Source organism: Lepisosteus platostomus, chromosome 28 (genome assembly GCF_059453375.1).
Source record: "Lepisosteus platostomus isolate fLepPlt1 chromosome 28, fLepPlt1.hap1, whole genome shotgun sequence".
In the NCBI taxonomy this organism is placed as follows: domain Eukaryota; kingdom Metazoa; phylum Chordata; class Actinopteri; order Semionotiformes; family Lepisosteidae; genus Lepisosteus; species Lepisosteus platostomus.
The window spans coordinates 6,911,586-7,448,548 of NC_142638.1; the positions used below are offsets into that span (position 1 = coordinate 6,911,586).

The 536,963-nt window shown below is 46.0% G+C and overlaps 12 protein-coding genes, 4 long non-coding RNA genes and 2 other non-coding genes across 38 annotated transcripts; 8 read left to right on the forward strand and 10 right to left on the reverse strand.

The window, feature by feature from the left end:
* Window positions 1-1,480: 1,480 nt before the first annotated feature.
* Window positions 1,481-51,469, forward strand: LOC148638716 (vesicle-fusing ATPase). 2 transcript variants are annotated; one of them, XM_088622877.1, is made up of 22 exons: window positions 1,481-1,633; window positions 20,865-20,950; window positions 22,345-22,444; window positions 23,097-23,136; window positions 27,024-27,190; window positions 27,687-27,794; window positions 28,229-28,304; window positions 29,332-29,487; window positions 32,621-32,820; window positions 33,800-33,965; window positions 34,952-35,026; window positions 35,274-35,461; window positions 37,312-37,407; window positions 37,501-37,657; window positions 38,288-38,421; window positions 38,713-38,779; window positions 40,354-40,433; window positions 43,409-43,543; window positions 43,965-44,078; window positions 46,461-46,516; window positions 47,426-47,499; window positions 48,809-51,469. In XM_088622877.1, the coding sequence occupies exons 1-21, from the start codon at window positions 1,622-1,624 to the stop codon at window positions 47,454-47,456; spliced, it is 2,244 nt and encodes a 747-aa protein (XP_088479003.1). In that variant the 5' UTR covers window positions 1,481-1,621; the 3' UTR covers window positions 47,457-47,499; window positions 48,809-51,469. The 2 variants fall into 2 exon arrangements, with proteins under 2 accessions (XP_088479003.1, XP_088479004.1); XM_088622878.1 differs by lacking the exon at window positions 47,426-47,499.
* Window positions 51,470-52,602: 1,133 nt separating this feature from the next.
* wnt3 (wingless-type MMTV integration site family, member 3) lies at window positions 52,603-78,532 on the reverse strand. The gene is made up of 4 exons (XM_088623328.1): window positions 78,163-78,532; window positions 62,106-62,347; window positions 57,334-57,599; window positions 52,603-55,365 (listed from the first exon to the last, which is right to left on the reverse strand). Exons 1-4 carry the CDS (start codon window positions 78,264-78,266, stop codon window positions 54,886-54,888), a joined length of 1,092 nt encoding a protein of 363 aa, XP_088479454.1. The 5' UTR covers window positions 78,267-78,532; the 3' UTR covers window positions 52,603-54,885.
* Window positions 78,533-89,389: 10,857 nt separating this feature from the next.
* Window positions 89,390-93,252, reverse strand: LOC148638718 (uncharacterized). The gene is made up of 2 exons (XR_015931025.1): window positions 92,825-93,252; window positions 89,390-89,794 (listed from the first exon to the last, which is right to left on the reverse strand). It is a non-coding gene; the product is annotated as an uncharacterized LOC148638718 (long non-coding RNA).
* Window positions 92,387-106,529, forward strand: LOC148638719 (ORM1-like protein 3). Of its 2 annotated transcripts, none has more exons than XM_088623329.1 (4): window positions 92,387-92,762; window positions 95,348-95,551; window positions 97,043-97,194; window positions 98,058-106,529. In XM_088623329.1, the coding sequence occupies exons 2-4, from the start codon at window positions 95,378-95,380 to the stop codon at window positions 98,191-98,193; spliced, it is 462 nt and encodes a 153-aa protein (XP_088479455.1). In that variant the 5' UTR covers window positions 92,387-92,762; window positions 95,348-95,377; the 3' UTR covers window positions 98,194-106,529. The 2 variants fall into 2 exon arrangements, with proteins under 2 accessions (XP_088479455.1, XP_088479456.1); XM_088623330.1 differs by lacking the exon at window positions 92,387-92,762 and adding an exon at window positions 94,266-94,388.
* Window positions 106,530-107,221: 692 nt separating this feature from the next.
* On the forward strand, window positions 107,222-110,796 carry LOC148638720 (uncharacterized). 2 transcript variants are annotated; one of them, XR_015930937.1, is made up of 2 exons: window positions 107,222-107,618; window positions 110,465-110,796. It is a non-coding gene; the product is annotated as an uncharacterized LOC148638720 (long non-coding RNA). The 2 variants fall into 2 exon arrangements; XR_015930936.1 differs by lacking the exon at window positions 107,222-107,618 and adding an exon at window positions 107,644-108,608 and having other exon boundaries at window positions 110,465-110,795.
* trnac-gca (transfer RNA cysteine (anticodon GCA)) lies at window positions 110,344-110,415 on the reverse strand. Its single transcript has one exon. It is a non-coding gene; the product is annotated as a tRNA-Cys (tRNA).
* A 495-nt stretch (window positions 110,797-111,291) lies between the features above and the next one.
* LOC148638722 (uncharacterized) lies at window positions 111,292-116,921 on the forward strand. 3 transcript variants are annotated; one of them, XR_015931020.1, is made up of 9 exons: window positions 111,292-111,503; window positions 112,007-112,169; window positions 112,805-112,913; window positions 113,624-113,671; window positions 114,033-114,062; window positions 114,784-114,923; window positions 115,754-115,925; window positions 116,209-116,279; window positions 116,688-116,755. XR_015931020.1 is itself a non-coding variant. In XM_088623273.1 (8 exons), exons 1-7 carry the CDS (start codon window positions 111,343-111,345, stop codon window positions 116,233-116,235), a joined length of 678 nt encoding a protein of 225 aa, XP_088479399.1. In that variant the 5' UTR covers window positions 111,292-111,342; the 3' UTR covers window positions 116,236-116,279; window positions 116,688-116,827. The 3 variants fall into 3 exon arrangements, 2 of the variants coding, with proteins under 2 accessions (XP_088479399.1, XP_088479398.1); XM_088623273.1 differs by lacking the exon at window positions 115,754-115,925 and having other exon boundaries at window positions 116,688-116,827; XM_088623272.1 differs by lacking the exons at window positions 114,784-114,923; window positions 115,754-115,925 and having other exon boundaries at window positions 111,294-111,503; window positions 116,688-116,921.
* Window positions 116,922-117,271: 350 nt separating this feature from the next.
* On the forward strand, window positions 117,272-127,160 carry LOC148638723 (gasdermin-A3-like). 4 transcript variants are annotated; one of them, XM_088623261.1, is made up of 11 exons: window positions 117,272-117,411; window positions 120,250-120,476; window positions 120,727-120,919; window positions 121,346-121,508; window positions 121,992-122,100; window positions 122,767-122,814; window positions 123,434-123,463; window positions 123,568-123,707; window positions 124,541-124,703; window positions 125,099-125,169; window positions 125,566-127,160. In XM_088623261.1, the coding sequence occupies exons 2-11, from the start codon at window positions 120,260-120,262 to the stop codon at window positions 125,794-125,796; spliced, it is 1,365 nt and encodes a 454-aa protein (XP_088479387.1). In that variant the 5' UTR covers window positions 117,272-117,411; window positions 120,250-120,259; the 3' UTR covers window positions 125,797-127,160. The 4 variants fall into 4 exon arrangements, with proteins under 4 accessions (XP_088479387.1, XP_088479385.1, XP_088479388.1 ...); XM_088623259.1 differs by lacking the exon at window positions 117,272-117,411 and adding an exon at window positions 118,225-118,819; XM_088623262.1 differs by lacking the exon at window positions 117,272-117,411 and adding an exon at window positions 118,225-118,819 and having other exon boundaries at window positions 123,437-123,463.
* On the reverse strand, window positions 120,150-120,221 carry trnac-gca (transfer RNA cysteine (anticodon GCA)). The gene has a single exon. It is a non-coding gene; the product is annotated as a tRNA-Cys (tRNA).
* A 7,389-nt stretch (window positions 127,161-134,549) lies between the features above and the next one.
* On the forward strand, window positions 134,550-277,313 carry thrab (thyroid hormone receptor alpha b). Of its 6 annotated transcripts, XM_088623266.1 has the most exons (12): window positions 134,550-134,628; window positions 135,829-135,917; window positions 136,599-136,737; window positions 219,795-219,860; window positions 247,991-248,288; window positions 255,575-255,636; window positions 257,758-257,879; window positions 257,986-258,133; window positions 258,727-258,932; window positions 260,498-260,644; window positions 260,940-261,198; window positions 262,396-277,313. In XM_088623266.1, exons 5-12 carry the CDS (start codon window positions 248,233-248,235, stop codon window positions 262,644-262,646), a joined length of 1,251 nt encoding a protein of 416 aa, XP_088479392.1. In that variant the 5' UTR covers window positions 134,550-134,628; window positions 135,829-135,917; window positions 136,599-136,737; window positions 219,795-219,860; window positions 247,991-248,232; the 3' UTR covers window positions 262,647-277,313. The 6 variants fall into 6 exon arrangements, with proteins under 6 accessions (XP_088479392.1, XP_088479393.1, XP_088479391.1 ...); XM_088623267.1 differs by lacking the exons at window positions 134,550-134,628; window positions 135,829-135,917; window positions 136,599-136,737 and adding exons at window positions 177,002-177,360; window positions 201,844-201,985; XM_088623265.1 differs by lacking the exons at window positions 134,550-134,628; window positions 135,829-135,917; window positions 136,599-136,737 and adding an exon at window positions 177,002-177,360.
* Window positions 277,314-279,733: 2,420 nt separating this feature from the next.
* LOC148638726 (uncharacterized) lies at window positions 279,734-293,802 on the forward strand. The gene is made up of 7 exons (XR_015931021.1): window positions 279,734-281,891; window positions 286,469-286,534; window positions 289,243-289,307; window positions 289,707-289,927; window positions 291,366-291,475; window positions 292,174-292,241; window positions 292,724-293,802. It is a non-coding gene; the product is annotated as an uncharacterized LOC148638726 (long non-coding RNA).
* Window positions 284,570-320,184, reverse strand: samd14 (sterile alpha motif domain containing 14). 2 transcript variants are annotated; one of them, XM_088623264.1, is made up of 10 exons: window positions 319,449-320,184; window positions 308,077-308,129; window positions 297,651-297,808; window positions 296,574-296,901; window positions 295,282-295,369; window positions 295,027-295,095; window positions 294,326-294,485; window positions 289,744-289,857; window positions 288,637-288,792; window positions 284,570-286,069 (listed from the first exon to the last, which is right to left on the reverse strand). In XM_088623264.1, exons 2-10 carry the CDS (start codon window positions 308,114-308,116, stop codon window positions 285,914-285,916), a joined length of 1,269 nt encoding a protein of 422 aa, XP_088479390.1. In that variant the 5' UTR covers window positions 308,117-308,129; window positions 319,449-320,184; the 3' UTR covers window positions 284,570-285,913. The 2 variants fall into 2 exon arrangements, with proteins under 2 accessions (XP_088479390.1, XP_088479389.1); XM_088623263.1 differs by lacking the exon at window positions 319,449-320,184 and adding an exon at window positions 310,794-314,322.
* Window positions 320,185-321,854: 1,670 nt separating this feature from the next.
* Window positions 321,855-377,819, reverse strand: ppp1r9ba (protein phosphatase 1, regulatory subunit 9Ba). Of its 5 annotated transcripts, none has more exons than XM_088623258.1 (11): window positions 376,422-377,819; window positions 373,000-374,570; window positions 344,982-345,114; window positions 343,813-343,933; window positions 342,097-342,201; window positions 337,884-338,019; window positions 333,282-333,434; window positions 332,184-332,237; window positions 331,367-331,596; window positions 330,123-330,219; window positions 321,855-328,480 (listed from the first exon to the last, which is right to left on the reverse strand). In XM_088623258.1, exons 2-11 carry the CDS (start codon window positions 374,515-374,517, stop codon window positions 328,427-328,429), a joined length of 2,601 nt encoding a protein of 866 aa, XP_088479384.1. In that variant the 5' UTR covers window positions 374,518-374,570; window positions 376,422-377,819; the 3' UTR covers window positions 321,855-328,426. The 5 variants fall into 5 exon arrangements, with proteins under 5 accessions (XP_088479384.1, XP_088479379.1, XP_088479380.1 ...); XM_088623253.1 differs by having other exon boundaries at window positions 330,105-330,219; XM_088623254.1 differs by lacking the exon at window positions 376,422-377,819 and adding an exon at window positions 376,163-376,350 and having other exon boundaries at window positions 330,105-330,219.
* A 5,289-nt stretch (window positions 377,820-383,108) lies between these two features.
* Window positions 383,109-395,847, forward strand: sgca (sarcoglycan, alpha). 3 transcript variants are annotated; one of them, XM_088622893.1, is made up of 11 exons: window positions 383,109-383,215; window positions 384,886-385,014; window positions 385,682-385,830; window positions 386,951-387,020; window positions 387,384-387,582; window positions 390,565-390,724; window positions 393,459-393,667; window positions 394,231-394,257; window positions 394,363-394,542; window positions 395,008-395,034; window positions 395,408-395,847. In XM_088622893.1, the coding sequence occupies exons 1-11, from the start codon at window positions 383,179-383,181 to the stop codon at window positions 395,409-395,411; spliced, it is 1,191 nt and encodes a 396-aa protein (XP_088479019.1). In that variant the 5' UTR covers window positions 383,109-383,178; the 3' UTR covers window positions 395,412-395,847. The 3 variants fall into 3 exon arrangements, with proteins under 3 accessions (XP_088479019.1, XP_088479022.1, XP_088479020.1); XM_088622896.1 differs by lacking the exon at window positions 395,008-395,034; XM_088622894.1 differs by lacking the exon at window positions 395,408-395,847 and having other exon boundaries at window positions 395,008-395,038.
* Window positions 395,848-399,105: 3,258 nt separating this feature from the next.
* col1a1b (collagen, type I, alpha 1b) lies at window positions 399,106-428,825 on the reverse strand. Its single transcript, XM_088622872.1, has 51 exons — window positions 428,608-428,825; window positions 426,752-426,946; window positions 426,251-426,273; window positions 425,865-425,900; window positions 424,655-424,747; window positions 424,070-424,141; window positions 423,572-423,616; window positions 423,041-423,094; window positions 422,523-422,576; window positions 421,861-421,914; window positions 421,423-421,476; window positions 421,248-421,301; window positions 421,106-421,150; window positions 420,222-420,275; window positions 419,358-419,402; window positions 418,997-419,050; window positions 418,047-418,145; window positions 417,908-417,952; window positions 417,697-417,795; window positions 416,870-416,923; window positions 416,227-416,334; window positions 415,501-415,554; window positions 414,857-414,955; window positions 414,320-414,373; window positions 413,637-413,735; window positions 413,125-413,178; window positions 412,744-412,797; window positions 412,249-412,302; window positions 412,092-412,145; window positions 411,293-411,337; window positions 411,087-411,185; window positions 410,225-410,332; window positions 409,351-409,458; window positions 408,869-408,922; window positions 408,391-408,444; window positions 408,059-408,166; window positions 407,418-407,471; window positions 406,932-406,985; window positions 406,157-406,318; window positions 405,439-405,546; window positions 404,710-404,817; window positions 404,230-404,283; window positions 403,749-403,856; window positions 403,159-403,212; window positions 402,933-403,040; window positions 401,975-402,028; window positions 401,542-401,649; window positions 401,157-401,439; window positions 400,553-400,743; window positions 400,187-400,429; window positions 399,106-399,667 (listed from the first exon to the last, which is right to left on the reverse strand). Exons 1-51 carry the CDS (start codon window positions 428,687-428,689, stop codon window positions 399,521-399,523), a joined length of 4,353 nt encoding a protein of 1,450 aa, XP_088478998.1. The 5' UTR covers window positions 428,690-428,825; the 3' UTR covers window positions 399,106-399,520.
* A 65,094-nt stretch (window positions 428,826-493,919) lies between these two features.
* LOC148638731 (uncharacterized) lies at window positions 493,920-497,947 on the reverse strand. The gene is made up of 2 exons (XR_015930974.1): window positions 497,034-497,947; window positions 493,920-496,201 (listed from the first exon to the last, which is right to left on the reverse strand). It is a non-coding gene; the product is annotated as an uncharacterized LOC148638731 (long non-coding RNA).
* A 16,693-nt stretch (window positions 497,948-514,640) lies between these two features.
* LOC148638732 (inactive all-trans-retinol 13,14-reductase) lies at window positions 514,641-525,051 on the reverse strand. Its single transcript, XM_088622784.1, has 11 exons — window positions 524,784-525,051; window positions 522,377-522,559; window positions 521,312-521,553; window positions 520,517-520,712; window positions 520,131-520,328; window positions 519,583-519,702; window positions 519,206-519,344; window positions 518,527-518,636; window positions 517,639-517,805; window positions 516,524-516,683; window positions 514,641-515,616 (listed from the first exon to the last, which is right to left on the reverse strand). Exons 1-11 carry the CDS (start codon window positions 524,941-524,943, stop codon window positions 515,471-515,473), a joined length of 1,821 nt encoding a protein of 606 aa, XP_088478910.1. The 5' UTR covers window positions 524,944-525,051; the 3' UTR covers window positions 514,641-515,470.
* Window positions 525,052-532,180: 7,129 nt separating this feature from the next.
* gngt2b (guanine nucleotide binding protein (G protein), gamma transducing activity polypeptide 2b) lies at window positions 532,181-535,207 on the reverse strand. The gene is made up of 3 exons (XM_088622573.1): window positions 535,058-535,207; window positions 533,943-534,032; window positions 532,181-533,115 (listed from the first exon to the last, which is right to left on the reverse strand). Exons 2-3 carry the CDS (start codon window positions 534,024-534,026, stop codon window positions 532,990-532,992), a joined length of 210 nt encoding a protein of 69 aa, XP_088478699.1. The 5' UTR covers window positions 534,027-534,032; window positions 535,058-535,207; the 3' UTR covers window positions 532,181-532,989.
* Window positions 535,208-536,963: the final 1,756 nt, after the last annotated feature.

A 536,963-nucleotide genomic window follows, 5' to 3' on the forward strand; every position in this document is an offset into this window, starting at 1 on the left:
TTCAAAAAAAGGGGTGACTTTTTTGTCTTTCTTTTCAAGTTAGTCTGACGAAACCTTCCGAGAGAGATGAATGAGAAATGAGAGGACATGAGGACTTGGAACCACAAAGAAATGATCAATTTCTATTTTTATGCTGTATTTGTAAACGAAGTTCCACCATACAGCAGCCATTTCAAGTAAAACTAAAGCATACCTGGATCCAGTATATGCATGTTAACAGCAAGAGAATACGCCCCTTTCAAGACAACCAGGTAATTTCTTACATGATATTCAAACAAATTTGTACTTAAACAGGAACTTTTACCAACAAAACCTTTTGGGAGGAGATACTTCATCAATTCCATCAATTTCCCTACGGGATTAGTAAAGTATTATCTATTTGGAGAGCCCACTCCTGGGAGTGTGTTTGGTATTCAACAGCAGTTTCCAGTTTCTGAAGATGTCTCTTTCTTGTAGGTTAGTGAAGAAATCACAGGCGGTTGGAAACGTGCGGTCTCTACCTCCTTTTGCAACTAGCTACAGGTATATGCGCCATATTGCACAAGCGCTAGAGCCTTTCTGTAGTCGACAAATGCTTCCGAAGATCTTTTACGTCTCATTCTTAATGATAACCTGAACCATTTCGCCACGTAATGCATTAAATCCGTTTTTTACGTCTGTCATGCACGGGCGATATTTTAAAATGTGCCGGCTGGTTGAATATTGATGACTCCTGCCCGTGAGTCAAACTTTGAGGAGCCCGAGTACTTGACCTACGCTACGCCTTGCTAGTGCACAACACGTGTCCGAAACCTCATTACTGTATCGCTCATTTATTTTAATACAAACTATTTACATACTTCGTGTATGATATTTTGAAAATGACATAAGGACACGCTAGTGTCAGTAATTGCTTGGCATTGTGAGATTATCATCACTTGTAACCCAGCATGGAACACCTGACCGGCCCGGAGTGCGATCTTACCTGCACTTCCACAATCAAACCGCATGGGGGAACTCTTTCACCTCTGCACTACTAAAAAAAAGCTATTTTTTTCTATTTAAACCGAACATCTAATTACTGTACAACACCAATGTAATGTTCTGCTCGTCTGCCTCTGGAGTTACGTTATGGCAACCATTTCTTATGGAGAAGATTCAGAAGCGGCACAGCATGAGCGCAAACGGAGTCGGACACGCCACACGTACCACGTGTACAGTTTCATATGCATAGTGTTTATAATCGGGCGATGCATAAAACCATAAAACAGCGAGTGATTGAAATATGCAGAAAATTGATGGTAGTTGATTTCTTAGTATGTAATAATACTGTGCAATTCAGCCGATGTCATTTAGACATGTCTTCCCGAGGTACTGCAGATGACAATTAAAAATATAAATCACCATTAAAATAATTTCACAACCAGTCATATCCGCTCAGTAGGATTGACTTTTACACAACGCAGCACGCCACCTCGTTCGTAGGGAGTGATGACGTAGCGGGTCTCATGCTTGCGTGCGCGCCCCCGCCGGCCCCCTCACGAGCCGGCGTCCATGCGCGGCCCCGCGGCCCCGTCCTGCGCTGACAGAGCCGAGACAGTTTCACTCCGCTTCGCCTCTCCGAGCGACAACAAACACGAAGATGGCGGCCCGGGTGAGTGGAATTCTCTGGCATCTTTTTTTTTTGGGGTGGAGGGTTTAAAAAGGGAAAAGAAAAATTACGGACTGCCGCCGTAGGAATGTTTTCGCAACGTCCGCCATGCGAGAATATATATATATAAAAAAAACACCTGAGAGCAGGAAGAGAATGGGGGTTCCGGCGATTGTAACACGGGACGTCATTCAAAACATATCCAGTCCGGAAGATGTGTTTTCAAATCTCGCTTGCCGAGCTCGTTAGTTTAAAACGCAGGTCTAAGGGATACAGAACTGTAGAGTACGAGTCATTAGCCCCCTGTGTGCTCCTGTAACTTGGGCGAAGCGGAAGAGTTGCGCTGGCGGTGACACTGACAACACGGCTGTGTCCCTCCGTCAGGTCACAAACTACAGGCAGCCGAGACGGGATCGTTTCATAGTCGGGCGGGTTCACAAGACAGGGCTGTACCCCCCTGTAACTGCCTGTACCCTAACCCCGGGGAGCCGGGGCACGTCCGCCCCCCGGAGCGGGGAAGGGACAGGAATCAAAACGCAGACAAGAGCAATAAAAGTCAACGCCTGTTAGGCGCTGCAACACTCTCCCGGACCCTGCGGCAGCGCGACTGTGTTTCTTCCACTTTTATTGTGGCAGTCAGCGAAGCGCAGGACGCTGTGAGGGTGCTTTCTCCCGTTGTTGGTTTTTAAATGTGAGTTTATTGGCTTCCCGAAAGCAGGAAGACTATGAGCACCCGGTGCTCTGTGCGCTTTGTACGGGGTTGGACAGGACTGGGGTGACGGAGGGGCTCCGCTGCTCACCCTGGGCTCGCCTGTTCGAGCGGAGAGCGGCCTTTGCCGTAAAAATCCCTTCTTTCCGAGATCCTCATCATCGTTTGAGCTGACGCAAAAAAATACATACAGCGTCCTGCTCCATAGCCCGAGGGTGTTGGACAGGACCGACACACACACTCGCGTCCCTCTGGGGGACTGGAAGGCTCGGTGCCGGTGGTGAATTATTTAAAATCCTTGACATTACTTGCAATCCTGTTATCTCCCGCCCCCCCCCCCCGTTCGCCGCTGCGGGCTGCAGCTCCAGCTCCGGTTTGTGCCTGCCTCTTCCACCCACTGCGCCTTGCCTTGTGATCATCGTCCGGCCCCCTCTGACAGACGGTCCTGCTTCAGAGCGCTCCAGGCTGACCGTGCGACCTTTTGTCTGGTCGCCTTGATCTCTGTTAGGTGCCCTTCTAGGGGGGCTGGGAGTCTGCGCCGACGGAGCTCCGTTGCTCATGCATGGTGGTGACTTTCCTCTCCTGCAACTCTGAGCAGTGCAGGAGGTGCACCTGGGGCATGAGGGGGCAGCTGTCCACCCCTGCTGCAGATGTCCCCAGGTCATCGCCAGGCTGGCTAGTGTCTGCTCCGGGCGGGGTAGCGTCCGGAGGAATCCATGGGGAGAGGGGGGCCAGGGCAGGGCGGGGGCTGGGATGGGGGTCCGGACATCGTTTCGGGGTTCCGGCGCCCCTCGTCCATTCCCAGTGAACGGGATCGGGCCGAGCCGCAGTCCTCCCTCTCTCCGGCTTGGAGCAGGAGCACTGCCCAGTCCTGGGGGCTGGGACTCCTGGTGCGGGTGGTTTCTGCTCCAGCTCGGCCCTCCGGCGGTCGTTGTCATTACACGGGCCGCCAGCGTCATTAACCCCTGCGGTCGCCAAGGTCGCCGCTGGGTTTCTGCTCCCTAGCTCTAAAATGTCAGCAGCTGACCGCTGTGAAATCTCTATCACCGTTTAGGATCTGAAAAGGACTTTGCCGTTCAGATGAATCACAGTATTGCTTCGATAGAAGGGGGTTGATAAAATAATTTGGGGGGGGCTCAATGGGGTCGGAAAACCATCAGATGCGGGGGTCACCCGGGCCTGGTTGGAGAATCTCCGATTTAAGGTGTTTAAATAAAAATAACGGGTTCGCAAAAAAGATTGCTACGTTTCCTACTTATTTCCCCTCCCCCCACAAATGTTGTAACAAACACGAAGATGAAAATCCTCCTCCTTCCAGACGCCCGCCGTGTCCAGGCCGGTGGTGCCCATCCCCGTTCGTGGTGGGACACGGCGTCTGACGGGTTTCATTCCACCTGAGCTGCTTACCTGCAGTGCTTGTTAGTGACTGAAGTGCTCTGCTTGCTTGTTCTTTATGTGACCTGTCTTTGGTCAGTCCTGAGTGTCGGAAATTTCCACCTTGGAGGTTTCCAGCAACCTGGACGTTGCTTGGCCTCTCTTCGGCTTGCTGGTTTTCTCGGCGATGAAGGTACAGCACGGTGACCCTGTATCGGATGCACCCACAATGAGAAAATGAGCTTTTTTTTTTCCTCTCCTTCCGCCGATCCAGTGAGTTACTTAAATTTGAAGCGAGACACTTGTAAACGTGAATGAGGGCTGTTGTGAAACTCCGAAATTCCTGCGGGTTTGGTGCTGACTGCAAATCCCATTTGACCTTTTAAGAGCTGAAAGCAAATTTGCCCGCTATGGCAAGAATAGAAATCTGAAATCAATTAGCCTGCAATGAAGTACTCGGCTGGAGCAGAGACTGGAAGAGCCAGTGTTCCTCCAGGACCAGGCTTGGGAACCTCTGTCCTAGGTACTGTACGTCCTCGCTTCTCTTGTGAGGGACCTGTTACTGAGCGAGAGGCCCTGATTGATCTCCTCGTTAACGGGCGCTCTTGCGGTCTTTTCTGCTCCTGCTGTGAGAGGATCATAACTGAAAACTAGCTTGACATGCCAATGAAGGGGAAATATTGTCCACACAGGACAATGGAATACATAACTGGTAACAGGCACCAGGAGTTGTGGATGTTAATTAAAAAATGACACGAGAGATCTGTGTGCAGGGGGTTCCCAACCCTGGTAAATGACTGTCTGGATTATTACTGGATTTTCTAGTCTCTCTAAGTTACGAGCAGCCCAGCACCTGGGAGGGTGCTAAATCGATCCAATTAACGTTTAACTGCACTTGTTTCTCTCTCCGCCACGGACTCAAGCTGTTGGTGGTTTAAGCAGAGACACAAAATCGGCCTGATTCCTGGACTCCGAGGAGAGGAGAGTGTTTTGGGGGTCTCCACCTTGTGTGGGTGGGAGCTCCCTTTTCAGGAAATCACTCGAGATAAAACATTTGGATCCTCAAAATCATATCTCAAATTAATGCGAAATGACAGCTCTGTGACATAGGAGTGAGGAAAAATGCCTGCAATTGCAAGCCCAAACCTGTCTGGGTAGCTGGATGGGTCGCAGTTGCAGGGCTCAGACCCACTTACCCTTCAGCAACTTTCAGAGTTGCCTTGCTGCCTGGGGAGCCCTGATCTTTGGGAGCTGCTGAGGTAGCTGGGGTGCGATATTCGTGGCTGGGTAGGGTTTGCAGTCTGTGTGGTTTAGCCACTCAGTTACACAACCACGAAGGAATAGAAGCACAGTTTGGGAAGCCATCTGCCAATCAGGTGAGAGACTATTGGCTATTATGGGTCTTGTGTCTAAATCAGTTCAGATTAGAAAGTCGCCTGGGTGCAGATTTAATATGTTTGGACGAAAGCCATATCTTATATTAAGTGTAATAGGTGGGCATTTTACTTCTCTGCTTGTGCAATTGTGCAATTAAGCAGCAAAGCTGTGTAAAGATGTTTGGTAAGAAATTTTATTGCATGTCCCCCTTTAATGGTATAGCAAAGGTTGTAGCAAATGCTGTCTATGTTAATACAGGCTGTCACTCTGCATCGCAAGCTTAATGCCGGATAAGCTAGTGATTAGAATTGCTAATACTGTACAAGAGATGCAAAATGAATGCTAAAATTGTTGGCTTGACCAGCAGTTTTCCCTCCTGATATATGGAGCTTTTAAGATTAATATATAGAGATCATTGTAAGTGTTTTTTTTACCAGTGTAATGGTGTAGTTGTACATAATTGCATTCTATAAAATTAAAATATAGGGTGACCTTTAAAAAGCATAGCATACTCACTTGAATATTGGTCTTTAACAGTGCTTTTAGCAACAATAAAAATGTTACTATTGCAGATTTGTATTGCATAGAAACTATTGGTTGAAATTAATTGCACATCTACAGTACTTTAACACAGTGAACCTATAAAGAGAGCTGTAATACTTTTGCACTCCGAAGTAGCATCAAAATGTACAGGATCTCTGTGGGTGCTTCAGTCTGTTTCATTAGGACACTGTAGTGCATAGTGGTATTGCTGCAGGCAGAGTTATTCTAATTGGAGGATGAAATATGCATAACTGTTGAGTATTTGACAGTGTTGTAAACATGTTTTTTATTTCCTTTTTAGTTTCCAGCTGAGTTAATTTAAGGTGTTAATCAAATGAGAACAATGAAGATTAATTTTGCATTTATTTTGCTGTAGTTTAAAATAAGTTGATTTGTATTGTTTTTAATTGTGGAGTTTTGTAGTGGTTCTTTTGGGAGGGTCCCTGAAACTGACGGAACAAAATTATAAAAAGAAGAAGCTGCAACCTTGTCATTTCTAATTTTCTTTCTGTCTCTTCCCTTATTTCCCTCTTTTCTTTCTTCTTCCTCATTTACCTCTTTTTATCCTTCCTTCCTCTGCTCCTTCCTTCATTCCTGCAGACCCCTGTTCCTCCTTCGCCTTCTTCCTTCTCTTTCTTTCTGTCCTAAAAAAGACCGGCCCGTCTTCTGTTGCCACTCCAGTGGCACGTTGGTCATTCCTACTCCGGCGCTTGTGCTGTGTATGTTGCACGTGAGAGTCTGTCTGCTTTGTTCGGAGCTTCTGCTAGATAATGTCTTCCTGCCCGCAGTGTCTTCTCAGGGCTCCCAGGACTGAAACCGGTGATTAAGTTTCCTTAACCCAGGTTACCTTCTTAGAAATACGATCTTCTTGGATATAAGGGACTGACAGTCTTTCTGTGGGGATCACTGCTCTTGTCATTGCAGTGGTTGGGCTGCACTGCAAACTCTGTGATCTAAAGCCATTGATGGCCACCTTTGTCTGCAGTATCTTGCACAGAATGTTACAGCTGTACAGCAGTGATGTTGGGTGAAGTAGTTACACACTTCCTGCATCTTACAGTTTAGTAATTGAGCATTGTTGTGTGGGTTTTGCTTATTGTTTTTACAGGGAATGTACGTAAGAGTCACATACACATCCTTCACCCCAAGATAGCACGGGCATTACATGTGTCCTTTTCTCGGGGATTGTGGGGTGATTCTGTTTGGGAAAAACCATGCTGTACTTTAACTTACATGTTACTGGAATCCTTGTATGACATAATATAATGGATTATTTTTATTATTCATCTATTATTTAACTTATTTGTATTGCATACCCAACCTCTGTGGCATTGCCAGTGGTTTTAAGACTTAGCTCTTTTGCAACTGCCCCTGTGCCCCCGTGGGAGGGAGTGAAGCTTGCAGACATGCCGCTCCGACACGCCCACGCGGTGGAGCAGTGCGCGAGCACCGCGGCGGCTGACGGGAGCGGCAGTGCTGATTGGATGAGTGGCGCCTCTCTCTCCGAGATCACTGCAAGCCTGCGGAAGTGACCCAGGGAGTCACCGGAGCCCCTCTTTGCTGGAACGCCGAGAGAGCTCTGGCCAGCTAATCCCAGCTAAGTGAGAGCTGCCTGTTGGGGGGGCGACAGGATACAGCTGGCCGGTGGCATGACCCCGGCAACTGGCGATGTCTGAGATCACAACCTGCGCTGAAAGCCAGTGCCTTTAGTGCTGGGGTCACTTGGGGGCTCACCGTGAATTTCTTGACAACAAGTCAAGAAATTGAAGCCAATGAATTAGCCATGAGGACTGAAGCAATTGTCATTTTTAGTTTTCTCTTAATTGCCTGGTTCTGGCTGTGAGACGAGAGGGTCAGGTCTGCTGTTATTCCTGAGGTTAACCCAGTTGCTCAAGCTGTAGCAAGCCGTTTCTCGTCTAGCAATTGATGGTAGATCTTTGATGCAGTGGCAGAGCTTGTAGATCCAGCATGCAACCCTGGCCCTTAATAGGATGGTACTGCTGAGAATCTGTGTTGAGGCGTGGAGCTTGTCTTGTAACGGAGAACGGTCATCGCTCTGAACCTCTGGTATCGGATTATTAAAGGGGAGCTGCAGTCCCAGTTTCTCAGACTGCTTGTTAAATCCCGGTAACAAAATAAATTAATTGAGGTTGTAGAAAACAATGACACATTTCAAATTAAGCACAAAATCGTGAACCTTTTGAAAGCGCTGCAAGTCGCCATGCATTCGAGTTCCCACGAATTGCGACCTGATGCAGCCCTTCCTGCTCACTAGTCACTGTAATGACTAATGTAATGCGATGTGTGAGCAAATAAGTACAGGCTGTGCAGCAGACATTTCACTGCAGAAATGTTCCAACGTGATCTGCATGCGGAGTTAACAAGTAAGTAGTATTTGTCGGCAAAGCCATCTCAAACATGAAAGCAGTATTTCTATGGGATTTAAAAAGATGTATTCAATGTACATCTTTATTTACAATGTATAACGCCGCATCACCTCACCGCAAGTCTTCTGGCCACGTTCTGAATCGCAGAACGTCGCGCTGCGCATACTATACCTGGAAGTTTAGTCTATTTTGAGATGTAAATTGGAGGTTTTCCGTATTACTGTGGACATTTTGCTCTTATTGTGGTTTGAAATGACTCATCAAACCTGATTCTTTCTAAACCCGAAATATAAAATAGCATTGCAGCTCCCCTTTAAATTCTGAGAAAATTAGAAAAGAGGCAGTTAAACGTGATGCAGTGTGTTCAGAGTTTAAACTTATATTAAAATACTGAATATAAACCTTGTACTTCCTCATAACGCTGTATCTGTCAGTAGCTGACAATTTTTGGAGCTGCACTGGTATACAGATCTAGATATTTCTTGCAACTCTAGTGCAATATTTACTCCATATACTATACTCCAAAGACAAAAAAGAATGCATGGTACACAAAGAACATTTCTTGTTGGTCTTCTTTTAATAATCATCATTGAACATATACTGCATTTTCAGGTTACTTTTCACATTCATTATTGCTTTCTCCACCTTCTTTATTCAGGGGATGCTTTGGATGCACCAGAAATCCACTGCGGCTCTCTTTGACTCAGTCATGAGCATTACAGGACTGATTCTTTTCACTTTAGGCGAACTGCACATCTGCCTTTTTTATTAGGGAGTGGGCAGTGGGCCTGTTGCGGAGAATGAGAATCAGGGTATCTTGGAAGCTGAGATTGTGGGGGAGAAAGAAACATGGCAGTCAGAAGGGGATAACTATCCTGTATAGAGCGCGTATACTGGTCTTTAATTGTCTTGGAGAAAACAGTTCCCTCTCCTTGGCCAGCAATTTACAGAATCCCTTAATTAGCAGTTCCTTTTGTCTGTGTTCAAATTTTTCAAACGGATTTTCTCTTCCGCAAGTGCCGTTGCATCTGGAACAAACTGGTTATTTGGATACTATAGACTGTTTCCGATATGCTCATTTTAATCCGACCTGTTTGGAAGAGGTATCCCAGCCTCAGCCTGAGATGTGCACGTTCAGCGTCCGCCCGGGCAATGGTGTCATAGCTGAGAGGGGGGCTGGGAGATGAGGAGTCGGCGTGTGATACTCGACTCCTGACCTGGGCAGGAGGGGGTTAAAGGCGAAGTATGACTTGCCTGTGTGGAGAGGATGATGATGATGAAAATCTTGTTGATGGTGGTGATGGGGCCCTGGGAGGAGCCTGTCCAGCCAGTTCTGATCTCAGCACGAGCCGCAAGCTCCAGCTTTCTCTCTGATCTGCCTTCTGGGTTGACAGACCTTGCAGCACAGACCGTACAGCCTGTTTCTCCAGAAGGAAGAGGCGGATATTGTTCTTTCTCATCACTGTCATCTACTTTTGTTACGTAATGCAGATTTTTTTTTTGTGTGCGCGCACGCTGAGTCACTCTGCCTGGTTTCCACATCAGCCCACTAAAATCCAAACCAGCTATCCCAGTACATACCAGCAGCTGGTAAGATGTTGTGTTTTTCAGAGGTGACGGGGTTCCGTGTACAGCCTGTTTCTTCGTGCAGGAGTGAGGAACCTGCGCTGGCAAACGTGCCTGGGGAACCAGGGGATTTCCAGGGAATTTGTCCATCTTTCCTGCCTTTCTGCCTGCCTCAATTCTGACAGTAACCAGCAGGGTTTGGCACCTATTTGTAAATCATGGATGTCTTCAGATCTGGGAATAAGGGTTAAATTGGCCTTAGGTGAGTCAATACGTTGTTCAGGAACTTGGGTGCAATGATATTTCCCAGCAGATCAGAAGATGTCCTGCACCGCGTCGCAGGGGAATCCAGTAAGGTGTCCCTACCCAGTGGTTTCCCATCTATAGTTACTGCTTTGAGTCTTTTTAAGGGCTGTTCCTGGGAGACTAGAACTGCTGCAACTTGGGGGGTTAAGCAGGAGCACACACACAGGTGTAATGAACACCTATTGCAATTCTGACGGATTTGAATAACTGGAAAGATGATGTGATGATGAGCTGCTCCTTCAAAGCTGTTCGAGGCTGGTTAGGCAGGCATGTCAATAGTGTGCAGTTTGCAGTGATTGTGATGTGATCTAGTCTGATGTTTCTTGCCTAGCTGTCAGATGCTGAAATGCTGAACAGCTACATGTTTTAAGGTGGTCAGGAGCTGCAAGCTTGGTTTATTAAACATGTCGCCCATGTTGGGGACTTGATACAAAGCAGAGCTAAGGTGTAAGCCTATGCTATAGGTTGTAACCTTATTTAGTGTATTAAATACACATTATAGGCCTGTGTTAAAAACTGAAGGACAGGAGAATAATCAAGAGTGCAGTGCTGATGCTAGTTTCATGAATAAAAAACATAAAATTTGAATTTGCCTGAGCTGATTAATCCCTTTCACAGTTAATCACTATATTGTAATTTTGTTATTCTGTAGTTTGTGATTTTTCACAGCATTTTTAGAATGACCTATTAAGCTGTGCTAGTGCTTAATACCTCTGCTTACATAGTGCTGGGTTCTGTAGACAGACCCCTGCCTTAGACACAATCAGCAGTCATATGTATGGTATGAACTTCAACAACGAACTTGTAACTTCTTTCAGCGTTTAATACTGTTACCACTTTGATTTTATTAAAGTCAATAATCTACGATTGTTATTCAGCATCCTAATTCACATTGTTCTTAATCTTCATAAGCTTGATCACAACAGCTCCCAGTAGACTATGCAGAATAGGAAGTGTGGTAGTTAGGTATCCATCAACTATTTGATCTAATTGATTAATTGCCATCCATTCATCCACTCAGATTTAATTGGATAATATCGTGCTTACCTAATATTGGATTGCCATCTAATCATCCAATCAGAGCACAGGATGGGCCGTCATTCAGCCAGTTGGGGACATATCACAAAAAAGAGCTAAACTTTTCAATGCAGATAATTAAGGGTCAATGAACACAGCCTGACTATTTAAACACCATTGATTGACAGAATGTATTCTGTGCACTGTCATGTTTTGTAGGCAGAGCTACATTCACTCTGCATTTTTTCTCCAGTTGTGCGCTTATTTGGGAAACCGTGTTTCTTTACGTAGTGTTAGGACAGAGCTATGCGTTTGTTAGCACTGTTTCCCATCTTTTTCACTGGTTCTTTAGGGTCATTGCAAGTGTGCTGTTGCTGTATGAGACGTACCTCTCAGGGCAAGGAATCGGTCTAGATTCTGTTGGATGTCCTCTGTGGCTTTTGAATTTCAGAGCTCTTTTCAAGTCTTATGAATTGTTCTGTAGTCTCTGTAGAAATTCCAGCTAAACCCCTGTTGTCCATAACAAGCAGGCAAGAAGAAAAAATAACTCCAGAGGATTTCCACATTGGAAGACTGATTCTGTGACCTTTTCTAAAGGATTTGTTTCATGATGTTGTTGTTACAGCTCTGTTAAAATCAAAGTGGAACAGTATAAATGAACACATCACATCCCAGATGTCCTAGTTTTAGATTTTGCCTCTGATTTCATAGGACACCTCATGCATTTACAGTATACGTTTTGTATAATATTAATCAGCCTAGATCTCAGGTGTTAAAAATGTATTGCTCACTGCAAGGTTCTTGCATGTTTTGTTCCCGCGTGAACAGAAACATGGTTGCACGCTGGCAGAATGATTTTCACTTGTGCAAGCAAGGAAAAGAGAACTGACACCTGCCTGAGGCAGTCACATCTGGTAATGAAGATAACAGCATTTTCAACACAGGCGTTGCGTTAGAAAACCTCTCTTGCTCAGCTACTTTTGGCTGTGTTGATAAGATTTAACATTTTGCTTTGCTCCCATTTTGTTTTGGTTAGTGCCCAATTAAAGTGTGCTCATTTCTACTGGCCTAGGGCATCTGTGATGAGGCTGCACGGTTATATGATTCATCTAGAGGCTACTGGCTGTTAACCCCCCGCCCCCCAGAGAGGCTGCAGTGCTGATATGTGAACAGAGCAGAGATCATGTGGCTGTGCAGAGTGTGCACGTCACCTAACCTAGAAGCAGAGGAGCTGATTATGTCATAAACTAGAAAACTACTTAAAAAAAAAACAGTTCAGGAACGGCCAGTATGAAGTGTGGTAGAAGGAACTCCATCAACTGTTTACCGGACAGATCTACTTGACTCATTGCTAGGTGGTCTTCATCATTTTTTCTACCCAGCCGTAAAGCTAATAGGCTACTTCTTCCACAGCAGAAGACACATCTGTCCGGGTGATGTGTTAGCCTGCTGGCTCAGCTTTCAGTGGATGGTTGCCGTGGAATTGCGTCTCCCTCCGATAATGGAAAAACACCAAGAGAAAATAGTGAAGAAATGCGGAATGTCCAACAGTTTTGCACAGCAGCGTGTAGAGATGTGTGTAGTTTTGGCGTTGAACAGATACCTCGAGCTCAGACCGCCTCAAGCTAAGAGCGCAAAGAAGTAGGAGCCCCGTTCGGATGTGAGTTTCTGATACCTTTGCACTGGTGTTTCTATAGCAACCGGCTACTTGTGTCTGAGCTGCGGCTGCCTGGGCTGCTGTCTTTGTTCTTCACTCACTTACAGCTGCCATGTGGCCATCAGGACCCCTTCATGTAGGTGTAGTGGAGAGAGGGATTCGCGTGAGAAGTACCTTGGATAATTCGTTGGGGGGGGGGGGGGGGGATTCTCATTTTGCTTAAGCTTTAGTGCAAAGCTAAGGGGCCCTTGCTAAGATTGAGGGTCTTTTCTTCTCTTGGCAGTGCTAGTTCTCAGTAGAACCTCTCCAGCCTCCAGATCCCAGAGCAGGAGCTGGTCAGGATCAATGCAGGACTTGTGAGACTTGCAGAAATACAGATGGTTCCACCTTACGTTCTGTGCGTGTGTTTTGTGCCTCATTGTTTCTTTTGCAATGAAGTCGTCCCGCAGGGTGGAGCAGGTATACATGCCACTGGAGCTGCAGTTAACCTTTCAATCTGTAGTAGCAAAACAAAGAAGCCGTGGTGAGGTACTGAGCCGCAGGAAGGTCAGGTGTGCGACTCGAACCTCTGCCCACTGAAGCGACTAAGATCCACACACACTGCCTTATATCGCTAGGGCATCGTGTCATGTTTGGTGCTAACAGACAAAACCCCCCAAAACATTTTTTTTCTCTGGTCTCTGAGGGATCTATTCCTATGAAAAGCTCACGGCAGTGTTTCGGCCCGGCAGTGACATCTGTCTTTGCGGTGGCCTAGCGGAGACGCTATTATTCAGTGAAAATCTCCTGCAGCTTCAGCACTGAACAGCTCTCGTTGAAACGTGCTCCACAACCACATGGACTCTGGGAATGCATTCCGACTGGGATTCTGTGACAACTCGGACATATTAATACCTTTCTGTGGTTAATTGAATGTCTTACTGATCTGCCTTCTGGTTACCGACTCACAGATCGTTTGATATTCCATCCTTAAACATTCGTACTGTAATTACGGTGTTATTAATTAGCATATAGAGAGGGTAATTATAAAAAAAAAAGGAAGACTTGACTAAACTCCTGGAATAATGCACTTCAATTTTAACAGCATCATTTAAAATAGGGTGAATTGTATTTCAGATCGGTGCTCTGCTCTATTGGTGTTTAAAAGATTTGTGTCACGAAATGAAGGCATACAGTACATTTGAGCAAAATCAGAGGAAGTCTTTGTTGTGTGCTGTAGCCAAGTGTATTGATCACCGAGACTGATACTACACACGAGGAAAATCCCCAATGAGGATCAACTGCATTAATATTTACCCAGAAGACTGGCAGAAATTGCATTTTGTAGATGTACACAGGTCCAAGATCAAAGAAGTAGGACTATCTATGTAACCTTGTATTTCCATCATGTCTTGTCATTTTGTTTGTCTGAATAATGAGGCAAAGCTTAGTTGGGTTTTCAGTACATCCTGCTTTATCTGAGATTAGGATGATACTGTGCTGTATAAGCTTGTTTCCTGGGAAACTTTGAATTGGTTGAGTCTCTTGAAACGCTCAGTTACTAGAACTGAGCAAGACAGAACAAATGGCTTCCTCTCGTTATTGATATTTGCTTTTTAATTGTGCTATGTTGCATAAACATTGTGTAGTATGTTTTAGTTTGAAATATGGTATTTTTAGGTGGAGTAATAATTAGATAAAATACTTAAATGTTCCTGTGCCGTACTGACGCGATTTGCGTAATCCCGTATTGTTTTTACAAGGCTAAATTACGTTTTTGTGAGCAAAGATCTAAGAGATAAGGAGGATGAGCTCTTGGTTTTTAATGTGATTTTTTTTTTGTGCACAACATCTAACCTGATTAAACAAGATAATATGACTGAAGGCCAGAATAAAGCCAGATAAATTAAAATAAAGTTAGCAAAAGAAAAAATAATATATAGGAGTTATTTGATTTTTATTCTCAACTACCATTAATTGTATTGCATTTGAGGATTATGAATGCAATGATTTGATACAGTCTTAGCAATAATTGCATTTTATTGTGTCTATAGCTGTTTGCACTGCAACAATCCCAAAATGTTTCACGGATAGGAGATATCCATCTTTATTTATCATATTTCAGTCAAGTTCAGCCCCCACCTGGGTAAAATGTGGGCCATTCTGTGCCCTCTACACAGCAGGTCCGGAAGAGAAGTAAGAAATTGCTTCCCCAATGAAATGAGATGGAAAGACAGATTTACAAACCCAGCTGGGAAACCAGACAGGATAACTGGGTTAACACCCTTACTATAATGAACAGTGCCATAAGGTCTTTAATAACATCAGTTTAACATCTCAGCTGAAGGACAGTACCTCTTATATGCAGTGTCCTTGGGTCACCATACTGGCGCACTGGCTTGGAAATTCGGATCCAGGGCGAAGAGTGCCACCTAGTGGCCCACCAATACCACTTACAGCAGCAACCTGGTTTTCCTCGGATTTTGCCCATTCTAGCCATTTATGGCTTCTGAGACCTGACAAGATGCTAACACTGCCCTTAAGTGTCATAGGACAGCTCTTACACAGTTTTCTAAAGATGTGAGAAAAAGAAATATCCATCTGTCCATCTTCACTTTATCCAAATCAGGGTCACGGGGGAACCAGAGCCTATCCCAGGAAGACTGGGTCCATTGTGGGATCCACCCTGGAGGAGATGCCAGTCCATCTCGGGGCAAACAAAATATTTCTTACGTTTTTTTTTTTTCCTTGGCCCATCTGTTTTATTTCAGTACGGGGGTGTGAGTTTCACCTCATCCTCCTCTCTGATGCGGTGGTTGTTGATCATTCCAGTGGGGAGCAGTAATGGCAGGAAAATTGCTCACACAGGTGCACTTAATGCATTTGGACCAGACAGGGAACGTGGGTAGGGCATCACTGAGACCTAGTAGCAGACTGTGCATCGAGCTTTCTGCTAATGACAAGATCATTCCCATGAACGCAATGGTATGAGTCACAAAGCTGTTAAAATTAAAAGCTACCAAAGAAAACAAATTGCATCTTACTGTAGATAGATCTGCTGGGGGAACAGTAGGCATCAGATTGAACTGTACTGTGCTGCTGGGATTAGCTGGGGCCTGAGATGAAAGCTGTCTTTATTACCACAGTGCTGTTGCACGGGAAGGAAAGCACTGTTTTCGAATCGCTGCAGGTCTGCAGCAGAGCCTAGCTTTGGGGCCGGCAAAGGTTTCCTTCTGCTCATTCAATAACTCTACAAGTTCCGAGCTCTTTCAGGAGTTGGAAGCGAACTGCGGCCCAAGGTGCAGGAGCTGCGCTGTGCACAGCAGGGCCGTCGATTTAGCCCGCGGAGAGCGTTCAGGTTGCCGTGTGGGAAGTTGCGGCTGTGTTGCCCCGCTGCAGTGGCCTGTGGGGGTGATGGAGAACCTAGTTGTGCCATTGACTGAAGCCAGCGGGGTCCTGCGGAGGGTCACCCTTTAAGTTATCCCTGTGGCAGAGGATGCCTTCCTCAACTGGAGTCATTGGTGTTACCTTGCTGTTATGTGGCAAAGGCTGTTAGCCAATTGAATTTCATAATCTGGGGATGGTTAACTCCTATCCTGGAGGTTTGCAGTCCGGGCATATTTTATAGGCCTCTGTAAATCAGTTGCTGTCGAAGAACTAGAGAAAACCATTAAACTTCTCAGGTTAGGCTAATAAATAGTTCAATCGGGGTGTTAAGAGCTGAATAGGAGGTACACCCTGCATATACTGCAGCTTCCAGACCACTAATATCACTAATACTTTGCTTAAAAAGATGCGATTGTGTAAAGAGTGAATTGGCATGATGACTGCAGTGTATCACCTTAGTCACTGTAGCGCTCTGGTGAGTCACATTTATTGCCACCCTCCTGTATTATTAAGTTGAGTGGCACTTTAACACAATTCACATCTTTGTTTTGCAATACCGGTTTTTGCACCCAGGTTTATGGAGCACTGAAGCTGAAGTGCTGGGTTCGAGGGTATGCAACCGTGTCTCCATCTGGGATTTGAACCCACGACCCACTGGTCAGAAGGCCAGGACCCTGGCCACCACCCCAGAGGTTTCAGACATTGGAAGTATCTGTCCTGGGTTTATACTGTCATTAGTGTGCAGCTTGCAGATTCTGCAGGCGTGTGTGGGTGGCAAATTACTGAACCAGTTGAACAGAATTTAGACTATAAAGGAAGGTTACAGATGAGAAGAGACAATTCAGACCCTCTAGCTCGGTTGGTTGCTAGGAGCTAATTGATCCAAGGGTCTCATCCAGCCATTTATTGAAGGAAGGCAGGATATCGGCTTTGGCAACATAACAGCCTAGTGCCTTCCAGTCTCCCACATGGTGCGTTCATTTACAGTCAGAAGGTTATTCTTTCAACGTTGGCTGAGAGGACACAGACTGGATTCATAAACTAGAAAAGCACGGTGCCTGAACTGAGTGCAGGCAGTTCTGTTATGCACTGGTGCCGCAAACCCCCCAGGTGCTGCTGTTTGCTGAGCCGTCGCTCGCCTCAGTCTTCTGTATGCAAGCAACGCAGCTCTCTGGAGGTGGGGTTGTGTTTGGGAGTGGAAGTGGAGAGTTGTGTCAAGTGATCTGGAGAACTGGAAGAGGCGGGAGAAATGTTTTTCGGGCCGGTCCTCTCTCTCCTGTGGGGTTCAGAGAGTTGGCGCTGCGTCGTGCTGCTCTAAAACCACTTCGGCTCAAGACTTGTGGCATTTTGTACGGAAATGGCGACCAGGGATCTGCTCCAGCTTTTTTTCCTCCTCTTTCCCGCAGAAGCACTGAAGGTCACGCATGCTGCGAGGCTGCAGTGGTGCTCTTGTTTTAGCCGGTTTAAAGGAGGGCAAGAAGGAAGTTCCCCAGGTGCCTCTTGGCCCTGCTGAGACAGCAGTGCCAGTCAGCCCTGCCACTCCAGGCCCCATCGGTCCAGGATGAGGAAGCCTGTCTGAATGAAAAGAGTCAAAGAGAAGGAGCTCTTCATTTGGCAAAGGGGTTTGTAATTGCAAAGGCTACCCCAGGACAGAGGAAAGGTCGCAGTATGAGAGGAAGCAGTTTACAGCTGTGTACAGTAATGCTTCGCTATATGAACACCCTCTCTCTGAGCTGTCATGTAGTAATGAGCAGAGTTTCACTCTTACGAGCTGGGCTTTCGTCAAGTATTGAAGAGCCTTCTTTTCTCGCATCTTTTCTGCAGAATGTATTTTTCGAAAGGCTTGTGAGGGTTATACTAAAGGATAATACCTAATTTTAACATGTTTGCTAATGACTCTAATGATGTATTGTACATCATGATGTGCTGTAAATGAGTGGGAGTGATATGGGTTTTCTTCCTGTTTATGCATCAACTAATAACTTTAAGCATATTACTCTAATAATTAACTGGGCATGTTATTGTTTTCATACTTAGGTACAGTTCTGAAGGAGACCATTTCTTTTTCATACATACTTACTACTTTGGGACCTAATTGTGACGGAGCTATAGAAGCTTTGAAAAACAAAACATAATCAATTATACATTTATAACCATACGCGCATGTGAGTGCCATCAGTTACAATACAACCACCCAGTTCCCCTGCTACATTTCTGCACCCGTGGTTTACGTGGATAGATGTCAGGCCCTACACAATCACGCAGTGTCCAGCTAGAAGACCAAAAAAGCAACCACACTCAGGCTTCGAAAATATCTTGTCTGCACGATTATCATACCCGGTTTTGTTTGCTCTTAATAACATGCAGTATGTAGGACAAGCCTGCTGCTGCTTTCGGATCTGAAAGAAGGATTAGCAGTGCAACTGTGCCTGTTCCCGTTCAGCTCCGTCCTCTTGCTAGGAGATGTTGCAGCAGGGGTGAGGGCTGGCCTGCTGCAGTGAGATCGGTGCCAGCGCTTCAGAGAGCTCCTCCACTCTCACGCACTCTGCCGACTCACCGTCAGGCCTTACAGCAGTACACTTACATATTCCTTTTTTTACCCTGCCGAGCTCAATTGATCGTTTAATCGCCGAATAAATTAGAAGAGCAAAATCTGCTGAGGCTCGGGGGGGGAGGGAAAAAAAAGCAAAATAAAACCATCCGATCGGTTTTTTAAATGCCAGCCCTACATCTTCCAGTACAGAAGCTGTCCTTCATCAATGCATGATGAAAAGGGGCCAGGTTGCACAGTTTTAGATGTGCAAATCATTGAGGAATTTAAGCTTTGTCACAGCCAGAATGCAGTGCAGTCTCCTGTGATGCTTGCATTAAAACCACCTTTGAAGGACATTTTCCTTTTCACGGGCCGGGTGCGTGCTGGCTGCCGTTTATTTATTTTTGAAATGTTTGGCTCCCCGTGTGTAGCCCCGTTATTTTCCCGTACTTGTGGAGGAAGCCATTGCCATGGCAGCTTCGGAGTGACGTATTGGATACTTGTGCCTTAGTGAGAGCAGCCGTTATATAACAGGTTGTCAGCAGGAGGGGTTTCTCATTTCAATGTGTCTGTTCTCCTGCTCTCCTGGAGGCGTGTGCTCACACCACGGACTCGGAGGCAGTGTCTGCCGAGGCGTGGTGTGAATTAGTTGTCTAAATTCTTCCCCTGAAGGATGAGGGAAGTGGGGAAGCTTGGGTCAGCCTGGTCGGGCTTATGTGTAGTCTTCCTCTGCTTAGGTGCTGCTCCTGGCGCCGTAAGTGTACTAGACCCTGGTGTCATGCAGACTGACTTCATCCCCAGATGCCCCAGTCCTTTTTTTCTTATCAGTGCTTCAGTCTTCACTACTGCTGGCGATTTCAACAACCCAGCGCCACAAAGACTACAGGGTTGCAAACCACAGGAGGCTGGGGGGGCACCCATCTTCATCTGGATGGTCGTAACTCATCGGTTCCAAAATTGTGTCCAGCTGGCTGCTGAGGGATGCCAGTGTGGGCTTCAGTGACTTGGCTGTGAGGTGTATGCCAGATCTTCATGATTCTGAGCCCTAAATGCATCGGATCTTTCAGTTTCCTTTCTGAGGAGTCTCTGAGGTTTAGCTCCCTGTTGATTTTGTTATTGACCCTTTGGAAGGTGCCTCGGGCCTTCCAGATTTGCTTGCACGCCGGTGGATCTGTTTTTCTGCCGCTGAAAATGCAATGTTGGCTGCTTCCGCTGTTCGTGCTCTGTTATAGCATTGTTAAATGGTCATAGAAATACATAATATATTAATTAGCCATTGATGTCTGTCTGTGTCTGCGTGCCCAGCCATGATAAGCATCTTCTTGAGTTCAACCCCTGCCATTTGAAGAGGCAAATACTGTAGGGTCACACACTGCAGGAGGCTTGTGGCCCCGTCTTCATGAGTTGTTTGCATGCTCTGAGTGCTGTTCAGCAGAGCCCTGACGTGTGTTATCACATAACTGTCAGCTGTGAGCAAGAGGCCTTTCCTGTTCTTGGTATCGAGATCAGTCTTCAGCGGCAGTACTTTGACAGGGCTGCATCACTATCTGCTTGGCAACTTTGTGGAGACAATCCAGGTGTCATGTCTGGTGGTAATTTATGCTGCCATCACATCCTCTGGTAACAGGCAAATGCAGGTGTTTTAGCGCAAAGCTCTAAGCTGGAGCTGTTGGCTGTAGCGAACACACACAGGCACGACGCCCCATCTCTCTCGGGGGCTGTGAGTGTGAAGAGCAATTCTGCAGTGCTCAGACATCAAGGTCAAATCAAATTAGGGAAAGTGCGTACAGGAGAACTAGCAGCGCAGTTTGTTGTTTGTAGCTGACATAATTGAGTTCGGGTTTTTATTACGGCTTCTGAAAGCTGTGATTGAAAGAAGCAACCTTTTTAAAGACCGCATCCTGGAAGCTGGGGCTGGGAGATATGGGGTGTTTGCAGTGCTTTTGAAGGGGCCCACTCTCTTCTGAGAAAGTGTATTGATTCCCTATTGGGGGTTATTAATGGGGCTGTCTGTGGGGCAGTGGAGAGTCCTCTTATAGAAGCCTAGAAACTTTCCCCCAAGAAACAAAACAATAACAGTGTATTATTAGAGGTCTTGCTTACTGGAGTAGGGTCAGTTTGGTTTTCATTTTGATACATAAATTGAAAAAAACAACCAACAACAATTGAGTCATTTTATAGTGGCAGCGCAGCCCTGTGCTGTGTAATTGCCTCCATTTTACAGATTTCGTTTGTTGCAGCAAATTTAGCATTAGGCAGCGTTCTTAATTTTGGCCTGGGCACAGACCCTTTTATTTATGAAGTTATAATTTGTCAGCTGTCAACCTTGTCAGCTAGATCAAATCGGGCAGTGTGCCCAGCCCCTGTGCTCTAACCTCCTCTCTGCTCTGCCCTCACAGACTATGCAAGCGGCGCGATGCCCGACAGACGACCTGTCGCTGACCAACTGCGCCGTGGCGAACGAGAAGGACCTGGAGTCTGGGCAGTAAGTCTCCAGTGCTGCCAGCAGCACTCTGTAGGAACAGGATTGTGCGGCACAGTATAGTACAGCACAGTGGGCAAAATATTCGTAATAAAACACGTTCTCAATGATCTTTAGGCGATATGATTGCAAGTAAATGAATTCCACGGGGTGGTGAGTTTGATTCGTTTGAAAAGACTCTAGATTCTAAACGTGAACCCATAAGATTTCCTTTTTAAATGCAAAATGGCTTAGTGTGCAGACGATTAGGAAAACCAGCATTAGTATGTTGTTCTATTGGAGAACCCAGTGACATTTCATAAATGTGTGTAATCCCCTGTGCTCATCACAGTAGAGTTGCAGGTATAAAGGCATCTTTCTTTTAACTCTTGGGGACACATAGGCATCAGAAGAGTACAGTATAGAGGACTGATGTTGGCAGATGTTGCCTACAGAGCTTGACAGAGAGATTGTTCTAGCTCATTAACTGGCCTAGTGATGCTGTTGGCTGCTGCCTTTGACTCTTTGTGAATGACTCTGATGCATCTATCACGCTTTAGCCTGGGATGTGCGATCCCAACAGACTTCTACTCCCTGATTTTCTTGAATCTGAGACCCCTGCTGGCATGTGGAATTCCAGCTGCTGTGACAGATGAAAGAGACTTGAGCAAACCTGATTTGCTGATGACCTGCAGCTCCTCTATGGACTAACTTTTAAACGTTAAGCAACATGCAAACACTAAGTTTCTGTCAAGTGTTCTCCTATCCACTGCTCCCTTACCTTACAAGTACCAGTGTTCCCTAAGCCTTGCATGCATTTCAGGAAAAACACAGGATTCTCAATTTGCATCATCCTTTTCTCCTATAAAGTCTATCTGCACAAATGTTTTGCTCTTTTACCAGATAATGTGCATGACTTTTGCAAAAAAAGTCCAAAAACAATTTACATAAGTTTAAAAAGATAAAGTAAGAAAGCTTTTCATTCTTTTTCGGAATACTCTCAGCTGCAAATACCTAGATGTGTAATGTGGAGGTGTGTTTATTCCCAGTGGTTCAGCACCATTTAACCTCAGCCTTCTGAGGAGACATTAACAGTAATCTTGGATTAGTGGGGAATCCTCTTAGGATAGCAAAGTGACAGTAGTGCAGAAGGGCATATAGTGCCTGGTGCCTAACTGTAAATAGTACAGCTGGGAGACCTTTGTGCCCTTGTTGCTCTCAGTCCTTCCAATCAGCACTGTCTCAAGCCTTGGTTGAAACCAATTCCATCGCTGGAAAAGAAGGAAATACTGAAAATCTGCCCACGCTAGCCACCACCAAGAGCTTCTTCCTCTACCTGCTTGCCCATAATCTACTAGTGTTAGTTTTGTACACGGTGCACTGATATAAGATGACATCATATCCACTCCTGCCTGCAGGCATGTGACTGTGAAGACCACCCCGACGCACAAGTACGTCTTCACTGTGAAAACCCATCACTCCGTGGTCCCCGGCACCATTGCTTTCAGCCTGCCGCAGGTGAGGGGATGTCTGGAGGACTGAAACGAAATGCAGGCTCATTTGCTTATTTTTATATATCCCCTTTCATGCTAGTTTTGCTAAAGCATGTTGGGACATATCTCAGGGATGAAAAAGTGAAGCCCAGGAGCAGTGCTTGCTGTGGCTGCAGCCACTCTCACAGTGTTGCATTTCAAAAAGTTTTAAGCTGATTTGAATAAATCCAGGAGTTAGAACGGAGCACAGCAACTCCTCATTTTCTCGCCCTGGTTTGTCATGATAGATATGGCGTGTACTACATTTTACAGTAGACAAGTCAAGGCATTGCCAAAAATTATTCTAAACATGTATAACAAATATTTCCCATTTTTATTTGTATCTACATGCCCCTTTTCATGATACCATTATCCGTTATCTGAAAGGTACCTGTACTCATTAAGGGTCATGGCATCCTGGAGCCCATCATGTAAGCAGAGAGCATAAGCTGGGACAGCACCCAGGATACACACGCAGACACAAGCACTAGTCTAGAGACCCATCTTGTCAAACTAGGGCCAAGTATATCATCACCTTTAAGCCTCGCCAATAGAGAGCTCTTCTTCAGTCTGCTTGCCAGTTCATGCAGCGCTCATTCTGCTGGAGGTTCCTCACTGTCCACGTCTTTCTCTTTCAGAGGAAGTGGGCCGGCCTCTCCATCGGGCAGGAGGTGGAAGGTGAGGCTCTTGTCTATCCACCGGTCCACGTGAGTCAGCCGGGCGAGGCGACCCTGTGCTCAGGCAGTAGAGGCACGCAGGGGTGTGGAGAGGGGTGAGCCCCTCAGTGCTGGACTCCCATTGGCAAGATCCTTATCCTATTCTTGCACAAAAGCCTGCACAGGATTGATGTTTGCATCGTTGTAACGAGTAGGCGGATAAGGGAGTATGGATCCTGTGCAGGACTCAGGAGAGAGAGAACACTGAGAGTTCCAATCCAAATCACAAGGCTAAGACTTAAGCCAGGGAACAAGGAAGGAGGTCCGGTATCGACAAGACAGCAGGGGAGTAACAATCTGGATCACACGACTAAATCGTAAACGAGGGGGCAAGCAAGAAGGTCCGATAACGAGAGGACAGCAAGAGGATATTACGCGCACCAGGGAGCTCAGGGAGAATCCGCAGTAGCGAGCGGGGAAGTGAAAGAAAAGGGAAACTGAATGAGTGACGGGATCTAAGGGTGATGGGTGAGGGTTTGTTAAACACAGTGCGCGTGGGGATGCGAGACTGGTCTGAGACGCGTGCGGAATGCGTCGCAGTCGTTTACAAACAGTGTAGCTAGCGGTGATATTCTAATTCAGAGCACCATCCGTAACGTTTACTTGATGGCCTCGCCAAACTGGATTGCTCCGTGTTCGTTTGCAGAGCGTATCTGATCCTGCAGGATAACCTTTGGGTACACAAATGAAGCAAACAGAAGAAGTGCGTGGGTTTTGGTACTGTAATTTAGACTTCTGAATATTTGATGTCTCCTTGCAGGAATATAGTCAGCCGTCTTTGTCTCTGCTTCGCTTGGCAGAGAGCGTTTCTATTAGTGGCTTTCTCGTGTTATTTCACAGCAGTCTCTGTTAGTTAGGAGTCTGGTGCAATGAAATTGCTCCATTCAATCAACTTTAGTGATAGTGACTGTAGAGGCACTTCAAAGGACACAGTTTGGAGCTGCAAATCGCCTTAAGAGTTTCATTGCTCAGTTGTTATAAAATGACAGCGGTAACAGTTCACACATAATGTGCTCCATATTCCCTCTTTTTTCCCCTTGAACAGTATGCGCCATGTCTTTTTAGTTCTTCCTCTTTCATGATAATCACATACAGTAACAAAGTTCTGACACCTCTGTAATGTGCATGACTTTCAGAGTTGGGGGGGGAGCATTGTAATGTATCTGGACACTTCCCAGTATTTAAGATGGCATGCTTTCAAAAACAGAACAAAAACAAATCAAAAGATTGAGATTGATCAAATTATGGTTTCTACTGCTTTCTCTGCCGAAAGCAGAATATGAAACCAAGCCTTTGCGATTCACTGTTACATTGTAGTATTAATCATAAAACCAGTAATACAGTCTTAAGGCAAAACATTTAACTTGCATAGCTGGAGATCACAGTATCAGCAATCAAAAGTTCCCATTTAACTGTACAGTTAACAATGATTTGTAAAGCTCTGTGGCTTGCTATTTAGTTGTGTAATTGGCATCACAGATCAACACCAACTGAGTGATTACTAACTTTCTGCTGTGTGTTTCCACATTGATGCTTAAAGACAGCAGCACGCTCCATTAAATAGTAGCTAACTGAAATGTCTGTTTTTTTCCATCCCGTCTTGGCTCTTCAATCATTGCTTCTTCTAGCCCACTGATTCCCTATCCTGGCTCTGTGGGGCTGTTGTGTCTAATGGTTTTTGCCCCAGCCAAGTTCTTCATTGCAGGCAAATCGATTTCTATCTTCTATATTTGGTGGGTTTCCTTACAGCTCTTGAAACGTTTTATGGGGTTTGTAATGTGAATGCACCCTGTGCCAATTCCTGAGATCCAGAATTCCCCTAACCTACTATAGGTGTATTACATGAAACGTAACCTGCTATCAATGGGAGGGAATCTGATACAGTATATTGTCATTCCCACCCATATCTGCTTTTTATCCAGAAACATAAATGTATTGATTTGTGGTAAGAAATAAGGGTGTGTGTCCTTAATTTGCATTTTTGCCAGAGAATGCATAATGTTTTATATGCTTATGCTTTGAAAACAGTCTACTTTTAACTTGGGTGTTTTTGAAAGCAAGGATGGAGTGCAGAGAAAAGTCCAAACAAGCAAAAGCAGATTGCTTATGTCAGTTAGCACCGGCGATTAAGGGCCCCACTGGGATGAAAGCCAGCAGACGCAGCTGTCCCACAAGACCAGGATTGAGAACCATTGCTCGGACCCGTACCTCAGAGACCCCGGCCCAGTCCAGAACACTTGCCTGTTGATCCTACCTGCTTCCAAAGAATCCTTGTGAAACTGTCCTTGGAGGCACGGTTTTGACAAATCAAGGGGATAAACCTTGCCTCCCACACTTCTCAACTTGATACCAAGACATGCACAGTAGCAGCACATACTCTCTCTCAGTGCTCAGCTTCTGCTCAATACTTCCCTGCTGCCTCGCTCCTCCTTGCGTGGGATAAAGACAGATTGAATCCATTAATTGATGATTAATCAGTAGTTGGACACTGGGGCCACCACATGTCCTGACTAATTGCAGCCATAATAGCGGGAGGACCGATAACTGGGGAGCCCTGCTGTCCACTCAGACATAATTGCAATTGTGGGGGCCTCGAGTCGGGGTTCCTCGATTATGACAGCTGACAATCTGGGCGGTTCTACACTACTGATTCCCAAAGACTGCTGCATCATGAAGGACCTCCGATCTCCTGTGCTGTCAGGTCTCTGGCATTGTCACCTCAGAACTGCAGAGCAGTCTCACATTACTTACTGCCACCTTGCTGAAGGCAGTGCTCGTACTGCTGCGACAGAGGCACTCTTCACAGTACACTGACATTTTCACCGTAAAATCTCCAGGGAGATTTTCGGAGAAACTTGAAAACGTATTAACAAGATGTTTCTTTTGATTCGTGGAGCTTTGTTTGAATTATTTTTTCTAATTCTGCAGTTCACTTCAGTTGTGAAGTCAATGTGTCAGTTGTGATATTACCGGTTATGAGGTTTCAGCACCATCACTTACCCGGACAGCGATCGGGAGCTGTTTAGGCCGCACTGTCACTGCTCCTACAGCAGCAATAAAACACTGAAATGAAGAAGAGAAGCTGACAAGGTGACGAGAGCTGCCTCACCGCGAGACATGACAAGAGTCGCACAAGCAGTGAATTGTATTTTAGCGCCTCTGCCTCCTGTTTCTGCAAAGTTGTGGAGAGGAGGCAATGAGGTTGCAGTTCAGCTGTGAGTCTAGAGTGAAATTGTGGTCCATGTGCTCCGTCAGAGGGCTGCCCAGGGCCACTGAAAGGGGATGTGTGAAGCAGGAGTTAAATAACTTCTCATCTGTTTTCTCTGTGGTAGTGCAGGCAAATGGAAAAGCATGTGTCAGTATAGGGTTCGAAGTATATAGTATATTCTTCAATGCTGCATTCTTAAAACATGAAGCCTAGTCAAGGGGCCCATGTGTGTTGGACACTACGCTGAGCGTACATGTGACATATAAATTAGACTGGTATAAGCAGAAGTCATCAGTCAATGCAATCATTGAACGTTATGCAACATATAAAATGAAAGTTATTGTGATCTTAGCAATGAAGACTTCTGTCAGGGGATCTAAAAGCATGGTCCTTGGTAGCTGAAGCGAAGGCAGTGCAGTACAAGGCACCAGAATTCCAAACGTAAGATGCACAATCGGAACAGCTGGGTTCAGGTGTGACTCTGGGAGGGGGATGGAGATGGTGCAGCAGTCCAGGTATTTCTGGGCATCTGGTTCCACCTCATTTACATCATTAACCCTGACTGGAATAGCATGTTCTATGTCGTCTCTCTGCTGAGGTATAGTAATCCCCCTCGCCTGGCCGTGTTCGTTTTCCTACAGTGCTCTCCTACATCTTTGACAAGTCAAAGCAGTGCATTGGCACCATGACCATCGAGATAGACTTCTTGCAGAAGAAGAACGTTGACAACAGCCCCTATGATTCGGACAAGATGGCCGGGGAGTTCATCCAGCAGTTCAACAACCAGGCCTTCACCGTGGGACAGCAGGTATTGGCAAGACAGTCCTCAATAATGAGAAGATACCCATCAGAACTGGGGCAATCAGGTAGCGTGTGCTGGTGCACACTGTGGGCACTGAAAAAGGGTCCTTGTGGACCAGTAAGTAAAGACTAGATCTTGGTGCTGAGAAATGCAAACCATATGGGCAGCAGGTGTTGTCATTACAGTGTGTTGTGAGTCACTGGTTCTGTTGAATTAGGACCTATACTTAATATTCTTCAGTGCTTATTGTGTGTAGGATTTTTATAAACATGGGTGAAATTCATGTGCACCAGTGGTTCAGAACTTATTGTGAATAAGTCAGTTCTAATGATTCGGTTTTGTTGTAAAGCTGCATTTATTGCAAGCAGTCAGTGCTGTGCTGCTGGAAATGATCAGTCACGCTGAGCCACGGTGCTGAACAATACGCCTGCCCTGTGAGATGCTGCAAGAATGTCCTTTCTGGTCTCCGTCTCCTGATCCCTGTGGTCGTTTCCCCCTGCAGCTGGTGTTCAGCTTCTGCGACAAGCTGTTCGGCCTGCTGGTGAAGGACATCGAAGCCATGGACCCCAGCATCCTCAAGGGGGAGCCAGCGTCAGGGAAGAAGCACAAGGTACGCCAAGAATGAGTCCCAGGCAGGAGCAGCGTCAGTGGGCTCTGACTGTAATTTTATTCCAGTGGTGCTTTGCACATTTATACTGAGTAGCAGGTACAGTGGTTGGGGGTGCTTTGCACAAGCATCAAGTATGAATCTGTCTTGCCAGATATTTGTGATCTAAAGGTTAGTCCCCATGTTCTTAATATTTATTAGGAATTAATATTCCTGTATTTTAGTTGTACTCTTTTTTTGTATTTATGTTATAATCATCCAACGTTGTTCTCTCATTCATGTCTCTCTGTTAGACACCACTTTAAAATAAAAAATAAATGATCGAACTCCTATGAGACAAGGATCCAGGTCTAAAATCCCACATCCTTGGGGTCTCCCCCAGTCCTCTCTGTCCAAAAGGTGCAGTCTGTTTTAATCTTTGTTTTTGGTCTCCGCAGATTGAGATTGGTCTGGTGATTGGGAACAGTCAGGTGATTTTTGAGAAAGCGGAGAGCTCTTCCCTCACTCTTGTGGGTAAGTCCATCAGCTAGCTCTGGTCTGTCTCCTACACACACAAACCGCACATGACTTAACACAGGGGGCACCACATCAGAGTTAAGGAGCAAAGGCATAAATAACTACAGTAATGCTGTTTAAATTTATTTCAAATTATTGGAACCACCAGAGTTAATACATCTTTGTAGCTTGAAAATGTGCAGTTATGAATACAAAACTATCTAAATCTTACTTTTGACTTTTATTTTGGACTTTTATGAGTGCATTTGAGAATCATTTTTTGTAGTTGCAGTATGGACGGATCCACCAGGTGGCAGCAGACACCCATCTTATTTCCAGTTTGCTAGGTGTGAATGCTTTGCAGCATAAGATTACTGAGGTGTGGTTACAAAACCTTGGCATCAAACACACCCAGATGTTGTTTTTATTTAAAAAGGCAATCCAATAAATTAAAATAGAAAATAAAATAGAAATTACAAGTGGAAAATATGAATTTTACATATAAGTAACTTTCTGTTTCTAGAAATAAGAGGAATAATTCAACACATTTGGTTTAACTTCACACAGTATTGGGTGCTGTGTGCCATGTCTTTTTACTGCACCCTCACTGCAGCTCACTGGCTGAGTCCTGTTAGTCACTAGCCGACTGTGACCGGGATTTCCCAACAGGCACAGCTGAGCAATGCCTACTTTGCTGCTAGACTGCAACTCCTGCCTCTTCCCAGGCGACTGCAGGCTTCCAGTGAAGCCAGTGAGGGAACAACCGCCCCTCGGATTGGCGTCAGCTCCCCTGTCAGTCGCTGTGGAGCTCATAGATGTCACCGGGCTGATGGCTCTGTGGGCGCGATTTCTTCCGAGCGGTGTGGTGTATGAACTGCCACTCTAGAGCCGAGCCCCATGCATTTTGCAATTCCAAACTGGGTTAGCATCACGATAATAGGTGTTTACAGTTTTTAAACTTGGTTTTTAAGAGCTGGAAGATGAGCACGAGGCGGTGAAGGGGTGAAGTAACAATGCTCTGTGTGCTCTCTTCCCTTCCTCCAAGGCAAGGCCAAAACCAAGCAGGGCCGTCAGTCCATCATTAACCCTGACTGGAACTTCGAGCGCATGGGGATCGGTGGCCTGGACAAGGAGTTCTCCGACATCTTCAGGAGAGCCTTCGCCTCCAGGGTCTTCCCCACCGAGATCGTGGAGCAGATGGGTGAGTACTCCTCCGGGGAGCCTTTCCTTTTGTGACTTCAGTCTTACTCTGCGAGCCCTCGTGAAGCCTCGTGCGCAAAATCTCGATGCTGACCCCAGTGTCAGGCGTCACACGGCAGAAGCAAGACGTTTTCTTGAGCGTTTGCAAATGCATGGCAGTGCTCAGGGGAGTGCTGTCAAAGCAAGGTGGTAAAAGTGTAGGAAAAAAGCAGCTCTCTTGCTGGATATACTTCTGTAAGGGCTTATCCCACATGCAGCCCGCCTCACTGCCTTATGCCTTCAGGACCTGCTCAGGTCGTAGGAATGTATGCAGGAATGTTTTGTGGAATTTGCTTTTTCTGCCTTGAACAACTCATGGAAGATGTTCAGTTTCTCGGTGACTGAAAAAAGATTGATTTAGCTGCTTCCACCATATATCAGCAAAGAGGGAAATTATGCTTTCCCTCTTAATTTACAAGCAAACAACAGAATGGCCTGTGTGAAGCATTTTTGCTGACATGGATTCATGATTTGTCGGGGGGATAGTGGGAATTTAGTTAGAGGAAGATCGCAAAGACAAACATGAACAACGTGAATGTGCTGCTTCCTTGCTGTTCCAGAGTTTGCAAAACTGAAGGAGAGAGATCGCATGCTACAGTTAAAGTAAAATTAGGTTTACTGTATGTGTTGAATGAATCAAGTCTCTCAAAAGCACTGAACACCACTGAACAATAAGGGAAAAGTGTAAAAGAGAAAGGCAAAAATGAAAGCAATTTCTAAAAAGTAATCAAAGCAGTTATACAGCTCTGAAAACATAATATACAAAAATGCTGATGTCTCAGTAAATGCAGTAGCTTATTATAGCCAGTGCTAACTAATAGTGAGAATCCTTCATGCTATTCTGAAAACCAATAGTTTGAAAAAATGTGTTTTCATTTTCACTTTAAAAATGGCTGCAAAGGTGGCCTCCCTGGTGATAGGCTCATAGTTAAAGGTTTTACCCGGCCACCTGCTTTTTTTCCCCGTTTAAAATACAGATATTATATTGTTGAACAGAAAAAGACTGGTTTATTCCTCCTAGTTGGCAAGCAAGGTTTTAGTGCAACTGGATCTGGTTTCTTTAAATCGCTCTGTCCCTGTACAGCATCGGCATGAGCCTCTGTCTTGATAGCTCTGCAAAGGAGACGCTTTGGCCAGTTGCTTGGTCCAGCTTCAGCCGCCTGGCTCTGAAATAAACGGCCCCTTGCAGCGTTCGCGATCAGCGTGCCGCAGGACCCACGCGTGTTTAAGATGACCTTTTAGAAACGGGGCTTTAGCCAGCTTTCGCCTGGGAGACCCGGCAGCTGGCGGCTGTTGTGCGATCGGCTCTCCTGATAGATAAAGGTGAGAGCGTTCTTGCAAAGTGCACAGAGCGCAGGTGTGGAGAGGCAGGTGTCTGCGGACGTCACAGGAGCCAGCGGACAGTAATGTCTGTTCCGATGGAGGCCTTCGTAGCCCCACTGTACCTGAACTTTTTCTCATAAGATAATGAAACATCAGCGTCGGTCTGGGCCTGATCCGTATTTTTTTCCCAGAAATCAGAATGATTCTTGTTATTTCCTAGGTTTAGGAAATTAAATTAGCCCTTGAATGGAGTTGTTGTACAGTTCTAAGACAATATGTCTTCACATTATTATTATTATTATTATTATTATTATTATTATTATTATTATTATTATTATTATTATTATTATTCACTTGCATTAGCCCCTCTGATAATTATTTAGCTTTTGACAGCAAGTCTGAGGTCTCATTTATGAATCAGACTAATGCTGAAAAGGGACTTTTCGTGTAAGGGAGGGAGGCTTAAACTGTATTTTTTCTACAATTTTTTATGACTCTTGGGATTCTCACCTGTCCAGGAGATGCAGATCAAGAAGCACGAATGGTGTTTGAAGTTCATGCTTGTGTCAGTTCTGTATAGGAAAATGAAGCCTCCGGGGATGTTTTCGGGCATGGCAAAGCTGAACAAAGAGTGAGCTTCTGCCTGTCGTATCTGTCTCTTCTGCTAAATAAGGTGGACAGTGCATGCATTATGTATACAAGTGGAGTATTTTACAAAAGTGCATATTAGTCCTCTGCCAATGTCTCACAATAAATTCACATAGTTGGCTGACAGGTTAAATCGCAGCTGAAAAACAGTTGTTTTCATCCTTTCTCTCCTGTGGGTTATTTTCAGACGTTTCAGCCTAGAACAAACTTGTATTTAAAACTCGACTCCATATTGTTGTACTATTTAGTCAAATGATCAATAGTTGTGCATTGTGGCATATATATCAAGTAAAGCATCCCTAACAAAACAATTCAAATAAAATAGAAAGTATAAAAATGCACAAAAACATAAAAAGAACAGGTGACAGTTATGATTAAGAAAAAAAATAACAGCAGATTGTTAAAATTAAATAAACGTCTACACTCTCCAGCGATGGCAGTTTCCATGCATTAGGGTGTGCAAAGTTAACAACAGCTGTGCAAGCAAAAAAACCCAGCCCCAGTCTTTTAACCAACCATCAGCCCTGGACATTCACAGTGATATTGGTCTATAACATCCTGGTAACCTTGTTTATCTTGGGGGTTTAACCCCTCGTTCAAAGGACAGATCTTTATTGGTGTGTCTGTCTTCTTTTGACTGTCCAAATGTGTCAATACATTACATTAACAGAATAGTAAATTCCTGTGAAGAAGATGCCTGCCACTTTTGTATTATAAGATTAATTAAATATTGAGTGGGTCCATCACTTACAGTTTCATCACTCTGTAGTTTTTCTAGGCAGCCTCCAGCAAAACTATCTTTTTTTTAACCTTAAATGGCCCTAGAAGACTGGCAGTGCTCAGTGTTCTTTTCAGTGTGAGCTTTAGGATTGAAATACTGGCTGCTGGCAATGAACTCGTAACAGTCCAAGCAAGACCCCACTGTAGATGCCCTTCAAAGTGAGGTGAAATGGAAGGGAGCCCCGAGCTATGAGGTGCACCCCTTAATGCTGCTCCCTAGAGGCTGGGACACCCCTGGCACATGGCGGATAGGCAGTGTTCCAGCTGTGCAGGGTGGGAGGGAAGAAACGGAGACCTGGCAGTGGCAGTGAGCGCTGGGGTCCTCTCTCTCTCTCTCTCTCCAGGCTGTAAGCACGTGAAGGGCATCCTGCTGTACGGACCCCCAGGCTGCGGTAAGACCCTGATGGCCCGACAGATCGGGAAGATGCTGAACGCCCGGGAGCCGAAAGTGGTCAACGGCCCGGAGATCCTGAACAAATACGTGGGCGAGTCAGAGGCCAACATCCGCAAGCTCTTCGCCGACGCGGAGGAGGAGCAGAAGAGGGTGAGAGATCCGAGGGCTCCATCTTTGCTTGGCGGTGTGGTTGGCGATTGCAACAGGAAGGACATCATAATAACAAACATGGAAGTGGTTTATGGGTGTTGTTTTCCTTTCCCTTCCTAGAGCTGGAGAAATCTGTCTTAGCTTTGGTTGTGTTGGGAAGAAAGGGGTTAAATCTCTTGTCATTGTGCACTCCGGAGGAGTTCCTCCACAGCAGAGATTTCTGAGTGTTGCACTGTGGCCTGGTCTTCGCAGTCGTGTTGGGCTTCTTGCATGTCCAACCTGCAGACCGAGAGAGTGACAGCTTCTCTCCTCAGCTGTAATGAGGAAGGCCTTATCTCCTCACAAGCTCACAAGCACACAGAGACAGGGGCGAACTCGCCAGCCTGCTGGCTCATCACGTCCCCCCACACCTGCTTAAATGTTACAGCACCGGGTAGCAGGGGCTTGCTGACAGAACCCAGGAGATAGCGAGAAGGTCATGTTTCTGGCAGTCCCCTGAGTGTTGTTATTTGGGGACAGTTTATATAGCTAGCGTGATGGTATCCTAAGAGACAGTTTTGTTGACAGATGTAGGTATGTGGAGTTAGTTTCTCTGCTGAGGTCTGGTTCTGTGTCTGGATTTGCATCTGGTACCTCTTTAGAGCCGTGGATCTCCATGCTTTTTAATAGTCTCCCCCCCCAATAATTATGTTGCGTATTTAAGATGACAAAAGACAAGTCTTTTCGGGTTTTCAGTGTGTAAAAAAAAAATCTTTTCCATCAATGGCGCTTTCCTTATTTTCGTTTTTATTGTTAAAAAACATATTTTGCACCGACTCCTTGATACTCAACGATAGCTCATTTATACTCCAGCATCCAGCACCAGTTTGTCTGGTGACTGAAACTGCACCCAGCCCTCATCTGGCATACAGGCTGGCTCCTCTCTTTGTCATCTCACTTTTTCTCTTGCTCTCTGTCTCTTGTGTTCTTCCTTGCTCAGCTGGGTGCCAACAGCGGGCTGCACATCATCATCTTTGATGAGATCGATGCCATCTGCAAGCAGAGGGGCAGCATGGCGGGCAGTACGGGGGTCCACGACACGGTGGTTAACCAGCTGCTGTCCAAGATCGATGGCGTGGAGCAGCTCAACAACATCCTGGTCATAGGTACTGTCAGAGGGGAAGAGGACAGCACAGAGGTCAAAGGCGCTGGGGCAGTGGGGGACAAGAAGGGGTCAGAGGGGGGAGGGGTCACACAGGGGTCAGGGGGAGGCAAACGTAAGGCTTCACCAAACATAAGAAAGGGGGCCGAGGTTCAGGAGAGGTTGGTGACAGACGTGACTTTGAGGGCTGAGAGTAGTTTTGGAAGAAGATAGAAGAGAGTTGCAGGGTTTGCCTTAATTTCAAGGTAATCAGGAGATGGGGGAGTGAGCAATTAGTGTCCAGAGTTATGGATGAGTAATGAATGGCGTTTGAGAGTGGGTTACCAGGGAAGGCTGTACAGTTGTTGGCTGGCTCAGTGCAGGTGCCCTTCCAGTCCTGCCCTGCTTTGCTGCAGCCAGCTGTTAATTACAGATTCAAAAGAATAGTTGACAGTGTGGTTGTGTTAACATGGCATATTGCATGCTGAGCAGTCATGATCGAGTGTGTAGGCTTCATTTTGCGAAAGGCAACCTTTCCATTCCAGTGCCATTGCAATGGAACCATCCCAATGTCACAGGCTGGAATAATCTCAGCTTGGTTTCTAATTTGGAAGGACATTATAGCCTTGTGTTCAATCCTGGCATGTAGCAATGATCATTTTATTCTACGTATAGGATATTTAGGTGGTCAGTTATCAGCAGTAGGAGGTAAATGGAATTTTGCTGACACTGTTCTGACACTGTTCTGCATTCATGAGAGCATATACTTTTGTAATTTGTAATTTTGGTCAGATTTCCTTGTACTGATGAGCAAGACACCTGTTCCGCGCTATTGTTTGATTGGGCTAGTTAATGCAGTGATGTGCAAAGAGTACCGCGTACAGCAGGTCTACTGTATATACATATTTATTTCCAGAGGGAGCTTCTCGTGCGTAATACTGCAGTCTACGCTGCTGTGCAATGCATACTCTGTGTGTGTGTTTCAGAGCTCTTTCTGTCTCTGTCCTGCAGGAATGACCAACAGACCTGACCTGATCGACGATGCTCTGCTGCGACCTGGCAGGCTGGAGGTGAAAATGGAAATCGGTAAGAGTCTGGGGGAAACCTAAACCCACACTCATACAGGTGTTTCAGCATTTCTTCTTGTCTCCTGCACCTCCTTCCCTCTCTCTCCTTCTGCCCTTCACTGAAACCCTCGTCCTGCGTATCATCGCTCTCACTCCTTCTCTGCATCAGCTCCCTTCTTCCCCTCTTTTCTCTTTCCCATGCCCTCTTCTCCCCAGGCTTCACCCTCATTTCTTTCACCTCATCCCCTCTCTGTCCCTCCCACCAGGGCTGCCGGATGAGAAGGGCCGATTGCAGATCCTGAACATCCACACGTCCAAAATGAGGGAGTTCCACCTGCTGGCGCCGGACGTCGACGTCCAGGAGCTGGCTGTGGAGACGAAGAACTACAGCGGTGCTGAGCTGGAGGGGCTGGTGAGGGCTGCCCAGTCCACTGCCATGAACCGGCACATCAAGGTCAGCACCGTCTTCCCAGACCTGCAGTCTAATAGAATAAAACCCGAGGAGCACAGCCACTGTTGCATCACTGCACTACAGCCATGCAAAGGCACCATGTAATTATGTTAATAATATTAAGAAGCTACTTATCACATCTGATGTATTCTCTTGCCATTTCTAATCTCACCCAGCCATCATTTGAAGAATAACACATTGTCGTCCTCAACAACTTGAATGACCATTTGTGTCAAGAGGGGACTCTTATTTTTAGTCCTTGAAGCATCAAAATATGCATCTTTCAGTAGTCTTCCCTTAGGATGTATTTAGACATGACGTATCTCTGGAAATTTTGAATAATTGAATAAAATCCCTAATATCTCTTTCAAATCCTCCATCCTTGAGACATATCCTTGGAAGAGTGTTACTGCACCACAAGCACTGTGAAACTCGGTTCCAATGCAGTAGAGGTGCTGACTGTGAATGTGCTAAGCGCAAGTGAAGGAACACAGTTTCATGCTTAGCCACTGTGCTGTATCAGTGCCTTGTAGTGCTGAGAGTCAGGCATGGCACTGCAATAAAAGCTTAAGGCACAGAAGTTTAGGAGGGCTGACATGTGTCAGTTTTGTCCATTCAGAAGCATGGGAGCTGGTTAATATCCCTGTAATGCTGCGTATTAGCTGGAGCCACTGCTTTGCCCCTCTGCCAGTCAGTCTGCCTGTGTCCCCGTCAGTCTCCCACCCCTGCACCAGGCTCCCCTAGGGCAGACTGCCAGGATGAGATCTGCACGCACCCCGTCCCCTCCCCCTCTCCCCCACGGTCACTCGATCCAGTTGGCTGCTGCCTGTAATCCGATGCCTCCCCATCTCTTATCCCACGAGGAATTCCAGCCTTGACTCCAGAGTGTCCGCTCGGAATGAAGGAGAAATTGGTCGTAAAACTGGAGCAGAATGATTCCTGCACTGCTGTCACTGTCTGGCTCTGTCACGCCATTGCCGTGCGGGTCAAGCAGTTTTCTCTTGCATGGGTTTATTTCTGCATACACAACAACACTCTCACGTGTGTTAGCCCAGGAACTGTCTCCGTGTGGAGTGGCTGACCGCAGGCACATAAACAGAAAACACTTGCTTCTGTCTCAGTCCTTGCTGTCTTTGATATTTGATAGTGTTGAAATGCACGGGTCTGTGCTCATACAGGTGGAATGACTGCAGCCTCCGCACTGCCTGATTTTACTGGCTTGTGAGGGTGCCGATCCCGGCTCAGACTTTTAAACCTGTCATTCTTCACTTTTCCCACCATTGCTTCTACTCCCAGTGAATTCATAACATCAGTCGGGCTCAGGCAGCAGAAACACAACATCATGCTCTTTAAGTCTGTCATTTTTCAGCCAAGGTGGCTGTTTTCTCGTGTTGGCATTTCTGCAACGGACATTCTTGCTTTCTATAATGAAAGTTAGTCTTTTGGTCTTGTGTTAAATTAAGAATAAATCTTAACGAAATTGATCAGGAGAGTTCTAACACTTTTTCAGTACCGTATTGCTAACATTGTTGCAGTGTGACAACAAATAGTGTTCAGTGAGTGATACAGCTTGTACTGTACACGTACGTCTTCCATTGCAATTTAAAGGCCCAGCGGTGCATCTTGTATTTCTGATATGAAGCAGAACAAAGCTATGTGTTGACAGCGCAGAAAATACAAAAGTATTTAGTATCCAATTACCTTTCCACCTGGCTGGGAGCCAGCAGTTGTAGACCCTATAGAATGGAAGGAATCATAGGAGAACTGTAAAAGCAGCAAAGAACTAAGTAGGGATTCTCAGTCAGTTACGGTGCAGGGCTCAGCTGTTCTGACCTGTTCTCTCTTCCCAATAGGCTACCAACAAGGTGGAGGTGGACATGGAGAAGGCCGAGAAGCTGCAGGTGAAGCGCAGTGATTTCCTAGCCTCCCTGGACAATGACATCAAGCCTGTGAGTTAAACATGTGCCACAGTCCGCCACATTGCTGCTACCAGCCAACAGTTAAGAGGGTGGTCTGACCCCCCTTGCTCCGTGTTTCCGCAGGCCTTTGGCACGAACCAGGAGGACTACGCCAGCTACATCATGAACGGCATCATCAAGTGGGGCGACCCAGTGACCCGGATAATGGATGATGGAGAGCTGCTGGTCCAGCAGACCAAGAACAGTGACCGCACTCCCCTGGTCAGCGTGCTGCTGGAGGGTGAGTGACCACCTACGGCTTTTGACCTCCGACCCCCCCCCCCTCCACTGCTCTCACTCCCACACACGTCAACGACAAAGTGTCACCCCAATTCTCGGCCCCTTCGAATCTTCTGTCTCCAAAAGTCTGCTCACCACTGCCATTCAAGAGCCAGGTAAAAACTAAAGTTGAGAGCACTGGATCTAGAGTTAGTTCTCTCGGTTTCTCCTACGAGTGCTGTGGACACCCGGGGCCTTGAGCTAATGTCAAAGCAGCAGCTCTTTTCCAGTCAGCTCCACTGCTGACTGACCGCTTGCTGAGTGTCAAGTGACAAATGGCGGTGCAGGTGGGCGTGTCAGACGTGCAGGGCGAAGAGCCTTGTCCTCTCCAGAGCAGTACAGGAGTTGTATTCCCAAAGCCCACTTAATGAAAGCTGGCATTTTCCCAATAAGTGAGTATACACTTAAATGGCGATGGCAGTATTATTTTAATTTAAAAAAATCGATCCAGTCAGACTTACAAACAGGCTTCATCCTGTTGTGTGTTGTTTTTATTTTTCACCTTTTTTCATAAAGTTGTTCCAGGCTTTTCTTCATGTGCGTGTGGTTGACTGATCCCTTAACGTGCTGATTGTCTTCCTGCCTCACCCAGGACCCCCCCACAGCGGCAAGACGGCCCTAGCCGCCAAGATCGCCGAGGAGTCCCAGTTCCCCTTCATCAAGATCTGCTCCCCAGACAAGATGATTGGTTTCTCAGAGATCGCCAAGTGTCAGGCCATCAAGAAGGTTGGCAGAACCTTTCCACTTGCATTGTAGCCCTTGGTTTCTATGTTCATTTTTACATTACTGCAACCATATCCCACATTACAGGAAAACGCCAGCTCGGTTTTTTGTTCGGCCAGGGTTGCACGTGTTTGAAAGGCACTGAGCCGTGTCCTTTCATCAGTTCTTCAGGCACACTTACATCGGACAGGCTGTGGGATGTGCAGCACCAGCTCTGAACATTTGCAGCGCAAGCTGCTGTTTCTCCAGCTGTGCCTTTTTAAATAATGCAGCGCATTGCTCTCTTTAATTTAGGTGTTTGATGATGCCTATAAGTCCCAGCTCAGCTGTGTGGTGGTGGATGATATTGAGCGTCTGCTAGGTGAGTTCTTGCCTTTGAAATCCCCCTGTTCATTTCTTGCAGTTCTGTGAAATATTTTGATCTGTGTGTTCATTTTAAGTGTGATTTATCCAAAGAAATTAGGTGTGCAGCCTCTGGGGGCATGAAGTGTTGCTGCTAAATAGGAGTCTTGTCTGGTAGTTTTATTTATCGGGAAAAAATGACACTTAAATGGCAAGAAAAATCCGTAAGAACATTAGAATGGTTCCAAACAAGAGGAGGCCTTTCGGGCCACCTAGTCCATCGGTATTCAACACTCTCACGGGGTGGACTGGGTTTTTAACTAGGATTAATGTTAAGGGTATCAGTGTAGCTTCCTCTGAGCCTTAGTCCACATCCATAGGCTACCAGCACCTCTTGATGTCAGAGGGCTTCTAAAGAGAAGATCCAAAGCATTGATAAACCTTGGAAGAGAACCTTCTTTCCTTGCATTCTGGAAAAGGGCGTTCTCTTTAACCTTGCTAGTTGGAGTGAGGAACTTTGTAAAACAGTTTGCTTTGTAGTTCAGTTTGTGATCTTCTTGTTCTATGGATGGATAGAGAACATGTTTTCAGGAGGAACTGGTCCTGCATCTTTTTAAGGAGCAGTTAAGAAAATGCATCTGTAACCTTATGTTAATGGGCTCGTTTGGGCTTTGAGCTCTTGACGTCAATAGCCCAGAAAGGCACCAAGAAACAATTGAAGCTCCCTTGGCCTTTGTTAAGAAGTTCTTCAAGGACTTCCCAGCCCCAGATCGTACACCGTCTCCTCAGACAACGCTGAATTCTACTACTCTAAAAAGACCAGCCTCCCATCGTAGGAAAATCTCAAAATCGGTACAGTCCTGTGGCGTTGTGTCACCAAGAACAGTTTCAGACAATGTCCTGATAATGCGCTGTAAGAGCGAAGTCCGGGCTTGCCCCTGCAGGTTTTTCAGCTCTCTCCCTCTCACCAGGCCTCCACATACAGGCACATACAGTACAGAGGCACATGAGCCCTGACCTCAAGTTCTGCCTTCAGCCAGTTGGCATGTTGCCCTTCAGGGAGCGGAGGCGCCAGGATCGTGAGCTCACTAATTATCCACAGGCATGACACACACACACACACCCCCGAACCTCTGTTCACAGTATAACGGGACTGGAGACAGGGAGCACCAGAACAAAATCCCTTACCTCATCAGAACTATAGACGTTCCGGCTTTTACTGCTGCAGCAGCGCCCTAATGAATGGACTGTCAGGCTTTAGGCTTTAGATCTGAAGATGCCATGACTTGTTGGATAGCTACCAACTCTAATAAACGCGTAATAAACAGGCTGGGCTGTGATTTATGTCAACCACAGACATGCAGACTCCTCTTGTAATTCCAAACCCCCCTGACGAGGACGAGAAGAGGAACTCAGGTGTCTGACATTAAAAGTCTACCTGTTGTTGTTAATATCCATCAGTTCACAGAAAGTGAGAAGTTTCTCCATGCAGCCTCTGCAGGAAACTGATGTCTCTATATCAGTCCTGCAGTGCTTACTCTTCCCCAAGCTTGCATTAATCGTTTACGTGCTGTATCATGTTTCCGTTCACAGACTATGTTCCTATTGGGCCACGCTTTTCCAACCTGGTCCTGCAAGCACTGCTGGTGTTGCTGAAGAAGGCTCCTCCTCACGTGAGTCCAGGAATTCTTGCCGAATCATTCTCAGCGGGCTGTAGAAGGCTTTTCTCATGTATTGCCCAGTGCAGCTGGAACCAGTGCACATCTGTATGCGTGTGTGGGGATGATTCCTGTAGCCAGTGTGTGAGGTTTCAAGTGACAGATAGGTGGCAGCAGTTCTTGGCTGAGCCTAATGATTTCTTCCCGAATCACACTGGGCAAGACAAATTATTAGTACCCGCACTAGGGAAAAACTGCAGTATGGACTAAATGTAGCATTTCCTTCCTTTTACAGGTAAAGAGACAAAATGTCCTTCAGAGCAGTACCTGAAATGAGACAGAAATCTATACCTGCGAATCTAAGTGTTTTACAATTGTGCACACTATGTTGTTATTATGTGTTGAGTTTTACTTCTTGCAAAAAGAATTATTTTCCATTCTGTTAGAAAGCTAACTATGTTGTTACCAGTGGCACAAACAGGCGCACACATGCTGAGGCTGACCAGTCCTGTAACACAAAATGTCACATGTTTCGCATTTCCATTTTTATTACACTATTAAACATGTCATTTCATTTGAATTTAATTATCAGAAGACCTGAGTAATCTAAAGGTGTTCATTTGCAATTGCAAGCAGTTTCATAATTAGACTTGGTAATTCAGCTGACATTTAAACTCCATAATCCAGAGTATTTTGTTCAATTAACAGTACTAGCTTCTCGTCTCTTACAAAGGCATGATCTAATCTCTTTTTATATGAGGAATTAATCAAATGGGAATCAATTTGTCAAAGAAAACGGCGAGAAAGCCCCTAGTCCCCCAAGACTCTCCCACCCCCTTCGCCGAGACCTTTATAGGCCTCACGCTTCCAGGCCGTGAAGGGGTTAACTGTAAGCTCCCAGTGTTTTTCCGGGCCTGTGTACGGAGAGAGGGGTTTTGTGCCCTGAATTGAAGCGGAGGTATTTCTGCGGAGCGAAGGGGATTGAAAAGCAGGCCTCACAGCGGGGCGCCGGGGGAGAGGAGAAGAGTCCTGTGAGAGAGCCGGGCCCTGCCAGGCTGGCTGTCTGTGTGGCACCTCATCTGCATGCAAGCTCACACCCAGCGCCACGGGGGCTGAGCTGGTGGGGGGGGGATAGAAATAATGTCCCAGGTCCTGGAACGTAGGACCCCAGAGCTGAGAAACGGGAGTTTCCTGGTAGCTAATGCTTCAGGATCTCCTGGATGGCTTGGCAACACATCTGTTCTGCAATACAAGCGCAGCAGTTGCCGATATACTGTATCCCTAAACTAAAGTGTGAAACTGGAGAGCGCAAAGGTAGCGGATATTGCTAATGAACTCCCGAAGAACAGTCGGTATCACTGAAGGAGCCGAGCTCAGATGTGCTTGTTTATGTTTCGTTCCTTTGTTTTGGCTGCAGTGGACTTTTATTTCCTGACAGAGAGTGAGCACGCTCTTGCTGTGCTCTGAAATCCGTTCGTGTTACCATCCATGCTCTTGAGGGCTGGGGGAGTTTAGTTTGACGTTCTGGGGCGGTGCAATTTTCCTACAGGTTTTTGGCCGTTGTGAAAAATTAAACCCAGGGCAGGTGATGTTGATTGCTTCTCTTTTCGGGATGTTTTTTGGGCTTTTAAGCATTCACTCAATGAGGCACGATACTCACCAACCCAGTGCTCATGGCTATTTTTTTTGCAGTGCTGTCATTTACTTCACAGCTCCGAAAACCTGTCCCGTTGGGGGGGAGTGGAGGGAGTTAAAATCATTATGCTGTCATCACGAAGTAAAACAGCCAATGTGTCTAACCTGGTGTTAGGAGAGATTAAAATATAATTGGAGTTTCACAAAATCTCTCTTGCATGTACACAGGATGTTTAACAGGCTTGTGCATGCTAGGCTGCCACAGATCTAGAACACCATGTAGAAGCAGGGCGTATAGGCAGAGACGTAGCACTGGAGTTGTATACTTGGCAGGGCAGGTGTAGAGCAGCATACTGCGAAGTGCGCACTTCCAGAAGAGTCGCTGTGTATTCACATTCTGGGAAGTTGTACAAACCGCATAAGCGTGCTATGCAGTTAATCAGTTTAAATGTTGGGATATAAGTTGTTTGACACAAACTTGTCTCTTGACACAGTGTATTAGGCTGTGTCCTGGTTGGACTTGCACAGAGCTCCTCATGACACAACTTGCACTCACACCCCCACCTTCTTTGGTCCCCTGGTTGTGTCTGGTTAACAGTTGTACAAAAACAGATAATGTTTTTGTGTTGATCTCCTTTCTATTATTATACTCAGTGATGGCTGGGAGATAATTATTTTCCTGGCGTGTGTGCTCAGAGGGGAAGCACCACTCCCAGCCTCTCGGAAAATAAACAGCACCTGGTTAACCCTTTTCTCTCTGGGGAGCTGTCACTCATCTGTGTTGCTCCAGTGCTGTGCTCAAACTGAACAGGGTGACCCGTTCACGGGCAGACAAAAGCTCAGAGAGGCTAGGATGATGGATTAGTTAGCAACAGATGCAAAGAATTGATACAGCACATTATAGAATCATCTCTTGGCTTGATACTTTTCTTTAAATGTCTTACCAGGTTTCTGCCATATTTTAATGGCAGATCCCCAAACACTCCAACTCCTACTGTATGCAAGACACTGCATAATGAACAGGACCAAGCTACCAGATGGTGCTGTTTTTGTGTTTGTTCTGTTTTCTGCATGGTGTTGTATCACCAATATAAGACCTGTATGTCAAGGCAGCTATTGAAAATGTCACATTTTTCATGGTTTATAAAATGTTCGTGTCTTACATGAATGTGACAAGAAATTGGTTCACCTAGTTAACCCTTTTAAGGCATCTTAAATAATTAATAACAAAGACCCAAAGTGCAGTGATGAGGCTATGATTTCCTGCTGCTGCGCTACATTATGGATAGTTTGTTGCGGTCTGTTGGAGGTCTGCCCCCATGTGACCGGGTGTGCTGTCTCTCTCCCTGCATCAGGGCCGCAAGCTACTGATCATCGGCACAACTAGCCGCAAGGATGTCCTGCAGGAGATGGAAATGCTGTACGCCTTCAGCACCACCATCCACATCCCCAACATCTCGTCTGGGGAGTATCTCATCGAGGCTCTGGAGGTGAGAGGTCACGAGAGAGAGTGGGAGAGGGGCGGCCAGCAGGGTAAAGAGACCTGGGAAAGGGGGATGTGAAAGGATGAGGAACGAGAGAGACAGAATGAGAGAGTGAAGGAGAGGTGTTGGAGGTGAAAGCAGTTAGAAGAGGGGGGGAGGAGATTTGGGGTGTCATGAATGTGTCCCCCAGAATATAGGACAGGACAGGTGCTTTAAGAACGAAAAGGGCAAGAAGAGACAAGAAGGAAAAGAGACGGAAAAAGGAGAGAAGAGCAGGAGAGAAATTTGCAGTTTGAGGTGCTGCAGAGTGGGTAATCAGAGAAGCTACAAAGAGCAAACTTGTTTCACTAGTGAGGTTGTCAGCATACGTGCAGTGGATACTGGCCTCAACTGGCACTGTGTCTAAAGCGGATCTCTTGTCTCTCAGCTCCTGGGCAACTTCAAGGACAAGGAGCGGGTCACCATCGCCCAGCAGGTGAAGGGCAAGAGGGTATGGATTGGCATCAAGAAACTGCTGATGCTTATCGAGATGTCTCTGCAGGTAAGGGGCTCCCATTGAGAAATACAGGGCGTTTGGCACAGTGCATTTGTTTTAAAGTTCTCTCTCTTTCTTGGCGGGAGTGTTACAGAATCCCAGGTTCCCTGTGCACGTCAGAATGCGCCCTCCTCCACATGACGGGGGGCGCGGAAGGTTTTTTTTTTTGTGTGCAAAAGCAGAAGAGGTGCGATTTTGGAAACGGCCCGGCCGTGGGGTTCCGTGGCGCTGCCTGCGTGTCAGAGGCACGGGCGCGGCGGCGGCCCTGTCACCTTTGCCGTCAGCCCGTGCCCTGAGCGATCCGAGACCCCCGAGCGGCGCTGGCCCCTCTGTGTGGAGCCCAGCTCTGTAATGGCTGTGGTATGTGCTAAAGCCGCGCACCGTGTTTCCCCAGCGGTATGCCTGAGTCTGCTGGGACTTGCACCACACTGCTGCTCTGCACCGACATGACGGCGCGCGCACACACACACATCCTCCCCCCCGGCAACAGCGCTCACTTTGCACTCGTGTTCATCTTTTCCCCCTTTTTCTTTTCTCTTTTCTTTTTTTTTTCCCCTGACGTTTTAACTCCTGTAGCCACAGGCCAGTGAAAAGATCACGGCTTGCGTTGTGTTAACTTTTCATTTTTGGGATTTTTTGGGTTGTTGTTGCGAGGGCTGACTTTCTGCTGTGACGGCAAACGGCAGGCAAGTTTTATTCCTAACGTAGCAAATAAGAAGCCAGTGTGAGAAGGTTCCAGACATGCAGTGTGACATTGTGGCAGGGAGCTGAAAGTCTTTGGACTGTTTCGTTTGAGATTGAAATAGCAGGTCAATAAGAAGTGAATGCTTCAGTATCCATTATAAAGGTGGTGGTCCTAGAGAGATCCAAGAAAGCAATTTTTAACATTTTTATCTTTGTGCATTTGTTTACTTGGTTAGTCGACTGTTTCCCACACTTGGCAACAGGAACGCTATGAGCAGTTAGTAGGTCCGCAGTGCTGAGAGCAGGTTCAGCACGTGCAGTCATGTGCTCTTTGCTCGGGGTGCGTCCTGAAGGATTGCCCTTCAGAGGCAGGCTGGCCCACTCCCCGGCTTGGAGGATCTGTCTCCCAGCTGTCAGGCCAGCAGCTCCCCTGTGTGTCTGGCAGGAGCTGGAGAGCAGGTACGTCATGTGGATTTATGACCGGGCTCTGTCATGTCGTGAGCTGCTCTCCTCTCCAGCAACCCCCCCCTCAGGCTGTGCTTCAGTGCATTATCCATTGAAGTGCATAATTACCGCACAGCTCTGTCCTGTCTGCGCCCTGGAAAACCAGCATTGTGGTCCAGCGTCGGTCTTCTAAGTGCTGAATTGTTTGTTAAGCACCGGCCTGGGGCTCTAACTGACCCTGCAGTGGGCCTGAATGTGACCTTGAGCTTGGAGGAGGGGGACTCGCAGAAAGGAAAGGCCGCAAAGCCAAAAAGTGAAACGTTCTCTCCAGGTGGAGACAGTGAAGAACACCTCTAAACCTACAGCTCCCAAGAAAATACTAAAGGTGTTTCAGAAAAGAGGGCAGCACGGTGGCAGCCTTGCGGCACTGGGGTGCTATCTGTGTGGAGTTTGCATGTTCTCCCCATGTTCGCGTGGGTTTCCTCCCACAGTCCAAAGACATACTGGCAGATTAGTTGGCATCTGTCAAACTGGGTCTTGTGTGCGTGAGTGTGTCTGTGTGTGCCCTGTGATGGAATGGTGTCCCATCTAAGACTCCATTGCTCAGGTTAGACTCTGGTTCCCTCCCGCAACCCTGTACTGGATAAAGCAGTTTAGAAAATTGGTTGGTGGATGGGTATATTTCTGAAATTTAGGCTTTAAAAAAGAGGAAAACCAAATTAGGCCTAACCGAGAGACTGAGGAGAGTTCAGGCAAATCAATAAGACTCCCATTGCATATCAGTTTGATCCATTTCAGGGCTTAGATGATGCAGGATGTAAGCTTACACCAGATCCTAGATTCTACAAGGCTTTTATCTTGCATGGTGTATATTCTCTTAGATTGGGATGTTGAAATATTTCTCTTGTTCTTATTTTTATTCTTTCTAATTTATGAAAGATTGTGTCTCAATACAGTACCACAGATATGAAAACACAGTAAAATGAGAAGGAAATATGTGATCTTCCTCAGTGGGTAATGTGAATGAGCACTACAGAGTGTATTCTGTACAGCTGGGTTTTGTGGAGGTGGGAGAATTCGGTGATATACCGAAGCATCTCACTGTACCTAGGCATCTGGTTCCACCACAGAGGTACGAGAAATGTGAAATACATAATGCCTTTCTGGGGTCCTGAAACATGCATGCCCACAACAGGGGTCTGGTGTTTCCCCGCAGTGTGCTGCTCACGCCTCCCATGCGTCTCTTTGCTTGTCTTCCAGATGGATGCGGAGTACAGGGTCAGCAAGTTCCTGGCTCTGCTGAGAGAGGAAGGAGCGTGAGTATCCGAGTCGTGCTGCCTTACTGCCTTCCCACCCCACCTTCACACCGGTCACAGCAATAGCCCACGCACACACTCGCACACCGCCACACTCGCACACTCCTCATCCCAGTTACCTCACCGGGGAAATAAAGGAATCTGTAGCTGAGATGGGCAGGGCTGCAGTTCTGGTGAATCTCCCAGTGACTGGAATGAATTCCTGTATTCATCAGGGCGAGCGCTCACAAGCTGTGTGCCTTGGTCTCATGTTTGGCTGTCATGACCCTCCAAGGTATTAGGACCATGCTGGGCTGTACCACAGAGTACTGGGAACGTCAAGATATCATGCTTGAATCTCCGGAGTCTTGTTTCCTATGAGTATATAATCTCGCCAGCTGCCTGATGTTTCACTGTGCTTTACAAATCCTACGAGAGCACGTTGGATACCAAACACTGAGAAGAAGCATCTAAATATCTCCATGTGGCATTACAAATATTCTGGTGTTTTGATTCAAATCGACCTGATTGTTCCTGATGTGAATGTGTTCTATAAATATCCTGTAACAATCTGCACATGCTAATTATGAGGTTTAAAGCTTCTCGTTTCTCTTTTACTCTATGCCTTCTAGAGCTGTGATTTGATTTGGCCCTCCTAGCAGGTCAACACCGCTGACCATACAGTACCTGTAAGCCTGGTAACATGAGGCCCTATGCACCAGCGACCACCCTCTCACTACTCCATTCCTCTTATTCATCACTGCTTTCATTGCTGCATGGGCACTGCACAGCTGCAACAGCCCAGTCGCCAAACACCCTCCTCTTTTGCTCACTGCATTGAAAAACCAATTGGCGTGTTTTGTTGTTTGCTGTGAGTGCAGTGTTTTTTCCTTTCCTTTTTGGTTGTTTACCATTTTTTGTAACCGCCAGGTGTGACGACCCTAATCACGTCCGAATTTAACCCCCTTTCCTCGATCTCTCCCCAGCTGATGGGTTCACTTATGGTAAGGGGTCTGATACTCAGTCACTAAATATGACCCTCCCCACCCCCCCACTCCCCTTCTCTTGTAGTTTGTTCTGTGCCAGTAAGGACTACAAGCCCCTGTGAGCACCTGCTTTTTCCTGTAGATTCACAGGGAGGACGATCTGTTCACTTACCACAGAACATTGCTTCCCTCCCACACCCCTATGTTAAAACACTGTGGAGTTAATTAGCCCCAGAAACACCCGCAGTAGTTGAGTGCTCAGCACTGGTCATCTCTACTCTCCAGTCCCTTCCCCCCAAGGAGAAAGTGTCCATTGAATTCCTCTCCACTCCTGAAAAGGGGTCTCTGCTCTCCATAGCCAGCACCTCCAAGGTCCTCCACACAAAGCCATGTGATATGCCTCTCAGGACCAAATTCATTTTGTTAATTTGGTTCTGCTTTTGATTTTTATCAGCTGTATGTCTATCCTGTATATGCAAGTAATCACTCCCCCAGCAAGCTCTCCAAATATCTCGGCTGTGTAATGCCTCCTCCTCTTTGGGTACCTGAAGTCCTGCTCTTAAGCAATTAACTCTGTGAAGAAGAAAAGCAGCTTTGTGATGTTTCTTGGCAGGTGATTAGGGTCGTGTGGAAATATACTTTTATTTTATTTTTAATCCATTAGTATGTTCTGTGTAAGAACAGGAATCATCAGTTACTCATTGTTAATCTATTAGCATGTAATTACATGTTCATTTTTTTTCTGCCAGAGTCAGCACTTCTTGTTTTGTACATTACTGCTGTGTTTTGCTTTTTGGGGGGGAAAAAAGCAATCACCCGTATGTCTTGTATTGTTGCATTTTTGAGTTTTGGGCTACTGTCAGCGAAAGGGCAGCGGATTAACATTGACACATCACCCACACATTCAGATTAGATTCCAAACTGCCTTTTAGTAGAAGGACTTAGGGATCCACCGTGATCACAAGATGGAGACTCATCAGCATTAATCTACTGCGCTAACGTCAGCAGTCTCGTTGCGTGTTACCAAGGCTGGCATGACTAGCGAGCACAGAGGACGGATCCGAGATCGAGGGACCCACTCCACCTTGGTACAACTCTTTAAACCAGTGCTAATGGTTTGAAGAATCGGCAGCTTGTCCAGGGAGAGGTCGCCCTTAGACAGGACCTGACGGGAACCGTGTGAGATCGGGGAGACGCCTGCTGGTCCCCCAGCCTCTCCCTCTCCTCCGGGGTGCCCGGCTCCCGAGCGTGTTGCAGAGTAGGGGCTCCCCTCCAGGAGGGGCGGCGTGGTCTCCTGACGGCGCCCCTGCTCCCTCTTCCCTCACAGGGACCGCAGTTTCGAGTAGGGCGGCCCGGCAGCATCCCGCAGGCTGGGACTGAGAGGAGAAGGAGACAAGTCTGCCGCCCGGCCTCCTTCATATCACCCACCCCAGCGGGCGAGAGACAGAAGAAACACGCCGCCGCCGTCCCTCCCTCCCCAGCTGCCTCTGTATCTCCACTCTGCATGTGTGTAATGGCAACTGGGAGCCCTCCCTCCCAAGATCGCATCTTATCGGAGCTAACTGAAATAATGTTCCACTTGTCTTGTGAAGAAAGCTGTTTCGATAGCAGTTCTGTGCTTTGTGCTCTGTGCCCATGAGCTTTTCGTTTTTACTCTTATGCGTTTTATATATATACACTATAAAATATCTAAATATAAACAGATGATTATGCCTACATGTATGTGTATAGTATATGTATAAAGTTAGCGTGTATATGCATACATTTGCTGTTTTATTTATATATTTTTGTATCTTATATATATATAAAATGCATAGACTACAATCATTCCATTAAAAGTAGTTCTCCATGTGTTGACTTGTTTTATTTCTTTGCCTTGGAAATGTAGGCGTCTGACCTAATTTATTTGAAACTTATTAATAGTAATAATGTTCTTGTAATATACCTTTCTGTAGTCCATGTGATTGTCAGAGTGGGATTATTGTACAATTACCATCTTCTAAGCAAGCACAGACTATATGTATATATAATGAAACTAATTAAATCCGTTTTAGGTACCTGAATGGTACAGAAACCCCATGTGTGTGAAAGTGGGTGTGTGTGCGCATTAAAAAGCAGCATGGTTCAGTGGATTAAAGTAACTGCAGAGAAGTTATGTTATGTAAGGAAAGAGAGTTCTAGATTGGACCAGTAAGGGGCAGTATCGACACCTAGGGGCAGGAGTGTCAGTACATGACAAAACCTAGTTCTCAGTGTGTGGAATGCCTGTTCCTAACAGCATGCCGGATATCCTAGTCTGTATTTCTGTGCTCGGTTGTGTTCTGGGTAGTGTGTTCTTTGTTAATGGCTGTTTAGTAATCCATCCATCCTTAAGCTTTGTCATCAGTGTGCTTTTTCCGGCCCCCTCTGTTTTCTTGTTCATTGAGAGCTAACACACTGACCCGGTTCTGTAGTTTCATCTTCTCTCTCCCTTATAGCGAAGATGTCAGGGGCAGATACGTATTCTGCTTCTCGATAGCCGAGGATCTCAGTGCCCATCACCTCTTTGCAAACTGCATGTGTCTGTTAGTTCAGGAGCAGGGATCTCTGATGCATCGGGTCCCTGCTGCTTCCTTCTGTCCTTTTGTTTTCCGGCGGAGAATGACCGAGTAAACTGGAGAAGGATTGTGCTGGTTTCTGATTCCTCCAGGAGCAAAGCTTCCTTTAGAGCTGCTAAATGAATTGCTCCCACTCTGGTCCCTCTCTCCAGATATGCCCTTCCTCCTTGGACGTGTCTATGGTTTGGCGAAATTGATAGTGAGGTTCAAAACCTCCATGCCTGGGGTGTATTGAAAGAACCAGTCTTGATTTGGAAGGAATTATCTTTAAATTTACAGAAAAATAAATTATTTTCCATCAGCCTTGGAAACAGGTGTTGTAGAAACACTATCCCTTTAAATGTAGGTGGTGTTGGCCTGGGTCTGAGCCCAGAGTTAGGATAAGCGCAGTTTATGGGTGCCATGAATATTCTGATTTACCAAACCAAATGAATTTATTGTTGTTTTTTTTCCTAAGACACAAAGCTAGGGAGTAACAGAACACTACAGAAAAAGAAAATAGGAACTGGGGTTTATCTGTGTTTTTACTAATCTGCTCAACCAAAGAGAAAGTGGAAGGTAGGGTTGGAGAGCCTGCCTTGGTGTTTGACGAACTGTCTTGGCGTAGCTTCAAGGATGGGCGTATGGGGAGGCTGCAGTTTGTTCAGTATAAGTGAGTGTTTGAACGCTTGCTTTCTGCACTCTCCTTCAGTATGACTGCGTCCGTGTGGGTTGTGTTCCTGGGCTTGTGTGAATCTTAAACCTTCCGTCACGGGCAGATGCATCCGTGAGCCTTGTGCTGAAGTGCCGCACACTGAGACGTGGGAGTCCAGCTGGGATCAAGGGCATCCGCTAGTTTCAAAGTCCAGGCTCGGCCCTTGCCAGCAGATCTTCACCAGGTAGAAGCCCGAGGCCTCTGTTAAAGAAAGTGCCTCCACATCGCAGGTGGGCAGGAATGTGCACTAGCTGTTGTGGCACACCGCTGCCAGTCAGCCCGTTCTGGTCCATCCTCTAGCACGTGCTGCATAATGCATATGTCCCTGTGTGTGGGCGTACATGGTTACAGATTTACGGCATGTTATGTGATCGGAAACCCAGTACTCTCTTACGTGTGTGTGTGCATAATTGTCACTGTGTTTTAACCCAACCCTTTAATATAGGCAACAACGGTTCTTGCACACCTACTGTGCAATTTTTCTGTGTGTGAATACATATACATATACATGTACTGTATATATATGTGTGTGTGTGTGAGTTGTTGTTTTAGTTAAGACTGCGGAAGTTTTAAAAAAAGACTGTTGTACGAATTTCTACCGTGAACGTGCTTGGTGTCCAAAGCTGTTACAACTATGAAATGTGTGGCCAGATGCAACTGTATTATCGCAATAAAAGCACAGATACACAGAAATAAAGCTTCTGCTTAGTGTTCTTTCCATGCTCTTTCGGGGATTGAGAGTGACTGTTTACCTTGTGTACTGCCTTTATTACATGATTTATTGCGTTCCTGACTTTCAAAATACACTTTTTTTGCTTTGCAAAGATGATTAATGTGAAGGGGTTTGTTTTCACACAGAGAGGTCTGTTAATATTTTTTAACTTTTCTTTTTCTCTTTGGTACTGTTACAGTAGTAAAGGCATTTTGTACTTTGATTTAGCTTCTCTTTTTTTAGCCTTTTTCATTTGAGATATTTTATTTATATCAAACACAAAATAGGCGGTCAACCTGCTTGCTGTTCCAATCAGCTCCAGGAACAAGGCTGAGTCTGGTCAGTACGGCAGTGAGAGACCTCTCGGGAAAACCAGGCTGCTGTTGTAAGAAGTGCTGGTGGACCAGTAGGTGGTGCTCTTCCCTCTGGACCAGAATTTCTGAAGCAATGCCCTAGTACTGTATACTGACCAGGTAAACTGTGCTGCGGAAGGTATTGCCCTTCAGGTGAGACCTAAAATTGAGATTAACTCACTTTTTGTAGATCCTATGACACTGTGCCTAAGAGTTGAGATGTTCTTTCCAGTGCCTGGGCCATTGTGGGCTTTGTGCAATCTGGTTTCCCTAAACTGCAGTTTCTTACTCTCCCACCAGCATAGCTGTTTTACACTAATGGCTGCTCCTGGTCACCCAGGTGATTCCTGCTATGAGGTTTACTGTACCCAGGTGTCTCTCCGTAATTCTTCAACACTAGAGTTAGTCGTGCATCTTGATTTGCACGCATTTAAATGGGATTTTAAACTTAGCAATTCATGAAACTATATTTTCTTACTTGCATTCTTTGAAAAGGCTGATTGGATGTCATTGCGTTTATATTAATAGAAAGACTCGTTTCTTGTTCTCTGTGGTATGGTCTGAGAATGCAGGAGATTTTCAATGTTTTTGTATTCCCCTATGGAAATGGTTAATTGTTGTTAGTGGCTTATGTGATGTTTAGTCGGTGGGTTGATCTGACTAGTGTTTCTTCCACCATTTCAGTGTTTACATATACAAATGAATTGGAATGTGGTTAATTAAAAAACATTCTTTTTTCACCATCAGGAAAGAAGGAATAAAACAAACATGACACAAGAATTTATTCTTCAAATATATACTCTTAGTTCGGTCATACAGGTATATACATTGTATAATAAATAATATTTATAAAAACATAGCATTTTCAGATTATAAAATAAAAAGGGAATTATTAACTTTAAAAACTTTGTACAAAACTTTGGATATAGCAACAAACAATGAAACTCCCCCCCCATAAATCATAAAGATAATGGTCAAAGAGATGTTTTAAGTGGATGCTACAGGTTCCAGGCTATGTCAAAGAATAAATGCCTACACTACACTTGTAACTTGTTGTTAAATATAATTAATATTAAGCGTGCAGGTTGGTTTGAACATGTTCTGGTAAAAACCCTGTTAGGTTCCTCAGTCGGTTGACTAGTGAACCTGATCCTCTGTGCGGGCACACCTTACTCTCAGACATACTGTACGTAGCTCACCAAGATCTCTGTAGCCCATTGCATGTGTGCTGAGAGTGGTGGGTGCAGAGAACAGCTTGCTGTCTCATTATGTTGCACCTGCTTCTTTGGGAACCTTGGGAGACTGGGCTGAAGGACCTAACAGCTGTTAGTTTGTTACTGTAACCTCCAGCCAAGAAACAGGCTCCTCTTGGCAGGTTGTCAGGAGAGTTCGAAAAGGAGCAGCATGTGTTGGGTTGCCCATTCTTAAAGTAATCCCCCTTTATCACTTCCTGTTTCCTGCCCTGTGTGTCACTGTACAGCTCCTCACTTTTAATATTGTCTGCTTTTCCTGTGCCTCTCAGTGAACGCGCTTTTCAGTGCAAACCTACAAGTGGAAGAACAAAAGTAAACGTACTGGGAGGTCCAGGATGTGTTGTGCACATTCATACAATGTTCCACATTGTAGCTTTGAGATGCAACATTGTAGTCCATGCATACATTAAATTTGACATAAAACAAGCCATAGGGACACATAACTGGTGCAGAGGACACTGATCGCAAATGCAGAAGCCACGTGAGACATCAGTGGCCAAGGTCCTGTTAAGTTTTCAGGATGAAATTTCTTAACATTATATTATAGCGTATTATATGCTGCCTTAAATTATTTGAGAATGGTATGCAGTGTTAAAATCCATAGGCCCTTCGTGTGTTATGTCCTATGATTCTTAAGGACTGTAAAATTAGCAGCAGTCTAGGCCTTTACCTTTGTATACAGTGCTATGGGAAAGAATGTAACTGACTTTATAAAAGGCATGCTTAGGAATCCATATTCTGGTGTATGGTTGAAGGCAACAGCAGACCCGCCTAATGTGTCAATTCAGACAGACTCTGTGGATTGCAGGCTGCTGTTCCAACAGGAAGCTCATTTGAGGTTAAACTAAGTAACTGCTGAACCTCTGAGAGCTGTCAGTTGCTATTGGCAGAGTAAACCAATATCTCTTAAAGTCGAGTGGAATTTATGCCATTAATTATGTTTCAGCTGGAATTGCCTCTGTTGGTGAATTATCCATCTTTAAAGAGTGCTTCCTAATAATTTTTCTGGGACGGTATATAGCAATGCATACCCTGCAGACTGTGCAGTGCTTTAATCTCTAATCCCTCATTTGTTCTAGACTGGGAAAAATGAAAAGTGAGCAACTTCATGCCAGTCAGTAAATCAGACCAGATCTCAGTAATGCAAGAGACCTTTCTTTTCACAGCATAATTTGTAACACAGGCTGGGTTTTTTCTGTTTACAAAACAATGCCAATAATAATTATCAATATATGATATCAGGCAAGTTTTAAATTTTTGTACCTTTGTTATTGGCAGGGCCTTGATTGTTCAAGGAATTTCCCTACAGATCGTAACGAAAAATCTCGGGTTGTAAAACGTCCCTCAACACACGCTGGGCAATATTTCCATTGGATTAAAAGAGACATATTCCCAAGCCTGCTCGTTTACACTGTAAGAAGGCCTCCGCCTCGGCATAGGTTTTGTTGCCTCTTTCTGAATTGCAGATCACGGCGCTGCGCATACCTGGAAATTTTGGATCTTCTCATGTGATTTGGAGGTGACTGTGTCCATTTTACTTTCACGGCGGCCTGCAAGGCGCCCCATCGGTGCTGATTCTCTCTAACCCCGAAATATAAAACTATCGTTGCCGCTCCCCTTTGAACAGTGAATCTCCAATTGGGGAAGCCGTGTGTCTGACCAACACCGGGGCCTGGGCTTCTCGTGAGCATGCCCCGCGCGGAGGCCCGGAGCGGGTTTCCCGACGGAGTTTCTTCCAGAACAGAAGTGCTTTCGTTCCTTTTGTCCGACCCTCCTTCCCCTGCCGGCCCTCCCCTCACTTGCAGGTGTGCACGTCGTAGACGCGGACGCACTCCTGGCAGCTGACGTAGCAGCACCAGTGGAAGATGCAGTGGCACTTCTCCTTGCGCTTCTCGGTCCGCGTGTTGTGGCCCCGCCCGCAGCACAGCAGGTCGCAGCCCTCGATGCCGTGCGAGGACACGTTGCAGCTCCGGTCCCGGGTCCCGAAGGAGCCCGTCTCGGGGTTGGGCTCGCAGAAGTTGGGCGAGCTCTCGTAGTAGACCAGGTCGCGCTCGGTGGGGTGCTTGAAGAAGGCGTACTTGGCCCGCAGCGTCTCCACCCAGCCGCGCGACTCCCGGTGCTTCTCCACCACCATCTCGGAGGCGCTGTCGTACTTATCCTTCAGGAAGTCGCCCAGGGTGCGGAAGTCGGGCTGCGCCCACCAGCAGGTCTTCACCTCGCAGCTCCCCGACAGCCCGTGGCACTTACAGCGCAGGTGCATGTGGTCCAGGATGGTCTACAGAGGGGTGATGCAGCAGCCGTTGGAACATCGCACCATAAGGGACACCGAGAACATGCAGTCATGCACATGTCTCAGAGCTGGTATTTAATCTGAGTGACAAAATCTATTGGTTGATGTTATAGGAAAAACACTGTACAAATTTCAAATTGAGCACAATATCGTCAGCTTTGTGAAAGCACTGCACGTTGCCATGTATCTCGCAAACTCGCATTCGGGTCCCCACGGACTGCGACGTGGTGCGGCCCTTCCTGCTCGCTAGTCACTGTAGGGACTAATGTAACAAGACATTTCACCGCAGAAGTGTTCTGACGTGATCTGCACTCAGAGTTAACAAAGTTGTATCTGTCAGCAAAACCGTCTCGGGAGTCGAGAGCAGTATTTCTATTGGATTAAAAGAGATGTATTCACGAGCCTGCTGGTTTACAACGTTGTAATAAGCCTGCAACACACCACCAGAAGATTTATTGCCTCGTTCTGAATCGCAGAACATCGTGCTGTGCATGCTGTACCTGGAAATTTCATCTATTCTGTGATGTAAATTGGAGGTTTCACAAGTTGCTCTGTACATTTGACTTTTATTGCGGTTTGAAATGCACTCATCGATGCTGATTCTTTCTAACCCTGGAACACGAAAACAGAGTTGGGGTTCCCCTTGGGCACAGCAGATGTATGAACGTGCATCACATCACTATCAATAACCGCTCATCGAGTTCAGGGTGATTGGGGAGCCAGAGCCTGTCTCAGAAAGCAAAGGATACACCCTGGACTGGACACAAGTCCATCACAGGCACATTGGAGGACAGACAAGGGCACATACACACACTCACCCCAGGGCCAGTTTTCCCAGAAGCCGATTAACCTACCAGTATGTCTCTGGAAAATGGGAGGAATCCCAAACAAACCTGACAGCACCCTTGGCACTGAATTTAGGGCTGTGAGGCAGCAGGGCTAACCACTGTGCCACACTTGAACATGCATGCAAAGAGATACACAAACATGGTAAATACAGTACGTAACTGATAACAGCGCTCAACCAAGGCACCTGCGCAGGGCCTATAATCCTAGCAAAAGTCTGTACTGATTGTCACCAGGACACACCGAGCACTTGATGGTGCTGCCAGTTGTCTCATTATGTCCTCGGATGGGCTGGAATTAGACAGGATATTCCTCGATTTCAACAGCCCTTGGAGCTTAGTGCTTGTGAGCTAATAGTGTGATCGGTGAGGGCAGCATCACTATAACACTACTGCCCTAGTGCAAACAGAAGCCTTTCTTCTTATTCAGATTTAATTGATACCAGACAGGTATTCCAATGCATTTTTTTTTCCTTTTGCTTCCAACAAAGCACAAATGTGTGACCCTCAGTTCCCTGTCCGGGAGACCTGGGGTTGATTGCGCCCTGATTGATGAGTGTGTGCATGTGATTTTGTCCCGGCTGGCAGCCGCGATTAGAGAGCTGAACAGAGACAGGTCCTTACGACACGCAGCCCATCCGCAGTGCCCAGCTATCTGCCTAATAATGCAGGTTCATTTAGCTGAAGAATTCCCCATCTGTAGTTGAAAGCAGGTGTTTACTGTGTTTTTATTTTCCTGACACGGGCCACCCGAGCTGCAGGGCTGTGGATATCGGTAAAAGTAAATTTTTCGACGGGGCTAATCTGACTGCGCAACGTTTCGCCGCCCGTCGTCTTGCCGCCAAATCTGAGGAAAAGGCTGCAGGGGCCGCACTGCGGTCCAGCACTTACAGCAGGTGTCAACAAAAACTGTTTTTCTTTCTTTATTTTTCCCTCATCCATGTTAACAAAGTGAAGTCACCGTGTTTACTTTAGTTAAATTATTAGAACTGGAAGGCATCAAGTTCCGGGTGCTGCATCTTTTTGTGGCGTATATACAGTATGTTTTTTTTTTGCGGTTCAAGAACCTCGGCTGCACCGTCAGCAGAAGGAGGAGGAGGGGGTTTACCGTGCGACCGGCCTCGTTGTTGTGGCGGTTCATGGCGGAGCGGGCGTCCGGGCGGTTCTCCCGGGCGTCGGCGAACTCGCGGGACACCAGCACCCCGAACTCGGCGTCCTCGCTGCAGCCCCCCCACTTCCAGCCCTCGCCGGGGGGGCCCTTGTGGTGCGAGTCGCAGCCGCACATGGTGGAGGTGCCCTCGGCGCAGGAGCGCGTCACGGCGAAGGCCACGCCGGCCGAGGCGATGGCGTGGACGAAGGCGGACTCGCGGGTCGCTGTCGGAGCGGGGAAGCGATAGGGTCAGCCAGCAACCAGGTACCAAATATTACTCACATACTTGCACGGTCTGACATGGCGCTCTGCCCTAGCAGCACCCCAAGACCTGGGCTCCACAGGTCCCCCTTAAACCACCAGCAGGTTCAGACCTGTTGCAGGAAGATTAAATTGGACCAGTCAAGCCTGGATTTCCCCCCCCCCACGACTTGGGAGGTCCTACCCTAAACACAAGGGAAACCGATCTGGTTTTGTTCACACTACCCCTGCACCTGCTACCCTAAATGTCAGGCTAATGCGCGAGCATCTACGTCTGGCCCTTCCTGTCTCCGCAACTGTGGTGAGGCTGGGGCTTTCATTGTGTTGCACATCATTTCTAAGTCCACAAATTCTGATATCGCACACCCTTGTGAAAAACACAGCATACTGTACATAATCGTGTGTATGCAATAAAATAACTCAGCTGAAGAGAAAAGGAATTATTTGTGTAGTCTTATAGTTGGCTTTCTGTTGCTGGGACTCTGTTCTGTTCTGACAAGAAGGTTGTCACTAATGTGCAGGAAAAATCATGGCTCTGTTTCTGCCTTCATCATTTCTCCTACGGAATCCAATTGATGATTTCAACTCTGATCTGCAATCTGCCACTCAATCGATGAGTTTTATTCTTTTATAGTGCCTTTAAATCGTGAGCATTCTCAAGGCATGCGACATAAATCATACAGAGAACTGTACTGTACAGTAAGCGGAAAATGAAATAAAGTCGCAGTTATGAAATGGAAAAGAAAGAAGTCTTGAGGCCAGCTTTGAAGGCAGTAAAGGTTGTGTTTTTGATATGATCAGGAAGAGAATTCCAAAGACCCAAGGGCTGTCGCAGTGCGGTGTGGGATCCCTGAGACATCGAGGAGCCCAGAACTGCGACGTGTGGGGACAGGAACTCTTGAAGGTATGCGGGAGACGGACTGGGGAGCGTCTGGCAGCTCCACAAGAGGAGGTGCACGCTCACATACTGGGGTACACGCAGTATACGTGTGAACAGGTAAAGGCTCGTTTCCCGCCGAGAGGTTCAAGTAAAGGAACACGATGTCCGGGCTGTGGAACCTTCCTCAGGTGGCAGGGTCGACCCCCGAAGAAGGCGTCGCAGCCCGAACATAGTTTCTTCTCTTTTCAATGTGGAATCGGCCTTTACCTGTTCCTTTGCAGCCTGCGCGTGCTGACGCAGCTCCCTGCTGTTATAAGGTTCCTCCTGGTCTGCTGTGCAGTGGGGCTGCGGGGGCAGGATGAGTAGATGCACACGGTCGATACACATGCCTTGCCTTTCTCAGGCCACGCTCCCACGCTGCAGCGGGACACAGCATTCCGAAACTCCTCGGACATCCCGGCGAGCAAAATACTCCTGTGCTCGACTGTTTTTTTCCACCCCCTCCAGCACTAGCTGGTACTAGTGGAATGCCTGATGCATATTTCTCCTTTCATCGTAAGTGTCCCCTGGCACAGCGCGGCCCGACAGATCGTCTTACCCGCACAAGTTTTGAATCATCCCTGTTGAGCAGGGGCCCTGGTGTGTCTAACAAACTGCTGCACAGACATGGGAGACTGCTTGTGGGGGGAGGTGGGGGCAGGTATAGAGACCCCTTCATTGAGGAAGGTGGCGGGGAGGGGGGGCAGCTGGTCGGCCTGCACTCCGCAGGTGTTTGTTTTTCCCCATGCTCACCCCGAGCTTTGATTGGGCGACAGGTGAGCTGGAACAAGCGTGCGCGCTTGCGAACACAAAGGTGTTGGGTTTCATAATAAGCTGTTCCGCTCAGAGGTGGTGAAACCCCATCTCTGGGCTTGTCTTCGGAGTCGGCGCAGGCTCGGGGGCAGCAGGGTGGGGGTGATGGGGGGAAAGGGAGACATTCCACAAACGCCTTGTTACTACCCTCGAGAGGGGAGGTGGGGTCATTACTGAGAACAGGAGATGTTTGTAAAAAAAAAAGGAAACCTGCCTTTTCAAAGGGGCTCGTGGCTGGAGCTTTGGTGTCTCGGAAAAATGTCTTCAACTCATGGGGTCAGCAGAGAGGATGTCTGCTGTGCTTGGAAAAGGCAGTTTGCTGAAACAGCTCCAGCCCGTCCTCTGGCCTAGCAGGAGTCTAGACCTGGGGGGCCTGAAGGAAGCGTGTGTGTGTGTTGGGGGGGGGTCTTTAGAGTGCAAACTCGGGCAACATGTCATGTCATTTGCCAAACCGCTTTATACCATACAGTGTCGCGGGAAACCGAGCCTACCCAGCAAGCAACGAGCGCAAGGCAGGGTACAGCCTGGACAGGGCGCCAGTCCATCGCAGGGCCAGTGCAAGCCCATCATACAGGGGGAGAATCTGGAGGCCACAGTAAAGGCAGAGGGGGGGAATTTGGCCCGGACACGGGGATAACTCCCTACTCTTCTCGAGAAATGTCCGGGGGTCTTTAATGACCACCAAGAGTCAGGACCTCAGTTTAACGTCTCATCCGAAAGACGGACTCGAGCAGCATCAGATTCGAACATCTAATGAAAGGGTACGCACACGAAAGCAAGGTGCGTTCGTCCAAGACCTGGATTTTGTTTTATCACTCTGTTGAATGAGTCACAGACGGAACTCAAAAATTCCCAGGCTGGCATTATCTCACGTCTAACACCCGTCAGAAGAAATGAGGGAGGGCGGTCGTTCCTGATCCCCCCGCGCACTGGAGTCGGGGCTCTCCCTGCAACCTGGTCTTCTGCTCGGCTCGGTCGTCTCGAGTGATGAAGAGATCTTTTCGGAAGGGGCCAGAGGGAGAGAGAGGGGAAGAGGGGGCAGCCCTGGCCAGGCCTGGCAGGGCCTCGCCGCGCTTCCCCCCCAGTGCAGGCTGTGCGTTTCGCAGGCTGGGGAGATCTGGCTGTGGTCCCGGGGCACTGCTGCGCTGCTACCTGCTGGGCCCATGAATTCGCCTTTGTTCCCCTCGTGTCACACCGTATTACCCACACAAAGAGCCCCGCCGCGCACATCGCTATGGCCTAGCGCTGCCCAGAGCTGGCATTCCCTGACGCGCCCCCCCCCACCCCTTCCCCCTGTAGCAGCGAGCCTCCGACTCCGTACCCCCCCCCACCCCTTCCCCCTCCCCCCAGCCCCCCCACTGCCAGCCATCATCCCTCTTCCAGCGTGATGGGTAATGTCGGGAGATCCCTCTTTTCAGCCTGTTTTCATGTCAGTCTAAAGGGCGTGTGAATGGGGCGTCTGTGGGAGAGAAGCAGTGAGAGATGGCTCGCGCTGGCCTTGGCGCACAGTAGGGGTTGATCTGAGCCCCCCAGACCTTTTCTTATTCCCCCTAATCTCATTTGCCCCCCCCCCCCCAAACCCACCCACCCTCTTCCCCCCCAGACTTTTTTTTAATTTTGCTTTTTAACAACAGTGGGCTCACATTTGCCATTCCTAGCCCTGCTTCTTCCTGACACTCAATGGCTCCGTTAATTAATTTCCGATTAGGAGTTACACTCCAGGCGCGATCTGTAAGGTTTAAAGACCTGACTAAGCTAATTAATTAAGATTCGGGAGGGTTTTTTTTCTTCCTTCCCGTCTCTCGAAGCAAGCCAGTCGTTTTTCCCCAAACATGCTGTGTCTGAAGCAAAAAAAAAAAAGACCAGTCTGTAATCAGCGACCCTGCTGAAGATGCTTAATTTTCTGAACGGCCACCTTTAAGCCTAATAACTCCAGTGCTTATGGGGAAACACGGCCCTGACATTCACTTAGAATGGAAAACCTCCGGTTCTTACTGTGTTTGCTCTCACCAGTGCGTTTCATGGAGGAGATCAAAGAGAACACGGGAGAGAAAAGGAATCCTACCCTCGAGAGTTGCAATATCTGGGGAATATTTTGAAATTATGGCCTAGCCTGCATTTTATTCCATTTTAGCATTCCGATACACACACGGGAAAAGCCTTCAAAGGCAATTCAGAAAGAAACCCTCATGAAATTCAGCATTTACCTCTGGAGGAAGAGGAAGACAGAACATGAAATGTCGAGAGTGACACCCAGATCAAAGGAGGAAAGTGAGCTTTAAGCATGAGGCACTTAGAGTTACAGTAGCTAACTGTTCAAGAAGGATAAACTAATGAGTGCGGGGTGTTAGCTTTTATTTTGCAGTCCTTTTTTTTTTTGGAGCAGACAGTATAATTACAGTGAGTCACCAGGTGGTGAAGAAGTGTGAAGAAGCCGTATGTGCTGCTGTATTTGTGCAATGATGAGCCAGTAAAAACAGTTATACTTTTAAATCCTTCTCTTCGTGTCCGTCGCAAAATCTCCTCCAGCATTTCTCCAAAACTACCCTTAAAAGATATTCTCTTTTATTAACTTACCTGCAGGGATTCCTCTAGACATTTAGATCTCGCAATTCCCCAGGGGCAACAGGGAGGTATCGGATGAGGGAATCTGCACTTTGGTAGAAGCTTTTGGCCTACAAATGGAGCAAGAGATTTGGCGCAGGTAGCGGGGCAGCCAGGGAGCGGGATCTCTTACCTTTGTCCAGGACGGGCCCGAAGATGGCCAGGTTGTCCTCGATGGTGGTGCAGTTCCAGCGCCGGCCTCTGAACTGGTGCTGGCACTCCTGAATGCCCAGCTTTACCCCCTCTGCCACGCTGGGCATGATCTCGATGTAGTTCCTGCAGAAGCGCAGCTGTTTGGGCACCAGGCCGGGGATGGAGCCGCACAAGATGGGCTGCGAGCCCAGAGAGGAGTACTGCTGCCCCAGAGCCAAAGACCTGCGGGAGATGGCAGAGAGGGGAGACCAGCGGTGAAATGCTTTGCCGCTATAATGCGAATCCGCCCATCACTTTCATTCATTGATAAAAGAAAACGGTCACTTACAGGGTGGGTTTAAGGACACAGGCACCTGATCTGTTCAGTGAACTTTTGACCCCAAGGATGCTCATCGTGGTCAACCCAACCCTGTCATTTCTGGTCCGCGTCCTTACTGAATAATGGTTGGTATCGGGCCTGGTTTGTGTGTGTGTGTGTGTGATCTTAACTTTAAACTTAGCTGGCCTGTAAAAATGTGTATTTGGAGTATTCAGTTACATCTGCTTTCTTTTATTCTCTTTCCCTCCCAGTTTCATCGCGCTACTTGAATCAGAAAGGACTGAAGCCTGGAGGCTGTCCTTTGATGTTGCTGTCCAAATCCTCTTTACTCCCACAACCCGAAGGACTGCGGGTGTCAGAGCCTAGCCAGGTGTCTGTTCACTGGGATCACTGCGATGCAAGGAGACTCTGGAAACCAGGTATTCTTCCAATTGTTTTCCACAGTCATTTCCATTCGTGGTGTAACTAGGTTGCCCCTATAAGCAGTCTTGCAGGAACAGCAGGTCATGGCCACTGAGTATTCGAGTGTCCAAGTGACAGCCCATTGTCCCGGTATCTTGACCAGGGACACTGTCCTGTAGGAGGCAACATCCTTTGGAATAGATGTTAAATTGACCGCATGGTCATCACACATCCCGTGACATGGGTTGTAAGAGTAGGGCTGTTAACGCCAGTGTCGGGGCAGAATTCTGCTTTGGTGTCGCACCATCTGGCTTTTATAAGGTTCCTCCTTATTGCGGCTGGAGAAGCAGTTTCTCACAGTTTCTCACTGCTGTGCAGTGGGGCTGCAGGACACCTCACCCATGTGGGAGCCGCAGTTCAGTACAGGAGTGGGACAAGAAGGACCACTACTGTATGTAAATAACTCTGGGACTCTTTGGGATGAAGAGTCCAACATAAATGCAAGTCATTTTTTTAAATTCAGTTAACCGCAAGAAGTGCCCTTACAATGGCAGTAGCTAGTTTTGGTGAGATAATGGTCAAGCTGCAGTTGAGCGTGTGTTTGGTTTTGGACACCCTGGATAACCTGTTTTGATGAAAAAGTGAAGTGAGTCTCTTCTTTTATACAGTATGTTCAGATCAGCATTTTTAAGAATAAATACTGTAAATTGATTTCAGAGATCATGAAAAAATGTTAGAAAAATAACAGCGCATGTACAGTGAACCCAAATACTTTGAGAGGTTTTCTCCACAATCTAACACTGTACAATTCATATATGTGAATTAGTATTTTTGTCTGATATTGGCATCCTACATTGCCCAATTGTTGGTTGCTGCTGGTAAAAGTTCTCACTTTGCACCACAATTCTCTGCTTTATTCCTTCAAAGCACAGCTAATGCCCTTAACAGCAAACACCAAGGTGCAATGCACATCAACCCTGTTGTCACAGACTTCCTCATTAGCAACATGATAAGAACACATTGGATCAGTCAACAGCTAGGACTGAACACTGTAACACACTACCTTTGCAGATAGTTCTACGGTTGTGCAACACGTTTGTCTTTAGCTGTTTGTTCTGAGCATTGTTAATTTGCATAGCAGGTCCTTATATCCAAGGCAACTTCACAGAATCACAGTCTGACCAATGAAAAATCAAAGATTTTCAGGGGTCCTGCAACTATAACTGAGTGCAGTAAGTAGAGTGAAGCAGTAAATGAGCTATACTGTAGCCTTTTGAAATTAGAAATACAGTGTGGAGTACAGAGTGACTTTTATGTATAACGGATGAAAACAAAATATTATGATTCAATAAATGCATGAATTTCCCAAAGTTTGACAAGCAGCGCATTTCAGGTGTTTTTAAGAGAGAGAAGTTGCTGGGGATGTGAATATTAATAAACTCTGCCCATTTTTGCAGTGTTTGTCACTATGACCTCACTAACTTTGACCAGACAGACAGGCACACAGTATGAACAAATCTTACAAGGATCACTGTCCAGGGTTCTGGTGGTTTTTAAGAGTAAGCAGCCATTGAAGAAAGATGCAGCATGTGCAGTGCAGAAGAATTGCTGGTTGAGAAGGAGTAGTAATCACAGGTGCAGGTATCAGTAATATTACATGACGTCATGTAATATTATTGATTACATGAGCTAGCAATTTTGCTTTAGTGTTTTCAAGTTATACACCATTCACCACATATTGTGTGTATCCACTATGCTGGATTTTTCTGGTGTTGCTTTTTAAGTTCAATTTGTTTATTGGATTTTCAAGGAAAACAAAAGACTATTGCATAGTACCAAATGCAATAATAATCAACTGTGAACCGTCGTCGTAGTATGGCAGACTTGGTACCTAAACAAACTGGGTGACGGTGCTGTTTCTCATCTCTCTTGCTGCTGCTGGTGGTGTTTCCTGTCTGACCGGCACTGTCTTGGCACGGCACCTCTCTGTGTCGGCCCTGATGTTGACGTGATAATGGGATCACAGATCCCGTCAAGGAGAGGGCCGCTGCAACCAGACCCTCGCGAAGCTGGCAGCCGGATAGCTGCTAGAGGCCATTAGAAGCAGAACAATCAGCCCACATCAGGCTTTACCGCAGTTCAGGGTGACATCAACCCCTCCAGGGTGCAACATTATCAGAGGGCTTTCTCCTGTGCTACGTGCATCAGCATCCTCTGCTTGTCAAGAAATCTGCTCAGATCAGAAGAGCACGGAGTTGCACAAAAAAGAAAGAAAATGCCCCAAGAAAGTTAGGAGCGAGGTATTGTGAAGATACTTACGAGTCGGGGCTTTTTGATCTCTGCTCACAAGGTTCATCTTCACACCAGCCCAGAGCGGGCCTGGTTCTGCACCAGACTAGGGACCTGGGGAATCTGGGGCACCGCGCCGGGGCTGTATAGTTCCGGCACAGTTTCAAGAATCGCGGACGAAAAGTGATACAAATCGGCATTCTGAGAACGGCAGTGATGGTCACGACCAGACAGAGATGAGCAGTCGCCTGTTGCATCTGTTGACTTGTCTTTGACAGATAGTTGCTCTTGCCAGAGACTCTGCTTTTGAGCAGCGGCCGATGGCCTCTTTTCCCCCTGCCCTTCTCTTCCGGGGTGCGCTGTACCCTTCCTCTGGCTGAAGGACGGCCCCAGTAGCGTTGTAGCAGGATGGGCTCAGCCCAGTGCATCTGAATGAAACGCTTCAAGTTGGCAAACCTGTCTTGACTTACCCTGCAAATTATACCCCAGCAACAAAATATAAAGTCGCTAGAGTGCACACTTTCGGTGAAGCAGGTACAGCATGGACGTGTGGGGGAAAAGAGGAGAGAGAGGAGGCAGAAGCCCTCTCTCGTCTGCCTTTCCCACGGTGCCGTGCGTGCATTGAACACACCTGTAGAGTGCAGTCGTTCCTGGCAGCTGCTCTGGTTGAAACCCCTTTTGTGCCGATACGGTCACAGAATGTCCCCAAGTTCAAGTTGCAGTGCAGCATCTCCCCAGTATTAAGAAGCCTCAGTGAAAAGAACAGGGGACAGGAGGGCTGGAAAAATACCCAAAGCCCACAGGAGATGCACAGCATGCATCCTCAGAGTATTTGGGTTTGAGGGAGCGCTTGCCTTCCTGAAGACAGGGAAGAGAGTTATAGACCGCACCCCTATCCATTGACCCTGACATCTTGAGAACGTTACATCTTCGTCTCTTATCTACAATCATGTGGTTTTGTTTCCCCATGTCTTCCCATTCCCATCTCTTCCTTCTTTATCAGCACACAGGGCATGTGAGCCTGTGAACGTTGTTTACAATAAGTCATAGTAAACTTTGTTGACTTCATTCACACTCTCTGATCTCCTGTGAGGAAGGTTCCAAGTTTACAGTCTTATCATCGCTGACCCCACATTGGAAATACAGCATGTGCTCTTTGTATGCCAGGTTGCTGTTCAAACGCTCAGAGAGTGCAAAATCGGTATTCATCAGTTATGTTTTAACCCGTTTGAACACCAGTTTACCATTTTTTCAAATCTGTTGTGCATTGAAAAGCAAGGCTGCTCAAATAAGAAGACAATCCTATAGAATTCCCCCCAACTCCTAGGACAAGAGTTGTGGGTCAGAGAAAGACGAATCAATGTGCCACTTCATCCTAAGACACTGCTGTTGGGGAGGGTCTCCTGTTCAGTTTGCTCTGTTATAGTCTTGACAGCACCTTAGAAACAACCATGACGATCAAAATGCTGTGATTCAGTTCCTAGGAATTTGAAAGTTAAAGGGTTATGTTTTTTTTCATCCATATACTGTACGTAATTTCTCAGGCTCTGATTGTTTGACACCTGTGATCAGCTCGTCAGTGAAGAGCTGTGGGAAACTTAGGGAGTTTTCCAGGTTTGTGAGCAACGGAGAGAATCACAGAAGTGTGCACCTCTTGTGGTGTGCCAGTACAGTATATATAATAGTAAAAATACTGAGGCATTGATGGAGTATTGTAATGCAAGTGACCCTGGGGATTTAAATGTTTCTTTTAAGATGATTGCATTTATTTCAGTGGGAGAGATTTCTGCGGTTATTGCTTGGATTCATGCTCTTCTCTCCCAGCTGGGTGAGGGGATACTAGTTGCTTTCTTTTGTATTTTTACTTAATGGTCTGCTGCAACTCTCTGGAGTCAAATATGTACTTAGCTTGTTGCTATATTCCACCCCCATTGTCCTAAACTATAGCACAAGGTCATCATACGCCAGTCTTAGTATCTCTGGCTCACTGTGGAGTTCAGAGTCGTGCCTTGAATTCTGTCCCTAAGATTAAAGACTGCTGTGTACCCCAAAAAACGTAAAGACAGTTCTTTAAGGATCTTGCATTCTGCTGTGTTGCATCTAGATTGAAGAATGATCTTCCGAAGGACTTGAGGGCGAGGACACTTGGCGCTTCTAAAATTAAATTCAAAACCTAATTTCCTATCACACTCTTCCTGTTTGAACCCTTTACTATTGTTATGTGCATGTGTTCATGCCTTCATATGGCTTGTAACTTCTTTTATCTGTTTTTAAAAAGCTCGATGGGTTGAAAGGCTTCCTCCTGTGTATAGCCTTTTTCGTGTTCTTTTATGAAATGGATATCACCTTATCACAGCACACTTGCCCAAGGTCGCCCGCTCCCAGGCACATGCAGACCAGCAGAGAGCATGGCTGAGCTCCGGCACTCCACCTCTAATCCCAGCCTCTTGAAGTAGCCCAGGTGCGTGTGCGTGTGTGTGAGGTAAGGGGGTGGGGGGCCTGTTTTACAGTATCAAGAGTGGAGGGAGAGAGATGAGTGGGATTAGTGTGCACACCAGCCTGTCAAAAGTCATTCCTTCTGTGCTTTGCTCCTGGGGCGCTGTCTGAAGCCGAGTGGAAGGAAGGGGGAGGGAGATGGGGGGGGAACCTGGAGTGTGTGTGTTGTTACATGTAGAGTGATGTCCCCTTTGTTAGAGCCAGGTTTTCCAGTAAAGGTTATAGCCTTCATTACTTGTGCTTCTTCATTTCTATACTGATAACTACACGACAAAACTGGCCACGAGTTGGCGGTTCCGCTACCTCCTGCGTGTGTGCCGTGCCCGGGTGGGCCTGCAGTTTCATTTTCAACGTGGATGCAAATGTTTGCAAATCGCCTGCTCGCAACACATGCGGAAGGGGGCAAATGACCTGACTCCCGCAAGCGTGCAGTTCTGCTTCGTGCTCTGGGCACTGAAGCACAGGGAATTTTTTGTACACTTCCCAATACTGGTAGGACAGATACGTCTGCTCTTACTGCTTTGCGAACGCACTTTTTTACCAAAAGTTAACGTTGTTGCCGAGAGACATTTTCGCCAGTGGGAACGAAGATGGGACGAAACGATGACGAAGTACATGGCTCATACATTCTCCTTTTACTGCTTCCTTCCTGTTCCCTCTGAATCCTGTCTGTATTCCCAACAGCGTCCCCTAGTTGGTTCTAAAGCGAATCACATACGAAGTAAACGCCACACCCTCCCAGTGCATCCACAGCATTTATCCCTGCTCCTTCACAGACAGGGCAGTGAAAGGTTGTAGGTCCACAACTCTGGTGCAGCACCACTGTTGCAACCTTGAGCTGGGAACTTCACTCCTGTTGTCTCAGTAAAATACCCAGCTATATAAACAAGTACAAATGTTCGCCAAGCAAATTATGACTTACGAGCCAATATGACCACCAGCCACCACACAGGACAACTAACTATTAAAAATGAAGCCATACTGGTGACAAATGACATGCAACATTTTGCAGAACAAAAAAGATGTGGAGCAAGACATCTTTCCAATAAGGCTCGTCCCACTAATAGAATCTCTCATCACAGTGGCCCTATTGGAGCTCGAACTCTTCTGCTCTGAAAAGGATCAGAAGGATATGTAACTCTGGGGATCGTTAAATTGGCATCTTAAAAAGCTTTCCATGGTGCTTAAGAACTCCATTGCGTTGTTCTCTTATTGGGATTAAAAAAAAGTTAGCACCCTGTTTTGTGTCCTAGGGAAATCGTTACATTATCCTCTTTTGTGACAGCTGTGCTAACGGGAGTAAACTTCGCTTTGCTCTGGGGATTTTGATCAATTTAATGTCACTGGTGCTTTCCAGAATTATAAACTCTGATCATCATCAAACTGATTTGGCATAGAGGTAAAAAAGTGTTGTTTTAACAATTTGATTAAATTCCTTTCTGGTTGAGTCGTGGTGTTTTGATACTTAAATGTATTATTTTTTATTTTGCAGTATTTCATTTCCTGCGTTTGGGGAAATTGTGTGGTTGAAGATAAGGCTTGGGTGTTTTTGAATGTGCCCAGTATCTTTGGTTTGGCAGGTCAGTGCACAGTTACATGTGCTGGAGGCATGATATAAAGGCTTGAAAAATAACTTACAGTATCTTGAGATTCTTGTGCTAATATTGAATCCTGTAATTCTTTTGAACAATGTTAAAAACAAGGATCTTGTCACCTTGTCTTCCAGTGCAGAACCATCAAATATCAACTTTGCCACAATTCTAAAGTTAGTGCCACAATCAATGCATTTTCAATACTGATGTAAGTGACTGTAATATTCACTCTTTGCTTGATAAGACACATCATAGCACCCATAGGTTTTCATTCTTCCTGAGGTTCTGATGCAATAATAGGATAAATCATTGACCTATCTCCTGTTTCCATCTTTTGAGTCAGTGAGGAGTTTGAGATCCTTTAAAACTTAATCAAGATCCTAGAGAACCGGTGCTGTGCTCAAGGAGGACACTAGAGGGAGCACGTGAGGAAATCGTAGAGGCTCTGCTATTGCAGAAACAGCTCTGACACTAGCAGTAGCAGCACTCAACAAACAGTGCGTTAATCCTGTGTTTGCTTCCTTTAAAACCCCTGCTTTAATTGAGTCTTGTGTTTCTGCTTAATTAGGCTGTGTCATCAAAACCTTGCAGTTTTTCCCACCATTAAAAGAACTGTTGTGGGATTGTAGAGTAATGCATACATACAGTAACGTGACTAGGACATGCAAGTTAAAATATATAGGTTTTGAATACATATTCGAATATCTTGCTGTAGCACTTTCTTTGCTGCATACATAATTTGGTGAGTTGGTGACCTAAGATCTTCTACGTTGTACCGTGAGAGAATTAAATGCTTCCGCAGTCCTGCAGGCTTTATAGAGCAGATGAGCAGAGATCTGGAAGGTTTAACGCCTCCCAATTAAGCAACTGATTGATCCAGTTAAATCATTCCAAACTGAGCTCCGGAACCGGAGCTTCAAACCCTTGTGCTACCACTCTGTACCACATCAGTTATACAGTACCACTGCAGCAATTTTCATCTTCCTGTGAGACATGCTGCACTTGCTGAAAAGAACTGCAACAAAAGCCTCATTGAAAGCACTGGCATCCATGATTAAAGTTTTAAAAGATTAAATTATTATTTGGTCATCAGTGAAATGACCGTCAGCCCTTTAAAACTCCTGTACTTGCTGGCAATGAGCTCCATCAGGGAGACTCAGACCAGCAGTAGGTTTCAGTTTACGAGGTGGAGAGCTCACAGCGCAGCGTACTGGTAATTCAGCCCCGTGGACCAGGCCTTCTGTCCAGTGTCCTGGCCCAGCTGTGGTGATCCAGTCAGCTTGTAAGGCTTTCCTGAACCCTCCCTCCACCCCCTTTTTTCTGTAGCGTACACAGCGTTCCCCAATAGCTGGTCTGCAGTGTTTCAAGCCTGTCCCTTGCAAATGGGTCCAGAGCTTAATTTTTCTTAACGAAGTGACAGAATAGGTTGCTTTACATGAACGGCAAGAGATCAGCTATTTCGCAGGACGGGGAGGATGGCGAGTTGTGTGATAGGCAGTCTCCCTGCAGATCCACCTGGCTCTTGACCTGCACTTTCGACCCCAGACCTCCACCCACTTTACGGCCAGGGTGCAGCCTTGTAGCTCTAATTACAGGGGCTCTTCATTGGGAACATGGCTGGGGGGCAGACACTCACCCAGCTGAGGGGGGAGGAAAGAGGTCATCTATGTTCTTGCCATTCCTCTGACCGGCCATGATTACCGCCGCGAAGTCCTTCGGCGGTGGTGCTGTACACCGTCCTGCATGCCATGCCCTGAGATGTGCTTGAGCTGGCTGTTGTGGTGGCACAGCGCGGGTGCCCGTACAAGAGTTGCAGGCGCCCAGTTGTTCCCCGGATGGTGGTGCCAGACACCAGGTGTAAAAGTTTTCAACTTCCACAAACACCCCGTTCTCGTACGGGTGGGTTTTAGGACCTTACAGCTCCGGACAGCAATGATTCCAGCCAGAGCCAGAGAGAGAATGGACAGTCTTTCACTCTAAATGTGATATACAGTATATACGCTGTGCATAGCATCGGTCTGCTGTCCTAGATTCCCTCTCTCCTTCCCTTATAAATTAAATCCCTTCTTGTCAATCAGACATCTCTTACCATGTCGGAGGAACGTCTGCACTCTTTCTCTCATTCCAGTCTCCGCTACTGTAATGCTGTCTCTCATGCCGGCTAGCGCTTTCTGTGATGTAAGACCACTGTCCTCCAGCCTAGCCTCAACCTGATAAACTGTCTTAAAACCCCTCCAGTTTCAGGAATTGCAGTTGACGTAAAGAAACTTCAGGATACTTTCTTATATTCAGGTAGATGCATTTCTTCAAGGATGTTAAGTCAGATAGTAGATTGTGTGATGAAATGGAAAGAGCATTTCACCCTATAAAAGGGAATAAAGGTTGTAGCTAAGAAGCAGTTTTCTATTGCTTAATACCGACGCAACCACACACAATTTTTAGAACTGTTGTAGGACCAACTCTAACACATAACTGGAAATGCCTGGAAATGAGTAAGCTATATAGGAACTTAGGTTTTACAGATTCAGAAAAACACAACAGAACAATCTTTACACAGAGAGTGGTGAGGGTCTGGAGCAAGCGCTTTCGTCATACAGTTGAGGTTACACCACGTGAAATTCTTTAAGAGATTTCACAGTTCATCACTTTTACAGCTGTTGCAGTTGAGTTCACACTTACAGTACAGCTGCGTGGATCTCTGTTATTCCTAGACAAACAGCACTTGTCTTACTTTTTTCCTTTGCTGTGAGCAAATGGAGTGGGATTTTTCTGTGGTGCTTAGAATGCCGAAATCCTCTTTCTCTCTTTTTATTTTTTTTTGTTGTGTTCTGTGAAGTCTTAAGTTGCAGTCCAATGGCTTTGGGCAGATCAGATAAAAAGTGACAGGACTCCTGAAAAATGTTCAAACCTGTTTTTTTTTTCTCCTTTCCAATGAAGACATTGAGATGGGAGGGAGATCCCCTCCAGTCAGATCAGAGAGCGGAGGTGTGCACTGGTGAATCTTGCTGCCAGGAAGCCAATTGGCAAATAAAACTCGCTGTGAAATCTGCTGTTGATCATAGGAACGCTGGTGTTTGTCCCTCATGTGTAAAGCCTGCCTGCCTGCTGAGCACATCTCTTACGTTAAACCAGTGGAGGAATCGGTATTTTGTTTTTAGCCCCGTTTTAAAGTCAGATTTCCTTGGTGTTTTCTGATATTGTGGGATTTCGTGTTCAGCAAATGTCTGGTCAGTTCCACAGGAATGTCTAACGCTCCTTTTCCTGACCCTTAGTCTGCTTCTCACTTTGGGGTCAAAGGTTACAGGACCATATCCGACTTGCAGCGGAACCTGGACTTCCCCTCCCCGTTAGTGTACCAGGAAGAGAATCGAACAGGAAGGAAGTGGATTGGGAAGTGGGAATCTGTACGTATGCAGCAGCTTTAACATATTGATCCATGAATGATTCCAGCAGAGCCAAGTTCATATTCGAGCTGAGCGGAAAGCAGTAGTTTTCCCACACATGGGGTTTTCTTCTATAGAACCTGTGTGGCCTCTTACATAATGTGCTACATGTTTTACAACGTGTTTTCTTTTGAGCTTTCAGAATAAGATTGTCAGTCCAGCGTTTGCAACAACAAACAGCTCGAGAGCAAAACTGGCTCATGGGCAGCATGTGGACTGCAAAGAGAAGGCATTTCTCTACACAGTGAGTTGCAGGTGTTTGGACCAAACCATCCAGCTGTTATCAAACCCTGTTATTACCTTATATGTCAGATGCTGTTACCCAAAGCTACCTGCAGGGAATACAGTTGTTTCTTTCTAATACATACGAACTTTGTCAGAGTAAACAAGTACCTTGCCAAAGGTCACAATGGCACGGCCCTACGTGGGATTTGAACCCAGGACCCTCTGTTCAGGAGTGCACAGCCAGTGCTCATAAAACCTTGATGAGATTTTTGAATCTATTAGCTCCAAGCTGCCAATTGAACTGAGGCTCTTCTTCTCTGTAATCTTTCTGATGTTGTCATATCATCCAAACTAACCAGTGTGGTTTCAGCTGTATCTTATATAAACTGCCAGTACTTTAACCCAGGGCGCCAATATTACACTTGGCTAATGGCTTGGCTATTTTCTCCCCTTCAATAATGGGATTGTGTGATGAATCATAGTGATGTAATTGTAGTAATCGTTACATTCAAAAATCGGACAGATTAGGAAGTGTGGCTAGTCCCAAATTAGCATGTGCATAAAGAAGGTTTGGTCTGCTCCTTTAATTCACATGTCAGCAAATATTGCATCATTTCAGTGGACTGCAGTTCATACTAAAAGTAATTACAAGGCACAAGCAGACAGAAAGGACTGCTCAGAAACAATTGATGAAATGATGATTAATCTTGGAGTCACAATAGTGATCACATCCCTTAGGACAGCTCCTGTGGTGTTACAAAGCTCTTACCTCAAGAAAGTTTCTTTTTCTTAAATTTGCTAAAGTATATCCATATGTTTACCAAATTCTTACAATAGTATTTCTGTGTTTTTTTTCTCATATGCTTTACAACACTATAGGAATGCTGTTCTGCACTGTGCGTTACTGTATTTCACTGGTACAGGGGAAGTGCAGGGGAAGTCGCAGCAGGATTGCAGTAAAACCAAGGTGTAAATGCAGGAATAGTGGGGTTAATCACCCAAGGTAAACATGCATAAAGTATTAAGTGACTTTAATCTACAGTACATCTTTAATAATCTGTATGTAAGACTTTCCAACAGTGCTGTGTGTTCTTCCACAACCGTTATCAGTGTGGTATTTTTTACTTCACGGCTGGGAGCTGGCAAAAACTCTCAAAACAAAACATTCAAGCTCCTGTTTTTTTATTGGACTGTAAAAGTGCACTTTGTCTTTTTCCCTGCTAGCAATGCGCTGAAGGTATAAAATTCATTAAATTTGCTTCCTTTAACCCGCCTTTGTTTCTCTGTCACCTCCTCAGCCTGGAGATAAGCCTTCTTTTTTTCTCCTGAATTCTCTTAAGCCTCAACATCCTTGATCCGTTCACACACAATTCCGAAAGTGCGGATTTTCCCCCCCCGACGAGGATCATTAAAGCCATCCGATTTGGGAAGGTAGGGAGGTGGGGTGTCGCTGGCATTCCTGAGTCCTGGAGATCGTGGAGGTTATAGAATGCAATTCATTACCCCGAGCTGCTGGGATGGGAAGCCTGTGTCAAAATCCCTACACCGTTCTCCAGATGTGATCGGGGTCTCCCATTGGCTTTTACAATAGGGAAATAGCTACATCTTGAAGAATGGCCAACCCAGCCCCCCGCCAACTAATATCTGTTCTTCAATGACCCATTTTCACCCTCTCTGACTCTAATTAAATTCTCCCTGCTCTTTTCTGAACAGGGGCCATAGACTTTATACCATCACTGTCCGGTACAGAGGGGTCACAAATACTCTGCTTCACCGCAGAGTGCCCTTATCGCATTTTAGAACAGTAACTGTGTGCATTTACATCTATTGATCCCCATTGCTTCATCACAGTAATGTGGAATTGGTAACTGCTCAGGAACTGTATTTTGTTATTTGTCCTTATTATTAGTTGTCTTTCTTCTCAGCAGATACGGGACAAAATTGTGCTGATCTCTGCAGATTACAATGGAAAGCTTTAAGTTTACAGGCTTTTGTCTCTTAATTTTGCTCTTAATTTGCCTCACTTTCTCTTGCAATGACCCTCTCTGTTGATGTAATCACATCAGTACCAGGTAGCAGGCCCAGTAGCTTGGAAGTCATTTGAAAATATTTTTTGTGTTTTAGATGATTATCATCTGCCGTGCATAAGCTTTAGCAGCAGGATCTAGGCATTTCGGCTTACTGGAAGGCTGTACCAGATGCTCAGTAACTGGCATGTCAGAGCCAGGGTTCAAATCCACACATTTCCAAGTGAACCTTGCCTTTGCTTCTGTGCTGTGTTCAGTGGGAGTCTGGGTCTGTCTACACCTGGGAGATACAACAATCCTGCAGGTTGTTTTCTTGCAGAGAATGAGCGGTTATCATGTCAGGGGCTGGTTTTAGGCTTTTAGGCTTCTCCAGGGATGGAGAGAGATTATGAATTAGGTTTTGTTAATAGCAATGCAGTTTGCAGTGCCACTGTGTTAAATGCACAGTGTGTAAAACTCAACTTCAAGCCTTGTTTAGGTGTGTCCATGCCGCTAAAACGCACCTCTTTGTCAGTCTAAGCACTGTATTTCTGCAGTGCTCTTTTACTGCTCGTGGAGTGAGAGTCGGCAATCTGTAGTCGCTCCTGTGGTCAGAGCCCAGGGAACGACAGAATGATACTGGGAATCAAGCAATAATTAGTCATGTAGTTGTTTTGTCAGTTCATGAAGAGACGGGCACCCTCTTTCAGTGCCTGTTGTGTTAATCGTCTTGCCGATGTGCCCTTTTCCCAAATATGGGAGATTTAGAGGGAAGAAAATGGAGGCTAACAGTGAAGAAAACCCGAAACCCTGGTTTGAAGTGAACTGGAAACTTAAGGTTTAAATAAACTGCAAGCTCTTGAGACGTGTTGTAATTCTGTGGATTTGCCTTAACCGTGCAAGACCTGCTGAAAAGAAGGAGACGGCATCATTTTTATTATTATTATTATTTTATATAACCAAAATTAAGCAGTCATTAATTATTAAACCTTATTATGTTAATCTCTGAGTAGATTGTGTCTTCATCTGAGATACTTTATCTTCATCCCTCAGAATCATTAATTATTAAACATTATTATGTTAATCTCTGAGTAGATTGTATCTTTATCTGCATCACTCAGAATTCCTGGGTATTATATCATCTCTGAATCAATAGCAGACCTCTTTTCCGAATGCAGTGTGCGCTCTGTCTTCGCAGCTCTGTTTCTACCTTGGCTCACTGGATGCTGACATGGTTTATGCGTTCCCACTCCATCGCTGAGATTGGATTCCGCCAGAGGAAGACTGCGTTGTCAGTGGGCCAGTGTGAGAGGTGGCATGTGCTGCTGACTGGTTTCGTTCTGATTTCCTACAGATCTTGATTAATTCCCCCTCTTTTCTCTTTGACGGCTTCTTCTCTCTCTGGGGTGGGGATGGAGTGACAGGGCAGAGCCCCAGTCAACCAGCAACCCCAAGCTTCTCTCTGGCAGCTCTTAGTAATTTATTGCTGCGCTTTTGTAGTGATCTGAGCTTGGCAGAGCTCGGGGGCTCCGTTTCAAATATTCTGCCCTCTGCCCGCGGGTGAGAATTCACTCACATCACCCTGCTGTTCCTTCTCTCTAAATTGTTTCGGTTTCAGGTTATTTGGGGTATCAGCGGTTTTGTCTTAGTGCTCGAGAAAATGCTTTCCTTGTTTCTGGTTTAGCAGATGAAAACTGGCTCTGTATCCCGGTGTAAATTTGCAAATCCTGTTACTCTGAGTGTAATGCAAATAGTCAGAAATTTTTGCATGCGTGTTCTGTATACAGAATGCAGTGCAGCACTGGCGTCTGATCATTGTTTTGTCAAGGATGTAGGCAAAGCAAGCTGGATGCAGTTTTTATCCGACTTTTTCAGCTTTGCTACATTACATTGTACATACACACTACTGGACCTTTCTGTAACAACACACACTTATCCTATGTTTCAGTTTGCTTTAGTCACGTTTTGCTGTTGAAGCAGAAAACAATCAACTCTCGCTGTCCCACGATGTCACTTCAATAAAGCTTTTCTCCATTGTGTTTTGGTAATCTGGATAAAATTAGACCCAGCGGTACACTGAAATACTGCACATTTTGTTTGAAAGATAGGAACAGACAACAACAGCAGCTCATTAATGTAATATAAGGGCAATATGGCCCAAAGCCAGAATTGGAAATACAGTATGTGCAATAGAAAAACATTTAGAAAAAAAAACATTTCCCTATCAAAATAAGTGCATGGAAAACCTGCACCCATGACAGTCTGATGTTAAATATGAAATCAATGTTGATGATTATTAAGTTCATTTATAAAGTGGTTCTTAATGTCACCTGTATTTCACATCACAGGCTCATATTAGAGAATGAACTAGCTTTAAAAATAGTGATAGAGATTTTATTAGGGCTGATGGTGGCATGTTAACAAGCAATTGAAGTTTGACTGTGAGCTGGGACAAGCATTAGTCTTAAATCTTGACTGGAAGAAGAAAGCCCGTTTCTGTTTACCACATTACACCCTCCTCAACAAGACCCCCCAGCTAACATTAAGGGAAAATGAAGCATTTCAGGTGCAGGAGAGTTAAGTAGCCCAGGAAGGAGAAATCCGTGTTTATGCCTGGACACAAATTCAGCGGCCCTAGGGAAACAGGGTGCAGTTCACAACGAACTGGGGAAACGACACCAGCTCTAAAACGGCTGGAACACATTGCCCATATAGAGCTGCTACGATGCAGATTTCCTTCAGGTGATTTGCTCAGGTTTTAAATTCTTCATCAGCCTGAGGTTATTAAAAAAAACAAACTTGAACAAGTGTGGTTGCCGTTTTCAGATCTTAGTTCTGCTGTTGCGTAGTCATTTTTTTTTTTCAATCACAGACCGACTTTGAGCAGTGCTTCCATGAGCAAATGGGAAGTATTTAAAGCAAAAATGTATGAAAATACAGGGACATCTCCAACATTGTAATGATAAGCAAGAAACGAAAACCCTAACGTTTTAAAGACAGAAATCAAATACCCGGGTGCTACTTGCAGAAATTCTCTTGCAGCCCGGGAAGAAAAAACAATGGATGTGTACAGCATCATGATACCAATAGCTATTCACAGACGCAAATCAGAATATTTCTGTAAGGTGCGCTGAAGACAGGATTCTTTCAAACTGAGCTTTGCCATAGAGCTGACGTCCAACAGCACTCTCCCATTTCCCTGATTCTGCTTTCCCGGGTATTCAAACGAGCAAGTTAAAATAAAACTCTGATGACTTGCACTCACCACCAGATGGGATAGCCTCCAATCACCCTTGAACCGGACAGCCAGACGCAGAGGGTATATCCGAGCAGGTACCAATCCATGAGGTATACTTTGTGTGTATACATGTATACAAATAGATGTCCCAATGTACAGTCCCAGTGGAAAAATCCCCCCCAACAATAGAGGGGAGAAAAACTTTATTTGGGGAGAGAGGGGGAAAGTAAAAGTTTGAATTTTGCTTTTTTTCCCTGTTTTCTTTTTTTTTCTTTTTTACGGGCCAGAAAAATGGATGTGCCTGCCTTCTCCAGTTTTGGAGAGTGAGCTGGTCTCTCTCCCTCTCTATCCCTCTCTCTCGCTCTCTCTCTCTCTCACACGCGCGCTCTCACCCTGCCTCTCTCTCTCCCTCCCTCTCTGTCGTTCCTCTCCAAGGTAGCTCTCTTTTTCTCTCTCTCTCTCTCTCTCTCTCTCTCTGTTTTTTTTGCATAGCTCATCCAGGGGCTGATATTAAAAAAAAAAACCCAGAAAAGAGAGAACAAGGTTTGGAGACGTCAGCTGGCAAGCCAATCATAGACGATGGCCTTAGGTTACAAACACACACTCTCGCGCAAAAAAAAAAAAATTCTTAGTTTCCATCTGTCAATCACCCACCACCCCCCGGTAATGTGGAAAAAAAAGGGAGAAAGGTAGAGTCTTTTTTTTCCTTGATCTTTGCATCTATAATCTTTCCAAGAACGAGCTGACCCCGACTGGTAGGGTTGCTGGTGTGCTTTCCTGATGCATAGTGGGATAGGATGGGGAGCTACAAGTTCCTTTTTTGGGTTCAGCCCCATCGACTTGGCTGTTACCCCACAAACCCACCCTCCCATGTACCTCTGGAGTTTACCCCCCCCTTTTCTTACATATATACACACTCACACAGCAGATCAATGGTTGGGCGGGGGGGGTTAACCATCCCACTGCAACAGCAGGACACAAAGGCAACAATAAAGCAATAAAGCGTGAGGATGGGCCAGGCAGGCACCGGCACAGCCCGGCCAGCCACAGGCCGAGCGCTCGTCAGGGGACCGCCCTCCCGCCCCGACGGGCCCGGCGGAGGGGGAAGGAAGCAAGGCGGGCGGCGCCGCGGGTGACGGAGGTGATCTCCCAAGCGCTAGGTGCGCTTCTCCGCGGTGGGGGGGGTTCGGGACGAGCGGCTGTCTCGCCAGCGCCCCCCTGCCGAGCAGTCGACCGGGCCCTGTGTTCATCGCCATGGTGGTTAATCGGTCAGCGGAGGGGTGGGTTCTCACGACTTCTGCGCTGAGGTCGGGCAGGGTGGGTAGTCGTCCGGGAAGCCCTGGACAGGACGTGCGCTGACTGCCCCTGTCTTTGTCACCGAAACGCCACACAGAGCTCTCAGGCTGGGGGATCACTTTGATCTCCTGCACATTTCGTTGGGGGTTCACCAATCCGGCGGCAGGACGGCCTAAATAAACTTCGGATAATGTGCAACACAGGACTCAACAAGTCTATATGTATTAATACAATGAACACATTGATTGTCGAACAGGAGAGGAATTGCCCATGTCAGTCTGGAAGTAAATTATTTTTTAATTATTTTTTACATTTACAGGTTTTTTAGAGGTCATGTTACCTGCAGGAGTATTGCTCAAGCCTTAGGAATTTTAATTTAAAAAAAAAATTGCAGAAGTGGTGTACTGAGCTTTAGGGAGATTGATTTGCAGCATGCTAGCAGAGAACAACATCAGCCAAAATGCATATTATATCAAAATGCAGCTTTTCTGCCCAAGTGATGCTGCATGAGGTCACACACATAAAAGGCGTTTGTCGACATAATTCACATACTTGCATGCAAAGTGGAATTCCTAGATAACCTGCTAATTGTGGATGCAATAAAAATGTCACCATCCGTCTCCATTTGTAGGGAATAAATGCAATGCCCTGGTTTCTTATAGCAAGGCATCTGGATGAATGTTGATGATAGCAGAGTTGTTTCCTGAGGGGGGGGGTCTGTTTCTTGGTGTATGTAACTTTGTGGAATCAGTGTTAGCTCCAGTTCACAGGAGAGGGAGGTGGGAGTTCTGTCGTGGGCTGTTTTAATTTTGCTGTGCCTCACCTGGGGTTCATCTTTAGTCCCCCTTAGACCCCAGTGTTTGGCCCTGCTGTACCTACACAGGTGTGAATGGAGGCAGTGGCCAGTGAGACCTGCAGGATCTGTGGCCTGCCTGATGTTTCCACTCTTCGACAGACACGGGGCTGAAAGCGTTTGGCGGGTGTGTTTGAACTACACTGGGTTACTTCGACAATTTTTAGAAAGCCTGTTGCAACATGTGTCATTACTATTGTAAGTGTGTCGATTTCCAGTCCCAGGACTCTTGCCCAGCCATTTTGCCCCATTCCCCACCCAGCCCAGGGTAAAAGCAGCATCCTTAAAAGCTAAGGAGCTCCTATTCTCTCACTTGTTCTTTCCTTCTGAGCCTGGAAGATGTTTTTTTGCCATTTCTGTTGTTACTTCAGTGTTGCAAATTCTCATCACTCAAAGTGTAATATTAATGTAAAAAAATGTATTTATGGCTAGTTTTAGTTTGATTATTGTTTACGTTTTGGGTGTACAGATCACCTGGTTTGAACAGCGTTCTCCTTTCAGCAAAGAAGCTAACTCTTTGGCTAAAAATTTAATTCCTGTCGCAAGCTTGTCTTTTCATCCCTGCCCCTCTCGTTTCATGAGCTCTAGACCTCAAGCTGTGCTGATCAATCGGTCTGCTCACTTCGGGCTTCTCTGTGTGTGAGGGAAGGGAAACACTTTGTTAAAGATCCTCCACAGGCCCTGGAAAATACTGAAATTGAGAAGCGGCCAGTACAGATTTTAGGATGCTGACCCTGGGTTTCAAAAGGACTTGGCGGGAGTCACTGTGCAACTTTTGGTCAAAAGCTTTGCTGCTTCTGCTAGGATTGACGGTCCCTAATCACAGAAATGATTGCATTTGTATTGATACTGAGTGTATATTTTTAGGTGTTCTAGAAAGCAATAAGAAGGGCTGAAGACTGGCAGTCGCTGAAGATCACGTTAAACTGGCTTCCTGGTCAGCAGGACACCACACAAGGGGGCGGGGAAGGGCTGTTTATCGGAGGTCACAACAGGAGTCTTTTCCTTTCTTTTCTACCTTTGTCTTGTAGATCAAAGGGGATGCACAGCACAGACACTGATGCGATCGATCCGAGTCTCCTTGCTGGTGCAATCAGGAACTTCAGTGCTTCAGAGTTTTTCCAATTCCACAGATTTCCCCATGGTCAAAGGGGAATAATCCTACCAGTCGCTTCAGAAGTATACTGTTTCTGTAATAGCTGAAATTAGTTCGACTTGCAACGTATAGTTCAAAAGAAAAGGCATAAATTCCGTCTGCAACAGATAGTGTTCGCATTTTTGAAAATTAGATCTGACAAGTTCAGATAGATTGTATGCAGCAACCAAAAGTGTTGATTTTATGTGCGTCCAAACACAGAAATTGAATCAGTTTTTTCTTTACACTGTACATCTAAAATTATTTCAGGACTGTAGAGGCTTATCTGATGGCTGTATAGTGTCTGTTAGTGTTTTTTGCTTCTTTTGCTTCTTTTGGTATTTTAGTTATACCAATTAACCTGTGGTGAATTTGTCTATTTTGTGTAATTGGTGATTTTCAATACATAGTGTTTCTACAGTATGAGTGTTACTCACCTCAATGTGTTTGCAGGCTGTGTGGGAAGAATTACAAGTCTGGTTTATTACATTTGAATAAACTACCTCGTCATCAATATGACCTGTCAGGTTTGAGATCCAGGTAAATGTACTTTATTATTTTAGTTATGATAGCCTTTTCGAAATGTTAGGTCAGTGGGGAATCATTTATGCTGCAATTAACTTAATGACAGCGTGCAATCAGGCACTGGCTTTGAATCGGTGGGCCACAGGATGTTTCTGTATTGGAATGGGCATCACCGAATGAACTGGAAGAAAAAGGCTTATCACGTTGGGGTCAGTGGCCTTTGGGATGTATTTCGTTGAAGATGTACTGTAGCACAGTTATGCAGAAGTACAGTCTTAAGGCTCTGTATTTTTTGTGGGTGTTAAATAGGCATTATTTCCCATGAAGTCTGCAGAATTGTCTCTGATACTACTGTCCCAGGTCCAAGGGGGTCTGTTTGCACAGCACTGTAGGTGTTGTTCATGACGTTTTATTTTACAGCACACAAAGCACATGTCAGAAACTGGTCTGGAGGCGTTATATCTGTGATGAGAAAGGATGCTGCTTTTTTTCTTAAGAACACAACTAAACTAGTTATCTCAACGTGTCTTTGATGGCTGTGGGTGTCAATTGCTCCTTTTACATTTTAAATCAAAATGTTGGATTTTCTGCAGAAAGGTACTGTGGTGCTCAAATCCAGTCCCTCTACACCCTATGCACTTAGGTGATCTTCCAAGAAGGGAGAAAGTGAACAACTAGGAGATAACTGCGTAGATATTGGATTCCACAAATATGCAATATTACATACTTTCATGTCACTTTAATCAAACACGTAATGTAAGATGTTTGTGTGTAACTTAAATTGTAACTGAACACTCCTGGAATGCTTTACAACATTTCCACGTGTCGCTTAAAACGATACAGGATTGTGCAACTGGAGCTGTCGTACATCAGTGGGCAAGTCAAGGGACTGCACACTCCTGAAGTCTTGGCCAGCGGTAATCATTTCTAGTGTCGACAGGGGCGCGGTGATGCAGAAGACATTTGTGTATAACAAACCAATGCCTTAACACTGCACTTTTTTTAAACATAATTTTATTGTGTTTTTCCACCTCTCCATGTACAAGCCCACCCACGAAAAACGACAAGTTGCAGGGGTTTCTTAAGCATTTTCGGAAACATGTGCTCGTGCATCTCTCCCTGCAGAATCTTGTACTGTACAGTATGTGAAAGTTTATACCACAGGTACAAAAATATCCCCATTCAATCCAATCATATTACAATGAAAACATACGGCTACATATAACATACACAGGTGAGCTTAGAGACATTGCTGTGACTTAGAGGAGTCTAAGTTATTTTTTCTTTGAAGTGTACGGTCCAGACAACATCGGTATGACTTGTCCTCGACTACGCTGGAAAAGGCAGGTCTAATTTTGTGGCACGTGCATACAGTGCACCCCCGCGGCGATTCAGACATGCAGTGTTTGCACCTCGGAGGCTGGTGCGCTCCGTCCCGTGTGGATCCGGAGCAGGAGCTCCGTGGGTGCCGAGCGATGGGCTGGAAGTGGTACGCGGTGGGGCGGGGTGGGGTTGAGGGAAGATGGGAGAAAAAAAAAAGAGCAAGGGCGCTGGGCTGGAAGTGGGAAGAAAGGGGGCTGAGTGAGAGAGGGGCCGAGTGTGTGTGTGTGTGTGTGCGTGCGCGTGCGGAGGCGGTGGACCCCTGCGGTGCCGGTTTCTACGGCGACCCGAAGACAGCTCTAACCAGGCCGGGCCTTTTTCACAGGCTGTCCCCCCACCCCGACACACACACACACACACTGCCCCCCGCCCCCATAGCCCCAAAGGGAATGTCCCAGTGACAAAAGGGGACATGTGTTCAATCCCTCTCCTCCTCCCGCCCCCTCCCACTCAATACGCGGCCCGGCCTGAGACAGGCACCTAATAAAACCAGGATTAGGAGGGCGTCTACACAGCACTGTAGCAGAAAAGTTTCGAACTAACCCCCCCCCCCCCAACCACCACCGCCGCCGCCACCGCCTTTCAGTTTTTTTCTTTTCCTTTCTTTCTTCTTCTGCTTCTTCTTCTCCAAACTCTCATTCTTTAAACACTTGGTACAAAGGGATCTCAAGGAATTACACATTTTGTTGGGCAAATCAGCCAGCACTCAACTCAAACACCACCCCCCCCCCACCACCATTACTGCAGCACCATCTCTGATGAAGCGAGGTGCCCCTGGTGGAAATGAAGAGGAGTGCGGTTAAACAGCCTGAGTTCATGAGCATATAGACACAGCTCCTAGCCTTTTATTACACCCCTGTATTGTTTCTTTATTTTTTTCATCCGTGTGTTGGGGAGGGGGGGGGGGGGTATTTGTATGGGTTGTGAAACGGGAACAAGTCTGGTGTCATTGTCCAGGGGGCGTTTGGAGAGGAGAAAGCAGCACACATGACGACACAGACGTTTCTGGCTTGGCATCTGGCCTCTGGGAGTGTTGGTGATCAACAAGGAGAGGGACTGGGTGCTATTTCAGTAGGTCTCTTGCACAGGCCTCACATAGGTCATGCACAGGGTGCTGGAGGTGTCACATTAGTATTGTTGAAATGCTGCTCCAGTAGTCCATCCATCCATTTTCTAACCACTCAGTCCAATTCAGGGTGACGGGGGAGCTGGAGCCTGTCCCGGCCAGCAGCTGTATTACTACCTTGTAGACTGACCTCAGGAGCTAGACCAGATTGGGTCTGATCTTCACTTGGATGGAGATCACTAAGGAACTCCAAGTTGCCGCTAAAAAGTGGTGTTAGTAGACCAATAGGTGGTGACCAAATTTGCAAACCGATGTCCAAGCATGGTGAGTGGAGACATAGTGATATTGGAGCTGCTGTCCTTTGGATGAGACATTAAATTGAGGTAATTGCAGAGCCCATGGTATGGTTCATGGGGATATTAAACCTGGAGTCTGAGCTTAATTCCTCTGGTCTTGCACAGTTTGGTTTTCTTGCAGTTCCATCTCAATTGAATGGTGAAACTTCTCACTCTTCCAGCAGATCTGCTATCTTGTGGGGCTGCTGGTACATAATGGGTTCAATATGTCACCCAGCTGGCTGCTGATGTGGAAATCCTCCCACAGTATATGTAAAGGGCTTTGGTTGGAATGCACTATAGTAATGCAAGGAATTATTTCAGTTGTTTGAATGCCGATGGACCACTTATGGCTCTGCAAACGGTTTCCCCGCTGTCTTTGTGCTTGCATCATTCGGTGCTTGTCTAGGCATGACTGAACCAGCTGTCCCCGCAGCCAGTGAGACAGTCCTGACGGGTCCGTGCTGCAAACTCATTGTCACTCAGAAACGTCACTGCCTTGCGATGAGGCGTGCACAGCCCTTTCCCAGCTGGGATTCCACACTGCCGGCCCCTCGGGCATCCCCTGGCCCTTCGTCACACAGCACACCCTGACAGCAGTCAAGCCCTCTGTGCTGCAAGGGCCAGGCCCCTAGCATGGGAAGACAATGGTGCCACTGGGAAGGCTGGGGAGTGGTGTCATCACAAAGGTCTCACCTTCCACGGCATCTGACTTCTGACATTTCTGCACATGAGCGGTTGAACGGAAACACTTCAAAGCCCCAGAAGCCAGCCTCCTGTGCCGACAAACTCTTTCACTCTTTCTGCTTCTTTCTTTAACCAGGAGCACCGTCAATTTTCATCCTTCTAAAGACTAAAAAGTTTCAAACCATAAACCTGTTTTAACTACCTGCTTGGACAAGAACATCCATCCATTTTTAATGGATACCCAATGGCCTTGGCCTTTTGGGTCAAGAACGTTGTATATCAGTAGCAGTAGGGGTGGTAGTAGAGGTAGTAGTGGAACTGCTCAGTCAGTCTTGTGTTCCAATATAAAAAAAATAATATAAAAATATGGTTCTTTCAGATCAGGAGATTCAAATTACAAACACACTGATCTATGACAGCCAGTCCTGCCAGGGTCTTAAGATTCCCTACAGTATTTCATCTGGGTCCTGGATGGAAATCCAGCTGTTAAATGTGACTGCAGCTGCTGGGACTGTTGTCTTAATCCAGCCCCCAGAAAGCTTGTGGTCTAGTTAAAGGGCTCCTGTTGTACATTTCCTCTCACAATAAAGGTTTACAGTGATACAGGCTGGTAACGGGTATTAAGTCATGCAGGGCAGGGAATTGAGAGCCTTGTGAAAAAAGTATGGAGGTGAATTTAATTTAATATAATCAGTATTTCTCCCAGATTAAATGTTCGAATTTCAGATCTGGAAGAGCTTGGTAAACGTTACAAAAGGCACTCTTTGGTAACATGTATTTTTGGTAATTGGAGTGACCGTAGTCATTCCTTCTTGGGGCAGCTCATCTGTAGGAGCTGCCCAGTGAATCAGCAACTAAAGGATTTTATGATGATAGAGACCAGTAGTTCCCAATCCTGGTCCTGGTGACCCACACACAGGTAGGTTTTCATACCTTTCCACCTTAATTAGATAATTGAAGCCTTAATTGGTCTATGAAGTTGCTTCATTGGAATATGTGCATTTTGCGTCCAGTCACAAGTCTGGGATTTTACTTCACCTACAAAATACAACAGTTAAAGCTTCAAGAGGTTTAAGAGCTGGGAACAAACAGTTCACATGAATCTTATTATTAAGTCAAGTGAAGGGTTTGATTGTGCAACTGAGGGCTTGGCTGGAAAAAACCTGGTGTGTGGGTCACTAGGAGCAGGATTGGGAACAGCTGATATTGACACACCAGCAGAATTCTGCAGAGATGTTCCTATGTCCCCCTTTGTTGTATGCATGTCAGTATGGTTGAGAACTGCTGGTAAGTGGGCAGTGTTCACCACCTTGCCAGTCTAGACAGCTAGACCTTTTTTTTTGGCAGGCACATTCTGCGTCCAGCGAGCCTTATTAAACCGCACTTTAGTCTGTCAATAAAGAGCTGGGCTGAAGGGATATCCTTGAGCTGCTCGGCTGAGAAGATGAATTGACGGCACTCGTAAACAGGCCGGGCTGGAGAGGGGACGACGGACTTCATTCTCTGAAGCAGGAGAGTCAACAACCGCCCCCATCCTAGCCCCGGAGTCTCGCCCAATCCGGAGAGCTCGCAAACACAGAGACACAAAGCCAGGAGGGCCCCTTCTAACTCCCACTCAATCATGATGGGAACAATGGGGGAAGCTCCCCCCCTCCCCGCACACACACACAGACAGGGGAAGCTCCTCTTTTCTTGGCACTCTTTGGTGTTTTAATCCCCAGCTTCCTCCTCTGCTATAATGGACTCCCTGAGATGGCCTTTTGCAGTCAGGGCAGCTCCAGGCCAGTGCGGGTCACAAGTCCATGCCTCTCCTGCTCCGCCCTCAGTCCTCCTCCCTCCTCCCTCCTCCCTGCTCCACATGCTCACACCCTGCCCTTCTCGCCCTCTCCATCAGCAGCTCAGTTTCTGTCGACGCCACGCTTTGTACTCGTTTTTATTTTCTGTTTGAAATTACTGTCGTAACTGGGGCCACGCTGGACAGCATGTGATCATTTACCATTTTCTCGGGTCTCCTGAAAGCCTATAAAACCACTTGTCTAAAGGGACTGTAGTCCAGGACATTTCTGGCTCTAGCCTGGGCTGTGCCATCCATAAGTTGTGATCGGATTCTCCAAAGGATGACATACAAAGAGCTGGGGTATCCTCAGTAGTGCAACAGCAGCTACTCTGCCTCTCCAGCTAAGGGTCAGCTCTCAGAGATTTTAGTGAGAGCTAAATAACTCTGACCAAAGACCGTCTCTCCTGTGAGGGGCCTGGCAGATCTGAAAGTTTCTAAGAAACGTAAACGACTGACAGGTGCACGCTCTCGGACAGAAAGCACGCACTTCATTCACATGCCCCATGCCTCACCTACACCAGTGCCACAAGGCAGCTTGGAGCGGATTGACACTTGACGATCCCAGATGGGGGAGGCACATAACCTTCTTCATCCCAGTGATGAATCTCAAGCATGGCCTGGGAGCAGAGCCTTGGCAATAGCTCTTGCTGATCTGTCTCTAGCCAGTGCTGTCCTCCTCCTCTCTCTTCTCCTGTGCTGCTCAGTAACTCCATATCTCGAGACAGTGATCAGATCAGGAAGAACTGTATTTTTAAATGTAAGGAAATACACTTACGTTTTGCCAGCTGCGCTGGAGTGCATGTTCTTCCAGTCAATGTCTTCCTTTTATAAGCTTTCAAAGCACCCTGTCTTGATTTGGATGTGATCCACTGTTCCTATTAATTATTATTAATAATAATAATACCTTGCTTTTATGCTTTTAAAAGATCCCACAGCTCTGATCTAGGAGGGAGAGCACCTCATTCTGGTCCACCAACAGCAATTACAGCAGCAACCTGGTTTTCCTTGGAGTTCTCCATCCCAGTAGTGCCAAGTCCAGCCTTGCTTAGCTTCTGAGATCTGATCAGACCAGGTAATTAAGTGGAAACACTGCTGCTTAGGGACTGTGAAGGCGAAGCTGCAAAGGTGCCAGAAACTGTAGTGTGGGTTTCTACAATCCTGAGAGCCCTGGTCCTGTAAGCTTCATAGATCACTTTAAACAACTGCCCCAGCCTGGTGCCAAAAGGTTTAAATTAAATGTCTAATGTTTTTTTTTTTTCTGGACCTATAGTGGGAGTACAGTAGATTTGAATGAGTTGCTGAGGACGATAGAGAATAAGTTGCCTGAAATGAATTGAGGCTCTGTAATCATAGTTTTGTCAACATGAGTACTTCTGGGTCCTCATACAGTCACTTGTCGCCCTGACAAGTCAAGAGAGAAACAAAAAAAACTAACCATGTTTTAACTCAAACCTCCCTATTTGTCTACTGAAGAAAATGCAGAAACTTGGAATTATTATTTTTCATTTTATAACAGCCTTTACTGGAATATAAAAACTGCTCTGCTGAGCAGGACATTTTATTATTTTGAATTCTAAACTGATAGAAATTACTATGTTTAGAATTAATAATAATTGCATTCGTATAAACGTCTTCAAGACTCGTGCCGATTAAGCAGGGGCACCGCACGTTAGAAGTGAAAACTGTGACGCTCCTGACACCTGCTGGCTAAATGTGGTAATGCAGTAGACAAAAATCAAACTGACACCAGTCGTATTATTTTGTCAGGCTAATTCGTTGTTTTCAAGGCTTGGACAGAGTCAGCCCAGTGGACTAAAACCCAAACATACAGGATACAAGAGGAAACTATTTGAAAGTGCATTTAAAATCAAGAACAGGGAGGATGTCTTGTGGGGTCTGGAACAAGCTACCCAGCCAGGTTATAGAAGCCCAAAACCCTGCTTTTTCAAGAAGATCCTTGGATCAATTACTGACTACCAAATATACTACGTGGGCCCAATGGTCTCCTCTCATTTGTATTCTTTCTTGTGTGTTTTTTGTAACCTTTAAAAAAAAATTCTGAAGTCAATATTAAGAATCCTTCTCAATTATGTCGTCTAACACTGCAATACAAATAGCAATGAAAATGTTGCTGCATTCACTGTTAAAAGTTCAAACACCCTTTATTGCTTCTCCTATTAAAAATGAGGGAAACGATTCATTGTTACAATATGCTAGACAATGAACTACTGGTGGAAATCATCGTGACATGCTTAATCAAATGTGTTCTCTTTTTTGGGAAAAAAAAAGTCTTGGCCTTGCTTGTTTTGTTCATCCCTGACAGGTATGCCTGTATTTTCCTTTTTGAGGGGGATACGGGACGCATGAGGCTCCTGGGGATCTGTGAGACGCCTGGTCAGTTCTGCTCTGGACAGAAGGTGAGGAAATTGGGGGATTGAATCGGCTGGAGCTCACGCTGCTCAGAGACAGGTTGGAGTTGTCATACAGGTGGAGTTGCTCAGGAAGCTCACAGGGAGGGACAGCTTGGTTGGGTTTTTCTAAAGGACTAGAGAGAGAGGAATCAGATGGTTATAACTGTGAAACAGACATTCCTGTTGAGTCTGCATCATGGAAGGCCAGGTGTATAGTATTTATTACTAATACTAGCACAGCAGAACTGGTTTTCCTCGCAGCATTTCTGCTATTGTGCAGAAGGCTGATTTGTACAAGTCCCTGCAAGACAGCCAGTGCCAGCCACTGCTGTGTTTGTGTCTACTTCTTTTTGTGCAAGGTGCTGAACTGCATACGTATTACAGTATCTCCTCCCATCACTGACGAAAAGCCAATACAAGAACCCTATCTGTGGGTGGCCGTGTGCTTGCAGTTCAATCAAAACTAAAGGAATTAGGGGTGATAATAGATCCCAGCTTGACTTTTGACCCTCATATACAGAAGGTTGTAAAATCGTTTTTCTTCCATTATTATCGACATCATCATCATCATCCCTGACTCTGGCCTTGGATCTTATACAGTCTGACCTATAGGTACATAAAGTTCCTGCTTTATTTCATTGGTGAAGCAGTTTCTCACTCCTCCCCCTGCTATGCCACGTAGTGGGGCTGCAGGAGCAGAATGGCTGATGGGACCCTGGTGGGAGTTGCACCTTCGTGCTGGGGTGAAGAGGGCCCTCTCCTGTATTTAATAATAATAATCGCTTACACTTATATAGTGCTTTTCTGGACACTCCACTCAAAGCGCTTTACAGGTAATGGGGACTCCCCTCCACCACCACCAGTGTGCAGCCCCTTCTGGATGATGCACCAGTACGCTCACCCCACACCAGCTCTCAGTGGGGAGGAGAGCAGAGTGATGAAGCCAGTTCATAGATGGGGATTATTAGGAAGCCATGATTGGTAAGGGCCAATAGGGAATTTGGCCAGGATGTAAACTTCAGTGTTATCCTTTGGGATGAAAAACATGTACAGCGCAGTGAATGCAATTAATCAATAATATTTTTATGAATATGGCTGCCCCTTAAGTAAGGCGATTACATTATTATTCGTGTGCTTTGCATTTTTAAAATGCTTTAAGTTATACAGTGCCTTCAGAAAGTATTGAGCCTCCTCCACTTTTTCCACACTTTCTTGTGTTGTAGACTCATTTCAAAATGGACTGAATTGATTATTTTTTACCATCAATCGACACGTAATTCACCATAATGACAAAGTGAAAACCTGTTTTTATTTATTAATAATTTATTAAAAATTAAAAACAGAAATCTCCCATTTACATTTACATTTTGAAATAAGTGTACACCACCACAAAGTGTGAAAAGGTGGAGGGGTCTGTATACTTTCTGAAGGCATGGTATGGGAGGGACAATGACAGATGGAGACGTTCATGCAGAGAGCGATAATGTCACTGACTTCCAGGAGGGAAAGATCTACTGACAGATTCTGCAGCACAAATAAACCAGTGGAAGTGATTTACAGCTCGTGGGTTTTAATCAGTAGGGGGTCCCTGGCTTCTAGCACAGTGAGCCTCACAGGGCAGGAGACATGGGGAGACTCGAGAGACTGGACTTGTCGAGTTATTTGTTTTCAAGGGTGACAAGAGAGGAGAAGCAAGACTTCGGGCGGCAGGTTTGAGTAACGATTCAGACCGCTGTCACTCAAGAAGTGGACACCGATGTGTTCTCCCCCAAATCGGTTGGCATTTCTCTATAGCCGTTTGATGATGATTGTAAAATGTCATTTATTTTTGTTGTGTGGTACTTTCTGTCTCCATGGTCTTTAAATGTTGCCCCGAGACCGGTCTGTAGATGATAGAGAAATGATCCAGAGTGCGTCCGTTAAACTTTGTCTGCCACGGATTTGACATCTGTCTTCTTCAGTGGGGGCTACACATGGGAGGTGTTGAAATATTTGTGACCAGACTGTTTATCTTTGGGTATTCTCTAATAATATGAAAGTGTAACAGCTCTTCCAGTTAAGGGTGTCATTATTGTGCACTGTTGTGTGGATATATTGGTTTTCTGACAGTTCGATATGCTCTTAAAGAGTTTCTGCAGAGCTCAGGCGTTTATCAGCCTGATAACTCCGACCTAAATGATTTTATCACATGCCCCACATGGTGCTCTTGAATTGGTATCTCATTTTGAAACAGTGGCTTTGAATCTTAATTAAGGTTAAATTAAAACAAAAATAATATTTTACATCTTTCATACTGGCTCGCCATATTATATACAGCTGAGCATCTTAAGGAGGCCATATAATAACTTAGGTTCTAAGATTCTTTACCACCCTACATTTAACACACTAATAGTTACCACACCAGTCATTAAAAGTGATTTTCTTTGCTTCTCCGTACTGTTAATAAAAATGTCTAAATGTTTATGCATGCTTTCCTTAAATGTAATCCCTTTATTTGGAGCATTTAAGTCCCCATTTCTGATCCAGAACACTGCAACTCTTAGTTACATTATGTAACTGTTGTAGTATATATGTTTTTTACAGATCAGTAAATATTTCTAAAATGCAAGTCATTTGAGAAAAGCCGTCCTCTCGATGATCAAGCAACAGTTAGTAACTAATGACTACATTTCCCACAATCCCAAAGGGCAGCGGTCCTCCTCTTGTGACGTCACGAACGCTAGGTGCGCTGAAAATGGTGACGTTAAACGACGAGCTTCAGCTGAGCTGTCACCAGCTGTTCGCCGAGGAAATAAAAAAGTGACGGGGGGCAAAATTGTGCTACATTTTCCACGCAGATTTTTTTTTCAGCACAAAGTGATCGAAATAAATACCTAAAAACTGTGCACAAGGACCGGAGGGGCAGAAGTAGTCGGGACAGAAAGACGAACACACAACGGCACAAACACGACGGAGGAGAAGGAGAGATTTGGAATTATATAACAAGATTGGGATAATATCGAATTCAGACTAAAAACGGTGCTGCTTCCTCTAAAGTGCATCGGTTGCTGTCTGTGACGCTCAAGAAACCCGAAAGCTTCGCCGACTGCCTCTGCTCTCCCCGTGAGTTACCGTTAGACTGTGCCTTATGTATATTATTGTCAAGTCCTGTTCAAAAATAATACCGTGCACGGTGATGTAGCTCTTGTCTGTACGGTCATCTCCATTAGGTCACGGCTGGCGGCGACCGGCCGTTGTTGTCGTTTTCTCTCACGGGGAGCGTGTTGGTGACGCCAGAGGGGAGGTCAGGGGTCTCAGGCTGTACCCCAGCTGTGGTCACAATATGTACACAGTGTCTGTAACGTAGACGGCCGGCTAAGTTTGTGGGGGGAAGTTTCGGCACCGGCGCGCTGGGGCTGCAGACATTCAGAAAGCAGCAGCTCGAGTGGGCGAGTCCGCCCCACGGGTGATCCGTGTCGCTCCCCACGACCTGTGTCCTGGTCTCAGTGGCAGGAGTATGGTACACCTGTTATTGGGGTCTTCATCACCGTGACGCGTCTGCCTCGGGCTGTGCTGTGACAGCAGGCTCTGGAGAGGTGACGCTGTCCAGTGTGGTGTTTAAACCGAGCCCCTTTCCTGACCCCGGGGTACTGTGACTTGAACACGATGACGACTCTCCCGGAGAAGACGGAGATGTTTTCACATGGCTCACTCAACAAGTCACGTCTTTCAGGACCGATGTTTTGAAGGGCTCTGTCGACGCGAGTCGTTTCCTTTAATTGCTGAATGTAGCATCACACTGTGTGTGTGTGTTGGGGGTGGGGGGTTCATTTGAGCATTTAATAGCACAGATTACACAGAATAGTGCAGAATTTAATAGCACAGATAGCTCTTCGCAATCTTAGTTTAAGAACCGTTTATCGCAGAGGAGGGAGTCACATTCTGGAATCAGACAAAATGAAACTGACAGGAAGTCAGCAATAACGCCAGAACCAGGACAGTGACACAGTCTTGGTTCTTTCATTAAGAAAACACAGAATGAACAGAAAACAAAATCTTGCTGGATAAAATTGCAATCTTTAAAAAGGGGTCAGGTTTCTATGGATTAGTTGTAAACTCTTGTGACACCATTTTAAAACAGAGAGTAATCCTCCCAGGGTTTCAGCTGTGTGGCGATCTGAAATGATCGTTCATCTTTTATATTGCAAATGTCTTTATTCCTCAATTCAGCAAATGCGGCATATGTCTTTATTCCTTTATTCTACATAAAACGTGTATTGCAATTTCTTTTTAAAATTGAATGTGAAACATTTTGCTCCCCACTTAGATAGCAACACTAACTGTGAGAACAGTAATCGCTTCTGGGTGACAGATACAGTTATCAGTGTATCACAGCTGGGCAGAGTGTCAATAACATACAGTATCCAATCCAAGGCCGGTCGGGTCCAAACACTACACCAGAGTACACCATTCCTCCTGACTGCAATACATTGTGTCCAGGGCCATCAATAAAACAAGGATGAAGACCTCGTTCTGGTTAACACAGATGAAGGAAAATGCACATGCTGGGTCTTCTGTAGGCCTCTTTCTATTTTATGTTTATTGCTGAACTTTTGTGTTACACAGGGACGCGGCTCAGTTCCTGATCTGGGTGCATTTTGCTGATGTCTTTCTAGTGAGCAGACAAGACGATCAGAAAGGAACAGAAGCAAAACAATCATTGATTAAACCCATTGATCACGTTTAACTGTTAGTACCCCATGTAGCTTTGCAAACATTTAGAAAAAAAGCATGCTCTGTTGGTCTGTTTATGAGATTTGCTTATTCTTCTTATGCCTGAAATATGTTCTACCCATTTATAAAGAAAAGCTTTTAATTATCTGTGTAAGGCTTAGATTAGTAGCAGAGATATGTGTTCTCTGCAAGACACAACAATTTTCTGTTTATGATAACAGTAATATACTAAATATTATCCATCTATCTATCTTCTTACCACTTCTTCCAGTTCAGAGGCACAGGGGAGCTGGGGCCTATCCCAGCAAGCAACTGGTGCAAAGCAGGGTATCTCTTGGACAGAATGCCAGCCCACTGCATTTTCCCAGAAGCCAGTTAACCTACCAGCTTGTCTTTGAACTGTGGGAGCAAACTGGAGCTCCTGGAGGAAACCCACATGAACACAGGGAGAACACTCAAAAACTCCACACAGAGAGCACCCTAGTCTGGAATTGAATCCAGGGCTCCAGTGCTATGAGGCAGCAGAGTTAACCTCTGCACCTCTGTACAATGAACTAAATATTTTTAATTTAAAATTGTATTTAAAAAATATATTTATCCTCAAGTTTTTTTTTGTGTAACATGGCCTTGAAACATTCATCATGCAAGCCTCAGATTTAATCAAAATGACTGATGCATAACCATGTGCTTTTACAGGTACAAAACTTGTCTTACATGCATTTATTGCATTATGCTTTAGGCTTTTAATTTTTTAGGAGGCAACGTCCATTTTTACAGGTGGAGATCCTACTGTTTATGCTGGAGAAATGTTTCCAAGAAACAGCAGAGCTACCTGAGTAGGGGAACGATGTGGGGAGGTCACTGTAGCTTGTGTAAGAGCACAGGCCTGGGCTGTAGGATGTCTTATTCCATTGTGGGCACTGGAGGGGGCACTCTTGAGTCACTCCCCAGGTGTCTGTCGGTGTTGTTTGCAGGGGTCGTGGGGTTGTGGAGGCGGCAGGAGGATGAACGTGGGAACGGCGCACAGCGAGGTGAACCCCAACACGCGGGTGATGAACAGCCGGGGGATCTGGCTGTCCTACGTCTTGGGAATCGGGCTGCTGCACGTCATCCTGCTGAGCATCCCTTTCGTCAGCGTGCCTGTGGTCTGGACCCTCACCAACCTCATCCACAACATGGTGAGAGGATGAACGTGACAGCCACTGCCCCCCAGCCCCCAGGACTCTCCCCCAGCCCCCCCTCACACACACACACACACACGCCACTCCCCCCAGCCCACCCTCACACACACACACTCACACACACACACACACACACACACACACACCACTCCCCCCGGCCCTCCCTCACACACACACACCACTCCCCCCGGCCCTCCCTCACACACACACGCCACTCCCCCCAGCCCTCCCTCACACTCACACACACCACTCCCCCCCAGCCCCCAGGACTCTCCCCCAGCCCTCCCTCACACACACACACACACACACACACACACACACACACACCACTCCCCCCAGCCCACCCTCACACACACACACACGCACACACACCACTCCCCCCCAGCCCCCAGGACTCTCCCCCAGCCCTCCCTCACACACACACACACACACCACTCCCCCCAGCCCACCCTCACACACACACACACACACACGCACACACACCACTCCCCCCAGCCCACCCTCACACACACACACACACGCACACACACCACTCCCCCCAGCCCTACCTCACACACACACACACCACTCCCCCCGGCCCTCCCTCACACACACACACACGCCACTCCCCCCAGCCCTCCCTCACACACACACACTCACACACACACACACACACGCCACTCCCCCCAGCCCTCCCTCACACACACACACTCACACACACACACACACACACACACGCCACTCCCCCCAGCCCTCCCTCACACACACACACTCACACACACACACACACACACGCCACTCCCCCCAGCCCTCCCTCACACACACACACTCACACACACACACACACACGCCACTCCCCCCAGCCCTCCCTCACACACACGCCACTCCCCCCAGCCCTCCCTCACACACACACACACACACACACACACATGCCACTCCCCCCAGCCCTCCCTCACACACACACACACACACACACACACACACACACACACACACACACACACGCCACTCCCCCCAGCCACTGCACAGGCCCTGGGACACAGCGAGAGCGAGGGAGGTCGTGTGGTGTTCAAGCCTCCTTTGGCATTTCCGTTAAGAATTTTATAAAAGGAATTTTATAAAAGGAGATATTTTTTATCCATATAAAATGCAAAAGACATTTGCCTCATTTCTTTCTTATTCTGTTTCTAACCAGGAGGTTCAGTGGGCTCAATAATAAAACATGCAGGGAAATCTGTTGCCTTGTTTTACTCAGTTTGTTCCTTAAAGATGAGATTGAATTCATTTTAAGCTTATCAGATGATTTTAAGTTCAGGGTGAGAAGGAACTTTTTATTTTATTTATGCAGTGCTTATGTGACATTTTGTGTGTGTCGTTGTTTTTCTGTTTGTAGCCATCTGCAGCAGCAGGCAGGTTGTGTGGGCCGTTCCGTGCGCGAGCCAGTCAGTCCTGTTCTGTCTCTGTGGGTGCTGTGTGTGTGTGCTGATCTGTTTTATTCTCTCTGCTCAGTGTATGTACATTTTCCTGCACACGGTCAAAGGGACACCCTTCGAGACCCCAGATCAGGGCAAGGCCCGTCTCCTCACACACTGGGAGCAGATGGACTATGGAGTGCAGTTCACCGCCTCTCGAAAGTTCTTAACCATCACACCCATCATCCTGTGAGTGCACACACCTGCACGGAGTCACAAGGTCTTTTCAGGTTTTGATGTGCTCAGCACGTTTGTGCTCTCTTACTGTGGAAAAAGATGCAGCTTTTCAGAAGGACAGATTTGGAGCTTTCACTCTCACCCTCATGACAGCAAAAATGACAGCAAAAATGTGCTTTGGAACAGCTAATTATTCCTCTCAGCAGATGAAAGTAGCATTTCTTCCACTCCTGAAATAGCTCCTGGTGGCTCTGAGGTGCCTGTCTGTGGCTGTCTAAGCAGCCCGTGTTAGAAACCTCTAGGACAGTCAGACTGACAGTGGTTTAGTGTGAATTATTATTTGAAGAATGTGTCTTTACTTCCTTAGTACACTATGGTGGTGTTTTTGTATAGTGATTTAAGTAGTTTAAGTACTGCTGTTAGTCACACTATTCAGTTATTGCAGAGTAATGATGAGCAGTGATTAGTACTGTTGGGTCCTGGGTTAAATTCTGGTCTGGTGTGCTTTCGATGTGGAGTTTTGTATGTTATCCCTTAGATTTTTCTTCAAGTGCTTGTGTTTCCTCCCACAGTCTAGAAGCATGCTATCCAGGTTAATTAGTGTGTCTAAGTCTTCCCCATCTGTGCGAGAGTGAGTCAGTGTGTGTGCCCTGTGATGGACTGGTATCCTGTCCTGGGTTCAGTCCTGCCAGGCTGGGCTCTGGCTCATCGTGACCCCTCTAAGGAGAAAGCATTTCCTGAAAGTGAATGTGTGGAAGATGAGTGAACCAGTGATAGACTTTCACTAGAACATTTCTGAGCGGACTATAGCCCTGTTTGGAAGTTTACTTTTTTTGATAGTTTTAGCGTAACAAATGTATTTCTCTGCTCTCAAGGTACATCCTAACCAGCTTCTACACAAAGTATGACCGGATCCACTTCATCATAAATACGGTTTCCCTCGTGACTGTGGTCATTCCCAAACTGCCCCAGCTGCACGGCGTCCGGATCTTCGGCATCAACAAATACTGACGCCCTGGAGGACTCTGACCCTGACCCCCGTCCTTGCAACCCTCAGCTGAACCCCGCAAACTCGTGGTCCCCTTCTACCCTGGCAGAGGAGGGACACCTGCAGGACTGGTAATCCAGTGCAGCACAGCTTTTCACACCTCAGTGTTACAATGGGTTTTGGACTACAGCCATGAGAAACTAAGTTCAGAAGACCCAGAGAAAACAAGTGACTGGTTGCCTGCTGTGCAAAAGCCCTTAAACTTTGTCTGCTGAGCTTAGTTTCCTCTCAAACCTTCTCATTTTATTATGTTTCATTCTCTTAAGCAATATTGTGTTCATAGATATGGTTGACAGCATTTCACAGATCTAGTCTCATTAAGGGCTTGCAAACCAGTTAGGTGTTGAAACAGAACCCCTCTGTCTGCTCCTGTTTTGCCTTGCCCACTCAGAGATGACACATGGCAGAATGTGTGGGCAAATTTATGCCAGAAAACCCCATTGACAATCAAAGCAGAGGCCTGCACCCTACAAGAAGGCCAGAAGAGGGTAGTATCTGCCCTGCAGTGTTCTGGGCCTCCCTCTGTGCTCTCTGCATCCTCTCTGCTGGATTCAGTCTGCTCACTTTTCATTACCTGTGTTTGTGTGAATGTGTACGTGTTTGCTAGTAAGTATTGCCAGAGCATTGTCACCTGTTGACCATGGAAACTGCAGGCATACAATCTCTGATGCTGGGTAGATTTTCATTTTTTTTTATTCAGTTGCGACTGCTAATGTAATGTAACCATTTTATTAGGAACTGGCTCCTCGCTCTCTGTTGAGCAACTAGGACAAAATGTTTGGCTGCGAAGTCTGCAAAGCAGAGAGTTGTCAGTCTGATGTTAAAAGTCAAAGGGAATTAGCAAGGCTTGAAAAGACTGAGGAAAGGGAGAGATACTCGGGGAACCACAATTTGTCCTGCTGCTTCATGCTGTATGATAAAGGAATCCCTGGGTTTCGGGTCTTGAAATGAAAGCCTTTATCAGACCGCAGCCTAGGTTGTCTTAATGCGCATGTTTCCTGTTCAAAGTGATAGCTCTGTATTGGAAATGCATCCTCATGCTGTGCATAACTGGATCACCAGATTTCTGTTACAAGCCATTTTTGAAGAGGGAGGTGCATTTCAAGGAAAGGAATCATTAGGTCAGCACTCTGAAGCTATTTATAGTTGCTTTTGAAACAGTTTTCTCATATTATAGAAACATATGCCTTTTAACTGCAGCAGCGTGCAGACGTGCTTTGGGCTATGGCCTTAAGACTGGAAGGTTGGCACTTAAAATCTTGTCAGGGTCGCCTCTCTTGTACTCTTATACTGTACCAGGTACTTCAATTGCTCTGATAAAAGTGCCTAGCTATACATATTGGCACAAATGCTTTGGATAAAAACATCAGCTGAGTAAGTTAATAATACAGTATCCATTTTTCCTAAAGTAAGCATCCTGATATTGCATCGTACTATAACTCTCTCATTGCATTCTGTGATCTTTAAACGCACGGTAACTGGAGACAGTATTGCAGTCTTGTGCGTTCTGATTTTTCAACATCACTCTTTCAGTCGTCATCCTAGACAACAGAAGAGAGCCCCTCTCTCAGGAAACAAACTGATCTGGCTATCTCTTTCTGCCAGGGAATTTTATTTTTCGTGTTTTCAGTAAAGCTGCTTAGATGTGGCTTTTTCAGGCTGAACGAATTGCTGGGGATGAGAGGGTCACACTGGGGAACACCCAGACAGTGCGCTGTTGAATATGGGGGTTTGCTGGAAAAAGAGGGATTCTGAGGGTCTGGCAAAAAAATTGACTGAATGGGAAATGTGTGGAACTGACAAGAACCGTGACGTCTCAAACACATTAAAAACTCCCCAGGCAGGAAATAAAAACAGGACACAAGTCGTACTTACAGAAAGATCTTCTGGAGTCACATTTTTTGTCTACTCATAAAGTGTCCACACACTATCGTGGACGTGCAGAACGTTTCAAGATAAGTCTTTGACAGTCCGGCGAGGAGCTGAGAATCCTGGGTCGCAGAGTGACTGCCTCTTGCCAGCTGTGTTTGAAGTGGCTGGTGGGAGTCTCTAGCCAAGTTTACAGCACGCTCTGGACTCTGAAGGATAAAAAAAAAAGTTCTTAAGTGCTTTAGATGCCCCATATGAATAGTATGTGGCACTGCAGAGTGGGGAAAAATGCGAGAATGTAATTAAAGAATCTGGGATTTTAGAAACCCAAGGATGGGAGATGTTCTACAGGAAGGCTTGACTAATTGTTAGGAGACTTTGGCTGCCAGAAGGTTTCCTGTTCTATATCCAAGCTGGCAAAGGCCTTGCTGGCCAAGCACCGAGCTTGCATTAACTTTTTCGGGTACAACTTTTTGCAATTCCGGTGTTTGTTTCACCTTTAGTGCTGTCTGGGTAGTTATGACTTAGGCTGCCTCTGCATTAGTTCTAGTATTTAAAAAAAAAAAAAACTAAGTGGGATATAGAGCTTAGGGATAACTGGCTAGTTTTACTTTATTTGAGTATCAGAAAGCATGTTTTTAATTTAAAGTGTGTATTTTTATTTTTAATGTAATTTATGGAACACTATGTAGTGATTTGAAGCATGTTTTCTGTGAAAATCTGGTACTCGTCTGCGTGTGTGTGTCTAGTTTAATATTCCTAGTTTGCCACCCTTCTGTTACTTATGAAGCAATGCTCCTGTCTCGATAACACAAATTGACAGGCACAGATCTCCCTGCCCTATGAGCTAAAGCGTTGTAATCAGGTAGTCTGAACAGTTAGGTTTGCCTGCTCTGGTACAGGGTACATATTTCACCCATGGTTGATGGTTAGCCCTTATTTTCATTTGAATAAGTCTATTTGCTGGTTAGGACCAAAAATTCCCAAGTATCGGAATGTGGATATTCCCGGTTTCTTAAGTGACCCATCCAGGTCCTTGCAGGTTCACGTTCTGGGTGTGACAAAGTAGAGGTCAGGGCAGGCAACCCACAAAGACAAATGCATGGGCCCTTCTGTGTTGTGGGGCAGCAGGACGCTGGGCTCTGCCTCAGCGGAGATGTCTGGGTTCAGAGACTCGGTAGAAACAAGCGTTCGGGCCCAGACGTCAGGCGCGGTTTCCTACCCTGGGAATCTCAGAGGAGGAAAATGTGAGGCTGAAAGTGGATGAATGTACTCGCGTGGAAGAAGTTCAAGTTCTCTTTTCAAACCTGCGGGGACAAGCACGACGTTATTTTAAAGAAGGGAAGGGGAGAAAAGAGGGCTGTCCAGTCTGTGTGTGTGTTTTTATATTTGTAAATTAGATCTTAACTTTGCACAAATAGTTTCAGCTGTGTAGTAGGCTTGGGCATTCTGTAGTTAGCCATTTGCTTGGTTTAACATTCTCTGTTTTTATTTTGTTATTTTCTTTCCAGTAGATCTTTATCTATTTTTCTAGTAGTTGAAAATATGTTGTATTGTACTTCAGTGACTAGTCAAAGAGAAAGAGGTGCATGTTCTCGGCACCAGGGGGAGCATGAGGGGCAGTGTAGTGCTTGGATCATGAGAGCTGTCAGATTCTGAGAGGACGCTGTACCCCTGGGGTTCCCAACCCCAGACCCCACTGGCTTTCGTTCCAGTTTAGCTGTCATTTGCATAATTGAGCCCTAATTTGACCAAACAATAGGACGTATGAGATCTCTGTTTTCAGCTCCTAAATACACTGGGGGTGGTGTTTTACCCACTTAGCCATGTAAATTCAGTAACTTCAGATCTGCAGCCTTTTGAGCGGAAAAAAAATATTCCGATCACACTTGTTAGTTCAGTTAAGAAATCAAATAAGAGCTCAGCTGGAATGAAGACTAGAGGGTCCTGGATCCTGGGTTCCCAGGACCATTCCCAAAGCTAAGCCGCGCTACAGAGGAAGCCCGCGACAGCCGATACCAGCTGCAAGTGTTGGTTAATGGTGAAAGGAGACAAGACTGGAGGTGTAGAAGCATTTCAACAGCTGTTGGCCTTGTCTCCGAATGCTGTTTACTTCTCATATCCCATTGCGTAAATCAGTACCAGAGTAGTTTTCTTGAAATTTTAAAAGTCGGTTTGCCTATAAATAGAATCTGCCGAGTTAAGATTCCTGATAGTTTCTTTGTGTTTTTCAAGTTCTCCAGCAGGGATCTGTAGCATTGGCTCATGTCCTAGTTGTCACTTCTTAATATGCTTCTCCCTGCGTGTGGGATTCGGTACCCCAGTCTGTCTGGGATTTTGCAGCATGATGTGTTTCTGTGAGTTATAATGGGCACTGTTAGCCAAGGTCGTTTAATGCAATTGGCTGAAATGAAACACAGAGGGACACTGCAGACGTTCTCGTTTTTACTAATCCTTGTTCTATTCTAGGGTTTCATTTTAGGAATCACAGAAGACTAATTAAAACAGTGGAGGCTCACGTTGTCTGTATGGCCTGGCGCCTGTGCAGATTCGGGAATGAGCCTTGCTGGGGGGCATTATCTGGAAGTGTATGTAAGGTGTAACTGACGTTTAAGGAGGCTAAAAATCACCATCCCTGCTCCTTCGTAAACAATGTTACACAACACGATATAACAACATGAATTTTCCATTTCAATCATCCATGCAAATGACTATTCATGGTAGCAGTTATCTGTAGCGGTTCGTAACGAGACTTGAGTTCCGCTGACAGCTAAGAGCAGACAGACTCTAGAGAGGAGTCAGGTGAGGATTAAATCAGTAAGGACTTGAGAGCTGACACATAGCTCAGTAATAGTGATCCTGGTACGTTTGTGTTCAATTTTATGTTGCTCTTTTTTTTAGGCATTCTGTTTTATTGTTTTACATAGTGTCTACAAAGCACTTATGCCGGTGTTCTTTTTATCCTCACTGAAGTAAGATGTTACTGAATGTGCCCTGCAGTAATGGCTGTATCACCCTACAGGGAGCTGGGGTTCTGAGAGCACCCCAGCATTTCCCTCCTGAGCTTTTTCCTTTCCCAGCTACAGAGCTTGTTGTCCTCTATGTGGTTACTCTTAATTTCCTGTGAGTTGCCGTCCTCTGGAAAGGAGGACAGATTCCTGCTTTAAAACACCTGGCATGTCAGGTACAGTCGGGCCACTTGATTGGCAAGGCTTCTGGAAAAGACTGACTCCTGGGAGCTCTGTGTAGTTAAAGAAACTGGTCCCAGCCACCGTGGTACAGTGGGTTACAGGAGTCAGTTCCACTAATGCTGCATGATAAGGAGATGCTCTTCATTGCAGTGGGCTCAGAGAAAATGCCATCTTCTTGCCTGCAGTTGTTACATTACCTGCTGGTTTTCAGCATCCAATACCTTGTCTTGTGTGTTTCGTTTCTTCCAATGCAAATTGGAAGTATGTAGACTTTCTTGGGTTAGGAAAGCAACTCTTTAATTGCTAAAGAATGTTTTTTTGTTTGTTTTCTTCTTATGAAAATGGGCTAGTTTTGCAGGACAAACAAAAGCCGGAGGTACAGTGGTTTCCGCACACTTGTTAACCCATTAGTTCAGCTGTAGAAATGCACAAGCTAGGGAACAGGAATGTCCTCTGACACTTGGAGCTGCAGGCTGGGAGGAGGGGGGAGTCTCTTTCTTGTTGCAGTGGGCTGCTGTGTTATACGGTAGGCCTGCAGATGAGCTGCGACAGACCTGGGTGATGTTGTATCCTGAAACACCAGTGTGATAGGCGTTTTAGGAACTGGAAGAAAGGGGTTTAGGAATTGGAAGAATAGGCTCTTGGTATTTTGCACTGGTTTCCTGATGTCTGTTTTGCCTGAAAGTGCTGTTCTTTAGGGTGTATTATGCCTTACTTCCATTTTGTCCATCTCACCTGGGGAAAGTGAAGGAGACAGAGCTATCTAGAGCTTCAGACCTCTACTTACAGCTGTCTTTAGGAAGTTACGTGAATTGTGGCACTCTGATCCCTAGTGGAACATAACCTGTTTTTGTATTTTTCTTTCAAGGGTGTGTCTTAATCCTTCCTGGTGTTTTAGAACGAGAAAATTATGAATGAGGCATGTGTGACAGCATTAATGTCCTGTGTTGTGTTGTACGGAGAAGCATATTCTAGGCTGGGTCTCCATTGGCATGTTTGGAGGAAGATGAATTGAGAAATGAAGGCAAGGAGATGACCCTTCTGAGAGCTGTAAACTGCAAAGGTCTCTGCAGCACTTAGTTTGCAGTTAGTGCTATGCTAAAGCTTTCCCTTGTCAATACATTTCTTTCCAAAGAGACACCCTGTTACAGTTCACATGAAGGAAAATGCACACAATCACAATCGATCTTAATCGTGATGTTGGCAGTGAAAAGTCCAGTATATTTTTTAAAGCTGTAACACATGGGGACAGAATCACACACGAATAATCACAGACCTTCCATTGAAGGGTGCAAAACTGATCATTGCGTGAGAATTCAATATTAGAAAGAAATATACAGTAAGTCACAGCAAAAGTTTGAATAATATAAAATAACTTTCATTTTTTGTCTTTTTGGGGCCTAATTGTAGTGGAGAATTGGCTCGTTAGCAAAATGAATCTCTCATGCCTGCTCTATTGTCCTTTTTCAATCCACTCTCTTAAAACATCCTTTCTGTCCTAAAAGCAATAGGAAGCCATGAGAGTTTGTTATCTGAAAAATCCACCATATTGTTAAATTATGTATTATAAACCCAGTTTATGTGTGCTAATCATTTGGTTTATTTATGACTTCATCATTAAAGTTAATCATCGGCCGGCTCTCTTTACAATTGATTACATGACAGTAGAGTTATGTCAGCTTTTGCAGAAAATAATCATTTAAACCTACTTTTAAGAAACGGTATAGGAGACAATGTTACAGATTACGAAGTACCACTCTTGTTGCTTTTTACGTTTATACTTTTTACCTTTAATTAAGATATGGTTCATACTTTACATAGAGGCCATGACAAAGTAAAACTTACAGTAGGAAATATGCAAAACAAACATTTTTAAAAAGGTGAAAGATTTATTAGAAGAAATTAGAGAGGATAATGTTAAAGTGTAAAGCAGTTTTCTGACCTTAGTGAAATCTTTTTAAATGTTTTTTATTGCTTTCTCTCCTCCTAGCCTTTACTGACAGAAACAGTGCCCTGAGCACCCCGGCATTGCAGTGTTTATATCATGAGCCTTAACCTCGCTGATGAAAAGGCATTTCCTTCCACAATAACAAACATCTGTCTAGAAACGAACAGGAACTTCCAGTGCGACTGTGTTCCATGCTGTGTGTGTATATATGTATAGTGGTACTTAGAATAAAATGACTCATTTATCCAACACAAATTAAGCATGGATATCTTAGGGAGAGACTGAGTTTGTGTCACAGATACAAAAGTGGAGTCTAAAGCTCTCTCTTTCTATACTGTACGTGTTTAAAAGGTTTCAACAGCATTTGTCACCTCAGTTGCTGAAACCTTGGGCGTAGGATGGAGGGGGTCTCCTCAGTGAGCACCCCAGAAAGCAGCAGCTGAGTCCTACACTGGACTGCCGGGCAGACTGTGTGCGAGCTGAGGCAGCACAGAGCTGTCCTGAGATAATGTCGTGGAGCGCAAGGTCTCCCAGCCCTGGTCCTGGTGGGCTGGTGTATCTTCAGGTTGTCAGTCCAGCTAGGCTAGAGGGACCTGAGCCAGCTCGTTATTGACTTAATTGCACCAGTTTAACAGCATCTCCCAGATCTCCAGGTACTGCTGCTTTAATGAGCCCGGAAAAAGCCTGCAGACACACTGGATCACCAGGACCGGGACTGGGGAACCCGGCTCCAAAGGTACTGTTTTACCTGATGCAGTCTTTGCCGAATCGGGAAAGAAACCCAGCTTTGGAAGACTTTTGGGAAATGGGCTTTTTCTTTCCCCAGAGCCGCGACACATGTCAAGCATGTAGATGTAGATTCACCCCAGCCTGGTGTCAATCCAGAGCCAACCCGCGCGGTTTATTCTCCGCTAAACCTCGGGTTGGACCCCACGAGAAGCGCCGGGACGGTTCCCGGTTTTTTGGGGACGCAGAGCTCCTCCGAAGCGGCCGGCCACGGTGGCCTGCCCTGGCTGCTCCCATGAGTGTCCGGAGGCTTCCCCGGCTCCCAGCGCCGCCGGCGAGCGGGGCAGCGAGAGAGGGAAGCGGGAGGAAAGGAAGGAGGTCCTCTCTGGCGCTGGGAGGAGGCAGCCTCCTCCCAGCCCTGGGCTCTGGCGAGATCTCTGCCCTCAGCTGTCCTTTAGACAGAGAAACTTTGTAAACTATTCAAGTGTGCAGATATTATTTTTTACTACTCCTTTGTACAGTATTCTGAAAAATTATAATAAAGCTCAGTATTCATGTAAAAAAAGGCATTGCTGTGATTGTTTTCCTTTACAGTGTCCTGGACAAATGTCTCCCTGGCCTTTACCAATCATGGCTTCCTAATCACCACTCTGTTCTCCTCCAGTGGAAACTACAACTACTACAACTAATTATTGCTTTTTGTCCTAATAATAAATCCCCACTGGGTGTCAGTAGATTTGTCAAAGACAAGTTGAAAGTGAAAATGTTTTTGCAGGTTGGAATTCAAGTAAAGGTAAGTGGCACGTCTTGGCATTATCCTTGTTTTTGTGAAAAGCACCCTTGAAACCACAGATTCCTGATCTGGACCTGATTGTACTTTACCCTTTCCCTACCCTAAGACCACAGTAAACCAGTAAGGAGCACAGTAAAGTCATGACGGCGCAAAGTATGACAAAACCAATAAACAGAAAACGCCCGAGCTCATTCCCTGGAGAAACACCCGAGGGTAAAAACGAGCATGCTAGGGTTCTGGACGATTTTCTGTTTGCTCGAATAAAATAAGCAGCCTAGTACAGGGTAGTGAATTGTGGCGATGTTATTCTGTTCTTTAAACCTTTTTAATAAATCATTGAACTGATCCTTCACTAAACTGATCCTGAATTAAACCCTTCGCTTAAAAAAATTGCTTCGCTAAATTATTTGCTGAAGCCAATGTCGATCTCCCCTGGGCGAGTAGTACAGTACATACAGTACTGTGATATCAGTCACCCAGTAGTCGCTAAAAACTGTACTGTGATGCCGTTACTAGATGATAATGTTTAGGATGAAAGTGTACAGAAACTGTTTAAAGTTTGTCTAAAGTCTCGTTTGTTTTATTATTACTGGCCCAATAAGGTCCACCCCCCTCCTTTGCAAACTTCCATCTGGCTTGTCCGGTTTTACCGTTGGTATTTGGCAGAACTCAAAAACAATGATTGCTTATAAGCCCAAGTATTTTTGTTTTCACTTTTAATAGAAGCACATTAGACAGTCTGATCCGGAGTCGACGACCAGGATAAGAGCTGAAAAACAATTCAGTAGTGTAGTCAGTACCCAAGGACGCAAAGTTCGTCTGTTGAAGTTTATAACGGAATTCTCGAAAAAACTACCAAAGGTAAGTTTTTTTTTTAATTCGGAAAATCCCTAGTGTTGTATCATCATCACAAGGTAAATATTCACAACAAGCTATGGAGAAGCGGTCTCGTTAGAAAGTCCCGCGTTCGCCTGAAGCGTTTAAACCTGATTTTAATGATAAAAACAGAGTATACATGAAATTAACACCCCATTCCTTCTCTCTGCTCTTATCGTGTTTAATTCCTAATCGCATTTCTGAGGAACCGTTAAATTCCGATTGAATTTAAACAATTGTCCTACGGTATGGTCACAGCACGGAAGCACCTCCTGAAGGTACTATTAGCAGTAGTATGCTATATGCTGTAGTATTAATAACCTGCAATGTCTTGCGCTCATTTAATGATATTGTAGCGCCACGCAATATGATTTATTAGATACTCAAGAAGAGTATCGCATCTTTATACGAGATAAATGGCGCAGCCGACAAGCTCTGTCCTCTGTGACTCCAAAGCGGGACCTGTTTAGTTGGCAACTAGTTACACGAACATAACACGGGCCTGTGGGCCTGAGGCAGGGAGCCGAGACCCCCTACAACCCCCCCAAAAAAATGTTCGTGAAAACAGCGACACCTGCAACTCTTATACCGTAGGAGTCAATGTACAGTAACAGCACCACCGTTAATCACGATTAAGGCCGTCCTGTGGCACCTGGGTCGACCAGAACCTGACCAGAGCCGAGACCTCTGGGACCCCGAATCGCCATGTCGGCCCTTGTTAAAGCTCGGAAAGTTCTGGGCTTTTTTTCAGTGTCGTCGAAGTGGAGGTGAGAGATTCTGCGGTGCAATATTTTAATTTGGGGGGCCACAGTGAAGCTTTTCAAATCGTCTGGGTGTGAAGCCCCGCTCCGCGGGGCGCCCCCAAAAAAGGCAGATTTGTTGACTGTAATTCGATTAGTTTTTCTTAAGAGGTGGCGCCATTTCGACACAGAAAAGAAAACGAAATGAGGAAATCGGAATGGGCTCCAGTACCGAGTAAGTCACATTCGCTTATCAGGAACTGGTCTTCCTTCTACGCTTTTTCGCGCCCTTCAGGATGGGAGCCTTGATGTCAGTCGAAGGCATTTTTTTTTTGCCGCCGGAGCACAATGAATTTACCATTGCGTAATTAATGTAATAATGAATTTTAAGCGAGTTGAAAAACGAGTTTCAACAAGTGCGCTGTTTCCGAGTAATGTTCAGATTAAACTTCTAATTTAGACTTCTATTTTTTTCTTTTGTGTGGGAAAGAAATGAGATAGCCAGGCAACAGATAATGAAAAGCTGATGTTAAAAAAATAACACGCACAACTCGTCGACTGTGGAACAGCTACATTGCTCGCACAGTTTACAGTAAACGGTATGCGTTTCACTCTTCATGTTTCTTTGTCAATTTATTTGCCGGTAACAACGCTGAAATTACAGTTTGTGCTGCACGACAGGTGCTTCACACCCGTTTTCTTTTTTTACCGGTCCACGAAGTCCATTCGCCACATTTATTTTTCTAACCGTTGTAACCAGCGGAAGGTTCTCCGGAGAGCCTGAGCCTACCCTGGCAAGCAAGTCCGTTCACAGGGCACACACAAAACAGAAACGCAAACACACACGCCATTTCCGCCACGTTTTCCTAGAAGCCAGCTGGCCTGCTGGTATGTCTTTGGGCTGTGGGTGGAAACTGGAGCACCCGGGGGAAACCCATGCAGACTTGGGGAGAACATGCAAACATCCGTGCAGACAGTGCTCCAGGAACTGATCCCAGAACTGTAGTTGTGGAGTCCGGTATAGTGCTATATTTACTGGCTGACGTTTTTCTTTAACTATTGAGGAGTCTGCGTTCCCCACAGACGATACAGGACAACCTGTCTCCAGGACAACCTGCTCGTAACTGACAGGGACCCCTGACTTCGGTCCGCAAGAGATCTCTCTGTCCAATCTAATTGAGGAATCAGCTAAACATAATTTTATTTGGTCGCTTTTCTCATTTTCTGAGGCTTCTCTTTTAATGGGCAAAGAAATAACAGAAATGTCTTCTGTCAGAGCAGGGAAATAACAATTGCCTTTATTCTGATCGACTCTTCTTCATACAGTAGAGCACTGATCTTTGACTGCTGGCCTCAGTTCTGCCATTTTAATCTTACTTCAGTCAATGGCTAAGGCATGCTTTTTGTGCTAATCTATCCAATTATTGTGTTTCACTTAAATGAGAACGCAGTTTGAATGAAAACCAAAACACCCTTCGGTCCTCCCAAATGAGTGTTGGCGTTCCAGATGTAAAGAGCTAAGTGCTGTTCGAGAGTTTTCCTGTGTCTCAGGAGGGTTAAAAGGTTGCAAACAAGATTGAACTATTTTTGCCCATCAATCTTGTTTGTTTAAAGAAATATTCAATGTAACTATTGTTGACTTGCTAACTTATTGCTCAAGTATATACAGTGTACCTTCAACAATACCAGGAACCCCCCAGACTTGAACCAGGAACCTTTTGATCTGTAGCCAGATGCATTTCCACTGACCTATACCACTCATGTGCTCATTCTCTTTGCTCTCTTTTTGGTCAGAGGTGATCTCACCTACACTGCTTTCAATTCATTTTGAGTTTAACATTTAAAATTACAGTCATTTGAGTTCTTGGAAAAAAAGATTTCAAGAATGCACGAACACGATCAATCTGAAATTGTCAGCAAGTACAGTACTTTATACATAGTGAGACAAGAAAGTAAAGGAATAAGATGTAAGGGGGCACCCGGATTTGAACCGGGGACCTCTTGATCTGCAGTCAAATGCTCTACCACTGAGCTATACCCCCATACATGCTGCTTTGTCTGACCCAGGGCAGTGTTTGTGTTTCTCTGCAGGCTGAATAAGATGTTCAAAAAGCTGACCAAGGACATTGTGAAGGAGCTGGACCCTCACGGCCACCTGCACCCAGTCCAGAGTGTCTATGAAGCTCAGAAGCTGGAGGTCCTTTCTCTGGTGAAGAAGAAGGTGGAAACCAAGTGGCTCTTTCTGAATGTGAAGAGGTTTACTTTCACTGGAATAAAGCTGGAAAGTCTGCTCTCCCATGGAGACACTGTGGATTTTGATGAGAGAAAAAGATAGAGCGCCTTAGAAAAATACAATTGAGTTATGAATATTTGTTTATTTTAAACTATAATAGAATAGCCCCAGGGCTGAGGCTGTGTACTGTGCATGGCAAGGTAAGGTCTGTCATTGGTACCTGCTGAGACAGTAAGTAGAAAATTAGAAAATGTGAACTCCTTTCCCAAATCCACACTCTTCTGGTCCTGCATGCCCTGCACCTGGGCCCATTGGTGTGGATTTTTCTCATTTGGGCTCTGACATGCTTACCCAGCAGAGTCAGCCATTTTTTTCCCACACATGGAAAATCATAGTTATAGTTATACAGTGAGTGTGTGCCTTTACTGGTTCATCCACTCAAGAGTCCCTTTTCTTGCACTTAATTTTAGAAATATGGCCACATGAAGCCAGGACATACAATAGACAGCAATGCATTTAGCATTATCAAAGACATTGATCCTAATAATCTACCTTGGAAGGCCTGGTTTCTGCTAAGAAGGTTACAAGTTCTGGGGTGTGTGCAAGGGTATGTGTTGGGAATGTCCATCCAGGTTTGGAGTGAATAACCTTGTTTGTCCACCTGTGTGTCTGTGACCCTCTCTCACTCTGTCTTTTCCCTTCAGGAAAGACAACAAACAAACTTGGTTCAGTGAAGATGAAGCAAGAGGGTACTATTGACGTGAAAGCTCCTGTCAGAAGTTCTGTGGTGGATGGAGAGGCGGGGGTGACAGTGGTCAGCCGCAGCTCTGCAGGTTCCACTGCCATGGAGGTGGAAGCGGTCAACATTAATGACCTTCACATGAAGCTAGAGGAGAGGTGAGGAGGACTGGGGACTGGGGGGCGGGGCTTCAGAAACAGGAAGGAAGAGGGGAGAGAGAGGAAGTGTGGACACATTGATTGATGTGCTACTTGAAATTCAACACAGGACTGACTGCTTGACTGCCTGACTGACTAACACCACTGTACTAACCTGAAGAATACAGTGGTCTTGAAACAGGAATCCAAATATGGGTGCAGTTCAGTGAAAGGCAGGCAAAAGGTGAGCAAGCAGAGGTCACAGCCGAGAATTCACAGGGCAAGATCACAGAGGGTGATGCGTAAGGGTAGTCATAGAAACAAGCTGGGTTCAAAGCATGATAGACAGTTCAGGGCATAGTCAAATTAGGTTAAAGCACAAGAGAACACAGACAAAGCACAGGGAGTGATCCAGAGAACAAAGTCAAGCAAGCAAGAGCACTAGCGAGAGAGCGCAGAGACTGAACAAAGACTATGCAAAGGTTACCATGGAGTTTTTTATGTGCTTCTATACTCTTTTACAGGAAGTTCAACACTAATCACTGGCTGATTAAGAAGCCGAAAGACCACAAGTTGTCCAGGTTGTATGTGATCACTGAGATCCTTAAAACTAAGGAACCCATAGACCTGCAGAAGAAATTATGTGGAGATGCTACCCTCAGTTTGAGTTCCAAGAACATATTCACGGTATGAACCTTTATCTCCACACTGCGCTCTTGCCATCTGCTCCTTGTTCAAACACCAGACTATCTGCCACCCTCGATCCCTTACAGTTCCCAAGATTCTCACCATTAACTCTCCCTGCCGCCCTTTCTCCCTCACCTTCTCTCGGACTCCACCCACTAACCTTCATGGCTCCGTGCCCCCCCACAACGTCCCCCCAGCACCCTGGACTCTCTCACGGTGACTCCCCGTCTCCGGCCTCTCAACTCTGAGTCAGACCTAACCCTGGCTGCGTCTGAGCTCAACACCTCATCTTTTCTTAACATTACTTTTCCCTAATGGAGTAAAGTTCCTGCTTGTTCATTCATTTCCCATCCTTGTTCCCCTATAGAAGAGGTGTGCAGCATTTGTATAGGAGAGCCACAGTGTCTAGCCAAGATTCGTATTGTCTGTTAATAACTCCATCAAACCAGTTACTTGCTTATTTAATCACTCATTTTCCAGGGCCAAGGGTTATTTAAATCTGGTTCAAACTTCAACCACTATGGCACCATAGGACTGGGGCTGCAGGCGCCCACTCAACTGTTTGTTCTGGCATTGTGTCTGAAACTTGACCTGTTGACCCGATTCCCTCTGGCTTGTTCTACCTCTCTATCCAGATGAATGCAAAAGCAAAGGGAGATCGTGAAAAGGAGCTGAAAGTGGAGGCAGGAGCCACTCTTGCGTTCAAGATGCTAGAGATCAAGATGGATGACGATGGACTTCTGAGTGAGTGTCTTGTTTACTCCTGGGTGCTTTGGCCAGTAGCCATGCCACCTTCTGTAAAGTTCCCCGCACAGGCAGGGTCTGGCCATCTGAACTGCCCTCTGGGACTGCCTTATGTCACTCTCCTTCCTCCCTTGCTGCTCATCCTCCTCCCTTTGATTTGTTTTACACAAAAGGTTGCAGGAGTATTGAACAAGCTACCCAGCCGTTTTTGGCTCCTTTCATGAAACAGCTGGATGAGATCCTTGTGTCAATTCACTACTAACAGATGGGCCACGTGGGCTGAATGGCCTCTCATTTGTAAACGTTCTTATCTTCGTATCGCTGCAGAGCCGTCACTTCTGTACACTACATTGTACTGCTTTTGTTTCACTCACTGTGGACTAGGTCCTTAGGCTCCTTCTAAAATTGCAATGATTTCTGTGGTTTGTGTTGCCAGTGAGTCTATTATGTTGCATTGTTGCAGTTTGGTTCCTGCTGCTCTGCTGTATTTTTGCAGCACACTGATTTTTCTGTCAAGCCCTTCTGTATCAAGTCTTCCTTGATTAAAAAACGTTGCCTATATAAACAAAATCTCCAGGGACCAGGGGGTAGGCAGGCTTGCAAGGGCCCAGTTGGAGATCGTTCTCATTTACCATCTAATTCAAAGCAAGTTTCCGACAGCTCTTAGTGTGGTCAGGCCCATGGCATAACTCTCCTCCCTTTTATTCCAGGTGAATTTGCTGAGGAAGAAAATGACAGCAGCTTCTTTGATGTTGATGGTACGGTACTCCTCTTTTTCATTCATTCCGGGAGTCCTAAAGAGTCAGTGTCTGTACTGCTTCAGTATCTGTACCACTGGACAGAAATTGTATTGCAACATCTGTTTTGCTGTAGAACATAGAGAATAGTCTTGGTAGGGGTTCTGTTTGCAAACACTGGAATAGTGTTTTCATAAACTAAGTCTCATGGGACAAGCGCTTTCCGTTTGCCCAATTAAATTAATTCAGGTGTAAGTTAATGCCACAAAAACAGAATCCCACATCAGAGAGTTTTTTTTTATCTAACTTAGTGTTATCTCTTGATCTGGGATCATTGCCTGGAGTGTTGCTTAACCTTTTTGTTTCCACATTGATCTTGCAGGAGTGTCTGATATTGCAGCTAATGCTAGTGGTAAGTATTAAAGATATAACATAAAACATTCTTGATGAGACTTTAAAAAGCAAGGAATGCAAAACAGTTTTTTGTATTTTGCAAACAGGGGCTCTGTGTTTTACTATCTATATATACAGTATTAAAAGCATGTTTTGATGATCCATATCTGAATCAAGGTTTGTTAGTGTAACACATATGGTTTGCTAAATTGTAGTTCTTCATCATCAATGATACTGTACCTCTCCCAGTTATTGCACACTTATTTACCTTTGTAGTTGGTAGTTAAGATGTACTACTTAATTATTTCAATTACAGGAGATCAGTGCCTAGAACTGCAACAGCATATTGGGTACAGGGAAACGTAATCTCTTGCTTTGAAAGGATGTTATTCGTTTGAGTCATGAGCTGTGGTTAAGTGCCTGCACATTTGTTAAATTGTGTTCTACAGCAGAAACTTGTCACTGGTAATGGAGCTGAAGTGGCTGCATTTGTAACCTGTCCTCACAGCACTGGGGCTCAGTACTCAAATGCACAGTACTCAAATTTGCTGCCATACATTTTTATTAAATTAACCGTTACAAAAAAACCCTTTTATCAGCACAATCATGACACAATACTGGCTGTTTTTTAGGCTGCTGCTACCCATTCGTTTTTGCTGAAATGACATACAGTACATAGCATTAGCAGGTTGAAGTTCATGCAGAGTCTGAGACAGTGACTTGTGTTATTTGTCCTTCAGATTTCCTTGCAATGAAGCAGCAAGTTGAGAGGGAGTTCCAGGAATTCAGGAATGTGGATAGTAGCTCCAGGAAACATATCTGGAAGCTGCTGTCCCAGACAGTGACATCCGGCCAGGCTCTGTCCACTCTGGATAGCATAGTAGGGGTGATTTTTGGGAATGCGCTGTCTATCTAAGAGCAACAACACTCATGACCCTGACCCACTCGAACAAGGAGTGTGTGTTCCTTGTTTTTTTCCCTGTGTGTATCTGCCCTGTATCAGGCATCCCTTGGGCGTTTCAGCTTCGCAGACTGCCCTGCCTGTAGGATAGCGTTACTCGCTCAAATATTTGTCCACCCTGGAAAGGATAGTGAAGGGGGTTTTTGGGTACTGTACTCTCGGGTGGCAGCAACACTCAAACATATATGGATTCATAGCTGTATAAAGACTACTCAGCCAAGGAGTAGTGTGCCTGCTGTATGTCATGATTCTCTTCAGGCAGTGTCAGTCTGGCAGGCCACCTCACTGGGTAGATAGATACCCAGCTGAAAGAATCAGAGCCACCTGGCTGAAAAACCATTTCAGCTTGCATTTCCAGAATTGCTTTTGATGCTAGAAAGCAAAACACTTTCAATGTTGCTTTGAAAACGGCCTGGCAGGAAGCGTCAGGTTCTGCCCATGAACCGCACCGCACGGGCCAGCCCCCAGCAGGAGCCCAAAACGGACCTGAAGGAACTTGCACACAAACAATCCAGGCTCAAACGTGCAAATATCCTGCTAAAGAAAAACAGAAATAAAAGACCGTACTACAAAGCTTGAGAGGGTCGGGGAAAGCTGAATTATACTGATGCACCAGTGGTGTGTCCTGTCCCATCCAACTCAGATCTTTATTGCTGCTTACACGCCACATGCTCTTGAGTTGCACTGCAGGGAGCTGCAGTAGCCGTGTGCGGAGACACGTGCCTGAGTGTTCCTGTGTGTGTCTGCAGCTGGAGGAGGAGCAGGTGTGCCCAGACGACCCCTCTCCCCTGGACGCTTTATCTGAGGGCGTCAGGTCCCCAGTGAAGGAGCTGCTGTCCTAAGTGGGACTCGACCCTTCTGACCCTGTGAATCCCAGCGAGCTCTGCTCCCCCCTCCGCCTCCTGGTCAGCGCTCTCAGCGGTGAGCATGGCTTACATCATTGCACCACCCCCGGGGCGCAGTGCTGTGTAACTCTTTCTCACAGCACAGATCATGGTATTGTATCTTGTTAACAGAGCTGCCCTCGCAAAGTCTGGGTTTATTTGACATAACTATGTTCAGCTTTGGCAGCTGTGCTGGTCGCTTTTACTGTAAGGACTTACAGAACCTGGTCTGCGTTCAGCCATTCGGAGACGGGGGTGACAGCAGGACTCTGGCAGGGGTTCCAGAGCGCAGGGACTCACTGGGCGCTTGTGTGTTGCAGAGCTGGAAGGCTTCACTGCGGATCTGATCTGTGACCTGACCAGCGAGGCCCGCAAGGAGCAGCTGAAGCTGGTGAGCAAACACTGAGAGGGGCTGAAGGGAACTGGGAGGAACTGGGGGGACTGGGAGGGGCTGACAGGGACTGAAGGAGACATAGAAGAGTCTGCATTGCCCTTGGTAACCTGACCATAATAGTGACTGAGCTCTGTGAGCCTGCAAAAAACACTAATTAAATCCTGGAAATATAGCACATGTGTGTAAACGAAACTGCAGTATATATATATACAGCTAATTACATGTAAATTTTGTCTGTTTTCTCCTATCTGGTGGCTGAAATATCTTTTGAAATTCTTAGAAACGCTGATCACACTGTCATAACAATTCCTCATGTAGACAGAGCATTGAGCAAGTAAACCGGTTCTCTGCATGCAGTGCTCATCTCTAGCAAGGCAAGGTGACCAGGCCCTGGTGTCTCTGCAGGTGCAGTGGCTCGTGGAGCAGGTGTACAGTGGCTCCAGCCTGCCATCGGGCTGGTCTGAGCAGTTTTCCCAGGACAGCCTGCGCTTGGCCAAACAGGTGCTGGGGTCCTGCGGGCTGTGCTTGGACGAAGGGAGGCTGCACCCCAGTCTGGGGACCCCCTCGAACCCCGATGTCGCCCTCCTCTCCTTCTACATCGCCTTGCAAGGCCTGGAGAGCCTGCTGGAGCAGTAACCCCCCTCTCAGAGGCCCAGACACTCAGTGAGCACAAACACACTCTGGTAACACACTGAGGCTGTCCAGTTATAGCCTGTATCCAAGCCGCTTTTCATCAGTGTCCAGGAGCCTGTTGCCTGAAGCAGTGTGCAGGAGCTATATTGTACTGAACTTGAATATTTTTACTTTTCTACTTTTTTATGTGCTTCAATCTATTACACTATAGCAAAACATGCCATCTCCCTTACTTGTGTGCAGTTCTCTCTGTCACCAGAAGAGAGTGGCAGTTTGCCACTAACACAGCGGTTTCAACCTCTAATCTGACAGTGATTTCAGTGCATCATAATATTGCTCTTATCTCTCTAGACGAAGTTTGAAACTGCTAAACCTGTTGTTTCTCAGTCTATGCAGGAGGCAAAAGCCCTTTGTAGTAAATGTGTCTCTGACACATACAGTATGTTGGTTTCTGTTGAGACTTCAACACTTAGAAGAGAGGTTTCTTAGCCAGCAGGTACATTTTCGGTTTCTGTATAAATAGAAACTTAGGGTCGGCAGGGGGAGTTGGTTTCGCTTTGTCATATTTATTTTCCATTTTTTGTATCCTTTAAGTCATCTTCTGTAATGCCAAATGTTATAGTTATCAACAGTATAATCGTGTTTTAGGAGATGTACAACTGTTTGCTTAATTTATCCCTAAAACTTATTACAATGTATTGTCCTAATAATTTTGTCTGGGACTCTTATTCTTTCCTCGGGGGGATACATAAGTAGCCTATTATAGCAAAATATTAATCAAACCTTCAATCATGAGCCCTAGAGTTTCATTCATCAATGGAAACGCATTTTGTTACCCGTAGCAGTGATGTTCCTCCGCAATATACAGTAAATACGGACGATATTTGCACCCCACTCTCGCTGTGTAATTCTCGTTTAGACTCTGGCCACTCAGGAAACTTTCCTTAAGGGTAAAGATTTTAAAAGTAAACAATCGTGTTAACGGGCTTCAGACAGTCTAACAAAATCAGACAACATCGGTTTAACGGACAAAATGTGAAATCAGAAATACCAGACATGCCTCGCAGTGGAGCTGGGCGAATTGCTTATCAGCAATGAGTGTTGTTTGCGTTTCAGCGAATTTTATACAATATATTCACGACACGTTAAATAAAAAGCTTGTATATTTATGATAAAAAGCCCAGGAAAAAAACACTGACTAGCTTGGTTGGGTGACTTGCGTGACTAAACTCCGACTGTAGAAGAGAAGTTACGCAAACACAGCGACTCACTGCAGGAAAAAAAAAAAGTTTTGTTCCCTCTTTGTACAAAACGTATTAGTCCGCAGTAGAGAAAGGAGGGATAACGGCTTTGTGTAGTGTTTGTTGTTTTTTTTATTTCATCAAAGTTTGATGATAGTTCCTTGTCTGTTCAATAATAGCGTCTAGAGCTCGCCCCTGTAAGGACATTCAGAGTGAACTGTACGACTGGTGGACCGCCTCTTAAAAGATTCGGGAGAACTAAAGTCGGATTTGTTTTCTCGACGCGAAGTTAGGGAAAGTAAGGTAGTTTTTTATACAAGCTGTAATTTTCTATGCGGGACTCAACTGAGCTTCAGAACTCAGACGCGCTGGAGACCCCTGTGCTTTCTTTCGTTTTGCTCTGAAGTGTTGGGCTGTTCGTAAAAACCAGGGGCGTTGCTGTGTGACTTGTCTGTCTATAATAATAATAATAATAATAATAATAATAATAATAATAATAATAATAATAATTGCTTACACTTATATAGCGCTTTTCTGGACACTCCACTCAAACTATAAAGTTATCAAACTCTAAAGTTATCACTGTTGCATGAAAAGGTGCCGCTTTTGGAAATCTGTGGACTAACAAAGAGAAAATTTGGATTAAAAACAAGTTCTGTCGAGGTAAGTCTCTTTTAACTGCAGAGGTCCGCTTTGTAGGAGGAATTTTGTAAGCGAGAGAATGCCGTGAGCAGTCGTGGTTGAAGCCAAGCAGGAGCAGAGCTGCGTTTTATCTTTCTTGTTATTTTTTTTTCTTGAGCCACTGTTCCTGACGTTTCAGAGCTTCCTGGTAATGATGAGCCCAGAACTTTTTAAAAGTTATTTGTAGCTTGGTAAGGGTTAAATCTTATTCTTTGGAAAGGACAGGTTGAATAGGCCACAGACAGACAAATGCTGCATTTCAAAACCTTATTTGTTTTGTCGAATCTACAGCAGTTCTCTCACAGCTGTTAAAAGCACCTCCTACTACACTCCCGTTGTATCGGAGATGTATCTGGGCACCAGACTTTAGGTACAGGAAGGAAGTCTGTGGGCTCTTTCGCACTAGAGAGAAACCTCCTTTAGGCCACAACTCTCGGCTTTAATCTGTTATCTGCAGCACAGAAAACAATCCACTTATTCACCCTTTTTTACCGCAGTCCACAGCATTTGAAGTCTGTTCCTGCAGCATGGAGAGCCTCTTTGTGGTCACTGGTGCTTGTGCAGCGACAGTAGCTCCACACTTTGACTGCAGTTACCTTTCATCTTAAAGGATTATTGTTTAAGATTAATCATTAATAATACATTAGCGCATCCCCTGTGAGCATCACATCGTTTCGATATGATTGGCAACACTCCATAGGAAGAGTTCATGATGGGTTCTTGATGGCCTCATTGAATAAATTATTGGCTTTAATGGGCATTGATTTACCGCTGTCTCCAGTTGTTCTTTAGCTTTGGGGGAGTCTTTGTTCTCTACAGAACCTGCAGGAGTGTCTCTCTGAAGATCAGGAGAGACTATAACACTAGAGTACAGGGCACTGTTGAATGGGCTTACAGTACTGTTAATCATATCTAACAAGTGAGAGCATGCCACAGCCCACACTGCTTCCTGTTTCTTGTACTGTATGTCCTTCTCAGCTTTGGGCCATTGAAGGTTGCTCCACTAAATAGTAAATTGCAACAACTCTGTAATCTGTGTTGTGCGTTTTGTACAGGCTGAATAAATATCAGATACCTACACACTTCCTAATACCATGATTCTTCATTACCAGTTGTCATTTCCCCATTTCCCCATTCAGTGACAAAGACTCCAGCTAACTGCACAGTAAAACATCTACTGAATAGAAAAGGAACACAGATAACAGTTTTATATCAGTACACAGCTGAATAAATGTCTGCCCTGTCTCGGGCAGGGGGATTTCAACAAGTACTTTATACATAGGGAGACAAGAAAGTCAAACAATAAGATGTAAGGGGGCACCCGGATTTGAACCAGGGACCTCTTGATCTGCAGTCAAATGCTCTACCCCTGAGCTATACCCCCACACTCCTGGGCTTGTGTTTCTCTGCAGGCAGAGCAAGATGTTCAAAAAACTGACCAAGGACATTGTGAATGAACTGGACCCTCATGGCCACCTGCACCCAGTCCAGAGTCTGTACGACTCTCATAAGTTTGAGCTGCTGACTGTGGTGAAGAAGCACGTGGAAACCAGGTTACTGCTCTGGAGTGTCAACCGATTTGTTCCAACAGGGATAAAGCTGGATTGTTTGCTTGCTCATGGAGACACTGTGGATATAGGTGAGAATCGGCATATTGGTTCCATTTTAGAAATATGATGAATGAATAACCCAAGACATGCATTTATTTTTATCAAAGACATGATGCTAATAATCTACCTTGGAGGGCCTGGTTTCTGCTAAGAAGGTTACAAGTTCCGGGGTGTGTGCAAGGGTATGTGTTGGGAATGTCCATCCAGGTTTGGAGTGAATAACCTTGTTTGTCCACCTGTGTGCCTGCCACCCTCTCTCACTCTGTCTTTTCCCATCAGGAAAGACAACAAACAAACTTGGTTCAGTGAAGGCAAAGCAAGAGGACGCTGTTGAAGTGAGAGGTCCTGTAATAGGTTCTGTGGTGGATGGAGAGGCGGGGGTGACAGTGGTCAGCCGCAGCTCTGCAGGTTCCACTGCCATGGAGGTGGAAGCGGTCAACATTAATGACCTTCACATGAAGCTAGAGGAGAGGTGAGGAGGACTGGGGACTGGGGGGGCGGGGCTTCAGAAACAGGAAGGAAGAGGGGAGAGAGAGGAAGTGTGGCCACATTGCTTGATGTCTCACTGCGGTCAGCCTGGTGCTCCCTGCACATGTCCAAGCACTGCTGTGAGCTGTATCAGTGAAGAGTCTCCTTGTACAGCAGGAAGCAAGTGGAATCAAGGAAAAGTCACTTTTATTATCTGGTGTCTTCTACTGGCGCTCCACTGGAACACCTCCCAACTGCATTGCACATGTTAATGTTACTGTTACCCTGTTGTGTTATTTGCATTTTGTACACTGGTCTTTTCTCTTTCAGGGCTTTGTTTCCCTTTCAACTGTGGCACATGTGGTAAAAATAAGTGACTAAATAAAATGATTAACAAAGGGTACTCATGTGCTGCACTGCTCTTTGACAGAAAATTCAACCACAACCACTGGCTGATGAAAAAGCTGAAGAACCAGAAGGTGTCAGGACTGTATGTGGTATCGGAGATCCTCAGAGCCAAGACCGCAATAGACCTGCTGCAGAACCTATATGGAGATGCCACCTTAAGTTTCTGTATCAGCAACTTATTCACGGTACCACTAACTGGACCTCCACCGCAGTAACAGCAGTAACACATCTGTTTCTAGTCTGTAACATCTGTAATAACTAGCCACCTGTAAATTGATCTGACCTCTGAACTTCGTATGTTTGATAAATAATTCTACTTAAGTGTGATTTTGTAACTGGGCTGTTAATGAAAGATGTATTATCCCGGTATAATAGTTCCTTCCTTTCCTTCTCTGGTGAGTTATATCACAGATGTGCAGTGTTTTAAAGCACTATGCCTTTAAAGTCACAGTGTGCACTGGTCTTAATGACTTAACTGGAACAATTATTTGCTATGTCACTGTGTTATATTCCAGACACCTACTGTCTAGAGTTTTAATTTGAAGCTTACTGCAACACCTGTGTCACCCTCCAAAACCAGTGTAGCAGACACTTACCCCAGAGTGGATGGTGGACCCTGGGGAACTATTTTACAGAATTCCCTCCGCCTTGTGGGTCTCTCATTTCAGATTGGTGGAAAAGTGAAAGGGGAGCGTGAGAAGGAGCTGAAGGTGGAGGCAGGGAGTGCGCTGGCGTTCAGGCTTTTGGAGATCAAGGTGGACGACGATGGACTTCTCAGTGAGTGTCTTGTCAACTCCTTCTGGGTGCTTTGGCCAGCTTCTCAATCATGCTGGGCCAGGAGCCACGCCACCTTCTGTAAATTACCCACCACAGACAGGGCCTGGCCGTCTTGAAGCTTCCATTCCATGCAGTGTCTTTTACTGCTGACCCTTAGTTTTGTATGTGATTTTCACCAGCATGGGCGCTAGTAAATGTAGGGCTCTAGTCTATGGTGTCCAGTCCTGGCCCTGTAAGGTCAGTGTACCTGCAGGCTTTATACCTAGACCAGGTTTTCAAGGTTTCTTTAGAGCAGCTGCATCTATACAATTGAAAGAAGCTGCTAAATTGAACCCATTCGTTCCTCGAGCATCAGCTAGTATTGCTCGTAAAGAGCTTAGTTGGAATGAAAACAGCAAACACGTTGACCCTCCAGGACCAGGATTGGACAAGTTGGGTGTAGTTCAGGGGAACGGTTTGGACTTGCAATGGAAAAGAAAGGACTGAAAAAGACAGATTTGCCTCCTTATGCTCTGGCGCAGAGAGCAGAGCATGGTTCCTTGTGCAGAGATGAGCAGCTAACTGTGTTTGCTGATGTTGCTGGAGAGCTGTGGACAGACAGATGTCCAGCAGCTCTAGGATGGTCAGTTCTGTGGCTGAGCTCTTTTCCCATGTCATATCTTGCAGGTGATCTTGAGGAAGAAAAGAAAAGCAGAAGTTTCTTCTTCTCTGATGGTACAGTACATCCTTCCTTACTTACAGTCAGAATCAATGGTTTGCATTGGAATAAGGCTGTGTGACGCTTAGGACTGTCTCAGGAAAAGTTGGAAGGCTTGGGATTAGACAACTGCCCCGGTCTTGGCTCTCAGTACAATGGCAACTCCTTCAAGCTCCCAGGTACCTTCTGATGACCTGCAGCGATTCGAACCCGGGCTCTAAGTACACACGGCTCCACTCCCTAGACAGCACATCACTCTGCCACACCGGAAGTCTGGGTCCCTCTGTCACAGCAGCCCAGTTTTACACCGTGTAGATTTCAGAGAGGGGATGACGTCACCCCAATAACTGTGTGCCTTATTGCACCTGCGTGCTTGCAGTCCTCCTGCAACTGGCATAAATCCCTCCTATGAGGAGCTGTGCCATGTGTAACATGTAAAAAGACAAATAGCTCATCTGTGTCTGCATCAAGGTGGAGGAAACTGTACCCTATATGGCACAGGAGTCATTGCTGTGATCAGGAATGCAGAAAGATTTCAAATTGGGTGGGTATAAAATAAATCAAAATGTGTTTCTCTCTTGATTAGGAATTGGTTAGGAAAACACTTAAAGTGTTTTTTTCCTGTTCATCTTGTAGGAGTGTCATGTATTGCAGATGATGCCAAGGGTAAGTGCTAAAAAGCATAATATGTCCAATCCTATTTCTCCATTATTAACATATTTAGCAGGTTAAACCTTCTGTAGTGTCTGACTTCTGTATTTGTCTTTCAGATTTCCCGGCAATGAAACGCAAAGTTGAGAAGGAGTTCCAGGAATTCAAGAACCTGGATAGTAGCTCCAGAGAACACATCTGGAAACACCTGTCCCAGACGTTGACATCTGGCCAGGCCCTGTCCACCCTGGATAGCATAGTAAGGGGGATTTGGGGAATGCACTGTCTATCTGAGAGCAACAACACACAAGACCCAGACCCAGGCCCACTCGAGCAAGGAGTGACTGTGTGTCACATGCTGTTGCTCCAGTGTATCTGCTATGTCTCATTTCAGCCTGGCAGACTGCCCTGCTTGTTAGATGGCACCACCAGCTGAAATCTTCCTGTCCACCTTGCAAGACCAAAAAAGAGTTTAATGCTGCCAAGCTACTCACTACAGACCACGTGCTTGCCTTTTTGATGTGCTCAGTCCACTTCATTCATTACAATGTTATTGATGCCCTAAAATGTTAATGGCAAATTTCAGCGACAGCTAGAAGCATACAGTAGCTGACCCATTTACCTGGCCAGGAAAGATGATGTCAGTGAAATACAGCGAATGCTTAAGTTCCAACCTTAACCACTGATCACCACCAAGCTTGAAAGGTACAGGGCTGAAAAAGCGACCTGTGATTTAACCAGCCAAGGAAAACCAGTCAGTATCTACAAACTACCAATAAAAGGATCTGGTCTGTTGGTGCTGTACCCCCAGCGAGGCAAGGGGATTGTTTGTAGGGCGTGAAAGAGACCTGGTCATCTCTGTGAACAAGAACGTGGAGAGGTGACAAAAGTGGAACACAGAGGGCTACTGAAGCAGACAGTAAAATTGCTTTAAAGCCACATTAGGAAGAAACTGCAGTCTTATTCTGACACGCAAAACCAACTGTGGGATGTGAAAACGTAATGGGAAAAAGAGATGCACTTCTGAGAGTCGGCTGTGCACAATGGCAGCAGTGAAGCAGTATGTATATCTGTGCATTTGTGGGATTGCAGATGGAGGAGAGGGAGGTGTGTGCAGGCGATCTGTCTGCTCTGGAGGCTGTACCTGGGGAGGTCAGGTCCTCGGTAAACGAGCTGCTGAGCATGGTGGGACTTGACGCCTGTGATCCCAACGAGCTGTGCTCTCCCCTCGGGCTCCTGGTCAGTGCTTTCAACGGTGAGCATGGTTTCCACTGCACTTTGTTCACGGTGCTGTGACAGTGAGGATTGCTGCCTCGCGTTTCCAGAGCCTTCAGCTTGATTCTGGCCTCGGGCATCTGTCTGTGTGGAGTTTGCATGTTTCCCCCATATTTTACAGGCTCAAGTAAAAGTTAGGTCCAGTATAATATGCAAAATAAAATGATAATTTTTCTAGCACATGTATATACAGTGTAGGATTTGATTGAAGAGTCAGGAGCTATTATGTTCAGCTTTGGCAGCTGTGCTGGTCGCTTTTACTGTAAGGACTTACAGAACCTGGTCTGCGTTCAGCCATTCGGAGACGGGGGTGACAGCAGGACTCTGGCAGGGGTTCCAGAGCGCAGGGACTCACTGGGCGCTTGTGTGTTGCAGAGCTGGAAGGCTTCACTGCGGATCTGATCTGTGACCTGACCAGCGAGGCCCGCAAGGAGCAGCTGAAGCTGGTGAGCAAACACTGAGAGGGGCTGAAGGGAACTGGGAGGAACTGGGGGGACTGGGAGGGGCTGACAGGGACTGAAGGAGACATAGGAGACTCTGCAATTGTCAGGCATTGCCCTTGGTAATGTCTCTGTGAGTCTGCAAAAAACACTAATTAAATCCTGCAAATACAGCACGTGTGTAAAAGAAATTGCAATATTTATATACAGCTAATTACATGTAAATTTTGTCTGTTTTCTCCTGTCTGGTGGCTGAAATATCTTTTGAAATTCTTAGAAACGCCGATCACACTGTCATAACAATTCCTCATGTAGACAGAGCATTGAGCAAGTAAACCGGTTCTCTGCATGCAGTGCTCATCTCTAGCAAGGCAAGGTGACCAGGCCCTGGTGTCTCTGCAGGTGCAGTGGCTCGTGGAGCAGGTGTACAGTGGCTCCAGCCTGCCATCGGGCTGGTCTGAGCAGTTTTCCCAGGACAGCCTGCGCTTGGCCAAACAGGTGCTGGGGTCCTGCGGGCTGTGCTTGGACGAAGGGAGACTGCACCCCAGTCTGGGGTCCCCCTCGAACCCCGATGTCGCCCTCCTCTCCTTCTACATCGCCTTGCAAGGCCTGGAGAGCCTGCTGGAGCAGTAACCCCCCTCTCAGAGGCCCAGACACTCAGTGAGCACAAACACACTCTGGTAACACACTGAGGCTGTCCAGTTATAGCCTGTATCCAAGCCGCTTTTCATCAGTGTCCAGGAGCCTGTTGCCTGAAGCAGTGTGCAGGAGCTATATTGTACTGAACTTGAATATTTTTACTTTTCTACTTTTTTATGTGCTTCAATCTATTACACTATAGCAAAACATGCCATCTCCCTTACTTGTGTGCAGTTCTCTCTGTCACCAGAAGAGAGTGGCAGTTTGCCACTTACACAGCGGTTTCAACCTCTAATCTGATAGTGGTTTCAGTGCATCATAATATTGCTCTTATCTCTCTAGACGAAGTTTGAAACTGCTAAATGTGGTTTCTTGCAAAGCTTGTTGTTCTGTGGTTTCTGCAGGAGTCAAAGACCTTTTTATTAAACAATAAGTGGGGTACACCTGCATATTCCTACAGGTTGTGATTCGAGAGGCAGCCCGAAGGTAACTCTGCACGCATACTCGGACTCACTGCTGAAGTACATTCTCTGTCCAGAGGCAATGACATATGAGATCATTCGTGCTGGCTTCTCATGTCTGGACTTCATTTTATGATTTTACACAACATGCAAAAATCTCAGCTCCCTCTCATCTTTGCATGGGTTGGCTTTGGCACAACATTTAAAAGGCCTTTAGTGTAGCTCTCACTGCACAATCCTTTGACAAAACAGGTGCAGTCGTATGTAACAGTCTTACTTTACTCACAACCTACGTCAGATTTTTTTCTTTTCATTTGGCATGGATAGATATCCAAAGTCCAGTGTTAAGTCAACTAGAAGTTCAAGGAAAAAACAAAACATTCCATCTGTAAGTGTTCTCTCTCTCACTCAGCGCTCTGTGCTCCATTTAGCCAGTTTTAGAAAAGCACCAGTAAATTTTTAATAATTCTGCAGCAGGATCAGAGGTTTCTGCGGCAAATGGTTTCTGAAGTACCAAACTCCTTAACAGCAGAGATTGCAATGCTTGAGACCTTTAAGTTTTGCAATGGTAGCAGAGTGTTCCTGGCCCTCTGTAGTGTGAACTTCGGTAATTGTGCTCCTGAGAATTTGAACTTCCGCTGCAAAACAGCACCTCTGCTCTGCTGCAGAAGGTGTTACTCGACTTCCTTATAAGCAGGGTCAGGTCACGCCCTGGATGAGACACCAGTCTGTATATCAAGAGCAGGCCCGCCTCTGTGCTTCAGCAGCATGGCTGTCTTCTCAGGCTCACCAGCTTGCAGAGGGAGGGCCCAAACTATATCAAAGTCTTAAGTTTTCTGTTGTCTAAGCTCAGGTTTGGGCATTAAATCTGAGAGAGGAAGTTAGTCTTTTTTGAAGGGTGTGAGCCGTCGTGCTGGAGTATCTGAGCCTGGTGCCCCCAGCCTTCAGATCTCTACCTCCAGGAGACAAAGCTTCCCACTTAACTTCCTCATTAGTGGATCTTTTGAACATGACTGTTTTGAACATGTGTTTTTGGAATGTCTCAGACATTCTGTGTATTTCGATCATTAAAAAGTTTACTTGCAAACAAAAAGCCTTTTTTAAATTCCATCTCTGCTTGCTGGACTATCCAGGCGACGCTGCTGGTTTCAGCCAGCAGGTGGCAGCGAAGCCCCTGTGTGGACATTGATGTGAACTGACAGTACGCGACTATAAATAGGAGCTGGGGGTCGGCAGGGAATATCGGTCCGCTTCTCTGTCTGAACCTTGTGCTAGTTTTCCTGTGTTTGAATTTGTCATTTATGCATCTCGTGCAAGATTTTATGATCCGATTTTCCAGCTGATGGTAATCTGTAAGGTTTTTTTTTAAATTGATGCTGAACATGAGAACTTTTCTTGGAAAGACTTTTCTCTTGTCCTTTTCTTCCTTCTTCTCCACCCTCCATCTCTTCTCTCTCTCCAGGGCTATCCCATCGTCTTCTCTCCCTCCCTCATCTCTCTTTTCTTCCCTTTTCCCTCCTGCTTTGTGTGCGGCGTGCTCTGTCTGGCTTTGAGGAGGAGCGGGAGAAGGTTTGTCCTCTGTGTTTAAAAATGGATCTTGTCCAGGAGTCTCAGCTCCACTGCATTCCACTTCCTTGACTAATGCCATTTAAATTCCCTCTTCTCCCGAGTGCCTGGGTGCCGTTATAGATGAGATCCCTGGTCTTAAAGCTCTCCCAGGGCCCTCATTCAGGGAATTTACTGTGTGAAATATTCATGGGCTCATACGAGGAGAGCCGTAATGACATGATGCTGTGCCTGTAAATGCTCGTTAAGGTGCAGATGTGATGGAGAAAATCGAGATCTAAGGGCTTTCTTCCTAGGATTTATGTCTCATAAGTGTCGCGATGTTGATGAGTTTCGCTGAGAATGGAGTTATTTACTGCTAATCGCTAAGGTGACAGTGAGCAGGGAGCTGCTGGGGTGGGGTGGGGGAAATGTGACGAGTTACAGAACAAACAGCCAAAAATAGTGCAGGATCAGCTGCTGGGTTCAGGGAAAAAATCAGAGGACCCAGAAGGAGACATCACGGGCAATGAGAAACACAGCCCTGTTCCAGCCATGGGGCTCTGAAATTGGCAGTAAATGGACAGTTTGTTGGAGTGCAGTAAAATACAGGGCTGTTTACAGAAGTTGGCAGCACGAGAGGCTTTTCTCCAGTTTTGCCTCGGAGTGGACTGGGCAAGATTGCCCTCAGACCTTCCCTGAAGCCTGAAGCTGCCTGGACAAGGGGGACTCAGTTTCACCACTGTGAGAAAGGGGCTGTTCAGACTGCCTGCCTTCCCTCTGTCCCTGATTAAGGGGCAGACACCCTTGATCTTCTGGAGGACTATTTTTATGCTTGTGTCACACACATAGTACTGTAGCCTAACCTTCAGCTGAAAGAGAAGAGACTTCTGCTTAAAATTTTCAGAGCTTCCCTATTGAACAGACCCTCAGTGAGAGATCTCGCCTCTGAGCTGATTCCTGCTAACCTAAGTTCTGTAGCACAGCAGCCTCGTATTAACATATCAGTTCACCGGGTCCAAAACATGTCCTTCTGGTCACATGTGTGTTGCTGTAGCTCCCTATGAGCATGAATGGAGGGCGAGTAATAGAGTCTGAATCCAAGGACAGAAATGAAGCAATGCACCAGCTGTAGCCTTGAAAATGCCAAGGCCTTTTTCAGGTTACATTTTATACAGTCCATATTTATACTCGGAAGGAAAAATACAAAGGCTTGCTTTCCAGAATGTTATTTCTTGAAAAGTTAGATCCTGCAAATGAAAAATGAGATTTCTTCACATATACAGTAAAGGAATCGGAAGCAAAATCAAAATCTGAATCAATGCTATAATTGGGAAAAGTTGCAAAATAAGACTGAAATTCTTCCTGCCAGTGGAGATGAGCTCTGGAGAAAAAAACAACGCTTTTTTCATCTTTTGAAATGAATTTTTATAAGGGTCGTTTAAAATGCTGTTTTTACTGAGAGCTGATACCAGACAGATCTTTTTTACATGTGCCAAAATGTTTCCACCTCCTGTCCTGGATCCCACCAGAGACAGCTGCATATTGACAGGCAGCCTGATGCCTCGGTGTCCTTAATTGAATGTGAAGCATTGGGGCTTTTTTTTCCTGGAGTGATGAGGCATGATGAGCTGGTGAGCCAGCTGTAACGGACATGGTGTGACTTTCAGAAAAGCGCTGGAAAGGGCTGCCTGTGTCCCTCAAAGCCCACTGAGGATCTTGTCCCGGAGCTGACAGCACTGCGCGAGTCCCCTGAGAGAAACACGCAGCCCGGCCCATCACCAAATCGGTTGCACTTAACGTCAAACATGATGCAGCTGTGTTTATGTAATAGCAGTGTGCTGGTCAGTGCTGCTGCCTGACAACTCTGGGGTCCTGGGTCCGATTCTGCACTGGGGCACATTCTGTGTGGAGATTGCATGTGAAGCCCCCCCCGATTTGGGTTTTCTTTCATCTTCCAAAGGCACCATTAATTGGTGCATCTAAAATTGTCCACGTGTGCTCGTGTCGCTATGTGCCCTGTGATGGTCAGGCTTGCCATGCAGAGTGGAGTGTAGGCCCACATTGTCCCCCTGCGATGAGGGCACACAGTGGGAGGCAGGATGCCCTCCTCTTGAAGTCTAGAACAGGGGTGGGCAGTCCTGGTCCTGCAGGCCCAGGTCTCTTCAAGCAGCAGCCCCTAAAGACCTGGAAGAAGGTATCGTATTGGTCCCAGGAATTCAGTACTGAGCTGATTGAGCTTGTTAAGAGCTGCGAATGAAGACCTGCAGGCACACTGACCCAGCAGGACCCGGATTGCTCACCCCTAGTGTTCAAGAACACAGGCCATGCCTGGTGTATGTGCTGCTCAGCAGCGGGTTACCCTTGCAGTCCATGCAGTGCGTGTGATCAGGGGGTCACCTTGAGGACTAGGGACATCATCAACAAGGGGGATCCAAATCTTAAAATAATAATTTACAAAAATAGTAATTTTGATGACAAGGCATCAGGTGTACACGCACCTGTACGCTGAGAATTGTTTGGGTGGAAGGTGGTTTATAGGTCCTGTTATCTATCTTATAGAAGGGTTGGTGATCAGGAGTGGAAATAGGAGCTGTAGCATTCGGAGGGTGTCTGTATTTCAGAGCCCCGGACTGAGGGTGTTGCCCGATGCCCTGGCCCGTCAGTGGTGTGTGGGTGAGTGTTTCAGCGGGGGTGCCGCTGGTAATGTCAGTTCTGCTGCCAGGACTCTTGCTGCGTATCGAACGGTTCAGATCTTGCAGTTTCCCCAAAAAAATAAAAAAAAAAGACTGCAGTGGGAATAAAGGAGAACTGTGGGTATTCGGTGATGCTTGTTTGGCCAGAGATTACTTACAGTACATTAATCAAGTTAATAAAACAAAGAAATAATGTACTGTGCAATGCACAAAACTAAATGTGTTATATTTATTATATTAATTTCTTATGGTGAGCTGGACGCGGGATCTGTTTGAAATTTTGATTGATGTTGATGTTTAATTGAGGTCAGTGAATTCTGTGGGCCTACACAAAGAAAAGCAAGCACCTCGAAAGCAAGTGCGATGGGGTTTACGGGTTTAGGATTTATGTTGGCGTATCGAGTTCTCGTTCTCTTGCTCGTTCTCTCCCCTTCCTCACCCTTCCTGTATCTCGTTTTCCGGGCATTCCCCTCGCAGTTTCCTGGCTTGAGTCGGAGGTGGAAGCCAATGTTGTTTTTCCACTTGACAAGTCACATCATTTTATTGTGGGGGGGGTCACATTTTTCATGGGTCAAACCACTGCGGAGGGAAAGTGTGGGGGAGGGCGGGGTGAGCAGAGAAAAAAGGTCAGGTTAAGGACTCAACCAACTAGAAAAAATAAAAAGAATCTTTAAGGCCATTTAGTTCCTACAAAACGTGGTTCTCTGTGGTTCTGCCTGTGTCTGTGATTTTCTTTCTTTTAATGGGGCAGCAGAAAATGTTGGAATTAGAATTAACTGTTTGAAATTCCCTTATTCACGGTTCTAGAATGGTCCAGGTCTGGAAAAAGCCATATCTTGTGCTCTGGAGTTGCCCAGGGATGGCAGAAAAGGCATGATGACTTATTCTTATTAATTAAGCAACTGATGGATACAATGAAGCCATTCAGCGCTCAGCTGGACTGAAAAAGGAACTCTCCAAGCTGTCCAGTATCAGGGCTGGATCCCCTTGGTCCTGACTAAGCCCTAGGGACTCCTGGGGTTCGAGCTGGGTCCTCCATCACCAGCCTGACCTGCTCTCAGTGACTGGTCTGCTTGCTTGCTCAGGCATTTTTTCCACTCTCAGCTCTTGAGGGCAGTTTGGAATAAAATCGGGAGGTTTCTGGACTCTGGACTTCTGCTCCAGACTGTGCTCAGACTAGGACCCTACTCCAGTCCTAAGGGACCAGGACATTTCCGTTTTTGCTCCCGAGCCCTTGATTGCATAATTGATCTGATTGCGTGCTGCACTAGATGGGCTGCTGAAGCAGTTCTCAAGCATCTGGGGGTGTACAGGGACCGCGAGGACTTGAGCACTGGGGTGGGGCGCCCCCAGATTAGCGTCTGTCCCTGGAAGATTGGACGACGTTTGTTCTCGGGCAAGCACGGAGCCACACAGCGACATTCCCCAGGCTGTGGAAAATCCCCCCAACCACCATAAGGCTGGCTCTCCTGCATTAGGTGGGTGACATCACTGGAACAGACCCTGTGCCAAATGACCCTGTTACATTAGCGCAGTGAGGGGGGGGGGGGAATCTTGTGTGACAGCGAGGCACCTGCGGCTATTATCAATCAATAACAGCCCTGCTGCGACATGCTTTCTTCGTTAACAGGACGGTCATCAAATGGAGCAAAATATTGACTTTGGCCGTACAGCAGCTCTTGTTTATATCATTTTGTTGCTGTGTTGATGCAACAAAGGCTATGTTCATGGGTTTCATTCCTCCAGAGGGCTGGTTTTGCACTGGATGGGCAGGTTCTCCGGCAGTCCTGATACTTACTTCCTGGAGGGCCACATGTCATCTTCTGGAATTGTTCCAGCCTGACTTGTCAATTAAACAATTAGCCTCATTGTTTTCTAAATCAGACACGAAAAGGGATTTTCCTAGTATTATCTTACAGTTCATTACACAAGATAATCATGTCATTAAAGTACAATTACCAATATCTCACCCGGTCAGAGGCTATACAATCATGCTGTTAATTAATTAGACCAACCTATACCTGAGAATGTGTGTGAAACAAAAACCAAGAAGACAGTAAGCCCTCCAGGAATTATGTATGAGCGCCAATCTAATGTAAACTTTTCTCTTTTCAGCATGGAATAAACCTATTACTTGTTCTAATGTAAACTGTGAAATGCTAATCTTGACAGTGCAGTTCATTATTTGACAAGGTTATCGTAAAGTAATTTACTCGCTCGGATATACAGGCTCATGTAACTTGATTATTCTAATGCATCAGCGGTATGAATAAGCAGCCTTGGTATAGGGCATGTATTTGTGCCATTTTTCTGTGGGAAGAGCTGCTTGTATACGCTTGAGGAAAACAAAATCACCCAGCGCCCACCCGATTAAAGATAGTCCGCGAATCTGTGCATGTTTCATTGTTAAGACGTCGGTGCTTGTCAGGTTCAGAAATGTCATTGTGAAATAGGCCCTTATCCACAATGTTCAGTACGTGTTTAATGAATAGAATGTGAGACCAAGTGACAGGCAGCTGCTTCATTGGCAGCTCCATGTACTGAAGATGAACACGCGTCATTAAAGTCCCTTAATTAATAGGCTGTAATCTGCACTGCTCAATTAGAACTAATCTGACGCTGTATTTTACCCACTCCAGCAGATCAGAAGTATCCAGTGTCTCTGTGTCAGGTGATCAGCGTTCCTCGAGCTGGTATTTGCTGTCTACTGAAGCCTTTAACCCAGCCTGTTCTCCCCCTTGAGACCAGGAGCAGCTGGGTTTGAAGCATCTCACTTCAATGGACCCTGTATTGGTTGGCGGCCATAACTGAAACGCATCTTCTTCTACCCCCCATTCATGTAAAAATGCTTCTTATCTATCTGTCTGCAGGGTGTCCCTGAGAACAAGTCCCTTACGCTCAATGTAAGGTTTCCCTCTGAATCCGAAATATTTAGGGAGGGGGGATTGTACGTGCACTAAATAGCTCTTTCTTCAGACACTCTCTCCTTCAGCCCCACTGCACTGACAGTAAATTTTGTGATGCAAATTGGAGGTTTTTCACATTACTGTTTACGTTCGACTTTCGTTGTGGTTTGAAATACACTTGTCATGTTGATTCTTTCGGACTCCAAAATATAAATGTAGCATTGCTGTTCCCCTTTGAACCCCAGGGGAGAATCATGGAAGTCTCTCACCCAGCAGGCCCCCCTGTGTCTATATTGCTAATAACAGCAGCGACACACAAGCACGTGACCCTGTTGGTCTTTTGGTTTCATCACACAGCAGGACATTTTTGTCAGTTTGCCTTCCTTGTATTTATTTAAAAAATGTGATGCTGATTCTGTGTTTTATCACCCTGGGGGCACAGGGCTCGGCTTGGATGATCTCTCTCCCAGTCTAGTCACGTGTGCCGGAGATGTGGGGTGAATCCAAACTAGATGATCACAAGAGACAGCCGTAGAAAGACTCTCTCTCCCCGTCCCCATCTTAATCTGTATGATTGCACATTCTCTATGATTGCACATACATTCTAATTTATTTTCTTAGTCATACCTACTTAAAATGAAAAAAGAAGATGAAAAGGTGACTGTAACATTCAGCTTAGGTGGGCAGGGGGAGTGAGGGCATGGGTGACTTTTTTGGGACAGACTTAAAACAATATGGCGACAGAGGGGAGGGGCTTCTCTTGGGCGGGAGTGTGTCGACGTTTCCCGCCAGAAGTAAGGCCGTTCATTGGTCGCCACCCACTCCAATAAATATGGAGTCTGAGCAGGTGATTGGTGAACAGCTGGGCTGTCCTGTGCATTCTAGGTGAGAGCACCCACACAGCGTGTTGCTTTGCGGAAAACATGCTGAAATACTTTTTAAAAAATATATTTTAACAACAAAAGGAGATACAATACAAACAAGAGTACATATAACACCGTGGGGGACATGGTGAAATACACCAACGAAAGAAGACGTCCTTCGCAGCAACCTGTACCACGCGCGCCAGGCGGGCTCTGGCGCGGCATGTCGTCATGGTAACGGAGACTAGACTAGGCTCTGATTGGACGGTCTTTTCTGCTTTAGCCAATCGTTGAGCACTGACTGAAACGGGGATTCCCTCCGGTCGAGTGGAAGACGAACGTTTTTCTGGTTAAGGTATAAAGTTAATGAAGTTAATTAATACTGTTCTTGTGTTTGTTTTCGTGTAGTTATTTCAGTATTTTACGTACTATCAGCTAGCTAGTAAACCGATTTAGTTGGTTTAACGCTGTTTTCAAGTAGCAAATCTCCACGTTTCCTTCAGGTTCCACCGTGAAGTTTTACTAGAAGCGAGTGAAATTCATGTTTAATATGTCTTTAGGACAGTTCAGCATTCTGTAAAGTAATATCAAGCTATTTTACATTTTTCCAGAAGGCAAAATTCAGTTTTAAAGTAATTGAACTTGCGCACAGGTTACTGTATTGCGGTTGCGTCGTTGGGGACTCTTCGCTGGTGTTGGAAAATCATTAAAAAAATATTCATTAAAATATATCAAAAAGACAAATAGATATCAGTGTCTTGAGAAATGGTTCATTCTCGCTGAAGCATTACTCGTCAAGTACGTTTTTGATAAAACGTCTCTTATGTTAGAATCCAACGTTTTAAAATCCTGTATGTTCTTTCTGTTGCCTTTCATCCATAATACACATCCATCCGGATACTGTTTAAATAAGTAATCCCCTCTAAAATAACTTCCACTGGAGTGAGCACGATTCTGCGAGGCAGTTACTGTCCAGGATTATGTGGGGGCCGTTCACCACGTTTTGTTAGCAGTTTACAGTCCTCGATGGGTAAAGACTCTTTAAACTGTTGTCTTACACGGACGAATCAAGCGACCAGTCGATTCAGATCAAGTCTTTCAATCAGTCTGGGGTGGAATGAAACCAGACGCCCTCCTGGGTCAGGAGGATCTGAAGATCTGTAGTCTAGAGCAGTTCTTCCCAACCTGTGCCACGGACTGCAGCAGGATCAGGTGTAAAACACACCGATCGGGACTGTGTGTCGACCCCCTGAGCCTGCTATTGAAGTGAGAGCCTGTTTCAGTGCATGAAAAGTGAAATCAAACATTTCTTGTGGAACTGGTAGTCAGTTCCTGTTACAGATACTGGAAGTGTCGATGTGTTTGCAGTACTGGTGCTGGGGATTTGAAGTTGTCGGGTGTGCCGCAGGAGGTTAAGAGCCGAGGGGGTTTGGAAAGCGCTGGGGGAGAGCACGGCTCCGTGTGCTCTGGGGCGGCTTCGCGCAGCGGGATGCTGTGGGACGTGGCGCAAACACCTTGCCACGTCCTCCCGTTAGGTGCTCCTGTCGTCCTGCAGGGCTGGCACTGCTGGCAGGCGATCTCCCCGCTCCGGGCGTGAGGGATGAGGGGTTCGGAGCTGCTGGCAGTGGCACATGACTCTTGCAGGTAGGTCCCGAGGAAGCCTGGCACAGGGGTGGTGTGAATGCACAGCCCTGGCACTGGCTGGGGCTGATGTTTAGAAGGCGCTTGTATTGCACCAGCTAGAGAGTAGCCATTACTCCCTATGGGAGATAACTACAGCTACAATAGAGCCCTTTATCCGAATGGACTTCCATCTACTTTGAATGTCATTTTTTTTCAAATTGCATCCTATTCTGGGGCAGGCCAATGGTGCAGGGTGGGGTACCAGTCCATTGCAGGGCACAGACAGACACACACATGCACGCCAGGGGCAGGTATGTCTAGGGACAGTGGGATGAAACTGGGGCACACAGAGGACAACCACACAAATGCGGAGAGAACATACAAACTCCACACAGACAGTTCCCCAGTAATTGATCCCAGGGTCCCCGCGCTGCGAGGCGGCAATGCAAACCACTGCCAATCTGGCATTTTGTCCCATTTTCCAAACACATTAGGTTTTGTTTTGGGTTAGTTGTGCTGCAGAGGAGGTGGAGCTGGTTTATGTTAAGACCAGAAGGTGTGTCTTTGGTCCCACTCCTCTAGTACACCGTGTAGCTTGTTCTATTCTGTTTGCAAAACTTTGTGCAAGTTGCACTTTCATGGGATGTCCTTGATGCAATGAATCAGGCCCCTGGTGATGGTAGCTCCCTGTGCTCTTTGCAGCGGCCAGCGTGTGGACCTGAGTGCAGTTCATGTGCGACCCCTGGAGAGGCTGGGGGCACCTGGGGCGCTGGACGAACAGAGATCAGTGCGCTTCAGTGGGGATGGCGGATGGCATCTGGGTCCCCAAGGCCACCACAAGGTACAGACCTCAGGCACAGCAGAAAAGAGATGCACGCACCCACGGCTTCCTTTAAAGAATGTTAGAGGTCAGTCGGCGGAGAACAGCATTCCTCGTTATTTCTCCCGAGAAGGTATTTCATAATGTTCATTTCGAAAGGGGAAAAACAAGTTTTAGAATGCAGGTCAAAGAGCGAAAACACGTTTCGGCCATGGAGCCTTCTTCAGGTGTGAGCCTCCCTCACACCTGAAGAAGGCTTCACAGCCGAAACATTTAGTTTTCTCTCTTCACGTTTTCAGCATAGAATATACCTATTACTTGTTCCTTTGCAGCCTACGCATGCTGACGCAGCTCCCCACTTGAATATATACAGAATATATGTAATGTTTTTAAGGTTTGATCTGTAGCTGTTTGTTTTGTTTTTAACTCCTGATTGCAGTCAACGTATACATGTGGAACTTTTGGCTTTATGCTGGTTTTAAAGTATGAGTCCAAGACCTCGTTACACTCTTGTAAAAAAAAAATCACAGGGCTGGTACAAGGAACACCGTGGTGTTGGGGGGGGCGGGGTGAAAATACTGTGCTGAGGTCGTCTGAGAGGAGCAGAGTGTCGCATTGACTCCTGTGTATCACTCGCAGCTCGTAGACTCATTCAATTACTGGTGTCACAGGAGCAACAACGCTGGGTGCAGAGGATATTAAATTGGCTTAACTTGTTGTTACACTAATGGGTTTTAACACGCTGAGCACAGTGTGCACTTCTGTGCCCTGGAGAAAGTGCTGAGTGGCAGGGAAGCTCTGCAGCTCTACTCAGGTACGCCTGTTCCCTGTGCTGCTCTCCTGGTCCCATTCCCCGCCACCCCTCCATCCTTCTCCGTATCTCAGATTTTCCCCACTCTGCCCTCTTCCCTCTTCCCCTCCCCACACCTCTTCCAGCTTCCCCGTATCTCTCCTTTCTTCTCTGTCTTCCTTCGGATCCTTCTTTTCCTCCTCGGCCCTGTGCCTCTTTCCTGCTGTATTCCTCTCATTCTACCGATCTCTGCCTCGCTCTCCCTGCCCCTGTGGATCCCTCATGTCCACCTCATTTTTTCTTTTTCCTGACTCTCAGCTAGCTTTTCCTTCTTTCATCGTAATTCACTTCAGTCCTTCCCTCTCTGTTAATCCCCCCCACCCCCCCACCCCCGGGTGACTTAATCTTGGTCGCTTCCCTCCCTCCCAGAGGATGCTGCTGTTTTCTGCTCCTGTCCTTGAGACGCAGCGTTGCAGCTGGGCTCGGGCTAAAAGCACTGCTGCTGCCAAAGGCCCTCGTGTGGCTCCCCCCTCCCCTGTGTCGCTAATGTCTGCTGTAATTCATATTTAATACTTTCAGCAATCTGCGGAGCCACGCCTGGGAGGGGGTGGGGGGCAAGGCAAGGCAGCTGCAAAGTCACCCCTCTCTCGGCAGAGATGATATACATCACGGATCCCGGCAGTTTAGCCGAGGGCGGCCCGTGATTGGGGGGGGGAGCTGCGGAAAGTGTGGCGGTCAAGGCTCCGTCAGCCTCCATCTTCTGCATTGCGTTCTTCGCCCCGAGGCCCTCTAACGCCAGGGGAGATGCGTTCAAGCACCGGGCGCTCTGGAAACCTGGGGGCTGCGTCCGAGCTCTCGGTCCTGTGACGCCGAAGCCTCCTGGGAGCTTGCAGGCATGCGGGGCTGCCTGTGAGGGGCGCTCACTCCCGGTCGGTGCGTGATCTCCCGTGTGGGGCTGTGTAGTCTGTGGCTTGTCCTAAAATGAATGGCTTGATGGTGGGCAGGGATTTAGGGAAAAGAGCTGTCCTCGAGACCCAGGACTGCCCTGCAGCTGCATTTCTGGCCCAGATGAATTTGTCTCTCTGTGATCCACATTGAGGACATTATAACTCATTGTCCTTTTTTAACCTATGTTAGTCTGTAGTTGTCATGTACAACTTGTAGTTGTGATTAAAAATGCCTTTGTAGTTCCATTGTAACGTGTTTATTCAACTAAATTAATCAGCGCTCAGAATGAGCTGCTGCTGTAAACACTTTCTTGTCTGCATTTTCATTGCCTGTTATGTTAAACAAAGAAGGCTTTTGATTTCTTTAGATGAGCATGAACCAGCAGTAACTGGGACAGGGATGTGTTTGGGGGAGAGGTATGACGTCAGAGGGGTTCCAGGTTCCCGTTCCTGTCCTGCGCCTGAGTCGGCGGAGCTGGTGCCTGCTTGCTCGGCTAGGCGCATCAGTATTTAATTGTCTCTCTCTGCCCTGCTCATTGGTGTGGAAGGGAGCGCAGTCTGTACAGCGCTGGTGTTAAGTATGCTCCTCCGGGAGGTTGCAGCTCCTTAGTTAATTTATTAACAGAAGAAACTAAATTAATAATCCTTCCTGCTGCTTCGCTGTAGCCCATGTCTGCATGCGCTGGTGCAGGGGAATGAGCGTCCTCATCTCGCACACAGGCTCCCTGTGACCCTCCTCCCCGTGGGGCACACTGTGACTTTGCACAGGTCTGCGTTGTCAGTGGTTATGCCCGTGTCCAGTGTGTTGGTACCAACAGAAATTAACCTTGGTCCCACATCCCTCTGGCTCAGGAACCCCTTTCAAAGAAATGAAAACCAGCTCTACTGAAAGTCACAGCAATGTGAAACTGTGTATCTCTGCGCGCTCATCTTAGGGGGCTGCATGAAGCAGAGGTCAGTGCTCTGGACAGTTGAGCAAAGGATTGCTCATTCAGTTGCTGGTGTAGACATTGTTCTTCTTGAGAAGAGGTATCCTTGAGAAGAGGTACTTGAACATGATTTCTCTGGCCCCGAGGGCAAAACTGAAGATAATCCAGTGTCCCATTTGGAGCAGGGAGCAAGTCTGGAATCCATCTGCTTTGGAATCTGTCTATTGTCCTGCTGCAGAGATAAGTATAAGCTCTAGCCATGTGCATCTCTCTGGTTACAAGGAAGAACTTTCATTTTACATGCAGATACTGCATTTGTATACAGAGAGGAATTAAAAATGCAGCCGGTAAGACTTGAAACTAGTAGCACCTGTTGCTTTCTTGGGTGAATCGTGCAGTTAGTCCGACCACCACTAGAGGCCGCTCAGGAGGCGGTCACAGCCATGCAATTGTTAATCACCTGTTTTGTTAATTATGTTATTGTCAGTGGCATATTTCACAAGGGATTAGTTAATGGAGTAGAAAAGACCACAGGCCCCCAGTAAGTATTGCAATATGCCCAATCTAGATATTTGTTTCCAAGGCAATTTCTGTTCAAATGTTTAACACCGATTTCTTCTGAGTTGCTTGCAGCAGTGTGTAACATGGTATAAAAACATTTAAGTGTTGGGATACCATGCTGTTACTTTGCAAACTTCCACCCTTGTTGCAACTTCTTCTGCACAGCCCCAACAGAGAGAGAGAGGTCCTTGAATGTCGCAGAGCCCAGCGGACTCACACATGCATACATACATTTTTCTTCTGGTTCCATTAACTTCAGTGAATTATCATCCCCGGTCTTTTGTCCTTGTCCTGATGTTTCCCCTCTTCCCGGCATCGCTTTGATGTCGGCTTTGTGAAGCCGGTGTTAATGGAGGCTGGTGCTCCCCTGTGCTGTAATCTCCTGCTGCCCGTGGCTTCATTGCATCTCCCCTCCTGATTCGCAGCCTGCCTCCGGTTCCTGCCTGCTGCGGCTGCCCTGCTCGCGTACCAGCTTGGGGCTGCTTTAATTCACCTGTTATTTCCATCAATGAGACCTTAATCCCTCTCTTTTTTCGGGGGGAATAAATGGAATGCTGTGACAAGACATCCTGTGTCTGATCTGCTCCTGTGCTTTGCGCTCATTCCCCTTTGTTTCTGCTTTAATTCAGTTTCCTCTTTGTGTTCTTGTCTGGTTCTTTTCAGGCCGGGCGGGCCGGGCCAGTCGCCCTCGTTCTCCACGTGCGTCAGAGTAGCTGCAGTGCTATGTCTCCACTCATTCCCGACCTGAACTCTTTAAAGAAAAGTTGTTATTCTGATCTTTTTCGTGTGGCAGAATCATGTTTTTTTTTTGTGCAAGTGAGTGTGTGCTGGGGCAAAGATATAGCTCCCAGTTTGTGGGTGCTGGGGCAGGGCATGAGGGCTGGGTGTGTAACGTGGTTGTGTGAGGCTTTCAGAAAGCCTGTTACCGTTCTGCACAGAACGTGTTAAGCTGCCTTTAGAAAAGTTAAATATTTTACTTGCCCTTTAAGCAGAGTAAAGTGGCAAACAATGATATCTTTACATGGAATCTTGCTTCAGTGAACCTTCATAAGGGGGAATGCCACAGTCTTTGCATTTACTACATGTGGTGTAAATAGGCCATCCAAACAGAATCTGACCTCAAACACCTTGATAATCTAGAAGTCTCGGTCTGATAAAATATTAGTCAGTAACTGGCAAATTCCCTTTGAGAGGGAGCTTGATATCTCGCCTACTTTCTGCTATTTTCAGTTGAACCTCTGGCAGCCTCTGGAAGATATCTGAAGTGTGTGTAATGAACAACAGCACAGTGATCAAGCACTTACACTAGATAAGACGGATTTGGATGTTTGTGAAGGAATTTTAAAATTGATGTGAAAGGAAGCTTGAAATAAGATGCTGATGTTTTAGAGCAGGCACCGATGTACTGTACACGCGCAGAATTCTGATGTAGCTGTAGAGATTAAAGCCTGGGGTTGACCAACAAGTACAAAGTTGCAGTGTTCAGCATATTGCACATACTGTAGCAAATGGGTAATAAATATGTTGCAATGTAACGTGGGCGAAGCTAGGGGTACTGTAAGAGTTTCCATTTCTGGTTAAGAGGAAAGCCAACACATGTCAGGTGAGATACCGTAGCAGCAGTACAGTCTTACACATAAGGCTCTTTTGTTTTCAGTGTTAAACCTTGTGTTTATGATTCATACAGTGCGCTCCTGTCGGAAGGAATAATTGTCTGGATGTCTCCTTTAGCTGCTGGTGTAAATCTGCAGTTGTACAGAAACCCACAGCAGATTGGGGAACTGCAGGACTGAGACGAGACGAGGGCTCTGGGATGTGTGATCAGTGTCACCTGTGAACTGCGCTTGAGGGACAGATGAGGCAGAACACTCGGCGCCTGTGATGCTACACCTTGCTTCCCAACCTGGAGAGTTTCTGTGTTGTGTGCGTTTTTACCTGAAAATGGGCTTTTGCTTGTGTCGATTTTAAAGGGGCGTCGCATGACGTCGTCCCCCGGGGGGAGAGTGCCTGCTTCGTTAGGAGCTGGAGGCCTCTGTCAGGCAGCAGTGCAGGCTCAAAGCAGTGACAAGATGCACTTGGCATCCTTCAGCACTGCTATTCCTAAGTCCTGAATAATTGATCAGATGCTGGAAATGCATAACCGCCCACTGCTGCTGGGAAGGCGGTCAGTGTGTGGGATGTTCCGCAGTGTGTAGAGGTTTTGTCCTGGTTCTGTGCTGGAGTGCTCCACAGCCTGGGTTTACCTGTCACTAGTGGGGAGGGCTGGGGGTGGGGGAGTGGAGTGTCTTGGACATTGAGAAATAACTACGACCCGTTACGCGGACTGAGCAGAACTGAACACAATTCTCATACCTTAATTAAAAAAAACTGTTTCTATGAAGAAAAGCCACTTGTTTGCATGTACTTGTACAATCTCTGGAAGGAGAGTTTTTATTGAAAGTATTTTATTGAAATATACAGTCCTTGTGTTGGATTGCATCCTCCCACTGTCGTTTCTCCACTGATGTGTTCTTTCCCCTTCAGTCAAGTACAGCACAGCGGACGAGCACAGTAGTAAGACACATAGCCTTCAACTGACTTTGACGAGAGATTGTTACGTTGTTACTGGTTTTCTTTCTTGTTTTGGACTTTTGGACTTTATCTTCATTGTTGCAACTGAACGTCCACTGCAGTAGCTCTGGTCCTCTTAGTGTCCACAGGTTTTTTGTAGTCTGAGCTCTTCCCTATTAATCTCATTTTTCATTTAACTGGCCGATTTATCATCTGTTCTTCATGTTCTGGAAGTACAAAGAGACCTATGATATGAATGCAACCTTCCACGACTGGCGTTGTGGAGCCCTGGTTAAAAACAGTCTACAAATGAGAGGAGGACATGATTGATTGCTACAGTATAGTAGTAAATGAATCCAAGGGTCTCCTCCAGCTATTTTCTTGAAGGAAGATGGAGCATTCCTTTCAGTAGCCGAAACCAAAGATCCAGACCTGCTTTCCTCAGGCTCCTGTTCTTGCCTGTTAATTAAATCGTTGTGTTCTTGTTTGATCTGAATGGGAGTAAGACAGTGTCTAGGATGTTAACCAATCAGTAATGGGCCTGTAATTGAAGTCAAAGGGTTAAATCTGCAGGTGCAAAGAAAAGTGCCTTATAGCTCTTTAGCAGCCTTCAGTAATGCAGGATTGATTGCTGGCTGCTGGGAGCTGCGCAGTGAATGATCGGGGTCCTTGGGGATGGGTTGTGTTAATTGAAAGTGCATGTTCAAATTTGCGTGCCTAAGTGCTGCTAACTGGAACTCTAAAGCCCTCCATCATGACCATGCATCTGTCTCCAGTCCCCGAACCTGGATAAAGAGTGTGGAGGGCAGGGGCAGCATAGAGATCGAGAGGAGCTGTAGATCGGAATGAAGGTGAAAAGGCATAGTGAGGGAATGGGGAAGGCTGCACGAGGATGGATGGAGAGAAGAAAAAGATACGAAGGTGCTGGAAAAATGCCAGGAGCTGCTGGGAAGAGAGAAGCCGGAGAATGAAGGAATGAAGGAAGAGACAGGGTACCTGCACAACTAGGGAGCCACAAAGTGGGGTGGAGTGGCTGTCAGACGTGGGATTCCTGTTTTGGTCCGGAACAGATTTTTGCTTCTGTTGGAAGCCTGTTGAGACCGCGACATCTGTCTGCCTCCCTGAAGGCACATTGGCATGTGGATGAGCTCCTCGTGTCTCCAGGCGGGGGAAGATGAAATGTCCTAACACAGGAACGCAAGAATATTATAGGGAAGGCTATCCTGCTTGTGTGCTTGCTAGTAGATGCTTACGGTCTCCCACAAGAGGACTTGAAGCTTTCAGTGTTCATTTTCACACAGTGCTCCTCCTTTTAACCTGTAATTGTTCATTTTCAAACTGTCCTAATTAGGAAATAAGTATGCAACGCTGGCTGTCTTTTTTTGCAAGCCATTACATTTTTTTAAGCGCTGCTGTTTTGTGTTTCAGACAGCATAAAAGCGCACGGGTTTATTAGGCTTAAACAATATTTGTCAGCAGATCTGTTGTACAACATAAAACTAAAAGCCACAAAGATGCCCTAGAGGCTAAACCAGGTTATTGGAAATGCAAGACAAACAGATTCCAATAAAGGAGAAGGCGATGCTCTGTGCCTCTGTCTCTCTGCAGAGCATCACACCTACAGTGTGCGCAGTCAGTGAAGCAGTGGTTTGCATTCCAATTTTAAATTGTACGCACAAAACAAGAAATGGGCTTTGAGGTGCCTTTGCCTTAACCCTTGTCTTGTTTTTTGCTTTCGTCCCTTAGTGGTTCTCTGTCCCTTTCCTTCTCTCTTCTCTTTTGTCACCTTTTCTCTGTTACACACATTTACATTGAAAGGAACCTCTATGAATGCAACAGAATTTATTGAAATGTAGCTCAGAGCCATTGCAGTAAACATTTATATTATGAAGATGAGAGGTCAAACTGGCGTGATGTAATTAGTCGAGTACCACAGGTTTCTTTATTAGGACCACTGCTTTTCCTAATGTATATTATTGATCTAGATCCTGGTATAGGTTGAAAACTAGTTAAGGTCAAAGGTGAGCCCCATATTATTATGTTGGCAGATTTGCACTGTAGAAGCTGCAAAGAAAGTTTTTAAAAGACCCAGATAAATATTAGAAAAACCTGGCTGATCGTTACTTGCTGGTGGCAAGAACATAAACTATAAATATAAGACGAAACACCTTGAGCATGATTTTCTATCCAGTAAATTTGTGTAAGATTAAAAAGGTTAAAAAATACCATGTGCAATGCGCTAGTCAGACTAAGACCTCATTTGAATATTGTGGACAATTTTGGTTTCCGTGCTGCAAACAAGGTATTGCTGCTCTGGAATCAGTCTGTATATTCCAGGGCTTAAATGAATGTCCTACACTGACAGACCAAACGACTTTTAGTCCTCTTTTTCAACCTGAGGAAAAATGTGGAATACATGTTTTCAAAATCATTGAAAGTCAACCTAATGGACTTCTTCAGTGAAACACAAACCTGACAGGATATCTTTTTTTTACACAAAGGGTAGTGGGTGTCTGGAACAAGCTACCCAGTGAAACTGTTGAAGGCAGTCACTGAAACAGACGGGTGAGCCGCTCAAAATGACCCTAGCTCTCAAAACAGAATCAGCTAGATGGGCCAGATGGATAATTTCCACAGTCATTTCAGAAGATTGATTTTGTGCAAAAACAATGTTCTTGCATGCTTTCTGCTAACCCTTAAACAGTGTTTTAAAAAAACTTAATGTTGGGGAGGAGATGTCGGTGTCCCCCACTGTTCCCTGCTGTTGCAGGTGGCTGTGTGCTCTCTCATGTTTGTAAGTGTGACAGGTTCCATTGAATCACAGTGTTCGTGATGGTTATTTGATATTGGCCAGCTGACTTTAGAAGCACCTTGTAAATATACTGTACTTCTCTATGCACAGAATGCCCTCACTCTGTTGGACCTTTACCAAGTAATAACAACCTCCCCTCTCTCTACCTTTACTAAGCAACTTTAGGTGCTTTTACAACCCTTACCTTCCCAAATTACGAGGCTGTTCACTGCATGAAGAATGTCCTTCTATGCTGCCAGCAACATCCGTTTTCACAGTGAGTCATTCTTTACTGTTCCACATCCTCAAGATTAAGCAAAAAATTAGATTCATGAAATGCAAGTTCCCTTTGATTTGCATGGTCATATGATTTCATTTAAACAGACTGATCACTGAAACGCCTGTTGCAGAGAATGAAGGTGGTTCTTCTCCAGGTGGGATATTTTCAGTATTGTAGGATCTATAGCAAATGGTGATTATTTGCAAAGAATTTGGCTCATGTGGCATGTAAATTTGCACAAACTGCATGCAGCACTGTGCCCTCGGTGACTTAATTAGGTTACTCTGGTGTCCCTTGGGGAACATTTTAGCAAGCAGCAAAGGCAGACTGTTTATAGTGTGGGTACATGTTGTTCTGTCAAAATGATAACTGTAGTGCAGCCAAACAAGATAATTCCTACCACGTGAATTGATGTCAGATCCATATTTGAAGCACGTACAGTATATTGTTTTTGAACACTGTGGAGGAAAAGACTTATTCTGTAGATTTGTATTCAGAGCTACTGTACCCCTGTAGATGTTTTCTTAGCCTTAGGGACACTGATTAACTTGGTTATTATTGTAATGGCAGAGGAGTTTGGCCTTTATTTGGTTGTTAACACACTGTAATATTCCAAGAATCTCACACACCCCTTTTCCTAAATGTTTTCAAGAAATTGGCATAAAAGACTGATCTCCCCAACCTTTGTGTGAGGAAGTGCTTTCATTTCCTAGTCTAGGATGCACTCCCTTGTAGTTACCACTTTTGTCACTAGGACCATGTTTCGTTTTTTTATCCTGAAATTGTCTGTCAATTTGATGATTTTGGATAGACTTGATAATGATTTTGAAATAATTTGCCTGTCCAGTACTAAAGAGATTAATCTTAATGAACTTAGTTTTTCAGCAGTACAGTTCTAACATGGTGCTATGTTGCTCCAGTTTTTTCCAGTTTCCTCTTTTCTCAGTCCTTTTTTTTCTCTTCACCCTGTTTTCGGTCTGCAGGTCTCTTCACTGCACTGTGGCAGACTCTGGTGTGACTCTGGTTGATGCTGGGTTTTACATACTGCAGTTTTCATTAGTCATTGCTGTAAGCTGCTGTCTTGCACTTTCACAGATTGTGACGGTAGACTTTCGATTAAAGCTCCAAGTAAGAGATTCATTCATGAACTGAAGGCGGTAGACAGCTCAGGTCACACATGTATTTGGTTTGTGAACTGATTAATGCAAAACTGTACTGAGGAGGTGAATGCAGTAAGTGGAGTGGAGTCATAAGTGGAGTACTGCAGGTGTCTGCATTAAGACCACTGCTCTATCCGGTTTAAATCCGTGAAATAGGTTGTAGTATAGTTAGGCATCATGTGTGAATTTGACTAGCTTTCTAAATTGAGGGATTAGCAGTACTGCTATCACTGCTATCAACCAAAGGGCACAGGAGGGCCTGAATACCTCCTCTAATTTAGAGCCTTTCTTGTAGTACGTACAGTAATATCAATTTAAAAGCTTGAGATTAAATAGAAAATGGAGTCCAAACCAAGGAAATAAACCACTCAAAAAGCTGTAATGCTAGGCTAGGACTCGGATTAAAAAACTGAAGTGATGGGATATTGGAGATGAAAGCAGGTTTTGAATCACCATGTCCTGATACCTGCAGTGCATCAAAGGCTGGTGATGTAGTGTTATTTTGTGTAAAGTACCAACAGTTGATTTTATTAGGCGGGGGCAGTAAAAAGCAGGGTTGTTAAGGAAAGATCCAGAATACAGAATATGTTTTTTGGGGGGGTGGTGGTATATGAATGAGAAATTGTGCAGTTCAGATATAGCTGTTTGATTTAAAAATCATTTTGCGCTGGTGATCCATGCTCTAGTGAAATTTATAATGCCCTATCTGCACTTCATTACAGGCAATGCATCTTCAAGTCCACGCAAGGTGTGCAGAGAGATAACTCCACACAGCTCTGTGGGCGTGACTGCAGCTCAGGGAGTGTGTGGCTGGGTTCTTCCCTGTCAGTCGTGGTGGCTTGTTTTTATCTACTGTGGCGTCTCTGGAACAGAGCACCGCGCCACCAAATTTCTATCCAAACAAAGAGGCGCCGCTGCTAATCAATTTTAAAGGAGCGAAAGCTGTTTAATTATAATCATAGGGGTTGACATCATTATTAAGGTTGCCAATCAGTCTTTCCTCGAGGAACGTGGGTGGTAGCAAGGGGTGCTGAATTAACGGCAGCCAATTCAGCAGCAGACAGAGCAGGAATACAGGTCTTCAGATGCGCCGAAATCCTCCTTCAACTCTCCTGCTCTGTACCAGCTTCGCATGATGTGTTCTAGCTCACAGTGCAAGCAGGTGAAAGAGAGATTACAATATTCCAGAGTACAATTCCCAGGCAGAAACAGGCAGTAGCTTTTCAGGGAGGACTGGAGGCTCTGTCTGAGCATCTGTATGGGGTTTAGGACTTGGTGTGCGGGTCCTTGCCAGTACAGAAGTCTTGTCAACCCTGATTGGAAGGGGGGAGGAGGCTGCTGGGTAAAATGAGCAAAGACTTTGTTGATAAGAGATTGTGTGGCCCCCGACTCTTGGCTCGGTGGAGGCAGTTTTGAGTGTTGTGGACAGGAGAGAAATATTAACTGTATAGAAACAACACAAAGACCATTTACTCCCCCCATCCCACCCCGCGATGCTTCTGCTGGTGTTGTTTCTCTTCGGCGTTGAGCTGGCGGGTAACAGACTTGCTTTGGATATGGCTGCAGGATGGCAAGTCCCAGGGTGCGTGTCAACGAGGCCCTGAGATTATAAGCAGAAGCAGCTGTCTTGAAAGCGGTGAGAGATTTTGAGAAAGTGTTGAGGTGAGTTTGCTCAGGGGCTGCCCTTTGTCCTTTGTATGTTTTCTCATGTGAACATTTCATTTCGTTTCAAAACTCTGTTCTGAGGGGATACTGATGTCACACGGTGGCTGAGAAATATTTGTGGTCTACAGGTAAGGGGTTTGCAGGGCTCCTCTTGTGGTGAATTTGCTTGGCCAATGGGACACCTTTCTTGCCAAGAGGAGGCAAATAAAATGGGGGCCTCACTTTATGTGTCCTACAGTCTCCTACAATGCTTTTTTTTATGTGAAGAAGTGTCTCTGGTCCTCATTTTAAGTGCTCTTCCAGTAGTTTCCTCTTTCTGGAGTCGAAGTTGTCTGGTGATCTGGTATAGAGACTGCTCCACAGTGTCTTCTTTTTGTATCGACAGCCATTCAGAAAATGAGGGCTGTTCATTACGGAAAATGGGATTTGCACAGCTCCTTGTTATTTGCCTATGCCTGCCGTAGGACCGCGTGGTGTTCTGTCGTAAAGCAACCAAATTCTGGATGAGTGCCTCATGCCGTGGCAGTGAAAGGGCAGCGGTGTTGAGCTTTAGCTGGCACGGGCCTGGCACCCTGGAGTGGCGCTTTCCCACGCTGTCAGCATGCTGGCATTGCGTGGCGCCTCCCTGCTGTGCCGCTTAAAGTTGGCTTACCCATCTGAAACTTTATAATATACACCCCTCATCCGCTCACAGGACTGCCTGACAGCCCCCCTTTCCTCTGTGCATGGTGTAGCAGTATACGATTTCATTGATCTCTGCTCCAAACCTGCAGTAATGTACTGTCAAGAAGAGAGCATTGACCTCCTACCCTGTTTCTGTTGGAGCAGTGAAGCCCAGCTCTCCTCTAACCTCCCACAAGACATTTTCCTTGTATAAATTATCTGCTGTAATTTTTTTTAAATAGAATTGCCTTTTTTTTTATCTTCCCAAATGCTAGACATACCACTTGCGCTAACCATACAAGAGAGAAGAATGCATGTTTTGCAGGCCTCCCACCTCTTGATCGTCTTGGAGCCCCTGTGTGTTGGCGCTGGAGCTGGGGCAATAGAGGGGGCACTCGTGCAGGTCTCTGTGATGATGCTCAGACCTCACTGCAGCCTCATTGAGCACAGCGGTCATGGTCGTGCACCCAGTTGAGTATCTGGCTCAGGCCTGCCCTCCTCTCCTACATCATGACATGCAGGTGTTCCTTGAAAGATCCCGGTCACTCTTGTCTGCTAACATATAGTACTTTCACAGACAGACCTTACCAGCAGTGGTAAGCAGTACCAGCAATGCTTGGACTTCACTGGTGCCTTCGATCGTTGAGCCTCTCAGGAGCATCCTGCTCCTCATTCTGCTGTTTCGACCAGACCTATAACTTCTTCTTGTACCACCTTTTCCATTTTATTTTTATTGAAATAAAGCAACTCTGACCTTTGTGCAAGCTCTTATCCTGCAGAATTGAAAGCTACTTCTGTCAGAATGGGTTCTCTGCTGTTTTTTTCCTCCTTGTGGGGGGGAGGGGAGGTGGCTGAGTGATGGAATTGTTTTTATTGCGCAAGACTTGCTGCAGATAAGTGTTTATCATGACTGGAGCGATATCTGAGAGCTGCAGTCGGGTGGTTTATTTGTGCAGCGGGTGAGAGCTGTGACCCTGTGACCCTGTGACGCAGGCAATGATATTGAGACTCCCCCATTGAAGAACAGCAGACACTTGAAGAGCCAGTGGCAGGGAGAGGATGAGGGCTCTCAAAATGTCAGTGTTGTGATATTGGTTAGGGATCAATGGATTTATTGAGCTAAGAGAATTAATAAGAGAAAAACCTACAGCTCCCTAACATCACCAAGGGAGTAAGAATCTGCAGTTTATGACCAGCTCCACCAGCCAGAAACCTGAGTGGTCTTTTTCAGCCCTTCAGCAAGTGGAGATAAGGATTTGACTGATTATCCTCCTCTCCTTTCGTCTCCCTTTCATTTTTCTTTTGCTTTGCACCTTTCCCTAACTTTTCTCATGTCACTACGCTTGCATGGTATGGCCCCTTTCTGCTGTGCCGACGACTGACCCATCTGAAACTTACTAAACACCCCTTCTCAGATCAATGGACTGATCTCCCAGTCTCTCTTCCCAGAGCAGACCACTGGAAAGTTTGGCCGGTGTGGCATGGTGGTCAGCACTATGGCTGGCTGAAAGGTCCCACCCAAGAAGAAACCATTCTTGTGTTTTTTTTTTTAAAGACTCTTCGAATGTCCCCCAAGCCTCCCATTCTACACACGCTTACAAAACAATATCTGGTTTCTTGCTTGGGAAAAACAACACCACACAGATCTGTTGCTCACTTTTGTGTGTGTCCCTTTCAGGTTATTTTGCATTTCAAATCCATTTAGCGTTTATATAACCCCTCAAAAACTGGAGGGATAAGAGTTCTGATCCACGTGTATACCCTTCCTTTCCCTGGTAATCTGCGTGTTTTCAGACTGGGGACATGACAGAAGGCGATGGACAGGGTTAATGTTTTGTGAGTGGACTGACTTTCTCAATAGACTGGAGGTCATGAGATGCCACGCAGTGATTTTTGGTTGGTTTTGTGTCCCCTGTAAATCCTTCATGACTAATGTCACCAGGCGCAAGTCTTTATCATCATGGCACACTGCAGAGAAGAAGTGCATGTGCCGAGATACAAATTTACTGCCATATTGTAAAAACAGATTCGTGATCACCGTCCATTAGTGTTGAATTCGGTGACGTGCAGTAAAACAAGTTATTGATCAGTCTTTTGCGGTACTGCAAACTTAAAAGGGGATTGGGTGGAGAAGGGAGTAGGGTGAGTCACAAGAGAGCTGGGTACCTCTGCAGGGAGGCAGTCTTAGTTTAGTGGGAACTGGAATAGGAAAAGACCCATTAATTAATCTGTGAATTCTAATTCACTCTGTGCAAGTTGCAAGGTTTTGGTTGACCACACCTGAAAAGAAGCAGATTTGAACGCCAAGCTATTACAGGGTGAGGATCAGTGAGCTAACGTTTAATCTTGAAGATGCGTGAACTAACACACACGTGAAATGAAAATTATAGGGTAGCAGCCTTTTATTATTTACAAGGAGAGCCTGTAATTAACTTGGGTTTCCCTCCTGAGACAAATGCTCTCTGAGCCGTGAATTTATTTTTTTTCTGCTCCTGGGACTCGCTGCTTCTTGTGCTTGAGCTGCGAAGAAACCTTATCTGCGGTCACACTTCCGGTTCCTGCTGCAGCTGCTAAGTGAGAAAAATGCTTTCTTGTACTCAGTTGCTAATTTAATTTTTTTAAATCCTTGTAAGCTTTTCTTCTGGATTTATAAAGTCACAACAACAAATAAGCTCCACTCAAGTGACCAGTGCTCAAGTATGCTTTCGTCATATTCAAAACATTGAGGGGGGCTTAGTACGCAAACAAGCATTTCAGATTCTAGTGTTGAAATAAGTTAATTCTGAATTGCTTTCTCCTCCCCTGATACAATTTACATGCTCACATCATTTTCCATTTGAACTGGTGCAGAGGGGTTCAAGTGTTCCTCCATACTGTGTTAGTCTCGCCTTGTGAGTTCACAGCTGTGTCTTTGTTGGGGACGTTCTGTGGCTATTTAGGTTGCCTTGAAAAATCCCAGAAAGATTTAACAAGGGGAGAGACTGTGTGGACTCCTGGTTGGGACTCTGGACCAGTGTAGTCGGAGGTGTAAAGTCTACCGTGGGTGCAGTACCAGCATCTCCTGGCAGGGGGAGCCTTGAGGCGCTTATCCCAGGTCACTCCAGCAAGATCAAGCTGTAGAAGTGATTCCCGAAATCAGTATGCAAAAAAAACAAAACAGGGGGGTATTTCTCCTGTCTTTGGATGAGTGACAGCTGTATAAATTAATCAATGAGTTTAACTTGCCCAGGATAAGAGCGTCAGATAAGATAAGAATTAGTCTTATTTCTGCATGGCGACACCCTGCATTTTCTGCAACTCCTTGCTACATGCATTATTTTTAAGTCTTCTTATTAAGAGATAGCCCAGTTTCCCCACATTTACTTCGCAATAACTTTGTTACAGCAGCTTATGGGCAAAGGTTATACAGCTCCCAGAAAACAGTGTTGTTAGCTCTGAGATCAGATCTCAGCAGTCTCTTTTCTTCTTCAAGTTCAACTTCAAGTTTATTGTCATTGTACTCATATACAGGTATATGGTATAACGAAATGCTGTTTAGCTAGCTCTCAGACGATATGTAGTACAAAAAAAACAACAATACAATTGTATAATAAAAAAAAGACAGAGACAACAAGCAGTGTGCAAAAAACTACAACAGGCAATGTGCTAAACAACAAAAAGGTAACAGGTAATGTTTAAAAACAACATCAGAAGTGCAAAAACATGCATCAACAGAATGAAATAAAAGGATAGAAATTATGGGGAGTGAGCTTGTGACATGTAAGGTAGAGGTAGGTTTCAATGTGTGAGTTTTTGGTAAGAAAGAAAGTGTGAAAATTATGTGTGATGACTTTGAAAGCTAGCCAAGACAAAGGGGAAGGATTTTAACGTGCATCTCTCACCTGCGACCACAGGGTGCTGTGTGATATTGGCAGCAGGTTTGCGACCACGGTGGTCTGCTCTTTCTAAGAAAAGGGTGTGTCCTTGTCATGTCTCTCGTAAGACAAAATAAGGAAATACTGAGCGTTGCTGTAAACCAAGTCTTGACATGAGAACATGGCAGTTTTGTGGCCTTGGTTCTACTAAAACATGTCTTATGGTGTCAGAACTGCGGGAGTGGGAAGATAGAGTTGGGTAGTGTTGGTTCAGGAAACGTCTGAAAACAGAGCAGTGATTCCTAGAATGATTTTTGCACAAATTCCAGGAATAAGTACCACGTCCTACTGCTAAACTCCAGATTTCTTTGTTAGAAATATCAGACGTGACTGAAATCTGGCTCTCTGTCCACATCAAATCATTCCCACCTGCTGTGAGCATTGGAAAAGGAATACAGTGCCGATGCTTTGATCTCCTGCCAGGCACAAACAGAGCTGCTATTGTAGTGTGCGTGCGTGCGTGCGTGCGTGTATTCGGATGATGTGTCTGTGCAGACGCTTGCGGGTGGCTGCATGCATGTTGGATATTGATGTGTGTGTATGGGATGACCTGAGCCCTCTCGTTCAGAGCGGGAACTGGGGGCTGCATGACTAGATAGTGCCAGCCTTGAGATTGAGTGGAGTACAGAGAGGGTGGTGGTTCCTAGTCCCTGTGTAAACATTCAGAACCACTGTGCATCTCTTCAGTAATGGGGGACATGACTTTGTGTGTAAGGTGTGGTGCTTGGTTACTTGTGTGCTTTTGAAAGTGAGGGTGGAGGTTGGAGGGGGGGGTGTGGGGGTATGTTTTTTTTTCCCTGGTGGAAGAAAGATAAAAAAAAAGACACACATGAGGTTGCCCTTGGCCACCCCAGTTATTTTTCCCACCGGTGAGAGATGACGGGTTACTCAGCCCTTCCAAGAAATGAAAAACCTGGCAGAGCACAGAAGCCGCTGAAGCCTGTGTGGGACGGGTGGCTGGCAGATCCTTCAGTGTTCCTCCTTCTGTGTCAACAGGCTCATTAGGGGAGAGAGGATCTTTATTTTGCAGGTTTGTAATGTCCCTTTCAGGTTGTTTCGAGCCTAAAAACGGGGGCATTGTCAATACATGGGCTTCAGAAAGAGCATCTGTAGAAAGAAGCATGACATCCTGCAGAAATAATTTCATGAATAATTTAACTACCCGAAAGGAAGGGCTGGAGGGACGCCAGTGATTTGGATCTTTGGGCCTGTGTGGGTAAACGCACAGGGCTCTGCTGTCAGTGCACTGTCTGTGAGGTTTACACACGCATGAGCAACTGCAACTACTTTGGCTCAGAAAGAACAGTGGTGAAAATGAGAAGGGGGGGTGGGCTCAGTGAAAAATTCTCCTTGCCGTAGGGTGTTGTAGAGAGGCTGGGAATTTGAGGCCGGGGAGGAAACAGAACACCCTTCCTGCCAAAACAAGAACATGATTTGAAAATACAAGAAAGCCAGCTGGCGAATGATGACTTGTTAGTAGCCTCTTGGTGCATGCACCTTGCCCAGCCCTGGAATCTTCCTTCATCAGCATGGATGAGTAGTTTGTTCTACACCCCTGCAACTCTTTGTGTAAAGACATTTTTCTTGTATGACGGCCTGAATGCTCTTCCTCTGCATTCCCACTTGTGTCCTGAGGTACTTGCTTCTCTGTTGGCCCTCAAGTAGTCCTTGGTTTCCCTTTTATTAGTAACGTTTAAGGTATTGATGCGTTAAGATCCTGTAAACTGCTTTATAAGACAGTCCAGAAGAATGTAACAAGGTTAATTTGTGAAAAGAATAATTTGAGAGCAGCAATATGCTTTTTGTAGCTTTTGGTACATTTTTCTAAAGGGAAGCTGACTCTGATGCCTGTGAGGCTGCCACACCACCACCACGCTGCCTAGCTCTCTGGGCCTGGAGATGATGCAGCTGATAAATATTACATATGACACAGGCATGCATTGTGCTCAGCAGAGCAGCACGAGACAGGAAGCAGCTTAAGCGTTCACTGTTACAGCTTCCTGGCCCCTCCCACCACATGAAGTCCTGAAACACATGGATGCACACTAGGGCACACTCATGACTTCTGTTCAGTATACATGCACCACCAAAGACTGTACATAAGGAAATCTAAAGGGGATGTGTTAGCAGTGCAGTTACTAATGTACAGTAATCAAGTGCACAGGCCGTATTAAGCCTTTTTGCAAGCTTTTCCCACAGGTTTCAAGGCCCTGATGTTTTCAACATACTTAGATTTCGAGTTCCGAAGGCCGGGAGTTGGACAGTGTCTTGAGCAGTTCTGCCTGCAGTGCAGTTTGCCATATTCACTGCCACTGTATACTGAATGTGATGGAGGGTTTTGGATAGATGCATCACTCTTATACCACCTTCTCCTAGCCAAAGAGCAGCCAGGTGGTCAGAAGGAAGACTAGGGGGCTTGTGTTTGTGGGAGGGATGTATGATTAGCCTTGGTGATCTCTTGGTTAAAGGCATCAGTGTAGGGCAAGGCAAGAGCTGGAGCCACACAGGCAGACTGCAGCCTTAACCTGACAGGCAGGTTTGCTCTGTATTTTCAGGAACATGTTTCACATGAGCTGCTGTTCTCAAGAATCTGCATCCAGTACCAAGAATTTCAGTTATGTTTTGTTTTTTTCCCCTTGTATGGACTTCTCGAAAGTCTTTGGCAGTGAAGTGTGTTTTTAAGTTTTTAAGCCTGCTGTCTTCATTGTCCAGTATTACAAGTCCACCCCACTCAAAATCAGACCTGGTTTTGCTAGATCCGCAGGTTCGAGTTCAGATTTAAAGCCATGCATTTTCCCCTCTAAACTGGATTGATAAAGGGGGTGTCTTCCACTTGAGAGAAATCTATCTGATCATCTGCTGGGCCTGAGAAAAACATTTCTGAACTTTTAAATGGTTTTAATATGATCCCAGAGAAAACTGTGCTTTGTTCTTGGGAGGGGGGATGCTTTTCACCAGGTTGTGTTTTCAGAGCAGTTTTTAGATCAAGTTACTTGCATCTTCCTAAGACATTTCTAATAGTTTTAATATTGATTTGTTAGTTAAAGATAAATCTGTAACCTTTTAATCAGAATTAAAGTGTTAACACTTGTAGTGCGTGGAGATCTTGGCTGGACACGTTTGATTTATCTCCCAGGATTTGAAAAGAGTCCCCCCAGGGGTGCATTATCTAACTCTTCTGCAATGGAAGTGCAGTTAAAATATGGCGACAGTAGTGATTCTATCGGGATTCCTCGCTGGAAGACTGCAGGCTTTCGTAAAGCGTTTAAGTTTTAATGGCCTGTGGTATGTGGAGGCCTTACTGCATTACATCCAATGCAGGTTTCTTTTTTATTTGCAGCACTTTCTCTTAACACATTCTTCCACCTAAATGGCAACATTTGGGATGAAAAAGAGAAAAGGAAGTCCCAGGTGAGAGGATATTAAAGAAGTAGGTTTTGACACAAAAGTAAAATGTACATAGTGTGCGTTTTGCAGTAGTTTAACTAATCTCCTGACTAATGTTAATTAGGGTAAGCAAGTCTAAGCAATCATCCATGCTGTTGAAGCCGATATCCCGCCTGCTTTCAAGAAACAGCTGGATGAGATCCAGGGATCTCAATGGGGGACTTCACAGACTGCAGCTTCACACGGACCAGCAGACACAGGCAGAAATTGTTTTGGATTACTTGAGACGGGAAAAGAGGAGACACATCTTTGCTTAGGGGATTGTGGGAGGTTTGGACCACTTCCCCAGTTTCAGGGGTCGCTAGCACCTCTGACCACCTGCCTATTGATGCAGCAGTCGTGAGTTCCCCTAATGCTGAAAGCGTGACCAGATCACAGCTAGCCTGGCAAGCTCTGGATATCAGCAAGGTATTTGGCGAGGGATGGTATTTCAGGAGCCATGAGATTGAAAACGGCGCATTGGCATTTAATTAAAGAGCTGTGCTGCTTTATGGGATGTACACGTAGTGGTGTAGCTTTGAAAGCATGTGCAAATTGTCACCTTGATCTCTCACTTGGTCGCTCCCTTCACTGGCATGTGAAGCCTTGGAGAGCTGGGGGGGGTGAAGGAGGTTGTCAATAGAGAATTAATCACTGCTCAAAGTTTAATATAAATGAGTGGGATGAATAGATGAATTAACCATACGAATTTAGTGCAGTCTGAAGCTTGCTCTGCAATTAGCTGCTGGGTTTCTGAACAGCGGAGGAGCTGACTGGAGATGGTTTGTGTGCAGAGGGCTCATCTGTGAGATGAAGACGGGGGGGGGGGGGCTGAAACACAAGCGAAGGTTTTCTAGAACTTCATTCTGTATATAGCCCTGGGCACATTTTGTTCTTTTTTTTAAGGGAGTGTTCTGTTTTCAAAGCAGAGATAATGGCATGACGATTTAAGGGCAGTCTTGCTTGGTCGAAAACCTTATTGTTTAGTAAGAAACAGGCATGCATTTACTGAATGTATTTGTCCTCTAGGAGGGCACCTCGCCCTATAGTGAGACAAGATTTGAATATGTTTAAACATACAGATTGGAAGAGAATTACCACAGTGTTTTCCTAATAAGAGTCAGGAGGCTATCGCTGCATAAAGCTGTTTCTGTGTAATGTAATTTAGGAGAGGAAGAAAAGGAGGAACATAAGGAAAAGAATTGAAATGAAAATTGTAACCTAAAGTTAAGAACACCTGAATTAACCAGGGGCAAAAGGATTACAGCTTATCTGAGGCACCAGGTTGGAGAGAGATGGGTAAACTCTTTCCCTGAATAGGTATCTGGCCGAAATAATTTAGAAAGAGAATCTGTGCTGAACAGAAGTACTGTACAGCCATTAGGCACCCTCGCAGAAACTCACTTGGTTGGGTTAGTCTTGGTGACAGCAGGAGGCTCTTTCCTTGAGCTCCCTCAGAGCACATTAGTCAACTGCAGGAATTTCTCCTGTATCCATTAAAGGCTTTCTTAGCACTCTCCTGGGAGGCAGGCTGATATGGTCTAACAGGAGAACTGCCTTCTGGTGATGCCGGATTGTGCGGGATGTGAGGTCAATGAAAGCAGGTCTGACCAATCAAGCATGTGTTCCGTGTTCAGGCTGGACATGGCGCGTTCCGTGTTCAGCAGTGAATAACAATTGCCAAGTCCACTGTAGTTTGTCTTTTATTGTATAGATGAGAAAAGCAATCATTTTCGTGCTGTGACACCCACTGTAGAACCTCCTTATGGGTTAAATATCATTTACAATATGTGGACAGGTTGCTTACAGGTTCACATTTCGATGGAGAAAAAAAGCATAAAACTAGGCTCAGAGAGAAACAGTGAGAACTGTTTTGAAAAGACTAAAGGATTGTCATCTGTAGGTACTAAACTAGCCTTGTTAACTTTATGCTGTCTGTATCTAACAAGTCAGACTGAGGGATTGCTCAGTAAACCCACTGAGAGAAGGTTTCTGAACTGTTAGCCAGCTCAGTGGGAGAGGGCAAGGATCCCCTGGTGCTGCTTGATTCCTCTCTGTGCTGCGGAGGTCAGGGCTTCACGCAGGTGACCTGTACCAATTCAAGTGCAACGTGCTCTGCATTTAGGAGCCTGCTCTTCGAAACTGGCAGGATGTAGCTTAGAAAAAGCAAAAAGGTCGGGTCAGGGTACCTTCCCAGTTCTTTCCTGAAGTGCCTTGATCCCCTCCGCCACCTCAGCCTTCAGTTATAAGCCGCTGTAAAAGAAGCAGATGTAGGTCTGCCTCAAACCGAACTTGAGCAAGGACTGGAAGGGATATACTGTAGTCCTAGAGCAGGACCACGGTGCGGTAGTTAGCATTGCTAATCATAGTCCTGTGGCCCTGGCTTCAATTCCTGACCTGGGTTGCTATCTGTGTGGAGCTTGTATCTGCTCCCCATGTTCATGTGGGTTTCCTCTGGGTGCTCTGGTTTCCTCCCACAGACCAAAGCCATGCTGGTAGGTTAGTTAGGCTTCTGGGAAACCTGGCCCTGGTGTGAGTGTCTGTGTGATTGACGTGCTGTCCAGGGTGTGTCCAACTCCCCTATATTGGATAAAGCGGTAAGAAAGTGGAAGGATGGATGTAGTTCTTCTAATGATTGCAGAGCATTGCAAAAGTCTCTTAAAAGGCCAAAGAAGAGTGAAATGGAAATTTCTTCAAACCAAAGTGTCCCGGATTCCATAATAGTGCTTTAGACCTGTTTTGAGTCTTTACAGACTGTGTTCTAAGTGTTTCTTTGAAGTGTATAAATGTAATTACCCAAACAGTTGTGCACCCTGTCTCCCTCTCCCAAGGAGCTCAGAAGATTTAGAATGAACCTGAGATGTGGGACTGCCGCCCCATGGCAATATGGATCTTGTTCTACTCATTAATGACTAATTACCACCTGTCTAATTAGAATTCTGTCTCGCAGAACAAGGCCCAGTATTTTAATTAAGGGCAATGAGCTGTAAAAAACAGATTGTCTTGTACAAGAAGCATTACAAAAGTGGCAGCTGTGCTTGTGTGCTCCGTGGTTTTTTTCTGTACTGTGTCGTGGCCTGGCAAGGCACAGTCCAGTCAGGGCTCGGGACTCCTAACTGGGAGGTTGTGAGTTCGAGTACCCCACTGCTGTTGTAACCTTGAACAGGAAGCTTTAGCCCAGTTGTTTCAATCCTGCCAGCTGTATAAAAGGTTACCAGCACTACACAGAAAGGTGCTAATCCTGCGATGATCTAGAGTCACATCTAGGGGGCAGTCACGCACTCTCAGTCATGCTATAGAAAACTGGGATGAACTCTGTCCTGTTGAGCCTCTAGGTCTGAGCACGGACTGGAAGTCCTTGGTCTTCTAAGAACCAGAGGTAAGCCTGTTTTTATTCTTACAAGGCTCATTTAAGTTCAGCGGTGCATCTACTGACTTAAAGTAGGTTTCTCTTGCTTGATGTATGAGTGTCAATTCCATTGCTTTGATTATTAATTTGTCATTGGCATCTTCTAGAGTATCTTTAACGCCTCTAACGCAGGGCTCTCTGTTTGAATGCTATTGTGTTTGGATCCGGGAGAGCTATTTACTTTAAATAGCATATCTCCTGTAGAGGAGAATAATAACTGAATAATACCTTGCTCTAATGCTGTTGCAGGGACAGTGCAGATTGCACTGTGTGATTTAAAGGCCTTCTTAAGCAGGCTTGGCCCACTCTGATCATGCACCCCAGGGATTTCGTATTTCTCATTTCTTTTTGTGTTTAGCGAACCAGTGGAAATTTGCCTCTGTCGACAAGAGATTCTGACTTTAATGAGATTTCAGGAACATCAAAGTGTCTCTTTCTCCTTATAAAGAAAAAAGGCAGGTTTTAAATGCAAATCTACTGCCCAAAAGATGAGGATCTAGTTGCCTAGAAATATACAAAGTTAAGACTGACTAACTCTAATTTAGTTGGACATGTACAAAGGAATTTTATATACAGAGCAGCTACAGCTATCCTCTGAGATTTTAAACTTGGTGAAAACACACTGAGGGGGGTGAAATCTATAGTCACCTTAAAGAGGCAAAAAGACATTAACTAGGGCCATGCAGAAGGTCATAAGACACTGGATGGCTGAAGGAATGTCTTCCTGAAGTCTCTCATTCTCCCAGAGGTCAATGTAGCCTAACCTGCCAGAAGTAGTGCTGCTGGGGTGGCTTTAGAATGACTGACTTAATTACTGTTTTATGTGGTTGCGTCTCCTCACTTGTAACTAATCCTCTGAGCTTCAACATCAGGAGGAGGCCAAGCAGTGCTTTGACTGCTTTAGTCAGCTGTCCTGGTCCTGGAGGGCTGGAGAGGCTGCAGGTCTCTTTAAAACACCTGTAAACCTGGGAGAAAGACCAGTTTTGCTGCTCCTGTTATGCCGGTAACCAGTTAGTTTAAATTCAGCTGGAGTGGAAGCCTGCAGACACTGGCTCTCCTCCGGTTAGAAATTAACAGCTAGAAGGGGTACATTAACATGTAAGTTGAGAGAGGTAATTTTCCCAATTTTTCCAGTTCTGCACATTTTGGCGATGCTTTAGTCAAATAGCTAGTACTGGTCACGCGAGAAGCAATCTCCCTCTCCCTGCCACTCAGTCAGTTTAGAGTAAACCTTTAATCCTTACTCTATGACTCTGGTAGGCGGGAGGAAGATGCAGCACCAGGCAAAACCATCACGCAAGGGGAGAATGTGGGGAGAACATGCAAGCTCCGATAGACAGGCACCACAGAGCCACTTTCCTGAACCTCCTCTCCGACGATTAGAGCTGACATGCACTTTGTTAAAGATTCACTCTTTAAAACCTGAGAAGCAGAGCCAGAGTCTACCTGGGCTGGGAACTGGAGGACTGGGAGCGAAGGGGCAAGAGGCTGTACTGATTTAAGTGGCAGTCCAGAGGTACCAGTCAAGTGTTGTGCCAGCTGCCCATCACAATTAGATGTAAGGGACTGGAAAGGTGAATTACACCCCACAATCTTTCTTTGCTGGTCTGCACTGGAATGCAAATTGCCTTCATTTATTTCCTCCTCTGACAACCACTCAATTTTTCTAAATAAGAGTGAACGAGCGCAGTGGAACAGTGCTTTAAATATTAACGCATTGGAGAGGTTTGCTGTTGTATCCAATGTATCGGTCTTGGAAGACTGAACAGCCTGACTTTTTAAATTACAGTGAACGCATGTGTTCATTGATTAATAAATTAACAGTGACTCATGTTTAATTGATCACGGCAAACACCTGAGACTCCCCAGTGCCCCTCACCCACTGCAAATCCTTGTCAAGTCTAATTGCAGGAAGAACAGTGTGCTTCCCCTGCCAACATGCAGCACTCTCTTTCCCTTTCCTGTAGGCACTCTCTGTCTCATCCCTTGTTTATTTCCTTTCCTTGTGGTCACACTCTCAGCTTGGCACCCAGGTGTATTTGTGTAATTGTGACAGATGGGTTAGGAAATGGCAGGTAAACACTGTTTATTACAGCCGAAGAACACAAGCTTGGGGAGAACGTGCAAACTCCACACTCCAGCTCTGGACCAAGACTAAGACCCAGTAGCTGAGAGGCAGCCATGCAATCCACCATGCCACTGTACAGCACTGATTAAAAATAAAATCAAGTGATCAAGTTCTGAGCATTGCGTGTAATTCTATTAGCTGGTTCAGATTTTTTTTTTTACATTTGCCCAGAACAAGCAGTATTTTCTATCAGTCTTCAACAGAAGTTCCTCTTGTCACAAGAGAACAGGAAGAACATTACAGCTACTATCACACACTCTTGACAGCTGGGTTTATCCCCATTCAGACCGTTTTCTCCCTCGATCTCCGATCAAGTCCAGGTTTTGAACGGAGCAACGTGACTGGCCCAGCCCTGGTTTTGCCTGGGGGACGGGGTGCGGGGCTTTCTCTTGGTCACGCTCTTGCTTTTGCGTGAGTTATGTCTCTGCGCCTGAAAGCGAGGCTGCACCCCCCTCCCCTCCCACGTACAGCCTGTCCTGAAGACGCAGCCAGCTGCCTCGCTCTCACCTTGAACCCTTGAATTGCCTGCCTAACAAGATGAGATGAGAGAGATGAGAATGCATCTAATTTGTGAGCGAAGTGGTGAGGGCAGACCTTGAGATCCATCACTGGAAATGGGTTGAGTGCTGGCAGCTGCAGTTCAGAAAGCTTTTCCCTTGCTGTTCAACACCCTTCTCCCTCCACCAGCTTTTCATTTCAGACTGTCTGGTTGTGTTAATCAGCACCGCTTGTTGTTTTTTTGTGTATGTGTGTGTATGTGGATTTTAAAAATGGTCTTGGCACTTTATAATTTGATCATTCCAGTGCTGTCCACATTTTTGTCTTTTTCCCCCCCCTTTTCTGCCCTTCTTCATTCCTACCCTGCAAATGAAGGCACGATACATGATTAGCTAGTACATTTGGTGCGAGTTTTGGGGTTTTCAATCAAAATTTAGTGTGTTCAGGATAAGCCATTTCTGTCTTGCTATAAGGCGGAGTAGAGTGCCTTTTCAATAGGGACAGCCACAGATCCAAATTTAAAAAATCCATCGGAATTCAGAAGAGCTAGAGATTGTAGGTTTGAATTTGAGCTGTGTCGTAAGTGACCGTTTCCAGGTTTTCTCTTGCAATTTGGAATTGCTAATTCCAAATGTGCCAGGTGAGACTCGGGAACATGCCCAGGTGTTGGGATTGTTGACTGTGTGTCTGCACGCGCCGCAGAGCTTGACATGGTGCCCATGATGTGGCTATCCCTTACGTGACTGTAAGCCTGCAGGTGTCTCAGCCAGTTACAGGAGGTGCTGTTTGCCAGAAAGCTGGGAGAGCCTTGAGCCGTTAATTTCAGACTGTAAAGAAAGGAATGGTCTTGTACTGGAGCAAGCATTAAAGGTGCATTTGTCCTTCCTGTATCGATGAGAGATTGTCTGAGTTGATATGTGTCCAGAATTATAGGACTGTAAAATCATCATTAATGGTTATATTTAGAAAAAAATAAGGAAATATCCATAGCCTTACCGGAAATGAGCTATAAATCATTATACTGGAGTGAGGGAATGTACTTTTCTGTTCTTGAAAGATGTTCAATTAATATGATATCTGATTAATCCAATGATGCAGTGCACTATAACTGAGTGAAGAAAACTTATGAACACTGTAATTGAGCTTTAAATGCCCAAGGCCTGAAAAGACTGCTGTTTTGCTAAAATGTTTAATTTGTCACAATTTAGTTCCATACCAGGAGCAAGCAGCTTTCTAAAAATGGATGGATTATTTAGTTGAACCTGTGGACGGGAGGTAAATTTGTTTAATGTTCTAAAATATTTTAATCGATTGACTGGCACTGTGATGAAATCTGCATCAATTCGAAGCCTATAGACATGAGGAATATTGAATAGAAAGAATAAAGACTAATATAATATATGAGGGGATGAAAGGAGCTTTATTCAAGGGAAATGGCAGCATTAGGATGTACTTAGTGTATTGATGAGCTTTATAAATGGGACGAATGTTTTTTTTACTCCTCTGTTTTTTCAGTAATGTCTTCACTTGTTTAGTCTTCCATCACTCCTTATTTCCCGATAGAGAGAAGGAAACTCCAGATGGGTCAGTGGACAGCTTTCTTACTCCACACGTGTCCCAGAAGTTTTGAAAGGCTTTAGAAACAGTTTGACTTTTACAATAAAGGCGGGTCTGCTACGAGCCAGTCCGTCCTGTATAAATAATGGATTTGAGGTTGGTACTGGGTCATTAAATCTGTTTGCAATCTTTCTTGCCATAAATACAACGGGAAACTTATAGACAAAGTTACACTAAGCATTACCACCTGTACAGGTGGATCTTTGCTCACTTGCTGCAACCAACCCTCGCTCAATGAAGCAGTTTTCGGGGTTTGTTGGTGGTATCTGTCCCTTATCAGAAAGCCACCTGTTCCTGTTAAGTGTTATGGCAACCTGGCGCCTGTTGTTCTTGGATGGGATGCGAAGCACATAAGGTTAGTCCGACAGCTCCTTCTCACGTGTTGAGACCAGGGATGGGATCTGAAATAGCTTTTCATGGTGCACACCTCCTATGTCCACCCCTTAGTCTGGCCCTGAACAGGCAGCTCTCCAGGAGTCCTGGCAGCTCTCCAGCATTTGTATTTTCAAATTAGCTTTGAGGGATGCATCTGTGCTGGCATGCATTCCCTGCCAGAAGCGGGGGAGTTTGGTTTTGAAGGTCAGAGAATAAACCATCCTGTCCTCCCTCTGCTGCCCTGTGGTGCACGCGCCTCCCAGACCCGCTGTTCCGCCACCGCGGGGCCGCGCTCCCGCTCTCCGCGGCGAGGTGCCCGAGGTGCACGGTCGGACACGCGGCGGGAGCCCGATCGCTCGGAGACTTGCTTTGCGCCCGGTAGGGTACGGGGAGGGTAATGGATTTGTACACTGGCACCGATCCAGCACGGTCATCGGAAGATGTCCGTGTTGGATGTGTTTCCTCGGAAGCCTCCCACGGCTGAGTCCTTCCCCTCTGGAGCCCGGCTCGCCGAGCCAGGTTGTCAGAGTCGATACCTGATGCATTTTAAGAAACGGCCGAGACTCTTGAATCGATTGCCTATCACTTTTATTTCAGTAATAATAACCTGTATTTTACATTCCCCCTTTTATCGTACATCATCCCGTGCCAGTGTGCAGTAAAACCCAGAACGAAGGGACGGGTGAACTCAACAGAATTAAAAGGCAGAGTGTGAAAGAGCTGAATTTCAAGTTCCCGTGGGCGGTGTGTGTCTTTGTGGCTTCTGCTGGTGCCACGGTCGTCTCGGAGGCTCTCTGGGCCTGAAGCACAGCGCCCCGTGGAGCGCGGGTTTATTTCGGGGGAGCACTGGACTGGGCACGGGGCGCGTGTTCGCCGCCTTGGCAGGCTGCCGGGGCTAGAACGCACAGGAGCGCGAGTGCGAGTGCAGACGGCACCTGATCTGCATGCAGGAAAGCCGCCAGCTATCAGGGACATCACGGGAGGGGGTGGGCAGCTCTCCCCCGTCCCTGACGAATTTGATTGACGGCTTCTTTTAACGGCGCCGAAGCCTGGTTTCGTTAAGCACGCACAGCCTCAGGAGTTGGATGTGGTAATCCAGAGTTAGAATTCAGAGCTGGCGGACTGTAATCACTGCAAAGCAGTTTCTCTAGCTTGGAGCTCACCAGCTATGGTACTTTTCCTAACCCGTCAGGAAAGGAGCTGCAGCTCCCTTCTGTAGCCTGTAACCTATTAAAAGGGCACGAGTAGAATGTTGATAACATGGTAGTAAGTAACCTCTCAACTATGTTTAATTTCAGTTTTATTACCCATACTCAGATGGGTAAGTGGAAACACATTGTGCAGACGTGTTTCATCTGCATCATACTAATTGCAGTTCTTAACCTGGCTCGAACCTGGAACAGATGTGGTGTTTGAATTCACCAGGAAAGGGGACATAATCTGCATATTCTGGATAATAACTCGTAGCAAACTTACGCTCCTAGTTGACAGAGTAAGAAAATTGCACAACCGCAAAATACACGAAAATGTCTTTATTGAATAAATACATATTTTTTTATACACATCAGATATCAAATATACACTTGTTACTAATAACCAGTGAAGAATAACAAAAGAAATAGCTGACAGACCTCACTATAGGAAAAGAACTGAAGCTAAGCTGCAGCAGTTACTCAAAGATATCGGTCTGTCTTGCTTATTACCTCCGGTTCCGTACTTTTTAAAGGCTACTTCAAACATGTCCATCTGTGTTTGGAACTGTAGTTAAACAAACTGAACGTTAATTGCTTGTTATACATTTAACAAGTCACTTCTAAAATGTTGCCCTGTAGTGATATGCCATTAAACGTGTTGCCCTTGCTTCTCGCAGTGTGCTAACAAACAGATGGACAGTTTGTTCTCCGCTCTAAGCTCTGATCTGAACTGATCATTTTGCAGTTATCTTGTGTTTTCTGACCCCGTTAGGCTGTTTCCTACCTAAAAGGTGTTATTTGAGGCTGATGTAAATGTATTAACTTAAAATAATTTGCTGCAGTGCAGCAGACCAGATAATAAACTTTAGTCTGGATATTTATAGCACTGATCTCAGAGCGTGAAGTTTGATTTTATTGGTTTCTAATTTATCAGTACTACTGTAGGCTTTGAGTTCAGGCAGTGTCTTGGCCACAATGCAACAACTGTTCCTTTGGTTACTTTGTCCAGTAGGTGTTATAATTTTATATACTAAATATACAGTTTATTTATGTGGTTAACAGGTTGTCAGCTCATTAACTTTTTACTGAACATTTTAACGTATGAAAAAGATTATGTTTTGTCTACAACAAACCTGCATCTAAATGTAATTGTCTTAAGCTAGCTGTCTTAAATAACTGATATTCCCCATTACTCAGATTGAACTCGTTAAAGATGCAACCCTAAAATCATGTGTCTAGAAATGCAAAGCATTCTTATTGTTATGTCTCCCTAGTCTGATTGGACAATAACAGGAGAAAAAGCTGACTCCTACAGGCACCTGTACAGTATTTTTGTCTGCTAGGAGATGTTATGGGCATCCATGTCAGTGTTTGTGTTTAAGGCTGGGATTGTTAAAGCAGCATATTTTAGAAAGTTTTAGGATATGGGAGGTTAACTTGGATACACCAGTATAATTTGTCTTAAGTTGTTTAGCAGTTAGCACCGGCAGAGTTAGCAGTTTAAAGAGATCAGTTTCGGAGATGGACAGTGTGAGATCCCAACAAAGATGAGGCTGGCCTTCAGAGCTGCAAGAGAGTTGTTAGTATTGGGAACAGTCTGAACAGAGGCCTGTGCTGTTTGTGTGATAAAGACCTGTGGAAAGGTTTCACTATCTTTCTTCTTTGTGTGCAGAACATTTAATGGGGAAATAACAGCATATACAGCATACTAAAGTGCTCTAAAATGTTATTTTAATCTATTTTGCCATGTTTTGTTTTTGAGTGGAAAGACAATAATTTGCTTAGAGAGCATAATAAAATATGACACATAGACATAACAGGGTTGGAGATCTTATGAATATATATGAAGTTGACAGTGTTCCCTGTCCCTTAAGTGTATGTGCCTATGTACTCATTGAGGAGTAAGGATTTACATACCAGTACAACACCGTCTAGACTCCTGTTAGTGTAGTAAGGATTCATTTTTTCTTTAAATCATTTATACAGGAAAAAGGTCAGCAAAGTTAATAATGTTTTAAACTTTACAGATCAGATTAGGCCACTGGGACCAACTCAGCAGGAAGAGGGTCTTACTGTGGTTTCCTGTCCTGCAGGATAGAGATGGAGGGAGAAACGGAGAGGAAAAAATACAAAGAATGGAGGAAGGGAGTGATTTCTCCTAGACATTAAGGTGAGAGGGAGGCAGAGAGAGAAGATGTCAACTTAAGCTTTTTATTTCGAACCGAAATAATTTTGCTTTTTAATACCCCATCCAGGGGTATTAAAACCCTGGACTTGTTGTCGCCCTTGTTCCCGTGCTGGTGGAACTGGGGTCGTTTGCACAGTGTCAAGGGGTTACCCCCGTCACTGCCAGTCCAACGGGACTTTCGGCACATCTGGTGTCTGTTGGAGGAGTGAAGCAGCTCTTGCTGATTTTATGGGAAACTTGCAGGCCCCAGGGGGCGCTGTTGCATGGCAGCACAGCTACTGTGGGGAGCAGTTGTACAATAGTGAGAGAGGAAGCTCCTGGTCACAGCCAGCTAACAGCTGCCCAGTGTAGGGCTGTGACTACACTTGGTATAGCTCCTTGACTGTGTGAGCTTTCCTCCCTAGTAGATTACTTAACCTTGTTAAATAACGTCTTGATTATCCCGGATTTTACTCTGTGGTGACAAAGCAGTTCCCTTTGAACACCCACAATGTTTCTGTTCCCTCCCTGCACTCTGACATAAGTGAGTGGTGTTTACATTCAGTTTAACATAATTGCATGCATTTGAACACCTTGAAAACAGAGCAGAGTAGTTTGGCAAGAATGTATGGCCACATAGTACTGCAGAGTGGAAACCAGTAACTGACTGTGGAGACATTGGGTGGTGTATGACCATGTTCTTGTGGCTTTTTTGGATGAGTATGCAGCGAGACACTGCTCTTTAATATTGTTGAGAAACTTGACCTCCCTCCACACAAAAAAGGAGCTTTATTATTTTAACAAAAAAGAAAGTAAGAACAACTATCTCTTGTATACAGTAGTAACGTATGACCGTAAGTGGGTTGATTCCTTTGCTCAACACACAGTGTTTTCTTTCTGGAAGCAGATGCAGGCTGTATTGGTTTTTTCTCAGTGAGGCAGCACAGCTGATGTGCTGTCAGGTGAGGGATGCAAATGATAGAAGAATGAGGGCCTGAAGCAGGTGTCCAAGGTGTGGAACTGGTGAACAGTCAGGTGGGCAGCTTATAGTTGTGACTCTTCCAAGAGGCCCAGGAAGGTTTTAACTTTGTTTGGGGGTGAAGGATGGGCACAGCTCTCTGAATTGGTCAGCTGCTCAGAGAGGGGTTACAGAGGGCAGTTTCTGTGACACAGTGAGTGATGACTGGTGTCCTTTCAAGGTGTACCCCACCTGGCACCCGGTACTTAACGGGACAGGCTCTGGCCCCTGCCTAACTCTGAATTGAAAGCAGCGATGAGAAGATGTATGGATGGTGTGGTGTCTCTGGGGGAAAGGTTTATGTAACTGAGACAAAAGTACTCACACCACACTTCTCTTCTTTAATTTCCGTGGAGTTTTTCTCCGTTTCTCTAGTCCATTGGTCTTCCAAGCCAGTCCGCAATCTGTTCTCTCAATCCTAATTCAATCCGAGTTCCAAAGACCGTAAAGTACCACAAATCTGGGTCGTATCCAAATCACAAACCGTAAATGATAATCCTTTATTTCTTCCGTTAATCCGTTATTCTTCAATCCGCACAAACACTAACCTGATTCCTCTATCTCCTCCAAAATGCATTCACCTACCAGCCTCCACGCTGGTTCACTGTTTCCGGGGCATATATATTTTGCTTCCTGGCGAGTCACACCTGTGTCTCATTGTTTTTCGGACTAAGCCCTTTCCATCTGCGGGTCAGCTGGTTTCTCTTGGCAGCCATCTTGTTCAGGTCTAAGTCGAGTATATTGAGCAGGTCGTTCCTGAAATACCTGTCCTGGATGACCCTTCCCCTGGTCATCTTACAATGGATAGATGAACAATTACTGATCGTTTAACTGATTACCCTTTGTTTAAAAATGAATGCACAAAATGGGCATTCTGTTTGATGGTGAAGATGGTGGCATTTTTATCTGATATATACTCCTGGTATATATCTGGTATATAAGTCCTAAAGCAGAATTGGTTTTACAGCAGTATCGTGTGTTCAGAGAAAAGCACCACATTCTTTCTTGTCAAAGTATTTTACACATTTTTTTAAAAACATGTACAGTTCTTTAATGTTTTTTTTTAAATAGAAAATACTGCTGTTTGATGTAAGGGAGTAAAAAGGAAATTAGCAGTTGTGGAGTTTTGCATCTTCGCTTGTTTTGAACTGCAGCTCCTTGCTCTCTGATGGAGGGGTGCTGAAGTGTACTTGATTCCTGCTTGAGATAGTCTATTAAAGTTGAGAATTTTGTCAGATATCCCCAAGATAATTATCGCCGAGACTCTGTGGCAGAGTGCTTACAGAAGCTTTTTTCTTGCGCTGAAAGGAAGCTGTACTGATGTTCGTCTCTGTGTTTTTACATAAATTAGGAGATGAAGAGGAGTGAAGTCCTGCCCAGGTAATTCATGCATGGAACGGTGCTCAGAGATATTGACTTTGTACAGGCAAGACAGCCTGATGAGAAGTCAGATGCACAAATTCTCAGCATTTCCTGAGATTGCAAACGTGTCTTTGAGAACAGGATTTAGGGAGCTTTACTGCATAAGAACTATTGAGGCACACATGGCGTTGGGGGATAAAAGGAAAACTTCACACCACAACTGGCAGTTAGGAACGTGATTGTGAGTCAGTATGAAGCGTCAACATTAATGAAAACTTCAGACTGCTTTTTCTCCTCCTTAAGGGGTAAACTTTTTACTGTGCTGCGGTCTAATACGGGGATGGACCCTGGCCCTCAAGGTCTGCCAGGTGCTCTGGTATTCTTTTCAACTCGAATATTGCTTAATTGACCTCATTATTTGGAAAAGGAGTCTTAATGCGTGTCTGATTGAAAAGTATGTGTAAACCCTGCAAAAATCCCTCATTTCAGGCACATAATGTTTTGTTTTCAAAAAGGAGTTACAGAGGAAAGCCTGGATTACACAGAACATGCTAAATGGTGGGCTTCTAAAGACAAGTGAGTTTGTACCTTCTGGGTGGTTTTGATGTAATCTAGACCTCAGTGTTCAAAAGCGAATATCCCACTTGTACACTAGGTATTTTTAAAAATGGTTTCTTTCTTTAAGGGGCAGGACGGTGGCACCGTTTTTAAAATTGCTGCCTTGCAGTGCTTAGGCCCTGGATTCATTTCCTGAGGTGCTCCCTGCATGGAGATTGCATGTTCTCCCTGCGTTTATGTGGGTTCCCTCCCACATTACAGAGACAGACTGGTGGGTTAATTGGCACTGGTCTGAGGGAATGCATGTCTGTGTCTGTGTGTGAACGGCGTTGGACTGGTCAATGCGACCCTGAACTGGAAAGTTATGTGATGTTTCTATAAGTGAGGGGGGGGAATGAGTATAATGTAACATATAGTTTTGGAAAGATGTTACAGTGGATCCCCTGAGCTTGAAAAGTTGCACTTGAGGCGGTAATGTTTCATACTTTCTCCGAATTGTCCATTTGCTGTAGATGTTTGTTTTAATCTCGTTCTGCCACATGCTAATGTAGGTTTTGCTTTACTTTCCATAACTCGCTGACAAACCTAAGTTCTGTAATTCTCTGCATGTAGATTTTTTTTTTCCAGTTTTCTTTATTTTTTGGGGGTTGATCAGGGCCTAGCACGGCATCAGCATGCCCCCCCCTTCACGAATTCACAGCCATCGAGGGCTCTTTCCCTGCGTCGGAAGTGTGTTTAATGATGACGAGCTGCCGAGGATCTGGAGAGAGTCTGCATTGGGAGCGCTGGAGCCTCTGCTGTTTGTTCTGCGCAAAGCCCTATGCTGAAGAGCTAAGAAGCCCTTCCTGTACGACAGGTCTCCTCGGAGGCCTTGAGCAGCAGGTTCCACTGGGGATGGGGAGGGGGGGGAGGAGGACAGAGGAAATGCAGAACATAACTCAAAGCAGAGGAACTCTTTTTAGAGCTGGAGGAGTGTGGCTTTGTTTCAGCCGGCTGGAAATTAACGATTGTAAATTAGATTGCATAGCTGTTGACTTCAGGGCCTGTTGCTTCAGGGGCTGTTTTCGCATTTGCCGGTGGAAGGAGCTTGGTCCTTCAGTGGCAGCGATGACATGCCTGTGACTTTATCAATAACAGGACGGGACTCAAGCTCACGGACTGGGCGCTGAAATTCTCCAGCAGCAGAAAATACTCGCCTGTGTATGACATCGCCCTCACGCTTCTGGCCTTGCTGTTTCCTTAGGGTTAGGCTTTGCTGCTTTCTGTGTGATTGGCAAGAAGCTGCTGATCGGTGATCCAGAGTGTGAAGGGGATGTGTCCAGAGAATGACGCCTGGGCACCTCGGTCCAATCTGCTTGTCTGGCCCGTGCAGGACATGAAAGTGATCTGGATCGGTTTCGGCCTGTGCGAAGCGGGGCTCCTCACTGGAGCGTCTTCACGGGCTGAGCCAGCCCTGGATCGAGGGGAGATGCTTTTGAGGAACAAGATTAACTGCTGGCGCCGCTGGAGGCTGCCAGCTCCCATCCAGCCATGCAATTATTCAAAGGAAGAGCAAGAAACTCTTCTTTGCACGTCAGCAGTTCGTATCTCATCCATGTTTATTATGCTTCTCGGTTCCATTTGTTAGATTGAAGATGTTCCTGTTTTTCCCTGGGGGAGGGTGGGTCAAAATAAAGGGAGAAATGTAGTTGCAGCTCGGCTGTAGTGTGGGGAAGGGCAAAGCCTGTGTAAAAGCACAGTAGTTTTAAGATGCGTGCTCACACAAATAGAAATGGATGTTTTTACTACTGATTCCAACCTGTTTCTTTTTCAACAAATGTTGTAGTCCTGCATTTGTATTCTCGTCTTGGAAATGTCTGAGAGAGAGCTAGAAATGACCTCTGATGTCCATATTGGTCTGCCAGGAGTTCTGCAGTGGCCCAGTGAGCCAACAGTGCATGCGAGGAAGGAATGGCTGTTCTACAGCTGTCCGCACACCCTTATGAAAACAATGGGGATATGTTAATAATTGCAGCAAAAGAAAACAATCCATGTAGAATTCAATACCAACAATGTAACTTTAGAAATCTGCATATAAAAATATTTTATTGGGGGGAGGACTTGTACTTGTTTAGTGCTGCTCCGTCTTATTATTTAATGATGAAGTACACTGTACAGAACGCTCACTTACAGTAAGCTCTTAATTCACTGAGGCTTGTGCAACAATGCAGGGATGGATTTTCTGAGCAGTAGCTGCACTTTCACTTCTCCACACTTGCATTAAAGAAAAAACATTCATTTTGCCCCTTATTCCATAGCCTTTTATGTTAAAAATGTCCTCATTAATTCATAATTAGAAAATCACGTAGCTTAAAATTGCAGATTGGCTCTACGTGTTTACCATAGACATTATAATGCTAATAAGCTAATGGACTGTTATCCCTGGTTCCATTAAATGAATAAACTCAGAAATCCCTGGCCATTTGCTGATTATTGTTTAGTGTAGGATACAGATTCATTGCAAAATTAATAAGCTGTTGGAGCTCTTTATGTGAATGATTCACTTTGGCTTGAGTGAACTCTTAAACGGCGAGAAATTAAAAAGCAGGGATTTGAAAAGTGGTGATCTTTTTTTTAAAAAACAAATCCAGTCTGTATGGCAGTGTTTGAGAGACCTATGTCTAGTAATGTTTGAAATGGAGCCTGGGGGCTCTTTTAATTGCAAGGGGTTCAAGTCCCCAGTTATCTTGTGTGCAATTCAAAATTCATAGATTGGAGTCTAGATCTGGGAGCAGTCACAACTGTCTACATTTGGAATTAGTCTTCATTAATATCAGCCTACTGGATTTAGTGCTGAGTGGGTTCGTGGCTGAAAGGTGATGCAGCCTCAGGTGTGCTTTTCTCCTTTAAGGTTTTGCTTTGAGCCACACTGCTATACAGTCACTTCAGCACTGAAAGTTTGTTTACAGAGATGCAGTAATTTCTGGATTGCACTAGTGGACCTCTTTTAATGATTAATCAAGTGTATCATGGGGATCTCTGTCTAAATGCTAAAAGGGGGATTTCTTGGAATTCTCGTGTGGCGCTGAACACAAAGTAAATAACCTAGTTTAATTTTTTTCTTCTCGTTCAAATTAAATTTGCTCAGTTTTTTTCTATCGTCTCAGTCTCTGCAGTTTCAAAAGCAGGGATGTGAATTTCATTATGGTTCTATCAGCTTGCATGCTTGACGTCTTTGCCTCTAAGAATATCTGCAAAAATGCACCTTCACGTGCCTTGGCAACACATGGTGTAAACGTTCATCAGGAAAACAACAGCTTTTTGTACCATTTTACCATTTTCTTTTGTAACATTCGCCTCTCCTGATGATAGCCTGGCTTCCTGGCCTTTCGTTACGAGGTGACCTGCACGGTGTCTCTCACGGCGCTAGATTTGCGATTTACAAAGCACATTCTGTGAGATGAACGACAGACCATTTCCCAAATGGTCTAAGTTCACAGGAGGACTGTAAGAGCCTGCGTGTTTTTTTCTGGTTTTAGCATTTTCATGTTTTGTTTTGGAACGCAAGAGTGCAAGTATCAATACCTTCGTGGAGGGAGGGGGGCAGACCGGTTCTTCGGTCAGAAACCCACCTGTAATTTCACCTCAGTCTTTACCTTCAGTAAAGCCACATAAGGCTGCTTGATTCTCACTCCAGGATTTATTCTTTTGATCAGTTCTGTGATAAAAAGCAAGAGGTGTCTACTTTGGCAACACTGATTGTACTCATCGGTCATGCCAATAAAGCATCTTGAATTTAATACTATTTCAGGTCTGTGTTATCCTTTTTTCATCAAGTTAACTAAGCGTTTATTTTTTTCCCCCCACGCACTTGTGCTGATTGAGACGGTAGCAGCTCTTGTTCAGGGTATTTCCTTTCTGTCCCAGGGTAGAGCGGACCAGCAGTCTCTTCATCAGCCATGTTGGGTTTAGAAAAATGCACACTAATCCTCTTCCATTTCTGGATTGGCGGGGACAAGCACCCTGTTCTTATAATCACATCTTTGTTTGCTTCGGTTCAAACACTTGAGGGGGCAATGAGAGCATAATTTTTAGATCCACCCAAAAACAACTAATTCGAACAGCTGAACTGGTGCAAATTTAAATGGATGTGATAATGTGTACAGTAGAAAATGTGCTAAAAAACTGGACGGTTTTCCTTGCCTACCTGAGAGGGCTGCAGAGGAAACGAAGTGCCCCATTGCGTGTGTGTGTGGGGGGGGGGGGCGAGACGAAGCTGGGCCCGAGGACCGCCGGAGGAGCCCGCCGCTTGGAGACGGGTCCGCTCTGCCCCCAGCCCTCTCTCTCCGACCGCCGCCGCGACGATGAGCGTGACACAGGCCAGCCGAGGCGGGAAAGAGAGCCACCGTCGCCCTGCCAGCCAGAGTCTGCACCATACCGGCCTCCTGCGCCAGAGGGGTAGCTCTGGAGGACGCCCCGCGCGCCGCAGGACTGTTTTCCTCCCTGCCTGCCTCGGAAGCTTTTTTCCCCCCCTGTATTCAGTGTTCCAGGAAGTCGAAATTCCGGCCGTGCTGCAGCCCAAAAGGCGTGCAGCACCTCTAGTCCGCGCGTAGCTATACAACTCGAGCAACCTTTCGGAGGTACAGCCGAGATCAGAGAGAAGTGGAGCATACTGTAGGTGAAATCCTTCCAACACTGTTAGTGGCAGAGTGCCACTTGCAAATTGTCCTACAAACGATAATGCAAATGATCCTTTAGTCGATCATGAACATGCAAACTTTGCTGCCAAAGTGCCGCCCTACAGAGAAGGGTGCCTGCTTGCTTATCTCGCAGGGGAGGATGCATGACTGGTGCTGTGGACAGCCGAGAGAGAATCTTTGATTAGAGCTGTGTGTATTTAGCGTCTGCTCTGTTCCCGTTTACAGGGGCAGCCTTAGCCATGATAGGAGGTTTCCCCCCCCTCCCTTCTGCTTTGGTCGTTCGCTCATGAAGCCAAATGATCATTTGCAGCAACAACAAAAAAAAGTCACTTAGAATGCTGGGTGCTGTTGTAGGTTGCCAGGCTGACATCACTGCTTTGGAATCGCTCCACAAAAGAGCAACCGGACACTTCCCCATCTGAAAGGAGTGGCCAGCACCAACTGGATAGAAGAGACTAAACTTTTTAGTCCCAGATTGAGGAGACTACAAGGGGACTTCAACCTGAAGTATTCAAAATCCTCGTAGGCCCTGACACTCAACCCAGTGGACTGTCCTGGCATCAACAGTGGAACACAAGCTGGGGGAGCTCATGTGGAAATATGTGGAAGAGCATTTAACACATGGGAGAGGCACTTTACACAGAGAGTTGTGGGAGTATGGAGCAGGCTACACCCTCATGTTACTGAAGCTGAATCCCTGGCTTGTTACAAGCAGCCATTCGACAAGGTCCTTAGGTGAGATCGCTAAGAAAATTAGTTGGGTCAGGTGGCCTCCTCTTTGATTTCAAATTTGTGCAAGAGACGACTTGGAAAAGCAATACCAGAGCTGAGTGATTCACTGTTTATGAGTGGTGTGCCACCTTGGGTTAGCACCAGACCCTCGTGTGCCTGCGATATCCAGAGTGCCCTCACTAATTTTTGTTTACAACTGTGTGTTCTACAACATACCAGCAATTGGAGTCTGCAGCCGTTTTTCCTCTGAAATTAAATTAAATTTTGTAACAGTAGAAGGATTAAGCGCATGTTGCCTCTTCATGGAACAAATTGATTCTGTGTTTCATGTGAAGTCTGAACAGCGGTTTTTCTGGGATTTTGTGTTCTGCCGGCTGTCAGTAATGTCTGCCACCCTTCGCTTGAATGCTTCGGATAACTTCGCAGGGCAAAAAAAATGGGTCGTTTTGTAAGAGGCAAAATGAGAAGACCGCTTAATGCTGGCCTCAAACATGATTTGAGTTTCTTGAAAATATTAAAGCCTTTTTAAGGACTTTATATGAGCTTCCGCCTGATCTCTGTTGGCACAATCACGGGCAGATGAAAACACACCCAGCGTCCATTGCGCCTCACGGGTGCCAACATGTCGTCTCCCCGCAAAGGGAGACCCGCAGAGACGCGACAAGACTTCACGGAGTGTTTTAGTTTTACTTGCGGTATTATCTATGAGTCCGGTATGAAACCAGAGAAGCTGCAACAAGACGGAAGCCGTCTCAGGCCCGAGTGGGGATTTTTTAAAGCGCTAGACCTGTAGAGAGCGGTAGACGGTCTGGATTACGACGATTTATACTCCTGCCCGCGGAGGGAGGTAGAGAGAGACGTACAGAAGGAGAGGGAGGGCGATCGAGAAGGGAGGGAGGAGCGATCGCGGCGTTTCTGTTGATTTCATTTCCCTGTCGTGGCAGCCCGAAGTACAGGACTGGACTGCGGTTTTTTTTTTTTTGGAGCCACCCAGAAAATCTCGATAACAAGCTCGTGTAGTTTTTCGCTGGACGCAGAAAACGTGGGGCTGCGTGAACCGATCCGTTTGACAGCGCGCCTGGTCTCGGCAGGAGAAGGATTGTAGCCCCGCTCGGGTCCCGCCGCTGCCTGCTCGGTGTACAACTTGAGCCCTCTCCGCACGGAGCTCGGCAGGACTTTTCTCCCCGCGAACAAGGTGGATTTTCAGCAGTACTGGCGAGCAGAACTACACGGTGAGTGCTGATGCGTTACGTGCGCGACAGTTCACGCCTGTAAAAGCTTGCAGGTTTGCACTCGGACGCTTTAATCTCTCCTGTAGCGTCAGTGTGCATTAGCGGGGCGGTTTTGACAGGTCGCTAGTACAGTACAGTGGGCACCACCAGCGGTGTGGCCTCGGAGTCGGGTCGCGGAGCTGCATGCTGTATTTAACGTTTCTGCTTCTTAACATATCCTTTAACGCTCCTCCGTTTCGGAGGTTTAGCATTTCGGATCGACTGTTCACCGTGAAGGGGGCTTGTGGGGTGGGTCGGTTCGGAAGCGAGAGACGTTCTCTCCGGACGGGGGGTGTTTGTATGGTCGGTGATGACACCGGCTGGAGAACTCACCCCGGAGCCTGGAGCAATTTTAAACGAAGTCTCCTTCGTGCGGTTTTTGGACTTTGCCAGTGCACACACCCCCCCCCGGCTGCGCTCTCCGGGCCGACGTGTAGCGATCGCTGGAGCAACTTTGTCGCGCTCCGGCCGCGCGTGATCGTGTCACAAACTTCGGGAGGTGTGCGCCAGTCCCGCTGCGAGCAGCGCTGACCTTCCTGCGGGCAACTCGAGCAACGGATCGCTGCAGCCGCGATGTGACTTGTCAGTTATGGTCTTTTCAGCCCCGAAAGTGATATTGGCGAGCACGGCATTGGCGTTTGTTACTAGCCTGGGCTGTCCAGACCGGACGCGTACTTTCTCCAGTTGCATTTGATTTCAGTGATGCAGACCGGTTGTTTGTTTGTTTGTTTGTTTGTTGTTTTTATTTTTGTGGGTACATGTGCTTTTCCTTTCTCTGGCCTGCCCCCCCCCCCCCCCCCCCGGGCTGGGACGGAGCCCCGGCCGGCCGGCCATGCCGCAGCTGGGTGCCGAGGGCCCGCGGGGGGCAGGCAGGTGCAGCCGGTGGAAGTACTTTGACCCGACCGCCCCGTGCCGACAGAGCCGGCATCGCCGATTTGCTGCGGCTGCAGAGTCTCGAAGATTCCTCGGTGACGTTACCACTGAACACGGCACCCCACCTTGCGATACTGTAGCCGCTGAGCTCGGGCGACTCTTGCAGCCGGGCTGGTGACATGTAAGCTCCTTATTGACCTGTCGATACAGTTCTCCCGTCACCTGCTGGCGGCCGCGCGGTTCTTTTTACACCGGCTGTTGAGGAGTGTTGTGAATTCTGCTTCACAACCTCTGTGTTTAAGATTAAAAAAAATACTTTTGTGTATAACTAATGGACACCACGCTTTCTTCGTCTCTCAGTGATGGGCATGCATTGTATTTGAAATCAGTCAAAGAATATATATACATACTGAAGTCCGGCTGTTGACTCGTCTTTATTTGGATGCTGCTTCTCTAAAAGCAGCTTTTTTAACGAGAGCCTACAGGAGGAAAAGACATTTGTTCCTTCACCTTAGTACTGCAAGAAACGGACAAATAACGAATCAACAAAGACAGTAAATATTCAACACCTGGGATGAGGCAGCGCATCCAAAAATTGACGCCTTCAGCAGTGTCATGCAGTTATAGCCAGTTCAGTTTTGAGTTGCTGTGTTTTTAGTTTTATAGATGGGAGACGGACGGTAATCCTGCGGTGGTGGCTTTGTACTGTATTGCGATGTTTCCGGCGGCGGGCCGGCGAAACCGCCACGGTTTAACGGGACTGAAAGTCTCGGGTCGGGTGGGAGATGACCACCGGCGTGCTGGGAGCGCAGCTGGGCCGGGAGCCTGCCGGCTGCAGCGCGACAGTACCGCCGGAGCCGCGCGGGCTCGCCGGGCGGAAGTGACCTCCCCCGGTCTGTTTTCAGTGGCTTGGCCGTTGGATTATTTTTCCTGCGATGGCTGGGCAGCCCTGCTGGATGCTGTAAAATGTGAAAAAGAGTTCAGTTATATAACCGGGCTGTGCGGCTGATGTCCTGAGCTGAATTCGCTGTATTATGATGTCAGAAGCTGGAGAGCTCGGGCAGCGCAGTTAACCCTGTGTGGATATTGCTCCACACAACCTGGGGGCAATAAAGGTTAGTCAGAGCCAGTGAAACGAAGCAAGAATTATTTTTTTTTAGCTGTATACTGGTTTCTGTCCTTCTAAAAAAATCCGTCTGGATCTGCGGTGTTACGATTCCTGACCCATATCTACAGTAGCTTGTCTCTGGAGTGCACTAGGGGAAACTGAATTCAGGGTCGATAACTGATGAACAACCTTCCACAGTTTTTTTTAAAGTAATCATCACATAAACGCAGTTCACAGTGTATCTCTGCTTTTATCTGTGACGTGTGGAATCGCTCATAAGCAGTGCAAGCTGTCTTATCGGAGCTGTCTGAAAAATAAAGACTGCTTCGTTTCCAGCGCAAAGCAACACAGGCACTGTGCTTTTAGGGTAATATTGTCTTGGGAAACTTGCCTCTGAAGATGAGGATCATGGACAGCTGCAGGTTCTCGCACAAACAAGCACATCAACCACAGCAGTCAGTGCTTTTTTTAAGGGACCTAAGAGTCTTTCTGTAAATTCAGTGACGCACCAGTGGAACCAGCTTTCGTTTTTGCGATTCAATTTCCATGAACATTTTTTTAAATATTAAACTGTAATTGGGTTTGCTGTAATTGCATTTGAGCTCAGGACTGCCATGCATCTATTGCTGATGATGGTTCTGTGAATTTCATGAGTGTTGCTTTAATCGGGACTCATCTGACAGAGTTGTGATGCTCAAACTTAAAAGCCTTGTCGCTTAATGAAGGTCTTCATTTTTACTGATTTTTTTTTTCCCTTTACTTTCACAAGATGTTCGGTTCACCCAGAGGGGGGAAAAGTAATCTCGGCATTGGAGACCCATGCACGAGGACAAATGTTTTAGAACAAAATTTGGGTACTGAAGCAGGTCAGATCCTCCACCTCGCTCACTTTTATTGAGTCAATGTTGTGCTGACCTCAGTAGAGATGGGAACTGGGGGTTCAGCTCAGGTGGTCTCTGCCTGGCATTCCATTATGCCTGTCTAGTAGAGTAAAACTGTAGCTGATCCCCCCCTATGCACACAAATGTTTCATTGTTTATGGAGTTTGAAGATGTATAACAAGTCTCTGTTTGTGTTTTTATTCCTTAGAAGAGAAATCTTGTTTCAGATATGTTGCACCAGGTCATCTGATCTGAATTAATCCAAACATTAAAGTACATCAAACAATCAGGGGATTTTTTGGTACAGATTGTTCTTTGTTTTTTTTTTTTGACTGGTTGCTGAAAATAGCAGCTTTCCTGTTGCTTTTTTTGTTGTTTAAATCTTGTCCAGCAGCGTGCTTTCTTTGGTCAATTGATCTTAAGTTGTCACAGTGCTTCAGGGAACCAGTGTCAGGAGCACGCTGATGGAATTTTATTCCGAGGAATATTTCTGCAGTTCTTCATTGATTAATGCTTTAAATCGGAAATGATATCAGTTGGTTTATTTTAAACTGCCACTTTCAGACATTTCCATCTGTTTATATAGAACAGCACACACTGGTATATTATCCAAAGTCTAAACTGTTTATTACAGTTTTAGGATAAAGGAGTTTGGCACAGTGGTTAGCCTTGCTGCCTTGCAGTGCTTTGGGTCCCATTATTCAATTCCTGTTGTGTGAGGAGTTTGCATGTTCTCCCCTGTGTTTGCATGGGTTTCCTCTAGCGGATCTGGTTACCTCACACAGTCAAAACACATGCTGGTAGGTCATATGGCATCTGTGGACTTGGCCCTCGTGTGGGGATTTGAGTGTGCGTCTGAGACTGCTCTACCACTGGACCGGCATCCCTTCCAGGCCCCTTGCCTTGTGCCCACAGGCTCCGGCACTCCTGTGACACTGTTCAGGATAAAGCGTGGATGTTTTTTTTCCTTAAGGTATTTTAAACAGTTTGTTACACGGCATAGTCACTTTGTTAAAGGTACACTTACAAGTCACTTCAGTCTCTGATTATGTCTAAGTATGACATTTGGTAGATCAGTGATGGAACAAAGACCAGAAGACCCCTTGCCCTGCAGGAACTGAGTTTGAGCCCCTGCTCAAAGTTGATCCTTCAGTGGAGCGGTCCCTCTCGAGCTCTGCAGGGTCTTCATTCCAGCTCAGATCAGCTCGTTATTGAGTTAATCGCTCTTCCTGTGCTGCTGCTTCAAAACAACCTACAGGCACACCAGCCTTCCAGGGCCTGTCGTTGGACCACCCTGCTGTGGCCTTTAAGTCGTGTCCCATGCTTTGCATGTTTATTTCTCGCCACGTGACAGCTTTTTAAACTTGACTTTGGCCGGTTCTGTTTCCCAGTTAGGAACACAAAAGCGACCGATTCCTCAACAAGGCCCGAGCTGTGTAGCACTCAGTGTTACGGGGGCGGAGTGTTCTGCCTCATCAGTTTACAGGTCCATTTAACTCGCATTTCAGCCCCGCAGTTCACTAACTGTTAAATGCGAACATGTTTGCCTACTTACTCCTGGCAGTTTGTTAAATGAGGCATCTGACAGTAGTCTTTTCAACAGAAGAGAGCGGTGTTGTGTACAATCACACAGTTGCAAAAAAACTATACTTGCATTGGAGCAAGTATAGCATTGGAGCAGTGGGTAGCTCTGCTGTCGCGCCACGGTGGGGTGCTGTAGGGTTTAACTCCTGGGGTGCTGTCTACTTGGATTTCCTCTCGTTGCCCTGGTTTCATCCCATAGTCCAAAAACGTACTGGTAGGTTAATTGGCTTCTGGGAAGAATGTCCGGGGTGCAGTGTGTGTTTGTGCCCTGCGATGGCCTGCCGTCCCGCACAGGCGGTGCTCTTCCTTGTGCCCATTGCTTGCTGGGATAGGCTCCCGCTCCACTTCAACCCTGAATTGGCTGAAGTGGTTGGAGAATGGATGGTTGGATTATATTTGGATATTATATTAATACATTAAAATAAGAACAGCTTTATTAGTTTAAAATATAGTAATATATTGTGATATTACATTAATATAATTATAATAATTATTAAAATAAAGTTTTAATCCTGCTTAAGTATGACAAGTCCTATATATGAATATGCTTGGCTCCATTGGGATCTATTAGAAACACAGTAACTGTCAATTGCATTTTGAAGGAAGCTACAGTATGTTGCTGTAAAAGACATGGCAACAGCGTGTGTACGGCGCCGCTTCAGCTGACTCTACAGGTGTTGACAAACGAGGCTCAGCTCTGTGCACTCGCGGTCCGACTCTGGTGCAGCTGTGTGCAGCGTGTGTGTAGGACGTGTGAGCTTTGGCCACGCTGTGACAGACTGGCCGCTGTGTGGGCCGAGAATACCTTGAGGGCTCCATGCCCAGCCCAAGGGGTGTTGTTGTTGTTGTTATTATTAATAGAAGCTCAGAGGGACGTACAAGTTGTAAATGGGGAACAGCTCTGTATGTGTAAGAGAATTGCTTAAAAACACATGACTAAACCTGAAAAGGGGATAGTGCAACGCCCTTTTTAACAACTAGTGCACTGACCAATTGCCCAATCTCCATCGTGGTGCTGGTTAATCAGCTAATCGAGCTGGCCACATGAGCTGAAACCCTAGGTCTCTTTCCGTCTGTGAACCTGTGGCTTTTCCTAGGAAGAGCTCCTGCCGTGCTGTTTTTGTTTCTCAGCTTGCACTGCCAGTGCCGCCTCGTGCTTCTCAGGGGTCTGCGAACGGCAGTTGTTCCACGTGTGCTGTGGTTTTCAGCAGAGGTTCACCCTACCTGCCTTCAACTGTCGTTAATTCCTGCAAGTAGAATCCACAGCTCATGAAGCTGTAAAATAAAATCCATTTCAATTGAATTGGAGAACCGAGAATGTGCATCGATTTGTCTAGATGTTTGTCTTTTTTTAATAACCTTACTGTGTAGATTACACTTTTGTCCTGCATTTTCTGAGCGAAGGATACACTGTGGACATAGCAGATATGACCAGATAATGTGAATTCTCCATTTCTTCTCGCAAGATATATTAGCGTATGGACACAGATGAGTACTGGCACGTTCTGTCACGTACTCGTAGTTTTTCTGATTTAGATTGAAGCTGACTGAAAAACTTTGTTTTTATTGCAGGTTCTAGCTAGGATTATATAGTGAATCAATTATAGCAAGCTCGTATTTTGCAGAGTTATTGTAGGCTATCTGCTGTGTGAGTGTGTGTCTCTGTGCACCTGTTGACCAAATTATGGGAAGAGGATTTCACTTGTTTTATTTAGTGACAAGAATATAGTCCGGGTTGCTTTTGTTTGTAACAGTATTTTGTTCCTGAATGAAATGCCTCATGGCCAGGAGAGCTGACATTGTGTGGCGACATGAAGACATACTACTGAACATTCTAAACTACAGAATTATTTTATGTGCTACAATTTTAATGCATGGTTTTTGCTTTTTGCTCTGAATCTAAAGTTGCCAAGTTACCAAGAGTCTCAGAGAATCTTTGGTGGAGTTAATCAATTTTTAACGCAGCTTTTCATAATCATGTACAAAATGTCATAGAAATGGGGCCTTGTTGGTTGCTCAGCCAGGAGAGGTGTTCACTCAGAGTGCTAGCTGAGCCCCGATCCCCAGATGTTACTGATGTGAGTCAGAGCCATGTGACTGAAAGATTTACCAAACAGCAACATATGATAGGCTGACCGTTGACAGGAGTGGGAGGGTGTTAGTTATCCAGGACCCTATCGGCTTTCAGCAGAACAGTAACTTCTGTCCGAGCTCCCGCAGGCTTGAAGTGATGTCAGTAATGTCACTCTGCTCCTCAGTCACAGCTAACTCACCTCTCAGGTGCTCACAGGGCGTCACATACCTGTAGGTGAATGGCTCTGACGGGTGGGCATGTCTTTGCGCTGATACAGGAATCACAACAGGAGCTGTGATGGAGTTCTCAAGCAATTGATAATTGCCATTTAGGTGTGCATGCACATGAAAGATAATTACTTGTTGCAGAGGTTGTAAAGTCTTTGCTAACTCAACAGAAGAACAGAGTGTAGGGCACATAATTGCACCTTTGGGTTAAGAAGGATGTCTTAGAATTTTTTTACGTATTCAGAGCTTTAATTCAGATCAGCTCTAGCTGCATTGTAGCTTCAAATCGAGCACTGCAACCCTAAGACTCCTACTGTGTGTGGCACTCCAGTGTCGTTTTCAGCAATAAAAAAATCCTTGTAAAGAGGTTTTAATCTTTAATATTCAGAGAAAAAAAACTTTGTTTTTCTTTTTATGGAGACATTCCAGAACTTATAGGGTTGGCAGTGTTGTACATTTTTCACCACAAGTCTTTTTTTTTTTGGTTGCTCTTCATTTTGAGACTGACTATTATGCTCTGAAGTCCTATTTTTAATGCACAGTACCTAAATTTAAAAAAGCCAAGTGTGCATAGCTTGTTGTTCTTAAAATAGAGGCCTGTGGTATCGTATTGGAGTAATTGGACGGCACCCGAGTTAGAGTCAAAATAATTTGGAAAATGAAAGGGCACAGAGAGAAGGAGTCTGTGAGCTTGCAGTTATACTAATACCTAGTGAGAAAATAGGTTTTGTAACTAAAATAACTTATTAAGCTCTGAAGGTATGCAGTAATTGGAGAGATTCTATTCTAACAAAGCTTGTTTGGACTTTAGCCCCGAAGAACATACTAGCAGAGTGGGCAGCATGGGGCAGCACGGTGGCACAGTGGTTAGCTTTTGCTGCCTCACAGCACTTGACTCTGGGTTCAGTTTCTGGGGTGTGTGGAGTTTGTATGTTCTCATTCGGTTTGCACGGGTTTCCTTCCACAGTCCACAGACATACTGACAAATGAATTGGCTTCCGGGAGAACTGGCACTGGTGTGAGGTTTGCGTCTCTGCCTGCCCTGCAGTGGAGTGGTGAGCCGTCCTGGGTGCACCCCGCCTTGTGCCTGTTGCTTCCTGGGGTGGGCTCCTGCTCCCCTGTGATGCTGAATTGGATGACGTGGTTAGAAAATGGATGGGCTTGCTAGCAGAGTGACAATCTGCATTCTCCTTAATCATCCTGGTTGTATCAGCAGCAGTATGACATCACTCCAGCACCAGAAATTAAGATATCTGCTGGAAAGAGGGACCGGCTTCTGTTTTTGATATCTGTCCTCCGTGAATGTTTTTCACAATTCTGATTTAAAGTGTGTAAAACAGAACTCTAAGGACAGACGAGGGAGTAATTGCATTCTCCCTCAAGACTTGGCATGCCTGCTCTTGTATTGTATGCTGTGTATTTTTGAAATACTAGGTAGTGCGATGCTACTGCTCATGCCTTTAAGGTGCTGTGCCTAAAAATTCTTCAAGCTTGCTTTCAGCTTCAGAAGGTGAGTCTTCCTTTTGTTCAGTACTCCATGTCTCTTACTGAGTGCATCTATGTGCTGGGTGTCTGGGGCTGCGCACAATGGCTATGAAGCTGGAAACCAGAGGGTATAATTATTCAGTCCTCAGACCTGAGCTCACTGACTCATGCAGAGTTCTAGAAAGCAGGAAACCGGTTTGTGCAGCATGCCTTCCTCCGACTCCTGTTCTTACCTTGGCTTTTGGTGTGAATGCAGATACAGTACAACAGTTGAGCAAGATTTAACTCCCCCATCAGATAACAAATGTGCTAATTCTATTACAGCTCGGGGCCTCTCTTTGGCAAAACAGGAAGCCGACAGCATGATTTTTGGTTTTTAAATCTTCCCTTAACATACCCATGTGTTAGATTTTAAAACCTGTTGCAGAAGTTGTGGCTCTTCTCAGATCTGCACTGCGTACTTGTATGTTTTACAGAATTTCATTGTAAAACTAATCTCAAATCCTAAAATTTCAAGTTTTAAGTTTGGTTAATATTTTAATGAGTTACATTGTATTCTGTCAAATTCTTAGTTTTAGTGAATTGGACGTAGTTGGTTTTGTTTTTCAGCCGATTAATTCTTGCAGAGTTTGCTGCTGTTTTGCAGTTAGAGTATACTGTATTGGCTGACATCTCCTGTGTCCTTAAAAAAGGGTTTTGAAATTGTGCAACTTGAACCTTCAGTAGTAGTACGATTACATAATTCTGCTCTGACAATATGGCAATATGGTTCTGCTGTGCTTCAGATCACCAAGATAGGAAAATGTCTGGGACCTACATTCTGTAAATGACCTACAGCCTGAAAGGGTTAAGAACAGGAAGAGATCTTGTGCATGAACTCTAAAACACTAGTGTTGTAATCTTCCTTTGCGTGAATGACTTGGTTAAGGCTGCCTAATTGCGTAATTTAGCCTCAGTAGTCCAATTGTGTGACCTTGGGTCATTAGCTGCTTGTGACCAAGTTCTCCCAAGCTAAGGCACAAAAGTGACTGGACACTGCTGGGCTAGGGTGGACTGTAGTGATTTACAGGGTACCTGCACGCTTTTGTTACTGGTGGTAAGAGTCACGTGACACTTCCGGTTAATGACCGTGGGTAAAATGCCGACTGATTGCGAAACAACACGTTTCAGTTGAGGAAGACATGCTGTCTCAACCCAAACCCCAGTACTCTGTGAGGAATGTGTGACGGGTTGATAAATGTGGAGTGTCTAAGAACATTTTGTAAGCATAGCTTTTTTAGTTTAAACATATTAATACTGAATTCCACTTTTTGTACGTTTTATCCTAATACAAGTATTCAGAATCTTTAAAGTTGACAAAAGTCGAGTTCTTCAGAATCAGCAGTGAAACTTGATCCAGGGGACACAAGGGGAAACTATGTGGAAATGTATTTAAAACTGAGAACAGGGGGGCCCTTCTTTACCCAAAGGGTTGTGAGAGAATGGAACAAGTCAGTTCCTTTACGCTTGTTCTGGCAACCAGCATGGAAAGCTGGTGATTTGTATGGGTCAGCAGGGGTCAACTTTTCACGCTCATTCAGTTACTACAAGCTCACTACGCAAGCTAAAGTACTATTGTAGAAAGAATTCTACAGTGGTGCACAATAAAAAAGGTTGTGTGCGTGGCAGTGAAATGTTTGCTCTCCAGGTGGTCTCCAGAAGGACCCTATGGATGAGGAGTCTCTCTGGACATGGTTGTTCGTGACTGTCATGTCAGTGTGGACGGGCTCCTTCACGAGTGAAGGAACTGCAGAAACTGGCATGTACAGCGTGTCCCCTGTCTTCATCTTCAAAGGCGATTGTCTGGAATCCAGCCTGACGAGATTCTTGAAGGAATGAACGTGCTGCTTTTGCGTCTCCGGCTTGGTGGCCACGCTGCTTTTCCATCACTTCCGGTCTTCCGGGTCCCGTCCTGGGAGAGAACGTTTGGAGTTCGGGCGACGCAGCGCAGCTTGTTGTCAGGGTGACGGTGCAGTGGATTTCACAGGGCTGGGAGGCGGCGCAGAAGTTGTCAGCCGAGAGCTTCGCCGCTCTGGGGCCTCTCCAGCTTTGTGTGCCCACCCACGGCTTCTCCTCTGCCAGGGCGCTAACTGGACCGTGAGGAGAGATCACAAGCCCGGGGACAGCGGCTTCGCCACGTGCGTCGTCCCTGCAGAGGCAGGAGAGGGGCAGGACTTGGTCGGCACGCGTGAGCTCCGACCATAACAAAAGTGTCAGCTGCCTTTATGATGTGAATGAGGAAACACACATGTGCCTTTAATTTCACAACAGATTAGCTGAGGAAATGCACCCGTCTGTAAAGTACGAATTAAAAATTAAACCAGACTGTCAGTGTAATTTTAGTATTTTAGGAACCGTTGATGATACAATCTCGATAGGTGGCTTGCAGCAAGTCCATTTTCTATTCTAGAAATAATTGCAATCACTCGGACTTCAATGCAAAGGCCTTCACACTTCAGTTGTGCGGGATAGAAAAAGGCTTTTTTTGAACAGTGCCCAGGCAATGCATTGCTTAAGGAGGGTATATGTGGGAAGTAGCAGGTTGCCGCTGTTCTGTGAGGGCTCATGAATCTGCTTCTGCTAGTGTGATAAGGGCCGAACGTATGACAGTGATAATGCCTTAATGAGGAGTGTTTTCCACCTCCCTGCATATTCTGTATGTAAGGAAAAGGTGGAGCTTGGGCACAAACTCTACCATGGGAAAAAACATCTGGACACGCGCCATGAGTTTTTATTGATTTGCTTGGCTTAAACCAGTTTTGGTCTGAGAGCTGACCTGACCAGGTGGTGGTGGTGGTGATGATGATTATTACAGCCATGATGGTGTTGCAGTAATCAATTCTAGAAAAGACAAATGTACACCAGTGCCGAGCCCACTGTGTGTATTGAGAATTCCCCACGCCAAAATCCTTGGTTTGGGAAAAACTGACATCTGTCCGTGTTCCTGAAATACGCCCTGGTCAGCCCGGCAAAGAAGTGCTCAGGAGGGCTGATGGGGAAGCCGGTTAAGGCGAGCCCTGTGCTTTGCTGCGCTCCAGCAGCGATCACAGCCCCTGTGAAAGTGAGAGCGAAGGTGAGGCGCGTGGCGCGGCAGGTCCCCTGAGACGGGGGGGAGCAGCATGCCGCGACCCCGGAGCGCACAGCGGAGCGAGCGGCTCCCTGTTCGGTACATCGCCACCCGGGCTCCCTCTGACACGGTGATAAAATGGGTGATAAGCCAGCCGGCGGAAGCGCAGTAGATGTCCTCCAGAATTGAATTTATGTCAACAATACGAGTTCGGTGCGCTTCCCTGGCTGGCTGCCCGGCGTGGTGTGCAGGGCGCTCCAGGTTGCTCTGAAGCCCGTTGCCAGTAGCACGGCCCAGGCTTTCTGCTGTAGTGGGGTGCCTTTCAAGTAGATGAGCCTGAATCGCAGCCAAGCAGCAGCAGAACGCAGAAGGAACCAGACAGGGGGGTTGGTCATGCATTAGACTGGGAGTTGACTCAAGCAGAGGAAACACCAGGGAAAAGAAAATTAATGTAGCAGACAACGGGTCATTAAAGCATCTCATGGTTACCTGCCTGGATCTTTTCTGGGAGAAGGCGTGGGACAGTGCGGGTGTTTGTCTTCATTGTGAAGAGATCGCAGGCCTGCCTGCCCTGCTGACATCACAGGAAGGCTGGCTGGCATCCCAGGACTGTCAGGGTTTTGGGATAACTCCCCACCACCACTCCTGCTGGCTTTGTGTGGAAAGACACTAGTTGATGCAGTTGCACTCAAGCCTTGCTTTATTCCAGCTAGCATTCCTGCCTAATTATTTTAGCAAAGCTTTAATTGCAATTGCTTTAAGATGCATGGGCAGTCACCAATAAAATGTTGATTGATTTTCTTTTCAGGTCGCTGTAATATCTTTCTCTTGGGGGTTGTCATGCTTTCCAAATACCTCTCAGTAGTTCTGTGTGTAAGAAGACGGTCTGCATCTGTCCAGTCCTTGCTTATATCCTGTGCAAAATGTGCAGTAGTGTTGGTTTTAATTAGTGCACATCCAGGTGTTCTCACATCTGCAGCTGGTATTGAATTGTATTGGGGGCACAGGCCTTCCTTTCCAGCCATGTTATATGGATTCCTTCGTGCCCTGTGGATTCAGCACACATGCTGTACCTCCTTGCTGTGTGAACATGCACATCATTCAGGGGACCAGTTGGCTGGGGTGGCTCCTGCTGTCCTGGTGAGGGAAGCTCAAGGATAGTTGAGGTTCCCAGTGCCAGCACAGCAGAAAAACAGCAGGCACCGAGCCCAGAAACCGGCCGTCGAGCAACAAAATCTGGAGCCCAGCTTTTTTTTCTTTTATTTCGGAGGAGAAGTCTTGAAAAACACGCCAGATGAGGTTTAAGAAAGTCACTCCCAGCAAGTGAAGGATCTGTGGAGGTCTGCACTGTGAGGTTGTGGATTTCCATCAGTAATGATGTGCGAAGCACTCAATGTGTTGGTCAGAGAGCCAGATAAGACAGGGCTCCTCAGGAATCCCTCACCTCTTGTTTGTCCTTCTGTGCCGTTGCGAGCACACCCATGCGACTGTGCCAGTAGAGATGTCCTGTTAGTATGTTTCTCACTCCCATTGTGTTAGAGTGCATCTGTCACATCTGTGTTCTTAATCTCTCTGCTGCAGGTTCCCCTCTAATTTCAACTCTCCAAGTCTGACTAGAATTGTGATCTTTGAAATGTATACCCTCCTGCAATTCTTTGTCTAAAAAAACGGCAACACTTTAAAATAGTAGTTTCTCAGTCGTGTTGTACGAGTTGCCTGGTGCTGCCTGGGGAGTCTGCAGTCTCTGTGCCGTCGGCGCAGTGTGTAAACAGTGCAGTCCCCAGCCTCGCGGGCCGAAGGACCCCGCTGTCACTGGCTGAAGGGCACTTTCTGCTGCAGCCGTCGGACCCGATGAACACTGACAGAGCGGAGGAGTCTTCTTTTTCTGTCCTGTGACTCCAGACTGCAGTTACTGTCCGGTTGTGTTACGTAATGGGCCTAGCATGCATAGGCTGAGTTGCTTAATGATTGTGCCAAATTCCCATGGAAAAAAAAGTTCAAGAGCAATTCACCCTTGAGAGAGATTTGTTTTACTAAACTGAACCATTCACCCGACTGTGGGTGTTAATTCATTACAGCTATTGTTAATTCATAAATATGGGGCAGTGGAGGCAGTGGTGGAATTAACCCTGTGGCCTGTTTCTCTGCCTGGTCTGTAGTATTACATTATTTATCCCAAGAACTGTAGGATTAAACCTGAGTATATAGATTGGATTTTGCGCTATGGGATGATATCATCATACATGCATGTCACTTGTTTGGAATGGAGAAACAAGAAACTAGAAACAAGGGTTGTCAAGTGCTGACGTTCTGTTCTATGTGGTTTAGACAAGGCAACAGGTACCATTGTAGATAGGCTAAAGCGCATTGTAGTTTACAGACATTTGTAGAAAAAACGGCTGTTCTTTGATGTAAATATTAGGACATTTCAGTGCATCGTATAAATTTACCGTGAGGTTACCAGTTTCTCATTATTTTTCAGAGAAAATAATGTATACTGTAGTTGGTTTGAAACATCTCATTTCTCTAAGGGCTCAGGTTGGAGCCTTGGAGCTCGGTGATTCTTGACAGCGATCTCCTGCTGCTCTCGGTTTGCACAGGATGTCTCCCGTGGGGGTGTCTGCCTTTGTCCCTGAAAAAGTGCTGACAGGGTTAAACCCGCCTAGGGCATCAGAGCTGGGTCCCCTTCGTCTCATCCGGGCTGGGTCTTGCTGGATTTGTCGAAGCTTTCATCGAGAAAAACCGGAGGATTATCAGTGGAGGAGGAATGAGGAGGGCAGCGCCCCCCAGTGTCGGGACCCGTCCAGAGTCCCGTCGAGATGGGCCCTGCTGTGCTCGGCGGGGATGCCTGGTGGAAATAGCCGCGTGAAACTGCTTCCCAGGTGGTCCGTGCGGGTTCCTCTCCTGGAATGGCATCGCGACGCCGACCCGTGAGCCTGGATTCCAGAGGTTTTCCCTCCAGTAGTGAACAGATGTTCACACGCTATTCTTTAAGTAATGGGAACCAAACTGCAAGTGTTGCAGTATTTTCGAACAAGTGCATTTATTGGTTTGGCCTTTATTTGACATTTTTTAACTGTTTTTTTTTCATCTTTTGCCAGGCATATGGAAAATTTTCTCCCATGATTATAGTTTAGTTTTTCCTTTTTTTTTAGAACCGATCTCCACTTTGTTGTAAATCCTAACTGACATTTCGTCCGTGTGGAATTCGGAAAGGTTCTCTGCTCTCCGCAGAGAGTGAAAATTCGGGAAACTTCCACCCACAGGCTAGAGTTGGAAAGTGCTAATGGACAAGTGTATAAAGCAGAAAAAAGCACATTTTAGTACGAAAAGAGCTGACGACTTTGCTCTAAACGGCTGTATCCTGTGTCAGTGTGGGAGGACATCAGACTGACCTATTTTGTCCTGATATGCGGCAATCTTTATCAGGCTGTAGCAGACCAAACCACTGCACGGAACATTTAAAAAGACACCTTGACTTCACTGTGCATCTCATTTCATAGCATTTTTTGGGTCACGGCTCTAATATTGTACAGTATGTGCTGCCATCTTTAAACTCTAACTACCCTTTCACCTCTGCCTGGGAGCCAGAGCATTAGTGCCCCAGGACTCTGCTGTAGAAAATGGGTCATGCTTTGTTTAGCATGTGCTAAATAATGCCCGATATATTAAGCTGAAAAAGTTAATTTGGTTGTTGTCTTGGAATTGAGTCCAAATCATGCCTGTTGTTTGTCTGTATGCCCCAAAGTGTGTTTAAAAAAGAACCAGGGAAGAAGAGAAAATTGAACCCTCCTCTTTTAGAATCCAGGTCGCATTTGTTGCCCTGTCTGTCTCTTCCTGTGCAGGTGAATCAAGAAGGTCTCTGGCCTTGCATTCACATGTGGTTCAGTGTCTGAAGCATCCGAACAAACTGTTGCAGCTACACAGGCCGAACTTCCTTGGCGCAATGACTCCTCAAGATCTCAAAGAAACACCTTTTAAGTCGGCACCCAGTGGGTTTTTTTTTGTCTCCTTAGGTTAGAAACACTTCGTATTATCGAACACAGTTCTGTGTAGAGGTGTTGCCTAGTGAACTCTTCCCATGTGCAGGTGTTTAAGGTACTGCACTATACCAGTTGAGGAGTAACGTTCTCAAGTACAGTTTTACTTTGGCAACCAAATCTAAAACATTCTGGTTATGAAACGTATACAGCACAGCAGTGCCACATTCTTTATGATAACGCTGCTGTTATTATTAATGCCATCATTCATTTGCTTAGCAAGCACCTTCATCCTTATCATTAAGTGACAGTCCCAAGAGCAGATGTACCAGTTAGTTCCTAGCACAACACAAGCATATCACAAGCCTCTGTTGCGCAAACCAAATGAAATTGAAGTAGAACGGTATATAGTAAGTGTGGACACAGAGCAGTAATGAAAATGCCCTTTAAGTATCATGATGGAACCACCAGTTTGTCAGGAGACTGAGTGTGGCAGATCATTTCACAGAGAAGTCTGAGGGATATAGCTCAGACAACAGCTGATGGACTGAACCTGTTGTGAATCTGATCCTGACGTGGTACTGTATGTTGGTGTGGTGTATTGTGGAGCAGTGGTTAGGACTCTCGATTCGTGGTCTGACCATGTGAGTGAATTCCCCTCTTGATCACTGTCACGCCGTGTAATCCCAGCCCATTCCCCTCTACAGGAAGTTCCCCAGGTGCTCAGTGGGTGAGGGTGCGACACTGCAGCACACTGGTATTGACTGTTGGTTCACCTGTGCGGCTCAGCAGTTCTGTGCAGTGGGATGCTGAGAAGTTGGTGTAAAGACGCTGTGTTTTGTTATATTTTGTAGAGATACTAAATCAGAAGTTTGTCTTAATGTATAGCAATGGATTTTTTTTAGTTGTATTGTAAAACTAGATAGATCACCACAGCACTCACTAGGACAAGTGGATTGAAAATGGATGGGAGGATGGATGATAGATTTAATGATAGATTAGATTTTAATTTAAAATAGACAGTTGGCATCTCTTGAGTTGAATAGCTTTTAGCTGAGTAGATGCTGTGAAAAACATTAGTGTTACTTTTTACTTTCAAAATTTCCTGTTCTTAATTTTGAGGAGGGATGAGTGTGATTTTTTTCAGTGCTTTTTTTACAGCAGAGGTGTTGTGGTTTTTATCTTTATTGACTGCATTTTGTGAGGATTCCAGCTTGATTCAGTGTGGTTTGAGTTGATGGGGACAGAGCTCTTGTGAAGGAGAGTTTCGAGCTCACGGTGCGTTGCTTTTTGATGCCGTCCTTCACAACGACATGGATTTGGGATTCTTCTTCCACCCTCGGGACTATTCTGTTAGTCTGTGACAGCAACACTTGTGGGTTCCTTGATGAAACAAGGAGCAGGGCAGCACCGTTCTGCTGAAACGGAGCACGTTGAGATTCCAGGTTTTCTGGTTGAAAATCCTGGAATGAATCAACCCTTTGAGGAAATAGAGGATTGTTAGTTTATTCTTCTATTTGTGCCCCATTTGGTGCATGACTTACGCTCATGTGGGTATCAGATATGGATATGCTGTTCCTTCACCAAGGAACGTTAATAATACCTCACAGCAGCCAGTGTGACTGTGGTGTGCACATTGCTCTCTCACGGCTGTGTCGTAGATCGTAGGCAGCGCTAAGCCCTTTTTGGCAGGTCAGTGCAGTAAAACACTTCCTGTGGTCTCTGCCTCTTTTTAAGGGGCACAGTGCTGTCAGATCACATTAAAGCACAGTATTCTGACATAACTGTTACAGTTCAACTGCAGCTGGAAAAGTGACTTATCATATTTTGGATTAACTGTCCTAATAATATCCTTCGTCTGCACCCACATAGGTCCTAATTTATTTATTTTGTACTTTGCCTTGGAATAGACGAATCTTTTTTGGTTTGTTCTGGAGGCCATCTGAAGGGAGGCCATCAAGGCTGAAAGACACCGCTGTGTCTGTGGAGCTTCCTCAGGTGCGTGAAGGTGAGAGGGAGAGAGCAGGAGTGTGAGGGAAGGGGCTGGGGTGGGGCAGTCTGTCCTGGCAGCTGTTGTGCTTTTGGGATGGGGGGTGATTCAGCCAGCTTTCTATTAAGGGGGTACCCCATCCTGCTTTGTGAAAGTGTGGTTTCTCTTCCTCAACCTGCAAAGACGAAGCCCTTTTTATCCCTTTCACTCTGTCTTGATTTCCACCCACCTCCTGTGCGGCTCAGAGCCCCTGGAGTTGGTGCGTGCCCTGTGCTGGGGCTGTTCCGCTCGCGCGTGCTGCAGAAGTCCCCGCAGAGCTGCCGAGGCGCCCCTCGGATACATTCACCGGCCTGTCTCGGTTCGACACAAAGGGCTTTGTTTTGATTCCCGTTCTTGTCCTCGGTCACACTGCCTTCCCCATGAGCGTCCCGGGAACTCGAGGCAGCTGGCTTTAACCTGAGGCCTACCATGTGAAAGCACGCGAGCGTCAGCGGCGGAATAATGAAGCCCCTCTTCTGGTGGTGCCAGCCCAGGTGCAGCGTCGCTGTGGACTAATGTTTGTAGCCTGGAGTGACTGCCATGTGGCGACACAAGGAACAGCACTTGTATTAACACGCCCATCTGTGGGAGACCCTGCTATCACACCCTTGAATGCTCTGACAGATGGTGCCTCCTTGGCTGACTGTGAATCCCCATCCCCATCCCTGATGACTTTTGTTGTCATTGCGCTTTAAATCTTTTCCCCCAATGCATAAAGACCTGAGATACGTTTTTGTTGAATCTTTTAAGTTGGGCAGTGCGTGAGTGGCCTGTTCTTTTGTTGATCGTGGGTCAGATCCTGGGTCTTAGTCGGTTGAACATTTTTTTTTGCTTAGTTTTTGGAAAATGATTGGAGCACAGCCCCTCCTGTACTGTTCAGAGTTCTGTCTGGTCAGGTTGGCTGGAATTGATTTACTCGCTGTGCGTTTTTTGCAAATGACGGATTTCGTAGTGGTGTTTTCATGTGTTTGTGTTTTAACATTTGCTTTACTTTCTCTCACGGGTCTATTTCAGACATTTCCAAAGGTCTTAATAGGCTTATCCTTCAGTACAGGATTATAAGCATCAGGTACCATACGTGTAGAGTAACCTATCAGACCTATCATGTGTGGTGTTGATGGGGAGATAATTGGAAGAAGGTGAATTGTAATGGGGCCAAGCTGATGTTGACTTTAAAGGCCACATGGTTAGTACAGTGAAGTTACAATGTAGAGTGACCCGCCCTCCACAAATACACACCTACACAAAATGAACTGGTTAACTCAGCACTCATTTACTGAATTATTATTTTATAGGTTAAATGGGACAGAATTTAGTCCTCACCATAAAGCTGGTGCCCGCATTACCCAGTAACAAAGAGAAAAATACAGCTGCCTGCTTACACTACTTCAGTGGCGTAAATGCAGTCCATAATTCTGTGTTATACTGTATTTGAGAATCTGTTTAATATTTTTTACAAAGTGTGTTGGTACTCACAGCAAGCTCTCTTAATATTTAAAGTTAAGGCCAGTAAACTGAGTGAGAATGTGTTGTGTTTTCAATATCTGAATGATATTTAATTTATTTTTATGTGAATGAAGTACAGAATTTGTATATCTGGTTATAGAACTTTTTCCGCAGTTTACTTTTCAAACCTGTTGCACATTGGTCTTTTTTTGCTGTGACATATATAGTTAAGCCACACTTTTATACATAGTAAAACCAGAGCATGTCTGACTCAGTTGGTATTGTTTGATATCTCTAAATTGCGAGATCAGATGACCATGCAAATAATACAATATTATTAAAAGTCCAATTCAGTAATAACCTAGTGTTGTAATATCTGAAACTACAATAGCTTAAGTTGGCTTTGCCCTTTGTACTTTGTACTGCACTTTTCCAAGACTAAATGCTTTTTTAACAGCTACACGTAGTTTATATTGGTGTTACAATTAACATGAAAGATTCCAGGTGAATTATTCTTATTCAGATGGCAGGTACGATAATTGTCTATTATGTGTTATTAGTCCCGCTGAATACTGTATATTTTTATATTGCAAACGTAAGTCTTGGCACTCCCCGCCTGAAATGAGTTAATACACCTTGAATCTTTAGTACTCACTGGAGCGAATCACTATACAGTAAACTTTGAAATTATGCCATTTTTAAACGAGTTTGATCAACAACCCGTAGTGAAGCGCACTCACAGGATGAAATATAAGAATCCCCTCTCCTGTTTGATGTATGGATACAGAAGTCTGTCTTGGGCTCCTCGGGGAAGCAGTGGGCCTGCCCACTGTCTTCCTTCCTGTCCGGAATGACCTCCAGATCTTGTTGAACACCTGGTGTCCTGTGCAAGATTAAACACCAGTATTTTCCTCAAAACATGACCTGGAGGCCATCCTGCGAGAATCATAACCTGGGCTTGTTCAGCAGCTACTTCAGAACCTGGTACGATCAGCATGCTACATCCTCTCCAGTGTCTGCACAGCTTGCAAAATCTTATCTGACTTATCTTGCAGTGAGGGATCTTAATAATGAGCATTTTGGATTCCTGAACGGAAGGTTGTGGGTGCAGATTGCAGGTGAGATGCTGCTGTTGAACCCTAGACGAAGATATTTAACCTGAACTGTTGCAGTAGAATACCTGAAGACCTCCTTGTTAAAAAGGATGCAGATGTAAGTCGCTTTAGATAAAAGCGTCAGCCAAATATACACAAATAATTTGACTCCATAACCCAATGTGTTGCTCTCTGCGATGGTGTATCGTCTTGTCTGGCTGATTTGTGTCCATCAGATGACTGCGTGTCGTGGCTAGAAGGGGTCGGAAGGCCCTCCGTGGGAAACACGCATGTTAATTGTGAACCTGGACACGCCGGAGGACGACTGGTAAAAAGATTGTTTGTAGACTCTTGCAGTTAATTGAGTCCCTCTTATCAGATCTGGAGTCGGCTGCAGTCTGTCTGGTTTAACGGAACACAGCCGGAGTCTTAGATTATTGAGCGGCCTTCTGCCCAGGCCTCTCTGGGGCTGAAATCCTCCTCTATTGATTTTCAGTAAAACGCGAGTGAATAATAAGTGTATGCACTTTATAAACGGATATGTACAGTATGCACGCATACAGTACGTACAGTTATGCATACTGTACCTGCATTACATTCTTAAACCATTCAAAATTTAATGTTTGATTTAGTTGGTCACTTTATTGTCCCTTATGTCTCTTATTACAACTCATAGTAATGTGGAGATAATACAGAGATATCATAACCGTGAATGTAGTAGCATGGCTCCTTTGTAAATGTTATCGTTAGTAAGATGAAGCATTTTTCTCCAGGTTTATGTGATCTAACAATAAGTGCTCCTGCAGTTGTAAAGCTGGTGGTGGAGACCTGAGCCGTTACAGCCTCTCAGAGGAGTTTTCTGGGTCAGTAGGACAGCTACATGTGTGAGAATTATCACAATCAAATGCTTAAGAGTGCAGTAGTGATTTCTCAACAAGGCAAAGTAGCTTTAATTTTGTTAGCTCAGCTTTTGGAAGTAATGTTCATGATAAGGCAGTCAGTCTTGAGAAATATAACAAGCCTTTTGGAAAACCTGCATACATAGCTGCTGTAGGAGAGACTTTGCAAAAGCAACAGATTTGCAGTATTGCACATTTTTTTCTTGCTAACTGCAGTGTGTAAAACATGATGGGTTATTACTTGTGCTCAGTAGCTCACTGCTAACGTCCAGCTGCATTGTGTTCAGTAGCTCAACATTAGTGCTGGGCTGCTCTGTGTTCAGCTCGGTGTGCTGCAGTGTCTACATTGTGACACTGTACCACTCAGTGTATCAGTGCTGGACTGCAGTGTTAAGAGTGAGGGATTGCAGTGTGTTCAGTAGTACAGTGGTTATAATGCAGTGCAGTGGAAGCCACTGGGCTGCAGTGTGGAAGGCAGTGGTTAGTGTTGTAGTGCTCCTGTAAGGTTTTGAGGTTACAGTCCTGGGTTTGTTGTGCTGTGGAAGGAAGTGGTTTGCCTTATCTCAGCAGTTATTAGAACACTTTGTGCTTTTACATCATGGTTGTTTTTTTATTGTTCTCCAAGTCCACAACTAACATTTCTTTAACTGAGTACCTGTTTCAGAGCTGCTGTATTGCACTGGTTTTTCATTTTTGATGCCACACGGTTGTTTGCACTATGCTGTAAATGTATTCTGTGAGTCAAGCTGGTGCAGACCATTAGCAAAGGTTATTTGAGGTCAGGTGTTGAGGTAACTGGAGTTTACATTTCACTGGAGCTGTGCCTAGTTGAGATGTTTTAACTGGGGTGACCTCTTGGCATGACAGAGGTTTTGGGGTATCTGTAGTGCAGTACAGTATCACTGAACAAGCTGTGCAAAGTGTGTACACTGGAGACCAGTGGAGTACAACTACCTGACAGGCAGAAAGGGACTAGGAGTACAGAAGAGCTCCATGGAGGTCATGGAGTTCCACCTGAGCACTTTATTATTATTTGTATTTATTATATAACAATCATTACATGTATTTTATCATTTGGTATTGTTGTTGTTGTTGTTGTTGTTAACAACCACTGTTGGTAAAATAGAAAACAGTTCAAAACAAAAAGTGTGTTATTCGTTTGTCCTGCTGGGGCTTTGCTTACCAGGATGAGGAGCGTGGCTCCTATTGTGGAAGTGATCAGAGAGGCGTTGCTTTGTGTTTTCTGTGAGTGTGAGGCGAAGGGTTTCGGTAGGTTAAAACATAGCAGTCTGGAGTGCGAGGCTGTTTTCTTGTAGGCGTCCTGTGGATACTTTTTTTATACCTTTAAATACTCATTGAAGGTTTTTGCAACCAGACCTGAGGTGTGAACTGTCATCTTTTTAAATCTTGCCAAGTTAGAACATGGTTATCACAGCGAAGGGTAGCAAAAGGCCTCTATTCAGCAGAACAATACCCATATTCTCCAAACCCACTGTGCAGTTTCTTCTCCAGCCTTGGTGCCATCATTACAGACTCCACTTACTGATGTGCAGTTGGTTTGGTGAAGACTGTTTCTGACAGATGTGATAATTCTGTTTTCCAGCTCCCTGAGTCATAATGGGATTGTCGAGCTTTGGCTTGGACTGCCAATTACTATTCACAGCGAGTCCCCATGGTAGCGCTGTGGAACTCAATGACGTTGTTTACATTTGGTTTTTTTTTTCATCTTTTTTTTAGCCTTCTGTTTTTGAACACAAGATCAGATTTTATACCCCATGTTGCAGTTTGTCTTTTGCACCATTTGGTCATTTTAATACTTATCTATCCATTCATTTTCAAACTACTTCTTCCAGTTCAGGGTCTCAGGGGAGCCAGCAAACAGCGGGCGCAAGGCTGGGACGACAGACACACAGACACACACACCAGGGCCAGTATTCCCACAAGCCAATTGACCTACCAGGATGTCTTTAAACTATGGGAGGAAACCCACACAAACATGGGGAGAACATACAAACTCATACTAACCTGTTGGTTCTGGAAGAAGTTTAATTTAACATAACAATAATTTTAGGTTATTAGCATAGGATCACACAAACGCCTCATAAAAGATGCAAGTATCAAGTGTTATGTAACATTCAGCTCTACATCCTGGTCCAACTTTATGGCGTTCTGCCCGTTGTGGAACTGGGGAATCCCCTGACCCAGGTTCAGACTAGCAGCGCAATTCCAATCATTCCAGTGTCGGAAAGCTGCTTTTCCTCATTTCGGTTGCGGTGAGCCGGAGCTTATTTTGTAAACAAAGGGTGTGATAAGAACACAGCCTGGATAGGAAACTGGTCTGTCTCAGGACACGCGTGCACTCGCACACCCACATTAAGACATTCCGACATTAACGTCGGAATGTGGGAATCATACCATATGGAAAAAATACACATGAGCACAGACAGAAGGTACAGACTCCACACAGAATGCTGCCCAGTCCGGAATCAAGTCCAGAACCCAAGAGCTGCGGAATTGTAGTCAATGTAGGAAGCTTTTATGAAGAGAGACATAGGGGGTTTACTGGGGTATAGTTACCTACTTTTGTTTTATACTGATACCTGTTGCTAGAGTTCGGTTTGGCTGCTCACTGTGGATAAGTCACCCTGCATAAGGATACAGCAGCAGTATTTGGCATTTGAATCCGTAATCAACCTGTTGGGAGTCCAGAGCTCCTGCCACTACGCTACAGTGCAACAAGTCGTCATCTCGCAAGACCCACAAATCCCACAAGACATTTGTGTCCCAGGTGTAAAAGACCAAGAGCGTCTGCATCAGGCCCTGCCAGTGAGTCATCTTGTTAGTGATCTATGAGTGGTGCTGTATTGAATGGATATTCACTTTTGTCAGGGTTTTCACCTTTTACAAATCCAGGATCATATTTGTTTAGTGAATTAAAATCACAGTGGTAACATGTGTGATAGAAATTTCCCCTTCAGTACCTGGTTGCTAAGTGCCTTTGCTTGCTTGGACCCCCGCCTTATCCTGAAATGATCTTTCCCATGAAAATCTGTGTGTTCAGAGCCAGCAAGTCTGGACTCTTAATTCCAGTTCCTGTGATTAATATTTGCTTTTTGTAATTGAGAAGTTAGTGTAAAACTTTTTGACCTTTTTAGATGAACTCCTGATACAATATGTAATAAAATACATTTCAAAAGAGAGAACTACAGTACATGTACTGTATCTAAGGATCCAGGATTGTTTCATTCTGTCAGAAATGAAGCTACTGTCTTGATATCTGCTTTTTGCTGTTATAGCTGAATCTTGTGTTGTTACCTGTGTAAAATATTGCAGAACATTGCATTGTAATTGTCAGATTATAAGAAATAATAGATCATTCCTGGGTTTAAGTCAGCTTGGAGAAAGGCATCAGCTCATTGTATGCTGGAAGAAATAGACTGGTCAGGGCTGCACCCAGCTTTTTTTCCAAGGCATTGTTAGGAAGCTGTATGTACAGTACTCTAATAATTTCCAGACTTGCTTATAAACAGGCAGGGGAGAGAAGCAGAAGAGGCAGTGGGGAGGGGGTGTGGGATGGAGGAGGGAGAGGGGGAAGGGGTGCTTGGGGGGTGGCATTCCTTCTCTTTTGTTGTTGACCACAAAAATTTGACTCCCTCAGCTTCTCCTCCACAACTGCCACGCAAATGTGCGCCGAGGCTGCCTGGCAGAGTCAGCGTCACGCACACGCGGCCAGGGGAAAGCTTTCGTGAGGTGTGCTCGGAGGGAGAAGCGGTTGGCAAACAAGAAGAAAACCTTCACAGGTACAGCAGCGTGCGAAACCAGCTCGTTAAAGCTCGTGCGAAACCAGCTCGTTAGAGCTCGTGCTGGTGTCTCCATAACGACGAGTCCGATGGCCTTGATTTCCTTGAACTCTGTGCTCAGCATCAGTAGCAACACGACATGATGACCGCAGGGAATGTGCGGCAGTGCCCATTCCACACCTTGCAGTCTACAGTTCTTCAGCACGGTGCTCCAGAGCTCTTCTTGGCTGCTCAGAGTTTAATAGAGGATCAAACGAATGCACTGGCTCCTGCGACTGAGGCTCTGTGTTGGAGCACGCCCACGCACACACACACACGCGCTGCCTGCCGTATCTCCAGGAGCTGCAGGGCTCTCAGGAGCGCGGCACAGCGCATTCCAGCAGCGCTCATTAAAGCCCTGGTGGGTTTGGCGTTAAGGCCGATCAAAAGCTCCACTGCTTTATTTAATGACGACATCTCCCTTTTTTTAACCGGGACACAAGGGGCGACAGAATCTCACAGGGCCGTGTGTATGGCTGTTGTCTTTTCAGTGAAGAATGGTTTCCACACAGCTACAATCCTCAGAGCCAGGTAGGCTGGGGACAAGTGAGGAGCTTCCCATCCCATGTTGGCACTCTGTAGTCATCAGGGACAAAGCAAAAGGGTTCATGTCATCATTAGCCAAAATATTTGGAGTGTACAGTAGATTCCCATTCATGCTGTTCATTCTGCTTTTGCTCACCCATCCGTTGTCTTACTGCTTATATCCAAAACAGGGTCGCGAGAGAGCCAGAGCCTATCCTAGCAAGCAGTATGCTCAAGGCAGGGTACACCCGTCCCTCACAAGGTGCACACAGACACACCAGGGCCAGTTCTCCTAGAACCCATTTAACCTACAAATACTGTATGTCTTTGGACTGGGAGAGGAAACTGGAGCACCCAGAGGAATGCAAACCACTGCGCCACTGTGCTGCACCCTTTTACTTGCTTTATTGTTCATGTCATTCTTCATTCTCTGCATTCCATGATCTTCCCGATCAGGAGAAGCCGAAAGCTTTCTGCTGTATCTGCCAGTTGTGTGGAAACTGAGAGTCTCCAGGATTAATCTGGACCTAATTGTACCGGGTGGCCCTGCCGCAGCGTGTCCTCTTGCCGTTTTGCAATGCAGGTTAGGTGCTTTGAGTTTTGTTCCAGACACAAACATGAATGACGGGGGAGCGCTTTGCATGTCTTTCTTTAAGTTTGGCATTGTGTACTGCGCATTTCCCTTCAGCAGCAAGAGCACTGGCTGTTTTCAGCAGCGGTTTTCGGAATGACGGTGCGCGCTAGCACCTCTGTTTCCTGAAACGTTTCGATCGCGCGGCAATGTGCAGTTCGGGATGACAAAGAGTAGCAACAGAACTGGGACTTGCTTTGCAGTGCCAGATTATAAGATCAAATGCGAAGGGAGTCATTGTGCACAGCGTGCTGTACATCCTGTGCCACTTACCGTACCTTGGACAGTATAAATATTACTTATTGTTTTGTTCTGTAAAACTGATGGAAGATTAGTGCTGTACAGCTGTTGATATTGCTGTTAATTAATGTTAGGTGTTGCACTTTGTTTATAATGATGCATTTATATGAAAGTAGACCCAGCCCTTGTTCCAGGGGACTGCGGTTAAGTACTCTTGTGAAGATGAAACCGGGAATTCCCCTCCTAAACAATCTCTGTCCGCTGCGTTCAGCACACCGTCTAGTGTGGCTGTTTTTCAGGAACGGAAGGGATCTGCTTTAACGTAGGTGAGCATGCCGGGAAAGAATCATCCTTAGAGAGCTGACAGTGTCAACCTCCTCTGTCCCCATCACCCCACCCTGTTTCATTGTGCAATCAGAATCCCACCATCTTGTTAAGAGCTGCTTAAAAGTAAAAATACCAGGAGTAGTAATATCAGGGCAATAAAGCAGCCTGTGGTGTCTGGTGGTGTTGCAAAGCGAGATTAACTGAGCAATTTCCTTTTCTCCTTAGTCGTTTCCACAGCCTGAGCGCCCAGCAGTCAAAAAGGGCTGGCCCTGGAACTTCTCCAAACCTTTTAACTGCGCTGTAATCCCGTCTTGTGATCTTGTTTTCCTCGTTTCCCTGCGCAGTTGTGCTTCAGATGGCTCTTGAGAAGGAGGTCCGTGTTTCTGAATGGTATTTGCTTGTCATCCAAACATTCATTCTCCGTTTCCCAACACACCAACACCCCCCCTCCCCCCTGAAGGCTTCATTTCTTTTTTTGGGCTGCCCAGAGGTTTTCACTCAGTGTTCCCCTCAGGAATTTGGCCAGGACTTGACAACTCCGAATCCACTGTAGGCTGACCCAGCACCCCTGTGGAGTGGAGAGAGATCCGCTGGGAAAACCCTATTCTGGCTGAGAGTTTTTAACACATTTTACAGATTTCTGTTGTGGTCCCCCCCACCCCCGACACCTTTCGTCTTCATACGTATTTCATACATTCTGGCGCACTATGGCTGCCGTCGCGTCATCCAGGTGGGGCTGCACATTGGTGGTGGTGGAGGGGATCCCCATTACCTGTAAAGCGCTTTGAGTGGAGTTTCCAGAAAAGTGCTATATAAGTGTAAGGAATAATTATTATTACTCTTTTGTCTGATAAAGCCTTTGGGTGTACAGTTAATAAATGCAGTTTTTTTTGTGTTTATCTATGGTTCTGTGTATTAACAAGTATTATTTTTGCTTTGGTCCATGTAACTTGTAAACGTAGGAATGTGGGCAGGCGTATTCGAGAATGTATCCCTGTCATTAAGGCAAGGAGCACAGAACCAATTGTACAGATAGAGATGAGAATGCTGATGAAGTGACAGGCGCGTATCCACACACACATACACAAGGACAGATGTAAAGCTAAACTAGTGTGCATCGAGCAGATGGAAATGATATGCAAAGATCCCTACAGCGGGCTGTGCATTTGCAACAGAGAGTATCCTGTACAGGAACAGATGCACAGAGGAGACTATAACAAGCAGGCAGGCAGGCACCCGCACAGCCAAAGCCTGGCCCCACATCTGCCACACAGCTCTCCACTTAGGTCCTTCAGTTTTAGTGACCCAGAACTAATTGGGACAGGATAGGATCAGCACCGATTTCTCAGATCAGATGACGTACATTTAGGAACCAAAAATGTATTAATAGAAAGGAAAGGAAAGGCAAGCTTTAGAGTTGGACATTGTCCCCTTTCTCTTGATTATAGTGTTCTTAGTGTCTCAGGCAGTTAGCATAACCCCAGCCAACAGGGAACTCACACATCCAGCCTAGAAGGTAAGTGGTATAGTACAGGTACTAGTACTTTAGATCACGACAGAGCTATGATATGCAAGTGTACACCTGTGCAGCCTGCTCAGCTGGTCTGCGTGTACACACACACTAGCTTAAGATTTCTCCTCATAACCAGAAGCTGCCAACTGCCGATTTCCCAATGAGCCGTCCTTATACAGTCATTGTTATTAGCATGTTAGCAGTAATTATAGTGGTAGTAGTGGGGGAAGAAGACATTCTACTGTAGGCTGTTTGCAAAAGAAGTTGTGTGATTGTGGGGTTTCATGTTTCATGTAGTGTTGGCAGCAGTTACACAGAAGTCTTCTGCTCTGTGGTGTGAAGAAACACTGTAGCCCATGGGCCTGAGGAGAACTACTCAAATCCAGGGATTTGGGGTCATGCGTGTAACACCCTAGGACCTGAATTCAAACTGCTTTAAAAATGCACATGGTGCACGTAACTTAAGCCAGTTAGAGAATGGCCAGTGACTTCATCTCTCAGTTTATTTAATGCATCTCTTTATTCTGTATAACATTTCACAACCACGTTGAATTCCTGCCAAGCTCTTGAGTTTAACAAGTGTTGTGACAGGATTGTTTGTAGCCTAATAGCAAGCTTGTGTACCTTTGTCCTGCAGTCTCAGTGCACTTTGAAGTGATTGAGAAGAAATAACTTATAAAGACTTTTATAAAGACTTTTTTTTTAAATATATTTTTTAGGTTTCGCGAGAAAAGATGCAATTTGCTGTTGCAGTCACAAATCTGAACGGTTCAGGCTTGTTTTCTATCTTACTGGTTAGCAATGTGGGCATACAGCTGTAATGTGACGGGAGGAGGCCTGATTCAATGTGTCAGCCCCTGCAGTACGTTACTCCAGTTTGTCCTGCAGTCATGATGAGACTGACGTGAACTCGCAGACAGGGAACTAGCCCAATTATCCATACAACTCTAAGCACTCTTGGTCTGAAAACCTGGATATTTCCTAACCGCGGAGACATCCCAGACGTCTGATTCACCAACAATCATGGCCTTCAGATTTTCCCTCGAACTGCACTCTTAGGTTACCTCTTTAAAAAAAAAAACCTCATTTATTTAAAGCTGTGTCTGCTTTTCAGGGTTTTGGTGGAAGGAGGAACCTGTTACGCCCGTAGGGCCCCTGTTGGGCCCCTTGCAAAGCACAGCAGGGGTTTGAGGGAAGAAAATCTGAACACGCAACATGCTGAAGAGCACAGAAATTGGCATGTTGTGTGGGTACTTTGTCCTCTGGACTAGGTTGTTCAACCTTACACTTACAGAAGGGTAGAATTTAGGCTATTTGAAGTGCTATTTAATTAGGTGCTATCAAATGAGCACCAGCCCGGATGAGTGTCCGCTGGGAGTGATGGTGAAACGATGCTGAGAACAGTTGCTAAAGAGCAGAAATTGGAGCATCCTGGAACGGCTTCATCCTGGAACTCCAAGGTTTGTGTGCAGTGAGGTCTGAGTGACCGCTGGTGTAATGCAATGAGAGCAATTTCCTGGAAACACTTTGTTGTGACTAGTCAACAATCTGTAATTTTCATCCGCTGCAGAGGGGTTGAGATGTTTTCTTTCCCCAAAAAAATTCAGTGCTGCAGTGGAAACATAATACTTGGAAACCTCAAGGTTTTTATGTGAAAAATGTCAGTCGATTCATTTTTCTAACCGCAGTACTCAGTTTAGTTCATTTGAATGTTAAAAACTCTTCACTAAATGACGCACCAAGAGGTGATAGTAACAGCTCCTAACTGTTGCCTGAAAATTGTGAAGTTAGTGTTAATAGTGAAGTCAGTGACTCTTCCCTACCAGCTGAAATCTGCACCTTCCACACGGAGTTTAGACTTTGATTAATTACCTCTGAAGAAGAAGGCTTTTTGTTTTGCTATAAGGTCAGCCAAGCAAGTGCTTTTGCAGGGAGCTGTGAAGATTTTGGTGGTTTTAAAAAACAGATCATGTGAGGCAGTTAAGTAATCAGGTGATCTCTGACCTTTGTAATTTAGACATAAGGATAACTTAGCACCCATACAGAAAATGTATTTAAGAAACAGTTAAATGAGGGGCATGGTACTGTACGTACTGGGTTTTAATGAGCTTAGTTGCAGGTTTGTTACACAAGAGCTTCCCAAATGCAGTAATGCAAACACAAAAAGAGAGATTAGATTGTGTCATTTGTGGAATCTGTTAAAATTCAGATACTGCTGTGTTGTAGTTTTGTTTTCTACAGCCTGCTAAATTTAAACAAATTAAACTATTGCATTTCTTCCCTTTATGATCATATATTATACTGAAATGGAAAGTGTTTAGGATATGTGTTTTAACGCTATGCAGGTATGCTTCTAGAGCACCAATACACACACGTGGCTTAATATTTCACAGTAATGCATGGATTGCATGACATTGAAAGTAAAACGTGCTTCAGCAGGCAAAGTGCCTTTCTGAAGCTATGCATTGTCTCCCTGTGTCACATCTCTTGTTTAGTCTTGTATAAGGCAGCACAGTTTATTTTTTCTTGGTTCCTACTACTGAAGCTCAAATAGAGTTGCATCTGTGTGAAAGTACTTGGAGGTGTGTTGGGGTCACAGCTCTCATGACGTCTGTGGGGGAAGTGTTTTAGAACTGGCAGAAAGGAATGAATGGTATGTTATATTGTGACCAGCCTCAGTAAAGCTGTGTGAAATTAGTGTGGGCCTGCATGTGCTGATTGACCAGTTTTAAAGATCTTTCAGCACTTGTAAATAAAAATCACTCCAGCTTGCATGTTTTCTTGTAAATTGTTTTAGTAGGTAATTTCTCAGATTCCTGACACACTCTGTTCCTTCCTCCTTCCAGAAATAATCCCCCCCAAGCACAGAAGGGGAGGCTGAAAGTTGCAGTCTCTGAAGAAGGGACAGTAGTGTATTTTTTCCTAAGAGAAGTGTGGTTTCTGGAGGGGAGTCTTGCAGTGAGCTGATAATGTGGTTCCTGTGTGTCTGTGCAAGCCATGTGACTACACTGTCACATGGAACAACCGCAAGAAACATACACATGCATGCACGCGTCCACACACACACAAGCAAAGAGGCTTTTAGTGAAGCACAAGGGGATAGACAGGGTTTCTCTGGGGGCTGTTAAAAGAGGCTGCTTGCTCTCTGCGTTAGGTTGACACTTGGAATCAAGCCTGTCTGTATATTGAGTGCATTTCAAAGCTGCTTTCAGCTCTATTTCCTGATGCGCTGCTGAAATTTTAAGGAAAATGTAAAGGGATTTTAACCATTTACATTTTACCTACTTTTAGATGTTCTTAGATTGCTAATATGCTAGATTTGTAGCTTTCCCTAACATTTTCCTCAAGAGAAAATAATGTAATATTTCCTATTTTAATCATTCCTAATGCACACTTTTTACTAAGGAATCTTTAGTCAACTTATGTGACTGCTGTTGCCCTATCAGGAGATGCACACACTTTGAAATTAATCAGAGGTGCTAGCCCTACAGATGGCCAGCCGGGTTTGCTAGGATGGAATAAAAATAAGGCTCATTCACAGGCAGCATGCAGTCCCAGATCCACTCAGCAAGCTACGTGACACAGCTGCCAAGTCCCTGCCACCTTCTCTGATTTGCACATCCTTGTTTCACATCAGCTGAAGGTGATCTGCCCTTCAGGCATTCAGTTAATTGATTAAGCATGTCTGATCAATGAACATATGCCTTGATTGGAACCAGCACCATTTTAATTGTGAACGCAGACTGTACTAACGTACTGCCTTTTCTCAGCAGGCACTACTGCTGGGCTGGAGTGAAACGCCAAAGGACAACACAGTGACAGGAGATGTTAAGACTGAGACTCGGATTGTTTGCACATAGAATAGAATGAACTCTGAGGGAAAGTATCTGAGCCAAATGCTCCAAAGGTCTTTCTTTCTTTTTTGGAAAAGCACTGGCTAATTTAGCTGCTGTTTCTTCCATTGTGAATTAAAGCAAATCAATTGAGAAAATTCAGCTTTAATTGGCAGATTTAAGCGACGTATTGGCTTGGCCAGCTGTCAGATCACCGGGCTTGTCAGCTGATTAACAGGGACAAGACAATCAGAGGCCACTTCAATCAGATTGAACGCCAGGAGAATTAGAGAATGTGACATGATTAGGACGGTTATGCATCAGAAGAAGCCATTCATCCCATCCAGCTTCTTTGGTAACTAGTAGTTAAGTGATCCGAGGATCACATGCAATCGTTTCTTGAATCAAGCCATTGTGTTGGCTTTAACAACATGACTGTTAACTTCCAGATCCCCACAACCCTTCGTATAACGAAGTGACTCTGATTTAGATGCTTCTTTCAGGAAATGTCTGGAGGAGATTCTTGGATCAGTTAGTTCCTAACTGCTAAGTAAGTTAGATGAATGCCCAACTGTAGCTTTTCAGTGAGCATGAATTAGTGTAAGGAAGATCCCTGCCCAGATCATTGGGACTTTAATGAAGTGCAATGACTTTGCTGTAATGAGAGACTCACTGTTTTAATGGTCTTAGTGCACGAAAGCAGCAGGCCTGTTTCTGCTGCCTAATGACGTGCTGCCCCTGTTCAAAAGGTGAATCTTCATTTATCCATCTTCAAATCTCTTCATCCAAGTCAGGGTTGTGTGGGAGCCGGAGTATGTCCCAGCACACAACAGCTACAAGCCAGGGTAAACCCTGGATGGACACAGGTCCATTGCAGGGCACACACAGGCATGGACACTTTGCACTGAGCCTGGGCCAGTTTTCACATAAGCCAACTAAGTTACCAATATGTCTCTGTACTCTGGAAGGAGACCCATACGAACTGCCTTTATCACTCTGTTGTCCTTCTCACTGATATCTGGTGTGTGGTGTGTGTGTGTGTATTATTATTATTATTATTATTATTATTATTATTATTATTATTATTATTATTATTAATAATAACAATAATATTAATATTATTAATAATAATAATGTGAAAACTCTACACAGGTGGCATCACAGGATTTGCCCCCAGGGCCAACAGCCTGCTGAGGCTAGAGCAAATAGATTTTTTCTAATTTTTCTGCAGTCTTAAAGTTGAGAAAAAAAAAAGACAGGATGTGAAAAGGAGCAGCGCCCAGTCAGGACTCAGAGCTGCCCCTGCGCTCTCGGAGTGAGGCGAGCCCCTCCAGGGGACAGGACGGGGGTCATGTGGAGGCGCTGAGGCAGGGCAGTGCAGCTCGTGCCGTCTTCTGTGCGTGTGCTCAGTTCTCTGCCCTAACCCCTTTTCATCTCCACGGAAACTAAACATATACAGGCCATGACGCAGCACGGTCTGCTTTTGACGCACCTGGGGTGCTGTAACTGGCCGCGACGGCCTTTTCTAGCTGTATCACGGTGGCTGTGCTGCTCTGTCACAGTCCAGCAGCGCGGACTGTGTGGTGAGCAGGCAAGAGGGGGCAGTGGCCGCCGCTGTCCGACACACTGGCATTGATCAATAGGGGCTGACTCTCTCCACGGCACTGGACCACACCATAGGGTTAATGGAGCCACATAGGTCGGACGCACAAGAACGTCCTCCTGGGGAGGTTGTGCTATGCCCTCGTCGGTAGCTTGCCTCTCTTTTGAAGTGGCGGTGCTGGAGAGGAGAGCTCAGCTCACACTGCCTGCTGAAGCACGCTCGCACACAGCACTTCACGATGCAGATTAATTTGTGGCCTGTGGATCCAACTTTGAGTGCACTCATTGACCCGTTCATCAGCCCGCAGGTCCTTCAGCGGTTTTCGCTGTCGGTTTTTTGCTCACCCACGCACCTTGATTCCGAGGTGTCCAGGCAGAGTGCTTGAATGCTTTCTCGACTGTTGCAAATCACACAGCTGCTTACAAACTGTATAAATCTGTGCCGCAATTAACTCGGTACGTTCGAGTGCCGAGGTAATTGGATTTCATAATGCAACCGTTTGACTGTGAAAGTGAGTCGTAGGTCGCAGTGCAAAAAAATGGCATCTTACATTGCAATGTTTTGCCCATACTTTTGCTTGTTATAGTTTGTTTTTGAGCTCCTAGTGTTCAATATTAGGTTAGATCTCATTGTGTGTTCAGGGTTGTTGATTTAACCTATAATTAACTTTGCTGAGCTGTGCCTGTTTCTTAGTTAAATTCATGGTTGTCTCATAAAAGAACTAAACAGCCTCATATATATTCCAGTCTTACAGATTTCTCAAATATGACGGACCTCTTTACTTGCCCTTAAAAGATTATGAGTATATCTTGTTTTAACAGTAAGATTCTATACAGCATCACACCTGCTGATGCAACTCTGCATCTTAAACCAGCATAGCCCACAGCCCAGAGTTCAGGGAGAGTGGAACAAGATACCCATCAGATGCAGCTGGGAAACAATTGGAAAGTGTTGTTATGTAATCAGAAAGAGAAAAGGAAGCGGTCTTATCAAAAACTACGGTAAAGTAATCCAGGGGAATTAGCTTGTCTGTCAGGATTTTGGTTTTGTTGTATAAAGGTTTATTGAAGCCCCGACTTGCAGGTAATGGATTTTTCTTGGCGCAGGAGGCATTTGAAAGGCATGTGGTTTTGGTGTGTAGAGGTAATGAAAACTCGCAGTCCTCTGTGTGTGTGTGTGTGTGTGTGTGTGTGTGTGTGCGCACCAACGCTGGCTATTTGCCAGTTCGTACAGACAAGCTGCCCAGGGCCTGGGCCCCTTGGGGCAGTTATCAGGGGTATTTCATTGCTCTCCTGCCACGGTTGGCAGTCCATGTGGCTGCGGTGTACTGGGCTCCAACCGCTGTCCGGGATCTCTGTCCCACAGATATGGAGGGGCAAATGGAGCAGGTTATTGGCAATATTAAGAAATGCCACAACACTCACGTGTTCACTCATCATGTGTGATTGATATCACCCGGATCGCTTATAATTGGCAAATTAGCCATACTGTATATCGTACGTCAGGGCCTGCTGAAACTCGAGTCGTTTCATGGTGAGTTCTTCCTTGTAGCGTGACGAGGCAGAGAGAAGGTGCAGCGAGCTTAATTGGGTGTCTTGCGAGTGACCCTGGTGTGGGGTCACTCTAGAGCCAGCCTGGGGGTCTTTAGTATGGCTGGGAAATTGAACTTTCTTTCACAGAGCAAGATTGAACTTTCTTTTCAAGTTCAACAAATTGAACTTTCTCTCTTACAAAAACTGTTTGTAAGAGCTTTGTCCAGGCTCCTCTGCAAAGCCCGACATTGTTAATGCTTTCAGAAATAAGGCCTCTGCCTGTAAAAGCTGAGGAAACCAGACAACGCAAGTTTCTCTTATCCGTTTATCACAAATGGAACGACAGGCTGACCTACTTTTCCTCTAGCTCTGTTGAGCTTTGCTATTGATTATTTTTGTGGCGGGGAGATGTTATTTAGGAGGCGTTTATTGTGCTGCTGTCAGGATCCTCTTCTCTCTGCCCTTCTGTGTCCACGCCCCGAGGAGGAGAGAGCATTTGATCCGGGCACACTGGTGCAGGCAGCGACACCCCCGCCCACCCGCGCTCCCTCTTCTCACGTCCGTCTGGACAAACACGCCGAATGTTTTCCTCACTCCGTCTGGCGCTGCGTTCAGCGCTGCCCCGGCGAAGCTGGGGGGGGATATTTATAGGCCCTCTGTGTCGCAGAGAAAGTGCAGCACGCCGAATACTGTGCAGTCAGAAGAAAGGTCTTGGCTGGAGAGCTGGCGCGGTTGTAAATACGTCTCTGTTTTGGCTCCTGCCTGAGACTCTTGATTATGATTCTGAATAGCTGTGAGTGGTGTGAAGAACTGTCCTGCACGGCCTTGGTTTACAGCTGTGTTGATCTTCACACGCATACTTTAAGAAACAGACCTCTCAGATGTTGAAGCCCTTTCCATTTTTAGTCGAAAATGCCTTGAGTAGATTTCTGAAGCCTTGAAACTCTTTTTTTTTAAATTCAATTCATTTAATTCTTTTTTTAAAATTCAGTTCAATTCATGTCGTGCCTGGCATAAAAGATTTCCATGCTGCATGCAGCGGAAAGAATGAAATGAACCAACAAATAAAATGCAAGTTTAAAGGCAGAAATTCGGCGCAAATGGTAAGAAAAAGCAAATCTGTGGATTCACAGTCCACAAATACTGAGTTGAGGAGTTATTATGGAATGAGCCTTTAAGGCTGCATGGAGTTCATGGCCTGGTTAGAAAAAAGGAAACTGTTAGAAATCAATACTAAATTTGACAGGTGCTCAGGGGAATCGAGATTCAAGAATAGGGGTTTGGTTCTTCTGGGGTTTGGACCAAAGTGTTAGAAAACCTGCTAAAGCCTATGAATGATATGAGTCGAAGCCGCTTTTACCATACAAAACCTTTGGCACTGGGTGAGAGAAAAGTACATGCCCGCACTTCTGCATGGGAAAGAGAAATCCGAATTTTAAAACTGTCAACATGACTCAGCCCTGGTCCCGGTTCTCTGTCTATTGCAGACATTCAACTGGAAAAAGCTGCTCCACAACCACAGTTTACCTTTTGGTTAGACACTAAGAAAGAACAGAGATTAGGTTTTGCACTCCTGTTTAATCAGCCCATGGATCTTGATGATTTTAGGCGCTCACACGCTGTCTTGAAAAGAGTTGTGGTTGCTAACCCAGTTCCCAGGCTGGGTTAATGCAGTGGGAGCCACCTGTGCTTTATGAATTGCGTGCTTTCTTGGATTGGATCTCTTTTTGGGTCTCCGTTATGTCGGAAGAAAGGGCAAAGTTGATTCTGACATTGATTTCCAAACTGACACCACCATGCCTGCGTCGGTACAGTGAAGCGCACCTCGAGGACACCAGCTGCATCTCTCCTGTCCAACATGAAGATCCCCAACGCCTTCCCTCCTTCCCTCTGCAGCTGTAACCCCGTGCTGACAGGAGTCTTGATGAGAACGCAGTGAACACAGTGAATGCAGCTCAGGAGCCTGGTTTCTAGTAGTCAGTCCTTCCGTCGGCTGGGCATCTTGCACTCTGTGAGGGCTCTCGTGACTTTGAATAAATCCAGACACTACCCAAAGCCCCTACACATTCCCCTGCCCCTGCCCATTCTCTCCGCTCACAGCGGCTCAATTGTTAGTTCCCTTCAAGGCTGCAGCCAGCTTGCCGATGCTTCCTTTAATTTTTCTCTCTTCACCGCTTTGAAAATTGTTTTGGAGTCGGGTGGCCTTGTTATGTGAAAAGAGACAAGACCTCAGAGAGAAGATGAGGAATAGACATGCATGCTTCCTTAAGCTGGCTCATTTATCCAAGGTGACATAAAGTAATCAGAATCTGTCAGTTACGTAGAGTCAGTATTATTTTTGGTAGGGTGGCTGCTGCAATAGGCCCTGACGATACACAGTTCCATCGTCACTTGTAACAATGTAGAGTCAAATGTGAAATCAAATAGCAGGTACAGTCAAATAAATAAGATAGTGTTCAAATATCCGTTCATTCTGTATCAGAAAGCTGCAAGCTAGAGCCTGCCCTGGGCACAGGGTGGCACTGCGCCTGCAACTGCTGTCTAGAGGAGCCAATCAAAAACACACAGAGTGTTTTCTCACATGTGATAACATGCATCCTCTGTGCAGACAAACGCTCAAGGCCGGAACGTGGTTTGCTGGAACGGGAAATACAGCACAGTCCAAGGCCCAGAATCAGTAGTGTAACATGAATATGAAGAACAAGATAACTTAGTCAAGAGAACAAACAGAAAAACATTCTTCCTCTTATTGTGAATTCCTAAGCTGAGCTGTAACCTTGGGAAAAACCGAGAAGGATGCTTCTGCAGTTGGTATCGCAAAGTGCACCGCTGGTGGTGGTGTGTGGTCTCTGAACAGAATCCAGCAGCTGCGAAGGAGAGGGGCTGGCTGATAGTGGCCACTCTCCGCGGTCAGGACCGTGGGGTAGTGGCGTGACTCGCTTAGCGGCCCAGTCAACCTCAGCTCCCTCTTGTTTCATTGGGCCATAAAACCTGAAGCATCCCCAAACAAGGACACTTGAGGCCAGCAATCAAGTCTGTTCTTACCCTGCAGAAAATTCCATGTTGTGCAGAGATGGTGGACTTTCGGCTTTCCCAGTAAAAATGTGGGTTGTTTTTTTATTTGTTTTGCTTGTTTTGTATTGTTTTTGTAACAATATATTTTAGTTCTTTAAAGTAAATATACTTACCGAGGAGTTTGTGGCTCTTCTGCCAAATCGTTTTTTTTTGTTTGTTTATTTTGGAGGCCATAGGCGGGCGTGTTGGTTGGTTTGTTAGTGGGTTGGCTTTAGGTGCGCAACATCTGTGCGAGTTGCTGCTCCAGCAAACATGTCACAGCACTGCCACGCTTGCCCCAGCGCTGCTGCTGGAGCTGGACGTCTCTGCACCCTGAACATGCAGTGAAACACAGCAACTTTTTGGTGGGCAGTGACGTTCACTCTGTGGCCAGTGCCTTTTGCAATCGTCCCGAGGCCCCCGTGATGAGCCACAGCCCAAGAGTGTGGCTCCTCCTGTCGGTCTCGAACCCTGCCCAGCTGGAGGAGGGAAGGCAGGCAGTGATCAATCTCCAAATGAATGTATAGGGGCGGAGCGGTGGCACTGTGGTTAAGGATCTGCGCCTGTGGCTGGAAGGTTGCTGGTTCAAATCCCGCGGCCGGCAGAGGAATCCTACTCCGTTGGGCCCCTGAGCAAGGCCCTTAACCCCAGCTGCTCCAGGGGCGCCGTACAATGGCTGACCCTGCGCTCTGACCCCAAGCTTCTCTCTCTGTCTGTGTGTCTCATGGAGAGCAAGCTGGGGTATGCGAAAAGACAAATGTGGCCAATAAAGTGATGTTAATGTCATCGGTGAAGAGCCAAATGTATTCTGTAACTATAATTTTAAAAATAATCTCCTTTTTTAGAGACTTGGATTTTTAGCTGTGTTCTGTGGTTAAAATATCTCTACTGTCCCAGTGAAGCCCTCATACATGGCTCGTATGTAGTATATAGTCAATAGTGATACTAAGGAAACGCACCACTTGATCCCAGGCTGTAGTTATCTCTAAGTGCTGATTCCTTCGGTGTTCCTTTCTCTGGAGCACATCCTTAGTGTTCAGGAAGATGTTGCTGTGTTCAGTGAAGTGTTCAAGTCGCCTTTCGGAGTGCAAGGCGTGCAATTGTGCAGCGAAAAGTCTGACAGTTATCCAGGATTTTAAAGAGGACTAAAAGCCCAGTTACGGCAGCAGACATGAGGGTGGGTCTTTAATACAGTCATGGTTCTGTCCAAGGTTGATAAACAGCAAGAGAGGCCTGCCTTTTTAAAATGAGCACCTTACACCACATGGGACCTCTCTTCTTATTCCTGAATCACTCTTGGTGCTCTTGCCGAATGATAACGGTCTTGGTCTTAAACTGAGGTAGAAGTAACGCATTGGGCGTCTCTGCATTCCTCCTCTTGGACTCCCTGGATCCTGGCCTGTCCTGGCATTGTTCACTGGAAGTGCTCTGCCGCTCAGATCGGTGGTGCAGATGGGGTGACAGCGGAGGCTCGGGGTGCTGCCCAGTACTTCACCCCTAGTTGTCAGACCTCATTGTAGGGGCCAGGGGTAACACCATGGCTGGGCTGGGGCTGCGGTGGGGGGTGGGGGGAAATGGTGGATATTAAGGATCTCGTCTGTTTTACTTCACTTCCCCTTTAAGAACTGTCGTACAGGAAGACGGCTTCCTCTGCTAAGCCGCTCTTCAGGAAGCAAGCGCCCCGGGACGGGCCGTCCCTGGCAGTGCCCACGTTCAGGCTGGTGTTGTATCCGGCCCGTTCACGGCGCGGACGCCGCCTCTGAAGCGACTCCCCATTGATGTCCAGAAGATCTTAACTTGCGATTCCTGAAGCCCCGTTCACACAAAACCCCACACAGTGTGAAAACACCCGAGAAACAAAATGTTGACTTTCTTATTTTGGGAATAAAAATCGTAAGTCCCAGTTTTTGTAAAGAAAAAAATGGGGCCTTCTCCACGTTCTAATTCTTTCAGCGCTTTCAGTCTGTGCCTGGATGTTTTCTCAGGTTGTGTCTCTATGGATAGCGTGGTACCTGACTGAGCACATGTAGGAGCATGCGCCTGCATCACACGCATACTTGCTGTGGAGTTTAGGGCACAGCTCAGGCCAGTGAAGGCCTTTGCATCTCTACAGGTCTCCGTGTCATACCAGCCTGACAGCACTGGCCGCAGCATGGAGCAGAATGAGCCGAGAAGTGCAGATTGATTTTTAATTGAGTTGCACACAGTCACGCCCAGGAGAAGCTAATGGGGTTGAGCTCTTAAGTATTGCGTAGTTTCATACAACGCTGTTGGGGAAGACAGGCATCAGAGCCAGTGGTTAGGCACGAGATGTTGGTGCCCATCAGGCTGAGACAGAATGCAAACTCTGGACCCTGGAGTCAGCGCCAGGCTCGGTGCACATGAGCCACCCGGTCCTCTGGCTCTTGGTTCCGTTTTAAAACGAGAAAACAAATAAAATCCAGCCCCTCGTCTCCAGGTTCCTGGCCCAGATACACAGAAGTTCCCCCTCTGCCACACTGAGCAGCTCTGGGCTGGAACGCAGCCTTGATTGACAGCTGCTGGAGTCTTCTGCTCCCGAGTATTGAGAGTTGTGGATTGTTCAGTGTGTTTAAAAAAAAAAACTTTGGAGCTCATAACGTGTTGGATTGAAAGGATTTGTGAACTTGGCCCCGAGTCGTTTTTTAATATTCAACAGATTTGAGAATGTGAGTGCTGCACATCACGAGGGTTACTCTCTGTTGTTCTTTTCGTTGGATTATCCACATTAATATTTGAGGAAAATGCCTCCCAGGGAAGAAGACTTAATCTAATTGTAGCCTAAAGAGAAACTTGCTTGACAGTGTTCCTGTGACACAAAGAGCTTCATTCATAAAGATTTGTCCCACTTTTTTTAGGCTGGCACCATCCCCGATCCGAAAATCGAACGGTTATTGTTACCGAGATACTGAGGACGGTCGGTCAGCAGCTCTTCTGTGCGTCATTTTCTTTTTTTAAAAAGGCTTGTTTCTCTGAAGCCAAAAGGGTGTAAATTACACAGAGAGGTGAACGTTTTATGGATGCTGTCCAAAAATAGACTTTTGATCTATGATCGGTATGTACTCTGCTGTAGCTCACTGAAGATTCCTCAGAAATTGCTGGCGGGACTGGGGAATTTCTGCGTTAGAAAAAGCTAAACCCTTAAGAGAGTGTACCGCAGTAAAACTGCATCACATGTTGCAGGCTGTACAATGCTTTTACTGTGTTTTTGCCTTGGTTTACTGCGGTGTGTGAGTTTAATGAAAATAACCGGTGCCTCTCGCGGCCCAGTGATGGAATTTTGCACAGTTTCTCAGAATGGAAATTTCGAGCCGCAGTTAAAAAAAATACGCTTCACAGCATAAAAGAAAATGAATTCCGGGAAGAAGGAGATGATTGTTGTAAAATACTGCAGTCCTGTGATGGTAAGTCAGTCAAGGATCATGCTGGAGATGTTGCTAGTGAAGACGTTGCCCTGGGCTTCAGTTATCTCTGTGTTCTGCCCCAGACAGTCTTGGTACAGTAGGTCTTCACTGTGGGCAGCAGAGCCTGGACTTGGGGGTGAGGAGTTTAAGTGGTGTGGATTTGATGCTAATCAATACCAACAGTAATTCTTTGCATTTCTTAAAAGCCCGTTTCACCACAAGGAGCAGAAAGCGCTTCACACAGATTGGAGGAGCCCCAGTTCACCCCTGGGGTGCAGCCCTACATGGCTGACAGGCCTACAGCCCTGCTGCTCGGCATATAGGGTGGAAAATCGATCAAGTGTTTTACCGACTGGAATTCGTTCATTTAAATTGATCAAACATTATTAAAAAATACTAGATGTGCTGTGGATGCATGAAGTAACTTCTAGTTTTTTAGCTTTAACAGTAGGAGGGAAAATGGAAGCCAGAAATGTTAGTCCATGAAATAAACACATGCAGGGTCATGTGACTGACATTGTACAGCTTGGCTAAATTGAACATCCTGTAGTCCCTTCTGACAGGTTTACCTGGGCTTGTACGAGGTCTTGTTTCCTTGCATGATCATTTCTCCAAGAATAGTCTCTTTTATCTTTAGTTATAATTAGCTGTTGCTTGTTACAGCTGAAACAAGCTTTGGATTCTGTTCCTGCAGTGTGGTAATGGGTGAGTTCTGTAATTAAAGCAAATGTAAATAAAAAAGGTGAAATAAAAAAGAGATAGCCTTGAGTTTCCTCTGGCCACAACACTGGGTGGAGACAAATCAAGGAAACAGTAATTTCTCCTGTTACCTTGCATGCAGTCTGTGTGGGTTTTCAATGAGGAATATATGTCTGTGTTAGCAGGACTCCAGGGGAGAGGGTCACGCTACAAGGGCTGGGAGTGGGTTGTCACTGAGGCTGGGGGGGACACAGGTCGAAGCCCTGCCCCACGATCCTGCCCAGCAGGAAACAGAAAAATAAAGGAATGAATTCCTGCTGCAAAAGACTTCTCCTCTTCCATAATATCCGTTTTCAATAATAACTCTGCTCTGGTCTGTGTCCCCTGCCAGGGAGGGCTGCCAATGTTGTTCCAGTGAGCGAGAGAATCGGAGGAGATCCCCTGCCCCCCGAGAGTGGTGAGTCACCCAGACACACAGGTCTCGTGAGTTTCAGGGTCGGGCTCCTCCTCCAGCCCAGCATCTCTTCGAGCGTGTTCCCTGTCCCACGTGTGACAAACAGAACACTTTTCTGTAGCATTCTCTCTGCGAGGTTGGCGTGAGTTTTCACATTTCAGTCTGCCTCAGAAGGAGAAACCGTAGAAGGGGGTAAATACCTACGCTGCTGATAAGAAAAACTGTGCAGCAGTACAACATCTGGGGTTTAATAGCGGAACATCTGGAAGTCAGCAGTATAGTGAATTCTCATTGGAGGATTGCATGACTCAGTTTGTCTGAGATGCAGTTTTTTATACTTGTTGCACATGCGACATGTTACACCCACTTGTGCGTTTCCCCACCGTGACCGGGCCCAAACCCTGCCTCCTGTCCCATGGACAGTGGTGGATGCTCTCCCAGCATGCACGAGCAGGAAACAGCGGGCTCTCACCCCCAGCATTCCACCTCACCTTATCGCGCAGCACCAGTGCGTGTGTTAACAAATAAAGACCCCCTGACAAATTGTTCTCAGGGAGTTACTGAGCACAACGTGACAGGAAATCCTGTGTTTATTAAGACTTCAATCAACTTGATTTTTATTTGGGGGCCTTTAGCTGTATGAAAGAGTGCAGCTGTATGACGTCCCTATTGTATTACTTTCAGGAACATGCAAGCTCAGGGCAGGTTAGCGTTTGTTTTAATCTGCCTGTCTCTCTACCTGTCTACATCTGTCTACAATATGTTTATCAATCTGTTACTGTTATTTTGAAAATTGGAACCTGCAGGAGACTGTGACTGTGTGTCTCAGATTGCTCTTATGATCCAAGGCCCTCCTTGGTGAGTGTGTGCCTTGTTGTAGGGCGTGTCCCAGTGCCATGCTCCAAAGAAAAATGAAATTATATTGTGTTGATGTTACATTGAAAAACTAGCTCTGTTCCAGCATAGTGGAAGGGAAGTTGAAAGGTGCATTGGAACAGGGGACATGGTACAGCCTATCCTGAGAAATGGCCTCCGGGATTTTATTTCTGCTCGTTCCTTGATCCTCTCAGAGCTGCTTGTTGACCCATTAATACACACTTTTAGAGCTGCTAATCTGAAGGTGGAGGATAGCTTGTCTTTCCTTGTTGTATCTTAGAACGGCCACTTTCAGCTCCTCTTCTCTTTCTGCTGCCTCTCTCATCAAAGCAGCTGCAAGAAGAGAGAGATGCCATAATTAAAAAGTAATCCATAGCTAAATCCCCAAGACTCATGCCCAACCAGGAAATGGCTTGTACAGGCCAAATAGTCCAGTCTACGCAGTCTTGGGACAGATGTTTGGGGAAAAATCCCTTGAAATGGCCTCACACCCAATCTGAAGGAGCAGGAAGTTTGTCCTGTCAGAAGAAGAAACAAGGTGCATCGACACCCTGGACGGGAAGCTAATCTATAACAAGGCGTGTAGGCACAAAAAAGAGCACAGTAGGACAGTTTGATAACACAGATCTAGAGTCAGCATGATAACCTACTCAGCCACAACAGACATGCAAACTCCACACACAGGAGGCTGCCAAAGCCAGAATCAAACCCACATGAGCTAACTATCCTGCCTCTACAACTACCACACATACAGCATGTGAGCACATATATTGAGCAGCATTTATTTTTCAGATAGGTCTGATTGAAGAGAAAGGCATTGTGTGCCTTATTGGAGGACAGTGGCACAGTAGGTTTTGGAAATGGAGCACGTCAGTTCAGGCGTCCTAACTGGGAGGTACTTTGGGATGTGTAGGATCATGTGTCTGAGGACCACATTACCTGGACAGTGTGAGGTTCCTGGCTGACTGAGAGGCTTGGTGAGGTTCTTGTGGGTTAATAAATGCTAACAGAAGCAGCCCATGTGTGTCTTCTACTCATTTCTTAGAAAGTCTTTCATTGGCCTATTATGGCACAAAACCAGCCTTTAAAGAGAAAAAAAAAAGAAGGATTAAGAGCACTTTAGGACTGAGGGCATTCTTAGTATTTTCCAGTCTGCCGCAGTCATGATTGTGTAAGAGTTTCTGAAATTAATTTTTTCCATGGACACTGGAGGCCTGGCAGGCTGGGCTATGGAAGGAGGAGCCTGGGAGAGAGGGTGGGTGTGGGGGTGGGGGGGGGATCGTGCCTGCTGCATGCTGTGGGCAGAGAGGGGGTAGGAGGTGCCGGCGCTGCAGTGCGCCAGTCTCGTTCTAGATGGGCCATTCATAACACTTCATAAATTCCACCTGGAACAACACCGGAGAGGAACATTCAGTGGGACGTGCCTCATTCCCCAAAGAGCTGTGTTTAAATAATAAGAGGAACAAGGTCAGCCATAGACCAGAAATAAATTGACCTAGATTAGCAGTCAACTGTTTCTGTTTCAGACTGGAAATTAATAATTGCCTTCAGAATACACACTGAACAAAAGTCACTTTAGTTGTACCGAGTCCTTGAGTAGAGCTTGTGGGGCACTATCTTCGCAGTGATGTAATGTGCATTGACGGTATTCGCCAACAGAGAACAGACAAGTTGCACTATTGAAAGAGCATTTGTGGACAGGCATCCTGCATCTTTTCTTCAGATCCTTTTCTTCACCTCTGAAGTTCCAGTCCTTAGCACAGTACCCTCGTTGAGCATGTAGTTCTTGCACAATTCCTGTGTCACACCTTGATGTGTCACATACTTTTATTACCCAAAGAATACCCGGCCCTGTGTTTCCCAAGACCCTCTCCAGCTTGGTACAGGATCCAGTTTGTGTGGCCAATCCCTCCTTGACTCTGGATGCAGTTAATTCCGAGATTTGAAGGCTCATCTTCATTTGCAGCGAAAGGGGTTACGGTTTGAGTCATCTTGTTAATCATGTGGAAACCAGATACCCCCTCGAGGTGAAAGTGAGAGCTGTCTTGTCATGTCAGGTCTGTTTTTCTCTTTGTGCATCTCCCAGTATCAAAATAACAAAAAGCATGCTAACTATACAAAATGTTTCCATCTCCCTAGCCTATTGTGCCATTTCATACTTTAAAACTCAGAAATGTTTCAAAACCAGTGCCTTTCCCCTGACTAGACAAGGTTTTCTTTCCTAGTGATGTCTGCGTAAGTTGGATTTCTGAGTTATTTTGGTCTAATGCCTCGATTTTTCTTTGAAGTTAAACCAGGCAACAAGACCAAGGGCTCAGTTTTCACTGCACAGGTAGGATCCCTTTTCTAAGCTCTTGGTCGTTGTGTCACTGTGCCTCAGATGCCAATGAACAGGCAGACAATGGGTTAATTGGCATCTGGCAGGCCAGATTGCTCGAATGCTGCGGACACACTGGGGAGAAGAAAGGCATCGGGGTCGGATCAGTTCACATGTTGCAGGATTCTTTGTACTTGAGCGATGCCTGATAAAACAGGAGATCCGTTTCCTCCGACCAGTCCACAGAGACAGATTCTGACAGGTCACTGGTGAGACTTACTTGACTACCTTTCCAAACGGGAATGCTTGTGAACCTCTGCCGCTACCCAGTGACGTTTTTGTGTACAAAGCAAAGTGCAAACTGGTCCTTATCCAGGATCATCTTGTCGCTCCTCATCGCCTAGTTTTCCTGATTATTTCCCTATTTTAGCATAATGCACCTGTGTCCTCTGGGATTTTCTCTGAAGCGTGGGATCTTTTCGGGTGGCGGGAGGGCAGGGGATGTGTGCATATGAATATTGGATCAGTGAACAACAAGATGAGCAAGAGCTGCAGAGCTTCACTGGAAGGGGATTCTGCAAGAATGGCATACACGAGATCCAGTGAGTTCTGCAAAACGTGAGCAAAGAATTTAAAGAAGCTGCTGACACTCCCACCTTCTGTGCTGAGAGTTCTCCTTCTCCCTGTCCTCTTCATCTTTCCAGCTCATTTAGCCCCCGATCTGAACCTGTACTGTAGCAACATGTGCTGGAAGATGGGCTGTAAAGTACCAGGGGGTTGAATGTTTAGGGAGCGCTGAGTAATCAGCAGTGTAAGATGTAGGATTGTCTGGGCTGTTCATTGGCTCGTAAGGAGAAAGTTTAGGTTGAGCTCTCTAGCCTGGAGGTCACTGGCTGGAGTCCAGGGTGTCCATTTCCTGCATGTGGAAGCTGTTAATGAAATCATACAACTGAGCGCTGTTGGGGTTGGAAGAATTTGGGGTTACCTTGGGTAACTAATATCCCACCCCTTTCTGACTGACTGCCCCTCTTTTCTGTGGGCAGTAAACCCCAGTAAAGCTTTTGTCCTGTGGAGAGTGTGGTGGGTGTGCTGCCCAGGGAGATGAAGCTGAGGAGTGTTTTATTCTTTAGACCAGGGCTGCATTGTAGGAGGATAACAACTTCAAAGTGTGAATTTCCAAAAAAAAGATGACTGAAGAGCTATGCCAGGACCCAGAGAGATGAGGTAATTAAAGTAAAGGCTGTTTCTGGGTTGTAAGCTTGTAGCTGAACTTAGTCCTACATGGTAGAACAATTTCTAAGCATTATTTTCGTTCTCCATTGTGGTCAAAAGACAGCATGTTTCAAATCTGATTTCATTTTCTCCCTTTGCTTCAAAGAGTCTTAATGTTAACATCAAACTTGTAAAAAATACAGCTCTGACATTGATTTAAGTCTTGAGCAATTTGAATATTGAAGAATCAAGAAACCATGTTGTTCCAGCTTGTGCCTGCATGGTCGATGTTTTCTAATCTCCGTGATGTACTTGTTATTGTGCTCAATTCTTTTGTACTAGAAGTTTTAACTTTTTTTTTGGCTGCAGTTTTGATCTTATCAGTATGCAGTTCAGGAATCTGCGTTAAAAGTGGTTTGGATTTCAGTTTCATTGGTAACAGCTGCAGGTTTTTAGATTTCTCTTTGTTGCTGTGCATCAGATCGTTGTGCCCACCCCTTCTCTGAATTACTAAAGTGGACTCAAGAAATCATTTCTTTCAAGCCAAGAGCACCACTGTGTTATACTTAGACTCTAATATAGTCTCAGAACCAGACAGCCTCAAACCCTGGCAGCTCACAAGGCCCAAGTGCCAGGCCAGTTTGTATGAACGGACTAACCAAAGAGGCTACTCTTCTGTTTCTTTTGTGTCCAGACAGCTTGCTTTCCCAGCTGAGACACAGTCCTACAGTCTTGCCTTTTGTGTTCCTTGGAATGTCTTATTCCTGCACTTTTTTAAGACGGGAGGGGATTTGTATTCCAGCCCAGCCCACGCCCCCCGTTTCTCATCCTCTCGATCGGATTGAATAACGGCTTTAAGATCTGTCAGCGGTGCTGCATGCAGCTCCAGCCGGCTAATCTGCGTGGCCTTAAGGCTTGGACAATATCTGCGAGCCCTGCAATCTCGTCAAATCTCGGGGATCTCGATTAACGGGATCAAGCCGAGAGACCGCGGCACTGCTTCCTGGGTGGAGATCAGAGCAGGGCTAAGGCGGTCACCCACGGTCACCGTGCTTACCGCTGAAAACCCACACTTCACACTCGGAGCTCCAGTTAGACTCCGGAGTTTAGGCTCTCTTTTGTCATGTGCTGATATTTTGAAACCCGTAACCAAAGCTGCTCTGCAGGTGCAGCACTTCAGGTAACTTAGAACAGGTGTGTTCCTTGTAGAAGGAACTCATGCGAATGACACCTTTCAGCTCCGGTGTGCTTTCAGGACTGCTTCAGTGCGTTTTGCTACAGTGCATGCTATCCTTCAGTTTTCTTCTGTCTTCAGATACAGCTCCACTTAAATCCCATAAGCCTGTTTTCGAGAAACACATTAATTTTATTTCAGTTCTCTCTAGCGCGATGGGTACAGAACCATCACATTTTTATATTCAGACAAAATAGGAGCTCATTCTCCTCAGGTGCAAACTGATTTGAAAATCCCTTTCTCATTCAAAAATCCATTTATTTTCTGCTCAGTTCATTCTATTCTCTTTTGTAGAATTTGGTGTTGTGACAGATTGTTTCTCTTTTGGGGTGGGGGGAGGAGGGAGCAGTATGAAAACATACACTGAATTTTAGCCCCAGGGGCCCTCTAAAAACTTAATTCTTTCTCAAGGCGAGGTCTCAAGTTCAAATTCACAATGAACCAGCGTAGCCTCTGTTGCTATTTCCCTATTGTAATGACATCTAGACTGCCTTGTTTACTTCCTGGGATGTGTGTCTCTCAGAGTCGGGAGCCTCTTGGGCTGTCTGCGAAGTTGAGGCTGAGTTTTTTTTTTTGTGTGAGATAGCTCTGAACTGTAATTACAGCTCTAATAATCTCTATAAACAACCCCCCCCTGACATTGCCTCCTTCTGTTGGCATGGTCTCAATTGCATTAACGAACATCACAGCTGCGTCTGCTGGCGTATGCTCGCATACCCTCACACACGGCAGCAAACAGGAGTGTGCATTCACAGGCAGCGGGCCTGCAGTCACACACAGGCAAGGAGCAACGATTTCAATAAATCGTGCGCTCTCACACATGGTTCCAGACACATGAACAGCAGCCCCCTGCACAAGAACACAGACTTTTGTGTCAGAGTCTGAGTTTTCCAGTTGCTTTCTTTCGGACGGCCTTGGAGTCAGACAGCCCTGTGCCCGCTGTCTGAACCTTTATTTTTTGGGCTGTTTCTACAGCTGATTGATTTGTGACACTCCCCCCCGCCAGCCCCACTCCCCCCAGATGTTTCGGGATCTTCATGCACCAGGAAGTGTTTGCTGGAAAGAGCTGGTCCGCGGCGCAGGACAGCCGCCTCTACACTGGGCGGCCAGCCTTGAGACGTTGCTCAGGAATTTCCACAAGCCGCTGCCTAGAAAAGCAGTTCTCTTCCTTCCCCCCCCCCCCACTGCCCCTGGAACTGCAGATAGTAATTGTCAAAAGAAACGCTATGATCTTTGATGTCAGGACTGGTGTCAGAAAATAAAGCAAATTGAAGGTTTGATTGTGATTGTTTGAGCCCACGGGTGGCGGTTCCTGCAGCAGAGAAAGGCACGCCATGGGATCGTCGCGTCAAGAATGCAGAATGCAGAAGGCATTCTGGGGGTGCTCTGTGTAACTGTTGGGGAACAGGGGTGCTCACCTGCCACTTACAGATGGGTGGGCTTGAGCTTCACTGTAACAGTGGGGACAAGTAATCCTGAGGATTACAGTACTGAGGCTCTGCTAGGGCTCTGTTAATCAAGCACATTAAAAGACTATCTCCCTAATCAGGTAATCACCGTAATCACAGTAATTACGGCTCTTTCCACATGACACAGCACGGTCCAAGGGATTCTGTTAACCCTCTCCTTCTCTGCTCCTCTCTGTCCATTTCCTCCTCATTACTCTCTGAGTGTGTTGCATCTCTTTTCTCTTTGAATTGGTTCCAATTGAGCTACTGACCTGTACCCTTAACTTTCTGATGTTAACAGTGTTGCAGGGCTGCTTTTAACTTTAACTCGGACAGCAGTGCATTATGAGCAACGAAATATGAAGACATGACAGAAAACAAACCAACAAAGAATATTTTCTCTTCCTCACTTAATGCTTTATTGTACGTTTACTGAAGTATCTTATATTCGATTGTTTTTTAAATGCATCTTGTGATGAGAGCTCATCCTGCCTAATGGCTGGACTGTGCAGTGTCCCTGTAACGTGCAGCTGCCAGCACAGCATGCTTGTATCCTGAAGCATGTCAAGTGTATTTCATTGTCATTGACTTGGAAAAATTAAGGTTCAGATTCAGCCACAGGAAGAAAGAATTCATTCCATTGTACACACCACAATTGAAAAATCAAACTATCATATTGACAGTTTTTGCTGACCATATTTCCCTAAGCTGAAAAGGACATTCCTGGGAAGGGAGACACGGAGCCTTTTCACTTGTTAGAAAATGGGACAGTCAGTTCTTTGAACAAAGGCGAGACACCCGGGACTGGCCTTTAATCTGGGACTGTCGCGGCCAAAATGGGATGTATAGTTTGGCCTGAAAGTCCCCGGGTTGCTGGAGGAGGCACTGGGGTTCCTTTGTAGCGGTCAGGTGTGGGGGCCCAGAAGGCGGTGTGTAAGATACACAGCACATGTTGACTCATACAGTCCTGCTGTAGACAGCAGGGCTGGTCGGTTGTGGTGTCCGGCTTGCAGCTCTCCCTAGTGTTTTCTGGATTTCTCTTTTGAAGTATGTGACCCCCACTTGTGTAGGTATGGCTTGGAATGGGCACAGATCTATTACAATGTCTTAATCGACAGATACTGTAAGGTTTGAATACTTTTTTAAATTAAATTCTGGGGTCAGAACTGATACCAGCATCAAACCAAATTACGATTATCTAAATTAAATCGGACATAACTAAATCTGCCAGCCAGAAATTAAGCACAAGTATCAAAGGATTTGTGTACGCATTACCTCAAATAGGATTCTACAGAACACATTTCATACAGCTGCACTGATTTCTAAAATAGTGTGTGACTGGATCACCAGGCACATTTGATACACAGTGCTGTGTTCATTTTAACGTTCATTTTTGACATTTTAGAATTTTAAAAATGAACCTGAAAGTGCGAATCAACAGCAGGTTTTAAGTTGCGTTTCACCCATTTTAGGAAGACGGATTCTGTCTGAAATGATGCCCAACATTTTGGGGTACAGCTTTTGAAGCCATGATATGGAGTGATTGGGTTAAAGAGAGGTGTGGGGTTTCATCGCCCTGATGCACAGTGGCAAAGGAAGGGGCCTGTGCCCGCAGTCCTCGATTTCCTCTTCCCAATCTGCCTTGGGTGCCGCAGAGGGAAGACGTGTATGCACCCAGAAAAGGTCCCGCTCTCCCTGCTGGGGGCCCCGACGTGCCAGTACAGAAGCTCGTTCACGTAGCGGACCTGCTGCCTCCAATGACCGCGGGAGGCCTTCGTTTCACGCTCCGCGGGCCAGGATGAGATCCCATCTGGTGTGCGTCCCTGACACGTTGATTCCGACAGCGCCGACGTACGTCATGCGACACTGCTGTCGTTTCTCGGCCCCGGCCGTCAGCAGGTATTTAGCCTTGTCAGATTCTCCCTTCTGTGCTTAATGCCACCATGTGCCCGGGTGGAAGGGGATGCCGCTGTCTCTTGTCCCGGCTGTACATGTGGGGCAGGTGGTGAGGAGGTCAGAAATGGGGGAGCCAGCGGGGCTCTGCTGACAGGGGGTGCATGGCGCCTGCTGGCAGACATGGGGAGAGATGGGAAAGCTGACTTGCCCCCGAGCGGACAGAGGAAGAACTCGCGCTCAACATCAAGAGGCTTGCTGGGACAGTAGAATGGCATTCGTAGCCACAGCAGCAGCCCGAGTCCAACCCTTGCTGCCACACATTTCAGAACTGAGCTGTAATTACCCACCAGTTTGTTAGCTTGCATTTTAAGCTTAAAAGGGCTCCAGTTTTGTGGGTAGTGACTGCGTTGAGCGCCAGGGTTTCCCTCCCGTAGTTTATCCCTGGTTTTCACTGCACACATGTTGCCTGCTGACTGAGACAGCAGCTGTGTGGTCCTTTTTGGAGGTTTTCTTTCCCAGTACCATATTCCTATTGTGCATTAATGCATGATTATCACAGCACATTGGGGTATTGTCATGATATTATTTAATAATAAGCACTGAAAGGATGGTAAAACTGCAGTCATGGTGACCTTAAGCCACACTAGTGTAAAAGATACAGGAGGTCAAATTTCCCATGGCTGTCAGGATTTTGCAGGGGACAAGAGCAGACACTCCACCAACTCATTTACATGAGTGAAGACGCCCTCTTCACATGCTCATACTCAGTTTTCTTACATCAGGGTGTAATGGGGTGTTTCTGATTCCCCCTGCATTGAGTAATTGCTCTTCAGATCCATGGGTTTGTATTCCCATTGTATTCTTCTGCGCTCTGGACTGCTGTGGGTACCCCGCTCTCCTGCGCTCTTGTGCTCTGGACTGCTGTGGGTACCACGCTCTCCTGCGCTCCTGAGCTCTGGACTGCTGTGGGTACCCCACTCTCCTGCTCCCCTGCGCTCCTGCGCTCTGGACTCGTGGTTCAGGGTGAAACAGGGAACACAGCCTGCTGTGCTTTTGCCTCAGGATTGCTCTCAGGATCTCCACCAGATCTGCACCTTTCAGGTAGAAAATGTACTCTGAGGATTTTGTCATGAGGTTGGGAGAGCTGGGGTTTTCTTCTCAAGCTCCTGTAACATCACCAGATTGCCAAACCCCCTGCTCGGAGTCTTCTCTACAGCCCTGGCAAAACAGTGTTCGGCTGCAATGCTGACAGCAGTAACCTTCAGTGGTGAAAGCTGTCGGATGAGTTTGACCTCCAAGAGACATAGTGTTCACCACAAATTACAGTGGTGTTACGGTTTATACTTCTTTAGACTTTGAGGCAGTGTGTATAACACCATTAGGTAACAGTGTTATGGTGTTATTAGGTACAAACAATTCTTAATTTACAACGCAGTTTGCAGTGCTTACTTTTTACATACAGTACATGTGTTTTTGTACGTTTGTACAGATGCAAAGACTTTGACGCACAGGGAGTGATGTGGTGGGGGGGTGTCAGCTCTCCGAAGAGAACACTTTGTTCCAGTAGAGTTTTCTCACTTTGGCTTTTGTCTGACCACAGCACAGACCTGCCAATCTTTTGTAGTCAATCTTGTGCTCTTCAAGAGATAAGAAACTCTTCATGCGCTTTGTGAGAAAACATCTGACAGGGATAAAATCTGGTGGCTTGCTGTTGTTTTCAGCTGCGTATTACTTCTTGTTTCTCCTCTAATTTAGGTTGGTGTCTTAATTCTTATGTTTGGTTTAAAAGTCAGCGTTGCAGCTGTCGGATGACCCTGGTACCTGTGGCTTTCCTCAAGCTTGCGGGCTGCAGTTTTACACGGCAGCAATTCGAATTTCATCTCACTTCAGTCTCTGGAGTGAGCCAGGAGGGGGTGAGCGTCCGTAAGAGTACTCTTAATTCCCCTGTCCTGCTAGGCGCTGCTCTGTCTTACTGTGGCGTGAATAGAGACAAATCTGAACTCGGCAGGGCAGTGCATTAGTACGTTTTGCATTTAAAGGAGCTTTAATAGTAGGATATTTCAAATGAATTTTTTGTCAAGAGGTTTGAGTGTGCTGTTCTCACTACTGTACTGCGATTTTGCTATAATTTGTATTGTAATTATAGGATTAGAATGTTTAACTGAATGGGTTAAGATAATTGAGTTTAATTATCCATGATCTTCTCTTCGTTTCACTGTTTTTTTGGTCCCGTGTGTATCGGATGAGTAAGAGTTCAGCTGTGGAGTGCAGACTAAAGAAGGACTGAGAGGGATGGTGCCTGTGGTGGGAGTCTTGAGGTCTTCTCTGTAGTTGCTGGGCACACCTCGGTGGGGTCTGGTGACACTGTGACCCACTACATAGACTGACCTGATTCTGGAAAACTAAAGTTGTTCTAAAGACAAAGTACCTACAATAGAAGAACACAAAGAGCCAAAGCCACCTCTCTTTACATAGAGAGTTGTGGGGGTCTGGAACAGCCCCCCCAGACATGTTGTTGTAGCTGATACTCCCTAGCTTCTTTTAAGAAAGCGGATGCCTTTTGTTCGGACGTTTTTTTCCCCTGATGATCGCAATTAAACTGTTTTGCTCAGAGCCTTTCACAGTGTGTTTTGTGATGAAGCGACAAATCATGCGCGTGCGACATGGGTTTCGGATCATGGTTATTGTGAAGGCCGGAGTTTTGGCTCAGCTTATCTCCAGTATCCGAGCGTCGTGGGCACGTGAGCGAGAGAGCGCAGCACACCGCTGCCTTCTTCCCGTCACTCTTACCTTGATGATGTCTGTGTGGCCACCAGCTTTCCTGCGCGCTGCCAAGTGCAGTTGACATAGTTAACTTCGTCGCAGGGGACCTGGACTGCACCTCTCCTCTAGTGGAAGTCTAGAGCGCTTTAATTACCGTGCACAGAGAAAATGAGCCCGAACTGGCTGGCTGGCTGGCTGGCTTTAAGCCCCCGGAGGCCGCAGGCTTGCTGTGTTAACAGCACAGGGCTTCTAGAGCTGGGAGCACTGAAAAGCTGGGCGAGGACAACTTTGTACTCTGTCATGTACCGTGTGTGGTCCTAATCTCACGTGTACCTCCTTTTAGGGAAGGAGCGCATTGATTTTGACTAACAGCTTCTCTCATTTAAATGCACCCCTTTGTGTGGCTGTCTGTGCCTGTTAAGATTATTTTCCAATGCATATCCAAATGGGCATTTCATGCAGATGTAAAATGTTTTTACAGACAGAGTAGGACAGTTGCTTTGGTTATGTTGGTTATTTGGTTATGTCTGAGTTGTACTTTTTAAGTGCACTGCATTTGAGAATATGAGCTTGAGCATTTGCTCTTAAATACTGTGCGGCAAAAAGTGAACTGTCTACCATGAAGCCAGTGGAGAGATAAGGCCCAGTACACCAGATCTGACATTATCTGATCATCTTTTCATCTGCGCTGTGCGGGCAAAACAAGAGTGCAGCTTGGTATTTCCTGCTTTCTTCATGCTTTGCTGTGATTAGAGGAAATTGATTCAGTGGGTTTGATACAGTAGCCCTAGAGACACCTGGCGATAAAAGAACGACACAGAGAAACTGGAATTCAGTTTTTGAGTGCCATGCAAGAACAAGAATGGTCAAAGTAAATTAAAAACTAAATGCTTTCTACTTGGAAGAAATCCATGTGCATTTTCATTTGGGAGACAGTTACGTGGTAGGTGTAAGAAGGAGGAAGATTCAGTAAATACGGCAATCCTTGTCTGAACCACGTTCCCCAGAGAGCAGCGGGGAATGACCTGCCATCCTCTGTCACCTGACCAATTGGTGGAAGATGATTGGTTGGCTGACATTTAAAACCAGGAAGCTAGGGCAGAAGTGATCGATCAACAAACCCCAGAATACTTAACGTTGTGAGTTTGTGAAAAAGATTTGGGGACAGACTTGTGTTTTGCAGCTGGTGAGCAGCTTGACTGCCTGACAGTGAGGCTCTTTAGAAGCTCGAAGAGGAGCTGAGGTTTTTGTTTTGTGTATTGTGGTTTTGGTTTGTTTCTCTGCTCTGTGAAATAAAGAGGACTGTTTTTACTCTACAGCTGCATTTGTGTGTCTATTTTCCCTCAAACCCTCTTATTTAAAGGTCCTGTTCCTTCCAGCTTCCCACCCCCGGTTTGCCACATTAATAAAGGCTTTCAGGCAATATTATCTTCTTGCCTTCTTGTTTCAGTGTCTCTCTCGGCATCCTTGCTACGAGCCCCCACCTTCCCACATCCAGCGTCTTTCCAAAATGTCTCCTCCAGTTGAGGTTTTTTTGCTGAGGAGGGAGCATAACGAGTGGAGTGACGCAGCGCAGGGATATGGGTTGAACAGCTGCAGACCAGAGATGTTGGTTGTGACACAGGGGCGCTGTAACTTTGTAGTTCTAAATTGGGCTGAGGTGTGATGCAGGCTGGCTGGGGATGGTATACTGCCCAAACCTGCAGGCTCAGTTCAAGCTTCTGGAGCTTGTTCCTTCTGCATTCGATTCATGGGTGAATTAAAGGTGGGAGTCTGTTCGGTATTAACAAGAGAGACAGTAGCCGTTCTGTACCTTAGTATTCTCTATATCCATTTTGTTTAGTGCGCCAGGACTATGAGAAATAACTGAACTGATCTGAGATTGTTCCTTACAGGGTGTTCCCAAAACAGCAACAAACTTAAAACTTTGTCACTTTCACTCTCTTACTCTCACTTGCCCAGGTCTAAGCTGTGAAATAGGCCTCATGCTCCCCGATTGGAGGCATGGGGAATCTTAATGAGGGGCACTTTGACCGAGCTCTGCAGGGACAGGGCTGTCCATCCCTTCCTCTGAGCCAGAGGAGCTCAGGTTCGAGGATGGGAGCATGAACTGGCTCATTTACCTTTTAAAGGAAAAAGACTTTTCCTTCCAGTCGTGTCCTTTCTTATATTGGATAGCACAAAAACAGCAGGATCAGCCCAGTACGATGCTATGCCAGGCAGTACTGCAGCAATGTACAGGAAGAGTACTTCTGTGTCCCAGCTCTCGTCATTGCCTGTCTTTCTCCTTCAGCGTCTATTTATAGCTCCAGGCCTTCAGCCTTTTTGTTAAAGAGTTCTGAAGAAGCCTCCCAATACTGCCCAATCAGCTCAGTAGGGTGGTGTCCATTCCCACGTATTAGTTGTGACTGGGACATTTACAGTACTCACAGCGAGACTGACAAGCAACTTAACAAGTGATCAGAGGAGCTTGCTTTTCTTCAGAGCTCATTCATCTTCATAAAACTTTTAACAGAATGCCAATTTTCCTTGTGTTTCCCCTATGAGAAACCAGGAAAACAATGCTGCAAACTGCCACATTAATTTTTCACAGTGCTAATTTAAGATTCCTTCAAGTAGGCTAAACATTCCTCTTTGATTGCTATAACATCAGGAGTTTGTTTTACCCTCTTCATAAAAGAACAGAACATGTTGCATGAAAGAATGGTGTTTATAAATAATCCTGGTTTGAAAGACAGCATGGGAATTATTCAATGTTTTACGCTTGAATGTTTGAAATAGTTGCTTACTGACAAAAATTGGCAGGTATGAAGAAGGATAGGCTGGTTTTTTACGATATTCCCAGAGTGAGACGATAGCTCGTGTGATAAACTGCAGAAGACGAAGAGTTTCACCCGTGAGATAAGCCTCCGTTTTCTCAATCATCGCTAATGCAGTTGGCTGATTAGCTCGTTTACTTGGTAACCAAAGTGAATGCAAGACCACTGATGTCATTCATGCACGTCCCAGCCTTTGGAATTCTGCAAACTAGTGCATTACACTACTCTTCTGCCTGCCTTCTACTTCAGCTACTTCAAACTGTAGTTGCAAACTGGGGCTAAGAAAGCGAGAGAAGGAAAAATATTGTCAATATCAAAGATCAACGTAAGATTCGGAGACCCTGCCAGGTCTGCTCCTACTCCCAGCGGCCCGTGTCTTTGTCGCATGTGACAGTGTGGCTGTGGTTGGTTCAGTCACCTGGGTGGCCACATTGGAAGTTCATTTGGGGGCTAAAGCAGCAGGTCCCCTCCCAGAGCGGGGCTGTGATTACGCCCTTCCAGGAGATTAGACCCAGAGATGGCTGAGCGGTATGGCAGGGGAGAGGAGAGATGTGAGCCTACCCTGCGCTGCGCCATATCTGATCAACGCGCTGACGGGCGCTCCCCACTGAGAGAGGGGGAGGGAGAGGCAGGAGGTATGACGCCAGACCCTTGAACTGGACTTTGCCCCCCCTTTCTTCTGCTATTGTCTCCGGCGGGGTCTGACCCACCCCTCCCACACAACACGCCCGAATGTCGTGTTCTGGCTGCTTTCTGTGCGCCGGCTTGTCCTCGCCGACGGCTCATTAAAGGCACTGAGCCCCAGCTCGTGTCAATTTCCCACTGTGTCGGCTGTAATTAAACAGTGATTTCCCCTGGTTAGTAGTAATTGTGCAATGGTTAAAGAACTGATGGCTTGCTCTGTAGTACAAGTTAATCATGTGTTTGTTGTTTTTTTCCTTCCATTTTTTTTATATGGCAATGTGTTGTACTTTGAAGATTATCAAACACAAAACTCCTTTAATCGCTAGATTAAGCTGCGTAAAATTTCTCCTGATTTTAAGGAGATTGGTCTGAACAGCAGGAAACGGATTATTGCTTACAATGCTGCTGTTTGGTAAAGGGACGATCATGTGGGCCTCGTATATTGAGGGGGGCAAGAGGTTTCTGTTCCTGAAGAGCAGTGCATGACAGGGGATTATTCCATCACCACCACAATCAGACTTGCTCTCGGCTTGTGCTTTTTATAACTTGTTCATATTCTCATTTTTAATCTGATGTTGGGCAAGCCCTGTATTTGCTGATGATTGTCAAGTTTGCTTGGGAGCTGGGCGTGTTTTGAGTCACACTTGTGTAGGCAGACACAGTCCATTGCCTTATATAACACGGGGGATTGCTAAAACCCCAAAAAGCCGGAGGACAGGAGAGCCTGAAAGATGGCAGTGTGCTTCTGTCTGTATCGCAGTGACCCAGCTGGGCAATTGAGGAAAAACTGGCTGGCCTGGTTGGGGGTTTTCCATTGCCCAAGAATGAATCTTGCTGTCAGGCAGGGAGTTGTAGATTCTGTGCTCAGCCTGCACAAGTCTGCCTTCACAAGCTGACACAGTGTGAAAGGGTGTGCCCTCTGCATGTGCTGAGCTTGCCATCTGCCTAAATCTGACTGTCGACTTCCTAGGTTTGCACACTGTCCTGCACAGTAAGAAGTAAGAAGTGTTAAGTGATCGTATCTATTCATTTAGCAAAGTTTTTTTCTTTGACCGCACGTTGCTTTCAGTGAGTCTTATTCAAACCAAAAACCAGCATGTGAGAGCGAAAGTCCTCTTTTTATCACGTTAGAAGATCGGTGGTGTTCTGAACCCCGGTACTTGCACCAGTGTGTTCTGCTTCACCTTGTGAGCCCGTCAGCAAGGGAAACCTCCATATCGGCAGCTGTCAGGGCAGGCAGCTTGAAAGGAGGCCGTGCATTGAGTGACCATAGTTTGAAACAGAGCGCCAGCGAGTCCTGCCCAGTGTGTCTCTCAGGAAGTGCTGCATTCAAGTACTCCCTGTTGGCCAGAGCGAAACATGTCTGGTATAGAAGAAGAGCAGAGTGGGCTGAAACCGAGCTGAAGGTTAACTGCAACTTTCAGATTAGCGGTGCAACAGTCTCGTATCTTGAAACGAATCTAGCTAGTGAGTGAGACTCTTACTGCCGCCTGCCCATGTACCCAGTCCACATCTCAGAGTTGTCTTGTTTCTGTGTCGTCAGGAACGCTCCAGGTTCTGTCAGCAGTGTGTGGAAGGACAGGCTGGAGATGACTTTACAGGCTCTCTGACCGTCTTATTGTCCATTTCATTACAGTGGGGTGTGTTCATCACAGAGGCAGAGGGAGACAGAGCAGGCTGCTCGATGCAGCGGAGAATTCGCGTTTATTTTAGCTGATTATGATATGTTTGTGATTACTGTTGTTGCTTTTAGCTGCTCAATGTTAATTTAAATTAACTTCAATAGTACTTTAACTATAATGTAAGGCAGGGTTATTTACGTCTTTTGACCATACATGCTATATACTGTAGTACATTATGCAACAGTATAGGGGCGGATTGGTTATATGCAAATTTAGCTATTTGCAACAGTTTTCTGCACCAAACCATCGCAAACTCGAGACTCTGTGTATACAGCATACCTGTGTTCTCTACCTTATATCTTCACTGACTGTATAACGTGTTTTACCTGTTCTATTCTGTGGCCAAGAAACACTAGGAGCAAGGAGGTGTCTTGAAGGCTGGTGTTCCTTTTGAACAAGGCTGAATAATGTCAGCAGGAGTGGAGAGGCCCTAAGTCCGTCTGCCTGTCTTTGGTGTCTGCTTTTCAGATCTGTCCATTTGTTATAGATGTTTTTGACATGGACTGTTAACTCAGTTCCTCTGTCATTCAGTCCTCCAGGTCTAAGAAGTGAGAAACTAACACCTAAAGACATGCTTATCCTATATCATGCAACTTTAGCCAGGTTTTCCAAACTTGGGAAAATCAGGCAGAAATTGTAGAAAGTGCCAGTGATCCGTAAGGGCTGCTCGTGGATTTCTTCCTTTTTTTCTAAATGTGCATAGCTGGGGTTTTAAAACATTAAAAAATCTTGGTAGAGAAGCTTTAAGAGTGAGTACTGTTTGGACATGTCCAGAACACTAAATAAATTTCTTCACAGCCTTTGTATTCAAATCCTAGGAGAAGTCGCAGTGTATGTGCCTTTAACCACCGGATAAAGGTGTTTGTGTCTGTTCCGTTTCGTGCTTGGTGTTTTATCTTGGTGGCAAGGCTGTGCTTTCCCGTCAGCTATACTCTCTCTCCATGCGAACCATGTAAGCCTTTCATTCCTTTACATACAATATATGGGCTTTGTTGCCAGTTTCCACCCCCTCCCACAGATTTTTTAAAAAAAACTAAACCCAGTATATTCAGCTAAGCAGTGTAATTGATAAGGAGACAGATCCTGACCAAACTCTGTTTGTACATGGCAACATGCCCAAGCCACACGGCCATTCACAAACAGGCCCGTTAACAGAAGAGCGCACACCCACTCCCAGTCTCTCACACTCACTGCAGAGATCCACATGTGCCAGACAGGCACACGGGGAGACGTGCACACTCGCGCAGGTGGCCTGACATGGATGCCTGCTACCCTTGCTGGGATTCCTTCCCGCTGAAGTCAGGGCTGGGGATGAGGGAATAGGGTCCAGTACAGTAAACAAAAGGACATGAAAAGGGGAAATAAAAAATATAGGGTTTCTTTTTGCCCCTTGGGGCGGGACGCCGCAGGAATACCGGAGCAAGTCTGATCTTTTTCTCTCTGTCCGTCTTGTGTTCTTCTGCCTCCGACCCCACAAGTGTGCACTTAGAAGGCGGGGGTCCTGTGCCGATAATCGGGAACAGGACTGCACAGGTGCCCGCCGGATCAGCCTCACAAAAGCGCTGCCGCTGCCAAAAATATCACCTCCTTTTTCCCGGAGCCCTGCCAGACCTGCCACCTTCTCCCGTTTCACCTCCTCCTCATCCGGAGGGCCTGTGCACGGCAGGATTTCAGGGCTCGTTATGAAGGTGGCGGTGCTTGACGGCAGTGGAACCCAGTTGTTTTTTCCCCTCTTTTCTTTTCTTTTATGGCTTATTATCGAGGTGACGGAGATGGAGTGTGTTTCAGTGCTGTTTTCGTTAACCTGACAGCTCGGCGGAGTGGAGAAGGGGCTGCTCTAGTGCTTGTTCTGACGGAGCTCGAAAGCGTTGAGGCTGGACTCATGTATGGCAGGGCTCCCCATAACCGATACAAGCGACTCCCCATAAAACCATGGTGACATATCGCCCACAAATACATCCATTGTAGTCTCCCTAAATAGCTTTTTAAATGTTTTTAAATGTTTAAATGCAGTCCAGGAATTCCAATTATTTTATCAAGTATTTTTGCCTGGGTTTATTTGTTGGCGTTGTAATAGTGACCCCCTAGTTAGTGGAATTTGGGGGGCTATAGGGGGGTTGGGTTTGAGATCTTATCTTTCAGTTCACAGAAAAAACCCTGAGAATAGAGCAGCACATTGCTGGACTATGAAGGGAATGTTCACCCCTGGAAGGCTGCCTAGATAAACCACATGGACAAATATTAAGTTGTTGTTTTTTATCGGGTTTTATTTGCTTTAATTTTTATGGCCTTTTTTCATTTTGTTTGCAGTTTGTTTTGCCTTATCTGAGAGCTTGGTCTCCTTCGCCGTTGCCGACATGGGGACAGGGAGGGGGTGTACGACGTCCCAGGTTCACATCGGCACCAGCTCCTTGGCTCTCCGTGGTGTTTGAACACAACCATGGAAACACAGGACAGTGCTGGGAAGTTTCAGCAGCTCCCTCTGTCTTATTGTTTCCAGCCTCTTGCAGTGGTTGAATCGAGCTCAAGTCTCATGAATTCTGCCTGCGTTTGTATCGTGGTTCAGAGGAGAAAGATGTTCCTCTTCCACTGCTGATTTGTGGGGGGAAAAAAGTAATTGAAATTTTGTCTTTTGTAAAACAGGAGGCTGTTCTTTATGAAAATCTACACTGTAATTGTTAATGTGTGGAATGTACTGAATTACTCGTTTTAAGACTCAAGATACTTTTTCCTTTGCCTTGAGAGACCCCTGAGTCTCTCTAACCACTGGTCTGCTTACTGTTACTGTTCACACTATGACACAGGACTTGAGGAGTCTCTGTATAAACCTTCTGTTTTACTCAGAGGGATATACCTCTGTAGCACTGCAAAACACCTACTGTACACCCCGACTTTCAGGTCACTGGTTTCAAGGTTCAAATCCAGCTCAGTTTGCCAAAATAGGGTGAACATTTTCGTGTTTAAAGGGGGCTCTGGATTGGCTGGCTGAAGGTATTGAAATTGGTGCAGAGGGAACACTGGCACGGGTTTGAACATTATAATCCATCACCTACTGTATGCTTAGCACTACGTACTTGCGTTTAGTACACTTGGCTGTTGCCTCTTTGAAAATGAAGTTTTGTTAGTAAGTCAGGGCGTGTGCGCTAGCGAGTGCCTGGAGTGGCAGCCATGGATTTTGCGGAGACATGCTGTAGAGCTGGCAGTGGTTCCTGTGGTCCCGTGCGCAAGCAGATCGGGCACTCTGCCCAGACAGCCTGGCTGACTCTTTCTCCTAACCTGGCGAGAGGATGTGAAAACACCAGCGCAAGGACTGCCCCTGCCATTGTGCCACTGTGATGTCATCGTTCAGGCTCCGCCTCTCGTAGGGATTCCCTTTCTTTGTTTCCGAGGCAACGGCTGCTTTGGCAGCCCATTCATAAAACGGTACAACCTGACTAGTGAGCGAGAGCCAGATTTTACCTAGGCGGTGCCCTATGGCAAGGCAGGGAAGAGCAAAAAAAAAAGATTCGCTCATAGCATTGCTATTTATAGTTTAATGAAGTAGTACTGCGCATTAGTTGATTTCTGTTTCATCTGTATTTGTTTTTATGTATCTGTACTTTACACATGATTTTAATTTAACTGATGTTAAACTTAAAGAAACTAATAACTGAATTTGCAGTACAGTGTACTTACAGATGAAAATTTGCCTCAGGTCAGCTCTTTGGCTGAAATCGTCTACCATCTGTTTTCTTAAGATATCTTGTTCGATTAGGAAGGAAACGGGGAATCAACAGTGTCACAATGCTTGGATGGGATGGAGGAATGCAGAACCAATACAAATACACACACGCATAAAAAACCTTGCTGCAGTGAAATTGTACTGCTAAATGGGTTGGACACGGTGCTGACGCAAGCTGGCGTGCCTGCGAGCTGCCCTGGAAAGTGGCTGATGTGAGTCCGGTGCGAGTGAAGGAGGCAGGCCTGTCTGAGGGAGACCGCCCCAGATCCCACTACGCGCCGGTTGTGTGCTGGGAGAATCGCCTGATCCGTGCCAGGCCTTTTGACACATGGCCTGAATTATCCACTGGCGCTGCACCACGCAGCCTGATCCAGAAAGCCCAGCCCCCGGCGGCCTCCCAGTCCTGCTCTCTCATCTGGGCTTTCCTCCGTCGCTCCTCCGCTGCCCTTCTGCGCTCTGCCTCGGTGCGGGGCTCGAGAGAGAGAGCCTCAAAGTGGCGCCCGTGGCGGGAAGGCCCTCCGTGAGATACAGCGGGTCTTGATTTAATTGCGCGGACGGGGTTTTGACGGGACAGCTGCAGTGTGTCGCACAGAGACGGCTCCAGTCCCCGACACAGAGCGGTCATTTGCATTGGGGATGTGCTCCAGAGTCCTTTCGGCTTTTCCTCAACAGGCCCTCTCGCCGTTTCCAGCGTGCAGAGCAGCAGTTTTAAAACGATATGTCTAAAAATATGTTTTCTGGCTGTTACAGAAAATAAATCGTAGCAGACATTTAGAGTGACCAAGGGTAGTTGCTGTACATGCCTCTTGAGAGCGCCAAGAAGCTTTTGCTGAAGGGGGACTGGATTCATACCAACTGACACCGTTTGAAGAAGTACAGAAGTCTGGCCCAGCATGGCTCTTCCAGTCAAAGAATAAGCACCTTAAACTGGGAAGATTGTATTATCAATTAAAATGACATGTTTTCAATGGCGTAATAATGCAATAAGGAGGAGGCAAATAATCGTCTAAAAAATGATAGCATTGGGATCAGTTTCATTTTAAGATGGAAATGAGGCTGAAGTGGAGAGCGCAGACTTGGGTTCTGCAATTGTGTTTTGAGTTTCATTTGTCTCATATTTCCTTCTTAAAGAGGCTCCCAGAGTGTTTCTCTGAGCAGGGAGCACATGTTGTTTCCTGTCTAGGAATCGGCACATGCAACTTTAATTCCACCTTTAAAAAAAAAAAAAGAAGGCCTAATTTGTTTTTCAAGCGCGGTTACATTCTTGGCAGCGTCTCGTAGTGCCTTGGCAGAGTCGAGCAGGATAGGAGCGAGGCGGTGAAGTTCGCTGAGGCTAACGAGCTGCCCCTGACGAAGAGGCTCCGGGCTCATTGTTCAGGCTGGCCCACAGGGGGCCTCTGCTAGCCCCTCGTGTCCACAGAGCCGGGCACCGGGACACACCTCAGACACGCGCAAGTCCTCTGTCCTCTTGTCCATGAGTGTCTGCGTACTTGTTTTTATCAGGGAATAAGAGAAAAGCCTTCAGGAGTACCAGCCTCTACAGCCAGCCTGCCACTCTGGGGCAGTTCAAGAGCATGCACAGCATAATTTCAACAGTATTTTGGGTATGGTGGTAATTTAAAAAGTAGTTGTTTTCTTTATTTTCTTGAAATTGTTGTAGCATAACGAGAGGTAGCTATGTGAGAGAGCAACTATCTTGGCCCAAGGTGGTGTGGCCTAGGGCCAAGATGGCCGTCTGTTAATTGGAAGAACCTGCAGAATGAGGCACAGCTGGTCGGAAGGAGTAATTAGCATTCGGAGGGACCGAGATTCCACGTGAGGGGAAAGAGCTCTTAGGATAGGCTCTGCTTGCACATAGCCACTCCTCTCGGCTAATTAAGAGGATTATAAAATCAGCTGGAACAGCCAGGGTTGCAGTCTGTCCAGGAGGAAGAGTGAGAGCTATTTCTAGAGTCGGATTGGCTGGTTTACAGGCCCATGGGACTCGGCGACATAGGGAGGCCCTGTGCCTCACCGTCAGCAGCCAGACAGGTGATCTCAGAGAATGAGAGAGGGAGAGAGAATAGGAATGGCAAACCTGCCTGCTGCTGTGTGAGGGATGCAGGTGTTTGTCACTGAGTTGATTATTAGTGAAGATCCAGTGCTTGATTAAATTTGAGAATTGGGAGAGGTAAGATAGTGAATAATTCCTCAGCCCTTTGGACCTTCAGGAATCTTTACCAAGAGTGGTATCTAAGAGATCAGCGTGTGGTAAAATAATTGCACAATGTAAATAAAGGCCAGCTTGCTCTGCTGAGCTTCCAGATGGGCAGTACCTGTGGAAGGGTGACCAGAGCGCCCCCTGCTGCACGACTGTGACCAGTGCAATGCTGCCTGTGTGAATGAGGAGCTGAAAGCATGCCAGAGCCTTGTCTCTCCCTCAGTTTGCCATGGGGCTGAGTTATAACATACACACCTCATTAAACTCCTCTCTAAGGTGTCTTTTTGCAGTTTTTTTCTTAGTTTCGTGAAAAACAAGCTTTTTCCTGTATTCTACTACAGTGACCAGCACCAAACCTTTCTTTAGTCAACCCAGCACTTACACTTTTCCTGTTCCTCTTCTTTACGTTTTTTTATTTAACAAAGTTGTAGGTAAAAAAGATGAGCTTTTCAGTTTTCTTTTCATTTGTTATCCACTCTGTGACTCAGAACAGATTGTAATATTGTAGTCATTCTTTTTCTTAACAAAGGCAACTCAATCCCTTTCCCTTCCATACAGCTCTGGGGCACAGCCGTTCCTCAGAGCCTCTAGCAGGTTTACAGAAATGGGGGCAGCAGTGTTTGTGCTGCCCGTCTGCTGTTTCCAATTCAAGTTCACTGCAGGCCCCCATAGTTTGTTTTTTGTGAGCGATGTAGTGTTTCATGTAGGCATCAAAGACGGGCAGTGTGTCACCGGGCTGAGACGAGCCAGGAGTAACCCAGGGTGGGCTCTGGACAGAGTGTCTGCGTGTCTGGGAGTGTGTGTGTGAGGCTCTCTGTGCCGTTAGCATGAGGGCAGCCTGGATTGTGCATTGTGCCAGTGTACATGCTGGACTACAGTCTCTGGACTAACCCCAGAAGCTCCTGGGATAGCAGTCTGAGATCCTTCCAGAGGGTCCAGTCACTCATTAAGGTGAGCCGTAGTAGTTCGGGTTCTAGACTCATAACAGGAAGGTTGTAGGTTCGAAAACTAGGTGAGACACTGCTTTTTTTTTGCTTTTTTGACACTCCTTTTTTTTGCTTTTTTTGCTGCTCCAGTAAAAGTACCCAGCAAATGTAAATCTCTTTGGATAACAACATGAGATTAATAAGTACTTGAGCTTGTCTGGGTTTCTTTTGGCTTCCTAGCTATGCTCACATTCTGGTTTGCTCTTAACTTCATTTGCCAGTCCATCTTGAAAGCTGGGTGGGAGTATCCTGTTTTGATCTGGGTTGGATTCTTGCAGTGGTGGTAGTCTTTGAACCTTGCTGGTCTCTTCCTCAATCCATACTCTGTGTTTAGCAGCCCAGTCTAGATAGCGTGCTTGTGTGACAGCCTGTACATGTGGCTGTGCTGACCTGGAGAAGTGATTAAAATGACCTAGGCTTCCCAGGGTCTCATGATCATGAGCAGTATCCGAGAGAGATATGGATAGGAAAAGAACAGGAACGTTTTCCGTTTCAGCACAGGAAGGGTCAAGAGTCAGAGCAGTCTTACTGTACACACCTGAACACTTTCAGGATGCCCTGGGACACTGCTTTCCCTACCCACCCCTCCCACCCATTATTTGACTTTATTTTCCCAACAGTCACTGCAAGGGGTCTGATCTTGTCTCCCTTTGGAGGGGACGGAGAGCTTGACGAGCTAGGTGGTAGTGCCAGTTTGGGATACCGTCTTCCTCTGCTCCATGTGAAACGTGCTAGTCAGATCCCTGCCGCACCCATCTGCCGGTTTCTCTCTGGTACAGTTACACTCGGGTTGTAGCTGCTGCCCACTTGCACATGTTTTAAGGGTGTCCTGTGAGGGAGGTCTTCTGCATGTAGGCGACTAGGCCCTTGTGCTCCGTCCCCGTGATGTCTCCTGCAGTTACTGTCCGCCTCGCTCCTGGGTCTCGCTGCAGCAGACACATCTATTCTGCAAGACCGAAACACCCTCAAATCGTTCTCGGTTACACGCATTTGCAATAGTTGTTCTTATGGAAGGAAGGGAGACTGGATGACATTTTGCTAGTGCAGAAACTTTTCCATGTTTTTTGGGAGTTTTTTTTATCTGGTGTGTTGGCAGGCTCCTCCGCTCCTGTGGAATTCTCCGTAAAAACACACCTCCGACATCAGCGGTGCTTTTCCGTGCTTTTCCCTCGCTGCGGGATAAGGTTGCAAACTGCAGCACGTGGACAAGCTTTTGGAACGCGCCTGGGGGGCAGCGACGGAGGGCAGGCCCAGCTTTTTGTTTTTCTCTGATCGTTTAAGCAGGTGGCACTGCAGTTTCCTCGTTATGTTATGTAGGTGACAGACCAGCCCTCTGCTCCCTATATTATTGCAAACCTTCTGAAACAGCAACAGAGTGGATTTTGTTTGCACGCTTAATTCAGTATGTGCACAACCCGTGCTTCGTCTCTGTGATGTGGGTTTGCTCAGACGCTACTGTACTCATGTTAAAGGAAATGAAACTTTGCTCAAGGGATATAAATTAACCATAAATAAGCACAAATAAGCATGAGCTGTCTGGTGTTACAGCCTCTGTACGCTGGCGAAGTGGGCTGCCTGTGCATTACAGTGTGCAGGCACAGCCCGGGAACGTGAGCCCAGCCATGTTTTGAAAGATCTCTGGAAATCCGCTTCAGCAGCTACAACAGTTTGTTCCAGACCCCCGCCACCCTTTATGCAAAGAGGCACCTCCTGTTTGGAGTCCTGAAGGCACCATTGATCCAGTTATAGACCTTTGGGTGAGCAGTTGTTCAGAGTTTTGAATACATTTTGCTCAACAGACCTCAAGTGCAAGCGCTCATAATAATTTGCACAGTACCTCGCAGTTCTGTTTTGTTTTCATAACCTTTCTGCTGGGGCTGCCCCTACGTGAGAAGTACTCCAATTCACTAGGCTGCTGAAGGGTTAAGGGCTTGAGCAGTGACTGGGAGCAAACATCTTCACCTCGCTGAGCTTCTCCTGTTCTTCCCACCTTGAGCCCCCAGTGGATACAGCAATGCTGTCTGTCACTTACGTCAACTCATTAAAAAAAAGTTAAGATTGTTTTTGACTGCTTTGGCTCGCTACCCTCACCTACTCTCTCTCTTGTACTTTTTTTTCCCCTCTTTGCCACTCTCCCTTCAGTCCCAAGGGGCATAAGTGGAAAATTACACCTTGGCTTTAAGAACTGGTTTGCCTGGATTGAGTCGAACTCTTTTTTTTAGAAATGTGTTGCAACACGGCCATGCAAATGTACAAGATCAAAGGCAACACACACACACCCCCTACTCACATACACAGACTCCCACACCTGCTCTGAGCAGCAGCAAAGACAGACTCGTCTAGCTGCTGCTTATTAAGATGAAATGAATGAAAATCTACCCCTAAGGACTGGGACAGTTAGGGCAGCATGTGCTGTACAGTAGTTGGAGCTGAAAGAAAGGCGAGAGGGTGGCAGTTTTAGGCGCTGTGTAGAGCCAAAGTTCGGAGAGGGACAGAGGCGGTTTGGGATGAGGGTACAGTTGGGGTTTGATCAAAGACGTCGTTGTCGCTGTCTGCTCAGCACTCACAGACATGGCTGCGAAGAAGGAAGCAGTGTGTTTGTCACCTCTTGGTTTGCATTGAAGCAAGTGGGTCTTGTGAGACCAAGTCCTGAAGGAGGCAGTGGGGCCGTGCAGTGACATTGAGGGCTGAGTCGTAGCTGGGAGGAGGGGGGGGAAGTCAGAGTATTAACAGGAAAGGCAATATGGCTTTGATCTTTAGCTTTGTAGTCGTTAACTGTATTATCTCAACGCAGCTATTCTGAGCGCACAAAAACGAGCTTAACCTTCCTGTACAGTTTTAATAGTTTAAATGGATGCAAGGGCTTTACTTCTGTAAACCCTGCACGTGTAAGACCTGCTTCCTTTTCTTCACTTGTTTTTGATTTTATATGGGGCTTCATTTGCTCCCTGGGCTTTCTGGACATCCAGGCCTGAGCCCAGCTGGCTGGGAGAGAGAGGAAGGAAAGAGAGGGCTGAATGGGTTGGAGGCAGATTGAAGCCACTGTTTCTTAGAAAGCAGGGGGATATTTCTGGCCGGTAATCCTCTCCAAGCCTTGACCTGTTGTCTCCTGAAATAAATGTCAAGTGGGGGGGTGTCTCCTGCAGAGACAAGACCCTTTCTGGGCCTGCTCTGCAGGCATGCTTGACCTCCGCCTGGCTCCATGCTCCGCGAGTGTTGCCCCAGTATGTCCTGCTTGTGCACAGCTGAGCTTGTATTGATACGGACCAGGGTTCGCTGAGCACCCCGCCTTCTGAACCAATCTCATCCAGGTCTTTGGCTGCTCTTCCAGCCCTTTATTTATCCGGTGCAGTTCAGTTAATTCTTGTCAAGTCATCAGCCCAGCTCCACCAAATAAATCCTACCGGTGCCGTGGGCTGGAACCTGTTGTTTTCCTGCTGCCCAACCCCACTTCGTTCTCAGAGCGGCACACCCTGTCGGGTCATGGGTTCGGCGTGCTGTCTCGGGCATACCTCCGAGCCCCCAGTCCACGCAGCCCCAGTGGGTACCAGGCCCTCCCGGCTCCGGCCTGCAGGGTCATCCCAGTAACAGCTGTGTTTTCCATCAAGTGTGTAAATCCATAAGATGACGCTGGAAGTACAAATCTGAAAGATTAGAAATGGTTCCCCGTTAATGTTTGTCCTTTTCTAAAAACACAAAACAAATGTATAGTGACGGAGTGGCCCGGGCAGCACTGTGCAAGAGGTCAGGGGCGTGTGCGCGTGTTGCGGGCCAGCGCCGGGCTGCGGCGCCGCAGCTCGTGTGAGTCGGCCCCAGGTCAGACACACGCTCACCTCAGATGCTTCAGTTAAGCTCAGCAGAGCTCACCGTATAAAGCAGGGCTTTTTGAGGAAACCAAAAACCGTTTTTGGCTCAAGCTTGGGGCTTCACTGTCCAGGTCTACAAGGCATTTGAGGCCGTATTGGCAACATAGGGCTGTAGCACCGGATCTTATTACAGCGCACTCTTAATCCCTACTAACATTGTAACCAAAATCATTATTCAACAAAAACAAGATGTGGATTGATAGCATGTGTTGTTCCAGTGGTCAGGCTGTTGCAGATATTGCCGAGGTGGGTTTTTTTACACTTAAACTTCACGTCTCAAGTTTGGTGTTGCACTAAATTGCTTATTATAAAAGGGCCACATGATAATGTTGACTGTTTCACACAGGAAGTTGACATATTTGTAGTGGCAATTAGACTTGATGGTCACAGACTCTGTCCACAACTAACTTTAATTCCGTGTTTCCACAGGTTTTTTCTTTGTCCCCTCCCACCTCCCACCGTCTCGTGAGAATTGCTGAGCTCCGTTGGGTCAGGGGTGGAGCATCTGCAAATCTGATGTCACCGGGCAGCGTCACCATGGAGACCGTGCCCATAGTGACCTTGTGACGGCTGCAGATTGGCTCACCAAGACCTGCGAATGCAAAGTGCGCATCAGAGGGTGGGGCCTGCCTCAGTCTCGCGTGATTGGCTGCTGGATGGAATTGAGGTGAATGGAACACATGCCCAAAGAGAAAGACCCTAACCTATCAGAGGGAGAAGAGAAACGGTGAGTGGCCAGTCCGCTTTCGTTCTCTTCAGTGCTCCATCCATGTGTTTGATGTTCGATTTTCTGTTTTTTTTTAATGTGTTAAAGGCTGTGCTTTTGTGGTGAGGGCATCTGGACAAGGAGAGGGGTCACTTACATCCTATATTTGTGTGTCTTGAAAAGTTGGGATGTAAATTGAACATTTTACATACTGTACCTTGACTTAGTGGAATGAAAGTCATCAGTTCTCTGATGCAACGCACGTCTTTTGCCTGGCTCAACTCGTTACTCAAGTGGTCGCTTACACACATGTCTTCTTGTTTTGCTCAGTTCTGTTTTTCCTTGCTGACGTACATACAAAGAACTTTCGGGCACGCTGAAGGTTGGAAACCAGACTGCCTCAGGCATATCAAAGATTATGGTGTGTGCTGTCTCCAGTAGCAACCACTGAAAGAAAAAAGGAAACAACAGTATTGTAGTTTCCCAAATAGCTGAATGATACAAACAGGTCACTGAGAGTTTGTGGTGTGCTTTCCTTGCACGGATGAGAAGGGGATGTTAATGCTGCCATCTAAAAATTTCAGAAGTGGGTCCTTACCTTAAAAAAACCCAGCCACACTCTTGGGGGAGGGGGTGGTACATTGCAGAAGATTGTACTCCTTGGTATTGCTAGTGTATCCTTACCCTGCCAATCCACAGCTCACTCCCTCAGTTAGCTAAGAAACGAATTACGTTTTATGGGAAGTATTTGAAATGGCCCCAATAAAGCGAGCCTCCTGGGATCTTTTTAAAACCTGCGAATCTCTGAGCTTTACACGCACAGCAGAGGAAGGACTGAGAAAGAAACCACCCCCCAATTAAAAGAAAAATTGCAATTCCATGCTCTGCTTTGCTACCATGACCCACACATAAGTCAGGAGGGGAAGAAAAAAACATCATGGCCGAACTGTTCCAGCAGCATTTCTATTGCTGTGCACTGGTCAGATCCCTGGCACGGCTTTCCCTAACTCGTGTAGGGAACAAAGCTGCCAAGGGTTAACTCCTCATGGGTCCTCCTGAATCTTCAAGCCATGCTTTACCTTGTAGAGCCCGTGTGCCTCATTCCTCACCAGCATTCGCCTGGCGTCTCTCCATACAACCCCACATGGAGAAATCGAGTACACCAGAGGGCCGGCCTCCTCCCACTGAGAGGCCTCATCACTGCTGGGAGAGATGCCCTGGGAAACCTCCTAGCAGGGCCTCTAGACAAGAAGCTCTCACCCCTGGGAGCATCAGGGATGGGTGGGCTCTCTCCTGGGGGTGGATTTATCTTCACCAACATATCTGAGCTGGTGACACTTAAAGCACAACGTGCAGTTGTGCTTGTGATATTGCATCTTCTCACAAAAAAAAATGTATTTGTAATAATTTCATATTTCAGTTTCCTTCTGTGTCTAAATTGGGGGAAACCTAGACCACTAAGTGTGGTGTTATGCAGCCTCCGATAGCATCTATCACTTTCAGAAATCCCTGAGCCGCAATCAATCAAGACGAAACTGTAAAGAATGTGTAGTTACACAGCCGTTGAGTGATTAAGACAGAAGTTGAAGCATGTGTAGTTTTCCTTACTGCGGTTAATTGTCTTTTCTCCATGGTGTGGATAAGGAGCACAGCTGTGCTTGGAAAGAGGGGTTTCCCTCGGGGACGTACCCTGAGAAATGCTGCAGTTTGCTGTTCCTTCCGATCTCCCTAACAGATTAATCCGTGACAATGGAAGTCAAGCTAGGGAAAGGCAGGCTTGATTAAATCGCGGCAACAGACACCTGTCGGTAGATTAGCGCAGCCTGTGGGCGGTGATTGGAACAGGATCTATAAATAGTCCCTGCCGCTATTTCTAATTAAAGAAGAAGAGCAGGCATTAACAAAATCAGATCAGACTTGCAAATTTATCTAGCCAGCATGAACTTGTTATCCCCAATTGTCTTTAGTTACTTTTCAATTGCCAGTTGAAGTGTGGCTTCCTTATCTCATTCCATTTTTGCACATGGCATTTGCATGGCTTTGCCTGGCATCAAAGCCAGGAAGAAGTTAAATTGCTGCTCTGATTGGATGCTTCAATATTTGCACGCAAAAATCTCTTCATAAATCAGGGCCATAGCCTCTCAGGGATTCTCGGAGTCTGTCGTGTGCAAGTGGTCATAGCGAGGGAATGAGCTCCGTGGGAGGTGATCACATAATATGCTTTGCTTTGATGTCCCGGCCAGATGATAGTGTGTTAGGTCCTGGGTTTTTAGTTTAAAAAAAAAGGGAAACGCGCAGCAGCTCTGTTGTTGATGTTGTTGGTATTGTTTTATTCAGCCGGGCAGGATTATTGATTCTCGCTGCAGCTGCAACAGAAGAGCAGTGTGAAAACAGCTTGATGACAGCTGTTTGTATCGCACCTTTGATCGCCGCTCTGCAGGCTGCAGCGCTTCCCAGTCCTGGTGAATGGGGGGGGTGTCTGGCCTCATGGAGAAATGTGATGGAGATCCAGGTCCTGATGAGGAGGCTGACAGACAGCTGGGTCAGAGGGGAGGAAGTGTGGGTCGGCAGGGAGCTGGACGGGCTAGTGAGAGAAAGAGCTGACCAGCAAACTGACAGGCTGCAGAGAGAGAGAGAGAGAGAGTGAGATAGGCGAGCAGAAGAGCGCACTGGCTGCAGGGGGGATTAAAGAGCTGAGAGTGTAGGATTAGGCGGTGGAGGGGGGAAGCCTGGGTGACAGCAGGACACCAGAGGACAGCCCAGGACACGCCGCCATCTCGGTGTCGGCAGGGCGCGCCATCCCTCCTCTGCGCGCCCCTCGCCTGCGCCGGTGGCGCCAGCGCGGCTGCTGCTCCTGCTGCCGCCCGCTCTGCGTCACCGCATGTCTGCGTGCGCCCGCTCGCTCACGGGCAGGCTGCGATGCCCCTCGCCCTGCCCGTCTCCCTGGCCCGTGCTGCCCCTTCCCAGGTTTCTTGAGTCCTGGCACAGCAGGGGCTGTGAATCGCCAGCTCTTCCCTAGTGGGGAGTAGATCTCAGTCAGAAAGAGAAAAAACAATTTCCATTATTTCTTATTGGGGAAAAATTGAAATAAGTCTTGACTCCAGAAATGTCGCCCCTACTTTTACTTCTTTCACCAAAACCACACCGCTTACCTAGTTAGACATTAATCATACCTAAGGACAGTACTGTCCTGTATAGCAACCACTTCATTTGCTTTTTGTACAATTACACACACACTCAGATTTCATTATCTTAACACCTTAAGGTCCGCGATAAAGCTTAAACCACTATTTTGAACAGTGAACTGCATCTCTCATGTCTCTCTAGGCTCTGTGCTAGCTCTCACCCATGTTAGTGGAATCTGATGGGTACACTCAGTGTGTTTTGATAGGTACACTCAGTGTGACGCGAGTTTCATTATTCCTTCCACTTCACATTTGGCAGAGATTTTGACATTTTTCTTCGCGTTGCTTTTTTGTAGTTTTAAAGATGGCTTTCTTTATTTGAAATATGGGTTACAATTTTTTCTGCATAGTATCGATTTTTCATAAAGAGAACATTCATGAAAAGAGGAACAGGTGCGTTCTTCTTTTTCATTCCACTTTTCTCCTTCTGAGGGTCCTGAGTTTAAAAGCTGGGATACGGGATGCTAAATGTGAGACACGGCATCACTGGATGAGGGTTAATGCAAACACAAAGGGTTTCAGTATAGATTTCTGCAGGGGGTACTTGATAATATTCTAGGGGAGCTGTCACATCCCCACTGCAACAAGCCTGTCAACAATTCACTGTGATCAGTCATGGGCCACTCTGAATGACACCTCTTCAAACAGAAGAAGACAATCCATTTAGATGCAGTAGGCTGGTCCGGTGTAAATGTAGTCTCTTTTTGTGAATGAACTAGTTTTGCTACAGTCTCCAAAGAGGTTCCAGCTTTCCTGTTCATCCCTGTGCTCAGTAATATGATTCTTTGCTTCAGCAGATCCCTGCAGGGCTGAGGAACAGGCTGCAGAATCGGTAAAGCATGTGACCCATGATGTCATATTTACGCTGGGTGCCAAAACAAATTTGGACAGAGCTTACACTGGCTAAAATGAGGTTAGAAGTGTCTGAAACATTAAAAAGCACCGGACAAACGCTGCAGTTAATCACTGTTAAAATAGCAATTGTTAAAACAGGGGCCTTTTGGGGCAGGACGTTAGTGCACAGAAGAAAGAAAAACAAACAGTCGTTTCAAAGATCAAACCCTTGGAAAAATGTTTGTTAAATTGTACAGCTTTTTTTTTTCTCTTTTAAAATCCTACTGGAACTGTATATTCATAGACTGTGAAGTCTTTGTCAGTGCAAGGAGAAACAGAAGGCAGGAGGGGGGGAGTCAGACGCTGTACTGTAGGAGAACTTTATGCTGTATGGTTGCACACTGAATATTAAACCATTGGATGCTTTCACTAACAATTCAAAATCTATTTAGATACAGCGTGTGTGTACTTATGTAAATATTCTAAGCCAGATAAACCAGATATAATCCTGCCAAGTGCGCTGCACTGGGCGAATTAGAATGGCCGAATGCCATTCCTGGGCTCCAGACAATGCCTGCATTAATAGACCGACGAATGAGGGGAGATGTGACATCACCATGACACACTTCAAGGCAGAGTACGGCCGCGGGGGCCGCAGGGGGAAGCTTTCTGCTTCACTGTAGCGAGCGAAAGGGAGAGGGAGGGGCGGAGACAGGGGAGTCCCTCTCCTCCGAGCCTGGCGCCTCGTTTCAGGCCAGGATGGGAAACGACGCAGCTGCGCCATCTTGGCGGGTCGTGGGCAGTGCCCCTCGTTGAGCGGCAGCACGCGTTTAGGTCAGGACCCGGCTCAGGATTTCTCTGCCTGAGTGTGTGCGCGCCAGGCAAGTGACCCACTCGGGAATCTGTTGCTTTCCACTTAGAAAATCGCTGGATCCTTTTTCGTTGTATACTCCGGTTGAAATGGCCAAGTTGGTGTCTTTAAATTTCAGCTGACCCCCACAGTTCACCTGCTGACATGCTGCAAGGTCCACAGCCATGTGATTGTTTAGCGCCAAGTGGAAGATGGGTGTGTCCCGCACTGATGTTGTCACCAGTCTGCCAGTGCCCGGGGGTCCCATGTGGGCTGGAGCCGAGCTCTGATCTGGTGATCCCAGCCCCACCCTGGGTAACTGTGAGGCAGCCGCGCACCGCAGCCTGGGCAGTCCGGGTGACCACAGGTGACCTGAGGTTTTTCCAGTGTCTGTACACCGCCGAGCTTTAGATGCGTCTTGACCCCGATATAAGGCAAACTAGCAAATGCATGCTTTAATAGGTACAGTAAGGGTCTCGACATCCCTGACTTTAACATTCGCCAATTTGCTTATTCGCGATCAGTCTGGCCGACGGGGCCCTGAAAGGCAGAAGAGCAGAGCGAGATGAAACCGAGCTGAGGTTGTTAACCTTAACTTTGAAATTAGCTGTGCAGCATTCTAGGATTGTGAGACGAATCTAGCAAGTGAGTGAGCCTCTACCTGCCGCCTGCCCAAGCACCCACTACCCAGGATCCCCATCTCTGCGTGGGCTTGTTTTAATACGGTACAGAAATCTCCAGGTTCTGTGTCAGCAGTGTGGGGAAAGACAGGCTGGAGATGACTTTACAGGCTGTCTTGACAGTTTTATTGCCCGTTTCATTTCAGTAGGGTGTGATAATCCCGGAGGCAGAGAGAGACAGTGCAGGCTAGACGCAGAGGAGGGATTTGTGTTTATTTTAGCTGATCACTATAAGTTTGTTATTACTGTTTCCTGTAGTTGATCCATGTTATTTAAACTAACTACAAGCCAATAAAACTTTAATTTTCATATAAGGGATGGTGACATGTCTATTAACTATGCATACTATATACTGTAGTATATTGTATGATGGTATAGGGGGGGCTTGGTTATATATGAATTTGTCTATTTACAATGGTTCTCTGCACTGAAACCTTAAAGATATAGAGACCCTACTGTATTTACTCTGATGGGAATAGTATATTCTGATTATACTGACAAGCACGTTTAGAGGCATTCCACTAAAATGCTAAATACACACATACAGTATGCAGATGCACACTCACTCCAGAGCTCTTGCTGTGTATGCGCACACACACTATCGTTCAGATGTTTCTGGTTCTGCCACTCATGTCAGAATGGAAAAGACTTGTGAGGATCCATCTTCTTGGTGAAATATTAATTTCATATCTAAATCATTCTCAGGTTTGGCCAAGGGGGGGAAGAGCAGAAGAAACTCTTTAGTTCTTGTCATATTCGACTGAGCATTCTGGTCATGTCTCTACTTGACTGTGACCGAATTTCCCCAAGCAGTGAGGCACAACTGGCAGTGTGCCACAGGGGTGGGGTATATATCAATAATGCAAAAAATGTATTCAAAAAAGGAAAGTTTTGACATGTAGATAATAAGTGCCAGGCACAAAACCATGCAAGAAATGTAGCAGACACAAACCCATCCTCTTGCTGATGATGGTCCTTGAGTTCATGCAGTGGGTCGTACAGCAGGGAGGTCGTGGGCGTACTGTATCCTGTCACCCTGGGCATGCTCCAGGTACTTTCCCTTGCCGAAGTTTTTTTTTCTTGGCTCCTAACTGGATGCATCCTCAAGGCCGGGGCCTGCTAGGAGAATTAACCCCACGGCAGGCTAAATCGAAATCCGCAGGCCCTGAACTGGGGAATATCTGATGGCACCAGTGGAACCAGTCTGCACGGTGGTGGTGACTGCCCGTCTGGCCCCTGGGTGCCACAGGGAGGGAGGTGGCAGTGCAGGGGTGGGTTCACGCTGCCTGCATGAGGCAGTAGGGCTGGGCAAACAATACAGTGGTTAGTTTACCTTGGTATTTCCTGCTGCTTGTCTGAAAGACTGTATTAGTGACCTTTTGGCCCTGCTTATCTGACTGAGTTCACCAATAAAATGTTTATTGGTGTTCAGTGGCAGATCAAGCACTTTGTAAATGAATCAGTATAGATCACACTACAGACAGTAATTGGCAGTCCTGTCCTCATGAGGAATCCTGCTGTGTTGTCTCTTGTCTTCATGGGTGAAGCTGTGCAGGCAGTACCGCAGTTTTATCAGCATGATGGTGTCCCAGGGCAGTCGGGAAGTGCAGGGAATTGGTGTAGAAACAGCAGAGATCCTCCTCCCTCTCCCTCCCTCCCTCCCCGGGCCCGTTGCTCTCTCTCCCTCTCCACCCAGCTGCACTGTGTGTATCGGTTACAGGATTACGGACTACCTCTTTCTCCCTCCTTCCCCGCCAGGTGGCTCGATGGTTCGAAGAGGAAGAGAAAGAACAGCCAATGTTCGGTGAAGAGCATGTCTGGTAAGGCTCCACATGTGGGTTGCATGTGCCATTCTTATCAGACAGAACACGCCTCCCAAGACCAAAACAAAAAGGCATTGTGATATTCTGGGATTAGAATCGGGCGGTCTTGGATGACAATAAAAGCAAGTCAAGTTTTCTAAGAAAGAGTACTTCTAAGAAGTATTAAAACATCTGCGTTTGTCATCTTTGTAAAACCTGAATCAGACAGATGTTGCACTGTTTGTGTTGCCAAGCCTGGTTGGAGCCGTGTTGCTGTCTGAAACTGTTTTCTTTTATTTACTAAAGGAAATGTCATTGATACTAGAGACAGGTGCATGGTATTCTGTTAATGCCAGGTTCTCTGTAGCCTGTCCCTGGAAATTGGTGACTCCCTGTACCCCTCATTCTGCAGGAATCTAATATCGGTTTCCCACTGCTCTGGGCTTTAAATCAAGTTTACACATGCTATACATAAGACAATCTGTAGTTAAAATGAAATGAGAATTGCAGACACTTAATGTTTTTCCTCAAAGTTTAGATGCCTGACTAGGAAGTCCTTATTAGAGGTAATACTTTTTTTCTAAAGCTGATTTTTTGCACTGCTGACTGTTTTCAGAGGTCGTCATTTCAGAATAGGCACATGTAGGTGACTGCAGCACCTTGTTCCTTGTGTCCAGGGCTCAGTGCAGTTTAGTGGAGACTGGTACTTAACTTCCCTGCTAATGGATGAGCTGCTCCAACATTGGGCTACAGCCCTAGGACAGATCAGTGCATGTTCAATAGCATCAACAGAGGGGCAAATACACTGACCTTGGCTGTCCCCAGCACCGTGAGAGATGCAGGTGTACTAATTAAAGCAGCCTTTTAGCAAACAACTGTTTGTCATGCAGTAGATTTGAGCTTGTTTGTGTCTCAGACGAGTGTTGTCTGCATTTATCTGGTCTTACATTTATATGTCCCTGGGTGCTTGCGTGGGTGTGTGTATGTGGCTGTAGTTTGTCCTTGTGCACTGGTCTCTCTCTGCACATCTCTGTGTGCTTCCTGTGTGTCCGTAGTTGCCTCCAGGTAACTCACACTTAGCAAAAAAGGCTATGGGAGTCTGACACTGATGCACTGCAATCACAGTTCTCACTGGGTGCGAGCTGTTAGAATATTTACGCACACGCTCCACTGGAACCCCTTGTACTTGAACCTGCCTTACAGGGGTAGAAGTGAAGCCAAAGACCCTTGTGCCAGGCCAGGACAGCCCAGCCCAATGATTCCATGCCCTGTCATCTCCTCAAGCACATTAACCACACCAGGCACTGTTCAGAAGGCCTCCACCCTCCCAGCTCTCCCAGCTCTGACAGCAGAGAAAGCTTTACTAGACTATCACTAGACTAGACCTGTTCCACAGTGGCTGTGCCTGGGCAGCTCCGTGAACTAAAGGATCGTCGAATTGCGTTCCCCCTTTCACACAAATTAGATGGAATTGCATTCCTTAAATGATTATAACATTCCCAGTAATATTACGTTTCACACAAAAAGTATAGACGCGTTAAGTTGCGGTCACACTCCAAACCTACCAGAGTTTAATTGCATCCCTATTTTAAATAAAAATAACTTTTTTAAAAGAGTTATTTTGGAGTTGAAGCACAACAGTTTAATTTTGAAAGCCTTATTTAAGTAACACGTGGTGTATATTTGCATTCTTACAATTACCTTTTTCATGTAAAAGTGGGAGTGGACTTCATTCCCATGGCTAACCACACCAGTTTGAGTTTTGAAGACCTAACATAAGGGTTCTTTATATTTGCGTTTCGAGATCAAGTTCAACGGTTAAATTCTTGCCCTTGGGGTATTAATTAGGCTGGTTTATTGAACCATCCAATGCAGTTACATGCTATGCTTTGTGACGTGCTGAGCATGTGAGATGTTTTTGTCTTTCGTCCCCACAGTTTGTGTGCAGGGTGGCATCTGTGTGTTGCACAGCGTGGGTGCAACGTGGCGCCTGTCACAGTGTTCAGTCGTGCACGGTGTAGCGTCCGTCACAGTGTCATTATGTGGGCAGTGCTGGTCCTGCAGCAGCTCTTCTGCAGGCAGAGTGTCCACTGCCCTGATGACACTGGCCCCCCTGGCTGGCTGGTGCTGCCTCCCTAGCGCTGAGCCTCTCTGTTCCAGGGTACATCCCCAGCTACCTGGAGAAGGATGAGCCCTGTGTGGTGTGTGGAGACAAGGCAACTGGATACCACTATCGCTGCATCACCTGCGAGGGCTGCAAGGTAAGGTATCAGCACAAGCGGAGCCCATACAGCCCCGAATGCATGTCCTGTATTCTCTACATTAGCCGAAAGGGGCGCGTGTGCTGACCAACTCTCGTTTCTTCAGGGTTTCTTCCGCCGCACGATCCAGAAGAACCTGCATCCCTCCTACTCCTGCAAGTACGATGGCTGCTGCATCATCGACAAGATCACCCGCAACCAGTGCCAGCTCTGCCGCTTCAAGAAGTGCATCTCCGTGGGCATGGCCATGGATTGTGAGTGCGCCCCGCGGGCACAGCCTCAGGCCCCATGCGCTCGCGCTGCAGGGCAGGCGTTTCACTCCACACTGAGCTGCGGGCCTCTCCCAGCCGCTGAGCCTGGGCTGCCGTCCCCTGACTTGATCCTTGAACTCCTACAGGAAAGGAAGGGAAATGAGTGACAACAAGGATGCTTATCTGAACTTGAAGTCGTTGCCCCAAGTTCATTAACCCCCCCCCCCGTCAAGTTGATCAGTTTTGCAACAGCAAAAATATTTTTTTGTCATCCTGTTGATTGCAATAGGGGTTCGCTCAGCAGTGAGGTTAGGGGTTATGATATTTAAATCCTGCTAACATCTTGTCACTTCCAAAATAATGAAATAGAACAGCATGTTGAAGCGATGGAAGACATGACACAGACATGCACACAAATGTAACCTTACTGTAGACAAGCGTGCGTGTTTTGTTGACTGTAAACCCTTGCACAGTGGTGGTAGATTGAGCAGAACCTCTTGTCCCTTTGCACTCAGCATTCACTCAGACCTCCCTGACCTGCTCGTCAGCTTTCTCTCCGTCTTCCTTTTTTGGCCTTTCCCTGTCCCTGCGTCCAGTGGTGCTGGACGAGTCCAAGCGTGTGGCGAAGCGGCGGCTCATCGAGGAGAACCGCGAGCGCAGGAAGAAGGAGGAGATGGTCCGCACCCTGCAGAACCGGCCCGAGCCCACCAGCTCCGAGTGGGAGCTGATCCGCATGGTGACGGAGGCTCACCGCCATACCAATGCACAGGGCTCCCACTGGAAACAGAAGCGGAAGTTCCTGGTGAGACAACATAGAGCTCATCCTCATTACCCAGGCCTCCCAGTGCAGGTGGAGACACCTGGTCCTCATCTCTCTCTATTTAAATTATGCATGTGTGCTTTCCTAGACTTAAGAGGCATGTGTGAGATCCTGGACAGCCTGTCCATCTGCCTCTACTTAAGACCTGTCTTTGGTCAAGGCTGACTGCACTCCCCAAAAGGCATTCACGGGGGGGACAGGAATAGCAGCATCTTCCTGAGTCACACATCACCATGGCAACTTGCTGTAAATGGGAGAGGTCAAGACAGGTGTTGCCAGGCAACAGCAGAATTGTCAGAGCAGTTTTCATTCATGAACTAAAATCCAGTCAAGATGCCTATAGCATCATTAGAAGCGATCATGGTATTCAGACAACATACACATTCTGTATTCATGCAGTTGGGCACAACATTCTCCTGGGAATAGATACAGGGTACAGCTGTCAACAGCCAACTGTAAAAGAGTGCCCTACCGCTAGTGCCTTGGTGTATCTGTTGGACTGATTGTTTTGAAGACTGTGTGGGCTTCGTGAAAGGGGATAGGCAAATGACTTTGCTTTTTTAAGTCCCTGTGTTAAAATAAAAGTTCAATTCATTATCTCTCCCATAATGAGTCAACTTCCAGTGTCCTGCAGTATGTGCTGTGCAGTCCCAGGTTTCTAAGTTTTGTTTCTACATTTGGATTGTAGCAGGTGGCGTTATGTTCTGGCACATCGTATAGTATGAGTGTGTCCAAAACCAGCGATTATGTAAGGGGCCTTTCCCATTATACTTGTGTACGGTGTTGCCAGGTCAGCCTCCCATCAGAAGCTCTTGATCTTGTCTGATTGTCCCAGTGCGTTTTGTAGGTCCAAGTTGGACGTCTTCCTTCCTTCCAAAGTAGTAGAACATCAGGCCAGAGCTGCACAGGTGTCTGTCTGCACAGCGTCTTGTGCCAGAGTTCACAGCTTAACCCCCCCCCCAGAGCTATTAAGAACTGCTAGAGAAAGCTAATGTGTAGCATGAAGTGCATTCAGTCTTAAACAGGAGCATTTCTGGTGTGCTGTTTGACTCCATTCTCATTGTGTTATCTGGGTACTGGACTATACTCTAACGCTGAACCACTGTGGCAGTATGTAGGACACCATTGAACAGGAAGCCAGAGAGAACAGATGTTTCTTAATTTGAATTGCAAGAGGGGAGGGCAGGGGGAACTCTCTACCGATGTCTGGATCTGAGTGGCACTCGTGTTACTTTTATGATACTAGCATTACTGTCCTTGCCTTCATTATAATGTTGTTGCACTTGTTCTTACTTGCAGTCAGAAGTGTTGTCTCCTTTTAGAATCTTTACTTAATGTAAAATTTCATTTGGCAAAGGAAGTTAATAATAACTAAAGGATTGTGTCTTTTTAGCAGGTGGATCCTCATGAGAGTTTCAGACTGCAGTCTGTTGCAGCACTCCCTGCTGGCCACTGCCAGATCAGCATGGTCCTATATTCTCTAATCCTAGTCCGTTTTCCCTCCTTCCTCCTCCTCTCCCTCCCTTCTTTCCTGCCTCCCTTTCCAGCCAGAGGATATTGGGCAGTCCCCAGTGGCGCCCACATCTGACGGGGACAAAGTGGATCTGGAGGCTTTCAGCGAGTTCACCAAGATCATCACCCCGGCCATCACCCGCGTCGTCGACTTTGCCAAAAAACTGCCCATGTTCTCTGAGGTGTGGCCTTTGTCCCCGTCTCTGTGCCCCTGTCTTTATTGCATGCCTGTCTCTGTTGCAGCATGCCCCAGCATACCTGGGGAGTGTGTGTGCGTATAGCGTACCTGTTCAATTAGTGTTGCTGTGACTGTGTGAAGTGTTATCTGCTGTATTCTGTAGTGTGCCAGTAAGCATTTGGTTGAATGCCTCTCTGCTTGGGTATGTGTTGTACGTTATTGCGTGCCAGTAGCCATGTGCCCGTCTGACTCACTGGATTAAAACAACCGTCCTCCTCGTTCTCCGTCTGTCTGTCCAGCTGCCTTGTGAAGACCAGATTATCCTGCTGAAGGGCTGCTGCATGGAGATCATGTCCCTGCGGGCAGCGGTGCGCTACGACCCCGAGAGCGAGACGCTGACCCTCAGCGGGGAGATGGCGGTCAAGCGGGAGCAACTCAAGAACGGAGGCCTGGGCGTGGTGTCCGACGCCATCTTCGATCTGGGCAAGAGCCTGGCACAGTTCAACCTGGACGACACCGAGGTGGCGCTGCTGCAGGCCGTGCTGCTTATGAGCTCGGGTGAGAGCCGGCTGTCGGTAGAAACCGAGTCCCCGTCTTATTTCCGAGGGCACCTTGTCCCTCTGGAAGACTGGGCACCTCTTGCCTTCAGAGACAGAACTGCTAATGAAGTGGTCATTTCTGATTGAAGGGGGAACTGCGGTCCCAATTTGTCAGACAGGTTATTAAATCTCGGTCACAAAATAAATGAATTGACATTCTAGAAAAAAAATTGAAATTCTATATTAAGCACAGAAGTGTGAATTTTGTGAAAGTACCATAAGTCGCCATGTTGATGCAAACTCCCATTCGCCATGTGATGCGGCCCTTCCCGCTCACTAGTCTCCGTAATGACTGATGTAATGCGATGTATGAGTGATTAAGTACAGGTTGTGAGGCAGATATTTCAAAAAACATTACCATGTTCCAAGATGATCTGCGTGTAAGTCCATAGTATTTGTCGGCAAAACCATCTTGAAATTGAAAGGAATATTTCTATTAAATTAAAAGAGAAGTATTCACAAGCCTGCTTGTTTACAAAGTTGTAGGGCAGCACGTGTGACTGGAGGTTTTGTTGGCTTGTTCTGAATCACAAAACATTGCTCGGTGCATAACTGGAAATACTGCCTTTTTGAAGTTTTACAAGTTACTGTGTACATTTTACTGTTATTGTGGTTTGAAATGACTCATCAATGCTGATTCTTTCTCATCCCAAAATATGAAAATAGCATTGCTGTCCCCCTTTAAGCACCAAAGACAGTTAAACATATAACGTCACAGTGTTTGCAGAGCCAGTGTAACTGCGACCATTGAGAACTCCAAGGACTGCTGTATTTCCACTGTGGTTGTGTTCTTTTCAATGGATCTTGTTTCCTTCTCACACGTTTAGAACATAAGAAAAGGTTACAAACACAAAGTGGCCACTCAATCCATCCAGTCGGCAGTTAGTAGGAAATTGATTTGAGGATCTCATCCAGCCATTTCTTATAAGATAGCCAGGGTATCGCGTTCTACAACATGGCTGGGCTGTTGTTGCACACTCCCACCACCCTCTGGGTAAAGAAATGCACTTCTGCCTGGTCCGTGTTTCAGTGTTCTGTCTGGAGAGGTCTGCTCAGTCACGTTGGGAGAGTTGCGTCCTGCCTGGGTCGTTTTTATTTACATCAACCTTTCACCCCCTCCTCCTCTCCCCCCCCCGTTTCTCTCTCTCTGCCGCAGACCGCTCAGGCCTCACCTGCGTGGACAAAATCGAGAAGTGCCAGGAGACGTACCTGCTGGCGTTCGAACACTACATCAACTACCGGAAGCACAACATTCCACACTTCTGGCCCAAGCTGCTGATGAAAGTGACGGACCTGCGGATGATCGGGGCCTGTCACGCCAGCCGCTTCCTGCACATGAAGGTGGAGTGTCCCACCGAACTCTTCCCCCCACTCTTCCTCGAGGTCTTCGAGGACCAGGAGGTGTGAAGCGGGGTTGGCCATCCGGAGAGGCCGGGGTGGAAGCTGGGGGGAGGGGGGGAGGGGGAGGGGCGATTACTGCCTCATCAAACAATCAAACACACCACCAGCAGCAGACGAGAAAGCCATCAGAAGGGGTTCGTTTTTTCTTAAAAATCAAATGGGTGGCCCTCTTGTTTTTGTCGTTTTTATAAGCTGTGCTCGTGTTTTTTCACTTTTTCCCCGCCCCCAACGTCCACCCGCTCCTCCGCCCCCCCCACCCCTTCATTGATTTCACAAGTGGCGCCCTCTCCTGGAGTGCACTGGCACTTCACGGCGAATGAAGTTCGCACGCAATGCGTCGAGTCACCACCAGGTGGTGGTCTTTGCTGCTGTGCACCACTGTGGCACTGGGGCCCACACCCCTCTCACTGACGTGTTCCCCGATCCACTAGTGATTCAGTTTATCTCAGCGTTAGTAGACGAAATCGATTCTGGGAAACAGATGTTCCCACAGAAAAAAAGACCAAAATTTTAGACTCTTTGTAGAAACATTTGTTAAACAGATTTTATTCACTCTTAATGACTGCAGTGTCTAACATTAGGAACACACAGAACCCCATTGGCATTTTTAAAGGAACTGTTTGCGTCAGCCTTCTCTTTATTTAAAAGAAGCTTTGTTTGTTAAAGATGATTTAAAAAAAAAAATTTCAGTCTTTGAAGTAGAAAACAACTCTTTCATTCTTTTAGAATCACTGTTCATTATGTAAGCTTCTTACCATGTGTGCAGTTATCTCTGTGCTACCAGACTGTTTCGTTTATCACTCATTTTAATCTAACAATGCCATATCCCGGAAAGTTCTGTCTCTCATCTTGTTCTGCTCATGAGCAATAACAGAGTCCTTAAATTCCCAGAGTTTGCAGTGCAATTCTCTGGCAGAAGAGAGCGCTTCTTCTCCGTGTTAGTCACTGATCAGACTCCCCTGCTGTTTCCTGTGTGAAAAGGAAAGGTGCTGTGCTCAGCTGGAGAGCTTTGGACAAGCACCGTTTTACCTCGGCAGGCAGGAGCACTGCAGTGTTGTGTCTTCTGAATGCATCTGCAGCAGAGCTGCCTCAGTCTGTGAGTCACCTGCTACCTCCATCTCCCTCCGCCTTTTATAAAGGCCGTGAGCCCATCATGTCAGGTCAGTGTTAGGGGGTCTCTGCACAGCACAGCTGGACAGCCAGAGACAGGGAGGGGCCCTCTGGTCTGCAGAGTTTACTACCTTAAACCTCCTCTATTTTTTTGGGTTTGTTCTCTTTGGGACTGTTTGTCCACAGACGACAGGCTGTCCCCTGTTCCTTCTACCCCCAGCCACAACCAACACCCAACACATGTTTGCAATACTGAATCCACTGCTCAGGCAATATTGCAAATGCATATTGGGCACAGAGCTCAGCTCAGGCAGTCTCCGCAGGGCTGAACTTGAGAGTATTACCCAGAGAGTTTTTTTTTTCTCCCTTGGCAGTATGAAAGACCAGATCAGCCTCGACATTTGATACGTCACGGCAAATATCTCTGAACATGCAGCGCCCACTTTGCTTGCATAGTATAGTACTACATGGGAGACTTAGCTGTCTGTGCTGTAATCTGAGCAGTGGTTCTGTAGTGACCAGCTCTACCTCACCTACTTAACACAGGGCAGCTGCACACAGGCCTCGCACATAGCAGGCTGACTCAGTGCTGTTGGAGCAGACCCATACTCTGACCTCTGACCTCTGACTTCTGACCTCTACATCCTGACTCCACCTCACTCCCACTTCACCTCAGTCAATAGAATTTCACTGAAACAGGAGGGCCTAGCCATTTCATTTTGTATTATTTTATTTATTTTAACTTGTTTTCATTTATTTGGGGGGTTTTTTTTGGAGGGGGGACAACGACGACATGGGGGGGTTGTTAAAAATCAGTTTGCGTTGTTTAGAAAATGTGGGACCAAGTGCAACTCTGGATTCCCCTCTTTGAAGACAATATAAAGAAAAAATATAAAGAGAAAGAAGATAAAGCAAATTGCTAAAGAAGAGGTTAAAATTTTAAGTGAAAATGCAGAGGGGACAGTTTCGGTAAATGGCGTGTCACTGTTTTTGAGGATAAAACAAAAAAGACAACCTCTTTTGATTGCTAAGCAGTCATTCATGGAGGAAGGGGGTGTATCGAGCAATGATTGGACAAGACCAAAACGAGGCTGAGGAATTGCGTGGTCTTTATTTTAAACAATTACAACAGATGTCCACATCGGTGTTTATGGTCCTATCACAATCTGAACATGCGGAGAGACTGCCTGCTTCCAGCGCAAGTGAAAGACAGATCAATCAACCTGAAACCACGCCGCCTTCGTGAAAACCTTGAAGTGGACATGTAATGTCCGGCCTCCCCCACTCCAGCCACTCTTCCTCACAGGAAAGACGTGGTGCTTTGTCTCTGGCTGTGGAAGCCCCAGGGTTGATAAAATCAATCTCAGTTAGGGTGAGCACCCCTGTCTCCTCTACAGATGGAGCCAAGAAGAGCTCTGAGCCCATACCCTGCGCCCCATGCTCTCCAATCATAATGTCACGTATTTTTGCACTAAAGTGGCCATCCTACTCCCCCTCCTGACCCCCCTCATTCCCTCTCACCCAAGCACTTTCCTGCAATTTTTTATCCATTTTGCTTAACATAGCCAAGCCAACCCACCAGTGGTAAACGCCCCACATTTGTGCCATCCGTATTTAAAAAAATACACTGGGAAAATTTCCACTATTGGGGTGAATTCCGCTGGTTTCCTGGTCTCTTGTCATCTGAGCACCGCAATGCAACTTCTGAATCGCAATCCCCTTTTGAAAACCACCATTAAATGAATGTGAAAAAAAAAATGCAAAGATTCAATCAGGGTCTTGAGTAAAAGTACTACGAAGTAGGCCTGTGAGAGTGGTGAAATTAAATTTTCAATGTAAAATGGATTAGGAGAGGGGAAGAGGGGATTGGTCCAATTCAAAGAGCACTTAAAGGGGAGATGGGATTAGTCCTATTAAAAGAGCACCTGGAGAGAGGGGAGATGGGATTGGTCCAATTGAAAGAGCACTTAAAGGGGAGATGGGATTGGCCCAATTGAAAGAGCACTTGGAGAGAGGGGAGATTGGATTGGTCCAATTGAAGGAGCACTTGGAGAGAGGGGAGATGCAATTGGCCCAATTGAAAGAGCACTTGGAGAGAGGGGTTTGGTCTGCTAAAATCAGGACATGGTTCAGGCTTTTGTAAACATGTGGGAGTTTGACCTGTGAAACAGCAGGGAGAAATTACAGTGTGAGATTGTGGGAAGGTCTCTAGGTAAACCCAGTCAGCCCACCTGGCCAGCATGTGCGGTGACAGCCTTCAAATACACACCAGCTACCTGGACAAGACCTGCGACCAAGACAGCTCCTCTCTCACACCTGGACTCTGGGGTTTACAAGGTTGAACTGAACAAAATCTGAAAACCACCCCCACCTACCCTTACCCTCCCTCCCTCCCCTGGAAAGTTGTGTAGAAGAATCTGTTCCTCCTTTTATCATCAGAAAGACAGGAGAAGAAAATAATGGCATTCCATGTACACGGTACAGGATTAACTCTTGTAATGGGAAGAAAAAAGACAACAAAAGAAACGCCAGAACCCACAACAGTGTTTCTGCATTCTTGCGAGCTGACTGATTGGATGTGTGTCACTCTAGGGGGTTTAAAATGCTGCTTTACCTTCTCATTTAAATTTTATTTGAAAACAAAAAAAAAATTAAAAAAATGAAAAGAAAGATGACTTTTTTTAAGACTCCGGAACAAAGCTAAGAGCTTTGGAGAATGAGCTGGGGTTTTTTTTTTATTACTATTCTTTTTTTGTTCTTGTCGACGCTAAACTGCTCTGTGTGAAATCAGCCGTAGTCACTTTTGACCATGTGTGCAGTGTAACCTAGACAAAACCCTCACTTCCTCTACAGATCACCTCTAGATTGTATCAGTAAGCTAACTTGCTCTGTCGTCTGTACGTGTGTCTGAATCGTCCGTCCCCTTTTTTTATGAGGAGGAGCTATGACAAACATCAACAGGACTTTTTTTTTCTTTTTTTAAAAAAAAAGAGACTACAAAAAAAAACAAAACAGGCAAAAACCGAACAGGAAAAATAATGCAACAGAAACTGAAAATAGATGCTGACTGAGACACAATCTTCTCATACCTCACACAACACAAAACTCAAAAGAATTTGAAAGAGATTGAAGATATGTATTTACATGTGTGCGTGTGTCTGTATATGTATAAACGTATGTATATATGGGGATTAGAAAGCTAAATGGTAGAAGGTAAAGCGTCATCTAATTCAGGTTTTGGACAAATATTCTTTATAAGAGTGAGCAGGGAGTGGAGTGTGGGACATTTTAAATTTACTAAACAAAGGCTCTAAAGTTGAGAAGGGCTGCAGGCAAAAAAGTAGCTTATTGGAACAATAAGGCTCTGCCTCCACTCTGAAAGGAGTGCATTCAGTCTTGGGCTGACTGCATCTCTAGCAAATGATAGCAAAGCTTGCTTATTTCAGTGTTAATAGTGTGGAGCTTCAGAATGTCCAACACGAATTGTCCACACCCTCTGTAAACTGGGCTGGGCTGAACCACCACAAAGCTGTGCACGAGTGTTTTACAGAATCTGTGCTTGTACATGTATACATACATCTATACACACACACGCATGTATAAATAAGGTATTGAATGTAGCTGATGGGAGACTGGGCTGGAACTGAGCCTGGGAATTCACGACCTCATTGTCGGGTCACCAGCAGAATGAACTGGACAGTGGAGTCAAGCTGACGTTACACACAGTAAACTGAGAATATTGCCCAGCTGTAAGGTGCAATATGTTCTAAGTGTATTCTTACTTTTTTGTTGTAATTTTTTTGTTTTATGTTTTGGCCATAACCAAGGATGTAAAATAATATATATTTATATATACCGCTCAAAAAGCCAAAAAAATCAGGGATGAGGCAAATAGTAGATTATCCTATTCGTTTATCCCTTTTTTTGGGAGCAAAATATATACATATATGAATGCTGCATACATTCGTGTGTATGTATGTGTATTTGTATTTGAAAATGCCCCATCAGGTAACAGTCCTGAACTCCTGGCTTAATTTTTGCATGCAAAGAGAAAGTCCTTCCCTGAATTTACTGCATTGGGAACTGTCTGATGTGTTCCAGGATTGAATCACTGCAGCGGGCACGCACGAGCTTACAAACATCCCTTCTGTCTGATTTGTGTCCCTTGGTGTTTCAGTGGAGCTAAGAGGCAGTGTAGGCTCACAAGTGAACAAAGGGACAGTGGGGTGATGAGTGGGGTGTTGTGAGGAAGTGACCCTCTAGTGGTCAGTGCTGAGACACAGCGGTCAAGCAGTTAGGAATGGAGGGGAGGATGGGAAATGAGTTGCTTTAGTGAGATTCTAAAGTGTGTGTGAGGGGGGGTATTAATAGTTTCCAGAGTTTGCCAATACCTGCACGGTCCAGTCCTCCCCACCAGCAGGGTCTTACTATACTGGCAAGAGCCACTTTCAGCTAGCAGGGCTCTCTGTGCAGGGCACTGTACCATTCTTACCATTTTCCCAGGTAACAGTGGTCTTTAAGACCTGCTTATTAGGGAGGAGATGCAATGAAAACCCTGATCTTATTGAAGGAGCAATGTCATAAGCAGTGACCCTTGCACACCTCAACACTCCTTGCAAAATTTGACCATCTGCTACCATTGTTTTTTTGTAGCCTCAAACCTACATACCCAGAAACCATGGCCAGGCTGTGTCTCCCCTACTGTCCTGCACACTTTGTGCACCCATCTCTCCAGCTTGTGCCTGAGGACACCAAGCAGTTCTGTCTCGCCTTGCTAAAGACATGCTGCTGGCCTCTGTCAAGGCATTGACCAGCCCCCTGTAACCGTGGTGCACTGCAGTGATTTGGTTCTGGGATTCATCAGGCAGATATGGGGAGATTGTTGCAATTACTTTTTGATGCCAAATGTAGAGTTTGTAATAATGCAAGTAGCAAGATGTCTATGCAGACCCCCCCCCCTACCAAATCCCAGCCAGCCTTAGCTGTACGACACCTGCTCTTGTGACACCAGGGCTGGGGCTACGGCGGTAGGCATGTTCAAAAGCACTGCTCTCTGTAGTATCTTCACAGCTCACAGTGTCGGCTTCACTTCTGTCTTCTGTTGAGCAATCACTGTGCTTGCTAGTGTCTGCTGTTCCGTTGAGCTGAGGGGGGCAGACAGGGGATCCAGACCTGGGACAGGGGTGTGTCTCGGTTATGGGTTATTGTTTTACCTCTGTGCAACTGTTCAACTCATGTGAGCTCCACCATGGGTTGAGCGACCAGTGTTTTAAACCTGCTCCTGTGACTTCGCCTTGCACACAGGCCCACACGCTGTTATGTTGGGATCACAGCCAGCTGAGAAAACGTCTAGTAATTGCAGCCACCTGAATTCCAAAGAGCTGCTGGCAAGAAGGGGGGGTGGTGACCAAGTCTGTTCAAAATTAATCCTTTACCAGTCCAGAAATCAGATGAAAGAAGGGTTGGGGTTGGGTTGGTTTGGATTGGGGAGGGGGGTAACAAGAACCCACATTTGTGCACTGCCCCCTGTCCCCCACCGTCTCTGAAAGCCCATGATGCACCCTGCCTTCCCTCCCTCCCCTGCTGAGACGGGTTCCTTATTGGCCATTAAGGACTGCTGTGAGGGACTGTGTGCGCGTCATCTTGCATTCATGTACACGTTTGCCTTTATGAGACACTCTCCTGGTTTGGTCCAGTGGTGCTACCCAGAGGATCTGTGAGGAAGCCGACTGCTTCTCTCACAGCCATTTCCTTCCTTTCCTTTAGGATTCCTCGTACACAAGTGCTAGATACATACCAAAACTCAGAGATGCAATCATTCTTAGTCTTTTTTTTTAAAGAAAAAAATGGTTAAATGTGAATTTTAAAAATTTCTATAACAAAGGATAGTAGGAAGCCATGTATGTCCAAATACTAATATAGAATAGGTAGGATTAGGTAGGAAATGACAAACCAAATGGGCTGGGTTGCTGAAATACTATTTGTAACATTTTTACATTCATATGGTTGTAATGTTGGCCAGCTAGAGAAGATTTAAAGGTTAAAGTTTGTCAGGGGAGAATGGAGGACAAAATACATTTTGCGTTGTGAAGAAAATTAATTTTTCTAGTATGTGAAGAATCCTGGTGATTATTCTTTGCAATTTTATTAGATTGATCTGTTGTTCATGAATTAGAGGATGAATTAATTGCACAAACAGCATGCAAGAACAAGGCTGTTGGTCCGCAGAGTGTGCCTACAGACATTAAACCCATGGTACACAGAGCAGCAGGTCTGGAAAGCTAGTAACTCTCTGGCTGCAGTAGCTAAGTCATTGGAACACAGACATTCAGGAAAAAAATGCATCAGCTTGCAGAGTGGAAAGCAGTGAAGAAAGTCATAAATCTAAACCTATTACAACGGTCAGGTTTTGCAATTGAAAGTCTTGAATTGCAGTAAATTTGTTTTGTTTTTTGCAAGACAGTTACAACTGATTAGGAATTTGGCAAAAGCTAGGAGTGCAATGTGCACATTTGGGGAAAAAAATGGTTTAGAATCCTGCACATCCATTTCATAAAGTGGACCAGCCATGGGCGTGTTGGGTAATAAATGCAAGCGTGCAAATGCACACGCACACAAATACACACTCACACGCCTATGCACCTAGACTGGAAAAAAAACTTATTGAAGGAATATCTCAGGTAAAAAAAAAATGACAGTTGTTTCTCTCATTAAATAAACAATTTGGAGAAATCATGCTGTTTTTTCACTTCATAACAAAAGCTGAACTCGGTCTGCTTACTATGTCTGCTTCTCATTCTCTCCTGATTGGTTCAAAAGGTGGGCGTGGCAGAATGCTGCACAGAGCCTGTATGTTCATTGGCTTTTGCTGACCTGAAAAGAATCGGCAGGATATAGTTATTTGTAAGCACTTCCCTAGAGATCATGAAAAGAGGCTGCCGTTCTGTGCTATGTGCAGCTAGAGAAATATTCTCTTCTGCCTTCTGCAGTTCGTGTCGCATGTCTATAGAAACACAGTGTCCTTTATCTCAGAGCTCGCTGAAGATAAAATCCCTTTATTATGCGGAGCAGACCCCTGAGTTGAGCATTTTTTTAGTTTGTTTTTGCATTGAAAGGAAACATGACGTGGGTGTGTGTACTCTTTGCTGAATGTTAGTGATTTCAGCAGCATGTGTCCTGTTTAGCCTTGACTAGGCAGATGGTGACTCATGAGTGTCAAGGCAGTCGGTAATACGACAGCCTTGCTTGTCTGTCTGTGATCGTGCATTTATGCTACGTTTCCCCTGCTATTTGAGCGAGTGTATGTGCCTGTTAGACCATGTGTGATTATGCATCTGCATCTCTGGGCAGATCGTCTGAACTGCTCTGTTGAGCAAGCAGAGTCTTCCTGTTGCCTGAACAGAGCTTACCTCTTCCATTAAAGACATAGTAGCCTGCTTTAACAAGTGCTTTCAGTACAGCAGAGTACAGAGACATGAAAGCGATTGATTCTGTCTGCTTTATGTGCACAGTTGTGGCACATTCAAAGACCTGTTTCTGCTGTTGCAAGGAAGTTGGAAACCCTAGTTTAGAGGAGCTAATGTATTATAGTGAAGAATCCGGTACTGGCTTGCTTTATCGAGCCATCTCAAGACTCGGGTCTGTCTTGCAGAACTGTCCATTTTTACCAAGTCTGAGCCTTGGAGGAAGCCCGGTAGATGTAATGGAAGAAAGGTTGAGAGCACAGCCCAGAGTAAACAGGCCTGGTCTGTTTTTTTTCTCCCCCCTTGGCACATCTTGAATTGCAGTTGAGACGGAGTGTGTCTCTCGTGCTGTGTGAAGTGGACAGCTGAGGCTTTGTAGAAATTAGTTCCATCAGATTCATAGCTGTCAAGGGGGAGACGAGACACACTAACAGCAAGGACTCTTATTTCTTAACTGATCCCCCCCCATAAAATCTCTGTTCTCCAGTTTGGGGGTATAAAGGACAGTCCCTGTGTCTTCAGCGCTGCCACGTATTCCCACCATACCTGTGAGTTTGCGGACACGTATATACTGATGCACAACAAAAGGCACAACAGGTTTTACACGAGAGCTCATTGGGCATATGTTACTAAATATTCGAAGTTTCTTACAGGTTTGTTCATTGTTGGGGTTGGTTCGTTCCTTGGAATAACAAAATATGGAGCCCAAAAATGTCATAAAATGTCCTCAGTTTGAGTTAAAATTGCTAAAAGTTCATAAGTTCATTGCAAATGTGAATAGCCATTCAAAAAGACTTGGTTTAAATTAATACAAGCACAGCATAGGAAATGACTGGCCCACCTGTGTATAGAAGATCCTCAGGCTCCTGTTGAAGGTGTCTTGTCTGTGGGTAGTTGCCTGGAGAATAAGATGTTTTTCTTCAAAGTTCATCGGACTAGTCAAGAGGAACCTTCATGTGTCTGATATACCTCCATAATCACTGTAGGCTCCACTGGAAACAGCACAAGACGGTCCAGGGAGACAACCAATGCATCGGCAGAATAATTAGCTCTGCCGTCTGCATGAGAGAAGTCATTCAGAGTTAACATTGTCAGCTGGGAGACAGTGTTGTGAACTTCTGTGAACCAGAGGACACCTACAGTGGTTGCAGGGAGAGTGATAGCATGTGTTTTTTTACTGATCGGTGCCATTTTTCAAGCCAACTGGTGGGACACCGAAAGGCTGATGAAGTGGGGAGGAAATTATTTTAACAGCAGATCGCCTCAGTCTTTCTTCTCTAGGCCAGCAGAACATCTGTGGGATGCAGTGCCCTCAATAGAGAGGCACAGCAAGACTGGTAAAACCTCTATTGGCATTCTTCCAAGAGGCTGGTGAGGTCTGTGTGGATAGGAAGGGGGGTCATGAGTGATATCTTCTTGGCAATGTGTTCATTTTGATGGAGAGTCACGTCTCATACAAAAAAAACACATAATTCTTGGATCAGCGTTTTTATTCACATTTCCAGGTATTTCTTAGTTTAAACCTCTCTAAAATATGAATAAATCCTTTAGGTCCAAATGTCGCCCATTATTTGTGCATCAGTGTATATATATAAAGTGATAAAAATGATAAAGTGGATTTCCTGTTCCATTTCCTTTAATCCCTGTACTTTCACTGTACAGTATGTTTTTTTCTCTTTTGCAAGTTGCAGAGCAGCTCTTCCCCACTCCTCCCCAGCCCTGCAAGCAGTCAGGGTGTTGATTAAGTGGTATTAAAGACTTTCTTCTGGGTTTCTGAGAGTCTGGATAGTCTGACAAAAAAGATGCATTAAGGAGACTTAAGAAAAGCCTGTTAATGCACCTTTCCAACCTCAAGAGCTTAGCGAGCTATGCAGCATTTCAGACACCTCAGTGTGTGCAGCATGCAGCTGGTAGCTTTGCTTCTAGTGCCGTTCTTCCTGTACAGGCAGCGCAGGCACTCCTAGGCCGGCTGGTGGGTGTCTGTGAGGAGAGGTCCACTGGGTAGGCATGCCGTTCTGACCGCTGAAGCACCTTGTGAGGCCACCCTGAGATAGATTACCGCAACAGCAGGGACACCCCAGAGAGCCGACCATCTGGAGTGACAGTTCATGGGGACGGGGGGTGGATGTGGGTGGTGGGGTGGGTGCTGTGCGTGGGTCTGTCACTGATGCAGTCTTCAGGAGAAGGAGGTCTTCAGCCTTTCAGCTTAGTCTCAACACGTGGAAACCAGACGGACAGGACTGGTAGTTCCGAGCAGATGATATGAAGCTTTGTGCTTTTCCTCATCGTCGCTTTATTTGTGATCTGAGGAGAAGAATCCATATACCTAAAGGAGTGGACATTTGTGTTGCAATGCATAGGGTGCTATTTTTTGTGTTCTTACTGCAGTATTTATTATAAGCTTCAGTTCAGGGTCTGTAGTCCTGGGAACAGCCAGCAGCAGAGTTCAAAGCTACCAGACTTTGGACTTCTTTGGACATGAATGTATCCGTTTCAGTCTCTTGCTCACTGCACAGAAAGGCCATTGAGCATTCAGAATAAAAAAAAATACTTTTCTAGCTGAACAGATGCTACTAGGAATATTTCGAGTGTATGGGTGTAGTGTTCAGAACACGGCGGAGACAGGGATTTGAAATACTCTTCATTAGGAAGGCTGGGGATCAGTGCTGAAATTCAGTGGCTACAAATCAGTATGCATTGTACATGGAGTGCTCTGTCCCTGAAAAAGGTCGAAGCCCCTGGCACTGGAAGACTCCCAGTGAAGAATAACTGATGTGGTTTGAGTATGGTACAGTAAAGCCGTCTCAGAGCTTGGTTGTGGTTAAGTCACTGTCAAAAAAAAAAAGTGCAGCTTTTTGTTTTGCCTTTGTGTTTACATTTGCAAATCCCTCTAAGACTGCAGTTCCTTTGTCAGTTCGTCAAGCAGGCTGCTGTAGAAGCTGGTCTCTCAAGTAACCAGCGTGATGTAGGAGGGGGTGCCACCATGGCCCTGGCTGCAGTGCGCTGGTGTGTGTTAGCCGATTGCTTTCCGATCCCTTTGCTCCGTTTGTAACGGCTTTCCGTAGTGAAGGTGTTTAATTTCCTGCTCGCCGCTGCTGGGAAGCACTTCAAAACCCCTGAGTGAGAGGGAGCGGGGAGATGTGATGATAAATGACTTACCTTTCTTCCGCCACACGGTGTTTTAATGGCCGACGTGCAGGGGCTGAAATATGAAACAAGCTGGTTGGCATTGTGGCAGGTGACGTGATGGGGTGTCTGAGGCCCGGGGCGTGCTCCGGCTTCCCTCGCCTGCCCTCAGAGCTGACTGGGACAAAGCAGCCAAGAACACCTGCGTCCCAGGATGCACTATTCCAGTTAACTGCCTCCCCTTCCATTATAACATCCTGGCTTGTGATCAATTTATTCTAAAAAAAAAAGGCTAGTTCGTGGACTACTTGCATGAGGGTATGTAGTCCTGCTGTCCTTCATTGCCCAGAGACGTTAATTTAGATAAAGTGAAAGAAAAAGAAGAGGTGAATTAACTGCACATTGAATGCCAACAGCCTTGTGCGGTTTGCCAACACAGTTTTGATTCTGACAAATTCCACTCGCAGTTGAACTGTACAGCAGTTTGGAGTGAATGGATTAGATCATGGTAAGACCAGGGCCTAAACCTTAATGCTTGTGCACAGTAATCATCGTCCTGAATTAGGGCTGCACTTAGGGAAGACATTGTACTATTAATAATTAATAATATGGTAATACTAATAATAATATCCCATACAAAGCTGTTTTGCAGGAGAGTAGACCAGAATGGAGCGTGTGGTTAGCAGGCAGTGCATGGGGAGCACTTGGGGTGTTTCTGCTGCTATACTACCAACTGCAAATGTAAAAGGGGATTATTTTTCTACAGAAAGGGGAAGAGATATATGTACAGACAGCGAGGAATGTAAGAGCAGAGCGGATACAGGAGAACTCGGTGGCTTTATTTTGTTTAAAATAAATCCATATTATATATAAATATATATGCAATGTTTATGGGTTCGTAAACGGGTTCTTTGAACAGGGAGGACTTTCTCAGGATCAGACCTGAGGCCTTGCAAGGTGCTTACTCACCTCCCCCACAACCCCCCCCCCCCCCCCCCCCACCCCCACCCAGACTTCTGGGTGCTCACCCACGTAGTGCGCAGCCACGTGGGAAACGAGAGCTGTAACGGAGAGTTCGGACGTGCATCTTCATCGCACTGTGGCATTTAGCACACCGCCCTGCTTTCTAACCCCTGAGACAATTGTTCCTGGAGGTCCGAGGGCAGAAAAACCCCCGTAGCGCGGTTCTTCTGCTTAGGAACGATGAAATTGTGTCAAGAGTCTCAGACTTCAGCCCTCCAAGGCCACAGCCCTGCAGGTTTTTTAGTCCTTAAATCATAAAGAGCTTAAGATCTGGGTAAAAGGGTAAATTAAGACTTAATAGGACCAACTGAGCCCTTCTGAAGAGGTCTTAAGGCGCTGTGATTTAAAGAGACCTAGTAAACCTGCTGGGTGTGTCCCCCGAGGATGAGGACTGAAGGCTCATGAATTATGCCTACTTACAGTATATATACAGAATATGCATGAATACAGTTACACAGAATGGCTTCTGTGAGTATTTGTGCACTGTGTTTGCAAATACTCGCTGGACCCGGTTGTACTGTAAAACGTTTTATCTCGTTAACGATGGGGATAAATGTCTAAGCATGAGTTACTGGATAGTTTTCACTGCCTCTGTTAAATGGCTGCTCTATTGCTGTTTGATTGTAAAGAATTTTTTTCAAAGTCGTTGCCCTCATGAAAGTATTTGAGACCATGACCCTTTTGCTCTACTGTCTTAGCAATTCTTGTTTTATTTATTGCATTTTTTGTAGATGGGGATTTTTCACTAAAATTATTTTTCTTCAAAACAGCATTGGTAAAGAAGCAAATTGGTCTATTGTTTTGTGGTGAGTAAAAGAAGATAAGGTATAAAGGATCAAAAAGAAAATTTAACCAGCAGCATATATTACAAAAAAAGAAACAAGCTATAACTACTATTACTTCTACTACTATTCAGATGAGAAATTATTTTTGTATCTCTTCAGTCTGAGTTCCTTGCTTCACTGTGATCGCAGAGGCTGCTGGGAAGGCTGTGTGCTGCACTGATGCTCAGGGGTCGTGACCTTACATTGCTAGGGTCAGGGGTCAGCTTTGTCCAATCAAAATGCAGAATTTTTTTATATGTCCTGTGCTAATGGATAACTTGTACCATTCAGGCAAACACCTCACTGTGTAACTTCTTGTATGCAGAGCACTTTCAATGTAGTATGCAATGGACTGTTCCTTCATCCCCCATTAAATGGAACTTTCTAAGCTATTTTAAATTCTGTGGAGTTTCAGTATCTTGTGTTCCTTAAAAGGATTTCACAAAGTAATCCCGCAATTATCTTCTGTAGAGTGTGCTGAAGCACCCACCTGTCACTGTACAGCAGTGGGATTGAATCCCATCCAGCAACGTCCACATATAAAATACCTGATCACACATAATGCTTATTGATTTGACTTTGCTTTTGTCCACAGCGACATATAATTGTCCCCGTTATTGCAGTTAACTGGAGCAATACTCGGTATACTCCATTCGAGCAGTGCCCCACCTGGCACTTGCCTGACCTCTCCTCCTCACTGCTGCTGCAAGACATTCAGCAGAACAGGCAGCCCTCCTCCTCCTCCTCGCTTGTGTTTTCGGGGGGCTGGCTGTCTTGTGGTACGCAGTCAGCAGCTAGGACTGTGGGAACGGTGAACAGGTTACAGTGTCCCCAGTTTATACACCCGGCACCCCACACCCACCCCCCATCCCTGCAGCACACAGCGTGCCCCCCCCCCCTCCCCATTTCCGGCAGCAGGACCCTGCAATAAGTCTATTGGGTTGTGTAACGTCAGGTTTCTGTGGTGGGCTGCTGAAGTTCCAGACAATCAGCGTGTTTGTAAATGTCAATGTGTGATTTTCAAAATCTTTGTTTATGGTCAGGATTTTAAAGGAAGATATTTTTATGGTAATTGTCGCTGGTCTATTTTACTATATATTTATGTAATAAATATGTGACTAAAATTACCCCCGCCTCTACCTGTCTTTTGCTGTTGCCTCTGCCTCACACTGTGTCCATCTGTCTCGCCCTCCGGGGAGCCATCGAAATGACAGCGGATCTTGACGAACTGTCACAAACACTGAGCTGTTTACAAATCTTCGGCTTTGGCATAGCAATTAGGAGAACCTCATCCTACATGTTTACTTCAGATTCCTGCCCGTGTTATTTTGTTAAGTATGGGCCGCTGCCTGTGAGTGTTTTTACTGCGGCTGCTGTAATAAAAACCCAGCTGGATGTGCAGCCAGCCAACCGCTCTCCATCCAAGACTGCAGGACCCAACTGTCTATTCCTCGTTCAGAACAACTCCAGGACACGGGGGGGCTTTTTTGTGGAGAAATCTTAAGTGCTTTCAGGATATCGCATGCACTGCATTTTTGTCTTGCAGTTTACAAGATCACTGAAACCAAGATGTCCACAGCAGATGTCGGAGGCAGCTCGCCGTGGCGCAGTGGTGCTCAGCTCCAGTCCTGGAGGGCTGTTGATTTTTCTATTCCACCTCCAGCTCTTAACGACCTAATGCAGCTGATCGATAGTTAATTGGACCACTTTTCAAAGGGCTCCATCTGCTGCTGGTTTGAAGAGCTCTAGAATGCCTGCAGGCATCTGGCTCTTGAGGAGTGGAGTTGTGCACCTACAGCATGCGGCAGTGTATCTGAGAGTGTGCTGTTCAGGGCCGGAGGCCCAGGAGTTGGAAACAGATGTGCAGAAGTTTGTGAGGATTACATGTGTTTTGCTGTCACACCTCCACAGAGATGAGTCAGCCTAAGAGATGAATTTGTGCTGATGAATGAAACCGGGACCTCAGTGTAGAAGTGGAGCTGACAAGAAACACTGCTTTGCACAGCCAGGTGGTGCCCTTGTACAAATTAAGCGGGCGTGACGTTAAAGTCGCTTTGATTGGGATCCTTTGAGGAACAGTTGGGTGTATGGGTGAGGGTGCACGGCAGAGTCTTCAGACACTCGAACCCTTGCCTCTGGGCATGCGATGAAGACAGTGACTGTGTCGTATTCTGTCCTGCGCCCTGTGTTATGTGTTGTACAAGTGTTACTGCTTGTCCGCCACCTCCTGAGGTTCCAGTTTCAGACTCCACAAGGTTTAAATGGACACTTGGACACCTGCCCACAAGGGGGAGCCAGAGGCAGGTTTATCTGTTTGCTGTTGTGCTCATTGCGTCATAGTGGGGCCCGTCTGTGCTAAGAATCGAGCTGGCTTGTTTCCAAACATGCAGACGTTCTCTTAGCTGAATGTCTGTGTATAGTGTCCTCAGTGATTGAGCTTTTTTTTAGCAGAGTTGGCTTGGAAAAGCACCCTTGGGCTCCCTGCAGCTACGGCTGGCCGGCTTCATTGCAGTGCACTTGGGCACTGCCCACAGGGTTCGTGGGCTGTCGTAGCAGGATCAGTCCAGGTGTCAACTGGACGTTATTAGGACAACAGTGCTTTTCATTTTCTGTTCCATCGATCAGGAGAGAGCTGTTCTTTTGGGGGGCTTGTTTTAGTCCTTTGTACAAATGGAGGATTAGCCTAGAGGAGCCTTTTCATTCCTACTAGAAAATGGAGCCTTGGCGAGATCTCCTTGTAAGTGTTGACTGTAGAGTTACCGATAACAACGCCGCGATGAGCTAAAAGGATCTGCAACAGTGTTTTGGCAGGGGAATACAGGGGCACATGCAGATTTGAGATGGAGAACTGTCAGTGCAGGAGTGCTTAAGAAGACACCTTACCTTAAGGTGTGAAAACTGTCCGGAGTACAGAGGCAGACTGACCACCTACTGGGGCTGAGGCCTTCAGCTGTGCGTAACTAGCTAGCTGACGGTATTTTGTATTGGAGTCGTTTTACACTCAAACACGTTTTCGTTTCCCTTCCGTTTTCCGCTCTAGGAGAGGGTGCCCTCTAGCGACAGTATTCAGGCCCTGCCACTCGGGCACACCTTCGAACAGAGACGAGTTTGCGGGAGGCAATGCAAGTTTCATTCGTGTAGAACTGTCGATAAAGTGGGATTTCAACAATTGCAACATCGGGTACTCTTCACGTGTACCTTAGCATACTAAATCATAAATCTTACGACGGATCACTGTAAGGGGTTAATATCAATATGCAAAAGTGAACAGACGGAAACACGGACAGGGCAATGACTTAAAATTGTTACAGAATTGAAGCCCTTCCGCTCTGAAGAAAAAAGAGCTTCAGAAAAATGTGTATACGTGTTGTTTATGTGAAGCTACACTATGGATCCTCTCCCACTGCAAATCACTGGCACCGCCTTTTCCGTCCCCTGGCCCGTGCCACCACAAATGTTCATCTTCAACGTCTCCATAAAAAGGTTAAAGTAAAGATACTACCCAGTCAGCATGGGAGAAGCTACCGGCGGTACAGAGCTGAATGAATGTTGCCCCAGCTGCTCCAGAGCGCAGCGCGCACACGGGGCGGCCAGGGAGAGACGGGGCTCGTGGCTTGTTGTGGAGGCTGTGATGTCATAAAGGCAGCTTTTTCGGCAGCCAACCCCCGCCCCGCTTTTCGGTCCGAAGCCCCGCCCTTCCGCTGGGCTCAGACACGAGGAATTTTCCACTCGGGCGCAGCCGGGCTGTCCGGAGCGGCCGGGTCCTGCGCGCCGCACCGCAGACACGCGTGGATTGGCGCGACTCCCCCCCGCCCGAGCGCCTCATTGGCAAGTACTGGCGCACACAGAGCCACACGCACAAAATCGCATTATTCATCCCCCTCCCTCTTTCGTATGGATCTGGTGAAGTAGAACTGTAACGTTGTGCGGTCAATACCACCTTGAAGCGCGCACACGACAGGCACACTCCCACAAACACGGAGCTGTTGATTCACACGCCTGCGCTCGCACAGAAAATGAAATACACGTGCTTCTGTTGCATAAGAGCTTTCTTTTTTTTAAAAAAAAAGGCGCTCTTGTCCTTATCTTACTCTTCAGGGTCGTGTAAGGACGGCGCCTCCCCGCTCCAGGGAAAGTACGCCGCCGTAAATACTCCGGGCACTAATAACAGCGGAGCTAATTTTAAAACGCGCTTGGCAAAAGAACGGGGGAGAACTGGCCGCTGGAGATCGCTGAGGGGACCGGGAAGGGAGAGCGGCTTGGTCAGGCCGGGGAGTGGAGAAGAGAGCCAGCGTGTCTCTCCCACAGCCTGGCACGGGGCTCGGCGTGGCCGCGGAAAGCGCCCAAGTGGCTAATAAGATAATTACGGGTTTTAACGGAGAGGTTTCAGCACGTCAGTTCGCGGAAGAGTAGGGGAGGGTAGGCAATAATAATCAGAGTTTGGTGCTGCGAAAATCCCTGTGACGCCGGAGGCACAACAGTGCAGCATTTGTGAATGAACGTCTCCTTGCAGGTTGTGAATGAACGAGACGAACGGCCCCCAGCCTGCTCTGCGCGCACAGTGACAGGGCGGTGTGTGTGTGTGTGTGTTGGGGGCTCCTGTCCTGAGCTCGCGTCAGGGTCGGTCGCATAGCTGGTGTCCCTCCTCCATAACACCTTGAACAATAAAGCACCCCCCCCCCCAGATACAGAGACCGCCCCGACCTCCCGGAGGAACGGGGGGGACAGTACAGCGAGCAAGATGGGTGTCACAAGTATATCATTCCTGCACGATTATTCACACGACACGATTATTATTTCACACAGAGCGGCAGAGGGCACCAGCGTGTGGGCTGCCTTCTGAAACACGCACAGCCCTGCGTGCGTGTCCGGCGGCTCCGGCGCCTCTGTGGCACTAGAAGAGGAGAGACCCGCCCAGCTCCGAGGCCTAGCCCAGAGCTCTCCCGCTGAGCTCTCGGTTCGAGGTTTTGAACTCTTTGTATTCAGCTCAGGTGTAGGAGGCTGTCATTTAACTATTGTGTTTCGCACATAACTGAAAGTCTCCCCATTTTGAAATAGAAAACAAAATCCAGCCTCTTCGAACTGTGCAACGTGTTGGTTCATTGAAGGGCTGGCTGAAAGTGAAAAGTCCGATTACGAAGCAGAGGGGGTTCCGGGATGAACCCCAACTTGACTCGGTGTGCCCCAGTCCTGGATGGGTCCGCGGGTTATCGACGTGTGAGCTCCGGTGACTCGTCCCGTGGTGCAGTTGGATCACCGAGGACCAGCGCCAACGGCAGCGGCGTTTACATCCTGTCATCCATTTTGCTTTAACCTTTCGCCACAGTTGTTTAGGGGTCAGCCGCTCACGGGGGCCCTTTCTAACACCGCAAAACCAAGTTCCCTTCGGGCTGCGGTGTGGCCTCCCCACGGGTGCAGTTACACCGGGGCCCCGCTGGGGGCGCTGTGCCTGTTTCACCTGCTTCTCAGGTGACTCCTTCCGGAAGCGCCCGTTCCCGCGAGCCCGCCCCTCAAAATGGCGGATCCGACCTTTAGAACGGAAAGACCGTTTTATGGTCTAAAGTGGGAATGTACCGGTTTTTTTTTCGTTTGAGCTGGGTCGGAATAGAAATTCTTCAAATTCTGTTTTCGACGAAAAACTTCACCTGGATTTCATTTATGGCAGAGACGTTAGGAGAGGTCTGTGAGAGCCACTGCTGAAACAGGTACGTACCTTCCGTTCAAACGGCGTCTGTGGTTTACACAGCCCACCGACTCTCGTTTTGAAAACCTGTTCATTGTAAACGCTATAAATAAAATTAAACATCCAACGTGCTTTAAAGTAGTTTAGCTGGAGTTTTGTTCTAATGTTAAATATATTTAATATAAGTTAAAACAAGATTGTCGCTTGCCGTTCACACCGGATATTAATTAGCATCTAATTTAAACTGCGTGATGCTTCTGGCGTATTTTATGGCAGTCTTCCAAGATTACTCATATTACACCAATCATCAATCGAATGACACCGTCAAGTTCTGTCAAATGTTTCTTCTTTTTCACCTAACTGAATGATTGAAAGCTGTACTGTGACATTGCTGATATCGTTCATTGATACTGTCAGAAGCAATTATCACCCTGCAGCTCCCAGCTGGCAGCCCCACTGGAGCTCAGCAGGTGTGAGCCTGGTCAGTACCTGGATGGGAGACCTGGGGAAAACTAAGGATGCTGCTGGAAGAGGTGTTAGTGGGGCCAGCAGGGGGCGCTCACCCTGCGGTCTGTGTGGGTCCTAATGCCCCGTGATAGTGGTGCTCTCTTTTGGGTGAGACTTAAAACCAAGGTCCTGACTGTGGTTCTTAAAAATTCACATTTTTCCCCTGGCTTTTACCCATCATGGCCTCCTAATAATCCCCATCTCTGAACTGGCCTCATCACTCTGTTCTCCTCCCCGCTGAGAGCTGGTGTGTGTGGTTAGTGTACTGGTGCATCATCCAGGTGGGGCTGCACACTGCTGTTGGTGGAGGGAGTCCTGTAAAGTGCTTTGAGTGGAGTGTCCATAGGGCTTTCTGGACACTGATTGCTAATGCCCCTGTTTACAGGAAATGTCGTGGGCTCAATCATTGATAGATTGAAAAATGTATAGAACTGATCATTTTAGGTCTCTATTCTGTAGCTTTAATAATAAAACGAATAAAGTTAATATTACATGTGACATATAACGATATGTCATACGTCATTGATCAGGTTTCACAATAATCGTTTGACAAGGTAGTAACATCAGACTCCTTTAACATAAGAGCACATGACCTGTCCCTCTGCCTATAAAAATCTGTTGTATGGCAGTGAAAACTTTTAATTTCCTGTGAGAAGAAGCCTTTCACAGAGTACTCACATTCCAACAATATACGAGTTCTTAACATTTTAAGCAAAATACAAACTTTTTGACCATGGAATGGTTAAACACAATCGGAACATCTGAATTGTAATAGCTTTCTATTTTCACCCCAGCAAACTGTGAGAACTGGCAAGAGAGTAGTACTGAGCCCTTTAACATTTGTATCTGACAGTTATACCAGCTTCATTTTTACCAGCCCATGCAGGCCTAGAACATCCCATTTACGCAAGACCAACTCATGTACAGTAACAATGACGAAGTGGCAGTCTGAGTTTCATCCAATATAATATAACGATTTCAGATTTTTGGTGAACATTTGTATGAAGTTGATAGAATCTGAGCACAAAGAGTTTGGGTTTGTGTTTTATTAATGCAAGACATGTTTTAAATTAAGTTTTCCCAATCTGCTATTATATATACTGAGCATAAGAAGATACTTATCGCCTATAGTTTAAACAAGTTCACAGAGTTGTCAGTAAAATGATATATTTTCTTGTATTTGGTGCATTGATATTTTATTGATCAGGCGGGACAGGTAAATGACTTAGGACTGTGTGTGGCCAAAGGTTGGGACCAATACAGGCTGTCTGTCGGGGACACATGCTTCACGTCGGGTTGTAGATTGTCTTGTGAGATTCCGTCCCATTCCTTTCGCACAGCCTGGACAAGCGCTTCCCTGTTCACTGGTCCCTGAGCCCTAGTCCCACATGCTGTCCCAGCTCGTCATACAGAAGTTCACTGCGGCACCACAGCATAACTGTTAGCATTCTCGCCTCGCCAGAAAGCTGTTGATACACGAGTGGCATGAGGCCGTGTTCTGTCCCAGATTAACTCAGGGCTGCTCCATCACTATGAATGGTGTTCTGTCCAAACTTTCGCACCTGGACCGTGCATGTGATTGGCCTGTTGTGCACCGCAGGTACCATCTGTGCACCACACTTGTATTGCTTATATTGGTGAGAGGTGGACAACATCTGAAGTGATCTAGTCTACACTCACACTCCAGAATACCAGTGATGCAAAGATTTCTGTTGAGAAGCGGGGCATGCTTGTTTTTTTCCAATATTCCGTCTCCATTTTTCTTCCCGTTCTTCTTTGACTTTCAAAAGTTTAAATCACCTCACCACCTTTTGCCCAATCAGCCCTTTCACAAATGGGGAAATTTGAGTTATCATGGTCAAGTTATGAATGATCAAAATGACACCAAAAACATTTAATCAGTACCCCTTTATTGACTGCTTTATTTTTTCTAAAAATGTGCATGCATAAAGTGGTAAGTTCCTTCTGATGCTCAGGTGAGTTCTGTAACTAGTGTTTCTGGCATACATGTACATTTTCCTGTATGGTGCATTTGCTTATGCAATATACAACATAGATTTAAAATGTGGCAGGTGTTATTTAGTAATGCTGAAAAGGCCAGCTTTGCATAGTTTTAGAACCTGTCCTCAAAATTAGGAACCCAGGTGCGAATATAGTTCCAGATTTGCCACACGATGACACAGAGCACTGCAATTCTTGATAAATGTCTTTTAATTGGCATTGATATTTTGAGGAGATAAACATGTCTTATACATCTGATTTGCATACAATGAAAGCAAAAACACACAAACGCCTGAAAAGAGTTTGTTCCACTCGTAATTCATAGCCTGGGGAGGTATGAATGAGAGGCCAGATCGGGCCATGTAATAAATACTGCAAGGTAAAATGATCTTCAGCCTAGTTCAACTGGCTCTGTTGCCTTTAGACTTCATGACTGCTGTAAGCTGTCAACATCCTTCCTGAGGGTGTAGGTTTTGACCAGTGGCTATACAGACCCATTTCTTGTAATGTTGTCTTTTATTCAAGTTAAATCAGGATTGTAAGACATTACATTACACAGGTGTGGTCCAGATTTAAAAATAAAATGGACACAAAACAGCTGAAATACATAGATGAATATATTCCTGAAGGGCGCAGCTCAATTCATAAGAAAAAAAACAGCTAAGTTAATTAAACATACAGTAAACTATGCATTGTAGAACATTTCAAATATAAGGTTTGCCTCCTTTCATTTCTGGAGCAAACTATCTGTATTGCACAGCAAATGATTACCCACAGTGTCATTACAATGGAAGTCTCATCTGCAGCAAAAGCAGACTGTTCTATTGGTCGTTGGCAACTGGATGTCCAAGATGAGGAAACGGAAACATTATTGTCAAAGCTTTTTTTTTTTTTAAGTGTTACTGTGCATTCTGCTTCGTCTTGTGTTTGGATAATGGATACTTTTGGGGAATTTTAGAGGATCCTGTAAACTTTTGGGTGGGCGAGGGATACTGTATCACGTGGAGAGGAGAAAATACCAGCTCTCCTTTGGCAGGAGTTCACAGGAAATCACCAAGGTTAATAAGCCAGATCCTTGTCAGTTTCAGCAAACCCCCCCCCTGCAGCTCAAACAGGAGCTGTCTGATGAGCTGGCAATCCCAGGAGCATGTGCATGTGCTTCTGAAAGTGTGGCAGCTCCCCTCCTGATGGCTCCACACTGTCCTCCAGGCAATCGCACTGGACTCTGGTGCAAGGGGGAGGCCTGGAACACACAGCTGTCTCACCCCATACGTAGAGGTTTTATTCCACTCTTGCTGAACAAGATCAAAATTATACCAACAACACAAAGGTTTAAAAGTTCTTTTTATGCAGAGTGTAAAAACAAGAAAAATTTAAACTTTTTCCCCTAATCATAACCAATGAACTGCAGGTATCTGGCCTTCATTGTACTTTTAGGATGTTTTAAATGTGCAGAAGGAACGCTTTTGCTCATTCTGTTGTCCCGTCTCCTGCTCTCTCCATCAAGTCCGGGGGAAAGGGCGCCCCCCTGTGGTCCTAGCTCTTGCGCTGCTCCTGGTCCTTCTTGCGCTGTTTCTCCTTCTGCCTCTCCAGTTTGTCCAGGGCCTTGCGCTCTTTCTCGGCGGCCGCGTGCATGTCCTTCAGGCGGCGCTTCAGCGCGCTGCGGTCCGAGGAGCTGGTGACCCCCAGGCCCTGGGTGCAGACGGGACAGAGCACACACCAGACCCAGCTGCATTAGTCCCCCACGCGTCCTGCTGGACAGCTGCACAGCCCCACGCAGAAATGACTGATTCACGATCGGCAGAAGGCCTATAGCCCCCCTTGCAAATACTGCCAACACTCAAACCCGTTTGTCTGGTTTGCTGGTTAATTAGCAAGAGTGCTGCAGACCTTAAGACTGCACCCCTAGCTTTAAAACAGTCTGCAGAAGTGAAAAACAGTGGCAACACTACATGGTAGCAGTTTTCTAGTATTTCAGCTACCTACAGCTTTTGTATTTTTCCTTTAAATCAACAAAGGAATATCAAGTATTTCTTAGTGCTACACAAGAAAGTTCTGAGCTGAATTGGCTGTCCTGTGTTTAAATTGCAGAATTACATTCAGCTGCTCAGCATGATGGAGAAGTTGTACTACAGGAGCAGTTCACCAGAAAGTGAGGTAGGTCACCAGAAACATTGGACTAATTAGGCGGGGTATTTTCAAGTCAAGACATATTTCTTACTCTGATTTTGAGTTTGGCCACTATTATCCCTCATTCACTTGCAAGTAAAAGGATATTTGATGTCTTGGAAGATGAAAAAGAAGGATACTGTCTCTATCCTTTTCTAGCTTATTAGTTGAACCATGTGCTGGGACTAATCATATATCATGTCAGTGATCATAAAGTATCTACCAAGTATAGAATTGCTTTCACAGCACTAAGACTAATGCTCTATGGATAATATCCCATGGATAGGTCTGGGTAGAGAGCTGCATCAGCATGTATAGGCTGCAAAGGGAACAGGTCATTCCATGCCGAAAGGTAAAAACCTCTGAAAAAGGCCTCACAGCTGAAACAGTTTTTTCTCTACTTCTCCGAATCGAATGAGCCTTTGCATATCCCATGGGTGTCAGAAATGCGTGAGCTCAAGGCTCCCCGATCCATATCCTTGTCACCCCAGTGGCTTGCAAAGGCTTACATATCCACTGTGAATTGTTTGCAAGTAACCTTCAAAATTGCAACCCGTTATGATGCTTAAAACAAAAACATCTTCAGTCCCAATTAATTAAGGGTGCAATTAAGCAACTAGATGGAATGAAAGTCAGCGGGCATTTAGAAACGTTTCAGCCTGAGAATGTCTGAAAAAGCTCTATCGTGTCTATTTTCCCTCTCTAACTTTGTGTAAGGCAGTTCAGATATAGCCTGCCAGCATGAAACCTCTAAGACACAAATGACAGGTCCTTCAGAATGTAATTATTGAGCATGGGCACCTTGCAGTGTGGAGCTCTCACAGCTCCACATTTAATGAGATTCAGAATAACACTAAGCTCTAACAGTAAGAAATTTGGCTTGTTGCTGCACATTCCCAAGTTGCTCTTTTTCTTCCAGTAGGTGGCACTATGGAACTACATCAAGATTGTATTGCAGTGCATGAAATTGTAAATAAGAGTAACTGCAGGGGTTTTGTGGAGGTCACTAATACAATCCTGACATTGTACTTGAAAACGGATCCTGAAATGCCTAAGAAAGCACATCAGCAGTCCCTCTATCTTGCAGCTGTGTGTTTCTCCGACCTGCTCCATTATCAAACTGTACAATGTCCAGTCTGGCATCGAGCCACACGTTTTGCTTCTCAGGCCAATTCTCAAGCTGTAATACAAAACAATCCCCACAGAGGTCTGTGCTTTTTCTCTGCTCATAACAAAGAATGTGTTGTGCAGCTGTGGCCTGAACTGGAGCAAAGCTGAGCCATTTCTGAGCTGTACTCTTAACTGTACTATGAATTGGCATGTTAATGCTAAAAGGAAGACAACAATACTGTAATAGGAGAATATTTTTTTGTGGGTTAATCAGGACTGGAGATTTAATCTCCATAGATCTTGCAAATGGTCACTTTTACACCCAAATCTAAGTAGGCTTTACTAAATCTGATTTCAGACACTAAAAGTGATCAGCCTCCATCTATCCCTTAGCCTAAGACAAATCCCCAACATCAATCACAAAACTATAACTCTACACTACCCTCCTCAGCACTATACTGTGCTTAAACCTGACCTTCACCCCTGCCCATGTGTGCAGATAATGCTAACAAGTGCGTTTTTAGGGAGTTTCATAAAAGGTAGACTCTGGTAGCTTTGGAACAGTGAAACTGCTCATGTTTTACTGCGATCGATACAATAAAATACAATATAACAAATTTTAAACATTTCTTTGTCATCACAAAATGGGGTTGCCTTAATCGCAACAGAAAGAGCCCCACCTTACTGAAATAAGACAGCATGGATACAACATACAAGTGGGGAAAAAAATCCCAAACACGAAATGGAGCAGGCACCAACACACTGGATGGAGGTACTGTGCCAATGTGCCATCACGTGGGGGCTTGATGCAAAAACACAACCACAGGTGAGGAGCTGCTGTGCAAATTGTGGACCCCTGTGGAAGGGAGGGGTGATGGACTGCAGTACCCCTGGCCAATAGCTCCAGTGCAGAGTGTGTGCTCATTTCAGTATGACGGGGCTCTGGCCTCAGCCTCGACCCCGATCCCATGCCCGCTCACCTTTAGCTTGCTCCCATCCAGCTGGAGCAGCTGCTCCCCATCGATGTCCCTGGCAGTGAACTCGGGGATGTACTGCTCCATGTTCAGGCCCGTCAGCCACTGGCACACCTGCTGGGTGCTCCAGGTCGACACCAGGCACAGAGGCTCGTCCAGGAGCTGGGGGGCACAGGGCAAAAATGGGGTTCATCTTCAGTGGTTCCTGCACCGTGCTCTATACTGAGCCGCCTCACAGTGTCCCATTCTAAGGGAAATGTCAGAGTCTGGCCACCACTCACTTAATGCACTGCCCTTGAAAGCAAAAACATGTGTGTGCAATGTAACACGTAAGTGAAAAATTATAACTTAGGTACCATTCTTTACATTTTTCTGTAACTAGAAAAAGAATGACTCGCATGTACAAATGCAAGATGCATGAGGAATGTAGAGAATGGTCCTGACGAGGCTGGAGGGGAACTAAAATGTCACCCCCCCCACATACTGGTATTTTCTTGAATGCACTCAGTGCTGGCAGAGCAAAGCAGTGATTTGCAAAGCCTTTTCCCAGTTAAGGGGGGTGATGAGCAAGGCAGCCTACTGACTAATTAATCTGCGATGTGTTCCTTGCAGACAAGAGATGGGTTCTACACTTTCTGGAAGACGCAGCCCATGGGCCTGGTGTTCAGTCAGTGAAGGTGAGGGCAGAGCCACTGGCACTCAGCTGTATAAGTCCTAAAACCACTAATCCTCCAGCACACTGCATGGCTGATTAACACGGGGAGTTAGTTTACTGGAAGTAATTGATTTCTCAATCATTGTGCAACCATGTCTGACACACTTGGCTTTTCAGAGGGCATGATTATTCACTAGGCAGAAGGAGTTTAACTCATTTCAAACCTGCTGTTAAGATATTTTGTAAAAAAGGCTGCCCATATTCTTGTACATTTAAAAAAAACCTTAGTTTAGTTCACAAAGTTGCAATGCTCATAATCAAACGTGAAAAAGGCGTTATGCTGTTCTCGTGTTCTCGGTGCACTTATGATGTTCTCATCAAATTGAGTATTAATCTTTTTTTTTTGTCTGCTAAAACACAGGTCTTTAAGCCCCTGCTGAAATTCAGCTTTGACTCACCTCGTCAGATGACTGGGAGAGTGTCTGGTATGGGTGCGAGGATTTGGAATCAGCCATTGACCCACTGGACACGCGAGGACTCCGGGGACAGAAGTCATCACTTAAGGTGGACTCCTGTCGGTGGGGAGGCAAAAGCAATTAACCGATATCATGAGACCTAATGTAATCACTGGACAGCCATGCGGTAAACAGAGCTCCATATTATATTTAATAGCTTCTCCATGTAGCTAGTGTGCACTCAACACAACCCCAAGCATGCGAAAGGCATTAATACAGCAGCTTGGCCTTGTGCATCACACACAACCTGGTGCTGCTGTCAAGTACATTTTCCTGTAGCACACCTACAAGAACATCACAGTACAATATGTTACAATCCAGTTCAGTGCATTTCAGTGGTGTTTAGTTTTATGATATTGCCGTTCCAGTTGTGCCAAGGAATCTTTTTTTATGCTTCAGATAAAAGATCCTTCTTAACAACTTTCAAACAACTTGTGGTTATGATTCAGCTGAGCCAGGGACCAATTATTTCAAACATCTAAAATAAAAAATGAAGACGGCTTCAGCTGCTCTCCGGGCTTTGCTGACAGCTTACTAAGCAGATCAAAGACTGGGGGAGGACCGCGTGGTAGCTGACAGTCACTGCTGCGGCTGATCCGAAGTGTCCCACTGGACCACCGGGCTTATCCGCATTCCCAAATCCTAGGAAGGGTATGGGAGCACAGGGAATCTGCAGTCTCTTTGGGACCAGCTATCCCACACAAGCCATGCTGACCTTGGTCGTCACATATCGTCTTTAATCTCTCCCATTATGGAGTAGCAAAGCCAGCTTGACTAAACAGAACAGTCCACAGGCCACGGGACTGACCATTTGAGGCAGGATGAGGTGGAAGTTCAACTTCGATCTGCTGTTTTTGCTCTGGTATCCTTCGTACATCTATGCACATTCTTAACATCTGAATATCAGGCGCTAATTAATGCTGGGCTGAATGAGAGCTATCATGGGATTCTTCATAGGCGATGGGTCTAAAATAAATAAAACCAGCCAAGACCAAAACACTGGCCTTATAAAGAACTTAACCTGGAACCACACTAGTGGTTTCAAATTAAAGCACCTGGTATGCACTCTGCACAAACAACTAGGGACACATGTCCACATCCGCCCCGTCCTCTGTGCTCGTATTTCTTAAGGGCACCTGTGTGTATAATAAAAACCTGTGTTTCAACTGTGCACAACCAGCAACGGTGTTTTTCCTAATGCAGCCTTATTAGAAAGCTATTTTGCTACACTGCTGGGGAACATTTAATGGACCCGTTTTCATGGGAGGTTTTAATTGCTTTGTAGATCAAGGCTAAGAGGACACCTCTAATCCGTAAACACAACAAATGGTTTTACATTAGGAGCAGAGCCGCTCACCTTACAGCACAGCACATTAGCACAGGACTGATCGCCTTCCATCTAGCAGCCAAGGGCTGATCAGAGCATCCTGGGATGTTATTATGCCTTTTATCCTTACAATACATACAAATGTGTATTTTTTTTATTTAATAACCAATTATCTTACTAGTGCGGCGGTGTGTTTTTTTGTGTGATAAATGCTCATATCAGTTTGGAATTGTTTAAGGCTGGTCTCAAGGCATGATGAGAACCTAAAGACCTGCAGATGTGCACATGTGAAGACCAACACCTGGAAGAGCCATGAGGTCCACAGAACTGCAGAGTAGCCTGTACTGGGTGAGTTTATATACTTGCAGTCGCCTCGGAGAAAAAATATCTCTGTAATAGTCTGTCTCTGAGCATCTGTGTGCCCTGTGGAATTCAAGTCAGCTGCACAGACGTTTCCAGACAGGTTCATCTCGGAGATGCCTGGAAGGATTTAAACTTGTCCTGAACAAGTAGTGGCCCAGACCTACTGCCTGTTAGTAGCCTGATCTGTGACTCTGCCTGCTTTGAGGCAGTTTAGGCTCACTGCACTTGAATCTGGCACAGGGGACAAGGAACTAAAGCACTCTTCTGGTCACTCTGCTAGCCATGGCCTGCCCTTCTGTTTAAAGCAGTGGTTATCCACTACTGATTAAACAGCACTGGCGCAGGTCAGTTCTTTAAAGCCTAGACTATGGAATGAAAGGAGAGTAGAGACCCGATTATCCGACCTAAACGGGACCGATAGTATGTTGGATAATTGAAAATGTCAGATAATGTTGAAACCGAGTAGATAAATCATAGATTAAAGGAAGCGTCTGGGTAACACGACATCAGTAGCAGTTGTCTCCTCTTGTTGTTGAAGAAGGCCATTGCCGCTTCGAGAGCCAGACCCCTAGGACTTGCATGCCTGTGCGTCACTGTTCTCAGTGATTTACCTTCCTGTGTGTGCACCCCGAGTTAAGGACCACTTAACCAAAAGTGTGCTTTGCTCTTCGTTTTCTCTCCAGGGCCTGCTGCCCTCACCCCAGAACCCCGAGCCCCCGCGCTCACAAACACCAGCACTGGAGTTACCAAGGTAACAGTGGGACCGAAAGTGGGTCAGCCGCAGCCCTCACACGGCCCCGCTCGTTTATTACACCATGTTAACGAGCAGCAGCTTCACAAAACTACCCAGCCTGAACCTGGTGGCCTGAGAGCTTCCCAGACACCAGGGGCTACTGTTCACCCCAGGTCTAGTCCAGGCAACTCTTGTTCTGATAATCTTATGGGTCTGTCATTAATCTCTTACAATATAGAACAGAATTATACATGCTGATTATGTATGGGGGGGGTTTATTGAAAAGGATTTCTTTAAAATCCAATGCTGTTGTTTAGAAAACTACTTTATTCCTGCTGCTAGAACAACAGCTACTTCCAGTAATTTAAAAGTAAAATAAATCTTGGTCTGTTCCTTAAAGTGTTAGTTTAAAATATTTTATTGCTGTGCCAGATAATTAATGCTTTTGCCAGCTTAGTGTTTGTTGGTTAAAAGTGTCTTTACCTATTTTTTTTATTCAGTTGTTTAAACTGAATGGGCAGGTTACAAACATGGTCCAGATGCCATTTCAAGCAAATGTTCCGAACTGAAAAAGTAAAGTACAGGTTCATATTTCTGGCTGTTGTGTTGTGTTAAGTAAGGACAGACTTGGTTTAACATTTGCAGTTTGAAAGAGCTGACCAATGTCTGGAACACGGACATCAATCTACCTCAACATGTGGAGTTAACTGTATTGGACTCGTGACTGACTTTCATTAAATTACCCTTAAAATCCCCATAATTAAATCTGCCTCCCTCAGCTTTGTATCTGTGAGTCTCAGGACTGAAGCGGAGTCTATTGCACTGGCTTCAGAAATCCCACTTACAGAGCACTTAGTTTCAGCACTATTACATGACAGCTCTCAGGACATTTCTGTTGATGCTGGAGTATTGAAGTAAAAGTATACTTTTTCAGTATGCCGGTGATTTTTAACTCGGGTGGATTTGGTAATTAAGGCAAAGAGCATCTAAAATGTATTAGTTTTCCTCCAAATGTATGCTTGTTTTTAGTGACAGGAAATGTAAATTTCACATGGCACAAATTACTTTGTGATTGGTGGGGGGGGGGAATCACAAACAAAACTGTCTTAATTGTGATGTAGATCTGCTCAGCTTTAAGCTATTAAATTCCAGAATAAAAACAAACAAATCCCTCAGTTCATTAAATGTTATTGTTCAACCCCCAAATACAATTAAGAGAAGCTGAGACCTAATCATGTAATTGTCTTCACGATACCTCAAGCCAGTGTCTGTTTAATCAGACTGCAGCAATTACAATGGACAAAAAGTGCTGTAGCACCTTAAAGGGAATATCTGACATTTCACTCCTGCATTCCTGTGTCTGGTCCTGAGTTTTTTTTGCTCCTATGGAAACAGCAATGCCTCAGCTCTTCCCGTTAGTCAAGAGACAAGCAGGCTGACAGATTAGGTTTGTGTGCCGTCTGGGAACAGAGATGTGCTTTTGAAACATCTGAAAAAGAAGGGGGAGGCTTATAGCTCTGACATTTTCTTCCTCCTCTTGTTTTAATTTAAAATAAATAAAATAAAATGATTCTTATTATATAGAGAGTCCAGTATTTTTTTCCTTTCCATTTTTGTGCACATTTTAGAAGCAGTGTTAAAAGGTGTGGTGTGGAGGTGAGCATCGCGGTCCCACAGCTCTGGAGTCCAGGGTTCAATTCTGAAAAGGGATTCCTTGTGTCTCTTAGAGACATGCTGGTTTGGTAAATTAATCCCTCTGAATTACCCATACATCCCTACCACGTGCCCTGTTCTTCTGGGTTTATTCTCACAGATTTTACCTGAAGGCATAACTGAAACATACGCTCTGCCATAAAGGGACTGTGCTGGATTTCTGTTTCAGAACACACACCTTTTTTCCCCATTTAAGACCGCAAGCTTGTTGGCCTTTTACAGTACGTTGGTGCAGATTCTAGCCCATTCTTGCTAGAATTTGTCGCCGCAGAATAAAATTTCCAGCCCCTAAATCTGGGGCTAGTACAAGCTTTATAGGAGCAGGGCAAGCAAGTTAGAAGAGCCTCCAAGATCAAGGTGCCTCCAGCTGGGCGTGCGCCGTGGCCTACCTGAGAGTTGGACTTGCGGGGGCTGCAGCTCTGGGACGCGGTCTTGGGGGAGCAGGAGGGGGTACTGCTGGAGGAGGCCGACCCCTTGGTGCTGTCGGTAAACCAGGAGAAAGGCACGAACGGGGACCCTGAGGACCGGGAGGGGCTCTCCGACGGCTCCCTGCAGGGGACGCACAGGGGGAAGTCATGGCGGGGCAGCAGAGCAGGGGCACGTGAATGAGTGGAAACATGAGCAGGGATACTGCAAGACGGCCTTGACTAGGCTACACTGGGAAAGGGGGTGACCCCCTCTAAATCATGGGTTATTTAAAACATTAGGAAATGATAAAAACCAAGCAAATAAGCAAAGTAGGACTTAAATTGATGAGCACACTTAGGAAGGAAATCTAAATGTTAGCAAGGATAGAAATTGAGGCCTAAAACCAAACCTATATAATAAATTATAATAGAATTGACAATAACTGCAAGACTGAAAAATAAGCTGCATGTGTCACAGGCTGCCATCAGTTCCCAGTAGGTACATGATGTGATGAAGCACACCCATCCTAAGTCCTTTTCTATGTAGTAGCTGCTGTCAATCACCTGTAAAGTACCTAACTATGAGTGTGCAGGCCCATTAAACAGCGACTATGTGCACATGGATTGACTGTACCGCTCCTGCAGTGCCACTGAGACGTGAGCTGGGGTGCCAAGAATCTTACCTGCTTCCCACTGATAACCTATTGGACTTCTCCTTCCTGACCTTCCCATAGGAGCGGCGCAGTGTGACCCTGTAGGAAGAAGGGAGAAGGTGACCAATCCTGCAGAAATTAATCTTTAATCACCTCTACCTTGCTGTTACTTCAGTTCTTTTTTTGTGCAGGGAATTCACCATTTATAAGTGTACCAGTCAGTGTTTGTCCATGCAGTGCAGAGACCCAGGAGTCTCTGCCCTTAACCCTGATCGACTGGCTCACCCCAGATCCAGGAATCTTCTCTTGGTCTTCTTGTCCAGGATGACCGTGGGGCTCCTGGGTTCTGCAGGGCTGGTGTCCCGGCTGTCATCTGAAACACCAGCACAGCCATGACACCTCGAGGGTAATCCAGTATCCCTTTGATGGGATACAGGAAACTTAACTGTGTCACAGCATTAACTGCAGCCCACAGCAATACACTCTCCACTGCTCAATATGTGTTCTCTAGCACTCACATAATGCACAAGCCAATACATATTGACATTTTACAAAGAGTTGCCACTTCTGTGTGTTTCATCCAGACAGGATGATACAATACAAATAGAGTCTTATATAGCACCCTTCGTGTCTACACTTCCTAGAGGGTATAACAAAAATAAAAGCTAAAAAGATGCCGTGAAATTGAAATCAAACCCATCTACTATACTGGAGTTTCCAAATGTGAGCTGGAGGGGAGCAGTGAAAGAAAAGAGCAAGATAGCTGAAAGATGGCTGTCCAGCTGTTTTCAAAGGGTGGCTGTGTGCGTCAGGATAAGGGTTCCTCATCACTTGTGACACAATCATCATAACCTGACAGAAAAGGTTGCGTGACCTCTACTGAGATATGTCACTAATGTGACACCTGCTGTGATGTGCACTAAGGGTCACACGGCCTCTACTGCAACACCTAACACAGTTTACATTGCCTCTACTACGATGATAAAGAGCCTGTGTCATGTCTGCTACAATGTCCGCTGGAGACACTATCTGTTAACTGTGGAAAAAGGGAAAGTTAATGTAACAATTCTCTTGTACACCAACACTGACTTACAGCAGTATTTGATATACATTTATGCACACGCTAACCACAGTGCTGAAATAATTATGATGTACACACGATAAGGTCACTTCTCTGCACAAAGGGTAGTGGGAGCTTAAAAAGTTAACGTCCCCTCTTCTTAAAGTCTTTTTCAAGAAACAGATTACATTTTTTAGGTTTTTGCAAAAAGCTAGATATGGCTCCATGGTCTCTTCTCTTTTGTGATCTTATATTCCTATCGGGGTGGTATCTTTGTCATGCATGTTCTCTGTGTGTTCATGTGGGTTTTTACCGATTGCTCTGGGTTCCTCCCCCAGTCCAAGACCCAGTTAACTGGCTTCTGGAAAGACTGGCCCTGGTGTGAGTGCGTGGTTTCTGTCTGTGTGTGCCCTGTGATGGTCCAAGGTGGATCCCCCTAGTGACCCTGTAGCGGATGAAGCTGGTTCAGACCAGTGCAGAACGGGGATTTGAGGTGTGCCCACAGCACGCCTCGTACCTTCGCTCTCCGTGCGGCGCTCCCTGCGCATGTACACGGGCGAGCCGTCGGAGCTGGGGCAGGACTTGGAGGGCGAGCTGGTGGGCGTGGAGCCCAGGGCCTCCTGGGACGAAGCGTTGGTCAGCTGCTGGTAGCGGGCGCGGGAGGCAGGGGGCGCCGTCTCGCCCTCCTCTAGGCTGCGGCGCACCACGGAGGTGTCGAAGGAGAAGGCCGGGCCCCGGTGGACGGGCGAGGAGGCCAGCAGGGAGTCCGGAGAGGGCGAGGAGCGCAGCGCGGAGTGCAGGGGCGAGCGCATGCTGTGGAGCGGGCTGCCGTGGCTGTCCGACGACTGCAGCGCACGCACAGACGAGAGAGAGAGCAGAGGTCACGTCTCTACCAGTCCCCCCTCCATTCCTGTACTTCATCATCCATTATTTTACTGCACGGTGATTAGATCTCAGACTTAATTCATGAAGTATATGTTGCTAGGTGCTAGTTTCTTGCAAACTCTTGTTTTTAATGGGAATACTTTTAAATTCCCGGTCAACTTGAACTAAGAACCTTCAGATGATAACTAAAATGGTTAAAAGAAAACCGGGAAGTACTAAAACAAAATGCTTGCATTTTATGACAAAGTAACAATTGCAGCTTCAAAACATATTTGTTTTTCTCTCTCCAAAGTGAAGCTGAAATAAGGCAGTTGTGAGCCTGGACTATTTGACATAAGTGGACTACTAGACCACGGTGAATAACACCCACACTGTAATAATACTTCCCTGGGCCAAGAGGTTTATGAGTGGCACTAGGGTGAGTGTGGCTTAGTTGTAAAATAACAAACAGCAGACAGAAGTGGGAAGTATAGGGAAGTGAATTTAAGACCAAGAACAGAGATCACTTTGCGCAAAGGGTTGTGGAAGTGTGGAGCAAGCTACCCAGCTGCTTTGCTAAAGCAGAAACCTTGGCTTCAATCAACAAACGCCTACTATGATGAAAGAAGCCACTACAAGGAAACAAGCCGGGTGGGCTAAATGGCCCGTGTTCTTAAGGGCTGGGAGATGGCCAGGACAGTCCCCCTGAGGGGCGCGCGGCTCTGCGAACCTTCCTCTCCAGACTCTCGTCGCCCTCGGTGGAGCTGACGCTGTCCCGCAGGCGCGAGCGGGAGGGCCGGTGCCTCCTGGACTTGACGGACAGCTGGGCGCGGGCCTTCTGCAGACTGCTGTCCAGGAGCTCCGTCTCTGGAATGGCCTCGTTAAAATCTGGGAGGGCGACGAAATGCAGGAGAAAAGGTTACAGCGCGTCCTGCGAACACTGCAGCAGGGGTTCCCCGTCCTGGGCCTGGTGACCTCCACACCTGCTGCCTTTCATTCCTCCCCTCCTCCGTGAGATGACTGAGGGCCCACTCGAGCCAAAAAGTTGCTTCATTGGGATATTTGCACAAACTCACAAGTTTGGGATTTTATTTCATGAAAAAAATACTTCAACACGGTGAAGATCTCCAAAATGTTTAAGAGCTGGAAACAGTTCAGATTAATCTAAGTATGATTAAGTCAAAGAAGGGTTTGCTTGTGTGAACTGGAGCTCGGCTGGAACACAAACCAGCAGGTGTGTGTGGGTCACCAGGACCACGATTGGGAACTAGTGTCTTTCAGTAACATGGCCAACCAGCAGAGGGCAAAAATGCTGAAAAATTAATTAAAACTAAGCCAGTATTGACAAAGTAATCACTAAAAATAAAATTAATTAGGTACAGTGATTAAATTTAGCTAAATATAGCCAAGTAGGGTAATAAAGTGATCTTCTTGACAGCAGTGATGTAAAATAAGACACCTCTGCTCAAAAAGTTCTTTTTGTGGGATACTGGTAAGAGTGGGCATCAAGCAGGCCCAGCGCCTTTCCTGGGCTGATCGGTGAAAAGCCTTTCTCCTGTTGTTCTCTCCTTAAGTCATACAGCTGTTGTGGTAGTGAATTCCTAGCAAAATAAATGAAGAAACTGATTTAAAAGAAGCTGAGGATGAACACCGTGTACTGGCTTTCAGCGTATTCAGCATGACCTGGATTTGATCTGTTGATCTTATTGTGAAAACAGGCCACATCTTGTTACTGCCCGGTGCCCAGTCCACCCCTCTCAGTCTGCCCCACTGGAAATCGAGTCAGTAGATTGTGTCCTTACGCTTCCCTGGTGTCAAAGGCACTTTGATTGAGGGGCAGCACACTCGCTTACTGTGCCTGAGGATGGGAAGGCAGGGAGTAGGTTTTTTTAAGGTTCATTTTTACTGATGGATTTATTGAGTCAGTATCCAGAATAAACCACCCACAGAAAAAGAGGGGTGAAACATTTCTCCCTCTTTCAGAAAATGGGCTGTCCCTTTTCACTGAGCTGAAAACAATATAGAAACAACTGAGATGAGCAGCATGTTTTGCATTAACTGATCAGACGTTTTTCTCCCCCTTTTTGAGAAAATTGGATAGTCATATCCCTACCTAACGGGTATAAGCTAACATTTTTAACATGACAAAGGCATGGATCCTTAGCACAGTACCAGCAAAAAGGAAAGGAGGAAAAATACGAGAGAGAAAAAGATAAAGAAGTGATTTAAAAAGCATATTTGTATGGAAGCAGTAGCGGTATGGTTTACATCATGCTGTACAACTCCCCTCTGTGCCATCATCAAATTATAGTACTGATCTGGGTGACATGCAGATCAAGTGATTCAATTCTTTCTTCATTATAATTAAAGGAGAACTTCAGGTGCCACATGGACAAGATAGGAGAGGACAAGACCAGCAGCATCAGACATTACAGTTCATTGTGGAACATACACCACTAATTCTTCCCTATAGCCTGATCTCGGTAGATCCCAGAGGATCAGCAAGGCCGGGCCTGGGCAGTATTGGGATCTGCTTAGTGCAGCTGAATGTGCACTGGTAAACCAGTAGGTGGGCCTGTTAGATATGGACCAGAATTTCTAAACTATTGCCCCAGAATAGTGACCAGACACGCTGTATCGGGACAAAGTGCTGTACTTCAGATGACGTTAAAGATCCCGTGGCTGACTGTAAGCATGGGGCGGCTCCCAGCGTCCTGGATAAATTCCTCCTTGTTAAACAGAAGTCATTTCTCCTTTCTCCACCTGATCTGCTGTGGGGATGCAGGTAAAGAAAAGCTAGCTCGCATCGCCTTCCTATCTGTGAAGCAACCTGGGATAGAAAGTGCTCTGTAATTCCAAGGAATTATTCTGAGTTACATGGCCTACATCCTACAGCACCTAGGCTACAGCAGCTCTTCCAAAGCCCAACCCCTGAGTGCAAACTAACCCCACTGAAAGCAGCAGATACCATTTGGCGAAAGAAAAAAAAAGAGTTTGTTTTTGATCCTGTCCGACTTCTTCATAAAAGATGATTGATGATTTGTTAATTAAGGGGGGGTTGGATTAACTGCCTCGGGGTCTCTATCTTTGCTTCCTGCTTTCAACACTGAAGTCTCTCAGCTGACGAGCCATTCAGTTAGTATCGAGCAGCAGGCGAGAGCGGGGAAAGCTAGCACTAGCAGCGGATACATTTTTCACTGCCAAGACAAAATCCCAGAGGAAATGTCTCTCTTTGTATCGGAACCTCGGCTGTTCCCTGCGCCTTTCCTCAGATTTATAATAAATGAAGGTTGCTCAGCACAGAGAGGACGACTGTGCTTGCTGAACAGCGGGTGGAAGTCTGATCATATAGTTACTTACATTATATAGAGGTATCACAGCTCTGTACACAAGAAGAAACATCTAATCAGATATTCCTGTCAGATGATAGCAATACCAATATTTTCTCAGCTGGCAAAGACCTAGGGATACAGAGACAGGAGATCAAGTTTTGCACGACTCAATAGCTAAACCCGTTAAAGCCGAGATAAAGCAAGGCAGAAGGCATTTTTCAACAGGAGTAGAATTTGTCGCCGCAAATCGTTGTTGCTTTCTAAAGACTTAGAGAAAGAAAATGCGCAAGTTATTAAGTTAAGTGCAGGAGGGATAAGTCAAGTCAATCTCACACAGCCTCATCATTACGAAATGAGCTCTATAAATCGAACACATTCGTCTCTAGCATCACTCCTCCAGCCCATCTCCACCTTGCAGTGGCCCCCTGGTCACTCCCTCTGAACGGGACTCAAGCCTCCCATTCACTGAGCAGGTTAACCCTGACTTACAGCATCTCGCCAAGTATCGCAAACATCCACAAAGCATTCCACTTTTCCATGTCGTTGTCCCTAGAGAACTGAAGAGTACAAACAGTGCAGTAACAAAACGAATAAACAAGTTACCATCTCTGCCCTGGGAAATCATAAAAAAAGCATTTGTCCCACTTCTTCCCTGTAGAATTTAGAACTAGCCACACCAAACCTATGCCAAATTCCTAGTGTCCCAATCACCCACGACCGTCTCGTACAGATAATCCTCAAAGTCTGCACTAATCCTGCTGTCCGCACTCCCAGTGTCTGTCCGCCACCCACAAAGTTCTCCAGCACTTGAAAGTGTGGCAGGCAACGCTGTTTCTTCAGGCGCTGAACCAAAATCTTCGAAAGCAAATGACAGTCTACCCTGTGTATTTAAAGACTGCAGACCCAGCTGCTCTCCCATTGCCCACACTGGGTGACTAACCTGATGAATCCTTTACTGGACTGCAAGACATGTTCATTCTCACACCACCGTTTATACGTTTTAGCTGCAGGAAGGGGGAGAAGTTGTGCTTTCTAAAAAAATGCACAATAAAAAAGTCAGAAAGATTTAAGTTCTAAATTTTTATTTTCTAGAATTCAATTTCAGTTACCTGAACGTTTTTAAAATATATATATATACACATATTAGTAATTAAAACTCCATACACAAGTACACTTACACACAGTTATTAATAACTGCATGACCTTACTGGCAGACAGTAAAATGCTAGTCAGGCATGGAGGGGCAGAATAAACCAACACACAAGCCACAGGACTATGGCCGAGCAAACCATATATGCACCACAGCAAACGATCACACAGGAAATGTTAATTGTTGTGTTGATCTCTTGTATCAATCCATCAGTCTGCACTCGGCCTTACTGATCAGCGTTTTACCTCCTGCCAGGTTCGGTCTCCAGAGCTCAGGTTAAGCAGAGCCCACCGAAGGACACCCCCACACCTTCAGTTTCCTGGCTTGCTCTAGTCGTGGAAGGCATTAAGGACCACAAACAAGGCACTAACACAAGACATGCTAACTTTGTGTAGAAAAGCTCTTGTGCTTTACTTTTTTACTGCTCTCACACTCATTTACAGCAACCCAGGCAATGGTCAGGGAACTCCACACGAACAGCAGCGCTCAGTCCCCATGCAAAACAGCACTCCCATCAGCTGAGATTCATCAGGCAGAACTAATTGGGGCTGTGGATTGGCGTTGCAGTCTGCCTCTCATAGTAAGCACTGCGTTATGCTCAACAAATGAGACAGATTTCGTCAAATTAAATTACAAATTACAGTAGCTCCAGCTTTTGGTCTAGTTCCTCTTTTATCACTGGACCGACAATATTATGAATGAAATGAAGACCCAAGCAGTAATTGCAACAGCTGCACCTGCACCTGCAACCAATGTGACGCTTTGACAAAAGAAGCTATCTGTTCCAATGGTCTAAAAGGCAATTTCCTATCCAATTCCCCAAATGAAATTATATCCGTGATGGCTGTCTTTGTGGCTTTTATAGGCACTTGTCACAATTTACTCCCCTAATGGATTTGCAGAACCGTGTAACACAAGAGCCTTCATTGGCTTCCAAACATCCAAAATAAAGTAAAGCAACTCTGGCACGCACACGGGGAGAAAGTGATGTTTTAGGGGACAAACCGACCAACAAACGAATCCTCACAGAGAGTCGTGCACGCACATCTAAGACAAGCACCACAAATCCACTCCTATCGATTATACCCACTGATACCAGAGAGGGTATAGTGAGATGCTATTAAGATGTCAGTATTAGGAGATCACAGGCCTGACTAATGGGTAGCTATTCATCAGCAAGTAAGAACACTCATTTCCGGTGCAGTAATTGCGCTACAGGCACAGCGTACACTCTTGCTTGTGCCTTCTAATTGCTCACACAGGAGACAGCTGAAGGCTTCCTTCTGATTCTTTTTACAGACAGGGAAGGGCTTGAAAGTCCTTATTATTGCAGCACCTGATGCCACTATCCTTAAAAAACACATCCCAGGAGATCGCTTTGTTTTCCTTGAAGCAGCAGAAATTTATTGGAACGTGGATTTAAAAAAAACCTAAATGCTTACGAAAACCTCAATATTTGCAAATTTTCCATCAATGTTTCAGTCTTGGGGCTCTGAGCTTTGCAACCTCGCAGGAAGAGAGCAGGGGCTCGCTGCAGACGATCTCAGCCTGGCAAGAAAAGTACCTATTCTAGTAGCAGACGTTGAGGCCGGCTCAGACATATCAGCTCCTGCTGAGGATTTCCTCCATAAGGTGGAAACAGAAGGGAGAATTTTGCGCTCCATAAGAGCTGCCAAGCAGAGAAAAAAAGCAACTTGAATTGCTTCATCTTTCCAATTCATGTTTTTTACTGAATTACAGTGCTATTCAGAATTGCATACACAAAATACAACAAGCCTGCCAGTCTTATGTTTCATTTTTCTCATCAAGGGGTATTATGATTTTGACATTCTAAAATTACTTATAGTTAATTAAGGTCACAGAGCAGCAAAGACACAAACTGAAGAAGAATACCTGTGACAAGGTTACATGCCTGGAAACAGATATTTAAAGCATATTATAGCACTTTGTTCTTCTACAGTTTTGTTTTGAATGTTGAGAACACAAATAATTATAACCCCAAACAACATCTGCACTCAATACGGCATCTTCTGTCAGTTTTAAATAACACATGCTACTTTAACATGTTTGGTGATTATTTCTCCCTCAATATTCACGAGGTCATACATTACGTGCTGTGCTAATCGGCGCATTTCCAGATTGCACTCGGTGGAAAGAAAAATGCATGTGTGCATGTCTTACTGAGCCCAGGCTGTGTTGACAGATCCTCTCTTTGATCTCCTCCTGAATTGTAAGAGTAAATCACAGCATAAAACTCCAGTGTTCCTTACTACCGCTTTTTCAATACAGATCAAGTCCTCTAAAGACACTATAATATCTTTTCATGAAGACATAAGAAGGCCCTTTGTCTACAAAAGGCAGATTATACAGAGCAGGTATGTAGATGTTGTATCACAGTTATGAATGAATCAAGACACATTAGTCCCTCATGGAACCAGGGAGATCCAGGGGGATTCTGTACAAATGCAATAAATCAGGGTTGCTAAGAAGCAACCAGCAAAATGGAGAGCTGATAAAAAATACTCCTGATCATTTAGATATATCGGTGTGTGCATTTTTTTACTGCATCTTTAGGATTCATTCCCCACTGCTCCACCACCTTCTCTATAATTCTGTATTTGTAAAAAAATAAATAAAAGTATTTTAGGACAAAAGAGGCAACTAACATGCGTTGACGTTCGCTTGCGCGAGATGAAGACAAAGAAGCAATCAAATCAGACCTTGAGAAGCAGAGTGCCTGTGAAGCACGATGATGAATTACAGAGATTTCAAGCCATAAAGCAGGAGAACCGTCTGGAGGCACTGACATGCGATCATCAAGGCAAGACAGAGCAACGTGGCAAACTGCAAAGGCGGCTCTGCTCTGCCATGACAGCAGAGTGCCAGCGGGACGCCCCCCTTCTGCCCACTCCCACAGGCGCCCTGGTCCAACCGGCCCACCATCCACAGGGCACAGGGCCCCATCAGATCCAGCCTCCGCAGGTCAGGGTAAGGCCTGGCCAGGGGCCATCGGCACATTTTAACTTTCAACAGAACACCAACTGCAACACATCCTAAAGAATCAGTCATCCCAGGCCACACTGGCATATTGGCATTCTTTATCTGTAATAAAATCATGAAAATCTTTATTCCCAGAATGAATAAACATTTGGAAAGCCTTGAAATGCTCACTGACAGATATTTCTAGATCAAGAATATAACTCTCAAAATTTGTTGATATTTAAAATTTAACAAATAATATCCCTTACACTTAACAGTTTTCTGCATAATCAGATTTAAATTTTAACAAATAATATCCCTTACACTTAACAGTTTTCTGGATAATCATATTATTGCTACAGGATTGACTTTTATACAGGTAATCAAACTTTAATTAAGGTAAAAAAAAATCCTATATAAGCAGCTCTATAAAATATGTATAGCTGCTTCATTTAACTTTGACTAGTCATGTCTAAAAATGGTCTCATTGAAATTGGGGAGCATAATGCTTTTATTTTGTGATCAGTGGCTCTTGAGCAGCTACTGCTGATAGAGAGGACTGGACCTGAGCTGCAGGCTCCTGGGAGAGGGTTAAAACAAATAACAGATTTATGGAGAAAACACACACTTCTTCATCCTGCACAGAAGCCTCAGCAGATATATCTGCCCCCACCAGTAGTACCAGAACGGCATGGCTAACCTGTGACACAAGGGTAAACTAAGGAAAAACCCACCCGCATCCACCACCGAAAGAGCCAAGAAACTAAATACACTAATGCAGAGCCATCGACGATAAATATTGAACAGACCAGAGAATAACAGAAAGTGGACCCTTCTGTGTTGTTGTTTTTTTATCAGTTTGAAACTACCACTTAGACTGGGGATTGATTTTGAATTTCTGTTGTCAGCAGATGAGGTGCTAGGAATGGCGATAAGACCTGCTCCTTAACTACAAGCCCACAGTTTCAAGACCGTAGGCTCCTGCCTGTTTACAAATCTGGGTTTCCTCTGCTGAGGTCAGAAATTCTGCAGTGCACTGCATCAAGGAAATGTTTTTGGGTATTAACGCATTGCACTCAGATACACTTGTTCACACTTTTAGAGTCTTTAAATTGCATTTTATGCATTTAATGCACTTTTGTATTATTGTCACTGACTATTAATTGCAAAGAGCTGTGAGCCATTTTGTAGGATTATTTCGACATAAATGTTTGCTGTGTGTGAACTTGTTGCACAGATAAATTCCTGCTATACATACACAACTGATTACAATCTGAATGTAACAGAGTGGGTTTTTATCTGCTACACTGCCATGTTCATGAAGAAGAAACTATTGTCCTGTACATAAGAGCAGTGCTAAACTACCACCATTCCTCAAGTGATGACAAATAGTCTTAAAGCTTCAATGTACAGGCCACTGGACAAATATCCAACCCCAAGCAGTCTATCTATCCACAGCCCACTCTGCCTCCAGCTGACAACACAGCGTGGTCTGGAAGTGAGAGAAAGGTTCAGCAATACAGGGAATCGGGCAGAACCGGCCAAGAGGATTACCTCAGCCTCTCTTCTCGTTTCCCAGAATTCATGCAGCTGACGGCACGGAAAATTGCTTCACGCCAGGATGAGGCCTCTCCTGCCCCAGCTAACGCCGGCTCGCTGCAAAATCGAAACTGCTGCCGGGCTTCACAAAAAGGCAGCGACCAACCAACAGCTTCTCAAAAAAGGCAACCCACAGGGATTCGAAGACGCTAACAAAACCCTTCGTCACGGGTGTCAGCAGGCAGCTGCGTCACCAGGCTGCTGGGGCCGTACAGAGCTGCGACTGCAGCACGCTTCGTTACAGCCAGCCTCAAAACCAGGCGCACACTTTCACCACGCCAGGTGGGCCGCCTGCAAGGCCTTCACAGACGTGTGGAGGAACAGACAGTCCCCACCAGAAACCCAAACAACACTGGATTAAGCAGCACAAGTCTCCGAGTGCAATACCTACAAAAGCTTAGCTGATTGGCATTCCAGTGACGTGTCCTTATTGATCTGTACATGAATCATGAGAGCACCATTAGGCAGCAAATATTACGTTTTCTTGGGATCAGCCGGGTGGGGGGGGGTTTGGCAGCAAACACCATTCCATGACGTTGCTTAACTATAACAAGTGAACCCAAATGGGATAAAAACAAAAAGGCCTGCCAGCAGAAAAAACTTCCACACCGGGGACGACAACATTGACGGATCTGACCCTCGTCAGCAGCAAAGCACTTTGCAGACGGGGTGAATGGGGACTCGCAGAGCTTTTATGAGCCGTTAGCCTTGCTTCTGCACGTCAGGATCCAGACTCCAGCCCAGCTTCCATTAAACACTGACTGCCCCCTGGCTGCCTCCCCCCCTCCGCTCCCGTTATTGGATTTTATACAGCTCATAAATGAATCAGGAGGAGTTAGCAACCAAGACAATTACCCGTGCTCTTCCGCCCCCTCCTATCCCACCTACCCAGCCTCTCCCTTAGCTGCTTTTCGTGAGCGACTTCCCTGAGGACTAAGGTAGTAAAATGGAGACGGGCAGCATGATGCTCTCTGCACAACGGGGGAACATCCCTGCCAAGTGGCAGATCGCGCCATGGAAGGTGTTTTCTCTTCCTTCAGGCAAACCCCAGCCCCTGCAACAGCAGCACCGCAGCTGGTGAATGGTTTCTAAGTTCCTGGGAGTTTGCGGCAGAGCCGAAGCTGCTGTGTTTGCAGGGCGAGCTGTGTGAGATACATTTTTATTTTGCATCCGCAATTGTTTTTTTGGGGGGGGGGGGTTCCCCCCGGACAAGCGTCCGGCTTTCCTTCTGCCGCCGCTGACCAGCAAAGGAAAGCCAGCATCAGCGACGAACCCGGCCGATGCTACACTCGTCCCATTGTAGCTGGATGTAGGGTGGAGCTCGGCTCGGGCGATCGCTGCTCTCTCATGACATGCCGGTTCAGTAGACGATAGCCTCAGTCCGGGCCAGGAGAAAATTAAAAAAAAAGCTAAGGGGGTCTCCTCTACAACGGCATGCTAACGGGGTCTTAAGAAACTGACCCCATCCCCTATTGGATTAAAACAGATGTATTCACAAGCCTGCTTCTTTACAGGGCTGTATCACGTCACAGGAAGTTTTGTTGCCTCATTCTGAACCATAGAACATGCTGCTGCACATACGTGGAAATTCTGTCTATGTTGTGATGTAAATTGGAGGTTTTACAAGTTAACGTGTACATTTTACTTTCAATGTGGTTTGAAATGACTCATCAATGCGGATTCTTTCTAACCCCGAAATATAGAAATTGTGTTGCAGTTCCCCTCAAGTCAAACCTTTAACGAAGAAGAAGGAAAGTTACAAATGAGAAGAAACCATTCAGTCCATCTTGCTTAGCAGCTGACTAGTAACTACAGTAACTAGCAGTAATTTGATCAAAGGATCCCTTCCAGCTATTTCATGATAGAAATCAAAGCCTGTTCCAAACCCCAACAACCCTTTGTGTAAAGCAATTCCCTCCTGTTCTCGGATTTCAGTGCACTTCTACTACTGAACACAAGTTACTGTTATTTATAAATGTCAGCTGAAGGATACAATCATTCTGTAACACTTTTTTCCCCCCCGAAGATCTGTGAAAAGGATGCAGCCACTGGTGCCCCAGAGCAGAGGGCAGGTGAACGGGGAACAGGGCACTCACCAAAGACATTCTCCGACTCCCCTCCCTGTGCAGAAGACATGGTGCAGCTGGCACTGGAAAAAAGAAAGGTGAGGGCAGTCAGACAGGAAGGAGGCCAGTGAACATGCCCAGGCCTGAAATCAAAGAACAAAGATGAAACACTCCCAATAAAAAATTAGATATGAAGAACATCCACAAAACCATAATGGACAGCAACTGATTGAACACACTTTTGAACTATCTGCTGTGCATGTGTATATAAACTTACCTCAAGAGATGAACAACAAGCCCAAAATAATACACATCCTAGTAGCATTAACTGATTTCTGATTTTTCACTTAAACCTTTACCAACCATACCAATGAAACGCAAGAAGACCAAGATTCTTGATGAAAAAAACGGTTTTGATCTTTTTTAATGATCAGTGCAAAACTATGGGAACTTCAAATAAGACTTCTTATATCGATATAATCCCATACTGGTGACTTTGCCTTGTTTTAGATGAGGTTGTAAAAAAGGCCAGAGAGCATGTTTTAATCCTGGAGGCAGCAGAAATAAGCTTTTTGGGCATGAGCGCTCCTGGCACGTCTGCTCGCAATATATTCTTATTATTTTTTAATGCCGTCTAATATTTTTGTGCTCACGCAGATTATTTTTTTGGGGGGTGTAATGTTTCTAGACTCGTGTACAGTGAGTATTGCATCAAACTGCATCAAGCCAAAAGCAATTTATAGTAGGGTTGCTTTCAAAAAGATACTCCTGCATAATGAACCTATATTTAACCAGATGAGTCAATTAAAAACAAAATCTTATTTCTCATGATGACCTGGAGAGCATACAATCAAATAGACGATGCAGAGCCAGCACTCGATGCTCTTTCTCTTTAGTGCTCATAACATTCTTATTCTGGGAATTCAGGTAACTGTCCAATGGCTGGGAAGTAAATGGTTTGACTAAGGTCATTATTATTATAAGGACAAGGTAGACAAATGTAAAGCAAAAAGGGGAAAAAAGCCCTCTCGTGCTGAGCTTGTGATCTTGCAGTGAAGAAATATTTTAAAACTATGAGAGCTAAGCCATTACAGGCAAGATACCTAGGAGAACTACATATTATACTGAGAATTGTTTTGCAAACAAATCTCAATATCATCTTCTTACTAATAAGCACCCAAACCCAGAGCACTCAGTTCTAGGCATGGAGCACTGTCTTCCTGTGGTGGGGAAAGCTCATTCACAGACTTGTACACAGTATACATACTGGACGAACTGATAAAGCAGGCACACGGGACCCAGTGCCAAGAGTGGATGGGCAGACCAGGGGAGAATGCCATCTGCCACACCTGCCTGCAGGCAGTATGCTGTGTATGAACCTGCTGAAGACAGACAAGACCGAATGACAGATGGAGCTCAAGTTTGACTCATGGGGGGGGTGGTCTATAAGCAAAGCCCCCCCCGCCACCCTGTATCTCAGTGAGTGTACTGCCCAGCTATGCAGAATATGCCCAGCTCCATTTCAGTCACTGCACTGTAGATCTGCCCAGGGACTGGCTGAAGTTAAACATTTATGAAATATGGGAGGCAGCCTTGCCCTCTGCATCCACAGGGATGACCTATGTGTATATTAAACCTGAGAAGAGGACCCAGAGCACACAGGCAGTACGCCGTGTTAGGGGAACTGGCTCAATGCGTGTGACAAATACCTCATCCAGCGCCTGACCTTTGGCAATAAACATGTATGCTGCGTGAAACAACAGGACTCAATGAAGCTGTTTATTTCTCTGTTCTCCATCTGTCTGGAAACTGAATAAGGAGTTAGGCAGAATCACAGAGCACAGCCTAGCCAATTAGACAGATATTCAAACACGGAAAAAACAGAATGGGCAGATCAGCTTGCTTGTCTCAGAAGACCTCATCTGACAATTATCCATGGGTAGAGTCTACACACAAACCACAGGTGTAGTCGGGGAGTGATCATATCATATTATCATCTGTTTACCAGTGACTACATGAAAATGAGCCCAACTCTGAGTTCGCTTTAGGAAAGTTGGTAATTGACATTTCTGTGTCAGCCAGCTCAGCTGCAAACAGGGATGACACACATCTATCATTGCAGGACAGTGCAATGATAGCCTCCAAACCCAGACACTGTCCCATTGTGGGATTGCGGACTAAACCTCTCTGTGCAAGTAGACAATAAGAATGGGGTTCCTTAGCCGGTTACACATCATACCAAATATTACACAGTGTTTGCTGCTTCACATCAAGCAACCAGACGAGATCTGACATCATTTGAGGCATCAGACAAGTTTAGCGAGATCACATTCATCAGGGTTCTTAGTTTAGAGGGACGAGGGACTCTTTCATCACAGAGAACGACACGGCAAACACAGTCATGATCACACATGCCGGCATTTTCTCTCTGCACAAGAAGATATTTCTGGTAAAGATCGCAGCACTTATTAACATTCACCTAACAGGCGTTCTGGGTGGAGGGAGAGGGCAAACACAAAATAAAATCCTAGAAGAGTCTCCCCCCCCCCCCCCCCCCAGCCCCCCAATACACCGAAAATAAAGCTAGACTTTGTAACGGAGGAAGAAAAAAACCCTTCGTCAGGAGAAAAAAAAACTAACAAGCTAAAAAAAAACAAGAGGGAGAAAGAGGAGTGCAGGAGTGGGGGGGGTGCTGGTGGCAGATAAAACCGACCCAAAAAAATACAGAAAACAACACAGGAACTCACCTAAAACACAGTCGTGCCACGACAGCGACCAAACAGCATCCTGGGGTGCCGTAGTGCGCCCTTCTTTCTCCGTATCCTAGAGACGGTACATCTGTTTATCCACAGGGCAAGCCAGTCGCACTGCTCCGCTGAAATCAGATGCGCTCTTGCCAGGGAGCTCACCCAAGGACAGGAGAGAGAGAGGAAGAGCGAGAGAGTGGAAGGCACAGCCTGGAGTCTCTTTAATTTGAGCCCTGTGCTGCTCTCCCAGCACTGAAACAGCCTGCTCCCGGTATTTTCGGAGTGGGGGGAGGGACTGAGGAAGAGAGCTGAGGGGAGGCTGAGGCGGATGCGGGCTTGGGCACCGTAGACACGGAAGCAGCTGATTTTCAGGCTGACGAGTCATTGACTGAGGCTGCTATCCGTGTTCCCTCTCTCCCCCCTCCTGATTTCTCTCTGTCTCTTGCACACAAACATGCCACATACTCGAGATTCAAGGGGTCGGCTACCACTGATGGTCCTGTATTTATTTCCAAGCCCTCTTCTGATGTAAACCAGGGGGGCCTTGATGGAAAAGTGCAAATTACTGTGATGGATGAGAATCATGACCTCTGTGCACACACCCCGAGAAATGAATGGCACCTTAACCTCCCTCTCCCAATCCATTTTATAAGCAAACAATCACTCTGGCTTCGCTTTGTTGCTTAAGCCGAAAGTCTTTTGCAAATAATCACCTACTAATACACAGTACACATGCCATTCACGGTGATTCAAGCATCAATAACAGACTTATTAAACGGCATCAGTCCATAGGATGTGCATGTCTAGAAACAAGTAAATAGCCATCCAAAGATGGTGTTTGAAATAGCGTAGCGCCCTTATTTTATGGGCACTTATCCTACTGAAAAAAACAACTCAACCCCTCCATTGCACTCCCCACCCCCACTCTCTCTGTTTCACACAACCTCCAGTCTCTATGAAACAATATGAACATGCTGTTCCCAGGGGTGCCATTAATACTGATGGAGTCGGGAGATTCATTGCCAGGGCTGAGAAACCAGTGTGATGATACCTCCACCCCCTACTTCACAACCTGGACAACTGACCTCGTGCAGAAAAATTAGACCCTAAAATCCGAGCTGCAGGTTTTTCTAATTCAGTTCTGAACAATTAAGGAGGGACTGCAGCTGAAGACTTTAGGAGGGTACACGTCACTGTGGAAAGAGTGAATTCTGGCTGGTACAGGATACTAGTGCTCTTTCGCTGTTTATTATTCAGTTCCTCCATTATTTTGGTTCTTTCTGTCTCTTTTGTGGATGCCTTTCTTGTAAAGCACCTTGAGATTATGCACCAAGAAAAGTGCTATATGGAAACATCTTTTCCTGTTCTGGTGCTTTACACCATCATTATAGACATGAGAAAATAACTGTACTGTAGTGCTTACTTAGCATAAAAAAAGATTTTTGTTAATCTATTGGTAGTTACTTAATTCTCTTTATGTCTTGGGACATAGGAAGCACCATGTGCTTGTTTGCCTTAAAGGTAAAAAGAAATCAGTGAAACGAAGCAAAAATCTGATGATACCAGGAAAAAGCCAAACCATACTTGGTATTCAAATATACAGCATTATTTACAGTCACTACTGTAAAGCAAATTGTTTCTCGTTCACATGCAAAAGCATTACAAAGTGAGGGGACTGTATGGTAAGGGCAACTATGTTACAAGTCTTATAAGCAGCTACACTCAGCAACGGGCTTGTCTGAAATAACGATTCCCTCCTCTGACATCTGACACAGTGCATTTCTTCTGGGTCAGTGCACAGCTCGGGCTAACTAGCACCTCTTTTAGGACTCAACACCGATTTGACAAGAGTACGTTCGGGGTTAAGAGAACTCAGTCTGACAGAAGTCGGCCAACTTCAGAGCAGACTGTGGCAATTGTGTTTAACAAGAAGAGAGTCCAAATACAGGCGGTTACGAAGAAACAGTCAAAAGCAAATTCCTGTTGAGTGGTCTCCTGTGGCACACCTTCCCAGCCCAGCATGTTTATTGATCTCAGAGGAAAGCCACTGTAATGAACTCCATACAGGGTACTCAGATTCCTTAATGTCACATCAGACGCAGTAAAAAGGAATGCAATAACTGTGGTCTGAACCCCAAGGTGACACACTGGCTGTGCAGCTAAAACACCTGGATCTCTGTTGTCACAGTGCCAGAACTTCCACTGCAGGTCATTAAGCCATGTACCTCTTCTGAGAAGACCAGAAAGAGACCCCTCAAGTAGAGGCCCACTCACCTGGACTCAAAGGGGAATGGCAACGCTATATTTACATCTCAGGGTTATATTTCAGAATCAGCATTCTTTCAGTTCATGAGTGCATTTCAAACCACAATAAAAGCAAAATGTCTGGTCACACACTGACATGCAAAACCTCAGATTTACATCACAAAACAGACAAAATTTCCAGGTCTGTGCAGAGGCAGGTTCTGCAATTCAGAATAAGGCAACAAAACCTCTGGTGACTTGAAGGGGCCCTGTGACACTGTAAACAAGCAGGCTTATGAATACAATTTTAATCCAATAGAAATACTGCTCTAAATTTTGATACACTTTTGCAGACAAAGACTACTTGTTAACTCAGCAAGCAGATGGAGTCGGAACTGCAGCGAAAAGTGTGCTGTACAACCTGTTCATCACATTACATCAGTCATCACAGTGGCTGGTGAGCAGAAAGGGCGGCTTCACGAACTCTCACTCTCGCCCGTGGCAAGACCAGCGGTTTGCGACAACGCAACGACTTACAGTGCTTTCACAAAGTCCACCATTTTGCTTAATTCAAGCTTTGCTAAATTTATCTATACCGTCAATGAACTTATTTTGTTACAGAAATTTAATGACGGTCTGAGTAATTGGGTTTCACTTTGACACCACAGGATCGCCGGGAGATCAGAGTTATATTAACCTATATGATGATTTTGACTGGGAAACTGCAAACTAAAAACAGAACATCAGGCAACCGTGCGTTTTTGTAATGACGGAGCCTTCAAGCCAAAACCTTGAATATTAGATCAAAGGGGTAAAAGGAGAGAAACGAAAGGATCTCATTTTAAATTAAAATCAGGTGCAGGATGGACCCCAATAGCAGCTCAGGCTTTGAAAATACCACAAAAAAAACCCATGATAACCTTCCTCAGGAGGTGTTTGCTCTTTTTCCTCGAACCATTCACAGGGGAAATCATGTTCCCAACCTTGGTGCGACTCCCCCAGAAGTCTCCTATTAGCCCGGACACCTTTTCAGCGGTTCTGCAAAAACGTACAAGCTGTCTCTCACTACAATAACACACCAGTGACCTGACCCTTGGCTTAATCTCTGCATGCATAAAGAACAGGCTATTATAAACCCATTTTGCCATCTCTCCTCGCCATCTTCTTGACATATACTGATGAATACTTATGACTTTGTGTGCTCCTTGGGGATTCAGATGTCTCACTTTGACATGTGGCATCCACACCCATAAAGCAGCACGCCCCTCCCCCACCACAAACACACACATCACGATCCCCCCGCCCCCCTCCCCAACACCTGCCCATCTGGAAGGATGCTCTGGGGCCGCATTTTAATTCGTCGTGTTTTAAGTATAGTGAATATTGCCTTCTCCATCCACATGGCACTACAGAGCAAACTGCATTCACGTGTTCTAAGAGGGTGATACTACTGGTGAGAAGGGAGGCGCATTTTCCTTTTGCAGTGTTTACGGTGGACAGTTCAGTGGACATTGCAATGTGTACGTATTGGGTGGCAGATGGGCAAAAACCTGAAATGACTAAGCCTGGTTTTGGTGAAGCTGATCACAGGTCATGCACAGAAAACACAGTCTCAATTTAAAGTACAGGGATCACAGCAACTGGAATAATTAATATGACCAGAAAAGCTTATAGTCGCAGATGGTAACTAGAAAGCAGTAAAGAGTGCTCCCTTGTCTTGTTTGCTAAAAAGCAAACCTTGAATCTGTCCTTTAAGTTTATTCCTGCTGGATGTGCAACGTCTGGCCATCCGTACCACTGGGTGTATGCAGATGCGCATGACAGCGATCGCCTAAGAGGTTATTCATGAACTGTATACCTATATGAAGCTTTTAATAATACAAATAATAAAAGGAACACTGTAATATTACTTTACATTCTGTAATTGGTCAATAAGAACAGCAAGGTCATTGGCAAAACGTACAATAATGTACTTTGAAATGCTTTGATTCCCCCCCCCCAAACAGCAATATGTGATCTTATCTGGTCTGGAAGCAGAAAGACATCACAGGAGAAGCTGCATTTGCAAGCTCGCAGCCGAGCACCCATGTGCCCTAAATCCGTGGAATTCCAGCACAAGTCCAAAACTGTGCTTTAAAGAGGGACCGCGTTGTATGCGCCATGGAAGTGAATGTTCAGGACAATAGGTCATTATTAAAGGAAAGAAAATGGCGTTGGGTTAATAACGCGGGACATTTACATTGTGGGGGGGGACCTTTGTTCACCAAGAGTTACTGTTACGGTAGCTGCCGAGGTGGGGGCTCAGATTTTCTCCCCACGTTCATAGTAAAAAAATCCAGAACACACATGTTCTCTGCACTCATTACCCTCCATTGAATCTGCCAAGTCACAACCCACCATGGGACTACAGGATATTGCTCTGCCCTCTAATTGAAGGCGAAGCATGTTAGAAGCGGGGTGGCACTGTCTCTGGAGACCCCCCCCTCCCCCGCCCCGTTTCCTCGAGCAGACCGCAGCGCTGCTGCTCAATTACCACAACTGAATTACTTTCGCTGCCCCAGTGACGGGCTGCAGGAAATACACCGGCATAGCGCCTCGGTTTCTGTGCTGTGGGGATGAATAAATGAAGACAGGAGTCAGGACAATCCTGCACGGAGCAAGGCAAAAAAGAAAAACTGTGCCTTACGGGGGGAGAAATGTTTACAGTGTCCAAACGCTGAAGCAAAAATAGATTTGCAGGATAAATGTTCGAGAAAAGGCCACAGCAGTCTTAAGAGGGAGAAATTATTACTCTGGTTTTCCAGGCAGTTACTAAACGCCTTGTTGGATAGTCTTTCATATGTACTATTTTAACCAGACACAATACCCTAATGCTATTTCAGCTCCGCGCAGACAGGAACTGTTCTTTCAGGACCACAGGGGAACTGCTGAGTGCACACAGGGGAAGGTGCTGTGGAAATGGAATAATACGACACAATCTTGACAGCCTCCCAGGTGGCACAGAAATAAATACATAAATCGCATTTCTTCACCCTTGATGATTTTAAGGGTTAGAAATGTATCAATTTTAGTCACCACTACAGCTTCCACCATAACCTTGAGTCGTATAACCAAAGCTATGAGGTGATTAGGGGTGTTACCCCAGTGTCCTGGCCCAATTACCAATCATGGCCTCCTAATAATCTCCATCTCTGGACTGGCTTCATCACTCTGCTCTCCTCCCCACTGAGAGCTGGTGTGTGGGGAGCGTTCTGGCGCATCATCCAGGTGGGGCTGCACACTGGTGGTGATAGAGGGGATCCCCATTCCACTCAAACCTCAAAGGGTGAGGAGGGGTATATACAGTACCCTGTTCTATTCCTAAGGCCTCATCGTTAACATGTGCCCCAAGACAGAGTCAGGCCAGCAGGGCTCCTTCTCACCCCTCACACATACTGTGCTGAGAATGGCCATGCTGATGAGGAGCCTGTGTCACATGGCCAGCCTGCTGGAGCCCTTTCGATAAGCCCAGTAAATAAGGCCAATCTGTGCTGGTTCCCGGATGGGAGTCTGAAGCAGGCTCTGCTGTGCATATCGATAGCCTGGAGCACTCGTCTGAGCCGCCCGCCCTTGATGTCTAAAACGAGCTGGCAGATCTGGGCTGTAACAGTCTGCAGCCTAAGCAGGACTGAGAGCCAGGCCCCTCTGTGCAGACTTGAGAATGGGTTTCGAATACGGTTAAGAAAGAAGCTATTTTTCCAAACCATTTCTTTTTTCACCAAGTCATCTACAACAGTTCTTCTTCTAAGCCCTGAAGACGCCTCACTTGTGTCTGGCTATGTTCATTGCAGCTACAATCTACATGAGCTTCCGCAAAACCGCGTCGATTCCAGCACTCCAGTGAGCCCGCCTTGGACAGCGTGGCAGCTCAATTTCAAAAGCTTTCACCTCCAGCAGTTCTTGTTCTCTTTGACAAAGAGTATTAAGTGCTTTTTCCCCCCCCCCGTCTGGAGTGGGGTTTGCTGTCGTCATCTGTTGCTACGACAACCTTTTAAAAATGAGGTTAAGGCGAGAGTCACCCCACCACCTACACACCTCTCTCGTCTCTTCTCCTCCCAGTTTTCTGGAATAATCAAGTTCCAGAGGTGCATGCAACCTACATAGGAAAACCTTGTCAGCTTCCTTCTGTAGGTCGATACTTGAACCTCAAAGCTCAGTAGGACAGAGTTACCAGCAGCCGCTGGGTGGTTCTGCTCTCAGAAATGCTGGGTGAACTGATGAAATTGGGTACCACACTTTGCTGTGCTCTGTTATATAGCTCTGTGGACTGAAGAAATTGGGGTAACATGCGTTGCTCAGGAGTACCCATGTCTGCAGTGGGGACTCACCACTCCACACCGCCCATGTATTGAGATGAGAATGCACATTTTTCTGATTAATGAAAAAAGGGAACATATGGGAAGTGCATTTCGGAATAAATCACAGAACAGGAGATACTTCTTTACATCAAGGGTGGTGGGAGTCTGGAACAAGCTGCCTAAATACTTCAAGAAACAACTAGATGGGATCCTCATATCAATAAGGCACTAACTACACGATGGGCTAAATGGACAAAATAGTCCCCTCTTGTATATAATCTGTCTTTTATTATGGGCTCCTATGAACCTCTTTGAAGAATGAAACTCCCCTGGTAAATTTGGTGTGAGTCAGGACTGCAAACACTTATTTTTTAACCAGCAAAAACCGAAGACAGCCCACTGGTGAAAGGACTGAATCCCCAGGCTGGGATCTGTCACTGGCCTAACTGATCAGTGAGTGACAATAATGTCGTGGAGCATTACTAACGATTCCTGACTGTCTGCTCTTCAAGAGCCACAGCCACTGGCGTCAGTCTAACGTCTAATGACCTGATCAATAAGGCTGTGGGTGATTTTCTACACTTCTTTGACACTTAAGGAGTTAAGGATAACTAGGAAACCTGCAAGCCTATGGATTGTATGAAACTGGCCTTGGTTATCATTGGACCAGATTATATAGCTGTTTGTGTACATACTGCAAGACAGCTCTTGTTGATGCAGTTGTAGATCAGCAGCACAATGTTTGTATTTTACTTGGTTTATTTGTATGTATTTTCATTGGCTTGTTTCGGCGTAGAAATGACAACTCAATGTTTCTCATTTCCCCTTCAACTTAGTTCTTGAATGCTTAATTAATCTCACACTTATTTTCCCGTTCCCTTATTCAGCAGAACTTAACACCAGCTCAGGAGCACGTATGACGCCTCCTCTCGGAGACCGGAGTTATCTATCTCTGATCTCAGGCGATATCTCTTTATATTCTGCACGTTATGTGCCTTGTCTCGAATTAATATATACCCGCTGTCATATGGCCTAATTACGTTCCCAATGGACAACTCCTCTACTACTCTGTGCGGGGAAGAGACACAAATCACTTTCTAACGTCTGTGTACGCATGATGCAAGTATTTTCATCCTCAAACAATACTGACATAAGGCCACTGTATATAATTACAAGCGATCTTAGTAGGGCCCAAATGTGGTCACTTTACAAGCTCATGGAATACAAAGGCCTATTAACAGATACAGTACGTGATCAGCACAGCGATGGTTTCTGTCCTTATTATGAATACGTGGGCACTGTAGAGAGTCTCTTAACCCGCAAGCACTAAAGGTAATTATCTACAGGCCGAGGCCGTTGCACATCGACATAGAAAGGTGGGGGTTAATATATAATAAACTCCGTTCCCTGTACACTGTATCTAGCCTAGCTGGAGAAGCGACGTCCATTAGACACAAGTCCCTTGTATGGGGAATGGCTTTAAGCAGGAGACGATACATGAAAGGGAACTGCAATGCTATTTTATTTGATTTTTTTTGCATTTTGGGTTATAATGAATCGGCAATGATGAGTGCCTTTCAAACCCAACTACCAAGTGCATGTGTAGTGCACAGCCTCCAATTTACACCACAAAAGAGAGAGAAGGCTTCAATGTGTGCGTAGCAGCTTTTCCCGCCATCTTCTGGGATGCAGAAAGAGGGAATAAGACTTTCGGTGACGCCATTGTACACGGCAAACATGCTTTCGACTTAACCAAATTTGCTACTATAATAATAGTAAATACTTTCATGAAACCGACGTATACAATCGGCATGATTTTTATAAGTATTGTAAGAAAAAAGAGCAACTTGGCAACAGACATAAACCTATTGAACACCCATACACCTTGAACTGGTGTTTTTTTATGGTAAATCACACCCAAAAGACAAATTCTAGCAGGACATGTATATACTTTAGATGTCTTGCTTTACCAAACCGGTGTTCTCGCCTGTGCAGTTGATTTGAATGAGCAAAAACTGAACTGAATTCAACACATCGACTCCCGGACGGTTTGGCCGAAAAAGATACTACTTACCTGTTTATCCATGTCTTCGCTGGTTGAATATCCCTTTGAAAATGGAAACGGTTTGACTTTCTGATTATCCTCGGTTTCGTGTGCAACGTATAAACTTAAATTATAACATACATTCAAAAAGACCAAAAAAAAGGATTAACGTTATTAAGGAGCCATGTTGCTTTTTTTGCGTACAGCGACCGGGCAGTTAGGAAGGGCCATTTCGCGCGGTTTCTGGTCTGCTGCGACAATATGGCGGCCGGACACTTTCAGAAAGTTCTCGACTTTTTCACTTAATCCGTAATGTGTTTCGAAATTTTGTGGTGCTGTCAGTTAGTTTAATTTATCACCGAAGTTTAATAACCCTGTCTGAAAAAATAGAACTGAAGATCCCCTTGTTAAAAACTGAAGGGTTTTTTTCACAGTGATTTTTAACAATTTCAGACGCTTAAAATCCACTTGAAGGGGGGATGTTTTGACCATTATTACGAAAGTTCCCACATCACACACCTATCTTTCAACCAGGAAAATAACTAATCGTGTCGCCTGCTATAAGAGATTAGGGAAAACATAGCTGTAGCTTCCTGTAAGAAAGTTAACTGATTTATCACCCCGGCGCTGTAATAGGAACCGATCCGGACACCCGATAGGATGTGTACTATGAGATATTAAACATGCTAGCAATGACTCCTTTTAAACTTGACGTACAGTAAGCTTCTTATCACTGGATATTCACTGTTAGGTGTGGAAAAACATGAGAAAACCCTCAAAGAAGAACTGCGTGTTTAACTGCTAATGTGGTAAAACGTTAATTATAGTTAAAACTTTCCATATTAACATTACCATTCTTAATAATCAGACGGCCTGTACCCGTGTTGAAATTATTTGCTTGCTTTGGGGGAGATTTATAGCCGTGTTCCTGTTAATCTTATCTCAAACGGTGTGTTTTGGTCCTTTATTCTCGCAGATTCAGTTGTAAACAATCTAGACAGGTCCCAGGAGCTGCAGATACTAGTTTAAGCGATATTATCGAGTGAGTTGCTTTTAGCGCCCCTTGCGCCCGAATAGTAAATGAAGGCAAAGAGGAAATCGATTCCTTACAGCCGTGCAGAAGAATCTGAAAGGCAATACGTGAATTGTTATTGTATTAACAACGGACATCAAAGCACCTCAGCTTTTATCCCGGATCCAATTAAAGAGGATGAAAACCACAGTTCTGAAGGTGAAAAATTTGAACATATATGTATTACGCTTTGACAGCTGTACAGTTACACAGTACCACTGAACTCGTTGCTTTACTAATAAGTATTTTGTTAAAATGGTATTTACGGCATTGCAATGGAACTACGTTCTTGGTCAAACTCCAGCTAGAAGGACTCCAGCAAGTTAAAATCTAAACGACAAACGGAATTTCAACACATTTTATATTGCAAATCGATTACCATTTGCGTATGCGGTCAGGGTCCCCGCTTATATTTAATATTGAGTTTTCTTCCTTGGTTTAATAGTAAAACTGCATCTTCAAGGAGAAACTCTTCAATGGGAGACTCGTATTGGATCACATAGAAAACTAACTTACAGATTCTAATAAGTGGCATAAATAATCATGCTCATTAACTTATTAAAGATTGCAAGATGGTTATTTCCATCGTTTAGCTCGCTTGTAATCCCCAGCATCCCGTTGGCCAGATCTGTTTGGAAGAAAAGCGGAGACGGATTTCACCCTAGCAAATACAGCATTTGGTGTCGTCTTACGGCATTATGAAGATATTGTATGCGGCAGTATATTCAACTCCTCCTTAACCGAATAGTTTGTAACGATTCACACATCCAATTTCTTCATCTTTGATAAGGGGAAGCGAAATTCCACAGCACTTTCAAGTTTTTGTAACGACTAACATAGTTCAAAGAAATCTTATACAAACCGTAACTGGGCTTTACATTTAGATCATTCACAGAATCGAGGCAGTGCCTTTTGGGTTCATGTGGGACTCTTTGATGGAGATACGCCTACGTGTTGGCGAAACAGACAACTGGCTTGTTCAGGAAACTGCTGGATAAGACCCTAGAGTCAATCGGATACTATAAACCAAATTAGTTACAATTAGTTCAGGTGGGTACCTTAACTAATTGTAACTAATTACCATTAGTTACCGCTTACACCTGAAGAAGGCTCCACGGCCGAAACGTTGTGTTCTCTTTCTTCTTTTTTTTCAGCATGGAATAAACCTATTGTTCCTTAGTTACAATTAGTCCTGTCTGGTGTTTCTTAAAATTTTCGAGCTGAAGATGCAGGTCCTCAGAGTGCCATAAGAAGGCGCTGTTGCACCTATTAAAAATGAAATACTGTATTGTAAATGAAACCCAGATTCCGGTGTGACCACAACCCCACCACACCTGCAGAAATAAAAGTAACGAAAAAAAATGTTTTTTTTCCATTTTAACACATCCCTATTTATTAATAATGACTGTAAATTATGCATGATGACATGTAATGGCTTAATAATTCATGATGAAACATGATCGTTTAGAATCGAACACAGGAATATTTTGTTTTTGCGGTCGCAAAAAAACAGAGGAGGGGAAGCTAAAAAAAAAACCCAAACACGTATTCTTCAAATCAAAAGATGAGAATTCAGTGGTCACATCCCATTACTTGATCAGATTACTTTAGCAGAGACCCGAAAAGAGTTCTCACCTTTGCAACAGAAACACATATTTAAAAACCAAGACTGCAGATGGGTGTAGCACCTCACCAAGAAAAAAAACAACGGATTTTTTTTTAAATACAATATCAGATGCCCATGAAAAAAAAAACAGCTGTATAGTATGCGAACAAGAAATGTAGCCTTTTTTCTAATCTATTACACCATGGTAGCCCTACTCTGAAACGTCCTCGTTTTTGTCTTTGAAAGTGCTGTAAAACCAAGTGGGCTTTGGCACCCACAAACTTCACCCCAGCTGGCACTCAAGGAAATCAGCTCCTCATCCACAGAGGTGTGTACCCCCACCCTCCTGTTTCCTGCACGTACAAAACACATTTACAGTAAGAGGGCTTATTTTTATAGACGTTATCTGCTGAAGGCTTCAGTTTCCCCGTGACATAATTACTGCTTTAGTAACTGTTCTAAAACACCAGTATAATCATCAGCATGAACGTGCCACCTCTGTGAGACGGTGGAGGGAGATTAATACTACAGAGCGGCTAACCAGGAACAGAGAGATCTGTAAACGACTCTGGGGCAAAGTCTGTATTTCCCCCCACGTGTGAAGAAATGAGGCCATGTCTTTTCCTGCAGAATTCCAGCATGGGCCCCAGTTCAGTTTCAGGTTGCCATGCTGTCTCCAGTGGGCACAGTGGAACGCTGGCGCCAGCCCTCCAGAAAATGATCCAGTTCGTCCACAGCCGAGATCCAACAACCAGTCCTTCCAGTCCCCGGACGTCAGCCTAGCTCGTGGTGGAGAATGACGAGAGCTACGTTTGCGACGGCTTGGCGGGAGTTTAATTTCCACCCGAGTTTTTTGTTTTGTCTTGCTCGTCGCCCCCTTTAGGCTTCGCGCACATTAAGAGGCCGGAGAAGGACCGCTGGGGTGTGAGAGAAGAAAAGGCGTAGCATCACATTGGCTTCAACTAGTTTAATACAAAACGGCAGGTGGGAATTAAAAAGTCATACAAGAAAAATGCACTCCAGCCACGCCCACAGCTCTGGAGTAACTGCGAAACCTGGACAGCGACAAGCAGGGGGCAGAACAGGTGCCTGTCCCAGTGCCCAGACACCGATTCTGGGAGGCAATCAATCGATGGAGATGATAACAAAAGTGCAGGAGTCATGACAACAGCCAAGTTCACTCAAGCTGTCAGTAATTGGCAATCACTCCTGATGTCACTTCCTGTCCTAAAACACTATACTGTACGTGATCCCCTTCTCTCGCTCACATATGTCTTTTTGCGTCCCTCCTCCACCCCCCCCTCCAGCTGCCCCCAGGTCACTCCTCACTCTGCAGGGGGGGTCCCAGCCTCCTCGTCCTCTGGCTAGGAGATCGGCCCTCAGCCAAGAGGTTGAACTCACATTTTCACTGAACAGCCCATAATCCCTTCAGCACGCTGAATCCTCGGGTGTTGTTATCCCTAGTGAATGAAGTTTTAACTGTGGTCCCTAATAACTATTACTGTAGCAAGTGTGTGGTCAAATGCAGACGTACCAGCCAGCAGAGGTGTAGTACACTACAGCTTAGTCAGTGGTCCCCAAGATTTGCGGCCCTTATAGGAGCCTTCGGTTAGGGCTAATGGTGGCTGCTGCACACTGGTGGTGGTGGAGGGGAGTCCCCATTACCTGTAAAGCTCTTTGAGTGGAGTGTCCAGAAAAAGCGCTGTATAAGTAATGCTTAATTAATTATTATTAAATTATTAATGAATTAGCTAGTTCATCCAAGCTAATCCAACCCCTAAAAGGGTCAATTGAGTAAGTGAGAGCCTGGCTGGTGTGAAAAACTGGAGATCGGGGCTGTGGACCCCCCAACGCAGGCCCAACACTGGTGTGGCGACAGTGATCAGCTGGTCAGCTGTGGGGACAGAGGCATGATGTCATTATGTGTGGAGTCAGACACACAGAGGAGCTCAACGTCTCACTCAGTGCTTCAGCAATACATTTACTAAACAGAAAGGAAATGCATGATGAAAGCTGAAGGGACTCCTCTGTCTCCCCCCTCTTGCTTGATGTAGAGCAACATGTAGAGAAAGTGGCAGTGTGGGTCTGATGGAGACTGACTGCCACACACACACACACAGCAGACAGCTGCGTCAGACTGCAGCCATTCAGTGAATCCAGTGGTTAACGGAGCATCTCAAGAGGAGGCTTCACAGCCAATTGGGCAGCAGTCACTTTAATTTAAAAGCAGTAAACCACACAGGTCAAGTGTCAAGTCAGAGTCCAGGCCCCTGGTAGCCTAGGAGAAAATATATTTAAAAAAAACTAAATCAAATGAAACAGTGGTTTGTTACAGCGTACACATGTCCATTAAAGATGACTGTTTGTCCCTTTGTGGAACGATCTGCGTGTTTTCCCACACTGTAACAGCAAGGGTCACCGCGGATCAGACTGACGAGGAAGTTCTCACACAGCCAGAGGAACTCTTCCAATGGCATGGCGGAGACGGGCCGAGGCCAGGGCAATTTCCGGTGGTTTTAAATTAAAACGTTGCGAACCACAGGGAAAATCCCATGCAAAACTGACTAAAACCACCCATTCTAGGACAATCACTAAGGGCAGCAATTGCTCCTCAACTCTTCCATCTGCAGAACATGGCTGTCTACTACGGGACCTGTTGTGGACCTTGTGCACCACTGATAGGAGAAGAAAACCAATTCAAAATCAAATTCACAATAAACCCCTAAATGAATTTCACTGGGACAGAACGCTGTGAATCTATATTGCATCATTAGCTGTGAGTTACGCAACATGAGCAAAATTTGAGCAATACTTTACATATCTGGAACATGATGTTCCATACGTCTATGACGTGGGCTGTTCAAAATAATAATAATTATAATGGTGATCTCTGATTGCCAGCATCAAAACTTGTCAATTGTGATCTGCAAAGCGAAATAAAATGGAATGTGAATGGTTCTTATTTAACATCATTGACAGCTGCTACAGACATCTGCCTTAAAAATAGCTGGGTGCTAATTTGACACTTGTAAGGGAAATGCCTGCTTTTGATCTCACCCTGCAGTGACTGCACACTTGTCACTGTATGTCTAATTCTTACACAGTCCTGATATTCCATACATAGGGTGGCCATATGACTCAGTGTGGTCACTGGATACTGACACAGCGTGGGATTTTAAATCTGCCCTTAAATTAAAAGTCATTCATTTGTGAATTCCGGCAGGACACCTTTGCCGAGATGAAAATCCGTGCTCAGTGAACATGCAGCCCCGAACAGCTGTTCCCTATTCCTGCCAACAAGCGGACCATGTGAACAACTCAACAATGTTGCCGATTTGTTCAAAAGCCTCTTTTCGGGTTTGGTTTGCACCGAACAGCTCATCGGTAATACATGTCCATTGCACGCAGGCATTAAGCCCCGATTTTCATCTTGGCAAAACTGCACAAATTTGCCATGCTGAATAGGCAAAATCAAACATAAAGGGAGTGTTAAAACCGTGTCCTGTCTCAAAGCTCGCCGGTGAACAGCAAGCCACCTGACTTAGTAAAATAGGAAATAAAAGAGATCTTCACAAATGCTAAAAATGTCTTGGCAAGAGATGCATACACCTGTGCATATACAGAATCTAGCGATGGAGGGCCTGTTTCATGCATGCTGTCATATATTGCCACCTCGAAAATGTTGCAAAGACTGCCTCCGACCTTTTTCTAGCTGCTTTGTCCAATGCAGCGTTGCGGGGAAGTCGGAGTCCATCCTGGCAAAGAAAGGGTGCAGGGCAGGGCATACCGCGGGTGGGACACCAGTCATGCACAAACAAGCACACGTTCACACCGGGGCCGATAATCCCAGAATGCAATCAACCTACCAGTGTGTCTTTGGACTGTGGGAGGAAACCAGAGCACCTGGAAGAAACCCACGTAAATACAACCTCCACACAGCTAGCACCCCAGGTCTGGATTTGAACTCGGGACCCCAGTGCTGTGAGGCAGCAACCCTAACCCCTGCACTGCCCCCAAGAGTGCCCATTATTGGTTATTTTCCGTAGATACAAAATAATGACATGTGCCCAGTAGCACAGGAGAACCCAAGACTAAGACAAAATCCAAGGAACTATGTGTTACCTATATACCTACATCAATAAGCTTTGAAAACCAATAATATTGCATTGAATGTCAACATTAGGTGCCCACTTCCATGACAGGAATAATAATTTAAAGCAGTCCCAGGCTACAGTGTTACACGGCAGCCCATGCTGGTGAAGCCGACACTGTGTGCGAACACGCCCGGGATCAATTAGGTTGCCAGCACCCAAACAAACAACGTAGGCTGAACAGCCTCCTCTTGTAACCATTCTCATATTCCAGACTGCGAAGACGGATGTACCACATGGCCATCGGACATTTCAGGCCTTACAGAACCAAAACCAGTCGCTGTGGGAGACTCTGCACCACCTAAGTAGGTTTCCAGGCGGGTGAAATCACTTCTCATCCAGGCCTACTGCCCCCGCGCCCTGTCACCTCCAATCTTTCGCAGTCGAGAAACAACCGAAAGGGCTTTGATCAATGGGATTATTAGTTAGGTCATGTAAAGCTCAGCTGAGCAGAGCAGCAAACCAGCAGACACAGGGGCTTAAGGGGACCAGACTCGTTTTCAGCAGTCTGGAGCGACTGACAAAACAGGCTCTCCCAGCGGCCTGGAAGGACAGGAGTGGCTAGCCGGCCCTGGGTACGAGGAACGTGACCCTAATTCCAGAGCGGCAGGGCAAGGGGTCTGACAGGAATCCCCCCACCCTTCCTGCCTCCATGTGACAGAATCCACCATGATGTTCTGTCTGCCCACTAAAAAACAGGACTCACAACATTAAATAAAAACCACCAGATGATTTCAAAGGCGCTGGAAAGTTAACTATAATACAGACAAAACAACACTGAAAAGAAAGGCAGCTGCTTGCTTATGTTTTAAGGAGACTGGGGACCTGAATCAAGGTGCCTTTCAGAGGAGGTCTCCTATGGCCTTTGTCCAAGCAAGAGAAAGATACAACGCCACCCATCGGAAACCCTGACGTCCTTCGTCTTCCACTTTCGTTTAAAAAGCAGAAAAACACAAATTTCCCTCTGGTTTAGCTTCAGCGCTCTGGTTGGTCCGCTTACCGACGAGGTCAGCATGCGAGGAGAAACTCCAGAGCCAAGCACGTCTGCGATGAGAATCAAATCTGAACGCCTCCTCTCTGCCGACACGCCCCACACCCACTCAGGACAGGTGAAGGGGGTGAACGAGGGTGGCCATCGGAATTACAACCGTTCACAAACAAAACAAAACACCGACCACCTCCACAAGGAAACAATGGCTCTAACTTTTTTTACACCCTGTTTTCCATTTCCCCAGAGGCGCCTTACAACAGCCCATGAGCTTGCTCGTACGGGGAGGGCTGTCAAAAAACAAGTTCTTCATTCACTCACATCATGCACCCCCCCAGATCAGACAGGGTCTCACCCGATACGAAGGCCTTTTCACTCTCCTCCAAACTGACCCTTCTGTCCCCAGTCGAACGTTCAAGCTTGTAGAATATTAAATACGTAAGGAATATATACAAACCAACCCCCTGCATACGAGATTTCGCGTCTGTACAACCTCAGAATAGACCTTGAGATGATGAATCTTACAACGGATTGGGCTGAACGGCCCCGTTTCTGTTCAACGAAACAACAGTCCCAAGAGTTTGTTGTGGTTGGCGTTGTTGGGTTTTTTTCTGTGTGTTAAAACTCCCCCAGATTTGCACGTCACATAAATAAACCCACGTTTTCTGTTCCCATCGACAGCCAGGGCTGCTTCAGCATTTTCAGTACAACAAGCAGGCAGTCCAGCAGCCTGTGTGTGATGTGGCAGTATTCCTAGCTAGTACATCGGGTCAAAGAGACACGGGCCGAGGAAGAGGGAGGAGCTTCTCCTGCCTTCGCAGGAAACAGTTTGGGAAGGAGACAGCCGGCAGATATCCAGGAGGAGAGACCAGCGCAGCAGGGCTGGGCTGAGACCCTTCACACTCGGGACAAACCTGGATCCTGTGACACTTTAAAAGGACGAAGGACTTCCGGTACTTTCTTTTCACTCCCTGTTTCCTAGCCCCTCTCTGTATTGCTTTCCAAATGACTGGTCTTCTCTTTCCTTCTCTTCCTTCCTTTTTTTCCCCAGGAACTGCGGTTAAAATATTGGTCCGGGACTGAGAGGGGACAGGGAGGCAGGGAGGGGCAGGGGGTAGGGCAGGGAGGAGGGGCAGGTGTTCAGAAAGGGGGGTTAGGGGTTAAAGCTCTCTCCCTCTTCCCATTTTGGCTCTACGAAGGCTCGGAGCTCTTCAGCGCCTGCACCCTGCTCTCCAGGTCGGTGATCTGTGGAGAGAAGGCGTTGCTGTGAGCAGACAGGGCACAACTGAGGACCGAGTCACAGTTCTGAGACACTGGTTTCTCCAACATCCCCATGCAACGCCAGCTGAGGCCACCTGCTTGACCTGAGGAAGGTATTACAATGAGATTAGGTCAGTCAGCACCTTATTTCTGGATCCAGGAGGCCAGCTGGTTTTCAAAAGATTTCTGGATTTCTGCCTCCACATTTATTCTGCAGTACAGCTGTATTGTCTATTGTTGCTTTCTGCTAACTCCTTGCTCAGGATCTGTGTCCAATCTGGGCTGTACAAAACCTATTTCTCTGAGTCCCACACTAACTCTCAGGACTACAGGACACTAGAGGACAGAAGCATGGATGTGCTGGATTCGGCGCTTTGCTAACATTTCAAAACATCCAAAAAATGTAAATAACTTGGCAGACGACAGATCTGCTGCTGGCTGGTGGGGGCAGAAGAGGTAACCTGTGCTTCTACAGCAGGGTTTGTGTCGAGGATGAAATGGTTAAGCCCCTTATCCGCTCTGTTTAGGGTCTGGTTTCATTATCCGCTTTCAAGGCAAGAGAAAAATCAAATGAATCTGCCTACAGTTCCTCTAACATGGGCAGCCCGCAAAGAATTTCAAGAGGGATTTTCTGAGCTACTAGTTTTGTAAAATAGCAACACAGGACTGACTCATGCCCGCCAAGGGCAGACTGTGGGAGTCAAGCTATTAAACATCAGGAGCTGAGGGTGCCGATTGCTCCTCCTGCAACACTTCAGGAAACATAGATAAATAAAACCCCTCCGTCATTAGCACTTGTGTCTTCAGTACCGCCCTTCACTCCAAATGGTACCAGGCTGAGAAATGAGCCTGCCGTATCCTAATGGACACATTGCAGGAATGAGCTTTGAACTGGCGAGATAAGAACGGATTTATACCAGAGCACCGAGGCCATTAAGTCTCCAGATGAACTAATATAGGACTGTCAATTCAATAACAAGTTAATAATTTGGAAAAAGTGCTTGGCTCAAGAACTCGATCAGTCTGCAAAGAGCCTGGGACGTTACTGGACCAGCCCGAAAGGTACTGCACTGAATCAGCCCTAGCAAACTGGTTTGTCAAAAAGTGTGTCCACTACACACAACTCCTAGAGCACAGGGTCAGGGTGATCCAAACTGGTGCTGTACCCAGGTGAAGGAGACGCTACTGAACGTCTGGTTTTCGTGCACAGAGCATTAAGAACGTGAGCAGTGGACATGGAGACTCAAGTCACCCAGCTCACGTGGACATCATTTAATTATGCAAGGAGCAGTCAGGGGCTCTGCAGAGACTTGCAATACTAAAATATGAATATGCGAATGTTTGTCAAGCTCAGCAATAAAGACCTACACTGTAGGATATAGTACTCTGTCATAAGATCCAAGTGCTGCTTCAATTAGATTCAATAAGTATCTCAATGAAGACATTATCCTAATAAGTATCCCAATGAAGGCAGTATCCCAATGAAGACAGTATCCCAATGATACAAATGGGAGTTTTCTGTATTGAAAATACAGCTACAGAAATTCAGCCCTAAGATCCTACCCCCTCCCCCCCCCACCCAATCCAGGCACCCCCCCCGTGTGTTCACCTGCGGCTCCTGCACTACCTTGTCCTGCAGCCTGTCCGCCTCCTCCTTGTGAGAGGCCTCAGACTCCTCCAGGGCCCGGCGCTGAGCCGTCTCCTTCTTCAGGAACTCGATCTCCCTGGGAGGGGCGGGAGGGACAGGTCAGGGGGGGGGGCACCACCGAGAGCTCCCCCCACACAGCGCTGAGCCCCCGGCTCTGGGGGAGCAATCCCAGCTGAGAAGCGCCGGGGACACGCGGCCGGGCTACCCTGTCCGATCTTTTGGAGGGAGGGGCTCCCTGACGTATAGTCCCCAACCTGGAGGAAAAAGCGGCACGCTGCCTCTCGTGCGCGAGCTTCTCTTCCCTGTGTGCTGTGTGGAATAATTCCCGCCGTGTGGAACAGGGCCCTGCCATCACTCTGCAAGAGCCCAGCTTCATTCTGAAGGTGCGGTACAGCACACTGCAATGATATTCCTTGCAATGAGTGCTATGCAATGAATAATTCCTCACACTCACAGGGCGCTATTCTGGACACGCCACTCAGAGCGCTGTACAGCTCATGGGGATCCCCCCCCACCACCACCTGGATGAGTGCACCAGTACACTCCCCAGTACAGCTCTCAGTGGGGAGGAGAGCAGAGTGATGAGGCCAGCTCAGGGATGGGGATTATTAGGAGGCCATGATGGGTAAAGGCCAGGGTGGTAAACCTGGCCAGGACACCAGGATAACACCCCTACTCTTTTCGAGAAACGCCCTGGGATTTTTAACGACCCCAGAGAGTCAGGACCTCAGCTATACGTCTCATTGAAGGACAGTGCTTTTTTACAGTCTAGTGTCCCCGTCACTATACCGGGGCATTAGGACCCACAAGGTCCGCAGGGTGAGCGCCCCCTGCTGGCCCCACTAACACCTCTTCCAGCAGCAACCTTAGTTTTCCCCAGGAGGTCTCCCATCCAGGTACTGACCAGGCTCACACCTGCTGAGCTCCAGTGGGGCTGCCAGCTGGGAGCTGCAGGGCGATGTGGCTGCTGGTGATTATCACAGTACTGGCAATAATACTAACAGCTGCAAATGCAAGCCTCCCACATTAGAGTGAGTTAATACAATGATCATCGTAGTAATAATATAGTAATTCACATACAAAAACGTTCTGGAGCCTTTTTTGAGAAAATGGTGACTGGCGTTTCCAGCTGATGTAGGGGGTGCAGAACGTAACCTTTCCATAATGGGGGTGCAGCTGTACCCCCCTCTTGCCGCCCCTTCCCCCGCGGGAACGGTGCTCACTTCTGCTGGTACTCCTTGATGAGGCGCTTGGCCTTGCTGTACTTGCGCTCCAGGGTTTGATACTGGGCCTGGGTCTCCTTGAGGTGCTCGTCCACGGCCTGGCACAGGCTCTGCGCCTCCATCCAGTAGCCCTCCAGCTTCTCCATGCGCTCCTTGTTCTCCTGCACGCTCTGCTCCAGCTGGGCCTTCTCCATCCGCCAGCGCAGCTTCTCCTGCTCCGCCTGCGCCAGCTGTGGAGACACCGTCCTGCCCGTTACTTTCCGTCAAAGACACCGGACTGCGGGCGCACACTTGCGCCCTCTTGTGGCCGTCAGCATAACTGCAGCGGCCACCTCACAGCATTGATCCAATGCTGCATCCCTGTCGAGTCCACAGCGGACCCTAATGCTTCGCAAATGCTGCTTATTTTGACTTAGAATGGTTTAATTCTAAACATGACGTTCCCAGGGGGATATATTAAAACATCTACCTTTACATTTCATTTGTTTCATACCAGTACTGAACAATAGAAGTTATTATTATTGGCCACATTTTTGGCTTTGACAGACCTGTGTTCAAACTTTGAGCTGTTTGTGCAAAGCCAGCCGTTTTTATTTCCTTTGTCGAAGGCTCCTGTCTCTGCCTTCTTTAGTTTTCTTGCCACTGGCTCCTGTGATATTACCCAGGCCTGAACACAGCTAGACGAAATAATGACAGACACCACTAAGACGTTGCAAAAGCTGGGGCAGCTCCTGGCATGACACCAGCTGGGAAAATACATCCTGTGTTATTACCTCACATCCTGTTATTACCTCACATCCTGTGAAGATCATCTTACCTTTCTCTTCAGCTGCTGAATTTCAGCCTCTGTGACAGCGTGCTTTATCTGGAGCTGTGAAACAAAACCACTTGAGGTTAAATCATTGCAATGGCTCACTTATTTATCTTCACAGAGATGGTCATTAAGAACAGTTCCTTGTTATATAGCACTTTGACAGCCTATGTTCACATGTGGTTGCAACCCTACTTCATCCAGCACTGTAGAGCCATCCCAACTAGGGGACAAGCAACAGTCTGCGCCAGTAGCTGAATTACGGGAGAACTTTAGGAAGACTAGCTTGTGGACGTAGAGAGTGGAATTCAGCAAAGACACTGGGGTTATGCCCCTAAAACACCATTTTAATAGCAATAATAATTAACTGATTAAGAGGCTGAGGCACAGAGCTGTTACCTGGAGACTCCACAGACCCACTGTGTTGCTGATCAATGTCCCTGCGCTCTGTCCATCAGATGAGAATGTAACACTGTCCTCCTGTCGTAGGCGACAGTGCTGCAGATGCTGTTAATGCGCATTCTGCTTTCTAGTCCCTGTGAGTCACTGTGGATAAGTGCACCTGCTACATGACTAATTTAAGACAAATGTGGCAGTAGTAAAAAAAAAAATCTGTTGCTGCATAAATTCGTGGACTTATGGACCAAAGCCAAACAGCCTCTGGTGTGACTTGTTCGGGCTAAGCTGACTGTTGGTTTTTAAATACGGACACTGGGAGAGGAGCGATTTCAGGGCAGTACTGTAAATGGAGCTGTGCTGCCTGCCCCCATTAACCCAGCACTGGGTCCACAGGAGGAGACAATAATAGAAAACCATTCTCAAAGAACTGAACTGATCTTGATTAAACCACTGGTGTTTTTTCATTAAAAATCAAAAATGCATCACCTCTTGTCTGTTTTCTCTCTGCTTTGACGATGCACCACTGAAAAGCTGTCCTTAAACTCATGCACGTTTGCATGATGACGGCTGAGGCCACCCTCCGCTTGGTGTCAACCAATGTTTGTGGCTCGGAATGTTAGGAAAATAAAAGTGTCCTCCTGCAGGTGCTGCAGCATGCTTCAGTGTTTCCCCCGGGACTTTGCTCCTCCCTGACCCTCTACTCACCTCCTTGAACTTGTGGGCCAGCTTCTCTGGGTCCATCTCGATGGGCGACAGCATGTCCTCGTTCTCAGCCAGGTCGAAGACCTCGATGGCCATCTCTGCACTGGGGAACATGGGGCTCATCTCCTCCTCCTCGTCAGTGGCGTACTCCCCGGTCTGCCAGCGACAAACGCAGGGCACACAAGAGGCTCTCAGCAGGCTGTGGGCACACTACCACACTACCAACGCAAGACAGGTCTCTGTTGTTTGGCGTTTGTTGAAAAGTGCTCAGATAAGAATGCACCATTATTAATATCAGAGACGCTGGCACTGCAAACATCAGCAATCTCCCATGTAAAGAATGGTGCTTTGCACAGAAGAGCATCTCTGAATCTATTATGTGGCAGTGACTCCTCATCTGTATACTCTTTATTCCATTTTATCATGAGATGCTATCTATGTGTAATGCAGAAGCCCAAAAACGTCTTAGTACACAGAACACACTGGTTGATTGTATTCAAAGGACAAAGGACACAGCTTCCTCATTCTTAACACTGGGCAGTGTATTCCCTGCACATCACTTGTGCAGCAAAAGAGCATCACACTGCTATCAACCTATACTGCCTGTAGGTGGAGGTGTGCAATTGCACCGGCTGAATACTCATTAGGCGATCAAAGATGGTGTTTAAGAGAGAACACTATGGAATGTCAGCACGTGAGCTTTCATGCGTGCTGATGCGTTGCACTGTGCGTCACCTCACTCAGCTTGAGGCAATGTCAATGGACAGCCAGCAGATGGAGACAGACAGCTTGAAAATAAAGAACTAACTGTATGACCAGTATCTGCAGTTCAGACATTTGACAGGGCACAGAGCTCTGGCCTGAAAGCAGCATGCTCTTATTTAGGACCAACACTAGTAGCAAATTGTTGACCGTTATAACGTAAGCTAAGCCTTCACTAACTCATTGTTGGATCAAAAGGCCTTAACAGCAACTCAATGGAAAGCATCTTACTATCTTTGCTGAAGAGAGACAACATTTCAGCGGTGGAGCCTTCTTCGGGGGTCACCACAGCTAAAATGCTGTTTGTTTTCTTCTCTTTTCAGCATGGAATCAACCGTTACTAGTTCCTTTACAGCCTACGCATGCTGACGCAGCTCCCTACTTGAACTATCTTTTGCTCTTTGAGGGCGTCCATTATCCCGCTTAATGATTCAGACGGAAATACCCCGCGGGGAGGTCATTACCCAAACAAACAGATCGCCTGGCTGTGCCATCCCACCACGGCACCTACCAAACGCAGAACGTGCAAAAGCAACAGCTACGAGCCGAGATGAAAGAATGATTTGCGAAAGACAGCAAACGTGCATATGGAGGAAAAGCCCAAGGCGTCCTCAGTGGCTTGAGCTCAGGTCTCGCAGAGCCGCCCCATCAGTGGAGCCAGGGCTGAGATGAGCCGCAGGCCGGATCCCCACTCACTGGGGAGCAGGAGCCATTCCAGCAGATACCTGCCTTTCCAACCTTTCAGCCGAACCCGCCTCCGTCAAGAACACTCAGATCCAATCAGTCACAAAGACAAAGTCACCATTGTAGTACAAATAAAGGCAGATAACCTCCCACTCCTAGCAGAGCCTGGGGACTTGTCCACCTAAGATTATTTTCTTAACGTTAGTATTAAAGAATATTGAAAGGTGCTTTCAGTTACTCGAGATCTGACTGTGTTCACTGCCCAGCAGGTGTACTTTTGTTATTACTAACCAAGGCCGTGTCTGTCTGGGGCTCTTTTAGGTAGGTAGGTCCCTTTTCAGGCCATGAAGACCCATGGGGGAATGGGGGGGAAGGGCCACCGTTTTTCTTGACCATCCGACACTGGAGGTGGAGGTGATGTGGTCAGCACCACAGTCCGGCCGGCCTATTAACCCCAGATGGATTAAACCCCCGGTACTGACTTGGAAAGCAGGCTGAGTGGACCTGGGAGCCATCCGGAAGGAGTCAGAGCAAACTACATCGCTGGCCCCTACCTGGGATTGAACCCGGGACCTTCCAGTCAGGAGCTAGACGCCCCTGCCGTCTGAGCTGCCACGGCTCCGTGGGGCTCTTTCAACAAAGCAGAAAACTGCCAGGCCAGGCTGCTTCGCCGCCGGGCGGCCACTAGGTGGAGCACTTCAACCACGCAAGCAAACAAAACCTGCTGCGCAAGGCAGACACAAATCAAACCTCTCAAAACACTGCCGGGCTCCCACCACACTACCACCATTTTGTATTGAAACAAAGCAAAAACCAAACATTTAGGGGGAAATCTGAAGTCAGCGTACAGTTTGCAGGTAGGTGCTCTTCTGACAGAACCCACAGCAGGACTGCTTACAGCAGGCCCATCAGAGTCAATAGAGACTGCTCCTCCCCACGCTTTACATAATAATCATAATAATAATAATAATAATAATAATCATGGCCTCAACAGGGTTTTTAACTACTTCCAGGGAGACGATCATGTCCATTAAATCAGTTGAGGTGCAGCACTCCTGTCTGGGTCCCCCGGCCGTAAGCAAGGCCCTCCTGCGTCCCGATCCGGAACGAGCCGCGCGAACACGCTGGCCCCAGACATGCCCCGGCTCGCCCCGCAGAGCAGGTCTGGCGCCTGGCTCTGGCCGAGCCACTCCTGGCTTCCCCTCGTCCTCTCGGCAGAAACCGCAATCCCAGCAGCACGTGGGGTTTTATCTCGTCATCCTCATGCCCTCACGGAGGCCGCAGTACACCTTACGCCCCCCGAGTGCGATGCTCACTATTCATCATATGCATTTTTCCAAAAGATGTAAGAATTCATTATAGCCTTGTCCTAGATCTAACTCTAACTATTACCACATTTAACCTAACACTTTCTGCCCTCTGCTGTGACAATACTGATTTACCTGGGTACAATTTCAGACATGGGGTGCTACAGTACATGTTCTCCCCATGTTCATGTGGGTTTCCTCTGGGTGCTCTGGTTTTCTCCCACAGTACAAAAACATACTGGTTAATTGGCTGTTGGGAAAATTGGCTCTGGTGTGTCTGTGTGTTCTTGCAATAGACTGGTGTCCCATCCAGGGTGTACCCTGCCGTGCCCCCACTGCTTGCTGGGATAGGCTTTGGCTCTGAATTGGATGAAGTGGTTGGAAAATGGACATGGATTTTGGAAAAAAAAACAGATTTATACTGGAGTCTCTTGAAATGAGTCAGAAGCAGTTCTGAGTATTGTTGTAGCCTAGCCTACTTCACAGAACCACCGCCTTCAAATAAATAAGGAGCCACTCATACAAAGCTGCTGCTCATTTTTTCAGGAGAGGAGGCAGAAGTCAGACATTTGCAAGACTCTATCGTCAAAAATTTTAAGATCTTTTTAAATGTTAAGGGGTGAATCCCCCCCCCAAAACAGATTGTCTTTAGTCTGCAAGCACCAGAGAGGCCACAGGGGTTTGTGAATCACAAGCTGTACTTCAAGTGGAGCCAAAACAGCCTTAAAAGCCTTAATGTTTCATCCTGCAGTTTTAAGGTAAATGATAGGATGGATCAAGATCTTTGAGGAAAACCAGGAATGGCTCTGTCCTGAACAGGCATCACTGCAACAGCCAGGTGAGAAAAACAAAAGCCCCAACAGACGCAGTGTTAGGTGCTGCAAAGCCCCACTCCAGAAGCACACACTGGAGAGTTTCTGGAAATGCATTCTGTAAAAGGCAACCCAGTGAACTCAGGCAAAAGACTGAACCATTAAATTCCTAGATTTCTACATGCTCTTAGACAAAAACTGCACAAGGTCAATTTAGATGGCACACAGAAATGACCTAAGGGTGTTGAGAATGCAAGAAAGCTTCTATTAAGGTAACCTCTAATTCTGTGGACCTTTCATTTCCTCAGTAATGGATGGCAAATGTCGGTCTAGGTGTGACCACTGATGGGGGCTTGATACGGCGGCTGCCGCTGGGGTTGCAGTTTACAGAAGCCAGCGAGAAAGCTCTCCTCTGACCTCTGACCTCTGACCTGCCAAATCAAGGGTCCACTGTTGTTGTTGTTGTGGTTGTGGTTGAGGCTGGGTGAGGTGCATGAAGGGAGTTCCAGATCAGATGGATACGAGAAGAGCTCTAGGTCCTGATTGTCAAGGCCAGGATTGGCCATCCCAACAGGGCAAAAGCAGAAGAGTTCAGACAATTAACTATTCACCTGGAGCTCAAAGGGCACTGCGGCAGGTATAAATCGCCATAAAGCCCAGGAAACCGAGCCAGTAACAATCCTGAGAGCTGGGGTCTCAACACTGCAGTGCAGGCAGAGGTAATGACGGTGGTGACTGAGGTGCCACACAGTTGCTCGAGGACAGATAGTGAAGTACAGCACAAGGCTGTACTGAAAATGAGCAAGCATTCAGCCCACTGAGGGGGAGGGTGGAGACATACGAACAGAAGAGCTGGGAATGAGAAGGACCAACGAGAGTGAGGAGTACCCAGGCACAGGACAGGCCGTTGTCAAAGGAGGGTCGTCTTTGACACGCTTGACTCTGGCCCGGCAGAGGGCAGCAAGAAATTCCGAACCGGCGATCCGCAGCACAGCCAGAATCCGGATCTCCGAGCTTCGAGGGACCCCCGGCGATCTTACCTCGTCCTCGTCCTCCACGTACTGGGCGTAGCGCTGCTCCATCATCTCCCTCTGCCAGCGCTCCTGCTCCAGTGTCTGCTGGATCAGCTGGGCCACCTCGCTCTGCTCCCCGGGCTTCTCCCGTCCAATCAGGAACCTGCAAGCACCCCGCACAGGCCAATCAGGGCACAGGGGTGCTGGTCGGCTCCAGCCAATAGCCTCGCGCCTCTAGCAGAAGCTCTTAGAGAACTCCTGTCCTGATTCCCCATCTGCCTGGTTTATAATGTCACTGGGATTATGACGAGCCTTTCTGGGGTCTAGAGGAAACCACCCTGCCCAGATACTAAACAAAACTGTAATATATGCAAAAATTGAAAGAAAGAAATGCACCGAAGTAAAGGTAACACTATTCGGAATGACATAACAACCTGTAATTGATATTATACACCTACAGTAGTCTCAATGCAGTAAGGTACAGCAGCCTTAATACAGCGACCACCAGAAGCTTCAATACCATAATACACAACAACTTCAATACAGTAACATACACCAGCCTCTCCCCAAGCTGTGATCTACAGCAGTCTCAATACATTGAGACACTACATCTCTACAACTGGTTCAATACCATAACACACATCAGCCTCAGTACTGTAACACACAACAACCTCAGTACTGTAACACACTGCAGCCTCAATACTGCAACACACTGCAGCCTCAATACTGCAACACACAACACCCTCGATACTGCAACACACAACACCCTCGATACTGCAACACACAGCAGCCTCAGTACTGCAACACACAGCAGCCTCAGTACTGCAACACACAGCAGCCTCAGTACTGCAACACACAGCAGCCTCAATACTGCAACACACAGCAGGTAACTCTGGCAGTACTGTGTTTCAAAACATATTCAACACAGTTCAAGAGAAAAAAAAACAACGATTTAAATGTCGGTTGCATTATTTACCAGTGCATTTGAAGTCAATGATTATGAAAAATGACATAAAAGAGCTTATGGGAATGTAGGTCAACCGAGCGGACGGGAAATCGCTCACGGGAGTCTTTTACCTTGAAAACAAAAGGACCTCTACCGTCCTCTACCAGGCCAGCCAGAGAACTGTGCAGGCTGCTCGTGCAGCTCCAAACATGGAAGAAGCAGTGAAAATGATGTATGGCATTGTCAGGGTCCTCAACCTGGGACAACTCCTCCCCCCAATCTCCCTGGCTATTTCAGCACCGTTCTCTCTTTTTAGATCTTCCTCCAGCTTTAAAGTTACAGCTGAGTTCCAAGTTCTGCTCAGTCCTCCAGAAGATCCTCCCAGGTTGCTGGGTTTAGAGGAGAGAAGCTGAGCCCGTCTACACATGTCCGTGACTCGCTAACCTGCCACAGGAGAATCCTAGTTGAGTAGGAACTAAAAAACAGAGGGAGCTCTCTAACACTGGTTATAAGAGAGATTGCTTTACTCTTCAGGTGGAAGTATATATTTCTTACCTTTTTTCTTCTTAAAAGAAGCAGTGGAACTACTGAGTCTGGCCATGAATCCCCCAGGCCTGGCCCTGAATCAAGCAGGCTCACCCACAGTAAGTGTAAAAGGCATCATTGATCCCTGTGTGCTCCAGGGCACCTGTGGACTAGCTGTTCCATCACCTGTCTGGTATGGGTTTGGCACAAAGACAAACTCCTGTGTCGGAATGGAGATCGCAGAAGTGATGGTTTAATTAAAACTTTCATTGCCAATTAGAAAGAAAATTAAGGATATAGCAAATCTGCTATCCAGTTATCTTACTAGGAACTTATTAGTATGCCACTGTCTTCAAATATGAGCTCACAATTGTACATGGAGTTCTCCATGATGGATATGAAAATCAGTAAAACAAACCACTTTCTGTATTTCTCGTGTGTGATTAATGAATGTAAATAGAATCTTTTTAGCTTTGATTTGCACACTGTACATTTTTTTTTCAGATATTGTATTGCGAATTAAAATATGGCCTTATCTTACAGTAATACACTACCATGCAAAATGTTACTGCTGCTTAAGCCTGGTGCTACTTGAACTGGCAATTCAAAACATTTTTCAAAGTTCAGACTGATTGCACACTTTTGGGGTTTTTTTTATAGGACGTTTTTTAGTGCACGGATTATCTCCTTAATGTACAGAGCTCTTCTTTGAGAAGAATAGTCTTCAGCATCGCAGTTCCAAGACTCCACAAGAATGTCTGAACATCACAGCCAGGCAAAGACATAGCACATTAAATTACAACTACAGTACATCTCAGAGAGCAGTTTCCTCATGTTACATTTCTATAGCTCGTTAATCCCACTCAGTATGTTTAAAAAAAGCATCATGAAGCTGCTGGAGCCATCAGCAGATCTGAAAAAGGCATGAACACTTTCTCTTTCGTAACCCTGATTCTGCCTGGCAGCTGCAGGAACTGTTAAATGCTTGAAATAAGTGAATCTTGATCACACAGAACAAGGCTTGAGGAGAGGTGGAGAGATTGAACATCACTCTTGGGCTGTTCTCGAAACCCTTCCACTCTGAGATACGGATAAGGGCTGGGTGACTCAACCCCAAGTGTGAAAGAACCAAGCAGGACACTCCAGAAATAGCAGAAGGCTTGCGCGACAAGGCTGTGCAGAGGCACAACCAATAATTACGCACAAAGATGGAACAGCATACTTCCTGTACAGCTTGAGAACATAAAACCAACAGTCACTGCTAAATCTGGCTCCTGCATCGCCATGCTTGATTACCACAGATCAAAATCAATTACTGCGACCTCATCACAGACTAACAGAAATGATCACCATTAGATTGAAATTTGAAGCCAAATTTAGTGGCGCGAATAGTAGTCATGACCATTTCGTTGGCGTGACTGGACTGAGGAGTAATTTGTTCTTTGTGGAATCGTCTAGGCTTGTTAATCGGGTGCAGAGCAACAAATAAATATTTCAGGCACAGGTGACCCACGCCACTGTGATACTTGTCAGAGCTGGGCTTTTATTTATAGACACTGTCCTTTCGGCAGCCACCAGCAAACATTCATCTATTATTAAAGGGCTACCTTTCTCTGGAGGTGTCAAGGAGCTGAGCTCCATCACGAACCCTGGAGACAAGGTCGAACAAAAGAAACGATTAAAAACACAGAGCTGATCCAACGCTTCTGAATAATGAATGAAACCTAGCCAACAGGTCAGAGAGCCCAAAGAGCTGACTGTCAGTTCTGGAAACCCCTCTCTTGTCCTTTAGGAAAGCACTGGAGGAAATATTTGCAAAAAAGGGTCAGAAACTCCTCAGGCAGGGCCTATTTCAATTGTGTTTAAGTTCATGCAGCTTTACAGCAGTAAACATCCAAGGTAACTCTGCAGTTTTGCTTTTGTCCTATCTTGCTTGCATGCATTTAAAGCTTTCTTAACCAGAGTTTCACTCTGCTTTTACCACATTATAACCTAGCAAACGTTTATAAGGCTGAGCCTCCTGTATGTTGAACGTTAGGGAATTCTGATGACAGTCCATTAATGACAACTTGTTCTCTGAACAAGCACAGTTACTGGCTGAGCCACTGAGGAGCCTTAGTTGTCTTGCATAACAACAGCTGCACCTAGGTAATAATAATTTATATTAATAATGAATAAGTCCTTACTTTTCTGGATACTCTACTCAAAGCACTTTACAGGTAATGGGGATCCCCTCCACCACCACCAGTGTGCAGCCCCACCTGGATGATGCCCCAGTACACTCACCACACACCAGCTCTCAGTGGGGAGGAGAACAGTGATGAAGCCAGTTCAGAGAAGGGGATTATTAGGAGGCCATGATTGGTAAAGGCCAGGGGGAATGTTTGGCAGGACACCAGGGTTAACATCCGTAGTTTTATGTCTCATCCAAAGGACAGCACCTTTTTTACAGCGCACTGTCCCCATTGCTACACAGGGGCGTTAGGACCCACACAGACCGCAGGGTGAGCGCTCCCAATTGGTCCCACTAACACCTCCTCCAGCAGCAGCCTAAGCATTTTCAGGAGGTCTCCCATCCAGGTACTGGCCAGGCTGACACCCGCTGAGCTCCAGGGAGCTGCCAGCTGTGAGCCGCAGGGTGAGGGAGCTGCCGGCTAGGTGACACAAGAGCACACCCGAGGAAGGAGGGAACAAGCTAACAAGAGAAGCATCAGCTGCACTAAAAGTGCATCCGACGCTCTGCAGGGCAGAGAAGAAAAGCATGCATACCTGACTTTCCCTTTGGTGTTCCTCAGCACGGACGCAGCGAAGCTCTGCGTGACCCCAACAAGACTGGTCCCGTCCACTTCCACTATGAGGTCATTCACCTGGATCCTGGGGAGGAGACACGGTTCGAGTCAGCAGAAATCCAAAGTGTCTTATACACCTGCTACAGAAACGGTGGGGGAAAATGTCCACTCTTCTACTGAATCCAATAGTGAACATCTGCAAGCACCTAATAACATTTGCGAGTATTTGGCAACACTGGGAGTATTTTAATATATCTGAGCATATTTGGGGGCGTTCTGGAACATTTTGGAGGAGCTGAGGTCATTCTGAATCCCTGGGATCATCAGAGAACTTTTCAGGACATTGAGGACAACCCACCCAGCAGATGTGTGAAGGAAAAGCAAAGGGAAACCCACACTGAGTTCAGCATTCAGATATTGTCATTTTCTCCTGAACCGTGTTGTTTTATGATTTATAATGATAGGACATAGGTTATGGTGTAACTTAGGAGTGAAATGAAGCCACTGGACCTAGAGATAAGGCACAACAGCATATGCTAGAGTAAATAAGCTGAGAACAAAGCAAGATCTGTTCCAACAACAGCGACAGAATGAAGTCTGACAACAGGAAATGAGATGCACATCCGACACTGCTCCGCAAGGGATCAGACACCATTTTATTCTAAAATTTTCACACTTGTTTCTTTTTTCTCTGGAGTGCCACTTCTTCATGGGAGAGGCTTACAGTTCCTTATTTGCATATATCTCCCCCCCCACCCCCCGTCTCTCCCTGACACAGCTAGAGCTGTGTGGATGTGTTTGGATCACAGCCCTCGGACTGGGGAGAAGAGAAATGGAGGGAGAAAGCAGGAGAAGGAGCAGAGAAGCCTCACATCAAACCGTGAAAGGGGTTTATTGTTGAAGGCAGGGTTTCTGAGGAGGAAATGTATCACAGCCAGGGATACTCGAGCTCACAGAAACTGCGCTCTTCTGTCCTCGCTGGACCGATACTGAACTGAAGGGTGTGTGTGTGTGTGGGGGGGTGTGTTTTCAGCACTGGTACGGGGTGTGAGAGAGACAGGGAAGACTGGGGGGCTTCCACAGAAAAGAAAACAAGGAGCTGAGAGTTCTCGGGCGTTCAGGGGGTCGACTGGGGTGTAGGAGGGCAGTGCAGGTCAGGACCGGGACGTGACTTCAGATGCAGAGCCCCTTGTGGCATCAGTAGGCATCACAAACAAGACATGGGTGGATGATGAGGACACTGCCTTACCTTATCTTTAATAAGCAGTAAAAAAAACACAATGTAGTGGAAGAAGAAGCAAGGCAATCTCAGTCTTTAAAATGGACTTTACCTTCCCTGCCCACACCTGTGTTTTCGACAAAGACAACAAAAGGATGCTCGCTACACAAGCGGGGGACTTGAGCAACACTCTCACCCAGCGGAAACAAAGCGCCAGAGCTCATGTCTCCTGTTCCTCCATCCTCCTCCACACCTCCAGCATGTAACTCTGTGTCTGTGCTGTATTATTCATAGAGCTCACGCATCCTGTTACTGAAACAGGGATAAGAATAGCTTGTACCCAGCTCATACCGATCACTGCCTGGACCCTGGCTGGCACAGACTGAGACGTTCTTGACGTAAGACGTGAGTGACCTTTGACCCCTGAACCCCTTGCAATGTGTACCTCAGAGCAGCAGGAAAAAGAAGAGGTGCTACCTGCCGTCCCTGTGGGCCGCCCCCCCCTCGGTGACCGTCTTCACGAAGATGCCCAGTTTCTCCAGGCCCATGTCCGCTCCAGCCCCCATCCCAATAATACTGATGCCCAGGCCGTCTCCGTCTGCAAGGGGATTGGGAAGGAGGGAGGAGAGAGAGTGACCAAACACAACTGAAATGGGACACAATTCTCTTCGGTTACCCTCCACCCACTGCTCAGCTCTCTATTTCCTTGACAACACTTGACACTGGCTCCCCACTGCTGCACTGAGACGGGCTTTCACTGCCTCTTTCTGCTCACACCCTCCGTCCCCGGGCTAAAAACAGCACAACCCTGGAGTGGAAGCTGCACGTCTGTCCTCCTCTCTGACATCTGGGAAGGGTGCAAGACCAAGCAAGCAGAAGTGATGCATGACACCCCAGGAACTCTCTATTCACTACTACACAATACTAACAGGGACGCTGAGATGTGTTTAATGATGTTTAAATGACATGACTAGGGCTGATGCATAGAATTTATAGCCCAGATATGCTGTGGAGGCTGCTGTACTGAGACAAAAACACTGAACAGCCTGTCGACTTCAGGATAACAGAAGAAGATAAGAGAAGGGTAGACCATCTTTACTCGTTTGGCTGCCTGTAGCTAATTGAGCCAAAAATCTGATCCAGCCCTTTATTCAAGGATCATAAGGAATCTGCATCAACAATATGGATAAGTCATTTTGTTCCAGACACCCAAACTCTTTGTGCAAAGAAGCGTCTCCCGCTTTCAGTCTTAAACGAACATCTATTTGCTTTCCACTCGTGGCCACAGCTCATTGTTTCGCTTTCGTTTTCATAAGATCCTTCTGTCATCAGAAGGCAGCTCACACTGGGGAGGGTTGTGGCAAACTAACATCTACCCCTGGAGGGCAGGGAGGAGCAAGGCCGCACACATGACTGCTCTCACCCTGGATGGGACACCAGGACAAACCCTGCCCACGGATGAGTTTTTGGGAGGTGGGAAGAAAACGGAATGTCAGGGGGCAGCAAACCCAGCGGGCAAATGGAGAGGGAACATGCAAACTCCATGCCTACAGATCCCAGAGTCCAGCATTGTCCAGACTGCGGCCGCCCTCACTGCCACGCCCCCCCCACGCGGGAGTCAGACTCCAGCCTGGGCCAGCGCTTACCTTTCTCCAGTTCCACAGGGAACAGGTCCAGCCTCTCCACCCTCTTCTCCAGCTCGTACTCGGCCGAGGCAGCCATGGGGTCCACGTCATCGTTGCGCCGGTCGTAGTCTTCGTTGCAGTAGGTGGTGAAGACCTGGGGGAGAGGCAGAGAGACAGAGCTCCGTCACGTGGGGCCCACAACCTCAGCTAAAGCAGCACCATCTAGCTCTCCTTACATCACCGAACAGATACAACCTACACAAGACCTCCATGTACTCCCCTCCATCTTGTTTTAAAGCAAAAGCAAATGACACAAGAGGAAACAGATTAGCTGCCAGCGAAGGAAACAGCATTTGTCAGGGCTGACTGCTCCTGCTTTCATTTGTCTATTTAGCAAAAACCCCAAAACTAAGATGATTACAATTCAAAGTAAAGAGCAATTAGTGGAATTGAGGTAAGGTGAAGACCTACGTTTGTTTCAAATGACTTAAAAAAACTGGAGAAAAGGAGGTAACAAAGCACCAACCAGCAGGGAGGGGCCGAAATGGGGATACTGGTGACGGGGTGAGTTTGCAGAGCCAGGCAGAAAGGCCACACCCATTCCCTGCCCCTCCAAGCGAGCCTATTGAAATGAGAGCGTTCCTGCTAACTAACAATGCCCTCCACCAGCTGAACTGTGCTCCCTGTGTCCTCTCACTCCATGTGCCGTCAGCTGGAGCTGAAACACCACTGCAGCTGCAATCAAATCAATAGTGCCCTGGAGCCAGAGGGGGAGGAAGTGAGCACGTGGGCACATGTGAGTCTGTGTGCACAGGGACTTGTAGTGCTAGAACTGTGGGGACAAGATCTGGACACTGTAAAGACAGTGACGAAGAGACGATGTGTTCCCACTTCTTTTCAAAAACCAAACGGGCATCTTATTTTATGGGCAAAAGGCCCAGAGACATACTACTTCTTGGGGTGAAATTTCATCCATTGTTGGGTTTTTTGGATACCAGAAGTACAGGGATAGAGCACACGGAGACGTGGTGTGTCCACGTGTGTGTGTGCGCACAAGCATGCGCCAGTCACAGAGTCACCTTGCAGAACGGTCCCTTTCAGTCTCCCACCATCCTGCAGCTCAGCTCTACAGGAAGGAGCAGGGGCGGCTCACACTGACACTGCGTCAGGCAGCCTACACCTTCACGGTCTGCCTCACGAGGGGACAACAGCTTCCTTCTCCACAAGCCCAGTCGACCTGCCTTTACCCGGCCCCCAGACACGACTGGCCTGCCCCACACGGCATCCGCGCAGCAAAACAACGGACCGCGGGGATCCTCGACCTCCACCCTGCCAGGACAGCTCCTCCTGTTGTTCGCCCGTTCAAAAGTCAAAACTCAGAGCTAAAAACAAAAAAAGATCTTATCTGTCGTTTCCACAAAGACTTTTAGAATAACTCCCATACTACCTCACTGGTGTTTCACTGGTTTTACAGCCTGGAAACATACATTTTAAAAAAAAAACAGGTAAACAAACATATGTTTTATCCTCCCGCTGCAATTCGTAAACTTGAGAATGTCTCTGGCTCCCATTCAACACAAGTCACTGACTTCATTATGATCCAAATGCATTCTTTTACTGCAGCAGGACAGTGTGATGGGCTGGCAGTACCAATACAGCCTTCAGCATGACCATCTAGGTCAGGCCCTGCATAACGCACAAGATCCATTGTCCCATCACATCTGAGGCTCAGGGCCAGACTCCAGGCTTATCACATGCACTGTGTGTGGCTGCACCACCTTGTGTTTAGTGTTCTGTTCCGTCCAGGTTATAGTTATTCTCCCGTGAAGGTTTCGTGGTTTAACATGACATGACTACGCGTGTGTACTAAATGCTGGAGTCCCCGATTATTTCTGATCCAACAGCTAGGCATAATGCCCAGCCTCGCAGAGCAGCAGGAGAGGAAGGGATTCATCTGCCCCAGGTCTGCCTGGTCAGACAAGGGCACGGGTCACAGCAACTGCCATAGATAGGGAATGCCTCATGACTGTGTCCTTTCCCTGCAGGCTCTGTCTCAGCTGCTGACTGGAAGAGTGAAACTGCAGTAGATGTCCCTGTAGCTATATCCCTGGATTTTTTATCATGTCAGCCTAATTCAGCCTGATTTCTATGGATACTGCATTTAAAAAGCTTTCTTACACTGCTGAATGGAAAGCTAAGGAGCTCATGTATTACCTAGAGCTTTGACATGTCTTTTTCCTTGGTCAGAGAGGCAAGGAAGACTCAACTCATTCAACTGGTCCTTCCTTACTGTTCCTGATATTGCAACACAAACCTCACATACAGGAGCCCCACAGTATGAGGCTTTCAGAGAAACAAATCATACCGCTTCAAAAACCTCAGAGCAATTTACACAAATCACAGGTAGAAAAGTAAGATCATGTGAAAGCGCTGGTGTTTAATTATCAAGATGAAGGTGCACTGTAGGTTTCATTCCTTATGAAACGAGTTATCAGTTTCATGCCAACACAGCAGCTACCTGAACTGACTGGGATTTTTCAACCTGTGTTTTTTTATTTCACTTTTTGAACACAGCCTTCCGGGGAATATGTTAGCGGTCTAAACCTCAAAGTGCATTTCAGTTTTCACCGCTAATTTTACATTTCTCCCTTGCATGGCTTTACACAGCGCTAAGCTTCCCATCCGAAAAACACAGACATCAAGGTTTAGGAAGTGTGCTGTTCGAGAGCAAACTAGGCTGTTTCGGAGACTTGTGTGGCAGATTTAATCCAGCACTGGTGTTTCGGTCCCCTTTAACTTTCTAGCTGAAAGAGGAGGTGCTGGCTTAATTAACAATTCGTGTCAGGGATGCTCAGAACGTCTCTGCTCAAGTTGTACCAAGCTGTTGATGAGGATCCCCATGCCAATAAAGCTCTGTGATGATTTGCTGTTTTTTTACAAACCCCAACTCCCCTTCCCCCCCGTAACCAGTCCCTCAAATTCCGGGAACTCCACCCCCAGCCACGACGACGGCATGTCTGTCCGTAGCTTCCAGCGTGTGGCATGGAGGGAGAAAAACAGACCCAAGGACAAAATCTTTCCAAAGTAAAACTAAGAGTGCAAATCCCACATTCGCCCGCTTTGAAGACCACATGATTTTATTATCCTCTTCTTCTTTGTGGCAGGGAAAGACAATGTCTAGCATATCTGTGCCCTGTGCCACAAACAGGCATTTTAGCAACTAAAACCACAACACAAGAGCAATGCGTAATACACGAAGCAAACATCGAAAACACACATGCACATGGAAGAGGTCAAGGTTTAATTTCCTAACGCAGAACTGCGTCTTTTCTGTAGTCTCTCAAGCCCGGCGCGCTCTAGGGAAATGGAGGTTCTGTTAAAGCAATTCCTGCAGCAATTCCAGCGCCGACGTGTGAATCATAGAAGAACTGGAGCTTCTCAAGAGAATCGCCAAAAAGAAAAAATCATGAAAAATGCCGGGCTTCCCTTCAAAGGGTGTCTAAGTCAGCTTGTAAAGAATTTCATTCTTGACTCTGAATCTCCCTAAACATCTACTCACTCTCCTCCTTCACTCGTGTTCGGTGCTCTGACGCAATCAGCTACGCTAGCACTGCGGGTGGCAGAACACCAGGCGTGCTTTCGAAAGAAAAATGGACAAAGCAGAACAAGGGGATTTGTTTCTGTTTTGTGGACAGGACTCTCCTCTGTGGATTGTCAACAGCATCACTGCTTGCTGAGGCTCACAAAGTCCTGTTCGATTTGACAGTAAATAGTTGCACTCTCCCCCCACCACATTCACTCTTTCCATCCTGCACAAACAGCACCGGCGCAACCTGTTACTCCGTGCACAACCGATAAGCGCCGTGGGGAGGGGGGACCACTGTCACAGATGCACACGCTGCCCAATGCGGCACGATGCACGCAGCGAGCTCTGTGACCAGGACACAGGATCACCACTCATTGAGAGGAACCTCCCCCTCTCCCGTTTCAGATCGCCTGAGTCGGGCCCCGTCTTCCAGGGGGCTGGAGCGCTAATAAGGCCCTGCAGTTGCAGGGTGCAGGAAACGGAGAAAGAAAAGCCTAACATGGAAAATTTTTTTTTAATGTTCCTCACCCACGGTTACCCACCACTGGAGAGGTGACGCTGACAACCGGGCGTTTCGAATGGCCGAGAAAGAACTAAAGGTATTTCTCGCCTTGCCCTCATCCTCTCTGCTCCTCCCTCCTCTCACCTCCCTACAAACAGCTAATTCCTCCTTCCCTCCTCAAGAAATCCTGCATTAAACAAACATGCGCTGCCCAGCCCTGCATTTCCAAAGAGGGCCCCGGTCTGAGTTGCTAATAATTAGCCACCTCACATTCCCCCTCTCCTTGGCGTTTCTATGTGTGAAAGCCGACAGCAGGCACTGGCATCTCTCGCTGAATAGCACCGTCCTCATCACGGGTTCCATCGCCATGGCAACCTCACCGCCTCACAATTATCCGCACTCCGCCAGCAGCCTCCTCGTGCTCCAATAGGAAAGCGGAGGTCCTCTCTGCTCTCCCTCCTTCCCAGGGGATTTACCGACGGAGCAGGCCGGAGTGTGACCACGCCGGCTTTTCCCTCCTGCCGCAAGAAGCCACAAACCTCTCTTTGAACGAAAACAAGCCCCCCCCCCAAACCCGCTCCGACAAATGAGACTAGCAGCCGAAGCCTCCGACTGCAGAGGCTTGGCTTTCCCTCTAATACTGTAACAGCCGATCGGCTCCTGAAGAAAAAGGGCAATGCCGAGAAATGACAGGGCGTTTTCACAGGAAGGGCGTAGCCACAGTCGAGCACAAAGATGCCAGTCGGCGAGGTGTTTTACTGAACAAAACCCGAGATTTAGCTCCCACAGCGGCGCTTATCTTCCTCAGTTTTAAGAGCAGAGAGGGGAAGTACTGTTTCACATTCCGGCACAGGGGAAACTCTGCCAAGCCACAGCAACGACGGCCAACACAGACGGCCAGCTGTAATGCACATAGTTGAACTCCATTTTGTGTCCTGCACAAGACAGCAGTGGTACTTTCTGAAATGGAATTCCCCCCCTCCTCCCCTGGTTTGAAATCATTAGTCATGATTTACAGTAGCTCAGTTTGGGAACAGGGGGAGGGGCTGTTCTCTGAGCTGTCACTGCCTCAGAGCTGTCACATTTTTCACACCACGCGAGAGACAGAGAGCTCGTCCGGGAGAGTAACACGCACAACGCTGCCAACGAGACGAGGCCATTTGGCCCCTCCAGCTGGTTCGGTTGCTAGGTGCTAATTGACTGGAGGATCTCGAGCAGCCGTTACTTGAAAGAGGCCTGGGCTAGGACTGGGATCAGACTGGGATCGCTAATGTCAAGCCCTTGTGCAAGCGCTCATGAATAGAAATGGGATTATTACGGTATCAGTAAAAATGGCCCGCTGGATAAATGGGTACAACTGTAAGTCCCTTTGGATGACAGCATTAGCTACTCTGTTTGGCTACAGAAATCCAGGAGTGGCAGCTCACACAGACCACACTGCGAGCTCTCAGGCACCTGGCGAATTTGCGGGTCTCCCTGGTCGACTCAAGGCCACCCAGACACTGCCCAGCCACAGCCCGCCCCCCTAAAGACAGGGCCCCCCCTCAACTACAGTGTTTCACTAGCCCTCTGAACGAGCACCTCGAGCGACCCAGCCAGTACACAAGAGGGCAACGGCGGAAAAGATAACACCAGCTGAGGCAATCGCAGTGAGACCAGTGCCAATCAGCAAACCCTGACCAGCCCGGGGCTGCCGCCAGACGCCACAGGAGCTCCTGAAGTCTGGCGTTAAGAAACTTCCGGAAAGCTGCCGAGTCAGCGGTCCCGCAGAGGGCAGGACCCACCGTGCGCCCAGCCGGCGATCGCGCGTCGGTGACTGGACCCTGAGGCCCCGGGCCCCCCGTCACAGCTGGGAGACGCCGCAGCCCTGCGCTGGCGGACACGGGAGAAAACAGGGAGACCCGCATCTCACCAGGTGTCTTACTCCAGCGAGCACGCCGGCCCCTCCTGCCACAAACCTCTCTCTGAAGAAGACCAAACCTCCCCCAACTCGCTCCGACAAATGAGACGAGCATCCAAAGCCTCCGACTGCAAAGGCTTGGTTTTCATTCTAATACTGTAACAGCTGATCGGCTCCGAAGAAAAAGGGCAATGCGGAGAAAGGACAGGGCGTTTTCACAGGAAGGGCGTAGCCACAGCCGGGCAGAAAGATGCCAGTCAGGGAGCGACTTGAACAGAGTCTTTCCTGCACACCTGCTGCAGAACCTACCGGTCCTCTGCCTGCAATGCATGTTAGCTGTCACAAGATAACAGTCTTAACACCATGGAGCCAGGGGAACATCACAGCCCTGGCACGAAGCACACTTGTTAAGCCTCAAGCTGCACATATTGTGCCAGCGCTGTGGCTTTTTAAGACAAGTTAAACGAGGAAGATTCACAGCCCTTTTCTACACTGGTGTGAGCTGAACCCAGATTGGAAGGGTAGAAATCTAATTCTCCACAGTCTGGCACGCCAGCTTAGGCTGTTTGTTTTTCCATCAGCTCGGCTCGGGCTTTAAACTGACTTTGATTAGCAAGACTTAAGACCCGTTTCTTAATTGAGGCAACAAAAAGGAAGCCACTGGTAAGGAGCTTGTGCAATGAGGGGGATCTGAAACCGATTGCTCTGCAGTCCATTGATAAACTAAAAAAAACGACCATTAAAAAACCTACCCCTGAATAAAAGGCACGACAGAGCCTTAGACAGAAGGGAACATTTTTTCACACTCAGGTGACTCGTTCAGGTAGGTGTTTCAAACCCAGCGGTCTTAGAAGCATTTATATCATTAAGGTCAGTTTCAAAACCAGCTGTCATGTTGGCACTGGGTCCAAAAATCACAAATGGCTTGGAAAACGAGACACCGGAATTCCTCTACTCCTGGGCTGGTATTGCGTTGGGCTATCAGTTCTCTTCTTCAAGAGGAGGGGGCAGTGAGTGAACTCACTGCACTAAGTGGAACAGAGTGATACCCTGGCAGCATCAGAGCCACACTCACACTAACTGAGCCTAACAACTGTTTGTAATGTTGCTATTGCTATTCATTCCTAATGCCTATCTCTATTTCCCTAATTACACAAAGCACTCCCCCAGTGACAGGAGCCTGCTATATCCTTCTGCATCCTGATACAGAAAGGGGTGTGTGTCCATATTCTGGTCCTTATCCAGAGGAATAAAACTGTTCAGTACCAGCTGAGTGTTTCACTGTTCAGAGCACAGGGCTGGGGGAGAGCCCACAGAGATCTTCCACTACAATATGCCAACCAGCCGTTTCATGTAAACCCTCATGAGTGGAAAGAAGGAAGTGGGAACAGGGGGTACTCTGGATATTGCAGAGAAGGTCCAGCTCTGATAAGGGGGGCCAGATTGAAGTGTGGGCTCATATGCAAACGCCCTGTTATCAGTGGTCCGAAACAGAAAACCAAAACATTCTGCTGCCAATTTGTAACAAATGCCACCACTTGCAATCACTCATTCCACCAGAAGAGCAGGCGGTGAGCTGTACAGGATTTCAGTCCCGGGAGACTGTAATGTACGATTACATTACTCTTCCTCCGGGGGCGTTTCGTGTGTGAAGGCCCTCTTGTCGGAGCACAGGGTGAAGTTCCTAACCACGATCATGAGGTTTCCCTTGTGTTGCATGTGCTCACATCTGCTACTGAATCAGAACGGAAGCAGAAACCGATGTACTGTGAAGCACTGTGAGCTCTGTTGCGCTCCGATACAAACACTCGTTTTTCACAATGAACCTGCCTGCTTCCAAGTTACAAAAACCAGGATGCCACGCACTGCCAACTTGTCAACCTCCTGGGAGAAGGGTACAACTGCTACTCCTACTATTACAACTACTAGTGTTTCCCGCTCCTCCTCCGACAGCTACTACTAATCAGAACTATTCCAATGGAAATCCTAAGGACATAAACACATAAGCACGTTAGATAAAGCAGAAAGTTTGTTTTTCCCATCTTGTTCACTTGACAGCAGAGGACTACAGTGCTACTAATCTGGTCAGATCTGAAAACCTGAGCCAGGCTGTGCCTGGTCACTGGAGCGAGGGGTCTCTGAGGAAAGCCATGTTGCTGCTGTACACTGTGGCGCAGGGGACACCTACAGGGGCGCAGTAGTGAAACAGCATGCACTACTAAAAGGTGCACTAGTGCTCTTCTCGGCACCAGTCACACTGGTTTACACCGCTGCCGAGACTGGACTGCAGCGCAACCCACAGCCCAGATCTCGCACAGATTTCACTGACTTGCACGGGAACGATCTAGTGCAACCTGCTCCATTTTCACCCTCCCCAAACACAGGCCACACGGGCACTCTCAGAACAACATTTAAGACGGGCCGTGACAGTTCCCCGATATCAACGCTTTCTTTTGTGGGTAAATCGAAGACAAGATGGGATTTTAGGTAACACCTAAAACGGGGTGACAGCTGGGGTGGCAAAGCCCTATTTAGGGGTGACAACTGCCACCCCTCTGGCTGTAAAGGGTAGGTACACAGGTGGGCAGCATACCTCAGTGATGAATGAAGTGGGTCTGCTATTCTAAGTGAGGTCCTTTGGGATCCTTTGAGATGAAAGCCCCTGTATGAAGCCATTTAATTGTGATTTAATAATTAGTGTGTGCAAATAATCAAGGTGACTGAACTAAAGGTATATCGCCAGAACAGCCTCGTTTCTCAGGCCTGCTGTTTTATTTTTTACCCGATTCACTTTTTTTTTTTTAAGGACAGCCCACCGAGACACTTTGGGACACCTACAAGGTGCAGAAGTGTCTGCGTGCAGGATGAGCTCCTACCACAGGCGATGCACATGAAATGTCTTTCCCTTGTGCTGAGGCAGCTTTCCTTGCATGAGTCCAAGTCTGCTTCTCTTTCACTGCGCAAGGTAATCGTTCCAGAGCTTGCTGAAGGCCTTAATTGCTACGTTGCACAGATGCTACAGTACACATTTCCAGGGGGGGGGGTGAGGCGCCTAACAATTGCTTTTCCTGCCTCAGCGTCTCAGTCAAGGGTTGGGAGGAGAGCTCCTACAAGCAGCGTGAAGGTATCGGCTGCTCCCTAGCCACCAGCCACTGACAGAACGAGATGAAATTAGAAGCAGATTCCAGATCAGTAATCACCTCTGGCAGCACTTTCATCCAGCCTCAGCCTCAGAAGCAGCAGGGGCTGGTAATCGCCGTTTTTATAGGACTCTAAAGCATCTGACTTGAACAGCAGGAAAAAATAAGGCAGACGGTGCACTGTTTCAACCATTCCAGCCGGGTTACTATGGAGACTGAGATAAAAAAAAACAAAAGCTTGCAGGTACAGGCATAGATCTGCCACTGTATCTGAGCACATTGGTAAATTAGATCTACCGAATTGATCACACACAACGACTGAACTTGGGACACAGTACTCACCTTGGTGCTGCTTTACAAAGGCCATAAAGTGGACAGGAGACACCAGGACAACAGTGGTTTCAGTGTACAAACCCATTTCACTCAGCTGGAGGCAAAATGACACTCAGCACCTGCACTGTGGTGAGGGATGATCTTCAAAAACTTTCACCTCATACAGTAGTTAACCCCTGATTTTAAAAATCAGCACGAACGAAATGGGGGTATGCCATCTACTTGCATTAAACAAAAAACCAAAAGATAGTATCATGTAAATGTAGCACGTTAATAACTTTACAAAAGGTCTTGTACATATAACCTAACAAATCAACAGAAAAAGATATACTATTAACCCCAATAAAGCACATCTGTATCACAAAATCAACAGTGTAGCAGACTCAGAGACTCATAAAAACACTAAAACTAGGAGAAACTATAAGTTCAGACAACTGAAGTTCATGCTTGAGCTCAGCACATTAGTGGCATAGTTATTTTATACAGGAAGCGTTTAGTGAATGCTTGAAAATCCTTTTTGGTGAATAGCAAATGTGCCGTAGATAATCCTCTTCCAAATGCCAAAGATTTATGCCAAAGATTCATTCGATTTCTTTTTCAATTCTATTTTCATTGCATACTGACGCGAGACCCCTCACATTTGTTATTGAATCTCTATAACAACATCCCACAAGATCATCAAGAACCCAGAAGCAATCATGCAATCAGCAGTAAGTGAGGTATATTATATTACTGTTAAATGAGAGTGTTCAAGACCTTCCCTGCCTTCGAGGGGAAAATTAAAAGCGTTCAACACGTGATGCAACTCACTGCCCTCAGCCACAACCAACAACTACCAGTATGGTTAAACACTGCTAATTGCTCAGTAATTTCCCAGTGTAGCCCAAATCCTTTCCTGCTGCACTACTGATCTGCACGTCTGCACATTCTGCCCAGATAGCATCCCAGGAGGGCAGAGCTGGCCAGTCCGGTGTGGTCCGAGTCTTCCCCCATGACCTCCAGGAGCACCACCACAAGACAGCGCGATGCCTTTGACGCGCTGCGCTGCTCACTGCATGAGAAAATCGCGATACCATCTAGCACTGGCGAGCAGCTGCTAAAAAGAAAATGGTTTCACTAGGTTTTGCAATTTTTCACTGTGCAGCTTTTGAGGCCTGAAACTAGGGTGACCACCAACTTTAGGAAAAGGGGGGTGTCACTGCGTTGCTAAGACCGAAGCTGCTGAGTAAACAACTTGTTGACCCGACAAAGATTCCCCAGACCAGAACGGGCTGAGGGCCTTTAAATAGAAGCTCTCAGAAGCGGAAGAGGAAAGCAGATCACGACAACAGGAAGCTGCTGATAAACATCAGCATCTCAGGCTATCAAAGCCACAAGGCCCCCTTCTTCTCTCTCTCTCAAACTCTTTGATTCACTGCAGGAGACTTTGCGACTTTTAAAATGTTAAAAGGACGAGGCTCCAGGCCTCCTTTGCACAGTTCCCGACTTTCACCGTCTAGCTCCACTGTGGTCTCTCACTAGGGGACATCAGTGCCCTCCTCTGCGTGAGCTTACAGACATCGGTTATGCTCATGCAACAAGGCTAGAGAAGAACTCCAGCTACCTGCCTGCGAGAACACATTATATCAGAATATTAGGCTTTATAATCCCTGTTTGAACTTGGAAATGGCACACCGAACCCCTGAAGGCAGACATGTCCCTGTCTTGAAAGGGACTGCTGCTCTCTTCCAGATGGAGGGAGATCATTGATGAATGAATGCTCTGGGACTTTGACCTACTGAGGACCAGATAGGCTTCCATTCCGACTGACCAAAGCATTAATCTCCAGTCTGGACACATGCTGATGTAGAGAGCTGCTGGTGAAGTAGGACACAGTCACTTCAACCAGAGCTGCTGCTCCAGATATGCACACAGGATCTCCTCTGGAATGAGTATGGGCAAGACAGCCCAGCCCTGCAAAATAACTCTGACAGGCGTTTTAAAAAAATGGAGCACATTCTCATGTGTTACACTGTTTTGGTCACACTAGTTACACTGTTTGGGTTCATGGGCAGCATTTTAATCTCCTCTGATCTCATTTCTTTTGGAGTCAGCTTTCACCATCAGAGCCTCCCCATCTAATACATTCACCCCAGTCCACCAAAACACCACGACACAAGGGCAGAACCTTCTCCTGGAAACGCTATCACTTGTCTGCCCACAGAGATAAAAGCAGAAGACTCGCAACGAAATGCACAAGTGCCAAGGCGCTTGCACTGCAGGGAGAGGAAGAGAGACAGGAATGAGGCACTTTCACGATTGTGAAAGCCCCAGGTGCTCTTGCAGCCATGTTGCAATGCCTCCATCACAAAACCAAAAGGTTTGTTTTTTTTTTGCCCCAGGGTCCTGGAGCTACCAGTTAGTTGCCCTCACGCCAACACTCAGCCGTAAGGCAACCGACTTTATTGAGCTTTCATGGCGGAGCTGTAACAACCTAAGGAAGTCGAGAAACAAAAGCAATTTCTTTGGCCCATCTAGACCATTTGGCGAGTTGCTCCGATGGTCTCATCCCGCCGGAAACAACAGCATCGGCCACATCATCATGGCTGGGTAGCTTGTTCCATGCTACTACAACCCTTTGGGTAAAGAACTAACTCCTGGTTTCAGCCTCTGTGCATGTTGTGGATTTATCACTTTCAGTACTATATAACCTCCATGCAGCTCCGCACTAAATACAGAGACCTACTGTACCGGTTTTACAGAATGACCAGAAAAGGCTAGCGAGAATTCCCAACGCGTTTCTGACGGGTTTATTTTGTATGGAGTGCTATCTCTTTTATCGTTTTGTTTTTGATGGTGATGCCAAAGAAACTTCCACGCCTCTGGACGGACAATAAAGTCTTATGAAGATGAAGATGCTGATCAGACAGTGCACTCTGAAAGGGAGGCGGGCGCTTTACCTTGTTTCTACAGCTCCTGTACTGCTAGACGGCTAAACGCAGACAATTCACAATTCTAAAACGGGGGTGTTGAAGAGAAAAATAATTGTTGATTTTGAACACACAAAAAAAAAACGAATTTATCCTTGCATGAAAGCGGCCGAGAATGGCCGCCGTCTCCGCCCGAGCGAGCGCTTTGTGTTTCTGCGCTCAGCTGTGGCGGCTCACGCGCACGGTAAGCGGGGAATCATGAGCGTCGTTTGAGCAGCACGCGCCGCCGAGGGCGCCGGAGCACACGCGCTCTTTTTTCACAGGCGCGCCGCTCGCGAGCCGCCGCGAGGAGGGGGGGGGACAAAACACCCATCCCGCTTCGCGTCACCCCATGTACACCCACTACCACCTTGTCTCGACCGGCCTCGACCGGTTTCTACACTATATACTGCCTGTAACGTGTGTAAAATACCTCGGCTTCCGGAGCTCGATTCAGAGGGCGGCGTTGGGTTCCAAAAAAACCGATTCTCTCGGACGATCTCAGGGCACTAAAATTAAACCGAGCAGCACAACGGCGGCTTTGTAGCCTCGAAAAACATCAGCAATGCGAAGGCTGGGGGTGTGGGGGTGGTCTAATAAGGTGATGGCACGCGTGAACAGGGGCATTCAACTCCAATTCCTTAGATGCTGGCGTCTGTCTCTCGGGGTTTAACTGGAACGGTTTAAGCACGGACTGTGCCCCGATTTTCAGGTGCTTTCTGGGGGTCCTGGAAGGCCTGTCTGCAATCTTTACCCAGAGTGCCCTGGTAAACCAGAGGGGGCTCCCACTCACATCCACTACCCCACTGTGGGAACCACAGCCTGGAGCTCGATGTCCACAGGAGGCAGCAGCTGGCACTGCACTGTAATAGACTGGTCAGGATCCCTAATAATAATAATAATTATTATTATTACTACATCTCTGAACTGGGTTCATCACTCTGTTCTCCTCCCTTGTGTCCTGGTGCACTCTGGCTGCCGTTGCATCATCCAGGTGGGGCTGCACCCTGGTGGTGGAGGGGAGTCCCCATGACCTGTACAGCGCTCTGAGTGGGGTGTCCAGAAAGGCGCTATATGCGTGTGAGGAAGGTACCATCATTGTAGGTTAGCCCTGAAGGACAGCAAGGAGCGGCGTCGGCTGAACACTGCCGGGACACGGCTGAGCAGGCCAGGGCACTTCAAAAGAGAGGCCGGAAGGAGGGACTGATCCGCCCCGGAAAGCCAGGCCCGGCCCGCCCCGGGGAGAGAGGCGAAGAGGCCCCAGAGCCGGGGGGGGAGCAGGGACAAGCTGGGCGCCAGCCGGGGTCGTGTGGCCCGGCTGAAAACCCCGAGAGCATGACAACCAGCGCAGCCAGGAGTCCGGAGCGCGGACGAGCGCCTCTCCCCCTCCCCGGCGCTGCCGCGACCGTCCCCCGTGGATCCCGGGGCTCCGAGCGCTCGCCAGCGCCCTCTCCCTGGTCCTGTGGATAACTCCGGCCCACCCAAGACCAGGGCCCCTGCCCCAGCAGAGCCCGGCACGGTCTAGATTCCGGCGGAGGGGTGACGTCACTTCGGCACCTCGCTCGGCGCGCTGAGCCCGGAGACCCTGCCGCGGAGGTCCTGACCACAGGTGGCGCCGCCAGCCCACTCCAGTGCCGGAGACCCGGACAGACTCCAGGTTTCTGGTCCAGCCAGCGCCCCTGTTTCTCCTTTGCAGGCGCCCACGGGCTTTACATAGCAATGCACACAGCCACTCTGGGCCCCATACCATAATAATGGGGATGGCTGAGTATCCTCGCGTGGGGATAGTCGGAAAACCGGCTGGCCGGGAGTTCCCTGGCCCGAGGGTCCAGGAGCCGATGCCCTAGGAAATCCAGGTAGAGAAAACGCCCAGTTTGTACTCGCAACGTTGAGGGCAGAGGGCTCGAACTGCGCGTCGCAACAGGGGAAGCAGGCAGACAGGATCGGCAGGGCGAACCCTTTCCTGAGGCCCCGTTAGAATAAAAGAAAAACCCTAACGCCCCATTAGACTCCCACACAGACTACGGGTGCGTCTACACAAGCTTGCTTTTGGGAGGATACTTTCAAAAACATTACCACAGGATGAAATACAACTTCCAACCCATTTAAACGGAGTAAAGACTGGAGGGGCGGTGGGGAATAAAAAAAGAAGGAAGCAGCATATTTCTGTAGAGCGAGCTTACAGCTTCCAAGCCAGAGGGTGCAGTAGGACAGTCACAATGAGGCTATTTTTAAAACCGAGAGGCGAGGGGGAGGAGGGTGCGGGGCAGGGCGCGAACGAAGCCGGCGGTGAAGAACAGCGAACTCCGGACAGCCTCCGGCACAGAGCGCCCCTCTGGCCCCCAGCAAACAAGCGCCGCGTGTTTCGGATGCAGCCGTCGTATAACCCGCCTGGAGATCTCTCCCTCTGTGTATCTCTCCCTTTCTCTGCGCTGCCCCCCAGTCGCGTCAGACAGACAAGGCGAGCTCTGGGCCGGGGAAACTGTCGCCGCCGCCGCCGCCGTCACGGCGGCAAATAAACTCTTCCTGGAAAACGATTTCCTCCAGGCGGGCGAAGGCGATCAAACTGAGAGCAGAGACCCCCGCTCAGACGCCGGGAATGGGCATCAAGCCCCCAGTTCTTTCACTCCCAAACTCCCTCTAAGGGCATTTTGAGAAGGTTTCTCTGTAGCCCTGTAAAAATTAACTCCTGTTGGGATGCACAGAAGACCACCATCCTGAAGGAGACGCGCGCTGTTCTGGCTTCCTAGCTGCTGTATCCGATGACAACAAACCCGATTTGTACCTCCAAGGTGTCTGTAAAACAATCAGTGACGTTATTTCCCCGAAGATTAAGTTGCACCCCCTTCCCAAAAGCCTCTGAATGATTTGTGAATTAAATTGATTTCCTTTTCAAGCAGCTATCCAACGCAGCCTGAGATACAATGAAGTCTAAGTGTTGGCGTGTAAGTGAAGAAAGAGGTCTCTCCAGCCAGGCCAGCTGCTGGACAGTGGTGCACAGAGCTCTTTTCTACACTTGTCCTGTGAAGACGTGCTCAGTTTGGGTCTCCACACCCTTTTCTTTGTGTCCAAAACCAGGATAATGGTGGTGTACCTTGAGCAAGGTACTTTGACCTGATAATAATTCCTTTAAGCTTTTCTGGACACTCCACTCAAAGCTTTTTACAGGTCACGGGGATCCCCTCCACCCCCACCAGTGTGCAGCCCCCCCTGGATGATGCGCCAGTACACTCCCCACATACCAGCTCTCAGTGGGGAGGAGAGCAGAGTGATGAGGCCAGTTCAGAGATGTTAAATTAGGAGGCCATGATGGGTAAAGGCCAGGGGGAAATTTGGCCAGGACGTCGGGCTAACACCCCTACTCTTTTCGAGAAACGCCCTGGGATTTTTAATGACCACAGAGAGTCAGGGCCTCAGAGTCTCGCGGCCCTGTCCATTTCAGATGCCCAGGTGAGAGCCAGCACCGCTGGATACTCACGCAGCCCAACAAGAGGAAGACCTGTGTCTGAATGCTGTGGGAATGGACACGACTGAGTCAGGCAGCCCCCAGCAGCTCCAGACCCCGTGTGGCGCAGTGGCCAGGGAGCTGGACTTTGGAATCAGAAGGTTGAGGGTTCAAATGTTTCTACTGTGCCCTTGAGCACGATACCTCCCCTTGGATGGCACCCCAGTAACAGACCCATGTAAATGTCAGCTGCCCTGGATAAAGACATCAACCAAATAAACTGGTAATAACACAGATCAAGCACACAGGTCTGGTGTATAAGTCACAAACGATCAAGGCAGACACACTTTCAGTTCTGCGTGTGGTGGTGGTGGTTGGGGGGGATAAAACCAGAATGAAAGTTCAGATCGCAAGGAAGACAAAAAAGAACTGGAACCGGGTTGAAGCGTATGACAGGCTCCCAGGCCTAGGGAGCCCTTGTTGAAAGACGGCGCTGAGGGTTCTGACTCCAGGGCCTGCACACAGCTGAGAAGGGCGCAGTGAGACAGTGAAAGGCTGAAGGGTGAGAATCAGGATACACGCTCAGCAGAAGGTGACAGCAGGACCGTGCTCTTCTGATCTCCTCTTAGCACAACGCGCTAAGCTCTACAATTCTGTGCCGTTGTGCAACGCCGCACTGGCCCTGCACTCAAGCTCCTTTTTTTTTTAAACTTTAAACAAAACCCCGCATCCACAATACAGCCTTCGCAAGCCCCGATGTTAACATCTCGAATGGTTCGTGCAGTCCGAAGAGTGCGATGGTGGCAGGGGTGTGTACGTGCGAAAAAACAGCAACCAGGGCCCCACGATCGCGGTGTCCTGTTAAATCTGCTGGAGAGAAAAAAAAACGAACCTGGCTTTAAGTCTGAAAGAAAAACTACAAGTGACCGTGCTGGCAAAGACTGGGATAGGAGGCAAAGATGCAGAAGAGACTCATTTTTCAAAGCTTTCTTTTTCAACTTTTTTCCTCAGTAAGTGTTGGAGAAGCGGATTGTGCCTTTAGCTGAGTTCACACTTACAGGATGTACTGCTGTTGGTGTAGGAAGTATCCGTCTGTGTGTGTAGGTATTTCTTACTTCCGGCTTATTTTCACAGTCTATTTATTACGTGACCTCCTACTATCTCCTCCTCTGTGCCTCAAGGGAACCTTAAAATACGCTGACAGAAATCACTTTTAAAGGTTCCAAGGACTCTCGGTGTGCTGGAAATCTTTTTTTTTTTTAAATATGAAGGACAACAGCTCGAAAGGAGAAGCGAAGCTGACCCGAAAGCAGAACCTGTAGCTTGACCACAGAAGGCCTCTGGGACGTCCGCCGCTGTAAGCGTCCGTTTGACCCTTCCGCCCAGCGGGAAGACGCTGAACACGACTTCAAAAGGCGAGACAACCGAAGACAAATCCCTGCGCGGGGCAAACAGCTGTCGGACAGCGAGGAATACCGGAATCTGACTGACAAATGTAACCAAATCAGCACCGAAAGGTTTTACCCAGGGCAAGACTTGTCCTGTTTTTTCAGAGGAAGGGAAACGTGTCTTTCAAAACACTAGATCGGGAAATTTAAACAAGAAACAACACAGCACAGATTCTGTGATGGGTTACCCCTCTCCTCTGTTGGCACACAGACACGAGGAACATGATGTTCCAACCTTTACTGAAGTTACAGCCATTCCTATCTGATCTGCTCTTATAGGTCCTTGGGTGTTAGGAGCCATCTCCTCCACTTCCTGTCTCCAAGCCACTGGACAGGAAAGAGAAAGGGCCGGGCTTCTCATGTTGCACACGAACTGGGGTCCCTTGCATTCGGGCTCCTGAAAACACACACACTGCCAGGCCCCGTGAGGGAGTGAGGCCTCTGCTCTCGACAGCTCACACACTCACACACACACACACACACACTGCCAGGCCCCGTGAGGGAGTGAGGCCTCTGCTCTCGACAGCTCACACACACACAGACACACACACACACACTGCCAGGCCCCGTGAGGCAGTGAGGGCTCTGCTCTCGACAGCTCGTACTCACACTCACACTCGCACATGCACTCAGTCACACTCAACTCACTCAGTCACACACACACTCAGTCACACACACTCAGTCACACTCAGTCACACTCACACTCAGTCACACACACACTCAGTCACACACTCAGTCACACACTCAGTCACACACACACTCAGTCACACACACATTCAGTCACACACACACTCAGTCACACTCAGTCACACACACACTCAGTCACACTCAGTCACACACTCAGTCACACACACACTCAGTCACACTCAGTCACACACACACTCAAGTCACACACACACTCAAGTCACACACACACTCAAGTCACACTCAGTCACACACACACTCAAGTCACACACACACTCAAGTCACACTCAGTCACACACACTCACACTCAGTCACACTCAGTCACACTCAGTCACACTCAGTCACACTCACACTCAGCCGCCCCCTCCTGCTTCAGACCACACGGGACCACCTGCGAGGCCGAGACGGGGGCGAAGACGCTGGTGTTTCTGTCCCCTCTCGCGCACAGGAAGCTGAGCCTCGCTGTGGGCGACAGGGGTGCAGCCGCTGCAAAGGGGCCTGCTGGGAAGACGTGCCCGGCTGCGCTCAGGGCCGGGCTACGGCTCGTCTCGCCCCCGGCCCCATCGCTCTACAAAGCGGGCGTCCCCCTCGGCCCCTGCGCACAAACCCGGCGGCCGGAGGGCTGACTTTTGTGAAGAACGCCCGAAGGCGGCCGTCCGCGAGCTCCAACACCGCGCTCCCGAGCCCACAGCGCCGTCAGAGGGTTTTCGCGCCGGCATCGTCGTGACCATGTGCACGAGAGGGTTTTTTTTTTTCTTCCTGAGGGATGACGCTCATGGCCAGTGTAAAAATTCCCTCTCTCTGAAGGGTGTGTGTGGGGGAGGGAGGGGGTTGTGTCCCTGGTCACGTGAAAGGAGCTCCTTAAAAGGGTTAAATTCGGAAAAAGAAAACGGGAAGAAATATTTGTTTCCCAAAAAGGAAATGGGAGTAACCCCCCCCAGCCCCAACACAAAGCACCCTCCCACTGCTAGCTGTCCAAGAACACTCCCAGAAGAGCCGCAGGTCTGGGTGGGGGGGCAGCCAGGGTCATGGCCCTTGTGCGGAGAAGATCACAAGTCTGCCAGCGGCGCTCAGCTCACCTCAGGAAACCCGTTCAGTTAATTACAGTCCACTGCAGTCTCTGACTCTCCCGGTCGCTGAGAGATTGCGCGCTATTCTCTTTCAGGACAGGCTGTCGTGATGTAGTGGCCTTGGCGCGGTCACAATCGCGGCAGGCTCGCCCGTCAGAGAGCAGTAAAGAGGAGTGCCGAACGGCTTCAGGCTTCCTCGTGGGGAGGCCCGAGCTACGAGGAGGTGGCTAAAGACACCGGGAAGATCGGGGGGAGATGAGAATGAGCCACCGGCTGCGGCACCTCATCACGCCAAAGCAACGCAACGGTATTTGGAAAAAAGCATTTCGAAATCGAGGGGGTGTGGGGCAGGTAAGTTGCGCGATCTGAGGAAACCCATCTACCCTCAGACCTGCAGTCTCAACCAAATGGCGCTGGGAGCTGAACAAAGTTCATATGGGCATTCCAAATAAGGGAGACAAAAAAAAAAAGAAAATGCCAATTCCTTTTCAGGCACACAATTAAAAACCCAGATCAAACGTTTCGGATGTGTTTTTTTTTAGGCAACCCACCTGTGAGCTCTGCAGCCCTTAATACATCACTGTCATGTCAGAGGCGGGTTAAAAATAGGCCCAGGATCCAGGCCAGATTCGAGGAGAAATCTGGATGCCAAGAAAGTCCCAAAGGACAATGCAGCCACTAACACACTCCATCACATCCTGCAGCGTCTCAACGGTCCAGGCAGATGACAGCACGAGTCAATAAAGGGAACACCAGCTTCTTACACGTACTGCACAGAGGCACACTTGGCATGAGACGCTTTCCGAGTTCTGAAAGGAACTGGTCTACTCTCTTTCAATACAGGCTTTAAATCAATAAAATTTCAAATTCAGCCAAATTTCCTGCTCTTTAATTCTGTGATGCGTTTTTAGGCACAAAAGCTTTGGTATTAAATATGCAGTACGGTAAATATTTTCCTCTCCAGGCAGGCTATTCGCATCATTACAGATGTATAACACTTCAGCTCTGCACCTGTGCTTGCCCTGGAAATACACAGCAATAAAATGAACTCTGAGAACGAGAGAAGGGGAGGAAGTGTCAGAACAACACTAGGAAACGACAGGAGGGAACTCTGAGACCGATTCACCACCTGCCGGGTAGGACGCAACTACATAAGGGTGTGAAGAAAGATTTTCTTGGGGTGAATTTGTTAAGGAGTGTGGGGGGGGGACAGATTTAGTGCATAAGGTTAATAAAACCCCTAAAAGCAAACATCTTATAGAAGCTATTATTGGCAAAATGCTTCAAGACAGAGAGAGCCCGTATGAAAACGCCGAAAACACAGTTTAGGACCACCTATCACCAGCAGGCAAGGCCTTGTCAGCTAAACCAGCCTTTGCTTCAAGTTGCTTCATAGCACAGTCCTGCTACAACAAGGTTGTGAAGTCAAGGAATGCTCACTTCCTGATTAATCTGGGGCAGCCATGGGGCTTTTATTCATTTGAACTCACTTGGCAACCCGGGGTCACTCACAAGCCAAAAGAGGCCGGGCACAAGCCCAGGTCAGCGCGTCTTTGCCATGGAGATCAAAAAGAAAAGAGAAACGGTTTGGGGCTGCGAGCCGGGCTCTTGAGGGAAGAAGACTCCGCCCCCTCGATGAGCAGTCCTGCCCCGTCAGGAGCCTCTCCTGTCCCCATCGGAGATACCGTGAACTGACTCCAGATCGGGCTCGGAGACAGTGCTGAGGGTTAACAAGTAGGCCGTTTGTCTAGGCGTAAGAGGGCTCAACGTCACCCCCACTCTGAACTCTACACATGCGGTCCGCCGCTGCAGGGGGGTCCCGGTCTGTCGGCCCAGGGGAGTTACATTGTGCGGGGGGCAGCTGTAAGCACTAGGAGCCCGCAGGATCGAAGCCAGGCAGGGAGAGCTGCGTCCATCACACAGGGACGCCAGTACATGATGCAGAACTGCACCAGGAAACAAAACTCTTTCAAACTGCCTAATGAACCAACACGAGGGCAGTCAGCCCATCTACAGCTCTTCAGGTCCACAGCATCTGCCTGATCTCAGCCACCTAAGCTCCTAATTGCATAATTGAACTAATTAACTGCTTAACTGAATCAGTTTAACCTCTTCCCTTGGTCTTAAGCCGTTGAGAATTTAAAAAGAGCTATTGAAACCGCCCTGAGAGCATAACGGGGATTTTGTGCCCGAGAGGAGTACACCGGATTTCTGCCCCCTTAACATTATATTCCTCATTAAATCATGCATTTTTAAAAAAGAAAAAAAGGGAGAGTCCCAATGGCTTGGGGAAGAAAGGAAATGTACTCCTGTCCACTGTATCGTATGGCATGTGCAGCTACACAAAGCTGAACTGAAAGATGGTCGAACAGTGTGGCTGAAAATGAGTCCATACATTTAATATTTCCAGGAAAAGCATTCAAAATCACTTTGGAGACTTTTTTTTTTCGGAGACTGCGGTTTGAAACTTCGAATTGTAAACATTTCCTCTTCACCTGCACTCCACTTGAGGACCTGCGACATAAATTTATGCTTATTCCATACCACAGACAATCCATTAGCATACCGTCAATTTGGAAATGCTTTGCGGAGAGGACAGTGAAGTGTCATAATCTCGAAGGGCACTTATGCAATTTCGCATTCAGAAAGCGCCTGGATCTCTGTGGAGCTCTTAATTCTTACCTTAGCTTAATTTAAGACTTCTAACGAGGCACGTCTTTAATACTGATTGTGAGGTCACAACTTTTAAATCCCCACAGTTGGCGAATTCCTCTCCACACAATGTTAATGTGAAGGTGTGTCTCCCTACCCTCCGTCTATCACTGCATCATGTAATCTGTTTTTATAAAAGCAGAGGCAACGTTTTTATTGTTTGTGCAACAATATTCAAGTTACTGATTAGAAATGGCTGCGCCATTTGAGAACGTTTCGTATGCATGAACGTGATCAGCTCCGATATACACAGGACTATGTTTTGCAGCTGACAAACCCCGAATTCTCGGTTTGTCTGTGATCATTGCTGTCTGGAAATTACCCCTGATATATCTGCAAAATCACTAGTGGCATTCACCGTTCACCGTCATACTTTGACAAACCCCTGATTATGCAGAGATGAAGTATTGAAGTTCCAAAGCATTGGAGTGTGGCTAGCAGCATGCAAGCTGTTCAGCAGAGAAAGTCAAAGTGCATTTAAAACTGAGAACAGGAGGTGCTGCTTTGTACAAAAGGCACATCGTCTACTTATGAACAGGCTACACAGACTCCCACAATCACAATTACCCCGGACTCTTTCGAGATATGGCCGGCTAAGATCCTCAGCTCGGTTAGCTAGATGTGCATGACACAGCAATCCCACAGATCTCTGCTCTCTACAGGAGGTGCTGTGTGCAGACACAGCGAGCAAGCAGCTGCACTAGGTGTAGCTCCACTGGAGCAGCAGCCCACACCCAGACCACACCTGGAACACGCCGCGCTGCTGTTAAAGCCTTGCATTGTGCACGCCGCCCAGTGAATTGAGCTGACAGATTAATTAACCGTCATTCTCAGTGACGACGCCTCCATTCCTCCGCTACCCGCACGGCCAAGAAGGTTAATCGCGCCCCATAAATTCCGCTTCACGATGGGGAACAGCAGATCTCCTCCCTGCACTGATTCCCAGCTCCAGAGTCAAACGCCGCTGAAATACCCGGCAGATATCGATGTCAAGCATCGTTCTACACCTGCCAGTTCGTTTGGGAAGACTCTCATCCTCAAAAGCAGGACCTGACAAATGAGTGCCTTCACGGAGAGCCATTAAACCTTTTTTTTTTAGCTATAAGAGGGCTCAGCACTCTAAGCGAGTGACAGAAGTGACGTTATTCCGTTCTGAAGTCCAGGCACTCCGCTGCCACGAACGGGACCCACTTTCCGACTGAGGGAGTTATCCACAGTGTTTTCAGCGCAAGGGGGTTTGTCTGCAAATCTGCAATGAAAACTTCACACATTCCTGCGGACGGTATAGGCAAGACAGATACAGAACATCTGGCCATGTTTTCCCACAATACAGGTGTTCCTGTAAATGCTTTCCTGCAAATTAGGACAATATCATGGTCAATATCACGATATTCCCAAGAGGAGAAAACCCGAGCAAAGCAGAATACTCTGCAAATTGACTGTGGTAAAAACGTTCGGATCCCAAAAGTGATCCAACACATAAGAAAAGCTGTAAAGCAAAGCAAGGCAGGGGAGCCAAGCTGGAGAGCTGCTGTACGCTGGACCCAAACCAACTATAAAACATTGCTGCAAACCGGGAGGTGGAGTTGCAGGTCCCGGCCAGCCGGGGGCGTGCCGGCTGCAGCCAGGCCCCCCGGAGTCCAGAGCCGTGCAGATCCCGAAGCACAGCAGCTCCTGCCTGCGCAGAAACCCGGAGGTGACAGGAGTGTCTGCAGACTCCCGCCTGTTGTGTAACAAACAGATGTCTCGGTATGTCTACAGCCACATGCTCCCACATGCTCTCCAAAAGGGAACTCGGGTACATCCTGCTGGGGCTGAGTCCGCACCCTCTTTCTGCACCATTTCCTCCCTGATATCGCGAGGCAACCTGCCAGGGGCTGTCTGGCACAGGAAAGTGCTTAATAACAGGGTCACACACTAAGTGCTCCTTGTTTCTGCAGCATCAGCACAGCACAGCAGAGCAGCGCGCTCCAATGCCTTCGGTCTCAGCTACAAGACTGTATCCGCGTCTGGGGACACTGGAGGGTCCAGAAAAGCGCTATATAAGTGTAAGCAATTAAAAACAGCCAGCAGCCATATCAGTCTGCAACTCACAACTGGCAGCCACACTGAAGCTCAGCAGGTGTGAGCCTGGTCAGTACCTGGATGGGAGACCTGGTACTGACTAAGGTTGCTGCTGGAAGAGGTGGTAGTGGGGTCCTGCAGTCTTCAGCTGAAGCAGGGAGAGCGTCAGTGCCTGTAATCGCGAAAGGTGCAGAGCAGAGCGAAGGGCGCAGACAGTCCGGGCCAGCTCATATCCCTCTGGCCAGCAGGTCACTCGGGTTCCAACGCTGGTCACATCCGAAAACTACCCCCTCGGTTTCAGTTTCAGGAAAGGGCAAGACCAAATTGCAAAACCCCCACATAAATTACAATCTGCGACCTTTCTGTAGGTCCCCGCCACGAGGTCGCGGGGGAAGAGTGTGCCTCATTTTCTCCTCTTCTGCTCCACGTTTAGATTAGGACTGGGACTGAGCTCAGAACTGGGATGGATTCAACTCTGTCAAGGGCACCGATCATATCAATGCAACATTAAGCTTCATCTCAAGTATCTGATTAAAGTAATGAGGCTGTGACAAAATCTGAAAATCTGTTCTTTTCTCAATGAATTCTCTGGATGTCTAAAGCCAGGCCATGTATGGCTTCATTAGTCTTGAAGGTACTGTAACACAAAGCCTGGCAGCAGCAGACCTTGTGACAAATCCAGACAGTATATCAAAAGAGCTACTACTGTTTTCCTAGAAAGCCAATGATTTGCTTTGTGCAGCCTGTTTTTTTTTTTAAAGCGATGCAATTTTTAACCTGCTTGTCAACATCTTTGTGTTGGGCTCCTTTTTCTCAAAGCTGAGACTGAGCGCATGCAGCACACCCAAGTCATTCTGAAAGGGGAATCTCGGTACTGTTCTAGAGAATCCGAGCAGCATGAATGACAGACCTAAAGGCTGAGCAAGGCCGAGGTTAATTCTAATAGAAAAAATGAAGCAGAGCACAACACAACAACAGACAGGGAGTAAAAAATATTCCATCTAGCATATTGAATGACAGAAAACTTAGCCTGCTCCTATAATTGTTTTGCATTGATCTAGACCAATTTACAGGATAACTGGAGGGTCTGTAGCACTTTAGGTTCCATTTCAAAATACAAAACGTCCATCATAGTATCATCAGGAAAGGGACAGCTCGCAGTTCATGCAATTAGGCAGCTGCGCTCTTAGTTTGGAATAGGACAAAGGAAAACCAAACTGCTGTGGTGAACTGCTAGGTGGCGCTGTTCCCTCTGGACCTGAACCAATGTGCTGTAGAAGGTGCAGGTCCTTCACATGAGACATTAAACCGAAGTCTTGACAACTGGGTCATTACAGACATCACGGGCCACAACGGTGGCACTGGTCATTTGAGAAGCATAGGTGTTGTCCTGGCTACCTTTCTCCCTGGCCTCCCTAAAGCTCTGTCCTCATTCAGTCAGTGAAGCAGTGAAGCAGTTTCTCACTTCAGTGGGGCTTTGGGTGCAGAAAGGCTGGCTTGTGTCACCAAGGTGGGGACTGCACGTCAGTACAGCAGAAAGTGGTTCCCCTCCCACTGTGTGCGTAACGACTTTTGGGATCCCTGTGGGATAAAAAGTTCTATATAAATGCAATTACTCTGTAGTGAGCAGGGATCTGTGGCACGCTCTGTGTGGTGGAGCTGATACTTGTCGCTGAAGAACCCCAAGCATGCCTGATCAGTGACAGGCTAGAGAAACAGAGCAGAGACGCTTTCAACGATGGGCCTAAAGGATCAGCCCCTCACAGAGCAGGCCAGAGCAGCAACAAGCAAGGCCAGCTCACTGCACTCTGCATCTCATGGTACGGTGTTACAACATGCACGCAACAGTGAATAAATTTATATTTCTACCCATTAGAGCCAAACGGGAAGACTTCTTAGTTTTATGGCAGCACCCAATGAAATCTTTCCTTGCTTTAATGTAAAACGTTGCAAATTAGTCGTTTAGTGCGCAAGTAGGAAAAAACCTTTCTCCACTGCATTGGGTAAAGGTGCTTTCTGTGCATTAATATATGTAAATTCATAAATAAATCAAGAGTATTAAGTTGCAGCAAGGCCATTTTCCAAGCTAGGCTCATTGCAGGGGAACAAAAGAGTCACGCAACTCAATCAGGCACATAAATGCAACGATTAAAACCAATTAGATGAGCTGTCACTGATCCCCGGCATGTACTGCTTAAGTCTTTAACCCTTGAAGGCATAATCTTGACTTGGCCAGCGTGGCTGAGTAGCAAAAGAGGAATTCTCGTTTGAGACGCCAGTAAGTCAGTTAGCTGGTCATTATTATAACAATTCCTTGCTTTTCAACAGTATTTTTCATCTCAAAGTGCTTCACACAGAGAAGGGGACCGATTTCATTTTTCAAGCTCCTGCCTGGGTGACGTGCAGAAGTCATTCTAGTCTAGACTGTTAAGGACAAGCAGGGTGCTGCTGTAAGTGGTGAACTACCTTGGTGGACCAGTAGGTGGTGCTCTTCTCTATGGATTAGGATTTCCAAACCAATGGTCCAGTACTGAAATATAGGTAAGACTATCCTTTGAATGAGACTTGACCACTACATACGCCATGGCACTTATTGTTAGAGCAGTGGTGTTACCCATGGTGTCCTGGCTAAATTCCCCGCTGGGCCTCAACAAGCTCCCCCTTAATTCAAGTGGTAAAGTAACGCCCAACTCCTGCACCTGATCTGCTGGCCAGTGGGGCTCCGCTTGAGTGGTGTGTGAAGCAGATCCCGACTGGTAAAGAGTTTCGCTATCTTCTGGCATGGAGAAGGCAATATAAAGCAAAGGCAATAGGAATCTGAACATTTGAAATGCGAAACACCCTAGAGAGACAAAAAATATGCTCAATACTTTCCTAAATTGTTTCCTAAATATTGTTTTCTTCAATTAATTCAGATCTCCACTTCTTCATTTGTTTTTTAATTTTCAGAAATCCATCCATCATTTCTCATGGCTTTTTCAACAATAAAGTCAGCACAAGGTCTCCATCTAGAGCTCTGCACGCAAGACAGATCTCTGGGTCACTGGTACACTGCGACACGCATTATAGACTGTAGACTTGTAGTCCTAGGATCCAAAGGCAGGTTTTCTAACAAAGCTTTGACAAGCCCATAATGGCCCAGCTCTACTAATTATCGATAACATGAACCACATTCGCACATCAAATCTGGCGTCTCGGCCAGCAGACCCACACCCACTCCACCCCCCGGCTCAGGGCTCACAGCTGCCCTCCAGGTGGCTGATGGGAATTGTAGTCCTGCGATCTGAATCCCAACACAGCAGGGTGACTGACACAGGGGGTGGCAGACCACACTGCTCAAGGTCAAACCCCCGGCCTTCTCCGCGAGCAATCAGCCGATTCCAACACCCCATTTCTAATCCCTCAGTCCTCCCTTTTGGTGACCCCAAAAATGGCACAAAACCTATCAAACACCAATAAACGTCCAGACTTAAGGAGGTCACTGTTGTCTGGAACGCTATACAACAGAAAATAAGAATTTGAAAGGGTTCAAGCCTTAGACAAACGCTGTCACCGTCACATACTCTCTAGGCAGAAGACAAAAAGTACCTTGCTGCGTATTTTAAAGTGATCATTCCCGTAACAATTTCCCTCTGCTTATCTGTTTTCACAGCACGCATCCTTTTCCCTCGCAGCTGCCAAAGGTGGGGAGGTCTGAACCTGAACCGGCCAACAGGCACCACAGCTTTTGCAGGTGCTTCAGCTCGTCGACACACAACGAGAAAGTCAGGGCCCCTGGGCGAGATGGTCTCCGCTTTCACAAACGGCTACCGGGGACCAAAAACAAGCTCTGGCACGGATCAGCCCAAAACCCCCGGCCTGCGGAGGGACGGTCAATGGCGTTGTTTTGGCTGCGACTCTTGGCATCGGTTACCGCAGCCGTGAAAAACCAGCGGAAGCTCATCAAAACCCAAGCCCCGTTCAAGGTCAGAGCCCAGCCGCCCCCCCCCCGGGGAGATAAAAGAAGATCGCGTTCACCGACGCTCCTCCCCGACGGGCATCGGTATGTTAACCCCTCACCCTACAACGCAAGGCACCAGCTCTGCAGCTCTGCGCAAACCGGGTACAGGAAACCCCCGGCCTCGCAATCCCAGCAGCCCCCACCCGAGGTCCGGCTGGCTCGTTAAAGCCCGCTCCCGCCCCCTCGGGTCGGCCCGGCCCGGCTCACCTTGATCGGCCCGGTGCTGAAGCGGATCGTGCGACTGGGCGGCGGCTCCTCCTCGGGGGGCAGGCCGGGGATCTCGCAGCAGCTGGACTCGGGCTCGTAGGGCTCCTCCTCTTCCTCCTCCGCCTCCTCGTCCTCGTCCAGCTGGCTGCCGCCCGAGTCCTCGCCGATCCCGCTGTAGGCGCTGATGTCCACCAGGTCGGCCTCCGAGTAATCCTCCTTGCGGGACTCCTCGCCTCCCTCCTCCTCCCCTTGTGGGGACTCGCCCTCTCCGGCCTTGCCCCTCTCCGCCTCCGCCGCCCTCTCGAGGCCAGCCGGGGCGTCGGGGGGACCAGCGCCCGTCTTGGGGGGCTCTCCCTCCAGATCTGCCTCTCCGTTTTCCAGGGACGCGTGCACCTCCGCCTGGACTAGCCTGCTCCTGCTTTCTGGGGTGTTGGGGGCACCGGGCTCCTCGTGACCTCCGGGCGTGACCCCCGCTTCGCCCGCCGGTCCCTCAAACTCCTCCTGGCTCTCCCCCTTCCCCTGCTGCTGCTCCGCCGGCGGGCTCTTCTGCTGCTCCTCCGGACCCGAGCCCGCCCGGTCACCGGCCCCAGCGCTCTCGGAAGTGGGCGTGTCCTCCTTCCTGGCCGCCGGCTTGGCCCCGCCCCCCGCGGACCCGTCCTGGTCCTTCAGCCGCCCGGCCGCCGCCGCCCCCCCGCCCTCCTCCTCCTGGGGTGGGAAGACGCGCGCCCGCTTGGCGATGACCTTGGAGTTGAGCGCCGCCACCCTGCCGGGCGCGGAGGCGGCGGCGGCGGCGGCGCCGCGGGTGGGCAGCGGCGAGGTGGGCGGCCGGTGCATGTTGTTGCGGAGGTCGGCCTTCTCGAAGACGGCGCTCAGCTGGCTGACAGTGGGGGACACGGCCTCCCCGGCGCCCCCGGCGTCCAGGCTGTCCAGCGACTCGGTGCTGCCGTTGAAGCGGACCACCACGTCCAGCCGGCCGTCCTGAAAGCCCGCCGCCCGCTCCTTCTTCAGCAGGATGCGGTTGGTGGCCGCCTGCTTCTCCTGCAGGTGGCGCTGCTCGAAGATCTTGCGCGTCTCCTGCAGCTTGGAGAAGCCGGGCGGCGGCCGCGGCTGCCCGTCCGGCTTGGAGTCGAAGCGGCTGACCCGCTCCGAGACGGTGGCGCCCAGCTTGAGCAGCGCGCTGTGGTCCACGTTTTCGTTCAGGCTGCTGGCCCGCGGCAGCGACAGGCGCACCGACCGCTCCTTGGCCGGGTCCTCGCCCTCCCCCGGCGCGGAGGAGCCCATCTGCAGGAACATGTTCTTGATGCGATGGACGTTGGAGCCGTACCTCCGGCCGCGGGAGGAGGGCTTGGACTTGCAGTCCGCCGCCTCATCCCCGTTCGCAGCGCCGCTCAGGGCGTCCCTGGCCTGCTTCAGCGCCTGGATCCCCGCCTCGTACGCGTTTCGGTGCGGGGAAGCGCTCCGCAGAGTGGAGCTGGTGTTGCTGGCGCTCGCTGCGGACGGGGATTCAGTCTTCATCATGGTGAATCACGAGTCTCCGAGCCCGGGCAGTAACGGCATAGCTCCGCTTCTCCCTGCCGGCAGCGCACGGCAGGCGCATCCACCATCGGCGGCAGGCGGGTTGAGCGACAGGGGCGCAGGCGACGCGCAATCGGGCGACAAGCGGGGGGGGGTAGAAGGAGGAGGAGGAGAAAGAAAAACAGATCAGGCTGATGAAGCTACGATCTTCGGCAGAAATCTAACGTTATGTGCAAAGGCGGGGGGGCGAGGTCTGATGGCACACTGTGTCTGTTCCAAAATCAGATCAATTGGGGAGGGAGGGGGGGCCCCAAAAGTAACCTACACGCGCGCAAGTACATATTTCAACATCTGTGTCACGATCGCCAGATCCCCGAGCTGAAGCGCAAGCCGAATAATCAGTTTAGAGCACCGGCGATCCCTGGATTTCTCTGCCGGCGCTGGATTGCTGCTGTATAATCCCTTTACATGACATCATTTTGATCTCTTGAATTTTCTCAACTGCTCTGGTGCAGATTGTGGTCCTCCCGCTACAGCAGAAGCTCCTGCTGCAAAGAGGAAGGCCCTCGCTGGGTCTTAACGCCGGTCACGTGTGGTGGTGGGGGGGTATTTTTCCATCGTATTTTTATTGGGGGGGGGGGGGGTCCGATCGATGACAGGGTTATTAACCAACACAATAGGGAGATTGGAGCTTTACGGCACAGGAAGCGGTTTCCAAAAAAAAAACAACACAACGTCACTTATACGGAGGATTTTCAACAATCTTTTGTGAAAGCCTCCCCCACTCAAAAAACATCTTTTACGGCATGCTTTTTTGGAAAGAAAACGGGCTGATGTACCACGCAACGCAATCTATTAATCCCTATGCAGTTCCGTCCTGTTCAACACAAATGTCCCTGTTTTTACTAGTATCTTTCATCAATAAAGATCCGTAAAGACGTACAGAGCTGACAGAAATCAAATGTGCATATGTAAGCAATAATGTAATTATTGCCATTTGCCCTAACGGGTGCTTCAAAGCGCCTCCTTTTTAAGGCAATAACACAATCCTTTAGAATAAATTAATCTATAATGTAGTTCCCGGAAGTGCTTCGGTTTCGTGAATAGGCGCTTTCTGCTAAGATTTCTGGAAATGTTATTACCGTTATTTTGTTCATGGGGCTCCACGTCCCGCACACGATACACGAAAAAGCGGACAATGTGAGCCGCGAGCCCTCAAAAATCACGACTTAAATGTCCTTGGGGGGGGAGAAAAATAGCAGAATACTTTGGTTCGTCCATATTATTTTTTTTTTCACGCGGTTACACTCGCACGTCTCCCTGTTTGTACATCGGATCTTAACCTAGCGATGCCCGCTTGTGTACTCCTGCAAAAGAATCACGCTCAACGGAGCTCACCCCTTCGGGTTCCAACTATGCGAAGAGCGAACCCACTGATATTCACGTCGTTTAGTCCGCCGCGGTAACAGCACTCCTCTGCAGCTTTGTTAGGTTTAAAAACATCCTCCCCGACACATACCATGAACTGCCAAATCCAAAGACATCAGAAAAAGCACCCGGTCTCCTAAACATGCCAGGGCCAATCTTATGCGTCGCAAACGTAGGACGTGAGCACAGTAATCAGGCGGTATATTAATTTCCAACATACAAGCACTGGGGGTCTCTTGTCGTGTCCCTCCTCAACGGCCTACTTAGAGTCGCTGCGCTTTAAGACCCAGCGGAAGTCGTAGGCCTCTGCTGCGTTCTGCTTGCTGATGCCTAGGTTTTGCTACGTTGCTTCCTGCATCTTATAATTTCCATTATAACAGTCCCCCCTTTAAAAAAAAACACAAAGAGAAAACAACCCCCCCCCCCCAAGCGATTTCGGCCGGGCTGCGCCCACTGCGCGCCTCGGCCTGAGTCGTTACCTCGTTTTCAGTGAGTACCGGGGTCCCCGCGCGTCATTAGGGTCCGGCTGCGGGTCGCTCCATTGTGTCCACGCTGTGTTTTTGCTGTTTGATTCCCCAGCGAGATCTCGGCGCTACCGCCTGCCTGCCTGCCTGCTCTCTCTCTCTCTCCTCTCTCACTGCATCACCGCGAACATATGGCATCACGACGATCATTAACCCCTTCCGCGCTGAAAGTCGCCGATGCCTGTTTTTTTTTTCTCGGCACAATGCGAGCGAGCGAAGGTGACATTGTGGGGCTCCCCCGTAATTGAAACACCCACAAAAGAGGCTCTTTCGCACTTCTGAAGAAATAATCGCAATATATTGTCCATAATTAATACAATTCATGTAGTCCGGGCATGAAAGGGCTGCTGTTCAGTTTGTACGTTCTTACGCATCTCATCTCTGTGTGCGTTATACAGAGAAAACGATTAATAAGGGACTACGTGCACTAAACTAAAAAATATAAACTGCTCTGTATATAATGTGTAATATATTTCATTTGCAATACATTTCACTTAAAAGGTAGGTGATATATATATATAATAGGAATCCGCTGAATACATTTTGCAATAATACAAATAGAAATTCACGATATTACTAGTTTTGGGCGCTTTATTTTAATGCTCTTAACATCTCCCTGTCTGTCCTGCAGGTGGAGCGCAAATCGCTTCGGTTGCCCTTATTAATCCTGATTTTCCGCCTCCTGCGAGGCCAGGCCCCCGCGGGTCATGGAACAGCGGACTGTGAGAGAGAGCATCGCCTTTAGCAGCTTGGCAGAAAATGAGATGGCCTTGCGGGCGAAATGGGTGTGTCCTGCTTCGGACCTTTAACACGTTAAGTAGTAACCCACCTCTTCATTTAAATGCTTTCAGAAATTCTAACCCCGTAAGCGCGGTTGTGAGTACAAGACCATTTCCAAATACACATATTTACATGTGCTGCGGTTTCAGAACGCACCGAATATAACATTGGTTACGATCTAGAAATCGAAATATCACTGAGGTTTCGACGGGTTATGCCTGTTAAGCGCACGGTCTCACGAGGACACGTGACCTCCCCCAACTCTGGCACCTGTCTGTGTGGAGTTCGCTCGGTCTCTTTCCCGGAGTTGTTGCGGGGGTTCGGCGACTACTCCGGTACGGGCCGTTACGGTACGGCTGTTTGGAGTTCGCCTGTGCCCTCTGCGGTGTTCAATTCAATTCAATTCAACTTTATTGTCATTAAACTTACACAGGTGCATAGTATAATGAAAAGTGTTTCTCATGAGTCACTCAGGTGCAGTATATAAATAGGACAGAAGATAAGACAATAGACAGTTACACAATAGCAATAATAGTAACATGTAATAACATGACATAAAAAACATGTAATCAAGTAATCGAAAACTGTGCAAAATTCCGCAGAGAAAATTTAACAGGACAAAAACAGTGCAAGGTAATTCTTGGAACAGTGCAAAAAAATAGTGTGGTTAAAAGGAGGATGTTAGGAGAGATCATAATAAGGTGGAAGGGAGTGGGGGTGTCGTTGATTTTCTTCCCGGAGAAACGTATAGTTTCCGTGAAGCAGCGACCCTTAATGAGAGTAAGGGGCTTCCTGATAATGAGTGGGTACTCCACTCAGTCCACCCAAGAACTAACCCCAGCAGGTCTGCCTGGGGTTTGTCCTTAGGCCGCCCTCTCCCAGAGACGCCACGGTACGAAATCGCACAGCGATCCAGGTCGATTCCACTGTTAACAGCAAAACCTGGCGCACGCGTGTCCGCGTCAGTGGGCTACTGTGGGCTAGTCCGCGCTTTAAGTGGTCCACAGGAAGACGCTTGGCATCGGCCCCTCGGTTCACAAGCGCCTACAGAGGTCCTGGGCAGAGACCAAAATGCACATTGTGATGACTGACTCAGGGGGAAGGTCTCCAGACGTGCTGTGCAGACCAGTGTGGCGACAGAAGCGTCGGTATCGCCTGTATAATAATACAGCTACAGTATCTATAGAATAACGTCACTCTGACCGCAGCGATTGCAGGTCGCAGAACCGTTTAATTCGCAGGAGCACCGCAGCAAAGTGGGATCTTAGGAAGACTCTGCCTGAGTGACGTGAATAGCTTCACACTTGATTTGTGCTCCAAGAACCACACGGATTAGTGCTACTTCTATAGAACCACTCTGGTCATAGAACACAATGATGTAATTGTTAAATTACCGGATAGTCGTGGCCTAGAACACGGGTGAAACCTTAGCCGTCTTCAATACCCTGTATTACCCTATGATACTCCGGGGCCAGGGGTAAATTCAAACATTACACCGCTTGGCTTTAGGTACTTGTAGGTGGTAGGGTGCAGTCAAAATGAACTGGATATGCGACCTCTGGGCAGAACGTTTCGAACTCAACATACAGCAAACACGGTATTTCGGGTTTCCAGAGTTTAAAATGGTCTTATAAATAGCATCTAGGAGAGCACAAAACGCAATCACGATTGTTCAGCTACCCAGCTGCATCTCCCCAGTGCTCGGCTCCTTGTGTGCAGCACCAAGAGGTGTCAGAGGTGCTGGGGGTCTCGCTTTAATTTAATGCAGGCCCATCTGCAGTGTCGGAATCGTGTAGGCGACACCGAAATCTCACCAGGAGGGGAGAAGGAAGTGTATAAGCACACGTTTCTCGGAGCGTAGCCTTCTGCGCTTTTTTTTGTGTGGAAACTGCCGTTTTAACCCTTGCAGGAGCTGAGCACTGTGAGCTCCACTGCGATGACCCGGACTCTTGAAGGGAACACGCCACGGCCACATCCACCCGCTGCAACTCCGCTGCCGGCCTTCCGCTCAGTCCCCGACGCGCTGCGACACGGTGTAACTGCTTGCGTGCACACGGGTCGACCCCGTTTTGCCGAGAATGAATCCTTGCTTTATGCGCCATTATTACCCGTTTCCGAGTCCTGTTGCGACTTTTCTTTCAAATGCAATATCAGGATTTTGAATAGACAAGTTGCACCAGCCCGCAAGGCGATGTCTTAATGAACACAGTTTAAGCGTCTCTCTTCCGCCTAGCAGTTTTGCTGTATCTGGTAGGAGACTGCGCGGGTGCAGCAGACGGCTCCCGCAGTTGTCATCCGGCCTACTGTCGAAAACAGCGGTGCCTGACGGCCGAGAGACACACTGACCTATTTTGAGGGGGGCTTCGGAGAGTATTCGCATGCCGGGGGAAGCGAGTTCAACGTGCTGGCTGTACCGCAACGACTTTTATCAGAGGACATTCTCGGGCCGCTGGAGACATGAACCAGCACCGGGGCGATGTTCACGGGTGCTGGGGGTGCGCTTGAAGCTCCTGGCTCCCTCCCAGACAGGGAAACGGGCTCCGTCTGTGCACACTCAGAGGCGTACACACTGTACCTCGTCACCCACTAACATCTGGGTTTGAATTCGGCTCGGGCTGCCTTCTGTGTGTAGTGTGCACGTGTCCTCCCCGGGGCCAGAAAGATATTCTGCGTAGGTCAATAGCGGAGCTTGGGTGCATCGCAAACGCATTCTCGTTAAAGGCTGCGACTGATGGTTGAACACAACAAAGGGATCATCAGGCCACCCGTTAAGCCCCTGAGCTCTAGCAGTTTAAATACCGTCCAGCCCGAGCCACACACTGTTGCTGTACAGCTGGTTAAAGCTATACCCACCTCCCATTCTCTTCCTGCCCCTAGCAGATGTAACACAGAGTGCCTCTAATCTGTGTCTAATTCCACTGATGAGAAAGGCCTCATCACTGATGGCAGGGAAGGTTCTTATGCAACTGGACAAGACATTGATGAACACCACTCTCCTGGTTATCCGGTTACACAACAAGCTTTTTTTTATATAAAAAAGACATTACGTGATTTTAAATTAACGAGCATGTACAGTATGATAGTGCAGGCATCAGTTGGGCAAGCATGCTCCCCCTCCAGATAGCAAAGGGGGTCCCCAAATGGCATATGGCAACTAAGTCAAATTAAAGGCAGCCAACAGAAACGGTCAGCAGCCATATCACCCTGCGGCTCACAGCTGGCAGCCTGGTCAGTATCTGGATGGGAGACCTCCTGGGAAAAACTATGGTGCCGTCCTTCAGATGAGATGTAAAACAAGCTCCTGACTCTCTGTGGACATTAAAAATCCCAGGGCGTTTCTCGAAAAGAGTAGGGGTGTTACCCCAGCGTGCTGGCCAAAGGTCCTTTACCAATCATGGCCTCTTAATAATCCCCATCTCTGAACTGGCCTCATCACTCTGCTCTCCTCCCCACTGAGAGCTGGTGTGTGAGGAGTGTACTGGGGCATCATCCAGGTGGGGCTGCACACTGGTGGTGGTGGAAGGGATCCCCATTACCTGTACAGGGCTTTGAGTTTGAGTGTCCAGAAACATGCTATATAAGTGTAAGCAATTATTATTATAAAAAACATCTTTGCCTCCTCATGCACCCACCACAGGTTGTCACAGAGCGAGTCCTGAACAGATCAGTAGTCCTCAGTATAACAGTATAACAGATCAGTATAAGTCCAAGCTTATATTGGCAGCATGTACTGTAAAATAAGAAGCCCATAATGGAGACACCACTCATGAGTACACATCACTCATCAACACAGCAGACTCACAGCCAGCCTGCCTGGTATTATCTAACTCCAGATATTTACAGTACAGTAAGAGTCCTGCCCAGATAAGGGTCAGTACTGGCCCTACTAATGTTCAGTCACAACATTAACTGAAACGCAGGTTAACCATCACACTGTTTCTGATCCTGCACTACTGGAGTATCTAGAGAAGGCTGATGCTGAAACGTGCTTGGGGATTATTCGGTATTTCTCAGCCCAGCGGACCTTTTACCAAAGGGCGTGTGGAGTTTAGGGACAGGCCTTCATGGCTTTCAAGGGAAGTTGGCCTCATACTCAGACAAGATTACTAAAAACACTTAAAATGCTGAAATATGTTGGGAGGAAATAGATTTATTGTTGTGATCTAATTACTTAAGTTGTGGTGTTGAAAGTTTTCAAATTTTTTGCAGAACTAGTATTGGCACACATACCATTTCTCCAAGCTTTAAGCAGACCGTTTGAAGGAGGTGATCTCACAGCCTCCCTCCTCACAGCCTGTGGAGGGCTGATGCGATGGGCAGAGAGCCAGTCTTGAGGCAGAATGCCTGCCTGCCTGTCTGGCGATGGACACATGGTCTCTCACAGCTGAGCCTGTCACTCCAGATCACACAGTGTGGGAGAGGGGCTCTCTCCAGGAGACAGAGAAACAGGCTGAGACGGTCTGTGATGCAGCACTGTGGGTCTGCCTCTGGACATTACAGCTTCTCTTCTGTCCCTCACTGCTGATGAGAATGACATCGGGCTACAATCGAGCAAGTTAAAAACAAATGTCCTTCATGCACACTCATCCAGGCAATATTCTCCGCTGACCACTAGGTGTCATTCTGGGTCTGTGTGTACAGAGAAATGCCAGTCACAAACTCCAGGGGATCATAATAATAATAATTAATAATTAATTCCTTACACTCATACATCACTTTTCTGGACACTCCACTCAAAGCGCTTTACAGGTAATGGGGATCCCCTCCACCACCACCAGTGTGCAGCCCCACCTTGATGATGCACCAGTACACTCCCCACACACCAGCTCTCAGTGGGGAGGAGAGCAGAGTGATGAAGCCAGTTTGGTGATGGGGATTATTAGGAGACCATGACTGGTAAAGGACAGGGGGAAATTAGGCCAGGACACCAGGATAACACCCCTACTCTTCTCGAGAAACGTCCTGGGATTTTTAATGACCACAGAGAGTCAGGACCTGGGTTGTACGTCTCATCAGAAGAATAGCACCATTTTTACAGTATAGTGTCCCCATCACTATACTGGGGCAGGAGGACCCACAAAGACTGCAGGGTGAGCGCCCCCTGCTGGCCCCACTAACACCTCCTCCAGCAGCAACCTTAGGTTTTCCCCAGGAGGTCTCCCATCCAGGTACTGACCAGGCTCACACCTGCTGAGCTCCAGTGGGCTGCCAGCTGGGAGTTGCAGGATGATATGGCTGCTGGTGAATTTCAATCAGTCATAAACTCCACTTGCTTTAATATAAAGCACGCTGTGCACAAGGGAACGACAGTGGCTATTGGGGGAGATATGAAGGAGCCCACCCTGATTTACACCAGGCTTTACTGTGCAGGAGGCTATTCAAGCCTTGAGCATCCTCCAAGCATGACACCAGTTTGGAGGTCAACAGTAGAGTCATGTGAGGTGCCAAAAGGGATCAAATGTAACAGAGCCCTGTGTCTGTAACTGAAGTGAACATGTGCAAGTCTCTCCATTTCTATAGCCTAAGAGGAACAGAGCCAAGGTTCTAGGTGACCCTCAAAACAAAGACTTCAGAAAAAGATGAGGGGTCGTGTTTTACAACACAGCAGCTCAAGGAAACTAAGCATTGCCGAGAATGAGCAGCATTTGGTAAAGAGTGCAGAAGTGGATCAATAATTAAGAAAAAAGGTTCAAGCGATGTTTTTATAAGTGGAGAACAAAGATACCAGGTAAGGGTCAGAGATATAAAGGGAAAGGTACTATATTTATCCACTAGTCCTCTGGCCCTGGGGTGCGGGGGAGTTAAAATAGATTTTCTGACCCTCTGTCTCAGTGGGGCTATCCACCCCCCCCCCCCCACTCCCAATCCCATCTCCCCCCACTCCCTCGCCAGGACACCTCATGCTGCTGTCAATCCCGACCCTGGAAACAGCATGGAGAACAACAAGAGCTGGAGCTCCTTTCTCACAGGCAAGTCCAGGCGCTGGGCCGCTTCAGTTAAATACAACACAGATACCATGCATGTCTATACGGCCTGTATCCTTAACAGAATATGTGTCTCTAACAGTAGCTCAAGTAGGGGGCTGCGTCAGCAGGCGTAGGCTGGGAAGGTGCAAGTAAAGGTTTATTGCACGCTGAAAGGAGAAGAAAAGTCCATGGGTGTCACCCGAAGAAGGCTCCACAGCCGAAACGTTTTTTCTGTTCTTCTCTTTTCAGCTTGGAATAAACCTTTTACTTGTTCCCTATGCGTCTCTAAAACAATCTGGTTCAGAATGAATTGGGGTTCAGAGCCTAGAAGCTCATAAGAGAGTGCTCAGAAAACCTCTTATCAGACATAATAAGTGACTGAAATGTGTTTTGTTTTGGCTTACGTAGATCTACCGTATCTTTAAGGCAGCCTAGAATCTTTCATTTCAGACACTGTTTTGTTTATGGTTCAGTTAATTCCGTAGACTTCTAGGAAAGGTTTTCATAAGAAGGCACAGTAAATCTGCCTTTCTAATTATTAGGATCCTAAACCAGCCTGTCTTCTTTAAGGGCGGGGAAGTACATCACTCAGCCTGGCAGACTGACAGCAACTGTGTTCTGGGCTGAGGGTAGAATTAAACCATTTACCATGAAGCATGCAGGCTTATTTTTTGCTCTGTCAGTCTGAAAGGACCTTCACTAAGCCTTTAACTTAGAACATTGGGCTGCCTGTGTACAAAAACAAAGCCCATAGAGACTGCAAATATCTACAGCTGCTCAGGAAAAGAGACTGCAGGAAGACCTACAGGGCAGCTCCAGTGACATTTGAGTGCGGGATTGTTCCAAAGAGAACTGTAACACTCCCACACAGAGATAGCAGTGTCCACTTTAAAGGGCATCAGAAACCAGAAGAGTGGCGTGTGCACAGCTGTGGCGCGTTGAGTGTGCGAAAGTGTGTCTGCTCAAGAATTCCGCATGCTCTCCGCCTGCAATCTCTAAAAAAGCAAACTGGGCTGCTGCCAGTCGCCAGGGTAATTGTTTGCGCGATGCAATTTAGCTGCGATCACTTACAACAGCGCAAGATTCTCCACTTTCTTCACAAAAAAGGGATTCTTGTGTTTTTTTTTCAAATTGACACGACGCTAACAGGATGTGGTCCCCTTAGGAAATAATATTTTGGCCCCATAATAATACCGATAACATAACGATGCAGATAAGAAACAAAGAGGCAAGCAAAGCACAATGACAATGCAAGTGGAAGATACTCAAAGTGAGTGGCAGTATTAAAATCTGAGCCTCAGATTGTGAATGGTAGAAATGGGAGCTGTAAGAAATAACTCTGTACTGTGCTGAACCTATCTACAGACTTTCACTTAATTCCTCTAATCATAGAGCTGGGATTTAAGCCAATTAGCCTGGGTGGGTCAAATAGCTCGTTTTTCACTGCAACATCTAACAAAGGTTAGGGTGGCTGCTCACAGTTTGGACTGAGAAAGGCCATTCAGTTTAACACAATAATAAGGGGAAGGCGAGCAGCAGCTCAGTATGCACCAGTATTCTCTCTGGGGAATTATACTAGAAAGAAACTGAGCTGTGAGTCCAGAGGTCTGGACAGCACTGACACAGCGCCACCTGGTGGTTCTGGAGTATATCTGCCCCTCTGTCCCCTGCAGTGTGCCTGGCCTGTGTCCTGACAGCCCAGGCAGACATCAAGGCTGAAGCCCAGGTGGGCCAGCTGTTTGTCCACGAGCTGGAAAGGAGCGTCTATCAACACGACTTCCCCCCTTACCTGAGGCACTACGGTAAGTTGCTGGAGAGCCACCCCAAAAAACAATCTCAAGAAATAGTCACACACACGCAGCTGGAGCAATTATTCAATAACCCTTACTGGGGGCGAATCCTTACCTCTGTGCTTCTGTTTCCCCTTATGTCTTTCTAATGAAAGACACCCCTTTCAAAAAGGTCATTTACAGTGGTTATCCTTGCCGCCTCCCACCCCCAGGACCCTGGGTTGAAATCCGGACCCAGGGTAGCTGTGTGGAGTTTGCATGTTCTCCCGGATTCCCGCTGGGTGGTCTGTTGCCCCCCCCCACACACAACCGGCTCCTGGTGCACGTATGTGTGTATGTGTCAGTGTGTGCCCTGCGCTGGCCTGGCATCCTGTGCAGGGAGTACCCCACTTTGCGCCCGCTGCCTGCAGGGATGGGCTCTGGCTCCCCGAAATGGATGAAGAGGTTAGAAGATGAATGGTGTGATGAATGAATTTAGGAGTCCCTTCAGTTAGTGGTCAATATCACACACGTCAAGGGGTGCTGAAGCCAACAGTTTTCCATCTAGTGATCCTACAGTTCAAACTCGGGATATCGTTGCGAATGAACGGGCAGGAATCGGAACGTACGAGCCTGGCTGGATGACGAGGTCCAGGAGCTCTCTGACCTCGGCCCCTGTGCTCTCCCCCTGGCCGAGCAGGGATAGTGTACGACGACTCCATGGTGTTCAAGTGCAACCTGCAGCACCACCCCGATCTCCCGCGCTGGCTGCGCTACACCCAGAGGAGCCCCCGGCACAACGGCTTCCTGTACGGCGCCCCCGAGAGGACAGGCAGCGCGGTCATCGAGGTACCGCCCCGAGACCCAGCCTCGCGCCAGCACACCAGTGAAATGCTGCACTAGAAGCTGGTCCAGCTATCTCGCGCACACTTAGGATCATCTCACAGCTTTACTACGTAATTAATCTGCCTTCCGTGATTCCACAGCAAATGTCTATAACTGTGCATGCACCTCTGGAAGAACATGTGGAAGAAAAGTGTCTAAAACGCTGCCTTCAAACAAAGTAGCGTCAGTGCAGCAAGAGAACCATTTTTCCCCACAGGAGGCAGAACTGCATTACTGCACACGCTATGGCAAAAAATGTACAGTATGATGTCACTGGGCCCTTCTGAAATAAAACCCTGTTCTTACCAGGGGAAACACAGCACTGCAGAGAGCCTGAAGTCATGCCCAGAATCTAATCTCGCTCGGCCAGAGCTGGGTGATCCTGCTCCTGCAGGGAGGGGAGTGGCTGTGGGTTTTCATCCCAGCTCCACTCTTAACGAGCTGGTCACAGGCTGAACTGGAGAAACATCTGCAGGGTTATCAGTTGCTTTAATGAGACTCTGAAAACTTGCAGACACACCAGCCCTCTAGGAACTGGATAGAATACCCCTGCTCTAAACCCACTGAAGTTCACAATGTCCTTGTTAAAAGAGCCCACCGATTCTTAATCAATAACTGCCGTTTTTTGTATATTGTTTTATATGCTTTGTGTACAGAGCAGAGGCATGCAGCCCTTGCAGCTCTAGGGCGCTGATCTCCATTTGAGGCAGGGGTGCCTGTCTGTGTGGAGTTTGCATGGTCTCTTTTGTTCTTATACGTTTTTCTTTGCATACTCTAATATTGTCTTACTACCAAAGGCTTAATGGGTTAGCTCGCTACTTTAACACATCCATTATGTGAAAAAAAACTGAGCATCCCACCTCATTAATCTGAGCTGTCAGGAGTGGATTTTGAGACCTCTCCAAGTGTTGGTTTCTCTAAACTCACTGCACACATCACAATAAAGACTACACTCTATTTCACCCTCCTTTCCTGGGCTCACGCAAATAGTGAGATGTGTGATTCAGCTCAATAGCAAAGTGTTCTGAAATACGACTGTTCCATATTACTCAAGAACCAAGTTTATTTTTTGTCTGATTGACAGATCACAGTTATAAATCAAAGGACATACGACACTTTAAGAAACAGGATGGTGATCCGCGTCAATGAACCAGGTAAGGGGCAGTTCTCTGAGGATACTGTATAGGACAGCATTTAATGGTACAAATTTAAGAAGAAAAAATAATTAGTTTAAATGAATTAGCTGCTAAACCAACTGACATCTTCATGGATATACAGTATATGGGCTACAAGGGTGGGGAGATCAAAAGCATTTCTTTTATGTCTCCCATATTTTGGAGAATTAAATTGTACCATAATATTTGTCTAAAAAAGCCTATTTGGGCTACAAGACAGCGTCTTTTGCAGCGCACAAAGAGGAAAAGAAAGCAGGTAATGCTGTAACTTTATGATAAATAATTCTGAGTATCCTGTGATTGCACAAAACCAGTGATGACTCAAGCCTCTTGGACTTGCAGCAAAGATGATGCCCTACCAGGTGGACTTCTTCCTCCCCAACAGAGATGTGGAGGAGGTGCTGCCCCCTGGTGAGCAGGAGGTGCTGAAGCAGTATGCAGCTGCCCTGTGGAAGCCACACAAGCCAGATATGATCAACATAAGCTCCGCCCTGGACCGGGGAGGCAGAGTGCCCCTCCCTTTACCAGCACACAAGGAGGGGTGAGTGCACCGTCTGTGACAGGGACAGTCAACTGGACCTTCCAAGACACTAGATTGCAGGATTGGAGTTGGATCATTCAAGTCTTCATTGTTCAAGGCCCGACATGTAGCCCTTGCAGTCAACAATATCAGCTGCACACTTTGCAAACACAGTTGTTTGGGCAGGCCAACTAACTTTATAAGTGTCTTGTTGGACAGTGGTGAAAGGATTGTTAATGACATTTCAATTTTATTCACTGCTTTAAGATTCCAGTCCATACTATTCAGCTGGGGCCAGGATTGGAGACCACTGATTGAAAGAACTGTCCAATCAGTTCATGGAATTCATATACTGTGTCTGAGTCAAAGCACTATTAAGTTCAAGATGAGGCTTATTATTTTAAAGACGTTAAGATTTGAGTGGGGCACTAGTTGGAAAAGCAAGCTGTAAAGCAAGTGAAATACTTTTGCAGACACTGTGCAAGAAGTAACTAACAACTTTAGAACAAACTAACAAAGCCACTTCAAACCAAATTTGCCTTGAAGCATAAAAACGCCGACACAAATCAAAGCCCTTTAAGACATCGAGAACTGATGTGTTTTTCGTAATTGCACATTGTCAGCAGTGGCTGTTTGATGCACTGATGTGCTGGCATCCAACTGCTCTGGTTAGGAGGAAGTTGGAGGTAAGATTTCCAAGGCAACAGAAGCTCTAGGGAAGCACCTAATGGCCAGCTAACTGGGCCACATACTGACAGACATGGACAGGGCTGGCTGTGCTTTATAAAGGTTTAACATCATTTCCAATCACAAGCGTGACACTCCTGAGACATGCCCCTGTGCAAAGTGACTTTTTACAGAAAACTCACAAGTAACTAAGTAACTCTCTGAATGAAACTGTGCATGCAAATATATTGTAGCACAGCAGAGATTTGATACGTCACCAGAGCAAATCCTGTTCTGGGGACACACATACATGTACCTACTGGTCCATGTTCCACATGAGCACTCAGAGAATTGAATCCTTAATAGACATAATAACGGGCTTCGTTTTCACTTCCTAAACACGTAGGAGCTGCCTTTTAAGCACTGCATTTAAATAACTTGAAACTGTCAACCTTTGGGGGGAAAAAAAAGGTTCTAACAGAGCATTTTGTTGGTTTGTTCGAATAAAGAGCTCAGCTGCCATGCAAGTTCCTTTGTTTTTCTGGAAGTGGAGCAATGAAAGAATTAGGCATCAAACTTTTAACTTTTTAAGTGTCCCTGCGACGTGACACTGAACAGGTTCTGCTATGGGGGGAAAAAAAGGGTTTGACGTCTTTTTAACATTTCCAAACTGCTCTTACGAACAAGATGAAGGCTGTACTCTTCCTTATTAGACTGAGCAACCTTAACATCTGATACAACACCAAGCGCAAAAACAGATAAGCATGTGCCAGCAAGACTTTCTGGGTCAAAACGATAAGCATGTCGTACAGAAGTCCTCCGGGAAAATTGTGCAATCATGCAATTCCGGAGACAAACCCACTCCTGCTCTGACTGGGGGAACAGGGGGCCAGGAAGCATAGCTCTTAGAGCTCAGATGTGATCTGTCACTAGATGGCAGTGTGGAGCACTCCTGCTGGTGAAGGCTGCCGAGCCAGCAGCAGCAACAAGAACACACAAAGCCCTTGATCAAGGCGACATTGTACGCCTGCTCATCATGAATTCAAGAGAGAGTGTAACGGCCAGGCACCGTTGTCACGGTGACTCACAGTGCATACAGCTCTACAGCCTGCTGGCGCTGCACAGCCTGAAGAGAGCCAACAGCCTGCATGGGGCTGAACCCACCACTGCACAGCTGTTAGGAGGTCGCCATGGCAACCCCTGCCAATGCACGGTCATCTGGCTGCTCGGTAATGACCCAGATTTTTTTTTTTGTCCCCGTTGTTTGTCTCCTCTTCCATCTCCGGATTTGCTGCAAGAGCGAGGGCTGCGATGCCGATGCAGGTAGCCTCACGGCCACGTAGGGTGCCTTTTTTGTAAAATTAAAACACAAAGCAGGTGAAAAGGGCAGACTTCGGAAAAATAAAACAAAACAGAAGCGAAATCGTGCGCCAATGTCCCCAGCCAGTCCCATGAAACCACGCATGAGCACAGAAAACCACAGGATCTACAGTGTTTCTAGATCAGGGACCCAGCACTGCCTGGACAGACCCCCCGTGCTGCACTAACACCCAGCTCGGAAACACAGCCTACACAATGAATTAATATTCACCTTCCAGTGAGTCACGCGGACACGCTTCCTCTTACACCACACAACCCTGGGAGGCGTTCCCGATTAAATGCATTTCCACTCAGCTTAGAGATATCAGCTTGAACAGGGGTTGGCGAGGCGCGCTAACGCATACCTTTAAAATGAAAAGGGAAAGGGTTACCTTTCTGGGGCCAAAACCAGGACCGCATTATAATTTCCACATGGCTCCTGTGCCCTCCATCACTCTTCACTGCAGCTGCCCTGGCTGGTATGAGCCCTAGTGCCCACAGTATAATCAGCAAAGCAAACTGGTCCCGTTGCCTGACTCCGGTGAATCGCGCAGTGTAAGTAATGGTATAGGAAATGTTATAAACTCAGTGTTCGCTTTCACAATCTCATTACCTCCATTATGTACATCAGTGGTTTTCAATCCTTGTTCTGATAAGATTCTCATCTCTTCTGGTTTTTGTCCCAGTTGAGTTTTCACTTGTTTAGCTGATGACTTAATTGAATTGGCTTTAGCTGGCGGAACAAGGTGGAGAATTCTCAGGTATGCGTTCGATTGCGGAATTAAATGACTGCTAGGTGCCAAGTTTTCCCTTGGGTGGGCCCACTCTGTGACACACCAGCACAGTTTCCAACTTCCACCCTGTAAAGACCAACCCTGACACTGTACTACCCCTCGTCCTGCCCTCAAAGACAACCTCGGTCCCAGTGTGGCGCTAGCCGTGAGGCCTGGGATCAAGTGTGCATCTCTTGTGGTTCAGGGTGTACATCAAGCTGGGCTCCGACAGGGCCTTTCCAGAGTGTCTGAAGGAGATCCAGACCTCCAGGCACCAGGAGCTCTGCACACTGGGGGAAGACCCAGCTCCTTGTTCCGTCTGGCTCAGTTCGCACAACCGCATCGACTGGTGCCACACCTCGCTGGTGAGTCTCAAACGCGCGCCGCAGATCAGAAACTCCAGTTCACACCAGCAGACTTGGCACTGCTGAGTGGGGGGAAAACTGGACAAGCGCATCGCTTTGGGATATTCTCATCTAGATTGGACAATTAGATCATTTTTGCTTCTTTCCTTCATACTTGAAGGTATAACCAAATGAAAAAACAAGAAAAACACGCAGTAAGAGGATACAGTGCAGTGACACGGGGCTCAGGATTTACACACAAACGTTTTTCACAGAGATATGCTATGAGATTTTCATTCTAACTGGCTGCATCCATAAATAAGATAATTCTGTCCTTGATTCCCTTAAACCTGGGGTTCACTATCCCAGTCCTGCAGGGATAAGAAGTTCCAGTAGGGAGCTGCATCAGCAATGCATAGGCTGCAAAGGAGCAGGCAAAGGTGTCATGCCTTCACACCTGAAGAAGGATCCACAGCCAAAATGTTGTATCTTTTCTTTTCAGCATGGAATAAACCTTTGCCTGTTCCTGGTCTCTTTAAAGCAGAAGCTCCCGAAGATCTGGAAGAAGCTATTAAACTGGTCCAGTTATGTTAATAATGAAAACTTACAGGGGACCCCTGCCTTAATGCCACTGTGCTGTGTTTCACACCGAGAAAAGAGAATTAATAAATTCTTTAAAAGGCGACGCAACGTTAACGTGGAATGTCATCGCCACCTAGTGGCTATATTGCTGCACAATTACTGCCTAGCCCAGAATACACGAGAGAGAGGATTGGAAAACAGTCTACACAGTAATTCACACCTTCTAACGTTAAGTAGATCATAACACATCTGTCTGGAATTTTATTTCAAGACTATAAATATGAACAGTACTACAGAGGTAAAAAATGCAGATCAAGACTGCCTAGAAAGTTCCAAGTGGTAATTTTATCACTGGAAAGGGGAAGACCAGTAGAATTCTTAGGAGACAGCAAATGAGTGTTCAGTCCTAAACCATCCTTTTAAGTCTGGGAAGATGATGAAAGGGGTGCTACAGCAGGTCCTCCAGCCATGTTGTTGAAGATGATACCTGTTTCCTTCAGGAAATGGCTGGGCAAGATCCTAAGATCACCTCAGTCTCCTCTCGCTTGTAGCCTTTTTTACATTAACAATGTCATTCTGAAACCACGTTTACACAGCTCAAACTGACACTAGTCACTGAGCATCAATGAGCACACTACAGTCCTGACTGCACTGCTCAAGCTTGGTATTATTGAGCACACTACAGTCCTGACTGCACTGCTCAAGCTCAGTATTATTGAGCACACTACAGTCCTGACTGCACTGCTCAAGCTCAGTATTATTGAGCACACTACAGTCCCGGCTGCACTGCTCAAGCTCGGTATTATTGAGCACACTATAGACCTGACTGCACTGCTCAAGCTCGGTATTATTGAGCACACTATAGACCTGACTGCACTGCTCAAGCTCGGTATTATTGAGCACACTACAGTCCTGACTGCACTGCTCAAGCTCAGTATTATTGAGCACACTACAGTCCTGACTGCACTGCTCAAGCTCAGTATTATTGAGCACACTACAGTCCCGGCTGCACTGCTCAAGCTCAAGCTCAGTATTATTGAGCACACTACAGTCCCGGCTGCACTGCTCAAGCTCGGTATTATTGAGCACACTACAGTCCCGGCTGCACTGCTCAAGCTCAGTATTATTGAGCACACTACAGTCCCGGCTGCACTGCTCAAGCTCAGTATTATTGAGCACACTACAGTCCCGGCTGCACTGCTCAAGCTCAGTATTATTGAGCACACTACAGTCCCGGCTGCACTGCTCAAGCTCAGTATTATTGAGCACACTACAGTCCCGGCTGCACTGCTCAAGCTCAGTACTATTGAGCACACTACAGTCCCGGCTGCACTGCTCAAGCTCAGTACTATTGAGCACACTACAGTCCCGACTGCACTGCTCAAGCTCAGTATTATTGAGCACACTACAGTCCCGACTGCACTGCTCAAGCTCGGTATTATTGAGCACACTACAGTCCCGACTGCACTGCTCAAGCTCGGTATTATTGAGCACACTACAGTCCTGACTGCACTGCTCAAGCTCAGTATTATTGAGCACACTACAGTCCTGACTGCACTGCTCAAGCTCGGTATTATTGAGCACACTACAGTCCTGACTGCACTGCTCAAGCTCAGTATTATTGAGCACACTACAGGCCTGGCTGCACTGCTCAAGCTCGGTATTATTGAGCACACTACAGTCCTGACTGCACTGCTCAAGCTCAGTATTATTGAGCACACTACAGTCCTGACTGCACTGCTCAAGCTCAGTATTATTGAGCACACTACAGTCCTGGCTGCACTGCTCAAGCTCAGTATTATTGAGCACACTACAGTCCTGGCTGCACTGCTCAAGCTCAGTACTATTGAGCACACTACAGTCCTGGCTGCACTGCTCAAGCTCGGTATTATTGAGCACACTACAGTCCTGACTGCACTGCTCAAGCTCAGTACTATTGAGCACACTACAGTCCTGGCTGCACTGCTCAAGCTCAGTATTATTGAGCACACTACAGTCCTGACTGCACTGCTCAAGCTCAGTACTATTGAGCACACTATAGTCCTGGCTGCACTGCTCAAGATGATGAGGCTGTTCTTGCCAAGGTGATCCAGCATGTTGGGCTCTGTTTTTCTTCAAACAAGCCCAGTCAGTGCGCCTATCCCGGCTACACACTCTCCCTTTCCGTTTGCAGGCGGACCTGTCCACAGAGGCTCCTCCTAGCCCAGCTCCCACCTGGGGATCGGGAATCCTCGATGATGGGGGATTCTATGACCCCCCCGAATCGCCCGAGGGGCGGGACTATTTCCTGGATTACATTGGGACAGTCATCGTGCCCTTCGTGCTGGCCATCATTCTGTGCCTCGTCCTGGCCTACGTCATGTGCTGCCGGCGGGAGGGCGTGTACGTACCCTTTCGCCATGTCTCTTCTGCAGGGGTCAGAGGTCAGGGGTCATGTGGCCCTACATACCCACTGAATTCCAGTCACATCCACCAGTTCAGACACAGCATCAAACCCAATTTGATGGGCATGAACTAAAATTGTAAAAGCTAGATCAAGTAGTTGCCACATTACCAAAAAAACTGCTAATCTATGTCCTGCAAACTGTGCAAAAACTGACAAACACATAAAAAGGCTTGAAATGCAAAAGTTAGTGTTAATCACAGTGCAATAGGCATTTAATCGCAGCCATTTTTATTTTCTTTTTGGAGTACTTCCCTCTGCTTTGGCAAAGCAAAGTTGTAGGAAGAGTTGAGGTGCCTTCAAGGACAGCGTGCCGAGTGTGAGATTGAAACTCGCCTTAAACTCGACCACAACACACCATCTCATCTCTCTGCCTAAAGGTCTGACTGCATTAGACGCAGCAGGACTGATCCTCTGACCCCTTGGGAGTACATATTGGGATAATGCGGGATGTCTCGGAATACGAGGTCTAACCCTTATTTTTTTTTCTCCCCGTTTTCAGGGAGAGACGCAACGCCAAAACACCCGAGTAAGCTCCCCGTTTCCTTCGCGCAGTTCTTGTGAAGCCGGAATGGCCTGATAAGTTCAGGACAAGTTGCTGTACTCCTCCCTCCTCTCTCTCTCCCCCCCGCAGGATCCAGCTGCATCACCACCACACCATCCACGACAACACCGAGGAGCTCAGGAGCTTGGCGGGCAGCCGCGCCGCCGCCCGGCCCCTGTCCACCCTGCCCATGTTCAACGCCCGCAGCGGGGAGAGCATGCCGCCCTTCCGCTCGGACAGCGCCCACATCCCGCTCATCCTGGCCCAGCAGTGAGTCCCCATCCGTCGCCCACGCGTCCTGCCTGAAGCAAAACCCCTCCGCGACGATCCCTCGCACCCTTGCAGAATAATCTCCAGTTGCGCCAGTCGGGACGCAGATACCGGCTCCCCAACTCCGAAACCAACAGGTTTAAGTTCTCTTCCAGACCTGTAGACATATCGTTACTCGACACTTGACCGTCTATGCAGATACGCATGTATATCGTCGTTCCTGTCGCGTTTTTCTTTTTCTGTCCGTCTGTACACCAAAACCGCTGCTGTAAAACAACTTGCCCCCCCCGGGGATAATAAAGACTCTCTCTTCCACCGTTTTTCCCGACTGAACACACACGCCTGGCGCCTGACTCGCACAGCCTAGAGGAGGTGTTAAGTGCGTCACACACAACGCGAACCGGAGCACTCTTTTTTTTACAACCTTAGCGTCAGCTGTGCTTTTTATTTGATTTTTTTTTTCAGGGATCCAAACACCGACACACTGCCTAGGTAAGAAACAAGTCACAGACGTTCACGCCAACGGAGTGGGGAGAAAAAATAATCCTTTGCTCCGGAAGACGGGAAACGGGAAAAGCGCTCCCGCTCTGCAGTACCAACTCTAGCCAGCAGGTGGAGCCCTCTGCTGCAGCGACTCCCAGGAGTGACGGGAGATTCGCCTCGACACCAAGCTGAAGTGACTATCCACAGCAACAGACTTCCCTTGTCGACATTTATTCACTCTTAACACCTGGAGGTCTTTGCTTCCACGAAACAGCTTATATCTAAGATGTCTTAGCAACAGTACAGCAATACAGGGCAGTGTTCCACATGTTTCATTTCAAAATGTACTCTTACATAGGCCTGTATCTTTTTTTGTTTTTAGGTAAAAGCCCTTCCAGACCTCCAAGTACCCTGAGGACACAACTGTCTCCTTTTAGAAACCGTACATACCGCTCTGCTCTTCCAAGGGTGGGAAACGGCACCTCCGAACTGCCTGAAAAAAATGCCGTCCGCCGTCTATTCAAATAAAATCCAAACCTGCAGGCTCGGTGGTCCCAAAACTGCGTACCGGCCCCAGGAAGAGCAGCAGCTGTTCCTCCGACAACTCGCCGGACCTTCCAGCTCTCAGGAAGGAAATCAATGTTAATACCCCGGCAATTTCTCCCCTGCACAGAAATACTGCTGTTCTCCTGCTCTGCGCACTATTTACCAGTTGTGCATTATTGCTCTTAAGAGTTGGAAAAGGTATTTCACTGTAATCTGTACTCAGCGAGAAATTGTTTTAAACTGACGACTGATAAAGCGATCTCCATCTCAAAAGTGTGTTGGTACCAGTAGCTCTCCAAACTTTTACTGATAAAAGAAAAAGATTTTTCCCTGCCTCGATGAAGCATTCGCTTGGGAAAACCTTTTGATTAAAAGTCAACCAACTATCTCAATCTTACGTCATAAGTAGCGGCAGTAGTTTAACGGGAAATTGCAATGCTCTAACAAGATACAAACCTCTAAAAGAGGATCACTTTTTTCCCCTTAAATACTCGCTGTACCACACTTTCAGCGCACAGGTTTCAGCGCAGAAAGACGCAGCTTGATTCAAACAATTGAATTGATTTTACATAGTTTTGCTGTTCGCGTCTATATTTAACATGGAGTACCGACTTCAACAGGAATTAAAGTTTTAGCGTTGAGAACACGCTGCGTTAAACACAGTCCTCTTTGCTCTCCGAGTGAAAGGGTAGATTAATTGCCCCTCACCTTTCAGTCATCAAGTAACATCACAGAGTATCCTTCACAAACCTTGAACTTCAGAAGAATCAGACAGGTTTCTATCAAAGTAGTCATTGCATTGAAAGTTGCCATCCACGTTACATAAGGCTGCACATAATTAAGAAACCGTGCAAATTCGAGTCATCGCGAGCAACGCATGTCAAGTCGACGCACCATAAGTTATTTTAGTGACATAAATATTTCATTGACGACACACACACACAAAAGTTCCCAAAAGCTGACAACTGAAACTTGCAAACCCTCCAAATGAGAAGTCAAGTAACGAGAAAAAGACGAAACAAATAAGTCCGTTGGTTGAAGGTGGGGGGAAAAAGATGGCTTTCAATTGAATCTTCCAGCCACAATTGTTCGTGTTCATCCAAACTCCCTCCACGGCCAGCACAAGGAAAAACACAGGCGCTAACCCGGAATAATAAAACGCTTTAGCACAGAAACGCACTAAAGAACCGGAGCGTTTTACTTATCTCCACTCGGCGCGGAGCTCCGACCAGCGGCGGTGACGTCACCAGGTGCACAATGGTCGCCTTGTTACTCCGCGGCCGGAAGCAGTCAGATGCAGCGCTCGCGCCGCCCGAAAGGACCTCGTGTCTGCACCGCGGGGTGAAAGTGTAAGGATGGGGGTATGTCGGTATTGGGACAGACTGGTTTAAAAACTCGGACTGCTTCTTGCATTTGGTAGCATGATGCGAACAGTCAAGGACCAACATACAGTATAGTTTGATACAAGTGTTTTTCTCTCCCCTCAAACAGTCACACCGAAATCCCTTTGGTGGTTCCACACACACCAGGTGTAACTGCACACCTGGATGCACACCACCTTGCTTCAAGACTCAAGACTCAAGACTCGGGTTCTTGAAATAGGTGTACAAGCCACTACACCCACCCAGATGGGGCATCCCAAGGAGCAGGCTGTGGGTTGGGAGGATCCAGTCCCCAGACATCCGGCACATGCAGAGCTGCCCCCGTCTCTCTGTCCTTAGACTTCCGGATCCCAGCAGCTGACGCGGGGTTGTGTGTGCGGCCCGCTGAGATTGAGCTCTCCGAGAGGGGGGCCCACAGGACTCCTGGATCTCTCACGCCACGGCTCTGCTCTGGGCTGTGAGACCCTGCATCTCCAAGGCCTGTAGCAGCAGTGCGGAACCGTGAATCGCCTGTTTCCTTGATTGGAAAATGCAGAACAAGTACGATGGGAGGCAGGGGGGGAAATGCAACATCATAAGCAGGAGTGCTGCTCCTAAGAGCACCCCAGATCTGAAAACAGTAACTCCTCACAGCCATGGTTTCACACACCTGCCACAGGCACACATCAATGACCCTGTTTCTGCACAGAGGGTCAGTAGAGCACTTCTTTTACACTGACTCCAGACACACACTACCCAGAGGATGCCTGCCATTTTAGGATGGTGTGGACTTGAGAGGAGCTCAGAGAAAAGCCCTCTTGAGCTGCAGGCTGGGACCCACTGTGGCCGAGAGAGAACTGTGCTGCGTGTGAACTTCACCAGCCCCCTTTAGAAGGACGGACAGTGTCAGCTGAGGGGGGCAAGGATTTGGATGGTTAGTAGCAGGGCAGAAACTAGCCCAAAGGGGCAGCCTGTCTTGTCGTAGTGCTTTAGAAGGGCAGATCGGGAGGTTGGGTACTGTCACCCCTCCGTCAGCTCGTAGTGGAGACAGCGCAGATGGCAAGAAGCATGCAGGGGGCACAGAGCAGTCTGGAGACCACTGCCAAAGCCATGCACTTCCAGCCAGCACCAGCGTGCAAAGAAAAGGAAGGCAGCACAAGGAGCTGTGCTTCCTACAAGCACTACTGTGAAGATGCATGTGGCCCAGGCAATTCAGGACACAATGTTTCTGCTTAGCTTTCTTTGCACCAGCAATGGTGAACTAGATTCTCAGTAAGAGCCCCTCCAGGTCTCCCTCAATAAAGGACCAGCGAATAATCAGGAAAAAGTCAAAATACCATCTCACAAGAATTAGGTAGACCACTTAACATGCTTTATTTCAGCATTCAAAATAATTAAAAACATCTCAAATTATTATACATATACAAAATAGGTACAGATCCTTTTGTTTTACCCCCCCAAAGTGTGTCTGCTTCTCGGAATTTGATTTTTTTTTTCCTGTTTTCTCTTTTGAAACCTTTCGACTAGAGAGGAAAAACAAACAAAAAAAAACAAAACAAAAATGAAGGTAGAAAGGGGGGGTGGACCGCAGGAAGCCATGGGGCAATGGAGAAGTGGGGGGGCATTTTGGGGGGGGGGAATAAGAACAACTGGGGGAGGAACAGACAAGAGACAAAATCCACCTGCTTAATCTACAGAAGACAGGAATGCATTCACTGGGTCTACAGTAATGTCTCAGTTCTCCAACTCGGCTGTAGAGCTTTCAAGTTAACACCTTTAAAAAAACACACAATTATTCCTCTTTGACAGCGAGACACGGATTTGTTCATCTAGCACCAAAGGTCCTGTAAGCGTTCTGTGAAAATAATATATATCTTAAAAATATATTTTTATCATACACTGCTTGCGGGACCTCATGAAGAAATAGCACCTTTGCAGCTGTCACCTGCTTAATTATTTCTTTTTTTTTTTGGAGTGTAAAACCTGTCCTGGTGTTTGCACACGCCCTAGGTAACATGGATTGTTTCTGAGGTAGCCTTAAAGATTTCAAAATGAAGTTTAACCCCTGTCTCTCTCTCATTTTACTTTCCCGATGACACTTTCTCTCTCTGGTTTTTTTTAAGAACAATGATTCCTTTTTCTCCTGGTGGTCAGAACAACAAGACACTTCGGCTGTCGTTTTTCAAATTTATTTAACACCTGAAAACGGTACATAGCATTTGGTTTTTCATTGTCCTTCCGCAGTGGTAAAAAAAATGGCAATAACGTCACCTGTATTCATTACTTTTTTGCTTTTTAAACTCCAGGGGATTTTACACTTTACAAGTATATATTATTTTCTTGTTGCCAGTGAAACAAAAGTTGTTTTTTTTTTAAAAAGTGTCCTTGATGTAGGTGTCGGTAAAAGTAGTGGTCCCATGATTTTTTTGAAAAAAAATCGATAACACACAAACACCGTCTTCAGGAGTGTAGTTTTAAGCAAGTGGACCTTTTGCGGCCGAATGAAACTTAAGTTTTTTTTTTAATGCATAGAAAAGAGTTTAGAGAGATGACTGCTAGAAAAAAAAATTCAAGTCCAGATTTCTTTTTTACAAGAAGCAGACTGGGCCAACTTCAATGCCAAATTCCTGATCAGGTGCACCAACATCCATAGGAGCCAAGTCAATGATGGGGAGGCGGGATGTTTTCGTTGTCTTGTAGTCAATGACTGTCTTGCCCCATGAGCCAGTGTGTCTCTGCAAGTGGGGAGAGAAGGACAGGGTCAGTGGGGCTCTTCCACCTGGAGCATTATCAGTGCTGGCACCTTTCAACCCCCCAGCCTACAGCATACAGTAACGTCCTCCTTGGCATGGCAAAGCGGATCTAATGCAACTGATTGCACAGAAACAGATTATACATTCTCGCCTGCTCCCCACCCCTTCTTACCCACTCTGTCTTTTGTTCTCCTGTGCCTTATTTATTTGCTATTTTCCCTCTGCCCCTCACACCACAGCCGAAACGTTGCGTCTCTTTTCTTCACCTTTCAGCGTGGAACAAGTCTTTACCTGTTCCTTTGCCGCCTACCTATGCTTGAACACTTTATAAAGAGGCCCACTTTATCCCAGTGTTTTCCTGCTACGGGCACGTCACACCCGTGCTGTTCTTGCCCCGGCTACTGGGCGATCCGTCCCTATCCCTGTGTTAGCGGGCCCGGAATGAGCTCAGTTTTACCCCGGCATCCCAGTGCAAGGTAACAGGGAGGAGGAGGGACTCACCGTGCAGCCATCCTCGCTGACGCTGTATGTGAAGCGGCTGTTGCCCTCAGCTCTGATCTCGATCTCGTTGGAGCCTTGCAGGAGCAGGGCCTTCTTCAGGTTGCCAGCCTCCTGGTCCATGTAGGCGATGCTGTTCTTGCAGTGGTAGGTGATGTTCTGGGAGGCTTCAGTGGACATCAGGCGCAGGAAGGTGAGCTGGATGTTGACATCATCAGCGTTGGAGCCCTCGCCGCCATATTCGAACTGCACGGGGAGGAAAGAAGAACTCAGCTCAGCATATCTGGGCACCCCTCATCTCCAAGCCAGGCAGGAATACAAGATCTTTCTGCTGCCAGAGCAATAGTTCACGGCCTCATTTGTGCTCACCTGGAAGCCATCGCTCATTGCCTCGCCGAACCAGACGTGCTTCTTGTCCTTGGGGTTCTTGCTTGTGTACCAGCTCTTCTGGGGGGCGGTGGCCGTGGTTGGGTAGACGCAGGTCTCGCCAGTCTCCAGGTTGCAGTGGACCTTGATGGCATCAAGAGTGCAGCCCTGGTTGGGGTCAATCCAGTACTCTCCTGTGGGACAGATGGAAAAGACGGGGAGTGAGCGCTGTGTGCACTGAGAAGTTACAGCAGGGGGACTCCATTAAGAGCAGGGAGACCCAGATGCGCTTGTTCCCTATAGACTCTCTTGGGTTTAGCAGTCCTGCAAAGTCATAGAGAGCAAAAGATTTTTGTGATCTCTGTGATGTCTAAAGCCTTCAGCAATGTCTCCTTCATGAGAGGCCGATGTTGAGCTTTACTGTGCATTGCGAGTTCCCGGCACAGTTGCTTTTGTTCAAAGCCATACTTGAGTTTTTCCTTTGGAATTGCTGGAGCTTTGACACTGCAGGACACTGTCCTGCTCCTGCTTTTTTAGACTGCTGTGCTTGTCCCGTCCGGCGCCCACACACTAGGAAGGGGCGCCAGACACAGGAGGGCCAACTCACCGCTCTTCCATTCAGGGTGGCACATCTTCAGGTCCTTGCAGGTGCGGGCGGGGTTCTTCTTGGTGCCCTCGGGGCTGCGGATGTTCTCGATCTGCTGGCTCAGGGACTTCAGGGTGGAGTCCACCTCCAGATCGCGGTCGCGGACCACATTAGCGTCATCGGCTCTGTAGTGACGGAAGGGATCGGGGGCCTTCTCCTGAGCGGGCTGGGCAACGAAACCGAAGTCGAATCCACCTCCGGGGGGGCCGGGGGGTCCGGGGGGTCCAGGAGGTCCAGGGGGACCCTGGGTAGAGAGGGCGAGAGGAGAAGCAGGGGATCAGAACCTCAATGGGACACAGAGTGAGATCAGAGAATGCAGAGAATGGGATCAAGGTTGATGACTTACAGCAGGGCCAGATTCACCAGTGCGACCACGGGGGCCAGGGGGGCCAATGGGACCGGGCAGACCACTCACGCCATCCTTACCAGGGGAACCAGCACTGCCAGCGGGACCCTTGAGAGGGGAAGAGAGAGAACCATACAGGTTAGACCAGAACAAGGACCCTCGACAGCACCCTCCTGATTCTTGACTGAGGCAGGCTTAGCTCTTAGTTTTGGAGAATAGGAAGAGACCTGTTACTGAAAAGTAAAGCCAATTCTGCTCTCTAGTTATGAATAATCACATTGTTTTGTGCACATCATCCGCTGGTATGTGATGAACTTCACGCGTTTCCCTCCGTGACTAAGATCGAGCCACGGATAAAGACATGCACCCACCACACGCTATCAGTGTGCTGGTGCTGGACTGCTGTAACACAGGTGTGAAGGGATGTACTCACTCTTGGTCCAGCAGGGCCAGAAGCACCAGCAGGTCCAGCTTCTCCAGGAGGTCCCTATGAGACAAAATATTAGAGGAGCCCGGGTCACCTGTTTCTTGGCGTGACGCATGCACAAGAAGAAACCAGTTCGCTTCTGAGACTGGCACAGCTTGCAAATCAAAGAGAGCAGCAGAGTAAAAACAATTAGCTATTTTATTCTTTATATTCCTCTTTCTAGAGCCACTTAAGGTGAAAACAGAAAAGGAAGAAGCCAAGCTAATAATTTTGGAACCAGATGTACTGTATATCCTGACCGTTTCAGTCATCTGGGAGGCTGGAAAAACCCCCATTGCGAATGGGCTTCAGACAAAATAAGACAGCCAGTGTCTATGTGTCCCGTGTCTTTAACAAAGGACTTTATTTTTTTAAAGTGCATGTATTACCTATCAACAAGATTAAAACAGCAGAGTTGAGAGGTGGAGGTAATTATAATAAGGAAACAAAGGCATCAGTATTATTTAGCTTTTTCCACTTGTGAGATATTCCTGCATAACAAAATATAGGCCTTTTTTTTTAAAAGCCCAACAAGGATAAGTTCATCATCTAAACAATGAAGTTGAGACTTCCAACTGTGAGCGGTAGGAATTGTTGACGCTACTATTTCACCACCTGCTAGTTCAAGTAAAGTTTATTAAAAGAAAAGCCTTGTGAGAACAACAAGTCTGGAGAACAAGTGTGGAAAAAGGAGAGGATGATGACACCCTTAGAGGAGGTCATAAAATGTTATCTCTGAAGCTTTTTGTACAAAACCTGTGTTTTTTTTTTCAGGCCTTCATGAAAGCTGCTCATCTTAAATCTGGAAAATTCTGAGAACACAGAGGCTGAGGACAGTCAGGAGGATGAAAGAGGAGAGAGTTAGGAATAAAGCAGCGATAAGGTCAGCGTTTGTCTTTGGGAGTGTGTGTCTAAGGTTACTCACAGCGGGACCGGGCAGACCCTGCAGGCCAGTGAAACCTCTGTGTCCCTTCATGCCTCTCTCACCAGCTTCGCCAGTCTCGCCCTTGTCGCCACGGGCACCTTGAGCACCCTGGAGAAGGAGAAAAAGTGTGTCCAGTGAAGTGCCTGACGGTAATTAACACGTTCACGTGTCCTTTGGCACACGGAACATCTAGGTACTAAAACGCATATAGAAATGGATCACTTACAGCAGGACCACGAGCACCAGCAGGGCCAGCGGGACCAGCGGGACCAGCAGGGCCCTAGAATGGAAAGAGAGATGTAGAGGAGCAAAGTTAACAAAATAAAATGTGAATGAGAGCCATCTTCCTGTCGGCACTCAGGGAGAATCAATATGGCTGCAGTATGGACCTATTCTTACAGAATGGACAGGAGATGGTTTGAACATTCCTGCTATCTATACAATCATCCACACAATACTAGGCAGAGTGTTACTTCAGAGCCATAATCAGAATTATTAGTATCATAAAGGACAACCAAAATTATATTTCTTTTACTTCTTAATTTTTGTTTTCTTTTAGGTACAACACATGACTATTTTAGGTTGCTAGTCTTCTGATTATTCTTTTTCAAGGGCCATTAGAACAGATTTTTTACCTATTTTTGCCCAAACCTGAACTGAATATGAGAATATTAAACAACTCTGAGCTGGTCTTTTCTGCTCTTTTGTCTTCATGACACTTGACCGCGGTTCACCTGAAGACAGTGACAGCGCTGAGCTTTGTATTTTGGACAGTATGCCTGTTTCCTCTGCAGTTCGAGCGGAAGGGATACTCACGGCCTCGCCACGATCACCAGTCTTGCCAGCAGGGCCAACAGGGCCGGGAGCGCCAGGAGCACCGGGGGCACCAGGAGCACCAGCAGCACCAGACTCACCACGGTCACCCTGTAGTAGAGAAAGACAGTGAACCGAGTTAGTGGCAGGCAAACACGTTGAACTGCACTGCAATAACAAGTCACTGCCAGCAGGGGAAAGTAGTGCTGTGCATTAGTACTCCATAATGTCCGACACTGAGGGGTAGTACTGGGTGCAGCACTCGCACAGTGACGGTCTAAGCAATATACATTACCGCTTACTGCTCACGCCATGCAAAATCCCAGGAGCACTGACAATAAATGATGTCAATGACGCTGCAGCTCACTGTGGACAGGACCGCGGTGCGTCACCCCAGTGCACCACGCAGACTTCCAGAAAGTCTTGGTGGGGATGTCTTTCGTGCTGCACAAGAGGTTTATGTAAATGAAGACAGGAGGCTTACCTTAGGACCAGGAGCACCATCGCGACCAGGAGCACCCTCGTTACCAGCAGCACCCTGCAGGGAGACAGGAGGAAAATCAGTCAGCTGGGTCACTGAAGGACATCTGCATTTCACGGCACAACATACTGGACAGGGAAGGGGATGCCAGCATGCCCCATCTTTGTCTGACTGTAGCATCCGATGCAACTGATTTTTCGCCTTTGAATAAATAGGCAGGTTGCATGTGCAAATGAGGTTACATATTTCCTAATCAAACAGCACTTGAGAGAAGCATGTTTGCAGTGGGAAAACCCTAAGCATGATTTACTTTACAGCTTCCGTACACCTAGGAAGCCGAGGTTTTCTGTAACGTGTAAGCATGCTTTCTGTATGCCTATTGTATAAGCCTTTATGCCCATGCTCCAGCTTGGTCCACCCTGTTTCACAGTGGGTAGGTTCCCTAGACCTGGGAGCAAGTTTCATGGGAGAGAATTTCCTCACCTCACGTCCAGCTTCACCGGGAGCACCAGACAGGCCAGGGGGTCCCATGGGGCCAGGGGGACCGCGCTCACCAGATGGGCCACCAGGTCCCTGCTTTCCAGGCTCTCCCTATCAGAGACGGAGAAAGACAGTGCTGGGTCAGGTCTCCAGCAGCGACTGAAGAGTGAAGTCCTGAAGTCCTGAAGTACAAGGACATTCCTACTAAAGGTCCAGTTCAGCAAAAAGGGGCACAGTTATGTGAGAAAAGGTTAGACAAGTAACAGATCAAGACTGTGGCCTTGAACAAGTTTCGTATGGTGTCTGCCTTTGTACACAAAGCCCATGTCCATGCATGTGATCCCTATTTTATGTGCATTGGATCACATGCATGAACATTTGTGCATCTGTGTGAAAAACGAGATGTTTTAAAATTCTCACAAAAGTCCATCTACTGCCTGTAGAAACAGCAACATGCTTCTAATGACTTCACAGTGATACTACTTTAGCAAATCAACTGCATACAACGCAGACAAGCTCTTCCATTTGAGCCCATGACTACTTATTGCCTCCTGCACTCCGGGTATAGCACACAGGTCTGGAGTCCAGTGAAGTCTCAGACAATGTAGGCTGCAGGCTTAGAGGGACTCTTAACCCATTAATAGCTGCCATCTATGCGATTAGCTAATGAGAGAATATTCTAATACTCTGCTGCAGGTTTCGGGACCTGCCCTGGTGGTACTGAATACTCACAGAAGGTCCAGGGAGACCAGGGAAACCGCGCTCGCCTCTCTGTCCAGGGAGACCCACAATACCACGCTGTCCAGCAATACCCTGAGGACCAGGAATACCAGGAGTACCCTGTGGAGATACGAAGAGGAGAGGAGGATTTACCCAGCGCACTGGAGCAGGCAGAGTAGGTCCAAGAAAAAAAAAAGAATGTGCCAATGTTCAGATTCATGCTCTCCTGCTGTGACCTCTGATACGACACCCTGTGGCCAGAGGTGATGCCCACATCTCATCTGCTACCTTGTTTGCCAAGGGTCACAATGACAAATTGTGCACAACCTCTCCCAGCTAACCTTTTTTGGGAGTGTTGTCTCCAGTCTGCTTGAATACAACTGAAAACCTGGGTATACTGATTTCATGGGTCCTGCAGGCACATGCACTCTCTGAATGAACTGCAAGGGCAATTCAATGGTATGGACACCGTGGCCTACTACATCCCATCATGCAATTCACCTATTGATCCTTTTTTGCCTTTATGGAAATCTGATTAGAACGAACTAGGTGTCGCTGAACCCTGAGCTTTTATTACATGGAGGCAGCCATGTTTGATGTTCTCTCTGAGCCCTGCAGTGACACAAGCTCGTGCTATAACTCCAGCGCTTGAACCTCCAGGTCCCCCGGAAGGGGGGGGGGTCCCTACACTAACACAGAGGTGCTGAGAGGCAGAGAGGTTGGAACTCACAGAGGGACCATCAGAGCCAGGAGATCCCTTCTCTCCAGCGGGGCCAGGGGGACCAGCAGCGCCAGGCTCACCAGGGCGACCAGCAGGGCCAGTGTCACCACGGTTACCCTTCTGTCCTTCCTTTCCAGCAGGGCCAGGGGGGCCGGGAGGTCCGCTGTTACCCTAAGAGAGGAAGAGAGAGGGAGGGAGAGAGGTTAGGGTCAGGCACTTTTTCTAGTTGATCCAGATGTCCAGAAGAATTAGAGTAAAATGTAAATGAAAACAGGATTTAGCATGATACTCTTGCAGGTGTGGATGCACAGGTAATGAATGACCTTTCCCTGAATGTTGAGAAAACCAAATGACCATCGTTAACAAAATTAATGGGGGAAGTAAAGGTTTTAGGGAAGAAGCTACTGAACAGTGCAGCAATGCACTGCACTCCATTTACTGATGTGTAGTGTCAGACTCTAAGAGCTGAGAATTGAAAAGTTCCAACGCAACACAGGAATCTGGCCAATGCAGCTGTCTCAGTGCCTCCTTCTCACCTGCTGCTGACAGCCAGGGAGATATTCTCACAGGAACCATCATCTACATAAGAATTACAAATTCTTTTTGCACCCACAATTTATATGTAAGATTTTGCCAAGTGAGTTTTTGCATACAGATTTTATGCAAATTAATTCAACACCTGTGGTTGGGATTATGTAAAACTATTCACAATCGGAAGCATGAGGGGATGTGGTTGAATGTTTACAGTGCTCAGAGTGCCCTAAAAGAGAGAGAAGGTACTCACAGCAGGGCCAGGGGGTCCAACTCTTCCAGCAGCGCCAGGGAAACCAGTAGCACCCTAAACACAAGAGCATCCACAGGTGAGATTACCAATACCCCAGAAGCAGAACCCCACAAAACCTCAACTCCCTTACAAGATTAAAAGCCCCACAAGTAATATCTATTTATACACACATATCCGAATTGATCCAACAGTGTTTTTTAAAAGAAACTAATACAGTGACCTAGGACATTCATTCACACATGATCAGAAGGCCACTTATTTCTAACAAGGGTCATCTGAAAGAAAATTGATATTTTAGGGATATGAACCAGAGGAATCCCTACTAGAATGCTAGTCAGGATTGCTATGAAATAAAGGAGCTCTTGGCCATTGCTATTCAGCCTACTACAATTACTCCACTGCGCTCTTCCTCAGTCTGCATTAATGCAGAGGGCAGCTGTGCTACAGTGTTCGGGATCTTGTATCAGTTCACAGAAAGATACTCACAGGAGGACCAGCAGCTCCACGAGCACCTTTGGGACCAGTAGCACCAACGGGACCCTGGCAGAATAAAACAAATCCAATTGCAATGACAGATTAATACACACATGCACTGACATTTATGCGAACACGTTTACCTATCTGTTAACCAGACTTCCTAGAAATCTGTCTGCTGGAAATTGTGATATTCGCCTCCAGTTTGCTTCTTTCTACTTCAGTCTTATATCTTGAGCCTACATTGTACAAGCTCACACCTATATTGACAACTTTATTAAGCAGTTATGTTCACACAACTGCCAATAGTCAGACAGGATTATAATTGCTGGTGGAAAATAATTAATCATCACTTCATTATGAGTTAAACTGTAAAAATGAGCAAATATGAAAACAATCCAACTGATATCAGCACTTCCGTCTAAATAGAATATGCCAAAAATAATCTAGATTGCAAGCACAAAGAAACTTTCACCTTGACATCTTATGTTTGTTACTACTTTATAAGAGAATGCTTTCAGTCATGTAGCTGGCAGGTGAAAAGGGTGCACAAGTGTAATCCTGTGAGCTGAGGTCTCTCTCAATGTAGCTGAGCTTTGTGAATGGGGAGAGGGACAGCTCAGGGAATTGCCCCAGAGAGGGTGGACACTTACCTGAGGTCCAGGAGCACCAGTAGGGCCAGCAGGGCCAGGAGCACCAGCATCACCCTTAGCACCACTATCACCAGGCTCTCCCTTGGCACCAGGCTGGCCATCAGCACCCTGTAGGCAAGAGGGTGAGAAAGTGTCAGCAAACATGTGAGGCTGAGCTGGAGTAATGTGCCTTGGAAGATCACTACTAAATCAATAAAAACAGTAAAGTCAATAAAGCTATCAGAGCAATCAACCCTATTCACTTAAATTGGAATTAGGTTCATTTAGATTTCATTTCAGTAAAAACTGCATTGCAGGCTCAATCGGTGTTAACAAGTGGTCAGTATACTCACAGGAGGTCCAGCGAATCCAGCAGGTCCGGGGGCACCAGTCTCACCACGCTCGCCCTGGAGAGGGGGGAGGAGGAGAGGATGGGGTTACTCTAGTGTATTGGCGGACAGGGCAAGGCCCAGGGGTCAGGGTCACTGTCGGGCCACGGAGAACTGCACATGGGCGGGGTAATGATGAAGGGCACTGCTGTGATCTGCATGCATAAAGGATATGCTGCTTCATTTTGTATAATGCCATGGGAAAAGCAGCCAGTTCTACTGAGTCTGCTTACGATTCTACTGAATCTATGAAGTGAAGGGGCTGAAGTCCTCTTGCAAACCTTCAGCAATCTGCTGCATCTACCTTGTGGATGTAACATGGAAGCCTACGAGGACCAGCACTGGTGTCATTTTACTGTCCCCGCACAGAGCTTGCAGGGGAAAGTGCTGGCTGTTACAGTGTGTTCACCAATGGACACAGCCACGCTAGTGAGATACTTACAGGGGCACCACGGGCGCCAGAGGGTCCAGCAGGGCCAGGAGCACCACCCTCACCCTAGACATGGGACAAAAAGGGAGAGAGATCAGAGAGACAAGTCAAGAGAGCTCATGGCTCCCACTACCCTTCTAATCTCTAGTGGAAGTCATAGTGGAACTGCATTCATATTAGTTTCTTAAAAGCACAAGCAGCTCCAAAAATAGTTTCTGCTCTATGTAGCTCAATTTATAATTATAAGACCAGAAGTAAACCTATTTCAACATCATGGGATTTTTTTCATGTGCTAAGGTAAGGATCCTTAGACCATTAAATTATATCAGCACTATAACACTATAATAATGCTGACCTACAACTTCAGCCATATCTTGTACCTCTTTCTCCAGACACTAGACTACTATACCCTGCCTGGTTAAAACACAAATGCTGTCGCAGTACACTTTCTACTTCCTTTTCCCAGTTTGTTGTTCTTTTCCTTTGGACCTTACCTTGTCACCTTGAGCTCCAGGAGGACCAGGGGGTCCAATGGGACCAGCCATACCACGGATGCCATCCTTGCCAGGGGCACCATCAGCACCCTTGGGACCACCATCACCCTGTGAAAGAAGAGTGCATCATTCCTGCTGTTCAGACACACAAAGCCCTCAGCTCCTGTGTTATGGCCAGTAGAGGAGAAAAGCTGGGGTAGTGGTGGGGAGTGAGGATTCTGTTAGGAAAAGGGTCACAGGGTCAAAGACTATGCAGGCAGGTTTGTTTTCTGGTTTAATAGCATGTTGCTATTGCTTCTACTCATCTACGTGGAAGTATAAAATGGAAAAACTGACATTTGTAATGAAGAGAAATCAATCAATACTGGATTTTTTGATGGAGCAGTATGGATTTTTGAAAGGTGAGGGAGGGAGGTTTATAGAATCAGGGATCTCTCATCTATGATTGATCCTTGTCTCTCTGTACAATATGAAGAAATCCCTTCAATTGCAGATGCCAGAATTCTTTTTAAGATAAGAAGGCTACATTATCCACAGGTGTATCCCTAATTCCATTGTCTGTATACTTGCTTTACATGTCTATCATGGAAAAGGAGAACATAGACAGGGAATACTTGTTCGGACCACCAAACCCCTTTTAAACAGCCTGGGGAAGAGGTCAGGGCACTCCCCTCTCTCGCCTGAGGCCCCCTGCCTCACCTATTGAACCCAGCAGGTAACACACCCTGCCTGGGTCACTTCACAGCAATGTTATGCTGTCCCGTTTTCAGAATTTAGCTCTTGCATCTGTTCAAGACAGGAGAGCCAGGAATTCTGGTTGGGAGTCTTGTCAAGGACCCTCTAAATGATGGATACTATCACGGCAGATACTTACTCTGTCACCCTTCAGGCCTGGGAGACCAGCAGCACCACGCTCACCGGGCATTCCCTGCAGACCAGGGGGTCCCTGAGCACCAGGGGCACCTGGGGCACCAGCATCACCCTGTAGACGGAGAGGGAAGGGCAGGTAATTAACGCACAGTCCTGCAACAGCAATCACTGCATACAGCAGTATCACACAAGGCAGGGTGACCCATGATGTCACGTAATATTTTAACCCTAGAACAAGTGCACACCATGCTAAAGCATATAGGTTTATTCTTTTTCATTTAACTCGGCTATTTTATGGAAGTCTTGTGTTTACATGTTTCACAGATGATGATGCAGACGAACCATAATGTGTTTTTCTAGTGTGGTGTAAAGTTTTTCAGCATGGTCACAACTGGGCCATTCAGCCACTAATTACTGGCTTGGTTCTATTTCTGTATTCCTCTGCTTTCCACTGGGATCAAGCAGCAGGTGGATCTACAGCTTGTCTTTCGCCACCCATCACTACCTATACCATTGCAATGGCTGGTTGTGTGCGTTACTCCTTGTTGAAGCTGAGCTATTTTGTTGACCCCAAATGTGTGTCACAAGTTTTAATGGATCTGAATGGTTCTGCGGTGCGCACTGAGCTATAAACAAAGGCCACTGTAGGAACTCGGTGAAATAACATGAAAGGCGTGAGACGTGCTTGTACAGACTGCTTTGTTGGAGATGCCCTGTCCTCTGCACACAGGATGTGGCAGTAGTGCGAGATGCATGTATAGTGTGCACTACATTGCAACGTGCACAACACTGAAAATGTGGTCATGCTGAAGAGACGGGTGTGTGGCACTGGGGCACAGAAATGGCCCTTGAGTCCCAGTCCTCACCTTGGCACCATCGTTACCAGGAGAGCCAGGAGAGCCACGGGGGCCAGAAGGTCCAGCGGGTCCAACACCACCACGCTCACCGGGGAAACCTCTCTCGCCCTGGGGTGGGAAGCAGAAGGGAAAGACGGGGCATTAGTGATGGGACGCCCGGGACAGGGCCGAAAGAGCAACATGACCTACAGTAGTTTAAATGATGGGATACTCACTCTTGATCCAGAGGGACCGGGAGCACCAGCCTCACCAGGAGCACCCTGTTTGAAGGAAGAGATGAGCAAAATTAGGATCTGTATCCCTTTCTAAATAAACACCAAATGAGTTATGATATCTATAGTAATGATATACCAGTGCTGAGGCACCTATATTAATAACATTCTCTAATCAGGCTAATGTAAAAGTAGATCTACATATATACCTACTGTGCATGCTGCAGTTTAATTTCTACTAGTGTGGATTATTGTAGGATATGTCATGGTGCCAAAGACATCCATGTCATATTTCTGTCAAGAGGTATAGAAGTAACAAGGAGAGAAAGAATTGCACACTACCATATTAAGCCCGATAGTATTTTATTCTGTTTATACATCTAAACCTTTGTTGACTACATTGCTGACTACACCTTCAGCATCTTGAAACCTCCCAGTAAGGAGGCAATGCAAGATGACACTCTGTAAAGGTACAATTCTCTGACTGAAAGAAGATTTGAGATTTCTATTCTGGTCATATCTCTGCCACTGCATTTCACAAATCCAGGACATTGTGATCAAATTAATGTTTCCTCTTTTAGATGCACCCTGCTAGGGTGAGCTGGCACAGTACAATAACGTAGGAATTTGGATAATAAAACATGCTTTTTAGAGAGGAAATATTACTTTTAAAGAGGTTTGGATACAGTACTTTTAGTAGGAGCTTTTTCTAGCTAATATGGAGGAGAAAGTGAGAAATGCAAGGGCAATATAACAAAGATGCAGTATCAGTAGGAAGGTGCCTGGGCACTGCAGTGCTTACCTGTTCACCAGCCTTGCCAGGCTCACCAGTGGCACCTTGGGGTCCAGGCAGACCCTGTATGAGGAAAACAATACAACTGTTTAATACATCAGGTCCTAGACAAAACGCCGGGACTGAACAGTGACTTGGAAAATTCCCATCATTGAGGAGGACTTACCTGGAATCCAGGAGGACCAGAAGGACCTTGCTCACCTCTCTCACCAGCGGGACCCTGAAATGTGAAAAGTAATCTGACTTAATAAGGTCCATCGGTCCATCGATGGATACCATCGGTACGCGGTAACGGGGTGCGTGTTCCTTTCAGAGCGAGCTATCCCCTAGGGCTGTGCTCTTCATCTAACACAGCTGCAGAAAAGGAAACTGTATGTGTCTGCAGGACTGCTGCACAGTTAATGCCAACAGAGGCCAAAAATGGACTCTGCTGCATTTGAATGTTTGAAGTCAATCTGTGTTTCTCCGAAGGTGTATCCTTACAGGACTTCTTTATTAACGCAGTTAAGACTTACAGCATATAAGGGCCGCTTCTCTCCCAGCCCTGATCAATGGGGTGCAAAGTATGCTGTATTTGGATAAGTCAGGTCATGGGACACTTTGTTAAATGTTTGATAATGTTATATATTTTTTTCTGTATGGGAAAATAAGTTGTACTCACAGCAGGGCCAGGAGCACCGGGGGCACCAGCATCACCATCTTTGCCAGGAGCACCCTAGAGGAAAACAAATGGCACAATAATAGTCAGGTTCTATTGTAAATGTAAAATTAATCTAATTAATTGTGTTTCATTAGGAAGCTACAGTTGTGTTTTTAAGCAGTGCTAATACTGGCTTCAAAGTACTTGTTGTTACTTGAAAGAGTTCTGCTGTAGACATGACTAGGCCTTATTTTCTCAGCTGTTGCCATGGATACCCAAAGGGCTCTGCAGGCCTTTACCTGGGCCTACCTTCTGGCTGACACAGTAAAACCCTGAATCTCACTATCCAGGGATGAAGAACTGAAAACAATCTTAATACAGAACTGGAAAAGTGTTACTTACAACTGCGCCAGGAGCACCAGCAACACCTCTCTCACCGGGCTTGCCAGCTTCACCCTAGAAAAGGGAAGGAAATATTTCATTTTCCAGTGGCCAAAATATAAACCGGCGACACAAGCTCAAAAAAGCAACATTTAAGGTCTTCAAGCAGCCTTAAATTTATTGAGAAATTTTACAAAACCATGCAAATTAACTTTCAAAGGGTGTCACTTCTGACCAGTCTGTGATAAAGAGAAGCTTTTCTGAATCTTTCATTGATTTTGTAGATCTACTGTACGTTTTCTGTTTGCAAAATTAAAATGGCTTCTCCCTCTAGCAGGACTATTAGCTTGTTTAATGACTGAAGACTCCTGATTGTGTGTACCAGCATGAGGTCTATTCACTCTGCTCTGAGAATTCAGTTTCATCTTATGGTTTAACACATCACCGTTCCCCAATGATATTTTCCAAACAGCCTTATTTTTCTCAGCAGCACCCCAAACCCCACTGCAACCCTAGAAAGAGGTGGCACTCACAGCAGCACCCTTGGGTCCGGGGAATCCCATAACACCAGGCTGACCTCTTGCACCAGAAGGTCCAGGGGGGCCGGGGCGACCATCTTGACCAGCAGGACCCTGTGGGGGAGGAGGGGGGGGGGAATTAAAGGCTTAATAAGCTCTGCTATTGTATCAGCACTCATGTAACACTAATGATGATCACTATGAGAACTTTTAGTTTACTTTCCGCTGCCTATGCTATAGGATTATGGTTTATCTGAAAAGAACATACTGGACAATGCAATGCAATCCTTTGCATTTTCTAGATCTATTATAAAGATCCAACATGCAGTAAAATTCATTTTTTAATTTTAAAATAATTTAAATTATCTAATAGATCCTAATAATTCCTACATCTGTATGTGGACTAGTCCTCATGAAGTGTAATGAAATTTGAAAAGTCTTTTTAGGTCCATCTTGGTTTTTGCCCTGTTGAATCTTTTTTGCATTCAGCATGAAGCTATAACTAGCCTAGTCATCGGAGCTATGCAGATTGTTTCACTAAATCCCTCTCTATTGCACCTTGTTTCTGACTTCTTTTTCTTACCACAGCACAACTGCTTTAGCTTGCTGATTATCTAGCTTTTTTTTTAACATTGATTTTGCCTTTTTGGCCTTCAGAGGCAGCTGTGGTGGGGACCAAGCAGTCCTACAATACTTACAGCAGGACCAGTCTTGCCATCGGGACCAGGGCTGCCAGGGCTACCAGTCAGACCCTAGAACAAGAGAGAATTTCAGCCAGTGCAACCAACAGGCTTCCCACAGGGCTGGTCCATTTCCATGGAGGCCTCCGCAAATAAGCAAGGCAGTCTTGCGGTTCAGCATGTTCCACACAAACAAACACGGCCATGGTTTTCTAATGTGCAGGTGCTTCACTTTTGCAGCATGCTCTGAGAAGGGGTATATCTTGGTCAAATTCACAACCCGGGAGAATTCTCCTGTAGGTGAGACTCTATCCAGAGTGTGCACAATGAGAAAACAGATGCACTGCTCCTCCTAAAAATAATATTTTTGGTAAGCAGGCCACAGGCTCCATCTGTGACCTGTACTTAAGTGCATGCCCAGAGGAGGAGGTACTCATATACTATATTATGTGCACCACTTAAAAAGACTTAGAGGCTGTCATGTCCAGTTTTATTGCATGAGCATGCAAAATTACATGTATTTGCCAAGCATACTGACAGGCATACTGTACTCACCTTAGCACCAGGCATACCAGGCTCACCGGGACGGCCAGCTTCACCAGTTGATCCCTTGGCTCCAGCAGGGCCGGGGGCTCCACGCTCACCAGGGGCACCCTGTGTAGGGACAAAGAGTCCAGAGATGAGTCCTGCGCAGTTCCTAACCTCTCACTGCACTGTGGACTGAACGAGGCCTCCTGTCGTTCAGGACCATGGACAGCGCAGTAACGCACTACGCATATGCAATGCTGTTATTTCACTATAAGAATGCTAAAGAAAGCTGTATGTAGCAGAGCCAGTCTGCCTAGTATAATTACACTGCATTACTTTTAGTTTAAATTGCTTACCATTGCAGTATAGGAAATAAAATGTAACAAATTTATGAAAGTGGTAATGCTGTATTAAATATAGATCTAGCTAAAATGTATAATAATTGCGCATAAATTTTTGTTTAACCTTTTAAGCTACAAATTCACTGGTAAATTAATAAATTGACAAAGGTACTTATGTATTAGTTTTGGATTATACAGTGTTTGAAACACTTACTCATCTTCATCAGTTCTATTAGTACAGCAGCTATATCTGTTTGTCAGCAGGTTTCAAGATGCGATGATAACTAACATCAGTATCTCCTCATCAGTTGAGGATATCAGTCTGCTCACCTTGGGACCAGCAGCGCCATCAGCACCAGGGAAACCACGGCCTCCGGGGGCACCCTGCATAAGGGCAACAATGTCATTAGGCACCCGCCACCACAAACCGCCTTAACAAACAACAACCTACAACTAACCGCTGTGCACTGGCTGAAATCACTGTGAATCTTGTTTTGCCTTGTGTTTTGGTGACTTTGGCCTGTTATTTGAGCCTAATGTTGTACTCATAATGACAAGGGGGAGGCTGACTACTCAAAGGCCCCCTTGGTGGTCTGAAAAGCTATAATTCTCAATTTTGTGCTGCCTTGCAATTCTACAATATTTCATAGCAAGCCAGTTTCGTAGCACTGCTATAAGCTTTTATCCTTAATAGTCTTCCTCTACATAAACATGAACCAGTTCAATCTGATTTTATTCCTCGTTGATTGCTGTGCCAAATCCCCTAAATCAGTGCACTAATCTAGATGGAGAGATGCACTTACTAGGGGAAACAACTGGTTCAAATTTCATTTGCATGTTCTGCATCACAAATGAATACATTTCATTCCATGTAAATTGGGGTAATATATATATGCACTGCATTAAGCAGACAGTTAATTTTATGTAAAAGCAGTCTGTTGTATTAAAGTTGTCAAGTTCCAAGGCCAAGGGTCAGGGTCATGGCCTTCTGGAACGGTGACCTGGATCTCAGGGAGACAGCTTGTCAGACATGGAGAGACAGAGGGTCAGACGTACACGCTCGCCAGCAGGTCCAGGGGGTCCAGCACCACCGGGCTCACCACGGGCGCCTCTCTTTCCTTCCTCACCAGCAGGGCCAGGGGGACCCTGGACTCCGACGGGACCCTGGGCACAGAAACACAGAGGTCAGGCCCAATGTGGACACACTGACAAGGATTAGTAAAAACAGGTCAGCTGGAGAAGTTCAGTTGCTTACATTGATTAAATTAATCGCTGGGCATTGCAGCTATATCACGGCCTTCTGTAAACTAATTTGAGATGGATGTCTGTGGCTGTTCATGTGCATCTGCTTATTAGTGACTAAAAAACGAAGCTGATCATTGACCTATAAAAAGAAGTTAAGCATGCTTTAACCTTCACCAAGAAAGTTTTAGGCTAGCATCCAGGGCAGAAGCTGTGTGGAATCGGAGAAACTGCTGATGCTAATGTATGCACACCATTTCCATGTCTTTAAGAGCATTATCTACCTTTATATCTTTGACTTTCCAGAAAAATTGCAGCTTTTCCAAACTGGCTACAAGGTGCTGCAGTGATTCTGCTGTCCAGCATGCATGAGCAGTGTGTGGACGTGGTGACTGGCCTGTGCCATGCAGTTCAGATTGAACAGTGTAAGAGAAGAAACAAAAAAGCATTTACTTACAGGTTCACCTTTAGCTCCGGGCTCACCCTTGGATCCAGGAGCACCCATGTCACCCTAGAGAGAGAAAACAAGTGAAGAAGAAGAGGGTCAGTTTTTTTTTTTTGAGAGGGGTGAGATCCCTTTTTATGTACCTATCGCAAATCGCCACTGCCTATTTATAACATACTCCTGTGCTAATGCACAGTTTCCTTTTATTCTTCCATCATCAAAGCTTGCATCGTTATACGTCAGTCCCTTTGGTCTATCTTTAGGCCATTGGAAAGAAAACAAGTAAAATGTCTGCCATTCCTCTTTTGCAAAAAAGCTGAATTTTCAGCACAAGAAGCTATGCATTATTACATGTTAAAACATCGGGGCTCTGATCATTACTGCCTTATTTCTAAGAAAGGCTAATTTTAATTCTGAGTGTCACAGACTTGTTAGATGTCATCAGGCTTAGCTCAGTCATGTGACGTCCTGCTCCACAGACACAATGCTGGCCAATATGGTGGAGTCTGGTACGCAGGCTCGGACTGGGTCCTTGTGGTGACTACAGGGATGTGCCTCTCCCTTAGGGAAGTGAATCTAAATTGTAGGGGCCCCTAGAGGTGGCAGTAGACTAGTTATTGCTTGCAGCCTTTTGAACACCTCTTTTACCGTAGACGTGGGGGGCCTGACCAATGTTGCACAATCTCTGTGGACTCCTTTCTGTGAGGAGTGGAGACGGGGTGCAGTCTCACTCCCACGGTTTTTATCTTGGATTTGGGTGGAAGGGCACAGAGCAAACTACCTCTTAGCTGCCCATTTCCCATAATCCACAGGTCGTGCCTGTGATAATGGCGACTTACGTTGTTGCCCTTGGCACCAGGAGCACCGGCCTGGCCCTGAGGTCCGGGGGGTCCACGGGGTCCAGGGAAGCCAGGGGCACCAGCAATACCGGGAGCGCCCTGCAGGAGGATGCATAAGAGGAGTTAGATCTCCAGGGCACGCAAAAATAAACATGCTTAAAGGTATGTTGATGCATTTTCTTATATTTATCATCGTATCAGTCATACTTACAGGGCCGCCTTTAGCACCGGGAGCACCATCAGAACCAGGGTTTCCCTAGAGAAGAGAAGGAAAAGCGTTATAGGCTCCTGAAGAAGGCTGGCAGACTCGTGTGCATGGGTTGCAGGGCATCTGTGATGGGCATACTCACAGCAGGGCCGGCAGCGCCAGCAGGTCCAGGAGCGCCAGGCTCACCACGGGCTCCCTGAGGTCCTTCAGCGCCACGAGCTCCCTGAGCACCAGCCTCTCCCTGTGGTGGGAAAGAGAATTGCAATCAGCTCCAGTCCAGGCCCAGACGGCACTTTCTTAAACCCCCCCCGCAGGCGTCAGGGCCTGCCGAAACTGGCCTTGTGATTTCTTTTATCTAAAAAACAAGCCCCCATGAGATTAATCCAGTCGATTAAATTGAATTCCCCACAAGTTTTCTCATAAAATAAGAAGTTATGTTTTTATCTTCTTCTGCAAATACTTCCTGTTTTGCAGTTCAAATGTCTGTATAGTAGAAGAGTTATCAATTCTGCACACAATATAGGCAGTGTGGTAAAGATGCCAATCGCTCCTGCCTCACTTTCCTTGCTCATACAGATTATATTGTATGCAGTTACAGATCATGTATTTGGATACTCAGATGACAAATGATATTATCATCAGTGACAGGTGATTTATATCTGAAACCTAGAATCCAAAACTAAAAAATAGTAAGAAATCTAACTGAATTATTTGGCTATGACCATCCAACCCAATCTAACAGTCTCAGCAGAACAGGTGCCACAGGTTTGCTGCCACACATATCTGCTGTCATTCATTAACAGCAGGCCTAAATGTGCATTTTGAAAGTAAAGTAAAGTGGAATATAATAACAACCAGTTCCTTTCCCAAAGACCACTTGGAGAAACACACATATGGTGAGGTGATCCTCCTTATTCATTGTCCTATAATCTTGTCCTGAGGATGATTTTAACCTTACAGGTAAAATGGATCTCTTGGGCCGGTCTGCAGGGCCCCATGCTGTCCTTATCAAGCTGCTATGAATCTGACGGCTCCTCCCCCCACTGTGTGGATCATGTGCAGAGGGGAAGGTGAGAGGGTGCAGTTTCTTACCTTAGCTCCAGGGCCACCGGGGAATCCAGGGGGACCAGCAGGGCCAGTAGGTCCCTAAGACACAAAGAAGAGGAACATTAACCCAGTAAAACAACAGCCATTATCAATATGATAATACTTGGAGGTAATCAGGCAGAGCTCCTGCACAAGCTGCTGTACAGCAGTAGTACATGTGCCATGTTCTCCTGAGAGAAAAATTGTGTTTTGCTGTATGTCTGAAGCTATATGTGTATGTTCTTAGCACAAGCTTTAAATGGACACTGGGACTAAGATGCTTATTATTCCTAGGGCCACTGCCTTGCACAAGGTCTATAAAGGCTATAGAGTTTACTGTCATTTTATTCTCCGATTTGATACTTACAGGAGGTCCAGCAGCACCAGCAGCACCATCGTTGCCACGAGCACCCTGTAAGGCAACACAAAAGGACGGGCGATCAGTTTGGGAATTAGGAGATGGATAGAGGATTTGCAGCAGCTGAGTCTGGCTATTGCAACTACTGCAGCCTTCTTCAGCCTTCTACTGCAGGGTGGCTCTGAATGTGGCCATTAAGCCCTAAAACTAGGCTAAATAGTAATTCTGACTACAGTATTATTCATTCAAATTTGGAACCACCTTCTTTTTACAAGGTGTCAGATATGTCTTGAAATGCATAAAATGAATTACACAAATAGGGAAGATATTGCATGTAGGACTCTCGTCCTAATTTTTTTTTTTGTAGGAACCTGCAAGTTGAAGCACATGGAGGAGCTGACAGAGGAAGATGAGGGACTGATAGAGGAAGATGGGGGGCTGGGGGAGCTGGTTCAGACATGTGGCTGCATGTGGAAGGCTGCATAGCTCCACAGTTTGGTTAATCCTAGAACAGAGGTGGGTGCTGTAGAGTACATGATGGCAGTAGAGGGAGATGGGCAAGTGAGGCCACAGCAGTGACTCCTGGGAAGGCAGGGTGAGAGCCTCAGACAATGACAGTGGGGAGAAAGTAGAGAGAAACTGAAGTAAGGGAACGGGGATATCCATCAGTTCTGACCGAGCTCTGGCCACCCTGGCTGGCCCGAGATCGACCAAGCTGAGCCCAAGGATACTGGATTCAGCCAGTGCCCTGGATGTGGCCAGAGATGGGGTGGTGGGGAGCCCTGAATGAATGGGCAGTGAGGTCAGAAGTGAGCCCGAGGGGAGTAGGGAGAGTGGATGAGGAGGAAGGGAATAAATGAAGGGGTTACTTACAGCGGGGCCAGGAGGTCCAGGGCGGCCTCTCTCACCAGGCAGACCACGAGGGCCCTGTGACGGACAGAGAGAGAGAGAGAAAATCAGAAAGATTCCTGGAAAATCACATCCACTCCTGTAATACAGAATGGCTGTTGTGTTACCAAATAAGTCCCAAAGAAGGCCCTGTGAACAGGCCCTATTCCATGATTCTCAGATTCAAGCATCAAAAACTATGTGCTTGTCAGGATCTTATCAATGTCAAGCAATGAAATTAGCCTTCAGAAAAACATTCACTCATTCTTATAACAACAAAATCACTGCACAGAGCCCATATTTAACAGAAGATGTTGTATGCAAGGGAATGACTTTTTAAAAGTTAGTAATTGTAGAGTACCACAATGTCAGTGCTGCTCACCGACACCAGATGTTCCACTCTAAAAAGCCTGGCTGTCACGGGCAGCAGCTGCTCACTTGAAACATTATGGATTAAAAAACCTGGCTGCAGTACAGCTGCACCAGCTTTGGCATTTGAATTGCTCTACACTGAACTGGCCCAGGGCTGCACAGAGGTGCAGTGGTTAGCGTTGCTTCCTCGTAGTGCTGGGGCCCTGGGTTTGAGTCCCGGGCTGCTGTCTGCGTGAAGTCTGTGTTTGTGTGGGTTTCCTCTGAGTGCTCTGGTTTCCTCCCACAGTCCAAAGACATGGTCAATTGTGACTTCTTGGTGGTTTGGCCTGTCTGTGTTTGTGTCTGTGTGCGCCCTTCGTAATAATGGACTGGCTTCTCTTCTGTTTTTATCTACTGCCAAGCCAATGGACGATGTAAATGGCATTCAACATTAAAGTATAAGAAAACAGCTTCGGCCCGTTGGACCGCGCTCGGGCGATCGAGAGAGAGAGGCTCACCATTGCGCCAGGGGTTCCGTTCTCACCAGGTGCACCAGGCTCGCCCTAGGGAGGAAGACACAGCCAGGGTCAGCGTCGCCCCACAACATCATCGGCTGCAAAGCCGAGGCTTTATCAGAGAAGCTGGACGTCCGCTACCTACCTTGGGACCAGCGGGACCAGAGTCACCCTTGGCACCATCTAGACCGCTGAAACCCTAGATGGGAGGACAGAAAGAGAGAGAGGCGGGAATCAGAGAGGGTTGAAGATCTGTCCTGGTACAAATTTCAGATGGGGGGAAAAAAAAAGAGGCCAGCTGGAAAAATGGCTGATCTTACTCTGTGTCCCTTGATGCCAGGCAGTCCGGGGGTTCCTGGGAATCCACGTGCGCCCTAAATAAGAAAAGAGACAGGGGTACTGTCAAACCTGCCTGGTCACATTCGCAGTGCTCTGCATTGCCACTTCAGGTTCACCACAGGTAATCAGTTCACACAAGAAAAACAAGATTTGATCTTTATCCCCAAATGTCTGCTTGCTGTAAATCTGCTTCTCTTCTTCTTTATATCAGCCATCATTTGCTGCCTGTTGCTTCTGCAGCTATTACAGCACAAATATGAAATCTGGTGCTTTGTTTTCTTCTGTGAGGCAGGGCTTCATTATTCTACAACTCATGCAGTTGCCATTCCCATAAGGAGCGGATGGCGAGTGATTTTCACGGAGAGTTCGGCAGAGCCCAGCTCAGGTAGGACAGGTAGGTCATTAGAACGGGATCTCACCTGAGGGCCGGAAGGACCGCGCTCACCGGGACGGCCGGGCTTGCCAGATTCACCCTGTGCAGGAGAGGAAGGAGGAGGACAGGAAGGTGAGTCCGGGCAGAAAGAACTGGAGAACACAGGCAAGCTGCTGATGAGCTAAGCACGGCTGCTGTCTTTCAGAGTTTTGAAATCCTTAGGTTTCCTGAAGGATGTTCTGAGAACATAAAACGTGTTTCTTGCAACCTCACGCCCATCAATCTGTAAGCCAATATATGGGCAAACAGGTTGGTTGGGTGGGTTGGAATCTCTGACCCCCTGGAGTCTTACTGTGCTTCACTGATTTGAATTAATGGGATTAGCTTCTGCCTTTAAATGAGGTGAAAGAGAGAATACCAGCATGTGAACCCCCCCCCCCCACACACACAGGCCTCAGCAGCAGTGATACTGCTGAAACCCTGAACATCCCTGTGCCCTGTACAGCTGTGCAGCTGATGTGTGTCAAATAAGGTACTGATGACCTGAATGATTTACAGTCAGGCCCAGAGTCTGAAGATGACCTAGATGTAGCAGCACTGCCGTGCACTAGTGAAGAAGGCAAGCTGACCGTGTGCCTGTGAGTCTGCATGGCTGTCTGCAGGCTAAGAATCTGCAAGTCAAGTGTTGAAATGCTTTCAGACACTTACATCATCTCCGTTCTTTCCAGGGGGGCCAGGGGGACCTCGAGGACCCATAGGACCCTAGTGAAGAAAAATACAACACAACACACTGAATGCATGGAAACCCAACACAAATACCATAAATGTGTGCAAAGAGCATTCAAAGCAAAGTAAGGGGATTGCAATGTGGTGACGTGGGAAACTTTGGCTATCATTTCTCTTCCAAGTGCTACAAGTGACCTCAACTGAAGCAGCCTTGCCAGGGGTCTGCTGGGAACAGATCTAACACCAACAAGTCTGTTCATCATGCATATAGCTTCATCATACTGACACATGTGTGCAGAGAGAAATAAACCAAGTGGGTCTCATTTCTATTTAAAAAGAGACCCAGACTTCATATTGCTTCTCGGAGTAATGCAGAGAAGGTGCATTTGAGGAAAGAGAAATTGACTTAATTTATAGGGAGTATAGAAGCTGGCGATCTAGGAGAAGCAGTGTGGTTCACACAGGCTACCAGGGAAAAAACACCCTGATCTGATACTTACAGCTGCACCAGGCTCGCCAGGCTCACCAGGGGGTCCAGTGAATCCTTGAGGGCCCTAGAGGATCAAAGAAGAAAAGCAAGTGGATTAGTCCAGGCAAGCTACACGTCGGACATGTCATGGAGTAAGAATGGTGTCCTGCACCATAAAGAATATCTGCAGCGATAACATGAGGTCAGTGTACCAGCCAATTCAAGAAACACAGAAGTCTGATATGCATCCTTTAGCAGATGCAGCTGTGAAACCCTTCATTCTTACAACTCATTAGGTGAATTATGTATTGATTTGCATTCTGTAAAATGCCATTTTATTGTCCTAAATAGAGCCTTTTCATTTAGCGAACAACACGTGGTCTATATTCATCCATTACCAATGGCAGAATATGCCCAGCATAAGACAGGTAGCCAGTTTCATCAATCAAGTTTGAATGAATTGCTCTAAGGCCTTTTAGGCCATGACATGGCAAAGCAGATATCCTGGGTGACAGTGCTTGTGCTCATTTCAAAGTAACTGATGAACCAAAGCTGGACTTACAGAAGCTCCAGGGGGACCAGGTGGACCACGGGGACCCATGGGACCCTATTGGGCAGGAAGAAACAAGGAGAAGGTGAGCAAAGTTGGTTCAGCAACAAGTATCAACACTCTTCTTCTAAAACTAGACCGATCTAACCATTATGAGTAAACTACTGTTCCTTTATAATACAGAATGATAAAAAGAAGCATATTTTGGGCCTTGAGTTAGTTTGTTGTATTAACATAGAAGAAATATATATTTTTCATGTCCATGATTTCAGAATCCCAGTTCTGGTGATATCACCCATTTCGAATACAGTGTCAGGCTCCCAAAAGACAAGAAACTCTTCCACCTCAAAGCTCAGCTCCCCCTGTTCAGGCCTAATGGCCAGAACCTGGGAATTCAGGGATCAGAAGCTCCCTTTTCTGGGCTACTGGGATGGGCTGTTCCCAAGTCGGCAAGTGGCGACTCGGTCGGTCTGCCACGGAAGGAGAGGAAAGAGAGGGCAATGTCCGTACCATTGGGCCAGGAACAGCCATTCCGCCGCCAGATTTCTCATCGTAGCCACCAGCCATTTGAGGAGAAAAGTTCTGCAAAGGAAACCAAGAAGAAGGGGTCAGTCAGGGGTCACAGGTTGGCAAAGTTCTTCTTTAAAGGGCTCTCTCCATCTGTGAGAGGCAATAGGCCACAAATGGAACCAGATTACTGGTGGAACGTCCTTGATTGCACAAACAGCTAGACAGAGTTAATCCTTGACATGCATTATCCTACACTGACCTAAAGTCCTGGTTTTCAGGCCTTACGTACAACACAGAAGGTCCAGCAGAGCAGGTGTGCCCCAGCTAAGACCACTGCTTGTGCACAAGCTCGGTGGATAGCTTGTCCCTCACCAGCACTGCAAAGGCTCTTTCCTACACTAGGAAGTCACGGGCCCAGCCCAGAAAATCATCCAGGAGCCTCTTGGACTCTGCAGGATGATCCACAGGCAGGGCGGCCTGATGGGTCTCAGGAGGAAGGTGACCCTCTCCCAGAGCACTTCTGGCTCAGGGAAGGACGGGGACAACGGGGCGGGGTTTTCCAGAGTCCGGTTTCTCCATACTCACTCCGCCAAGGCCAGGAGGTCCAGGGGGGCCGGGGGGTCCGGGGAGACCAGGCTGGCCGGGAATGCCATCATTGCCAGGGGGGCCAGGGAGTCCCTGCAGGAAAGACAGGGGGACAGGTGTCATGAGCATCATGGGAGAAGAGCATTGGACAGTCCCCATGGCACGACTGGAGCACAGCGTCACTGCCTCGCCGTATCACTCTCCACTAGCTCCAGCTTCCCACCCGAAAGCAAGCCAATACAATACACAGCCAATAATAAGGATCTCACTACTGGAGCCATCCTGACATCCTGCTCTGAAGTGTCATTCATTTAAAAAAAACAGGGAATGTCAGGGCTATGTCTCTTAAGGAGCAAACTGTGGACAAGGTGTCCACCAAATCACCTGGGCTTTGTATCAGGGGAAAACAAGGACCACAGCCTCAAAGAACACTAAAACTAGACTGAAACATTTTCTGTGCCTTAGACTGGTTTATATTCTTTACATTTTTTAAACATTGTCTTTTCTCAAATTCATAAGTATTACTACTGGAGCTTCTTTTCAAAGGCACTGATGCTGTATAGGAGTACAGCATTAAAACACCATTACTTAATTGATTGTTAATGGCTGTTATTAATACTGTATAGTATTAGCATTTATAGCTGTGCTGAACTAAATGCCCTATTGGAGGCTTGCTTTGCTGTGGCCTGCCTGTAATAAGAGACCTGTGGCAGGGAAGGGGAGGGTTTGCAAAACATTACACACTGCCACATGCTTTGTTAAATGCAAAAAAAAGATATAAGAACAGTCACAGCAACTAGTAACAACCCTTACTAAGGGTTATGCTTAAAATTGCAAAAGGGCATTTGAAGCAAAAGCTCCAAAACTATTGAAAAGGTAAAGTGCCGGCACAGACAGATTTGAGAAATTCATGCCCCCCCCCCGCCAGTCCTGACAAAGCTGTGCTGCCGTCCTGCTGGACAAATGCATCAACTACATCTTCTTGGCCAAACCCCCACTCCCCCTCCCGTCCTGCAGCTCAGCGCCACCACTCTGAGCAAGCACTCCTCCAGCAGGGTGCGCTCTCCAGGGTGAAGAGAGGTACAGCTGAGAAAGCTCAGGCTCTCCCGAAACACATCAAGTCACCGAAAATCTGCCCACTGGAGAAGGTGCAGACACACTAGCTGGCCAGCAGAACCAGCAGGGGCTCAATGAGGGCCGGAGCACCTACCCTGTCTCCTTTGGGTCCACGATCTCCTTTGGGTCCCTGGAAGAGGAGACAGAAGAAGAAGGCAGGATCAGCGGACTGCCCAAGAACTCACACGCCCGCACAGCCTTCAAACGCACTCTCGAGCCCCACATCTCGCCCATCGCCCTTTCTCATTGTAAATCAAACATTCAGATAATCCACCAGCATGCAAAATCACAAGGTTTATGCCTTTGTTCTTCTCCGGCATTATTATTAAAACCACTTGTGTAAACCAAGAAAGAATGAGTCTGTCGTACGTGTCTATTATAGCAACAGACACTTAGCACATGATATACTGTGTAATTATGTATTTGTATAATTCCTGTCAATAAAAAACAAACATTAAGAATAGTAGTAATTGCACGTACCTCAGCCGCAGGTTCTTGAGACACTGCAAAGGAAATAAAACAGTATTTAAAGTACTGTAATGTAATGTATTTAATGTAAGCAAAAACTTCACTAACTAAACGTTATAAACAGCCTGACAGGGAATGCAAGCCTCTCGGAACCGGCCCGGCCAGTCGCTGACAGGACTGGACCCCGTCAGCGGCCGGCGGGGGGTTCCGGTTCCGTTCACACCAGACGCGGTGGGAAACGGGAAAGGGAAAGCGGGCGGGTGGAAAGAGTTCATGGGGCCGAAGCCCCGAGGCCGGTTGCGGCTCATCCCATCCCTCCCGCCACTTAGCGGCGAGTTTGTGTTCGACGTCACTTCCGGCCCTCGAGCGAGCCGAGCGCGGCTCCCCGCGCCCCTGCCCCTCGCGACTGCGGTATCTCACGACAGCTCGAGAGACACCGCGGCGAAAGGAAAGGAAAAGCAGCAGAAGAAGAAGAAAAGAAGGGGGTGGGGGGGAATAAAGATGTCAATGTACCCTCGCCATCCGGGCAGATGGGGCAGCACTCGCCGAAGGGAATTTCTGGATTGGGGCAGTCCGATGTGTCCTCGCAGATCACCTCGTCGCACATGACGGTGCCGCTGTCGCACACGCAGATCTGGCAGGGCTCAGGTTTCCACACATCTTTATCGTTATACAACTGACCGTCCAACGTACAGCTGCCGGCTGCGCCTGGGAGAGGAGCGACAAGCACACTAAGCGCGCGCCACTGCCGCGGCCGGGCGGCCGGGACCCGCCAGGGCTTACGTCATAAGAATGACGTAAGCGAATCCGTGCGTTTGGCACTGAGGTTGGCTGGGAGGTCTGTGGCCCCTGTGGCGCTTGTGAATAACACAACACGGTGCAGACGATGGTGCAGACGACACGCAGACACTTGAAAACCGATTGCAAATAAATTCAAAATCCTGAAAACTATTGACCTGTTAATGTGAAGTTTCAACTGATCATGTGTATGTAAGGTGCATACACGTTTTGTGTAGGCTAACGTTTTAAAGTCTTATCTTGTGAACTAAAAACAGCCATGCGTGCCGGTTTTGTCGAAATGATCCCGATAAACTAAAATGCGGTTTAAAAATCTAAACATGTACCATGAATTGCGCCAATAATGGTACGCGTTGATTAAAAAAAAACTTTTGAGGTGATAATCTATGAACTCTGTGTTTCTTTATATCCTAAAAAAGTCATTTAACCGCTGGAGTATAATAATCATTTAGTAAACCAAACGGATTTTGAAGTGGTAGATGACTGAATAAAAAAAAACCGCTGTAATAACTTTAAAACCAAGATTGCAGTTCCAAGAACGGTCCGCCAGGGGGCGCTACACGCCAGTTTAATCTCCACCTAAGAGCTATGGAGTTCAAGCGCAAGAAAGCTGATTCCACGTCCTACTGCGGTTTGGTTCAGAACTTAAAATAATTGAATACAGTTGTCTTGGCAGACACGTCTTTGTTTTCACGGGCTCTTAGTAATTTTCCTCTCACACTGTCTTAAAAAAATAAATATCGGGGCAGTACTCGGAGCCTCCGAGCTGGGGCAGTTTCCAGCTGCTCCCGCTAAGAGGCGCTATAGGACAGTGGACTAAAACCTGGAGCCAAACGCCCCAGTCCTCAAAAGTTTTGGATGAAGTGATGTCTAGACTATTCGGCTTCAAAGACGTTTACTTTACCAATTCCTTTATAAATATGAAGGACCTTTCTGGTTTGCTTAAAATTAATTTCCATTCTGCAATAGTCTTTTTCAGAAATACGGACTCGGCAGTGACGGAGATGGTGCTACCCCGAACGGTAACTGAATAACGGGACTTTGCAAGCGCTATGTCAAGGAGTTTGGGGGGAAAATATTTCTGTAAATATTTTCTTTTTTTATTTTTAGATTGATATACTGGCAATATATATATATATTGGCCCATTTTGGCTTCTGAGGGGGCCAGTTCTCGGTATAGCCTCTTGAAAGGGTTTGTTCACACCCTCGGGCGAGAACGGACCCCAGTTCTGAATAAATTGTTTCTCCCATAGGATTTTGTTTTTACATCTTTCGTCATGGGTGGCGGCCCGGCTATTTGACATGAAAGATATCTGAAAGCTCACGGCCGCTGCCAAAGAAGGCATTGGTCTCTTTACACAGAACTATGAAGATCAAAAAAATATCACACGATCAAAGCAACAGGTCAGGAGTCCCTCTCCTCTTGTACCTGCAACGTTTAAGACCAATATGCAGCCACACAACCCAGATTCAAACCATTCTGGAGCAAAGCTCTTCTTCAGACGTTCTTTCTTAAAACTTCCCCCTCCCCCGTTTCGGAACATGAAGTATTTAAATATTTTGGTACTTACGGTCGTCCTCGCCTTGACCCCGTGCCAGAAGTACTGTTGCTGCGAGCAACAGCGCTAACCGAATATCCACAAAGCTGAACATGTCTAAATATTAGACATGTAGACTCTTTGAGGCAAGGGGAATCCTGTTTTTAGACTCCAGTCATACAATGGAGGGTCCGGTCTTTGTATCTCCAATCCAGACCCCAGCAGAAACTCCCTACTGCCTAAACTAACGAATTAGCCCAGCTTTTATACTCAAGAAAGAAGGGAGGTGCTGAATTTTCCACATTAACTTCTGCATGTTCAAGTTGAGAAGTCCCTCCTTTCTCCCGGACAGGGGGGCCGTCCTATAAGTTTTTTTTTACCCCCAAATCCCAAGCAGTTTCATCTTTTTTTTTGCAAAAAAAAAGTAGGGGTAGCAAAAAAAGAAACCCCTCCCTTTTTTTCTGTACAGTTGGAGAATAGGCCATGTCATCTTCCAAATGTCTTTTGGCAATGCGTGGGGCTAGTCTCTCTCTGGGCAGGTTTGGATGGGTTATAATTAAATCCAAACTACTTCACTTCCAGAAAGACACGAGTGCACGACGGCTGAGCTCGACTTTTCTGTTCATTTCAGTTACATTTTGAAGACAATTCTTAGATGTTTTGAGTCTAATAGAAATTTCACTCCGTCATTCATGTATCGGTAGAGTCTTTCTAAAATACTGAGTGTCAGGTTTTATGTGGAATTGCAAAGTGTTACCCATTAATGTGTACAGTCAGTTTTGACCTATTATTAATAATTGTTGGGCCATTTGAAACAAAAGACTTCAGCAGATTCATTCAACAGCAATTGTTTAAAATGTCCAGGTTGTTGCTTAGTGTTCTGGAGAGAGGGAGTTGATTAAGGTGATGTGGCAGGTCTATTTCATAGTCGTTCACTTTGTCTATATAAATAAACGGAGCAGGGGAAAAGATTTGATTTTTAGTATCTGATTAGCTTTTTTACACATACTGTACACAGAAAAAAAAATAATACACCCTTGACTATTACATATCATAAATCATCTGACCATCTCCAAAAACTTTGAAACTGAAAAATTCATTAGAGATTTTATTTTTTGAAGTGACCTTTATTGCCAGCTCCACTTTTTGTTGCGATAACAGTTATTAAAATTTTGAATAAAATGCTAAAAGGGGATTGTTGCGTTACAGACCGCGTTGGACAGTTAAAATAAATAAAATAGATATATGAAAATGTTATTTAAATCTGCGGATTTATTCAATAGAAGAATGCTGCTCGTATCTTTTTAATCATATCCAGAAATTGTGACTTTGTTGTTACTTCAGGCTGTATCGCTTCAGTGCCACTGGTCTACTTATCCGATAAAACACAATAAAATGAAATAATAAAAGTAACAAATATATTCAAGGATGATACATGTAAGTGAATGAAATCATACACGTTAACAGATTAAACTCTGAGATGCACGACTTCTGAGATGCTTGAGCCAAACAAGAGTCAATGTATTTAGTTACAGCAAACATTCAATTTTATCATACAGACCGGGTTGTTATGTCCCGTATACAGCGAATTATATTAAATCTACATTAAATAGAAATAAAAAAGGTGATTTAAAAAATTAAAAATTTCTCCATACATTCCTTCTTTGGCATCGGTTCATTCCAGGTTGTGGAAGGAAAATGATTCCAAAGATACAAGAAACCGTGCAATTACCGCACGGTTATAATTATACTCAAAAGATGTATTTACCACGTAATAAGCTGCTCTTTCTTCCTGGGTAAAAATATACATTGAACTGTATGGTGTTCAGACGCTTTGGTGAAAACAGCGATAACAATATGCTATTTGCAAGGGCTGAGAGTGTGTTGTGGCGATTTAGAGATGAAAAAAAAAAACAGGATTTGATTCCGATTACAATTACAAATAACACAGGTCAGAAATAGTAGCGCACAGAAAATCAACGGCACCGTTAATTTAGGCCCGGCTATTCATTGAAGCAATTAATCCGGCGTCTATTTGCTTGCAAGCAGTCTTTAATGTGAGAACGGGTGGACAACCGGGGTTTTAAAGTCGGACTGTGTGTAAGATCCATAATTGAAAAAATATTAAAAAAGAGAAGACGTACAGCCCCCATATAAGTGATATTTTTTTTTAAATCGTGATATTAGGAAAGAAACATTGTTTCACGGGTCCCCCCAAAAAATGACACGTTGGAATACGGCTGCACCACATGTCGTCTCCCGCAATTTGTACAGACTATAATTAAACGCAAAAGACAGCTCCACCAAAGCTGATGTCTCTGCGTCCGTCCTCATGGAAAGGGAGAGAGAGGAGAGGAATGGCACGATTTCAAAGGATTTTTTTTTTGTGTGTATGTGTGCAATGCACCGCGGACACGTTGCAACTTCAAGTTTAACAATATGCAATCCGAGCTCCATTCGCCGTCTCCTTTTTTTTCTCCCTCTCTCCGCATTTCTTTAAAACTTCTGATACCTGGCAAGTGTCCAAGCAATGTGTCTTTAATTTTTTTTAAGTATGACAGAGAAAAGAATGTGTTCTGAAAAAAAAGGGTAAACGCCAACTCATCATTCGGAGTTGAGAGCTGAGCTAATACGGGGAGGTTCATTAAAGTCTTTGTGTCGTTGCACAGGTGATAAAAAAGTGAACTGGCTTGCATCACAATCTTAATAACCATGACTATTTTCAGGCTTAAACATACTCCAAATGATTACTTCTTCTCCTGCACATCTTGAAATTGCTATTTGTATATACAGCTTACTTTATTGGGGGGGGAGGGCGAGAGCGTAAAATTATACCATTTGAATTCGTTTTATCTTATCTTCGCTATCAGAAGAAGAAAAAAAAACATTTTGCAATTAAAAGACATTACGGGAGGAAAAAAAAATACCGAGAAGTGCACAAAAAAATGCTGCCGAAAGCCAGCTTCACTTTCAGAATTTATGACACGCCCAGTGAGGTGGATGAAACAATGTGAAATCCTTCTGACGTTTTTTTTTCTAACACGTCTAACTTGCCACCTGTATATAACCCCTGAGCGCCGCGCAGCTAGTTTCAGTCTTGTCGGGCTGCGAACTGCCCTCGGTTTGGGTCCCGACAGAGCGAGTGTTCAAATGCACCAGGCAGAGTGCACTTTGAAGAACCCGCTCAGAGGCAGCTCTCCAAGCAAAGCCCGAGACCAGAGCCGAGAGTCAGCAGGTCCGGTCCTGGATAGCTCGGTGCGCGTACCTGTCGGAGGGGTCTGGCGCTGTCCCACGCACAAACCCCTTTAATGGTGGTGCGCGGTTGTACGAGGGGTGGGGGAGTGGGCTCTTCATCCCAGTTCATTTTGAACTGCGCTGGACATGTTCGCGTCTAGAAAGACGAAAAGCCCGTAGCCCTCGCAAAACCATGAGCACTTGTGACCTCCCACCTCAGTATTAAGAATCACCGTTCGAGTTTGCTACGTTTTCTTGTTCGCTGTTAGTTGCTCAGTCTGGAGCAACAGCTCGCACTGGTGATTCTTCGGGGCTCACAACAGATGTTCCTGTTTAGGCTGTCTAATTTATTATACTCGAGCTGAATCCTGCCGTGCAATATCTCAGAAAAGAATTTAAATACTTGAATGTAAAGAGGTGTTTTAAAGATCAGTGGAGGCTGACGTGTGTACTGCGCCGGCTTCGTTATTTCGTATAACAGGTTCATAATTAGGGCTACTCGGGCGCTTATGATGTACTATGTCTTGTAGATCAGTGAGTTAATTAAAAAAAAAGTGCACACTGTGTTGACCTGTTCCCTTAAAAAAAGGAAGTGAGGCCTATTGAAGACGACCCGTTCTAGATAAAAACGCCGCTGTGTGATCAAGTCCTAACTTGTTACTAACTTACGGAACTATAATCGTTTTATGAACATTTCAACAGAGTGTCATTAAGAATTTAAATATTGATGCGAAATATCAGATTGGATATGTGAAATCAAACAACCTAGAATGTCAGCATTTAAGAGCGCAAAACACCTTTTAACGTAAATGCTCGAACGCCAATCTTAAAACACTGTCCACCTTTCACACACTTTGAGAATACAGTTCTGCCGTGTGTAGTGATTGATTTCACACAAAACGCAACACAACCCAACAGAATTGCGCTGGACACAGAAATCAATGATGCGAGTAATCTGGACTAAACGGTTTTTTCACCGCAGAAAGACACCGTCCCCAAGAGCTGGGGTGTACCGTGTCGCACATGCGCAAATAGTATTTGCTAGATGGTTCAATGAAAAGTCAATGGACAATAATGGACAATGGACTATTAGTCCTCCTGTAAAGCCAATATAAACAAGGTCACCAGTGATTTGACGTCGGTATGACATGGAGCCAGGAGCCCCAAAAGGAACGGGGGTCCCTGCTCGGTCCGTGTTGCGGGGCCGTTGTGGATAAGACAGGCCAGGCTAGAGGCCACATCACGAGCGGATTCTGCTTCCTCAGTATTTCCTCTGAGACAATGGATGAGATGCTGATGAAACACCAGGGCCTGGCCAACCCCAATGAATGAAATTGCAGTAAAAAAAAAACTAAATTTACCGTAATGTTGCTGTTTCTTTACACTCCTGTAGTCTCGACTATTCCTTATTTTTGTATGCCAGTGTGGTCGTGTAATTGTGGATCTTTAACACTTACTCCATGTGTTTGGATATTTAAAATGGACATTTGTTTTTTTTTCAGTACAGCACTTCATGCGTGAGAAACACTTTTTGCTTGAAGTCAGCTATCCACCAACCAAAAATTAATATAGCTCTTGATGGGATCAAATATGTCTGATGATCTCATAGTATCAATGATCACACCAGCAAGAAGAGCCCTGATGATAACTGTGTTATTGATGGTAGAAGGTCATGTTTATCCAGTAAGTTCAAGGCAGAAATAATATTTCTTTTGATGACACGTGAATCTGTCTTCGTGCTCTTATTTGCGATTATGTTTGGGAATCTATGTGCATTTTCCGAAAGATACGTGTTAATTTGCAAACGGAAATCCACTTATGAGATTTGTGGGGGTTTTTTTTAAATGCGAAGTTTCACAAATTGTGCTCGATCAGTTGAGAAAATATGTAGTCAGTTTTTACCCGTTCACGCATTTCGATTTCCTAAATTTGGGCCCCTTCCGTAACTCCGTTCGGCTCTAAAATCGTTCATTTTTAGAAAGAAACAGGACTCAAAAAGCGATACAATTACTCAAAAACGGCGTGTTCTACGACATTAATAAGAATGCATTTTTTTCTGACAGGAAAAAAAAGAAAAATTAACGACGGATTCTGTACGATCGATCAATCGAATACTCGATTAAGATTCACAATAAACGATGCTTCGATTGTTCCGAACCGTTCCCAATTAAACGCTTAGATTTATCTCCGATTTGACGCCATGCACTTTCAAACCCGATTGATTTATTGTTGACTTTTGCTTTCCCTTTCTTAAAAACACTCGGGCCGGGGTTGGGCAGTAACTCGCTCGGCTTCTTTGATTCCTGGATGCTCCTGGCCTAGACGCTGGGCATCTGGAAGATGTTACCGAGCACCATGCCACGAGCAGGAGCACAGCTGGAACACATTGGTCTCATTCTGCAGCGGCCTGACAGTTAAAGGGGAACGCTATTGTGCGTTATATATCTGCTACCGACCTCAAACACACTCCGGCCTTGTGCGCCCTTATCAAAGTTAGGGGATAAAATAACACAACGAGGGCCGTGCACAAGGTGTCTCTCCAACTGTTAGACGAATCTGTGAGCTTTTACAGTATATCAACACAAGTGCGGTACATACACTCAGTTATCATAATTAACGTCTACGGATTGGAGTTTGGATGTAGTTGATCGATCCAAAATCCAAGCTCTCTGGTTTTTATCCCATATGTTTTAACGGGACCTTTATTTATTTATTTTTTTACTTCTCCCAGTTACTTGACAAGGTAATGTCATTCTGTAGGTAGGTTTCTGCAGATAATTCAATTGTTAAACCTCTGTTGGGCCCGGTTTACATCCAGCAAAAAGTCTGTTCACTACTGGACAGCTTCTTTCACGTATTTAAAAAGAAATCCCTTACGTCCCGACTTCTGAGATGTTACTAATAGAAGACCCCTCCTCTCACCCTTGAAACGCGATCTAGTTGTGAAAGTGAAGTCTTAACCACAGAGACCGCAAAGTCTCTGCCGCCTTTCCTACCCTCCTTCGCGTCCTGCTCTGAGACGGACGTTTTCGGGGGCAGAAGAGACTCTCTGCTCTTCGCTCACGCTGTCGTTGTGGCCAAGTAGTTGAAACCAGCGACTCCCATTTAGGAAAAGACCGAGGTCTAATTTTAGGATCATTTCAAAGGATTAAAAAACGAAACAAAACAATCTCTAATTAGATCACGTCTTGCCAAGGAAATTCAGAGAATACAATTAAGAGTTAAAAACCATTCTGTCTCTCTATGCTGTACCAAACGACTAAAAAGCAAAGGCACAGTCTTTCATTGCCAAAGTATATAATGCGATATAATAATACGATGGGATACGATAACAACTATTGTAAGATTCTTTTGGGCTCATTATATAGCACAATTTCTGTGTAAAATCATCAGTCTTAGGTGATCGTTACCTGTAATAAGTAGTATTATTTTAGAAATTATAACAAAATGCTTGCGAAAAGCCAGTTCTTAATGAAAGAAGTTGTTTAAAAACATATAATGGTGTCTATAATGTTTTTATCTTCTTCTTGTACGAGTGCCAAAACATTATTTTGCACTCTCATAATGAATGCATTTCTGTAGATAATGTAGATGGTAAAAAAAAAAACTTTGTATATTACACACAGTAAAATATGATTTAGATATTATTTCTGTGACATTATAAATAGCATTTACACACAGGGTTAATTCAAGGGTTTACTCCAGCTCTCAGTGAACAAGATAATTCAAGATTATTGAGTGAAGTTTGTTCACATGCTCAAGCCTTATGTGACTGGTGACTGGCAGATTCCTATAACACTTAGGCACAGAGAATTGTGCTGAAAACAGAGTAAACTCAAGCAAAGCAGGGAAATCACAAGGGAAAATAAGTAGGAATTCGTGTTAGACGCACAGGACAAATATGGGGAATTACTGAGAAAAATCAATCAAGGTCAACATTTGTAAGGGAAAACACGTAGGGCAGATTGTGTAGGAAGAGACCTAGCTACTCTGGGTGTAGGGTCCTGAAACTGGGTTTTGGGAGAGATCCCATCAGGCCGTGACTGTCCATCCGTTTCCCAAATGTTCTAACACTGTCTCCCTGTCCTCTCCGGCTCCACTACATGTTTGGAGCTCCTTGCTTTTCCATACGGTCTGTCTCTACCTTCTTCAGTTTCATATAAACTGCTCGCAGGTCAGTAGCTTTGGGCTCACAGGGGTATGGAGCGCGTCGGAGCACCGGCAGCTGAGAATTTGGCTTCAGCCAGTGACGTAGTGGCACCAGCTGACTCCCTACATCCCTCTGGGAATGGTGGGGTGGAGGGAGGGAAGAACTCCGGACGCTGGGACTGAGGGTATTCATCACCCGCATTTCTGCTTAACTGGGTGGGGCGGAGAAGGCAGAGGTGTAGCCCTAGGTCCTGAGCTTCCTTACAAACTACCAAAAAACAGCAGCTGACCCACTCTCAAGTAGAGAATGACCCAATGGCTTAAAAAGACAGGGGCACAAAAGACAGGGGCACACTCATCCGATTGTGCTGTTTGGAAATGATTTAGGTCCAGGTAAATAATGTTAGTGCAGACGTGACTGGGTGCTCAAGGCTCTGAACAGAAAGATCATGGAGTCAAACCTTCAGGGGGATGGTTCCTGGTACATCTTTGAGGAAGGGGCTTCACTCAGTGAGCTCCAGCACAATATCGAGTTGTTTTAATGGATGTCTAGGTTGTCACCGGGTGACAGGTTTCACTTCTGTACGCAAAGAGTTGCAGGAGTATGGCGCAAGCTGCCCAGCCATGTTAATGAAGCTGCTACCCTGGTTTCTTTCAAGGTACAGCTTGGATCATTTAGCTACTAACGACCAAACTTTTCACCAAAATGAAAGGGGGGGGGAAAGACAGCAAAGCCCGCAGGAAGAAAGGAGAAGTTAATCGGAGCCCCCGACTCTGGAAGCAGGGCCTTCAGGGAGCTCCGTGTTTCAGCGTAGTCAGTGGAACAGAGCCTAGAGGCACAGCCAAGCCAAACACAGTCCAGGCAGCTACTCTGGATAACCTGGAACTTCCAGAGGATTCAGCTGGTCCTGACTCCCTGCATCCCTCTCTTTCCAGAACAACAGGCTGACAGCAGGCGCACCTACTCAGACAGTCACAGAAAAGCTCCATGCGTTTCCTGGGTAATGGCCCTGACTTTGGATATTGCACAATCAAGAGCAGTTCTGTCATTATCACTACTACTGTTCCACGTCTGGATGTGTTTTTTCATACATACTGTACATATTATTCTCCCACACCTGCTTCTCCAAAGACAAGCTTAAGTTGACTGAAGACTTACATTAGCTCCTCTGGTCCCATTGAGTGCTACTGCACCACGCATCCACAATAAGAACATAATCATCTATCTTGATGCCCCAATTCGCTTTGAAAAGTCATTGACTATCTTTGGTTTTGTGTTTCAGGTGGTTGACAAGCAGTAAGACTATACAGCAGTTCTAACAGAGTAATTACACATTAACAAAGAAGAGAGACCTACCTTACCTACTCACGTGTGAAACAATACAGTTCTCATTTCCGAGACTGTAGTTCCTTTAACTAAATTGTTTTCTTGTAGGCGTTTCTCACTCATAACCCAGTGTTGCTACTAATACCAATAAAGATAACTTGCCTTTGTTGCTAACACACAAATGTCTCATTTCACAGTTGTACTGTTTTTCAAATTGTCTATATGTTTAGCATGTTTGTTTCCCCCATAATTTAAAAGCTTTTACAAATGTTGTGTTTAAAACAACAAACATTAAATCAATGCAACATACCCAATTGTTTTGCTATGTATCTGTATGTACAGTATGTAATCCTGAGTTTGTTAGCATTTAATCTATAAAATAAGTAATGCAAATAAAATTTCCTTTTTTTTCTAAAATAGATCTATTTGGACACAAAGGAGGGCCCAGCATTACTTGTTCACTGTTTGTACGTTGCATAGCAATGTTATTGTAACTGAATACTGACTTGGTCTTAGCAAGGCTAGAAGTGACTACACAGCCTTTTGCTTGATGGATTTGTAATACAGTTTAACAGAAATTCGGGAGGAAGGTTTTGGGCATCTCATCTTTATAGATGGATTGCCCTTCCCACAGCTAGAGGAGTCATGTCGAACACTTTAGACATATTCATCTTCACATTCCTTATGATCTAACTGAATTGGTGAAGTTGGGTTGAGTAAAACAACAGCTTTCACAAGTTTTGATAGGTATGTGAAGGCTGAGAGCATCCTGCTGAATCTTAATAACACTGTGCATTCACTATATACTCACTATATATCACTGTAATGGGCACAACAGTTAACCTTTACAAATTAAGGGCTGCAGTGGTACAGTCTAACTAATACTTAGTGTCTGTCAGTTTTTGCCAGGTGGTGTTTGACAGGCAGGTGTCCCTCACGCCAGACCAGGTGTGTTGCCGAACAGCTCAAACGAGCCCTGTGCTTTAAAGAAGCCGTCAGCCGTCAGAACGGTACCAGAAAATATCAGCTTAGGAAAATGAAATGACTTCTGCAGCTGTTTTCGTGTTGGGAAAGTGTGCATTCTTTCAGGACTCCCAGCTGCATCATAAAAACAGATAGGAGACTGGGGAACCTGGATGGGGTGAGCAAAGTGTAAGATAGCGTCCTGGATATTCACATCGATTTTCTGCAATAAATTGGCAGGCTTCTTGTGAAGGCTGGGGCCAGATATGAATTTATCTACATGTTTTTCTGGCCTTTAAGAGAAAATAAATCGAAATATTATGTATGGGGAAAATGTTGATGTCAAGCTGCAAAGATATAGTCTAATGATATTAATCATTTGTTTGAGGTTTTCTACTTTGGGTCTCCTTCCAGTTTTTAACTTGGAACTGTCTTTAATATAGTCTTTTATACCCCCCTCCTCCCCCAGCTAGGAATTGCTGGTCACTGAGGTCAGCTCAGGTCACTGCTACTGTACACCTCTTGCGTCAGTGAGAAAAGACTGGAAGTGCAGACACCTTTTCTGAAACGTGTTGTCTGGCCTTCAGAGTCGGCTGGAGATCCTCCCGCAGCTAAAGGTACAGCAACCAGATCAGGGGGCGGCTTCCCCAGGAGGCTCTCATTGACAGATCACAGCCTCCAGGCAAGCCGAGGAGACCCCAAGCAATTCAATCCAGTGGGCCAGTTACTGTATTCACTTCCATGGATATCTGGACCACAGTGGGTTAATGACATACCTCAGACTAGGGCTGGAGTTGGCTGGATGATAGGACTGAGCTTGCACTCAAGACTTTCACTGCCTCCTCCTCGCTCAAGATTTTTGGGTACGTCTCAATCTATGGCTGTCATGCACCCCAATAGTCCTATTTCCACAGCCTTCGTCTTTGAGTCAGGCAGGTCTGCCTCACAGTGAACGGAGTGGCATTGCAATCAGGCGTGTCTGTTCTCAGTATTTTACAACACAAAATAAAACACCGTCGCATCACGTAAATCAAACTGTCCAAAATATCAGAGCATCCCACAATTTGCTGTTTCACGAGGAATGACGGCAGCCGAAAGCTTGGGAGAAATTAGAATCATTTATTGAGATGTGGAGATTTGGCGTAACCCGCTTGGCCGAGGGCCAACCTCCCGGCCGTTGGACGGGGAGGATAGGACCCCCATGCGACCAATGGGGTAGCTGCAAAGGTGGAGAGGGGGTGGAGGAGGGATGCAGAAAACGAACGAGGAAGAGGAGAGGGTGATGTTTGATATATATGGAGACCGGTTGCTTACGTCAGGATTAGTGAGAATTGCAGCAGCTGTGTCGAATGAGCTCGACTGCTTTCATTCCTCCCGAACTGTCATTAAAAACTCCATTTCGCCCTGCTACAGGACAGCGACAGTGAGTTAAGACTGCTGCAGATGAAATGCAGTGAGTTTATATGGATGATAAATGTAAATAATACTTGAATTCTTATATCTCTCTTAAGAGATAAAAGGCAAACAGTTTAAAAATGATCACTTGATTGGGCATTCATTGATGCTGTCCTCTGCCACCCCAAAAAACATAATTCACAGCTGAGTCAGCTGTAATAAAACCCTTAAAAAGTATTGCACTTCTAAAATTAATGTTGCAAAGAAGATCACCTAAGATTTATAAGTACCTGCCATGTCAAAACTATATTTGTAGCAGGTTGCTGCAAGATCTTAAAAGACCCTGAAAGTAGAATGCTATGCATTTGAAATCCATTTCTTGCCTGAGTTTAGATTGAAAAAGGCACAGCACAAAGGCTGTATTCAACAATCCTGTATTACACTTAATTGAAGTTCAAATTTTAGCTACTGCTGCATGTATTTCCTTTCATGTGTAGAGTCATATTAAGAGGACTTGCCCTGACAGAAGGTAACATTCCTCAGCGAATTTAGCTCAAGAATCCATTTGCTTAGAGTAAGTGGTGAAAATGGTTAGCTGTATATTTTTTTAAGAAGACCGGATGTTAATATCAGGTGACTAAAAGATCATGTTGGTGACTTTTGTGTAGCCAGTCTCTTAGGAAGCACATCTTTTACCATTGTGTCCATCTGTAAGGACAGATGGTAATGTGATCACCTATTTTGTGTTAAAGAAAAGTAATATTTCATTACTCAGTAAACTGCAAGATGTCATATTGTACACTTAAGAAGTTTTGCTGGGGTTCCTGTACATCCATTTCATTTTCTCTGATGTATCCTCCTTTTAGGCAGAGGTTAGTTTAGTGGTTGGTCTAGTTATTAGTTTTGTTGCCTCACCACTCTGGGGCCCTGGGCTCAGTACTGGACAAGGGATATAATCTGTGTGGAGTTCACATGTTCTACCTTAGTTTGCATGATTTTCCTCCGGGTGCTCTGGTTTCCTCCCACAGTCCAAAACATACTGGTAATTTAATTGGCTTCTCGGAAACATGGCCCTGGTGTGAGTGTGTTTGTGTCAGTGTGTGTCAGTGTGTGTCAAGCGATGGACTAGCGTCCCATCCAGGGTGTATCCTGCCTTGCACTTGTTGCTTGCCAGGATAGGCTCCAGGTCCCCTAGGATCCTAAATTGGAAGAAGGGGTTGGAAGATGGATGGTGTGATGTTCTTCATTTTGTCCTTAAATCTCAGTCCGGGAGGAATGTCCAAATCTCTTAAAACACATGTTTTCCCCTTATGCTTTATTCCAAAGGTTTTCTATCTGAAATGGTTCTTGGAATTAAGAAAGCTGATCATTCCAGAGAAGGAGAGGTTGTGCGTCGATTATTGTCTCAGCTGTTTGCTGGCCCATTCAGTTTTCATTCTGAACAGGTACACAATTTGCCCTGTAAAGACAAGGAAAAGCGTGCCAATTAAAGACTCTTAATATATACATATGTTGTGAACGTATGTTTTACAGAGTGAGCAAATAGTCCAGAGTGGGTTTATCGGGGTGTTGATTTGAGTGCCAGAGTGGTTAATGTTTCACTCAATCTGCTGGTGTGCTGCCTGCCAACAGAAGCAAGTGCTTGGAGTGGAAACGTCAGACAGAAATGAGCAGCGTCCATGTCCCAGGGAAGGGGGGGTGGGGTGGAGAGTGGAGAGGGAGAGGGCTCTGTCTTGCTGGACCTGCCTCTGCTCCTCCAGGTGCTGTCCTGTCCTGCTGCTGAGCGAGGAGATCACAACGCTTGTCCTCCAGACTGGAGCTTCTGCTCGTGAGACAAGCACAGCAGGGTGGGGGCAGGGAGGGGAGGGGAGTGTAGCTTGATCTTATTGTATTGACAGGAGGAGTCAATGAGTGGGTAGGAAGGAGTGGGTCCCGTGATTATCATCTGTTTGATTAACTGAACCGCTAAAATCCGAAACCCAGTTTGGAAGATGCTGGTGGTTTAAATGTAAGGACGTTCCTTTCTGTTAATTTCTTCCCCTTTTCCCCAAATGAATCTGCCCTGTTGGTGCTAGGCGTCTGCTTCCAGCATTAAAAGAACTGCAGCTCCAGTCATTTTTAACCTGTCAAATTCTACATGCACGAAAAACCACCTAAACAGTACATTTCTCAAACTAAATGGGGAGCCCGAAAGTTTGAAATCCAGAATCAGTGACATCCTCATCTTTGACTGTCGAATTCTAATTTCATTGTCGTGTGTACAGTTTATTTTTTTTATTTTTCCTTACGTTCTGGAATTCAGACATCTCACCTTGCTTCATGCAGGATGTTGCAATGACTTGTAAAGGGGATCGGTGAAGGAAAACAGTTTGCTGCTGAAATAGAACTGGTAATTTAATGTCTTAGATTTGACAGGAGTCTTTGTAATCTATGGTTCTGTGGTCAGTCTTCTGTGCCCAGACTGGTGGTTTGGGTGGAGTCTTGTTGGACAGCACCATAGGGTGACTGCTGCATCAAGAAGCTGTAGTTTCTTGACCCAGGTTCTCATAAACTGCACAAGAGTTTTTTTTTTAGATTTGAAATGAAACAATAGCGACTGATTTGTTTTCAAGAGTTCTCAGCAGAGAGAAAATCTCGGCACTGCTTTTTTCTGTTATACTGTACATTTCATGACTATATGGTATCTCACTATCTCTGTCTTCAGACATGGCCTGCTTCGCTGTTAGTGTTACAAAGTGCACAACAATTTCTGCAACGAGTTAGATGACGAGACATATTGTTTCACAGGCAGGCATCAGCTGACAAGTCTTTATCAAGGGCGCTCAGAGCACTGTGTGACAATGTGCAATGAGACCATGAGTCTCACAAAGTCTCCATCTCTGAAGAGCTTCTTAGCTCAGCACACAGTAACAAGATGAGAGAATCCTTAACTTCATCATCAGGAAAATCTAGACCACACTTAAAACTGCATTCACTTTCTCAGAAGAGACAAAAATGGAAAATATAGCATAGCAAGAATAACCACTTCCCAACTTATACAGCAGAGCTCCGATCTGTGTAGAATTTCAGATCTACAAGTTCTGATTTCTAACAAGACATTCATAAACTTTAACCAGTCAAGAATGGTGATTGCAGGCTTCACTGTTACTACAAGTTACAAGCCCATACGAGTACTCTACTCTGGGTTGGGGGCAACATTTATCCATTATTTAAGAAGGTCCTTTGGAGATGTTTAGTCTGGAGTAGAATGGTAAGCACACAAGGAGAAATCATGAAGATGTGCTGAATTATAATCATTGAGAAACCTGAGGTTTATGGAGTTACAGTATAAGGAAAGCAAATGATTGCTATTAGAACAGCAGAATCTCAAAGGTCCCCTTGTTTCTTGTTTTCACCTGGAACGTAGGGCTCCTCTAACAATTACCACATATCATTACAGCAGGGATGTCCCTATACATCACTGGTGGACCAATTCAAGTGGACAAACCGCAGTTTATTTTCCTAACGTGTGATCTCACAGCGCAGGCTCCCCACTACTTAGGTCAGAAAGGATGCCTGTAAGCTCAGGAGCCCAAAGTATACAGTAGAGGTGATTTATGACAGAGGTAGTTGGGCGAGTCAATGTCAAAGGGCAATGAGCACCAGCAGAAAGTGATGAAAAGCTATCTGCAGTTTTTTTCACTGCACTGTAAGAACTTGTTAATGAATACATTGTAACAGTTTTCCACGCTCAAGCCAAAGATCCTTCTTTTAAAACTGTTTTATGAACGGAAGCTCAGTGTTTGAAGTTTGCAGGACCATATGTTTGCCAAAAAGTCTGTATGGACATAAAAAAAAACCTACAGAAGCCTAATAATCATACATAAAATTCACAACATGTAGTTTACTAACATCTGTACAGCAGGAACTGGGGATCTGCTAAATTGGACTTTCTTGAAAAAGAAAATAACCTGAAAGAGCCTCGTTTAACAAGGTGTATTCCACCTGGGGGGAGTTTGGCTTCTCTGTGGAAATCTGAGGCTTTATTGGACATCTCTGTGCAGGCCTGTGGGGTGGCTGTCAGGAGCTGAGCAAGATAAAACTGAACACGTAAGGCTTTGTTCATTCTTGAAAATTGTGTTTTTTTCCTAGCAATAAATAGGGTTAATGGCATTACTTTTCAATTTGGGAACGAATAAAAATTCCAATTTCTGATGGTTAAAAGCCTAGTAGTTCCCTTAATACATGATAATCAGCATCAAAGATTTGTCCTTTCCAGTTTTTATTACATGTACTGTATAACTACTTAAGTGTCCGAGCTCAACCACAGGCACGTTTGGACAGAGCAAGAAGTGACCTCAACAATCCGTTAGCGCCTACAGTAAACCACTGGCTAGGCGGATTGGAAGTTACCAGAGTAACAGAGTCTGGATCTGTCAGCTGGTGATCACCTAAAAGAAAGTGTTCATCATCCAGGTGGTGGTGGAGGGGATCCCCATTACCTGTAAAGCACTTTGATGAGAGTGTCCAGAAAAGTGCTATAGAAGTGTAAGGAATTATTAATTATTATCTGACAAATATGACTGAGGCTGATGGACAGAGTGCAAGGATGGTGAACAGATAATACTTCGACATCCTTTGCCTGCGTTACGGCATTTTATCTTACAAAATCTCACAAAAATAATTAGCAAAGGTTTCAATTAAAAAATCCCCCTGCATGCAGCTCTTGCTGTGTCTTGTAAGTTACCATTAGAACTTGATGTTACCCTAAGGCAGCCAGATAACAAGGTACACCTTCAGAACAGGCACCGCGTGGTCACCTCATCGCTCAGGGGTCTTGTGAGCGCTGTAGAGCCAGCATGAACCCCTAACTTTAATGGAGTACGGCGAAGGTGTCTTTGTACCTTGCTTTTATGGTTTTAACTGTACATTTCCCTTTCCAATAAGGGCAGGAAGGTCATTATGTCGACTTTAAACGTCTGGAATATTATCCTAGGAGGCCCTCCATAAATCCCTGAATTTTGAAAAAAGGATAGGAAAAAAATCCTCCCCTGGAGACACAAGTACCCACTTTTCCAAGTCTGAAAACAGCCTGGAAGGTGTGCAAGGCTAACAGGAAAGTGATGTGCATCACGGCTTATTTGACTAATGGTATCTGATGGAACAGTGCTCAGATAATTCATGTGCTCAGTACTGAGTGGCTTCTGTTAGGAGTTGTGTTCTTATGGGATTTCCCTGGGTGTTAAACCTTCCCGAGATGTGCTGCCTAGGTTATTGGGTGTCTCTAAATTGTCCCCGTGAGCCTGCAATAGACGGGCACCCTGGCTGATTTCTTGGATGCCCCAAAGTTTCTGGTTGGGCTTCAATTTGCCTGCGTATCCCTTCCTGTATGTATTAACACTGTTCGCCATGGACTGTGGTGCACAAAGCATCATTGATCATTGATCAAGATTATTTTTTAAGCTTAGATAATATTACTGTTGATTCATCTGGTGCCCAGTATTACACTATCAACAGTAAATCACCTTTGCTATTTGCACTGAACACAGTGGAACTCTGTAAACTCAACAGATATTCATGAAAAGCCATGCGGATCAAGAGAGGTGTGTGGGGAAAAAAATGTATCATGCAGCATAAAACCAGTGCAAGATACAGTTTGGGAAAGCACAGCATATCAGGAGAAGTATTGCACTGGAGTCTGTTTAAACAGCAACAAAAACCTCAACAACGGGTGCTGGAGATTGGAACAGTACTGGCCAGTGTGCAGCCATCCAGTGTTGGTAAGTGTGAGGCAGAATGGAAGGTTGTAGCTTGTACACATCCGGTCTGAATGAGACAGGAACTGGAAGAATTAGGAAAGAGCAGATTAGCAGTGTGGACAGTGAGGAGAGGGTGATGAGGGAGAAAGCAACCAGCCACCATCACAGCAATACAGATAATCTCTTGTTGGCTAAGTAATGATAATTCTGCTCCTTTATTTAACATGCAGAAGAGGAGCACAATTGATTACATGTGGATTGAGATCATTTTCTTTTACCTCCACTTCTTTTGAAATCCCAGGCTGTAATAAGCATTTCCTGAAAATGACACACTGCATGGATGTGTGTCATGACCCCGACTCACCCTGTAGTTACTAAGATCTTATTGCAATGTAACCAGTTTGATGTCATGTAGTAACCGCCTTCCCCAGACTGGTAGACATCTGTTTCTCTGGTAAGAAGAGATGCTAAGGATGGGAGTGGCCCAGAGCTACAGTAGTAAGGTAGTTCTCAAGTTAGTATGGCAGTCATTTTACTTAGGAGAAGTCTTAGGGGTTTCTCCTGAAACTTCTAGTTTCAACTTTGAGGAAAAAGTGGAGAAGCAATTCGTAAGTCAAACACAATGTAAGGATGCATAGTTTAAGAATTTTAGAATTTTTAGATTTAGGTCAATAAATTATAGAAAAGACGTTCCTGCTCTGGAATCAGGGTAGAAGGGAACAACCAGATTCATCCCAGGGCTCAAGGGGATATCCTGCACTGCCAGGCCAAAGGAACTCAGCCTTCTTAATCTTGAGCAGAAACGATTATGACGGGGACCTGGTAGAAATATTCTAAATCCTCCAAGCCATAGACAAGGCCAGCCATCAGGTTTCTTCTGAAACACAAGCCAGAGGACACCAGTGGACACGCAAGTCAAAGAACACTTAAACCAAGAACTGCAGGGTCTTCTTAACCCAAAGGGTGGTGGGGGTGTGAAACAAGCTGCCCAGCCGTGTGGTTCGAGAAACAGCTGGATGAGATCTTTGGATCAATTAGCTACTAAACGCTGAAAGAGGGCCAGATAGGACTAATGGCCTCACATTTAAACACTGTTCTTGTAAGGTGGTCTCTTTCTAGGCAGAGCCAAAAGACCTGGTGGTTTGGCACAGTGCGAGCCATTAAGAGAAGCAGGAGAGCGTTTGTTTGTTGACACCTGTGCTGACCAAGAGCTCCTGCTGTGGCTGAGCTCTGCTTACTCAGGCGGATTTGACAACTGCTTCTCCCACAATCCCACATTGGCTGCTTGAGATAGTACCCCCTCACCTATACTTTGCCAAGATTTAAATCAGAAGTACTAAAAGAAACTCAAAATATACATTTTGTTATACCTGTTTTGTTTAAAGTGCATTTGCCCACATGGGAGATGTGGTGACAATATACTGAAGGCCTGGGGGGTATGGGCTAGTATTTTCAACTTCTTCCCTTGGCACATGAATCTATTCCGGACATTGCACTACCTGGAGATACAGTCACCTCCACATTGCAAAAACTGCACAAGATTCTGATAAAACCATCTCTAGCAAGTATCAGTAGAAGGACAACAGGACTTCTTTTTCTGGAAATACTATTCTATGGCTCACGGAGACCATGCTGCTGAAATGCTGGTCTGTTATCAATTACAGGAAAAAAAAAACTGCCTTGTAGCATTGGTGCACACACTGACTTTAAGCCAGCCAGATAGAGAGATAAGACAATGAGCTGCAGAGAGAATTTTTAAACAAACCCCCCAGAGCTAGTTTCACAGCATCTGGCCTGTACAGCAGGCTTCTGCATGTTCATATAGGCTCATATCAGCAGAGTCGGACAGGCACCCTCCCAGGAGCCAGGAACTCTCTGATCCAGTCAGGCTGAAGGAAATGCACCTTTATTTTGTGTTTTGGTGTGAAGGGATCTTGGGGATCTTTTGCTTAGAAATGTTTCACTTCTCTCTAAAAAGAATTCAAAGAAGCAAAGCTCATTCCTGTTTTGTTTTATACCACGAAGCACATGCAGAACTGGGTGGCCCTGATTCAATGGTCCAATCAGTTTGAAACGAATGCAGCTCCTATTCGAAATGTCACTGAGCTGCCTGTCGGGACAGGATGGAGCTCATGATGGACCTGCTATAAGGGGGCATCAGATGCTTTTATTTTCTGTTTGCTTCCTGAGACCATGAGCTTGGCACCTCACCCTGGAGAGAGGAGAGCACTGTGGACGGTCGCTTTGCACCACTACCATTTCTGCAGAAACAGAAACAGATCACAGGTGTCTTGTTAAAATTTACTGCAGTAAATCAACAGTATTAATCCTCTAGAGCTTTCACATACAATGTTCTGTCCATTCAGCGCCTTTGTGACAAAAAGCGTGTCTGGTTTATTCCAGTAGTACAGCACATCATTCTAGGGTCGATGCTGCTCAGAGTGTTATTACTATGAAATTGTAGTCCTCTGCTTAATATAGTGCAATCAAAAGAAAACTAGTAGAAGTGTACACAGTCTTTGAGTTATTTTTAACCTAACAGCAGTTCTCTTTGTTCATGCTATATGTTCCTAGCAAATTACAGGCTACAAAGGGACAAATTGTATTTAACGTGCTTAGATTGAAACTGTAAACCTTTGTTCTTTTCAACAAAAAATAACTGTAAAACAACTGTGGACTTCTTGCATACAGATGTAAGAAAACAGAAAATAAATTAAATTCAACCTACTCAAGAACCAGCAAAGTGTTTTGCTGTGTATCACTTATTCTGTTGTGTTTATTTCAGTTAAACCCCGGTACTCCCTGCTTTACAACTGTATAAATTGTACCAGAGCAGCATTAATGACTATGGTGTGATACTGCTAAACACTGTACAAATAGAAAACACTTTACAATTCCAAATCACTGCTTTTTCATGTCCTTCTCCTGTCTGTGGGCTCCTGAATACTGTGCTCATCTAAGTAGTCCTTCCAGGATTGTATTCTAGCCTTTTTTGGGGTATAATTTACCATGTTAAGGAATGCTTGAATTACTGCCCAGGTTTTTCTAGGTCTCTCAACACGTAAGCTGTAGGTCCCCAAGGTTTTAAAAGTGCATATATTCATATATTGACCCTTCAAATAAAATTCAGGGTTTTATTCTGGTGCTTGATAATATAAAGCTCCCAATATCCATGCTCTAGCATCACACACTGAAACACGCGCACACACAAATGAGCACACAAGGATCGCCCCAATGAATCATTTTTAGCCTCTGCAAATATTCCACTGTTTGAAACATATGACCCAACAAGCTCAGGAACAATCATGATTCTGCAAGAAATAGAGAATGTCAAATAAAAAGCATTTGTTGCTCAACAAGGATTTACATCTAAGTGTTTTTAATTGAGAAACTCATTAATCCGAAGAGTACAGGCTCCATATGTATAGGTATGTATATATGGTTCTTCATAGCTCAGTATTGAGATAATACTTTAAAAAAAAGCAATGATTAAAAATTACTTTTCAAGCACTAATTGGAAAGTTCACAAGCAGAACATGGGAGGGGGATTAGCTTCATTCGTTTGCTAGACATGTAGAAAGACCTGCAGGTCTGCACAGTCCAAACCTCACACGTCAGCTCGTTCCACCTCCCTTTCTTGCAGCAGGAATGACTGTCCCGAGGCCAACTTTTTTTTTAAAAAGGAGCTAAAAACGTAAAAGGGGAAAGGTCAAAGAGCTCTGTCTTCACTGGGAAAATAAAAGATCAAATTGCACACAACCCTAATCCTTCTTCAGATAGGAGCCTGGCACTGAAGTAGTCAACACCAGGAAAGTGGGCTGATAGTCTTGAGTGCTTAGGGACAGTTTGGTGAACAGGAAGGATCAGGAATCCTGTTAGGAAAAGACCTTCAGCCTGACGGCACATATATACCCTTAATATCGTTAGGACAGCAGGCTTAGCAAGGAGTAATCCAAGGTTATACATGGCTTTCTCTATTTTCTTAAGAAACCTAAAAACCTACCATAATAAAAGCCCAACTTTTTTTAGATGCTTAAGATGACCTCAACACCTGTTAACTGAGCTATTGGTTAGCAGAACTTGATATCTGTCCATTAACCAGACTTCTTTTTATTTTCTGCATCACCTGGCTTTATTTTTATCCTGTTACTTTGTTCAGGCCTAACAGCAGGCTCATACCCCACTCTTCTGATCTGCTACATCAGTGCAGAAGGGAGACTCGGCTATTCTGAAGCACACAAAAGAGTGAACAAACTCGAACACCTTTAAAGTCAAAGGTTGGTGTTTTCTTACGATAATTTCTCTTAAATCTAAAAAACAAAAATGCTAAAAAGGACACAGATGTCCTCAAGCTTCTAAGCTCTGTTTTCCTCTGCCTGATTTACACTGCTTGTGATGAGCACACTCCCTCCCTAATCAGTATAATTCCAATTGCTTTATTAAAGTCAAGAATGTTCCTTTAAGTAATCCTTGATAAAGGCTGACTTTGTGGGCTAGATATACATATCACTGCCTCATTCTTGCATGCTCCCATTTTACAGGTTATTTTGTATAAACAGGCAGATGGTGGCTGTCACGTCACACCTCGCGTTCAGCTCAGATTCTGTGATCAATGCGGAGATTCACACAGTCAAGCTGCAGCCTTTTTAAAAAATGTTTCATTCTGTCCTGAAGTGCCAGGTTCTGCTAAGCTCTCAGGGCCTAGAACAACAATTAAGGACCAAAAACAAAGCCATACATTTCTAAGACAAATAAACACTACTGAATATTTTACATCTTTGTCGTTGTGCAATTTCATATGGCTACAAAAGGCAATTTTGTTAGATGGAGACCCATAGGCTGAGAGAGACAGATAATTTGGAAGAAGAGATACATTTGCAGAAGTTCACACTCTACAGAAACACACACATAAACTTAGCAAAAAAAAAAACTATAATAAATGACACACCTTTGAATCTACACAAGCTAGGAATTTGTACTGTTCCAGGTTTCAGCTCGGATTAGGGTCCATGTACGTTTTCTGTGTGTGTCTCAGACAAGCACCAAGCTCTGTAACTTTTAAAACACCTCACTCGTTGTTCAGCAGAGCGATATCCACAGTGACTCATCCTCGGCTCATACGCACCCAAAACACAAAGAAAAAAAAAACTGACAACGCTAATAAGTGGCATCTAAAACAGAGCTGGCACAACCAACTGGAGTAAAATGCCAACAGGTCCGCGCCCAGAAACCTCTGTAATAAAAGTCTGCTAGATGAGCCCTGCATTACACAGAAAGCAGTGGTTTGAAATGAAAGGACCATTTCCCATCTGGGAAGAGCTCAATTATAGGGTGGATGTCCTCATCCGGGCGCTGGCAAGAGAAACGTGGGGCGAAAGAGCTGCAATCATTTCATTATGGGTGTCTTTCCACTGTCTCCAGAACGGCCAAGACTCACAGGCAAGTGATTGCCCTGGTCTGCTTAGCTGCAGTGGCTCAGCACGCCAGCTCACAACTGGCCCTGCTTCTACGTTTCCCTTGCCTGCGCCCTGAACAAACGGTAGAAATATTCCTGCATTCGCCCTTCTCAGTGAAGGGGGAAAGGGGTTGATACAGATGTTGCAAAAAAGAAAATCTCCTAATTTTCACACTGTCTGACCTCCTAGGTAGGGTGGAGCAGTGACTCTGTGGCTAAGGATCTCTGTGTGTGGCTGGAAGGTTGCTGGTTCAAATCCCCCAGCCACCAGAGGAATCCCACTCTGTTGGGCCCCTGAACAAGGCTCTTATCCCCAGCTGATCCAGGGGTACTGTACAATGGCTGACCCTGTGTACTGACCCCAAGCTTCTCTCCCTGTCTGTGCCTCTCATGGAGAGCATGCTTGGGTATATGAAAAGACAAATTCCTAATAGGAGAAACTTTAAATGGCCAATAAAGTGATCTTTTCTTAATGCCTGCAAGTCCCTCAACACTCCTTGCTTTCCCAGGAAAGGAGACCCAGAGATTCTCTCTCACAGTCTCTGTGGGGGACCTTTGGCGAGGAGGCCGTGATGTCATCACTGCGCAACTCTCGATGAGCAGGCACAGGGGTGAAGCCGTGCAAGAAGAGACCTCGCTTCGTCATTGACCACAGTTTCATTACCCCCAAAAATGGGTTGATCTTTGGGCGGCAGCTGGAATCTCTTGTTTTGCAACCTCTCAACGATCGGATAATGAAAACAGACCCCTCGTGCATACCCCCCCTTTATAGCACCTTCTCAGCAGCAGGGCAGCACACACATTGAGTAGACAGGATCTTCCAGAAGGGTCTGTGTCTCCCTCTGAGGGCTTTACGGAGGCATCAGGACAGTCCGGGAAACATGTATTCATGTTTTTCAACACAAGAACGTTATCCGGAGTTGTGTCTCGCCCTGTAGCTGACAGGGCACTAAAGACAAGACAATCTCATCTTGCCAGTATACAAAAATAAAAGAAGAAAGAAGTTATCCTTTTACTGTATCTTTGCCCAAGTTTGAGCTTGCATTTCTGGAACTCTGATGCTTTAGAATAATTAGTGCTTTAAGTATGTATTGCTCATTCTCTGGGCAGTTTCTTTTTTTCTGTGTAACACTGTGTGTTCTCTCCCTCTGAATCCATGTGCTGCTTGAGAGAAGTGGATAAAGCCCACCTCCAGCCTGCCCTGGCCCTCCCCAGCACTCAACCTCTACACAAGAGAGAAACCGGATGGAAAGAATTACTGAATTCTTGCCGAACTTCAGATTAAGCACAATGCTGCTAGCAGATCTGCACATAAACGCACACACAAGAAAAGCTCGACTGCTTTTTTTTATTTAAAGGGACAGGACATTTCAAAGGGTTGAGGAACTGAAATCAAAATGATGTGGTAGTAGGCCTACGTGCTCTTCATTCATCTGCATTGCAACCCTAGCAGCATGAATTTCCACTTTCTGGACATGGTGTTTGAGACAGGGTGCAGAGTCAGAAGGGAGAGGAGTGAAGATTCTTTGAGATACGGGGACAGATGAATTCTGCCAGAGAAGGCCATCTTGTGACGGTGAAAACCTGGATTAAACTGTGATGAAGCTTCCCTTTGAAAAAAACAAAACAGCATGTAGGGTTGCCAGTATACACAGAGAAGGCCTGCTGTTGAAATCAGCAGGTTTCAGAGTTAGGTCTGGGCTGTGTGTTCACCAAACCAGCACAGACGTGCTCCTGGTCCATTTTATGAAGCTTTCAATAAAGACAGCACTGGAACAAGCCAGCAGTCCCATATTTTGGAACTTCACACATCCATTAAAACATCAAATCCCTACATAAACACATTCTGACTCTGGGATCACTGTTCCTTTCCTCTTAGGTGTCTGTTGAATTCCACTGATTGTCTCATTCATATTGTCCTAACAAGACTTCTCATAAGCGGAAATTACAGAAGCTCAATAATTAGGAGCAGGGTGGAAACGAGCAATTGAACACAGTCAGGAAGGGATGGCGGATCACTGATCTGCAGTCGTGGCCCTGCAGTTGCATCCTCAGGTTTTCATTCCACACTGGAGTCGATTTGATTGAATGATTTGGTTTCAATCTATTGTTCGCTTGCTTGGTCTATGTTAGCACTGTATAAGGGTCTTTTACCCATTCAGGATTATACATTACCTGTAAAACCCTCCAGCACCAGGAGTGAATATCACTTCTTTAAGCCAAAGGTGCTGTGTGAGTGAAACAAAATGCCCAGTCATGCTGCTGAAGCCAGTTCTTTGAGATCTCACATGAAAAGATGAGATCCTCAGATTAATGAGATACCAGTAAGTGAGAGAGCACAATGGACCAAATGGCCTTCTTTTGTTTGTCAGCCGCCTTCATGACACTTTATGGTGATCTCTTGAGATGTGGATCATAGCTCAGGATCGACTGCTTGTCATCCTCCTGTGATCTCAAGCGATGGGGATCTTAACTCAGGACCGGCTGCATACTCTGCAATGTGCAGATGCAACAGACAAAGCTGTGAAAGGGCCGTGTGTCTGTCTCCAATCAGAGGCTGAAACTGCATATGAACTGAAGAGGAAAAGGAGCTCAGGGCCATAAAGACAAAAAGTCTATTACTCAGACTTCACAAACAAGGCCCTGGACGTGCTCTAGATACTGTGTTTTTAAAAGATTTAGAAATCTAAAAATAAAATCTGGAAATCTTTTTAATGGTAATCTACAGCCATCAGACAAAAAAAACCCAAAATGTTTCTGCCCTAGTCCAGCTTTATGAAGGTCTGATCATTAAGTGTACAAAGATCTCCTTTTTTCAGCTACTGCACCATTCAATATATACACATATTTTCAAATGCAACAACAAAATTAAAGTCTTCCAATTACTTAGGCTTTTTTTGTGCTGAAGGACTCCCTTAGGAGACATTTTTCAAGGGTTTAAAGAGAACCAGGCAGCAACAGACCATTTCTGGGACAGACCTTTAGATAATGTGGGGGAGGTATGGTGTGTGTGGCAGGGCTTTGCGAGTGTGTGTGTGGAGGGGGGGGGGGGGGGGGGGGAATGTAATGGAACATTCCTTAACTTGCAAAAAAAAAAAGCAAAAAGAAAGGGAAGAAAGGATGACATATGTTTGAATCCACATGTTTCCAAATTAAAATCACATGTCTTAAGATTCACCAGTGAGGGCAGCTCCTTGCAGACCCCTGCTTTCTGCAAGGCTGGGATTTAACACCACTTTCGGACACATGCTTTCCTGCAGAAAATATTTCACATTCAAAGTTTGAATACTTCTCCATTACATGCAATAATGAGCTACATAATTGTGATTAAACACGCAATGTCTTTGCGGCATTGAACTAGAGTAGGAGTTTTCCAGAGGGACTTTTTTTTGTTTTCCTGGAGTAGTTCACTCTGAAAAAGCCATCCTTAAGCGTTGATATCTGAGACACTGGCTGCAGCATCATCTGGAATAATGACATGCTTTGCCCTTTCCCTTTCTTCCTTTTTACTCTCTGGTTTTGAGGCTCGGAACAAACGAGCATAGGAAGACCAAGGATCATTTGATTTCCAAATGTAATGAACTCAATTAGCATGTTGATTCGGTGAAAAGATCACTTTTCAAGAAATGGCTAAGGTAGGAACTACAGTACATGAGGGGACTGTGTGTAAAAAAAAAAATAGACACTGTCTCTTGGTTATCCCAGAATTGCTAGGCTCAACTAAATGGAATGTGAAATGGTTTGAATAGTTGCAGAGGAAAAAAAATACAGCTGACTGGGAGAGTGTGTTGTGACGTGGAGTGTGCAATCCGACTACTGCATCTGCTCAGCGTCCCCTTGATGTCCAAATATGCATTGACTCTGCATTTACACGTATTAAAAACAGACTCTTAATAAGACTAAAAGAAAACCGTTCACAACGGCTCCTTAACATTGAAAACATTCAAACAGCAGAGAGAAAAAAAACAACTGTGATAGGTAGGTGGTTAAAGCTCTGGATTTATACCTGGTAGGCTGTGGGTTCAAATCCTAATTGGGACAAAGCAGAGTTATCCTTAAGCAAGGTTTTGCAGGGCGATGCATAATATATATTTTTGTTATATTCATTTGCTGGTATAAATGGGTGCAAATGTAATTGGCTTTGGATAAAGGCTTCAGACAAATAAATGTACAATATACACTGACCCCCCCCCGGCCAAACACCTAAAGGGCCAAAGGCAATCATATGCCTCATAAAACATCTGAGAATCCTAAATAATAATAATTGTTTACACTATAGCGCTTTTCTGGACACTCCACTCAAAGCGCTTTGCAGGTAATGGGGATCCCCTCCACCACCACCAGTGTGAAGCCCCACCTGGATGATGCACCAGTACTCTCACCACACACCAGCTCTCAGTGGGGAGGAGAGCAGAGTGATGACACCAGTTCAGAGATGGGGATTATTAAGAAGCCATGATTGGTAAGGGCCAATGGGGAAATTTGGCCAGGATGCCAGGGTTACACCTCACTCTTCTCAAGAAATGCACTGGGATTTTTAATAACCACAAAGAGGTCAGAGCCTTGGTTTTACATCTCATCTGAAGTATAGCAACTTTTTACAGTACAGTGTCCCCATCACTATACTGGGGCAAGAGGATGCACATAGACTGCAGGGAGAGCACCCCCTGCTGGCCCCACTAACAGCTCTTGCAGCAGCAGCCTTAGTTTTTCCCAGGAGGCCTCCCATCCAGGTACTGGCCAGGCTCCCACCTGCTGAGCTCCAGTGGGCAGCCAGCTGGGAGTTGCTGGGCAATGTGGCTACTGGTGACAAAGATTCAAGTGGCACAGCCCTTTGCTCCAGGTGACATTCACAACTGCACTATTTCACTGTGCAATATTTGGAAAAACACTGAATGTGTAGAATATGGTACTTTAACACCATGACAAAAAAAAAGACCAAAGTAATGCACAAACAAAACAAGGAACACCTCCTCTGATCGCACCTCAACTCTGCTGCCACATGGAACACTGCCAGGGAAAGATAAGCTGGTCATCCGAAGAAAAGTGAAAGCCACACGCTTATCTAAGCTCATCCAAATTCCTCTGGTGCAAGTGTGAAGACTTGGCTAAGATCAATGATTTATTCCTTTACCTCAGTCATCGGCGATGCCAGAGGAGCACAGAGCAAAGCCAAGTATGGCTCTGAGTGGAACTGGAAGCCTGCTTTGTGAGTGCCACTGAGACAGAGCTGGCAGACTGCTGGCTGAGAGTGCCCATCTGTCTGTTATTAGTTTGGTCAGTGTCACTGGCCCAGGCTGGGGTGACTCTCAGCTCAGTGTTCATGTCCCACCCTTCCATTCCCAGAGTGACTAGAACTGGGAGGCATGGCGTTACTTTTAGAGGAGGAGGTTGGGTTGGGGGTGGGGGGCGTTGGGCCACTACCATGGCTGGAAGGAGTGGCGAGTTCAAGGCCAGCACTTTAAAAGATGTGTAGCCAATCGCTTGGCTCATACAGTAACTCCAGAGTTTAAACTGACCACCTGTGACAACACGAATGAAACAAAAACAACAAAGCATTCTGTGCCTCCTTTAACTGATCTAAAGGGGAACTGCAGTCCCAGTTCCTCAGACCAGTTATTAAATCTCGGTAACAAAATAAATTCATGGACAGTATAGGAGGAATCGACAAATTTCAAATTAAGCACAAAATCAGGAACTTTGTGAAAGCACTGTAAGTCGCCATGTTGATGCAACTTGCATTCGCTTTCCCTCAAATTCCGATGAGATGCGGCCCTTCCTGCTCACTAGTCACTGTAATGACTAATGTAATCCGAATAAGTACAGGCTGTCCAGCAGACACTTCACTGCAGAAATGTTCCAAAGTGATCTGCAGGCAGAGTTGACAAATAGTATTTGTTGGCAAAACCATCTCGAAGTTGAAAGCAATATTTCTATTGGATGAAAAGAGGTGTATTCACAAGCCTGCTTCTTTACAATGTAATAAGGCCACAGAATCACAGAATCACAGAATATTGGCACTATCTGCACATACCTGGACATTTTGTCTATTCTGTGATGTAAATTGGAGGTTTCACAAGTTACGGTGTACATTTTACTGTTATTGTGGTTTGAAATGCACTCATCAATGTTGATTCTTTCTAACCCCGAAAAATGAAAATATGTCTTGCAGTTCCGCTTTAAGACAGTCCTCATATAACATAAAGGGGTACAGTACAACTATGTAATTACCCTCAGAAACTGTGTCTAAGGAGTGTTAGATTGGTGTCGGTCCAGGGATGTGTACCTGGGGTGACCGGAGGTGAATATGGGATCTGCTGACAAACTCTACCAGCCTTAGTACACATGTCCTTCTGACACACAAAATACTCTCCATTCATCTGTCGCAGCTTCCAGTAAGGTCATAAACACAAGTACAATAAGCCTTCAATTGCAAATTGGTTTTGCAACGCACAGAAATTAGTAGTAATCCCTCAGTGAATCCAACAAAAAAAGAACAGGAGCTGATAAAAATAGTGCACATGGTTGCCCAGCAGAGCAAAAGCTCAGTCCTGTACCTCATCTGCTGTCCGTTTCCTATAAATTTTCAGCTCTGCAGACAGATTCCTCCTTTTTGTTTTTAAGTGCACTGAGATCTGGGACATAACTGAGCACATTTTTTAAGGTTGTACGATACCAGGAATGAATTAACCCCCCGCCCCCTGCCCCCACAGTCAGGTTTGAAAAGCAAGGGCCTCTCTTTCTTTCTAGCATGTGGTGCCCATGAGGTATCATGTCTGTCCCCTGTCCCCTGAGCCCTGTCCCCAGTCCCCTGTCCTCCGTCCCCCGTCCCCTCACTCCGGTCCACGCAGGATGATGGCTGCTGGCAGGCGGACTCTGTGCTTCTGTCTCCGGCGATGCTGTGGCTGCAGGGCCTGGCCCCTGCCTCACAGCCCTTCCCCCTGCTCTCCTTCCATATGGGAAAATTACTCAGAACATGAGCTAAGCGGTCTGTCTGGAAAGCACATTAACTCCCTGGAAGGGAGCTGCAAGGAATAAAAAAATACTCCAGCTTCACAGAGTTACACAGCGCATTGAGAGGGGGCTTCAAGAGACCTGAAGGTCTGGAGGCTAACGTTCTTTAGGAAAAGCCCAATATCTTCAAATGAGACAGATATTCCTCTTTCTCCCAAATACCATTTTGTTTGCAGCTGTGCTGAGTTCCTTCAGGGTGGAAAAGTTAGATCCCCTCTTTTCCAACTGTGATTAGAATCACTTATCATATCCGGTCTTTTGAACAGAAAATGTACATCTCTTTGTTACAGGGTTACAGTGAAAAATAATAACAATAATAATAATAATTGCTTACACTTATATAGCGCTTTATAGGTAATGGGGACTCCCCTCCACCACCACCAGTGTGCAGCTCCACCTGGATGTGTCTCTGAATTACACCTGCAGTTTTCCTCCTGGGCTCCTCTGAAGTAGAAAGACTGGGATCGACACAGTTAACCCCTTTAAAAGATTTCCTTTCAAAGGAGGATTTTGTGTTTCTGCACAGCTTAGAGGGAACACGGCAATATTTCTGTTTTACTTTTCCTTTTTCAGTTCCTGATGTCGGGCGGAAGTCAGAGGAAAGGAATGCAGTTTAATCATACGCTGCTGAGGCTGGCCAAGTGCGATCACACTCCCCAGACACCTGCCAATAATGAACAGGAGCTCTCCTGTTCCATCAGATACACGGAGTAATTGTAAATATTTATTGAAGACAATGAGCAGGGATAGGTCTGTGACACTGTGGAACACTGCAGCACAGGAAGAAGCCTCTGTGTTGTCATACATACTACTGTATATAGTGTCGAATTAATATTGTGATTGTAGTACATCATGTTAAAGTCACAAAACCTAAGACAGAAAATTGAGAAAGTGCAGTGCAGTTTATCAGTTGTTGGGATCATTGGAAGATGCCTATATTTGCAAACTGCCTCATAAAATACAGGGATTTCTTTATTTCACAACGCTGGAGCGTTTGAACCACAGTGGTTGTTTGAAGGTAAGAAGCTGATCTGAGACTAGTTCTGATCTGACATTACAATAAGTGCGTGTTGTGGCATGTATAGGGAAAGCCAACACAGCATCTCCGGGGAACAGTACAAGTGTCAGGGCCCTTTGAGTGGGTTAAGTGCTTGCAGTTAGCTATGCAGAGTGCAGTGAGCTCTGACCTGGGACGAGATCTTTCAGGTTCCTATGCCAAGGCATCAGGGACCTTGCCAGCCAGGGATCCTCTCGTCACTACAAGTGATGGCCAGCGCTGGCATTCCCATCAAGCAGTTTCAGCTTAATTCTCTTTGCACACAAAGCCTTCATGCAGCTGATCCCTCTCAGATCTCTGCCCTGCCAAGACTCTTAGAGCTACGTCAAACGAGACAAGGGGTCTGCAATGTACACTCTGTATCTGGTAAAGACCAAGGCAGCTACCTGGGGCTCAGAGATGCACTGGCGGTGCAGCGGTCCGAGGCAAGGTTGGTAATTGCATTCAAAATCTGATGCTTGGCAAAATCAGTAACTCTAACTACAAAGAAAACCATGAAGATGCACAAAACTGCACAGCTTCTTCAGTACAAAAGCACAGCATAACGCAGCCACTTCGCACTGTCAAATGGGAAATCCAAAGATTTCTTAACTGCAAGGAGGGTCCGAACATTCCCACATGTAGAAATGGATGGCAGGAACTGGGCATGTGCCTCCTGTGCGTTCAGAGCATGTCTCCTGAACAGCCCACTGTGATACCACCCTGATGCTGCTGGGTTCTCAGCTAAAGGACAGGGGGTGGCAAGGTGGGTAAAGACTTTCATGGAGCGGTGATTGGCGTTTCAAACGCTTGCAAAGATTTGAAAGGGTGGGAATTTTAATGGCCTGGTTCACAGCCAGCGCGCTTTTCTGTGAGGTAAGTGGTTTGTTTTCCATAGGACCCCCTGACATCACCGCAGAGCCAGCCTGGAGGAAAGCCAGGTCTGTCTGCATGTGTAAGGGTCACATGCCCCATTGGGAGACTGGTTCCTACTTCAGGAAACCGCAGTCAGGAATGATCCACGCCTGAGCTCTTTTCAGATGCAGGGAGAACTTGAGGGCTGTGGGGGTGGGATGGGTTGAGTTTCAAGAGGGGCTTCTCTCTGAATACTACACAACAGGGCAGCAAGAAAACAAATTGCTTTTCTCCCCACTTGTCAGGACTGAGGATGGGCAGGGTCTTCTGTTTTTAATGGAGCAGTTACAAAACACCGGCGATGGGGAGGAACAGCAGAGATACACATCGGACACGAAACAAAAAAATTGTCACTGGAATTCAGTGTTTTTGACCTCAATTACAATTCAGTTCAAGAGGTGGACTTTGAATTGCAATTGACCAGATTGAATTAAGGTTAAATAAACGAATTGACACCAGTTCTGATGGAATCATGGACAAAATACCTTTGAAAATCTGGAATCCGTCTTGGAGTTCCCTGCTCACACACAGAAGCATTAGTATCTTAGCAATCTTAAAACTTGAATGAGTCAACCTTGCTGGAGCAGAGCTGCCACATGTGTTAATACAGTAGCTGTGCAAAGCATGAAGTTGTGTAAAAGTCATTATTGTTTTTAGTTTGGAGGCAGAGGAATAAAACACTAGGGTCCAATTGCTTTGATGCAACACTATACAGTATATAATAACTTGGCCTTAGTTTATCTCCCGGAGAACAGAATAATACAAGCATCACTTGAAAGGGAAAGTGGGTGGAGTATCCAGAACATATGTGATATATACGCCTAGGAAACATGAACACCAGATTATAAGAAAATGAGACTTTGCAGCATGGAGTCTGAGTCAAACCTGGGCTCTAGAGCTCTCAGAGCAAAACATCAAGTGTCTGAAATCAAAAAGGAAAAAATAAACTCTCCCGAACCCATTAAGAAATGTAATTAAGAAAAAAGAAAAGCGTTTGAATAAAAGTATCAAATTAGTGGGACAAAAAATTTGGCTTTCCAGATTCCAGCACTGCCTGTAAGATGTGGAGTAACTAATAAGCAGTTTCTGTATAGCATCCCCTTGCTAGGTTGTCTATGGTGTTTCAACTGCTGCTCTGCACTTCACAGGGAAATGGCTTGTGGTGGGGTGCTATTTCAGTCTGCTAATTGCATGTGTGCTGTTTTCTCTTTCATTCCAGTTATTTAACTTCTGCATGTCTCCTACATTACATCGTTCCTGTTCCCGACTACTGCTAAATCGTTTTATCAATGAGATGACATTTTGCTTTATTTACTAAAAGCTACTCGAACGTGTTCAAACAAGCCCTATTTATTTGAGACGCGCAAGAGCATTTGACAGCAACCACAGGGTAACTCATCCACACCCTGTTTGGAAGTTAAAATCTTTACGCTTCAAGCGATCTGAGAAAGATCTGATTGTGAGCATTGTGCTGCTAGGACAGCCCTGCACTCCTGAAGTCTCTGGATGTGCAGCTTCTCTGGCAAGGTGACAATATGACTCAGTGTTGATTGAGAGGGGGCTGTGATTTTAAAACTGTATAAAATGTGGAAACAAAGGAATTAATCTCACCTTTGCACCGATGAAAACTGATGTTTAATATTCTTGCACTGTGAACACATAATATTGATCATCTGATGGCTGTTCCTTCACTGATCTGACCAAGTGAACAGTGTCCTGTCAATGTTACTTGTTCAGGAGGCCTATGACTGATTGTAACATTACAAACAGAAACTGTGAACATTTGCTATCACATTCAAAAAAGTCTTAAAAATAACTGCAAAAAAAAAAACAGCTGCAACAAAATACCAGACATCAATATTCACAATAAAACCATGCTTTATAAACTTTTTGGGATTATCTATGGGCTAGAATTCCAAAAAAGCTCTCATTTTAGTAAAGGTGTAATTTAATGCGTAATTTAAAATGTCACTTCATTTAAGGGAAATCCAAAAATCCTGTCCTGTCTGAAAGCGATCACACATAGCCAGCCTAGTGTGTGACAAGGAGGCAAGGCAAAGCACTTGAGCCTTGCAGTGCAGACAGTCTGGGCCGTGTCACTGCCCACACATGACTGAGATTTCCCAGGCTGTGACTCAGAACCGGGCTGCAGCTGGGCAGCATGTCCTCAGTTTGCCCTGCAGCATGGAGACTTGCTGGGTGCCTGCTTCTCTCCTCCAGCTGATGCTGAGCCTGCTGTGTGCACTGTGGGACTCACATGGTAAAAACGACTGGTCTGCCCAGTGTATGTACTGTACAGTCTTCATCCCTTTCTGCTGGCAGGAGGGTGGCAGAAGTGACTAGAGATAATGGAACAAGCAGTTCCGAATTCAATAGTACAGGAAGAAAAGAGTTAGATCCACAGTTTTGTTGGAAAAAACGTGTGTGTTTCTAAGGAAGGACATTCTTCAGCCATTACACACTGACTTTGTGAAAATCAACTCCACAAAAAAGAGGAGACACGTTTCTTATAATAATAATAATAATAATAATAATAATAATAATAATAATAATAATAATAATAATAAATAATTGCTTACACTTATATAGCGCTTTTCTGGACACTCCACTCAAAGCGCTTTACAGGTAATGGGGATCCCCTCCACCACCACCAATGTGCAGCCCCACCTGGATGATGCGACGGCAGCCATAGTGCGCCAGAACACTCACCACACATCAGATATCAGTTGGGAGGAGAGCAGGGTAATGAAGCCAATTCATAGATTGATAGATTCATAGATTACTATTATTGTTACTTTCTCAAGAAAAAAAACACTGTACAGTGCAGTACAAGCATTTGAGGAGGGTTTACAAACTAAATACCCTGTTGTTTACAAATAAACGATCTGGAGGTATTGAGAGGCTATCAAATTCCCACAAGAAACCTAAATCTTAAAATAATCTGAGGCTGGAGAGTGATAAAGTGAATGTTTCCCTGTCTTCGGCCATGATCAGAATGACTCAGGAGAGAGAGTTTGCATGACTCTGTTTGGGAGAGGAAATCTCAAAGAAAGCCTGAATAAATACACCAGGATCTTGATCTGAAGTTCCCGGATCAAGCAGCATCTCAGTGTAGCAGGTCAAGGCAATTAAAAGCTATTACTATGAAATCTACCTCCTCGCCTGGCCTCTGGGCTGGCTCCTCTGTTCCGATAGCAGGCACTAGTCAGGAAGTGACCGAGCTGTCAAGGGTCACATGTGCTCAACAGCTCCTCAGGCTTGCTGGCATGCAGGAATGGCGTTTATTAAATAGGCACGGCCGTCGAACTTCCATCATGATCCGGTTTGAATACAACAAGAATTTGTAAGCTTTAAGGAAATTTTTAAAAAGCGGCATGAGAACAAATGCATTTTAAGATCAGATGTTTCAGTTTGGAAGCAAAATGAATGTGCATCTTCACTAAGAGGTGTATCGTAGAACTTGCTTGGTCCCATCTGTCTGTTCCACAGATCTCTCCCCAGTTCTCTACTGTACGCTGCAGAGCGACTGAAGAGATGAATCAAACTGGCTTGGCCACGTAGGCAATGCTGGGATTTTCTTCCTCCAGCATCTGAAAACTGTTAGCATAGCCTTTCTAAGACTGAAGCAGAAAAATGGAGTGCATCTCACTCTACTCCTGCTCCAGATCTGAACAAGTCAGTAAAATCCTTGAGAGGTCAGTTACTTGGATAACGCCTGCCTGCCCAAACACATGCAGGGACATGCAGGGACTTGGGGTTGGTGGTCACTGTACAAAGCCCCATAACCAGCAAAGTTCAGGGTACTTTGACACCAGTACCCACTGCTTGAGAATAATTATTTCTTAATTCTTAATTTCTTAACACTTAAGAAGTGTTATTTCAATGTTATTTCCATGGTGACTTTAAAAGTTAAAAGTCTTCCACCTGTTCTACAGCTACCGCAGTGACACAACCCAAAGGACAAATGTTAACGCATCTATCAAGAATAGCAAATGCAATGCCTACCCTCTTTAAAAAACAAAACAAAACAGAGCTTCATGGAGCAATAGGCCTTGAAAATAACTTTGATGACGATGGCCCTGCTCAGTACAGAATATTGTCTCCCACCTTGATGTCAGTGTGGAAGTTAAGATAATAGTAATAATAATTTCCAAATGGAAGTGGGGGACTAGAATTACAAAACCACTGGTCTTTATTTACTCATGCAAAATAGATAAATAGAAGTAGTTCTGTATTGCATGTGCTTGCTCACAGTAAAATAAAAAACCCAAGAGGGAATCAGCAGAGCCAGGCCATACTTTAAAACTATAGAACAACAGGTAATAGAAGCAACTCGTCATTTGGACATTCGCCAGCTTCTCTTGCAAACATGTTTTGGAGTTCTGAGTACCTCTTTAGAGGCGGTGTTGAAACGCCAGGCCTTTGTGGTTCTTCGAACACGGTCCACCTGTCTGCTGCTGCATCCCTCCCAAAAACAACACATACTACCCTCCGCAGAAAGTGCACCTGGCACAGAGCCAGCTCAGACGGACGACGACTGTGTCGCAGCAAAAAAATATTCTCAGGCTGGAGCCACACTGAGCCTCTGGTTTGGAAGTTAGATGCAGAAAGCGATGAAACTGAGTAAAAAAAATGCAAAAGTTGAATCGGTACTTCAAACGAGAGATGGAAACAAGCAGTTAAACAGAAGAACAGAATAGGGGTTGCAGATGAGAGGAGGTACATTATGTTGGGTCTCATTCAAGCGCTGCTCTAAAGACGTGAGGGTATTTGTACCTTGTTCCTGACTCCCACAACTCTTTGTGTAAAGACAAACCTCCTATTCTCAGTTTTAAGCACACTTTCCCTTAGTGTTCATTTGTGTTTTACCTTTAACTGCCACTGCCACTCGGACTATTTGAGTGTTGAGAGGGACTGAAGGATATTGCATCACTGATAAGAATCCATGAACATTCAAGACATTCTTGAAAAATGAAACCTTGGCTTCAGTAAGTCAAGCCTGAGGTCTTATTCTCCAGTAGTGAACTGATTTTGTAACCTTTGGCAATTTTAGTGTGCTTCTTCACACACACTTTCTTTCTGTGTTTAAAGAAATAAGTTACATACACTCACTTGCACTAAAAGTATTTCAGGACAGCCTGGACTGTAATTTCAGTTCCAGGACATTAAAGATTCTGCTCTTGGGATCTTCCTTTATATAATACAAACTATAGAGACAATAGGGGGAAAAGGCATTTTTTCTGGTTTCTAAGACTAATTTTCTAAAGGACAGAGCATCAATGATTTTTTTTTTAAAAGCAGCAAACCGCAAAAATGTGAGGAACGCCCCAGTCACTAGTTAGGTCAAGGGATTTTTTTTCCAAACGGGCTGCATCCAAAAACAGCAGCGTGGGGCAGATTAGGAAAGGAAAGACCTCCAAGCTGGTTCGACACAGCGCACAGTTTCTGCTGGGGGAAAGAGGAGACTGCTGCTGCTCGACCCAGTCAGGTGCCAGCTAACCATCTCCAGCTCATCGGAGAGGGAAGTTCTGAACAACTTCAGACTGAGTGCATGTCCAGCAGGCTGTATTATTAACACATTGCACTCCTGTGAGCGAATACGGACAGCTGAATAATTCTTCGACTCCTCTTCCTCTCTTGGCACGTCACTGTAGTTCCAGCCAAACAAGATGAGAAAGTCTCTGAAAAAGTGCTACTCCAGTGTTTATCCCATCCAACCATTTTAGGTTCAATGTCATCAGTCATAGTAATTTGGCTACCATATCCTGAACCCAGTTAATCCTCCTTGCTGTTTCTGATTGTAAATGTCCCCGACTTCACATCCAAGATCACCTCAGACAGCTTTGCTCCCTGTTCAAATTCCAGGGTGGGAAAGGAGGCTGAGAATGATACTTTTTTTGTTTGAATTTGTATTCCTTTTTCTTTAGCTTTGACTTTGACGATCAGGGTCCAATTTAACCTTTTTTGCCTCCAGATTGCTGCATGATGTGAGCTTTTCTATGTAGTGCTCCTGCCTTCTCAAACTGCCTTACTGTTTTTATGGTTTAACTGTTATTAATAACATCTTCTCTCCTCGTGCGCGTGTTGCGGTTTCTCGCCTCGGGGAGGTTGGCATGGAAAGTGTGTTAAAACATCCCTGAGCTGGCTGACGTTTGCAATTTTGTATCTCTTTTGACAAATCTCACATCATGCTAAAACAAAGAAATCCGGACCATGATTCTTGTTTTAAATAGAATGGGGACCAGACCTGGGATAATCCTACTGATGGCTTGGAGGGTAAAACGGTGTGGGAGTGGTGCTTCCAGATTCTTTGGGATTTAACGGGAATGAAGTGTGAAAAGGGAAGCTCTCATAGAAGGCAAACTGGAATATCACCTTCAGGACACAAAACATAGTGGGAATCTTCAGAAAAAAATCAAACCTCCTGTAGGACAGACAGAATCCTTATTTCTGTGCTCAACCCTGGGCTGTACACTGGCTATGTTCCATGTCTGAACTCTCCTCTTCCTATAGGGGTGTCATCATTACCCACATTAGATACGTTGACAATGGCTGTTGACATTTCCACCCATTCATTTCCTAACTGCTTCATCCAATTCGGGGTCTGTCCCAGCAAGCACAAGGTAGGGTACACCCTGGATGGGACACCAGACACTCACACCAGGGCCAATTAACCGACCAGTATGTCTTTGGACTGTGGGAGGAAACCGGAGCACCTGGAGGAAACCCATGCAAACACAGGGAGAACATGCAAACTCCACACAGACAGCACCCCAGGTCTGGAATTGAACCCTGGGCTCCTGCACTGCACAGAATGATGCTGACCACTGCACCACCATGCCTTCCGGTTTGCACTCTGATCAGCAAAATCAGTTATTCAATAATTTACTGTACATGACTTCTGTTGACTGTCTGAATTTTCCCGGGTGACTCATTACTTAAAACTTTTGAACGAGCTCCTTTTTTTAAAAGAAATTCAACTTCAGCTGTCTCATGCAGACAGCCCTCTTTGAACTGAATCCAAAATGCAGCTCTGCGAATAACTTCACTTTGCTCAGTTGCCCCATAGTTGTTTGTACTTTCAGTGAACAGTAGGTGAGATACAGCTGAAATTAACAGATGCTCTACATGGCTGAGATTTCTGGTTTCTGTGTAAGTAAGGGATTTTGCTGACTGTGAGTCTTATGAGTCCGATTTCCCCTTTTAAACGGGACAGAAAGGATAACTTCTTTAAACAGACATTCATAACTGAAGTTCAGGAGGGACAACAAATCAGTCTCACACAGCCTGTACCTAATCACCATCATTACTCTCAGCTCTGTATATCAAATTCAAACGCCTCCCTTCACATTCAACTCAAGAATCCCTCCTCCAGCCCATCTCCACCTTGCAGCTGCCTCTTGGTTTACTCCTTCAGAATGTGGTTTTAGACTCCTTGTCCTTTGGCCAGGAAACTACCCATTAACCAGGCAGGTTAAGCCAAACCTGTCCCACTGAGTATTCCAGACATCCACAGAGCAGTCATTGGATATTATTGTCACTTAGGTCTTAACTGAAGTTCAGGAGAGATTATGACATTCAAGCCAGTTTCACTCCCAGCTTTCTAAATCATAATCATTCCCAATGTCATATCTTGAAAGATATACAGTGCATCTCAAACACAGATTTTTTAGCATTTTGTCTTTCCTCCACCCTACTTCCACCTGCACAGCTGTCCCCGGACCACCACTCACTGTGCTGGGGGCTCCAGCCTCCTCGTCCCGTGACCAGTGGTATGGCCCCCAGACAGGCGGGTTGAAGCTGAAGCTCACTCTCTCTGAAGACTCACTAAACATCCCCTTCCTTGAGAAAGGAGACAAAGAAGCAATGCTTGTCTTTACAAGGGAATCTCAATAAACTGGCATTAAAACGTATCAGCAATCCCAAATACCTATGGTGTCGGGCTGTGAAGTCAGGGATATTTCCCAATCAGTAACACCATGGAGGATTAATTGAGTTGAAGATAAATGATTGCCTGAAATGATAGATTTCTAATCTCAAACGGTTGGATAGGATAAACACTAAAGCAGCATTATATCAGATAAATTCTCATTTTGTGTGGCTGACATGCCAAGAGTGGAAAAGGAGGTGAAGAATTATTTACGTATCCATATTCACTCATATAAGTGCATTGTGTTAATAATACACCTGAGAAATATGGTGGGAATCCTGCATTTTCAGATAGCAGTTAACTAACTTGGAAAAATGAAGAAAAAAAAAGACCAGGTAATCTCACTAAATAAGGGATTTTGCTGACTGGGAGTTGGGTTGAGAGTTGGGCTGGAGAGAACGAGACTTGCAGATTAAACGTGGCAGAATATGACACATCCTCTCCTCAGACATCCCGTTTTTGCGCATGGAAACAGCAGAAGGAGATGGGAAGAAAGCAGAGAGCCTGCCCACGGTAACGCTGAGAACAAATCAGAAAAATAGATTCTCTGCTTGCCCTGAGAGTAGGGCTGGAGAGCTCACATATTGCTTAAATTAAAACCTAAGAAAAAAAAACCCTGCATTCTTTTCCATTGAAGTCAGCGTTTCTGCAGCCTTTTTGATCACTTCACAGGCTCAGACCTAAAGCAGAGCTTCAACTTTTGACTGTGTTAAAGGATTCACTATTGCCTTTTGTCTAACTTGGGAAAAAGAAAAGATCCTAAATGCTATGGAGTTCCTATTAGGTGTTTGGCTTCCTAGCAAAACAACAGATCTCATTTGTTTACTTGTTACGGGTGTTGGTTTGACTGTCCTGTTTTGTGTGAGCAGTTGGGAAAGATTAGCTTAGGAAAGACGGCAATACAGTAGCTCCCCTTTCCAAGGGTGAGCCTTGTGTTTATATTGCCGAAATGCGCCGAGATTTCCGAATGTTAGAAATGCCTACAAGAGCATTCTTTCCAAAACAGAACTAGGCCTCTCTAACCTTGTTTATTCTGTGCACGTATGCTTCATGAGAGAAAAGAGAATATGTTGGGAAAACGTTATCTCCTGCAATCACAAATTCCAAAAGCCAAGCTGTAAACTAAGAAAGTCGCTCAATCAATATTACTAGCTAACTCACGCAGTAAAATATAGGCTGTGGATCACAATTCCTCCAACTCTGGAGAAGTTTATGAAACAGTGGAAATAAAAACACATACCCTTCGTCTTAAATGCATTTATTGGACGATGCTAATATTTGTGCCTCCCTGTAGAAAAAATACAGAAGAAACTACTTACCAATATATAGTGCCTACCATAATGCAAATTAATAGTGTGGTTTATGGGAGAATTAGCAGCAATCAATATCAGAAGGTATTTATAATTGCCTTCCTTTGGATTATGGACTTATGTGCTACATCTCCCTCCTGTAAAGCAATGTACATATACAGTATAGCATTATTAGTGCTAAACCGTCATCTTTATATAAACGGGCAGCTAGAATAGTCTGAGGAGACGTAGGGCTGCCTCTGTATTTCAGCTCTGAGCTTTGAGACACTGGGGATGTCTGGACTGTGGTCTAAATCACAACACTTTGCCATGACTCAAAAATGTTTCCCGTAATTTCCTGCCAACTCCAAGATCCCTGGGCAATATCCTGGCACTTACAACCCAGGAAAGACTGGAATCCTGGGAGGTGTAGTTGAAAGGCTACGAAGTTTGTAGATTTGCTAAAAGCTCAAAGCGCATGGTCAGGCAGAATTTACTCTGCAGTACAACTGTAAACTAATAAAATGTAAAGTGGACAGTTATGGCCAAGATGCTGTAGCCAGTAGGAAAGCATGATAAAACGAAGTGAGGATAATGACAACATGGTTACGTTAACATTTAGATTTATCACAGTAAACTTTCCTCAGAGCTTGAACGGACAAGTTTCAGAGATGGTTTCTCTCATGTTTCAGTGGTTGCTCTTATTGGCAGTTCCAGGGCTCAAAGAAGGTAGGCAGTTCGCTTTCTGTGACAAAAGTCAATCCAGAGGGCTTCTTCAGAACCAGCACCGAAATACAAACCAGAGGCCACAAGAGGAATCTCTATGGAAGCGCATTTAAAACTGAGAACAGGGGGCATTTCATAACACAATGGGCTGTGGGAGTGCAGAACCCAGCCATGTCCTGGCTTTCAACAAACAGCTGGACGAGACCATTGGATCACTTGGCTTCTAGCTAACAAACAGGCAAGATGGCTCAAATGGTCCTCTCTCTCTGTGACTTACAGTAGGTTCTCATGTCCTTGTAAGATATGAACAGGGTTGTACAATGTAAGCAGAGCAGGTTAACAGGAGGAACATCTCAGCCAAGAAACGAAGGGGAAAGCAGGCATTTGCTGGACTCAGAGATCAGCGTTCACAGCAGAATGCTCTCATCAGACACCCCAGAGCTAGTCTGCCTGTATGACGCTGCAAGTGCTTGTGTACTGAATGGCTTGGTGGGTGGCGACAGAAAGTATGTTTGGCCAAATCAAACAGGAAACGAAACAGGTCGAACAGAAGGAGGACAGGCCTGCGTCCCTCAAAAACCCCCTACATTAATTTTCACAATTACTAAAAGCTGCCTGCCCCCCCCAACACTGCACCACCCTCCATTCCCCAGCCCCTCTCTTCCCTGCAAGTTTGTTTACAGGGATAGTCGCTGTGCGTTTCCACACAGCAGAGAGGTCTCTTTCAGGAAAGCTCCACAGGAAACACAGAAAATGCTCCAAAGGGACTGGTGATTTGATTCCTCTCCTGCAGTATTTTTCACATTCTCAGCCTCTGCAGCCCAATGCCCTTTCTTCTGGTACTAGATGCAGATAACGGACAAAGAAAAAATGGAGAACAGGTAAAAAACATTTTCAGATTCAGTCAGCTCTTTGTACTGGGAATTAAGCAGGGAGACCCTACTCTGCAGACGATGAGGTTCTGAGCTGAAGTTCCAGCTAGCAGCTCCCTTGATTAAAAAGGCAAATCAATTAACTTTGTTCTTCCTCCAGCAAGTGGCTTCATTTCTCTACAGCTCAGTACAGCGAAAGCACCGAGAAGCATTCGAATGTATGATGAGATCTTTAGTTTCCTGTCATACAGACGTTGTGCATTGACCCTGAATTCACTACCACCAGTGCGTTGTACTTGTAATCACTCCTGACATTGGCTCAGACCAGACTGGCACAAGACAGGACTGTGGGGATTAAAACATTGAATCATAAACAAGGTATCAACAGTTCATTTCCCTAAAATACACAATCTTATCTGTTTAAATCAAGATTTGTCTGGGGCACCAGCTTCCCATAGAGCCTTTTTCTCTATAGGGGGGAAAAAACATTTTTGAGTATTTCACCAAACACCATCCCCTGAGTGTCCCGTGAAGTCAGAAAGAAATTTGGTCTTGCCAATTATTATTTAATTCTTGCGTCTTCACCCCTCCCCACAAGCTGGGTCTTTTTGTGTCTTCACAGCTCCCCACAAGCCGAGAACCCCAATTAATTTGACTGACTGTGCAACTTTACCACTGCAATTCTCATACCTGCACAGGAAAGCCCAAGAACTTGGACCACGCCTTCTGAAAAGTGCAGTTCAGTAATTTGGTCAAATTGTAGGATATAGAGATAACATTGAGTACATAATACTTTGGCATTGACTCATTTGGCTGAGGAAATGACAGAACTGGCTGAAGCTCAGAACTGTCACTACCCTCCTCACTTACAAGGAATGAGCTTGGAAGGCAGCTGCAAGGGTGAAGTTGAGGCAGAAGGAGGGGTGTAGAAATGATATGCCTAGAGTTGTTTGCATCCAGCAAGTATCCATATGCAGGGGAGTGGAAGTGTGAGATTAAAATAAGACATTCTCCTAATATTTTGTCAAGTAACATCATTTTTAGAGGCAATCAAACTTTTCTACACTGCACACTGCTCAGTGGAATTGGCACTAATCAGAGGAGTCATACGGGTCACAGTGGCACTCAGCAAATCACAGTTAACTTCCTGGAGGACTCAGGATCAGCCTAATCAAAATCCTCAACCAATCCCAGCGGAGTGCTGCTCGGTCGAGTCCATGACCTTCTTCGGGGCAGAGGTGTCCAATCCTTTTCCAAACTTGTGTTCTAGGTCACCTTAAAGCAGCAGCACCTGAAGAGCTGGGAGAAATTGTACAATTGATCTGATTAATGCAATAATGAGCTAATTTAGGTCTTTAAGATGGAATAAAAACCTGCAGAAACACTAACTTTCTAGCACCTGGATTGGACACCACTGGCTTGGAGAATCGCAGTTGTGCTCAGCTATAACATCATCCCAACTCAAATATGCAACACCTGAGATCATCTTTTTTTTCTCTCTTGCCTTTATATTTCTTGTCAAAATTCGAGTGGGACCTAACACCCACAGGCTCATGTAATAAAACAATCAAAGCAAAACTGCTTCTTAATTGTCATGGCTGTCAGGGTTGAGTTAGCAGTCCAACACAAAGAAACAGAGGTTCTTCAAACTTCAAAAACATCTAAAGTTTTTACCTTGGTATCCATAGGTAACCTATCTTTGAAAAGCACCCCTGTTTCCTAATTATTAGGTTAAGTCAGATGTGCCAAAGGAATGAAGGAAGAAATAGCATTTGAAAAAAACACACAGAAATGCAGTGGGACTTCTGTTTTTTAAATTCCCAAGCACGGCTGTAGTGTGCATTTTTATTAGTAAATGCCTACGATTCAGCGCACGCAGGGCACCCTGTAATTTCCATCTTTTCTCAAAAATACACTACTCAAAATAATAAGCACTTTTGAAAAGGGGGCTTGTTAGCACATATAGTACTTTCAAGGGTAATGGCAAAGACCCAGGTGTGTCGACATAAAACACCCTTAAATTGCAAACCGCCATACCCCACGTCTTCAACTGCTGAAACAGCCATACTGTGCAGACATAACATCCTGACACAAAGCCATTTCAGCTGCAGCTGGTACAGCAGGCAGGGCACGCTGACAAAGGCTTGTGTCTGTAACAGGGCTCGTGGTGTGCAATGCACCTTTGATGGTGGCTGCTATCAGAATACAGCACGCCAGGGCTCTGCTCTTGTGGAGTGGCATAACTGGCACTCTTTCGGGCTGTGCAGTGGGCATCTCAGAGACAGGCCCGAAACAGAGGAACAAATCCCAAGCCCATGAACAATATCCCAGTACAATACACCTGCTGTAGGCTTTGGGAGGACTGTGTTGCAATTCTTACTCCTGTGAAAAGTCACACTAGTAAAAAGTGTGCAAAAGCTAAGTCAGGTATGGATTTTTAAAGAAGAACAGAGAAGCATGGTCAGTCTCTGAAGGGTCACAGGGTTAACAGCAATATTCATAGCTCTTATGAACCCCTCTGCAGAAAGAGAGCTTTCAGGAAAGAACCCAAAAACAATAGTTCTCTAAAAGGAAATTGTGAAAGTGGACACATTTGTTTATATCAGACCAACCTTTAATCACCCACTGACACGCATCTCTACACTGATTCACATATATGTCCAGCTGTCCAGTAATGGAAGATCAGCTCACGGCAGATTCAGGGACTTAAGTCAATGAAGAATTTGCTGAAAGCTAATACAGAGTTGGGTGACAAAAAAGACAAAAACAGGAGCAGAAATATTTGCAAACTCTAGGTGTCTTGATTGTCAGATTTTTTTTCCAATGCAATACTGGTTGGCAGGGTTCAGCAACACAACCTGAAACACCACAAATCCCAGGCTTGCCAAAGCAAATGAAAAGAAACACATTGCATTCCAGCTCACTGACCCAAGAGCCCATCTTATCAGGAAAATTCTTGTTGGTCAGTCCGTATAATAGCTGGGAAAGCCCCTCAGCCTGTAGATGACTCTCAGGCTAAGACCGTCCCCTCCCTGTTTGCTCTGTAAGGCCTTCAACCTGAGCAGCCTCAGAAACTTTTACATACTGTAAATGCACTGTGGCTATCAGAATTGGAAAGAGTGATTCATATTTCATCATTCAGCCTCCTTCTCGTCTTTAACAGGGAAAACAGCCGACCTTAAAGGCTTCTAAACTCAACTCAATTGTTTAATCGGAAAACCTGCAATGGCTCCTTATTTATCGGGGAAGGAAAAGTTACGTCACTGTAGTATCGCTTTGATTAACCCCCGAAGCTCTTTCCCATGACAGATCAGAAAGCAAGTACATGTTTTCAGTACACAGAAACTTCCTTTTTAAGGTTCACGTGAAGAACATCTCAATACGGAATAGAAAAGGGCTGTGTTAAGTCCAGGACAACAAAGGATCAACGAGAAAGAAAAATTTGCACTTAATATACTTTTGTATTTTTAATGCGACCAATTTCCACCTGTAGTTTCGTAGAGAAAACTGAGATTATATTTATGAAAGGTACACTTTAAAACGTTGAGTATTCTGACTTATGTGGATGGTGCAGTACTTGGCAGGTACTGTAGCATCCAAATGTAATATTCTACAATTAAGAGAAGGAGCCTGTATTTTTTAACAAATAAAAACATTTTCTTGATTATCGAGTGACAATAGCTGCATGCATGCATCGTTGATTTGTATACTAAATTAAATTAATACCTTTGCAATACTATAGAGCTGTTTTGCTCTGCTTAACTTTTTAACTATGTCTCACCAGAAAGGCTTTACACAGCTGGGGGATGTAGCATTTTAACAAACACATACGATGGTAGAAAAGAAAATTGGAGGGGACTGATTTGGGCCTCACCTATCTCATTGTGGAATAATTTTCCATGATTTTGTCCATATTTCTGACTGATGTTACTGGGTCTGGAAAGTGTGCAAAAAACAGAATCCGAGAGACTAGCTGCTTCAGAGATTAGTGAAACATGAGCCTCAGTCTTGGCTGCAGCATGGCCAAAATCATTTTTAAAAGACTAAGCACTTGGAAAATTGGCATTTCAGGCTTCTGGAGCCTGAGGATGCTCTTATGCGTGCACTTTGCAAAAGTAATATTTTTGCAATTTATGACAACAAGCTAGACTGTGTTCCATAAATGTTGTACTATCTTTTATGATTGCACCAGCATTGTTACTATATTAAAACAGACATACCGACTTTTACAAACAGAGGTTTAAAAAGGGCAGTCAAAGAATGAAAATGAGTCTGGAACTGTGCAAGCTTATAAAGAGAAGTCCAACTGCAGAAGCAAGGTGTGGTGTTTAGTTTCTCACTATGGGCAGTCTGCAATCTATTCCTATGGAGACACCACTCCCACCATCTGGGTATACTTACAACTCAGCTAAGCTCTTTACTTCACCCAGTCTGTTCTTTTGGTTTCCAATATTTTTAACTAATGTGTACTCAATGTGATATTAAGGCTTTATTCTTAGAGTAGAGGTTCATGCACATTGGAATTCTCATTCGCTCCGTTCTCTAAGGACCTGGGCAGACATCCCCACATAATGTAGAAAGCACATTACAAAACAGTTCATAAATATACATTACATTGATACCATGCACAGTCAATAAACAATCAGAGCCATAAATACTTGGTAGAGATAAAAACATATTTGGAAGTCCGAGTCAAAAGTGCTTGGTGCAGAGGTGCATTGAGTTCTGAGGCATTGCTCAGTTAGCCACTCCAAGGTCTCAAAGTCTGCCCTATGGACAAAGAGGACAGAGGAGGAATGGGTGTCCATGAGTGGCATTGTGCATTCACACCCTCTTGATATTCAGCTGCCAATAACTGCAGACAACACCCATCCCTTCCAGAGGGTCCTTGGCAAACTGTCCGGACTCACTAAACGCTCAGGAGAGACTGTGCTGAAATGGGGACATTTAACCCCAGTCTGCCTGTCTGAATCTCTTCCGAAGAACAAGATAAGGACTGCAATGTATTTCATGTCGGTCCACAGTTCACTGCACCAGAGCATGTAGGCCCTGGATACAGTGAGAGCAGACTGCTCTCAGCTTCCCCGCTTCTTCTACTCTTTTCACCCGGCACAAGGCATAAGCACAGAGCAGGATGGATTGAAATCCTCCAGCTCGAAAAGCAAAATCTCGGAGTCGACACCACGTCTTGTCTCGCGGGGGGAGTGGGTCCAATAAACATCTCAAAATAAATCCCAAATTACAGGCTGGAGGAAGAGCCTCACAGTTTTGCCCCACACAGATTGCAGCATTCAGACCTGAGTGCTGCGACCACAGAGCTGGCTTTCCTTCTGTCTGTTATTCCTGGTGCGATTCCAAACAGCCGGAGCAGAAACTGGCCAGATTCTGCTGTAAAACACAGACTGCCCCATCCACCCCCACACAGAGAAGCCACCCTGCGTCTGCAGAACGGACCTTTCTGCTACCGCTCGAACAATATCTGTATCTTTGGAGATACATTTTGTAGTGAAGAGGATTATATCTCGCAAGTGACACAAGGGCAAGTCCTGTATAGTCAAAGAGACTGGAGGTTTCTAGGGATCGAGTCAGGTGCTTCGACAGTGAGCCCCGGGATCCATCCCAGGTTGGATGTACATCCCAGGTTTGCTGTTTCCAAGTGCTCTGTGATATTCCTAAAACATGCCCCAAAGCCGTAAAATCCGAGCGTTCTGCATCGGACAGGTTCCTTCACGCCAGCACCTGTACATTCCACAGTTTTGGAATCATGCCTCACAGGGAATGTCTGATGTGCTCTGGTATCAGGTTTGCTCAGGGAGATAGGGCAGTCTCAGTCTTGGCCTGCTGTTCCTACTGCTACCTTCATAACAGATACGAACACTTCCTGAGTGGGGATCTTCAGCTGTCACATGGGTCTGAATGTAGATCCCTAATCTCCAGCCGTTGAAGCGCTCCAAAGAGAGAGGTTTTTGCCATCTCCCCGAGCTTAACTTCAAATCTGCTGAATCTGCTGTTCTAAGATCTTGAAACGGAGAGACTGAACAAGAAATGTCTCCATGGGTCCCCAGAATTCCCTGAAAGAATCTGAGATCCACATGCGTGGCTGTAAGAGTTGAGAATCTAGCCTGACCTGAGTTGCTCTGATTAGGTCTGACAGAATACTACCAAGACTGCAGAGTATATAGCCCAGCAGGACAGTCAAAAACATGTAAATTTGTGATGATGTAAATTGTGACTTCGTTTTCAAGTAAAGACAAGCTAAATCAGCTGTGAGCACTCCCTCTGTATAGCAAACACAGGAAATGATGTACGAACGACAGCCTAACACACACACACACATTGCCTTCCAGGTTCATTCATAACTCCCAGTGAAACAGGAACAAAAATCATATCAACAGAATGTGTTATAAGTTAGATAATGTGTTTGCTTAAAAATTGAAGAAAGAAATACTGTAATAATAGCATTGCACAGAGTAATGTCATAATTATCGAAAATAATTGAATTCCAGAAAACACAAGGGTCATATTTAGTCACATGTCTAACTATTCCTTTAAGTAAAAATGGACAAATAAATCTATAACGTTTTGGTCATTGGAAGTGCAGTGAAAGCCTCTGGAACTATGTAGAAGCCTCTGAAGGTTTCCCTGGGGAATAAAAAGAGGTAACACAAGGAAGACTTCCATGCTTCATCATCGGTGAGGTCAGAGAGCGCACTTAAACCTCATAGACCTCCACAAGTTGGGGAAAAGTTTGATCCACCACTTTCCAGTGTAATGTCCATTAGTAAGAAGTTGAAAGTTACTGATATAGTTAGTCTTGCCAGGAAGATGGTACATGTCTAGTTTGCTACTATACTGTAAGACAATAAGAAGACTAACATATGGAGATAGAATGAAAACTGAACACCTCCAGTTGTATACATGTGGTATGATACTGCAGCTGCAATCCCATAATCCTGTTGTCGTGTGGCTTGCTTGACCCAAACACCTTTTCCCCCAAAATCTGCTGTCAAGTAATGCTTAACGTTACAGCTGTGCTTCACCCTCAAACATTGACGAATGCTGTTTGGGGGGGGGGGGACGGACAAGAACTGTTGCGTGATCCTGATTTGTCTCTTCCATTTTTTTTCTAATTCTACATTTTGCAAGGAATAAAAACATCTGTTAGCTCTTATCATTGTCTCCTGCCATTTTCGCCATCAAGCTCCTAGATCAAAGAAGGCCGGCTTTGTTTAAGGCAGCTAAAGAGTTTTACACAAGTGTTAATGAGTTCGGTTTAGCGTCCTAAACGGAGGCCCTCACAGTAGCAGACTTTCCATTAAGTACGGTCTCTGGGTGCCTAGGTTATTTTATTCATTGGAAGATCAAGGAGAGACTGGAATAGGTGTATTGGCACCCTGGTGAGTTTACAATGGCCTTGGGAATCACACCAGTTTGATGTGGAGCCAGAGCCCAGCTTGGGAGAGCAGTAAATGGGGATAAGGCCGAAGTACGCTCCCAGGATTCATCAAGGCCTGGCCCAAGAATCACTTGGGGGTTGTGGAAAATTAGAGGGTAAGCACCATTTTCACGATCGCGGCTGTTATGATTATTATTGGAAATTTGAACAGGCTCAGAGATCAAGGTGAGCACTAACGAAAGAGGGGGACCCTTCCCTCTGATATGGAAAATCTCTCGTTAGCTGTTTTTGGTTAATAAAGAGTGGGTGAAAGGAAGAGTTTGTGTGCAGCAGTTCATGGCATCGCCACACTCTGTGAACATGCCTTTAAATGAAAATTGCCTGAAAGAACAGGCTTCAACCATTTTCTAAAGTTTCAGAATTTCTAAAGATTCAGTCACTGCTTTTTTTTTAAAAAAGATATAGATTTCCTAACAGTAACTGGTTATCCATTATCGTCATTAATTAATAATTAATAATCCAACCAGTCATTCCAGTATGAAGATGATCATTATAAGTACTTAACAGTTCTTTTAGCAATACTTGGCAAATAGTTTAGCACGTAATATTAATATAATCAAAAGTCAGATCAGTCATCAAAACAGACAGATTTTGTAGTTTTTTTAGCTCAGTTGGGTCTAAAATTATGCCCTAGCAAATACCAGTTTTGGGCCAAAAACTGCCCTAAAAGTCTGTTCTTAAAAATGACATCCCATGCACCCACATCATAGAGATTGTGGGACTTATAAATGTCTTTGGTAACAATCACCTGTCCAGTGAAGGCTGTATTTTTGTACTGAGGACTGACTTTGACATCAGTCCTCCAGCAAAGACACTTTTGAGCAAAAGACACAATCCCTGACTCCTGTCCTGATACGTGGAACATGCTTCCCAGTGTCAAAGCCCATACCTTTACTTCCTTTAAGAAATGGTTGGATGGCACAATTCAATAAGTTACTAGCACCCAAACGGGCTAAATGCCCTCCTCTCATTGTCTAACTCTCTCATGCTCTTACAATCTGACAGCTTTGCAAGTGTCCACGGCAGAAAAAAAGGTAAGGGGTCTTATTGCTGGCACCTGCCCCCTGTTAACTTTCGTCAAGGGATGAATCAATGATCCCAAACATCTGTTGGAGCTGCCTTTCCCATTTGTTGCCTCCGGCCAGTAGGACATTTTTATGAAACAAAAAAAGACAGGAGAAGAACCAAGCATTGCCTTCATTAGAAATCCCAGAAGAGCTGTGATCGCAGCCCCTGGGCCTGGGCAAGTAACCTCCAAGATCAAACATGTCCAGAGCTTAGCGCCCTGGTGATAGGATTCCATAAATCCTCCATTAAAATGTATGGATTAATAGATAACAGAAGGCGGGTCAAGAGGAATGGGGGTCTGTAAAAAGTCCTGACTGGTTTTTATAGGTTTCCAGGTTTGGAAAATAGGTGCTTTGAAAGTGCAAATGAGCACCAATCTACATCTGCCTGCAGGTAGCACCTAGGGGGACCCCACTGTAAAATATAACACAGGGAAACTTTTCTTACAATGAACCTTTATAGCCTGCTGACACTGCTACGTCTCCAGCAAATGTTAATGCTGGTGCGCCTGGAAGAGGTCTTCTAACCATCTCTGACTGAGTTCTTCCTTTCAGCATGAAATGAAGTTGATTCATCCCTGTGTTCATGGGTCCCATACACATGGTGAAGGAATTAGGGGTTCATGCTTTGATCCGTTTACTATGTTCCCTGCAGCACCATGTTGTCTGTCGCTACATTTGGAAAACTTTAGAAGCGTTGGGCCTGTGGCTTCAGAAGGCAAACAAGAAAAAAAGGAACAACTACTAGATACTGTCCTCTGCTTGGTTGCCAACGCAGTCAACAAAATTGCGCTCAAGTGTCCTGAGCTCCCAACTGACAACCCACTGAAACTCAGCAGGTGTGAGCCCATGTGAGTCCTATGGCCCCAGTGTAGTGATGGGGACACTGTACTGTAAAAAGACGTCGTCCTTCGGATGAGATGTAAAACCAGGGTCCTGACTCTCTGTGGTCATTAAAAATCACAGGGTATTTCTCAAAAAGAGTAGCGGTGTTACCCTGGTGTCCTGGTCAAATTTCTAATTGGCCCTAACCAATCATGGCCTCCTAATTATCCCCATCTCCGAACTGGCTTAATCACTCTGTTCTCCCCACTGATAACTGGTGTGTGGAGACTGTACTGGTGCACTATGATGCGGTCCTGATACTAGAGGGCCAGTGTGTCTGCAGTTTCTCTTTCCAACTCATCTCTTAAACACGTCAATCAGCTCCTTATTGAGTCAATAAAGTCTGAAGCATCTCCTAGCTCTTGTGGAGCTGCTGCTCTGAAGAAACCCATGAATCCTGCAGACACACTGGCCCTCCAGGAGCAGGACTGCCCATTTCTGTGTGACTTCTTTGTGATAAAACATTGCACTTTTTACACATGTAACTTCCTGTATAGAACTGTAATAATAATACATCAGTGTCGATACCGCTCAGTTTTATACACTCAAATATTTAACAGTTGCAACTATCTAATGCCAGTTTTCGTTTTAGGAATATCAGACATTTTCACACAAGTAACTTGTTTCTAATTGGAAGAGCATCTACATCTATAGTACTTGTTCTTATGTTTGTCATTATAAACCAGTACCTGTTTTGTGATGTAAATAAAGTAACTCAAATAACTGTTACAGAGATGACTCTCATGCTAATCGTTTGTTCCTCTCACAAAAAAAGAGAAGGGGAGACTGTGGATTAATTGGGTTTGAAGACATGTTGAAACAGGGAGAAAAATGTTTGAGATAAAACCATTTATTAAACAGTATCAACAGTCTTTGCATCTGCTTGCTTTCTGGGTTGTTAAAATGCAGAATGCCAGTTCTCCCTCTACCTTTAAAGTTAAAAGAGTCCATTGTTGCTGGAGTTAAAGATGTAATTGATGCCACATGGAGCATAATGGCATCAGCATGTGTGCAGTGAAGTATACTGTAGATGATCTCACTTGGTTTAACATAGATGGTCTGGAGTGTCAAAAAACCAACAAAGGAGGAGCCTCTTCATCTAGGGAAAACGAACTCACTTTTATTAGACATCCAGAATAAGATGGGTCTTTAACAGTTAAGGAAAAGGGAGGTTCCTGGTTCAAACCTGGACTGCAACAGCAGCTGCTGATCTCACACGCCTTCTTATCTATTCCACGAGGGTTTCTCTGCTGTGAGGTACTGAGACAACTGATTGCAATCGGAAAGAATGATTTGACTGACGTTTTTATCAAAAGTATTTTACATACTGTATGCACCCATGTACACAGCTGGGCATCTTACAGCAGCAATCTGGGTGAAGTGCCTCACCTAAGGGAACAAAAGCAGATCCTTCACTGCTTCTGCACCTGGATTCCAGGAGCTAGTCACAAGCCTGCACGTTATGTCTCTGAATGGACAGTTCTATTTTAGTGTAAGAGCTACATTCAGCACTGGCATTCGTCATATGGGAAGTACCCTACAAAACATGTTTTTCCTATGTAGTATCTCCACATATTGCTACCACGGACATGTCCTTTTCTCCTGCATTTCAGCACCACAGGGCCCGTCTGTCACTCTCTTAGCGTGGGATCCAGATGCATATTTTCAGGAGACAGCCCATAAATTCCTTGTGGCAAGGCATGGAGACTGACAGACCTAGAACAGCAGCTTTCGATACATGGAACCTGTGGATGGCAGGTTACAGACGCAGCATGGAGCGGACTGATCAGTAGCTTTTGATGGCCATCAGATGTTGCTCACTTATTGCTGAGGAACTGTAAGTCTTGGTCAGGTGCAATCAAAGCATCATTCGTCATCCATATGGTTTCTGTATGGGCCAGATGCATGGTAAGGGGCAGAGAGAGACAGATACTGCCCTAACTCGGAGCAGCTGGTGTTTCAGATCAGTCCTCTTACATTCAGAGCCAGTCTACAGAATAAAGCCATGTTTGCACTAGATATTTTCTATCCAGTGGCTAACCTATAATATAGGATGTGTCCTCATTGCCAAGATGTTAATCTGGACTAACAGTGGAACAGTAGTAATTATGGTGATCTGCAATATTTCTTTAAATCCCAATGACATTCATTGGTATGGGAAGCCCATGCACTTTAGTTTTGCAGTAGGACAACAGGGCACTCAAAACCGACAGGGTTTCAAGAATAAAAGAGGGGTGAATCCACGATGCTCCTCATAACATCTTTCCATAGCACAAATTTTCTCCTGAGAAACTACTGCAATGCTTCCATTTGCTGATGTAGTAATATGTACTACAGTATGCCTAATACTGTGTCATCAGGAATATCAGCATTGTCTTTACCAAAATTAGATTGGCATTCCTGTTGAGAAACAGAAGTGTTAAAGACAAAAGCCTGCTTTGAGATTTTCATGTGCTCTAATGAACATTAAACAGGACACAGAAACAGCAAATTCTGGGTTTTGTTCATCTCTTTAAATCTCTTTTAACATGGTGGAGAGACTTAACTTTGAGGGCTATCATACAGTCACAGGAACCTAAATATTTATCCCTAATGTTCTTGGATCTGTAATTGACGGTGCGTGAATCTGCATCTTGTGTAGGAGCAAGCAGCTCAATACCCCCCCATCAGTCGAATTGGGGAGCTGCAAGGAGCCTGGAAGAGCCCAGCGGAGAGCTTTGTCTCATGTGTGAAGCAGAGGTTTGTGGCGAGCTCTGGAGAGAGGAAATGCCACAGAAAACACACAGGCTCTGTCAGAGGAGGGGAGAGATCTAGGGCACATCACACAGGGTGTGGTTTGGGAGCAGGGAAGAAAATGAAGTCAGAAACAGGCTCCCAGGGCTAGAGCAAAAAGAAATAATAATCACATTAAATGATAAAAAAAAAGAATCACAGCACCTCAGACTCAAAATGCCAGAAACCTTGCAGTTTGCGTGTCCTCGGCAGAGTTAGTTCTCTAAAAGGAAAACAGTGTACACAATCGAAGAGCTGAAGGTGTGGGACTTTCATCCTCTTTTCCACTGTTTTGTCAGGGGACATGCCTCTTTGTTCCAGCTGCGCACCAAGTTTCTTTATTTCTGCCTCCGGGACACATTCCCAAGCCCAGGCTTTTTCGCCACTGTCCTACCACGGGGTGCTGGAGAAACAGGATGAAGGACAATGGAGCTCCAGAGTCCCTCACACCTTCTGTGCTGAAACCCCAATGGATGGAAACCAACCCTCACCCCACCCCCACATGCCCCTCATGAACCGCGAGCACAGCAAGGCATCAAAAAGAAAACAGGCAAACCGAAAACAGAGATCTGACATGAACAAGAAGTGGAGGTGTTCAGCTTTAGTTGACTGTGGGGATCAAGGGACAACTGGCCGCTGTAACGTCACAAGAAACAGACTTGCTCCATATAAGCCAGCAAATCCAGAAAAACTCCCCCCCCCCCCCCCAGTTCAGTTGCTCCTTCTTTTGTGTTGTTTTTCAGCTTCTAATTCACGATCTGCAGACTCCACGGATCTCTGCTGCTCCAAAATCTCCCACATGTCTTTTGCATGAGCCAAAAAAAAAATGGGGGGAAAAGAAATCTGAGATTGCAATTCTAGACGAGATACTTGGGCGGAGTCAAGACTTCAGGCAAGTCCGATTGGCTCTGGTGTTTATCCAGTGTATCTTCTCCAGAGGGCCAACAGCTGAGAGGCGGAGGGGGAAGGGATGCCCATATTAAGGTCCACACTTTCTCAGCTCTGGCACATCAATCCTTTGTCCACATCACATAACGGAAGTACAGCTTAACTAAAACCCCTCCCCTCGTCCAAGCCTGCTAATGTCTGCCACAGTGTTTTGTGTGGCTGTTGCGGGGCAGTGCAGCAATGTTGAACAATTCTCATTCGATTGTGAAGCTCATTTGCACAGGCTTGTAATACACTGGCCTGCAAAGATTCTTTATTCCATTTTGAGTGCCTTCCACAGCTATGAATACAGACATGTGAAATACAGACATTGCATGGGGTGCAAACCTTTTCATGGTGCATGGTTAAACAAGCACAGTGTGAGGGTGGGGGATAGCCAATGCAATAGCAGACAATGCAAAAACTGCAAAGCAACATATTTTTGTGAAAAAGAAAATTGCAAACACGAAATGCTGTATTGCTTTTTTTAATGTGCAATGCAATGGCTGTTTCCATAGAAAATGCAGACTGGTCTACCCTATAATGTTTCTATATTGTACATACTGTAAGTGTTAAAAGGATCACTTCACCACAGAGTATGCGTTAGACCCCTCAAGCACAAGTTACCAGGTACTGACAAGATCTCCACACTATCTTCTTGTGATGTTTGAGGTGGACAGCTCCATCCAGCCTTAAGGTTTCTCTGTGCCCTGGGAGTCACAGGTGTCATGACCTTGCAGTCTAGAGTAAATGGATTAGCCTTCCTTTGGGTGGGGGCTGAGGAATGCAGGATAGAGAGTCTCTTGGCTGGACATTCACCTTCTGTGATCCTCCAGGATCCTCCTAGGCTGAAACCACCTTGGGCGACTCCGATATCCGTGGGTTTTTCAAAACTCCCTCACACACCAGGGCAAGCTACAAAGATGCCAGATATGCCACTGAGCTTCACACACCTGAGTTTCTAAAGCTGTTGACTGCTTAGGAGTGACAGGGAGTGATAACCTTTATTTTTCCTGGACTATATTTAATATGACAAACAACTCAAAATATGCTCAAATGTTAGCAGCTATGTCCTCTTCAGCTGGATAGCTTTCTTACTAACCCATGATGACAGGAAATTCTTTCCTGCTGTTTAAAAGAACAATAGTTTAACTTCTAACCATCAATAAGAGCAGGATATTCCTCATATTGAGAGGAAAATGGGGTGAACACTCAATCTTGGTTAGACACACACCAAAGTACAGAGGGCCTTCTTAAAGAAAGAACCTTCAGCTATGCACTGCTGCAGGGAAGACTGCAACGTTTGCAAGATCTGGGACACATTAAAAGTTCATTCCAGTTCTAGTGAGTAATATCTTTCTCTTGTGCGTGTGTCCTGGATGATCCACTGAGCTTCCCTTTCCACATGCCCGATCCTCTGCTTTCTCCAGCAGGAATGAACAGAGGTGAAACATGGTGAATTTGAAAGCACCGAAAGATCAGAGCGTCAGCTGGGCTTGCTCTGCCTGGCGCGCAGCAGAGCCCGATTTCTCTCGTCAAGCTCGAACAGATCAAGACCTCAATAAAACTCCAGGTCCAGCTCCTCAGGCTGCGCCTGCGCTGCCTGGCTGGGCTTTCAGACGGCAGTACCAAGACCCACAAGACCAGTTTGCCTTCAATGCAAACAGACTTTTGCAGATCGTCAGATTTCTCTCTGAAGTTGCTATACAGCAAACTTGACCTTGAGGCTTTCAAAAAGACTGATAAAATAACTTACACCCATGCAAATGAAAATACTGGAATATTGGAATGCAGTTTCTTATAAAGTCATAAAGTCCTGTAGACCCACAATATGCTTAAACATTTGCCTGCTGCACAGGGAATGTGACCCGCATTTACTAGAAGATAATGTGACATCTTTAAAAAAAAACGGTTTATGTGGAGCTCTTCCGCTACTTCTTTTGATATGTTTCTTAACGTGCTTATCTACAGTAGCTACCAAAGTGAAACTTTTGCATCGTTTCTCAGCTTGCCACATCAACAGAGGGAGTGTGCAGGGCTGAGACTAGAAAAAAAAAGAAAAGGGAAAAAAAAAAACCATGAACGTCCCCATTTCGAACTCAGAGAAAACCAGAAAGGCAGGCACACATGCAGCCCAGCTGAAAGGAGTGTGGAGCTTTTAAAGGGGAATGAATCTGCACTGGGCTGGAGCTGCAGCTTTCCTGAGCCCGTCTCTACCTTCTGCCTGCATTCTGTACCCCTTGATGACACATACACCTTTCCCACCTGATGAGACAAGAATAGCTCCATCCTCTGCACCACAGCACAGCGCACAGGGCGAGCAGGCTGTGGCGTCTCCATTAATTCGAGCCTAATTGCATTCAATCTGTTCAAGCCCTATCATTTTTCTTATGGCACACGTCTGGGGTTGGAAAGCGTTTTAATAGCAGTAATCAGAGTTGTTGAAACAGAGCCTGGCTCATGATTCTCGCATTAATACCTATTTTTGTACTTGTTTTCCATGAGTTTGAAAATAAATGTCTCTACTGTGTGTGTGGGCATTCCTTTATAAAGTTCTGGAAGCCATATCATTTTTATTGTATATCATGGTCATCTGAATAATCTTGAAGCGGATCTCTGAGCCGTTTATTACAGGATGTGTGTCTCCCTATTGGTACCTTGTACGAAGACGTTAACACTCGGTAAGAATCAGCCTTTTTCTTAATCGGAGTGCCACCCCTTTGAACAGGGAAACTGTGCTCCTAAGGCTCATTTTCTTTTTAGGATATCTGATTGGAGAAGATGGCCCATGTTTACAAGACTGAGTCATTCAGCATTTTTCTTTTCTTTAAACAAAACCAAAATCCCAGTTTCATTCAAGCCAAAATGCGAAGGCTGCTTTTTTTTTTAAAAAAAAAAGCACTGATTGTTTCTCTCCTGGGACCAAGGGGTGTGTTTTCTAAATGGCACAGCGCAAGTAGTGTGGTTGATCCCAGGGAAGTTTGGTGAGAGATTCTTGCTCTGAATGAAGAGCCACGTGTTGCAGAGCAGAACGCATGGCGAGACGCCGTGCACAATCCTACAGCCATCTGCAGTGAGAGACAGGGATGAAAAAATCGGCCCTAGCACGTCAAAGCACACTCTTGGTCTGCGTAGGGAACCATATCAGGCCTTTCCTTTATTTTCCAAGCTTTTCTCAACTTACACATCTCATTAATTACTAGTATTACTTTATGCAATACTGAAATGCAAATATTGAATTATTTAACAGGGCTTAACCTTAATTAATTTAATTATGCACACCAATACTACATCCAAATCTGTTTTGTGATTGGGGATACAACACTTTTTGTCTCAACATTTTTCAGCACCAGCATTTTGCTCATTAGGGGGTCTTTGTATCCCTCTGTCTTCTAATTATTTAATCCAATCCAGGGTCACAGGAAGCCATAGGCTAACCGAGCAAAGCAATGGGCACAAGGCAGGATGCCAGTCAATCACAGCACAGACACACACACACACACTCACCCCAGGGCCAGTTTTCTCAGAAGCCAATTAACCTACCAGCATGTCTTTGGACACCAACACAGGGAGAACATGCAAACTCCACACAGATAGCACCCCAGGTCCAGAATTGAACCCCACAGCTGCAAGGCAGCACTGCTAACCACTGCGGCACCATCCCACACTTGCTCTTAAAAAGCAAAAGTTTCATGATAAGATCAAACCACCGGGTGATTAGATGTAGGAAACAATGTGTTGGCTCAGTTTGGCCATGTGGTTTCGTTGGCTGGTTTGGGCCGGTCCAAATCAATTTGAATAGGGAAGAGAGGGCACTGGGGCTGCTGAACATGTGAGGTAGTGCCCACTGAGAGCATCAATATGTGGTGAAGCATACAAACTGGAAATAAGAAAACTTTTTTATTTTTAAAATGTGACAACATATTCAATTTTGCCACATGCCTGTCTGGCCATGGCAGTCCTTAAGTGTTAAGGGTAAATCAAAGCTTAACAATGGACAGAACTAGTATCGCTGATGTATCTATTCATAAATAACAATAATAATTTCTTAAACTCATATAGCGCTTTCCAGCACCAATATGTAGCCACACGGCAGCCAAAGTGCGCCTGTACGCTCACCACACACCAGCTCTCAGTGGGGAGGAGAACAGAGTGATGAAGCCAGTTCAGAGATGGGGATTACAAAAAGGCCACGATTGGTAAAGGCCAGGGGAAAATTTGGCCAGGATGGTGGGGTAACACCCTTACTCTTTTCGAGAAACGCCCTGGGATTTTTAATGACCACAGCGAGTCAAAAAATCAGTTTTAAGTCTCATCCAAAGGACGCCGCCTTGTCCCTACCTGGCTGCTGATGTTCTAAGAATCCTGGGTGAATATGCAGCACATTCTGCAGAGCTGATAAGTGCACCGTGTTTGGAGGTGTTGCTACAATCCCTGCCCAGAGAGCAGGTGAGGAGGGGGAGTGGGAGAGACAGAGCCATCGGAAATCATCACCAGGTGGGCTAAGTCTCACCTGGCGCTCCTCTGCTCTCCCAGATGTCTTCCTAGGTGCCACGGCACCTCCAGACTGCTGGGCTTGATTACAGAGGGCCGCCTGCTTCCCACACAGGTGTTCCTTTCAGCCTCCCCTGCCCTGTACAACAATTACCAGCTCTCCTGCCAAGGAAGAGCTGTTTTTCAGCCACGTGGAGCATGTCAATGTATACATCCTGAGCAAGCGGTACAGGATACCCACAGGGTGAAGATAAGCCACGCTATTTACCAACACCCATATCTATTGTGTGGGAGACAGGGAAATACAAACCAACTTTTTACATAGCGCGTGGAACGCACCACGAACATAGAGCTGCTAAATGAGCCAATCTGTAGCTCTGATCTTTTGAAGCAGACAGCTGAAGGAGAACTCTGAAAGCCACAGGTAATGGCTGTGGTTGTGTCACTTACAGCTGTGTACAAAGGACAGGTAATGGCCTCGCTGGTACACAAGCCTTAGATACACGTGGCCTGCAGCAATTAAAAGAGGCCACTGAGAGAGAAGTTGATCTATTGGAAAAATGCTTGGCTCCAGGCCAAATGCGTTGCAAAACCGTGCAGACTGCAGCCAAGCACGTAAAGCAGGTGTATCATATCATTAACCCTAACTAGTATACTTACTCTGGAATGATAATGTTTACCTAGGAATAATTTCATCTCCATGTGGAGCTGTGACCCCCATCTTCTCAGCGACTCGTACAATTAACACAGCAGGGCACCAACGCCCAGAATCTGGTACTGTAAATAACTGTTTAGCCCTAAACTGGGTAATAACCATTGTCTCGTCTCAGAGCAGCTCAGTACCAGTTTGGAACTGGAACACATTCATTGGGGAAGAGACTGTGGGCCTTCTAATAATTTATACCCAGCAACCCCAATAAGAAACTCCTTCCGTGGAACAGAGTTAAGTAGTATTAAGGACTGCTTCGCGACAGCTCTGCGTTCTTTATAATAAGTCTTATCCTCTTCCTCTCTTAAGGTTTGGGAACCATACAATTAACAATGTGTTTTTTTTAATAGAACATTCCTCTTCAGCACATTAGTAGGGGGCTGTATGGTTCAGTCTAGAGCATTTGGACTAAACTCTGAGGTTAGCTGAACATCAGTCTAACGCTTTGGAAAAATGGCAGGTCTTTTCCTCAAGTATCAAGGGACATTTCTAACTGATACTTTACACCACATGAAAAAGAAACGATTGAAACTAGCTAAATCTTTTTGTTGTTGATTTTCATATAATTTTAATTTGCTCACTGTTTTTTATCACAATTGTAAGTGGTGCTGAGAAACACTGTCCAGAATTGCTGATACAGGCATTCGACAATTTCTTTTGAATGTAATGGGGAAACCTTAACAGCACAAGAAAATTACAATACCCACCTGTAAATAACTGCAGATATGGTGCTATCAAAACATTATTCAGGCCATTTAGAAACAGGGGCTAGATCACTGTCCAGAGTGTTGCTCTTACTCAGTTGTAAAGATGAACGGACAGCCCACAGCTTCTGTTAAGTCCATCTGCTGTGTGCCCTGAGAGACACTGAGAATTCCTGGGATAGATTCAAAAGACTGGTAGTTCTTCCCAGTGGATCTCCAGAGTGAACAGAGAGGAGAAGTCTGTAGCTCTGGGTTAATGTATCGACCATTCTTGTCCCTCACTGGATAGGAAGCTGACAGTTGAAGGTGGGGTTGGGGATCGGGCAGTGAGAGGTCTCTCAGGGATTCTCTCTGACCTCAGGCATCTGTGTGAGCTGAGCAAAAAGGGGGTGGGGGTGGTCCCACATTTCTGTTCTAAAGGCCATCCCAGCTCTGCCTCCTATAGAGCTCTATACCACAAGTGATGGTTGTTTCCGCTTTCCAAAGAGGAAGAATGGGGGGAAAAAAAAGCTTTCACCTCCTCATTCATTTTTCTGCTCTGCATGCGTTCAGTAGCTAGTTTTGCCATTGGGACTTTTCCCAGAGTGAATTTCAATACCTCTCCAGTTTATCCCTAGTTCAAAGCTCAAGCTTTTGTTAGCTTCTATTAGTGTCAGTAGTTGTTTCAGATACTATAGTGCATTGGTTTTAGATGTTCTTTTTAAACAATAATTAAACAGTGTTAATAGCACTGGAGTAAGGGGTCGATTGCACTCTCAAGTCATTCCTTACACTAAGAGTGCTATTTTGATGGGTGCCAGGTACAGAAATACGTCATTGAATTCACTGGGTGACCAAGAGAAACCATCAGTGGTAACCCCTCTGTCATGTGCATGGCAGGGTCAGGGGAACTGGGAAGATGTCACTGGGAGTGACCAACAGAGCAAGACAAGAGTGGAAATGGACAATTTACAAATAATCTAAATAAACAGGCATTCTAAACAAGTTAACACAATGAGAAAAGGGAAGTTGCCCACACTGCTGTATCCCCGTAAAGCTTTCTGAGATAGTTCAAGCAGGTAGCTGTGTCAGCATGCGTAGGCTGAAAAGGAACAGGTCAAGGTTTATTCCAGGCTGAAAAGAGAAGAAAGGAAACACAGTGTTTTGGCAGTGGAGCCTTCTTCGGGTGTGTCAGGTGTGCTGAAACATCGTGCCTCCTTTGTTCTCTTTTCAGCAGGGAATAAAGCTTTATGAGAGCCCAGCTATTAAGAGTGAAAATCTGCTCGCTACATGAAAAAAACGGAATTACTATAGCTCCTATAAACAAAAACTCATATAGTGAGGGATTACTGCACAATCAGCTGGAAATTCACCCTTGCCATCTACAGCAAGTACGGTTAGAAATTCACCCTCACCGTCTACTGCAAGTACAGTTAGAAATTCACCCTCGCCATCTACAGCAAGTACGGTTAGAAATTCCCCTTCAGGTTACTGTAAGTAGTCAGTTAGAAACTCTTTCTGAGGCTACAGTAAGTACAGACAGAAATTCGCCCACAGTCTATACTAAGTACTGTACAATATAGTGAACGAATGCAGGTCACACCTATGTATTGTGGTCTTGTATCTGAGGTTACTTGCTCATTTCTAATATGAAGTACCTGGCTTATTAATTTAAACTTGTTTTTAAGTGGGAGAACAATCACTACTATCCTCAAACCCATTTTTCTTTTACTCCAGTGTGTGACCATTACTTTGAAGGACGTTTGAATTTGTTGTTTAGGGTGGATGATCACTATATAAATCTATGTCATTCTCGTCAATGCCAAATAACAGTGCATTATACAGAACAGAATCCAGCTAAAATAATCATTTATTCTGGAACGCTAGAGTTGGCTGATTGCTAGTATTCCATGACAACAAAATAATGCATAATATTGCTCTTTACTGTCTATTACCCTAACCCACCACAGCATTCTCACAGACAAAAGAAACCTTGTGCACTGGAGTGGGAGCCTTCTGTCTGATTAAGACACAACAAGAAATGAGGATCTAAAGGTCATTAAAGTAGCCATCCAGGCAGGTTTGTATATGTGTGTTGGTGCAGCCACAGAGCTTTCAGGTTTCATGGTGCAAACAACAGCTGAGAGATAATGGAAGCACATTACAGCCTCCTCATGACATGTTCAGACACTAAGCAGACAGCATTCCTTTAGAACAGACCCCCTCCCCTAAGCGAAGTGCCTCCAGCCTCCCTCTCACTCATCCTTCGAAGAAAGAACTGTTTAGCACTGCCGTCTGTGCGGTGTAGGAGCCCAGGTATATTCAACACAAAGGGAGCTCTCTTTCAGCTACTGCAACAAAAGAAAGGCGCTGGCTTCATTTTTCACACTGAACAGACGAAAGCGCAATGTCTAATTACGAATTAGAACGGCAGCTTAATGAAAACACACACACACATGCGCACATAGGTACACACACTCAGGCGCGTGTGCATACAGCCACAAGCCGCCAGTCTCTGGCAGCAGGTAAGCCAGAGAGCTCCAATGTGCACGCTCAAATGCAGAGCTAAAAAAAAAAGATGGATATAACCAAAGAACAGTAGCTAAGTTTAGACTTTGTAGACTTTCCGTTTAATATTCAGTACTGTATATGACTTATTTGCAATGTTTCAGTGACCTACACGTGCAGGAATAAGCAAGTGAATGAGAATATGTAACCCTGGAAGATCACAGTCCCCCTTCAGTCCATTTCCAGTCTATGCGTGAGTAGACTGCAAAGAGGCTGTAGATTCTTTAGTTTGAGGTGGACCTTCCCTGACTCCCCTCTTTGACCTTTGCTGTTTATCCCCCCTTCCCCTGACAGGCCTGCCTGTCAAGCTGCAGTGTTTCTTTGACTCTCTAGCCCCCCTCTTATTTTAAGCTGAGATCCTTTTTTGTCTCATCTACCTGTCTCTGCTTGCCCGGTGAATAGCTGAAGTGCCTCAGCCTTCAGAGCTGAGAGATTTGCCTGGGATCCCACCCCAGCCAGGCTACGATAAGTACCCTGTCGTACACACAGACCGCACCCTCAAGCCTGCCTGGCACCTGTCTTCCTCAAGACACCAGGAGTGGGAGGAAGAACAGAAGGCCGATGTGTAAAATGGTAATGACCTCCCCATCGGTCTTGATATCGCTCTGGGTTAGAGGGATATTTCTCTCCTTCCAGATTTTTATACTTCTACAACATGAAAGAAGAGAGAAGCATGTGAAAAGGAGGAAAAACGGCACAAACTGAGGGGTGGGGAGGGTGACTGACAGTCAGTTCTACTCCTTTGTCATTTGCTGCTTCAGAGCAAAAGACAATGTGGTCACATACTGTATGAACTTCCGGGGGCAGCACCTTAAAAGAGTTGACATATGGTTGACACAGGTAAACTTTGGAGAACACCTCTAAATCTTGCAGGTTCAATCAGTCCCACCTCAGGAAGAAGGAGCTAGCCCAAAAATAAACTTGGCGGTCAACAACACCTGACCTCACATTGGAATGACCCTGAAACGAACTCTTCTTGTTGAAGTAAAACAATCTGACCGCACTTTTCTGTTTAAATTTACCCATCGCCACACCTCTGTTGAAAACACTGGAAACTCCTGAATCGATTAACTCGGCTAACAGAACCGTATGACAGCAACGGCCACACGATTAACTCATTTTTTTTTACTTCAACAATCTTTCCTGTTACATTTATGTATATGTGTTATATGCACAAGGAATTAATTAGTACTCACTCTTTCTCTGTTCCTGTGTAATCTCATCCTTGGCATTTTCTTTCGTTTCATTTTGAATGCTTCCCAAACCCTGTGTGGGTCTCCAGGTTGAAATCTTGTGTATGATGGACAGGTGTTTATCAAAGATGGCTGCCAGTAGCCTAACAGGGCTTTAAGATGGCTGACACTGCCACATTGACAGAAGAAAGATGGCTGCTGACCTTGGGGTTAAAGGTTACCGGGAGGTCGTAATTAAAGTTAGTCCTTCCAAGATCATCTGTGTTTTCTGCAGCTTGAAATGCATCAATGACCTCTGAGAAATTGCAAGCAGAGCTGTCAATGAGAAACACTGTAAAGCTATAATCATAGTCAAGTATGTGGAAATAACAAAATAGGAGAATTAGAAAACACTATAGGAGAGCAATCAAAACGTTTCAGATCAAATTCAAGTCTGAACAAATCACCTGGCAGATGATGTTTAATGCAACAAGTGCAGAAATCTACATGCAGGTAGCAAAAACATGAAATCTGAGTACAACACTGAAGAGAACTCATATACTCTGTGAAAGGGAGTTAGGTGTTTATTTTGACATATTCCGTCATTTATATGTCTAGAAAACATATAGAACCAATAAACACAACAAACAGCATAAAATGTAAATCAAGGGATGTTATGTTTAAATTGAACAATGCACTACTTAGTCATCATTTAGAAAACTTGGTCAGAAGGTCCTGCACTGACAGCCTGAAGGAACTGAACAGACAGAGAAATTTAATAGGGGACAATATACATGTATTCAAACCCATCAAAGGCACTGACAGAGTGAACCCAGAGGACCTCTACAGAGTGAGCAGTGGAACACCAACCACAGGACACGAGTAGAAACGACATGGAGGTACATTTAAAACCGAAAAGAAGGTGGCTCCTTTCACCCAAAGGGTTGTAGGAGTATGGAGCAAGCTAACCCGTCACGTTGCTGAAGCTGAAGATTCTTAGATCATTAAGCTACTAACTACTAAATGGGCTGGAATAAATAGTCTCCTCTTGTTTGTAACCTTTCTGCTATCCTTGTGGGACTCACAGTGTGAGAGCTGGGAAATGATCTGAAAGTCTGTGGCTTGAGTGACCTCGGGCTTCAAGAAAATGTGGTCCACATCTTCCCCAAAGCTGGCATGAGAGTGAGCCGACTGCCAGTCCCAATGGGTGTTCGTGACATGGTTCTGTACTTAAATCTGCTTGGCAGGGAATTCAAGTTGACTAACAAGTGTAAAATCTGTTGTTACTTGAGCGCGTGGTGATGATCTTCCCTCGACATCCTGCAGGTTCAGGTATGGCACCCATTCAAAGGCAAGATTCCAAAGGCCCCCGTCCGCCCTCGAGGAAGATCTGTCTCGGAGACAAAGCTGGAGAGCAGCTGTGGGCACGCGGCCCTTCTCCAGCCTGCCGGTGCCAAGCCTGGCTCGTTGCCCACGTCTGTGGTGGGGCAAGGGCTGTGCCTGAAGGTGTGCTTCTCATCCGGTGCCATCTGCCCCCACCCTGTGCCTGGGAACTCCCCATCAACAGAGTGAAGACTCAGTCAGACAGCCAGAGCAATCAAATCTTGGATGGGCTTTGCGGAAAAGGTGGAATTTGAAATCACTTTTCTACCTTCTATTATGAGAGAAACTTCCCTGTTTCTTCTTGTGGCAGGGGGACAGAGGGTAAGCTCCCCAGCTATAAAAAAGGCACATATATACTACTGATCTGTCTCCCATACAGCAGCTTCATACAAAAGGAGCTGCTTTTTCTTTTGGTCCGTTTATAACCAACACCCCGCCCCAATACCAGTTCTGTTCATTTTGTCTTGGGGATAAAATGAATGAGATTTAAAAGAACCAAGTTAACACTGAATAGCAGAAAAAAAACATTGTTATACATTGATCAGGTCTCTAAGAGCACACAGGCTCCGATAAAACATTTTGTTTTGCAAAGTACTATACAGAACTTTCCTTCCCCAATATGTTCTCTGTTTTCTCTTCATCCCCATGGGGAATAAAGTAAGTGATGTTTATGAAAAAGAAGGGGATGCACAGTGTTACAGCTGTGAATTTTCCCTTCCGTCTTCGTCCCATGTTTCGGAAATGAGAAAGAAACATTTAGAGTGCAGCAAACTGAAAATCCACAGCCTCCCAAATTCCCTCTCCCCTAACCCAGCCCCTCCTTTTGTCTGAAACCCAGTGGTTTTTAACAAAGATGATGCCTCCTGAGCTCGTCATTTTTCCTTCTCGTATTACTGTGTAACTTGATCGGTGGTGTGCTGAAGCTATGTTGCCACAACCAAAACATTAACCCATTAGTCTCGCGAAGAATATGCAAAACCAGCAAATCAGGAGCAGTACTGGCAAGTTTTACTGCATATATTTGATTCTGGTTGAAAAACATGTGACACACTGAAGCTGTCACAGTGTCGTCTTCCCTTTATCCACACATACCATGGCCTTCTTGCAGAAAGCACAGTGCAATCGTGGCAGGGATCCAGAGAGGTATGACAAACCATAGCAGGGTTAATGCACTGTTTAACTGCAATAACGCCACAGTAAAATTGTCATGCTAATATCCCCTTTCCAGCTTTCAAAATGGTCTCTTCTTTGCAAGACGAAAATGGTGATGAGTTGAATTATTTAGTACAAATAAAGTACAGGCGGCTCTATGCCTGTTTCTCCTTTCGAAACAGAACAGGGACCAGTCTTTCCGGCAGTATTTACAGGCTTCACTCCAGAGCCTCAGGTTGAGTTACCAGCCATCTGGAGGTTTTGTGGAACTGGACTTGTTCCTCATTTCTCTCCACTGTATCTGTCTCCGTTTTTGCTGTAGTAAAAAAAAAAAGTGAAAGACGTGGGGTTTGGGGTTGATCCAAAATTTTTGTTTGGGGGGGGTGAGTGAGTATTTTCTCACTGTTCAGCTTAGCTTTTCCAATTACTCTGTTTTGAATGTGTCTTTTTTTTGGTGAAGGATCTCATGTATGAGGGGTAAGGGCTTGGTACAAAGGATATTTTCATTTAAGTGCTTGACCGACAGTAAACCACCAATAAAATGTGAACAAATTTGCTTTTGGGCTTTGTTTTACAGGTTTTACTGGAAACGGAAGCCGTATACTTTCAAGCATGTGAAAGTATATTATGCACTGAAACAAGCGCAGTGTTGTCTTCCCCTTTCAAACGTTTACTGTGATCTAACTGCAGAAAGCACAGTGCAATCATGGCAAGGGCCCAGAGAGATCCGACAAACCATAGCAGAGCACAGTTTAAACACTGCTTAACTGCAGTAAAGCCAATGCAAAACTATCATTACTAACATTTAAAATACACTTTTCTTTGCATGGTGTCTGTCCAAGAGGAGTGTGGGGATGGAATTTTTAGAAAATAGCATCAGAGCTCATACCTCCCAGGGGACCAGAGAGACCCAGGATCTGTACTCGATGATCCAATACTCCAGTTTATTAGTCACGCCGACCACAGTAGCCTTTTTTAATGGGCTCTTACATTTCCTGAGTTCTAGTGAAAGGCTCAGAGACTGATATCTGCACAAAGCAGCTATGGACTCATTGTCCCATAAAGATCTGTTTAGTAAAACCCCGCACAGATATCTGTAACACCAGGACACTACCAGGCAAGGCTGCTGGTGGAAAAGACGCATTTACCTGCTTGTGCACCTCATGTGGTATGGAAAAGGATTTCTTCCATAATGAGTTGAAAAACACTAATCCAGTCCATAGGGGAAAAAAAAACATAAGATGCAAAGATTGCAAAGGGACATATTCAAACAGGGGAGGACGGTATTTATATTTTGACTTGCTTGTCAAAGTTACGTTTTGAATGTAGACAATTGTCCGTCCTGCGAAAGGTTTTAAGAGATAACAAGCACTGGCAGCTCATGATTAATATGCAAGGAATAGGGGAAATCAAATGACAGCCCGTGAGTAAATTGTAAGTTAAAATGCATTCCAGAAACTCCATAGGAAACCATGCGTGGCTTCTTTCAGATACTTGTTGTGGACTGATTACCAAAAGATTACAACGCAGGGCTTTGGAGGAAAATAAGAAAACTTTGTTGCTGACGGTTAATTGTCGGTGTAATTTGCTGCCAAGTCACCGACACTGAAAAATAAAGGAAAACAAAGCAGCCCTGCTTTCCGAGCTACAAAACCAAAGAGAAGGCAGTGACAGGGACTGCTTACTGCTGGGAAACGCCACGTGGAAAGAGCTCTACCTCGCTTTCCAGACTATAAATCATCCTGCATCCTCCGCGAGAAAGTCTCAGTTTACAACACGCTCAAGGAAATAAACCTGGTCCACTGTCCAAAATTATCCGCAAAACAACGAGACCTAAATCCTGTATACCACTCCGGCACGTAGCTTGTATGGTGCATTCTTCCCCAGAGAAAAAAAAAGACACTCCACCTAGCACACGCGTCAGTATAATTCCTAGTTTCTTCAAAGGCCTTTGAAATGTATTAATTTTAATAGCCTGAAGGCAGTACAAGCAATAACAGGCTGTCTGTGAGGTGCAGCTGCTCCTCTGCTCGAGATACACATCAGGCAGTTTTTTCAGATGGTTACAGGTGATGTTTTATATGTTTATATTCCTGCATCCAGCAGGAAGACACAGATACAGCTATAGCGTGGCTCGATTTTAACCTACGGAAGAGAGTGTTGTTAAACGGTATTACAGTGGCCATCCAGATATATGTTTAGAATGTATAATCCTCTTCAGAATGGCTGTACATGTCCTAACAAACAAGAAGGAACCTAGTTATTAACTGAAAAATTCAGTTGAATCAAGTTGGGAAGAATGAATCGCCATTAAATGCATGGAATTTAAAATCAGTAGTTTTAATGGAAGAATTGCACCAGATTCGTACTCAGATATGAACCCCAACAAATTCAATTCATGACCTTTTAGGCACTGGCCATCCTGCACTTTGGTACATGACAGAATTTCACAGTTGCTTCTAAAATGACATACGTTTGAATGCACAATGCCTTCTCGTAGCTGAAAACCGTTGTTTAATTACCAAGCATAGCAAAGATGTTATGTCAGCCAAGTGGAGGCAGAGGGAAGTAGGGCAAAAAAACTGTCCACTGACTCACAATTTAACTTGAAAATAGCCAGAGCAAAAAAAAAAGCGGACTGTTAAAAGTGAATTGAATGATTTGAGATGGCACTTTATTTTTTGGTATTTCATAAAAAAGAACTACACTATTGTTAAAAGATCTTGGAAATTAAGAAAATGCATTAAATTTACTGTACCTGAAGAGGCGATGAGTGATGTACAGTATATGGTCATTTATTTCCATTAAGGAACAGTTTTAAAATTCTAGCCATTCATCAGAGTAGCAGAGAGCAAAAAATATAATCTCAATCATCCTAGAAATGGCAATTCATCTGTACAGCTGGGACTCTTTACATGCCTCTGTAGGATGAGCAAGTGTTCACCAAGCTAGGAGGGGCAAATAAGTACACAGTTTTACAATTCACAAGCAAGCCTGTCTCACACACAACTTCACGCTCTCAGGTGAAGAGGCCAGGGAAAGCTCTGGTCGCCTGGGCTACGGAAAGGAAGACGAGGAGGCTGGAGCTGCTCGGCCTGAACGTTAGCCTTTTCAGGGGGGCCGCGCCTGCCCGCCTCTCCGAGGAAAAAGCAGCGTCTCGACATGGAAAGAATGAATCATGTTGGCCTCCAGACTCCGTCAGCTCAGTCTGGACGCAGTACAAGGAAAACTTACTGCGTCGTGGCTCAAGTCGTTCTTACGCACATTCCTACCAGGAGGGGCAAGAGAAAGTCTTTCCCTTCTTCTTTGCAAGCAAGGGAAGAATGCAGTCCCTATAAACTCAGCCATCCAGCCCTTCCCTCGGCTGGTCAGGGACAGCGATGAAGTTTGCTTTTTTCAGTTATAGTTCCCTCATGACAGCCCTCTGAACTCTCTGTCTGGATTTTCCAGATTTCCTCGTGTTATGACAGACATTTTTAAGAAGGTCGTTCCTAGGTTAACGGGTAAAGGCGCTCACCTGATCACACTTGGAGCGCTGTGATCCAGGTGTCACGGGTTCGAGCTGGGGTCATGCCACTGGCTCACTGAGCCTGGTCGGGGATCACACCAAAACAGCGACCACTGCACCTTCCCAGAAGCCTACAGGCTTGTGGTACCTCATCAGACTGGCTCTGAACCGTTAGCTCTTTGCAGTCCCTGCCTGTGCAGAGTCAAAATACAAATGGCAGTTTGGGTGGGCGGGTCAAAGGAGTCCACACTTCCTCATTCACCCCATATGGGTGCAGGGGTTCGATGGTGCAACCTGAGACGTCAAACACAACTGGCAATTCCAAACTGCGTGGCTATTTCACCAAAAATAATAGGCAGTTCTATGTTCTTGAAAGCTTGATTTTAAAGATGCCTCACTGCGTTTCCACCCAGATCTATCCCCCTCCTATCCTTCTGAGCTCTCTTTTCAGAACAAGCTCTGCTATGCGTCGGAGTTGATATTAATAAAGCACAATTCAAACCCTCATCCCAGACACCCCTAGACACACAATACTGCTGCAAAGCCTCTCAGAAGCGAGCCCTCCTTACAGCTTTCCTCCTCCATAGGAACAGACAGATCACAAGCTGTGCTCTCCAGTCTAGCAGCTCTCCTATTACAGAGGTGACATCATCGACTTGGGGAGCTCGGCCTGCACAGTGTGTCTCAGGGTCAGCTCCAAGCTGTGTCTGCGCTGGGCCTTCCTGTAGAAAAACATGTTCAGACCACATCAGGGAACAAGCTGCTAGGGCCCCTGTGGGGATCCAGAGTTACTGAAGCCCAGCCAAAGTAAACACAGGCCCCACTAGAAAAGTAAATTCTCTGCTTGCTTCAGTGGAGATCTGGAGGTATAGATTACTGGTGATCAGTTGAGGACAAATCACTGAGTCAACGTTTAGTGGGAAGTTTAGGACTAATCGAACAAAGACTGGTAATACACCATTTCACAAGTGCTTGTAATGCAGTGTTATAGTGGTATCTACAAGACAACCATACAGATGAAAGTTTACATCAAGACTTCAGGTGAGCACAGGTACTGAGTTAAGGGCATGAACTTATCGGCCAAGCTTTAAAGTATTTTGCTCCACTGTGGAATTGCCTCCCTATTTTCTGAATAACTGCGAATTGTTTGGAAATATTGTGCAACTTTTTTGCGTGTATGATGGTGGAAACATTATCACAAGAATTATAATTTATCCCGTTGAGCTTTTCTGCTATAGTCTTTCATTATTTGCTAGTTGCTAGAATAGAAAAAGGCATCAGTCGGACGTTCAGTTGCTTGAGCTGAACCCTTTTGCTTTGCTAAAAGGGCCCGTTATTCCTTCTAGTATGTGAAACCTGGGACACAGAACTGAGGGATGTACAGTAATCAGAAAAAATGTTACGCATCTGTTTGGAGACTTTGCACGGCTAACGTCACTCTGCTTTTGATCCTTCAGGTCACTTATCAAAAAAGCCTAAGAAAAAGAGAAAAGACCCATTTCTCCTGCTTGACTGTTGCGAACTAGAGTTTTGGGCGTCACACTGGGGAAGCGGGTTGGAATGAACTGCTGCTTCTGCAGCTGCATTCTGGAGATCCTTCAGCTCGAAGACAGCTCGTGTGCCTGGCATCCTACCTGGGTCCTGATTGTTAGTACAGACTGTATTCACGGCTGCCAGCCTGTGGACCATTCTTATTCTGGGCACATTCGCGCTAGTTCATTCAAGCCGCCTCTGACTATGTGAAGGCGGTGCAGAGCAGCACTGCAGAAGCAGCTGAACAATGAAGGCAGAGGGGTGGGGCAGCTGGAGCCATGCCTTGTGTGGAATGTGTGCAAGATTAATGGAGAGACCTGAGGTCTCAAGAGTCTCTCAACTGAGCCCTTCGACAGACTGGCTGCCCTCTGTAAGATTAAAGACCGTTTCGACGCTGCACAAAACAAAACACCCCCCCCCCCCCCAAATAAAATGGATGCCTTTTTAAGAAGATTTTTAAATCTTCTGTTTCAGCTTAGAAAGTGCCACAACAGTGGCAAGGATACATAACTGAAGAAGGACTCTTTTTTTCCTCCCCCCACACACACAGACATAAATACTAGAACCAGCCTGGGGTTTTTATCTTTCTGGGCCTCAGTGAGGATTTTTACCGCACTCTCAATAAAATAAATTTCATGCAGAACTCCAACACATCTTTGCTGCATATGTGTGAGTCTGAGTGCTTATATGGACGTGTGCATAACTCTATCGAGACAGGCAGCTTATCATTTACTTCCACATTGCATCTGTGGGAGAGGCAGAGCCCTGACAAACTCCATTTATTTAAAAGCATTTTTTTTCTGTAGGACTTTGATTCAATTTTTTTAATTGCATCCTGTTTCTAAAGAAATTTCATTTTAATAAGTCTTGTCTAGGATTTACAGGAGAGCTATATACTGTATAACTGCATTTGTCTCTTAAACCTGACAAAACCCTGTGTCACCTGTGAAGTCCTCACAGTCTGTTGACCTGTGTTTGTCAGAAGGGGGAAGGGGGAGAAGTGGGAGATTATTCAAAGTGGGCCAGAGTCAAAACCTGACTAGGGGTGGATTCAATGAATGAACACCTTCAGCAAAATATACTGGGACGATGTCCAGCATGCTGCAGAAATCCATCCTTGTGAAAGCTGCCAAAATGCTTAAGGCACATCTGGAGCCTTTTTTTTGCAGCCTGATAACATCTGAGCACCTCTGCCTTGATTCCAACCATATATCCCTGACCTCTTTCCTCGGACAGGGGGCTTATGTAATCAGAGGCAGACGGCTTTGTTCCATGGCCCCTAAAAATGACAACCCAGTGAAAAAGACTTAAAACACAACCAAATCCCAGCTTTAAAGCATGGTACTGTAGTAGTCCAATTCTGACCAATTCCCGTATTATTAATAAGCAGCAAACTGAATGGCTCTAGAGGAAAGACCTTCTTTGATCCCGATTTTGTGGATTCTGGCATTCATCATCGATCCTCCCAGATCGGAGAAGTGGGATTGGGCTTCACTTTATTGGAATGAATGCTGGGAGACATCTTAGCAGCCTGTAATTCTCTGTCAGTGTGTCCTAAAGGGTCTATAGTACAGAACAGTAACAAAACCCTATTCATGTAAACCTGAGGTACAATTGTTTTCCTTGTATTCTACTAGTGAAACTAGTGAGTTTCATTCTCAAAACATTCTGACGGATCCTGATGTGCAACAGCTGTATAGACAAGGTCAGAAGGAACGCTGGTTCTCCAAACAACTGCAGAGTGATTCCAGAGCCAGTTCATGTGGATGCCCACTGAGGAAAGTCAGACTGATCCCAGCAGCTCGCTATATTCTCTTTGTTACAGCCCTCTGCAATCTGTTCAAGCATGCAGGAAACTGATATGCTTCTCCATAGCTATCGCAGCAGCTCAGTGCAACAGGCAACTGGAATTTCCAGGTTTTGAATCACCTCCTTGACCCCAGAGACGAGACAGAGAGGCCCGTGCTGGATGCCTTTGAAAATAAGAAATGATTTTTATTTATCTAGCTGATGGTTTTATACAGAGCTACTTGAAAGGAAACCATCACCTATTGCTTAGATAGGAATTATGGCACCTCCAGTAAGTATACACTTTGGGTTACTCAAGCAAGCTGATGATGAGCCCAGCTCAAGGTTAGCAACTGTGACAGTTGAACATGCAGCCAGTAGTCCCACAACCCCTAACCACTGCCAGCTGAAACGCAGATTGCTAAGGCCTTAAATGAAATTATGAATTTATTTCATTTTTGTAATCTGGGTTCTAACCTGCAGCATAGCAGAAGTTCTTGCAAAGTCCACAACAGTATATCACATCAAAAGCAGGGCAGCCCCTAGTAAAGAGCAGTGAAATCATGGTGAAAGCAAAGTAAAGCTTGATGGAGATATAGTGAAGCATGATCAGAACAGAAGACAGAGGACTGGGTGTCACTTGATTAGGATGAAGGCCATCTGGCCCATCTGACCTGTTTGGTAGTCAGCAGCTCACTGATCCAAGGATCTCATCCAGCAGTCTCTTGAAAGAAGCCAGAGCAACAGCTTCACCAACGTGGCTGGGTAGCTTGTTCCCTGCTCCCACATCCCTTTGGGTAAAGACATGCTCTCCATTTTAAATGCCGTTCTGCCAGTGACACACGCGATGGGGAATACAGGGTCTAAGCAGGATGAAAGCATGGGTAAACCATAAAAAAAATTCTGTGTAGCTTTTTACTAGTTTACTTTGCTGGATATTCATGAGGACCGAGCTTTAGGTGAAGTGGTCCCCCTACACTCACCCTGTGCCTCTCGGCTACACTGATTGTCCTGGCTTTTAAGATTCTAGTCAGAGAAAAGCACCCTCTCAGCTCAGAACTCCAGTCTGGCTGATACAGTATGTGGCGATGCAGCAGTGCAGTGCTTTTGGCTTCCCACTGAAGCATGTGCAATATGCTGCATGCTGTGAGTACTGACGCTATACTTCCACATCAGATGAGCCAATCCAGTGGATCACTAACCACCTAGGAGCCATTTCACCCCTGCCTTCAGAAAAGCGGGAAGACTTTCCCTTTAATCTTGAGCACCAGCCCTTTTCCCGAAACACGTGATCCCAGATCCTAGAAAATCCTAATAAAATGGGTTTTATCAAACAATCAACCTCTGCTTTTCAAAACGAGAAGTATAAACTCTAGAACAAGATAAGCCCGCTCAAATTCCTCTGATTCAAAGAAAAATTGTTTTCAATGTGTTCCCCTTTGATGGAGCAGGCTGCCTGTTTTAGGCCTTTGTTCACCGAGAGGGGGGAAAAAACAGAACCCCGCTCTCCTTCTGCGGCCATCTACCGCTTGAGCTCTGCCTTCTCTCTCGTGACAGAGCCATGAACGTAATTTACAAGCGAATGCGGCAGAGCAGTCGGCGATTTTGGGAGGGGGGGCTTATATTATTAACAGCTGAAAATGGAAAGGGTTTGGGATTGCCAAGACATTCCCCAGCGCTGAGTCAGAGAGCGGAGAGCGAGACCGCCAGACAACAGCAGAAGCGGGATGCGGGTTGGACGAACACAGATGAGCACCGGAGAGCACTCCCTCACCACCACCCCCAGACCCAGCCCTTTCTCACCCGCGCCCCCCCGTGCCTTCATAGGTTTTCATTCTCACAGGACAGCAGCACTGCGGTATCAGCAGTAGCGTCGGCATGTTTTTAAAACCCGTTGTTTCCGTACGCGCACATATGGAATGGTACTTTAAAAATGCACCAAAAAACAAAAAAGGCGAGACCGCGTTTTTGAGGACGCACCGCATGTATCGACTTCTGACCCCTAGATTCTTGAATCCCTCAACACGTCAAATGACTGGAACCTGCACGGTTACAGAATGGTCCGTGAAAATGCACAGAGTACGAAATGTGGTCCTCTCTTCGGGTGCTGGCGCGTACCTCCCTCCTGTTGTTGACCTCTTTTAACGGGGATCAAGAAATCCTACTGGAAATCCCACGTTAAGAAAAAAAATCCAGCCTGAGATCCAATAGAGAAATCCCATACGATTTTGGCACCTTTCCAATCGGATTTCCTGTTGCATTCCGAAAGAAATCTTCCTGGAATATTCTGCAGGATTCAATAATGAATCCTTTTGGATTTTGATTTTCAAAGTAGCGCTGCTTAATTAAGGGTTCGTTTTCTGCTGCCTTTATTTAAAACCCAAACCCCTATCCTAACCCACAGGAATGATCCAATTGGGACACTACGAAATAATACACGTGAAATAACATTGTTGTACAAAACAACGTGTATGTGATTTCCTGAATTCCAAGTAAACAAGCCTATGTGTTTATCAGTTTACTGATAACATAAAGGTATAAATATTTTATGATGCATAATTAGAAACCCCAATTAGAGTACGATTACCACTCAAGTTGTTTGCGTTGTTTCTTGATACAAACCGGGATGTTTTTTTGGAAAGGCTCTTCCTCTATCTGTAAATAAACACCAGTCGTATCAGCTGAGCTCCATTTGTTGTGCAGACATTAATAAATACTTTTTTTCTCTCTCAGAGGACCAGGCTCAAGACAGGATCGGCTGCATGTGGTAAACTCGCTCTTTCCCACATTTTAGGGCCGTTGGCATTTTCATCTCGTAGAGTAGCCGGCCGACACTAAAAGAATCCCTTCGGGAGAGGGGCTGAGGAGCTATAAAGATTTTCCGGCCAAAGGAGGTCAGGAGACGGTCCTTCCGGGCTTAGTAAAGGGAGGCAGGTTATAGCATAACCGGGCAGGTTTTCCACGCCGACAGAAGGGCTTCAGCGACACGTGAGCAGCGTGTACCCACGCCAGGATAAAAAATCCGGAAGAGCATCGGCCGAAGTCTGAGACAGAACTTCTAATAATTACAGTAATGACTTCATAATAATTATTAGAATAATTCGAATGAAAACATTTTGAATAACTAGACAAAACCGTGCTTGAAGATAGACCTAAAGGACCCAAATTCTCCTTAAAAGATTCAGTTGCTGGTTTGTTTTGACTCTGGTTGAGTGATATGTTTGTGGAGCTGAGAACGAATTTAGAAATTATAAAACAGTAAGAGTCAAAGGGGTACCTTATGATCCATGAACATTACAAGCAAGTTATTATTTTTCCCCACATTGCATTTTGTATTTTCACACCCTGGAGAACATAGGGATGAAGATCAGAGCTTGTTGGAAATAGTCTTGCCAGACCAGTAGGTGGTGCTCTATCCCTATTGGATATTACCCTAGAATTTCCAATGCAACACCAAAGTCTTATACCTGGAAACACTACTTTAGAAGGTGCCAACCTGACTACCAGGTGTTAACCCCAGTGCCCTGGCTAGATCCCACAGGGTCTGTACAAACATTTTGAGAAGCAAGCTCTCTCTTCTCTACCTGGTCTGCTCTCCAGCCAGCTTCCTGCTCGGTGTCCACGTGAGCACTGCTCTTCAGGGCGGAGGGAGATCGTCCTCTCCTGTAAACAAATTAAATGAAAAGTTTTATATTTTCATTTAATGGCTGCTTGGATGTATCTATTGTTGTCTCCTTCATCGTTTACTGAAAGATATCACACACAAAAAGAAGAAAGTCTGGTTTCAATCGATAAGCCGACAACTGTGGCTAACATCCAGCACCCCTCATGTTATTGATCTGTGATTTATTCTGTGGGACCGGGTATGTGCTCTATACTGTATGGCAAACGAGACACATGATCATTTAGGATACAAATGCTTGGCCTTCGTGTTTTCAGTGGTAGAGTTTTTTTAGATTTTGCTACAGGTTGCACTTCTAGGGTATCTTGGATCCTATAGGTTCAGTCTCATTCTGCTCAGACACCGTTTCCCCTGCCTGTCTCTGGGTTCGCTGGGTTTCTCTTCAGAAAGCTCACAAATTGAAAGCAGATGTGCTTTCTGGCAGATGTAAAGCTGTGATTCGTGGAACCAGCCAAGGAGGACCCAGGGGAGCAGAACATCTGGAGAGGGAACCAGAAGACGGTATCCAGTCTCTCCTGGTCAGAAACGATTCCATTAATGTCTTGATGTGAGCCTGATTTTGATGGACAAATGATGCGCTCTGCCCCCATACTGTATGTATTTTGTTAGGTTACCACTTGAAGTTTCTGTTTCTTTATTTTCATTTTTGCAATTGCATTTGTTTAATTAACATTGCTAACATTCTACTTCATAGAGCCGGTTGAACATTTCCTCCATGGCTTGAAAAAAAGACAGTAGTGTAAACAGATGAGGCTCAGATTTATTACCTCTAATTAGCTCAATCATGTACAGTGAACCGTCTCCCACAAAGCAGTCAGGGACTGTACAAGGCAAAATAGTTTACTGGAAAGTCTGTATGGAGTGATGACCCAGTGAGAATCAGTGGCTCAAATTTGTAGTAATTCTATTTGATATAATATCCATTAGAATAGATAATACTCTAATAGGCTCAAATATTAGGAATTCCCAGTCAATTTGATCGAGTTTCTGAGGCAACAAATACTGTAGCTGACTTGACAACACAAGAAAGACAACCACTGCTTTTAAGGCCTGAAAAATCCCTGGATTTCAGTGCTGCTGGAAATGGTCAGAACTGGTGGAATGCACAATCCTTTTCCACATCATAGCCTCCAGTGACAGAAATCCTAAAGGAGAAAAGGAATAGGATTGAGCTGCAAGCTTTAGAAGCTTTAAAGGACTAGAGCCTACACGTTTATCTTTATTACTTTCAGAGACTTGGCCACACAACTTCGGAAAACGTGACCAAATTAAAATGGGAGCTTCAAGAGGCTCAAGTGAGGTTCCCAGAAAAACAGAAAAACAAAGAACAGACTAGCGTATGAAATGAAAATCATGGCATAATTTATTAGACCAAGCAATACTTTTATAACGGAAATAAAAGACACGTTATCTTTGTGTGTGTCCAAACACAGGAAAGCAAATTTTGGCTCTACTTGTATTAACTGCAGATACCGTAGTTGCTCTGTGTCGATTAGCCATGTGGGCTGTTGCATGCTTTTACTCTCACAGCACATCTTTAAGTCACCACAGAGGATATCAAACCTCCATGTAATCATGCTTTCTCAATGTATATTTTTCATATTAAAAGATGCTGTATTTAGAAAGCCTTTATGCGTCAAATACTATGTTCTGCACGGGCAGAAAAAAAAGGAAAGTATGTATTATATATACTTTTGGCATCTAAATATAGCAAACCGATACACACTAGCCCCGGAGTAATTATATAGTGTGGTGTACTGTAGCCAATGGCAGGGCAATATAATTACATTTCTCGTTTCCAGCCCTTGCTTGCTCACACCCAGCTTAACAGGCCTGTGGGGCACATTCACCATTTCCATTCATAAAGAAGAATTGGTTTGTAAGTGTTAACATGGTAGGGCTAATATCACGCTCCTGCTAGATATTCAGTAGCAGAAGAGTGTTGACGTTTTTCTGTTTTCTTTTCTCTTTTCTAGTTATTTATAATCCAAATTAAAATGCACCACTGCTTTCATCCTTTAATGTTCATTTTCAAATTGTAGTGCATGCTTTTGCTCTAACACAACAACACATCTCTAGCACTGTAAAGGATCTTATGCCAGCCCCTCCACATAATCGCACTTTTCCTATGTCTACCAATTTCAGAGTTATTTTGGGCCTTAAAAGCAGTCATCGTTTGACTGAAAAGGCACTCATTTGCACCACAAGTTGAACCCTTCTGTCCAGACATCAGCAGCAAAATTTGGTTGCTATGTCATTTTCTGGCTGTGACCAGGACTCTCCAACAGCACACAGCTGGTCAAATTGCCCAGGGCTCAGAGTGGTCTGGCCTCAGCCACTTTTGTAGGGTGATTCTGAACTTGCAGTAGTTGAATGAGAGCTGCAGCACTCCTCCAGTGACGCTAGCTCCACTTTGAACACTGTGGGACTCACAATATGAGATGTTGTGGGTGGTTCTGCAAAGGACACATTTTGGAAGCACATACTTGCACAATGGATATAAACTGGGCTGATTAACAGCTGACTCCAAATTGTAATGTATAAACCCCCCCCCAAAAAACGTTTTAATTAAAAATAGTGGTCATTCCAGCCTAGCAATATAATCAGTCAGATCACTAAAATTCCAGTAATATTATTTATAGCAAATGAAATTCGCTTCATGCAGCTTGAATTGTTATTCCTACATCATTAGCGCCCCCTCTGTTGTAAAAGCATGGAAGGAATTAGGTTTTCCTTGTTGGATGCATTTGCTGTATTCCTTTCCTGAGCAGTCTTGGCAGTTCTGAGAAGTTCACTGTGTCTGGCTAGTCTAGTGTCTCTTGCCCATTATTTGCCTTTCTATTAGCACGAGTGCTTCATCTGTGGTCCTGGTTTTTTTTTTCCTTTACCTGTGAGGTTAATAATTCTGAATATCACATCACGCCTGCCAATGAAAGCATTCATGTTGTTTGCATTACAGGATTAAATGATTCCGTCCTTAGAGCTGAGATTTTGCAGACGCACCGGGTGCAGCAGGATCAGATTTTCAAAATGCTTGGACCAAGGAGCAATATGATTGCTTCAGCAAATGTGTACCCCTGCGGAGAGTTGCTCTGGGTGATTCAAACAACAGGCAGGCCAGGAAGAAATTAAGAGAACCCATTCTGAGCCAATACTGACACAGCAGCCATGAGTGACAAAATTCGACTATTTCTATTTAATACACAAGTCTATGCAAAAACACTCTGCACGGAACTAGTAACACCTGAAAAAGTGAAATGAGAAAAAAAGGGAAGAATATTGTATCTAGTTTACAACATACTAGGCATTTAAAAAAATAGCATTGTCTAAATCTTCTTTCCAGCTAGTTGTTAAGTACTGGTTTCTAAGAGGAATCCCCATAATGGAACTGTACAATAGGCATTCAGTGAATTTCTCTTATTCCGCTAATTAAAAACGTGCCTGTGTGTTTTTGTGATGTGCAGAACCAATTAAAGCACAGTAGCTAGCCACTGCCTAAGATTAGCTAACAATTCTAGTCTGATTCCTGCCACAAGACAAAATTCCTTTATTCCTTCTGGCTACAGCGTATTACCTTAAGTGATTACAGGTGCTTCACTATTGTTTTCGGATACCAATACAGGAGGAGCCCATGAGGTCTAGAAGTCAGGGCGAGAGGCTTATCGTCATGATGTTCCTAGCTCCAGCTCTCCCGCCCACTCACTGTGTGACACCCTGAGCAAGCGACTGACCCTCCATGCGATCTGTCCTTTGGATGAGATGGTCCTGCGGTCAGTAACTCTGCTGTAGTGGCTGCTGTTGTCCAGTTCAGGCCCTGGGCTGTGTAAGGGAGGGGGTGTCCAGTCCTGGTGCTGGGGGGGGGGGGCAGTGTGACCACAGGTCTTCCATGCCTCTTCAAAGCAGCAGCACCTGAGGAGCTGGGAGAAGCTATTTAATTGATCATCTTAAGTCAATATTGAGCTGATTCAGGTTGTTAAGAGATGAGTTAAAATGACACAGAGGTCCTGCTTAAAGAGAGTTGGACAATTCAAGAACAGCCCCTGCAGAGTAATTTGATTTCATAATGAGTTGTTTTATCCCCAGTTCATGTATCTCACATTTATTATTATTCCCCTTTCTTTAGTGAATTAAAATCAAATTTTCAGGGACTTCGGAAGGGGAATGACTTTTGACTACGTTATTTTGCCACTGGAGTTCTATAAATGACTTAAACCAAGTTGCTAGCAGTTTCCTGTCCTCAGCAGATTCGAAATGCCCGCTACACTACGCACACTCAACCCACACGTACAAAAAGTCAAACAATATACCAAGGTACCATTTACCAAATGTCAGAGAAGCTGCGACGCTTGGCAGCCATGACACATCCAATCCGAAAAGCGTGGTGTGAAGTCATCTTGACTCAGGAGGCTGGCACCTGGGCCACCAATGTATTCCTCTGTAACGTGGCTGTGAGGAGATCAGGACAACCAGCATCACCTACTGTACAGACGGCTTCTGCATCTGGCAGCGACGACTGCGAAATATTTCACATCTCGGCTTGCCAGAGCCGTGCTGGGCAACACACCAAAAATTCAAACACTTCACAGGCGATCATCTGCCTTTTCTGATTCGGAGATTGAAAACGATTCTTTCTGATTTTCTGATTTCTGAGACTTAGTTTTAGTCCGGACGGTTTGTTTTCAGCGGGGTGTTTGTTTTAGATGAAGTGCTGTTGGAGTTTGTAGCCCAGAAAGAAAGAAAGAAGGGTTCGTGTTCCGTACAAAGAGACATCAGGACTCCAGCCTCGGTCTTGAGCAGCCCCAAGTCCTGTAGCGACTATTGGCGGCCTTGAAAACAGCAGTTTGTAATCAGAGTGGAAGAATTTAACTACAATCAGCTAAAAAAAAAAGATCATTTTTAAATGATTTAATTTAGAGATCATTTGGAACACAAAAAACCTGAAGACTGCCTTGAAAGAACCCGAATTCTCTAATCGAACCAAATGCTTAAAGTAACTTCCATGGTCTCTGTCTTGAAAAAACAAATTATTCTGGGGGACCCATCTGGAAAAACTGGAGTGGAGATCTCCAGGAATAAGGTTGGAGACCTTAAGGGTGCTTCAGGACCAGTATTAAGATTCATGGTCATGGCAATACTGCCCAGTCACAGCCACTCGCTTAGCTGCTGAGGTCTAACAAGCCCAGTCTACAAGGTGATAATTCGGCTTTCATGTTTTATGAGGCTCTTATCAGTATAGTCCCACTTCACCATACCTTTACATACCTACTCATGCTTTAATTATGCTCTCCCTGAGCTTTACTGCACTTACGTGGGATTTTATTTTAGCCCACAGGCATCCCAAAATAAAATATCTCCCAAAACATAGGTGCTGTAAAAAGGCAGATTACTGTGTATTCACGGTATGAGGATTCAGCAGAAATGCCTAGGCCTGACTCTTGTCGGGAAAATCATTTAAATTATTCCGCTCGGGAAAGGCTCGGGAATGCAACTGCAGATCATTTCTTTTTTTTTTTGTTCAAGTCGACCCATCTCATAGTTTTAAACCGTTTGCACCCTCCCGGCCCCTCCCTCTTCTCTGCTGTGCCGAGAGAGAGTGGCAGTGCTAGTGTGCGCGAGAGAGAGCTGGGCCACATAGAGGGGGCATTCATCTCCACGGCCCCCCTGACTGAAAGGGCGCACTCTGAGGGACCGCTGTGTTCGTTTATGGAAGGAAACGTCCACTTAAGCGGGGAAGCTTGAGGTTTCCCACCAAACCTTTGATTCCAATATTTCACTCTTAACCCCCTGACGCCAAGGTCACCACACTACAGCCAGACTCGGGCAGTTTGCATAAATAGGTAAATACGAGGAGATGAGGACCGGAACGCTCGGAAGAACGCGCAGGGATCACACGTTTGTGTTCCAAACATTCAGTGCCGCTTTTCCCTTTTCTCCTTGTGGAGTGGTTTCTTTGTCATTCTCCAGGAAGCAGGGATGCTGATGAAATGGTAAGGGAGCTATGCGGCCAGTGCCTTCCTGGCCACAGACCAGCTAGGTAGTCTCCCTGCTGCCCCATCCAGCAGGTAACGGGAACACGGACACCCCGATTCTGCTAGGGCAGCAGACTTCAGCCGCGTCCTTCACAACTTCCAGAAGAAACTGCGCTTTGTTCCAAACATCACAGGGGTCCATTGTAGAGCAGAATGCCAAAGGCCATGTATTCGAAATCGAGTCACAATTCCACAAGGTCAGCGTCCGTTCAGAAAGTTCACCACAGAATATCCACATAACAAATTTTGCATTGAGCTCTGTGGTTTGACTAGGATGACACCATACCATGCTTTTTCCCCCTCATGTTGGTTGCTCATTTTAAACACACCACGTCTGCGGGCGTCTTATCTTTGACCTTAATTGCAGTGTACTGTGCCACAACCTGTGCTACTCTGCTTGTACCACAAAGCCCCAACAGTGAACATCTTAAGCTGAAAGGTGGGGAAACATTTATTAGACGCTATGCAAAATCTTCAGATACAATCAGTCTATTCTATCTGGCTCTCAGTCTATCATCTTTGACTGAATCCAGTGCTGTTAAAAATCCACTCCTTGTTTTCCTCTCCCTACCTCTCAGCTGGTCAATGCACTGAACTAGAATCAACCACTGACCTAATTACCGAAGCTGGTTGTCGTATTCGAGGGGGACAACAGATTTTCATTCGATTAAAAAAAGCACAGGAACGTTCTTCACACCCGTGAGCAGTGTGCAAAATGATTCATTTGTCTTGCATATACCGACACTGATATTTGCCATGGAAAGATGCTTCAGGGATTGTGTCTAGAGTTATTTTGCTGAAGGGCTCTGCAGGATCCCTTTAGCAGGCCTCTGAAGCTGAGCGAACATGTTGATACTAGCCAAAACTCCAGCATCTGCCTTGTGAATAGAAACTCCACAGTCCAGGCCCCACCCCACGCGCCCTGTCTTCCAGTGAGCCTGAGGCTCGGAGTTCCAACCTCTCTTTCCCTTTAATACTGATCACCCAGAACCACAGCAGCCCGAAGAACAGGCCAGCTCTCTTCCGTGCTGCAGAAATAAAGCTGGATTTTATACAATTGCAGAAAAACACAACAAACCATAGAGCAGGAGGCTCTGATTTCCCAAAGTTCACAACTGCCCGAGGCCGTGCGAGGGTGAAACGATGGGATAATCACATCACTGAGCTCTCCAAAGGCCTGCTCAGAATCTGGACTTAAATCAGACCCAAAAGGCACCGGAGACAGAAAGTATCGCCCCAAACCCAGTGAAAAAAGAAAAGAAAAGTACACATGCTCCATTAAACGAAATGAACACAAATAACTTTCCATCAAAACGGTTCCAAATCCGAAATAAGAATCTTGTGAATACATTCCAAACTAAACATCTGGGAAACAATTAGTTGCGTCATTATCACTCCAGTAGTAATCGGAGAAGGAAGCGAACTATTTTGAATTAGCCCTGTCTGAAGAGTTTTCTCTCTGAAGGGAGGGTTAGTTATAAATCATCCCAGATACCACAGCTCTAACGATAGTCGTTCTCAAGTGGCAAAAGACCGATGTTTTTGACAAGAGAATGCTTTCCTGAGTGTGAAAGAGATCACCGGGTATTCTCTTATACAAATAGCCATAGGCAGAGACTTAAAAGATAGCCTTTGAAAGACGTCTTCTTTCATTCCTCAGAGCATTTTTAATGGAATCCAAAACGTGTGTTAATTTTCCTGGCTGTCCAGGCTGATCTTGACCTGATTTCACCTGTTCAGAGATGCACCTTCTCAGATCTGCCCAGCCCCCTTGTGGGGAAGTGTGCATCTGTCCTGAAGAATGAACACTCAGCCACACCCTGCGGACCCACAGTGGGCCCGAGTTAAAAAGGACACCTTTAACCCATGCGTACCAGTAAAACAGACTCCACTGCACCCAATGCCCACCTCCAATTGTTCATCTGTCCTTTTTATATAATACACAACTGTGTACAACTGGTCTTTACCTAATTTCATACTCGCAACACATGCAAAGTAATCACGGCTGGGGTTAAATCACAACTTGCATCCATCTTTCAGGTACAAACCTCAAACCCAGTACTGATGGCAGCTTGCTTCCTCCTATCTGAACATTATTACCCAGACCAGTGCTGCATTTTCTTATTGGCAGGTTCCTAATATCTTTTAAGCAGGCATGAAGTAGCAGATATTGCTGCTTTAGCCAACCTGGACATAAAGTGCTTCATTACCGAGCTTTCATGAACAGACTGTTTAATTGAATTACTTCTTATATCAGCATATCAATGATACTGGTTCGCTGGCTGTTGCATTGTTAGTACCTAATGCACAGTTCTTCCAGGAACAAGTCAAAGAAAACTAATTAACAGAAAACAAAAGAGAGAAGCAGGGATTGAGTGATCACTTGTTCATTGGGCTAAAAAGGTCTGTTGATGCTACTTACTTAAAAATGACTACATGTATATATTATTATACAAAGAGCAAAATAAGAAAACAAAAGATTACTTAGAAGTATCAACACAGAAGACAAAAAGACTTTCTGTATATAACTGATCATTTTTATGGAAGTTTACATTTCCTTGGAAACGCGTAAACTCTCAGCATATACTGCATGTATAGCTTTAATAATGTCCTGCTGTAGTGTATTTTTATACCTTAATTGTGTATGTATCTTAAATTCAGTGACAGTTGCTTCAACCCATGCTCTGCATTGCTGTTCATGTCAGAGCAGATCAATTATTAATAAACAATTATTTTGTGCCTTTCGGGTCGGGTGCTTGGTTTCGGCTTTGTCTCTGAGAACGTGTGGTGACCGATCTTTCCCTGCCCCGAGGAAATGGAGCGCTTTTCAAAAAGTATTTTTCGCCATCTCCCAGTTTGTCCAATTTTTTTTCCTGGAGTGAACACAGCATCCCTCTCAACCAAAAGGAGGAAAATCAGTTGTGAACTTATAGGGGTGATAAATGTTCTAAATTCAGACACTTCTCGTCCCTCGGTTTCAATTATTCATGGCTGTTCTCCGCACGGGCGTAGTGCTCTCTTTGTCCAGCAGAGGGCGCACTGCAGTCAGGATCGTTTTCGGGCTTTCTCCCACTTGAGCCTTTTCTTGAGAACCAGGAGGTCGATGTAGATAATTTGATTGAGGACCGTAGAGGCGCACAGCAGACCCCCGTGCAGTGCCCCTGCAATCCCATTACAGAACACATCCTGGCCTGAAAAATGCACAGACAGAATTTAAGAGCCCGAAGACTACCACTGCAAAACATGACATTCCATCGATTGGTAAAACAGGGATTTTTCTGCAGGATCTTGGTATGTTGTACTGCAGGTGAACATGAACATGTAGAGCACGTACATGTTTGTGGATGTTGCTCTTGTGCTTTCATGCATACATAAGTGTGTGATTGTACATTTCTAGTGCAGCTTTCATTTCTCTTAAGAGTTTGTTAAATTTCTACAGCGCACCACAATTGCAATGCCTGGCCAGCGGAGAACTTCATCGCACGCTACTGCATTGGCATATACAGTAACTACCTGCAATGTTACAGAAAGTTACTTCTCAGAAGTAATCAATTACAGTTACAAGTTATTTGGGTAAGAGATTGCTTTTTTCAATTAAGTCGTTATGGGTAATTTCTATTTTATCTACGTGACTATGCACACACTACATAGATCACTGTAATTGATTACTTTTTTAAATTAACATGATGGGGGAAATAACTTTGTAAAATAATGTCTCGTTTAACTATCTTGTAACTCTTACAGATTTATTTTTAAAGGCAGCTTTCCTCCATGCTGTCTACCAGCGTCTTATTTTCCTTGCCCCCCTTCACTATAAGACCTCTCTTTTATGAATCGATGCTAAATTCAATTTTAGTTCCCTGTCTGTTCAGAATTTTGTGGCTCTCTTACACTGACAGGCCGTAAAAACTTAACTTTTCATCTGTTCTACTCTGAATGCTTCTCAGTGGGTGAGAAACTGGGAAATGAAGAAATGTGATTGCAGATTGATTTACCTCACCCCAGAGGCAAAATGAACGCTGTTCTCAATTTTTTAAAAAAAATATTGCTTTAAACTTGCTTTAAAACACGCCAAGCCAATACCATGATGACTCTTACCAGTAATGTAGAGATTCCTGACCGGTGTCTCTGACCGGATTCTGGCCACCACCTCTGGGGTGAACCTGGCCAGATCCTGCTCGGCGCCGTACATCTCCCCACGCGGGGAACCCAGGTAGTGCATGTTGGAGAGGGGGGTGGCTGCCTCCATGAACACCACCTGCACAGGCACAGGCAGGGGGCTGAGAGTGGGAGACACCATCCCACAATGCCGAGCGTGTTATTTCAAGACCAGTGCTATCAGAGGTAGAGCAGCAGGAGAAGAAGAGCTGTGTGTGGTAGCCAAAGTTCTCCATCAGTCTTCTACTGGACACTCAAGCGGTTAAATAATAAAGATGGCTGTCCCTTCTAGTCTGGTTTCCCTACACAGATGTTTGTCCTGCACAGCACTGCTGGATTTCCCATGAGGCACTGTAGGCACAGAGCCTAGGGCCTACGAAATGTTTAGGGCCTACACACTAGTGACTAACGAAAAACGAGCTGAAACAACATTCTTGCGATCAATTCTAGGTGCTCGAGATCAATAATCACGCGCTCTCTAGCAGCTGCTCTAGAAACTAGAAGTATGGAAGTGAGGGTCACTCGGCTTGCTCCATCAATCACGTGGTTTAAGCATTAGAAGAGTTGGAAGTGCATCATGTCAATCGGTGTTATTCAATTGGCGTTGACCCCTCTTTTTGCACATTTTGGAGTGAAAGTGCCGAGGGCCCATGAGCACCAGAATCCTGCCCTGCTGCACAGTGTCCTGATCTGCTCCTGGAGGGCTGTTGTCTGCATGTATTTGGTTTTTTAGGTCTCTGCCAAACACCAGCACCTGAAGAGCTAGAAGAAGGTGTTGAACTAGTCCCATGAACCCCAAGCTCATTTAGGCTGTTGGGAACTTAGCTGGGAATGTAAACCTGCAGACACACTGAACCCCTAGGATCTAGATTGCCCATCATTGCTCTGGCACTCCAGACGATCCTTATCCGAGCAGCTATTGCCTCCCTGTTTTCTCTGATGCCTTTTCATTCAGTGCCTGTGCCCTCCCAGTGCCCTGTACACACACCTGTCCTGCTACTACAGACAAGTAGGGGCACCAGTCCAGTACCTGTCGGCCCCCCTTCCCAGCATACCTTGTCCCTGAGCTGAGGGAAAATTTCGAGGGCCCAGCCCAGGAGAGCATTGGCGATGCCCATCTTGAGGCTCTCGTAGTCTGGTCCCCTCTTCTTCACAGTGGTGTCCTTCCACTCCTCGAACCACTCGTACTTCGCCATGGTCAGCAGGGTCATGCAGGACTTCCCTGTGGTCAGAGTGCACAGGTGACTGCTACAGTGAGGCTCAACACTGCACAGATATTAAACAGCTGGAAACTGCACACAGCAACGTCATATCTTTCGATTTACACAGTGCCACTCCAAATCCGAGGCCGCTGGACATAGGGATGAAAGAAAAAGACAAAAGGCACAGAAAATTAAAGAAGGGCATACAGGTTCAGACAGTGAGAATGTAGGGCAATCACACACAGGGCCAGTTGAAAAGATGAGTTCTGAGTTTGGATTTGAAGAGAACTTGTCTCTTGGAGAGTCTGAAAAAGGGCAATGCATAACAGAGGAGCAGCAACAGAAAAGTTGGAGATTTAGTCCTGGGACCAGCCTCACCCTCCGAGAGGGAGGACCACACCACCTGCTCCACCGCTCTGAAGATCAGGATGGAGTACATATCCAGCCATGTTTCCGAAATGTCTGCAACCTTCAGTTGAGGCCGAGGGAACCAGGCTTTGTGGATTTGAAATGCATTTTTTATCCTGTTCTGCAAGTGGTGAATAGGATTGTTCTGGCCACCAAAGGTGATGGGAGTCTCTCTTTCACTGGGGGGCTTATGACTATCTAGTGTATATAAAAATCTAATTAGGAAAATCGTCTATTTAGGTTTCAGCAGTTTGGTTGGTGTTCTGTGGCAGAACCAGGATCTGAAGTACCGGCAATAATCTCTTTATTAAGAACTGTACTGCCTGGTGGTACCTGGGTGTCTGATCTTGGCCGTCGGGTCTTTAGCCGAGGGAAAAGTGATGAACATCATGGGGATGTTGTCAGCCACCTCCTCCCTGCTCAGAGAGGCAAAGTAGTCCATCCTGGAGATACAAGCACAACAACAGCTTGACAATCAAAACCAGTTATAAGTGACACAACAGCACAAGACTGCAGGGTTGTAGGACAGAATTAGTTTCATACTGGGAAATTGTATTCATTTTGTTATGTATATTGTCCCTGCTACTGCTAGTGAGTTGTTTCTGTTTCTCGATTGAAAACTAAGCCATCAGCGACATCTAAAGTCTGTGAAATGTAATTACAGGTACACCAAGGTCTTTCCATCCTCTGTGAAAAATATGTATGTGTGCAAAGTATGTGTATAAATACTGTTAGAATTGCCTTCATGTGCTGGCATAGTGTTGATGAAAACTCAGGCTGCATCTAAGGAAGGACTTGGTTCTTTAAGATCAATTGGCAGCAAGTGATTGGACAACTCGAAGTTTGTTTCTGCTCACTTGATTTAATGCAGAGGCGATAACACCAGTGCCTTAATTCCACTGGCCAACAGATATGATGTAGAAGGAAGTCTAGGGTTGCTTCTACATACAATATATGTGAATGAACATCTTAGTTTCCCAGTACACAGATACGCAGTTCACATAGTACTTACGAGCCATCCATGTCATTGTTTTTAAAAAGCCAGAAATTGGTGGACACGATGCTCAGCTCCTCCTGGGTACCATCCAGGCCCACGAAGACCAAGAAGGAGCCCATGCTGTGCCTAACCATGCTGAGTCGAGAGCGAATCTCTGTAAACAGAGAACAGAATCTTTGCTCTTTGTTTTACGAAGACAGACAGGAATTCTGATTCACAATCCTGAAAAACAATTGCAGGGAGAAATGCAAAATGACAGCTAACAGTATAATCCATATAATGTGTTGGGGTTAATGAAATCTTAAGTTTAGCATAGAAGCTTTTGAAAGTTCATGACCTGAAAATGTGCCTACAACCTTCAAGAAAGGGACATCCCCAAAAGCTACACTTACCGGGTTTAGCCTGTATCTCAGGGGGCAGGAACTTCTCGAAGGTGTTGAACATCCCAGCGTCAGAGATAACCACTGGGGCCAGGACTTTGACTTCTTCCTGACCTTTCTTCACAGTCACTCCTGACCAAGGGAAGGTACAAGGTCAGAGGACCTCCTGAGGTATGGCTCCAGGGGACTATCAACAGAAACATCCTCAAAGGGACAATAGGAGGGCCCTGGACTTGACTTCTTCTCCAACAGCCTTTTCATTTTGCAGGTGGTACAATTGTGTGCTTAAGAATTCCAGTGCAAAGTTGGAAGGTCACGTTGTCACATGACCGGGATTGTGTTGGGTGGGAGGGGAACTTGTTATCCATACAGCTTCACTGATTAGTAAAACATCAGAAAACAGGGGAAACCATCACACCATCAAGTGAAATACTGAGGCTAAATCTGTCACTAGGATTAGTCGAAACAGCGCTGACAGAAATCAAAGACCTGAAACAGAAAGACCAGACCAGTGCGGCATTCTTAACCTGGTAGCAGCACTGAGTATTCATGAAACTCACCATATGCCGCGCCCTCCTGGTTCACAAGTATGCGCTGGACAGGGGCTCTGACCAGCACAGCGCCCCCTGCCTTCTGGATGACTGGGATGACGTGGAAGGGGATCTCACTGGCCCCTCCTCTGGGGTAGTAAGCGCCTCTCTTGTAATGCTGGAGCAGCAGGGTGTTAATGGCACAGCTGGAATCTTTAGGAGGCACACCTGGAGCAGAAATTCAAGTGGACTGTCGTAACAGCGCAAACTCAAGACAGGCACACCGAGCAAGCTGAAAACTCGGAAGATTGAAATCTCACCTAGCTTTGTGCCTAGCTCTCCATTCTCACACTAAACATTCAACACCAATTAGAGGTTAGTATGAGATCTGAGGCCATGCCAACAGCACTGCTCACCATAGAAGAAGTAGGAGAAGATGACGTGGAGGTCTTTGTTGCTGGTCAGCGTGTTGAGGACCTCTGTGTGGCTGGTGGCTGACATTCGGAAGATGGAAGAGAAGCAGTGGACGAGGCGAGTCTTGATCAGGAAGAGAGCCAGCCATAGTGGCACCAGCTTCAGAGAGGCCAGGTAGTGAGTCTTCCTAGCCGCTATCTGGAGCGGAGGTGACAGAGGTCAAGTCAACAGTGTTCTCTATAACAGCCAAGTTTGGTCTTGTTGTGTCATTTCTTAACGAAGGTGCCACATCATCCCTCATAAGTCATTTTCTTAATGTATTCCTGCTTTGGCATCTGACCTGTCCAATTGCAAACTGGATAGATGGAAGTAGAAGGCAGAACTCATAGGCATGGCATAAGGAAATGAAACCATATTTTCTGGGAGACCTATTTATGCCAACATTAATTATATATTATTGATAGATTAGGGATCTGTAGCTCAAATCTTTCAGAGCTACAGTTTGCTCCCTGGCACACTATATGTTAACAGCCCTAAAAGTTGCTTACAATTTGCCTACTATATCTCTCCATCTCTACAGTTACCGTCTCCATCCTGCTGGGTGTGAGTGACCTCACTTTTACAGAAAATGGCTAGCACTCTCTACTACATCAACTATTCATGAAATGCTCATGAAACCATGTGAATTCCCAAACTAAGCCTCTGACTAGTAGCACCCATGTTCCATTCACTCCACCATACTCACAGAGACCTCTCTGTTATCCTATAATGTTTTGCTGGTCTTGGGGCTCTTGTACCTTCATGAGCCTCATGAACTCGTCCACGGCCTCCGTGTCGTGGGGAAACTGTCTTCGGAGAGACTCTGCCATCTCTGTCTTGCCGCTGTGAATGTGGTAGTGCCGGCGAGCCTCCTTCTCCCCGATGATGACGGTGTCGAAGTGCTGCTCCAGCTGGGCGAACTGCAGCTGCCCCTCGGTGATCTGGTCCACGGCGACGCGCAGCAGGCTGTTCTCGTGAAGCTGCCCCAGGTAGTGGAGCCCTGCAGGGACACACAGAGAGAGAGGTCAGCCAGTCCCTTTCTCAACAGGCTGTTCTCGTGAAGCTGCCCCAGGTAGTGGAGCCCTGCAGGGACACACAGAGTGAGAGGTCTGGCTTCCCAACTGCCAATCATCCAGCCATTGGTCCTCCTAAAAAAAATCTCTCCATTGAGCCGAATATCCCCAAGATCTAAAACATACAGAATTTTCTTTATTACAAATACAAAAATTTGTATATGCTCATAATTGGGAATTGTCAGCTGTCAATCAAACCAGTTCACCTCCATGATCTTCAGAAGAGCACGGGGGTGAGCGCGAGGATTGTGCACGAGTGCACATGTCCAGAAACGTGCTCTCACACACTCCAGATACCCCAGAGCCTAACCCTAGCATTGATGGGAAGAGTTAAATTAGCTCTCACCCTAGACATGTTCAACAGCATCCCGAGAGCACTGGGGTAGCTGCTGCACAGCAAACAAAGGACATTTGAAGCCAGACAGCCCCAGTGCTACAGAATCAGGAAACCTGGTTCCTGGTTAATGGAACAACAGATTGGAACTGGAGATGTCCGGACTGCAAAACTTAGTCTGTGCTTTCCATGAGCACCTTTACTGATTCAGCCACACAGGACCCCATGAGAAGTTATGTTCATCTCTTCTGTGTATTACAATGTGACCTTCCTTTGTCACATCTGCCAATATGATTTAAAAAAGAAAAACCAGTAAACTCAGCATGTTCAAATAGCAAATACTGTAGTACTAAGTCAACAGTTGTCACTGGGTTTAGAATTTAAAAACCTCTTGGAAATCCGGTTTCCAAGCTTACCGACATCAAACTCGAAGCCCTTCTCCATGTAGGTGTGGCAGCAGCCCCCAGCCTGGTCGTGCTGCTCCAGGACCAGAACCCGTTTGCCCACCTTCGCCAGGACAGCCGCCGCCGTCAGCCCTCCGATACCGCTGCCGATCACTACGGCGTCGAGCTCCGCCGGCACCCGATCAGCGCTGAACCCTGGAATCACACCGACAGCAGTGATCGGTCTTCATTCTCCGAACTTGTTCGTTTTTAAATCAATTCCTTGCGCTTATGTAGTGCTTTCCTGGACACTCCACTCAAAGCGCTCTACAGGTAATGAGGACTCCCCTCCACCACCACCAGTGGCCCCACTGGATGATGCGATGACATCCATAGTGCACCAGTACTCTCCCCACACACCAGCTCTCAGTGGGGAGGAGAGCAGAGTGATGAAGCCAGTTCAGAGAGGGGGATTATTAGGAGGCCATGATTGGTAAAGGCCAGGGGGGAAATTTGGCCAGGACACCAGGGTAACACCCCTACTCTTTTTGAGAAACACCCTGGGATTTTTAATGATCGCAGAGAGTCAGGACCTCGGTTTTCCGTCTCATCTGAAGGACTGCACCTCTTTACAGTCTAGTGTCCCCATCACTGTACTGGGGCATTAGGACCCACACAAACCGCAGGGTGAGCGCCCCCTGCTGGCCCCACTAACAGCTCTTCTAGCAGCAACCTTAGTTTTTCCCAGGAGGTCTCCCATCCAGGTACTGGCCAGGCTCACACCTGCTGAGCTCCAGTGGAGCTGCCAGTTGTGAGTTGCGGAGTGATATAGGTGCAGGCTAAACCACAATCTTTTAAATCAGAACAGCACATTATTAAACTTACTGAATCAAATGTGCCTGGCGTCTCACAGGTATGTGAATGGCCCACATTGGGGAGGAGTCAGTCAATGTACACAATTCTCCTCCTGTTTTTCCTAAATCAAATTGAGATTAACTTTGAGAAAAGTCTGGGCTGGTTGGGATGGCAGTGGAGGCCGGGTGCTGTCTTGTATTTGCTATCTTAAAAAATGATATATTCTGAGCTGGACGGAATAGGCACAGACTGCAGTAAAGGTGGTTAATATTGACTTAATATTAACTTAGACTGAAGTTGTGAGTTGCCTGAATTGACTCCATAAAATTATTCTTTGAGTAGGACTACAGGTATATTCTGAGGAAGAAGAGAATATTAATTTTACAGACAATTAATTTTGGCGAACATAGATAATCATTTTATTAAAGCTGGTTTATCACAGGAATCAGATTACACTGAAGTGGAAAACCTTGGGCCTCCGTTACTGCTGCTGAATCCTTTAATTACACACAGCCGTAAAGACTGTTCAATTTGTTTATGGCTATCATATCAGTTTTGTGCATAATCTAATTAAGATAGCCAAGGACCTTGATAAACTGAAGGGCATTCTACAGGCAGAAGAATTTATTGGTGAGTTATTGGTACTGTAAAGCTCTTTCCTGACTCCTTGAACATGTTCTCATTCCCAGTGTTGCAGAGGAACATCTGAACAGCCACATACGGTATAGTGGCAAATAAAAGCATTTAAAATAAAATCAAGGTCCCGCCACATCTATTTCCATAAGAAGACAACTAAAACCATCTTCTCCTTCTGTCTGTGTCTGCGTTACTGGATACCATTCTGGTTCTCTCTCCTCCTTTTCTCTCACCCCCTCTGAATGACGCTTCAATTCCATGATTGTGTGTTTCCTAGACTTAAGGCACCCACGCCTTTAGGGATATTGTTTCCCTGCTGTCCAGTCTTTTTGTTTGCAGGTTGGTGGCAGGTAACATGAAGACTGGTAGAGTCTGGTACTGAATTATTTTAACCTAGGATACACACAAGACACATTAGAAGGCTAGTCCTGCAATCACAGTGGTGCATTAAAGCTGGTGGTTAAACTACAAACTTCCAAACTAGAACAGCATATCAGACTTACTAAATCAAATGTCCCTGGCTTCCCACAGTCCTGACATTGTGACTAAAGAAGTGTTGCATTATAGGGGACAAATAAGCTATCCAGGCCCAGAGATCTGCATGAAAAGAGAATTACTGTTCCTATTAGGAAGAGGTGCTCACCTCCTCCGCTAAACTAAACGTTTGCATAATGTTTCTGAGAATAACTATTGCACATGCAAATTATACACGCGCAGGTGCGATATTGACTGATGCATGTTATCAAAGCTTACGCTGCAAATTAAGAGTCACATAACAAAATGTAGATCATTTTTTTTACTGAGAAAATACTCTGATTCATGAGAAAGACACAATCTGCCATTATTCAGTCTTGTTTGCACAGTCTTGAACTGTCTGTGCAAGCCATGGACTGCATCTAAACACAGTACCTAGTTCCTCATTGACTAACTGAACGGGCTGTTAACTCACCTTGCTTGAGGACCTTGTCTCTCTGCTTCTGGTCGGTCACCAGCGGGGCCGGCGGCCTCACAGCGTCCCGGGAGAACGGGCTGGCGCTGTTGGCGAACAGGCGGGAATAAAGGGTGAATCCGAGGATCAGGAACCCGGCAGCAAACAGCAGGAGCCACATCTTCAGACAGCAACCTATCCCCACGGCGGTCTGTGGAGTCAGAGGCACAGGGAGGGATAGCAAGGCAGGTGGAAGAAATGCTTGGCCCTTTTATGAAGTGCAGAGCCAAAGAGACAGAGGGGGGAGTGTCTTACATACTGTACTTATTGAAATCTATGTGCCTAGAGCAATAACAACAGATAAGACACCATTGATCCCCCCTCCAATGGGTTCAATCTTTTTCTTATTTGTTTTGTGCTGGTGGAAAGTTGTTTGGACCTTTAGCCTTTAGCTAATCTTCAGCCTGTATCCTAACCAGCTCAAGGGACATGAGGTACAGCAGTCTCAAATCCCACTGCCCTCCCTCAGCTAACTATTATTTCTATCTATTTCTAGATGATTGCACATGTTTTTGCACAGAAGCTTTTGACCCGACTTAATGTAGGAAAGGTCTTCTTTGGTTTGAGAAGGTGACAAGTTCGGTTTCATGACCAAACAAAAACTTCGTCTCACCAAGCTCTGTGCTCCACTCATGCTTTTCCACTCCCACTCCACGCTCAACCACCCCACCCCAATCCATCTCAAAAAAAGGGTTGCTGACAACCTTTCAGAGATCCAGAGAACAAAGAGTAAAATCTATTTTGGGATGTGGATAAGTGGACCACAACCTTTATTTGTAGGAACAGGTATATCTTTAAAGTGAAGCCTTGTTCTAAATGATAATGGACTCACAGGGCTCCATTTCTGCCCACTTTTGGCTTTCAACCTTCAACACAGAACCGAGCTGTCTGAAGAACATAGGACAGACGACTGCCCCAGGGTGTTCTGTGGTTCTGACAACGCAAAGACCACACTGTCACCTTGAACAGACCGCCACCTCTGTCTCATCCTTCCCACAGTCACGGTTTGATCCTCTCCACCCTGGGCCCATGAAAGATGTCTTCCGAAGTCAAAGGTTTGCGGCTGATCACACAGTCCAAGTTCTAAGCTTTTAATTGCAGGATCAATTTTCACATCAGAGATGGTAAGCAGAGATATGATACGGTTCAGCACATAACATCTGGTCACTTTATATTTATTGAGTGGCTCTCTTTACTGAAAGATCCTGGTATTAAAGCTCTTTCACCTGAAGCATCTTGCAAGTTCTTGATACAGCATCTCTGACCTCTGACCATATTGGTTGTCACCTATACTAAGATTGAAGTCAGCATTTGCTCAATTAAAATCTGAATAACAACGTCTTATATAAACTTTGAATAACACATTCCCTTTATTCAGGCTAGCACAACACCAGTTGTTTTTTCCCCAAGGGAGAAATTGGGAAGAGAATAGGAAAAGAGGATGAACTGAGGGCTTGAAGACAGGCTCACTGAACAGAAAACTTACCTTCCTTCATTCTCGAGTTGAAAGAATAAGTGTCTATTAAGCAATAAAAAAAGAGGATTCAAATTTATGCGACATAATGGTACCATTATCAGCTTAAGCAATTAAGATATGGAGAGTTGTGCAACATTCTTGCTGGGTCAGTGAACTGCAGAGTCTACTCAGGCTATCAGATGTGTTTTTCTTCAAATGGGTTTTCTCACTTGTATCACTTATATTGTATCACTTGTCTCACTTATATTCCAGTAATGTTTATCTTATTCAATTTTTGTTTTCGGGAGTGCATAATTTACAGATTGTTTTCACAGAAGCCCACTTCTCTAATTAATTTACAACAGAGAGTAGGCTATCTACACACAATATAAGCATAAGGACAACTGAATTTTGTTTGCAGATTCATAGTGTTGGTGACAGAGCAAATTGTATATATATTTCAAAGGCAAATTCTATATATACAAATGTGTCCGTCGAACTATGAATTCAATTGCAATCAATCTCAATGTCCACCCACTTAAATAAGAGTTCACACTTAAATTAGAGAATTATTTTCGATAAAAACATGCTTTTCAAGGGGGGTGTTTACAATGCATTTATGACTCTTTCCCCATCTTCTGTTCCATAAATACATATAGTTATGTGCTGAAAATGTATGCCAGGTCTGAATGTGAACTTTAGACTTAAATAAATGCTCAACAGTCTTTGAGCTCAACAGACTTTGAATTGCAGCTTAACCTTCCTAGTCATAAACCTTAAGGTGCAGGCTTAGTTTAAAGAAAGGAGATAAGCAACTGGTTCAGAAATGAAAAGACAACACAGTACTCTTAAGGAGATGTTCTGCTACTTCTCCTTTCTAATGACAGAATGGCACATGCGATGGAGATTAACTATTATGAGTGAGGTACCCCGAGCTTTCACATCCTGTTACAAAACCGCAGTGTACCAGCAGAAAGCACCCTGTTGTCTTTTAGAGTGAAGCTTCACCCTTCCATGGGAAGCCAGCTCATTTCCTCACCAATAAAGGTGCTGAGAAGGTACAGGCAGTATGTGCTTTCCTCCCCATGTACACTTGAAGTTTCAGAGGAGATTCCTGAGAGAACGTTTTGCAATCAGGCTTGAATGACTGAACCATGGACATAGTGTCAAGGTCGTAGTCCTGGTTCTATTGCATAGTTAAATGCAGGTGACCCGTGCCCAGCGCAGTGGTGAATGTCTCATCGATAGGCCCCAGTCTTTCCACTCAAAGCCTCAGTTAAAGTCAGTCGTCCTTGGTGTCCCACATGGTTTTGTTCTTGGTCCCATTTGTTTAAGCATCTATAGATCACCATGGCGTCTGATCCTTTTTTTGCAGGTATGGCATCAGCTTTCATTTCTGTAATGAAGACGTCCAAACATTTGCTTGCATGACACCTCACAATAACCAACCCGTCTGCCTAATCACAGATATTACGTACTAAAGAATGATCGTGAAACTTCTGCTTCCCCTTTTGAACTCTAGCATAACCACCATTATGGAATTGGCTTGCTTTGTGAACTTAATAAACACCCGAAATTTAGCTTGCCTATTGGTGGTTGGGGGAAATCAATCAATCAAAATGTTCAGGTGGGGCTCCTCAGCATCATAGTTGATTCAAATCCTGCATCTGAAGCTTTTGTTCACTTCTATAACACTGCTTGCAGCCATGCAGGTCTCTCCCCATCTGATGCACAGGAGCCGGTATGTGCTTGTCTGGTGTATCCAGACCTGCTCTTCACAAGCTGGAATATATTCAGAGCACAGCTGCTTGAGTCTTAACTGAATCTAAACCAGGAGAAATATGATCATACATTCATTTTGGTAGGATCACTGTGGATTTTCACTAGGAATAACAGGAATGAAGTGTATTGTATGTTGTGCGTTGTATCTACTGGCCACTGGCCAGAGCACAGGGTGGCTGGAACCCCCAGGAGGAGATAGGAGGGAGGCAAGAGACATGTGAGGGAGAGAAGAGGGATCACATACGGGTAACTGTAATGTTTAAGGAGAGGAAATTACGTCAAGAGCAGTTGAGGTGGGAGCTCCACATTGGTGGTGGTGGAGAGGAGTCTCCATTACCCAGGAAGCGCTTGGAGTTCAGTATCCAGAAAAGTGCTATAGAAGTGCAAAGTTTATTATAAATTATTGACTGCTGAGGCCGATTGAACTGATGTCATCCCTCATGAGCTCTCGTTATACACTCCACTTAGTAAAATCTGCTCACCTTTAAGGACTTGAATGTTCCTGATTACCTATTATCTCCCTGCATGTTGTTTGTGCTCTTTGGACTCTTGGACCTTGTTTCTGCTCTCAAAACAAAACTCCGAACCTCCCCCTCTCGACCCAGTGTTGTGCTCCAGTGCTCATATCAGATCTGGCAAAGTCAGTCAACACTTTCACATCCCATCCCAACACTCGCTGCGATGCACTATTCATCGCACTCTTTTCTGTAGGAATCTGTTTTAGATTCGTTTTATTGCACGTCTTGTGATCCAGTGCCCTAAAAAGGAGCTATACAAAATATAGCTGTACGTCTCATTGTCTGCTATTATAAATCATTACAAAAGGAGTGTTTCTCAAATAGATGAGCGAAACTGACTTCCACTGCTATGCTTCTCCAGAGGTGCACAGGGCCCTTTAAAACAAGAGTTACCTTAGTGTCTCCTCCACAATTTACTTTGTTTCTTAATCCCCCCACACACACACACCAAAACAAAAATCACAAGCATCATATGATCCTGCTGAACTCGTCGCTCTCAGAAAAAAAGCAACTCAAGCAGTCCAACACTGACATCTAGCGCCCAACCCTCACAGCACAGGGAAAGCGTGAAGACGGTACTCAAGAGCTCTTGTACAGTTTACCACCTCTCTTCTTTTAAAAGCAGAGCAGAAACCCTCATGTTTTATGGTGTATTGTGGAACTGAACAATAGTTATTGCTCCCCTTCCCAGGTGAAGTGTGTGTGTGTGTGAGAGGGGGTATGTTATTCAATTTCACGTTTTTATCATATACATTTAAAAGTTCTGACCATAGTCTTGTTTTCCCATTTGGAAAAACGGTCTGGACTCCCTTCTTGGTCGCTGTTCTCAGGCAAATTTCATCAGCAGCTGTATTTGGATACACCTTGGTTTCAGACGCACGTTGGGCTGTTAAAGCGCTCCTCTTTGAACTCATTACTTAGAAATAAACGATTTCATTCAGCAGCTATGAATAAATTTTAAAATAAGTTTAAAGAACTGCACACCAATTTGTAAGCTATTTGGAAGTCTGGGTGGTAATTTATCTTCAACACCATAATGTTAGGTATTAAGATAAATTCGGAGTTAAAACGTTCTGAAATTCACGTAAAGTCACTTTAACACGTCTGTATTGGTGGAAGCAGGTTAGGCTGAGAAAAAGCGACTTTCTGTTTCATTGCAGTAAGATGTAGAATACATTCGTATTGCAGAAGCTTCGTCAGCATTGACGTTTGATTTCACAAGGAGTTAAGTAGCTCGCTCGTTCCTAGTGTTCTGTGTCCTTAAGAAGAGTATTTCTGTTCTATACCCCGAGTTCGACAAAACCACAAGAAAGGATAACGTAAATTAAAACCACAAAAAAGCGATTCCGTTTATTTCATATGGGCTTTATAAAGGTGCGGTTTTGTTCTTCGATTCTTTTGTGAGTTGTGAAAAAACACAGCGCATAGGAGACTACACAGCGCATAATAGTCATATTCGCAATACTTCCCAAGTTGGAAGCGACATAAAAATGTCACCATACTCTAGCGGCTACAATATAGGAAACGAAGTGATTCTAAACTAAATTCAGCATCGGGTACCTTATACATGCATCGCTCCGTTCTTTCTGAAGAGCAGTAAGGACAGTTAGACACGGATTGCTATCTCCCGGTGGGATGACTGCGTTAACTGAAATTTCACAGTTTTACAGGGGATTTTCACCCTTAAACTGACTTAAATTCCCATCCCCTGTGTGATCGCACCGTCTCCTAATTCTCGTTCCAGCTGGGCTCTCAGTTTGCAGTGCCGATTGATTACTTCAATTGATCCGCTTACTTGTTTCTGCGCTCAGTCCCGCGTTTCAAACACCCTCGTCTTCAAGGGTACGACTTCCAACAGCTTCCCCGAGACGAGACCGAGAGCAGCCGGTCAGTCACTTGACCGGAAATTGGAGCTAGAACTCGCGATTCAGGCAAATACAATACACTGTTTCTGAAAAGGCCATTGAAAAAAAAACACTGAAAGACGCAGTTTAGTTTCTGAATTAACATTAAACATTCACTAAAGAGTTGATCAAGTTCAGTTGCTTAGCGTAAATTAAAAATACAACCTGCATACAACCCTTCATATTCTACAACAATTCTTTGCTCGACCAACCCTGTACAGTGATCCTCACCACCAGCACCTCAGCTAATTAAGCTAACAAGAATCAGTTCCGTAATTCATTTCTTAAAAGGTTCGAAGTTCTCCAAAACCCGAGAATGCAAGTACTAAGGCCGACTTCACCTGGACCACGTGATTCATTTTTTGCAGTTCTCTTGATATACCTGACCATTAAGGTCGTGACGTCATACAGTGAGCTTAACCAGACAGTTAGAGTGTTGGCCAGCAGGGGGAAGGCAGCCCCTACTCATACCTCATCGATCACCATGTGTTTTTTATCCATTTTTTTTTCAATTGTTATGTTGGGCGGTACTCAGGACCTCGCACGGTTCAAGGCGAAAAAGCAACATTTTAGAGCAGTACATTTCAGTATGCAATACAATTATTTATATAAAACACTTTGAAATAGCTCGAGCAGAAACACCATGATGGCAACAATTGTTCAAATAATTATGTAGCTCATACCTAGCTTTTAATGTATTATTTTTAGTTCTTGGGTCGCGGAAAGACGTCAATTTAAATAGGAAATTAATTAATTATAAAAATAAATAGGTAGGCTTGATCGGTAACTTGTAAAGCAATGTTTTAATGCAGCCTATTTCATGATCTTGTGGATAGTAAGTTTGCTTTATTCCGCTTTTATCCCCTCACCTCGATTCGGGCGTCACACACAGCGCTTTACGGCTCACAGGTGGCCTGGAGGGGTTTTGCAGTTCTGAGCCCGTTACGAGTTCCGCACAATAAAGAGCATCACGTCTGCGAAACCTGTCGGCCTCAGTCCCTGGTTTTCCGCGGAGTAACATCGAGGCTGCCTTTTCGGTTTCCTTTATAGCCGCACTTCCTAATAATTGTAAAGCATTTAAAGTTTCCAGAGCAGGGGAGGTTCAAGCAGTAATTTTTATAGCACTGTTCCCCACCTGTGCTCATCACGATCTATCACCATGTAACTCTTATTTGCGCTGTGCTGGGTTGAATTCCAGCTTGGGGTACTCCCCACACGTGTGTTTCTCTGCTCTTCCTCACAAAGAGAAGCTGGTGTCTCACAGTTGTCCCTGCGCATGCGTGTTGGTGTCCCGTGATGAACATGCATGCTCTCCTGGATATTCTGCAGCCCTGCCTTCCACCCTCTGCTTCTGGGCTGGACTCCAGGTTGCCGTGACCCTTATCAGGAATAAGTCTTTGTTTTTTTGTATAAATGATAGATGTTCTGTTTTCATCAAACTGAAGTTCAGGAAAAAAAAAGTCTGCTGAAAGTTTTCTGCTCATTTGAAGTAGTGATTTATTTGGAAAATCAGATTAGTCCCCCTCGAATCTATTTTAAGCCAGTGACCGAAGCAAACTTCAGGGTCTAGGCTGAATACTCCTACATGCCCGCAATTAACTCAAATGTCAGTCACCTTCACAATACATTGAGCAACACGGAAAAAAACTGTAGACTCAGGCTACCAACCCTTTTTGGTGTCAGGAAAACACGGCGCTGTTTTGCATAGCTAGGATTCTTTTATTTGTACAAATCGTACAGCTGTACAACAACAGGAGATCTAGCTTGTAACAGCCAGCCATGGCCGGCCCAAAGATTCGCTCAAAGCCCATGTGCACGGGTGGAGGGGCGAGGCCCCTGCAGTGAGAAGGGGGTCTCTGTGGTTTTTGTAGACCCCCCCAGCAGCAAGCTTGGCCAGCCGGTTTTCTGTAAAGGAGGAGAGGAGATGGAATGCCATGTCCTAGCGCCTGATTAACATTGCGTTCGCTGCTTTTCTGCAGATGTCCACTACTGCGCCTCACCCTTTCGCCGCTGGACTGGATGCAATCGAAAGTCGCTCTGGATATGGGCGCCCGGCCAGATGCACGCTTGTGCAGGGAATGTGATGCGTCTCCATGCTTGTGCAAAGCCAGCCTACCACGGGGGAGTGGGTTTGCACAAGCAGAGAAACAGGCAAGCATGGAAGAGACCGAATGGCTTTGGAAGCCAAGCCGAAAGGACTATGACTACATAGGCTGCAGCATGGAGGCCTGAGCCTGGATCGCGGTCTCCCGATCCAACAAGGGCCGTGTCCACTAATGGATCGCTCACTTTCTACATCTGAACTGAGCCCTGCGTCAGAACAGGGCAGGCTGCCCCGAGCTCCGCTGAGATGCCACTCCCCTGCCTTGGCTGCGTCTATTCTAAAGTGTCCATCAAACCTAACTGACCCGGTACACTCGTTCTAGTGTTTCTAATGGGTTTTATCCTGCTAGCCATGAGGAAACAGCACAGGTCCCTCGCTCATACCCCCAGGGCTCCCCCCTGGGCTAGGTGATCATACAGCCCCCCTTCTCCTTGAATGGGTTCTTGTCCTCTGGGACGCCCTTGAGGAGGGGGTCTTCGGCAGCTTGTGACTCCATCCACTCCACCAGTTCCTTTGCTGTTTTGGAAACCTGAAAGCGCGGGGGAGGAGCAGGGGTGGGGAGGCACGGAAAATAAAAAGATAAATGCGTACATGCCCACGGAGCTTTGTGTATTTGTCAATCCTCATCCCAAACGTGCATTGCTGGAAATGGCACTTTTGCACCCATCGATCAGCAACATAATTCCATTTGAGGAGTTTGCGTGGTACATTTGCGCAGCAATTTCATATGTGTTACCATGGTTTCCTTCTGCGCTTGCTACTTGTTTATGTCACACTTTTTATCTTTCCCGAACTAGATGCTGGTGATGCTTCTATAATTGAGGGAGACTGAGGTTTGCCTCAGTGATAGTCACGGTCTAATCATGAAAAGCATAAAACCACAGGAGAGGAAAACCATGATAATGATTTTGCAGGAAATGTTCTGCTATATCTTCAATCTAACAGAAAAGTATTTCTGTGTATAGGATTGCAAGGGCAGTTTGCAGGACAGAAGCTGCAGAAGCACTCTTAGAGGGGTCTGAAGAAACTCTTGCCCAAATCTAAATGATTAAATGAATAAATTGTTCTAGCCAGTTTTAGCACCAATTTCTATATGGTTATCACAGTCCATTGCTGTGTAAGAATCACCCATTTGACATGACCATATGTTTTCAATGCACGACCAGTTGCACATCTACTTAATGCTGTGCAAGAGCTGCACATCACTAAGGAGAAAATATTGCATCCCACACCTGTGTATTGTGTCTCAAAAATCGACATGCATCTTCAAGGCACATGCAGATCAGGTTTCTCAAAGCTTGAGGAAAATGGGAATCTTTTTTAATAGAGCTCCCCCAGATAGAAAAAATCACTTACCACCATCCTCTCAGTTTTCACCTCCTTCTGGAGCTGCTCCAGCTCCATCTTGATGATATCTTTGTCTGACATGTCACGAGACATCTTGACCTGGGGGCAGAGAAGTGAGAGGCAGCACGAAACTGTAGCGGTTGTGTGCGAAAGGGATCTTTCTAAACTTGATTGAGCTCTGTGCCGGCTGTGAAAGAGAGACAGACACCTGTTTCGTGGAATTTTTGCATGTTATGTGACACCTCTGGGCAACTGAAATGAACCGTGTCAAATAACTGTACTGTTTTATGTACGTTGTATGATAATCTTCCTCTTTGGCCTAAATATAGGCTCAATAGTTTCTCTTAAACATGGCATCTACTGTAACCCAGAAGATTGTTCTGAAGTGGTGACTATAAACAAGTGGAACAGAACTTTGAATGGATCCAATATGTACTGGGTATGTGTAAGCATTATATGTTTTATGTCATTATATCAGAAGTGTTCTGAAGCAAATTCCAATCAATGTGGGTGACAAGGAAATAGTGTTCACTTCTCTGACTAAGCACTAAAAACTGTTTGGAAATGCTTGTGTGCAGAGCACAGCAATAAACATATATTTAAGCCATCTTCTTTACAGACAATGAACAACAAAACCTCTGTTAAAGGAAATGGGAACAAGTAGACACAGAAAGGTCAGCCAGCCACCTAGAAAAGTAGAGAACCTGTTGGACAAGACATGTATTAACAATGATCTAGATTTTTTAACTGCTCACATCACTTGATAAATCCTCACCAGTAAAGAAGCACTGTGTCTATATCACTGTGATGACATGGTGTTTTCATGCCTGCATCTAAAACACTGAGCAGACCACTACAGTTAGTATAGAACACTAAAGCCCATTTTGCAGAAGGATCCTGCTTTAGTCCATGCTTTGAGTGACTTCAGTACTGTATCTTCTACTAAATATCACTGCTGGCGAAATCCGTACACTTTCTTGTCTTGGTCTGAAGATGATTTATAGCAATTATGGACATACAGCTGTATAACAGTCAATTCTGCAAATGTGTTATTACCCAAAGACAGATCACACTGGCAACAGCATAAAACAGAGAGTTTACAGAGAGTAACATTATTGTCTTACCTATTAAACTGTGGGCCCAGGGCTATAGAATTGAGTGGCTCTGGTTCTGTAGAACCATGCAGTCCTGTTGCCTGCCAGTTCCCTTCTGATGGGATGGTCCTGCTCCTCGTCTCTTCACGGTCATCTCCAGATGGCACTTGACGAGGAGCAGGTGGGCGGCAGGGGAAGTTCAGGGGGAGGGGACGGGACTTGATGTCATCAATCCGCTGATCAGATTTAGTAATCAGAATAATTAACGTGCCAAATGTCAACCTAAAAGCACATTAACCTGGAAACCCTGGAAGCCTGTGCAGGGAGCTGGCTGGTGGGGGTTGTGAGGTTCCCGTGATTGTACATTTGAAAAAACTTTTGGTGACATTGCCAAAATTGCATGCACGCGTATACAAGATGAACCCTGATTTATAGAGAGAATGAGTGCAGATTAGTCGGCACTGCGGGCTAACTATGAATCATTCCACTATCTCAGTGGCTGATGTTACCACATTCAATTACCACTACTGAAGAATGTGTTTACATGAAAGATGTAGAAAACCATGACTAGCATTGGGAACAACCTGCACAACCCTGAAACACGTTTGTCTTTTTATAATACAACCAACAGCTGTTTAGATCTTGCCCTGAAAAACAGGTTTTGTTCTTCGAAACAATGATAAACTTTTTTAATGCAGTGACTTGACACGAAACAGGGGTGGCTGTGGCACACTGCGGGGCAAGCAGGGACTACAGGAGATCCAGAATGATTTGCTCGTTTTCAAGGCCAAATGTCTCTCATGCTCCCACCACGAGCACGATTACAGTGCAGAGCCCTGAAGACTTCTCGTGTTAATGTCTGCAGTCACGTCCACGTCCGTCAAAGGAACAAAACGCACCACGCAGCCTCAAAATGGAGGCCCAGTAGTGAAAGATGTGCAGCGCAGGTCCTGTTGGGCTCACAGGACGTGTTTTTAATTTGGCCTCCTCTAAGACTCTCTCTAAGGGAACCACAGACTTGCACAATCTTCCATGTCATTGCTCATGCAAAAGACCTCCCCTCCCGCCATGAAGCATTTACTTTAAGGAAACTACAAGATGATCAACACAGAACAGTCAGACAGTCTTAGTCCTTCCCTGTACATAAGTATTCTCCCCCCCTCCACCCCATCCCATTCCATCCCATCCTCATATCCGAAAAATCTCAGTGACCCACTTACCCCGAGGCAAGATTCCAGGGCTGCCTGCGTCATTGTTTCTTTAATCCCTGCTAAAGATCTTGTCTGACTTCATCCTGTGGATTAAGACCTAAACCCGGCTGGTCTTAGATTAGCCACTATATCCCTCTTGAGAAATAAAATTAAGCAACATACGATTTCCTCACTCTTTGCCTCATCTTAGCCTGCATACACATGCAGCGGATTGATCTGCCTTTCCTAATGAGCGCATCCTTACCCATTCACACAAAGCGTCTTATTCCTGGCAAGGGCGCTATCGGCTGCAGGGCGAGATTGTATTTTACAGGCACGGGTAAATAACGGTTTATTCCATGCTGAAAAGAGAAGGAAAGAGACACAGGGTTTTGGCTGTGGAGCCCATCAGCAGTACGTATAAAGAAGGGGGGAGAAGCTCGACGTGTCAGTCACCATTAACGCAACAGGCCACATAGATCATTCCTGTCTGAACCTCGTCACGTCACGCAGTCAGCACGTTAACAGCAATGGTTTGCCGATTATCACTGCAGCAGACACCACATAAACCACGAGGATTAAAAAGGGGCCTTGCTACAGCTCGTTCGAAACTAGAGTACAGGAACAGCCTTCTTCGGGTGTCATGCTGACGCCGCTGCCTCCTGTACTTGAACGACTTCACCCTGCTTCTGCCGCGATGAGTGCCGGATTTCCCACGGAATAAACCTTTACTTTTTCCTTTGCAG

What these genes read in the sequence shown, in the direction of transcription:
- LOC148638716 (XM_088622877.1), top strand. An exon ending in GGTCAGCGTGCTGCTGGAGG is followed by an intron (nt 37,658 to 38,287) that starts GTGAGTGACCAC and finishes TGCCTCACCCAG; the next exon opens with GACCCCCCCACAGCGGCAAG. An exon ending in TTATCGAGATGTCTCTGCAG is followed by an intron (nt 44,079 to 46,460) that starts GTAAGGGGCTCC and finishes CTTGTCTTCCAG; the next exon opens with ATGGATGCGGAGTACAGGGT.
- wnt3 (XM_088623328.1), bottom strand. Translation starts at nt 78,266, where the DNA reads ATGTATACACACAAAGTATACCTCATGGATTGGTACCTGCTCGGATAT. An exon ending in GGAGGCTATCCCATCTGGTG is followed by an intron (nt 62,348 to 78,162) that starts GTGAGTGCAAGT and finishes CATCTCCCGCAG; the next exon opens with GTCTTTGGCTCTGGGGCAGC. An exon ending in ACAACGAGGCCGGTCGCACG is followed by an intron (nt 55,366 to 57,333) that starts GTAAACCCCCTC and finishes ACCCCTCTGTAG; the next exon opens with ACCATCCTGGACCACATGCA.
- LOC148638719 (XM_088623329.1), top strand. Translation starts at nt 95,378, where the DNA reads ATGAACGTGGGAACGGCGCACAGCGAGGTGAACCCCAACACGCGGGTG. An exon ending in CCAACCTCATCCACAACATG is followed by an intron (nt 95,552 to 97,042) that starts GTGAGAGGATGA and finishes CTCTCTGCTCAG; the next exon opens with TGTATGTACATTTTCCTGCA. An exon ending in ACCATCACACCCATCATCCT is followed by an intron (nt 97,195 to 98,057) that starts GTGAGTGCACAC and finishes TCTGCTCTCAAG; the next exon opens with GTACATCCTAACCAGCTTCT.
- LOC148638722 (XM_088623272.1), top strand. Translation starts at nt 111,343, where the DNA reads ATGAAGCAAGAGGGTACTATTGACGTGAAAGCTCCTGTCAGAAGTTCT. An exon ending in GTTCCAAGAACATATTCACG is followed by an intron (nt 112,170 to 112,804) that starts GTATGAACCTTT and finishes CTCTCTATCCAG; the next exon opens with ATGAATGCAAAAGCAAAGGG. An exon ending in TATTGCAGCTAATGCTAGTG is followed by an intron (nt 114,063 to 116,208) that starts GTAAGTATTAAA and finishes TGTGTGTTGCAG; the next exon opens with AGCTGGAAGGCTTCACTGCG.
- LOC148638723 (XM_088623261.1), top strand. Translation starts at nt 120,260, where the DNA reads ATGTTCAAAAAACTGACCAAGGACATTGTGAATGAACTGGACCCTCAT. An exon ending in GTATCAGCAACTTATTCACG is followed by an intron (nt 121,509 to 121,991) that starts GTACCACTAACT and finishes CTCTCATTTCAG; the next exon opens with ATTGGTGGAAAAGTGAAAGG. An exon ending in GCAAGGAGCAGCTGAAGCTG is followed by an intron (nt 125,170 to 125,565) that starts GTGAGCAAACAC and finishes GTGTCTCTGCAG; the next exon opens with GTGCAGTGGCTCGTGGAGCA.
- thrab (XM_088623266.1), top strand. Translation starts at nt 248,233, where the DNA reads ATGGAACACATGCCCAAAGAGAAAGACCCTAACCTATCAGAGGGAGAA. An exon ending in TCAGAGGGAGAAGAGAAACG is followed by an intron (nt 248,289 to 255,574) that starts GTGAGTGGCCAG and finishes CTTCCCCGCCAG; the next exon opens with GTGGCTCGATGGTTCGAAGA. An exon ending in CGTGCTGCTTATGAGCTCGG is followed by an intron (nt 261,199 to 262,395) that starts GTGAGAGCCGGC and finishes TCTCTGCCGCAG; the next exon opens with ACCGCTCAGGCCTCACCTGC.
- samd14 (XM_088623264.1), bottom strand. Translation starts at nt 308,116, where the DNA reads ATGTCTTCTGCACAGGGAGGGGAGTCGGAGAATGTCTTTG. An exon ending in CCCGCAAGTCCAACTCTCAG is followed by an intron (nt 289,858 to 294,325) that starts GTAGGCCACGGC and finishes CCCCACCGACAG; the next exon opens with GAGTCCACCTTAAGTGATGA. An exon ending in TGGATGGGAGCAAGCTAAAG is followed by an intron (nt 286,070 to 288,636) that starts GTGAGCGGGCAT and finishes GTCTGCACCCAG; the next exon opens with GGCCTGGGGGTCACCAGCTC.
- ppp1r9ba (XM_088623253.1), bottom strand. Translation starts at nt 374,517, where the DNA reads ATGATGAAGACTGAATCCCCGTCCGCAGCGAGCGCCAGCAACACCAGC. An exon ending in TTCAGCAGCTGAAGAGAAAG is followed by an intron (nt 331,597 to 332,183) that starts GTAAGATGATCT and finishes GTGTCTCCACAG; the next exon opens with CTGGCGCAGGCGGAGCAGGA. An exon ending in AGGTAGTGCAGGAGCCGCAG is followed by an intron (nt 328,481 to 330,104) that starts GTGAACACACGG and finishes TTCTCTCCACAG; the next exon opens with ATCACCGACCTGGAGAGCAG.
- sgca (XM_088622893.1), top strand. Translation starts at nt 383,179, where the DNA reads ATGGAGAACAACAAGAGCTGGAGCTCCTTTCTCACAG. An exon ending in CAGGCAGCGCGGTCATCGAG is followed by an intron (nt 385,831 to 386,950) that starts GTACCGCCCCGA and finishes TCTGATTGACAG; the next exon opens with ATCACAGTTATAAATCAAAG. An exon ending in TTACCAGCACACAAGGAGGG is followed by an intron (nt 387,583 to 390,564) that starts GTGAGTGCACCG and finishes CTTGTGGTTCAG; the next exon opens with GGTGTACATCAAGCTGGGCT.
- col1a1b (XM_088622872.1), bottom strand. Translation starts at nt 428,689, where the DNA reads ATGTTCAGCTTTGTGGATATTCGGTTAGCGCTGTTGCTCGCAGCAACA. An exon ending in GACCTCCTGGCCTTGGCGGA is followed by an intron (nt 424,142 to 424,654) that starts GTGAGTATGGAG and finishes TTTCCTTTGCAG; the next exon opens with AACTTTTCTCCTCAAATGGC. An exon ending in CTGGTCCCCCTGGAGCTTCT is followed by an intron (nt 423,095 to 423,571) that starts GTAAGTCCAGCT and finishes TTGATCCTCTAG; the next exon opens with GGCCCTCAAGGATTCACTGG.
- LOC148638732 (XM_088622784.1), bottom strand. Translation starts at nt 524,943, where the DNA reads ATGTGGCTCCTGCTGTTTGCTGCCGGGTTCCTGATCCTCGGATTCACC. An exon ending in CTTCTCCTACTTCTTCTATG is followed by an intron (nt 520,329 to 520,516) that starts GTGAGCAGTGCT and finishes TTTCTGCTCCAG; the next exon opens with GTGTGCCTCCTAAAGATTCC. An exon ending in AACAATGACATGGATGGCTC is followed by an intron (nt 518,637 to 519,205) that starts GTAAGTACTATG and finishes TTGTATCTCCAG; the next exon opens with GATGGACTACTTTGCCTCTC.
- gngt2b (XM_088622573.1), bottom strand. Translation starts at nt 534,026, where the DNA reads ATGTCTCGTGACATGTCAGACAAAGATATCATCAAGATGGAGCTGGAG. An exon ending in TGAAAACTGAGAGGATGGTG is followed by an intron (nt 533,116 to 533,942) that starts GTAAGTGATTTT and finishes CCGCGCTTTCAG; the next exon opens with GTTTCCAAAACAGCAAAGGA.